The sequence below is a fragment of the Talpa europaea genome, assembly GCF_964194135.1.
Source record: "Talpa europaea genome assembly, chromosome: 6".
Taxonomy (NCBI): Eukaryota; Metazoa; Chordata; class Mammalia; order Eulipotyphla; family Talpidae; genus Talpa; species Talpa europaea.
Window position 1 is genome coordinate 5,876,281 of NC_140072.1, and position 576,716 is coordinate 6,452,996.

Below are 576,716 nucleotides of genomic sequence, written 5' to 3' on the forward strand. Positions count from 1 at the left end.
TCTATGCTTTGTAAAAACCCACATAAAATTTGGTAACATTATGTGAAAATAAAAGGAAGGTGCAAAGATTCCTAAGCCCCAGTTTGAGGACCCGACCTTGCAGGAAATACATCAGGGGCCTCTGTGACATTAAGGAGAGAGAATCGTGGGTGTACATGATACCTGAGCCCCCCCAAAGTCAGTGCAGTTCCTCTCTTTTATCTGTCATTTTACACATGGAAAAATTAGGGTTTCCAGGAAGCAGGAAGACACTGTCCAGTTATCACACAGGTGGCCAAGATGGACCACATTCAGCTTTTTAGCTTCCCCATCCATGTGTTTATCACTGTCTTTTTTTCTTCCTTTCTTATTTTAGGTGCTTTTCTACTTATAGAGACTAAAAATGTATCTCTTTCTAAAGAGTAATGGAGACATTACCATTCTGCATTTTCCCTAAGGAAAAAAGTTTGATAAATTATTAAATATCCACTTTTCTCTCCTAAAACGTACACTGTGTTTTTCTCTAAGTAAAATGTGAAAACACTTATTTTACTGAGCCATTTATATGCACCATTTTTCTTCTTAAAAGCTTCCCTTCTCCCATATCCATTGCTTTGGAAATCTCTGGAGATATTATAATGAAATATTGATTGCCTGCTCTCTCATCTGCACCCTATCCCTTTCTAATGATCCTGCAACTCCAGAATAATTTTTGTTGAAGAAGCACTAATTCAGAAACTCGTGTCTATGTTTTCCTAAAAGATAGACTACTACACTGACCAAGGACAGTACATGTGCCTTTCAAGCACATTGCCTCCCATGTAGGATGTCTCCTGTTGGGAAGTCATATTCCATTAGCAACAAGAAACTTGTCATCTATTTGCAATTGAAAGATCCCATCTGAAGCAAGTAATTCAGTTTCCCTGAGATGGTGGTAGTTGAAAACAGAGTTTGATCACTGGGCATATAAAGGGGATTCTTGTGTCAGTTTTCACATGGCAGAGAGGAGGTTCTCCACACCAAAAACCAAAACTCCAGTCACCAGCTGAGTGGCCTACAATTCAGTCAAATCTGGCATTATCTCTAGGGGATGACATCACATTCCACAGGTGAAGGCTTCCAGCCTATAAGACTGCCACCCTACACTTTAGACACCAGATCATCACCCATGCTTCTGATCCATTAGCTGTAAGTGAGAGGTTCCTAGGACTTTCCTTCAGGTCCAAAGAATTTGCTAGTGCTGCTTACAGAATTCAGTAAAACGTGTTTACCAGATGATTAAAGAGCATGGCAAAGGACACAGATGAACAGGCAGAGAAAGAGATCACAGGGCTAGGTCTAGGGCCCCAAGCACAGGAACTTCTGTCTCTATGGAGTTGGGATACATCAGCCTCCTGGCTTGGATGTGTTCGCCCACCCACCTTGAAACTCTCTGAACCCTGTGCTATTGGGATTTTTATGATGGATTCCTCACATAAGCATGATTAATTATTAACTCTATTTCCAGGCCCTGTCTCCTAGATAGAGAAGAGGGCTAAGGAGTGGGGGTTGGAGTTGGAAATTTCAAGCTTTCAGTCATGGTTTGTTCTTTGTGGTGATCAGCCTCCATCCAGGAGCCTACCAAGAGTCCCTCATTTGAACAAAAGATGCTCCTAGTGCTTTTATCACGTAGGAATTCACTGGAATTTTAGGAGCCCCATGTCAAACAAAGTATTAGACCAAGAGATGCCCCTAGTGTAAACATCCCATAGGAAATGACAGGAGTTTCTGGAGCTCTGTCCAGGAACAGGGGCCAGAGATCACTACGCATATTTCTGGCAATTCTCAGGGAGTGAGGAGGAATCACATCATTTGAAACTCCACCTAAGGGGTTCAAGGTCAGCTCCTGGTAAAGACTACAGGCCATGTGGCCCTTAGGACATGTCCCTAAACTCCCTACTTTTGCCTGAGGTCACTGGTGAGGGAAGGTCCCAGATTTTTTTTGCAAAATAGCAGGAGTTTTATTTAATCTGATGAAATATGTTCTATATTTAGATTCATAACAACATAGGTTCCAATATAATTCCATATCTATGGATTTCAGTGATCATTTCATCAATCTTTGCTCCTTTTCCCAGTTGTAAACTGGAGATAAAGGAAGACTACTCTCTTATTGATGTTGTGAGAATTCAAACAGATAATTCATATCAAATGCCAACATATGCCTACAAATCCCTAAGGAATACAAAAATCTCTTTCTTCATTGAGGAGAAAAGGACAAAAAAATATGATGGTAGTGTTTCTAAGGAGATAGAGGCAGGGTAGGTTTTCTCAGGGAGACTCAGGAGGAGCTGGAGAAATCAATCTTCCATGAACAGTCAGTGCGAACTGCATCTATCATGAAATTATATCAGTGAAACCATCAAGTAGCAGAAAGCAGGGAAGAAAGAGCCCCAGACTAGGGTTAGAGGAGTTGCCACCCGATAAACCTCAGCAGTTTACATCCTCATCTTATTTTTAGCTTTCATAGTTCTGCTGTTTGACTTCAGCTGGCAAGTTCTTGCTTAGGGTACGCCCTCTCTCCATCCCTCCCTCCACTTTTATTGTCATGATTTTCTTATTATTGTCATTTTTTATGAATTATTGCACTGAGCAGGGCCGTCTACAATCGCTGAAGAATAGAGGTGATATTTGCTCTGTACTGTCTTTACGGGAAAAGCTTTAATGCTTTACCGGGACGTGCCTTCTCTGTTATATTTTTGGTGAATTGCCCTTTAACAAATGTGTAAAGTTGATCTCTGTTCATTGTCTAGGAGTTTATTTTTAAAATCAAAACTGGATTTTGAAATGAGCAAAGAGTATTGTGTATTTTCTATTGAAGTGTCTGAGTTTCTCCTGTAATTTCGTTAGCATAGTAAGCAGCACAGCAGTTTTCTAAGGTGAACCATCTCTGAGTTCTCAGTTCTCTGATAGGGTTTTTTTTGTTTTTGTTTTTAAACCTTTTTATTTGTTTAGTTTTTTTTTTTTTAAGATTTATTTATTTATACAAGCACTGGGTACAGTCAGAGGAACAGGAGGGTGAGAGAATTCACCAGAGCCAGAGCAGGGAGCAGAACAGGCAGACCGAGGAAATACACTGCTGAGGGGAGCAGCGGGCATGGCAGGAGAGGTCTGTCGCGCCATGTGGGACCCTCACCGGCAGCCTGGGATCGAACCGGCATTGCAGAGGCTGCGGGCAGCTTCACAGCCCAGCGCTCAACCGCTGCGCCACAGGGGAGGCCCTCTGATAGGGTTTTAATCACCCTATGGGTGGTGGCCAATGGGAAACTGGGACACACGGTCACTTCCTCTTCATCTGGTCACTCCAGTGGGGTGCTTGGCCTTTTTACAAGAAGAAAGAAGCAAAAACTCCCATGCCTTCTCAGGGCCTGGACTCATAGTCCACGACCACTACTTCCTACGTCTCCTACAACAGAGCAGTCCCGGACTCAGCTCAGATTTAAGGGTGTGGACAAGAGCCTTTGGACAAGAGTCCTTGGGGGTGCTGCCCAGTCCAGATGGCCAATGTCCCTGAGTAACACCAGTTTAGTCTCTTACACACACCACGGATTCACTAAAGAATGTCAAACAACTGAAGGAATCCAGGATTCCCCTTCATCAGATCCAGGGTTCAGTTCTTGCTTAAATCAAATGAAGAACAGTTAGCACGTGGCCAGTGCACCCGAAGCAGCTGCCATGCAGCGTGTTGTCGAGATCAGAGCCACACAGGTAGGTGAGGCTGCATGCCCTTTAACTAGACACTGGCTGATGGGCCATTCAGCAGCTTCCAAGAGAAACATCGCTGGTTTTACCACCCAATATTTTAAAAGTGAATGTGCCTTGACGTGATCACAACCAATTTAGCTGAGAATGGGATGTGTGGCTGCAGTTTTCGAAAATCATCTGCTCAGTCTTCCAGAGCCCTTGAGAGGCAGCATTACACCATTTTGCTTCAGCTCTGTGGATCTGGCCAAGGTTTACCCTGAAATAGAGGCCACCTAGAGCCCATGATCCCAGAAGCAGGGGTAAGAAACACACCCCCAAATCTGGAGCTCTCTCACCTGATCACTGCCTTTAAGGAATAAAGTCCTTCATCCTATAAAGCTCTGGCTTGGAAGAAGAGAGTGGATAGAATCCTAACAGGATCTCAGGAGCTGCTGCTAAATGACTCAGAACGGGAAGATGAAAAGAAGGGGCAATAATACTAAAACAAAAGGGAACCCCAAGATGTAGAGAAAGAGCATGGGAATGAGATCTATATAGTAGAAGTCCAGTTACATCCTTTCTCCCCACCCCAAAAGCTGAACCTGCTCCATGTTCAAGTTAACAGGTGATTTTGGCTCTTTAAGGACTTGGTTAATTCTTCGGGAAAGACATCCCCCCACCCATTTGCTCAGTGTCTTCTCTCCCCATCCCTGGCACTTTTTAGGGCAATACTCAAGAGGTGTTGGTCCATGCTACCTCTTCAGCTCCTATTACAAGACACACAGAAGCACTCAGAAGATGTTTGTGGAAGAAATAAATGCATAAATCACACCATCCCTTTTCCCACTAAATATACCTGCTTTAGCCACAGTAAAAGGCTTACTAGCGTCCAAATATTTTTTCAAAAGTTACCCTTTTTGCCCCTTTTTGTAAAGGTAGCCCCTCTATCTGGTATGTTCCATCCTGTGACATTTCACCATTAGATTCTACATGTTCTTCATCATTTGGTTATAAAATACTATAAAATATAAAATATTTATATTTTATCATCTATAAAATGCTTCTTAGAAAAGACTCCTACTCTGTCTCTGGTGAAGCCCTTCTCCCTCCACACCTCTGGCCTGTACCTCAGTTCTTGTATGCATAAACAAATAAATCTTTAAAAAAAAAAAAACTGAATTTCCCTGGAAAGTCACTGTCAATGTGTGACAGTGACCTGGTGGTGTAGGGGTTGAGTGTCAGCACTATCATAGCAACAGCCTAAGTTCAATCCCTGGCCAGGGAGCTGGCCCTCATATGGCACAGCAGGCCTCTCCTGTCTCACACACTGCTCTCCTCAGCAATGTATTTCAGTAGATCTGCCTGTTCTGCTCCCCACTCTGCCTCTGGTGACTCCTCTCACCGCCTTACCTCTGGCCTACACTCCAGTTCTACTATGCAAAAACGAAAGTCACTACCAAGTTCTAGGGAGGGCTAGGGATCGTTTTGGGGGCCATCTTTGTGAACCAGAGTCAATAAGCACAATGCCTGGAAATAACAGTAACCACACAGGCATATATTAAGTGCTCACTGTGTGCCTGGTCCTGGGACAGTCACTGCAGATGCTGCAGTTCAGCAGGTACTCAATAAAAGTGTGTGCCATTAAATTAAACATAATTGCAGTGCTAGTCCATCCAGACATTCTAATATTAGAAACTGTCATCATGGTTTTAGCAGACAGAGTTAGAAATTTATAAGTTTAAAGAAGTTTGGTAATGAAAAAGAACCAGAATAAAGGAGAGAATTTGATTATTCCTCAGCTAGAGGTCAAACAAGATTCAGATAATAATAAAGTTTCAGATAATAAAAAAGATGGGTAATTTTTTAAGTGGTAAAAAAAGAACTAGAGAGAATTTTATAAACACTTTCAGGGAGAAATAGATAAACCACAGAGAAAAATGGGTCTTCTAATAAATGAGTAGGAAAAGAGAATTAACAATAAATGAGAACAGCTGAAATATTGAACTCATCCTTTGCAAGAAAAATGAGAGGAAATAACTTAGATTCTTAGCAAGTAATACAAATCTTGCAAAATACTTAATAGGGATAGAAATCTAGTGAGGAAATATTCATTAAATTTAATTCATCATTTTTAAATAGACAGCCCACAGGCTTTACAAGGTACGTTTCCTGTGGGAATCAGATCAGACTAAGTTCTCTTTCTTTGGTTATGACTTTTGAAGATATTGACCCTTAGGGAGACTCAGTGTGCCCCAGGACCGCCCGCCCATGAGGGGGTGTTCCCTGGAGCAGCACCCAAGAAAGAAATGCTGGGAAATGCCAGCAATAAATGCTTCCCCCAGTAAGAACATCACTGAGCCTTCTTACCCGTCACTCAAACGCTGGGCTCTGAGGAGACATGCCCCATCTGTGTAAATGTTTTTTGTCTTCCTGCTGTAGTGGTTGGTTGAGCTCCAAAGCACAGGGGCTCCTGGAGCCCCACCTCCATCTACTCTCCATCCTTGTCTGCCAGCCCCCTCGTCTGTCCTAGAAGATTCTGGAGTTTGAAGGCAGAAGGCCCTCAGAGACAAGTCCAGCTGGCACTGAGGCCCTGAGGTGGCACGAGCTGCCCATGGTCACTGGGTGGATCTGCAGAACAGGACAAGTAGCCTGGTGTCCTGGCTCCAGGGAACAGATGCTTTCTCCACTCCGCCTTGAGTTTGCTTATGCTTAAATGCCAGGCTCGGTCCTCAACACATGGGAAAACCCCAGGCAAAAGCAATGATTTCCTCTGGCAAATCCAGGATAACGAAGCCCGGACTTCCACTATTTACTTTGGAAAACATCCTGAGGTTGACCATTGCCCAGTTCCAGAGGGCCTTCTCACCTCCTTCCCTCAAACTCACTGCCAGAGGGTTCAGCGTGAATCCCTTGAGTAGAGACTCTGCTGCTGTAATGGCCGAGAGGTGGGTTTTGAGGCCCATCCCCAATTCCTGGCTAATGAAATGAAAGTGTCGGCCTTGTACCAAATGCACAGGCTTGTTGTCTTCCCACCACCATCTTTTTGGTCCAGTGGTGCTCCGGCTGCTGGGGTGGGGGGCACAGTGGGAAGGTAGGATCTAGGTGGGCCAGCCTGCTGCACTCCCAGCCTCTGTGTGTCAGCACCCACCCCACTGGCTGGTGAGCTGGTCCCGCACAGAGGCACCCTAGAGAGAGAATGCCTAGGATTTGGCGGGCAGCAATTCCAATAACACACTGACTAAAGAACTTCACTGTACCTACAAAGTAGGCACGTTTCCACGTGAACACAAAGCCAGAACCCATTACCAAAGCATAGCTTTTTCTACCCACAGTGCAATGCTGGAAAGAACACCGTCCCTTATTTCCTCTTGTGTAAGTTTGGTAGAACATCGCCCCCGTGGTTGTGCAAAATCAGTAAGAAAAAGAGCAAGTGCACGGGGGCAGCGGGTACCCAGTGGACCATGTCCAGTGCTCCAGGCAGGTGCTCCTTCCCCTGCCCCAAGCTTCCTCTGAAGATATCGCTCAAGTGCAGCTCCTTCCCCCAGCCCTTGGCCTCCCTCCAGCCCAGCCCCAATGATGAAGTTGTTTCCTTGACACTCATAATTTCTTTTGACAATGATCACATTCTGACTTGCACTATTACTATTCATGGATCCTTTGCTCAGTGATGGGGACCTTAGTCCCTTGCCTGTGACAGGTGAGTGGGACTGGATTGGATTGAAATGAATAGGACTTGACATCACATCACAGCTCAGCTGTGAGCTTGCAGGGTGGCCTCTCTCTGGACCTGACTCACTCACCTACAGGATGGAAGGGAAAGACCAGAAAAGAGGCTTCTGTTAGAAAACCTGAGTTCTCAGAGGGTCCTAGCCAAATCAGCAGCACCAGGAGCATCTGGGGCCTGATAGAAATGCAAAGCTCCAGGCTTCTCTGTCCCCCAGCTACTAAAGCAGAAATTCTGGGGACCAGGCCCGGCTACTTCTGTTTCATTCGGCCCTTCTGAGGCATCTTGTCTAGAGTTTGAGAACCACTCTCCTCAGAGTTTCTGAGGACCCCGGAACAACATGCACTGTGTATTTATATGCACGCTCTTGTCCTGAAGAGCGTTTGCTTCATTTTGGTTATATTCTCACAGGCTGCATGGCCAAAAACAGGTAGGCGCCCCAAAGCAGCCTGACCCCGCGGCTCCTCCCAGAGGAGATGCCGTTGGTTTTACAAGACAAAAAAAAAGTGTCAATGAACATAAACATTGGCTAATTTCCACACCAACTGGTCACATGGACTGGAGCTAAGCCAGGCGGGCAGTGCGCCCACACAGGCCTAGCAGGGAGGAGAATTTTGACAAGGCTGCCAACTGCGCTGGGATCTTCGTCCTAGTCCTCTGCTCCCCCAGTCCTGGAGCCAGCGCCCCTCCCTACCTCAGGACACCCTGGCTTCTCTGAGAGGGAAAGGTCAGCAGAGTTTACCTGAGTCCTGGTGTAGGGTAAGGTAAAAAATCAGGCTTTTCTGCCCTCCTGCCATCAGGATAGATGAGGGAACCCTGTGATCCTGAATGCGTGCCTGATGGCGGGCGCCTGAAGTGGGTACACCTGCGCTAAGACTGTGCTTCTAAGGGCGGCGTCATGGGGACGCCAGCAGAAGCCAAAGCAGAAGCCGAGAAGCAGCAGAACGAACGCCAGAGAGCCCAGATAGAGTGAAGACTTGCTGGGGGCTGGGAGGTCTGCCAGCCTCCCGGCCCCCCAGCACCCCTGCCTGCCATATGTCTGGTGAACCCCAATAAAAGACCTGCAAAAACCACTGAGGACTCTGACTCCTCCTTTACCCGGTCTGCATGGGATCAGGAAACCCGCACCGTGTCCAGTCCTGCCCCTACATCTGGCTACAGGCTAGGACCCCCGAGGGCAGGTTAGAAAGGACCAGAGCCAGGACTGTCCCAGGACCCCTGTGATGAGGGCAGACCCTCCATTCTGGTAGGGATTCAAAGGCACAGTGAGAACACAGCAGTCTGGGTTGGGAGAGTGTTTCCCGAAAAGCCCTGTGGCCATCAACTCATGGTGAGTCAGAACCCAGTCTCGCAGATGCACATCAACCCCAGACCCTGCTGTACTACGGAGGGGTGGGGAGCAGGCCCTCATCAGAGGCTCAGCGGGTAGCACTGGGGGTGGGACCGAACCTGGCCTCGGCATTCACTGAGCAGATTCACTCTCTGGAATGTAGCCGAGCACCAGGACCTTGCTCAGCCATACTTCCTCGGCTGCACCTCCTCACACACGGTGCAGAGAAGACATAAGACACCCCCAGGGCACTTCGTAAGTGGCGATGCACCAGGCCAGCGATGCAGTGATAACATGACGCGGCAGGGAGGTAATTCAGTCCAAGGGAGTGAAGTTTCCAGTGTCTCCTCATGAGCAGAAGTCTGGGAAGTAAGGTGCTGGAACCCTCAGCCCAGGGCAGCTGTGGAGCCCAACCTTGGGCAGGGAAAAGCAGTGAAGGGTTAACAGCCCCCCTCAGGCTGTGGGGCATGGCCTGTTGAGGCTGGCGGGTTGGTTTAGGCTGGTGCTAATTACAGCCAGGTGCCTCCAACAGACTGTTCCAGGAGCCTTTCCCGGCTGGTTGCCCTGGAGACTACCAGCTCCACAGGCAATCGGTTTAGGGGGAAGAGTTCTAGCTTCATTTGCATATGAGAACTTGGGTTTCACCTGAGGTTCATAAAAAGAACGGAGAAATTATGTGCTTAACTGTTCTCCTAGAGAGAAAATGGCTCGATAAAGAGACTGCTGCAAAGGCAAAGAGGAGCCAAGTGTGAACGCAGCTGCTTTCAAGCACCTTGAGGAAGAGTAAGCGGTGGCCGGGAAGCAGCAGCTCAGGATTCTGGCTGCAGGGCCCTGAATCTATCTCACCTGCACAGTTAAGATAAAAGAAGCATAAGCAATCGTGTGTGCTACCTCCTTTAAGCCTGTGCTTTGTATCTGCATCATAAAGATGTGAAAACTGAGGTCTAAGAGAGCCCATTGCTCAGATCATCCCATTGGCTAAGAAGGAGGCAGAATTCAAATCTGGCTCACCTGCTGTCGCCCTCCACCTGCTGCTTTGTTCCACGCAGATCACCAAAGTCTTGCATAATGTGAGGACTTGGCACTACACTCTGCTTTCTCTTATTTCTCACTCCAGAGCCCAGGTCTGTCCTGTCTTGGAAGAACAGAACCTGTTTGCTATCTCAGAACCAAATATGTCAGCAGGTGCACGCCTGGGTTTGGGTTTTCTCCCCTGAGTTTGGGAGAGAACAATACTGAGAAAAAGGGGTGGGAGAGAGAGAGAGAGAGAGAGAGAGAGAGAGAGAGAGAGAGAGAGAGAGAGATTTGCTCATGCAACAGAATAACTACCCCAAATTTTTAATTTTATTTTGAGCTTCGTGGTTGGGTAGATTTGAGGCTGACATTTGGAGTGGAAAATTTGGATGTCAAAAATGAAGCCAGGAACCTGATTTATAGTGGCTAGGATCTGTGCCCAAGGATTTAACATCTGATTTTCCCCCCACTTTTTAATTTACGGCTCTGGAGCCAATTTAATTGGATTTGTCTTCAGTGGGGCTGTTTATTGCCATTTGAGAAGGCAGGCTTTCAAAACCGTAAGAGCCTTCAAAATTGTATTGGGGGTAGTGAAGAATCAGAAGCTAAGAATTCCAATACTCCTTCCTAATTTAGCCACACAGCATGAGGCAGGGTAGGAAGTCTTAAATTAGTGTATTATCCACAATGACTTGGCTGGATGACAACTTTGGAAAGTTTAGCAAACTCAACTTTTTCCACCAAGTCAATAGTTGAGGATTTCAAAACTTGCCTCTCTGTTCCTTGCTTTCAGCAAAGAAACTCAAAGTTACCTTTCTGAACCTTCCCCTCAAATTTAGCTCTCAAGATGTTATCGAAAGTAAATTTTCAAACAATCTACCAGCTTTTCAAGATCACTCAACTCAGCTGTCACTCATCAACTCTGAAGGAGTTGCAAAAAGTAGAAATTGCACTGGTGCGAAAGTCAGAAAATGTACATTTGTTTTTCTCTGCAGTGTGTTTGGCCTTGAACAACTCAGCTCCCTTTTAATTCAAGGGTTTTCTCACTTAGAAGACAGGAGAACATCTCCCTTCTGCCTCAAATATCAGTGAGGATCAACTGAGAGTGAAGGACACATAGAGGTCAAACCTGCAACACTGGTATTTATTGTTTACCCCAAAAGCACCAAAAGGCAAGATGTCTTTCTGGGGTTTTCCCTGGGACCATGCACGAGGTGGTTGGGGTACCACATGGGCTTCAGAATGAAGCATCTGGAATCACAGCTCAACTCTGCCACTGGCCATTCTCCCCTAGGACCTCTGAGCTCCAGTTTCTTCTGCATGATAGATGTCCCTTGTGTTGTCTGGATCAAAAGAAATGATTAAAATCCAATGACTAACATTGAGTGAGAAGTCCATAGAGTTCCCTTCCCTACTGTAACAGTGAAGCATGCAGATTCTATAGCCAGACTCTGGCTCAAATTCTAGCTGTGCTGGCTCTGTGGCCTTGAACAAGTTACTTAACCTCTCTGGGTCTCAACGTCCCCATATGCAAAACCCCTTACATATGGGGTTGTCGTGAGGATTACAAGACTCAAGTATTTTGAAAAATGCTTAGAATATGCCTGACCTCAGTCAGGGCTGTTTATCAAACCATTTTAGTAAGAATTAACTGAAATCTCTGCTCTACTCAAGCTGCAATGATGAATGAAATAAATCATAAGAAAGACTAGTCCTAACTCGAACGCTCCACTACCTCCCTTCAAAAGGACTAGCTATTCTAATCAGGAAAAGCTGACTCCCTATATGTGCACACAGAGCACACACAGAAAGAAGACAGCCCTCCAGTAACGCCAGGCCTGATGCCACAGTGGCTCAGACAATGAGGAAAGGTGGGGTGCAGATGGGCACCTGAATCTTCCTTTGGTTTTATCAGCTTAGACCTCTTCCCTCACGAGCTTAGTCACTGCCAAACCTGGAGGGTTGTCCTCTGCCAGTCAGTCTCCAGGGAGTTTATGAAATTTCTCACCACGTATTTATTTTTAAAAAGAAATCCCTTTAACAAGTCAATTTTGAGGTCCTAGGGTGCTCCTTGGTTACAAAGGGATTTTTACCTGAAATAATGTTATAGGCCAAGGTTTCATTTGCCTGCTATTCTGTATCCTGGTCTGCAGCTATTTTATTTTAAACAACATGAGGCATAGACTGAAATTTCCCAAGAGCATTTCAAAAAGCAATTTCTCATTTCCTGCCCCGATGAATTTATGTTCTTAAAATAGAATTGTGCTAAACAGTTTCTTCTGAAATCAAGTTAATATGAACACGAACGGGTGGGGGAGAGCTGGGAAAGAAAGAACATGAAAGCTTTTAGCAGATCCATTTAGAAGAACCTGCATCTCAGTCGTGAGAATAAAACAGGCTGCGCTTTGGCTCTAGACACTATTTAACTTTCATCCATTAATTCACAAGTATTTATTCCAATCCTTCCATCGTGTGGAGGCCGTGATAGCACTGGAGTTTGCATTCTATCAGAAAAGAAGGACCAGTGAAGAGATACTTTTAGAGATAAGCAAAGAGATAGGAGTATATGCTATGGTTGAGGTCTGCCGGGGTGTGGTCAGGGCTCAGAACCTGGCGCCTCTAATCACTGAGAGGTGATCAGGGACAGCTTCCTGGAGTAGCTCAGGAGCTGTGTAGTTCATTAAGTAACTACAGTCCTCCGCTCTGCCAGCTGAGCTATGGGAGGGAGCCCTATGTCATCATTCAGGACTAGTAAGAGTTAGGGAGAGAAGGAAGAGGTCTTGACCCCCAGGGGAAGTGCACATGGGAAACCGAAGAGGCCCAAAGGCCAAGGTGTGCAGGTCGTGCAGTGTTACTAGGTGCCAGGAAATGGGGCAAGAGAGGAAAGTCAAGACCAGACCAGAGAAAGCTACAGAAACTGAGCTAAAGATTTCATATCTACCCTGAGAGTAAGAAGAAGCCAACAGTGGACTTTAAGCTAAGGAAATGTTCTCAGTTTGTGTTTTAAAAAGATAACCCGCAGCAGGGTGGTGAAGGATGGAGTGAGGGCTCACGGGTCAGGGAGCACTGGCCAGACAGCTACTATCATGGTCTTAGGAAGAGTAAAGAGGTTCAGGAAAGAGGCCATGGCCATGTGCATGGGACATCAGCACAGATATTAGGGGTACTTAGAAGACAGACTCCAAAGACCCCCTCTTTACCCCACTGGTGAGGGAGGGATTTCTGCCTTAGGGTTAACCAAACACAACGCCCCGCTCTGGAAGATGAGCTGGACAGCAGTTTCTTAGCCACGTGTGTTCACAGCCCAGGGAAGGATGCCACACACCACACAGGCCACATGAGGGTCCCTTGGGGACAGATTGCCCTGGTAGATGTGGTGCTCCAGGTTTTGCAGGACTGAGGTGAGGGGTGAGGCACCCCCTGGCACGCACAGGAGGATGTGGTTGACTTGCTGGAACAATTCTGCAGGCAGCAGGGATGTGAAACCTGGCGCTCAGAGATCAAGAAGGATCACACCTGGGTCCTTGGCTGGGAGCTTTTCTGGCTCACGGATCTTATCTGCAGGAGCAGAGCAAGGAGGAGGACCTGTGGGTACACTCAGGCAGGGCCCTTCTGATTCTACCAGGTATCAAGACAGCACAAGGCCTTGAGCTCCTCAGAGGCTCCCACTATTTCCAGTTCCTAGAAGGACATAGAGATAGATGCGATATCTCCAGGGTTTCTTGCTTTGGGAATAGAGAGGGTGATGGTGCACTGTTCTCAGATAGAAAATTCAGAAGGATCGTATTTTGAAGAGATTGTCATGTTTTGCTTTGGGGAATTTGAGTTGAAGAGATTGAGTATAAAGGGTTTGTGGGTCAAGGTGCAGATACCTAAGAAGTAACTGTTCAGATATATCTGGAATTCAAAGAAGTTTCATTTTCTACCTTCTGGGCTTCTTCCCTTTACACAATCTCTGCTCTATGGATTTTGGTTAAGCTATGTTTTGGGGTATTATGCAGCAAGTGCTAACTGACACATCAGATTGGAAACAAAATAGAGAGTCAAAGTTTCTAGTGAAAGACGGGACTGGTGGGAGTCGAGGTGGGAGTTCCCATGACAAAGACTAGGGAGATACAGATGATAAATTTACTTCCCTTCCCTCCTATTTTCCTAGATACCCACATTATTATCAAAGACTTCTCATGGAAAAACAACTATTACTTTTATAGCAACTGGATCTTTGGAAAGGAGTAGTTAATTAAAGTGAAGATCTCTGTCCTGGGAGTTCATGTGGCTTGTTGGTTAAGTCCCAGGCTCTGGGGTTGGGAAGAGCTGCATTTAAATTTAGACTTTGCTCCTCTTATAAGCTGTGTGATACAGCACAAGTTACTTTACCTCTCCGAGATTTGCTTACTTCATATGTAAGATGGGGTAACAAGATAGTCCCTATTAGGTTGTTACAGGATTAAATCAGATGCTTGATAGTAGGTCAGGGCTGGTGTTTGCTTCCTCTCTGCATTAACCAGCTTTATGATCTGGAGAAAAGGCAGGCTGCCTTTTCTGACCTTGGATCCCCATCTATACAATGCAAGCTTTCAATCAGAGAATCTCCCAGTCTGTGTTTACCACTCACATTCCATAAAAGCAAAGTATGGGACAAATAATCTTTAGGATTCAAGACTCATCATAAGGCAGAACATTTTAAAGGCATTTAAATAAGTGTACAGGAAGTTTTCATTGTTTTCTTGATTTTTTTCCTTAAAACATGTCAGAGGCCACTTGTCAGGACCCAGATAAAACATATCTCACCTACATTACATCCTGCTGACAGTCTGTTTTATAGCATGGTCAAAGATCATGCCTGCATCGCTTCAAGTTTTATACATATATAAAGGATAGTATATACATCAAGTCCAGAGAATGTTTTTCTCTCACTGTAAATACTATAACATTGCACAACAATCTTGCTGAGCAGATGGGCCATGTATGATGGTTAGCTGCTAAGCCCTGTTTTATCATTGATGGGCTCTTCCTTGTTGTCTCAGCAGATGCTTCGAGTATTCAGATACGGCCAAGCCTACAGTCTTGGAGTCTGAGGTTATTTTCCTTCTGGTTTTCCCAGCAAAGCAGCCAGTGCTACACATGCAGGGTTTCTGGTCCTGTCCCCAGGCCTCTGCACAGCTCCCTGTCCAGAAGGTGGGCCAGATTGAAACATCTTCCTTCTTTGTCACCCATGAATGATATGAGGAAGCAGAAATAGCATATGTGCTGTCTCATGTTCCAAATGGAATCGAGCCACGTACTGGCTGGTCCCCGGGCAACAGGCCCACGGATTCGATCTACATAAAAAGGGTCAGAAATTTTTTAATGAAAACCTGTGGGATCTTAGCAAATATGCTTTTAAATTAGTGGTTGAATTTGGGCTTTTTATTGTCACAGCAAACAGAAATAAGGTTTCTCTCGTTCACCTGTAATCCTAGCAGAGGTGATAACATTTCTAAGTCCCTAGGAGGACCAGGTAGCTTCAGGGGTATGAGCGCCCACCAAGTGCAGACCCCAGAGTAAGGGATGAAAGGGATGAGCATGTTCAGAAGCCTGCAAGTGACCTGCTCACCTCACTCACCTCAGCAAAGCATGCATTTGGGGAGTTAGAGGGGATTAAAATTTACAGAGAAAGCAGGTGACTTTGCCCTACCTACTGTGGAGCACCCACTAAGGGAGGGGTGAATGGGAAGCCATTGAAGTCCTCTAAGCTGGAGAAGGGTGGACTCATCAAATTTACAGTTTGTTGAAAAATCTCTCCTGTCCATGGGTGTCACAGAAGACTGGAAGCAGAGAAGTTTCAGTAATCCAAAAAGGCAACATGCCACATTCAGACAGCTCTCTCTAAAGGACCTCACACATCTCCCTCAGTATCTCCCTCAGTAAAGCACATCTCTCTTCTGATATCCCAAGATGCTGCACATAAATGTGGATGGTGGAACATTTTTTCAAGAATATATTTTACTTAACCCAATAATAAATGGGAAAAGATATTTGCAAATCAAACATCTGACAAGGGGTAAATACACAAAATATATGAAGAACTCATAAGCTCAACAACAGATGCAAACAACTGATTAAAGAAGACATAGAGATCGCCAACAAGCACATGAAAAATGTGTTCATCCTCACTTATTTTTTAGGTAAATGCAAATCCAAACAATGAGTTATCACCTCACACCTGTGAAAATAACTACTCTCCAAAAGCCAATCCGAAAGACTCAGTGGAAATGTAAATTGGTGCAGCCATTATGGAAAGCAAAATGAAGAAACTCAAAAAACTCAAAATAGAAATCCCATACAATACAGGTATAGCATTCATGGGCATTTACCCAAAGAACACAAAAACCCTAATTTGCAGAGTTATAGGCACCCTCTATGTTAATTGCAGCATTGTTTACAGTAGCCAAGAATTAGGATCAACCAAACTCTCCACTGACAGATACAAAACACAATGGAATAGTATTCGACGATAAAAAAGGTAAAATCCTTCCATTTGAAACAACACAAATGAACCTTGAGAGTGTCACACTTCATAAAGTAAGTCACATAGGGGAAGACAAACACCAGATGATTTCACTCATATATGGTATATAAAGAAACAAAACAAATGAATAAACTAAATAAAACAAAAGTGAACTTTCAGATTACAAGATCCATTAGTAGTTACCAGAGGGAAGGAAAGGTACGTGGGTAAACCAGATGAAAGGTGTCAATGGTGAAGGGTAGAATTAAGCTTTACTGTGAACTTAATGTAGTGTACACAGACACTGATTTATAAAGATACATACCTGAAACTATATGTTATTTAATTGATATTGCACCAAAAATAAATCATTAAAAAGATAATTTTCCTAGTCACTGTCTAGATGAGATTCTTAGATTCCTAGCTAAGCTACAGAAAACATGTGAAGGAAACTGGACAACATTGTTGACTTAGTATCTCAAAGACAAGAATGATAGATTTCTGAGAAATTTATATGACTTTAAAAAGAAATGTTAGGTAGCATTTTCCTTGATTTCTGAAAATTGTAATACAATAAACATAACTGTATAGGTCTGCAAAAGAAATATCACTTTCAGGGGCCCCCCCGGTGGCGCAGCGGTTGAGCGCTGGGTTGCGAAGCTGCCCACGACCTCTGCAGTGCAGGTTCGATCCCCGGCTGCTCCCCGGCCACCGGAGGAGGGTCCCGCATGGCGCGCAGACCTCTCCTGCCGCCCGCTGCTCCCCTCAGCAGTGTATTTCGTCAGTCTGCCTGTTCTGCTCCCCGCTCTGGCTCTGGTGAATTCTCTCACCCTCCCGCGTTTCTGACTGTACCCAGTGCTTGTATAAATAAATAAATAAATAAATCTTTAAAAAAAAAAAGAAATATCATTTCAATGCCTGATCTTTGAAGATTTGATTTTGAATGACTTAAAAGCTTTGTCAAATTATAATATCATAAGGCTTGGGATTGACAAATTCTGAGAAGAATTAGTGAGTCTTTTCAATAAAATGGCAAAAACTGCTCTGTAAAACAAAAACTTTTAAGAATATTGGTACGGATATGTTTTCCATTCTTCTCTCAACACTAACTCCATCTCAGCCACATTTCAAGGGCTCAACCACCACATGATAAATTGCTTTGTTATTGGAAAGAGTAGCTTTAGACTAAGAAAGGTACTTTTTTTTAGTACTTAAAAATTGTGTTCAGTAGTTTAAAAATGCATGAGCTTCGTTCTGATTGGATCCCAGTGCTGATAATCCATGTCTATGAATGACTATGTAGCTAAACATCACACCACTGCCTTCTAGGTTACTCATATATTTCCTTCCCTGTACAATTCAGAATAAGGTTAATAGCTTAGATTTCTTGATATCCCAACGTTCTCACATCCATTCTTTTGTTTTAATAACAAATTTATTTTGTTATTATTTTAATTTTCTACTTTTTAACGTAAGCATTTTTTTTTTTGGCATAGAACTGGGGTGTAGGCCAGAGGTTCAAGGGTCAGATCTACCAGAGACAGGTGGGGAGCAGAATAGGCAGATCTACTGAAATGCACTGTTGAGGGGAGCAGCGGGCAAGAGAGGAGAGGTCTGCTGTGCCATATGTGGATTAGCTCCCTGGCTGGAGATCCAACTCAGGATGTAGCAGTGATAGAGAATTATAGAGAATTAACCCCTAGGCAACAAGGAAAGCCCCCAGAATTTTTTTTTTTTTTGGTTATAAAATTCAGCTGCATATCTTGTACACTACATTTGATCATTCTTCTATCCAGTCCCATTTTATAAGTAACACATGGCATGGTATTAGTTTAAGGTGTATGTCATCATGATCTGCTATCTGTGTATATTGCAAATGCTCGCCATAATAAGTTCAGTTAATCTCCATCACCTCACAAAGTTCATTTTTTTCTTGTGAGGAGAACTTTTAAGATCTATTCATAGCAACTTTCAAATATAGGCTACAGCATTGTTGATGTAATCACCACGCTGTCCACTCAGCCCTGGCTTTTCTTCTCTTGTAACTAGAAGGCTGTCCCTTTGGGCCACCTTACCCGATTCCCCTGCAACCACCCCACCTTTGGCGACAAGTACTCTGTTCTGTTTGTGTGAGTTTGGTTTTCTTAGATTCCACATTTAAGTAAGATCAGTTGGGGTTTGCCTTTCTCTGTCTGTCATATTTCACTTAGAACATCCTCTGGGCACAGCGTTCTGTTTAACTCCGTTCTGTTGAACTATGTGTCTAGCTCCTTAACTCTGCTCATTTCCCACAACTTCCATTTTCTGCTCCCTCCCCCATTTTCTATCTTTTTTTAAAAAAGATTTATTTATATAAGCAGTGGGAGGGTGAGAGAATTCACCAGAGCCAGAGCAGGGAGCAGAACAGACAGACTGACGAAATACACTGCTGAGGGGAGCAGCGGGCGGCAGGAAGGGTCTGCACGCCATGTGGGACCCTCACCCGGTGGCCGGGGATCAAACCGGCACTGCAGAGGCTGCGGGCAGCTTTGCAACCCAGAGCTCAACCGCTGCGCCACCGGGGAGGCCCCATTTTCTATCTCTGATGACTCATTTTCCATCTTTATATTATTGTAGCCCTTGACTAATCGTTATGGCTTTCGTTAATTTTGTTACTTTTGCTTTTTAATCTTCATGCTGGCTTTCCAAGTGATTGATGAAGTACTTTTATAGTTTAATTACCTTTTCCAGCAGATTTTTTCGCCTTTCATCTGTTTTCTTCTGAGTTAGTGTCATTTCTTTTCATAAAAGAATCCCCTTAACATGCCTTGCAAGGCCAGTTTCGCAGTGATGAACTCCTTTATCTTTGGCTTAGCTGCAAAACTCAATCTCCCCTTCAATTCTGAATTTTAACCTTATCAGGCAAAGGATTCTTAGATGGAGAGTTTTCGTTGTTTTTTTTTTTTTCTTTCATCACTTTGAGTTTGCCATGACAGTCTTTCATTCTTTGAAATTTCTGCTTACAAATCTGCTGATAACCTGTAGAGTTTCCCTTGTATGCTTCTATATTTAAGTCAACTCTACCACCCCTCCCAGTCTTGTAGGAATGGCCTCATGCAGGTGCTGTCCCCTGGAGTTCAGCAGCACAACCCCATGATGACCATCTCCAGGTGCATCCCCTGTGTGGACACCCACTCTCCTGCTATGTGAGTGTGACCAGCTGTGCTTGGCTGATACACCCGGCCATGATGCAGTGTGTGGCCTTAGTCCAAGCCCTGGTCTACAGGACTGATTGAGCCAGCAGCCACGTGCTGCCCCCTGCAGGAGGTGTGGGGAGCTGCTAGCCAAGCCTGACCACACAGGTTGGGGCAGCAGTTGCCAGCAATAAGCCAGAATGTGAGGTTACTTCTCCAGGTGGGTAGCACTCTCAGCAGGGGTCACTCAGTCTTTCAGAGGATGGGAGGTAGCTCTAAGCTGGTGTCCATGGGCATAGGAATTAGCACGGTTGCGTGATGTTGCCGACATGGCCCCCTTTGGTGTTTCAGACTTAGGGCTCATCCCAAAAGCTCTGCCTCTCAGCCAGTCACTGTAACAGTGGTAAATGGGTTTCCCTCACTGAGGATTTGGGTGCTTTTCAGACTAGCATCATGGAGCTGTGGTCCTGGTCTAATGTGTCTGTTCACAGGCCCTTCCAGAGTGGGTTCTGCATCCCTGTGGTTCTTAGATTCTCCTGGGTGTTTTAAGCCAACCAGTTCTCAAAGCCTGGATGCAAGGGGTTCACCTACGCTCTGCAGAATGGAAAAGCTGGGGTGCTCGATGCAGGGCTCCACTCTCCCTCTCTACCCAGGGAAAATTCCACACCATTGGAATCCATTCTAACCATGAATCTTCAAACCCAGGCTGGGTATTTTTCTGGGTGAGAACCTATCTCTGTCATTCTCAATCCACCCAGTGCTGGCCTTTGATCCTTTCTGTGGAATCTGTACTTGTCCAGCTTCCAAGTCTCCTTCCTGATAAATTATTCCATGAAGTTACAGATTTGCTGTGAAGAAAATGACTTTAGATTCCTATGTTTTCATCTTGAACCCATCTCCAAGGGTAGAACAGTTTTGAGAACAGTTTTGAATTTAAGAGGGAAAAGATTTTGAATGACATACAAACTAAAATCAATCCAAGAACAACGCAGAGTTTTTCCAGCTTTTTGGAACTGGAAAGTTCTTTGGGACTTTCAGACAATACTAAATGCAGATTACTGTCATTGAGAAGATGTAAAAGATTTTAACATCCCCTCAAATATATTCAGGAATATATAATGGACTACTTGGTGCTCATTTGAAATTCTGCTTCAGAATAAATCGCCAGAAAGTCGTTTTATAATTCCTTTTACTACAAATGCTTCACAGCTGAATCTGAAAAGCCACAGGCCTGCCTGCTAAGTCTTCTCTCCAGCTAAATGCAAAAGGCTTCCTAGTGTGCTTTAATTTATCATACATCGACATTGAATCCTGAGCAAATGAAAGGCCAATCCACAATGCTGTCCCCAGCGCAGCTTACACACTCCAGCAGTGTCCCTCGGGCTCCTTGTTATTCCATCTATAATAATATCCCCCAGTTATCTGAAAAGACCAATACCTACAGGCTTCCTTTTGACCAGAAATATGACCTTCTGTGAGCTTCAGTTTTCATTTCCACATAGAAAGACAGAGTAACTCCAGCGGTCGTGGAACCTTGTAGGGAACATGGCCAAAACCCTCGCTTTATTTTCCTGTAGTTCGGAGAAATTGAGGAATTTCTTCCCTCAAAGAATTCTCTCCCCATGCACAATTATTTCCACAGTGAAAGGCTCATTTAGATTTGTGTGTGATACTTCCAAAATGTAAATATATACTACACGAGAGGTCTCTCGGCGGTTACACCTTCACTTGAATTATTTTTAATCTATCGTTCTTCCAGCCCCTGACTGAAAGCTGCCTGCTTGGGGACTGACAGTTTAGATTGGAAAAACATGAGTGGGGTTCAAAGCAGGGGAAGCAGGTTTCTATAAAGGAACGTCCACCTTCCACTGGCTTCATGAAATAAAAGATATGTCCCCAAAAGAAATCTTACAAAGAGATCACTTTTCCAGCTGGGAGGCTTGCCTTGTGGGTCTTGTCCATCAGCAAACCCTGCAAGAGGGTGTAGGGAAACCAAATCCTGGAAATTTCTCAACTAGAATCACATACAAACCCTGGGACTCAGTTCTTCGTCTTGATATTTGCCATGACCCACTGAAGTTACTGACGCCTACGTTGCCAATTATTAGTAAAATAATCCAATTTATCCTCATTTTTAATCTATAAAATATGCTTATGACTGTAGCTTATGTTGACTTAAAAATTCAGAAAGTGCCACAAACCCTTTGTGCTACCACACCCTCGCATTTGGGTTCATGCATTTCCCTCGTTATGTAAGAGAAGCCCTTGTGACTCCTGAGTCTCCGAAGGCTCTTGGGCCCCCAGCTGAGCAGCATCAGCCTGGACTATGTCATGGTAGTTGCCTTTGATGGCTGACCTTGGCACCGCCTGATGAGATTTTAGGGGGAAAAAAGAGAGAGAGAAAACCACAGCCGTTTAGGAGCCGAGTTTGACTCTGGACAGCACCACTCAGTACAGCAGAGCACCCCTGCCCAGCTCCTGCATGAGACGGTATTTGGCAAATTGGACTCAGAATGAATCCTGAGCTGCTTTTGAAAATGGACCAGGTCACGCTCCCACTGTCACCAGAGTCAGGCCTGCACCAGCACCAATAAAGCCTTGGAAACAGCTGGTTTGGAAAATGGACCAATCAGGTATGAAAAGTGGGTCCCTTGAAGGGGGATAGAAGCTGAAGCTTCAGTGAGGGTTGAGTTGGTTTGAGAGCAGAGGCTTGAGGCTGCTTGGGGAGGCTTCAGCCAGCTTGAGGGGAGAGGTTTGAGGATGGCTAAAGTCGAGACTCATTTTGGAAGAAGCTTCAGGAGGACACTTGACCTTGGCTTCAGGAGGCACCTTCACGGAGACCTTTGCTTCAGCTGTGCCACTGGCCTATGGCCGGCATCCCTAAAGAGCTGCCAGGTCCAGCATCTGCCTCTGCCAGCCTGGCTTTGGACTGCTGCCACTCTGCTCTGGTCCTGCCTCAGCGGCACCTGTGACCACCCCAGCTGCCCCAGGTTAGCTAGATCCAGGCCCACTGCTTACCAGTGTGCCACCAGCTCCAGGTTCCCTTCAGAGGGACAACGCCATCTTACACAAGCAGCTTTTGGATTTGCTACTGGGCACAGTGACACAACCTGGAGTAGGACAGCCGGGCATTTGTGGCCTTAGGAACTTTTCTCAATCACCCCTCTGGAAGTAAACCCTGTCATTGTTTAGCCCTGAGATCGAGTCTTGTCTTGCAACTGTGGGCACGTGGGTGAGACCCCACCGCTGTGTCCATCTCTCTAGACTCCACTTTCTTTCTGTCTGGGGATGGAATCTTCCCCTTTTGCACCTGGCTGTTCAGTGGCTGTCACTACTCAGTGACTATTTCTGCTGCCTGTTCAGGTGATGGTTGGATCACTCCCTCCTCAGACGCCATGTAACTTCATTCTTGCTATTGTGCCACATCGTTGGTGGAATCTGTCCTTGGTTTCCTCACTAGACTGTGACCCGCATGCACAAGCCTGCCTCTTATTCCACTTTTTTTTTTTTAACTCTGTGCTACAGAGAAAAGTTAAATCAAGCCAAATTAAATATGGTGGAATAGAAATGAAATTTTTGTCATCAAAATTCTCCCATCCGTGTGGATCATTTTTTCCACAGGGCTACAGGGATCCCCCAGTTTTTGAACGTTCACTTAAAACACTTTGCTTTTAAGAAAGAAATCCATTAGTGTCTGTTTGTGATAATGGAAGGAAATTTGAAGAGAATTTTTGATTAATGTGAAGACAGCAAAGTTCATCATCTGTCTGCAGCAGCCATTCTAAGAGCAATGGCACCCCCAGCAGCGAGAGGCCCCTGCTCAGCGCCTTCCATGGGAACTCCTTTATACAGGTGAGTATTTACCGTGTCAGTCTTATTTTTGCCATATGTTAGTGTTATTTTAGGTCTTAGGTGTTATGTCGGTAGGCTATTTTTGGAGTCTGGAATGCTCAAAATTTTTTCTATATAAAATAAAGGTAATTGGGGCCTCCCCGGTGGCGCAGCGGTTGAGCACTGGGTTACAAAGCTGCCCGCAGCCTCTGCAGCACCGGTTCGATCCCCAGCTGCTCCCCGGCCACCGGAGGAGGGTCCCGCATGGCGCGCAGACCTCTCCTGCCGCCCGCTGCTCCCCTCAGCAGTGTACTTCGTCATTCTGCCTGCTCTGCTCCCCGCTCTGGCTCTGGTGAATTCTCTCACCCTCCCACACTTCTGACTGTACCCAGTGCTTGTATAAATAAATAAATTAATTAAATTAAATAAATCTTTAAAAAAAATAAAGTAAAATAAAATAAATAAAAATAAAATAAAGGTAATTACTTCTTTACACCATTTCAGCTTACAAAGAGTTTCGTAGGAACGTTCTGCTTTTGGATAGTGAGGAAAACCCGCATAGACCTAGTTTTCGAAAAATGTCAATGAGGACTTAGGGTTCACTTGTAAAATCAGCTCATCCCTCTGCCTGCCAAATTGCCGTTTCTCTGGCCAGGTCACACTTGTTCTAGGAAGCACGCATCACCTCCTAGTGCAGTGAGTCTGAAGCTGAAGTGTGCTTAAACATCCCCAAGAGAGCATTAAATCCATATTTCTGGAAAGAGTGCAGTGAAGCCAAATTCCACCCTGGAGAGATGAGTGGAGAGCTCATGCCTGGACCCTGAGGCTCGAGAGGCCCGATCCTCCACAGCTCCTCACGCAGCCAACACCTGCCATCCTCCAGGCTTCTCTAGAAAGTGCCTGCAAGGCTTTCAAACAGCAATGAGATCAATGAAGAAGAGTTTTGGTTGGCGGGCAATGACTGTAGTTCTTATATTAGCTCCATGATTGATTGGCTATGGATGTTGGCTCTGTCCTGCAGGTTGAAAATTGGGGATAAAAAAAAAAATAACATCATCCAGTTGATAATCATGTGGATAAGAAAAAATGCACTTAGATAGAGCTTTATTATTTGTGTGTGGTAAAATGCACATAACATAAAATGGACCATTGGAACAACTTTAAATGTGTAGGTCTGTGGCATTAGGTACCTTCACACTGCTGTGCAACCAGCACTGCATTCATCTCTAGAACTTTCTCATCTTCCCAACTGAAACTCTGTACCCATTAAACACTAACTGTCCACCTCTCCCTCCCCCAACCTCTAGACATGCCCATTCTACTTTCTGTTTCTATGAATTTGACAACTCTAGGAACCACATGGAAATAAAGCATTGTTTGTTTGCTACATCAACTTAACAGAATCACTACTCAAACATTATTCTGGAAGTTTCTGTGAGGATGTTTTTCAAGGAGATTAGCATTTAAATTAATGGACTTTGAGTAAAGCAGGTTGTCCTCCTTAAGATAGATGAACTTCATCCCATCAGTCAAAGGCCAGAAAAAAATGAGGGACTATCTCCCCTGAACAGGGAGAAAATTCTCCAGCAGGTGACCTCCAGACTTCATTTGCAACATTAGCTGTACCTGGTCTTCCAGCAGATGGTCTTTGGATTCCAACTGCAACTCTTTCCTAAGTCTTCAACCTACCAGGCCCCCCTGTCAGATTTTGGAATTGCCAAGCCTCCACAATCCCAATCAATTGAGACAATTTCTTCAAATAAAACTCATCCAATATCTGTGTCCATCTGTTGATTCTGTTTCTCTGGAGAGCCCTGACTACACAAAGTGAAATCACACACTTTGTGTTCTTTTGTGACTTATTTCACTTAACATAACATTGTCAAAGCTCAGCCATATTGTTCCACAGGTCCAAATCTCCTTTTAATGGCCAAATAATATTCCATTTTTTGTTAATCTATTCGTCTGTTGATGGACATTTCAGTTGCTTCCCTCTTTTGGCTGTTGTGAATAATGTTGCTATGAACATGGATGTACATTATCTGTTTGAGACTCCATTTCCATTCCTTTGGGGTACATGCCCAGAAGAGGAGTTGTGGTTCATACAGTAAGTCTATGTTTAACTTTATGAGGCCTCACCATACCATTTTCCACAGAGACTGTGCAATTTCACACTTCCTTTAGTCATGCACAAAGGTTCCATTTTTTCCATATCTTTGCTAACACTTTCGGGGTGTGTGTGTGTGTGTGTGTGTGCACTTATAATAGCCATTCTAATGAAAACGGGAGTATTATAACACTGTGGTTTTGATTTCATTTCCTTAATTACTAGTGAAATTAAGCAACTTTTCTTGTGGTTCTTGGCCATTTGTGTTGTGTATCTTCTTTAGAGAAAAGCCTAATACTAGTCCTTCACCAATGGTTAATTAGACTCTTTTGCTGTTATAGAGTTGTAGGAGGTATAGAGAACTTTATTTCTAGAAAAGGATGTCATGGATTTATTCCATGTTTTGTCTAATATTCCTTTCTTTATCCCTTCATATTTACTGTCTTCCCTTTCATTTTCCCTTAGTTTTTCAACATTTGTTAGCGTTCCACTTGTTTGCTTTATAGATGGTTAGCATCTTCTTAATAATATTATGCTATATCAGAAACATACAATTTTTTTGCTCTAAGTCATGCCTTCTATTGTCTTCTTCTGATTTGAGATTCCCCCTAGTGTCCTGTCTGTGGCACAATCATCTCTGCCTTTATATCTAAAGGCTAGTCCCTTGGTGGCATATCAGATGGAATCACAAGGTGATTATTTTTATTTCTAAGCATATTATTTCTCAAAGCACACTGCAGACAAACAAAAAGCTATTCAAAATAGAGAGAAAATATAGGCATTAAATATACTTTTTTGATATAATTTCCTGTTACAATTAGAGAGAGCTCTGGATAAAAAGAAAAAAATGCTTTAAATGAAATAGTTACATAATAAAGCAAATATCTGGTTTATATGAAACAGTTGTACATGTTCACTCTAGTATATATATTATAAGCAACCATTTTTATGAGTCCTTTTTTTGGCTTTCAGATATTTCTATATTGATTTATACCTGAAAGGAAACTCAGTTTAGTTTTAGGAACTAGCCAGTGCATTTAAAACTTACACATTGCACACACACAAGTCCTCACACACGCACACACACACATAGATATTTATCATGAATTTAATTGTTGTAACCCAAATCATGACATTGTAGAAACCTCCAGAGAGTTGGAAAGAGAAACAATTCCCACTGTCTCTGGGACAGAGCAGAGCCAGGGCTGGCAAGGCAGCCGCTGGAGGGGCACTGATGCCTCAGTTGCCCCCAGCACCCCTTCAGAGGGCAGACTCAGCCAAGGAGATGGGAGTCAGCCAAGTCCCTCTGCTCCCAACAGCACCCTGGAGCTCATTTCTAACTACACTCTGAGAGAGGCAAGAGTGTATGTCTGAATATCTCCTGGGAGAAAGTCAGCCCGGGGAACCCAGGGTTGGGAGGGCACCGACCCCAGATCTCTGCACTCCTCATGTTAGAGGTGCCCTTCTCTTCCTGCCCCTGTTCTGCAAGCTAATCCTCAAGAGGCAGATGCAGCACAGCCATGAGGAAGGAGGATTAGAAGAGCCAGATGGAGGAAGATAAAAAACAGACCCCACTAGGCTCACCCACTTCCTGCTGTGTGATTTCAGAGCAAGCCTGACCTAGGAGAGTGGGGAAGCATGGGTAGGATGAGCGACACATGCTCTGATTTAGATTGGACTGGGCTTTTTAATACCTGAAAATCAGGCTGCTCTTACAGCTGAGAATGACTGAAAGGCTAAGGGCTCTGCCAGAAAAATCATCCTTGGGCTGGGAAGTGATGACACCTAATAGAATGGGATCGAGAAGCAACATGAGATGTTATTTTCTGCATGCACCCACCTGCATCTCACCTGCTGCATAGAACAGGTAAAATGGTCATCACCAGAGGTCTGTGGGTGGCTCTTACCAATGACTCCAGAATGGACAATAATCCAGAATATTTTATATGTCGTTTGGATTTTGATACTGGAAACTACTTAACAGATTCCAGAGAGCAACGGGTGACATTATTGACCTATCACCTGCAGAAATACTGCTTTTCTAATCCCAGCCCTTTGTTGTTAACATTACAATTTTTTATTATCACAAAATGGCAGCTGGAGACACCAGGACAAGGGGTAGAGAGATGAAGGAATATAATCTAAGTCTAACTGAACATCTACCCCTTTCCAACAGGTAGCAGGAATAGGTGTGGCACTGCTCAGAGTGGCTGCTGCTGGGAGACCTTAACCCGGGGGGGCCACGGTGCTCAGGGTGCTGGGTACACAGAGCAGATGAATGAATGAATGCCTAACATGAATCTTAGGGGACAGGATCCCCAATATCAGAATGGGTGAGATCTGATAAACTTAGGGGAACCAGAGATGGAAGTGAATAGGACAAAGGAATGGGAGCTGGGATGTGGCCCCAGGGAGAGAGCAGCCTCCTCAGCAGCCAGCGGGACACATCCGCAGTAATCTTGAGTGATGCAAACGACTCTTAGCATTTCATTTTCATTTTTAGAATTGCAAGACTTGGTGGGTGGGTGGGCTGGCTGGACTTGAGGGACCAGAAGTAGTCTTGTCTGTTATGCATCATGGGTTCCCGGGCAGCTGAGGAGCCGTGTCCCATGGGGTGTCTGCTACATGAGAGTGTGATGCAAATTTGCTGGTAAGCAATTGGCTTACTGGGAATGATATCAAACAGTGCAGAAGTCACAATTTCCAGCAGCTTCACCCTGCATGGTGAGGTCTTGTGCTCCAAATAACAACAGCTAAGAATCAACAGATTGCAGCAAGCCACTGAATGAACCCCCTAAACCAAACCAAGTCAGTCCCACCTTCCTCCCGGGTGGTGGTTTGGCCATGTGGTCTGTTTGAAGAGAGCTCCCTGCAGGACCTGTGGGTGCAGGAGCACCCTGCTCATCTCTCCAAGAGGAAGTCCAGACCCTACCTCACACCCCCAGAAGGTACAGTTCCGTGTTCACTGCAGTATTAGCAGTTAACTGCTTTTCTGTTTTTGTTTATTAATTGCATTTGTTTTTCTGGTGGCTTGGTAAGAAGGACATGGGTGAGGCACACAATCTTCTTAGGGCACAGCTTTACAAAGTGAGGTATCCTAAGATTATATTCCTGCAACGTCCTATAGCAGGATCACTGACTTCTTCTCTTGCAGAAGAAAATCTGAAGAACCAGGATCCTGACGCCATTCACATGCATCTCAGGGCTTCCGGGGGAAGCCCCCCTCCCTCCTGAGTTCCAAATTTCAAGCTGTGCTTGGAGCTCCTCTGGGAGACCTCAAGAGGGACCCACCATGGCCAGAAAGGGCAGGCAGATCAGAGTCGCCCCCCAGTGATCCACCTGCAACAGCCCCGCTTTATCTGCTTCCTACATGGGAGCTCCCCAAACAGTGGGTTTTAGTAAACATTTGTTCATCCATTGTTCTGTGGCACCTTGGAGAACACTGTCCACACAACTGGCTGGCAAGGAGCCCGGACAGGAGCCCAGGTTTCTTGGCGTCTGTCTCTCCTCGCCTTTACTTTCAAAGGCCACGCTGAGCTGAGAGCTGCTACGGCTTGCCCAAGGTTCATACTATTAAAGGCATCGGCATGACCAGGCATCCATGAGCTTCCCGAATGCTATTCCCTGAACTGAGTCCTTAATCTTCATGAAAGAGACCGCAGGGACACTGGGGACTTTTACATGACCCAGGGGCTCTGGCCAAGCTGCGGGCAGTGGAGGCAGGCACCGCGAAAGCCACTGTTTATGCCTCCACCTCCTTTTGTCCGTGTCTCCTAAAGCCCTAAAAAATGTTCAGGGCTCCTCACAATAGGTGCTGTCAATGTGGTTTCTATAGTTACTTCTGATAATGAAAAAAGGCATTTTCGTGGAGATTGGAGATACTGTAGACACAGAACTAATATTCCACTGAATATTGTTAAGGCAGACAGCTACCTGCCAGTTATTTTTTGTCAAAAGAAAGGTGCCTGCAAGAGTGGATTTTATTCTGGTTTATATGCAGTTTTAGAGCATGAAAGCAGGAGCAATTTTCCCGAGGCTTCTACCACAACACCCTCCTCTTCCACAGGAGGAAACAGGAGGGGCCCAGAGAGGTTATGTCACTTGCTCAGTAACACACAGCGCCAGTTGGCAAGTGGACTCTCTCACTGGGACAGATTTCCAAACCAATGCTATTCTCACGCCCTCTTTTTCCCCTTGATCAATAGATGCCTTCATTGCAATCATAAGGAACAAGGCTATTTGAGTGGAAATTTTCTCCTCCAACAACAGCAATTCTTTTAATAACCACCAAGTCTTCTTTTATCTAAAATCAACCTGAAGCCAAGATAAGCCACTATGTTTAAAATTGGAGAAAAAGCACAAAACATAAACCCCACAGTTCAATAAAATGATGGATGGTCCAGGGCGACAAGGTAACTAATTATTAACTGTAACATTAAACAAGCAGTTAACAAAGATTAATCTTCCAGTCTGCATGCAAAGTACACAGATAACTCATTAGCTTGCTAATGTCTCTCCTCTCTTGGCATCCTGAATAAATGACCCTCTTTTTCAAAAAAAATGAGTGATCTTGCCTGTGTGGGTGGACACCGCCCCCCCCAGCTGGGGCGAGCAGGCTTCCTGAAGGGTGAGCAAGGTGAGGGGACTGCATGGGAGGTGGGGAGCAAGGAAGTGGGGTGCACTGCCACCTGGAAGGTGGCCTCTTTAATTACATGGGCTGCTTTTCAAATATTTTCATTTGATCATTAGAAATCCTATAACTAGGATCTAAACTTTCATCCAAATTTTCAACTTATGGGCCTCCCTGGTAACCTAGGGGTTAAGTATTAGCGCTATCACTGCTAAGGCCTGAGTACCATCCCCAGCCAGGGAGCTGATCCATAGGGTGCAGCAGACCTCTCCTGTCTCCCCACTGCTCCCCTCAGCGTGTATTTCCGTAGATCTACCTGTTCTGCTCCCCACTCTGTCTCTGGTGAATCCTCTCACCCCCCCACACCTCTGGTCTACACCCCAGCTAGTCTATGCAAAATTTAAAAAATTAAATAATAAATACATACATTTTTTAAATAAATTAAAAATAAATAAAATTTCAGCTACAAGAAATAAAAGTCTTTCACTTTTAAAAGACTTGTTTGTATCGTATTCCCTTGCACTCATGCAGAAGGTAAAGATCTCGAAGGTGAAGTCTGACTTAGGGGGTCTTCTCTTCAATGGGAAAAAGCCATAAGCAAAGCCAGGTTCATTTCTGAGGGATACACATATCAGGGAGATGATGCAGTTCGGTGATAAATAACGAGATGCCCAGGGAAAGATAAGGCTGGGATCTAGTCAACCTTGACGTCTGAGACTTTTTGAAAGCAAAGGCTAGATAATGTTCTGCTAAGATAATGTTTATGTCATCACAGGGTATGGAAAGGAAAATTGACCCCATTTTCTCAACATCCAGTCCCACTGTCCCCAGAGTCAGTCACTATTAAGTGTCTGTTTATAATTGTTCTTGCAACATTAAATAACATAATTAACCTCTTTCTTGTGTTGTCCATTTGAAGTAGACCCTTGAATGCCTGCTATAAAATAGGTGATGAAGAAATGAGCAGTTACCCAGATTTCAGCATCCCCACCACCCTGTCCCTCTTAACTTCTGCTAATGTTTAGAGGTAAACTGAGGCATGCTCATCTTTTTCTTCAAAAGTCCATCTGAACATACACCAATTCAAATCAGGCAGTGCCAAAGTGAAAGGAGTTAGGGGCACACCATGGTCAGGGCCGCAGGAGAGGTTTTTCTAGAGAAGAGGCAAGAGCAACACAAGGAAGAGGCCTCCCTGGTGGCGTGGGGATTAAAGACAGCGCTATCAAGCTATCGCCAGCCACTGCAGTGCAAGTTCAATCCCTGGTGGCCAGGGAGCAACCACGTGGCGCAGCAGACCTCCTGTCTCACCCGCTGCTCCCCTCAGCAGGGTATTTCAGTAGATCTGCCTGTTCTGCTCTCCACTCTGTCTCTGGTAAATCCTCTCACCCCCCACACCTCTGGCCAACATCCCAGTTCTTGTATGCATAAATAAATAAATATTAAAAAAAAAAAAAGAAGCAACGCAAGGAAGCAATTCAATTGGCTGCAGCTCACATGGTTGCCATCACTGAGGAAGTGGCTATTTGAGGCACGGGCTCCTAGGTGCACTTCCTCCCCTTGGAGAACCCTGAGGCTGAGGCTGGCTTAGTCTTTGGTTTGCTTACAGGTTACCAGGGAGTAGAGCTGCTTCAGTATAATGGTCTTCTTATTTAAAGATTTTAGCACTTATTTAATATCATTGATGACAAGTTTTATGCATGCATACACTCTGCTATGACTTCTAGAAATCTTCCAGACAGTCTGTAGGTTAATTCAGATGATTGGATCCATAAAGAAAAGAATAAGCTCTTTGTTGTATGAGAGAATTTTCCAAGCAGCAAAGTCTAATGAAAATTATTTGTGGATTCCTTTTTCATTCTGCAAAAGAATCTACTAAAGCAATTTTCTTTTTCACATAAGATATGTGCGAGGTAAACTCTGAAATCAGGTATGTCTGGAAGTGTTTTGTTTTGCCTTTCAATTGATTGATGGCTTATCTGGATATAGAATTTTAGATTCAAACCATTTTCTCTCAGAATTCTAAAGACACTGCTCTTTATTTCTTGCTCCCCAAGCTGCTAATGATATTTTCTATGTTGCTATAATGCTTGCTTTATGGTTAAAAATATATGTATGCTTTTCTCTCTTAGAGCCAGTAAGATTTCCTTTCTATCCTAGGATTTACAAAACACATAGTTTTCATTAATCCGGGATACATCTACTGATCTGGCACAGCCCTCACAAGCCTTTTCATGTGAAGATTCAACTTCTCAGCTCAGGAAATGATCTTCCATTTTTTCATTGATTACTTCATTTCCTGCATTATTTTGATTTTCTCTTTCCAGAACTGTACGTGGGTGAATGCTGAACCCAGATCTCCCCTTCATGTTTCTGAATTCCCTTCTCCTCTTCCCGCCTCTATTACCACCCGTCCTAGGTGTTATCTTTGTTGTCAGGCAGACCACAAATATTGTCTCAATGTTGCTATTTAGGCCACTCATTGACATTTTGAATTCAGCATCATATTTTTTAATTTCCCTTGTCTAGCTCTTACTTGCTTTATCTTGACCTTTCTGTTTTATTTTGACACAACTAAGGATAACACAAAATTTTTTGTTATTTTTTAATGTCTCCCATAACTTGAATTTGCTTAATTTGGTTCTTTTGCATGCTATCGGATGTGCCTCAAATCTGAGGATTCTCAGTTTCCCAATTATACTCAGGAATGAAGGTCAGTATGGCTACATTATGGGCATTGCTGTGGTTGTCCTGGGCAGTTATAAAGATCCACTTGGCTCCTCATGCCCTCTCTTTAAAAATTCGCAGTAGCATTATAAACAGTCAAGCCACACCAGGCCACCTCCTGGAATGTGCCCGCTGACTCTCTCTGCAACAGCAAACCTGCAAGTGCCTAGGCTAGTCCTCTGGTCTGTCTGCTCCAGACTCCTTGTTCTGCCACATGTTTCTGCCTCTGCTGCCAGGCTTCCTTTTCCCCACCTTGGGCAACCCTCTGGAGCAGGACCTCAAACAGGAGTCTGTTCTCACTGACAAATTCAGTGTGGGTGTTCATCAGAACATAAAGTTCCCACTGAACATCTGGATGCAAAGTCGCATCTTCCAAGCCATCTCCAGGTAATGCTAGCCTGGAAGTAAGTATTTCCAGGTTATTTATACTAAAACAATCTGAAGGATTATCTATGCAGAATGTTTAAATTAACATATACTAAATTGCACCAAAAGTCCATGAAAGAGTGCCACACCCTCACCAATAGAAACACTAAACAGGGGCCTCCCTGGTGGTGCAAGGGGTTAAGCACCGCACTATGAAGCAAGCCACAGCCTCTGCAGCACAAGTTCGATCCCCGGCTGGCCAGGGAGCAACCTACATAGCGCAGCAGACCTCTCCTGTCTCGCCCGCTGCTCCCCTCAGCAGTGTACTTCGTCAGTCTGCCTGTTCTATTCCCCGCTCTGTCTCTGGTGAATCCTCTCACTCTCTTGCACATCTGGCCTGTGCCCCAGTTTTTGTATCATAAATAAATATATCTTTAAAAAAAAGAAAAAGAAACACTAAACAGAAAAAAACCACAGTGGAATTAAGAAGACTTTTAGGAACTGGGAAGAAGGTTTTCTCTGTTCTTCTTGCAAAGATGAATGAAATCCCATTGGCACATAAGGACCCAATGCAAACTCAAATCTCATTCAAAAACTTTTACCCCTTAGTTTTGGGGGAATGACTTTGAACAAGTAAAGGCTTAGAAATTGCAATTATTGTTGGACTTCTTAGCGAATTGGATAGGAAAGTACCTGTATAACTAATCCAGGTTTCTCTACGGCGCCTCCAAGGGCCAGTCTGCGCAGAACAGCAAAGCCTCCGCCTCTGGGGAGATACCAGCCCATCGGATCCAGGACAGATCCCGCAGGCTCTTGGTGGGCAGAGGGGACAGGAGCTCAGCTAGTCTCTAGCGCCTCCTGCATCCAAGCAGGAATCCAAGCTGTTGCCTACCAGCCAGAAAAGGAGGGCGCATCCTTGTTCCTTCTCTTCCCTCATCTTTAGCCAAGACCCTTTGGGGCAAATACAAAGTCCTGATTGGTGAGGGGAAGGGACAGGGGCATGGCAGAAAGCCCAGACTAGAAGAAGACGCCAGAGTGGAACCCGCCAGGATGCAGCTGATCTACAAGTGGATCCTGGTCAATGACCAGCCCTGACCTCCCCCAGATGTGTGCCAGCCTTGCACGGGAGGGAGGCGGGTTCTGCAGCGAGAACATCCTCTGGAGAATCCTAGGAAGGTAGTGACTAGAGGCTATTGACAAATGAGGCTCTATGTTATGGGCAAAGAGCCAGAGTATTTCTAAGTACTATAGAACACCTGAATTAACCTCCTAGAAAAGGCTACCAGCTCAACAAAAGCTAATGCAGAGAAGACTGAGCATGGTGGAGAAGCAGGAGGGGGCCCGGGGAGAAAGAGAGGGAGGAGAGAGAGGAATGCAGGGAGAGAGTAAGAGAGTCACAGGCCGGAGGTGGTGCAAGTGAGGGGGCTCCTCCGTCCAGCAATCTCCCTTCCCTGAGGTTTACCCCTGATCCATGACGCTGGCCAGAGAAGTGGGCATTTTCCTTTCAGGATGGCATTTTTATTCACATAAGGAAACTGGCTTAAGGAAATCAAATGACTTCACAACAATTGCTTTGCTAAAGGTTGTCAGGAATTTGAAACACGATCAGTCTCATTCCAAAGCCTCCATGAATCACAGACACAAGGAGCACGCAGGGAAGGCATGGCAAAGTTGGTCTCTAAGCCCAGCTATGAGTTGTATGTAAAGTATGAAGAATGCCAGCTTCTCCCCTGCCCTGGCCGCTGCTGAGCACACAACTTGATGAGAAAGACCAGACTATCCCCACCAAATGCAACACTTACGGCCCACTGCACCCAAATAATCCTCCGTAACATTCCAAAACAATGGTAAGCCAAGCAGTTGTGATTATCTGTATTATATAAACACAGAAATTAAGGTCGTAGCATTTAAATGTGCTGCCCTATTAACTCGGAGGCCCTTTTCTGGGCAACCCTTGCTCCAGTAGCCACCAGAATGATGTGGAGAGTCTAAGAAACTGAAGGTCAGCAAAGCCTCTTGGCTCAGCAGAAAACAGGAAGTCAAGCGGACTTTCCACCCGGAGCAAAGTCTAGAAGAACCCAGAATTCCTCTCCCATAAATATACCTTCTTTCTGCAACTCGGCACATTGCAATAGCCCCGTGATCATCTCTCACTCCCTCGCCACCTTGCAGGCGCCTCCAGAGAGGATCAAGCCTCTATTTATCTTCAGATCCTCAGCCCCTGGCCCCGTCTTCCTGCAGGTGTATAATGTCCAAGTGACAGGTGCCAGGCATCTTTATAGATCCTGCATATTTACTCGTGAACAAAATTGAAAAAACATTTGCCTCCTGGAACTTATATTCTAACAGAGACAGGGCGTGAGCCTCTCCTAGAGGGTTCATGAATGAATGGAGCGCTTGGCCAGGTGACGGTGAGGAAGACTCCGAGGCTCCCCGGGAGGCAGTGCCTCCCTTTCCATGACACTCTGACATCTCTGGACATCCCAGACGACCTGGGAGGATCACATGCCTCCCTCCCCCCAGAGCCACGCCAGGAGGCAGGCCCAGCTGCGCATCCTAAACATCAGTGTGGGCCTTGCTGGCTCCCAAGTGTGTGCTCTCTCCCCCCTGGCTCCTCCCAGGAGGAACAAGGGCTCCTTCAAAGTCCTCCTCTGAGCACCAAGGAACCTGGAGGCTGGCGCCTCTCTCCCAGCTGGCAGCCTGGGCTTTCCTGCAGATGCACAGTCGAGGAGGGTGGAGGCAGGCAGAGGGGGGCTTGCCGATGGCTCCAAACACCTCCAGGGCACAGAAGGCATTGTGATCCCTGTCCCCGTGCCCGGGGTGTCACCCGTCACCCGCTCCCATTGTGCTCCACGAGGTTTAAACTAGATTATCACAGCCACGGGCTCTGACTGATGTTGCCGTGGGGGGAGGGGGGGGCTGCCCACTGCAGCTGCAGGTCGCTGTCCGCCTGTGGATTTCACATTGCTGGTCCCTTCCACGTTCTTCCCTAACCGTGTCTCTGTTTTCTCTCCTTGCCTTCCAAAAGGCAGACCTGACTCCCACAGAGGAGAGGAAAGATCCCCCTGGTCTGACGGAGGATGGCCATGGCTGTCGCCCCCTTTTTCCAACCGGCGGGTTTGCGAGTCCTCTCAGGTCAGCTGGGAGCCTTTCCAGCAGCTTCCAGAACCTTTCCAAGCCGCTTCCAGCAGGTTCTCAGCCCCAAACCTTTGCATGTCCCTCTGGGACAGGTGGTTCCAGAAACTGTCTCTGAATCCCTGAGCACAGTGAACAGGCTCCAGACACCATCTTACCCAGCCCAAGGGGAGAAACTTACCAGAATACAAAGTTCCTCCTTTCTCTGCAGGCGCCTGCTCCAGTCAACAAAAAAAGCTTCCAGTGGCCTGCTCTGCCTCAGGGGACAATACTCAGCCATCACCTCATTTAGTGCTCACCCCTGCTCTGCAAGCTCAGTACTGTTCTCCTGGGGGTACCTCTGATAAGGGATGTACGCAGGGGCCGATGGCGACTCTGGCAGACCCGGGTCTTGAGCTCAGGCTCGGCTGACTTTCACATCCGCTGAAGTTAGAGAAGAGTGGACACCTGCCCTTTGGAGACTCTCGCTACAGCAGGGATGAGAGCGGGGGACAGAGCATGGTGGACTAGGTGGGGATGCGCAGGAGCAGGAGGAGACCGGGGCTCTCTGCGGGATGGTGAAGGGTGAGGGTCACAGCAGCAGGGAAGAGAAGGGAATCTGACTTGTGTTTCCACATGAAAAAGAAAGGAGTAAAATGCACGGCTCCTCTAATTCTGCCCTGTGGAAGGCCAAGAGTCAGTCTGGAAAGCAGAGCCTTCGGGTTGCCATTGACTGTATTCAGCCTCGGGAGAGGTAGAAGCTTTGCCTCTGAACCACTTGGAGAAGCAGCGCCTCTTCCATTCTCCGCCATAAGGACCTGAGAGCTGGGGAAAGGTTTTCGAGGAGTGTTTCTGTAGCCGAAACCCTCACCCTACTGTCAACATGAATAAAGGACAACTGCACCCACATTCTGTGAGGTCACGCTCTTGATTTAAATCCGCCTGGACTGGATGTGCACCATTCTGAATCCAGCCACGAGTTGGGATTTTATCCTCCAGTTTACCTACTGGCAGAGGAAAAAAAAGAAAGGAAATGCTAAGAAAGTGTCTGCTAATTGGTCTTTGAGAGGACAGAGCTATTCCAGTGGGCAGGGAGTGATCCAGAAACAGAAATCACACCAATTCTCCAGCCCCTCCTGCCTCGAGCCACCTGGCAAAGGTGGTCCCTGGTGTTCTTTGACTCCAGAGGGTGCAGTCTCTCCTCACTCTCTCTGCCCTCTGGCACCCCCGCTATGCCCAGGCCAGGGCATCCTCCAATTTCTTGCCTCACCACAGGAACCTGGCACCCAAGCAGCACCGCCTGAGAGAGCTACAGCATTGCTGCCTGCAAACTCCTTCACACGGCACTCCAGACAGGGGTGTTCCCAGCACTGGACACTAGGTCCAGTGCCTCCTCCTCACTGCTTTGTCTTCCAGGTGCAACGTGTCTTAGCCCAGCTGCTCTACAAAATGCCAGAGGCTGGGTGGCTGATGCACATCAGAAATGGCGGGAGTCCGAGATCCAGGAGCTGGCCTGGCTGGTTCTGAGGAGCATGCTCTTCCAGGGGGGTCAGCTACCATCTTCTCACAATCCTCCCATGGAGCAGCTCTCCAGTGACCCAGAAGGCACAAATCCCAGTGTGGGGCTCCCCCCTCATGACCTCCTGGATCCTAGTCCTCTCCCGAAGGCGCCTCCTTCTCATGGCATCGTATTCTGGGTGAGGGGCTCAACATAGGGACCGGGGAACACAAACGTCTAGTCCATATTGGGAGGGGATAGATGCCCGCCCCACCTCTCATTGGCTTTTCAGAAACCTAGTCATGCAAATGTGTATTTGCCACCTGCTGGGTTCCAGGTCCTGAACTAGGCAAGAGGTGCCAGGCGTCATTCAGGGTCAGCTCTGAGAGAACAGAGACCACCAAGTCCCCACTCTGCTGGGGTGAGAGCTGGGGCGCAGGCCTGTGTGGTGTGCTCTGGGTGCCCAGGGGAGGAGCTGGCCCCTCCATCATCTGCCGTGGGGGGCCTGTGCAGGCTCCCATCCCCAGGATGCCGGTAATGCAGGCTTTTAAGCAGAGAGACAACCTGGTCAATGGTGTTGCAGGATAATCTTTCCAGCAGTGATTGTTTTCAAGGTCAGAAACCCCCGGCGCCAGCAAAGACCTGGCAGAGTTCACCGATTCCAGTAATATTGATGGAGTTCCCACGACAGGCCGGGCCCGGACACGTAATGGGAAGCGGTCAAGTCGCTGCTCCCGGGGAAGAAACAGCCAACAAACAGGTTATTAAGTGCAGTGAGACGAGCACACTTCGGAGACGCTGCCACGTCACTGCAGGGTCAGCCCTGCTGCCCAGGTCCGATACTAAAGCTGCATCATGATAGGGCGGTAGCAGTTAACCAGAAATGTAGGGCAAAGGGGGGAGGGAGTGTGCAGGAAAGAATGTTCTGGTAGAAGAAATAGCATGAACAATGCCCAAAGGCTAGAGGGAGGTGTCTGGGGCAGCTGTGACCCGCTCTGTGCCCGGAGCTGCGAGAGGGAGGCAGATCCACGCGCGGGCACCTTCTTCTTCAATTGGGTTGAAAGGGCTGCAGGGCAGGAAGACCCGGATGGAGCAGGTGCAGCAGGTTCTGGAGCTGAGCAAGGAGGGCTCAAGGGGCAGAGCGGGAAGGGCACTAGAGCTGTGGTGCTGGCCGAGGGGAGCTTATACTCACACAAAGGGGGCATGTGTCCCTGACGTGTGCATGGTCTTGTCAATCCATAGTAAATCCATAAAGTTTTATTTATTTTTTATTATTTTTTAAAATTTTATATATTTTTTACATCATCTTTCATTTTTGCACAATGTATGCATTTTCATCTTGGTTATAATTCCCGTACAATTCCCACCCTCCTTGCTTTGATCCTACTCCCTCCTCCCCACCCCTATAGTGTGTCTCTGGTTTATAGTTGATTTTGATTTTTACTTTCTTATAATTAGTCTTTTTCCTGGTCCCTTATTTAAGTTTTCTGGATTCCTGCTATGAGTGGGACCATCCGGTATTTTTCTTTTTCTTTCTGGCTTATTTCGCTGAGCATGATCCCTTCCAGCGCCATCCATGTTGCTGCAAATAGCATGTGTTTATCTTTTTTGAATGCTGAGTAATATTCCATGGTGTACATGGACAACATCTTTTTTTTTTTTATAAATTTTATTGTTATATTCCCCATACAATTGCAGCCCCCCCATTCTGACCCCAATCCCTCCCCTCCCGCCCCCGCCCCCCTAAAAGTGTCTCTGGTTCATAGTTTTTTGTTGATTTTGATTTTCACTTTCTTATAGTTATTCATTTTCCTGGTCCCTTATTTAAGTTTTCTAGATTCCTGCTATGAGTGAGACCATCCGGTACTTTTCTTTTTCTTTCTGGCTTATTTCGCTGAGCATGATCCCTTCCAGCGCCATCCATGTTGCTACAGATTGCATGTGTTTATCTTTTTTGAATGCTGAGTAATATTCCATGGTGTATATGTACCACATCTTCTTGATCCAGTCATCTATTTTGGGGCATTTGGGCTGTTTCCAAAGCTTAGCTATTGTAAACAGTGCTGCTATAAACATAGGGGTGCAGGTGTTCTTTGGAATTGATGTTTCTGTGTCCTTTGGGTAAATCCCTAGGAGTGGAATTGCTGGATCATATGGAAGCTCTATGTTTAGTAGGTCCAGAAATCTCCACACAGCTTTCCACAGTGGGACAACATCTTCTTGATCCAGTCATCTATTTTTGGGCATTTGGGCTGTTTCCAAAGCTTAGCTATTGTAAACAGTGCTGCTATAAACATAGGGGTGCAGGTGCTCTTTGGAATGGATGTTTCTGTGTCCTTTGGGTAAATCCCTAGGAGTGGAATTGCTGGATCATATGGAAGCTCTATGTTTAGTAGGTCCAGAAATCTCCACACAGCTCTCCATAGTGGTTGGACCAGTTTGCACTCCCACCAACAGTGCAGGAGAGTTCCTTTTTCTCCACACCCTGGCCAACATTTGTTGTTGCTAGTTTTTTTTAATATGTGCCATTCTCACTGGTGTAAGATGGTATCTCATGGTAGTTTTGATTTGCATTTCCCTGGTAAATCCATAAAGTTTAAGAAATAATTTGATCAAGGAAAAAGAGCTGAGTCAGGATGATGAGTAAGCAGAAGTGGAGAGATGTATCAGAGGGGAGGAGCTGGTGAAGAGGGGTTCCTAAAAATGACTGGTAACATGGGGTCCACACTCATTGAAGTAAAGGGCACAAGAACTACCTGAAGAACTTCCAGTAGTAGGGTGTCTCTGGGGTACCCCCAATTCTAGAATTATAGGAACTGAGATCAAAGTTTAACTCTTCTTGGGGAAAGTCCCAGTCCTTCCCCCATAGCACTCTCACCCACCTGCCCCTGCTCCCCATTTCTCATTCCAATGATCGGGGTCCTCCCTGATCTTTCATCCCCAAGTCTTCACATGGTTCCAGTCTTAGCCCTGCCTTAGCGACGTAGGACTATGCCCTCCACACCCGTGCATCCTCCCCACCAAGGAAGCCTTCGTAGCTGCCATTTATCAGATGCCGGTTACACACCCGGAAAACAGTCACTACATTTCTTCAATACTGTGAGCAACTTGACACTCGGTGGTGTTAGGGACATGCCAAGTTCATTCACATGGTAAGCAGCCTGTGTGGACCCACACCCACGTCATGCTGATGTGGAGGCTGTGCTTGGCCCCTCCAAGCCTTCGAGTCTAATCTCTGACTTTCACAACTGAGTTTATGCTCCGACTCTCCCGCGGGTTCTTGCACATGGTGAGGTCACCGCGTCCTTTAACTTGCATGTGTTTTAAACTTGTCATCCAGCCAGACAGTAAGTCAGTAACTGCACCTTTCATTTCTTGGGATTGCCACATATTAAAAAAAACATTTAATTTAAATAAATGTTTTCCTTGTGGAGTCAGAAAGTGGGGGGAAATAGCAGGGAAGCTCAGGCTGAGGCCAGCTGAGCTGGGCCCCAGCCCTCACCTGCAGCCAGCTGCTGTCTGTCCTTGAGGGTGACTTTCACTCCCGGGTCTTTGTTTTCTCATCTGTAAAGGGCTGGACATAATGATAACTAACTTTCCTTTTGACATTTGACAACTAAATCAGCAGAACCTCTGAGAACAAATGCTGAGGGGATCAGAGCTGATCTGCCCACAGACAGGGAGGCTCCAAGGAACTGGCTGAGCAGCATAACAACAGAAGGGAAGGAGCCAAGGGGGCCCAAGTGGCAATAATGGAGCAAATTTATCACTCAGTTCCTGAGATTTATATTAGCAGAATGAACAATGAGGGGCGGAGACCTGAAGGAGGAAAGAATGTTTTAGGAGCAATGGAACGTGGGCACTGGTTATAAATCTTCCACCTTTAATTACACTTAAAGGTGGTTATTAATTTAATACTTTTATAGGCTTGGCTTTGGAGAAAGTAGACAATTATGGAAAGAAGGATCAATGTTACATGGAGAGTGACTTTGAAGGCAATGAAAGGGAGGTGCAGGTGGCAGGCCCTGCCCTTCAAAATGAAGGACCCCTTATCAAGGGTAAAATGGGGTCCGCCTAGGGCAGAAAATACAAGGGCTGCTTGAGCACAAATCAGTGGACCTAGATCATCAGGAACTGACAAGCCTGACTTCCCGGGGTTGTACTAAGGCTCAAGAAGGAAGATGGCAGGATGGAAGGAAACAGGGAGCAAAGAAGAAGAGACACAAAAGAGGTTTGGATGGTGGAAATTAGAAATTCCAGTTCCCTTCTTTCAGACGATGAAGGAGGAAGGACATGTGAAGAGCTCGGGGGTCCTGGCACCTGTGCTGGTCCTTGCTCGACACCACCAGGCTCTGTGACACTGAACAAATGGCTTCCCCTCAAAGACCTGCTTCTGCTTCTTCAACTAGAAATGAGATGCAGGATCTGCCTGCTCTCACCAGGCTTCACCAGGGGCAGGTCACGTCCAGATGCACAGGTCAAGCAGGAGTGTTGGACAGGCCACAGCATCTTAAAAAGCAGATTCTTCCCATCACTCTCCAGAGGCATCTGGCCCAACAATTTGCCAGTCGCCCCAGTGATTGCCCTTCTCGGGGTACGACCCTTCCCTTGACCCACGTAACTACTGTCCATTTGGCAATTCCAACCCAGTATCGACTAGAACAACCTCCCCAAACTCCAAGTGCGATCAAGTGCCCTCTTCATTACGACCCATCCCACCATTTCGATTACCTGTCGACTCCTTAAGAATTCACACAAGACCCGTCATGACCTGCCTTCAACTATCTGATTCCACCTGCTATCACCATCCCTCGACAGCAGCCACGGTGGATGTTTGAAATTCCCACAAGACACCTTGATTCCCACTACTCCAGGCCTCTGCCACATACATGTTCCCTTTCCTGAGTTACCTTTCTCAGCTGACAGGTGCCCACTCATGCCTCAAGCCCTGGCTCAAGCACAGTCTTCCCTGAGATGTTTTCTCCAACTCCCCCAGGCAGCTAATATTTCCGTTACCTTTGATTTTTTACAACATTTATTTGCTCACCTTGGAATATCTACCATTTCCCTGGGCGGGAGGGGTATATCTAATAAACTGCTTTTTTGAGTTTGAGTCTCTTCTTTTGTTGCCCTGAAAATTCAATGTTTTTGAAACAATGTCTACATTATCTCACACCACTTGCTAGGACTAGATGGACTTGGAAAAATGGGTATGATTCTGAGGTCATCATCTGCTGTGCACAACAATTCTGTAGATGAAAGAGGGGGCAGGTGAAATCACCTGCTTTGTTAGCTGGGGACTCTGCTACAAGTCAGGATTTCTCTCCAAGGGCCCACACTACGAGCTCAGGTCCAGCGGGGCCATGGTCCCAGGACTCCCCTTGCTGTCTAGTTCTCAGCCTCCCAAAGAAGGCCCTAGAAGCTTTATAGCCCGGTGCTGTGTGGTAATTCCCACATTCTCCCGCACCCATTCCCCTTGGTGAGACACAGCTGGCACTCAGCTTATAAATACTCGCCAAATGAGGAATAGTCCTAACATTGTGGAGTCTCACTATGCATGGGGCATGGCCCTGACCTCGGGCTGTGCATTAGCTCAGGTGATTTCCACAATAACCCTATGAACAGGCGTCATACTTATTCCCAGTTTAAAGATGATAAGCCAGAGACCCAGCATAGCGCGGAAGCCTGATTTCGCCCAGGACGCTCTGGAAGAGTCTGTGCCTCCACACTGCCTGCCCTGATGCCCGAGTTGAATGGATGAGCCATTTGGGAGGCCTTTCTTGTGAGAATCTTTAACCTTTTACCAGATTTGAGAAAGAAATAAGACAGGCAGGTTTAAATGCTGAGTGGATTTCCCTCAGTCAATGTATATTGAATGGTCACTTTGTGCCAAATATCTGCCCTGGGTTCTGGGAAATCCACGATGAGTTAACGTTGTGTCTTAGCAGGTGAACAGAATCTGGTCTTCCTTTCATCCTTCAGCAAAAGTAACATTGTCCAATTTGCACTGCTGGTTTTGAAGTCGAGGAGTGTTACCGTTTGAAGTAGAAGAGGACTATTCCTCATTTGGTGAGCATTTATAAGCTGAGTGCCAACTGTGTCTCACCAAGGGGCCAAACTTCCAGCACCAGCAGGGCCTGCTGGCAGACCTCAAAGACTGACGGAAGGAGGCCATCAAAGCCCAGGGCAACACTGATGAGAAAACATACCCTCCCAATCCACGGACCAGAATTCCTCTAAGGGAGACAGTCTCTCTTTGGACCGGCCAAGTCTCTGTTCTATGAATGCCAGTTTCCCATAATTTCCATAAAGCAGAGCAGAAGGGGATAAAATGTGTTGCTCCATAGAGGAAAGAGAGTGAAAAGAGAAGGTGGCAGGGGTAAGAAGAGAACCAGAATAATAATTAAAAGTCTGATTTAGTCCTCATAACAACCTTCTGTCATAGTCACTATTATTATTTCCATTTTACAATGGTCATCATTTTACAGAAAGTTTAAATTGATGGAAGAGGGTGTGATTTCCCCATGAAGGCCTAAGTCTTTGCAAACTTCTTGCAAGTTTGGTTATTTTTGTTGAAAGCAAGTAAAGGCCAAGTTTTGTGGGGGGGTTGAAAGAGTTTGGAAAGGAGACCGCAGACATATGTAGACACGAATGCTTGGGACGGGGACACTCAAGATGACAACATGTATTATGACCACCAGAATAACCACCACCCAGCAACACTCAGCAGCTACGAGTGTGCTGCAATGGATTGAATTGCTGGACACCAAAAGGGAGTTTTCTAAATCTGCAGAAATTTAAACTAAAGCAACCCTGGAGTCACTGGAAGAATTTTCAATGGCTCTGTGAGCACAGAAGGCTTTACGGGAATCAAATCAGAGTCTCCTTCACCTTGCACATGCGCTCTTTGTAAGTGACCTGCATGAGGTCCAGGCTGTGATGGGGGGAGGGGCACCTTCTTCCATTCCTTTTCCCAATTGCCCTTCTTACAATATCAAAGCAAGCATGTGTCTCACTCCTTTCTGAATTCAAAATGCTCCATTGCTCATGTGTAAAAATCTCCCGGACATAAAAGAAACCACATAAAATATAGCGAGCAGTGTCCATCGTGATGAAAATTCAGGATTCAGGTTGTTAGTCATTCATTGCCTCCCACCCTACCCCACTAATGTCACAATAGCCCAACATTTTAAGAATGTATTGGACAGGCTTTTATAGCAGACTTGTAATAAGTTGTTGTTGCGGTGGCAAAGGGGACTGATTCTAAGAATTGTGTGACATGGGGTCAGCCACCTAGAGCCTACAGGGAAAACCCAATCACCCACCTTTTTTTGTAAAGTTCTATTAGAACACAGCCACGCCTGCCTGTTACATAGTGTCCATAAGCGTGCCTGTCCTCTAGGCCACTGGCCTGTGATTCTTTGTCACATAGACCTGGCAAACTGACATAAGGAACTAATGGATCCAGAAAAGTGGGGGCTCTGGGTGAAATCTCCAGAGCCAAATAGTCAAGACAAAGACCATGTGGCTTGCAAAATCTATACTACTACCTGGCCCTCTAGCCAAAAAGTTTGCCAACCTCTAGTGTGACATATATTTTCTCAATTAGGTTGTTTCCCTTTTTTTCCAAAAAAATAGAAAAAATGACAAAAAAGATGGTTCTTCTTGTTTTCATTCTGGAAATCTGGCATTTTGATAAGAGCTAGAAAGAGGACACCTACTGACCAGCTCCCAGTTAAAACCTCAGGCTCTGAGTCTCTAATGAACCTCCGGGTTAGCAACACTTCACACTCCTTTCAGATCTGAAAGGAGCTCCACGAGGGACTCCCCCAGGGCAGGACTCTTCAAAGCTGGAGCCCAGTGCCCTCTGGACCTCACCTTATGGTTTTTCCTTTGCTGATTTGCTGTGTATGTTTTCACTGTAATAAATTCTAATCATGAGAATGACAATACACTGAGACCTGTGCGTCTGCCTAGAAATCACCAAAGCAGGGGCTGACTTGGGGACTCCAACCCAGAAAGGTAATAAAGACTTTCCAGAATAAAATATACTACATTGGGATAACATTCTATGAGGGACAGTGAATAAAAAGGCACATTCAAAGAGCAAAAGAAGCAAGGTAAAAATTCCAACAGGGAAGGAAAATCTTGCTTGCTGTTTTTTAAATGGAAAATTCCAGGTATTGAATTGTATGATATTTAGAACCCATTTATACAATTAAGAATTACATTAAAATACCTGTTTTTAAAAGGTCCATATTTATAATTCAGTGAAAATTTAAAACTATGAAAATATTTATAAATATGTGAAGGAATATAAAATTTATTTTTGAAAATTAGAGAAATAAATGATTTAAAACTATTTATGGTGCCTATTATAAATAGGTGGTTTTTGTTCTTATAAAGGTCACATACCCTTCAGAGAAGTTAATGAAAACAGTGGAAGGACTCTTCAAAAAAGAAAAATGTGGGACTTCCCTGGTGGCTTAGGAATTAAGTCTCAGCACTATCAACAATGCGGTATTTCAGTAAATCCACCTGTTCTGCTCCCCACTCAGTCTCTGGTGAATCCTCTCACTCCCGATACTTCTGGCCTACAGCCCAGGTTTTTCTTTAAAAAAAAAAAAAAGAAAGAAAGAAAGAAAAATGTGCATATTCACACATACACAATATTTTGCTTATAGGGAATTCTGCTCCAGTCAGAATGGAATAATAGAAACCATATTCACCCTCCTGACCAAAACAGCAAAAAAGCCAAACTATATAAAAGAACAACTGTCAAGACAGTGAATACTAGACAATAAAGGACAATAATCTGTAAGAGAGAGGAACCAAAGAGATGAGCCCTGTGTGTGCCCAGTTTTCCATCTTGAGAAAGTTTCAGTGTAGTTCAGAAAGGGACAACACAGGCAGAGCCTGATAAACTGAAGAGAGAAGAACGGAGAGTCAAGTAATACCAGAGTCACCAGGATTCACAGGACAGACTCTCAGGAAGGAGAGACTACACAGAAACATCTGGAAATGCACACAAGTTCTTATTCAAGTATTTAGCAGAATTTCTGCCTCGTGTGTCTGTATGAGGGAATTACCTCAAGGAAAGAACCACCAGAAAGGAGAAAGGAAACAGTATTCAGTGCTCAAGAGGAGCAAAAGTAATTCTCATTATCTGCAAGCTGGACTGAAATATCTCATGACTTAAGGAAGACTGGGTAAAATACTCAAAAGGACCTTGACTCAATATGCAAAACAATCATCCCTAGACTAAACACTGCTGTGTCCTCCCAAATACATCTTAAAAGTAAGACCTAAAGGCATCAATTTGCTTCCAAGTAACTAGTTGATTCTCACAGCAAAATTCAATAATATTTAAGGTACACAATAATATTTAAGGTACATTTTACCAACAAGGTAAAATCCTTGATGCCTGGCATCTGATCAAAAATTACTAGGCGTGAAAAAAAGCAGGAAAATAGGACCCATAAGATAAAATAAATCAATGAGTTGAAACCATCCATAACTGACATAGATGTTAGAATTATCAGGCAAGGACATTGGAATAATTATTATAACTGTATTCCAGATGTCCAAAAAGTTAAATAGGGATATGAATAAGATTCAAGTAAAACTTCTAGCAGTGAAAACTATAATATTTGAGATTTAAAAAATAGGTGGAGAGATTAGTGGCAAATGAGACATTACAGGAAAAAAAATAATAACTAATGACACCGCAGCAGTAACTATCCAAAATGAAACAGGGGAAAACGGGGGTCACCAAAGTTCATCACAATCATCAGTTATGTGCTTCAGTGGTGGAAGTGCTAACGGTGACTGCCCCTGAGCAGGGGAATCACACACTCTCAAAACACCAGCAAAGACATCAAATAATGATACTTCAATAATAAGCAAACAAAACGTAAATAGACAAATCCACACTCATACTTAGATGTTTTTTTTTAATAATAAATTTTATTTTTATATTCCCCATACAATTTCAACCCCTGCATTCTGACCCCACTCCCTCCCCTCCCTCCCCCCACCCCACAAAAAGTGTCTGTGGTTCATAATTTTTGTTGATTTTCACTTTCTTATAGTTATTCAATTTCCTGGTCCCTTATTTACGTTTTCTAGATTCCTGCTATGAGTGAGACCATCCGGTATTTTTCTTTTTCTTCAGGTTGACTGATAAGAAAAACCAACAGGAAGTATATGAATAATTTGAAGATAATGCCAAACAACTTGACCTAGTTGACATTTATTGAACTTGCTACCCTACAAGAGCACAATACACATACTCCTCAAGTGCATGTGAAACACTGTCCAGTATAGACCACGTTCTAGCAACAGAACAAATCTCAATAAAGTTAAAAAGACTCCAGTCATACAAAGTACATTCTCCTGGTACATGGAATTAAATTAGAAGTTAACAGTAAAGAGATTTCTTTTGAAATCCCCAAATAATTGGAAACTACACAACATACTGTAAATACCTTATGTATCAATGAATAAATCAAAAGGAAAATTAGAAAGTATCTTGAATACAATCCAAAAAAGTACTATTTGGACAAAGAGAGAGATGACATCAAGGCAAACATCATGGGATGATGGAGGCAGAGACTGGAGTGATGTGTCATCAAGCCAAGGGTTGTCAGCAACCACTAGAAGTTAGAAGAGGTCAAAGGTAAATGCTCATCAGATCCTGCAGAGAGACCTCAAGTCTTTGGATACCTTGAATTTAGAGGTCCAGTTCCAGAGCAGAGAATTTTTTCTATTTTTTCTAACCGCCTAGTTTGTACCACTTTGTTATGACAGGTCTATGAAATTAACACAATGATCATGAGCAATTTAACCCCTTGAATGCAATTGTGAGTTACTATTCAAAAATTGATTAATATAATTTTCCATATTAACATACAAGCATCTCAAAAGATGAAGAGAAAGCACTTGACAAAATTCTTCATCTAAACCTGATTGCAACGCTCAGCAAAGTAGAAATTGAAGAAACTCATCTCCAAAAACCTTGGCTGATATCACACATAATGATAAAAGATTAGATACTTTTTCCCTAAGATCAGTAACAAGACAGCGATGTCCAATTGTATTCAATACATCTTGGAAGTCCCAGTCAGTAGAGTAAATTAAGAAAATCTATTCACAGAAATCTACAACGAAGCTACTAGAACTAATAAATGACCTTAGCAAGATTATGGGTCATAAGATCAATGTACAAAAATCAATTGTATTTCAATAAATTAGCAATAAACAATCAGAATTTAAAATAAAAAAGCCATTATCAATTATTTAGTGACAAATTTGCCAAAAATGAGCAAGACCTATACAATGAAATCTAGAAAACACTGCTGAGATAAATTCAAGACCTGAAATAGGAGAACAATACTGTGTGCCTAGGTTGGGATACTGAATATCATAAATGTGTCAGTTCTCTCTCAAACTGATCTATAGAATCAATCCAATTCCAATCACAACACCAGAATTATATTTTTGGTAGAAACTGACAGGACAATTTCAAAATTCTCGTGAAAATGTTAAGCACCTGAAATAAATAACACAATTTCAAAAGAGAACAAAGTCGTAGACATGGTTCTACCTGATTTCAAGACTCTTTATGAATCTACAACAATCAAAACAAGGTGATGTTGGCATAAGGGTAGGCAAATAGATGGAGGAAACATAATAAATAATCCAGAAAAAGAGCAAAATGAATAGTTCAATTTTAATTGTTGCAGTTATCAACTCACTGAAGAATATCCCTATGCAAAAAAAAATGCTTAAAATAGATCATATACTTAAAGGTAAAAGCTAAAACTGTATGTTCCTTAGAGGAAAGCAGAATTAATCGTGGCATTGCATTCAGCCATGGTTTCTTAGCTACATCACAAGCACAAACAACAAAGAACCAAGAGATGAAATGAACTTCATCAAAATTAAAATCTTTTCTGTTGCAAATAGATACCCTAAGAAAGTGCAAAAACAACACACAGGATGGAAGAAAATATTTGTAAATTGTGTATCTGATCAGGGACTTATATCCAGAAGGTAAATAAAAATGGTTCCATTTTTAATATTTGACAGCTCTAAGCCCCACCTCTCCCCTTTGCCTCTGCCCCACACCGAGGCAAGCTGATAAAAAAAAAAGCTGGGTGCTCCCTCCTGTGGTGTTGGCCAGACTCCAAACAACAAAAACCAGGGTGAGTTTAAAATAGCCCCCCTCCAGCTCCACCACCTAGCCCAATAAGAAAACAGGTCAATCTTTCCCTACTCTCCAAAACATTTTTGTTCTTGCTTGGTGTGTGTCGGGGGTGGGGGTATGGAGGGATGAGGGCAGTGGGGGCTGCTCTCTCCAGAAAGCCTCCTGATGTGAGTAATAAAACTTCTCATGTATTTGATAGACACCTGAATGCACCCACAAGCCCCTCCTGGACAAACTAGATAATCTACAGATCTTCCTCAACTTAGCAAGGGGGTTACATCCCAATAAACTACCATAAATTGGAATGTCTCCTAAATCAGAAGCACTGGCGGCACAACACACTGCAGGAATCGGCGATTCACCCGGGCAATCATGAGGCTGCTGGGAGCTGCTGGGAGCTGCCGAGCTTCCCAGAGATAGTATCACCAGCCCAGGAAAAATACTGAGATTCAAAATTCGAAATGCAATTTCAAATGAATGCACATTGTTTTTGCACTACAGCAAAGTCAAAAGAACTTAAGTTGAAGAATATCCATGTGAGTCAATCAGGAACTGCCTGTCTCTTTGTCAACAAGATGGGGGTAAGAAAAGCATCAGATATTTTTGTGAGCAATGAGTGAAAAACATGAGCACAAAAAGCCTCTACCACAGCGCCTCACGCATTGTGCAGTTTCCTTAAACTGGAACTCATCGTCATCATACAACCACAATCCCCTTCTCCCAAATTCTATTTTTCAAATGCCCTGTCTTCTAAGAAGTCTGAGCTGATCACCTCATCTGCTTTGCAAACCCCCTTTGATCTGTTCAGGTACACTAATTCTAAACTCCTCGCAAAAGAGGGGTGAGAAACTGCAAAGGAAGGGAAGGAAGCAGGCAGGCAGAAGACCTGCTAGAAAGGGGCCAGAGGGGTCAATCATACCCCCATTTTCTTCATCCCCATAGCACGATCCATCCCAGAAGGGTCTGAGAAACAGAAGGCCCCCCTAGTGGGTATTTCTACCTTTTGTTGGGATTTATGACTTAAACTCGCTCCTCTGTCTTTCCCATAAAAACTTCAAATCAATCACCCAGGTAGGTTCTGAATATCTTGTCCTTGGGGGTACAATGAAAGAGGGGCTCAGGGGATAAGTTGACAGTGTAAGGCAGCAGGGATGGGCACAGGCTCCAAGGAGTAGGCGACAGTGGCACAAGTCATAATAAAAATAATAAAATAACTCTACTACCATTAAAAAAGTACATCTAGGGCCTCCTCTGGTGGCGCAGGCGGTTGAGCGCCACACTGTGGGGCTGTCCGCAGTCTCTGCAGCACCGGTTCAATCCCCAGCCAGCCGGTGAGAGTCCCACATGGTGTGGCAGACCTCTCCTGTTGTGCCCACTGCTCCCCTCAGCAGTGTATTTCATCAGTCTGCCTGTTCTGTTCCCCGCTCTGTCTCTGGTGAATCCTCTCACCCTCCCATGCATCTGGCCTGTACCCAGCTCTTGTATAAAAAATAAATAAATAAATCTTTAAAAAAAAAAGGTACATCTATTTATATAACAACATTGTCATAACATGTATCCCATCAATGAAGCCCAACCCCTGGAGGGAGAGGTAAGGAGCTCCCCTGAAGGGAACAGCTGGTTGAAAGCATCAAGAAAGAGACGAGCCTCTAACAGAGCACTAGAGCAGGAGAACCTGACTTAGTCAAAAGCAGTCCTGTCTGGACCCACGGAGGGCACTGTCATTTCAAGCAGACGTGGGAAGATGAGCCAGAGCATATGAGGGGTCCTGGGAGCCAGTAAGATCTTGGCTAGGAGACCCCAAACTTGAGGACAAGTCAACAGTACCTCATGAGACCCAACATGGAGCCAGGCATCGTGTATTTCCAGTTTTTTTTATCAAGTCTTTAATAAAACCACCCCCAGCTTTGATCTTGTTGCGCTACAGGGTATTGAGATGGGAATCTCTTGGCCATATTCTGGGTCATGATATAAGAGTGGGGATCAAGGCATCCTGGAGCCCAACAGATGCAGCCAGCAGTACTGGCTACAAAGCTCCAGGGTAGCTACCCAGGTCGCTCCTGCTGGATCTGTTTCTTGAGTTGTTTTCCTCCTTCTACATCTACACAAAATGTGGTTCATGTCAGAATATAGGCAATAATAGAGCAAAGCTCCTACCCAAGTCATTATCTGATTATTCTAGTGCTATAAAACTGCCAAAGAACCATCGTTTTGACAAATCCCTTCATCTTGTGTTTCCTCCCGTTACCACCCACCTGCTGGTCTTTCTCACATGTGGTGCAGAACATTTCACCCCATTGCACACATGACTGCTTACTAACAATGAGCAGGGAACAGCAAGTCCACACTGAGATGTGAATGCTGCCCCAGTAGCCAACATTACTCACCAGTTCCTGGATTCATAAAATTCACATTGCATCCTGGCTCATTATAAATGACGACATACAGGGCATGGGATTTACAGGTGTCATGAATCGGCAAAACCATTCAATCCACTAAATCTTCAGACACCAAGACTCCCCTGAAACGAATCTCACTGTGACAAGCTAAGTGTCCGTCTTGTGACCCTGCATCTCCATCTATCAGAACCTGCCAATCACCACTGCTCAAAAGGATGCCCGTGGAGAAGGGTCTACAGAAGCAAGGGGCATGTTTATTTCAGCTCCACCATTCTCCTGACACCTAATGCAGAGATCTATGCTTAGGAAAAATGCCAGGAAAGATGCTTAGGAAATGCTTAGGAAAAATGTTTGTCAAATTCTCTGTTCAAAGGAAGCAGATAAAAAATGGAGGTTTCTTAAGATTAGAATTCATTCACCATGCAAATGAAATTAGTCCAAATGGATTTCTAATATGGACCTTTACATGTGATAGCTAATTCATCCTCACAGGCTAAAAGAAGTTAGCTGAATCCCTACGATCTCCCAGGTAGTAAGCTGTGGAGCCAGGTGTCAACCTAGGTCTCTTTGGTACTAAAGGCAGTGTTGCCCTTCAAAGAGACCACCTGGGAAGAACCCTCAAAGAGGAAGAGGCAGGAAGTGAGCGTTGGATCGCCAGAAGGGAGAAGGCTGTGTTTCTAGTAACCCAAGTTGATGAGGGACTGATGTAAGAGACTACTCTGTCACCAAGCCTGGGCTGACATAGGCTCAGCCACCTCTTTTTTCCATCAGAAGTGGTATCTGACAATGAGATGTAAGTGACACAGGGCAAAAACCATCACATGCATAACAGAGAAAAGGCGGTGTATCCTTGGCCTACCCCTGGTATCTTCCCCACACCCTTCCATGTGGCTCACCCTGCCCTTTTGGAATTCTCATGTAACTCTTAAACTACTCTCTGGTATTTTGGGCGACACAGAAGCAGCAGCAGTTAATGCCAACATAAAGGCATTAGCTGTGATGCATCTCACGCTCTGGTGTGGGGATTGCAGAAGCATCAGTGAGCCTGGCATCTGCCGTGGGGCAGAGCTAGAGGCTTCCTGGGGTCATGAAATGGCCAGCTCTTGAGAGGCACCTGCTCCCCCAAAGGAAAGCTCAGCTGCACTACAGAGACCCACAGCCTGCAGGACTGCTTTGAGGGATGGTATATAAAATCCTTATATAAAAGGAGCCTCTACAATCCAAGAGCTGACAACCTGGGAATACTTTCAGAAGTAAAATTGATTTGATTTGATTTAAAAAAGGAATTTTAAAACTGGTTTTGAATATGTGAATTCATCTGATTCAAAATATGCTTTTCACAGACACAGGTAAAGCAGCTGAGAAAATAAAAAAGGAGAATTTAAAGTATATCCAGGGCTTTCAAAGCATCGCATGAGCTTCATTGACACACACAAAAAAGGAAGCTTCAAACCACAAAACAGGAACAATGAGAATCAAAGGCAAAAGAAAATGAACAAACAGGACAGAGCTAGGTGTTCTTTCTTCCCCGGGAATATCTTTAGTCTGTTACTTGTTGTTAAAGTTTACTGTGCACATTATAATCCTGTGCATGTGTTCTTCATGAATATTTGAATTGCTTTGTTTCGGGTAAAGTTTGTCGGGAGGAGGCGACGACTGTTATTATGCGCACTTTGCAAAATGCTCCTGTTGCCTCCTGAATCAAGCTACACTCTGCAGGCTCACGAGAGACCTACAAATGACCCCAGCCTCCTGCTCCAAATCTGCCCCACAACTCCCTCTGCCTGAAATGTAGCCTCTCCCTTCCCACCATGCCCCAAATCCTGCCCATTCTTCAACACCCAGACCAAAATCTATTCTTCCTCCAGAATGTTCCTCAGATTCTCCCAGACAAAAGGATAATCTCCCCCACTTCTTTTGAATTTCCACAACATTTTATGCACACACTCCCACAGTCAATTTCTAAAAGTGTCACAATTGATCTTAAATAATAGTCATTAGTGCACATCTGATGTCCTTTAGTGACGATTTTGCTCCTTAAGAGAAAACAGCCTGTCTTCCACATCTCTGAAGTCCTTGAATTATTTAGGAAAGAACTTGTAGCATAGAAGGGGCACCAAGAAACCCCAATGTTTGCATGAGAGCTGCAGTGACAAAGCATCTTGGTGCATAGAAAGGCACAACAGGGGTAGGGCAAGACCCTTTACTTCAGAGTGGAAGAACCAGAGAAAATGACTTTGCTGCCAGGGTAAGCTAGAGAAATACCATGAACCCAGCACTGCAAGCTCATCACAAGGTGACAGCCAGGTGCACAAGACGCAATGAGGTGATTAGTCAATGAGAAAAGAACAGTGGAATAAGTTTACTATTCAGGATCTCCAGCTTCCCCCGACATGTTTCTATTTGCAATCCCTGCTTTCAGTAAAGGTTTTACTTTGAATCCCCCTCAAGTAAAATAGTCATAGAATCTCAAGACTGAAAATTGCCTTAAAGTGGATGCTGTCCAGGGGACAAGTCTCTGTTTGAGAAGACTTCATGACACCCCTCCCAAATGGCCACCCATTCTCTGCTGGGATAAGTCCCACAGAATTCTGGAAATAACCTTTAATGCCTTAACCTTGTAGATATGCAGAGATATTATTCCCATAGTTATGAGTCATGGCATGGGAGAACCTAAAAAAGAGAAGTTCATCTAAATGGATCTAATGGATCTAACTAATCTAACCACATGAGCCCTTAAAACTAGAGGACTTTCTCCAGCTGGGGGTAGGAGGAATGTGAAGAGCTCAGCACACCTTTGCTGACTCTGAAGATGGAAGAAACAACTGCCAGCAAATGCAGGTGGCCTCTTGAAGCTAAGAACAACCCCAGGCTGACAGCCAGCAAGGAAGGAATGAGGACCTTACAACCTCACAGAATAGAATTCTGTCAACAACCTAAGTGGCCTTAAAGTACATTCTCCCCCAGAGTCTCCAGCTAAGAGTCCAGGCCCGCCAATATCTTGATTTCTGGCCCCATGAGACTTGTTGCAGAGTGATCTGCCAAGCCTGCCTGGACTTGTGGCCAACGCCACCAAGATAATAAATGAGGATTGTCTTAGGCTGCTAAACTTGTAGTAATTTGTGTGTGTGTGGAAGCAACAGAAAATAAATACAGCTCCACTGACATAAAGTCACTCTCTCCAGTGATAGCTTCTTCTGTCTTTGGAGTGCTCTGGTTAATGGAAAGTTCTTTTTCAGTTCAACAAGTCATTCTTTCCTATAACACCCATCGATTCTACTCCTATCACTTGGTCTGCTTAGAGCAAATACAATTCTTTTTCCATGTGACATCCCTCTAAGAATTAAAGATGGTGCTCATGTCACAGCCTTGGTCCCTTAAAGCTTTGTTTATATTGCACGGTTTTGAGTGTCTTTGCCATCCTGTCCAACATCTTATGATTAATAAAGTGAGGTGCTCATAAAATACTGCCTATCTATGTGCCCCTTGCTGACACCGCACCATTTCTGAATTCCTTAGCTTTCTCAAGCTTGAAGCCTGGGTCTGACATACATAGATAATTGATATTTCAAGGTGGGTTATCTTCCAACTTCCAAAAAGAAAATCATGTTTCTCTCTCTGGGTCAGCCATTGTTTCATCATGACTGGCAGGAAGACAAGATCCAGAAGTCTGATTTTTCAATTCCAAGCTCTTACTTGGCCGCCACCTAAGAGCAAGTCTGTTTATGAAGTTTATGAGGAAACTTGACAATGATGGAGTAACCGATGCTAGACTCAGCCTCTGATGTAAACAACTATAAATAGGGAAACAAAATAAATGAAGCAACTCTTTTCAGACATTGAGTAATAGCTCTGGACTGTGGCCCTTGAGAGAAGGAAATACAGGAGTGTTCCAGTAGGGCCCAAGCCACAAAGGGTACAGATTTAGAGCAAAGAAGGACAACTGATGACAAGAACGCAGGCTGAGCTTCCCATTTGACCAAGATTTCTGCCTGGAGCCATTTTTAGACCATGGTAGAGTAAGAAGGGTCCTGAGCTGAAAAAGGAGAGGTCAGAGTTTGGGATTTGGGGTTTCCCAGGGCACAGGGCAGCAGAGGAAGAAGCACAGAGAAAGAGCTCCATGAATCTGACCTGGGGGCCCCCCTTACATCTTTATATATAGAATATAGAGCTGGGCACATGCAGGGTGAGACTCCACAAGGTCAACTGAGAACAGTTCTGAGAGACAATGGTGGTCCCCCAAAAATACATCCACATTCTAACTGACAGATTTTATGAATATGACCTTATTTGGCAAAGGAGTGTTTCTACATTCAATTACACTCAAGATCCTGAAATGACATTATCTTGGAACATCTGATTGGGCCCTACATTCAATGACAAGTGTTCTTATGAGACAGAAGAGAAGACAGATGCAGAGAAGGCTGCATGACGATGAAAGCAGAGACCCGAGTGGTGCATCCACAAGCCAAGGGAAACCAGCAGCCACTGGAAGCCGGGGGAGGCTGGGACACATTCTCCCCCAGCATCCTGCAAGGGCATACAACCCTTGTGAAAAGATAAATTTCTGTCATTTTAAGTCACAAAGTTTGCAGAAATTTGTTAAAGCAACCCTAGGAAAATAATGTAGCACCCTAACACAAATGAAAACGCAAACATCAAGAGGATCAAGCTGGTTCTCTGCTAAATTCCGCTAGTAACTATGCCACCTGAGACTCAAAGAAGTCTTTAAAGAAGACAATAATATTCAGACTTTCAACTATGCAGCATCCACAAGGTCCAACATACAATAAAAAATACCTAGATGTGCAAAAGGTGCAAGAAAATGTGACCCATTACCAGAAAGAGGAGGAAGATAAGAAATGAAAGAGGAGAGAAAGCTTAAACAAAAAAATGAGGAAGGGTGGCTAGAGGGAGGGAGAAAAAAGGAAGATTTATAGTTAAAAGACATATAAGACATTACAGGAAAGATTTGAAAACAACTATTTTAAATAAGTGCAAGCATTTGAAGGAAAAGATACATATACTTGATGGATTTACTCCATTTCTTCAAGAGGCACTTTTTTAAGCTGACTTACTACTAGATTATAAGAAGTAGGTCTTGTAAATGCTTCTGTGGTCCCTCATTTTGCAGTTGGGGTTAGTGATGCATTCAGAGAGCAAGTGGTTCTCTCCAATCGTGTCCTGCTTTTTCCAGCAAACACATGATACAATAGATGCCCACTCATTATTCCTCCAAATATCCATATTCTTTTTTAAAAAAGATTTATTTATTTATGCATACAAGAACTGGGGTACAGGCCAGAGGTGTGGAGGGTGAGAGGATTCACCAGAGACAGAGTGGGGACCTCACTTTATTAATCATAAGATGTTGGACAGGATGGCAAAGACACTCAAAACTATGCAATATAAACAGCCATATTGACCAAAATATACTGCTGAGGGGAGCAGCGGGTGAGTCAGGAGAGGTCTGCTGCATCGTGTGGGTCACCTCCCTTGCTGGGGATTGAACTCGTGCTGCAGAGGCTGCGGATAGCTTCACAGGTTGCCTCTTTACCCCTTGCACCACCAGGGAGGCCCCCAAATGTCCATATTCTGCCTTGCCTCTTTACCTTTGTGTCTGCTAACCCCCTCCACCTAGACTTCTCTTCTCTTACCAACATTCTATGTTTCCTTTAACACTCAGCCTAGAGATCGCCTCCTCTCTGAAGCATTCCTGATCCTTCATGGTGGCGAAGTGATTCTCTTCTCTCTATAGCAGAATTTTGGAGACCTTTTACAAGGTACGCATTATCACTGTTACTGAAGTTCCTTTGTTGAGGTCAACCCTCTCCCTTGGAGTGTGAGAAAGAACTGTGTCTTTTGTCGTCTTTGAAACCCTCATTGATCCTACCTAGTGAAACTTTGCACATATAATGATTAATCAGCATTTATTGAATTCAATGAAAGTTTGCCTTAGTAGAGACTAATTTCAAAGAATTGTATAATGCATATGTTAAAACTATAAATGTAAAAGAACTAGGATGTCTGGATTTCTTTTCTGGGTAGAGAAGAAAGTCAATACTATTTTGACTTCCAGTGTAACTGGCACATAGTAGGTAGACACTTAATACTTGTTAAATTGAAGAACGTGAGACCAAAGCTCGTAATTAGAAGAATCAGCTCTCATGGGATCTCCCTGGTGGTGCAAAGGGCTAAGATGCAGCACTATGAAGCTATCTGCAGCCACTGTAGCATAAGTTCAATCCCCAGCCAGGATGCTGACCCACATGGTGCAGCAGAACTGTCCTGTCTCCACACTGCTCCCTGCAGCAGTATATTTCAGTTGATCTGCCTGTTCTGCTCCCCGCTCTGTCTCTGGTGAATCCTCTCACCTCCTGAATCTCTGGCCTGCACCCCAGCTCCTATATGCATAAATAAATAAATCTTTTTTTTTTTTTAATAATCAAGCCTCTGGATCTCTGGATTCCCACCTCCCCTGAAATCCCTCCCACTTCTACCTTGTCCTCTGTGCTCAGTAAAGCCCATTATTTGCAACATTACATTTCATGATGCTCTTCCAGCCTCCTTATGCTTCCTCCACCCAGTCCCAATGTAACCCCTGGTGTCTTTTTGAGAGGCCCCTATTTCATCTCACTTTTCACTTCACCTTCAGGATACAAGGGCAGGAGATTCAGATTATAAAACTTGAATACAAGGTGCATGGAGGTGCATGGAAAGTTGTTTTCTGCTAAATTCCATTAGTCATAGCCACGGTTGGGGGAGAAAGTTTTCGTTTTTGTGAGTCACTGTTTATCTGTCTATAAATGTAGTAATGAAATGCTTATGCCACAGGGATATGAGGAAATTTCATTTTTGCTTATAAAATCCTCAGGGCATGTTTGGATACAAAGTGCAATAACACTATAAAATATTACCCTGATATTGCTATCTCTAAGCTTGGAACTCATTTCTGCATTATGAGAAGCAAAGAAGAAGATTTATGGGAAAGATAAGGAGATGACTTTTGGAAGGTATTTAAATGAGGTTTTTCTTTAAATAGTCACTGTCTGCTAGTGTCCTGTTGTTTGGAACTGAGAAAGAACATTTGTCAGTAGTGCTAGAAACTTCATATTTATGAATAGGGAAATTCCTCAGTATGAATAAAAACAGCTATAATTTATTAAGAATCATTACAAGACCGCTTTCTACCATCATTACAATAAATCCTCACAATACTTTTGCAGAGTAGATGTTATTAGTACTTTCTGGGTTCAGAAAGGTATAATACATTTTCTTAGGTCACACAGCAAGCAGTGGCAGAGCTGGGATTCACAACCTGATCTTTTGATCCAAAAGACTGTTGCATGTTCCACCATTAATCTGCATAAAACCAAGTAATCTATCCCTTATCTACTATTCACAATCTATTCCTATCCTTGGAAGCGTCAGACAACTCCTCGGTGCTTTTAAAAAACAAAAAAAAAGTTAAAATTTAATGAAGATAGTAGAAGGGTGTTCCCAGCATACGATGCAGAGATGGGGGGAGGCACCTCTGACCTAGACATAAGTGCTTTGGGGAGAAGAATAGGCCTTCAATTTTAACCCAAGGATATATATTCAGAAGTTAATTGTAGGTCGCCTAGTCTGTAAAACTCCTCATTTTATATATATAGTAGAGCAAGGAGAAACATCAAGAAAAATAAGACCTGCAGTCCTAGAAATAAGAACAGGTACTATGGACAGTCCCAGGATGACAGCTGGGCAGCAGACCTAGAAACCACTAGTCACTTCTGAAATGGGAGGGGGAACTTCAGGAGAGCTTTAAGATAAAGAGTGGATGAGTTTTCTGATATATTTGAACCTCTGCAAAAATATTAGGTGAATAGGACATTGGATTAAATGCTTGAGAAAAATAAGGATACAGAGACAAGTAAATAAAAACTGAGGCAATTATCTGTTTAAGGAAACTAAAATGAGGAAAAATGCAATAATCAAAACAACTTGCTTCATAAATACTCAAAATTTACATAGCTTAAATGCTGATGAATTAGAAATTATGGCAAGATTAAGAGGAAGGAGAAGAAATAAGAAAGGTAGGGATGTACACGAGCTAAATCTGTATCTTACCTAGAAGAGCTCAGTGGGTAATGCCTAAAATGGAGAAATTAATAAATGGCAGTATAAATACATTATTTAAAAATACAGTGAAGAAATGGGGAAAGAGCGAAGGGTAGTCATCACTGGGAAGAGGAACCATGTACAGGAGGGGGCGGGTGGGCTCTGTAGCTCCACTGCTCAGGGAGGTTGTGGGGTGAAGGGACACAGAGCCTCGGACCAAATCACCTCTGGCTTCTGCCTTAGTCCATCAGGCTGGCATGTCCGAGCACCATAGACTGGGAGGCTCATAAATAAGAGAAATGTATCTCACAGTGGAAGTCTCAGATCAAGGTGTTAGCACATTAAGAGGCTGTTGAGACAGGGCCTCCCCTGTGGCGCAGCGGTTGAGCGCTGGGTTGCGAAGCTGCCCGCGGCCTCTGCGGCGCCGGTTCGATCCCCGGCTGCTCCCCGGCCACCGGAGGAGGGTCCCACATGGCGCGCAGACCTCTCCTGCCGCCCGCTGCTCCCCTCAGCAGTGTACTTCGGTCCTTCTGCCTGCTCTGCTCCCCGCTCTGGCTCTGGCGAATTCTCTCACCCTCCCGCACTTCTGACTGTACCCAGTGCATGTATAAACCAAACAAACAAATAGATAAATAAATAAGACATGCCTCTAGAAAAAATTTAAAAAAAAAAAAGAGGCTGTTGAGACAGCTGCTTCCTGAATCATAGGGGGCCGCCATCTTTTTCTCACCTCCAAGTAGCTGAAGGGGTGAGGGAGTCTCCCAGTCTCTTTTACAAGAGCACCCATCCAATTCAGGATGGTGACCTGGACTGATCACCTCCCAAAACTCAACCTCTAAACATCATCACAAAGAGGATTAGGCTTCAATTTAGGAGTTGGGGTTTTGGGGTGAGGGAGAGCATTACCTCAGCATTACCACTTGTAAACTCTATCACCTCAGACAATTGAATAAACCTTTTTGTCCCTCAGATTGCCACTTGGAAGATGAAGATTATCCCAGGAATTTGTTGTGTTTATTAAATGAATAATTATTAATATGTATCAAGTATTTAGAATAGTTCTAAACTCATGTGAGTACCTGCCGGGCAAGCATTTGTGATCATGTCATGTCTTTTAGCCTCATTTGATTTTAATCCATGCACTGTAAATATTTTGATAAAAACAATAATTTAAAATTTCTAAAATAAATCTAGCAATTAGAGCTTTGCTGCTTGTCAGTCTTTATCATATTCTGACTGCATCTTGATCCACAGAAAAGCTAAATACAATTTCTTCCTTTCTAAAAGGGACAGAGTAACCTGTCTCACAAGGCAGCAAGGAGAAACTCGCAAACACATGTGAGGTCACCACAGCAGCACCAGGTACATTTTCAAGGCTCAACTAATATAAATCTTCACCTCATTGCCCAAATTATAGAAAATGTTATCACAATGAAAAAATTGAAAGCATTAAGATTATCTTGTCAAGGAAAATTTGAGGGAGAGAAATAATGGCTGTCAAATTCTCTACAGAGAGGATGAAGCTCAACCTCCTCCATCTTTAGGGAAGACAACATGAGAAATGAAGAGAGGTTTGAGATTAGGAAGACTTTACTCTTAGGGGGTGACATTCCACATTGAAGGAGGAATTGAAAGTCCTTTCTTGGGAAGCTGGAAAAGCAGAATTCAGTTCCATGGTCTGGTGTGACTTTGAGGGCAGCACAACAGCCATAGTCTCTGCCCGCTTCAGCATCAGGTTCTATGCGCTGTAACATTTTGCCATATACATGGCGCTGCCCAGATCATGTGCCACCCTGATTCCATAATGAGACAGACCCACAGACACATCGGGCAGAGAAGCTAGTGATCCAAGTTCCTGCCCATGTGCCTGGGAGGTTTTCCCATGTCATCCTCTCCCAGGTCAACTCTATTTTCCCCTCCACACTAGACACTGTGGCCCAGTCACTTCTCCAGGGCTGACGGCTCCTTCTAGGCAAGGCCTCCACACTTCAGTCAATAGACAAGACCAAGTCAGCAGTCAAACAAAAGGTGTCTTACATAAAAGGGTGTATGTTTTCTAGTGACCACTGACTTTATTGGAAAATAAGTGATCTAAAATAGAATTTTTGAGTCCCTCTAAGTAAACCTTTTTAGAGTAGAGTGTACCTCCAGGTTCGGCGAATGGAACACTAGACTAGAGGTCAAGCCTACATTCTACTTCTAGGCCAGCACCAATTCTGTCTGCCCACCTATGCATATCCCCATGCTCCCATGTCACGCCCATCCTTCACCCCCGGGAGAATTGCCTTGACCGCTGAACTGGTCAGTTTCCACCCAGAATAATGATTAGTCACAGATACTATGCAAAAGTCACATGCAGAGATTTGGGCTTTTCTGCCTCCTTTCTGGCTCAGTGAGTGACAGACCAAAAGGTGGGCAGACCTGATGAATAAACAGACAACAGATGAACAGAGACAAAGGGTGGTGGGAAAACCTCATTAAATCATTGTAAATTGAGGTCTAAGAGTGAAATCTAAAAGTCCGGTGGTTTTGAATATTATGATTGAAAGAATCAGCTTTGCCAGTGACAGGGCACCACAATGAGAGGCTGGGGACATGTCAGAATGTGCGTATTCTCAAAAATCCATTGTCTGGAAAGGAACATCAGAAATAAATAGATTGGGTTTAGAAAATAAATTTTGGTTCTATCATCAAAAGATGAAAAGAGAAACAAAAAGGAAAGACGAGACAGTCTTATCCAGGAAACACTCTCTGTCCTATACATGATAAAGGGAAAATGAGGACAACTTCAGAAGCAGGCTGAGATTTTTAAACACACTCGGGCTGGCATGAAAAATAGGGTAATGAGAGAAATGGAGAAACATATCCCAGTCCTGCCAAGACAGAAGGAAGCGCTAGTGACATGATAGTAGGAAAAGATGGACAAACCCTGTATGACTAAAAAGTTGAGATAAGACAAGATTTTGGAGGATATTTAACAGGAGAAATTATTTCTCCCAGAGCCCTGACTATGGAAGCTCTCCAACGGTTTCAGTTCAGAAAGCTGTTGAGGACAGGAGTCCTTTCTGGCATCAGTATTAGAGGACTTGGAACTGTAATGTTGGTTTCTATACCTAGAGGGTGGCAGCGTCCTAATAAAGATATTCAACAAATATTTGTTACATGAATAAATATATGACTGGCTACCATTCTGAACTTCTGAAATGCTTATACGGGATCCCCCTGCCACTCAAAAGTAAAGCTTTGCCAAGAAACTTTTTGTAAGTCAAAACAGCATCAAGTAAAGAAGTAATTGCCTTGTCTTCTCTTTTTGCACGTATACGGAGAAAAATTTTAGCTTTCCCAGGCCCAAAAAATAGCCTACTAAATTATACCAAATAACACATAAAAGCTAAAATAACACTAACATATAGTTAGTATTTCAGTAAAAGCTGAAATTATATATAAAGACACAGACTATATAAAGCAGCAGAAAATGTAAGTACAGTTTAGTTTCACTTACCAGATTCGGGAAGATAGGGTGGTGATGACGGTTGTGTTAGTCTGTGCTGGTGGAACTTGGGGTGATGGGAGGTCCAGGCGGCTGGGGTATAGAAGAATGAGGTAGAAGGTCATCATCATCTCAATTCGTCAGGCAGATTACTATGTCTACATTTCCATCTCTGCTTGTCTCATGGAGGAAGGTTGAGATTCATGGCCGATTATGGCTGTGGTGTCTGCCTGAAATGTGACAATGTGCTTGACTGTTCAGTGTTAAGCATTTTTCTATTTTTCCCCCCAGGCACTCCAAACATCCTGCAAAGCTGCCCTTGCAGGAAAGAAACTTATGTGTTCTTTCAAAATTAAAGTTACACTTTTCACAATCACTGCAGCCCTGTCAATCACAGGAAAGTCTCAAGAAAATGCTTCACACTGAGTTCCTGAATGACTTCACTTTCAGGTCATTTCCTATTTGTTCTGTTTCAATACACATACTTCCCCCTAGCAATTGCATGAGTGCTTTACATAGGTCAGTCTTGGTCATGGTATGCCAAAACCTCTTCAACAACATCCTCATCAACTTCCACAGGCCCAGCCTCCTTAGCCAAAGTCACTACTACCATATTTATTCTTGTTGGTTTAAGTCTTCAAAATCATTCAAAAATTTAGGACAGTTACCTCCAAACACCATTCCTCATGGATACCATGAATCTAGGGACAACATCTCCAAGGATGGCGATTGCCAAATTTATCCTGTAGTCTTTCCAGATTTCTCCTAAAGAATCTCCCAAATTGCACTCTACTGATGACAATTAACAATAAAACTCATCACATTTTGCACAAAGTCAGCTTTAATGGGGGCTATTCGACCCCGGTCAAAGGATTGCAACAGTGACGTTGCTACCTCTATAATGGCTGCAGCAAAACAAACACTGAATGCTGTTTTCACTTTTATCAAAGAAGAGAAACTCCTCTTCAGGGTCTTTGGGTATGGAAAACAGACACTAATGAAGATCTTCTGTAAAAGCCAAGCAGGTTAACTCAAGCTTTTAAAAAGAGGAGCACATCTGTACTTTAACTGGAGACTGCTTAAAAACGCACACACAAATGTAATTAAGAATGTTTTATTAATTCGGAAATAGTGTGTGGAGATGTGTGTTCTCCTATCAAACAACAGGGCATACTTAGAAGTCTCAAGGTACTGATGATCCAAAGCCAGCTTCTGACATTAACCCCACAATTGTCTGTGATAGTCTTCTGGTAAATATAAGTAAAATGATAGCCACAGCCCACATGAGTAGTTGGAATAATTAAAGATCCTTTTATACATTACACATTTGGGTGGAATTCATATGTAAATTGTGGATGTTAATCACTTTATTAACAAGGCTATTTTGAGCATGTGTTCTAACTACAAGCTATCTTACAAATATCCCAGAGCAGAATAAAATTGCTCATTTTCAGAGGTTTAAATTTCTCACAGGTATATCTTGGGGCAGCATAATTGGTGAGGGAGGGAGCTATTTTCAACTCTCTAACTGGAAAGACAGGGATTGGAATGTTCCATTATAATTCCCATACTAATATCTCCTGCCAACATATAGAATGGCCCATTAAATTCACAACAGTTCAGAGACAGAATACATTTAACACTACCAAGAAGAATGTTGTTAAAAAATTAATCTCACACACTGAGCCTTTCTCCCCTGAGGACACAGTGTATAAAGCCTGGCTTGCAGTATTATACCTTTAACCAGTGGAAAGAGTTTTCGTACATAACACATTCCGTTCTGTCTCTTCAATGCCCTATCATTTCCTGATTCTTTAAAGGAATCTGACAAAAGTATTTCATATCAAAACTGTTCTTAATTTTATAATGCCAGTTTACATGTACATTGGAAGAAATGGATAATAACCTGCTTTGTTTGCAGAAAATATATCATAGCTTGTAACTTCAAACTTATTTCCTTGAACTTGGTAGTAACCTCAGTGTACAGATAATTAAGAATTCTTCCTCTCTAGCAATCTGTAGAAAAGGTGGCCATTTTAGCACTAGAATAATCAAATATTAAATTTGTTTAATAACATGAGAATTCTCCATTTTTCCTTAACATATATATATTTTTTTTTCAAGAAATAGCATCATTTAATCAATACAAGAGTTTTCAAATTCCGTAGGATAAAACGTCATAGACTTCAGGGGATATATTTCTTTTTTTTTTTTTTAATTTTAAATTCTAAAATACCTCAAACAAACCCAGAAAAGACTTTTAGCAGTCCATTGGTTTATCTCCTGGTTTGGCAAGGCAATATCTTATTCTATAAAGTGTCTTATTCTATAGACATAAAATGAAGTATGACAAGATTTCAGATAATCAGTCAATAATTTGCTTAATACTAACAAATTCAGATTAAAAAAAAAAACCGACACATAATACATTATGTCCTTCAAAAGAACACACTCATTTTAAATGAAACAAAACTTTACAAAGGCTTATTCTGATTTTTTATTTAGGAAAAAATCTATTTGACAAATATCAATTGTGTGGCTGCCTAATAAGTATTTAAAATTCCTTAAGACCTTTAGAAGAACTGACTTCAAGTAACAGCATTTATATTCACAGAACAGTACTTGTCAACTTCTTTTAGTGAAGTCCATAAGATATTAGACTTTCTTCTATTTTTTTCATTAAAAATAACGTTTCTGCACTGTTGTGCTGAACTACTAGATAGACATTTGCTAAGTGCTTCATTACACAGCATGACTTGAAACTGACATATATTTCTTTTTTATGACAAATATAAGATGGCAGACTGTAGAGTTAAAAGGCACCCAAGACATTATTATCCTTCGGAACATTTACTATCCAGATAAATAGGAATGCAGAAATAAATGTATCGAGGTGCAATGCTTTGTTAAAACACCATATCCAAAAGGAAACACTCACACTAAAAGCTTTCACATAACAATTGTACTTGATAATTAAAGTAAGACAGATAAAAACTGGAAAACATGAAGGGAAAAACGATCAGCTACCATCACCTTACCAGGCAGAGATTTTATGTCTAGAGCTAAAAACAGCTCGTTCCCCAAACATCTGACAACAGAGAAATGTTCAAATGTATCTTGGTGTATTTTCTTTTGCTCCATTCTTGTTCACCTAGTTAATAACTTCCCTCCTGATTAGGGAAAAGCCCAGACTTCCCCTTTTGCTTTTCTCCTGTGTCTTTGTTGCCTATGTGTCTCCTTTATTACTCACACAGATCACTTCTGGTCACTGAATGCCTGGGGGCTCTTCCCCACCCCAGACAATTCTCTGGGACACCAGCTGGGTGGCCTACAATTCAACTCAATTCCAACACTATTTATACAGAGAAAATACCAGACACCACAGGTTGAGGGTTCAGTCACAGAAGACTGAGTCCCTAATCTCGATGCCAATCACAAGTTACCCACAACTACTGTCCAATTTTGGCTACAAATGAGAGATTCATTGACCTCCCTCCCTGGATTTGATTGATTTGCTAGAGCGGCTCACAGAACTTTGGAGACACTTCAGTTTACCAGCTTAGTATGGCCATGAGAAAGAATACAGATGAAGAAATCTCTTCCTAAGGTGAGGCCTAGGAGCATCCCAAGTACAGGAATCTCCTACCATGCAATTGGGGGCACAGCCTCCTCCCAGTATATGGATGCGTCTATCCACCTGGACCCTAAAACATGTGTTATTAGGACTTTTATGGAGGCTTCCTCCCACAAGCACGGTCAACTATCAACTCCAGTAGAGAAGGAAAGGCAGAAGGAGGCTGAAAATTCCAAGATTCTAATATGATTTGGTACTGCTGCTGCCCAGAACCTGTCCAGGGGCCCGTGTTATCACCTCAAAGGATCCAAAGGTGCTCCTAATGCTGTTATCACTTAGGAATTTAGAAGGGTCTTAGGAGCCCAGTATCAGGGGTGGGATCAAAGATGAAATATTAGAACAAGTGATGTTTCTAGTGCTCTTGTCACTTAGGAAGTTATGAGTTTTAGGATCTCGTGCCAGGTCCACAGGACAGAGATGTTTCTTCCCCTCTTTCCTCACCCTCGTATTCAAATTCTGATGAATTTTGAGATGGGTTTCCTGGCCTCCTGACCTTTTCCCTTCTTCCTGGCTTTCCTCCCATTCTCGATTCCCACTAGAATGAAACTGGTCAATCCTCAGAGAAAAATACTGTGTCTGTCCAGACTGTCTTCCCTCGCTCTGAAGAAAAGCTCAGGCCTGAGGCATCAGTGTCATCCTCTTAAAAACATTGGGAAGGAAACAAATCATGCCTACCCTTCACCTAGAAGGAGCAGAGACGAAAATGCTGACCCCAGAGATCTCGCCTATTCTTTCCTTGCTTCTGTCCCTATCACGCAAATGGCGGCAGCTTCACTAGGCTTCTGCCATTCCTTAGGAAAAAATGACTCTGAATTAGGGCGACTACAGCTGCTCATCCATTGAATCCCATTGAATGTAAGACATGACCTCACCGATGAACCCCTCTACCATTGGTGGCAAGGGGTACACACTAGAAAAGGAGGGCAGTTTTGTTATAAGTCCAACATGACTTTTCAAACATGAATAGATCTTATTTGATCCATTCAAGTAGGATCTGTGGGGAAAAAAAAATAATTTCTTTGAATCCCGCCTTCTAAGAACATTAACAGAAGAAAATTACAAAAATAGTTGAGTGGAGGGTGGGAATCTGGAAGATGCTGGGAAAACTAGATCACCATTTGCAAAGGAATGAAACTGAAGCCACTATCTTATGCCACATATAAAAATGAAGCCAAAATGAATTAAAGATTTGAACCTAAGACCTAAAACCATAAAACTCCTAGAAGACAATACAAGAGTTAAATTCCCTGCTATCAGTCTTGGCATTGATGTTTTTGGATTAGACATAAAAAGCAAAGGCAACAAAAACAAAATTCAATTAAGTGGACCACATCAAGTTAAAAAAGCTTCTGTACAATAAAAGGAAACCATCAACAAAATGAACTGGCAACATACAGAATGGGAGAAAAAATTTGCAAACTTATATTTGATAAGTTAATATACAAAATATATATAAAGGACCCACATGACTCAAAAGTAAAAAAAAATCCAACTGAAAAATGAGCAAAGTATCTGAATAGACATTCTTCCAAAGAGGACATTTAAACAGCCAACAGGTACAAAAATAACCAACATGTGCTTCACTAACCATCAAGGAAATAAGAATCAGTCACAACAAGGTAGCACCTCACACCTGTTATAATGATTACTGTCAAAAGACAGGAAATATGGGGCCTCCCTGGTGGCGCAAGGGGTTAAACACTGCACTGTGAAGCAATCCACAACCTCTGCAGCACAAGTGCGATCCCACATGGTGCAGCATCCCTCTCCTGTCTTGCCCGCTGCTCCCCTCAGCAGTGGATTTCAGTCAGTCTGCCTGTTCTGTTCCCCACTCTGTCTCTGGTGAATCCTCTCACCCCCTGCCCCGCATCACTGGCCTGTAACCCAGCTCTTGTATGTATGCATAAATAAATCTTTGAAAAAAAAAAAGACAAAAAATAGTGTTAGTGAGGATGTAGAGAGGAGAGAACGCAACGCTGTGCACTGTTGGAAGGAAGGTAAATTGGCACAGTTGCTGTGGAGGTTTCTCAGCAAATTAAAAATAGAATGACCACATGACCAGCAATTCCAGTTCTGCGTATTCATCCAGAGGAAATAAAATCACCTGCCCAACGGAAGCAGACTCCTGAACCTGGACAGGGGCCGCAAGCAGGAATTGGAGGCCTAGAGCAGGGGAGGGTGGCCTGGAGGCAGACAGGACCTGGAGGAGCTGGCAGGACAGCCGTCCAGGAGAGCCGCCCCGGTGTGCTGTGCGGGGAGGAGGGTGAGGACGTGGAAGAAATGTGGCTCCAAGTCAACTGAAAACCTGGTTCAATTCATTAGTTCTTCACTCACAGCAACCGTGGCAAGAGCGTCCCAGGCTCACTGGTTTCCACAGGGGAACGCAGACCTGCACTGCCGGTTCACTGGACGGCGGATCTAGAGTTTAACTCAGTTCTGCCCTGGCCTTTTTCCTTCATTCCACACCCCAGACAAATTATCCCAGTTTAACACACCAGGGCGCAGAGGAGCAAACTCTCAGGACTGAACTGTGCCCTGGCATTTTTATTCTTGTCTCCTACTCCACTAAGTCTGTCCATTCCTAAAACACTCTCGGGCTATCCCTCTCTCAGTAGCATTTGGAGACAGTACTTCTTTCTAGAATGTCACCTTGGCCCAAAAAGAAACCTGCCTGCTCAATGTTGTCAGCCTCTCACTCATCCAAATAAATTTGAAAGGGCAAATTGTGACAATTTGCCCTTTGAAAGTGCTGGCAGACTCGTCGAATTCGGAGTTGTCTCAAAATGTTCAGACTGTATTTTATCTTCACCCCTTGCATTCAGCCTGTTTATTAAAAACGCAGTCACTTCCAGAAATAAAACAAAGTCCAACTCAAACCCTCCTAAATCTGTCTCATCATAGCCTGACATACAAAATACTTCCCAGCATCTTTTAAATCAAGTCAAATGATCATGCTTATTTCAACATATTGCTCTATAGAATTGAATCCGAACTAGATCGCTGAAATGCTCCGTGCACTTTGTAGGGGACACACACAAAAAATGGATGATACAAAAAAAATTGTCAGAGGAGATTAAATATGCACGGAAATACCTATAATATAATTGAAAATTGGAATTCGCTGCTTCATAATACCTGTCACAGAAAGGGACATTTGTGTCCCTGCAGTTTTCCTTGCCTGCACCCAGCTCCCTGAAAATTGGGAACCTGTCCAAAATATTCTTCTCCATCCCAGCACCAAATTCAGAGATTGGCTTATGATGTGCATTCATAACTATGTGTGTAACTAAGCTGAATTGCCTTAAGCTTGAAATGAATGTTCATAAAAAAATCAGCAACGCGTGAGCGATCACTGTTTAAGGTGAACCGCAGAGGGAAGGGGAGGTTTCAACAATGAGAGATGGTGAAGGGATTAGTCCCAGGAGCGGCAGAGGGGAAAAGAGGAGGAGGTGGAATTTTACTACCGTGAGGGCTCAGTCCTGCTGGATTCCCCCGGCACCTGCAAGGCCCCACAGGCATCTACAGGCTGAAGCATCTCCTGAGTCTGAGGAGCGGCTGCAGGTGCCAGGATGGGGTCTGGTGAGGCCAGAGAACACAGAGGACACAGGGGGCTCCTGCTGTCCCCTCCCAGAACAAGAGCCTGGACGTGGTTGATGCTCCTCAGTCTTCTTTGAACAAGGTTCCCAGAGAGTGACAGCCCAGGAGGGGCGGACGCCCACTCTGGGAAGGTCTACCTGCCAGGTCTGCCTGTCCCTTGGCAGCTGCGCCTAGCCCTGTCTTGTCTTCCCTGCCTTAGGCGACTGCCAGTTCCCATTAGATGCAGGGGTCTGGCAGGAATGAGGTGTCCTGCAAATCTCCCTAACTGGCCCCAGCACAGGCCACAGCCCTTTAGCCCCATGCTAGGGAACCTCTAGGGAAACTGCACCATCCACAGCTCATCCTCGCTGGGCTGCACCGTGATGACCAAGCCCACTCGGCACCCAGGCCAGCTCCCGGCCACCACCTGAGGAGTTGATCATGCTTGCATGGCTCACTTCCTACCTGCAGACACGCTAAGTAAGTTGGGTAGAGGGGTCAGCAGCCAGGCTTGGGATCTACCACTCGCTCTTGCCACAGCAGTCACAAGGCCTCTATGCCCATCGGCTGGACCAAAGGCACCCAGCTGTAACACCCAGCATCCTTGCAGTCATGCTGTGTGGGCTCCCCGACCTGCACCCCACCTGGCACTCTGGACTGTGCTCAGCAAATGCAGGACTCGGGCCCCAGCCAGACCTCCCCGAACCTGGACACACAGAGCCCCGACACTCTGCTCATCAACCTCACACACTGAGCTGGGCCCCCAAGCAGTTTCCCTTTTATCTGCTAAGGTCTTGTCCACAGCCCACAGCCCACCACATCAGACCCCTCTCGCACCCCATGCGGGCACAGCACAGGCTCGAGTCTGTCCCCCACCAGGTCCCCCAAGAAGTCGGCTCAGATTCACCAAAAGCAACATTCTCTACTGTCCTCATCTGAGAATGAGAATAGGTGACAGGTGTCAGTCCCTGTCACAGCACTTGGCACACTGTGACACCAATGAATGTCACGTGGATGAATCCAGAAAAGACACGACAAGCCCTATGAATCTCACCGGTAGTGAGAATAATCTCAGCAGCCCCTAGTAACTATGTGGATTAGAGAGGCCATACATCAGAGAAAGGCTGGCTTGTGGCCTGGCTTGTTTAATCCTGCAGCAAGGCCCTACGGTGATACCCATTGACTAAGAAGGATGTGCAGGCCCAGAGGAGAGAGGTAACTTATCCAGGGTCACACAGCAAATGCGAGGTGGAGCCCAGATTTCAGTGGGTGGAGTGCCTGCCCCAGACTGTCCACTTCCCCCACCTCAGCGCTGCACTGCAAGGTCAAATCTCTCTTCCTAATCAGGGGACATCTGCTCGTGCCTTGTCCACCCGCCCAAGTCACAGCCCAGAGGGAAACACTTCCAAAATAATTGCTCTGGGCCGGGGAAGATTTTGTTGTTTCTTCAAGATGACAGACGCCCTCGGGTGCAGGGAACCACGTGCACAATCTTGAGCTGACAGGACTGAATTTAATATTGAAGGAGCAATCTGCCAGGGATGCAGAGCTCCTCTGCCTTCCAAAGGGCAGAGAAGCAGATGCTGATATTATAAGAAAATCACTCCTTAGATAAATCAAGTACAAAATGTTTCAAGGGCTCTGAAGAAGAAAGCAGTCACCAGCCCCCCAATTTTCCCTCCAGTTGAGCTGTGGACCAAGTTAAGATCTTCCTCTCTATCCCAAGTGACCTAGTGGAGACACATGGAATTCTCAGATTCTCACCCAAACAACAACAGGGAAAATCATAGTGAAGATTGTAAAAAAAAAAAAAAAAAACAGGGCCTCCCCTGGTGGCACAGGCGGTTGAGCGCTGCATTGTGAAGCTGCCCTCAGCCTCTGCAGCACCAGTTCGATCCCAGCTGGCCAGTGAGGGTCCCACATGGCACAATAGACCTCTCCTGTCTCACCCGCTGCTCCCCTCAGCAGTGTTTTTCGTCAGTCTGCCTGTTCTGCTCCCCGCTCTGTCTCTGGTGAATCCTCTCACCCTCCTTTGCATTGGCCTGTACCCCAGTTCTTGTATAAATAAATAAATAAATCTTTTTGGAAAAAAAAAAAAAAAAACAAAGCAACAACTAAACGAATAAGCCTCTACTTGAAAATGCAAAGTCCAAGTTTCTGCCTCTGTGTTTTTGGGTTTTTGTTGATAAAAAATAAGATGCCAAATGCTTTCAAAAATACAAGCTGCTTCTCTTCTTCAATTCTGGCACATGCTTTTCAGCCAAACGAACCAGGTCAGATTCAATTCAGGGCAGAGTGAGGCTGGCACCGACCAAGCCCCAGACCCTGAGCTTGGCCTGGGGCCAGGGGAGGTGCCCATGAGGAAACATAAAAGACAAACGGGAGGAAGCTGGTGCATCTTGTGCTTGCGCCCCATCCCTGTTTCCTTCTCCCCTTTTCTCCCAGCCAGGAGTGTCCTCTCCAATTGGTGAACTGTTCTCTACATGCCGCCTACACCGAGCCAAACTCACAGCCTTCCAGGTCATGGTGACTTCCAAAATCAACATGGCCCCAACAAAGTGGATTTCCTGCTTTGCTGAGGGACCCCGGGAAAGGAAAGAGCTCTGATCCTCTTCCCTTCCTTTTAACTTCCCCCCAAACATGGTACCCAGTTTACAGGGGTAAAATACTTTATTTTACCTTTGATGGATTTTAAGGGGAAAAAAATAGACATAACGGAAATTAGAGGCCTTGGTTAGCCAGGGGCACCCCACTTACAGGGTTAGTAAATGGAAGCTGGATGGGGGTCAGGCTGCCTACCAGCAAAGCCCCCCAGTCCTGCTGCTCTCGGGGATGGCAGTGCAAGCACCCCCAGGAGCACATGCCAGCATGCTGCACACCTGCTACAGGACCCTGGCTCTTGTAAGCCAGTGGCTTTGTCCTCAGAGTGCCCTTGAGCCAGGTGCCCCCTGCCACGCTGGGGAGAAAGTGCCCAAGTCAGGGAGAGCAGTAAATCCAGCACCAGGCTCCTCTGGGGGCGCTGATTCCTTTCCCTCCCCAGCTCCACATTCTAGATTTGCACACTAAGATACGCTGCTGTTTCTCTTCTTATACATATATTAAATGCACATGCATGTGCATATACACACACTGCAGTTGCTATGGGTACCATTCCTGAGAATTTCCTGTCTTTTATTCAATTAAAATTTTGCCCTCCCTCTCGTCTTCTTGAAGTGGATGACACTTTCATTCACAAGAGGACATTAAGAAGGAGATACTCGGATGGGGTTCATTTCCTATGAACAGGTTGAATTTATCCAAATCTGATCGACCCTCCAGAGATTCACAGCAGGCTGGCAATCACGGGCTCAGTCCTCAAGTAATGGTGAGATGAGCCCACAGGTGCAGGTGCTGGAGCTGTGGGAGGAGGAGATGAGACCTCGCCACCACAGCTCTATGCTATGGAGACCACAAGCCAAGAGGCCTCCCCAAGACCACCCCCCCATCTATGGCACCACGAAGAAGGAAGCGGTCTTTAATTGAGGGCTGCAGGAGTTCCTCTCTGAGGACACACAGGGTTCCACTGAGGTTCACCTTCTGCTCTCAATGGAGAGTGACACCTGCAAATGAATCTTGCAAATACAGTGGCAACGGTGCCATTAATGCAAGACCACCAGCTACCCTAAAGTCCCTCAGAGCAGTCCATTTACAAACTTACCTGGTAATTGCCAAGTAAGCAGATAGAAGGGCTGCTTGAGCTGAGGCACAGATGTGATCCTTTAAAATCATTTTTATCTATTCATTAAATCATTGGGTTGAAAGCCAGAAGACCTAGGCTTATATCTCATTTCCAACATTTACTGCCTGCATGCTCCAGCAAATGACTTAAATTCCTTGATCCACAAATTTCTCATGTGGAAAACAGGGCTAATAACGCATAATATGTAAACCAGATAATGAAGCAAATGATAAATAAGAACTGTGAGGACTGCAAATTGCAAAATGTGCCTGTGAGTGGATCTTATTCCAGTTATCACTGCCTATGAGGCCACCCTTGTCTACAAATTCTTGCCAAGCTGGGAGTGAGGAGTCACCAATCTTTCTATTTTTTTTATTACTTTAAAAGAGGTTTTAAGGTCCAACAGTGAGTGACTGATAGCAGGGCCCATTTACACGTGGACAGTAAATTCACATGAGCAGACACCATACTAGCTCAAACCAGCCTGGGATCAAACCTTTATCACCAATTCATTAAAGCAGATGTCTGTCCAAGAAGAGCTATCAGTTTTGGCCCAGTATTGTCTATAACTGTAAGTAATTTAAAAACCAAAAACCAACAATTTAGGATGATTACTCCTTATTAATTCTAGACTAGTTATTTTTCAATACATAAATCCATTCTTTCTGTTGTTTAACCCAACCCTACAAAGAGGGACAAAAATGAGCTACTGTCTGCCAATGGGGGGATTATTGAAATAGTCCAGATAAGAAAGGATGAAGTCTTAGACTAGACGGGTAGTACTGAAACTAATAAGAATCAATCTGATACATAAATTGAGGTCACACTGATTTATAATTTTGTGATTCAGAGGTCTAGGACCTCCCCCTCCAGGGGTTGTCACCACCATATAATGTATTACAATATAACATGATACAATAGTAAATGAAATTATAGCTGATAATATATATTATATATCCCAATATGATATAAAGCCTTATAAAGTACTTGATTTGCTAGAGCTCTCAATGGAATACAATTCAGCTATTGAAAAGATTAATAAGATGAGATCTTGCCTTTTGTGGCATCACGGATGGAGCCTGAAGTGATAATATCAAGTGGAAAAAAATCAGAAAATGAAAGACAATTGCCAGATGGTTTCGCTCGTGTGAGGAAATAAGCAAAGCAAGGAAACTAACAAGTCGCAATGTGAAAAATACAGAAGTTGTGAGGGGAGGAGGGGAGAGAGTGGGGGCCTCAACCTGGCCTCAAGGGGGGCCCTAGAACTTGAGTGGGGTGAGGTGGTATTGCAAATCAATAATAAATCAACAAATCTTTGTTTTTGGAAAAAATGCTGAAACTGCAATGCAGAGAGAAACGAACTTTCAGAGCAGAGTGGCCAAGTGGGGGTCGTAGCACTTTTGCTGTCTGTGCTCGAGGGTCTGAATGCTGTAAAGGGGTAGAGGGAGGCGGTGTGGGTAGAAGGAACTGAGTCGGGATTTGGCACCTTTTGAAGGATGAAAGATGAGTGAAATGGCTTGGGAGTGGTTTGTGTGGGATTTCGTTCACTCATTCTTGCAGTCGGCACTCAGGGAGGGTCACCCCACATGTGGAGCTGGCACCCCACATACAACAATAAACAAGACCAGCGATTTCCTGCACTCACTAAGCGTACATTCCAAGGCAGGGACAACAGATAAGAAATAAATTCTTCTGGCATCACCGTCATCAATGTTTCAAAGAAAATTCTGCAGGGAGAGGGATGGGGCTCATGGGAGTTGTGGGCTTTTCCAGGCTAAGGCTGAGGCTGAGGAAGGTCTCTGTTTCACTCTTTAAAGATGAGGCACTCCCGTAGACATCACTGTCTGGTCACCCAGAGATCTGGTGTCTTGATGAGGGGACAGACACCCCCATGTCTTCCTCCCTCTTCTAACCTGATCCCCCTCTTTTTTAAAAAGATTTATTTTGTTTATTTATGTATACAAGAATCAGCGTGTAGGTGGTGTAGGCCAGAGGTGCGGTGGGGTGAGGGGTGGGCATGAGAGGATTCACCAGAGACAGATGGGGAGCAGAACAGGCAGATCTACTGAAATACACTGCTGAGGGGAGCAGCGGGCGAGACAGGAGAGGTCTGCTGCACCATGTGGGGCTCATCCTTGTCCCAGGATTGAACTCATGGGGCAGTGGCTGGCCATAGCTTGATAATGCTGAGACTTGAACCCCTGCGCCACCAGGGAGGTCCTAACCTGATCCTCTTCTAACTTGAGTCTCTCCAAGCTCTTCTGACCCAACCTGAGACTCTCCAGCTTCCCAGTCACAGCCACTGTCACGTTTTTGAATTAGCTTCTAGCCAACCTGCGGTAAAATATTTATGGTGTGATAGTCTCAGTTGTTAAGAAGCAAAGCACATGAAAGCACCTGATATTTCAAGTCTGTGACTGGATTAGTTTTAATTAGAATCTCTCCCAGGAGCATTTATCTTTCAGGAAAGATAAATGCAGGACAGTATCAGAAATTCAGCTCAACTCCTGTGACTCGCACAAGATAAATCAACTTGAGGCATTTCCGGTCATTTTCAGACATCTATTTTTCAAATGCTGTAAAAAAAAAAAGGGGGGGGGGAAATAACTTGAAAGCATTTTTAGGTCACTGGAATCTATAACATTTAGGGAAAACTCTCAGATCCAAAGATTCATATGTACTATCTTGAATTATCTTCACAAATTGGATTTCTGGCCTCCGGTCACTTAGAAAACTTAATCTCCTCCATAGTCAAAATCAGTTTCTTTACTACCCAGTTCATTTAGCTCAGCATTGACTTCTGTACTACTTTGTGTTTTCTGATTTGATGCCAAATTTTCAAAATAAGTGATTTCTACATTTTCAAATATATGCAAGCAATTCTGTTTCTGGGAGTTCTGTGTTTTTCTTTTTAATAACATTTGAGAAGAGGAGAAGGTTTTGCTCCCAAGGCATCTTTTCAATATTTTTGTCATTAGGTTTTCCTAATTTTTCAATTTATTTCAACATCATAAGCAAGAATCCTTGAGAGTTTCCAAAAGCTGGCACTTGGTAATGTGTTACTTGTCAAACCGAGTGAGGAAAAACTGTTATTTTTATTACTTTAAAAATGTTTTTAGGGCTCAAACAGTGAGTGACAAATAGCAGCCTTTATCACATGAGGAAGTTTATATTTCAACAGCAAAATGATATGAGTAAGACAACTGAGATCTGGTTTTTTTCGTAAAAGCTGCAGAACTGCCAGTCGGTGAAAGGTGGCCTTAATGCCAAAACTGACAATCAAACATTGTTTTACTCCAACTTGCAACCCATGTTGTGGATTTTTCCCAGTCTATGCTTCTTGTGCTGATAAAAATAAATCCTGAGAACTAAAAAAAAAAAAAATTTAATTGAGGTAATATAACATTGCACATGCTTCAGGTATAGAGTTTTACACTTCAACAAATGTATAAACTCCACTGAAAGTCCACTGCCCGTCCACCACCATACAGTGGCACCCCTTGACCTATTCCCCTTCTTCTTTGGTAACTCCTATTCTGTTGTTAGAATTTAAGATTTTGTTTTGGTTTTGGTTTTTGTTTCTTTGTTTTGTTCTTTATCTAGTGAACGAAATTAAACACTAAACCTAAGATCTACTCTCTTAACATCTTGGCCAGCGCATAGCATAGTACTGTCCTCTGTGACACAATGCTGCCCAGCAGAGCTCTAGAACACTCTCATCTTGTTGAAACTTTTTACCTATTAATTAGCAACTCTTTCCTCCCCCCAACCCCTGTCCCTGGTGACCACCATTCTGGTCTTGGTGCCATGGATTTAATTATTTTAGATACTTGCATTTTAGAAGAGTAGGGTTCTTTATTTGGAAGAGTTAATGCATTTCAAGGAATCTAGTATGCTCAACACTTGTTCATTTAATCCTCTAATAGCTCTGGGAGGTGGGCACACACCATGGAGGTGAAATAACTGCCCCAGGTCACAGCCAGATGAAAGGCAGAGGTGCCAGGTGATGGATCCCAAAGACGGAGGGTGTGTCACTGCTGTGTCTCCCACTAGGAACAAGAAGGTGAGTCATGGAAGGAAGTTGTGGTATTTCTCTCCTGCAGATTGTCTTACTGAAGAAGCCATGGCTGCATCCTGTTAGGATTTGAGAAAATGTGACCTTTGATGTGTCTCTCACTGCACAGCTCTTGGGGGATGATTTAATTCCATATTTACCAAGTGGCCACCCGGAACCAGGCCATCTGGTGGCTTGGTCCGTGTTGGGTGTCTTGCCACGGAGAGTAAAGAATCGACTTCAGAAGACATGGAGAGGCTTTGAAAGATCTGAGGTAGGGGTGACATGATGAGGGTATGGATTTGAGGAGTAATTCTAGCAAAGTGTCGAGGATGTAATGAATGGTCAAGGAGACCATTGTAAAGCCATTCAAGACACATGGTCAAAAACCATGAAAAAAAACAAATAATATCAAGAAATATATCCGGCAATCAGCTTGGGAAAAACATTCCATTTTAAGAGCAATTCAATGAACTTAAATTAAACAAATGTATACTTTTTCAATTTAAACAAATATAGTTCAAAAGTAAGAATACCTGGCGCTAGTGAGCACAATTCATAGTAGACAAGATCACAGGCCTTTGGGGGAACAAATTGTCAGCATGAAAAACAAACTTCTACTCTTTTATCCAGAAATTTAACTTCGGGAATTAATTGAAAGCAATCCTTTGGAAATGTGTTTTCTACACAAAAAGAAAATAAGTTTTATGCACAAAGATGTTTATCATGGCCGTGAGAGTTCAGTGAGAGTGAACATTTGAAAAATCTCTAGGTAATAATATGGACATGGTTTGCTACAGCATATCTGCTCATGGAGTATTACACAGCTGTGAAAATATGTAATTGTGAAGAAAGTTTAAAAAGGAGAGTGAGGGCCTCCCCGGTGGTGCAGTGGTTGAGCGCTGGGTTGCGAAGCTGCCCGCAGCCTATGCAGCGCCGGTTCGATCCCCGGCTGCTCCCCGGCCACTGGAGAGGGTCTCACATGGCACGCAGACCTCTCCTGCCACCCGCTGCTCCCCTCAGCAGTGTACTTCGGTCCTTCTGCCTGCTCTGCTCCCTGCTCTAGCTCTGGTGAATTCTCTCACCCTCCTGTGCTTCTGACTGTACCCAGTGCTTGTATAAATAAATAAATTAATTTAAAAAAATAAATAAAAAGGAGAGTGCATGCTAGATGATGATAACGAAAAAGTATATGCTATATACACAATATAACTAGAATTGTGCTTTAAAAAATAAGAACTGTACTTGGAGAGAGAGGAAGGATTCACATCAGGTGAAAGGTGATATCTGCTCGGTGATGAGATGAGACTAAAGTCAATTTTTAGTCTTCTTTTCTCTGTCACTGTTTTGAAAATTTTCTTTAATAAGGATCTACTTGTCCATCCTTAAAAAGACAAACTTTAAATATCTCTCCCAGCTTTCAAAGCATCTTCTTCAAAAAGTCTGATGTCCAAAGAAGCCACTTGGCTGTGCACCTTCAGCCAGCCACTGTGCTTTGGACGGGTGAACATAACTTCCCAGCTTGGAGGCAAGTGCAGGCCTCCCAGCTTCTGAGTCAGGTGAGCCCGCTGCACAGGAGGAGTTTCGCGATGACTGTTCAGTTTCTGACACTCATTTGAATTTTCTCTCCTCTTTGATGTTGGTCATGAGCCTGCACTTAGGATCTACTTAAAACATCATTAAACACAATTCAGGGCTTCTTTGTCATCATTAAGGAAGACATTAAGCCAGTCAGGAATTCTCAAGACCCCCTAGGGGAGCGCCTTGGACATAATGGCGAGCAAGGACACAGACCATATATCATTTCACTTTGCTTCCTTCCAGGACCATTTGCGTACAGATGCTGATTTTCGTCTTCAGAGATTCTGAACTAATATGAAAGCCAAATTAGCAGGGTACTCTAGGTGAGCCAATTATCCAGGGCCAGCCACCGAGAGCCTCCACGATCCTCTCTTTCCCACATAATGGGTAATTCCACTTAAAATCCAGCAGCGGATGCTGAGACTCATTCAGTCACATGCTGCTTGATAGGTGGGAAGCCAATTTCATCAATGTTTTTGAATTTCTCTTTTAATATCTGTCTCATTTATTCATGAGTTTTAAATCCAAGCACGTGTAATTTCCCATCATTTGCCATCCTGATTTTTAAACGTAGGCTGTTTATTTGAAGGGGGTACAGTTTTTTTTTTTTCATGTTGATGTCCTCTTTTTTATTAGGAGTTTCTTTTGCTTGTAATCTACCTATTTTGCCAAAAATCACTGGTAAACAATGTTAAGGCTTCCTGTTAAATAGTTTGGGCTCCAAAGCGGAGTTTCTGAGCTTCTAGTCCCATCTAGTTTTTCTATTGGGAAATTGTGCTTGGTTTTCTCTTTGGTACAGTGTAGTGAAGATGCAAAATATCTCTATCCAGCCACAGATATCAAGCCTGAATCTCCCTGGGATGATAATGAAGGGTGAAAAATATTAAGTAACAAAATGTGTTGAAAGTGAAACCAACTAGATTTTGGCATTTCATCAGAATTCAAACCCCAGCTCCACAATTCCTAAACTGCCTGACATTAGTCAAGTTACTTAAACTTTCCAAGTCAGTCTCCACCCTGTCCAATGGCGATAATAATGCCTGACTCACTGAGATATTGTGGAGACTCACAAAATAACGTTTTGAAAGTGCCAGAAACATAATAGGGAGTTTTAAATGACATGATATGGTCCCTCTGTCTCAGTAAGATGAGTAAGACGGCCGCAGGTAGCCCATGTTCAATGTGGGCTCTCCCATTAGCACCTCCTCTGTAAGTTGTGGCAACACCTTCTAAAAATTAGAGTTCCAAGGGACACTCCCAATGGCCATCACATTCAGCAGAGAGAGAGCCCACCTCATTACACACGCAGCAGAGGCAACTCCAACTAACTGTTGCCTTGAAGAGTCTCCATGGAGTCTTTCTTTCTTACCCCATAGGTCCCTTAGCTTACAGTGACTTCCTCGGTTGTCTCTCCAGAGGACAGAGTTTATGGCTGTTCTATACTATAGGAGTCTACCAAAGAGCCATTCTTTTGGAAGCTAATTCACTAGGGAAATCTTGATATACCACTGGTTCTCTCCTGTGGTTCCCTGATGACAGGCCAAGTCCCTGACGCCAGGCCAAGTCCCTGACACAAGGTCTTTCGTCAAGGGCCCTCTCCAGCCCTTTCACTCCTCCTGGGTAAGCCCTAGGTACCCATTGCATTTAGATAACCATGGTATCTAAAGCCTAAAGCCTCCTTTCTTATGTCCCTTCCAGAAAGGTACTCTCATTGATATAAATCTTGCCTCAAAAGTCATTCTGGAGAGCCCCTATTTTCTCAAGGTATCAGCAAGTCTCATAGGGGCTACTTGCCACCTACGTTATATGAGCTCACTTTCTATTATCTTACTTAAATACCTGTCAGAAACTGATAAATAGAATGGGGAAAATCAGGCACAGAATGTATTATTTTCACTCCCTGCTCAGAAATATCACCAGGAAGGAGCACATTACCAGATCAGAGATTTAAATTATTCTAGTAACAAAGTGAAATTAAAATTATTTCTAAAATAACCCCTCTGATGTGTCTAGCTATTGCCACCTCATTGCTTAAAAAAAAAAAAATCACCCATTGTCTCATTTGAACCTCATAAAATTCCTGTTAAGTAGTTTAGTCTTTCTAATTTAATTTAAGTAAAGAAACTGATGATTAGCAAATGGAAGCGATTTTCCCAAGGCCATGGAACTAATTAGTGAGAGTCAGAACCAGCATCCAGTTCTGATGCAGGTTTTGCTCTTAGTCCAACACTCTGTAAAACATACCAATAGCTGAGAGGATGTTAACCTGCCATCAGGAATGACCTTTGGCCGCTGACAAATGTCATAATTGCCAGCAAGTAAGACTCTCTCCCTTGTTTCCCAAAGGCCTGGAAGATACAGACAAGAAACTGTCTTGAGTAACCACTCTCATAACCGGTGTCCAGTCATCCCAAACACACATGGTAAGCACCACCCTCATTTCTAAAGAGACAATAACAAAAACAAAGAGAAACCCCACCAACTGGGAGAACATTTTTGCACCCAACACTAATGATAAAGGACTGATCACAAAAATCTGCAAAGAGCTGATGAGACTCAGCAACAACAAAGAAAATAATCCAGTCAAAAAATGGGCAGAAGAGCTAAAAAGAAACTTCTCTGAAGAGGAAATGCAAATGGCCAACAGGCATGTGAAAAAATGTTCAACATCACTTGCAATCAGGGAAATGCAAATCAAAACTACCATGAGATACCATCTCACACCAGTGAGAATGGCACATATTAAAAAAACTAGCAACAACAAATGTTGGCGAGGATGTGGAGAAAAAGAAACTCTCCTGCACTGCTGGTGGGAGTGCAAACTGGTCCAACCACTGTGGAGAGCTGTGTGGAGATTTCTGGACCTACTAAACATAGAGCTTCCATAGGATCCAGCAATTCCACTCCTAGGTATTTACCCAAAGGACACAGAAACATCAATTCCAAAGGGCACCTGCACCCCTATGTTTATAGCAGCACAACTTACAATAGCTAAGCTTTGGAAACAACCCAAATTCCCCATAATAGATGACTGGATCAGGAAGATGTGGTACATATACACCATGGACTATTACTCAGCAATCAAAAAAGATAAACACATGCAATTTGCAGCAACATGGATGGAGCTGGAAGGGATCATGCTCAGCGAAATAAGCCAGAAAGAAAAACACCGGATGGTCTCACTCATAGCAGGAATCCAGAAAACTTCAATAAGGGACCAGGAAAATGAATAACTATAAGAAAGAAAATACCAAAATCAACAAACAACTATGAACCAGAGACACTCTATGGGGCGTGGGGGTGGGGAAAGGAGGGCTTGGGGTCAAAATAAAGGGGTTGTAATTGTATGGGGAATATAAAAATAAAATTTAAATAATAATAATAAATAAATAAATACACTAAAAAGGAAAAAAAATAAAGCGGAATGGAGGGAGAATGACAGAGAGACACAGAAAGAGAGTGAAAAATTTTTATTTGCTCTGGCATCATGGGAACAAATCCATCATGGGAGAAAAAGCGACGGTCTCTAAATCAGAATATAAGCAAGGATCTCTGGAGAGATGAAAAGGAAGCTCTAGATCTTTTTATCTTTAGAATATGAGCAAATGTGAGCAAATGACTCTGGAGAAGAAGAGTCATTCTCTCTAGAGTTGGCCCATTTCTATTGCACAGGAGGCCTGGAATGTGCAGGGACGCCAAAAAAGCAAGTGTGGGGGGGGGGGTAAGGGCAGCCTGAGAGGCACCTCAAGACACCCCAAGCTTGCATATTCTAAATCGGTTCTGACATCCTCCACATAAACACGAAGCATATCCTAGTGCATAAGACCTTCGGTAGAAAAGAACTGTGTAGGATTAGTGTGCAGCAGAAAGAAGAGAAATAATATAGCTTCCCAATAAAACACCCAAAGTTACCCATCCCCACATGGGTAAATGCCCAACCAAACATAGCTGGCCCAAAGTGGGGCCACCCTGGCCTGAAAATTTGCCACAGTCTAACATACTTTCTGGTGGGGGCCCATAAGAAAGGGGCAAAAGGGGCTAGGTGAGTCTGGGAGGACCAATATCAACATCCAAGATAAAGGCTGTTATTTCAGCCTCCCCACAAATCTCGCACCCACATCTCTGTCTCAGTGTCTCCTGCCAGGTCCCTTAAGTCCCTGGTGTAACTGCCAGGCCAAGAAGCAAGCAGGACTTCTTCACATGTCACTCTGCTCCATTTGCCTCCAACAGGTCTTCTCTTGTCTCTTCCCTCTTCTCTCCCCAGTCCTTTCTAGCTCCCCTCTCCTCATAGCTGCCCTCTCAGCTGCTCAGCTCCAGCCTTCACTGAGTGGGCCTGGGAACATGGAGCTCCCCTTTTTAGATTACACTGTTAAAATTCAGCACTATCAGCCTAGCATGGAATTATAAACTCAGGGTCAGGTGATCTCTCCAGCCCAAAAATAAATGAAATAAAAATCTTGATTTGAGACCTTCTAGCCCAGAGGAGTCCTGCCTCTGTGTGAGCTACAGGCACCATGACATTTCTGTGGCACAGCCTTGAAAGAAGAGGGGCCAGCAGGGAACCCGACCCTACACCCCTCCAAGGCAGGTCGAGACCTTGGCCAGCCTGAGAGCTGAAAGGTCACATTTGTCCTTACATCAAAACCCACCTTTGAGGACAAGACCAGCTCAGCCTGATTTCCCAGTACTAATGCCAACCCCTAGTGTTATATGGTAAATCACGATTTGGCAAGTCATCTTCACATCCAACTTGATACTCAGTACAATCCCGTGAAATGGGTAGAGCAGGACCTGTAATTATCTATCCTTGTGTTATAGATGAAAATAAAATGTGACTGCAAAAAACTAATAACTGACAAGACTGCATAGAGTTGGAGAATGGCAGAAACAGAATGTAAGCCCCTTTCCTGTGTGCAGATTCTGGGACTTCACACAAACACAACATGCCCCGCCCCCTCATAAACTGCACTAGATCAATATGCCCATTTTTTAAATCTAAAAAATAATTTTAAGTCCTTCAAAACATTAAATCACAATTATGAGTATTTCCCAAACATTGACTTGTTATTACTGTTGCTCTTGTTTCAAATGTTTTTAAAAATCATATAACGGTTTTGATATTTCACCTTGACATGCACATAAAAGATTTGGATTAATCTTATCTTCCTGTCTTAATCAAGGAAATTAACCAACTAATTAATGTCAGTTGCTACATGAGAGTATTCCTAAACTCTGCTCCTAAGTGTATAGATTGAAATTATTTTTACACATAATAACTTGGGCATCTACCCAAGTAAGATTCTGAGAGTCAGATTAACACTGTCATCTTTTCTTGAATAAAAAAATTGGTTTACAATTGCTTTGCATAGTTTTTTTTTTCCTTGCTGCTTAAAAGCACCTGACTTTTAGTCATTTGGCACAGAATTTCATGCATGTACAACAAAGTATTTCCTGCAAAAAGCTGCAGTCTTGGAGTGTTGCAAGTTTGTCCATCAACGGTGCTTATGCACATAAAATAATGCCCCCCCTGCATTTCAATGAGCCAAAGGATAATCCAGTTGAAACCATACAGTTTAATGAAATGGTAATGACTTCATTAATATATCAAGCCATGTCTAATTCCTTTCAAGAAATATAAGACAATTTCCGTTGACTCTGAATGCACAATAAGTAAACAGTCCAATAGGCAGTAGACTGAATGGCTTCTCTCCCGTCAGAGTCCGGATGTGGACACGTTACGACATCATCAGAGAGTATTATAAAGGATCATGAATTGAAGCACAATGTTGAAAAGGCAGATTTTTTTTGTGGTTATCATTCTATATGAGGTCAATAATCCAGCCAAAATTCAAGGACTTATTCATCAAAAGGTTTGTATTCATAGTGGCCTTATCTGCTCCTGATTAAAATGTCAAAGTACTTCCTTTCCATGTCTTTATCGTCCCTAGGGGACATCTCGTTAGAGAGTAGACAGAGGGAAGCAGGCTGCAGTCAGAGACAGAAAAAATCCTGGATTGAGCAGAGACTTGAAAATCAAGAGGAGTTGACAGGACACACTTCTGTCTCATCCGAGAGTCTCTTCGTGGGGCAAATCATAAGTAGATCACGTCATTTTAACCTCAGAAACATCATAATTGGTCCTTACAATTATCTCCCCTGTTTACAGACAAGGAAATCGAGGCTTGAAGAGTTTAGGGGAGATGTCCAAGGCCACCTGCAGCTACTCTGGTAGAACTGGAAAGTGAAATCCAATTTAGCCCAGATCTCTCCACTCTACCACGCTCCTGGAGATTCTTTAAGGGAGGGCTCAAAGGGAGTTTGAAACATTCCAAAGTGGTTAAAGACAATGAGAATAGGACATGATGTAAAAGTCATCAACGTTTTCAAGAGCTGGCACTCAGAACTTACCAAAAAGGCAAACCTATTGCAGAAGGGGGTGCGAGGGATAAGCGGAAACAAACTCTGCAGCTCGTCTTTCAAGAAATGTGGCATGAAATGTGAGAACAGAATAAGAGGAGGAGAGGAGGCAGCATCGAGAGAGACTTCAGGGAGCATGAGGGCTGAGGAGGGACTGAAGATGAAAGCCAGAGCAGAGATAACAGATGAAATAAGATTGCAGAGGAAGGACAAGGCTCTGGCGGGGAGCTTGGGCCTGAAGATAAGAGGAAATGAGCAGAACAAAGTGCCATCGAGGCACAGGGGGAGCGTGACAGAGGGCAAGGCACAGAGGGAACAGGTGAGAGGCAGACGGGGAGCACAGGAGAGTATCCTCTTTGTTCATCTTGACTTACAGTCCTCAGGCCAAATGTGAGAAGTGGCTTCCAGGGATAGACTGACTGCTAGATGGCGTCTCCTTTACACTGAGACGTAGCAAACAAAACTTGTTGGCATGGGTGGGGCGAGAGCATTACAATCCTGTGAGCATCCAACTCTGAAGCTGTGGAAGTCTGGAGCAGGGAGGATCAAGTTATTAATAGATTAGAATCAACCACCATCCACCCAGTGCTTATTCGGCACCAGATGCTTTGCAAAAAGCTCACAATACAGAGATAAGTAAGGTGGCATCTCTGGAGGGGCACAGAGTCGGATGTGAGAGACCAAGGGGTAAATAATTATAATATCATCTCACCCATGATGAGAGCTCTGCAAGAGGAAGATGAGTAGGAGCGAACACGGAGGAATAGACAGCATCACCTCAGACAGCATCACCTCAGCTCCAGGGCTTGCCACGTGGCAGCATCTGCGTTTTCTTGTTGTTGACTGAATTAGTTTTTCTACTGAGGGGAGGTTTTGGAGAGGTGATAAGTGATGCAGCCCTTGAAGAATGCATAGAACACATCTAGTCTGAACGGGAGGCCTTTGGGGGCCTGATCTGGAGGTAAATGAAACACTGCCCTCCTTGGCCCTGATAGCGGGGACACAAAGACTTCTTGGAACAAGGAGATCTAGGGACAGGCAGGTGTCCGTGCTGACCGTCGGTGCACACACTGTGGCCTCCAGCCAGCACACCGCTCCAAGGAGCCATCAGCTTGTCTCTAAACAGAGGTTATCTCAGCACTCACTGGGTCAGGTGGTGAAAGGAGAAACTGAAAGGGGAGAATGGTGAGTACCTCAGGGACTGCTTGGGAAGCATCACCTGAAGACAAGGAGGGAAGAAGACTGGGCAGGGGGAGAAGTTGAACCCACGGGCAGCAGATTGAGCTGTGAGGGGCCAACAGCAACTGCAGGAAGGGGGCACCGGAGGTCCGGAGAAGAACGAACCTGCCTGACGCCCACGACAATCCCAAGAGGGACAGTCATGGTCAGCTGAGGGTCTCTGGCCTACACACACCTGACACTTCCTGTCCACTCTTCATAGGTATCTCTAACTATTAACATCCCACCAAAGAGAGCTCTAGTTCTCCTCCAGCCAACCCATTCCTCATGCAGGCTCTCCTATCAGTAAAACCAGACCCATCAACTATTTGCTGCTAACAGAAAACTTCAACTTCATCCTTGTGTCCGATCACTCCTTTTCAACTCCCTCCACATCCAACCTGTCAGATCTTGGACTGTAACTTCCAAAACGAACCCCAAATCCGTCACTTCCATCTCTGCTACCATCGCTGAGTCCCAGCCACGACTGTCTCGCGCCCAGGTTGCTGGGCAGCCCTAACGCTGCTCCATGCGTAAAATCTGTACCCATTCTCCTGTCACCTGGGGAGACCTTTTGCATGTTTCTAGAATGCCTTTTGATTTTGAAATCTCTTCCTCTATTTGTACAAATACATGCACGTGCATAATTATATGGAAATGAGGTGTTGCATATGCTTTTTTTAATTGGTCATTTTCCTGCTCCTTATTTGGTTCTCCCATCTTTCCTGCCTCCCACAGAAACCCCTCCCTCCCCAAACACCATAGTCCATGTGGACGAGTTACGCTTCTCCATGTCTGCACCTGTGTTATTTTAGTGTCATTTCAATCCTTTAGCTACTCACACATGTATGCATGCTTGTGCACGTGCACATACATGCACCTGTGTATTTTTGTCAGTGTGTATTTTTGTCAGTTTGGTTTATAAAAATGGAGCCATACCACACTTCTTTCACTATATCTTGCTTTTCTCAATCAACAGCACTTAGTGGGATGTTGTTCAAATCAAAGGTGTATCTAATACAATTAAATTAAAAGCTACTTAGTTTAAAGTAGTTGATTTTAAAGGACTGCATAACACATCATGGTTTGCATGCACCAAAATTTATTGTTATTGCCTAACTGGTGAGTATTCTTTCTGGGGACTATTTCTTTCTAGTTTTCTTAGGTCTGTGTTTTGTTCTGCTATGCCAAGATGAATAAAGTCACAAGAATCACCCTTATTTGTGAGCCCTGACATGTCAGGAATTTAATCTCCATGAGAATTAAATCCTACCAGAGTAGGGACAGCGGGTCAAGGAATAGATGTAGTTTTAATTTTTATAGGTGTTATCCATTGCTTTATAAAAAGGCAATTTCTTTTTCTATCTCCAAATTAAAACTAAAAGTATTATTTTCCTCGCCTAGCCCCCAATCACTGGTTTTGCATTTTTCTTTAATTTTTGTCAGTCAATGGGAATAAAATTATATCTCATTATGATTTTCATCTGCATTTCCTTAACTGAGAGTTAATTTAAACACCATTTAAGGTTGACTGGGCCATTGGCATTTGCTTTTCTCTGAATCAACAATTTGTGCCTTTTGCTCATTTTCTTAAGGGTTCTTTAGCTTCTTGTCAACTTGTAAAAAATATCGGGATATTAAAAATATTTCTGCTGTGTTCATTATCTGCAATAAAAATACTATCAATTACCTCCATTAATTGACCTTATTTGCGAAGTTGTTTGCATACACAAAATTTTAATTACATTCATTCAATAATAACTTAACATTCTCATAAAATTTTGGGTTTGTGGTTTTAATTAAGAAGCTGTTCCTGACTATATTATAGATGTAGTTTTCTGGAATTGTCTGCATTAACTCTTTGATTAGTCTGGAATGTATTTTTATATATGACATAGGATAAAATAGGACTTAAGATGGGCATCTGTTTTTATTTACTGTCAGGTGAAAAGCTGGTTGTGCCAGCAATGTTAATTTAATATTAAGGTCTCACATGTAATTGGGATCTATTTGTGAGTTCTCTATTTTGAGTCCTGTTAATCTGTCCATTCATGAGCTAACACCACATCCATTTGATTACAAGCCTTGATGGCATAATGAGATCTAGCACGGCAAATCTCTATTCCTTGTTCTTATACTTCTTTTGCATATATTCTCTTAGGCTTTTATTCTTACATCTAAACCTAAGGATCATTTTCTCAATCGTTACATGCAACATAAACACACACACACACAATGGGGACTCTAATTGGCATGACATTAACATGAGTACTAATTTAGGGTAATTAACAAGTTTGTGAAAGGAAGTTTTCCTATCCAAGAATAATGTATACTTTTTAGTTTAGGCTGATTGTCTACCTTTAAGTAAGATTCCTATAATTTTCATCATATAGATTTACTGCCTTATTTTATTTACTCTCAGGTACTTTAGATTCTTCAGTATCGTGAGTGAATATTTTCCACTCAAATAAGAAAAATGTCATTAATTTTTGTAGACAACTCCTATAGTCAGCCACCTTAAAATCTTCTCTTCATAATTACAATTTTACTGGTCTCAAAATTACTAGTCATTTTACTAGAGTAATTATATTAAGAGTTTTAAATAGAAAATATAAGCTTGAAGATACAATTTATTTCTTCTTTCCAAATATTTATTGCAGTTATTCTATTTCCCTTTGTTTTTACATTGGTCCCTGACCTTTGGTAATAATTTACAGGTTTTTACAAAGCCTCCCTGATCTTGTTAAAGAATAGGAGGAATAGTAGGCAAGCAACAGAGCGTCTGATTTTAAATGAATTTTTTTCCATTTATAATAATATTTACTATCTATTCTGTAGTTATTATGTTGCTACTGCTACTGTATTTAGTCTTTATCATATTTAAGTCATTTTACTTGGCTGCCATATTTGAGTTATTAGGAATTGCTGCTGAATTTTATCAATTGACTTCTTAGATTTATCATAACAAGCAGCAGGTTTTCTCCTTCCGTTTGTTGAGATAATGGGTAATGCTCACATATTTCATTGATGTTGAACCTTAGTTTACTGCAAAACAGCTCTGCCTCATCATCTCGTTTTTCTTCTGATGTGTTACAGGAATCTATTGACTAATATTTCGTATTTCTGCATTGACATACACGAGTGTCGTTATATTGTAGTTTTGTTGGATAGATCAGTTAGCAGAGAAGAAATCTGGAGGAAGATTAAATGACTGCCATCGAAAACCTCACTGGGAACTTAGGAGATCACAGCTGCACGTTAACCCTTAAATAGCAGATACCTGCATTGATTTCTAATCAGATGGTTTCAGACTTTGGTGTGAAAGCGAATCGCCAGGGAATTGTGGGGACAAACAGGGGCAGACGCTTGCCAGGCCTCACCTAGTCAAGGGCTCCGTGTTCTTTCTTAGCTTCCCAGAGGCTTCAGACACACCAAAACCAGAACTAGTATTCTAAACTGTTCAGAATGCTCCCAAGTCAGATTTTGAAGCCCCTCAAAAGGTTCATGTCAAAATCTGGTGAAACTAGCGCACTTTGAATTTTACAAAGCAGCAATCAGATTGCCTTACCTGCTTAAACTTTTGGATAGTCTTCCAAACCCTGGAATAAAGCCCAAATTCCATATACTAGCCATATTATAATAGCCATAATATAACAACCACTAGATTATTGTACAACCATCCCAGGCTGGGCAAGTTCATTGTTGATTCAGGCAGATGAAAAGAGAATTTTGGAGCCTTGTATGTCTTTTACATGCCTTTAATGCTGAAGCAAGGGACCGCCACACAGGCAGGCAGGGAGAGCAGCAGCAACTGAACCGAACCTTATAGGGGCCCATGTATTTCCACTTTTATCCCTTGCTCCTTGGCCCTGGTGTCTGTATTTATATATGCATACACCCTGTGCTCTCTGGCTGCTCGGCCTGGGTAGGTGCACATGCCTCATGCTCACACTCTCAAGTGCTTTTTGCATTGACACTATATCAGATGGGTAAGGCAACCTGGGAGGAAAACAAGGCTGCAGTGGTGGCCGTAGAGGCTGGCAGTGGGAGGTGAAGAGTGTGAGTAACTCCCTTTTCCTTACAGAGGCCCTGCATAATCAGCTGTCATGCTCCTCTGACATCACCTTGCTCTTGAAGCCACAGCTCTTCTGTCCTCACGCCCAACAAGTTAGGTCCACTTAAGTCCTCTGCAATCTCCTCTACCTGGAATGCTCTTCCTCCAGGGGTTGACATACTCACTCCCTCTGCACAGTCCAGGGTCAGCCAACTGCATTAGGCTTTCCCTAACCTCCATCCTAAAGTAGGTCATTATCACTACCTGTTTCTTTTTCATGTATCTGCCCACTTTTTAATGGTCACTCTCTATAGATGTAGACATATAGACATAAATTCCAGTACAATGAAAAACTCTAAATATATATAACTATATATACATATATAACTATTCTGCATATTTCAATATATATATGTATGTATGTATGTATTATGTATGTATGTATAGGTATGTGTGTGTGTGTGTGTATAAAGAATGTATTGCTCTTGATCTTAGCCAAAAGGCTGAGAAGTGATGTGTGAATGAGAATGTAACCACCATAACAGCAAGGAGCTCATCTATCTTACTTCCCATTAAATTTCCAACACCCAGAATACCAGACCCATTGAGTGAATGGATTTATTCCCACATTAGTCTGTAGCTTCCTGGAAAATATAACATTGTCTGGTTCATAACTGTAGTCCCAGCACCTGGTACAAAACATGTGCCTGCGAAACATTAGCCAAATGAACTAATGAATGCCTGCCGATTTCCACTCAGCTCCCAAAAGATCATAATAAAGGTTTTTGCTTTTAAAATACTGCTTTGAAGGCCTGCCAAGGACTTGAAGGATCTCTAGGCAGTAGGAGGTAAGACCAGCCTGAGGAAGAAGGTCCCACTAGGAGGATCCAGCCACAAATTCTCATCCAAGCACTTCCTCCCGAAGGTGTGACTACCCTCAGAGCTGGAATTGCATTATAAATCTTTGGCTGAAATTGGCAGAAAATGGGGGTTTGATGCTGACTTTCTGCCTTTGTGCTGGCTCATCATCATTACCCTTGCTTTACAGATGAAGTTTGTTAGTAACAAAAGAAAGGGGGACCTTGGGATGACAAGGGGAGCAAAGAAGGGTGAAATACAGGTGTCAGATTAGAGCAATCTCAGCAGACTCTAGGGAGAGATAAAGGAGTTTGAAGAATCCTATTACCGAACCTTGGACGTAATGGACAAGTGCTACAGCCAGATGGACATGACATGGACGGATGGTGTCCAGTCACAATGCTGTGGGGTCAGAGTCCTGTGTGTTCTAGTAAGATGCCAGCATGTAACGGGCTTGGCGTGTGGAGGGGGTGAGAAAGCAGAGTCGGTAGAGGAGAAAGGGGGAGCAAAAAGGGAAGAGGAGGTGGGAGGGGAAGGGGAGAGGAGGGGAAGAGGACCAGGACCAAGGCTGGATTGAAGACAGGAGTATCTAAGAGTGTACTGAGGACCTAGACCACTGCCGCTCAGCATGTTAAGAGTGAGCTGACTCGGGCCTCCCCGGTGGCGCAGCGGTTGAGCGCTGGGTTGTGAAGCTGCCCGCAGCCTCTGCAGCACTGATTTGATCCCGGGCCACCGGGTGAGGGTCCCACATGGCACACAGACCTCTCCTGCCGCCCGCTGCTCCCCTCAGCAGTGTATTTTGTCAGTCTGCCTGTTCTGTTCCCCATTCTGGCTCTGGTGAATCATCTCACCCTCCTGCACGTCTGACTGTACCCAGTGCTTGTGTAAATAAATAAATATTTAAAAAAAAAAGGCATGTCATTTAAAAAAATAAAAAATAAAAGAGTGAGCTGACTCTAAGGAGATGATGTATTAATATGCTTGACAGAAGCCGCCATGTCACTCTGCATATCAGGGCGCTGTGTTGCACACCTGATATTGAACAATTTTTATTTAAGAAAATAAAAGAAAGTGGAGGGAGCAGATCTTAGTATTTCCTCGGGAATGAAGCGTGCACTGGGAGTGAGTCTGTTGGGGAAGAAGCCATGTTCCCCTGCTCTGCTCCATGCAGCCGTCCTGGACTCGCTACTGGAAACTAGTGGATACCTGGAAGAAGGTGGGCCAAGAAGGGCTCTTGCTTCTCCAGCTTGGACTTGGACCCAAGGACTTGGGAGAACTTGGAAGGAGAGGTGTGGAGGAGAGACGTGTAGGGACACGTGGAGGAGACATGTCAGGGGAGGCCCGTCAGGGGAGGCTGACAATGGCCCCTCTTCTCTTGACGTGGTGTCTCCTTCTGTCCCGGCTCTTTGGGACCTGCTTCTGAACCCCTTTCTTGCTGTTCCCTTCCAGAAGGTGCCTTAGACTTGTGGCAAGCTTTTAGGCATCAGCCATTCCACGCAGGCCAGGCCTGCCCGTGAGGGGAGTGATAACTTGGGCGCTGGAGGGTGTGATGGACTTACTAGGATTAACCTCGCTCCTCTTCCTTCTCTGTGCAGACTAATTCTATTCAAGATCATTCACACTAAGAGTTGACTTACTTATGCCTTTGTGTGCACAGATGACTGCATCCATTTAGAGCCTGCACCCTGTAATAATCTGGGGTTCCTGGGTGCCCCTCAGTGGTATCCTAACAGATTGCCATCTATCTCCAAATTGAGTTTTGAGATATCAGAGAAGACCAGTGAGGCTCAGGGATTCCACCAAGGCAAAGACAGAGAGGAAGCAGGTGGAGGCAGCCTCAGCCTCCTGCCTTGTCTCCGCCACGGACCCTGAGAGGCGTCGGCCCTCCGCCCTCCTGTCATCCCCTGCAAGCAAAGGGAGAAGGAGTCAGAAGGAGCAGGGAGCTCAGACTGCATTCAGCTCAGACGCTCAGGCCTGATGTTTGCACCCTTCTCTCAAATGAGAGTGGAGACTCAAGAAGACTGTTGCTCAAAAGGATCCATTCTTCAAAAAATGCTAGTAATGTTGTCTTCTGAAAGGCAATATTTTTAGTTAAAAAAAACAATTCCAGCTCACAGCCTCCCCAGCTCACCAGGGAGGCCATTCTTCGTCATGCTCTCTCTGCTCTTAATTAATTTAAGCATCTGTCTGTTGTCTTCAGGAAATTATCTTCTGGGGAATGCGAGGAAGTTGATATTTTCAAGTGCATTTTTCCCTCCAAATAACAAAGAAAGTCTTAACAGTGAAGAAGAGCAAACGTATTCCAGAACAGCTGGTGCAGGTCAGGGGCATGGAGGGGGACATGGCAGGTGGAGAGCAGAAGGAAGGGCAGTGTAGGGAGGGTCAGAGCAGAATTCTGTGGGCCAAGGCACACAGCCAAGCACTGGAGCCCCATGAGTGGGGAGCAGGGGTGAGGGGACCAGACCATGTGAGTAAGCCTGGGGGCACCTCCCAGAACAGACTCTGAATACTGATGAATGGCCAGGACCCAGGGGTCCCCTCACCCCACCCTGAGGTGGGTGGCAACTTCCCTTCCAGATGCCATGGAGGCGGATGGAGCAAGTGTGAGAAACCCTTTCCTGGCCAGCATGTGGGGGAATAAAGAAAGGGATTATGCTCTTGGGGTACAGATGTGGCTCCAGCTCACACCCTGACTTTCTCCATCTCTGAATTTCTGGTACAGCCACCCACACAGCTGCTAGCAGGTCTGGCTCCAGGCAGGCCTCCTTCACCTCAGCACTGTCGGCGTTTTGGCTGAAGTGACTCTTTGCATTGGTGCTGTAGGATATTTAGTAGCTTCCATGGCCTCTGCACCCTAGATGCCAGGAGCACCCCGCCCCTCCCACTTGTGAGAACCAAAAATGCGTCCAGACAGAGCCAGTGTCCCCAGGGTGAGAACCTCTTCCAGAGTGTGTGTGTCCTCCTGCTCCTGGAGACCGGAGCCTGCCCCTTGTTTGTGTTTTCGGGTTAGCCGGGCCCTTGTCAGTCACCCCCTGTTGAAAACCTAATCAACTGAGATGTGCTTCCCCTTGTAGTGGGGCAGCCAGGGGACGGGGGTAAACTGAGAGCAGGTAAAGCACCCGAGGGAGGAGAGGCCCTCCACTGAGGGAAGGGGTGACTCCATGGAGCCCAGGAGAGAACGGGCCAGAACGTCCTGGGTCCTGGCCAGGAAACACTCTTAAAAGTCCAAGCAGGTCTCAACCAGAAGAATCTGGAAGCACACCCTGGGGGCCAGGGGCTGCAGCTCACGTCGGGAATGAGCAGCAGAGGAGGAGACCGGGCAGAGCTGGGCCGCAGCTTCTCTACTGGTCACACCTCATGCCTGTGGTCGGGCTGGGCCGCAGCTTCAGCAAGCGGCAAAGCAAGATCCACTGCGACGATCGTCCCCACACCAGAGCAACGGCTCGGTCTGGCCTCACCCGCCCATCCCGGGCAGTAGCCCAAGCCCGTCGGGTCCTGCCCATCCTTCCTTTCTCTTGACACAGTGATGCGTGGATGCAGTTACGTGTCAAGCATCTGGACAAAGCCGGCTGCACACAACACTGCAGGTCACAGCAGCACCAGCCCTTCTACTAGGGAAATACCATCACGTGATCCCCGTCCAGTTTCCTCCCTGTCCACTCACGCAGGCGCATTCCAAACAGAGACTTTTGTTTTCTGGGTTCCTTTGTTATCATAAAGTATAATAAAGTGTCCTATAATTTACTTTTTCTCTTACTCCATTCCTCCAAGATCTTTCCAGATCAGCTGGAATAGATCTAATTCATTCTTTCCTTACACTGATTTATAATTCATAGAATTTTTTTACCATAGATGGCATCCCCCTGCTGAGTTTTTTTTTTTTTTAAAGATTTATTTATTTATTTTTATTTATACAAGCGCTGGGTATAGTCAGAAGCGCGGGAGGGTGAGAGAATTCACCAGAGCCAGAGCGGGGAGCAGAGCAGGCAGAAGGACCGAAGTACACTGCTGAGGGGAGCAGCGGGCGGCAGGAGAGGTCTGCGCGCCATGTGGGACCCTCCTCCGGTGGCCGGGAAGCAGCCGGGGATGGAACCGGCGCCTCAGAGGCTGCAGGCAGCTTCACAACCCAGCACTCGACCGCTGCGCCACCGGGGAGGCCCTCCCCTGCTGAGTTTTTAGGGTTCTTTTTCACCCCTCCAGTATTTCAGTCTTATTAACAATGCTGCAGTGAAAACTCTTGTAAATGTTTCATAATTTACATATATAAATGTTTCCTGAGGGTAAATACTGAGAAGTGGGTTTGCCAGATTAAAAGCATATGCATATTTTAAATTTAAGTAAAAATTGTGGAATTGCCTCCAAAAGTTCACTTTCTATCCCAACAACAATGAATGAGAAGAGCTGCTTTTCTGTGCCTTTTCTAATACTTGGTAATATTTCAGGCTTTCCAGCATGTTGCATATTTTAAATAGCTCCTTTTTGTTTGAATATGCATGTTCTTGATTATCAGCGACATAGATTCCTGTTCGTGTTTGCATCCCTAGTGCCCAGCAGAATCACTGGTATGAAACAAATACCAGCAAATATTTCCAAACACAATAGTGAGAGAGAAACCACTTATGAGGTGGCGTGCCAGGAGATGTACTAGGCACTTTATATGCATTTCCTGATTAATTCCCTCAACTGTTCTGGGAAGTAATTATTTTTCCTTCCCATTTTATAATGAAGAAACTGAAGCTCTACAAGATTAAGCAAATTCCTTGGGGTCACAAAGATAATAACATACATTCCAGCCCACATCTGACTCTAGAAATTGAGCCACATTCCACCTTGTCACCCCAAATCTTGATTGAGTGCCTACTTGATACAAGGAGTGGCAGGGAATCCCAAGGTCATTAACCTGTTGGGGTGGGGGGTGTGACACAGAGAGTGTCAGGCACAGAGCTCATTACCACGAAAGCACGAAAATTCCAGCTCAACAAATACTTGCTCCCCACTGTACCCTTGTACCCCTGTACCCCTCAACTCATTAGGGGCAGAGGGCTGGGTCCCTTTGAACACTATCGGTCCGCACCTTGTAGATATGGAACCCAAGGCTCACTGGTGGGTAGTGGGAGATACCAAGTGTTGACAGAGGAAACTACACACAGACGAGAGAGCTGAGTGGTTCAAGGGGGTTCTGTAGGTTAAGCAAACAAGGAAGGTTCTGGAAGAGCAGAACCTACCAGGGGACTAGACCATGGGAAGATTTATGGGCTGAGGGGGAGCACACAGAATCAATTTGATGCCTCCATATGTTAACACCAAAAGGATAGAAGGATCAGTATTTTTCTGGGGCTCAGATTCATAAAAGGGGCTTCATTCTCCTCTAGTAAGACCTGGAACCTCTCTTTCTCCTCTACCACAGAGCCTCAGTGCCCTGTGAGATCTTGCACTCAAGACCCTCACTAAAAAACCTAGTGTTCGGCTACAGGAGGGAACAGTAGGGCCAGGGCCGGAGGCTCCTGGTCTCTGGCACACAGTGGTGATCTATCACTGCATCTGCCCACGGGCCCCCTTAGGCCTCTACCCCATTTCTAACTTCCTCAAGAGCAGGGACTGAATGTTATTTTCCTCTGTAGCTCTAGGTCCCATCTCTCCCTGTCTGTACCTATGAGGCCCAGCACTACTGCTACCAACCCATTCCCAGCACCTTACAGTCTACACACCTGCTCTCTGGCATCCTCCAGGAGAGGATGCTATTGATTTAAAACCTGGAACTTTTACCACTCAGAGGCCCTCTGTTAGAAAAGGAAAACAGTATGAGAAATTAGGGACAGGTTTAAAATGACTAATTATTTGGAATTGGAAACCAACCATTCCAAATTGCAAATCTTCAATAACAGGCACATATGATAAGGTCTAGAAAATAGCAGAGTTCTCACCTTTAGTTATCTGCTGGATCCACGTCTGTATCTTATTTCCCACATTTTCTGGCTTCAGGCTCTTTGATCCTCTGATTCGCTATACCTATTCCTATAAAGACACTCATTCAAGCTTTCCTCTACCGTGTTTGATTAGAATCTGTTTCTGAGTAGTTGGTCGCTGGGACGCTGTGCCCAGGTGACTATGCAGAACACACTTGTCATTGCACACTTGTCACCGTGGAGCTGCTCCAGATGTGTGCCCTGCAAGAACAGTCCCTCGAACATGATGACCCACCTGTGCCTGCAGCGTGGGAATTCATAACCACACACATAAGCATCTGTGTTCTCAGCAGGAGAGCGCACGCAGGGGGATTAGGGTGCGGGCCAGGGGCTGCCTGTCCTCAATGAGAGATGCCCCCGCAGACGGTCCTGCACCACCCACATGGCCTCGCCGCAGTGTGAGCTCTGATGCTACACCTCCCTGTCTGGAGACCAGATGAGCCAGCACAGTGACCCAGAGGGTACTGGAAGCCCAACTGCCCCAGGACCAGAGCAGTCAGTTAACTCTCCCCTGAAAATGACGGGGACCCAGTGAAAGCATCTCACTGAACCCGAACAAATGCATCCTCCAAATCAAGCCCAGGAAGGCCCACCACCCTCTGCACCACTGGACCCGAGGACAAGTGTGATGGAGTGGAAGCCAGAACAGGGAAAGACGACGGTCTTAGCCAAATGACCCATAAGATCTCCTACTCTGGCGAATTTTACAGAAAGGTCTGATCACGGGAACACGTGCCAAGGGGCCCTGGAGCCTCAGCCTGAAGCTGTCTCTGTTGGTTGCAGGGAAGGTGAATCTGAGTCAACACTGGCTATGCCCAACCTCTAGTGAAAATAGAAATAGTGTGAGCAGATGTAGGCTGATCGCAGACCTGCCTCTGAGGAGCGGGGTCTCTGGACAAGGGTCTTTGCTGAAGCTTAGTTTCCTAATCGATAAAATGACCAAATCGCCCCCAGTCTCAGCATGCCACCCAAGGATTAACTGAGGCACAGAGGGAAAGTGCAAAGCTCTCGGGGGCACCCAGTGGGTGCTGCTGCAGTTGTACTTTGTTAACCAGCTTGGAAAAGGGGGACAGCTGAGGGGCAGGTCTCAGTCTCCTGTGCCAAGCAGCTCTGAGGTGCCTTCAGCTCAGAAACAGCCCATCGCTCTCACCATCCCCATGGAAATAAGCCAGGGAAGGACTTAAAGAAATGGTTACATATGATTTTTCACAGGCTAATCTGTGGCTCTGTGTGGGTCAAAGGAGCTTAAGAGCTGCTGGAAACTCAAAGACCGATTACTCCAAATCCCATCCCAGCATCAGGGGGAGGCAGCACAGCTCAATACTCTGTGCGCAAGTCAGAACTTTCAGATAAGCATTTCAGGGAAACTAACAGCAGGTGAAGGGTTTCCAGAAAGCTGAGACTTCAGAGCTAATCCACTGAAGCACAGAGCTGAGCTCTGCACACAGCCTCACACCCACCGGCCCCTCCTGAGCCCCGGGCCTGGGCCAGGCCCAGTCCAGATGTCCCTGCCCAGCTGGAAACCGCTTCCTCCCAGGAGCCACGGTGGGCCAGGAGACTCCAAAAGGGCAGCCCTGACAGTGGATCACCTCCCAGACTCCTAACTTCCTCCCCGGGCCCTCCTCCAAGCTCTGCTGAAGGTGAGGAGGTGAAGCTGGGACTGCACTTAATGGGGAACAAATTAAGTGACAGCTTAAATCTTGTAGCAGGTCAGGCAGAGGTGATGTGAGTGATGCTTCTGCAGCGGGTGATCCATCTTGTCTGTCTCCTCCAGCGAGAAAGAGATCTGCCGGGAGAGAGAGAGGAGCAATGTGGAATTGGGCCGGGATTCGCTGCCAGGCATAGAACTGCGGTGGCCGGCAGGCTGGTCCAGCACAAGGCTTTGAAGTTCCCTGAAGGAGCTCAAGGAACAAGATTCTAGCAGCCAAGGAGGCCTGGGCAGGCGGGTGCTTCTCCCCAGTGCACCTCCACAGTGTATTTGCCACATCTTAGATTTGATCCCATCAGCTGGTTGCCCTCGCTGTGTGCATGCTGTGTGCGAGGACGCTGTCCATCTCATTCAGTCCTCACCGCGACCCGCCACGTATTGTTTCAGGCAAGATGAGGTTCAAAAGGGTTACGGTGACTTGCCAGGGGTCACACAGAACCTGAATTCACAACCAGGCAGGGCTCTCTGATGAACCCACAAGTATCAACTGGTTTGTCTTGACAGAAATTTTGCTGAGTCTTGAACATGTGGGAACAAATTTCTCCAGGCATGACCTTGAAAGCTAAGAGCATGACCTTGAACCCTAAGAGCCTGAGGCAGCCAGTATTCAGGGCTCCCAAAAGGGAATCCAGAAAGTTTCTGGGGAAACTGGTCAGAAGTAGCAAAATGCAGCCTGGGGGGAACTTGTGTGGTCCAGACTGCAAAGAACAGCCCCAAACTCATGAAAAGCCTTCGGCAGAGGGTTTTTTATTCCTGATTTTAAAATTGATTCTATAGTTTAATGCCATACCAAACAATCTCCTTCTCTCTCTCTTTTTTAAAGATTTATTTTATTTATATATGCATAAAAGAACTGGGGTACAGGCCAGAGGTACAGGGATGAGGGGATTCACCAGAGACAGAGTGGGGAGCAGAACAGGCAGACTGACTGAAATCCACTGCTGAGGGGAGCAGCAGGCGAGACAGGAGAGGTCTGCTGTGCCATGTGGGTCAGCTCCCAAGCCAGGATCGAACTCCGGCTGCAGTGGCTGCTGATAGCTTGATAGCTCTGAGACTTAACCCCTGCGCCACCAGGGAGGCCCTCTTTCTCTCTTTTTTACTGAGGTAACATTGGTTTATGACTCTGTATGTGATTTAGGGGTACAGGTTCACACCTCCTCAGATGTATGTCACCACCCACACCCCATGGTCCTTTACCCTAGGCCCCGCTATCTCATCCCAACCCCTATATTTCTCCCCTTCTAGTAGCCTCCATTCTGCAGTCACATTTCCAGAGTTTGTTTTTTGTTTGTTCTTTTTTTTTTTTTTTTGGTAGCTCAAGAGTAGATACATTTTTTATTTTATTTTATTTATTTTTTATAATAAATTTTATTTTTATATTCCCCATACAATTGCAACCCCCTTATTTTGACCCCAATCCCTCCCCTCCTGCCCCCCACCCCTCATAGAGTGTCTCTGGTTCATAGTTTTTTGTAGATTTTGATTTTCACTTTCTTATAGTTATTCATTTTCCTGGTCCCTTATTTAAGTTTTCTAGATTCCTACTATGAGTGAGACCATCCAGTGGTTTTCTTTTTCTTTCTGGCTTATTTCCAGAGTTTGTTCTGAACAGCCCACCAATGTGGACTAACAAGCCGAGGGCATGTTTGAACCATTACACACCCTTCCTGGTCAAACTCCCATTTGGCCTTTGGTCTAGGAGGGTCTTCATGGGGCAGGCCCTTCAAACTCACTCTCTGCTGATAAGTCCAGAGCTCACAGGTCCCCATCATCCTTAACCGTGGGTCTGAAGACCTCCCTCCACCCCTGCAGGTGAGGTTGTCCCGGCCTTCCCAGAGGTAATTTCAGCTTCACACTCATAGGTCCCAAGTCTTTGCTTCTCTTTCATCAGTTCACTTTCCTTGAACGACTGCCTAATTAAGTTTTTTTCTCCCCCAGCTTAATCCCCTCCAATGTAGCCTACTCATCTCAGGCAGAGCAAATTTACCAAAGCTTAGTTCCGATCATGTCCGCTCCTACCCCAAATCCTTCCCAGGAGCTCCCTTCCCGACAAGGCAGAACCTCTCATTCCCGCCTTCACATCACTTCACTCCAGTCTAACTGAGCTGCCTCAGATCCTGGAGCAGACAGCCCACACCCCTGCCCTAAAATGTGGGGCTCCCTGCGGGGTGGGGATGGAGAGGCTTTCTGTGGGAGGGAAGAGGGTGTCCCCATGGTGAAAAGTTCAAAAACCACGTCAGACATCAAAGAAGTCGCCGGATATGGGTGAGGAAGCTGGGACCATCCCCAGAGGGGTCGGGCAGTTCCAGCTCAGAGCAAATGACTGGGAAGGCCCGAAGTTTAGGAGCTTCTCTGCGCTCACATCTGTCTGTTCCCTACACCTCTCTGTCCACAGTAACCCTGACAGCAAAAGCAGCTGTTCGGAGGGACAGCGGCTCTGAGCACCAGCTCAGGTCAGCAGCAATGGCAAGTGTCCCGTGACTGCAGCTGACGAAGGAGAAAAGACCCCTGGGCACTGGGAGAAATGCTTACGGCCCAGCAGCTGGCCAGCGCCAGTTCCACATAAATCTGCGAGCAGGTGCCACGCACCTGGGCTCTGCACCTTGTGCTCCGTGAGGGCGTCAGGTACCCCGCGGCTGGGGGCGCTGCCAGCACCCCTTCTATTTCCTTTTCTCTGTGATACTAGTTGGAAATAGGCCCAGGAACGTGGGACATTGTCAGGGCTGAGAGCACGTGTTCCAGGCTTTGGAACAGACTTTCTTCTCGAGAGTGAAAGTGAAGTGAGAAATGAAGGTGATTTGTATTTGGGCTTCACATGTTTTTCTATTTGCTTTAAATATAGACAATATTGAATAGCACATGCGGCGTCTAAATCCTCCTGTTATTTTTGGAGCCGAGATTTGCTGGAGGCCTCATTTGAAAACTCAGTCTGAATCGGTTTCCTTTGTAAGAAAGGAAAGAACAAGGAGGGAGGCCAGCCTGGGAGCTTGGGGGCGTTTCTCCCGATTCTTAGGTCTGTCGCAGCCAGAAAATGCAGAGGGGTGTCAAGGATGGTTTGAACCACAAAGGTGACCGTGTCGTGTGCTGGCTGGGGCTGAGCAGCGTGGCTAAAATGACCATAATTTGGTCTGGTTTCTATCCAGGTTGTTCATCGGAAGAGAGGAAAGAAAATGGCTGGAAAGCAGAGAGAGTAAATTGCTCCAGGAAATTGGGACATAAGTGAAATGAACAACAATCAGACTAAAATAACTACCTAACTACAGGGAGAGATGGCCGATGAGAGGAGGCACAAATGCAGGAATTTGCAGGAACGCTCTGGCATGGCTTGTGTTCTTCCCAGGGGATGACCAGACTGAAAGCAACTCAGCAACCACCCAGCCTGTCTCCTGCAGGAGAGCAGCCTGGCAGGGCTGTGGCGTTAAGCAGACCACCCCCTTTCCAAGCAATCTCTCCCACCCAGGCCCAAGAGAAGGCACACACCCACAGAAACCCCACCCCCAGCCCACCAGCAGCCAAATCAATCAATGAAAAAGATTCTGGAACTTTCACACATCAATTAATAATTAAATCTGGTTAAATCATAAGCCCTGACTGAAACCACATGCCAGTAAACTTTTTCAGTAAAGGGTCACATAGCAAATATCTTACGGCCAGTCTGTCTCACCTCACTTCTGTCACGGAGCATGAAAGCAGTCACCTGTCACAGAAATACAGCAAAGAACAGGTGTGGTTGTCTTCCAATAAAACTTTACTTATAAGGCCAGGCAGCCTGCCAGGATAGCTTGCCAACCTCTCAGTGCAGTGACAGTGACAAATCCTACCTGACAGCCCTTTATTATTTGGGAAGCACATGCTGGCCTTTGCACTGGCCCGTCTCAGTTACTGGGGGAGAGACAGAAGAGGGGTCGACAGGCTCAGCTGACAGGTGAGAAGTTGGGGGTTCACAGAAAACCAGTGCACTTCACAAGGTCACACCACCATGGGCAGCAGAACCTGGACGGCACGTCCCTGTGTGTCTCATCCCCTGTGCATCAGGCCGAGTGCTGGGGCTTTTCTCTCCGAGCCTCTGGCTGAGCAATGCTTTGACACCGGCGTCTGCTTTCAGCATCTCCTCCCCTCCAGCTCATTATACACCTTGAGATTTCTCAAGGTCAGATTTCAGCCCATCACTCTCCTGCTAAAAGCCCTTCCCTGCCTGCCCACGCCTGCAGCTTAAGTCCTGCTTGGCTCTGACACAGCGCTCTGCTGGCCCTGGCCTCTGCCCAGCTCTCCATCCTCACCCCTTGCTGAGACCTCCTAAACCTTGGTGATTTCACACTGCATGACGCGCCCACCTGTCCCCTCACCGTGGCAGGAGGTCTGTGTGCCTTTGTACACAGAGCTTCCCAGGCCAAAAAGCCCAACCCCCTCTCTCCCCTTATGCCAGACTGGGCTTGCTTAGCTAGGGTGGCCGTAGTGGCGTCCAGGATTGTGAAATTCCCCGAGAGTTAGAAAATATGAGTTGTAAGGCTAGCTCTGCCAGGGACTAGAGGCCCTCCATTGCCAAGCCGGCCCTTCCACACTCAGCTCAAGTCCCACCCCCGGGGGACACCACTGACCCCATCCCAAGCTGGGACACCGAGGCTCCTATTCACACCTCTGTGGCTATTAGAAGCCCCACATGTCAGCCTCCCTCTGTCAATATCTGAAAACATGAGTGTGTGGAGCCCCCTTTGGCTTTTCTCCCCAGCCCATGTCCGAGGGCCTGGCACAGGGCAGACAATGACCAACAACAAATGGTGACTGACCAGTTGGATGGAAGGATGGAGGGATGGATGGAAGAATGAATGGATGGATGGATGGATGGATGGATGGATGGATGGATGGATGGATGGATGGATGGATGATGGATGGATGATGGATGAAGGATGGATGGATGGATGGATGGATGGATGGATGGATGGATGGATGGATGGATGGATGGATGATGGATGGATGGATGGATGGATGATGGATGGATGATGGATGGATGAGTGGGTGAGTAATATTCACAGGTGAGGAAGCTGAGAAATGCTCATACAAACTTTCTCTAATTAAGGGTTAGGCTGAGCAGAGAGAACAAGGAAAAACTTTCTTCATCCACTACATAAAATTTAGACAGTTCCCCGGTTGTGTTTCCAATTATTTAGTTTCCAAGTGACACAATTAGCATTCAGAATGACTACCTGTTAATGTGCTGATGCTGCATGATTTGAAGGTAAAGGGGAGAAAAGGCCGTTGCATGGTTGAGCTCCCCACATTGATGAAGAATCGGTGACAGCTGACTTGACAACAAACTCCCTGCTCAGAACCCCCACAGCCAATTATTTCAGCTATATCCAAGCCTATTGATGTTACACATACATAAGAAGCAAAGCTGTATTCATGAGGCTTTTCATAAGAGAGGAAAATAAATGCAATCTGCAGCAAAACATACGAACACAGTACCCAGCAGACCATAGGATTAAGATTTCACAAAGCAGCATAGAAAGGCAAGGTCATTTCCAGTGTGGCCATCAAGGATACAGACACTAGACTTGGGTCTCCAGCAAATCATTTTATTTGCATGAGACTCAGTTTCCTCATCTGCACAATGGGTGATGAAGCCCTGGCCACTTCGCAGAACCCTTGTGAAGGTCTAATGAGTCCACCTCATTTTCTAAGCTGTAGATAAACATAAAGTGGTGGGGAGTCACCCTGTGGGGCTTTTTTCTATTCAATCCTGTAGGGTAAAGAAAATGTCAGGCTTTTCTGCCCTCCCGCCATCAGGATAGATGATGGATCCTTGTCCTGAATGCATGCCTGATGGCGGGCACCTGGAATAGGGTGTGGGCATAGGTAGATGGGATTCAGCTGAGCTAAGACTGTGCTTTTTAAGGGCGGCGTCACGGGGACACCAGCAGCAGCAGCAGAAGCCGAAGCAGAGAAAGCAGTAGAAGCCGAAAGAGAAGCAGAGAAGCAGCAGAACGAGCGCTAGAGAGCCCAGATAGAGTGAAGACTTGCTGGGGGCTGGGAGGCCTGCCAGCCTCCCAGCCCCCCAGCCAGCACCCCTGCCTGCCACATGCCTGGTGAACCCCAATAAAAAAACCTGCAAAACTACTGAGGACTCTGACTCCTCCTTTACCCAGTCTGCATGGGATCAGAAAACCTGCACTGTGTCCTGTCCGGCCTTTACAAATCCCATAGCAATTTCCACAAAAAGATAGCAGGTTCCTTCCCAGGTAAGACAAAGTCGACCCGTACTTCCTTTCAACACTTAGCCTTCAGTTGAAAATGAAACGTAAATGCATTTGCTGGCAGAGAAACATAACTGGGGAGCGGCTAGCACACAACAATGAACTATCACATGCTAGCAGGGATTCCCACAGCGGAGGTATATCGAAATCAGATATCAAAGGAGAAAGCCCATTCTGCCCAATTAGCAAAGCCTGATCAATTCTAAATACGAACTTCTCCCAGAATATCAAAACCTCAGTCATGTATTTTCTGACTTTCTTGAAGCCTTCCAATTAGACCAATGGACCCAGGGAGCAATAATTGACCGCTGACCCTGTGTCAAGGCCTGTGCTGGAAGCTGAAAATATAATATCATGTGATCACGAGCTCACAGACTAGCAGGAAAATATCCAGGAAAATGAAGAATTCCTGAGAGTGTGAGGGGAGGGGGCGCTGAGGTCTGATAAAAACTGGGGAGCAGAGAAGAAAGACATAGGTAAGGGCAGGACTGGACACAGGGCAGGTTTCGTGATCTAGCAGACCGGGTAAAGGAGGTGTCAGAATCCTCAGTGGCTTTTTGCAGGTCCTTTTATTGCGATTTACCCGGTACACGGCAGGCAGGGGTGCTGGGGGGCCGGGAGGCTGGCGGGCCTCCCAGCCCCAACAAGTCTTCACTCTATCTGGGCTCTCCGGTGATCTCGGCTTCTGCTTCTTTGCTTCTCTCTCAGCTTCTCTTTCAGCTTCTTTCTCAGCTTCTGCTGGTGTCCCCATGACGCCGCCCTTAAAAGCCCAGTCTCAGCCCAGGTGAATCCCATCTACCTAGGCCCACACCCTGCTCCAGGTGCCGCCATCAGGCATGCATTCAGGACCGCAAGGATCCATCATCTGTCCTGATGGCGGGAGGGCAGAAAAGCCTGACATTCTCTTTACCCTACAACATACGTACCCACACCGTCCGTAGCAGTGTGGCCCCACTGTGGCTGATAATGATGATGGGAGCTGCTTGCAACTTCCCCCAAAAATGCCTTTCCCAACATCAGGAGAAAGGGCCTGAAATCCACAGTAGGGGGTTTCAGATCAAGAAACCAGCTAGTAGTTTGTTCCAGTCCCTGCTAATCTGGGCTGGGGAAGGGAGTGCCATTTTAGGAATGCCCACCCTGTGGCCAGCACTGCCCTACTTCTTTCCAAAGGCAGGACCTCAGTAAGCCCCAGGCACTACACAGACATCAGTTATACTAATCCAGTTACAGAGGAGAATGCTGAAGCTCAGGAAGTTAAGCAGCTTTTCCAATATGGCAAATCCTGCATCCTTTTGCAAACAGGACAGCAACTCAAGCATCTGGCTTTCCCTCCATGGTGAGAATGTTCTAGAACGATTTCTAGGGCTCCACTTCAAAAAAGAGACACCTGAGACCAGGTCAAGTTACTGAGGCATTGAAAGTTTGGATGAAAGAAAGAGAAAGGAGTTCTTGAGATCCAAGATAGTAATTTGAGATGAAAACACCCTGGGAGGGGGTTGGCATAGGGACCAAGAAGGGAACAGAGAGGTTCTGACAGCTGCAGAATTCCCACCAGCCCGTGCGCACAGTCTCATGCTTGCAAAGCTCCCAGAACATGGAGGATATTCATGGATCAAAAGTACTTTCAGGGCCTCCCCAGTGGCGCAGCGGTTGAGCGCTGGGTTGCGAGGCTGCCCGCGGCCTCTGCGGCACCGGTTCGATCCCCGGCTGCTCCCCGGCCACCAGAGGAGGGTCCCACATGGCGCGCAGACCTCTCCTGCCGCCCGCTGCTCCCCTCAGCAGTGTACTTCGGTCCTTCTGCCTGCTCTGCTCCCCGCTCTGGCTCTGGTGAATTCTCTCACCCTCCCGCGCTTCTGACTGTACCCAGTGCATGTATAAACAAAACAAACAAACAAACCAGCAAACAAATAAATAAAGCATGCCTCTATAAAAAAAAAAAAAAAAAAAAAAGTACTTTCAGTTTATGGATTTATTTGTTTAACCCTAGCAGACATGAAAAGTACTTCAGAATTGCTATCCTGTGAGAAAAAAAAACTTACTAACTAGAGGACAGTGTTATGAGCTGTTCTTTTTTTGTCTTTAAAATTAATATCCAGACAAAGGACTTTTCTGAAGTTTCTTAAGTCACCTCTTTTATTCCCACCCCCTTAACTAAGGCTGTTGTGCATCTGTATACAGTTAGAGTCACTTGTCACAGATTGCATTTGACCCTGGGACACACCTACTCTTTATTAAGTAAGGAAGTACCTTATGATTCCTAAATTCCTGAGGTTTATATCCTAAATGTGTATTAAATTCACCAAATGCATGTTATGTTTCCATTGAGATGCACATGGTTCTTCTTCTTTAGTCTGTTGATAAGTGAATTACGGTGATCAGGTTCCAAAGGCTAAACCAACAGTGCATTCCTGAGCTGAGCAACCACTGGTCATGGTGTATTGCTATTATACTTGATGGTTTTCATTTACTAACATTTTTTGAGGATTGTTGAATGTGAAAGCAGGTCAGGCTGACCCCGTTTCCTAGGCTACTTAGAGTTTACCTAACTCTTCTTTGACAAACACACACACGGAGCAGACCATGGACTCTTGTCCACAGAAGACACAACTTAAGCTTGCAAAAGCAGTGACCTAAAACTAAAGACCACTGGCACAGATTGAAAAAGAGCAGAGGAAGGTAGTTACCCAGAGGCAAGGGACTCTCCACAGAAATTAAATTAAAATTAAAACTCCAGTGATCTGAAGAAAAACCTCTTAATACTCCTCCATGTATAGACTTGTCTGTACATGGGCAGGTGTCATCTCTGTAGTTCTGACTAGGGTGTAATATCAGGTCTGTAACTTAACTCTGGGTCCCTGTAGTGTGACCATCTAGGTGCCTCTGGGGCTAAGGTTAAATAGTTAAATTGCTTTCAGATCCTAGAGCACAAAAGAAAAAATACTTACCTAGCATTACTCTGAGGTTTCTTTCACAAACACACGAGAGCACAGACCTTATTAGTAAATGATACAACCTGAGCTTGCACAGAAGTAACTAATCTTTTCTTTTTCATTTTTTTTTATTTTTATATTCCCCTTACAATTGCAACCCCCTGATTTTGACCCCAATCCCTCCTTCCTCCCCCCCCCCAAAGTGTGTCTCTGGTTCATAGTTGTTTGTTGATTTTGATTTTTTTCTTTCTTATAGTTATTCTTTTCTAATCTTTAATTGAGCCCCAAGATGGCTGGACCTGCAAATGCAGAGGAGAGGGGCCCAGGAGTGAGGGACCCATCAAAAGAAATTCAAACTCTAGTTATCTGAAGAACAGCCTCTTCATCCTCTTCCATATATGACCTGCCCTGAACTAGCCAATGAACTTCAGTCAAGTTCCTATTTCTTTTGCACTGAGCTCACTCTTAGTTAATAAAATTCGACTCCTCCTTTCTCAGCTCTGGTACCCCAAACCTATGAAACTTCACTCACTTTCTTAACTAGGGAGGAAGATTTGAGTTTTTCTCCTGCCTCCTTGCCAACTGATTTGCAATAAAACACTTTCTTTTTGCAAAAACTGGGGTCACTGCCATCAGCTTCTATGCTCATCGGGCAGTAAGCCCATTGCTCCTTGGGTCCTTTCCTTCCTCAGGGGCTCGGGGGTCCTCCCCACTTTCTATCCACCCCCATTTTTGGCAATCTGAGGCTTCACTCTGTCCTATCAGTCCACATTCACCAAATATTCCAGCTGAACTGCTCTCACCTCTGTGGTATTCCCCAGCTGAGTGTGTGTACATTCTCTCCCCCAAGGCATTGTCTCTCCCGAGATTTTCCAAGAGTTACTGTTTCTGCAGCCCCAACTCTCTGATATTTTCAAAAACAACTCTGAATTTGAAATACATGCAGCTCTTTTCACTGGGAGGGTAGTAGCCAAACCCCTTCGAGCACTCTGCATCCGATGGTAGAAATCAGACTCAGTATCTTTTCACTGCTAGCTTTTATTTTAGCTCTTAAGGTCTAGTTTGAATGAGCTAAAAACCTATCTTAACTGGAAAGCCTTATTCCAATTCACATAAAACTTAAAACTTTAAAAAAAACCTTTTAAATCTATCAACAGAATAACTCAGAGAAACCTCTTTTAACCACAGTACACACACGGTTATAGAATTTGGGGTGATTATCACTTAGACCCAACAGGCACCACTCTGAACATTCCTGTCTTCTTTGGGTACCAGAAGCAATTAAAATGAGAATAATTTGAAGGCAGATAGAAAGCAGCTTCCTTTCTGGAATAACAAGAAGCTGTTGCTACTGCATGAAAATGGAGAAGTCGTTCTATTTTTATTTTATTTATTTTATTTTTTGCCACTTTAATATTGAGAGTGGTTTTATTTTTAGTTCACTTTTAATTAGTTGTGCAGAGGAAGGGAGTTGGAGTGAGTCAAAAGCAGGGAAAGACATATTCTAACCAGTGTGATCCTAACTAATCTGCAGAGTGCTGAGCGAGACGGATTCATCTCACATCTAATCCCACAAGGGGCGTTAGTGAGGATTCATTACAGAGGTTACTGGGCCTTGAGGGGTCAAGTTCCAGAAGCCATGCGGAGAGAAAGGGCAGAGGCACAGGATCACAGCAAAGGGGCTCCAGCAAGGTCAAAGGACAAGTCAAGAGGGTGGGCAGGGAGTAGCGAGGGAAAGCTGGGGCTGCTTGTGGGAGGTCTGGCTGCTGTTGGGGAGTTGGCCTCAGCTTTCTAAGCAGGGGGGCTGCTCTCAGGAGATCAATCTGTTGAGCAGGATGGACTGAAGCAGGGGTTGCACATGGGGGTTATGGAGTCAAGAGGTGAACAGCAAGGTCTTCCCTTGGGTGCTGGCAGGATGACTGACAGATGTGAGAGACGTGATGAGGTCAGAAGAGAGGGAATGGTTTCACTGCCTGCATGTAGTGAAAATGAAGAAGGCGGAGAAGCCGTGGCTCTGGCCTCAGCACCTGCCCCACCATAGCAAAAAAGTGTGCTCTGGGAGCGAGGCACCTGGCAGGTGGAGCTGAGGCAGGTGAAGGTGAAGCCCAGTGCCCCCCTAAGAGAGAACGCACACTCTGGAAGCAGGCCCACCAGGGGTGTAACCCCATCCCTCCCACTTATCAGCTGCGTGACCTCACGCACGTTACTTAACTTCTCTGCCCTGGTTTCCTCAACTGAAAAATGAGGGCGCTGATCTCAAAGCAGTTTGTAAAGTCTAAACAGAAAACTTAGACCAGACACTTAGCATGGAGCCTGGGTCCCAATAGGCTGTCAATTGCTGGTGGTCATTCTCTAATCTTGTAGCTGGCAAAAGGCTGCTGGAATCTTCCATGTGCCAAGCGTTCAGTACAGCATTGGGACACAGCAGCCATAAAGACATTTGCCTTTTGGTGCTCTAAAGCTCCCAGGACTGCTTGTACTGAGCTGACCCCAGAGCCACAATGAGCCAGCTCTCAGAGACCAACGAGCCTGCACTGGGTGCGGAGTATGGGGGAGGCAAGAAGGAAAGCTTGTGTCTCCATTTCTGGCCCATCCAACTCTGATGCTTTCTCCTGCTTTTGATGCCCCATGTGCTGGGACGTGACTGGCCCACACAGGAAGCAGGCCCATATTTTCACGCCATCCTGCAAAGCCGTGCCTCCTTCTCCATCAGCCCAGCCCTGCCCAGTCTTTTCTCCAAGGCCTGGAGTGCTAACCTCAGCCAAGTTTCTAGCATTCAAAAGTGGACAGTGGCAGGCTCCGCTGGTGCTGACACTCGTGACCACCTTTCCCACCTGGGGGCCACCTGCAGCCTCTATCCCACATCACGCTATAGTTCCTGTCCAGTTTCAGGTCTTACTGAAGACAGCCTGACTCAGAACCAGAGACCAGCACTCACCAGCCCACCTGACGCTGCTGCTTCTTGTTCCTGACACCTGCAGCTTGTCCTGTCTTTGTCCCTGGCCTGTTCTGATCTCTTCCTTCAACATACACCCCAAGTCTGACACTGAATAGGTACTGTGCACATGAGGGCTCCAGACACCAGCTCTCTCCGGGAGCTGCAAGCGGTTAGAAGCCCTGGATCTATGTATTGCAGCAAGAAAAGGGGTGTGGGAGAGGGGCCAGTCCCAGCCTGCACAGGAGCAGGGTCCTAGCCAAGAAGTCACGTTAAAGGTAACACTGACGCTGACCCTCCAAGGAAGAGCAGGAGCTGCCCAGGTAAAGGGCTCTGTGGACAGGAAAAGGCCACAAGTGAGGAGGGGATATGCTATGGGCAGAACTGTAAGCTGTTCAACACGGCTGAGCCATCCCCCAAACCTGCACCACTGCCTCCTACACCAGTTCCACCCAGGCTTCCACACCTGCAGCTACAGCCCTGTCCCCCACCCCCCGCTGCTGCCTGCCGAGAACTCAGGTGTCACCCAGACTCCCCTGGCACCACACTTCAACCACCTGCAGGGCCACCTGGCTCCCTCGCACAGAGCTCCCCCTGGCTGCCAGCTGCTTGGGCTGCTCAGCTCACCCAGTGGGCCCTTGTTCTCTTTGGGGTCTGCCTCGTGGGCCTCTTCTCAAGGGGGTGAGGGCAGGGCGGCCTGCTGGAGAGAGTGGAGATGCACACTCTCCGCTAGGGCTGCTGGAAGACCTGGAAACAGGTCAGCAAGGTCGGGGCGGGGGTGTCAACAGGGGCTATAAACAAGCCAGTGACAGAGGGAGCAGCCCAGCCCCAGCAGGGGAGTCAGCAGAGAGGCAGACAAAAGCTGGAAAAGACTGTGCGCATCACGCCTAGAGGTGCCAGCAAGGAGCTGGCTGCTGGCTGTTTGCTCCTGGCACCCCAGACACACAGACAGCCCAGACAGACAGCAGTACCAGCCCCAGGCTACACCGTCGGGGGTCCCGGCACCTGCACTCCAGCCTCAGACCAACTACAGTTCTAACTAGATGTGCAGCCTTGGACCAGTCCCCCCATCATCAGTGGATTATCCAAACATCCAGTTTTCTTCCCAAAATGAGTCTCTGGGAGTCACTTCCTCTTTCACCTCAAGTTGCTGCCTTTCAGAAATACTGTTGTGGGCCCAGCTCCCCCCAGGGCAGAAAGTCGCCTCCTCTTCTAATTCCCTCTGCATTTTATGTATGTTTCCTTAAAAAAACTAATCCAAACTAATCTCTGCTGTAGGTCCACAGTCCTTTCTCCACACCTTAAGCCTTCCAGAAAGGGGCGGGGCACACACCTGTCTGTCAGGTAGACCGACAGACCTCCCACTGGCAAGCACTAGCAATTCTGCAGTGAAGCAGGTGACTATGAACACGCACACAACTGGGATAAAGATGACTCAACTCAGATCAGGGAAAATACCAGCATTGCTGAAAAACTGAAGCTGCACCAGACAGTGACCCGGGGGTGCCCTGGTCAGCAGCTCTGGGTGTACCACCGCCCCTGGAGCCCTGCAGACCTACAGCCGACTACAGGCCAGCGAGGACGAGAGGGGCGTGTGCTAATATGGCTGATGTCAGTGTGGCTGTGGGTCCAACCCAGCCTGGGCATCTGGAGCCGGTTCCGCTAGGGCTTCCCCTATCCCCTGTGTACTTGGGCAAGTCTCAGCTCTCCTATCCATGAACACAGCTCATCGTGCCCACAGGCTCACAGAGATGAAATAGGACGAGGGATGGATGGGGCACTAAAAGGGGAAAGGACACAAGGATGCTGGAGAGGCTCTCCGGAGCCCCCCACCCAGTCCTGATATCCCTCCTCTCTGGTGTTGACGGTCTGCTGGCCGGGATTGACCCTGCTGGATAAGTCCCTCATTATTAAGCTCTCCTCCCCACATTTCCAGCATCAGGCGGAAAGTCTTAGAAATTATAAGGTCTCGGGCCCCCCTGGTGGCGCAAAGGGTTGAGCACAGCGCTGTGAAGCTATCTGCAGCCTCTGCAGCAAGAATTCCATCCCCGGCCAGGGAGCTACCCACATGGTGCTGCCGACCTCTCCTGACTCGCCCTCTGCTCCCCTCAGCAGTGTACTTCAGTCAATCTGCCTGTTCTGCTCCCCACTCTGTCTTTGGTGACTCCTCTCACCCCCCACGCCTCTGGCCTGTACCCCAACTCTTGTATGCATAAATAATCTTAAAAAAAAAAAAGAAAGAAATTTTAAAGTCTCAATAAATGCTTGTTGAATGAACAAATAATAGAATGAATGATTGAGGATAATCAATGATCATTTAGTGGTTGAGCAACAAACACACCCCATGTGATCCTGTCCCCGAGAGTGGCCTCTTGTTCAGCCGACTGACTGAGGGTAGGCAGCCACCCTCAGCCGGCCACACTGTGACAACAGCTACAAAGTCTGCCATGCATCCACCAGCAACCCGAGAGCACGGGTGGAGGGAGCCAGCAGGAACGTGTGTGGGCTTCCCAGGCACACAGGGATTTCTGGGGGTGCAGGGGAAGAGAAGGAGGCCATTGTGCAAGCGGCAGGAGCCCAGAGTTCTGAGTGGCTGGTCTGCCCTTTGCAGAGCAGTCCTGGCACCAGAGACCTCCCAGATCCTCCACTTCTTTTTTATCAAAACAATACTAAAACCTGCCTCTGGAGTGGTTGCTCATATTAAAAGCAAAAGGAAGCTGTTATTATTTTATGCTGCAGACGATTGCTCTGTAGAGCAAGACAGTCTTCTGCCGTCACCATAATTTGGCTAATTACTTAATATATATTGCAATTATAGTACCTATATTTGTCTCGGGCATTTTATCACATGTCACCTGAAGCCATCCTAAATGTCACTGATTGATGGATGGCAGACAGGAATGAAGGAACAATCCAGATTGTTCTTCTGTCTCTAGAAATGTTCTTTCCTCCTACCCTCTCAGAATGCTCAAACTCAACCCACTTTCTCAGGAGACAATTAAAACGGGGTGTTCTCACAAGATCTCTCTTGTGCCCCAGCTGGGCCTGCTCCCTTGTCTCTCAGCCTGGGGTGAGACCCCATCACTGTGTCACAGGACAGCGCCATAGCTTCCGGTGACAGTTTCCAAGAACCGAGAGAGGACACTGAGGACTCACTGTACATAGAAACTATTTTATATTATATATTATACTATACACTGGTAAATTTCAATTAAAAAATAATTATAATACTAATCCAGTACAGAAGAGAGTGTTAACACTTAAGGGCTTTGAGAGAGAAGGGAATTTACAAATTAGATTTCAAATGATGTACGTATTTTTGTGTCATGGGTCTATGACATGATTAAAAGACCTTTAAGTATAAAAATATGTTAGGCTAATTTGAAATTCTGAAGAGGAAGAGATATGGAAAAACAATTTCAAGAGGGGTAAAAGAAACAATGACATTTACGACTGCTAAAAAATACTCGGTTTGTATATTGTATTTTTTTAAAGGATGGTGAGTATAAAATCACCATGGTTTTTAGATTCCATTAAATACATTAAAGGAAGGGATGGACCACTTTATTATATAATGTCAACAGTTTGCAATCACTCAGAAATCATGTCATTTACAGTTCTTCATAAGTATGATTAAAATAGTTACATGTGCATATTGATTTTAAAATATTTTAGGAACATGCCAGATATCTCTTTCCTGGACTTCTACATTTTAATAATCAATTGATCCACTGCTCCTTCACCATATCAATTACTGTCCCAGCTGCCAGGACCTGACACTGTTGCCTTTACTTCCTTCCTCCAACCCCAAGACAAGGAGCTTGACTCTGGAAAGAACCGCACTGGACCAGAAGAAGGAGGGTGTCTGTGTCAGAACTCAGAACGATAACCAAGGCTCCCCAGGCCCACTTCGGGACCAGGAAGCTTTCACGAAGGAGTCTGAATGAGCCAAGAGCATGTACACTCCTGGATGCTCAGGCCTATCCCAGGTGGTTTGCAGGCTGTTCCCAAAAGTAAAGCAAAAGAATGGACAGAAGAAGCTGGGTGGAAAATCCTATGAGCAATATCAGACATCGGGGAGCAAGAAACCAGGTAGAATGGGGGGAATTAGGACAGGAGCTCTGAGCGCCATTCCAGACATCTTCCAAGAGCCACCAACTCACTACAGGGCGAGGGCAAGATGCAAGGGCCGACCTGGTGAAGCAGTTCCAGAGTTCTCTGAGAGACTTGGGAAAACCCTGAAACAATATCCTCGAATTATGGATCCAGAAACCTTTCCCATCAAAGTGCTACCTTGCTCAATTCGGCAGTTCTTCTTTTTTTTTTTTTTTGAAAGAGTATACAAGAACCAGGGTACAGGCCAGATGCGCGGGAGGGCGAGAGGATTCACCAGAGACAAAGCGGGAAGCAGAACAGGGAGATGAACTGAAATAAACTGCTGAGGGGAGCAGCGGGCAATACAGCAGAGGTCTGTCTACCATGTGGGACCCTCACTGGCCGTCCGGGATCGAACCTGCGCTGCAGAGGCTGCGGACAGCTTCACAGCATGACGCTCAACCGCCTGCGCCACCAGGGGAGACCATCAATTCTGCATTTCTGAGGCCACACAGGGGCCTGCTACCCCTGTCAAGCAGCAGGAACTGGCCTGGTTTTAGTTGTGATGGAGGCTCAGTTGCCCAAAGCCATCAAGAACAAGGAACAGAGACAGACCACACCCAAAATGGGGTTATTTTTTGTTAAATTGAGATGACACCCACTGCATGCAGTTATGGTTCTTGACATCCAGCCTGCCCCAAAATATAGGTGCAGTGTTAAGCTTTCATAGTGTTGGCATTAAAGACGCAGACCTCCGAAGCGCAGCGTGTGAAGGATGCGTTATTGACATTTTTTGGACCTGCATTTGGTTTGTGAATTTCAAAGGACAAAGTCATTTTCTCAGGTCTCCTGAAGATGGAAAACATTGACTAAAAAATTAAAAACTTATTAATCAAAACTTCTGAAATTCAATAAGCATAAAAGATGTAAATAATCAAACTTTCAAATAATGATTTTTGTAAGTTTCTTGTCCTTATGCTTCCGGCATAATTACTGAAGCTTAAAATTGCTGCTGGAACTATGGCGCAGTAAATGAATGTGATGGGGGTAACACCCTTCCCGAACCTCTCCAGGGACAGAGCTGGGGAGCATGTGTGTGCGTGTGTGTGCGTGTGTGTGTGCTTACAGACACATACACCACACACATTTATAACCACATTTAATTTTTCTGTATAGATGTCAGTGTTCTTCGCCATGCAGAAGTCTGGGCATTTAACATTTTGAACAAAGGCCTGATCAAGTTTGTCCCCAGAATCCCACATTTGCTGAGTGACCTTGAACAAGACCCTCATCTGTTTTGTCATCTATAAAAAGAAGAGGAGGCCATGTAAGCACCGAGAGGAGGTAAGATCCGTGATCTTGCTTTGAAAAGGCATAAAGTGCCATGTAAAGGGTATGGGTTTGGCTGGAAATCTCCTTGCCCTTGCCAGTTCTTGGGAGCAGATACAGCGCCTGTCTGCCAGTGTCCCCAAGCAGCTCTGCTCCATGCCGCCATCTGCGCAGAGAGAGATTGTCCTTAAGCACGAGCAGCACAGAGAGCTCTGACTGAACGAACATGGCAGACTGCATGGGGCAGGAAGCTGGTATCCCACAGATGCAGGCAGAACCAGCCACTACCTCCCCCTGACCTGACCTTACAAGGGTATCCTGGTTCTTCCTACTCCTGAGGGGCCGCCCAGCTGCGAGGGGCACACCCAGCCCAAGGGCAGCCGGAGGAGCCTGGCAGTTCAAGTCGGGGGGCCCCAGCTCTGCAACTTTCTCCATGGATGATGGGGATCAGCATCGTAACTCCCTGAGCCTTGTGGTTTTCAACTGCAAACTGGGGGGGCTGTGGTAATTCTCATCTCCAAGGAAGGTGGAGAGGATGAAATAAGACAAGGCTGGGCCAGGGACAGACGAGGGAGGCAAATGCTCCCTCCCGTGCCCCCCACTGTCCAGAAAACAAAAATAGTCTAAGTGTCCAACAGCGCACAGGAGTCTCAACTGAAAGAAAAATCAGCTCCATAATTTATGACATGTAAATTGGGCTTGATTATCCTGTAATGAGTGTAAAAAAAATCACCATGTTTCCAGCCACATGGAAAATGGAAACAGCAAAACTGGGAGTCCCCGCTCCTGAGCGAGCATGGAGAGGCTGGCCCAGGGCTGGGGGGAGGTGATGACTGCACCTGTGGGTCTGGGCCAGAGACACAGAGCCCGCCGCTGGTGTGTAAAGCACTTGCTCGCACATGTGTACACACAACCTTGAGCCCACTGTGTGCAAGACGTTCAAAGAGAGGCTGTCTGGTGAGGGGAAAAGAGCAAATGCTTTGGAGTCCAAACTGGCTTTGGCGCTTTCTTACCAACTTCATGACTTGGGGCAGGCGACTGCTCTGATTTCACACTCCCCAACGTCCAAGGTCATTGTGAAGGTGAAATTAAAGTCTGCATGTCATCACCTAACCTGCGCTCCAGCACATTGTATGACTGGGCAAATGGTGGTGCTAGGGTTCTGCATTACTGAAGTCACGGCCGCATTAGTGATGTCACTGCAGCATTATTGATGTCACTGCAGCATTAGTGACATCATTGTTGTATTAGTGATGTCACTGCGGCATTGGTGCCAGTTGCTGCAGCATTAATGACATCACTGCAGCATTAGTGATGTCACAGCTGCATTGGTGATGTCTCTGCAACACTAAGTGTGCTATGTGTTAGCAGAGATGACTGCACTCGGACCGACATTTCCAAGGTCACCTGGGACACAGGCTGGCTGGGGTGAGAAGCCACCAGTTCTATGATCCATTCCCCTTTCCGTGGTGAGAGCAGCCCCTAGAGAAATTCACCAAGTGGGAGAACCCAGGACCCCAAGCCCAGGCCTGCTGAAGGCCGCCCACCAACTCCCTCCCAGCCACGTGATGGGTGAGGATCCAGAGGGAAGCGATCACATGTTTGCTTAAGGAAACCATTTGTTTGCAAAATTCCTTTTTGTGTCTCTCACTAAAGCCCTCCATTTGTAAATCTCCATCTGTGGTTTCACAGGAAAGAGACACAAACTTCAAAGAAATTGTAAAGAAAAGTGTGTCACGATGAAACCTACAAAAATATGGGTCAGGAGGGGCTGGCTGGGAAGCAGCAGCCAGCCAGGGGTCCAGTAGGAAGCAGAGAGTGACCATCACATCCATCCGCTGGCATGTGCCTGGCCACGTCCTAGCTAACATGACCATCACCCCGTATCGACAGCTAGTTCCCTGTGGGGTTCACTGGGGAAGAATAAAGCTGTGCAACTGCTGCTCCAGCTGCCTGCCCCCCTTGATATTCTCCAAGACCAGGCTTTCTAATCTCACCTGCTGCAACGTGGACCAGAAAGCACGTCTCAGCCAGCGAGCCTGAAGGTCACCTTCGGAGCATCGTCCATTATCCTGTGTTATCTCTAACCAGAAAATGGACCCGGCCAAGCTGCGCAGAGAGATGTGGTGCCGCAGCTGCCCATCAGGCTGTTTATACTGGAGCAAGGATATTTGAAAACCCCGTCTCGGTATCTAACCCGGCGTGATCCTTTCATCTACAATTATCCCCCAGTTTGGCATGAAATTCAAATAAATGTTTAGAAATGCCCAAACCTTTGGGTGAAAGCTGTAATTAATGTATCCCTGATTTTCTTCTAAAGGCCACGCAATCCAGAAGAGGGGCCAGCCCACCAGAGCGGCTAATGGAAATCAGAGTTGTGAGGGCGTTGGGTTTGCATTGGCTTCAAACATTTTCAGGCTTTGGACATGGTCAGGTCAAGACTGGTTGTGACCGGGACGCAAACAGATTAGCATTCATGGCTTCCGAAGGGCATCACACACAGAGACTTTGCAGATACCAGAACACAAAAGGCAAGGTCCTGCCACATGGAACTTAAACTCTGAACAGTATGTAAACTAAACAGCAGATGGAGGCCAAGTCTTCGATCAAAACAGCATAGACAGGGATGGTCTGAGGCAGGGAGGAGTCATTCGGGGTGACAGGGAGGGGGCCCGGGTGATAAGCACCAAGTGTTCCTGGCACCCATCACAGGGTCCTAGGCAACACATCACAGCACGACTCAGGGACCCACAGTGGGGAACAGCTGGAGGCCCCACCAGCTCATTACAAATAGCTGAGCTGTGCTGCAGTCTGCCCCTCTGTCTGGCACATCATTGAACCAGAATTACTCTAAAATCACCCTTCCCTGGGGTGTGGGCAGATCCCTGCCTTTGCTTCGCCCCTCAACTCGATGCCATGCAGCGCCAATGCCCATGAAATGCCATAAGGTGACCCCACTGGGATGAGAAGCAAAACCAATGAGTCTCGACAATGTCTTTCCACAACCAAATTTCAGACAAGCTCCTCTAAGCATCCTATCCTATTGGGGGTCTTGTCCTCAAGGGCAAGCATCCAGCTAAGTCAGTGCAGAAAGAACCACCCAGCAGGGCTCTCTGATCAAATTTCTCATCTTGCACAGCCCTTCAAGGGGAATCTGGTCGCCCTGCCCTGCCCTCGCAAGACCCCACTGGTCAGTTCAGCAAGGACGACCCTCGCCTCTGAGTCATCGTCCACCACGTGCCCACACGACCCGCCCCCGGGCTGTCAGCCCCTTCCCCTGTCTTCTCCAGAGTTCTGCGGGACTCCACGAGTGGTCCCTAGAACAATGACCCCTCGCCGTCCTCGGCAAGAGTGGAGTTATATTTTTAACAGCTCAAAAGCTCACTGTGTGGGCTTGAATTGAGTTCTTTTTCTGGGGAAAGCTGATAGCACATTCACCTTCTGAACCCCAAATGCTACTAAGTGGTAGTGCGGGTCAAGTGTATTTGTGAATGGGGGGATGGGGAGAGGAAGCCCCACTGGGTTTGCTTTCTTTTTTTTTTTTTTTATTTTTATTTTTTTTTTTAAATAAAGAGGCATGAATTTTTATTTTATTTTATTTATTTGTTTGTTTGTTTATACATGCACTGGGTATACAGTCAGAAGCGCGGGAGGGTGAGAGAATTCACCAGAGCCAGAGCGGGGAGCAGAGCAGGCAGAAGGACCGAAGGACACTGCTGAGGGGAGCAGCGGGCGGCAGGAGAGGTCTGCGCGCCATGTGGGACCCTCCTCTGGTGGCTGGGGAGCAGCCGGGGATCGAACCGGCGCCGCAGAGGCCGCAGAGGCTTCGCAACCCAGCGCTCAACCGCTGTGCCACCGGGGAGGCCCCCCCCACTGGGTTTGCTTTCTAAGGGGTGTGCTCAGCAGTCCCTCCCGAGGCCACAGCAAGGAAGGCAGCTGCCTCTGGCCCTCGCGCCTTCTGGCCGCGTCTCCTCACCTCCCAATGCAGAGGTGCGAGGACGCACACGTCTGCACCATTTGTGTGTGTCTCATGTGTCAAAACTCTTGCAGAGGGAAGCTCAAAGCTCCCTAAAACAGTTCCAGATTACCCTGCCCAGCAGGAAAGCTGCTTGGGCAGATGAGTTGCCCAGAGCCAGATTCCTTCAGTCGTGACAAGAGCCCAGTGCTGCTCTTGCAGTCCATCATGAAATGATCACCTTCCCTGTCCCAGAGTCAGGCTCACGGGAGCTTCCTCAGAAACATCTCCACCTTTCAGCCCCCTGAGAGCAGAAGGGCTGCTCACAGGGTAAACGCAGGTCTTATCATAGTGTCTGTGAGGTTCAAAAACACCAAAGTGGGGGCCTCCCTGGTGGTGCAAGGGGGTAAGACTCAACCTATGAAGCTATCTGCAGCCACTGAGTTCGATCCCCAGCCAGGGAGAAACCCACAGGGCGCAGCAGACCTCTCCTGACTCACCCGCTGCTCCCCTCAGCAGTGGATTTTGATCAATCTGCCTGTTCTGTTCCCCACTCTCTCTCTGGTGAATCCTCTCAAGCCCCGCACCTCTGGCCTGTGCCCCAGCTCTTGTATGCATAATTAAAAAAAAAACAAACACCAAAGTGGATTTGGAAAACACCCCGAAGATGGTCCATGACCCCACTGGAACCACTTTTCAAATTTCAAGGGATGAGAAGCCAAGAGATTTTTCTCACCTCACATCCCTGTAAAATCTGTGTCATGTCAAGAGAAAAAAATAATAACACTTCCAGGCAAGCTGTCCTCTGGGACTGCATTTACATTAAACATTGATGACCGGGAGCGACGAGAGAACAACGTTGGACCTTGTTAGTGAACAGCTGTAAAAACTAAAAGCAGATACAAGTATAACAGACAAGCAGGGCTCATGGGGGAGGGAGGGAGGGATCCAATTCTTGCCCCAGACCCACCTGGGCCCCTGAGGAAGGCAGTGAGGAAAAGCTCTCTACCTTCTTCCGAAGCCCCCACCAGGAGCATTTTTTTAAAAAATGGACCCCTGAATTGTTGCCCTCCATGGACAATTTGTGGTGCCGTGTCCCAGTTCCTTCTAGAAACTTCCCATCGTGGAGAAAGCAAGGCAGCAGGAAGGGTGGGGCCCATAGGTCCCTCAGCTGCACCAGAGCAGGTCCAGCTCTTTCCTGGGATATCTACTGCCCAGCCCCTCATCTGGCCTCGGTTAACTCTTTCTGTGTGACCCTAACCCTCCTGACCCCACTTGTAGCAAGAATAAAGTTTCAATACATCCACAGTGAGGCCTGAGGCCTCCTGCTGCCTGCGGTGGCTGCTCACTGCTGGCTCCAGGGCTCAGGTGCAAGAGCACAGGCATCCATGGCCCCCAAAGGCCGACCCTGTTTCCTGCCCTGGGGAGAGCCTCCCTTACCAGCTCCCCCATTCCGGGCATGGAAAGCCCATCTCCTCCACACTCTGATGCGCCCTTTGTCTCGACACCCACACAGCCAGCTCAGAACAGGCATTGTCAGAACACTTCTCAGGGCACCAGCTCAGCACACCAACACTCGTCACATTGTCACCACACTTTTCTAGAAGAATGAAATGTGAAACACTGAAGTGATGTTTCTTGGGAGAAAAAGGTGGGACATGCTCCTCCCCAGTCCCGAGCCTCTGCTCTCCCCTTAAAAGCCAGCATTTCTAACTCAAAAGCTTCCTTTTGGCAGATGGAGACATTGAGGCCAAGGGGGGGAAAATGGCCCAGGATTAAAACACACAGTGGGTGAGTAGCAAGTGGGTGAAGCAGAGAGCATTTCCCCAAGCCAGCCACCCTGGTGCACCCACCCCCCGTAGCCCAAAGGTAATGCCAGACCAACACTGCAAGGGGAGGAAGGATGTTCCCCATCATGGAAGAGCAAGAAGGAGCAACTGTCAAGGTAAAACTAACTCTTCAGACCAGCAGTTTTCTTCAGTGGCAAATAGCCCCTTCCCCGGAGACAGCCAGAAATATCTGGAAACAGTGTCAGTCTGTGGGGCATTTTGTCACCCACTGGCACTTGACTGTAGAGGCCAGGGGTGCTGCTCCCCCACCTGCCACGCTCAAGACAAGCTCCTGCACAAAGAAGCTTCCAGGCCCAAGTGCCAATAATGCTGAGGCTAAGATCCTGCTTTAAACCACAGCAGCTTTGGGGCGCTCCTCGGAAAGATGGGAAGCAGAAACAGAAAACCGCATGCCTTCAAGTGAGACCAGGAGGACAGGAGAGTTTAAGGGGCCTTACTTCTTCCCAGACAAGAAATGACCACATCCTGCTCTGCCACTTCCCCACGGCGGAACTAGTGTCTTCGTGAGCTTGATGCAATGGCTCCAGCAACAAGAGTCAAGGAAGCGCTACCAAGGAAAAGTGCGATGTGTGGTTCAATCTACGCTCTTGAAGAATTTGTGGAATATATACACAAACAAATGAGGAAGTAATGCCAGGAATATTTCATTTTGTCTTCCTATTTTCTCAGGATAAATCTCTAGAAGGGATTACTGTTCCAAAGAGTTATTTGTCTGAAGATCCTGGAGGTATTTTCTCATTAATTTCCAAAAATTTTACTCCAGGAAATCCCTCCAGCCACCGGCCCGTGGCTCCTGCAATGTGTTTTATTTTATCTTTACTCATTATTTATTTAACAGGTCAACAAGTATGCCTCTCCTTGCTTTCGTTGGCTTTCACAAGGCTAAGCTTGCCTGTTCATGTACTGCCCCCCCCATCTTAGGGAACTTCCTGTTGGGGTCTTTTGTGTTCACCATAGTTTAGGGATTCTCTAGTTGGTGAGTATGAGTATTCTTGTATATTAGGCATATGGATCCTTTGTCATATTACTATAAATTTTTAAGATTTTATTTATTTATTTTTTGCATGAACCTGGGGTGCAGGCCAGAGGTGCAGGGGGTGAGAGGATTCACCAAAGACAGAATAGGGAGCAGAACAGGCAGATCTAGTGACATACACTGCTGAGGGGAGCAGTGGGTGAGACAGGAGAGGTCTGCTGCTCCATATGTGGGTTATCTCCCTGGCCGGGAATCGAACTCAGGCTGTTGAGATGGGCCTTTGAGGAGGTAGTACTGAGACTTAACCCCTAGGCCAGCAGGAGGCCCTAAATATTTTTCTACTTTCTTACTTGTCCTTTGAGTATTTGGGATGTTTGGTAGTTTTTCATTTTTGGTTTTTTCATTTTTCTCTTTCACCTTCTTAAAAATTTGTATCTAGTCCAATCCAGCTGATACTTATAATACCTTTGATAGGAGAGGAATTCCCTCTTTAAATAATCAGCGAAACATTTTCCTGTCAACCTTGGCTTTGTGTCGATAGTTTTATAAACATTTAATTACATACTTAAGCAGTCTCTATACACTGTGGAAAGGGAATGAAAAACACACTCCTTGATGAGGAGTCAGGGAGAGCTGGAAATATTCCAACATTGACATTCCTCATCTGAGAATGAGTATATAGCTTCCCATTTTATCTAGGACTCATTTTATGTACTTAGTAGATCTTTTTAATTAAAAAAGAATTATTGACATCTAAGACATACCAAAAAGTGCAGCAAATAATACAACAAACTCTCCCGGATTTTTGTTTCAGGAACTAAATTAGCGCTAACAGAGGTGATGATATCTGAGCACCCCCACCCCCTCCTCGAACCCCTGCAGTGACAACACCCTGAATTTGTGTTTATTTTTTCATAAATTTCTATTCATGCTCACAGCTTAAGTAGATTTTATTAAGCAAAATGTTCTGTTTCATGTTACACGCACACATACTTTATAACATCGTCTTCCATGGGACGTACAGTTCTTTTTATTTCATATTATTCTTGGGAGAGTCATCAAATTGATGGAGATAACACCTGGATACTTTCTGCCACTGATGGATTTTATGAGTTTTAATTCATCATCCTGTTAACAGGCAGTCAGGATTCCAGTGCTTTTCCTCTTCCTCTAAAGCTGCTGGGTTTTTTGTTTGTTTGTTTGTTTTTGTTTTCTAAAGATTCATTTATTTATGCATACAAGAGCTGGGGTACAGGCCAGAGGTGCAGGGGGGCGGTGAGAGGATTCACCAGAGACAGAGTGGGGAGCAGAACAAGCGGATTGACTGAAATACACTGCTGAGGGGAGCAGCGGGCGAGGCAGGAGAGGTCCGCTGCGCCATGTGGGTTGCTCCCTGGCCGGGGATGGAACTTGTGTGGCAGTGGCTGCAGATGGCTTCATAGGTTGCGTCTAAACCCCTTGCTCCACCAGGGAGGCCCCAAAGCTGCTGTTAATATCCTGGTATCTATCTCTCTATGTAGTAATTTGCTAGTGTTAGTCAAAATTTCAACAGGATATTTCGAGAACTATATGTAGTGATGTTGTAGTTCATTGGAAAGAAAACTCTTGGAAAACGTGGAGGAAATCAGAAAATTTCTGGTAGGTAAAGGGGAAGATGAACACCAAATTTTAAAATATTTTCTAAAGCTATAGTTAATCCAAACAATTTGGTGTCAGTTCAGGAACAGACAGAGTAACAAATAGCTCAAAGAATTCAAAAATAAATCCAAGCCCATAGGGAAACATATGCAGTATCAAAGGAGGCATTTCAAAACAATGATGTTTTTTAAAAAAATGTTTTCATTAGTAGTGCTGGGACAATTGGCAACACATTAGATAAAACTAGGCAGGATTCCTATCTCACTTCTATATAAAACTAATTCCAATCAGATTGGCAAGAAGGAGAGAGAACATAGAGGGAAGAAAAGAATATGTTTATAACTTCAGAATGAATAATAGCTTTTTAAGCAAGTTATAAAAAGATCACAAAGAAAAGTATCAGCAGGGCCTCCCCGGTGGCGCAGCGGTTGAGCGCTGGGTTGCGAAGCTGCCCGTGGCCTCTGCGGCGCCCGTTCGATCCCCGGCTGCTCCCCGGCCACCAGAGGAGGGTCGCACATGGCGCGCAGACCTCTCCTGCCGCCCGCTGCTCCCCTCAGCAGTGTACTTCGGTCCTTCTGCCTGCTCTGCTCCCCGCTCTGTCTCTGGTGAATTCTCTCACCCTCCCGCGCTTCTTGACTGTACCCAGTGCATGTATAAATAAACAAATAAACAAACAAATAAATAAATAAAACATGCCTCTATTAAAAAAAAAAAGAAAGGTATCAACAAATGAGATTTGGTAAATAACTTTAAAATAGTTATGGGTAGTGGAGTAGGGGATAGAGAATAAAGTCAAAAGGCAAAGATCTGGAAAAGGTTTGCAGCACCTCTGACAATAACTGGGCAGATTTCCTTAGTAGACACAAAGTCCTCTTGCAAAATAATATGGAAAACTTTAAATCCACAATAAAAGACCAAGTAACAGGTCATAAGAAGCACACTCACACACACACACACACACACACACACACACTGATCACATAGTCAACTGAAGATAGTCACACTGAAGATAGTCAACTGAATTCACAGTGAAACAAACCCAATAGGCCCTTGTTTATACATCAGAGTGGCGAAGAATTAAAGGTTGGACCATGTACAGTATTGGAGAGGGGGCCAAAAAAATCAGTAGTAGAACATAAATTCAGGTAATCTGATAAAATCCATCTACATTTACATGCCCTCTTCCCGACCAGTAATTCTATGTCAAGAAATCAATTTTGTCAACAACATGTTACAACTACACACAAACATGTCTACAAAAATGTCCACTGTAGGGAAGAGCAAAAAATCCTAATACGACCTAACTAGTTGTTGGCAGGCAACTAGATAAACAATTCATAGCAGACCTATCCAGTTGAATACTATGGAGTCGTTTTCAAAATGGCAATTTATTCACCATGAAGAATTCTTACATAAAAAATACAAACAGCCCAAGCATGTGCGTTGAAGGGATACTCATAACCCCCTGCTCTGCTCCTGCCTTTGCCCCTAGAAATGGGCCCATCCACACCACACAGTCCCGCCCTCTGGCTTCTCATGAGCATCCACCCCTGAGGGCCCCAGAGGCACATTACAGAGATGGCAGGAGAGAGAAGCTGTCTTGAGCTGTCTTGGTGCCCACCCAAAGTGCAGAGTCCCCCCAACACTCTTCTTGTCCAATAACCGTGCCTCTCTCACTCTTTCAGCCTTCACTCAGGAAACAGCTCTGCTGCTCCATCCAGGGTCCTGTTCGGTCTCAGGTGGTTCTCCAGTGAATCTCCCATCTCTTTGAAACTAATCCTTTTGCTCAGACAGAACTCTCTTCAAATCATCCTGATTTGAGTGTCATTAATCCTATCAGGAATCCAATGTGCTCTGTGTACTGTGATAGGTAAATGCAGGTATACAGTGGGTATGCCTGGCATGCCTTGTACACAATGGTGCCACTTATGAACCAAAAAATCATCCTCTGCGTACATGCACGGACACCATCTTCAAGGATGCACAGAAAGCTCTTGTGCGTGATGACCTCTGCGTGCAGTTGGTTGGTCGAAATGGACAGCTGCAAATGCTTTACTTTTTGCTTGTGCTGATTGAGGTTTTCAAACAAAATTAGTATTTAAAAATGTCTAGAAATATTTGAAGATAGACAATTAGTTGCAAGTTGGCCACTTGCCGTCAGCCTCTAGGCAGGTCTTCTAGTCAGGGGCACTTCGAACAGCCCGTCCAACTCTGAACCCTCCACTGTAAGGGCCTCAGAGACATGCTCAACCCCCTGCGTCCCACACCCAGAGTGAGGTTAGAAAAGACAGGTGTGTTTTCTTTCTCTTACCTGAGGGCTGGCATGGAGGGCCTCAGAGTCAGGTCACAGCATAGTTACAGTATCAAAAAAAGAAGCTTGTTGAGCAAGAGGATCTAGAATTTCTCAGGATGAAGAGAACAATGGAGGCCAACCTGCTTGGGAGGTGGGGGCCATTTGAGAAATGTAAGGAAGATGATCTGTGGAATGTGGTGAAGAGGTCTCTCTGGGATCAGACCTGGCTGGGACTTTGCATGAAGCACAGACAAGGGAGCGAAGGGATGGGAACTGGGAACAAGGCACACGGTGCATCCCCTGCTGGCAGCAGCCTGGCTCAGCAGAAAGCCAGCATTCCATCTGTAGTTGCCTCCCTACCTGAGGGTCCTCCTTGTGACATGCCATCAGGTTATCTGGTTTCTGTGTCACTCAGTCAAGCTGACAGTGGAGCTGCCCCAGGGCCCCCTCACTGCAGAGTCGCCTGCCAAGATGTTGGAGGCGCCATCAGGACTGGTGGACGAGGACCATGTGTGCACAGCTGTATATTAGGGTGTCTCACCCCTGACTTCATTCCTCTTCACCAGTGTTTCACGGGGTAAAGGGCAACTGCTCAGGGCTTTTAAGAGGAACCGCTATGATAGTTGCATCATAACTCAGACAAGCAAGGATGACAATAAGCAAGTTACTTGTGCTATGCAATCATATTACTACACAGAGAAGTTACTCCTTTTAGTCGAGATGTTTCTCTCATATCTTTGTGTCAAGGTGAGCACCTTTGGGTCCTGATGTTCCTCTTGTTCAGCCTCCAGCTCAACCACTCAATGCAACAAACTTCTTTGGTATAAATGCGCTGTGTCCATCATCTGCCAGGCAATGAGGTACAGTGATGATTAAAACCCTCCCTTCAAAGGGTTCAAAGCCCACTTAGGAACATAGGGGGGAAAAGCAAGGAGATGCAGCCCTTGCGCTGCCTGTAATCATGGGAGTAGGGGTGAGGTGTTGAGCTGGTACTGAAGTGCATGATTAATTCAGGAGGGAAAGAGAGCCGGGAAGTCTTCACAGAGGAGATCTTTGGATCATGGTTTTAAAGATTGCATAGGAGTTTACCGGGATGTCCAAGAAAAGAGAAGGCATTTGGACAGGGGGTCAAGCACATGCAAAGGCCCTGAGACCGAGGTGGACTTGCTGAGTCTTGCTTTAGAGCAGAGTGTCAGCAGATAGTTTGTCTCCCCTAACACAGAAGTGAATGTCATTCTGCAGACAATAGGGCGCCATCCCTGAGTGGGTTTCAAACAGGAAAGTAACAAGGTCAGATGGGGCAGCCCTTACAGTGGCGGGGGTAGGAACTGGCCAAGCTGGGAACCAAAAACTCACTATTTTACTCAAAAAAATGGGAAAATCAGTGCAGCTAACATAACACGTTGTCCTTCAGAGCACTTTCTTTTACTGCTGGAGATAAACAACACTTTCTCTCACATCCTTCTTTCTTCTAGAAAGTACAAAGAAACTTGTTGACTTTACCCCTTTCATCTTTTCCAGCATCTGTGGAGACAGCTGAGGGAAGTGACACTTCCCCTAAGCACTCACAGGGACTTTGCGAGCCTGGTGTGAGTGACGCACAAGGAGGGCTTTGATCTCACTCGATTAAAACCCATTCTCTTCTGGGGAATCAGACCCTATTCCTGGACCTCCCAGGTGGAACCAGGATTTGAAGATGCTACAGCAGAGTTGCAGATTGCAAAACTGTACTGACACTTTTCTACAGAATGGCCTTTTCATTGTAAAAATGGTGGACGGTACAAAAAAAAAAAAATATGAACACAGACCTAAAATTCAATAGTTATCCCATAACCCAGAGATGGTGAGTTTTAACACTAGGATGTGTCTCCTTCTGGTTTTCTTGACCACATAACAAAGTCAGGATCAAAGAGAATATGCAATTTTGTCGCCCAATAAATTCCAATCCTGCTGAAAGTGAACTGAGACGTGAGAAAATGTGCCTTATCTACAGAGTAGAGAAAGGAAAACTTACTGCATTTTGCTACGATGATGAATTTCTGCAAAAGAGAAAACTGCATATAAATGAAGGTCATTTTTATAGTCTCTTTTCTAATCTCCTTCAAGTAGGGAAAGTGCAATGAAGGTTTGAGTTGTGGCTAGGTGACCTCACAATCCCCTCCAAATCCTGGATAATCTGACTTTGAATCTATAAAATGAAGAAGCACCAGATTCACATCAGAGACTTTAACTCTATGTTGCATTCTTCTGGAAAAAGAAAATGTGAAATTCAGAAGCAAACCGGGATCAAGTGAGAGAGCTTGGTCCCTACTCACTAGCCATGTGGCCTGAATCAAGATATTTAACTTGTCTGAACGTCAGTTTCCTCATCTGCAAAACGGCACTGCCATTCCCTCCCTCACCAGCATTCGGGAATTTTAAAAAGACAATCCTTTAGCAAGTGGTCAGCACTTGATAAAGAGACTCATCCTCAGCCTCAGCACGGTCACCTCCAGGTCCCTAAGTCATCAAGCAGAAGCCACCCCTCACCTCTGAGGCCCCTTCAGCATGAGCCCCTTGGTTCCTCCTTCCCACACGCACCCCTGCCATGATCTCTGAAGCAACAGAACCTGAACCCAGGCTGTGCCAGGATGGAGGGAAGATTCTGGATGTGGCTTAAGCTGCACAGACAGCTAATGGGCAACATCCCCTTCACCTTGAGGACTGACTCATCCTCTGGAATAATTTCATCTACGGCCTCTCCCTCTGATGGGTGTGGCGACTAGCTGCTAGGAAAGCAGGGCTGTGGGAATGGAGCAGATGTTGGGACGGAGCAGAGGGAGGCATGGAGGTGGGGGGACCTCTTCCCCAGGGCCCATCCTGCCCGTGCAGTCTGGCGAATCTGATCTTCCAACACCCACTGCCTGGAGCTGGTCTGAGTGGCTTTCTGCTCCCACTACCAGGTTCCTCATGAGCAAGTGCATCACCCGCAAGGTGGGCTCTGCTCTCCCTGCTCCCCCTGAAGGGGACCCGGACCCCGTGTGCCTCCCCCACCCCTCCCTGTGACGATCACAGACACAGCAGCAGCCTTTTAATGCCTTTAAAATAAAAGCTGGGTTTTTGTTCTTTTTTTTCCAGGTTTGTTTGGAAAGAACAAAATGTCCTACTCTACTCCTCATGGAATATGTACCTCCTTCAGCACCATTTGCGAAAATGTTCTAAAATTGAAAATTGTGTGGGCTAAAATTGTCTACCCTCTCCTGTATTTTTGTTCTCTTTCCCAATAATGCTGTGATGAAGAAAGAACAGATGTTTGCTACAGGTAGAAGCTACTTTCACCAACAAAACAGACCGAATCATCAAGCTTGTTTTCATCCATCACAACAAAGCCACAGTCTTTCCAGACTGGCATGGATGTGCCTGGCGACAACGGACCGGCCTGTTCTCACAAAGGTGAGAAACCACAGACATCAAAGAGCCTGGGCTTGGGTCACGCAGCACTTATCAGCTCTGCAACCAGGAGCAAGTAGCTTCCTGTCTCAGAGCCTCGATTTTAGCATCTGTAAAATGGAGACAAAGACACAGACAGTAGGTCTGCTGTGAGACTGAATAAGAAAATGGACACAAAAACAGCAATGGGAAGCCCTCAACAATTGCTTTTGTTTTTATCACAGAAGCAATATTCAAAAAATTATAGTATCATTAATAAATGAATCCAGCATTCAAGTGACAGATACTCAGCAATACCAGTATTCGAAATATGCCGGAGCATCTGAGATGTGCTGAGTCTGCTACCTCTACTGGTCCTGCATGCGGCTTCATTTCTGGGTACTTAGGATGAAACAAAGATCCCAAAGCTCATTAACTTGGGGTGCCTTTCATCTGCCAAGGCTGGTCCTAGAAAAAGCTGACCACATCCTCACACCCAAGGGAGGATTCCTTATGGAGGTGTGCGCCGTCATGCTCCCCACCCCCCCTTCCCTACCCTTCTCTCTGTCTTTTCAAAAGTCTGAGGGGTTGGTTCATTGGTGCAGAAGATAAAATTGCAGAACGTTTAGACAATGGCTGCTCAAAGGACTGTAAACCACTTCAAAATTATTCATTATGTAAAAATGAACATATAAAAATTAATTTTATATGTCAAGCTCGCTGATATATGGGGTGCACAAATATTTGCTCAAAGGTTATTCTGCATCTGTGCAGGTGTTTCTAGATAAGATCAACAATTAAATCAGAAGACCAAGTCAGCAGATTGCCCTTCCTAATGTGGGTGGGCCTCATCCCAACAGTTGAAGACCTGAGTAGAGCAAAAGGGCTGAGTAAGAGAGAAATCCTGCCTGATGACTTTCAAACTGGTACATTGTTGTCCGACAAAAACTGAACTGAAATGTCAACTTCTCCTGGGTCTCGAGTCCGCTGGTCTTCAGACTTTAACTAGTCACCAGCTTTCCTCCTGGTTCTATTTCTTCTCTGAGCTGTGACTAATAGACCTACTGTATCTGATACTTGTCTAGTCATTAAAATAGGTATTTGAATCACCTCTAGGCCTATCAGTCACATAGTGAGAAGTAGGCAGAGAAGGTAAAATGCAGGCTTCTTGAATGTGATGAGCACAGTCAGATTTCTCCTTCTTCAGGCTGCCCTTCATCCCTTACTGGTCAGACTATTAATGATATTTGGTTGCAGATATTGCAGATGAGGCAGTAACGTGGCTGGCCAATTGTGCCCTACAGAGTGCACCGGAGGGAGGCAAATAACAAATGTCCTCAGAGGACTCATCCACTCAGGTCACCCTCTGAGGTGCCAAAATAAAGACCTGGAGCATCAGATGGCTTGCAGCCTGGGAGGAATCTGGTCATCCTCAGGACTTGGAGTAAGCACTGCTCGCCAGGCACGCTGACTGCAAGTGAAGGGACAGGCTCATGACGGGCAGCTGATGGAGCCAGGAAGGAAGCTGAACCATGTTAAGCAGTTGTGCCATTGGCCTGGGGAGCCCTGCACACTTGTCCCCCTTGGAGTCTCACCTTCCTTCACTCTTTCGTGCATGCACATAACATATATTCACTGAGTCCTGTTGGTCCAAAGTTCCTATGGCTGGGGCTCAAGGTAGAACCTCCATGGCCGCTGGGTGCACTAGACTCAAGGAGATAAACACCCAGAAGAGCCTTAAGAACAGGGAGCTGCAAAGAGAAAGAGCATGTCCAGGGAGGAATGGGTGGGGGAGCCACAGGGCATCAGGGCAGTCCTGGGGCCTCCCCTGGGTCCCAGCAGGTGAGCAGGAGCAGGAAAGCTCATTTGAGATTTCCTGGGTAGAGAGTCACCATTTCTTCACTGGTGAGTAGCAGAAGGCAGCTCACTGCTTGCTGGGAACCACAGCGGAACGTCCAGTCAAGGAACTTGCACTTGAAACAAGACTGTACAGAAACAGAGACTGAGTTTATTACAGGAGCTGTGTTTTAGAAAAATCAATCTGACAGGAAAAAATTAATTAACTTCTTAATTTCTGGACTCAAACATTTCTTTCTATTTATCGTCAAAGGCTCAGATGTTGAACAAGAAAGGCCTTTAAAGTAGAGTAAAAGGAGACTAAAGACACCATTCACCCCCCCAGGTAGGGTCTCAAGCATGCATCTGATCTTTCCCACTAGGTTGGGACTCTCGGCTCTTGAGACCATAGGTTTCTGAGGCGCCCCACCCCAGGGTCTGTGCTCTGTCCTGGACCTGCTGCCAAGCCATCTGCAGGGAGGGGCTTGGGGAGACCTGACAACTTCTTCTGTAAGACTTCCTTGCTTGGTGTCTCCTACAAAACTACTAGATGAGCTTCAGTGCCCCTGGATGTAAGGCTTGAAGAAATCTCTCTCAATCTTACAGAGGTGGAATCTGAGAAGAGATATGAGTAGGACCAACCATGATGCACCCTAGAAAAAATCCAGATTGAGGCCTCTTGGCCTAGTGTTTTCACAGCCAGAAGTAGATTTGGATGAGAAGGAGGTATCTGCAGTTAGGCCTGTACAACTAGCATCCTATGCTGGATTTACAGACTAGGACGAGACGGACATACCCACAGTGTCTACGTGCCACAGCCTGTCCCTCATCCTCCATGCTGGCCTGAGGGTAAGGCTAACCCCACTGCACAACTATCCCCACATTCTCCGCAAAATAGTCCAAGCTACTGGAAGGCTTTGTCGCATTCCATCATGTTACAAATGACTTTGTAAGTGCTTCATGAATTTTAGAATTCTTCAAGGTCACGGAAATGTAATTGCCTTTTAAAATATATCTGAAACACACTAGGTCCTCGGATAACACCACTGCATCCAAGCCATTTCATTATAAATGTTGATGAGAAGGAGGAAAAAAATCTCAGCTCACATTCAATAAAATGACATTCCTCAAGACCTGGTTTCATTATACATCATTTTGCTCCAAGTTGTAGTTGCCAAGAACCCATTGATGATGCTAAGTGAGGACTGACTATAATTACTTTGATATTCCTAATTATGCCAGATTCACAAGCTCTGAGAATTGGGAGAGACTGGAGACTCTAATCCAATTTCTTTTCATACACAGCGAAGCTCAGGCCAGGGAGTGGGCAGGATTGAGACATGCCCAAACTAGGATGGACAGCACTGGTCTAGGGTAAGACCACAGCTCAGACACCCAGAAGCCAGGCAGGCCATGGAATAAGCAAAGTTGGGGGGTGGGCAGGAAGAGGAGGTTCAATACAGGTTTGAAGTGCTGAGTGGGCACATGAGTGTAGCCCCCACACAGTACTGGAAACGGTTGCCATAGGGACATACAAGCTCATGTTACCAGGAATTTTTTTTTTAATCAGCTGAAAATCAGATTTTTTATGTACCTTTTGAAGGTCTTCAGCAGAGTCAAGAATTTTTAATATTCTGTGGGCTAAAACTACATGTCTATGGGCTGGATGTGGCAGGTGGGGCTTCAACCTCGGTTTCCCACTCAGTGAATGGAGTCAGGAGTCACAGTGTCTCCCCCCACTGCCTCCTCTGCCTGCACACCCATATCTTAACTCTGTTTGAGGTGTGACTCCCCATCTCTTTAGTCACCTGGGAATATAAAGGTAGTGGGCCCCTAATTTCAACACTCTTTCTTGAAACCCTTCCCTAGGTTCAGTTTCCCCACTATCAGAAAGCTCTACAAGCTTTCCATAATCTAAGATGGTATAAAACAGAGAACCAATTACCCTTCTCTATATGGAAAAGGTTTTTTTTTAATATTTTTAAAGGTTTTTATTTATTTTCTTTTTTTTAAAGATTGATTTTTATTTATGCATACAGAGCTGGGGTATAGGCCAGAGGTGTGGGGGGTGAGAGGATTCATCAAAGACAGAGCGGGAAGCAGAACAGGCAGACTGACCAAAGTACACTGCTGAGGGGAGCAGCGGACAAGTCAGGAGAGGTCTGCTGCGCCCTGTGGGTTGCTCCCTGGCCGGCCGGGGATGGAACTTGTGCTGCAGAGGCTGGGGATTGCTTCATAGTGTGGTGCTTAACCCCTTGCACCACCAGGGAGGCCCCTAAATGGAAAAGTTTTTAAAGATTCCCAGAAACCCCAATAACCCACCAAATCATACCAAAAATCACATCAAATCTGAACTCACCCCAAAATATAGTGAAAGGGGGAATGATATGGCACATACACAGCCTCTGTAAAGGAAGCCCTGTCTCTAGAATTATCTCTGCAAAACAAACACTGGAAGCTATTTTCACTCTTGCCTGTTGTGACATTAACCATCCTATTTGGATTTCTCATTTAGCAAAAATATGTACTAAAGCAAAGTGACGTAAAATGGCGTGACATGCACTTTAAAAATCCAGGGATATCTATGCCAGTGACACTTGTCTGTGGGTGAATCACTTTGGCTCCAAAAGATTTCTGAGGCTCAGCTTTGCCTTCCATTCATATCATGTATTAAATACCCTTGACATAAGACATCTGCCTACGAACCACAACAGAACACGATGGCTGGTCCCAGCCATCCTGTTCTGGGATCCACACATGGGCAGGTGTGAGCAAGGGAGCAGCTGCGGGGCAGCCATCCAGACGAGCAGGCTATAAAAACCCAGAGAGAAACACAGAGCACACTCCTGTAGTTCACCCCAAAACCACACTGTTGCAAATTAACAGCACTGAAACTCTGCTTTAAAGCGATTAAAATGGGAAACAGCCTCATATCGTTATGTTTCCTCCATGGGAGAGAACCCACCTGAGGCTGCAAAACCCCTCGGGGCAGATGTCCCCCAGGCCTGACTCCCAGACACATATTTACATTGCCGCTTATACAGACCAAATCCCCGCTCCTTATTTGAAAAGTCCACAGGGAGCAAGAAAGCTTTCATTAGAAGCTCTGTGGCACAAACTAAAAGGCATTTCAAACAGTTTTCCCACTCGCAGTACATGTCTCCTAAACTGCAAAAGTCTGGGGATGTCCTTGGCAGTCGCACCCTGCACAGAATCCTCAGCTGAACCAGCTCCTCACTAAGTCCCACAGAGTCCCCGAGCTCTGGAAAGTTACAGCACTTCATCCCATCCTCACCCACAACCGTAATTCAAGCCCTTCCAACCCCTGACACAAACGCAAACACAACTTAAGCTATGGGAAAGTCAAAAGAGCCCTTTTCCAGAACTCAATGGCTGAAAACCCTGAATAAGTCCACAGAAGCAGAAATTTGCTCATGTTTTCTTTTCTTTTTTTTTTTTTTTTTTGGGTGCCCAGCTTTTAGGGTCCCCAGCCTGGGTTCCTGGCTGGCAGTTGGGTAATAGAGCATTAGCCTTGCGGAACAAGAGAATGAACCCGGCCATCTGTGCCAGGGGCACTGCCCTCAGAGCTCCTTCTGACACCATCCAGTTCCATAAATTCCACTGCTTTCCAAGTGGGAAAACCAAGGCCCTGGGCCCAGCAGCAAGGTGTGAACTTCATGCCAGCAATTTCAAACGCACCAGAAATTTCTTCCCAATTTTAATTGCTTGTCTATAAAACGTCCACCCAAGCCCTCATTTTAAAGATCGCCAAGTTTCAGCGCTTCCTGTAGGAAGTCCTGGATTCCATCACTGAGTGGACTGAAAGGTGCTGGTGGCAGGGCACTCTGCACACGTTTCCAAAAACCTGCCTAAGATGGTTTCAGGAGCCTGACATGATAAATGATGTACCTTTGGCTAAATAAGGAAATGCATGTTCTAATTAATTAGGCATGCAAAGCAGTGAGTATCAGCCCTGAAAAGGAGGAATAGGCTTAGGGAGTTCAGGGTAAAGATTCATAAATCAGCTCCCAAAGAAATGAATTTATTGCTTCTGTTGTTGTCCCCCTAGTTTCGTTGGGCAAATATGTCACAAGCCTTGGTTTTCCTTCTGGCCTTTCAGCTGTGTCTTTGAAGTTCCCCATTTGTGCAGGGGTGTGCATCCCTGCATGGCTCAGTGCACGCTGTCTACAGACACTGCAAGAACTTCTTCCAATATTTCAATTCATGGATAATTAATCTGAACTAAAAACATAATCTGCTCAGGGTAATAGCTTTTAAAAAAAAAGGGGGGAAATGTCTACTTTGGGCTTCACAGCTTTGCATATGACATGATTATTTCTTAAGTCAAATTGAAATCATAGGAGGTCTAATCCCCTTTTAGATCTGGTGGGTCACAGCTGGTAATTCCAATGGTAGAAGGAGCAGTAAGACAAATTCCATAGGCACGTCACTGTACTTTTACTCAAAGCTCGGAATTTAAATGGAATTATTCTAAAGAGTTCCTGGGAGTTAAAGTTACTCAACGACACAGAAAAGTGTTTATCCCTGACAATGGCAACGTTCAACGCCTCCATGAGCTGGCCAGCCATCTCTGCAACCTCAATTACTGCTAGTAATCAAGGAAATGAAACTGAACTAAGATGCTATTATTGTATTTCTGTCTAGCAAATGTTGGCAAGCATGTTCAAGATATACTTTAGATGTTCCTATAGGATGCATACATTGGTATGAACTTTCTGGAAAGCTGGCAATAAGTTTAAATATTTTGTGCTGGTTTGCAACCTCCGGAGCTTCCTGGTCAAAACCTAAAACAGACACCCAGTGCACACAGGACTTAGACATATGGAAGAGAAAGCCACTCCAGTTTGGCAGGTGGCAGATTTAACAAGCCAGGGAACTTAGAAATTAGGCTTGTCTTGGGCAGTCACAAGCAAAATCGATTTCTGTGCCTGCCCAGCAAAGTCTTAAATGTTTATGTAGAGGATTTAGCTGGGTCCAGTCATGTACTCATTCCAGATGGTCTCAGCGACACCTTACTTTCTCAAGACCGTGCCCTTGAAACAGTTCCTAGTGGGGAGTGAAGGGCACAAGGGACCCTCCAAGGACAAGGGTGAGGAGGGACCTTCAATGGCCCGTGTCTAGCCAATGGGTCAGGGTGTGGTCATGTCATCTTGACCTTCCCCGAGACTCTGACCCAGTAATTCATGTACTAAGGGGACACTCGGAGATTAATCAGTAATACTGATAAAGGTTTCCTACAGGAAGTTTATCAGCCTTATTTAGACAAAGGAAAAACTTGGAAAAAAATAAATGTCCACAGTTAGAGAACTGGTTGAATAGATCAGATTACCGTCAGAGATTAAATACTCAGGAAGTCATTTAAAAGGATGTTTACCAGGGCTGGAAGGTAAGAGAACAAGGAGATGATGGTCGAGGGTAGAAAGTTTCCATCTTGCAGAATGAGTAAGTTCTGGAGATAATGTGCAGCACAGAGACTGTAGTTTACACCATTGTGTTGTACACTTGAATATACCTAAGTGAGTAGATCACAAGCATTTTCACACACACACATATGCACACACGTGCGGTTACTACGTGGTGATAGAAATGCTAATCACTTGATTGCAGAAATCATTTCACAATGTATATCACATACATATATGTATACCAAAACATCACATTTTACACCTTAAATAGGCACTATTTTTGTCAATGATACTTCAGAAGAGGTAGAAAAATAAAAATAAATCAGACGATGTCTAAAACGGTAAATAAAGACATGGGGGAAATGCTGGTGAGTACTCGAAACTGGATGTTTTTTAAATTAGTGTAGAAGAAGACTTCTCACTTTATTAAAAGAAAATGCATCACTCTCCTAATCCAAAATATTTTTATGAAAAAAAAAATGGATGAGTCTCACATTACTTAAATGTAAATTGTTATTTCATCCATTATAGATTTTCTTTAAGTTTCTTGTGACTAAATTAAGAAACTCACAAGTGAATTTTGTTCATTTTTAGTAATAGCTTCAGAAAGATACACAATCTGTACAGCCATCATTTCTAGCCAAACTGAAAAATCACCTTCCCATTTGAAGGATCTCTTTTTAAAACATACAGAAGGAAGCTGCTATAAAGTAAGACCCGTAAAAAAGGCATTTGCCTAGACCTCCCACTCCTGTCCAGTCCAGCCCTGACTGGCTATTAAGGTAACTGTTAGGAAAGTACATATTCCCCTCTCTGGTAATCAAAATGCGTTTTCTCCTCCATCTGCCTCATAATGAGAAGTCATAATCTTCTTTTTATGACATCACCATAAAAGACATCAATAGAACAAAAAAAAAATATCGCTCCCAGTAATAATAGTGTTTGTTATGGAAATTGTAAAATGTTCCCATATAGGTGCAATCCACTTTAATTAAGCCTTGTCAAAGAATACATTTTCAAAACATCCAAATCAGATATTGCAGAACCAAGAACTTGCTGTCTTGGGAAAAAAAACACACACCACTGGGATTAAGCCTGGGGCTGAATCAATTTTCTTATTAAGAGTCTGTCTGGCTGACCTCTCCTGCCGCGCCTGCTGCTCCCCTCAGCAGTGTACTTCGTCAGTCGGCCTGTTCTGCTCCCCGCTCTGGCTCTGGTGAATTCTCTCACCCTCCCGCGTTTCTGACTGTACCAAGTGCTTGTATAAATAAATCTCAAAAAAAAAAAAAAAGTCTGGCTGGCTCAGGACAGCCACCAAAATGGAAGCCAAGTTCAAGTTTCTTGCTTTAAGTTCAGGCAGGAAAGCGAGGACTGGGCCTTTCTGAGCTTAGAATTTGGAGACTGAATGATCCGTGTGTGTGCCACCTCTGCCTTCAGTCGGGGACCCTAATGTGTCCTCACCTGCTCCCTCTCCCGGCCTCCATCCAGAATGGACCCCAGTCTGAGAGATGGAGATAAGGGCTGACAGACTCCCATCACAAACTCCAGGTCCTGGGAAGTTTCCAGGAAAAAAAAAGGATGAGGCAACAGTGAACACAACCAAATTCTTAGGAGAAAACCACTATTTCATTTCCGAATTATCTAATCCTTTTATTTAAATTCCTTCTCAAAAGTTGTAACAGTAACATGCATGTCCCAACATTTTTTTAAAATCACCAACTGGACAGTACAAGCCATTCATTCTTCCTACAGCCTTCACCGCTCCCCCGTCAGCAGACTGACTGGAGTGGACACTCCCGCACCTTCCTCCTTGCTCACAAGACATACGCAGGAGGCGCCCTCATCAGTTTTATTAAAACAGGGGCAAATCATACACATTCGTCTGCAACTTGTTTTCTCACTTGGTCTTCCACATCAATAACTATAGATCTAGGAAAGTGGCATTTTCAGTGGTTCAGCTCTGGAACAGAAGCACTCACTCTGTACCAGCAATGCACAGCAGAAGGCACAGAGGAACACCACAGGGCCCTATAGTTTAGTGGGGGACAGAGAGATGCGCACCCCCAGGAATGCCACAGAGGAGGGTGCAGAGCCACAAGCCCTGGGAGAAGGGAGAGGCAGGACCCCACAAGCAGCATCCCTGTGGAGCTGGGTCTAGGAGGAAGAAGGGCTCTCGTCCTGCAGACAGATAAGAAGGGGATTCCAGGTGTAGGAACAGCACATACGGTGGCTCAGAAGCATGAAAGGAAACAATGAAATATCTGGTGTGCCCTGATGGGGGTGGAGGACAGTGACAGGTGATAACAGGCATGCTCCTGCCTGGTGTCATACCGGGACAGGTCTTTAATAGCACACCATGGAGTTCACCTTCCATACTGTAGGTTATGGGGAGCCACTGAAGGTGGAGAGTAAGGGCGGGGCCATTGTCAGGTTTGGGCCATGGGACTCGCAGGTGAAGGGGCAGAAGGCCAGGTACAAGAGGAACCTGGGCCTTTCTGGCTCTCTGACTGCTTCAGGTGGCACATCTGAATGTGACTGGATCACCTCCAAGTTCTCAAGACCTAGTGGCATCCCTGGGTGGGTGCTATCCCTGCATCCCCCGCTTCTAGACCATGTGGCAATATCTCCCTACTCTTGACCCAGTCCTCAGGCTGGAAGTGGATGACAGCGGCTCCCTCGATCCTGTTTGACTTCTGAGGTGGGGTTCTTCCTTCACCCTGTAACCAATTCCCTGTTGGAAATTATTTCTGTTAAAATACTTATGGTGGTTTCTATTTTCAGCTGGACCCTGACTGGTGTACAGTACCTCCATTTTATCAGGCTTTTGTGAGGCCATTAAAGTTGTTTTACAAAGTGTTTTGGTAAAGAATTGTTTATGCTACAATACGACAAAAAATAGCAAAATGCAGAACTGTCTACAATATTACTTCAACTCTGTTTTCAAAATGAGATTTAAAAAAACACTAAGACAATGTTAAGATGTTTATAGTCATCTCTGGTTTGGAGAGTAGAATGATTTTTTTTCTTCTTTTAACTTTTCCATATGTTCACAATTTTCAACAATGAACATATTTCAAAGTTTATCTTCTAAAACTGTCATCTCCTGGCCCAAGATTGAAAGGGAACCAGACAGCAGCCCAAGCCCACCCCTTTCACCAGCTGTCTCTGATCAGGCTGCAAAGAGTCACAGCCCTCACTCCAGGGGGCTGTGCCTGTCCCTACCTTCCCAGAGCTCTCTCCACTGGCTCTCCCACACCCAATCGTGGAGTAGAGAGAGCCCTACATCCCTCTCCTCAGGTACACCAGCTGACTCCCTTGATGAACACAGTCCTTTATGCCACATGGTTGCCACATGGTCACCTTCTCCCAGGCCCTGACATCCCCTGAAACTCCTCATTGTCACATAACTGGTTCTTCCCCACCCCCAACCATGTGTCTCCAGCCTCACTGCCATCAGCAGGCAGAGTATCAGACATCTTGCAGTATCTTTGAGACACTACAGGAGGAGTCTATGGGGTTGGCACCACTACATACATACATACATACATACACACACACACACACACGCACACACGTACTATTAGTTTTGTTTCTCTAGAGAACCCTGTCTACTAGATACGACAAGCTTCTTTCTCAAAACCTTAATGGATACATCACCCTTAAAGTGAGTTCCATATTCAACATCATCTTTATCACCTGAGAATTATCTTAAAATCTGGATTCACAAACCTACTGATTCTCTGGCAGGTAAGTCTTACATATATTAATTTGGGAAGTTCTATTGTTTTCATTCAAAAGGCACATGTTAGGCACTTCCTCTTTGTTCCACATTGTTCTAGGTTTTTCCTAAATACCTTCACTTTGCATAACAATCCTGTTGTCTTATGCCATGATTATATTGTATGTTCCTTGGGGAAAAGGACAATGTCTTATAGGCCTTTATATCATTGGGTAAACTGGCACAGAAAATCTGCTCGGGCCTCCCCTGGTGGCGCAGCAGTTGAGCGCTGGGCTGTGAGGCTGCCTGCAGCCTCTGCGGTGCCAGTTCGATCCCCAGCCACCAGTGAGGGTCCCACATGGTGCATAGACCTCTCCTGCCACGCCCGCTGCTCCCCTCAGCAGTGTATTTCATCAGTCTGCCTGTTCTGTTCCCCACTCTGGCTCTGGTGAATTCTCTAACCCTCCCACACTTCTGACTGTGCCCAGTGGTTGTATAAATAAATGGGAAGGAAGGAAGGAAGGAAGGAAGGAAGAAAGGAAGGAAGGAAGGAAGGAAGGAAGGAAGGAAGGAAGGAAGGAAGGAAGGAAGGAAGGAAGGAAGGAAGGAAGGAAGGAAGGAAGAAAATCTGCTCAATTAAATATTTTTAGATTAAATGAATAATCAAACTAATGTTTCCATATCCCCAGAGAGGCTATATTTTATCATCTAAGATCTTTAATTCAAGAGTTTAATACAGGGAGGCTGTCAGGGAACCCATAACTGAAGGAAGAGATGCAGGTTTGGGATGATCAGAGCAGAACTGTCAACTCTTATCTGCATTACATATCACAGAGTCAAAAGAAAAGTTAGCTATTTTTCAGACCATGTAAGCCTATTATTATTGAACAAATTATCAAGTATAGGGCCTTGCTGGTGGCGCAAAGGGTTAAGACACAACCTATGAAGCTGTCTGCAGCCTCTGCAGCATGAGTTCAATCCCCGGCCGGCCAGGGAGCTACCCACATGGCACAGCAGACCTCTCCTGACTCACCCGCTATTCCCCTCAGCAGTGTACTTCGGTCAATCTGCCTGTTCTGCTCCCCACTCTGTCTCTGGTGAGTCCTCTCATGCCCCCCCCATACCTCTGGCCTGTACCCCAGATCTTGTATGCATAAATAAATAAATCTTTTTTTAAAAGTCTTAAATATTTTTTTTTTCTTTCAGGAATCAGCTAAGTCATGCCTTTCTTCTCTCCCATTCTACTTTTGGATGGACTGCAGACTTGTAATTATGCATCCATTCAAGAACATTTACTGTCCATCTAAGCTACAGTCAGCACTCTTCTACGCACTGGAGATACAGGAATAAATGACAGTCTTTGCTTCCTAGGAACAAAAAATATTACAGGATCATTTACATCTGCGAGGTTTTTTATTAGACTGAGTATGTCTCAGCATAGCAAAATATTGGCATACTCTACTCATCCTGTAGCCCAGTGGTTATCCAGTGCCTCACAGCTTATACCATTAGAGTACCAGAAAATGTCCTCTACAGCTTTATCAAAGACATCCTTTAACACGATAGATACATTCAGAACCAAGGACAGAGCCTCCCAGTGCCCAGCAGCCTGCCTTCTAAAACCACTGAACAGTTCAGGAGCAAGGACAGAGCTCAGTGGGGCGGAGGGGATGTGGGGTAGGAAATCATGTCCATTTTAATTCCACCATGACCTAGTCTATACTTTGCATCAAAAAGCTTTGGATTCAGAGGTAACTCAGGAACATATACAATCCCCTAGGAACTCCCCAAATATAGTTGTGACGGGGATACAACATGTACAGTGCAATGTGACCATGACCATCAACCATGACCCAATATTTCTTCCCTAGTCCTCCGAGACCTTTGGAGATTTCTCTTCCATGTCCAAGTCATACATACAAAAAAGGCTAAGACTTGTTTGGAATAGAGGATGGCAAAATATTTCAGAGATTACGATTGCCTTTTGCCTTGGGCTACATCTGTCCAAATTGAATTTACCCGAACAACAGGGTAGCTATTACCGCGGCTCTCTTTCAGCACTGTAATCTAATGAGATGGCTTTGGATACTATTAAAAGTTAAATCAGTCGATAAATGAAATATTAAAATCACCAGAGAATTGGTCCGATGTACAAAATATTAACACTGCAAGCTCTAAATCAAGCACTGAACATGAATTTAGCCAAAGCCATTAAAACAAGACTGTGGACTCTGTCCTCGATTTTGGAGCTGTGCCTGAGCAGAGTTTTTGAAAAGCTGTTTTTCCTCTTGCTGGAGCCTGGGCGTGAGGGCTCTCTCATGACTTTGACACTAGAAAGCATCTGGGAACCCATAACTTGGGAAAATGCATCAAATCACAGAGCAATGAGACTAGTGCTTTATCTATGAAAATATCTCACTGGACCGTGATGACCTTGGGAACAGGGGTGAGTCTCACTCAGCTCTGTATGGCCAGCTCAGACCTCTGTGTCTTACACAACAAACATCAGCTTCAATCTCCTTCCCCTGGTGTGTTCTCTCTCTCTCTCTCCTGCCTTCTATCTTCCTCTCCCTCTCCCTCCCTCTCTCCCCACACACACATACACACACTCACACACCACATCTATACACACAGCAAGAAGGCAGCCATATGCAAAACAGCGAGAGTCCTCACCAGAAACTGAATTGACAGGAAACCTAATTTTGCATCTCTAAACCTCCAGAACTATGAGAAAAATAAATTTCTGTGCCTCCCTGGTGATGCAGGGGTTTGAGCTCAGCCCTATGAAGCTATCTACAGCCTCTGCAGCACGAGTTCAATCCCCGGCCAGCCAGGGAGCTGACCACATGGCGCAGCAGGCCTCTCCTGACTCACCCGCTGCTCCCCTCAGCAGTGTGTTTCATCAATCTGCCTGTTCTGCTCCCCACTCTGTCTCTGGTGAATCCTCTCACCCCCTGCACCTTTGGCTTGTGCCCCAGTTCTTGTGTTCATAGATAAAAATATCTTTTTTAAAAAGAAAATAAATTTCTGTGGTTTAAACCACCCAGTCTCTAGTATTCTGTTACAGCATCCCAAATACAGCAACAGCGCAATGGAGAGTCAGAATCATACGAGAAAGACACTGAGAACACCACTTCTGTCCTACTCACAAGTGGGGCTGCATGTCCAGAGGCAGGGACCAGGCAACGCTGTCCGCCATGAGCACCTGCCAAGGAGAGGAAGGAGCCATCATTTATTGAGCACTTATTACACGTCAGGCACCGTGCCATTAAAAAATCTACTCTATCAGGGCATCATTGACCTATAGTAAAATGCCAAATTTTAAGTGCACAATTTGCCCAATTTTGACAAATGTGAAGACCCATGTAACCAACACCACAACTAGGATGTGGAAATACTTCTAGCACCCCATGTGCTCTCTGGGTTTTCTAAGCCTATTCCAACCACCATCCCAGGTGACCAGGGGCTGAATTTGTATTTCCTATATTTCCTGTGGAATCTCACAGCCAGTAGTCTGTCGTGTCTGGCTCCATTCTCTTAGCATGATAATTCTGAGAACCATCCATAATGATGCATGTGTTAATAGTTTTCTTTGTGCTGCTAAGCAAAATTGCATTGTATAAATATATATACTATATAAATATACTCTAATTTATTTATTCATTCGTCAGTGGACCTAGGATTGTTTCCAGTTGAATCTGTAATTGATGAACGTGTTATCGATGGTTGTGTATGGGTCTTTGTGTAGGCATGTGTTTTTATTTCTCTTGGGAAGCTTCCAAGGATTTAAATCATTGGGTCATATAGCCAAGTATATGTTTAACTATAGAAAACTGTGTCTGGGCATTTTTTAGTTTACCTCATTTAATTTTTTGACTACTGAATAATAGTCAGAGGAGATAACTATTCTTATTTTTTGAGAACACAGAGGCTAGTAGAAATTAAGTGACTTATCTAAATACACACAACTTTTAATGATGGACATGGAAAACGCATCCAATGTGTGTTTTATCTTGTAGTCTTTTCATGATGCTATCTTGCTCTCCTCCATGGACTTAATAAGGAGAACTTGTTCTTGAACCCAAGAAAAAAGCTAAAGAGTCACTTATATCCATCTAATCTCTAACTGTATCTGGTCCAGGGAAGGTTGAATGGCCACGTTGGGATGAGGCAACCCCAGAAAGAGGGCGACGAGGAGAAGGTGACAGAAGCAGGGTCCTGGCTGGACCTGGCTTAAGGCAAGCAGAATATCACTCCTTACCACAAAAGCTAATGAAAGGAAAAGGATGAGCTTATGCCTACCAATTAAGAATTCATGAGTTTGAAAGGGATAGTTGATTGCCTTTTGTCTGTCAATCTGAAATACAATAAATGAATGATGAGCATGAAGAACACCAATTTTTTTTACTCAGCACCTGAGAAAGAATTTTCAGGTAAACATCCAAGCAAATAAGTGAGTGTAGGGTGGAAAATAAAACCACCATGATGGGGCAATCTGACCAATTGAAGTCTAGTAAACACCCCTCGGCACAGACTTCATAAGTAACAGACAATAGAATCAATTCACTGAAACAAGGAAATAATGGAGACAGTGGGGTTAAGTTCAAATCTTTAGAAGTCTTAAGGGAGGAATTGGTATGTGTGGCAAATCTGTTTGTTACTGCTGAAGATGCAAACTTTGGCTAATGTCCAGAAATAGAGATTATTAAAAATGTATTATAAAGGTCCTGTTTACATTTCTATAGTCTATGAAAGCTCTTCCCCTACAAAACAGGGTCCCTTCTGTATATAACAGTCTTCAGTGTGTGTCAATATGAGATACTGAGCTTGATTTCAGAGGATTACAGTACTAGAAAAAGTACAGAATTTTCCTTGTGTTCATGGCCAGCATATGGAATTAAAACCACATCAACAGAAAGAACTAAGAGTCACAGACTTGAGTTCTAAAATGCTCCTGTGTTCCATCTCCTAGCCTCCCACTTCTCAGCCACTCAGAACTGAGCGCCACCTCTCTGCTGATCACCACATGGGAGTCTCGAGTGGGGAACTCTGTCCAAAAGGGCCGTGGACATGAGGTTTTATAAATACTTCAGTCATTTCAATGCCAATACATTTCTTGATGCTAATTCTTCTTTTTAAAGAGTTTTGTTTGTGTTTTGTTTTTTTTAAAGAATCATTTATTTATTTATTTATACATGCACTGGGTACAGTCAGAAGTGCAGGAGGGCGAGAGAATTCACCAGAGCCAGAGTGGGGAACAGAACCCGCAGACTGACGAAATACACTGCTGAGGGGAGCAACAGGAGCGGCAGGAGGGGTCTGTCGCACCATGTGGAACCCTCGCCAGTGGCCGGGGATCGAAACGGCGCTGCAGAGGCTGCAGGCAGCTTTGCAGCCCAGCGCTCAACCACTGTGCCACCAGGGGAGGCCTGATGCTAATTCTTGAAGATGGAACACCTGTGTTCATCCCTATCCCCTTCAGAAGATACTGAAAATAAGAAAGAGCTTCAAAAGTGTGACTCCACAGAGACAAAAGGACTGACATTGAAATTATGAGGTCAATTTCTTCTAATGTCGACCATAGTCTCAGACAAGGGACAGCAGAGATCTAGGATACCCAGGCCTGGCTCAGCCAAGAAGCCGCTGAGGTTTACGGGAAGGACAGACCATTATAAGCCTAGATGATGCTGAGGTCGACCCGAAGGCAGAACACAGTATAAGCCTGGGGGCTGTAGATGTTGACAAGAAGGCTGGCCCCAGTCTCAGCCTGGAGGCTGCAAAGGTCAACCAGATACCCGCCCCAGTCTCAACCAGGAGGCAGCCAGGGTCGACCTGGAGAGCCACCCTGGTCTCAGTCATGAGGCTTCTGAATTTGACCAGATGCCAGCCCAAGCCTCAGCCTGGAAGATGCAGAGGACGACCTAAATTCTGGGCCCAGTATCAGCCTGGATGCTGCCCTGGTCCATCACAGGCCGGCCCCGGATACCCTTGGGGACCCCAAACATGAACAGCCAGCAGGTCAGAGATCTTAACTGAACTACATACTCCTAGTGAAACAGCAACAACAGAGCTCATAATAGGGGCCTGGGCACAAGGACCTGACGCCCCCAGACTCAACTTGCAGACAGGAATGGTGGAAAAACTTCAGAGACCGAGCTGAGCCTGGAGGTTGAACAGCAAATCAGAACAAGCCTCAGCCTTTGTGATGTTGAGTCCATCAGAAGTCTGGCACCATTTTTAGACTTGAGACTAAAAGTCAACAATTATACGGGCACCAGTCCCTTGTTGAGGCCGCTGAGTAGAACAGAAGTCCATCCCAAGCATCAGCCTGGATGCTGACGAGGTGAACAGTAAGGTCGGCTGCAGACTCAGCCTGGAGGCTGTGGAGGTCAATCAGAAAGCCAACCCCACACTCATACTGGAGGCTGCCAAGGATGGCCAGAGGGTTGCCCCAGTCTCAGCCTGGAGCCTGCCAAGGTAAAACAGCAGGGTGGTCCCCATCCCAGCCTGCAGGCTGCTGAAGTCAACTAGCAGGCCGGCGCCAATCCCAGCCTAGAGGCTGCCGAGGTCGACCTGCAGGCTGGCACCAATCCAATCCTGGAGGCTGCCAAGGTAAAATTTCAGGCCAACACCAGTCCCAGCCAGCAGGCTGCCAAGGTCTAACAGCAGGCTGGCCCCAGAGCCTGCCTGGAAGCTGCTGAGGTCCTCCTGCAGGCTGGGCCCTGTCCCAGCCTGGAGGCTGCCGAGCTCCACCAGAAGCCTGACCTAACTCAGCATGGAAACATCAAAGCCCCACCAGAAGGCCAGAACCAGGATCAGCCTGAAGGCTGCCATGGTCAATCTCAGGCTAGACCTGCATGTCCTTGATGAACGAAACATGAAAGGATGCCACGTCCAAGATCCTAACTGAAGTACAAGCTCCGAAAATGAAAGAGCAAGAAAGCTGAGGATGATAGTAAAAGCCCAACCCCAGTCCCAGCCTAGTGGCTACCCATATCAACCACCGTGCCAGCCCCAGTGCCAGCCTTTAGTCTGCGAGGTGGAATGGCGGGTTGGCACCAGTCCCAGCCTGGAGGTTGCAAGGTCGAAAGGCAGGCCAGCCCCACTACCAACCTGGAGGCTGCCAAGGTAAAACAGCAGGCAGCTCCAGTCTCAGTGTGGAGGATGCCATAGTTGAAGACAGGCTGGCACTAGTCCCAGCATGGAGGCTGCTAATGTCGAAATGCAGGCCAGCCCCAGTATGAGCCTGGACGCTGCCAAGGTCGAAAGGAAGGGCATCCCCAGTCACAGCCTGGAATCTGCCAAGGACAAACGGCAAGGTGGCCCGAGTCACAGCCTGGAGACTGCAGTGTGAGACCAGCAGGCCGGCACCAGTCCTTGCCAGGAGGCTGCCGAGGACAACCTGCAGGCTGGACCCACTCGCATATGGAAGCCGCCGAGGTAAAATGGCAGGTCAGCCCCAGTCAGAGCCTGGAGGCCGCTGAGGTCAACAGACAGGCCGGACCCACTTACATCATGGAGGCTGCCAGGGTCAACCAGAAGCAGGGCCTAACTCAGCGAGGAAACTGCAAATCTCCACCAGAAGGCCAGACACAGTATCAGCCAACAGGCTGCCCTGGTCCATCTCAGGCCAGACCCGCATGTCCTTGACAAACCCACATGAAAGGATGCCGGATCCGAGATCCTGACTGAAGTCCGTGCTCCTAAAATGAAGCAGCAAGAAAGCGAAAGCTGATAATAAAGGCCCGAACGCAGTCCCAAGTGGTGGCTACCTGGAAAAACCACCAGGACAGCCCCAGTGCAAGCCTAGTGGCTGTGAGATCTAACGGCTGACAGGCTGCTGTCCCAGTCTGCAGCTACCGAGGTCGACCTGCAGGCCGGCCCCAACCCATCTGGAATGCCCAGAGTTAAATGGCAGGCGGGCAACTGTCTAAGCCTGGAGCCTGCTGAGAAAAAAACGGTGGGCAGGCCCCAGTCCCAGCCTGGAGGTTGCCAAGATTGACCACCAGGCCAACCGAGTTCCAGCCTGCAAGCTGCTGAGGTTGACCTGCAGGCCGGCCCCAGTCCCAGCCTGGAAGCTGCCAAGGGAAAACTGCAGGCCGGACACCAGTCCCAGCCTGAGGCTGCTGAGGATGACCTGTAGGCCACCCAAATCCCATCTGGGAGGCTGCTGAGGTAAAACGGCAGGCAGGCCCCTTGTCCCAGCCTGAGGCTACCAAGAGCAACCTTCAGGCTGGCCCCAACCCAACTGGAATCTGCCAGAGTAAATGGCAGGCCGGCCCCAGACTGAGCCTGGAGACTGCTGAGGTAAAACAGCAGGCTGGCCCCAGTTCCAGCCAGGGGCTAACAATATTGACCAGAAGCCGAGCCCAACCCAGTCTGGAGGTTGCTGAGGTTGACTAGCAGGCCGGCCCTATTCCCATCCTGGAGGTTGCCAAGGTAAAACGACAGGCCCATCCCAATGTGAGCCAAGAGCATGCCAGGTAAAACTGCAGGCAGACCCCAGACCCATCCTGCAATCTACCATGGTCGACCTGCAGGCCGGCCCCCATCTGAGCCTGGAGCCTGCTGAGAAAAAAATGGCAGGCAGGCCCTGGTCCCAGCCTGGAGGCTGCCGAGGTAAAACGACAGGCGAGCCCCAGTCTGAGCCCAGCCTAACTTAGTGTGGAAACCACAAAATTCCACCAGAAGGCCAGTCCCAGTATCAGACTTCAGGCTGCCCTGATCCATCCCAGCCCCGACACGCATGTCCTTGATGAACCCTAACATGAAAAGATGGTGGGTCCAAAATTCTAACTGAAATACTTTCTCCTAAAATGAAACCCCAAGAAAGCTAAAGATGACAGTAGAGCCCTGACACCACTGCCAGGGCAGTGGCTCCCTGGAGGCTGGTAGTTCAAACATCAGGCTGGTCCCAGTGCCAGCCTGCAGGCTGCGAGATCAAAGAGCAGACAGGCCCAGTCCCAGACTGAGGCTGCCGATATCAACCTGCAGGCCAGCACCAACCATCTGGAATTACCCAGAGTAAAACGGCAGGCCCGTCCCAGTCTGTGCCTGGACCAGGCAGGTCCTAGTCCCAGCCTGGAGGCTACCCAGGTAAAACGGCGTGCAGGAGCAGTCCCAGCCTGAGGCTGCCCATGTCAACATGCAGGCCGGCCCCACTCCAACGCTGGAGGTTGCCGAGGTAAAATGACAGGCTGACCCCAGTCCGAGCCCCGAGCCTGCTGAGAGAAAACAGCATGCAGGCCCTGGTCCCAGCCTGGAGCTGCCGAGGTTGACCAGCAGGCCAACCCCAGTCCCAGCCTGCTGGCTGCCAAGGTTCCCTTATAGGTTGGCCCTAGTCCCACCATGAGGCTACCATGATTGACCTGAAGGCCGGCATCAACCCATCTGGAATCACCTAGAGTAATAAGGCAGGCAGGCTCTGGCCCTAGCCTTAGGCTGCTGAGGTAAAATGGCATGCAGGCCCCAGTCCCAGCCTGAGGCTGCCAAGGTTGACCTGCAGGCCGGCACCACTCCCATCCTGGAGGCTGCCGAGGTAAAAAGACAGGACTGGAGGCTGCCAAGGTAAAAAGACAGGATGGCCCCAGTCCGAGCCTGGAGCCTGCTGTGGTAAAATGGCAGGCAGGCCCCAGACCTAGCCTGGAGTCTGCCGAGGTCGACCTGCAGGTCTGCCCCAGTCCCAGCCATGAGGCCGCAGAGGTCGACCACCAGGTGGACCCTGACACAGCCTGAGGCTACCAAGGCCGACCAGAAGCCACTTCCCAACCCAGCCTGGAGGCTGCCGAGGTTGACCAGCAGGCCAACCTCAGTCCCAGCCTGCAGGCTGCCAAGTTTGACCCTCAAGTTGGCCCCAGTCCCAACCTGAGGCTGCAGAGGAAGACCTGTTGGCTGCCCCACTCCCATCCTGTGGGCTGCCCAGGTAAAACAGCAGGCAGGCCCCAGTCTCTGCCTGAAGCTATCTAGCTTGACCTGCAGGCTGGCCCCAACCCATCTGGAATCTGCCACAGTAAAACAGGAGGCCCGCCCCTGTCTAGCCTGGAGCCTGCAGAGATAAAATGGCAGGCAGGCCCCAGTCCCAGCCTGAGGCTACCGAGCTCAACCTGCAGGCCAACCCCAAACAATCGGAAGTCTGCCAGAGTAAAACCGCAGACCAGCCCCAGTCGGAGCTTGGAGACTGCCCAGGGAAGACAGCAAGCAGGCCCCAGTTCCAGCCTAGAGGCTGCTGAGGTCAACCTGCAGGCCAACCCCAGTACCAATCTGGAGGCTTCCAAGGCTGACCTGCAGACAGGCCCTAGTCCCAGTGTGGAGGCTTTGGAGTTTGTCAAGAAGGCCAACCCTAGTCTCAGCCTGCAGGCTCCCTAGCTCCACCAGAAGGCCAACCCCATTCTCATCTGGAGACTGCCTAGATCAAACAGAAGGCCGACCCATTGTCAGCCTGGAGGTTGCAGTGATTGACCAGATTTCCAACACCAATCACAGCGGAAGCTGCTGAGATTGACCTGAAAGCCGGCCTCTGTCTTGCCTGGAGGATGCTGAGATTGACCAGAAAGCTGACCCAATTCTAAGCATAGAGGCTCCTGCGGTTGGCCAGAAGGGTGGCCCCACTCTCATCCTGGTGACTTCTGACGGAAACCAAAAGGCTGACCCCAGTCAACCTAGCAGCAGCGTAGGTTAAAAAAAGGCTGGCCCACTCTCACCTGGATGGCCCATCTCTCAGCTCATCTCTCAGCCATAGGTGGATGGCTGTCAAGGTTAACCAGATGGCCGGCCCCTCTCTCAGCTGGAGGTGCAGTCATCAACCAGAAGTCCAGCCCCAGTATCAGCCTGCAGGCTGCCCTGGTCCATCATAGGCCAGCCCCAGATGCCCTTGAGGGCCCTATCCTGAAAGGCTGGCGGGTCCAATTTCCTGTTTAAACTACATGCTCCTAATCTGAAACAGCAAGACAGCCGAACCTCATTGTAGAGGCTTTTTGGCTCAAGGAGCTCCCCACGGCTCAGCCTACAGACTGGGAATTTTGATCCACGGCTCAGTTATGGACTCAGCATGGATCTGACAAGGTAGACCAGTAACCCAGCACCGGCCTTAGCGGTGGTGAATCAGAAGGCCAGCCACAGTAAAGCCTGAAGGCTGGCAAGATTGACCAGCTATGGAGCCACGGGCTCAGCTAGAGGCTGCTGATGTGGACCAGAAGGTCAGCCCCATTTGCAGTCTGGAGGCTGCGGAGATCTACCAGAAAGCCTGGTCCTGTCTCAGCCTAGAGGGTCCTAAGGTCACTCACAGGCTGCCTCTGGACATTCTTGCGGTCCCTAAGCATGAACAGCTTCCTGGTCCTTGACCCTAACTGAACTATTTGCTCCTAAACTGAAATGGCAAGACAGCCAAAGCTCAAGTTGGTGATTCCCACCAGCTGGGCCCCAAGTTGCTGATTCCCACCGGCTATGCCTGTAGACTGAGAAAGTTGACCAGCAGCCCTGCCTGGGCTCCGCCTGGAGGCTGCCAAGTTTGATCAGTGGCCCAGCCCCTGTACAGCCTGGAGCTTGCTGAGGTCGACCAGAAGGCCTGCCCCAGTCACAGCCTGCAGATTACTAATTTTGATCAGCAGGCCACCCCCAGTCAGAGCCGGCACTGGCTCAACCTGGAGGCCTGCAGGTTTATTAACAAGTCAGCAGTAGGCCAGCCCCTATCTCATCCTGGAGGCTGAGGAGGTGGAGGAGCAGTTGTCCCTGGCTTAGCCTGGAGACTACTGGGGTTTACCAGTAGCCTGGGTCCCATTCAGCCTGGACGCTGTCAAGATAGACCAGTCAGCCAGCACTGGCCTTTGCCTGGAGGCAGCCAAGGTCAACCAGAATTCTGACCTGGAGTTAGGCCTGAGGTTCCCAGGTAGATAAGAGAGCCAGCCCCGGCTCCACTTGAGGTCCCCAAACATGAACAGCCAGCAGGTCCAGGAATCTAAGTGAGCTAGATGCCCCTTAATTGTAAAGGCAGGACAGTCCAAACTCACATTGGAGACCTGTGTCTCAAGGAGCAGGATGGACAAGGGCTCAGCCTGCAAAATGGGAAGTTCAACCAGCTGCCCAGCTCCAGGCTCAGCCTGGAGGCTGCCGAGGTCGACCTGAGGCCAGCCCATCTCAGCCTGCAGGCTGAGTCATCAGTCCTAAGCCCAAAAATCTGTAGAATGCATGCTTTTCCTGGATTTATGAATCCCTTTTGGGGAAGTAGCACCTCTTTCCAACCTGGTATCAGTGTCACTGGAATTCAGCCTGGGAAGTGCTTCTAAGGGCCCAGATTAGGCATGACCCTCTCTGCTGGTCCCTCCTTCAACCTGTGCCCATTCGCTCAAACCCACCCCATCTGGTACAGAAGACCCTGTGCAGCCGCTTGGCCACTCTCTTCTAGAGTCGACACCCCCTCTAGGCCTTGCACACACCCTGTACTGGACTGGACAGGAAGCTCTGCCATCAGGCTCTCCCCCGTTTATCAGGAACAGGTTTTATTAACAGGAAAAAAGAAACAATTTGTTATTGACTCCCCCTAGTAATTCACTGCCCTGCTCTGGCTCTGGCAAGCCTATCTGGGCCCTGGCAGCAGAGCAGAAGCGGCCTCACCAGCCGGAACACTAACAGATCCCATCCATCATCGACTCCTCTTCACCGCTGGGAACCCAGCCTTGACCGTCATTAATCACGAGTTTCAGGGCAGCTGGCACTTGCATGAGCTCATCAGTGATGTCCACACCGGGGAAACTCTTGAGAAAGCACCCAAGGGGGCGAGACCCAGGCAGCAGCTCTGCTCTCACACGTCATGGATTTAGGATATGGAAGCTGTTCCCCAGCTCAGGGCCTGGAGCCCCTACCACCCACATTCACAACCTCACACACCACCCCTGCCATCTGGGCTGGTGCTAGGACCTATGGGAAGCCAGCAGGGTAGTGCTCTGTATGCCAGGTCCCAGGGTCAGGAAGGTCCATGGCTCTGCTTTTGTGGTTTGGGACCCTGAGCTGCATGCAGCACGGCTGGCAGCCCTAGAGGAGAGACTGCATGGGGAGATCCCACCAGGTGGTTACAAGAGACACAGAGAGGACTTGTGTCCTCACCAAGCCCAGCCTGCCAGTGCCCTGCCAGGGCATCAGACCCCAAACAGCTCTCCAGGTCATTGCCGGCAAATCCCACATGGAAGAGAGACAAGCCACCCTAGGATGCCCTCATGCTCCTGACCCTCCATCCCTAGGGACTGTAAACATGGGGCTGCAGCCCCAGTATGGGCTCGTTTGCTCAGCCATAATAAATAATCAGATCAGAACAGAGGTTGGGGTTTACATTGTTTGGAATCAAGGCTCCAGAAAATCAGAGACAAAGCCTGAGGTTGTTTGCTAGGGCTCTGAGGTGGTTAGATGCAGAGGAAGGCGTGTACAGCAGGCCCAGGAAGTAACTCACCACAGAGGGTGTTTACACTCAGCAAAGAGATGTCCTCAGAGTTCCTGCCTGAGCCCAGGGTGCTGAGCAAGAAGGGGAGGTTGGGGCAGGGTCTCAGGTCTGGCTGAGAGGGGGCAGTCGCCAAGCAGTTGGGACAACCTGGCATGGAGCCCCTGCCATCTACAAAAACACTCAGGTCGTGCCTTGTATGCAGCATCTCAGGGCATCAGGCTGACAATTACATGCTGAGAATGTTCTGGGAGCCCCTCCTCCCACCCAGACTAACAGGCAAGAGAGCAAAGCTCCCCACACAGGCCTAAAGGCAGATTCACCCCCTGTGTTGTGAGCACCAGGGACAATCTGCTGCCTGGGCTAGGCCAGCCTCCAGCCTCCCCCTGAGGACCCAGGATCCAGAGGGAAAAGATGGAAATAATTGGGACCGGCCTAACCCTTGCGTCTCCAGAGGGCACCTTAGCAATCAGGGATGTGTGCAAACCCAGCCTTGCCTTCCTCTGAACATAAATGCATCGACATAACTTTAGGTCGAGGTCATGCAGGAAATGCAAAGATTTCAGTCTGCCACCAAAATCCTCAAGCGCCTTCCCCAGGGATATGCACTTTTTTTTCGCTTTAATAACTCCCTGTTCCTATCTCGATAAACTAAACTCCAACTTGTGACGGCCAGAACGATTCTCACAGCAAAATCCGTCAGACTGTTTCCTGGGTTCAGAGTGTCAGGTTCATTACCTAATCAGCGGTCTATCTACGGTTGACGCTTCTATTTCAGTCCACAGTGAATCTCTCCATCACCCCATCTTAAGGCTTACGGAATGGGGGCTCAGATAAATGACCCAATACAGGGAGCAGCACCGGACGGACACCCAGTCAGCAGACGGGGCTGGACCCAGCCCTCCCTAGGAATTCCAAGTGTGGCCACGGTTGATTAATTTTTCGCAGATGGGGCCAAAGGTGCTACAAGCAGGGCAGGACTGGGAAATGCACGCTTCTCTTTCTCTAGAACAGCTGGAACCCAGCCCACCCAACCCCTGCCAAGCCCTGCACAAGTTACCTGACCCCTCAGGGCCTCTGCGTCCTCCTCAGCCAGTAGGGTTGAGAACAGCCTTTTGCCTCCAGGATTCACCGAGTTACTATTTGTAAGGTACTAACAGCAATTCCCAGGGCACAACAATGTCTTGTGTTTGTTGAATAAATAGGTAACAATTGAGAGTATCCTAGGAGGCCTTGGATTCTACCTGCTCCAGGTCTGTCATTTTCTGCAAGCCCTTGCCCCTCCCCCTTGAAGCTTTTGCTCTTTGGGGAAGGCAGGGACCCCTATAGGCAGATGAGGGGGTGTGGCCCCCAGTGAAGTTTCCTTTAAGTCATCCTCCCTGGAGGCCCATAGGGTCTGAACAGGGTGTGTTGGGGAGGGAGGGCCCAAATCCAGGAGAAGCGCTCAAAGTAAAAAGGAGCTGCCATCAGGGGGACCCCACTCAGTGAGACTCACCCTGATCCTGCTTGTTTGTGCAGAAAGCAAAGCACAGGGTCCATCAAGGCTTGGCAGCAGGTACAGCTGAGCCCTGGCAGCCCTGCCTGGGAATGAGGGTTGAGAGCCTGGGACGAGCCTCCAGCCCATCTCTGTGCCTGGTCCCCACTCTGGTTGGCTTCTCCAAGGAGGTTGGCAAAGGTCTCGGAAATCCATGAGCAGGTAAGGGAGGGGGGGCGCTACCATGTCGTGAGTGTCTCTGTTGAACTATTTCTCCTTTCTTCTCCACGAGAATCCTGCAGGGTAGAGATCACTCTCCCTGTTGATTTGCTATATTATGTTATTATTGCTTCAAATAAAACATACTAATATCGGGGCCTCCCAGGTGGTACAGCAGTTGAGTGCGGTGCTGTGAGGCTGGCCACAGTCTCTGCAGCGCAGGCCCGATTCCCAGCCGGCTGGGAAGAGGCCCACCTGGCGCGCAGACCTCTCCTGTCTTGCCTGCCGCTCCCCTCAGCAGTGTACTTCGGTCCATCCGCCTGTTCTGCTCCCCGCTCTGTCTCTGGTGGATCCTCTCGCCCCTCACCCCCACCGCACCTCTGGTCTGTGCCCCAGCTCTTGTATGGATGAATAAATCTTTAAAAAAAAAAAGAAAAGAAAAAAAAAACATACTAATATCAGTAGCATACACCACAGGATTTTTAGGGATCTATTTTCATACGAGGGGGAGGACAGAGCTGCTGGTCACTCTGAATGTGTGTCTGACTGTGGTAGGGCTCAGATGCTGGAAACTAAAAGGCCTTAATGGCAGCTGCAGGCAGCCCCGGGAAGCTCCTGCAGAATCCATACTAGCGACAGAGCGGGGCACCTGCTGTGTCCCTGGAGCTTTGTCGCCTAACGCCATCACCCACACCTCTCTGCCAAGGAGAAACTGCTGCCTCTCTCTCGGGGAACAAACAGAAAGGTCACCAGCCAGCAAGTGGCAAGGCTGGTGCAGGGACATCTGTGTCCCCCCAGCCTGCTGTCTGTCATCTCAGCATCTACTAGTGATGGCGGGGTAGAGGTCACAACACTTTCTAATGGTTCTGATGACCGAATATGCTCAAGAACAAAGGTGGGGTCTTCCAGAGAGAAGTGTGCCAGGGTGGCACATCTCTGCCCTACCCTGTCTCTGTTCCATGAACCTGAAGGCGCTCGGACCCTTGGGGGGCCTCAGGGCCTACACAGTGAGCACAGTTGTTCTTTCATTTTAGTTGTGGGGTGGCTGTTCCAACATGCCGAGTGGCAAACACTTGATCACATGCAACCACCACCGCACACCTTCAGCGGGGACACGACCATGCCCACCTACCACCAAAGAAACTGAGGCTGTTCTTCCAGATGGAAGACAGAGCTCCCCTCACCTATCCCACTCAGACCTGTGCTTGTTCACTCAGGTACTTCAGAGGGGGAGAAAGGCCCTTCACCTTCTCACAGGTGTTCACCTTCTCACAGGTGTCTGAAGTCGGCAGCTGCTGGGTGAAGCCGGTGACTCAGGGTCAGACCCCAGCACCAAGGGAAGGATGTAGGATTTGAACCTGTTTCCTCCCTGTTATGCTCTGCAGTGGGGGCCCTCACCATCCTGCCATCAGTGTGCAGTGTATGGAAAGGGATGAGAGGCAGAGCTGTGAGCCCGGGAAGGAGAAAACAGGAGCCTTGAGCGGGAACCCATATAATGACAAAGTGAACCCTCGCAGAGGGAGCAGCCCGCGGCTTCCCCACGCTCGCAGGCTGGGTGCCCAAGCCCGCCTGGAGCCCTGTTTTGTTTCCCCACAAGGCTTCTCGGGGACAGAGTGTCTCTTTCAGCGCATGACCCTCCCCAGAGAGGTCTGATCACTCTGCAATGGCCTCGTCCTCTTTTGGCTGCAAGAGCTCTGTGTTTTGCTCAGCCAGTAATTTTGCTCAATATCTAATTCATCTTCTGTCTCGAAATTCAGCCAAATGGGGCCAAGACACAATCATTTGCGGGTTTCCAGCCAACCCATGTGTCCACCAGCGTGGTAGCTGGGTTTTCCTCGTGGGCAATCTTTGCATTTAGTGGAATTACAGTCTGGGACAGTGGCCTGATGTGACATCTGAAAGGACAAGTATAATACATCTTCCCTCTCTCAGTGCACTGTAGCCAAAATGCTTCAATCCCTTCTGGAACTGGAGTCTGAGGCCCGCCTCCGTGGCCAGGGTCAAGAAAGAAAATGGTGTGTCTATTTTTTAAAGATTTATTTATTTGTTTATACTCTAGTATACAAGAACTAGGGTACAGGCCAGAAGAGTGGGGGGTGAGAGGATTCACCAGAGACAGAGTGGGGAGCAGAACAGGCAGACTGACTGAAGTACACTGCTGAGGGGAGCAGCGGACGAGTCAGGAGAGGTCTGCTATGCCATGTGGGTTGCTCCCTGGTCAGCCGGGGATCAAACTCATGCTGGAGAGGCTGCGGATTGCTTCAAAGTGCTGTGCTAAAACCCTTGCACCACCAGGGAGGCCCCAGACATGCCGACATTTTAATATCATATTATCATCGTTAAAGATTTATCAAATGCTGTCTATGCCCATTGCTACGTCAAACTTATGGAAGTTATTATATCACTACTAGATCTTGGTAGTGTCAGATTCATTAATAACAAGCACATATAGCACTAGCTCACCAGTGGGGGTTTTAAAAATGTTTATATATCAATATAATGATACAATATTTAATTTTTTTTTTTTTTGTAATTTGTGTTTATTTGGAGCATTGAGAAGAAGGCCAGGGCCTATGTCAGGCCACCCAGGGGTCCGCACTTAACAATGGATCTTCCACTCTAAAGGAAACCTGAGGCTCCTGTACTTCTTCCCAGGGGAGGTGGAGAAAAAAAAACAGGAGGGGGAAAAAAAGATGGAACCCGAAGGACCAAGAAAGAAAGAAAAAACAGCTTTCCAAAACCATTCCAGAATACGGCAAATAAAACCCAGAGACACTGAAATTTAAAATAAAGACTCTGGACACAAATCTTGAGACCCTCTATTCTCAAGTATCTATTGCAGAGTCTCCTGGTGGTGTAAAGGGTTAAGACACAACCTATGAAGCTATCTGCAGCCTCTGTAGCAGGAGTTCGATCCCCGGCCAGGGAGCTACCCACATGGCACAGCAGACCTCTCCTGACTCCCCGCTGCTCCCCTCATTGGTGTGTTTCAGTAAATCAGCCTGATCTGTTCCTCTGTCTCTGGTGAATCCTCTCACCCCCCGCACCTGTGGCCTGTACCCCAGTTCTTGTATGCATAAATAAATCTCTAAAAAATATATCTATTGCAAGACATGCTTGGAGAATAGCCTCCCCCCAGAGTCGAGAGAGGTCCTGCTACTGATCCAGACTCATAGAGGGTTAACCTCAGCTGGCCCTGCTGAGCCAAGGCTGGGATGAGCAAGGTCTGGGGTTTCATTGGGCCCAATACCCTCTCCAGCTGAAGGCAGCAGAGGATGTAATCTGGGTAGTAAGACTTGACACTGCAGCTTAAGACTGCAGCTCAGTTCTTCCAGCAGAAGAGACTCCCCCTGGGCAGAGGCCAGCAGCCAACCAGCTGAGGTTCTGACCCGAGCTCCTGAGCTACGCCGACTGGCTCCAGCCCAGGTCCTCTGTCTCCCTTGTTGGTACGATGCCACATCAGATACAGCCCTCCTCTGGGCCTCCCAGGTAGGATTTAGCTGAGGGGGTTCATGGTGTCAACACCCCTATTCCTTGCTTCTAGCATCTTCTCCTCCCCTTTTACTAAGGGAAGCAGAAGGGGTGGAACCCCCTGGGCAATGGGGTTGCCTAGAGGCAAACCCAGGGATCAGGTGAATATGGATATGGGCCAGGACAATGGAAAAGGACAGGTGTTGAGAAGCCAGCTTCCCTGGGGCTGAGTAGAGCTGGTCCCACGGGGGTTTGGGGGAACCAGACACACAGCTCTGAGTTTTCCCACTGAAGAGAGAAGGGGCTGGGGATTGGCATGCCAGCTTCCCTCAGTTTGTGGTCAAAGGATGACAAAGTTTGGTGGGGGTGGCGATTAATGTTCTGGTAGCAGCAAGACAGAACCCACCAGGCAGGAAGGTTAGGGAGTCAGCGGGTGGGTCCCCAGAAGGGTCAGGCAAGAGGATGCCGGGAGCTGGGGGCACCAGCAACTGCCAAGGAACTGAGATTTACTGAGTTATTACATCCCATTCTCTCTGCAAAGCACTTACAAACTATTTCTCTCCACCCTGACCATATCACTGCTAGCTCCCCTTCACCAAAGAGGAAACAAGCTCCCTCCTCTCAGGCCAAGCTCAAACAACAGTAAAATGCAAAACTGAAAATGATCACAGGTTTGTCTGGCTAGACACAGCTCTGGTGTTCCCTCTACCCTCTAGAGTCTTAGAAGACCCCGAAGCCAGATCTGGCTTCAGAAGTGAGTGACCTGGGAATGCACACAGGGCCCAGGGCCCCCAAGCTTTGCTTTCACGCTCTGAAACCTCACCACCCTGAAACTTCCTAAATTTTGAAACAAGGCACCTGCCCTTTCAGTTTGCCTTAGATTCCAAATGCCATAGCAGTCCCAACTCAGGATCTTGGCCACCCAAATTCTAATTTCCCTAAGAACAAACACCTCAAACTCTTAACCTCATCAAACCTAACTGATTCTACAGAATTAATTGAAAAATCCCTGCCACTTGGATAATAATTTTCCTCCCCAAATTTGCACCGGGAATTAACAGGTGATAATGGTTGAACAGCCACTCCCGGCAACAAAGACGGCCAAATTATGTCTCAACAGCACTGCCTGTTACTCTAATCTTCTCACTTCTTCCCTGTGTCATAGCACAGCAGTTAATGACCTGCAATAAATCCAAGAAGCTGTGACTCGAAAGCTACTGAGGCCCAGCTCAGGAAACAGATCTATATTCTCCTTGAGAGCTGGTATCTAGGTTACCTGGCCCAGCACGGATTCCTGGATATTAAGGCTGTTCTTCTTTTAAGACCCAAATCGACATCTCTACTGTCTCATCCAGGGACTTGTATTTTTTCTTGTAATCACCCACACCTCCTGCTTTCTCTAGCCCGTCCAGATTTTAAAGTGCAATGGCTGGGTTATCAGACAAAGGTGATTGTAAACGGGGTGTTGAAGGGGAACCGTCCAGAGGACTGAAGATGGGGTCTCCCAAGACCATGTTCAAGTCACAGGCTGGGGCTGGCACTGGGGCCATCATCCTGGCACCTGGCCAGCCCCGCCCCTACCCCAGTGAGCACACAAGCAAGGTTTGGTGACTCCAGGAAGGATTTCCTGAGGCCAATGAGGTTTCATATACAGCATGACAACTGCAATTCCCTGGGCAGGCAAACCTCCCTGCCTACAGCCAGATGAAAGTGATATAAGCTAAGTTTGAATTCCTCTCCAGTCTCCCCAGAGAACATATAAGGCAATTCCTATGGGGTACGGGTCCACAATCCCTTATCCTCTGTTCCACAATCAAAGGAGCCCAGAAAACTGAATTTTGCTCAGCTTATTTAGTCACAACCTGACCTGAACTTAACTGAAGCTAAGCACTGTCTTCGATTATCCATTAAAGCAAATACTCCTCTGCCGCAGAGACATTAATGTGTCTGACTACAGGGGACACCCCAGACCTTCAGGGGCTGTCACCGTGGTGTGGATGCACCACCATACCTTTCCAGTATCTGGCAAATCCTAAATGCCACTGCACACCCATCCCTTGGGGATTTAATTAAGGGATTGTGTCCTTTTCTCCCCTCCACACAGCAATTATAGGACACTCAGCCTTGAGGGCATCGAATCAGGCCATCCTCTTTCAAGAAGCTGGGAGTCTGAGCAGAGAGGACACCCTCAGAAATAATCAGTGCACCCAGGATGACACGATCCTTTCTGGTTAGGGGAGATGTGGCGTTTCGTGGCGGAGCCACAACGGAGCGAGCTGATGGACCTGCAAAGGGAGATTCATCCCCGGTGTGCAAAGGCCTGGAGGCAGGAGACAGCCTGGGAGTCTGGAATCTGGGGACCAAGGGCCTAAGGGAGGAAAGGAAATGATGTGCCACCATGGGGCACGGTGTCTCAGGAGCTGTTTTCAGGAGGCTCAATCCCCGCGAGGCTGGAAGGAGCCCAGGGTTGGGGTGGGAGGTGTCAGGCCAACCATAGGGACCCAGTGGGGAGATGATGAAGTTCTGGGCCAGAGTGTGGCTGCTGAGTCAGGAGAAGCATGAACTGAAAAGCGATGGCAGAGACAGAAGGGAAGAGGCAGGGCGAGGTGGGGACCCTTGTCTCAGGACAGAGACGCTGGACATTGGAGCAGGAGCTGGATGGGCTCAGGGGACCCAAGGGCAGGCCCTGCCCCCTCCTTCACAGCTGTACCCCACTGGGCGGCCATTCGGGCGGGCCCCAGGACCATCAGTCACACGCTTCCTCATTTGTATTTCTTGTCTAACTTACCCAGTGAGGCTTAATTATTTAAATCTCAATTAATCCCCATAAGGGTGCTTGCATGAGAAGTTTGTTTAATTACCTCCGTTACACTCCCCTGCTGCACATGGCTGGGCGGGTGTACTGCTCACTCAGCCACCAGGCTCCTCCCTGCGGGCTGACAGCTGAGCAGCTTGGAGGACATTCTTCAGAAGCAAATCCCAAGGGTCGCTGTGCTCCTCCCTTCACAGGCCAGGTTGCGTCACCAAGGAGAATGGGGCTCAGGAAGTGTCATCTGCTGGCAAAGGAGGGTCAGGGATGGTCATCAAAGCCGCCCCCAGCCCCTTGGAGACCTTCCCGACCAATACGGCCAACTTGCCAGGCCCTTGACATCCCCTCACGCTGGCCACGCACAAGGTTCTCCCCGGGCCTGATTCTCCCTCCCCAACCACCCCTCAACACGCTGCCCCTCAACCCTCCCCTCTGCCAGGGTCCCATTCATGCCAACTGTCCCTGACATGCCCTCCTGCCCAGGCCCCTTTCCAGGTCCTGACCCCCTCCCCAGGTCCTTCCTCAATGCCCGGCCAGGTGGTTGGACAAATTTCACCAGGCAAGACTGAGGCCTCTTTTGAGCTCTTGCTATGGATGGAATGTTTGTGTCCTTCAAGATCCATATGTTTAAGCCCTGGTGGCCAATCTGATGGCATTGGAAGGTGAGTCTTTGGGAGGCGATGAGGTCATGAGGGTGGAGCCCTCAGGAATGGGGTTCGTGCCTGTAGGGGCAGGACGGGCCCCTGAGCAGGTTTTCTGATCCAGCAGACCAGGTCAAGGAGGAAGGAGTCCTGGAGCCCTCAGTGGCTTCTGCAGGTCTTTTATTTAGATTTACCAGGCACATGGCAAGCAGGGGTGCTGGGCCGGGAGGCTGGCAGGCCTCCCAGCCCCCAGCAAATCCTCACTCTATCGGGCTCTCTGGCCTTCTCTCTGCTTCTCTTCTCTCGGCTTCTGCTGGCGTCCCCGTGACGCCGCCCTGATAAACTCCATCTCCCAGCCCAGGTGGACCCACTCCAGGTACCACCATCAGGCCTGCATTCAGGACCTCAGGGTTCCCTCCTCTATCCTAATGGCGGGAGGGCAGAAAAGCCTGGTACTTTCACCTCACCCTACAGTGCCCTTGAAAGACGAGGCCGGAGAGCCAGTCCTCTGCCGTGACGCACACAGCGGGAAGACGGCTGCCTGTAAACGGAGTCGGGCCTCACCAAGGACGATGCGGTGGGGTGGGGACTGGGCAGTGGAACTAGGAAGGCCTCAGGGGGCAGGTGGCCCGGGAGGAAGTCTTAAAATGGGAAACATCTGCGTATTCAGAGCTGCGAGAGGCTGCGGTGGCCAGGACGGCCCAGCCAGGGAGCCCACGGAGAAGACCAGGCTTCTAGTAGCCAGGCTGGGCCACAGCCGGAGAGCCAGCAGCTTCAGGGGGTGAGTTGAGAGAATTAGGTCTCACCTGTGCTTTGAGGGCGGGGAAGGGAGAGGGAGGTGGGGGGGTATGGCCGCAGTGGTGATGTGCACCGGGGCAGTGGGGCATGGGGGTGGGTCTGAAGAGAGATTTATACAACAGTAGGGCTGTGTAAGGTAAAGAAAATGTCAGGCTTTTCTGCCCTCCCGCCATCAGGATAGATGACGGATCCTTGCGGTCCTGAATGCATGCCTGATGGCGGCTCCTGGAGTAGGGTGTGGGCACAGGTAGATGGGATTCAGCTGGGCTGAGACTGGGCTTTTTAAGGGCGGCGTCACAGGGACGCCAGTAGAAGCTGAAGCAGAAGCCGAAAGAGAAGCCGAGAGAGAAGCAGAGAAGGCCGGAGAGCCCAGATAGAGTGAAGACTTGCTGGGGGCTGGGAGGCCTGCTAGCCTCCCAGCACCCCTGCCTGCCGTATGCCTGGTGAACCCCAATAAAAAACCTGCAAAAAACCACTGAGGGTTCTGACTCCTTTACCCATTCTGTATGGGATCCTAGAAAACCTGCACTGTGTCATTCCTGCCCCTACAGGCTGGATGATGCCCCATTTTTGGGAGAGATTGTGTGTGTGTGTGTGTGTGTGTTTAACGTATGCTACATGGCAAAAAAATTAATCTGTATAATTTTCACAACTGACAATGAACAGACAACTATTTCCCCTTTAGGTGGAAAATCTTCCTATTTGAACGATCACTTTAAGAACGCAGAGGCCCGGGTGGAAGGGACAGAACTTCAACAGACCTGTGTGTGATTTCAACAAGCCCTTCACGGGGTTGTGAGAAAATCCCACCTCCACACTCACCGCCCTGCTACTCTCTTAACCGCCCCCAACACACACACACACCCCTGCCTCCACCCCCCAAGTTTCCAGAAGAGACTCTGCCAGAGCCCAATATTCAGACCATTTCAGAAACGAGAAGGCCCCAGAAGCGAGGCTGCTGGCTTGAAGGCGCAGACATCCCTGCACCGAGACGCCAGCGTGTTTACCTGTTGGATTTAGTCGTAACGGGGGACTCAGCCTGGGGGGGTTTCCTCTTCCATGCGGGTCTCCCTGTCCCAGATCCACGCTGACACAACCTAAATCATTTGCTTCTTTATGGCTTTCGTATCTCCCCCTTTTTTCTAATAGTCTATTTAAGGCTGGAAGATGAACCTCATTTTCTCTAAATGTAATTTGAGGGAATTTGCATGATACACGTAGTAACAAGTGGGTCCTGAATTATGTATGATCCCCTCTAATGGCCCAGAGCTTGTTTGGAAAGTGTGATCTTATAAACTACTGGGTTTGCTTTTTATGGCAAATTGAACGCTGTTCTCCCCTCTCGCTTTACATATTCTCCTAATTAGGGGAGATAAAATAGATTTTAGACCTGAAAAAAAGTGATTTCTCTCCAAGAGCCCACATTTGTATGGAAAATTAAGCCCATTTTCGTCAGCTGCACCCTCTCGTTTCGAGCTGTTGTCAGCATAAAGTATAATCATAAAAGATTCCTCCATCGGCGCTGACGCCACCGTCGTCTTAAGGTGACATTTTCAAGGGAAGCAGGGAAGGTGAGCTCGGCTCCTGGAGGGGGGTGGGTAGCTCACAGCCTGGGCCTGCCTTCACTGAGGAGGATTTAAAGTTGGCCAACAGGGCCTCCCTGGTGGCGCAAGGGGTTAAGACGCAACCTATGAAGCTGTCCGCAGCCACTGCAGCAGGAGTTCGATCCCCCGGCCAGGGAGCTACCCACATGGCGCTGCAGACCGCTCCTGTCTCGCCCACTGCTCCCCTCTGCAGTGTACTTCGGTTAATCTACCTGTTCTATTCCCCACTCTGTCTCTGGTGAATCCTGGCACCTCTGGCCTGTACCCCAGCTCTTGTATGCATAAATAAATAAATCTTTAAAACAAAAAATAAAGTTGGCCAGCACTTTGCTTTTCTATTCCTGGACGAGCAGAGTGAGTCTGAAATTCATAATAATCACTAGGCCTGGTGGAAACCCAACCGTGTGGCCGGCAGACAGGCCGGAGGTGGCTGCACTGAGTCCCGGGCATGAGGGGGGCTCCCTGGTGGCTCCTGGTCATTGGCAGGGATGGGGCTCCCATGCTGGAGGTGGGGTCTGGAGCACAGAGGTCAGCCAGGTCCTGCGCACCCACCTGCTTCAGGGTTAGGAGAGGGCAGAGGGAGCAGGGTGAGGGTGGAGGGCTGAGCGGCGGGGGGGTGAAGTCCACACCAGCTCACCCCCAGCTGAAAGTGGGGTGAGGCAAAGCAATTACATTCATTCTATGGAAAAATTTTTAGCACCCCGTCCCAAAAAACAGCCCACCAAATCACACCAATAACACAGCCAGCCTGCAATCACAGAAACGGCAGGTGCAGGGTCTGGACGAAGTGGTTCCCCAGGAGACTGCGGGCCTCTGGCTGCTGGGGTGCGGCTGCCTCTGGACCTGCCGGTTGCTTTTTGGCTTTTGTCGTAAAAACAGAAAACCGCTTTGGATTTTTTTTTTTTTTAAGTGAAAACAGGCCCCCCTAGTAAGGTCAGTCTTTCATAGAAGCAAAGTGGGATAATGTGAGCTTTCAAAAAGTGGGGGTACCTGAATTATGCAGAAAGCAAGGCACCTCCTGATCCTGGGGCTGGGGTGCCGCCTCCCCTCTCACTCCAGGGCCAGAGACTTCAGCCCCCTCCCAGGGCCTCAGGCTCAGCCCCGCTGGAGAGACCACACCCCTCAGCAGCAAGCGCCAGAGAACAGCCCTATTGGCTGAAGAAGCAGCTGCACCTGGAGGCTGTGGAGTAGGAGAAGCTGGAGGCGGCTGGACTCCGGCTACATGGGGACTGCTGTGGTCAGAGGGGGGTCTCGGGCACAGACTCCCCTGTGCCCACCCAGCAGTTCCCACTGAGGACAGGGGTGGGGGGTGAGCAGTGAGGAGGCCTCCAGGCTCAGGCCCTGGAGGGCCAGGACATCACTGAGCGGTCTTCACAGACTCTGAACCAGAAAGTGGAATTAAGGTTGATGGAAAATAAGCGGTTTCAGGGCCTCCCTGGTGGTGCAAAGTGTTAAGTCCCAGCACCATGAAGCTATCCCAAGCCACTGCAGCAGGAGTTCGGTCCCCAGCCAGGAGCTGACCCACATAGCACAGCAGACCTCCCCTAGCACTCTGGCTGCTCCCCTCAGCAGTGTGTTTCAGTAGATCCACCTGTTCTGCTCCCTGCTCTGTCTCTGGTGAATCCTCTCACCCCCCACACCTCTGCCCTGTACCCCAGCTCTTGTATGCATAAATAAATACATCTTTAAATTAAAAAACAAGAAAGCAAATGAATCAACCTTGACTTCATTATGAAAAAGAAGAAAAAGAAAACAAGCAGTTTCTAAAAGTAAAAAAAAAAAGTATAAAATAAGTAAACAGATCACCCCCCACCCCCCCCAAAAAAAAAACCAACAGAGAGAGACAATAACCAATATTCAAGGAGATGTTCATTTCATGGCTAATTTCCTCAGAATGTGTCACTTTTGTTCAGCTGCCCAAATGGACTCAATCAAACCATAAAGAGAACTGAGCAGCCATAAGGAAGAAAATGCAGGACAATGTGGAGACATTCTAGCTCAGTGAGAAACAAAGGAATCACTCAAAGAACTTGCCTTTGGGCATTTTTTCCTATGCCTGTTGGCCATTCGCCTTTCCTCTTTGGAGAAGTGTCTTAAGTTCTTTTCCCCATTTCTTGACTGGATTGTTTACTTTGTTTTTGTTGAGTCCTGTGAGTTCTTTGTATATAGTTGTGATCAGTCCCTCATCAGTTGTATGGCGTGCACAGATTTTTTTCCCCAGTCAGTGGCGGGGTCTCTCTGTTTTGGTTAATGTCTCTTGCTGTATAGAGCTTTTTAGTTTGATGTAATCCCAGCTGTTTATCTTTTCTTCACTGTCTTTGCTTTGGGTGATGAGTCTTTAAAGATGTTCCTGAGATGCATGTCTTGTAGTGTTCTACCTATTTTATATATATATATATATATATATATATATATATATATATATATATATATTGGTTTCAGGTCTATGTCCAGATCTTTTATCCATTTTGAGTTGATTTTTGTGTGTGGTGAGAGGTAGTGGTTCTGTAACAGGGTGGTCCCCAGGAAAGGGGGAGGTTCCAGGTTCCCTGCCCCACCCAAGGAAGGGTGGAGCTGAGCAGGAAGGGAAGAAGCTGAAGAAGAGACTAAGGAAGGAAGAAGCAGGATGGAGCCAGGAGACCTGGAGGAGGCGCATGGAGCCTAGAGACATGTGAAGAAACTGTGCTTGTCTTTTGGTCGTGGACTGGGTGACACAGATGTGGGTGAGACCCGTGGGGAGGGGACAATGGCAGCTTTTATCTTGATGTTGATTTTGCTCTTTTCCTTCTGGGCTTGTCTGGTTGTTTCTTTTCTGTGGGTCCCCACTGGAAGATGCTTTAGACTTGCGGCAGGCTTTGGGGCCTTGCTCTGGGCCGATCCCATATGGATGGAGTTTTACCCACGAGGGGACGGGTAACTCTGGATGCTTCATTTAGAAACTAGACTCTTTGCCTTACCTGTATTGTTTCCTAGTTGCATTAAAGTTCCTTCCCATTAAAGTCTCCTATGTTTTGTGTTGATGCGGCGGATGGCAGAACCCATTTAGAATAGGCAGGTTTGCGGGGTTTGGGCTGCCCCTCTCCCTGTCCTATAACAGTTCTAGTTTCATTCTTTTGCATGTGTTGGTCCAGTTTTCCCAGCACCATTTATTAAACAAACTGTCCGTGTTCCATTGCATGTTCTTTGCTTCTTTGTCAAAGAGCAGTTGTCCATGTATGTGTGGCTTTATTTCTGGGCTTTCTATTTGGTTCCATTGCTCTGTGTGGCTTCTATTCAGCAATCAAAAAAGATGAACTCATGCCATTCACAGCAACGTGGGTGGAGCTAGAAGGAATTATGCTCAGTGAAATAAGTCAGAAGGAAAAAGAAAAGTATCGGATGGTTTCACTTATGGGGGGAATATAGGGGAACCAAATAAGACATAAGGGGACAAAAATAGTAACAGTACAAAACACAACAAAACTAAACTAAACAAACAGACAATTATAAACCAGAGACATCCTGCGGGGGATGAGGAGGGAGAGGGATCAGAGGGAGGGAGGGAGCAGCACAGGGGACTGAGGTGATGGTGCACGGTGCATTGGGGGAGGACACTCTATGGGGACTCCACCTGAGGGGGTGGGGGGAAGCAAACATTGTTTAAAGATGAACAGTCATGCAATAAATATATATATATATATATATATATATATATATATATATAAAGGGAAGAGGCCTTTTGCTTCCTCCCTGTTGCCATGGAGATGTCAAACTTATTTTTCACGTGTTCACTTTTCCGCTGATACTTCTTAGTTCTTGGCGGGCGGAGGTGGGGTTTCTGCTCCAGTGGCTGGTGAGCGACAGGAGGATGAGGTGAAGGCTGCCAGCCTCCTGCTTCTCCAGGCCAAGCGGGCCTCTCCAACTGGCGTTTTTCCCTCAGAATGTCACTAACACAAGCCATTATGATCTTCTTTAAAGAAAGAAACTTTTGAAACCACCAGAAAGCTCAAGGTAGAGCGCGTGGGCAGGGTTTGGGGAGCTGCTGGGGGCAGGGAATGTGAGGAGTGCAGGGGTCCCTCTGATTTCACCAATATTTTTACCTTTGGCCTTGACTTCCAGGGAGCTCAGAGCCTAACCTCCTGGTGTTCAAGCACAGTGTGATTTTTAAGGTAGTGAATGTGATTTTAAGGGAGTTATTAATTTTCCTCTTCTAGCTCTATATTTAGTTTTGATCTTCTATAGGCCGTGTGTGTGTGTGTGTGTGTGTGTGTGTGTTGTGTATTCCATCTTCTAAGAAACTAGGAAGGAATAAAATTTGTTCAAAACTAGAAAATCTCCTGCCTGCTGCAATCCCATTTTTAAGTCCCTCCAACTGAAACATAGGATAAACCAATCCTGAAAACTGGGTAAGAGTCCCTCCCTCTGCACACAGTCCTTCATCTGAGAAGGTAGGGGGGAGGCACCCAGGAGACTGACTGCCCTGTTTCTCCCAGAGAACCCCTCCCACGCAGCCCCCTGCAGCAGTCAGCCTGCTTCCTCCAAGCAGCAAGCACCGTTCTGCATGCAAACAGCCACAGTCACATCTTCACCCACCTGCTCTTCTTTTAACACAACGTTGACGTCCTTCCCAAGGAGAGGTGCGCTCTATTTTCCCTCCCTTGAATCTGTGCAGGTGTGTGGCTGTGGTGGAAGTGATGTTGTGTGACTTCCCAGGTCATCAAGGTGGTAAGATTCTGCCCAGCTCACTTGGGGACACTTGCTCTTGGAACCCAGGCACCACCTGTGAGGAAGCCCAGCAGAGGCTGCCTAAGTGAGCAATTGCCCACCTGGTCCCAGCCAGTAACCAGGCTCAATGAGCGGGTGGTGAGCTTCCAGTTTCCAGGTCACCCCAGACCCCCAGTCTATCCAGATGGGCCCAGAAAACATGGAACGGAGACAGTCCTTTTGGTTATGACCTTCCTCAATTCCTGGCTCAAGGGATCCACGAGCAAAGTATCTGGGTGGCCGTACCACAGGGCTGCTGAGGGCAACTTGCAATGAAGGAGCAGTAACTGGAATTCAGTAGAAGGGGAGGGAAACACCTACTGGTAACTTTGAACAAGTCATTTAACCTCTATGGAGTTCAGGATCCCTATTTGCTACCTTATTTGCTAACAAGGGTCTTGTTCAGGGATATATGAAATTTTATACAGAAAACATGGGATAAATATAAAGAAACACTATTCGAATATGAAGGATTATAATTTTTAAATTTCAGAAGTGCCTTCGGCGACCCCGCAGCAAATATAGCGGGAACGCCATAGGGCCCTGGTGACAATGCCGGGCAGTTTCCTGGGGATAGCTACCTTTGCACGTTATCTTCTGTGATCCAAAGGTAGTGATGAGAATCTAAAAAGAACATGAACCTCTGTGTGAAATGCAATTAACTTTATGTTCCTACTGAATAGAGTTGGTTAGTACATCCCATGGTATCACGCGCTCATGTTAAGGTTGAAAAGAATGCATTTGTGCTGAGTCTAAACTCACATCCAGGCTGATACCCACGCTAGTAGACTGGGTGCCTCTTCTGCAGAAAAAAGGTACAGATCTGGCATTTAGTAAGTGGTTGGGTAACGTGAACTATTATTTATGGTGCAATTTGAAATGGTCTTACTTCTGCGCAAAATATTTATTTTTGAGGAAATATCTCCCTTGGGGTTTTCCTTGGGGAATCAGCTCTCTTCCCCCTCCCCCTGCCTCCTTGTTTCTCTCTCTCTTCCTCTGTAAGTTCTGTGAGCAGCTTCAGTGAGTTAATTGAACCCAAGTGTTTGGGGCAGGGCGGGGCAGGGTGAGGGTGTGGCTGATGGAAGCTCCAATCTATAACCTGTGGGTCAGAAGCATCAGTGATGGCCATAGGACGGGGTTTGGAGTGTTTGGGGGTGTGTAGGAGTCAGGGGCAGTCCTGTGGGATGGAGCCCTTGACCTGTGGGGTGTGCCTCTCTCTCCAGGAAGAGTGCCCAGACTGAGTTAAACTGGGGCACTCAGCTAGGGGCGGGGAACTGGCCGGTGGGTGGATGGGAAGAAACACACACACACACACACACACACACAGGAGCTGGCTGCAGCATCTGAGCTGTGTGATTAGTGTGGATCAGTCAGGATCAAAGTGACTGAGTCAGGCACCACATCAACCCAGCAGATGTTAGCACATCTGTACAGTTGTTTTTCCTCTTCCTGGAAAGAGAATAACAAGCTCTTGAAATTCAAATTCCTATTGACTCTGAAGTCATGAACATATTTAGGAACAGTGTGAGGCTGTGACATTTACAATCACTGAATTCATGTCAGAGAATAAATCCGGAATCACCAGCAATCACTGAACGCGAAGCCACGGCCAGCCATGTGCTTCAGCAGCGATAATACTCAGAAAAGCCTGGGAGGTGCCCGCCCTTGGCTGCTCAGACATCAGAAATTGGCAAACGCACTAAAATTGGGGGGAACCCAGAGGCACAGCAGCGAGGGGAGGATAGAGCAGAGGCTTGCTCTCCGACAGCCACCACGGGAAGGACGCAGTTGGCATTGCCAGAGGCCCAGGTGTGTGGGCAAAGCACAGCAACGGTGTCACCTCGGGGACGAGCTGCACTTTTCAGCCAGAAACGCACCCCATTAAGACCAAATGAGCTTCTGCAGGTGACGTCAAGAGTGCTAAGCTGCTGCTGCCGGAGAGGGACATTTGATTGGAGAGCTCAAAGTGGGCACCCTGGCCAGGTGGACAGGGAGGCAGCTGAGATGCTGCCCGGCCACCCACCACTCTGTTGCCAGCATGGCTGGTGGGTCTCCTTCCCAGAGGTGTAGCAGGTGAGAGGATCCACCAGAGACAGAGTGGGGAGCTGAACAGGCGCACTACTGAAATACACTGCTGAGGGGAGCAGCAGGGAGCCAGGTCTGCTGCGTCATGTGGGTAGCTCCCTGGCCGGGAATCGAACTTCTGCTGCAGTGGCTGCAGATAGCCTCACAGTGCTGCATCTTAATTCCTTGCACCACCAAGGAGGCCCCACAAAACCTTTTCGAGCATCTACCAGGAGGAGGCGGCAAGGGTGCTGCAGGGCGGGGAGTGGGAGAAGAGGCAGAGGCACCTGCTGGCCCCCCAGAGTCCCTTCCCAGCACAGGTGCACCTGTCTCCCGACCCTGGTTGGTTGTTTCAACTCACAGCATCTGGGTTGGCTTTTGCATATTCATCATCTCAAAAAGGCAGCAGAATAGAGGAGAAAGCGCTAACTTTTGCTATCAGTCAGCTCTAGTTCAATCTCTGGGTTCAAATTTGGGTTTTGCCAACTGGGAATGAGCCCTACTGTTACAAGACTGGAAGTCGCATGGGTTCCTGAGATTTGTGGCTACAATGTTGGCGTTTTGAGGTGATGGGGACAAGCTTCCTCACAGGTAAAGAGAAGAGCAAGGCACGGGGGCTCCGGAAGAAAGATGGTCCCTGCAGAAGCGCCTTCCTTGGCTTCAAAGTGCTCAGCTCAGAGCCACCAAAGTGTAAGCTGTAGCCGGGGGCTTTTTCTGGGCAGGTTGCGAGAGTGGGGATAATGGCCTGAATGAAGACAGCGCCTCAAGGATGAAGGCCACACCTGCAGAGATTTGCAGTCTAGTTGAACAATGGTCTCCAGAACCTAATTTCAAAGGAGGGTGCACGCCCAGCCACGAGGGCCCCCCTGGAATGCTCGGGTGTGTGTGTGACCTTGGGGGCCTGGGTCCAGGTACTCATGACATTCCCTGCTCAAGTGCAAGGGTGTAGCCTGAGCAGCTGGGGCTGCTAGGTCTGGAGATGAGCGAGGCTGAGGTTACATCCTCTACTGGTGCTTTTATAACTCATCAGGGAGACGTGCAGGAAAATGTCATCCAGCACCTACAGACCAGTCCTTGGAGCATCAGGACACCAGCTGAAGAGGAGGCAGCTGTGCCCTCGGGAACAGGGAGGCCCTGGAGCCCAGCATGAGCACCAGAATGCTTCCAGGATTCCCGCTCGGAGGGAGAAGACTGGATGCCTCAGGCCCTTTCAGCTCTGTACCTGGACGGAAGGATTCCCTGGACTGACCGTGTTGAAGACATTTGCCGCCTGTCCCCTCAGCAGAGACAGCTCAGGCCACAGATGCCAGCACTTCCCGTGCCGCCCCCCACGTGCTGGAACAAGGAGACACCTCGTCCTCCCAGCACTTGAGAGAATTCAGAGCAAATGATTCATTTTCCGGGTCGCCCGTTGAGTTTGAATAGAAGACAGCAGGCTCCGATCAGAAGACACCTGGCAGGGTTTACCTGGGGCCTGAGTTAGGCTAAATACAGATTTTGAAAAAGAAAGATAAAAAGTAGAGGAAAAGATCGGAGTTTCCAACTTGCAAATACCCAGTTGAAGAGCTGAGCATTTCCTGGAGCCCCATCCCACACGAGGGCAGAAGGGGTGCAGGCACCCTGAAACCTACTCTTGGCACTACTTAAATCAGGCTGGTAAGAGGCCTGACTCCTGCTCTGAGCACCCCCATGAACGCAGTCAGAGGCCTTGCTGTGCTCCTTCCCTGCGGGGTTCTGGGACCCAAGGGCCATTAGCTCCAGGCCTGGTACCCAGGAGACCCATCTTGGGAGGGACAGTAGCCACAAACTTACCAGGTTCTCTGCTGCAAAAATGTAGGCTGGGGAAAGATTCAGGGCACCCCCAGTTTGGGGGCATCTGGAAATACTCCCAGGAATAGGTGAATTATGGAGACAGGACAGACAGAGGGTGTGGGAAAGTCATCCTAGCCCTGGGCAGCACCTGTGTGAGCTCCGGACTGGTCACAGAGGGCGGGCAGCCAGGGCTGCAGGGGCTCAGGGGACTAGGGACTCGATCTGAACCTTAAAAGCTAACCAGGAATCGCCCAGGAGGCAATGCAGGACCCGTGTGGCCCCGAGCCTGGCATCACGACTGAAAGGACACCTTCCCCAATAAGCTCCCTCCTTGACAGTCAGGCCAAGGTCAGGAATTCCATGGAAGGCTGCGGCAGAGACCCCGCTCATACCTGACTCCAGTTTGAAGTCCTGGCCTCATTGTAAGTAGTGAGAACCACCCAAAACAGAAGGCATTTAAAGAAAAAATAGAACCTGGAATGTATATATTTCTTTATCAAACTTCATAGCAAGCAGATAAAATGACTCTCCTATTTTATGAAACAGAAAAGCAACTTAGACCCAAATTTTTGCTGCTCATCATCCCATTCCAGCTTCCTGAGCACAAGTGATGGACCCGGTATCTAGCACTTCAGCTGTCACTGGGGAGGTCACGTGCCTGGTCAGCAAGTCACAGTCAGTTCATCCCAACCTCACCTGCTCCAGGCAGCCTTCCTGGCCTTTCGAGCCTTAAGAGTGAACCGTGGGCCTCCCCAGTGGCGCAGTGGTTGAGCGCTGGGCTGCAAAGCTGTCCGCAGTCTCTGCAGCGCCGGTTTGATCCCCAGTCACTGGCGAGGGTCCCACATGGCGCGCAGACCTCTCCTACCGCGCCCACGGCTCCCCTCAACAGTGTCCTCCGTCCGTCTGTCTGCCTGTTCTGCTCCCGCTCTGGCTCTGGTGAATTCTCTCACCCTCCCACACTTCTGACTGTCCCCAGTGCTTGTATAAATAAATAAATTAAAAAAAAAAAAAAAAGAGTGAACCATAAGGTCAGAGTCACAAACTGCAGCCCTAAGTTTCCAGGCCTGCTCGTCAAGCTTTGCTGGAGGGAGCCTGGGACACAGGCTTTCTCAGAGCAAGCCCAGCAAGCCCACTGCACACAGCCCAGGGCAGAACTCATGGGTGATTGTCTACAAGATGAAGACAGAACTCGCTTAGCCCAGGTGGGAGGTTTCACTTGCAGCTTCTCATTTGCAGGAAGTGTCTCTACAGTAGCAATGGCAGCGGAACAGAAAGTGGTTCAGAACCATACAAGAAGCACAGCTGGGTGAGGGGAGTCTCTGGGCTCACACATGTCGATCCCAGCCTGCAGAAGGAAACAGCCAGGGGTTTCAGAGTCAGTCCAGGTGAGGAAAAGTAGAGGTGAATCCCAAAAGTGAGGGCAGGCCAAAATTCAGCAGGCTCATCAGTTCCCAGCAGAAATCTACAATCGTGACCAGCCGACGGTGAGTTGGGTGATGCTAATGTTGCCTGACTCACCTTAGACATGAGCTCATCTTAGCAAAAATATAAGTCAATGAAACACTGGATAAAATACATTTTTTATTATTTTAGGAAGATGAGGATGAGCTGCACGATGTGATTTGAGGTGGCTGTTCTGAGTATGCAACTGTCCATTTTGAAGACTGTGGTAGAGTAGACAACACTGGTTGTTCCCATAGGGAGAACCAGGCCCCAAGAGTGGGGAGGAAGGAGGCAAGATTTTGCTTCAACTTTCAAATGATCAGAGCTAGTCAACAATGCAAGGAGAGTCTCTGAGAGTGAGCCTCCCATCACTAGAAGTAATCAACTAACACTTGCATTAACAGCTGCCAGCACTGCTCCAGAGGTGAACACGGTTTCGGGGTCTGCAGTGAAAAGACCCAACACCAGGATTTACTTGGTCAGTTACCACCTATGCGTCCTTGAGAGGTTACTTAACCTCTGTAGCTCTTGGCCTTCTTCTATGTAAAATGAAGACAATTCTTTCTTGTGAGTTACAGGAAGGTTGTAAGTCCTAAATGAAATGAGCTAATGTCCATAAGAGCATTTTGCAAACTAAAAATGTTGTACTAATGTGTGTTGTCGTTAAGATTTTAGGAGCTTGGAAATAAAGGACACTCGGGCTGGCAGCATTGCGTGCAGATTGCAGTATCCGAGGCTGGCACTCTGAAGCCTGGATGGAAATAAAGTGCTGTGAAGCATATCACACCCACGCTGGCATGCAGTGGACAGATTATTACTCAAACTCCTCATTCGGTTGTAATGATTATTTTAAAGCATCAAGGCCAGGCTAGTGTATCAGCTTGCAAGTTGGCATATTTTTATTTTGGTTTATTCCAAGTTTGCAAATTGATAGATTGGGTACTCTCTAGGTCCAGAGATAGCTGATGAAATTCCCCACGTAATTAAAGAAGTTGACAGATGGAAATGAGTTTCTTGACACGGAGCCCCTCATCACTGAATTTGGAGCGAGGTGGCTGTGTTGCGCGCGGGTGTCCGTGGAGAAAGGATGCTGCAGCTGGACTGGGCAGCTTTCCCTATCTCCTCGCTGCAGGACCCCTCGATTTGGGGTCTATTCCCAGCTGTGACTTGTAGCAATGAGCCTTGTAGCTCTGCAGACAGCCCGAATCTGCTGTCTGGGGCTCTGAATCCCTGTCACTCTCCTTTGCTGTGTATGTTCTGCTCTCTTGGATGAATCAGTTCAGCAAGAATTTGTTGACAACGACTCCATCAGTAAAGATTTCATTTCCACAATGAGTAAGGCCAGGGCCCGGCCTGTCCCAGCCCAGGATATCCCTCCTCTGCAAACCACCAGAAGCGAGCTGCCAAGCTGCCCCTGCATGGGTCCTTGCCGGTTCCAGCTCTTCGCCCACAGAAGGTGGGAGAAGGTGAATTTTCTGACCAAATCACCCAGAAATGGAGTGAGCAGAGGCGCCCCGCCAATTCTCAGGGCCCCAGCCTACAGGGAGAACCATGTCCCAAGAGTTATATTCTGAGCCACCCACTCCCAAGCCATATGCCAAGTAAATCCTGGTGTTGGGTCTTCTCACTGCAGACCCCAAAACTGTGTTCACCTCTGGAGTAGTGATGGCAGATGTTAATGCAATTGTCAGTTGATTACTTCTAGTGATGGGGAGCTCGCTCTGCGGGAATTTCCTTGCATCGTTGAATAGTTCTGATTATTTGAAAGTTGAAGAGAACCTGAAGCTTGTCCATTTGGGTGACTTTATGGACAGATCCAGTGAGCTCAGGTATTACGGATTGCTGCTGAAGAGTAACTTTCTGAAATATTTGAACACTATCTAGCAAAACAGCACTATCTTGACTCGTTCGCCCTGATAATCCATTTTCCCATCTATATTTATAAGGATGGAAATCTTTACCTCCCAATGAATTGTCATCAAATTAAAGTCCTAGAGAAAAATATGTACATTAGGCCCTTATGAACTTGACTAGCACATAGTAGGCCCACCAGAAAGCATGTTCATTCCCTCCCCGAACATCTCTAACAGGAACTTCTATTTTTCTTCAAGAAAGTCAGGCATCATTTATAAGTAAGATGTTTGAAAAGGACCTAAGTTGTTTCCCAGCTAACCCACCTCAGCGGTGGGCCGTGGAGGACACCTCCTGCTCGTGCTCCTTCTGATCCCCAGGGAGCTGGTGCCGTTTGCTCCTGGGCTTAGAGGGCAATTGGATGCCCCTCTCCTGGATTTGGGAGCAGGTGGAGTCCTCCAGAACACACGGGCACCCACTCCCAAGCCAGGCTGTGTTCCAGACCCTGCATTTGATGGCACAATATTCGCAAGGCTTTGCATTTCCCGACATACTAAATTTTTCTTCTTCTTCCTGCAGAAGTAATTGCCATACATGCATAAAACTGATGATTGAAAAAATTTCAGCCCGTTTCTCTGTTCCCTTTCCCCGGCGTAAGCATTCCTACAGATTCTGGCTCGGCGGCCCAGATGGTCTATGAGAAGAAATCAACAGCTCATCACAGGATGGTTCTCGGTGCCAAGACCCACAGAAGGTTTATGTTTCACAATGGAAAGGTAAGTGTCTCCAACAAGGCGGAACCCAGGGTAATAAAAGCTCCTTTTATTTCATATTCTCTTTCACAGTGGTGGGTTTTATTCTGAATCTCACTAGACGCCTGACAAGCATAAAAAGCAACCATTTTCTGCCCCCAAATGTTGCCTTCTGAGTTCTTTGTGTTTCCTTGAACTGAGCCAGTCTGGGTAAGAGAAGGCTATTCCCTGTGGGAGGGAGAGACGCTGAGAAGGATGTTGCCTTTTGCTCTGCAACCAGACAGCAGCTGTGCCTGCAGGCTCTGCTCTCCGCACCACACACCCCCAGAGGCATCTCCCCTCCGCCAGGGCTGGGGGACGGCACCGGCAGCGGGGGTGGGGGGGGGTGGGGGGGGTGGCTTTGCAAAGTTTGGTTCTGCTTTCCTCTGGCTGTCTGGGGGTGAAGGTGCCCTGGCCTGTGCTTACGAGGCCAAGTCCACAGATGGCTGAGGTCAGGCTCAGTGCGGGGCACAGATTCCAAGGAAAATAATTTCTGATGCTTCTGTGTCTTGAAGCCTCTTCTGTCTCCTGCAAATAGGTTCTTGTTCACTGTTTTTTAGTCTTTCTGGCTTTTTGAGAATCGAGAGAAAGTCATGGCCATCCTCTCCTCATACCCCCCCTTACACACATGCACACACATGCACTCTTACACACATTCATATACATACTCATACACATACACACATACACTCACATATACACTCATACACCCCCCCACACACATGTATTTTCATACACACATAAACATTCACACTTTCATACACATTCACAGAGACACACAAACACACACACACACACCGAACACTACACATTTTTATGTACAATGTTAGGGATTCCTTGGACCGCTGAAGCCAAAGGAAGGGAAGGTCTCCCCAGATGTTTAGAACTGGCTTTCCAGACACGTCACTTTGGCATGCGGACCTGAGCTGAGGTCAATCCAGGACCCACAGGCTCAAGAGGAACTTCTACCCCTCCCTCCACTACCTTGACAGATGAAGATTAAGAGTCCTTCCCTGGATTAGGGTTTTTCTCAGAAATAAGCTTTTTAAAAAAAAAATTATTTATTTATATATACAAGATCTGGGGTGCAGGCCAGAGATGCAGGAGGTGAGGATCCACCAGAGACACAGTGGGGAGCAGAACAGGCAGATCAACTGAAATCCACTGCTGAGGGGAGCTGGGGGGAGACAAGGGAGGTCTGCCACGTCATGTGGGTCAGCTCCCCGGCTGAAGAATCGAACTCATGCTGCAGTGGCTGGTGACAGCTTCACAGTGCTGCATCTCAACCCCTTGTGCCACCAGGGAGGCCCCAGAAATAAGCTTTCTGTGGAATAAAGCTCCCCAAGTGGCAGGATAGGCATCTGACTACTAACCTACTAACTAACTAGCTAACTAACCTTCATCACGAACCATCCTCTCTTCCTGTGGGACTCCCTCCTCTCTCCTTGAAGCCCCAGGCCTCTCTTCAGGATATATACCCCTATTTTTCCTCACTGACCTTGGAGTTCTTATCTGTGTAGATTCCCCCCATACACCCATAATTAAATGTGTTGATTTCTCCTATGAATCTGATATTTATTTGATTATTCAACCAGCCTGAGAAAAAGCCAGTGGGGTGGGGAAAATTTCCTCTCCTCTCCACAGAGACTCTTGCAGGGGGGTCAGTGAATGTCCAAGTCAAGAACTTTGTTCTAATGTGTGCCCGACCTAGAAAGTAGCTTCTGAAAGCATCTTTCCTTCTTCAGGGCAGTCACCTCCTCATGCTCCGCTCCCTATTCCCACAGCCATTAGCTCAGAACAGGTGAGGTTGACTCCAAGGCCACATTAGCATGAGCCCCAGGACCCACCAGGTGACTTGGCTCAGTCTGTTAACTGACAAAGACTCTGCCGCTGCGCAGAGGGGAGCGTCAGGGCACTGCCTCAGTGCAAGCCTCATTCTCAACCCTCTAAACCAGAAACCTCTCACACAGACCTTGGGCGCCAATCACTGGCTGTGAGGCCTCTGCAGCGTGAGCACCTGCTCTGGCTCCTTCTCAGCACCTCCCCGCCTCTGCTTGCCATCCCAGAATTCCTCTCCCACAGTCAACTAGGCACCAAGTTGTACTGAGTGGGCAAACATGGATGTCCTTTACCCCCACAGGAAGCAATACCTAAAGCTGCATGCCGCCCGTCTTGACCCTGGAGCTGAAGGCTGGTCTGCAGGTGTCACCTGGCCGAGTCTGGTTGTGACAGTGGCGACAGGGCCAGAGAGAGGCACACAGTGGAAGGAGGACGGGATCTGCAGATGCCCCCTTTGCATTCCTGCTTTGACCCTCAGGTGCCAGGCAGCCCTGGGGATGTCACTGACCCTGTCCTCACCTCTGTGGCCTCACCTGTTGTCTTGAGGATCCCAGGCTGGGATGTGTCCTGTAACCTGCAGAGTGCTGTCAGGGCAGAAGAACACGGAGAACCCCGCTTTCAATCCGGGACCAGCTGCTCTGCACCCCTAGCGCAGGAACATGCCCAGGGGGAGCAGGAGACCATGTGTGCCTGGCTGCTCCCCCACCCTGCAAGGCTATCCGTAAATGGGGACCTGAGCAATGGCGCTGCCTCCAGTGACCTTGATCCCTGGGGATAGACCAGCTGGAGGCCTCCAAGAGTCCTGAACTTACACTGCATTTACCCTTTTCTGGTAAATTCCCTGGCCCCACAATACACAGCCCACGGTTAGGAGCCAGTGAGGAGCTAATAAGCCCGGGGCGCAGAGGCGGAGAGCTGCGGGAGCCCGTTGCCATGGCAACTCCTGCAGGTGTTCCTGAAAGGAATGACAAGGCCAAGGGGCTGGGGTGGCTTTTCGCTCCCTTGCAGCAAGTCTATAAGTGAGAAAGGTCACAGGGTGAGAGCCCGCCTGGTGCCTGCAGCAGACATGGCGCCGTGCTGAGGTTCAGTGGAGGAGCTGGGGTCGCTGCAGCAGAATCTCCTCTTCCTGCTGCACGGGCTGTCTCTCAGCAAAGGCCAGGCCTGGAGGAAACAAGGTCCACACTGCACGGACCTCCCGCCCGCCCCTCTCTAGGCTTCAGGCCCCTGCTTGGGGCAATCTAAAGGAGCTCCAGGCCTCATCAGGTCCAGCGCCAGAGTAGGGGCTGGTGTCAGCACAGACTACCCCAGCTAGTCTGGCCCGTTGTCTGCGCACCGGCTGGAGGAAGCAGAGAAGGCTCTCTTCCCCTGGGGGGGGGGGGGCAGTCATTAAGGCTAAGGCCGGCTAGAGCCCCAGGGGGCCAAGGGCCCAGCTGCAGAAGGCTCCAGTGTGGGAGCAGACAGTGAGGCCGCAGGAGGCGGAATGCAGGGACACTGACAGAAGAGGGGCTGGGGCAGGTGGCTGTCTCTCTCTCTCTCTCTCTCTCTCTCTCTCCCTCTCTCTCTCTCTCTCTCTCTCTCTCTCTCTCTCTCTCTCTCTCTCTCTCTCGACTCCGGTTCCCAGGGGCCCTCTGCACCTGGTCCCTTCTGCGGCATAGTCACCCCTCCCCTGGTTCTGAGTTGTCCTCTGTCAGCAACATCCACGCTTCTCGGGCTGCAGAGACCCCATTTTGCAGGCCCGGCAATCCCGTCTGTCCTGGGACCTTCCTTCTTACTGCTCCTGGGACCTGAAGGCCTCCTCCCTGTGGCAGAGGCACCAGCAATAAGGAGGGAGGAAATGAGGCAAGGTGGGGAGGATGGGGTGCCTTTCCACACCCCTAAAATACTCAGTGGGACCTAAAGGTGAGGGAGGGCCTGGGGTGAGGGAGGGGCTGGGGTGAGGGAGGGTGTGAAGGAGGGTCTGGGGTCAGGGTGGCCTGGAGGTGAAGAAGGCCTGGGTGGAGGGGCTCAGAGGGTTGGCGGGACAGGACCTGGGGGACGGGAGCTTGTGACGGGTCCGCGCAGATGGTGCGGAGACACCACAACCATTCAGAAGCTAATAGCAGGTGTCTACCTAAGTCAGGGAAACAAGTCTCCTCAGCAACTTTTCAAAACCTGCAATTTCTCAAGTCAGAAAGTCAAAGACAGATGCTGGACGGTTCCACGCACGGGTGGAGTGAGCACTGAGAGCACTCGGGGCAAAGCACAGCCAAAGCAATTCAAACGGCTCTGAAGAGTGAACTGTTGACCAGAGGGAGGGGGGTGAGGGGAGGGGGGCCTGGCTCTGGCAGGGGAGGCTGGGTGGGGGCAGGGGAGGCTGGGTGGGGGGTGGGGGGAGCCTATGTGCTTGTGGAGGTGTGAAAATAAACTCCAGTTATATAGGCATGTAAATGACTGACAAATAAATAATAAAATTGCTTTTAAAACCTGCAATTTCAGCTGTTAGAAATGAATGGGGACACAACAATAGGAAATTAGAAGGTATGGCCACAGGCGACCTTTTCAACTGTCACAAAAGCAAAAACAACCCTGACAAACTTCAGTTTGTCTAAGCAAAAAAGGAGAGAATATTCCAACGCACAATGAGAAATCATAAATTGAATACAAGCCGAGATTGGGGCTGAAACATAAAGATGAATACCTCTTCACAACTTTATGCTAATGTCAAGAAATGGAGAGCTTGAAATCTCAAGAAAGGAGAGCTTTTTGGGGAAAATAGTGGTATTTCCCAACTGAGGTAAGAAGAGGGAGATCTGAACAAGCCAGTTATCATTTTAAAAAAACGAAACATTATGAAAGAATGAACAACTGCAAAAGGATGCGATGTTCAAATGGTCTGAATGAGTTCTTCCAAACTTTCAAAAGACGGATAATACTCATCATAGTAGATCAGCAAATTTAGCCTTGAAAAATGCTTTTCATTTTATCAAGCTAGATTTAGTTCATCTAAAATCTCAACACCCGATCCCGAGAGCACGCGCAAATCCTCGCTGTAAGCCGGTCTCGTTGGTTATGAAAACAGATAAAAATTTAAGATAAACTATCGTGGCTAAAGCCAGGGACTCGTGAGCCAAAGCTTCACCACAATTCCCTGCGTCTTATTGATGAAATGCAAGAATTTGAGATTATGCAAGAAATGCAAAATTCAATATTGGGAGGGTTATTCCTTTATTTCTTCAATTGGTCCAGAAGAAATTGAGATTATCCACGGTGAAATACATGAGGTAAATTCACTATGCAACTATTTCTGAGGAAAAAAATACCTTCTATTTTTTAAAAGCACTCTTCTAGGGATAGGAAAGCAAGTCTTTTCTATAGAAAAGTAACGTCATGGAGGAAAAAACCAAACTCTCCCCCAAGCGCAGTCGGTCCATTCTCTGGGAGCAGCCAAGGCCCCTGGCTCCTCAGCCTCGTGCAGTTCCCCTTCTGCCCTGTGAGCCCACCCGCCTTGCTGACTTGCGGGTCTGCAGGGGCAGAGGCCACCTTTGCAGACCGGGCTCTACAGCACAGCCACCTTGAGGGATGTGCCAAGGGGGGAGCCACAGCAGTGCTGGGGGTGAGGAGAGGGGGCATGCTCCTGGACCCCATGCTCCCAGAACTCCCGAGGAGGCCCTATGAGGTCATTAGCTCAACTCAATCAAGGACTCACTGGAACAAAATGCCATCCAGAGCCCCCAGTGGTCCCCCTGACAGAGCCTGTCATAGCACCACCCTCTGCCGTGAGAGATGAAGAATACCAACAGGAGGTAAGAACTGCCTGCTATTCGCAACCCGTGTCCAGTGTATCCACATTGGGAGGGGGTGTGTGTGCCATGCAGGCCTAAAAGGAAGGGGATTCTGAAATATGCAACAGCATGGATGAGCCTTAAGGACCTCAGGCCACTGGGATGGTTAGCAGGGTGCACAGAGAATCTCAAGAAAATCTCAAGCTGGGCTTTGGCATCAGATCAGCCTTACTTCAAGTCCTGAGCTTCCCTCTTAGGCAAGTGAATTAACCCTCCGAGTCGGTTTTCTCTGCATCAAATGGGGGACTGTATCCACTGGAGTGGTCTGTGGCTAACAGATAATGCGTACACATAGGTGCTCAATAAATCCAACCTTGTGACTTTTATTGCCATCACTAGAGAAAAGAAAAATGTCATTTAAAGTGCAAAAAACAAAAGGAAGTGCTATAAGCAAATTTACCAAATGCTAGAATGCCTTTCCCCACTGCCTGGGAAGAAGGCCCAGGAAATAGTAGGAGTAACTTGGACAGAGGAAGGGACAGGACATCCCCGTATGGAAAACGCTGGAGAGAAGTTCCGAGTCAGGATACCCCCAGTTTGTGACCTCGGGCAATGACTTACCCTCTCTGTACCTCCTTTCCTTACAAGGTTATCATGAGGATTAAAAGAGTTAATGGGCTTAAAGCTTGGGTGGGGCATATGCTTGGGGGAGAATTTCTCCAGCTGGAGCAGAGGATGGCACCGCTGGACGGACACTGCATTATTTTGTTGAACTGCTACTATCTAAAAGGCATTATTAGTCCCACTCATGCCTAAGAAAATGGGGCTCAGGAAGATGAAGCAGTGTGCCCGAAGCCTCAAGGGGTCACCCCAGACTAGCTGACTCCGATGGCCTTCATCTTGGGGCCGCTTTTCAGGCAAGCAAAGCTGTGAAATTTGAGTGTGTGTGAGGACCAGCGAGTGGGCTGGACCCTCGTCCTCCTGGGCTGGACCCCCGTCCTCCTGGGCTGGAGCACCCTTTCTGTGTGGTTTTCCTGAGAGTGCTACTGTCCACACCCTCGCGGAGACTGGTTATATGCAAGACAATGGCCCCCACCTGCCCATCCCACCTGTGATAAGTCCCCTGGTGCCTCTAGTCCTCCGCCCGCTTACACAGGCTTCACGGGCGTCTGCGCTGGGTCAACCTTAATAGGATGAAGACGGTAAGTCTGAGGCCTATCAAGTAGGCAGCTCACATGTGCTGGTGCTGGCCAACTGGCCGTGGCCTAAAATCCTAACTCGGAGACTGCAGCACCAGCACCAGAGGGCTGCAGTGCTCTGCCAAGGTAGCATGAGGAACCTGGACTTGAATTCAGGTTCGCCTCGGGACACCTGCTCCAACCACCAGGCTTCCCTACCCCCAGAGACGGAACCGCAGCCTTAGACATGGTGTTCCCTGGATTCTCACCAGAGAAGGCAGTCCCGAAAATAAACAGGAGGAAGTCGAGTGACTCTTAGGAAAGTGGGTTAAGCAAAGTAGAAAACGGTCCCTTGCTCATCATTTATCTACATCTTTATTTGCAATTTGTGGGAACCGCTGAGAACATCAACGGGCACGCATGGGCCTCAGGAGCAGCAGCCGTGGCGGACGCTCTTCGCAGCGGGCCTCACAGCCAGTGCTGTCCGGCGCCGAGGGCAGCGCTGAAAGTTCTCAGGGCCCGATGCGTCCCCCTGGCGGCCAGCAGCAGAGACCCGGCTTCGGCCACGTGGCCAGCGTCCCGCAGCTGCTGAGCCAGCTCCTCAGCGTCCCAGCGCCCCGGCTGCGGGCTGGCCAGGAGGTGCTCCAGGAGGCGCGGGAAGAAGGGGGTGGAGACACACTTCACCCCGAGCTGGGCGTCCAGGAGCAGGGAGAGAAGTTCGGGGTCACAGTTGGAATCGTTCACCTTCAAGACATAAGACAGGCAAGACATGAGCGGGCGAGGCTCACGGCTCAGCAGCGGCCCCCAGGCTCTCCTGGGTCCATGGTCTTAACCCCTGACCTCTCCCTTACACAGGTCTACATGAAGGAGAAATTCCTTCCAGAAAGGTACATGGTGTTCTCTATTCCATCGAGAAATTATGCCCATCGACCCTGCCGGGACAGCCAGAATTGCCAGCGGGAGGGGGTCTGAACATCGCTCCTGCCGAGGCCTCCAGAAAGCTCGGCAGCACACTTACCTCTCCAAGACACATTTCCACAGACTCCTTCGGCTCACAGCCTTGGCCTTTCTCCCCGGTCTCATCGTCTGGGTCTGTGTAGGGTGTCCCTCAGCGTCTATTTTTCTATTTTTTATTCATGTCCGTATTTGTATAAGGAATCAAGTCAGCCCTCAGCACACATCAACATTCAGGGCTCCTCATTTATACGGGGGTGTCATAATACAGGTTCCTCTTAATGTCACCGCGCACTTTTAATGACTTTGGCTGAAGGCACCTCAGAAGGACGGTGGCATTTCCAAACCAATTAACTCACGTTTAGACCAGCTCTTCTCCACACCGGCCCCTCCTGCCGCGCTGCCCGGAGGCCAAGGCTGCCCGGAGGGCAAGGTCAGCTGCGTCCACACCCTGCACGCACGAAACCCCCCTCTGGGAAGAGGAGGGACTGCAGACTACCAGAGGGCCCGCTCCTCGCTACAGCCCTTCAAAACCACACACACAGCCTCCCGCGCCATCTTCTTGGTGCCATCTTCTAGAACTCTCCCGGCCAAGAGCCTTCCTCCTGCTCCACACTCCAAGGTGCCACACACAGGCCTCTCCGTGCTGGACCATGGTCACAGTACGTCCCTCTCCCCGCCAGAGGGGCAGCGTCTCGAGGCCAGGCCATCTGCGTTAAGGACTCTCGTTCCTGGACTTGGTCTCTTTGGTCAGCCCCAGGCGCCAGGGCTGAAGACTCGCGGCAAGCCCTGGGCACCTCTCCTCGGGCCTATCACTTCCTCCGCACGCAGACACGCCACTCAACCACCCCGACTCTGGAAGACGCTCGGGATGAACTAACATTTTTTGGTTTGCTTTTATTTTTAGAGGCCAGGTGGTGAGAGAAGCAGCCGGTACAGAACACTAGCTTTCCTGAACGGGGCGCCAGGCGGGCCAGTGCCCCCTGAGGGTGCGGAGGTGCTGTTCACGGCTGTTTCCTCCCAACTCCCCGCCTGGCTCTGCCACTTCACAGCTGGGAAACACGCTCGGAGGTGGCGCCCTCACCCCACAGCTTGTGCCACCCACGTACAAGGGGCTCCCTCTAAAGCCTTCAAATATCCCTTTTAAACAGCCAGAGTCTCATCTGAGAGAGGAAGAAACGGGGCTGCAGTGAGGTCAAGGCTTGTGTCATCTGGCGGCTCCCCAGGGAGCTGGGCCAGGAGCCTCGGCCCTGAGTACCGTCCCGTGGACGGCCTGACCCCTCCAGAATTCGGGTTTCTCCAGACCAAGCTCTCGTGCCCTCTGTCCACCCTGCAGCCCCCAGCCCGTCACCCCCACTGTGGGGCCACACGCTAGGTGCTCTGCAAGATTTGTGGGATGAATATAAATGAATAGTAATGCCAAAGCTCACTGCCATTCGCCACACTGCTGCCTTCATGCGTGTGTAACACACACACACACACACACACACACACACACCCCGAGTTCTGTGTGTGTTATTTCAGCTCTCCCTTAGAAATAGAGAATCCCTCCACCTAAGCCTCAGGAGGGAAGAGAGCATGTGCCAGGAAGCTACAGGCCAACGTTTGATAAAGTCCACAGATGAAAAGCACTGGATGCGGGCACTGCAGGCCACGGCTGGCTTGGGTGCCCCGGTAAGTCTTCAAGGCCAGGCACCTGTAGCACCCCTTCTGTGTACTCACTAGCCCTCCCTCTGGGGGTCTGGGGGGCTGAGAAAGCAGTGATGGATTTGTTTAGCCTGAGGAAGAGACAGGGGTTCCCTCGGCTTCTTTTCTCTCCAGGCCGACAGCCTCATGATCAGGTCCCTGCCATGTCCTGGAAGGGTGGGCATGAGGGGCAGGGACCGGTGGGCATCCACCCTCCAAAAGCTCTCCGCCGACTGTCCCGGCCGAGCATGCCTACTCCAAAGCCCAGCCAGTGAGATGCAACGCTTACCCTGGGGTGCTAGGAGGGTCCCACAGAAAGGTGGGGGCGCATGCTGGCTGCCTCAGGGCCTGGCAGTGCAGGGGGAGGGTCAGGGAACTGTGGTCTAGCTTCTCCTAAACAAGCGCTGAGAATAGCAAGTGGGGAGTAAGTTGTGGGTTTAAGTGGCCCCAGGTGTGTGTCCGAGCGGCCTGAGCAGGCTGCCCCCTGGGGCGGAGCGTGTGAGGGGCTTCTGGGCTGAGCTGGGAGGGGGTGTAGCCCCACAGGGATGCCAGTGGAGGTCAGCTTCCTGGCAGCTTCTCAGTTCTGGGTGTTTTACTTTTAAGAGAAAATCATTTTGCTAATTTAGGGGACACAGCATGGTACCTCGAGGAGGGCGCTTTATTTGCTAGGATGGATTTCTGCCATTTATTGCCCTCATTCTGACTTTTTCTTGGATCATATCCTTTACTCATTTGCTGGAGTTGCAACATGTTTCTTTCAGGTGTGAAGGAGTCTTTGTATGACTTCAATATTAACCCCGATTTTAGTGATAATGAACATTCCCCTCTGTTGTTTGCAACTCTGCTCTGGTTACTTGCCGTTTCATAAAAATTTTGCATTTTTATAGTGTCAGGAAAGAATCTGTTCCTTTATGATCTTTTTTCTATTGCCTTGAAGCTTGAAAGCTGCAAATCCTCAAAGGACTGGGTTATACGTAATTTTTTTCTGACGTTTATAAATAGCTAACTTTTTAACCAATTATGAATTTACTCAAGTGTATGGTTTATGGAAAATCCCACCCCCCTGACGAAGGCTGATGGACACTTTAAGGGCTTGAGGGAGAAAATATGTTGGCATTTTTGGACTGAGTTTGGATATTTGAAAGAAATACGAGACAATTCCGGGAGGATTAACCGATTAGTTCTTCTGATTATACACACGTGAATTTGGGTGACAGGCAGCCTGGTGCTGCGAACACAAGAAAGGCTTTTGGGTGAGAGACCAATTTCCTGTCCCAGCCTTTTCACTAGGCAGCTGTGTGACCTTGTTAAGGACAATCTTCCCCAGCCCCAGTTCCCAGCTGAAGCACAGAGATCTAGGAGGGCTGAGATGCTCTGTGTTGTCAAGTGCCTTCCCCAAAGCCCGGCATGGAGCTCAAGTTCAGCAAATGGTTGAAGCTATTACAGTCAGATGAATCAGGAATAAAGAACTTTCCAGAAGGAAGGGCTTATACATAGGCCACAAAGTGAGTAAAATGCTTGCCATCTCTGTCAGTGATTTATTTTTGAGAATAAATGAAACTTTGCAGACCTTGGGAAAGAAATCTATTAACACACAAAGCACTACTGTCTTCCAAGCCATTAAAACGTTATCTGCTTAATTCCTGTTTCAACAATAGGTAATGAACCTTCTCTGAATTAAAATCTTTGATTTTATGGATCTACACAATGCTAAGAGTAATTACAGTAATGAGGTAAGCTGAAATTCCAGTAACATAATGTATGCAGGGCCTCATTTCAATTACTTCAAAGAAGATTATTTCATATTATTTCACTGTTTACTTCAGGGAAGGGTATTTGTCTGGTTTTTACAAAAACTATTACTAATAAAAGTTATTAAAGATATTAACTACAAAGGCAGAAAGCGAAAGGGCAACACAAGTGTACACTTGGAATAATAAAAACACCTGTAGACATTTTTTTCCTAATCTGAATCTATTTGAATGATGTTCAGATTCCACTTCTCAGCACACCATCGCTCCTCACCTGGCATGGGATTCAATAGCAGCCTCTCTTGAAACCGAAATCAGGGCAAGTCATCTGACTCCTGACACCGGGAGGGAATCCTGAAAACCCAAGGCTGGTGGTCTCTGTAACAGGAAACATGTTCCTCTCTGGGCTCTGAGTGACCTCCTTCCGACCCCGGTTAATCCCTTGTGTTATTATTTTGTATGCCAATCACTCTGCAAGGTGAGTCCTTTGAAAGCAGGGAAGACATCTTATTTCCAATCACAAACACCCTCCCACCTTCACATCCGCACACAGCCGGGCCCTGAACACGGCGCGTGGAGAGCGAGCACAGGAGAGGGGTGTAGGGTAAGGTAAAAGGTATCAGGCTTTTCTGCCCTCCTGCCATCAGGCATAGATGATGGATCCTTGCGGTCCTGAATGCATGCCTGATGGCGGGCGCCTGGAGCAGGGTGTGGGCCTAGGTAGATGGGATTCACCTGGGCTGAGACTGGGCTTTTAAAGGTGGCATCACGGGGATGCCAGCAGAAGCTGAAAGAGAAGCCGAGAAGCAGCAGAACACCAAAGAGCCCAGATCGAGTGAGGATTTGCTGGGGGCTGGGAGGCCTGCACTTTTGCCTGCCGTGTACTGGGTAAATCCCAATAAAAGCCTGCAAAAGCCACTGAGGACTCTGACTCCTCCTTTACCCAGTCTGCTGGATCAGAAAACCTGCTCAGTGGTCATTCCTGCCTTTACAAGGGGTGAGCAACCGTCAGAGCGCCCGAAGCCACGCTGCTGGGCCTAAAGGAGAGCGGCCTCGCTGGGTCGCCCCGCCGCGAGGAAGGCGAGGATGTGGCTGCAGAGCTCCTTCACCACAAAGACCAACCATGGGCTACGCATGAGTATGGAGGCTGGAAGTGACCTGCCGAGGTGTGCACAGGTTTGAATATTTGGAGATACGTAGATATGCTCAGCATTCTGAGAAAAAGCGCCTGGTCCCCAAAAAGCAGAAAGAAATGTGACTCTAAGAAGAGGTCCAGGTAAGACCTGCAGGCGTCGGTGAGACACCCAGGAAGGAGCCTCCTTGATTCTGCTTTGTGTGATTCGACCACTGGAGCCCAAGAGGGTGGATCCACACAGAAGAAAACCAACTGACATGAGGGTGCAGGCCACAGGAGGGCTTTGCAGACACCAAGTGAGCTGTTAGGAGCCCGACCCCTCTCCCTGTCGCCACGGCGTGCCAAGGCAAGAAGGACGGTGCGTCGGCCGGAGCCGCCATGGAGACTCTCACAGGGAGGTGCTACCTGCAAACTCGACAGACTCAGAGGGACAAGGAAGGTATGTGGGTCTCACTAAATGTCGATCTTTCCTTCCCTCCCTCCCTCTACCCCACCCACCTTTTCTTCTTAAGTTCTTGATATCTTTGATTGGGATGGGGGGACAAGCTTTGCTTTCTCAGCATCCCTGTTTGTTTTATTAATCTCCTGTGGCTCTTAGTGCGTCAACGCTGTCCGTCGCTCAGAGAAGCAATCAAGGAAGCGGAGGCAGAACAGTCCCATAATAGCACATCTGGCTGGTGAACTGGAGAGAGCAAGCAAGGGGAATTACTAGATTTGAAATACAGAATGAGAAACTGCTAAGGGGAAAGCTCCCAAACCTCTCCCTCCAACCTGGACACGCCACTGGGAGCAACGCCAGTGCTTCCAGTGGCTTATGTCACGGGAACAAGAATAGTAGAGGAAAGGTGTGGGGTAAGTGAAAAAGTGTCAGGCTTTTCTGCCCTCCTGCCATTAGGATAGATGATGGATCCTTGCTGTCCTGAATGCATGCCTGATGGCGGCACCTGGAGTAGGGTGTGGGCCTATGTAGATGGGATTCACCTGGGCTAAGACTGGGCCTATAAGGGTGGCGTCACAGAGATACCAGCAGAAGTAGGACCACGAGAAGAGCAGATAAGTGGAGATTACCAGAAAAGGCCGGAGAGCCCAGAAAGAGTGAAGACTTGCTGGGGGCTGGCAGGCCTGCCAGCCTCCCGGACCCCAGCACCCCTGCCTCCTGTGTACCTGGTAAAGCCCCTACAAAAGGGCTTGTGTGGAAGAGGCTCTAGCTAATTCTGGGCAACTCTGCCAACCAGGACTGAGGTCCACATGTCCAGGATGAAGGGTGCTGATTTCATCAAGAGGGGCCTCTCTCACCAGGAGGCCCAGCAATCTATGGCACTGGGGGGGGGGGCAGCCCTTCCCCCAGCGGTGCTGGGCCAGGGCCCCCAGGGGACCCAGTGGACCGGGAAAAGGACACCACCTGACTTCATCAGCCTTCCCTCCTTCCTCATTCCATGGCATGAGCGGGGGCGGGGAGGGGGGGGGGAGAAGATCGACTAAGAAAAAAATTTGTATTTCTTAGTTTCATGTAAATTCCCAAGGTCATACAAGTTTTACTTTAGAAAGACAAGCAACCAACAGCCAAATCCCCTCACTCCCCACTGCAGCCTCCCTCCAGGGGCCCCGTTATGACCGATAATCAGTGACAATGAAGGGTGTTCACAATCTCTCTGCAAAAGCTCCCCTTTTTCAAAGCTGCATCGCACTGAAGAAAGGCATCTGAGTATGCTCATTTGTTCTTCACGACTGTTTCTAAATGCAATTATGTTTTCCTTTCTGTAACCATTTATAGAGCTTGCCATATCCTTTGTTATTAACAAAATTTTATATCCATGACATATTTTCATCAATCTTGTCCCTGTCTCGTGGGGAAAGCCGGTGCCTCTGCTCCAAGGCTCTCCACCCCAGTCCAGTCCCCAGAGGACGTTACGTGTCTCCGTTCTCTTACATTTTGCTTAAAAAATATGATAAAGAAATGTGCGTGTATATACATACACCTACACATCAAACATACACGCACTCAGAAATAAAATGCAAAGCTGTGCATGTGCACCGACACGCGCGCACAACTACTTGAGATGAGAGAGTGATCTCCCTGCAGAAGGATTCAGCGAGGATCATACATGAGAATTCATTAAAACACAACCCTGAGCGATCCAATCCTAAAGTGTAAAACTTTAAAAGGGAATTGAAAGCTTCTTCCTTAATCACAATAACAAGACAAGCAGCCTTGAGGGAGGAAGCTCCAGCCCTGACTTAGTGCAGAAGCGGCGGCGAGGGCAGGCTCGGCTGCCAGAGGAAATCGGGTGTGAGATTTCAGATGGTGCCAGCAAAGGCGCCACTCGCAGCCACTTTCTCACCTTTAATTAGGAGATAACCAAACACACGCGTCCCACAGGAAACCTTCCTGATGCTCGGAGTGCAAGGGCTGGTGTTCCAGTCCTAGGTTGCTTTGACATTCTCCTTAAAAGACCACCACCCTGGTTCTCTGGAGAAACACTTCCATTATTTGGATCTGTATTCTCCACACCGACATACAGATGTGTGTGAAATAAACAAGCACCTGCTTATTAGACAACATATGCAGCTACATGGTCTGAGACTGGTAGGCAAGATGGTCTGAGATAAATCACGGCGGACATTGGAGATGAGAAGGACAATGCTCCCTCGTCCCTCTGCCCTGTCAGAGAGAGAGAAATCCACCCAGAATACCTTGGCAATAGCCGAGATCTGCTCCAGCGCCACCGCGTGGAGGTGCTCGTCGTGGCTCTCCAGGAGAAGCTTCAGCGCTGGCAGCAGAAGGGACTGGTCCAGCAGCAGCGAGCACAGGTCCCGCACACACTGAAACACAACGCAACGGCGTGAGTCGGGCTGCGGGGAGGTCTCCGCACTCCTGGAGCCCACTGGGCTCTTTCCACACCTCCTCCTGTCAGAGCGTGGGGGGGGGGGGGTTGTTTGTACCTGCTCCCTCGCTTCATAGTAAGCTGCAAACACCTTTCCAAGCTCTCAGGTATTCACCCGAGACACTGCTTTCATGGGTACACAGTATTCCACTGGATGGGGAGAGCAGTGCAATGTAATTTCCTAAACTCAGAGTGCGGGAGGCAATTATTTCTACTTTGCAGTGTTTTACTTTGTGTATGTGAAAATAAGCCTTAATGAATAACAGTACACAATACGCAGCATGTCCTGGATGCTTAATAAGCAATAAAAACAATTATCAATTGCTAATATTATCAACAATCTCTAGTTATCATCCACCACAACAAAGGAAATCAGCAATTCAAATATTTAAAGATCTGTTTATAATACATTGCCAGAGTGCATAACAGTTGACACACTCAGGATATTCCAGCTTCCGGGAAACTTGTGGGCCAGAAAAATGAAAATGCGTGGCTCCCACAGGAGCATGTGAATCTGCCCAGCCCCTAATAACACTGGCTGGCCCTGCCACAGAGAGCAGACATTCACTCATGACGACAAACGATCATCACAGCAACAAAGCATGAAAGCACAGAGAGCGGTTTCCAAGGCACACTCCCTGCTGAGCTGGGGGGCCCGCGTGGATCCCACCCCAGACAATGAGCGCACCCTCATTATATGAAGGGTTGTTTTTGAAAGGATTGAGAATCAGTGCCCTCGGAGGGACTGATCTCCCTCTTGAAGAGAAGCCTATCAGAGAAGAAAAATTCAAGTTTATGATCTTTTCATAATTCCTTTATAGAATTATAAAGTGCAGATAAAATAGGGATGACACAAAGAAACTCCTATTTAAAGCTTTGGATAAAGGTCTCTGTGGAATTCTACTTTTTACAGTTTTGCTCTCACCCAGCAGGTCTCTGCTGGAAGCCAGCAAGGCCTTCCAATGTCCGATCAGAGGCTGTGCCAGACACTGAAGGGATGATCGATATCAGCAGGGTGACGGCTGTGGAAGGTGGGCGCTTGTCTCACTGTGAGTTCTACTGCAGGCAACAGCGCCACACGGAGGAGCCTCCCCAGCCTGTGTGATCTGGGAGCCCGGGCCTGCAGGAAGCATGTGGGTGGATGACTATGAACCTGCTCGCAGGCACCTGGGCTGGCTGCCACGTGCCACCCTGTGCCCACGTCACTGCCAAGATCTCCACCTGCACCTGCTCAGAGCTGCCCATGAGCCACGTGCACGAGGGAGCAACTGAGGAACCACAGCTTTACTTTATTCCACTGGGGACACCCCCTTTCAGCACCGGCATGGGCACCATGTTGGGCAGCGCAGCGACGGCATCCGCGTGTGACCTCGCCTCTGCTCTTTCTCTGATAACCACTACTTTTCCTTAGCCTCTCAGCTTGAAAAGACATGAAAACGCCACCTCCCGCAAAGGTGTCCCTGGCTTCCCAGCCCAGGCTTCTATTTTCTGAACATGCTGTGCAGGTGTCTCCGGCATCGACCATCCTCTTACACTATCGTGATCACTCATTTGTCTCTGTTCACTTCAAGGCAAGATCATTTTTCCTTCTCTGCATTCTACACTTGCTTGGTACACACTAGATCTAAAAATATTTGTATAAAATTGTCTCTGTTAACACGTTTTCACAGTCAACAGGTTGCTGGTAAATTAGTAAACAAGCACTTTTGGGAACTGGTGGGGTTTAGTCCAGGTGTATCATTTGGCTGACCTCAGTCTCGATGAAAACCTCTGCAGTAACCTTCCCCCGCTGGGCAGCACAGTGGACAGAGGACTCACAGAGGGCTCACAGCCAGGCCAGGCCCCCGAGATGGAGGGATTCATTTCATGTGAGCACCGAGGACTCTTATCGCTTAGCTAATGGCTATTGACTAAATACTTACTCTGTATTTAAAACTATATTGCGTCTGTCAGCTATTTCCCTCTGTGTAAGAGAACGGTTTATTAGGAGACTTATACAGGGACTTCGGAGCTGCAAAGAAGTTGAAGCAGGAACGGGAACCACAGGCTCATTGTAGGACGCCCTCCAGCTTGGCCCTGTCTGGCCGCTGAGGACACAGAGCGCTTGAATGAGGCAGAGCGAGCAGGGCGGCCTGGATGCGAGCCTGTCAGAAGCCAGGCGCTTGTTCTCCCTGTGGACTGAGAGTCATGGGGACGCCTGGTCCCTTTGGCTGAGGGTTGCCAGGGAGCAGCAGCACATGGAGAAGCAGAACAGGGGTTGGTGAGGCTCCCTCAGCAGCTGGGTGCCTAGCGCCCACACACCCTCTGCCCAGGAGCATCGGTGACTAATTTCATTCTGTGCCTCAGCAAAATCATGGGCCTTCAGGGTCAGTCAAAAATAGCTACAGCTTGGAATTTCAAGTTTGTAAAGGCCAAGAGCCCTGTTTGATGCTGGTTTCTTAGTCTACATGGTGGCCACACCTGAGAATGCTTCATCTATCGCCACGGCAAGAGCCGGGAAGGAGACACGACCGGGGCGTGTGGCACCAGACTGGGAGACAGTGGTCTTCCCTTCCGGTGCTAGTCTCCATCAGCAAAACACCAAGGCTGTAAGTAAGCGAGCCCCGCGGGCAGCAGCAGGCACTCACGGACAGGCATTCTAATGACTCAAGAAGAAAAAGACTCTCCCTGTGGGAACTTAGTGCAGGCCTGGGAGACAGGGTGAAGGAGAAGCTGGGGCTAGTGAGTGTCCTGCCAGACACAGCCAGCAGCACTCCAGAGGCTGCAGAGTGGACCACACGGCACTGGGCTCAAAGAACAGCAAGTCATAGATCATTTTGTCCACTCGGTGATATTAATGTTATGGATATCTGAGACAAGACTCTGTAATTCCCAGGTCTGGTGGAATAAACAAGACATTTCCACTTTGTAATAATAACGTTCCTTCTTTTGTAAGCTCACATTTGGGCACATTTAGTGATCAATAAAAATAGCACATACTATTTACAAAGCCATGATTAAAAGGCAGCATAGAGAAAATAAAGTTACAGGGCAGAGACCTCCTTGACAGTGATTATTTTCATCTCATCGTATTGAAACAGAGAAGTGATAATGACCTACTTCAAAATAGGGCTCAATCCAGCACCTCTCTCCTCGCCCTAAGAGAACTGGCCTGAGAGCTGGTGGAGGATGTGCTCTGTCAGGGGCAGTGAACAGAAGCTGCAGCTCATGTTCCTCACAGGCCTGGAGGCCTTGAGCACCAGAGCCAGTGGCCCCTGAGAACACCCATTGGACCCCTTTTCCAGGGGTAGGAAAATGGAAGGCCAGAGAGTCTGGCACGCTTCTCATGGTCACTTGTGACCCAGCTCAGAATAGAAAATACAACCTCAGGTATTGTTAGGGCTGCACTACGCCTGCTGTGGCCCCTAAAGGTGCTCTGTCTGAAAGGGGCGGCGTGAGGGCCATGTTCGTAGCCGCCCGCTCGAGGTGTTGCGTTGTGTGCACTGATTTTCTTCAAATACTTAGGACTCACTGAGCAGAACTGTTGAGATCAAACACTGTGAATAAACTTAATGTATTACTCTATTGTCAAAGTACTTCACTATGGGAGTAGAAGCATTTGAGGGAAATGAATCATTACAGATATTTAATTTCTTAATCACAAATATACACATGTACGCAGGCTTGCATACATAAGTGTGTAAATGAAGCAGAAAGCACAATTTGTTACATGTTACACAATGAAAAGAAGAACTTTTCCCTCCATGGCCTAGGTTCGCCTGACTTTAAAGGTAGTGCTGACAGGAGTCTCTACTGCGCTGCACCCTCGGGTGTGCCTGCGGCCCATTTCCAGGTGGCTAAGAGACAATGTACTCACTGATTTTGAGCCCCGATTACTAAGCTCCTGGTATGCGGTCAGGGTCAAAGAGGCGGTGACCATGTACTCAGCTAACTTACAGCCTTGCCTTAGAACTAACTAGTGTAATCTGAGCAAAGGGGGTGTTATCAACAAACTAACAGCGTATCCGGGCAGTGACCAAGAGATGGTCACTTACCATACATTTCTAACATCGATAGTCCAGTCCTGCCTTTACAGGCCTCTCTTGAAGGAACTGTCATGGAAAGGGTGGAAAATTGACACCAAAACGTGGGCACGTGCCCATGACAGACAGTCCCCACGTACACGACCAAGTGCAGTAAGATGGTGCATGTGGAAAGATTCGTATTTCAAACATTCAAGCACAGAGGCGTGTTTGAGGGCCAGATCCGTCCCTGTTTGCCTGAGTGACCTGGAACAAGACCCTTGCCCTCAGAGTCTCGAATCACTGGTATCAACTATGGACGTAGGAGCCCCTCAGAGGTGGCGGGAGGTTAACGAGACAATGGAAGTGAAAGTGCAAGAGAGCCGGCAAATGCCAGCCACTGCCACCAGCTTGCTACGTAGGCACAGAAGGTCTTCAACAAGGTTTTCCTGGCCCAGAGCCAACTGACTGGAGGACATTTCTGGAGTCTGGCCCTGACCGGACCATGTTTGATATTAGCAAAGTTGAACTCCATGCTATTCACCAACTCTCCATGATTAACAGCTGTGCTGAGCACCCTCCCTGCGCAGTGCGCTGAGTCCTGCCATGGGCCAGGCGACCGCACAGGCATGGCTCGTCCAGTTTGCACCCCACAGCGAGGGACGGCCATGAACAGCCGCTACTTCTGGCAGACTGGGGTACACAGCCCCCCGTCAGACACAACCAGAGTTGGGGGGGGGGGGGTTTGGTGCTGGAAATGTAAATATTTTATAGAAGAATTTTGTCATTCTGGTGGTTGGAAGAATTCTTTAAATGAGTAAAATATCTTAAAATTCAATCAAAAAACAGCCAGTCTTTCCTTCAGAGAACAATCCATGAAATGTACATTCATAATGAGAAAATTTTCTTTGAGTGACTATAATGTGGATTCAAGGAATCATATTTATGATTTATTTTCAGGTTTATTCCCTAGTGGTAGAAACTTGAAACCAATTAATCAATTTAGTGCCGTTACCCACACGCTTACATTTAAGACGTGGCCATTGTTCAGAAAACACCCTGCTGAGGTCAGATCCACAGCAGGGAACTGTAATTAACATGTGCTTATTTTAGAATGTACAAATCACTTATATATAAAACAAATGCTCTGTGACAGTCAAATTATGGGGCCAAACAGAGAGCAAATGTCAGAATGGATGAGACTGAGTTTTTACCATGTTTACGGAGACTGAAAACTGTGGTTATGCAACCTGATTACAATGGTATGAAAAGTATGTAAAAATCATGGTTCCCACTTGCGACAGCCACCCTCCTGGTGCAGACAGACAACATGTGAGCAGCCGTGACCCCATGGAGCATACACTTGAGTTAGACATAAAAGGGCATCCCAAGGAATTGCAAACTGGTTCTACGCTGGGACTTGTCAGAGGCATCCCCTTCAGAGCTCCAACAAAGAGAAACTGACCCAGGAGCATCCTTTCTGCTTTGTTTGTTCCTTTGTTCTGCTACAAATTACGATGAGTCCTTACCTTCTGAGCTACGAGCTAAATGTTCCTTAAGCACAGCCAGTGATACTGTTATACAGTGTGTGGATGAGGGGGGAAGCCCCCCAGGAAAGACGCCTGAAACACCCGCTCACCTCTGCAGGCAGCATCTGCTTGGTGTTATATAAAGAGCGACAGAGTTTCAACACTTCATTCCCCATTCTGTCCTTGTTCTCCACGGTGCACCTGGTGAGCATCGCTGTAGCCAGTCTCGCCCACGGATTAGTGGTTATGCTGGTTTAAGGAGAAAGGGCATTGGAAACGATGAAAGCCATGTCACTGTGATAAGATATTTTAAAACAGAAAAGAAATCCCAATTTTTTTTAAGCATAATGCTTCTGATCAATTGCAATTATAACCTAGCTGGTGGGTGACTTCAAGCCCATCCTGCAGAAGACAACATCTTCGGGGAGAAGGCGCTGGTGGGCCTTCTGTGCAGGTGGTGGGCAGACACCCAGGAGCACAGGCCGCTGTGAGGCCAGAGCCGCTCGGGCCGGAGCTCTGACTCCTTGATGATAGCCTGGGGACTCAAGGTGTTGCTGCACACTCAGCCTGCTGTGGGGTTCTTCATATGTGATTGCAAAAGTAAGGCTCTACTTAGTCTACAAATACATTAAATTTTTGAAATACAATACCTTTCTAAGTGGAGCTGATTTTGCTTCTTGTGGAACAGTGTTTTAAAAGTATGAGAAACTGCAGAGCCAGTTAACTAACCTGCTAGCTGTGCCAAGTTCTCTTTAGACTGAGATCCATTTGGAGGGTATGAATAAACCTGCAATTCAACCCCAGCGATTTCCTACTGACAATCCAATTAGTGGGTGCCACGCCAACATCACAAGTCCTCACAGCCTAGGAGTTGTCCAGAACAGATTCCCAGGCCCAGCACAGAGACGGGATGCAGCAAACCCAGCCTGGCACCAAGCTGTGGTTTTCACTGGCAGCCCAGGCACTGGGCAGCTCTTCCAAGATGGCCGGAAGCAAGTGGGCACGCTGTTGCTACGCTGTCACCAGGGCAACTGAAGGCGTCAGGAGGTGAGAACATGACTGCAATTTCCAATAACGAAGTCGTAAGAACCTGTTCTTAAGAACGGCATGTCAGCATGCCATCTCTGCCACCAGTGACAGTGACCTCAGAAGTGGTTTTCTCTTTTCTGAAAATAACTGGTTAAAAGAAAAAATAAAAACAAAACACCACCCTTCTTGGTTTGCATCAGAAATTCCCAACAGCCTGCTCAGGTCCTGTCTTCCCTGGCCCTAAACTGGGAAGATGAGCTTCGTTGAAATCTGGGGAACGGACACAAGCACAGGCGAGTGCACAGGGCTGGTGAGTCGGGAAGAATGAGGCCTGGGGCGCACAGGCAGGTGTTCAGAACAGAGGCTGGGGGGCCCCTCCTGTTTGTGAGCCAGGAGCAGCAGCCCGTGTTAGAGAGCATATGTGCCCCCACGAGACCTGGCCACCCTTCCCAGCGGGATCCTTGGCTAACAGCACAAGGCCTGCGTGATGACTGGATGCATCTGGAGTGACAGCTGCAAACTCAGCGTGAGGCAGAGGAAGGCAGGGCCGGGAAGGAGGCAGCAGTGGAGCCCCGCGTCCTCCACTTGGGAGCCAGGTGACACCTGAAGTTGCTTTACTTCTGAGCTTCGATTCCCTCACGAGTGACATTAGATAACAGCAGCCCCGGGAGGTGTGTGTGTGTGTGAGCTGACAGTCCATGTAAATATCACATTCGCTGTGAGTTCTCAATGAACAGAAATTACCAATTTATTCCTAGAGTTTCAAGTGAGCATAAAAAGACAGTCAAAATTTTCCTGGTAAAATACTGCAACAAATTCTTTTATTGTCATCATAAATCAGACATTACTACTAAGTCAGTCAGTCTGGTATTTCTGAATAAAATATTTGGGTTTAGGGACAAGGAGAAATGGAAGCTTTTTATTAAAGTTCCTCTAAAGGTTGAAAATGATTTTATACACTCCTTTCATTGGCTCTTTTGAAGGTCCTGAAGTTTTAAAACTCAAGTCCGGACAGAAGAAACCTAATCATGCCAGTTTTATGTTAATACTTACGTATATTCATGTTTCAGGGGTGGCCAGGCTTGCAAGAGTAAAAGCAAGTGCTGAAACTCAGCCTCCTGGTGACTGCACTCCAGGAGCTCCAGGAAGAGCGCGTGTCTGTGCTCCTCATCCTCAGTGTCAGAGACAGAGACCTGGAGGGAGAAGACACAGGCCTGAGCTTGGCAATGCCACTGGGGGGTTGTGAGCAGAATGCAAATTTGATTATTTTGATAAAACACAGGAAAACTCCTACAATACACCGAGGGGAGAATTAACAACATCCCTTCCCCTCCAGACAGACAAACCTTCCAAGGCTCTATGCCTCACCCAATTTCAAATATCCAAATCGCTTAGAACAAGTCTCTGGTTACCAAAGTTAATTCAAACAAGCAGTTTTCCATAGAACCGGCTTATTGACACTTAAGATGCTACGTCAGAACACTAAAAAAGATCAGTGTCTGACATAGCACATTGTTTTATTTGAAATTGTAATAACCAATGTTAGTGACACCTTTTTAAAAGTTTCAGTTATCCCAAATGCATTTCTAATTTTCGTTGTAGCAGTACTATTGCTAAGTCCTAGGTTTTCTAGAAAGTCTCTCAATTTTGAAATTAAAAACTTTACGAAAGTGCACTTGTCACATGGTTTTCGTTACAATCAAAATAAAGTAAAATATCCCTTACTCACATCTCTATGACTAATGCAAAAGAAGACTCCATAAAATATAAAATATTCATTTTTTTCCTCTTGTTGAGTAACTGGTATTTCCTTTACAATGAGGCAGTCCTAAAACAAATCATCTCTCCAATGTCTCCATGGATGAAAAGGCTTGCTATTTTAAGTTCACAAAGTTTTAAATGTCAAAGAAAGCCAAAACCTGGTTCTCTTGTTTCCTCGCCTCTCTCAATGCAGATTCTCGGAACAGGGGCCTCGACACAGATGACACCTTGAAAGGCTAACAAGGATGGACCTCTCTTTGCAAACTGTGGGTACGAATGCAATTTTCCACAACACTTCATTCAGTGGTCATTTTAGCTCTGACCCTAAGAAGCCATCTGCAAAAGTCAGACCAGGAACTCTGCATTTTCACAGAAGTTGGTATTCCTATGAAATTACTGGTAATTCTTGCTCACCAGGATCTCTCAGATCCTTCAAAACCTACCTGGAAGCCCATGTCATTCCTCATGGAATAATAATCCAAAAGCATTTTACAGCTTGCAAGTCAGTCAGTTGACCCTAACCAGTGTTTTGTGTGGAGGACATCACAGGCACGGCTGACTTCTCTTCTAGATGAGGGTTAGGCCAACCTGCACCAGCAGCAGCAGAGAGTTTACAATCACAGTCAGCGCGGGATGCCCTCACGCTGGACGACTCAGAAGCCAGGTAAGCTGTGAGTTATTTAGAGGTTTCACTGAGAACCTGGCAATATTTTCTTACTTATTTATAAAGACATGTTAAAAAAACAAGCCTTGGGCCAACCCAGCGGTTGAGCGCTGGGTTGCGAAGCTGCCCACAGCCTCTGCAGCGCCGGTTCGATCCCCGGCTGCTCCCCGGCCACCGGAGGAGGGTCCCACATGGCGCGCAGACCTCTCCTGCCGCCCGCTGCTCCCCTCGGCAGTGTACTTTGGTCCTTCTGCCTGCTCTGCTCCCCGCTCTGGCTCTGGTGAATTCTCTCACCCTCCTGCGCTTCTGACTGTACCCAGTGCTTGTATAAATAAATAAATAAATCTTAAAAAAAAAAAAAAACCCTCAAGCTCAAGACCTCTACCTGCCATCAGCTGAGCTCTGCACCGCCCATCCTGTCCCTCCAGAGGCCACCCAGGCGCCCCGAGCGCTGACCAAGGGCACTTCTGTGCTTGACGTCTCCCCTGCCGGCACATTCTCTCTTCAGACAGCAGAATAGCTCATTCCTCCATTTTGTCAAACTGCTCAAATGTTCACCTCACCAGGAAACCCAAGCATCACTGCCCTACCCAACACAGCGCCCCCGCTCCACCTCCCCCTCATCCTGTTTCATTAACAATTGTGTGGGACAGTATATATTTGTTTTTTCCCTTTCTTCTTCCAAAGAATGAAAGTTACTGGAAAGCAGAGATTTTTTTTTTTTTTAATAGAGGCATGTTTTATTTATTTATTTATTTGTTCGTTTGTTTTTTTGTTTATACACGCACTGGGTACAGTCGGAAGCGCGGGAGGGTGAAAGAATTCACCAGAGCGGAGAGCAGAACAGGCAGAAGGACCGAAGTACACTGCTGAGGGGAGCAGCAGGCGGCAGGAGAGGTCTGCGCGCCATGTGGGAGCCTCCTCCGGTGGCTGGGGAGCAGCTGGGGATCGAACCGGCGCCGCAGAGGCCGCGGGCAGCTTCGCAACCCAGCGCTCAACCGCTGCGCCACCGGGGAGGCCCGAGATTTTTGTTTTTTATTTAGTTTATTCTCATTATTTAAAATAACATCTTTTTTTAAAATTATTGTATCAGTACAGTTTGACTTGCGGCGCAAGAGAGCAATAATGGCTGACGTGCAGTCAGATACAGGTCTCGTTGAATAAACAACGTATGAACTAATGGTGTTGGCGGACATTTTCGGCTGGTTTTATTACTGGAGAGAGAAGGGAGATTTAAAAGAAAATGCCACCAAGGAGGAAAACACTAAAAAAGACCCAGAGCTGGTATCGTTATGGACACTCTCTCCACCCACGACCTTCATGTCAGCTCTGTGGCTTCCCTAGTATCTCTATCTTCAAACTCTCATTTTCCTCATCAGAATAATAGGCTCCAACAGTCTCATAGTCTGAGGAGGGGCTTGGGGAAAGGGGCGGTAAGTGGATGATCTTTCTAAGTTAAAAATCAGAGTTGCGGGCCTCCCCTGATGGCGCAGGCGGTTGAGCGCCGCGCTGTGAAGCTGTCTGCAGTCTCTGCAGCACCGGTTCGATCCCGGCCAGCGAGGGTCCCACATGGCGCAGCAGACCTCTCCTGTCTCACCCTCTGCTCCCCTCAGCAGTGTATTTCATCAGAGCAGTTCTGTTCCCTGCTCTGTCTCCAGTGAATTCTCTCACCCTCCCGCACATCTGGCCTGTACCCCGGTTCTTGTATAAATAAATAAATAAATCTTTTAAAAAAAATCAGAGTTGCTACAGAGTTTATTTGTAGAAACGGTTTTGTGTTTTAAATATATTTTTATAAAAAATTGAACATGTCTCTAATGTCAACATTCCAGTTTCTATACTTAACCACAGTGTAATTAATAATTAAGATGTTTCGCCTTTACATGACATGCAAAGTCACTGTGGGCTGTTTGATGCGTGTCATGAGAACAAAGTGACTAGGAAAAATGATTTATGTTTTCAGTATCATGTAGATTTTCTTCTTTTCACATCAATAAGTTTGTAAATGTTTAGGATTGAACTATATATAAGGGAAGGAGACAGCAAAACTATACATTAAATTAATTTTTTATATTAGTGTACAAAATGAAATTTTCATTTAAAAGTGTGGCTGGTACTAAAACCTCCTTGTGTAGTGCTGTGGGGACATGACTTTCTGGGTGTAGGTCTTTGTCTGGAAGTGGTTTCTCCTGTGGTTCCTCACAATCATGTCAATTATTATGAATTTATTTTTTAGAACACTGCTTGCCCTGTTTAAACTAAGCTGGAAAATATGGGCCTCCCTGGTGGCACAGGTGTTAAAGACAGGGTTATCAAGCTATCACCAGCTATTGCAGCATGAGTTCCATCCCAGGCTGGCCAGGGAGCAACCCACATGGTGCAGCAGACCTCTCCTGTCTCGCCCGCTGCTCCCCTCAGAGTGTATTCAGTGGATCTGCTTGTTCTGCTCCCCACTCCATCTCTGGTGAATCCTCTCACCCACCGCAACTCTGGCTTACATCCCAGTACTTGTATGCATAAATAAATGAATCTTTAAAAAAAATAAACTAAGGTGGAAAATAGAATAACTTACATAATTACCCATCTAGTGTATACACAGTTGCACACTCCCTCAGAGCACACAGGATTGCAAATTGTTTAAAATCAAGTCTTAAGAAAGTAATTTTAAATTCTCTACCACTCTAGCTGCAAAAGCCTTATCTTCTATGAAAGAAGAAAATGAATAAAAATGGATGTAAATACTTTTTTAGACATATAATAATGACTACACTTCACTGGATAATCATTGCATACTTTGATATACAGGTGCTAATCTAGGAGTTGTGTCCACATATTAATATATCTCAGTTCACCCAAATTTACCAAGATTAAGTTTACCTTGTTCAGTGTGTCATTATTTATTTATTTTTTCAATGTGTCATTATTTAAAAGTAAATTCTGGCAAATAAAGTACAAAATGAATTTTTATATAAGGAAAGCAAAAGCTAAACATGTGCAAGGGACTTCTAGCCTAGACAAAACACCCTTTGTCCTTTTTTAGCCCTGCTCTTCTCTGCTCAGCACAACCGTTTGTGATGGGAAGAATGAAGGAGATAACCAAAGAAGAACTCTTCAAAGTGGAAGGAAGCAAGCAAGCTAGGACTGAGGGAAAACACAATAGCTGGTATCCTGCATCCCCTCACCCAAGAGATGCCAGACTTAGTGTTTCCCACCTTCTGGCCTAGAAGCAGACGTAGCTCAGACAGGGTCAATTATTCTCAGGGTTCTGGTGGGGAAGGAGAAGAGCATGGAGCTGAGAGAGCAGTTTAAGAAATAATATCTAAAACCTTCCCAAGGCCCTAGGTTGGTGGAAGATACAAGTCTACAGATTCAAGAGACAAACTCTAAACAGGGTAAGTCCAAAGAAATCTATGCCAAGACACATGATAAAGTCTTAAAAAGTGAGAAGGTCTTGAAGCAGCCAGAGGGAACCCCCCAGCACCAATAGGGGCAGCGTGAAAAACACTGGATTTCTCACCTGAAAGTACGAGACCTAAAAAAGTGGCACCATGTTTTTCAAGTGTTGAAAGAAAAGAGCTGGCAATTGTAAATTCCACATATAGCAAAACAATCTTTTAGGGAAAAAAATTCTAAGATGAGTAAAAGAACCAGTCACTGGCAGTTCTCATCTTAAAGACTGGCTAGAAGTAGGTCTTCAAATAGAAAGGAAATGATAATGGAAGGAACTCTTAAGATCAGAAGGAAGAAGAAAAGACCAGAAATGTAGGCAAATGCACTAATCTTCTTCATAGGAGTTTTCTAAACATATTTGATAATTAGAACAAAAATTATATCCTCAACCTATGCCCAAAGCAATGACACGTAAGCCCGGGGAGGTAGAGAGACCCAAGTGAGTGAGGTCCCACGCGCCACTCTTCTTCAGCACCATCCTGCTAAGGACAGCGACTGCACCGCATCAACAGTATTCCCTTTATAGCTCCTTCCAGGAAGTGACCACACACTAGGTTTGAAACAGTAAATCTTCCTGATTAGACTTATATATACTAAGTCCCCATAACAGTGAATTATGAGGGCCATTTTCACACTTTTTATAATATATATATATTCTTTTATCATTTATTTTCCTTATAATAAATTCTGTACATTAATTCTAGTTGCTTCGGTATTTTTCTTGGATTTTCTAGAAATTAGAGCATGATCTATATACACAGGAATCATTTCTGCTTTTCAAAAAGTGAGGATTTGGATTTCTATTTCTTGTTTTGCTCCTAAGACTGAACCTCCAAAACAATGCGGAACAATGCTGGAGGTGTGTTGGGGTGGAGCAGTCTTGCTCGTTCATGATTTTAACGAAAATGCCCCCGAATGCTCAGGGGTTCTCAGCAATGACTAAATCCCAGTGGTCAACCAAGGACATGGGCACAGCAAGGCATCAGCACACACTTCTTGCACAAACAGTACCATAAATTAACAATGCCGTGCCCCTGACTCACAGATGCTGGCTTTGGCACAATGTAGTTCATACCACAGCTGGTAATGTTTAGGAGTGGTTAGAAAAATCAACCAACCTTAGATTGAAGAAAATCAGTGTGTCATACATCTGGCAAACTTGCTAGAGCAAATCAGGGAAGAACTGCTCTTAGACCATGCAAGTTAAAGCAAAGGGATCTGCAGATGCTGTGAGGACATGCACTAGGACGGCTTAAATCCCCTACACCCGAAGAGGAGGCACCTGGAGGAACATGACTTTGGATGCAGGAAAGAGTCAGATCCTCTTTTTTCCAGAAGTAGCACAGTCCATATGAAAATATGCACCTTCCCGGCATATACACATATTTTATAAAAGTATGAGAATTACAGAAAATGACATAAGTGCCCAACAACTGCAATGGGAGGTGACTCTGGGACATTTATTTAGGGGCAAAGCTGACAGCAGGTGGCTATCAAATAGTCCACATACCTCACCAAGGAGACTGAACAATAAGTAACAGAAGAGAATTTGATTAAATATGTCACTTCAAAATACTACTGATAAAGTCAGAGCAACACCGAAAAAATGTTTACTTTGCAGACATTACTGGACCTTTTCGAGGCTTAATTTCCTCCGCTGCAAGATGAAGTTAACACACGTGTATGACAGCTGCGAATATTGAGAGAATGTGAACGAAATCGCTAAGCAGAGACTTTTATAGAAAGGGTGCACAGTAAGCACTGGGTATTATTTATATTGGCACCTGCACAATATGGCATTTATCAAAAGGCAGAAAGCTGGATGTGTGTTGTGATTTCCTCTAACAAGAATTTCGCCAACATGGAGAGACACAGAGAGGGCAGGAAAAGAATACGAGGAAATAAAGCTGCTTCTGGATAATGGGGTTGTGGGCTACTTTTTATTTCTTTTTACTCTCATTTATTTCTTTTTAACTCTCAAGTATTTATACAATATTGGCAAGGACTCTTACACATGCCTTTCACAAATGACTGAAAATAAACTTGAGAGAAATGGCTATTTTTAATCTGCTTTGTTTTATTCTGTCCTTCTCCTAGTGAAAAGAGTAACACATACTTCTTTCAACTCTGCTGTCCCTCCCCCGTGAGCTGAGGTGAAAATGTCCAACATTCCACAGGCCACCTGTAGTTGGGACAACCCTGTGCTGACACCACTGACTAGACATCACAGGGTTTTAAGGGCAGAGTGCACATGTGACTCGAATCTAAGAACCTCTCTTTCCTTTGTCTCTGCCAGTGATATTTCTCTTCTCGCCGCAGCCCTTGCTGTAAGTCAATTTGTCAAGTGGCCGCAGCCTCCTTATCAGCAGTAGAGTCACTGTCCTTGAGAAAGTAGACAGAGTCGCCTCGCCTCAGAGGAGAGCAGCTTTGACCTCAGCATCCTCACGGCTGCTGAAAGAGAGCATGAGTCTTAAAGTGAGGCTCGCCTCCTGAGACCCGCATCTTGCTCGTGTTGTCTTCAGAAACTGGTGAGTATGAGGTAGACGTCCATGTGTGTACAAGTCCTTTATGAATAAAAACAGTCACCGACACACAGAAGATTGTCATGGGCAGGAGCAGCAGTACCGCTCCTGTCGCCCCGAGAGTCGATGAGCTCTGAAGTCCGAGACTCATCTGATGGCACCTGGTTTCCAGCTGCAAAGTAGCTGTGTGTTCCCTTCCTGAACACGATAGTTACAGGAGCTGTGTCTGTCAGCAGGGCGTCAAAATACAAAACAAAAAAGCTCTCCATCTCTGAAGGTACACGGAAACAGCAGGTGTGAGCACAGGGTCAGTGCCTAGGAGAACAAACTGTGGGGCCCACTGCATCCACTGAGTGCAGCCCCTGCTCTGGGGTGGGAGGTCAGAATTTCAGATGAAGAAATCACATCCCTGGGCCTAGCTGCTGGGCACCCCACTCTGAGCAGTACCTAGATCCCTGCCTGGCTCCTGGCACTCCATGAGCAGGACTATTACCATCAATTTTGCCCCTGAATCATTACTATGAGATAGGAACATACAGACAGAACAGAAATTTAAGATTGTGCCCATTTCTGAGTTTTATTAAATATACAATATAAAATTGTGGCAATAACATGAAAGTTTGGAACAGGGTGGCTATTTTCTAGCATATTTTCCTAGTTCTATGTTAGAAAACTAAGGAAAGATGCAGGTGTGGAGAGAGCCTTCTGGACACTCATACTCTCGCACCAGAGGCAAAGCGCTGCGGGGGCAGCTGGCGGTTCAGGTCACCTCCTGGCCCAGGCAACTTGAGAATATGACACCCAAGGATGTCCCAATGGGGAATGGAGAAACGATGGGGGAGGGAATTCTGTAGGTGGGGTGATAAGCTGTACATTGTAGCCTCTGCTTCTCTTCTAAGGCATATTAGGAAAATGCATGTCTGTCTATAAACTGCCGAGAATAAATGGTTCTCGGTGGCCATAAAAAGCCTGTCTTAGGCCACAGCAGACACATGGGAATGGGAAAACCCCTGAAAAGAAAACTTCCAGATGTTTGACAGCTGTTGGGGGCGGGGGAGATGTGTAAACACGTCAAGACACACGGGACAGGCAGCAATTACAATTCTGAGCCACATTTTATGGCACCCCACTTACGTTATTATTTCTTGAAACAGAAATGACCCACTAGAACAATCCATAATACTCCCATCAGGGTTGCTGTAACTTCAACCCATAACACATACTTACACATGGCTGAATACACTATTTATGAAATATTTTTGAAACGAGACATATGATAAATACTTTGTATTAAAAAATTCTGCCTTACACTTTTCTTTTCTGCAACAAATAATCATGCCATGTGAGCCTCTATAAATACACACGTGCTTACTTTAAAGAGCTACTCTTTAAGTGAACTTTTTAAGGCCAAACTTTGCTTTTTAGTTAAAGGTGATGAAGTATTAACAGAATCACTCACAGGGCAGTTGAAGTTTTCACTGCTGTGTCATTCAGGCTGGGCTGACACGCCACTCCCCCCACTGGCTGGAACCCTAACCATGGAGACCACCCCGGGGCCTCGCGCTGTCATCTGTAAAGTAAGGAGAGCTCCCCGCCTACCAGGTTACTCTGAGGGTAGAACGCGTGGCATAACACACTGCAAAACACACACACCCCTTTTCACATCTCCAGCAGACGCCTGCACTGCCCTGCCACGGAGACTCGTGCTGGTAGCTCACTCTCCCACATCCTCCGCCACGTGAGGTCCAACACAAGCCTATTTCCACATGTGTTGAAGGGAGGAGCAGATCACCTAGTCAGAGGGTCACTAAGAGTTTTAAATATGCTGTGCACGCCAGCCCTGAAGTTCAGCCCATACAGGGCCCTAAAAAGCACGAAAACTGACAGTACATGTGGCATCGCCTCAGCTTAAGTGAAAGCAGATTTTTACTGTAGTTTTTAGAATTTTTATTGTGACTCTATTTCAGTTAGGAGTTATCCAGAAAGACTTCTGAATAGCTGAAGAAAATGACAGCTGTTGCATTATGGGGTCTCCTGCATGTTCTATATATATAATCTACACATCCTCCAAGACAAAAAGGAACAAGAATAAATAAAATGACATAAAACCAAAGCATTCGGCACCACCGTAGGCCAAGAAAATTCAAATTTCAAAATACTCTAAGTAAAAAAAAAAAGAAAAATACCGAAAGTCCCGAGAATGATCTACGTAAATGTTTCATATTTCCAAAAAGTAGATTTATGCCACTGCCATCAAGATGAGACACAAAGACACAGAGAAATAAAATGAACCTAATGCCTTGTAAATTAATAAGATAATCACACTGAAGTGGTGTGTGTGTGTGTGTGTGTGAGAGAGAGAGAGAGAGAGAGAGAGAGAGAGAGAGAGAGCAAGAGAGGGGGGGTTAGAAAGGACTGAAAACCAGAAACTTTTTGAATACTGTTACTTTAAGGCTGAAAACAAAAAGAGCACTATCCAGGTATTCTGGCCCATACGTGAGCTGGTATTTCCAATGCCTTTATGTGAACTCTAGGACAAGACAAGTAGTACCGAGAGTCAAGTTTCTCACTGAGAGGAGGGAGGAGCTACAAGCAAAGAGAGAGCAGGTCAGAATGAAGTCCGTGGAGCTGGCTTGGAGCCAGAGGCATCAATATGAGCTCATGACTTTTAAAGCGGATTCAGAAAGACAGAGATGAACAGAGACATACGTGTGCCTTGCCCCTTAGAGAATGTAGAACCTACAAAACCAGCTCCATCGACGAACACATCCAGCCCCCGCATCCTGGTTTCTAACACCACTCAATATTAAAAGAATCAAGGCTCCTGAAGTCTTGACTGGAGCCAGAGCTGGAGAGGAGTTTCAAACATGGAGTGGCTGAAAGGTGGGGGGACCGTGCCAAAGGGCACAGGAGAAACCGTGGCGGGAACTCCCAGGGGCAAGTCTGGGGTATTTAGAGCAAAAATAATAAATAATGACAGCAATACATCACAATCAGAGAACAAAATGAGAATCGCTGCATGGTAGTGATATAAATACACACACGCGCACACACACATGCACTCGTATCCTACAGGGGGAGAGAACAAGCGATGGGGAGAAGCACCAGTTTGCAAACATCACAGCGAACATGAACCAGGCAATGATCAGCAGCGTGTGCTCACATCAGCAGGGAAAAGTATGATGACAAACAGCAAGTTTGCCTGGTCTCAAAATACTTCCTCTCAAGCTCCTTACTAATTACAAATGGACAAATGTTAATTTTAAGGAGAAATATCTACAGCTGACCCCAGCACAATTGAGTGGCCCCATCAGCGTCGGTGGCGATGGGGCAGATCAGCCGCTGTCGCCTGACACACGGTGCTCTGAGGCGGAACAGCCCCACGTCGGGGGCGACCCAGCCCAAACGTGAAACTTGAATACATGAATAAAAACCTGACAGGCTCAGTGCTTTTTACAAAATAATTGGCCAGTACATTAAAAAAAAAAAAAAAAAAAGTCAAGGTCATAAGAGGAAGAAATAGAAAAAAGAATGAGGAACTGTGCCAGGGAAGGGGCACTAAGGAGGCATGCACGTGCCCCGCATGGCCTGAACAGAGTGTGGACGGGACAAAGGTGTCAGGGACAAGGCACGTGTCTGCTTCCACGTGAGCAGCGACTTGCTGTGGGAAATCACAGCACAAAGTACGGCAATTAATATAAATCCCTGTCAATCTAAAATCGCCCGGCCGCTCTGTAAGGAGACCTTTCCGTTACTCCAAGCAAATCACTTTGCTTGCACCTAAGGAGGAAGCTGCAGTGTCTGCGCCTTCATGGCTCCTGGCAAGGACATCAGATGGACGCCAGGAGTCCTGGCCTTGCCATTTTAAAGGTGACCTTGGACAAGTTATTTTAAAGATTTAATATTCATTTATTCAACAAATATTTACTGAGTGTCTGTGAGATCCCTGTTCTCATGGAATTTATATTCTAATGGAAGAGGAAAGACATCACATAGACAGGAGGATGGGAAGGAAGAAGTCAGCAGCAAGTGTGTTAGAATTACAACTCATTTAGAAAGGGTGACAATTCAGCTAAAATCTGAGAATGTGGACTTCTCCTTTCTGGACATCCATATCCTTTCCTATGACATGTGGCCAGTGACCTGCTGCACTTTGGAAAGTGGCAGGAATCTGTGATTTCATGGGTATTTGGTACATTTGTCTGTCCATGTGCACATATATCTTTAACATTGAATATTATCCTACATTTGAGTATGCAACTCACTTGTACAGCGAGTCTTCGTTTTGAAGACACGTGAGGGGACAGTAAGTTATTTGGAAGAAACGAAACGCAGCTCTGCACACTGAACTCCTCCTCCTGTTCTTTGTCTCCGCCGTGTATGACAAAGAAGTACACATTTTGTTAGTATTTTGGCAAATAAAGTCAAACTGACCATTGACCAGAAGAGTTAACAAACAGGTCCACGCAAGTTTCAAAGTGAGCAAAATACATGAGTCTGTTATGGGGTTAAGCTAATTCTTCCCTGTGATCACTTACAACCGCCCAATCAGGGGGACTGAAATTTGAAAAGGTGAAACACTAAGCCACATGTTCTCTTTGACATAAAAATAGGGGGGAAAAAAAACGTAGAAGAAAGTTTCAGGTGATGAAGTATGGGTTTTAAAAGGAAACATTCGGATTTTGACCCATACTTTTCATGCACCGGTTAACTAGAAAATTACAAAACCTGAAAAATCCAGAATAAATTGTACCAAGGGGAATAACACCTCACATTCACCCCTCCCCTAGCCCAAGCGGGGTACATTCCCGGAATGGAAAGGAAGGCCTCTCAAGCTGTTGAAAAATGAGGGTCTCTGAATTTTTAATTCTGTTAACTAATCATTAGAAAACTAGAAATTGCTGTCTCTCTGAGCACAGGGAGGGAGCAGGCTCATGGACTCCACGTTTAATTTTGCAGGAGCTGGCTGGTTTCCCAGCAACACATTGATTTGTGGGGCCACTTCTCTGGGCACCTCAAGGATAATTAAATATTAAGTCCCTCTTTGATGTATGCAAAGTCTGCCTAAGAGGCTTACCAGGCGCATGAAGGTAGCAGTCCCACGTTTTCTGGTAACTGAACACTGCAATATCATTATCTAGTCTTATCTTTACTTCATAAGAATCCGACTCTATGCTTAATACTACCTTTGAGACTAGAGAAGGGGATAGGAAGAAACGAAGAAAATGAGAGCCTGCGCAATCAACATACTGGGGTCTTTGGGGTGTTGGGGATGCAGAGATGAAGAACATAGTTTAATGAGTGTGGAAGAATGACAGAGGAGGTGAGCAAATCATCCTCCGGCTCCTTTGGTTCAAGGTTGCATTATTTACAGCAAGAAGCCAAGGCTCACAGTTTAAGAATCTCCCCCCAGATTCTAAAATAACAGTGGAGGCAGGAGAGGCGGAAGCCTGTGATTTGTCCACTAGTACCCTGAGCTTTCCACTGCTCTAGTGAAAGGTAATGTAGTTTTTAAAAAAAAAAAAAAAAAAAAAAAAACAATAATGAGGATTACCTCAAATTGATGGGAATAGTTGTGTAACATTCAGAGGTTGTTGCTGTTTGTAGCTTCTTTTCTGAAGCGACAATTTTTCTGCTTTCATTTTCCACATAGCAACCAGTTACTTAGAAGTGTAAGAGTCCCCTCGCCAAATTTGCCTGCCCTCTGTTACAGATTTAAATTAGTAATGCCAGGCTGACATAGAATACTTTAATTTTTAAAGAGACACTCACTGATTAATTTTTTGGACAAGATGATAGATAAATAAGTAAGCCACTCTGGTAGCTTTCTTGTTTCCACTGCCAAAATTCAGATCATTAGCTGCCAAGAACAGGGAAACTGCTCTTATACAAGGAGGGAGGAAGAGGGAGAGATGATACAAAGAGGAACATGGCTGATTTGAGTAGACCTAGGAGACATCTGGGAAAGGTCCTTTCTAGAAGGCCTAAGAAACTCTGTGTCATCAGAGTAAACTAGGGAAATGAGGCGCTACATGAGGATATGCAAATGAGAGAAAACAGCATGCACTCAATGAAATAAATAAAGCCCAGTGAGTGTAGAAAATTCCATGGGAAAGAAAACTGACAAATCCTGATTTTGGAAGAAGTTAAGCTATAAAGAAATGAAAACCTCAGAAGTATCCAGAAATCACTGAAATCTTATAAAAGCTGCAACCTGTTTTTTGAGTAATTAGAACACCGAGAAAAGCTTAAAAGAAGCAACAATGGTTACTTATATTATTTCTGAAGCATTTAGTCCCAAATATCATGGTGTGTGCTGTAGGGCTTCAATGTGAGAGAAGGGTCCCACGTTGCTCAGTATAAAGATCTGGAAGGACACAAAGTGAGGCTCCAGCCAGAGGAACCAGCCTCCTGGTCCTGCTAGGCTCCAGTTGTCAAGGAAGATGAAGCTGAACCAGGTGGAGGTTCTGTCAGAGAAGCACATACAGTGTCCACTGGCTTCAGGATGAGTCAGAATCGCAAGTTCCACATGGCAAAAATAGCCTGCCCAAATTTAGAGCTCACCTCAGGGCTGGTACATGAAAACAAGCGAGCCTCTAACACCTCCATGCCACATACCCGGAATATAATAAATTAATATATTTACCCATGCATATTCTATTTTATAGCCTATTACATTTATGCGGAGACTGCTCTTTGAAAAGGCTGCTAGCAGCCTTGTGATGTCATTCAAGGGAAAATGGTGAGACTAGATACATGCGTACAGTCACAGTGCTTCAGACAGAGAACTAGTCAGACATTAGTAACTTAATACAATCCATTTCAAAAATTTTTGAGAAGCTCTGATAAATTCATTTCTTTGAAATCCAAATCTCTAAACTCTAAGGGACAGATTAACCTATTTACCTCACAGGGGGAAATAGAATAATTATGAAAACGCTTGAAGATGAGTCTGAAGCTATTCTTCATACTTGATTGATGGCTAAAAAAACAAATTCACTGTTTTCCAAACATAGTGATGAGGATATAAAATAAGTTATAAAGCAAAGCTTTGAAATTAGAAGGTAAATGGAGGCGGAGTCAGACTTCTAGAATGCTCTTTTGCAGACTAACTTACCTGGCAAGTCTTGTTTTCTAGCTTTTATTGGCTTATGTTCTCTTCTTCATGCTAATGCACTTGTCTGAGGTCACTGACTCTTAGATACCATGTCTTTAAGAAGTATCGATGAAAAATTTATGTTTAACATCGACAGCCAGCAAACTTTTTGATGTAGGAATTTGCGTCCCTATTTAGTCAGTCAACAAGTATTTAAAGTTTGAGTATGTGCCCAGTATACTCAGAAGGATTCAAGTAATGAGAAGGACCTCCTCCAGGGCTTCCAAGTTTCCATGACAGTGTGGAGACAGAACTTTTAATAACAATAATTCATAATTAAAGCTGAAAGTCGTGAAGTTTAAGGTTCAATTTGGTTTGAAATACTCAGGGAAAGGCCCAGGGAAAAGACGGACTGAGTGAGCCTTGAGGGTGGTTCACAGGAGCTGAGGCCTGGGGTTGGCCACCTCGTGTCATTGGCGACACAAGGGAGGCTCATCAGAGCCTGGGGAGAGGAGGAAAGAAATGACCTGGCTACCCAGCACCAGCATTTCCACTAGATCTGAGTTTCCGAGGAAAAGGGTAAGTCACCTAAGTGAAAAATCCTGACAGTATCTTATGAAGAGAAAACTTTCTTAATAATTTAAAAAGATTTTTCTAGCAAAATATCATGAGGCATGTTAATTAGAGCGAATAGGGTGATCACTTTGCAATCTACACAGATATTGGGTCGTCGGAAAAGTCATGATGCATTTTTTGCAACAGATGGTACTAAAACAATAGGTCATGACTTTTTCAACAACCCAATGTTTCATGTTGGACAACTGAACCTAATGTAATTAAAATGATGTTATATGTGAATTATACCTCAACAGTGAGAAAAGAAAAGTGATTCCCATTTCAGATGAGTGAGAGATATGGAAAAGTAAAAGCAAACTTGGAGGCACACACCTGACTGGGTGAGCACACTGGAAAGCTCGCAGCCCCACACTGATCTTCACTTGAAAGCAGCTGGAAGCACTGAAGAGAGGGCCTCTAATTATTGTTCAGAGGAGAAACACTCAACAGTCAGGCAGGTGCTCCCTTACCTGTCTTTGGGGCCAGGTGGCTTTGACGATGGCTTCTGTTCTAAAGAATACCAGCAGCTGGCTATCCTCCTCACTGAGGTGGAAGGACTGTTCCAGAATCTGCAGTACGTGAATGCGGGGCCTCACGGGCCAGGCCTCGTCAGCACAGAACGGCCGCAGCCACTCTAGCAGGTCCTCGGACGAAACCAGCTCTTCCCTGCAAGGCAGAGTAGAAATGACTGAGGCTATTTCTTCTGGTGATCACATGTGGTGTCTGACCTACACACTTGTGTGTTGGCTTTTTTTCCTACTGAGATGAAAAATGTTGGTTTTAAACAGCTTATTGCAAATATTAGCTATTTAAAAACTAGGTGAACTGAAAATAATTTTTATACAAATTATTAAAATGAGTTAGGAAATACAGACCAAAATACCCATTAACTAACATGTCTTCAGCTACTGTTTCTTACAGTTTCATAAGTAATGTGGCTTATTTCTATTAATGATACTGGGTGTCAACATCATTAGAGTACCACATTTTACACTGCCCTAGAGAAAAAATATGAGTGTTTGGCCATTAAAGAGCTATGATGTTGTAGGGTAAAGAAAATGTCAGGCTTTTCTGCCCTTCCGCCATCAGGATAGATGATGGATCCTTGTCCTGAATGCATGCCTGATGGCGGGCACCTGGAATAGGGTGTGGGCATAGGTAGATGGGATTCAGCTGAGTTAAGACTGCGCTTTTAAGGGCGGCGTCATAGGGGGACGCCAGCAGCAGCACCAGTAGCAGCAGCAGCAGCCCCAGCCAGCAGCAGTAGAAGCCGAAGCCCAAGCAGAAGCCGAGAAGCAGCAGAACGAACTCCTGAGAGCATAGATAGAGTAAAGACTTGCTGGGGGCTGGGAGGTCTGCCAGCCTCCCAGCCCCCCAGCCAGCACCCCTGCCTGCCATATGCCTGGTGAACCCCAAATAAAAAACCTGCAAAACTACTGAGGACTCTGACTCCTTTACCCGGTCTGCATGGGATCAGAAAACCTGCACTGTGCCCAGTCCTACCCTTACAGATGTCTAAAAGAATTAAGCGAAGGGACCATTTTGTGTAACTTTTTATCCAGTTTTAGAATCTCTTCTCTTGTAATCCCAAGTGAATCATCTCAGGAAGACCATTTACTTGACGATGATGTCAATGAATTACTATTGATGATGGTTAAGAGGTTACTCACATAGTAGCCTCACTCCACAGGCCCTGGGGATCCCAGCGAAAGCACGAATTACAGTGGTTGCGTGTAACCACATCTTGATGAGGCCGCCTGCAGTAAATCACCTACACCAAGTCCCAAATTCCACATGCTAACAAGACCACAAAAATTTTCTCTTTAAACTTCTGAGGATAAAATTCTACAATGCCACTGAGTATATCTCTTAGGATGCATTCTATAATATACTTATAGAATTTGGCAATTTAAATTTTGAAACAATTATTTGTATTTAGGAGTAAAAGAAATTACAAAATTAACAGACAAGTGGCTTAATCATTTCCTACATTTACAATGTCCTATGTTTTCCCTATGTGCCCTTCTTAGCATGTATCAGAAATGGCAAGAATGGATGTTAGGAAACGCAGAATGCCACTAGAATTTCCTGTTATTAATGTGCAATGTGAACAGGCCATAAGGCACTGAGGAAAGCATATTCTTCGGAATTTAATGGACCTGTGAACCCTGGTGCCATCCTTACCTAACAATTCTAGAAAAAACCCTAGATGCCATTATTCCCACTTTATAGTTATGTACAGAAAGGTCCTAAAAGTGTCGCTTGGAGTCACACAGTAAGTAGTACAGACAATCTCTGAAATTAAACTATCTTATTGCCTTGTCAATTACAGTAAACACCTAACATTGTCGATAGGTTCCTGGATACTGTGACTTTAGCAAAACAACATAAAGAAAGCAGATCCTTTAATAAGGTCATTTTGGACATGGTTGGCAGGGATTGTTTTTTCCTCATTCATGTTAAAACAAAATGACCTTATTCAGGGAACTGCTATCCCACACAACATCATTAAAGCAAACTGGGGTGCATTCTAGGATACTGTGACAGTAGATTAAAATTAAGCAGATACTGACGTGATAGAGAAAGATGACTAGTGTAATGTTTTCCGTCACTCAACTGCAGGTTTCTTTTTATATTAGAACTTATTGTGCAGCTGGTAGCACTGGACATTTTGCAGGAATTCTCTCTGACTTTTAGTTGGCCATTCAAGCACAAAACATCATAGTGAGGACTCGGTCCTAAAGCAGACCTGTGGTGCTGTGAAGAGCTAAGTACGAGTTGAGCTTTCCTGTTAGCAGGTGAGCACAGGAGCTCTGGGAGAACAAGAGCAGGTAAAGGCAGCTCTTCAGCAGAAACTATCAAGGACATGGACTAGGTAATATTTCCTACAGTTTTTTAGCTGCAAAATATTTTAGATTTTAAGTTTGCATTTGCAAACTCTGTAAATGCAGCAAATATATACACACATATACACTGAAAGCACCATGATAAATGTCAACAACTGGTAAATCAAAAGGAGTAAGTGTACTTTTTTTCTATTCTTCCATCTTTTCTGTGGGCTTAATATTTTTCAAGATAAGTAGGTCAGTGAAAATTAACCAATTATGACTTTTATAATGCAAAACCCCATAATGGGAAGAAGGAAAGTGATTCCATTTTCACATTTCATGAAGGCAAGGAAAGGATTTAGTGAGTTTAGGAATAAAAAAGAATATTTCAAAACATACATATAGTACTACAAGGTTATAAAAATTATTGTAAAAATTTATAGAACAGATAAAAGGTGGAAATTATAGTATCATTATGTAAAATGCAGTAACATGTGCTCCCACTCTTCCCCCTATAATGAGGATTTTTGGGGGGCAGATGGGAGAGGTTACTATATTGCACAGGGGAACCTAGCATGCTATTTAAAAAAAAAACAAAAACTACTAAAGGAAATGTACACACATTCGCACAATTAGTTTTGACCCAAAAAGCTAGAGTCACCTGAAATATACAAAAGGTTCTATTAACAGAAAAGAACAGCAACAAGGACAAGGAAAACCTGCTCATTATCTGAATTTGAGATGGTGATGTTGGGATATGGAATATGGTACGAAAGGACATTCACAAAAGCAAAGGCACATTTTGCTGTAATGAGGCAGAAATGGTGGCTGGGAAGTCACAAGTGTGGCTTCGGTGGCCACCAGAAATACTGTGGGGCCGGCACGGTCACCATTAAGGCCACACGTGAGCACTCAGTGGGTCAGCATTGTTAGAGGCTCAGGTGCAGGCACTGTGGGTGCAGCGAACAGCTGAGGGTTCACTTTGCCTCCCAGAACATGAAGACGAAGGAGAAATTGGATTAAATTTGCTCTAGGGGGCTTTTTCCTCTTTTCTTTCACTCTTTTGGTCTTTCCTGTATTTTGAAAGGGATGAGATCCCCAGTAATATCAGACTTCAATGAAGCCTGGATGACCTATCACTGCTCCATGCACATGAAGCTTTAATGAAGCTGAAGCTGCTACTGTGCTTAAGTAGCAATTAAAAGAAACAAGAACTAAAATACTTCATAGTTTTGAAGGCAACAGGTCTTCCTTTCTGAAGAGCGCATGGAGGAATTCCACTTTAGTTACCTGCTTTCTGAAAGGATTTAATCCTGCACATCTTTATGAGAATCACTAAACACTGTTTCAGGCTTGTGGGTCATTTCTTTTAGGAAAAAGAATGAAAAGGGGAGTAGAAAAGGCATCAAGAGCAAGGCAGAGTGAAGCTGGGGGAAGAGATGAGAGAGCAGAAGTAATATCCTAAGACTTTGCCACTGCCCTGCAGCCCAGGATCTCGGGAACACTGAGGAGTGGTTAGAAATGCAGCCTGCAAGCCCCTCCCAGACCTACTCAAGTCAACCCTGCAGCTCGTAGGATCCCCACGTGGTCCTGTGCACGATGCTGTGGGGAAAGCACCACAAACGGCCTTGGCTGGCTCTCTACAGCAGAGCTGGTGAGCTGTGGTACGAGAATGCACAGAATTTCCTTACCAGGGCGACCCTGGGTATGTTACTTAACTCTCTGAACGTCATTTCCTGTTAAATGAAGATGATATCTGTGTCCTGAGGTTGCTCTGAGGATTAAAAGAGATGCTGTAGCCATTTCATAGATGTTGGCAGAGTGATGGCAGTTCATGGTTGTTTTTTAAAATGTGTGACCACATCTGCTTAATTCCTGGTTTAACCGGTATTTTATTTTAGAACATTATCATTTTACCTGTTGAATTTTTTTAAACTTATTTTTCCCCTTTAACCTAATGAAGCAATCCTTAATACAAACTAGAAATTGATTGTATTCTCAAAATAGGATGTGACAGTTATTATAGATGTGCATAAATAAGGGGAGAAAGCATTCAGTCTTCATATTTAATATGTACGAGTTTAATTAATTACCATAATCTCATTTTTAATACAGATGTTCTAAGAGGGTTCTGACACTAGTTCAACCCCCAGAACACTTCACCCTGATGTCTGGAGGCAAGAATGGGGGTAGACGGAGCAGGAAGGTGTCGCGGGGGAACAACCGCAGTCCTGGAGGCCGCCGGGCTGCTGCAGCATCACGCGACTCACACTAAGCACAGGAGACAAGGTGGGATGGGGCCCCCACGCGCGAGGCAGGAGTGAGTGTCTGCTCCGACACAGGAAGCCAAAGAAGGAAGCTCACAGCAGCATATGCTGGCTGCCATGGCCCAGGGATGGTGGCAGCCACTAACACACACGGACTTTTCCATGCCCTCCCCCAGCCGGGGCTGAGGCAGGCTAACCAGGAGCATGACTGTGTGTGTGTGTGTGTGTGCCTGTTTCTGTGTATGCATATTTATATAAAAGAGAGAGAGTATGTGTGTGTGTGGGGGGGGGGAGAGAGAAAGAGAGCGAGGGAGAGAGACAGAGAGAGAGACAGAGATCGAGAGAGCGCAATCAAGCGTGCACAAGAGAACGCAAATATTGATGATGGACGTGAACAGTACTGACTATCTAAACATGCCCTGGCAGGCAGTGTTCTTTGGTGCTACAGGGCTGGGAATGCAGGAGGCCTGGTGTGTCAGAAGAGCGGGGTGAGAGGCACACAGGCCTGGCAGGGCCTCCTAAAGGGTAAGCGGTCACTTCAGGACAAGTAATGAGCGACCTTCAAGGTCACTGCAGAAGGGCAGACCCCTCACTGTCACCACAAGGACCACGCTGGGAGAGGGCTCACGTGACTATCAGACACACGCAAGGCTTTTGGAAAAGTCTGGGAAGCCTGTTAACTTCGAGTCTGTTGCTGCTAATAGTCCTGTCCCTACCACCACACCTGAATGAAACATTTTCCTCTGTCTGGCAAGAAAACTAAGAACCCTAGAAAGCGGACAAAAGAACTAAGTCTACCAGAGGGGCAGAGGGCCGAGAAGTAAGTGTGGGGGAGCAGCATGGACTGTGTGGAGGACCATGGTGTTTTGGCGGTGGGTGTGGTGTGGGAACACCAGAGGCAGGAGATCCCATACCTCTGAAACACAAGCAATGATGCAAACTAATGCTAGCTCAATAAAATAAATAAAACAGGCATGAGAGACACACAGCTTTCAGGATTTACAAAGCCCGGATCCTTAGTCCTCACACAGGACAACTCTAACATGTATAAAGCTTTAAAAACAAATCACACACACTCACATAACACAGTCAGCCTCTTGGAGTCGTGAACGCCTTCTCCTTCAAGGAGCTCAAAACAGTTCTCCTCTGAGACCTCCCTTGGAGGCAGGTAAGAAGCGACCTCGTTCTCCAGTGAGGTAGCGCCTGCTGGAGCGGATGGGGTGAGGGGACCCCAAGGAGACATGTCTGCAGGCGTTGTGCCTCTTCACTCACAAAAAAGCCTCAGCTCTCCTTTCAGAAATGCCCAGGAATGTTCTTAGTCTTAGAAGCTTCATAATTATGGATGTTAGAAGTAATTCTGACACTGTGAGGGAAACTTCTAGTCTTACCCTTTGTCCACACTGGCACGGGCGGCTGCAACAACACCTTCCAGGACCTGGAGTGGGTCCCGAGGCCCAGCGAGGTCAGCAGGGTGCCCGCTGTGAAGGGAAAGCAAGATGGTTTCAGAACAGTGGGGCGAAGCCTCAGACACAAGCAGGGTGTTCAGACTCACGGCCCCCGCTGGGTTTCTAGCGGGGCAGGCGGCAGGCTCAGTCTTTGTGGCATAGGCAAGCCACACATGTGCCACACCCTTGAGTGTGCTGAGGACACAGAAATGAAACACTTGGTTTCCTCTCAGGAGGTTTTCCTCTCAGGAGAATAACAAAATCTACTTGCATTTTGTCATTCAAAAACCATTCAATGAACATTAAATCTGTGAGCCATTTTAGACATTAAATATGTAATCATCTAAATTCTCCAGCTGGATTAAAACAACAACTACTTCCATTGAAATTACTCGGTACCAGGAAGCGTTAGCACTTCACACACTTTCTGCCATTTAACCCCAAAAGCCCACGAGACACATACTATGATCACTCCCACTTCACAGCCTTGTATGTCTGAGACTTCAGCAAATTTTGAAAATTCATCAATTCAATACAGGGAAAAAAAATTGAGATGGATTTTCTGAATAATTTAAGTCATATGATTCAAACCAACTGCTGGATTCCATTATTTTTATGCCTGTTATTTTCACCTACTAAATTTTACTAACTTTCTAAAGGAAAATGCTTGTCAAGAGCAATTTCTTTTCCCTTAGAAATGAAGTAGCTGAACTCCTGAAGTTCCCTTTCCTTCCACTGTTGAAAGATTTCATTCACATTTTTTGAGAGTCCCCCATGTGCTAAGTACAATCACTTATTAGATTAGAAGCAAATGTTTAGTAGTAGAACTGGAAGCAAGAAAGGGGAGGGAGGTATAATCCATGCCAGGAGTTTATATATGTAAAAACATCACACCAGATTTCAACATTTAAGGAAATGTGAATTTTTTAGGAAATAAACTAAATTAATCAAAGCACTGTTTTTGCCAGATGTTTATTTTCATGAGCATCTAAATCCGGACTTAAAAGCAACCGAAAGTCAAGTGTGAAACTAAAGATACAATCTGTAGCAAACAATTCTCTGCCATGGTTTGAAAGAGGCAAGCAGACTTACACCCCCCCACCACCACGTGCGCTAGTAACAGGACAATATTTCATCAATTCAGCAGTTCTTATTTCTAAAAAATATGACAATACTTTATGTCTTGCTCTATTTAAAACTCCCGGACACCTCAGAGCATTAAGGTGAATGCTGTATGAGGCGGGGGTAATTAAACTGATAAAGGCTCATTGGATTTCAGTTCAGCCGCCGAAAACTGACATGTATTTAATCAAAAAGTTCCTCAAGAGCAATACAGAATTACAAAGAATACTTAAAAGGAGAATAAATTAAACACAACTAAATCTTTTGGCCTAATTGCATTATTCACTGAAAGCACTTGACGCCTCATTACTTTCTCAGCTTAACTTTCCCGTCTTTCCTAATCCTGGTGGGTGCATTCTTACAAGACACCCACAGATGACATAAAACTGGAATTTCTCCATTGTCGGTTTTATGCCATTAATTTCAGGTAAATAATGTCCTTAGACACTTAACAGATGTCTAACTCCTTCAGCATATCATTAACCTTGCCTTGTGTACTTCAAAAGAAGCGTCTGGGAACCTCTCCCCACTGCTACAAAGGAGGAGCAGGAAAGGCAAGATCAGAAGCCACGCGACAGTGACTGGCTGCTCACGGCCCTTTTGATCTTTCCCAATTATTTCAGGAAGTCTCTTCCCACACCGCACACAATGCTAATGACGAAAGGTTTCCCCGGAGCTCCAACCTCAGGGTCTTTTAAGACATAAGACTTTGAGAAATCTAATGATAATCTATCATTCGCATTCATAAAGTACTTTGTAGTTTATAAAATGCTTCTACATGCCTGATATTTTATCTTCATAACCACGATGAAACAAACACGATTACTGGCAAAATATCACCTCAGGTTGTCCTCAGTACTGTTCTAGAGCTTACCTCAACGCAGAAATGATTTTCATGACTGCACTCTGCACTATGTCCTTGGGTGAGATGTCAAGGGAGCCCACGGCCACCTCGAGCAGCTGCTGGATCATTCGCAGAGGCTGACCGTCCAAGCACATGGCCACAGCTTGCTCGTGAACCTTCCCTTTCTCTGATCGGGACAGATCATAGAGGTTACTGTATTTCTGCAGCATTTCCTGTGAAGAGAAGGTATTCAACACCTAAATATGCAATAAAAATGAACTGTATCTGCAGGTACAGGGAAACACATTTAAAAGATTCTCAGAACAAATAAATCACAACCCACAACACGCACACGGAAGAACACGCAGCGGGGGCTAGGAGCTCAGCTCAGGGTCACCAGCGTTGAGTGCAAATCCTCACTGTACTGATGATTAGTTTAGTGGAGCTTTGCGATTCTCAAATTTCAGTCTGTAAAGTGAGGATGAGGGCGAGGGATCGTGCAAAAATTAGACAACATAAAAGTCAGTCCTCAGGCATAAGCCAGGCACAGAGCGATGCTCCCTGGTGCACGATCCTTTCACTGCTGTGGTGCGACACCCCCATAACAGCTTTCCTCTTTCCAGCACTCCTGTACAAACCCAGGTATTTAGCTTAATGCTCATCATAGTCCCCAAAGGAGTTTTAATTAGCTCCATTTTATCAAAACTGATGACCAAAGAAGTGACATGCCCAGGGTCGCATAGCTGTCACCGACGGGGCTGGGGTTCGAATACAGATCTATACCCCCCGTCCCGCCCAGCCACAATGCCTGTTCCTCTTTAATGTCCTGTTAAAACTAACATGAGGACAAAAATGTAAGAAGTAGCACATACACTATTGCTTTTCATCAAACCAAATATGGGCCACTGTTAGTACCACTTCCAGCTTCTGTATCGTTTCCCAAGTAATTGTGAATATACTGTTTCACCTTTCAAAAATAACCAAAAGCTAAACATTAACTGGGTATCTGATGCTATTAAAGAACTACTATTGCTTTTTTAAATGATAAAGTGATGCATTTGTAACTATATTTAAGTGTATCTTTTAGAACTAGACATGGAAGCAAGCATAGATAAAATTAAAAATAACTGGGATTTGCTTTAAAATAATCCACAGGGTGAGGGCTGGTAGGGGCATGCTTGAAATAAGACTGGTCACATTTTGAAAATTGTGGAGTCTGGAAGTGAAGCTCATGAGATTTTGTTTTGCTATTTTCCACATTGTGAAACTTTCCATTTAAAAAAATTTTGAAAGTCTGTAAGTTAGGGAAATTACTAGAATTTCTACTGAGAGAGGAGAGAGCCGAGGCTTCACAGAATGAGGACCTTGAAGTGGGACTCATTTTCTTGAGTGTATAACATATTCTTTCACTAGGTTTATAATTCAACCGGTTAAAATCAAGGTCTCAACATAAAAGGAATGAATGTATTGAGGCTGAAGGTCATTTCCAGTGTTTGCTATGAAAGCCACCTTAAAATAACCAAATGTCCAGCTTAGGATCAGAACTCTCTCCTCCAGGGACCAGACACATTCTGACTGCCAGGCACTCATGGGAGGTGTTTGGTTCCTTTAAATCACAGGCTTCATGAAACAAGCTGCTGTTTATGTTAATAACTCCCATGGTCCCATGCACACTATTCTAGTCATTGAAAGACAATACTTGTTTTAAGGAGAGTAATGACAATTCTCTGTATCTGAATAAGGATGTTTGACTAAAATAATAAGACAAGTATTTAGAACTTTTAATACTAATAAAGATAAATTACTTCTACTAGAAAATTCAGATTCTACCCTCATTCCTATAATTACGGATTATAGCCTTGTAAATGTCAGTAGGATAAAATCAAGATTGGTAAAGCCAATTTGTTCTCCGCAAAGGCTTCTATATTGCTCATGCCATTATCTAAAGTTATTCATTAGACAAGCTTATAGTCACTGAAAAATACAAAATGAAATAAAAGTGCTATCAAATTTTTGAATCCTTCTATTATCCAAGAGGGTTTTGCATTTATGTGTCTCCTACAGATTTTGAAGTCTTCCATTTGTTCATTCTCCACTGATGGATCTTAGGGATATAATCTTTTTACAAGCCAAGACTACAATTCAATAAACATGTAAGATCTAAAAAGAAAAATAAAAGTGGAGGTGACTAGCTACTCATAGGTTCATTTATCGTGGCATTTAAACAGCAAATGGAAATATCAAAACCACAATGAGATTTCACTTCGCACTGGTTAGAACTATTATCAAAAAGTCCAGAAATAATAAGCGTGGTCGAGCATATGGAGCCAAAGCAGCCCTGTGCACTCTTGGTATAGTCCCTAGAGAAAACAGGAGGGTTCTCAAAAAATGAAAAAGAGAACTACCATGTGATCCAGCATTTCTACGCCTGGGTATTTACCTGATGAATATGAAAGCACTAATTCAAAAAGTCATACGCACTTCTTTGTTCACAGTGGTGCCACCCACACGGCCAAGATATGGAAGCACCGGAGAGCTGCTTGAGGGATGGCTGCGTACGGGAGATGCAGCAAGTACACATGCGAGAGAACAACACAGCAGCCATTTGAAAAAAAGAGGAACTCTTGCTATTTGAGACAAGGTGAGTGGGCCTGTAGGGAACCATGCTAAGCGATTAAGTCAGAGGGGAAAGACAAATACCATATGATTTCACTCAGCGGCAAAAACCAACCCTTAGACTCTGACAACAGAATGGTCTCCAGAGGGGCAAAAGTGGGCAGGAGTGGGGATGGAGGCTGACTGGTGGGTGGTGGGTGGTGACTGGACATTCAGTGGTGGGTGGGTGAGGTACAGTGACTGAGGGAGAAGCTGATACCTGGAATCTACAGTGTTGTAAACTAATGTTAGCTTAATAAAAAGAAAAAGAAAAAAAGGGGGCAAACGGAATGTTACTTATAGATCTAGACATTGTTTGCAGTGATACGAAAACCGTTTGTTTATTGATTTGTCGCCTTCCCAAGTACGGAAAAGAACATATCCGCCAGCACCACAACCATCGTGACACAGAGCAGCTCCCAAAGCCACAGAGGGGTTCACGTGTCCTAACAGACCAGCCCTCCAACCTCAGGATGGACGGCCCAAATCTTGGGAGTGCTTCTGAGATACCACACAGCTCTCAACTGAAAACCAACTCAGAACAGTATTTTTAATGTTATGGTGAATAAATATTTAATGGTTGTTATCTTACCAACTGAAGATTTCATATCAATAATAAAGCCATATTGGTAACACACAATATAAAAACAGGATAAGGAGTTTACATTTTTTTAAAGACTGTTGAAGCAGGGATGGGTGGCTACTCTGAATTTTTCTGGAAAAAACATCATTATTCAGTTGGGGAACAAAACACTTATGAGCTGGAAGAAAAGGCTAAAAACAACTGTCTCTATCATTTCTCAGCCTCAGCAAACACTCCATCTCTCCCAGAAACCATCCTGGGCTCAACCGAGGCTCCCCTCCTCCCGCCTTCTCACCTCCTAGCTCTCCAAGTATCAACTGCAGTTAAGACTTCCTCCCTGGGCCTCCCTAGTGGCGCTCGCAGTTGAGCGCAGCACTGTGAAGCTGTCTGCAGCCTCTGCAGTGTGGGTTCGATCCCCGCTGACCTCAGAGAAACCCACATGGCAAGCAGACCTCTCCAGTCTCTCCCGCTGCTCCCCTCAGCAGTGTATTTCGTCAGTCTGCCTGTTCTGTTCCCCACTCTGTCTCCGGTGAATCCTCTCACCTTCCCACGCATCTAGCCTGTACCCTGGCTCTTGTAAAAATAAAATAAATCTTTAAAAAAAAAAAAAAAGACTTCCTCCCCAAGTATCTACAATCCTTTTCAGCAAAGTGACAACTGAGTTGACAATAAGGAATAATGAAGAGGCTAATGATTAAGGCTGGACCACCATTTTCACGGGTATCAGGAAGGCTGAAAACCCTACCAGAATGACGAATGTAGTTTTAAAGCATAAATGAAAAGACAGATAGACAGAGGCGAGGGCGCGAGCAGCTGGCAAGAGTCTTCATCTCAGTACCTGCTCACTGTTCCTCAGGGAGACGATGAAGCTATGGTTGAGTGTTTCCAGGTGAGCAAGTGATTTCTCCAGGTGGGTCAAGGTATCTGCATAGGTGACTTTAGAATCACTAGCTTCTTCAGAGTCTTCTGAGTTTCTTTTCTTTGGCTTCTCAATAAAATGTTTGACCATCTTAATAGCCTTCCCAGTCATCTCTAGACGTGCTTCCACTGATAGCTTAAAAAAAAAAAAGGCAATAAAGAACAGTGAGACAAACCAGCCCCACAGTGGTCTGCACGGACTATTTAATAAGGAATTGAGGCAATAAGAACAAAAATGAAACTTTAAGATATACAGCTTTAACCAATTAATAAACTGATTTTCTTCTGTGAAGAAAACAAAGAGTGAAGTACTATGTGCCTATTTAATGAGTAAATACAGATTTTTTTAATACTAATACCCAAGGTCAATGATGCTGTGATGAGATTAGTATTCAAATAAATTGCTGGTTAAATGCAAAATGAGGCGTCATTTCTATACCCATATTTCCCATTTGTGGGCATTAAAAGGAAATAATTGAAAAGAAAAGCAGTGTGGGCTTGAAAATGTACCTGAAATAAGACCTGCAAAGGAAAACTTCAAAGCATTCTAACTGATAACAAGAGAAACTGATAACTTGCCTGTGATAAATTACTAAATAGAATATTTTGTAGTCATCAATATTAGAATTATAAAAACAGTATAGAAATTTAGAAAATGCTTACTGTAGGGTAAGGTAAAGTATCAGGCTATTCTGCCCTCCCGCCATTAGGATAGATGATGGAACCCTGTGGTCCCGAATGCATGCCTGATGGCAGGCACCTGGAATAGGGTGTGGGCATAGGTAGATGGGATTCACTGGGCTAAGGCTGGGCTTTTAACGGCAGCGTCACGTTGACGCCAGCAGAAGAGGAACCACGAGAAGCAGAGAGGTAAGAACCACGAAACATCAGAGAAAAGGCCACGAGAGAAGGCCAGAGAGCCCAGAAAGGGTGAAGACTTGCTGGGGGCTGGGAGGCCTACCAGCCTCCCGGTCCCCCCAGCACCCCTACCTGCCATGTACCCGGTAAATCCCAATAAAAGCTTGTAAAAGCCACTGAGGACTCTCTAGGACTCTCTCCTCCTTCCCCCGTCTGCTCGGGTCATAAAGAACCTGCTCTGCTAGTACATATATTTCTGCCGCTACACTTACCATAAAATGCTAAATTTTGGAAACCAGAATACTGTATAATGCTTCATGAAAGTGCCAAGAATACCTATGCAAACAGTGACGGCAATGTTACATAAGCCCTTAAAGACTAGTGCTTATGACGTCAAAGTGGTGGAATTAAGAACTATTTTGTTCTTCTCAGCTTTTCAAACTTTTTATAACAATGTTGTATTCACTCACACACACACACCAAGAACTTAAAAGTCAATTCTGATGTGTGCTAGGCATGGTGTTAGATATCCAGGAATTACATTTTCCCAACAATATTAAAAATACCCAATTCTCTTGCCCTATAGGTAACCTATCTGGATGGAAGAACCACACACCTCTAGTCATCCTGGACTTTTTCAGAACCTGCTGGACTTTGGATCCTGAATTTTAACCTCCTATCAACTACTCAGGCACATTTTTACTATAGCTTTAAAAGAACTTTGTGTTGTTGGTTTTTTTTAAATAAAAAAAGATAGTCGCAGGGAAAAAAATCTTAGCTTTCCTGTCAATCTTAAAGTCCGTCACTGTTGTCACTGGCTATAGCCATGTGACCACATCAGGAGCCACACCTCTCACACCATCAACTTCCTCCAAGTCACTCCACAAAGACTGGATGTTTGAAAGTGTACACAACTGACATTTTCCTAGTCCCGTGTAAGTACTGCCAAGAGCTATCTTTAGGAAAGCACCTTTCCCACTGAACTGTAACTAGGTGCTGCCTTAGCAAATGCAGCATCAAAGTTCTGTGGCCCTCATTCTTCACCAGCTCACACAACTATGGCATTAAAAATAATCAGGGGGCCTCCTCGGTGGCACAGTGGTTGAGCGCCATGCTGCAAAGCTGTCCATGCTGTCCATGCTGCAGCGCCGGTTCGATTCCCCACCAGCCAGAAAGAACCCCAAATGGTGCAGCAGACCTCTCCTGCCTGGCCCGCTGCTCCCCTCAGCAGTGTCTTTGGTCCATCTGCATGTTCTGTTCCCCACTCTGGCTCTAGTGAATTCTCTCACCCTCCCGCGCTTCTGACCATACCCCGGTTCTTGTATAAAATAAATAAATAAATCTTTTTTAAAAAATTAAAAAAAAAAACCAGGAAGGCACCATTCAGTGGTCAATTATATTAGTGTCTCTCCCTCCAAATACACGGTGAGTCCTTCCTGTGATTAAGAAACACAAGACAACAAAACGTAGCTCATTGTTGAGGGGATGGGAAGATGGCACCCCAGGGAGATGAGCAGACATATCTGGGTGCCTCATGTGAGTGAGGAGAGCCAGGACTCAGACCCCGTGCTATCTGGGCAGTGCTTTCTTTCATGGCACCACATCAGATGCCCACTGGGCATCTCCCTCCTCTGCAGCCCACCATGGCATGTGCACTAGCCGAATGCTGGGCAAGTGAGAACACAGTGCAGCGACTCTTCCTTTCTCATCACTTACAGTTGTATCCCCAAGATAGAAGGGCTTCAGAATTGTGTGCTATGCCAGCTGGCCAAATGTTTATACTCTCCTAGCGCACTGTGGGGCATGGAGCAGTTGTGTGACTGACCTGCAGGCAAGCAGGCACAGAGCAGCCAGTTTCACTGCAGGAAGCATGGTCCTGGGAGGAACAGGGCCACGTGCCTTTAGACGGTACAGATGCCATCTTTGCTCTCCAAAGTTGACCACCATGGCCCACCACCCCTGAGGTTTATGAGGGTAGAAGGAGCACTATGTTCAGTTTTCAAGACCTAGGTAATTTTAGGCAACTTGGTAACATGTCAAGCCTTAGTTCCTTCATCTGTAAAATGTGCAAAAATGTCATGTAGAGCACAGTGTCATTTGCAGAAATTAAAAGATGATATGGAAAGGAATCAGCAAATGCTTTAGCCATAGTAAGGGCTCCATTAAATGGAAACTGGGTTTTATTTAATTTGACCAACTGAAATAATACACAGGCCATCTGCCGCCTTTCGGGTTTTTATTGTCCCAGTAAATTTATCATAAGATTCCCTTTAAGGAAAACATTTTCACCAGCTCCTCAAACTCCCCAGCATGGTACCTGAGCCCTCTAGCCTCCCAGCAGGCCCAGGCCCGCACCTTCAACTCCAACCAACAGACTTTCCATCACGACCAGGTAGGACTCTCTTGCTGTCTCCATGAAATACTGTTTTCTCTCTTCTCTCCAAGGCAAATTTCTAGTCGCGTCTCAATCCCAAGACAATCCTGATCCTGGACTCATCTCTCCCTCGACCTGCACGGCGCACCCACCGCCAGGCCCTCCGCACAGCACCCTAGTATGTGGCCGGCTTCCCACAGCCCTGCAGACTGCCCTGCGGAATGTGGCCTCACACTGAGGTCTGTGCTTTCACAGAGGTAAGTGAAGTTTTCAAACTTTAAATTGTTTGACCTCATCACCAGGTTTGCCAGAAAAGTTTTTATGTCTTCCAATTTTTGGCGCTCTTTCAAAGTCACTATATAAGCTGACACGTATTAAGCATAGAGAGCGTAAACACCTGATGAATGAACTGTAATTTTCCTGAGAGCTGGATGTTAGAACAGAGTGATATTATGATAAAAGACAAAAAGGCTCTTATTTGACTGGGCATTTTACTTGGCATTTAAGCTTGTCACCATTTACTTTGTAAAAATAAGTTACTGCTGACTCTAGGATGAGATTAAGAAGCCTATTAAGATTTATAAGCTCAATACTGAACTATAGCTAATACATATATTCCTGTAAATTTCTTCTCTGTGATGGAGCCTAAGATGGGCGAAATGCACCAGAGCTAAAAAGAGCCACGGAGCTACCTTTCCTAGCAGCCAATCACGTGACACTTTCAATCTGAACCTTCACTGTGGAAGTCCACCCAAGCACGGCATTCAGAACATCATTAGGATAACAACCAATCACAGATTCTGTTAACCTATTCCCTAACAGCAACTGGTAATTGTTCATCTTTAAAAGGGTGGATTTTACAAAAAAAAAAAAAAAAAAAAAAAATCTCTAAGTGGCTCAACTGCTCTATAGCTCAATAAATAGGCATTGAGGATCTACTTTCCAAGTTCTATTGAAAAGGGGGATTAAAAAACAGAAATCAGGGGCCTCCCCGGTGGCGCAGCGGTTGAGCGCGGGGTTGCGAAGCTGCCTGCAGCCTCTGCAGCATCGGTTCGATCCCCGGCTGCTGTCCAGCCACCAGAGGAGGGTCCCACATGGCGCGCAGACCTCTCCTGCCGCCCGCTGCTCCCCTCAGCAGTGTACTTCGGTCCTTCTGCCTGCTCTGCTCCCCGCTCTGGCTCTGGTGAATTTTCTCACCCTCCCGCGCTTCTGACTGTACCCAGTGCTTGTATGAATAAATAAATAAAAATCTTTAAAAAAAAAAAAAAAAACAAGAAATCAAGATTAGAAGAAATCATGCTCAGCACAGGAGACAGGATGGTGGGAAGTGGGAAAAATCTAGGAGTCACTCATGACATTCACCAGTCATCGCGGCCTACTGCCCAAGTCCACGCAGACTCTACCTACCTGCAGCCACCTTCACTGCCTTCCCCCTGCTGCACAGCCCCATCACCGCACGCCTCTCCACTTGTGGGTCCCTCTGCTGGAATGCCCAGGTGGCTTCATGCTCGCCCCTGCACTTCCTGCAGGGCATGGCACAAATGTGGCCTAATCAGAAGGGCTTCCCTGACCACGCTATAAAGCTAGCACTCCCCACCTTCAATGTGACTCTTTTCTCTTACTCTGTGTTAAGTTTGCTTCCTAACTGACACTGCGCTTCTCTTTACTTACTGTTTGGCTGCCACTGTTCCATTTCCAGGACTTCCCATAACAAACGCCTAATGTGTTAAATGAATAGAGGATGGATGAAGGACAACATTTCAAAAAGATGAAATAGCAAGAGCTGAGCTGCAGAAGGAGGGCACTTAACGAGAGATGTTTTAGCCTGAGTGAGGACCTCAGTTTAGACAGAGCACTGGTGTGAAGCCAGCAAGGAGAATGTTGGGTTGTGCTGCCACATATGGGCTCTGTCACACCTCTGTTTGGTTACTTTTTACAACCCCTTATAAAAATGTGAAAAAAACAATGTTACTTAGGAGCTATATATAAGAGCTTTATAAACCAACGTTACTTAAGAGCCATGTTACTTTAGGCAGTGGGCTGGGTGACCTGTAAGGCCTAGTTTACTGACCCTTGATCTATGATATTAAAGAGCGGCTGTCGGAAAGAAGATCTGAGACTAAACTAGAAATGTCCTCAGATGCCAGGGTAGCTACGAGTCTGGAGTGCAGGCGTTCAGAAGGCACGGGGGTACGTGGGGGTCAAAGACAATTACATAGCAATGTCCTACTCAGTCCCCATTTCAATGCACATTGTGAATCTTATTTCGAAGAAAAATATGAAACTTCTGTTCTCCGAGAATCAAATGCCATTCTTCCTCAAGCCTCTCTTTGCTGTCCTTCCGAGTTCCCCATGTTTCAGACCACACAAGACAGTCCTAAAATATTCCAATTTGTGTCAAAGGAGGAATCACACCACATTGCAGTCATCAGCTTACCTGTATACCCTCCTGGCTAAACAGTGATCTTTTGCAGGGCACAGATTGTGCTTTTAAATTTCTGTATCCTAACACCTAGTACAATGTCTAGCACATTGTAGACAAACAAAATTGCTGCTAAATTACTGAACAACTGTGGATCAACATTCAAACGGGAAAAAAGAACCTTTCAAAGTACGATGAAGCGACATGTTCTCAATATGTCCCTAGCAAGCGGAGTTCCAGAATATACCAAAACGTTCCAATTTAGCCTTGACTCTGCAGTGTCCTATTCCTATAAAGGGCCTTAGGAGATGAAAATTGCAAAAGGACCCTTACAATGACTTGAAACAAACAAACAGCAGATGTATGCCACGGGATGACAGCAGTCCCTGGGCATCAGAAGTCATGCCGGAAGAGGCATAAGGACATGAAATTACCGATGCCTCTTAGTCTATTCATTCCCTACACGGCCACTGACTGCAGCTATAGACATGCCTTGGGCCGGGCTATGGCGACAGACAAAATTAGATTAGGTCTCTGCCCCTGGGTATGTCAGAATGCAGTTGGAAAGGGAGAAAAAAAGACATTACAAAGAAATGTGATAAGACTGCAACAGGGTATATATGAGATGCCACCAAGGGCCTTACAAAGGGCACTTGGTCCTGACCACAAGTGGGCAGGGCAGCCACCAAGTTTGCTGAAGGCAGCTTTTTCCAAAGAGAGCTCTCAGGAGACAGGAAAAGAAGAATCCCAAGAGGTCATGAAGTCAAAGGAGAGAGTGGGGAACCTGGGAGCAAGTGAGCTTGGCTGCAACGAAGCACGCAAGGAAAGCCAGCAGGAGAAGGGGAAGACACAGCCCCAGGAAGGGCCTGAGTGCCAGGTTGTTCTTTATCATCTTCATGCTGGGGAGGCACAAAAGGGAGGCTCTTAAGCAGCAGTGACACAATCAGCAGTATCATTTTCAGGTAATAACTTGACTCAAATTTCCCTGAAACCACCTGAATCATGTGCATGGACTTTCAGGCTGATAAATCATGAAAAGCAAGTATGTCTTTTTTCTTTGTCAAAGGAACATTTCATGACTTTGAAGATAAGGTTGATATTAAGCAAACAGCAGGTAATTGAAGAAAACGCTGTTGCTACCTACAGAGTCAGGTAGAAAAATTAGGGTTTACATGCAGTTAACATTATTAATAGCAACTATCTAAAATAATGGGAAAACCAAGAGGGAAATCCTAATAGATTTTTTAACATCACAGTTGGTTTGATTGAAAAAAGCTGACTAACGAAGTATAGACTACCTCTCTTTTTGATTCGCATTTAAAAACTCGCCCTACTTCCCATCTTTCCTCTTCCTCCTCAAGCAAAAACACAAACCTTTACCATGAAAGGCCTGGTCTTGGTTCAGGGGATACAAAGGCAAATTAAGACACAACCTCTACCTTTGAAGAACATACACTGTCATGGGAAAGCCTAACTAAAGTATTTATAAAATGTGGCAGAATTATAAGCTAAACCTGCAAAAATGCTCCCCAAAGCTTTGTGTGTACCACCAGCACACCAGCCTTTTTGAAGGGAACACAGGTGGAGCTAGTTTAAAGGTAACCCCTTTCTAAATGTTCTTTCTTAAGACTGACCTTGAGAACATGCTAGAGGTCAGGGCGTGAAGTTTGTTCTCTTTCTCAGCTCCCTCCTCTTTCAAGACAGATTGTCCTCATATTTTCCCTCATCCCAACACTGATACATGGTCTTGGAGCCTAGAATGCTCCAGAAGACCCAACAAAGGGAGGCTTCTGAGCAGCAGTGTGCGCTAGGACCCCACTGATTGGAGAGCACATTTCTCTGTGCACATCACAAGGTTTCCAGTTCTTGCTTTCAACAAAATTTATGAAGGAACTAATTGAGTTGTCAGTTGATAAATCATTAAGAGTAATAGTTAATAATAGATGGCCATGCGAGCTTTGGTTGATGACTTACAGGACATGCAAAAAATCGAGAGGCCCTACTATGACAAAGCTCCTTTCCCATCACTTTAAAATATTCATTATCTACAAAAAGGTAAAATGCAAAGAACTGATGTGGGCTGCTACCTCCAACTAGTAATAAGTGACAGTCTTCCAAAGCACACAGACAAGTTAAAAATGTTTAAATCCTTACCAACATCCTTTAGAGGCACATTTAAAACACAATTTTATTTTGATAATTAAGATTTAATATAAAAAATTTAAACACATTTGTGTTGTTCTGGTCAAATATATGTTGCAATAATTGAAACAATAACTGTACAGATTTTTTTTTTTCCAAAAAACCTCATAGCCTCATAGTCACAAGAAAAACTTTGAATGTGGATTTCTATTTATGTAATTATTTTTGGTTCAGAGGAGATTTTTATGCATAAAAATGGCACATTAGGGCCTCCCTGGTGGCGCAGAGGGTTGAGCGCCACGCTGTGAAGCTGTCCACAGCCTCTGCAGCGCTGGTTTGATCCCGGTCGGCCGGCAAGGGTCCCACACGGCGGGGCAGACCTCTCCTATCTCGCCTGTTGCTCCCCTCAGCAGTGTATTTCTGTCGTCTGCCTGTTCTTCTCCCTGCTCTGTCTCTGGTGAATCCTCTCACCCTCCCACACATCTGGCCTGTACCCCGATTCTTGTATAAAAAAAAAAAGCCACATTTATGATGAAATCACATGAAAGTGAACTGCACAAACTTGGCAAAAACAGTTCTGCTCAAACTCTTTCACTAAGAGATTTGCTCAAATTCTAGACAGACTTCTAGCAACTTAAGGGCATGTCTCCAGGATGAGTGCACTCACTCCTGGAGTGCTTGCCGGAGAAAGCCTAAAGCTGCCAAAACCCCAGACAGTTTGGTCAGTGGACCAACTGGCCTCAGAGGCCTCTTAGAGCAGTGGCTTTAGAGAGCTTGCAAATCTAGATCCTTCCTCTGCCCCTCTCCTACCACACACTTATCTCGTCCGGGACCTGGAAGTCACCTCTGAAATATAAACGTTCAAAGAGATAGCCCCGGGGTCCCAACCCTTCTGGAAGGGGCAGGGCCTAACTCTAGGTGGGCCTTGTTCTAGCTTGTACAAGAATCTTCTATCAGAGAGAAGTTTGCTTCTCATCCAGAAAAATGTCAGTAGCCAACCCAGATGGCCTGGCCACACAGACCAAGCCCATGGCCCAGAGACTTTCCTTTAGCACACATCCTATCATTTAAAAAGTTTCCTGCCTTCTGTTTTGTGAAGTTGGCTCCGTTTATGTGTATTCTCTCCCCTGCTGCCGTAGTTTTCACTGAATAAAATATACCTGTACCAACTCAAATAAGGACTGACTTTATTTTGCTAACAAAAAAATGAAGTAGGACTAGTTTGAATAAAAGGGAAGATGCAATCTTTGTAACTGCCAAAGATGTGCTTATTCTTGTACTTTGTAAAGGGCCATGGTAGATGCCAGATCGTTATGTTAATGTAGATTACTCTGAATGCAGAAAGAGCCACAAAACAATTTTACTTTAAATGTCAACATTCAAAATATTGGAAATTACATTGTCCTTTATATTCACTTAAAATTATCATAAATGTTTTCAGATACTAAGTGTTATGTTCTGAATGCTTGTGTTGAAACCCTAGACCCCTAAGTTGATGGTATTAACAGGCGGGGCCTTTGGGAGGTGCTGTAGCCAAGAGGGTGGAGACGCTGTGAGTGGGATTAGTACCCTTATGAAGAGGCTCCAAAGAGATCTCTGGTCTCTTCTGTGTGACCCCAGAATGAAGGCACAAGTATGAACTAGGAAGAGAGCTCTCACCAGAACTCAGCCACACTGGTACCTACTCTTGGACGTTAGTCTCCAGAACCGTGAGCAGTGAATTTTCTTTTGATTTCTTGCTGTGGCATTTTGTTAAAGCAGTCTAAGTGGACTAAGGCATCAAGTCCATAAGAGAACAGCCACATTATTTTCCATTCTCTTAGCTACATAAGTAAGAAAGCTTCAAGTCCATTGCTTTGGAGCACAGTTACCCTGAAGTGATTTCTAGACTGCCTGTACTGAAATCGACTAAGTGTTACTTCAAAAATGCAAAATCCTGTGTCCCTACTAGATTTACTGAGTCTATTTATGGGGTTGGAGAGGGCAGAGGTGTTGGTAGAAAGAAACATATACCTTGCACCACTTCTCTTGGTTAATTCTAACGGCCATGGAGGTGTGTACGCCATTATTATAAGGTCTGGGTACTCACAGATTTCAAGTGACCAAATCATTAGCCAGTAGTGAACATGGGCTATGGCTGAAGGTGGCTCCTGGGACTGAGGCTGAGGGACAGGTAAAGAGATCCCTGCAATCATCTAGACAGGTTGGGGGTGGGGGTGGGGAATTTGGAAAAAAGAAGGTATTTTGGGATTTTAATGATGAATATAAAATAATCAAAAGACACCAATATGCTGTCTTGCCAGCTGCTAGAGTGTGCACATCCCCTGAGGTATGAAACCAGGTGCCTTTCAGCTGTCCCAGCAGCTTCCAAAATTTTTTAAGATCCAGAGTTAAAGCCACATAGTCCGTCAAAACCCCCTATTTCAACATACGTACATTATTTTACATTCTCTTAGCTACATAAGTAAGAAAGCTTCAAGTCCACTGCTTTGGAGCACAGTTACCCTGAAGTGTGATTTCTAGACTGCCTGTACTGAAATCGACTACGTGTTACTTCAAAAATGCAAAATCCTGTATCCTTACTAGACTTACTGAGTCTATTTATGGGGAAGTTTGATGAAACAACACAACCCCGACTGTCATACATTCTGATATTTTCCCTTTTAATCCACAAGGTAGTGTTCTTTTTTGTTTGCTTTTAATGCAGATCACAACACTCTAATTTCAGGACCCACTAATGGATTATAACTCAGTTTGTAAAACACCTGCAAATTTGTTCCAAAGATGACTTGCAAGGGCCAGTGAACACTGGGGCTTCAAATGAGGTATCAAATTATCTAAGTTAGATTTAACTGACTTCATTAAAAAGGAAAGCACTTTCTATTTTACCAACAGCAGCACAGTTACCCTCTCTGTTTGCTGCCACCCAAGGTTGCTCATGCACTGGATTTCATTGTTGACTTCCTACATGACAAAGGCCATCTGATCGGGAACCTTACAAGATTCATTTTTCATTGCTAAACATTTTTTCATTTTTCAAATGCTAAACATTTCTCAGTGTTTAGCAAGGCATTTTAAGCATTGTCTTAAAATGTCGAAAGATAATTATGAAATAGTATCTTAAGTATCAGGCAACAGAAAATGAAAATTGACGTTTTAAAACTTTTAACAGTAAATTAAATATTCAAATTTAAAAATAAGAATGTGCGCTGGCACATTCAATTATATATACCTAACAAAAAATATATTGACGTTAAGTATCAATTGCCTATCTGACAAAAACATATGATGGAAGAAAAAGGAGCTACTTTGTCTTTGCCTTTTATCTTATACAATAACCACAGAAATATCATTCTTCAGCAAAGTATAAGTAGCCCTATCTTTTTTACTATTCACTTTTAATAGTGACATAAAATAATATACTCCTAAGTTTTTGAATAGCTTGAAGGCCACCTTTTATCTTAATGGAGAAGGACATGAATTGTTAGACATGAGATGAAATGTGACTATAATCAGTATTGAATTCTACTACCCATTGTTGTGAATAAACAGGTTTTAACAATACCTAAAAGATTCATATTTTCCACTTCAAAGTCTTCTACTGCACAGACATGTGATACACAACACAAATTGTTCTGAAGATCATTTTAAGTAGGCCCATTGCAGTTACATCAAACCAAGTAATATGAAAATCCAGATCTTATTCCAACCCTTAAAACTACTTAGGATCAAAATCAACCTAAACTGTTGCTAGATTTGGGGGCTGAAAGGAATTCAAATGTCACTTTTTGACTTTGTAGATAAGAATGAGACAGGAAGAAGAATCAGGAAATGCTCGGCCTACCAGGAGCTGACCATGCAGCTGGTACAGGACTGACTCAGTGCGACTCTAGGGTTTGATCCTGCTGGTCTCTCATTTCAGGTGAGTGCATCTCACGCTGTGCTGAGGGCAGGTGGTCCTGGCTGAAGCCAGCCAGCACCTGGCCTGCCAGCGGCCACAGGATTAGTTCAGGGGTGATGCAGCCAAGAGTTTCTGTTTGGAGCTTACAGGAGCTCCCTCAATCCATCTAGCTGGATGTGAATTAGGAAGTGGTGTAGCCCCAGTCACTGAGGATGAAGCTAACCCCACAGATGACAGAGAGGAGAGGGGAAAATACTGGCTCCTGATGACCACCAGCTGCTGAAACAGCCAGCCCTGAAGTCAGCCCCAACTGTGGACCTTTGAGTTACATGAGCCAGTCAATATTTTGATCAATGAAGCCAATTTAATTGGATTTTTACTTGTGCCTAAAAAAATTCTAACAGTGATTTGTATTTATTGCGCAGTGATTTATGATGGCACAGAGGAGACAATGGACGGGTCTCAGGGAGGCCTGACTGCAAAGCTGGGTCTCCCTGCAGCTGCCATTAAAAAAACTGAGCGCAGCTGAAATCTATTAAGAAACAGTTCAATTTAATGCAGTGTGTTGAGAGGCCACAACATTAATACATGAAGTTTCCCAGATTTTCCTGGGTCGGTGTTGGCCCGAAACTCCTCTCTCTTTCTCCTAGTGGGAATGTCCAGCACCCGCAGATTAGCAGCAGCCATATCTTCCCTGTTGTTCCACACATATGGGTGGCGGGAAAATCCCTCACCAGACCAGGTGTACCCAATAAAAAAGCTGGTTCTACTATGATTAAGGAATTTTGCTAGGTGATTAATAGAAGGTTGACTAGCATGTGGAACTTTCTGATAGGGTGTTTATAAAAATGCATTAGGAAAATAAATACACACAGCAGACTTGCTGGTAGTTTAGTTGAGTCATCATAAATCCAGGGTTTCTGGGGGTCCAGGCCCTGTTTGGGTATCATTGTCCCTCTGGTAAGATACTGCAACAGCCTTCACAGTGCCATGCCCTGTCCTCAGGCTGCTGCTTTCTATTCCTTTCCCTGCCCACCACCAAAGTGATCTTTTTTTTTTTTTTTTAAGATTTATTTATTTATGCATACAAGAGCTGGGGCACAGGCCAGAGATGCAGGGGGTGAGAGGATTCACCAGAGACAGAACGGGGAGCAGAACAGGCAGACTGATGAAATACACTGCTGAGGGGAGCAGCGGGAGAGTCAGGAGAGGTCTGCCTCACCATGTAGGTAGCTCTCTGGCCAGCCGGGGATCGAACTCGTGCTGCAGAGGCTGAAGATTGCTTCACAGTGCAGTGCTTAACTCCTTGCGCCATCAGGGAGGCCCCAAAGTGATCTTTCTAAAGTGGGAATCTGACTCGTTACGATTGGTTTAAAATTTATTATCTAATGGATCCATTCTCAGGATAAAGTCTAAGCCCGTTGTGTTTAACCCTTTAAACACAAGAGTTTTCATTACTAAGTCTGTTCTCGTGCCTCTAGCCTCGTTGTTTATACCGTTACTTGTAGGTAACTGAAGGTATTAAGTTATTTCACGCCTTTATTAAAACTGCTAAATCTGTCTGGAATGCTCCTCTCCTCCTAATCTTTCCCTTGACGTTCTCATCTGATGACAAATGTTCTCATTTGTTAAGACTCAGCTCAGACACCTCTCTGGCCTTTCCTGGCTCCATCCCTCCTAGTGACTGGACTACTTCTTCCACCTTCCTTCTTGTACATAATGAGTCACCTGCCGTATCAATTAGAGATCTTTCATTAGCTTATTTGTTTGCCTGTGATTTATTAGCTTGCATATCTACAAAGAGTTCCATCTGGTTGTCAAGTAGGCAGAAAACAACTGGCCTCCTGTTGGCTGCAATGAGAAGGGGTCTTCCTTTGTTAATTTTTTTTTTTTTTATACAAGAGCTTGGGTACAGGCCAGAGGCGTGGGAGGGTGAGTGGATTCACCAGAGACAGAGCAGGAACAGAACAGACAGACGACAGAAATACACTGCTGAGGGGAGCCACGGGCGTGGCAGAAGAGGTCTGCTGCACCATGTAGGATTCTTGCTGGCCGGCCGGGATCAAACCCACGCTACAGAGGCTGTGGACAGCTTCACAGCGCGGCGGTCAACCCGCTGCACCACCAGGGAGGGCTAAGAGGTCTTCCTTTGGACAGCAATATTTGAAAAGCAGTAGGCACTAGCCCAGAGGAGAGGGCATGGCTTTTATAATTAATTCCTTCCTGCACAGGCTAAAGAAAGCATTTATGAAACAAAGGTTTTTGTTGCGTGATAACCAAAAAAAAAGCATTTATGAAATAGCAATTAGGAGATAAATCTCTCTGTAAGTTCAAAAGGAACTCAAGGAGAGGAAGGCGCTTATGGGAGGAATGGAGAGTAAGGGAGTAAAGGAGCCCACACTATTGAAGATTTACAGCTGCACAATAACTGCAGAACCATGAAGTCTGCTGGAGAGAGCAGAGCATTTCAGAAGAGAGGTTAGTTTCAGGCTCCTCTTCCGGGTGCTTTTTTCATGTTAAAATATGCTTTGGTATTTGCTGCACATTACTCTGAGATTGTTTATTTATTCCTCTGTCTTCCCCAAGATTTCCACCCCCTGTGAATTTAGAGCGCACGGGCTTCCCGGGAAGGAAGAGTATGTGCCTTGCACTTATTATGAAGAGGGCTGCAGCGAGGCGGCAGCTCAGCCCCCCGGCAGTCCTGTCCTCGGGAGCAGAGGCATTATCATTTATGACTGGACGGCTCACATGGTCGTTTGGCCAATTTTCCTTCCCTTACTAAATTACTACCTTAGCCAATTTGAAATAATTTTCCAAGCATAAACAGAGAATGTGTTTCCAGCATGTCAGTCAAGCCAACTGAATCATGATCACCCCAGATGGGCTTTTGCAGCCAAATTTTTCAGGCCGGGTAGGAAGCAGAAAGCAAGACTTTGGGGAGCAGGCCTCTATGTGAACCCCGACTGTCACTTCTAGCTCCTGAGATACTGGAGCAGCTAATTCACGTCCTTGAGCCCTGCTTTTCTTAACTGCTGTTAAAATACTGAAAAACTTGTTTACTTCCCAGGGCTGACAACACAGACTAACGTCATAATAAACGTTGTCTCGCACTGCTACAGCAGCTGGTTGGAAGGCTGGCCACAAGGCAGGGGGAGGGAGACGGTTCATCTGCAGTGGCATCAGTGCAGCCTGGATGACCAGGACAGACTTAGGGGTAAGTACTGTTCCCCTTGTTTTGCTTTGCCATTGAAGGGCTGGTGATCCGCTTAGTAATGTGCAAGGCTACGTGACTAGTGCTGATGAAATTTTATTTTTTCTATTGTTATTTTACAGTTTTTTAAAAATGAGATGCACGGGCCTCCCTGGTGGCACAGGGGTTAAGACGCAACCTTATGAAGCTGTCCTCAGCCTCTGCAGCACGAGTTCGATCCCCCGGCCAGCCAGGGAGCAACCCAGATGGCACAGGAGACTTCTCCTGACTTGCCTGCTGTTCCCCTCAGCAGTGTACTTCGGTCAGTCTGCCTGTTCTGTTTCCCGCTCTGTCTCTGGTGAATCTCTCACTCCCCACACCTCTGGCCTGTACCCCAGATCTTGTATACACAAATAAATCAATCTTTAAAAAAAAAAAATAAAAATGAGATGCACGAAAACTGAAGGCAGGTTTAACTTCAGATCTCAAGGGGCTCTACTGCTTGAGTGGCTCTGCCGAGGGGACCTGGTGCCACCCACACACCTAACTCAGGTCTAAGAGCAGAAGCCAGGAGCAACAGTCTGTGACTTTCCTTTTGTTGAACTTCGGAATTTGGGGTTTCGATGTAACTGGACTTTAAAAGGGCGAGAGGATTTGGCTTTAGAATGGCAATTTTTCCCTGACAGTTTAATAATGGGAATTTAAATTTGGGCCATTTTAAAGCTGCTGACCTGTAGCACATGGCATGTGTTCATTTAGCTTCCGGTAAGTTTTAATCATCAATTCAGTTGAGCAAAATTTGAGATGGGAAATAGCATAAGAATGAATTTTTTTGCTTTGTCCACAGGGGTCAGAAGCACGTGCTTTTCTAATTTTTTTCAGAGCATTCTGGAAGCAGGGCTGAATTCCACCACCGATCTATGCAACACGAGGCTAGCAGGCAGGAGAGGGGCACCCTTGCAACACGGGGGCCCCAGGGCCAGGCTGTGACCGAACCCGGACATCCTTCCCTCACGGGCAAGGGGCTTTGTTATTAAGCCTCATCAATTAATGTAACAAAGTCCACTGTCCACATCTCATCTTTCTCTTGTGGGAAGAAAACTCCAATCGACAGAAACTGTTGGAGGGATATGCCTGGCCTCTCTCTCTCTGTGAAGAACTGAGATACAGACATAAAGCACTTCCCGATTACCAAAGCGTGGTAAAGAGAAGGCCTTTGCGTGACTGAATTAGGAGCTGAAGTAGTTGCTTTCTGTACACATCACCATTTTTGCTTAAGAGAACAACTCATAGATAATCTCTGTTTTCCAAACTTGCACATTTGGCAGACATTGTCTCCAAAGTGGACAAAGGAGCCTGTCACTTCAAGGAAAACAACTTACAACATTTGTTTCCAATGATAAAATTTGAGCTTTCACACAAAAATTAGAATTCTGGAAAACCTGTATCTGCCACTGTGAGCTCAACAGCTTCCCGATACTTAAAGACTCGTCTGATGAGAGGGGTGTTCATTTTCATGCATGAGTATTGTTGATGGTAATATAATGTGTCAACATTTAGATGATCCGCACAACTCAGTGAACCACTATTTTTCAAATACCTAATATATCACAAACCACACATGGATAAAAGATCCATTCAATGTGCAATCTAGACAATGGTTTAAACATATTATAATAAGGTTCACTGAGGGCCTCCCCTGGTGGTGCAGCTGCCCGCAGCCTCTGCAGTGCCGGTTTGATCCCCGGCCACCGGCGAGGGTCCCACATGGCGCGCAGACCTCTCCTGTCTCTCCCGCTGCTCCCCTCAGCAGTGTATTTCCTCAGTCTGCCTGTTCTGTTCCCCGCTCTGGCTCTGGTGAATTCTCTCACCCCCCTCCCGCGCTTCTGACTGTACCCAGTGCTTGTATAAATAAATCAATCTTTAAAAAATAAAAAGGTTCACTGATATGGCTTCAGTTTCACATTGCAACTAGTCTTTAAGTAACAACGATTTGCCAAGGTAGTATCAGAGACTATGTAAAATTATGGGATATTAAAATACCTCTCCCTTTCCAACCTCGTAACTGTGGATGGCTGGATTTTCTTCAAGCAAAACAATTTGGAATGTAGAAACACGTATGAGAACGCAGCTCTGTCCTACAGAGCCAGACATAATGTAAAATGGTTATCACTTGTTCCTTTCTTTTGTAAATATAGCTATTTTCATTAAAATATGGGGGGGCTGAAATTGTATGGGGAATATAAAAATAAAATTTATTTAAAAAAAGAAAAAAAGAAAAAAAATAAATAAAATATGTTATTCAAGCCAACCTATCACCCATCTATTTCTAAAATTTCTTGGTTTTCATTTGTAGTATGATAAATATCAGTGGATACAACCTAAATAAACATTTGTTAGGGTTCCCAATAATTTTATGGCTGTTAAGGCTATCAGAGATCAAAAGTCTTAAGAATTGGCAGTAGAATTGGCATCTATGGCAGTAGTTAAATCAATCATTTAGGAAATCTCTATCCTTTACACTATGCTGGGAACTGAAGAATCAGGAATAAAAGACACCATCCCTTCCTGCAGTGGTGAACGTAGGGTGGCTGAGGTGGGGAAGGCCTAAAGCACTTCAGGCTGCGAAGCAGCAAACCAGGCTCTAGAAGGCCTCTTTGCATTGTGTGGTTACCTCAGGTTTTAAAGTGGGATCCCAGCAAGCTTCTGGAGAACATCTCATACGTGAGAATATTTCCTGTGCCCTGATTTATGGGGTAGCTCTATCAGTCACTGAGAGCAAGTGGGCAGTATTAGACATACAGGTCAGGGACATGCAGATAGGCCTTTGCCCAGCCCCCCACCATCTCCTAACCAAATCAAGTCTCAACAAAGTAAACAGTGTGCTGAGCTGTGCTTAAGCTTTAATCGCTTCTCTAACCAGCCCCCCTACAGAAATGGTTCTTCTCGCTGAATGGGAAAAGCAGAGGAGCAATCTAGCCTGACTCCACCAAATGAAACAACTTAGATTTGGAGCAAATACACTTTTAAACAGTTGTATTCTTTTTCCTTCTGCATATTCATCACCTCAAATGTCATGCAAATTCAATCTCTGCCTAAATGACATAATAGCATTTTGTGAACAATTCCCCCAGAACTTCTATGAATTCTGTCAATGCAAATGGCAACTGAGCGACTATTATCATGAGGGTGAAGAGCCTTCCCTGGTTTATTTTATTAGGGAATGGGCACTGAAGTTGGTCTCTGGGGCAATTCTCTTCTGAATTCTCCTGTCTGAATAACTGCTTATTGTTCTTGGTTGCATTCTAGAATTAGCTCACCAGTTCTTTCCAAAAGCATGGCTTTGAATTAAATGTGGGTACATATTCAAAAACTGCAAACTATATGTGAATAGTATACAGCGATTTTACATTTTCAACATCATGTACAAGCTGTGGGAACATCTGGTGTTTTGCAAATTTGGGTAAATCCAGCTGCACTTTCTTTTCCAAATGTGGCCTCTGACATGTTTGGGTTGTATTTCAGTTTGGATTTTATACTCTTTCTCCCCAGGACAGCACTGTGTGATTTTAAACATGCATTTTCCCTAAACTTTTCCTCTCTGAATGGATAATTTAAATCTTGTTAATTAAAAATAATCAGGAAAATTATAAAGCTAGTCTGAAAGACATAACATTAATTTTAAATGTAGCTATAAGTTACCTGACTCAGTAGAAAACCACCTCTTGAGACAGTCTGCAATAAAAAGCCATCTTGCTGAGTATTTCAGAAGGAAGGCCATGCCATAATGAACTTACCCAACCTTTATTGGGTCAGCTCTGGTTCTTTTCCTCAGGAAAATGAACATAGATGCACAAATAATTGTGTCATACATTGTCAGGTGGTTGAAGGGCATCTTAAAGGTGTAATTAAAAAACTGAGGTGATCGGAAACTGCTATAATTTAAAATCACCTGACTTTAAACATGGTAACTAAAACTCTGAGTGGTCTCTCCATTCAACTCTTTTTTTTCTTTTTTTTTTTAAGGATTTATTTATACAAGAACCGGGGTACAGGCCAGATACGTGGGAGGGTGAAAGGATTCACCAGAGACAGAGCGGGGAACATAACAGGCAGACTGATGAAACACACTGCTGAGGGGAGCACTGGGCACAACAGGAGAGGTCTGCGCGCCATGTGGGACCCTCACTGGCAGGCCGGGAGTGAACCGGCGCTGCAGAGTCTGTGGACAGCTTCACAGTGCGGTGCTCCATTCAACTCTTAAATTTAATCATGAATCAATTATTGCTGGGGAACTCTAGAATGTTCTATCCACTTCCACATACATGCTCACAATCAGCATGTGGTCTTGGTGAGCTGGGCAGCTTTGCTGCTGGCCTCATTTAAAACTGCCTGCAGGGGACTCCCTGGTGGCGCAAGAGGTTAAGCACCATACTATGAAGCAATCCACTGCCTCTGCAGCAAGAGTTCAATACCTGGCCAGGGAGCTGACCCATAGGGCGCAGCAGATCTCTCCTCTCTCCTTGCTGCTCCCCTCAGCAGTGTATTTCAGTCAGTCTGCCTGTTCTGTTCCCCGCTCTGTCTCTGGTGGATCCTCTCACCCCTCCCTATCTCTGGCCTGTACCCCAGCTCTTGAATGCATAAATAAATAAATCTTTAAAATTTTTTTTTTTTTTTTTAAAACTGCCTTCAGTCTGAGGGGAGGGAATGTCTTAGATAGAAGAAGACCCTCCATCTTCCCCACTGGTCTGTCTGCTTCTCTGCCTCCTCCAGTCAGTTCACAGGAACCAAGTCTGTGAATTACTTATCACTTAGTTTGGTGCCCTCCCCCCAGGACGTGTTTCCTGCATTGCTATGCATATCTGGACTTTGACCACCTTCCAAGTCGAGAGTTTGCTGGATTTCTGGTCTTTCCCCATATACTGCCAGGTTCCTGCCCGCCCTCCTCATTCAGACCCAGCTCTGCTCTGAACACATCGCATGCAGGCTGCTTCACGTGGCAGAAAATGCATGGGCTGTGCCCCCGCTGCTCTGGCCCCACATCTTGTAGAGGCTCCAGCTCCTGTGACTCAAGCTGCTTGTGCTCCGACTTCCCAGAGACGGGATCATCTGGGGACAAAGAGTAAAGACTCTGGAATAATTCTCCTTGAGTCCAGATTGTGGCTCTTCTTAACTTTACGAAGACTCATTTTCCTCATCCATTGTAATAAGGAGGTAGAGCTCTATGTGCTTCCTGAGGCTAAACCACACAGCTGACAAGGGGCAGGTTCAGAGGTCAAAGCCAGGTGTGTGACTTCCAACTTGTGATCTTTTCAAATATATCGGGCTACCTCCTTTGAAATCATCTTTATTTTCTTCTCTAATTCAGATGATTATTTTCTTTTTACAGCAGTGACTATAAAATTTTTTTAAAGTTATTAACTAGATTATTTGAGTTATAATAATAAAACATGAAGCCCTTGGTTATCTACCCCTATTAACTTAGTCAATTAGTGAATTAGCTAAAACCAGTATTCTCCATAGATGTTAAAACTGCTATTTGTGCCAATCTCCAAGTGAAAGACTTAAAGTTCTTCCAACTTCGGACCAACCAGAGGAATCCCAGTGGCTTGAAATTCTTCACCCTGACACCCAACTTTCAGGATAATATTCGCCATAATAAAAATACTTGGGACAGGATTATTAGGTAGATGTGTCAACTTAGGGTAAAGTTCTGGCAGCGGCAAAGATGGGCAGAGATGATCAAAAGAAGTGGAAGGGCAGTCCAGCTCAGCAGCCTGGACCAAAGGCCTGGAGTTTCCTAGGAGAGAAAATGCCAGGGTCCATGCAGTAGGAAGCTTACATTCATTTTGCAATGGTGAGAGGGCAACCTACAATATCTATCCTGAGAAACCAGACAGTGGCAAAGAGCCAGGTCAGGTTTTAGAGTCCAACATAAGGACTCAGACCTGAGCACAGAGCAGCAGCTGGAAAACGCAACAGACACTCCAGTGTATATTCCATCACCAAGTCACAGCCTACTGACACTCAGCGAGGCTGTCACCTTGGCTCTGAGTGCAAAGCCAGTTCTTCCCGGCCCTTGGTGATGTGGACCGGGAAGGAACTGAAAGCCCCATGGTTCTTGCCCCTTGTCAGGACAGGAAAGGACAGGAAGCAGCATTTTATTAAGAGAACTAACTGCAACATGTAAAAGACGTGTAAATTTGAATAGTCGGTGTCTTATCTAGACTACTTGCACATCTATGATAGAGAAAATGATTTCCAAATTAAAACACCTCTTACTTAGCAAAAACAAATAAATAAAATGCTAAACATATAATTATCCCCCATTTCAAGAAAGGAAATAAAAGCCAAATGAATGAGCAATTTCACTTTTTCTAAAGCATTCGATCGACTTTGAGCGATCCTTTCGGTTACCTTGGTCACAGCTTTTGGGGAAAACGTAATTGCATCCACCACAGTGATGAGGTCACCTGGGTGGAGGCGATCAAAGTACTTCGTGCAGACGTCATAGGCGTGAAGCCACTCCGGCGAGGACTCCGGGACTTGCTTAATGAGGTGAGGGTCTCCGGTCCAGAACAACTTCTGCAACCAGACGGTATACAGAGAGCTTGGGGAAAGCATCTGCCCATCCTTGTCAGGGATTTTGGGAACAAGTTTGGAAATAGATAAGATATTTTGACTTGAAAGAATTGGCTCCAATGCTTCCAGAGGATTGGTGTTTTCATCTGTCAGTTTTTTATAATTAAGACCTAGTGGGAAGAGGAAAAAAAGACAGCTCATTCCAACCTAAAACTCCAGGAGCTTTCAAACATGCAACAGCCTCCTGCACGGCTGATGAAAGACTGATCTAGCAATTTAGCCATAACAGTCTGTCAACTAGATACAAGATCTGAGTTCTGGTCCAGCCTGCACTTAACCCACGGTGCACTCCTGGCCTGTCACTCCATCTCTCCCAGCCTCACCTCCTTGCCCGTCCAGGAGGTGGAGGCATCTCCTCAGCCTTCCGCAGCCTCTAGATTTCAGTAACCTGTGTCACTCACCTGGCCTCTCACCAACTCCTAGAGTCAGAAGCAGAACCTCCCTCCTTTTTCTCCTGTCAAGTCCAGTGTCTAACTTGGTTCCTCAGTAAGCAACTGACAAACTAAAGCAAATTCAGCTCATAACATATCTCACTACTGTTATGAGTATCAAATGAATACAGATTTGAAAGCGCCTTATAAATGATAAAATATTGTACTGGTTTAATGTATTTCATCTTTAAGATATAAACACATTCTAAAGATTTCTGTAACTTATCAAAGATGTAAAGGCTCTTATTTTAAGGACTCCAGTGGATAGTCTATCACCAAGTCACAGCTTACTGACACCCATTTTAGGGGTTCAATTCAACCACAGGTAAGTAGTTGAATCATGCTTTAAGGCTTAAGTTTCAAGGTTCTAGGCTCCTGAAGTAAAATGCGCCAAACGGTCTACTGTGAAGTGTCTCGGGCTTGTCATTTCTACAGATAAATATAACCAGTGTGAGTAGGGAAAGGTCTCTGGAGCATTCGCCAAGCAGTCAGTCACTGTGTGACCATCAATAGGGCTCTTAGTTTCTCTGGTATTTAATTCCCACAACCTTGAGTCACGGAGTTGGAAAGATAACTGAAGTTAATGAGCATCAAAACCCCGTGGTGCAGACCTATGCTCGTCACAGCGCAGGACAGCACTGAGTGCAGGTTAATCCCCGTATTTAATGCAAAGAGAGAGCCCAAGCACAGGCACAATCGTCTCACCTGATGCAACGACCTTAAATTTCTTCAGTAACCGGATGTGGGTTTCTGGTTTAATGGCATCCTTCCCAAAATCTGCACAGCCACAGCTTTCCAGAAGAGTGAAATAGTAGAGCAGCCTTTCATGATCAAAGCCGCTAATAGTGGGGTAAATGTACTTGACCATGTGCTTGTGAAAGGCTTCGGGGTCAGTCTTCAAAGTCTCGAAGAGATGAAGGGCCTGGGCTCGATTTTCAATTTCTATTGTGGACAAACTAGAATTAGGAGACAGAGAAACATAAAGAAACAAAACGAATGAATGAATCAAACACAACAAAGATAAACTTTTAGACTCTAGACCAAATGAGTGGCTACCAGAAAGGAAGGCCGAGAGGGGAGTGGCAGTCGTGCAGACGAGGTCAGCCGTGTAGACGAGGTCAGCCATGTGTGAGGGGCAGAGCTGGGCAGACGGAGCTGAGTCAGCATGTGCAGCACCGACTTACAAAGACGCACAACCCGAGCTTGCGTCATAATGCAATGGTCTGTCAATAAATTTTTTTTTTAAAGAATGAAACTGTTAAGATTAGATTATTGTCCTTCATTAAACAACAAGCATTTTTCTTTTTTGCTACCCCAGGAAGAAAGACTACTCCTTCAAGCCCCATCTCCCCGTGTAATGAGAGACAGCAAACCTCCAGGGTGTGGTTAGTTCCCACACAGGAAAACAAGCCTGCGAGGCTCCTGCTACTGCACCGCCCAGTTCTCACACTCTCTCCCAGGGCCCACCACAACCCCGCCAGGCGCACCACCTCACCCTCCCAAGCCTAGGAACACAGCCTGAAACTCGGTAAGTGGGAAATGAAGGCAGATCTGCCAGTGCCCTCTCCTCACTCTTCACCCCTACAAAAACGTACACGCTGAACTTCATTATAGAAATGTAATCAACCTTATTACTCCAGGAATTTAGGAAGTCACCCCAGATTTTAGGCATAAATTTTCCATCCAAGAGTCACGAATTGATATTCAAAACATGCAGATCTTATGCTGTGTTCAAACGGAATTAAAATAGGAAAGAATAGACAGACATTTGTACTCTCACTTGAACTCTCTGTAGTCATGAATGCCACCTGAATAAAACATGTATCTTAGCATTTTCACCTTTAGTTAGGTGTCTTTATGACATAACTTAAGAAGTCATTTAAGGTTAAACCGTTGGGAAAAGTCTTAAGAAGTTGTCTGGTGGATCAGTTCATATTTTCAAGTGAAGTGGGGGAGTTTATACTTTTATCTCATGCTTTTTTCCTGGACAAAATAGTGGTGCCCCTGTCAGTGTGATGCCAGTGCCCCATGCTGGGCCTCGTACCCACTCATCTTAGGAGTTGGCCCTGCAGGCAGCCCCAGGAGACACGCCCAGGCCCGGGGCTCTCAGCGGCAGCCCTGAGAATGCAGGGGGCAGTGCGTGAGGTCTCCAGCAGCATCCAAGTTCAAGTTCACAGAGTTTCACAGCCACTCCTCTGAAAGAGGATGCTCTGGCTACTAGAATCACCACTTTCAGAATGTGCCGAGACATTTGTTTGGTTTACAGAGATAAAGTTAACACAAGTTATGCTTTGAGATTTACATGATAGTCTGATAATAGGTGAGATCTGAGCATCAATCTATAAGTCAAAACACCAAGTAATTTTAAAGTGTTCTTTTAACTTGTATTTCAAAAGAAATCTTTTATTTCTTTTAAGGCACAATTCAAACATATCCCCCCAAAAAACCCATCTGTAAAAATGCCCTTGATCTATTAAAAATAAATCCCCTTTCTATTCTGAGTATCCTTCTATTCCGAGCCTCGTAACAGGCTTCACCATTTATTACCTTGTCTGTCTCCCTCACTAGCAAAGTACCACTTGTGGTACAGCTGGCACCACCCTTCTTTATCCTGAGTTTTTCAGTCTCCAGCTCTAGTGTGTGCTACACAGGAAGCATTCAACACGTGTCATGAATGCAAAATAACACAAATGTAAGGCTTTCTACAGCGAAGGTGTGGTATCAGCACAAACAACAATGTAAAGTAACGCAAAAAGGCCCGCAATCACATTTAATCACATTTCAATTAAGAGCTGATCACTAAAGAGAGGACTTCAGCAGACAGATATCAATGACGACAGAAGGCGTAAGTATTTGGGCTTGGTGTTAGAGAAAGGAAGGAAGCAAAAATATCAACCAAATATCAAGATGCAAAAGTGAGCACAGAGCTGGCTGGTGGAAAATTTTCTCGATCCTCTCACTCCTCAAAATATGCAGTGGCATCTGTGAAAGACATGTGCACACAGTGGGGCATGACAGGGATTTCACGTGTTTCTGATGTTCCCTCATAGTTTGCAAAATGAAGCCTGAAAGCAATGTCGAGACTGCACACCCATTACCATGCTGGTGTGGACACACAGTTGTGGGCAGCGCCACAGGTCCAGAGAGGGTGGAAAACCAACTTGCACCAAGTATGCAGACACCTATGCTAAGCAAGTTAAACCAACATAACTGTCAGCTCACAGGTGAGAAACTGTCTTCTGAGTGGTTAAGTGAGTTGCCTAAGCCCCAGACACAGAGCAGTCACTGAATCGTGAAGGTGAACGGCTCACACTCACAACGGCTAGAGTCACAGGATTCTTTCTGTAACGTGGACATCAATTCTCTCTCCCAGCATGGACTCAGAGTCTCTTCACTCCTAATCCCCTGATAAACCAAGGATTCGAGACGGACTCATCTACAAATGGACAGACAACGATTACATCATAGCAGTTTTAGTTCCTCTGCGTTTGCCCTGATTCTGAATAAAGACTCTCTCAATCAACTTTCCTTGCCCGCCTACTTTTTCTTCTGTGCCTACAATTCAGTTTGCCCGATGTGCAATTTGACCTAATTCCCTTGTCAAGAGAGATAGTGGAATACTGTACTGACACATGATAAATACCAAACCCTCCTTCTTCGGTAAATTACAATGTGCTAAGATCGTTTATAGATGCTCGTAATCAATAATCCATTTTAACAGTCTCCACTGAAGGCAGCAGTTATCTTCACTTTGGAACAAGACATGAAATCTCTGCTTAGAAAACCATCCCCAAGAACCCACATTTAAAGGAGTAGGAAGAAATGCCACAGGGTTACTGTAGACTTCTCCCTCATCAAATGAATGATCACCCTTAAAACTGTTTAAGTGCTTTACTTGAACTGGGTTTTAGCTGTAAAGCAGCTTACACAGAGCACAAATATTTAATGTTCGGAGATTAAGCATAGGAACTAACTAGCGATAGTGGTACCCAATGCAGAAGGAAGACATTATTAGTACTAATGCCAAGACGAATGTGTTCTGTAATGGCGACAAACTGTGCATCAACAAAAAATGTGATTCAAGAATGGCATGTTTTGAAAAAACTCAGAGTCACAGAGGAACACTCATTTAAATACATTTTTCTTTGCTCATTCTGAGACTGGGTGGCCACCCAGTCTCAAATTTGCTGGCTGCAAGGAATACGCCATAGGAGAGGCAGGGGAGGGGAGGAAGGGCTGGGAGGAGTGGGCGCAGGGAAGGTTGTTGGCGAAGGCTGGGAGAAAGGGCAGGGAAGGGAGGAGGCTTTCTCAGGCTGAGGACAGAATGACGCAAACGGATGGTCACGAAGTGAGCGAACAGGACTCTACCACCGACTGCTGTGAAAGGGACAGCTCTACCCTCTCAGCCATAACTCATCCCTCTAACCACGATGGACTTGATGCGGCCAACTTGATCTGAAAAGTCGCCTGACAGCAGAGAATAGGATTCTGCAGGGAAAATGGGGTCAAAATAATGGTGGCGTTTTTCAGTTTTGCAAACATGTTGGCTAAATGTCCTTGCAAACGGAAAAGTGGATCCATGGGACATTGATCAGAAGATGACTGCCACAGCGTCTGAGTCACAGGAATTCCTTGTCACAGGAATTCTTGTGAGGTGCTGTGGACTGTCTGTGAATAGTGGTGTCGTGGAAGCCACCTGAACACACTTGAGCTCCTTTACAAAGACAGTCTTGACCCCTCATGAACTGAGTATCTCCATTTAACCTTTCCCACTCTTAAATTATTCCTGGTCTTGAATTTTATCTTAATTTTAAATGTTATGACATACTTTTAATAAGCTAAGTTAGCTTACACCTCCCTCTGTACACTAGCTATTCTCACATTACTCAACTGAGCCAGGCTTCCTCTAAGGGAGAAAGAGAGGAAAGAGCAGGCCACAATTTAGAATTCTCGACAATGTGGTAATCTGAACACGAACCTAAACTATGAGCAAAAGCCACCCTGAGGCGAGATTCTGTGTACCTTCTGCGCCAACTGAGGAAAAAGTAGATACCTGAGAGTTTACTCCTCTCTTTACAGCTCTACCTTGCTCTTACCCATCCTTGCACCTGAGGCCAAAAGAATCCTACAGAGAACAGGAAATTGAGTGTGGAAATAGCACAGCACAGACCCCCTCTATCGGGCCCGTCCCCCAGGCCTACAGGAGCTTGACGCTGTCAACAATGCAAAGATGGTATGGCGACGTCTGCTGTGCATGCATAGTCCCTGGAGCAATCAGTCACCCGTGTGCCTGAAAGTCCTAATCCTGGAGCTTCATGAAAATGCAGACTGGCTTTCAGATCTGCTGCCTAAATGAGACAGGAAGAGATAGAGAACGCATTGAGGTGGATTGTCAGAGGTGGCTCTGCCCAAGTTGTCCTCTGCTCCCTCAGCAACAGGCACAATGGTCTTCCTTCAGCTACTCAAAAACGCCAGGACCTTTCCTGCCACAGAACCTGTTCCCTGTGCCTGAAATGCCTGTCCTTCCAGTCTCCTTCAACAGGCAGCTCCTTCCATGTCCAAAAAGCAGCTTCCCTGCCTGCTCTTTGTGTTTTTCATGTTATGGTACCTACTATGACCAGTGATTTTGTTTTTGGCTGTTTCGAGTGTGTGCTTTGGGATGGGGAGGTAGGAGGCCCTAGGATGTTAGTTCTGTAATTGTAAGGACGTGTTTCTCTTGTTCAGCACTCAAACCTACCCCCGGAGCACAAAGAGACTATTAAAAAATAATACCTAATAAATGAACAAAAGTGTCACAAGACTACTAATTTCAGTGAATGAATGAAATTAACTTAGTGAATGGGGTACAAGAGACTATAAAAATACTATTATTTAATGAATGAACACATGTGGTACTATTCTAGCAACTGAAAGCATCCCTGGCATTTTTAAATGATCCTGTATCCAAACCGTAAAGACAGTCATGGAGTCAGCAGGACTAACAAAGAACCATGACAGGAATGACTGCGGCAGCACTACTCTCCTCCACGCATCTTCACGCTCCCCTACAGGAGTCCTGGTGACTGAGGAAACAAAGACTCAAGAGGATCAGGGAAGGCTCTGGGCACTCAGTTGGTGGTGATGGCCAGTTGATCTGGATCTTGAAACATAGTCTCACTCCAGCACCATCCCCCACCAGAAGGCCTCATGTCCTAGTTAATGTTGTCTATGGATCCACCAAAGAGACACCAAGGAGTGAAGGTGGGCACTCGGTCCAGAGAGAGAAAGATGGTAGAACATCCCTGAACTTGGGTTGCTAAACATGTCCCAGTAGAATCGAGAAGCCACCCGAGCTGTTGTCTGCCAGCTGGGCCAACTCCAGGCCACTCAAAGCCACCAATGCTGTTGAAACTGCTAAGGGCAAGAAAGTGACAAGGAAAAGTAAGGGAGAATTAAAGAAACCAGGAACTCAAGAGAGTTTGAGAGAATTTTTGAGAGATGTTTGAGAGAATTAGCTCTTCATTACAGGAGTAAACCCCAGGAAAAACTGCCCTTTGTTAAGCAGAGAGTAAGTGTCAGGTACAATAGACTTGATATTTCATCATTAAACATTTAATTTTTATTACACCTTCCCCCAGAATTAAGGAGAGTGAGCTCAGAGAATTGCTTGGCGAGGATACACAGCTGGAGAGAGGCACAGTTAGGATTTGCCCCAGCTCTTCTGGTGTGAAGGTCACGTTCTACTGCAGTGCTGCTCCCCCAAACCTGCACTGAGGCAGGTAATCTCTCCAAACTCAACAGAGAGGAAGGAAAATGTAAAATTAGAGGGAAACCAAATTCAGGGGGAAAATGACTTTGTGAAGGAACAGGAACACAACCCTAAGGCAAAGAACTTTCTTTTCCTTGTGCACTGACCTGTTAACTTCCCATGGCGTTGACTCAGCAAGCAAATGTTGGGCAATTTCTGTCGTATTAGCAAAGCTGATTTTTAATACCCATGGAGCTAAGTCTGACTGAACAGGCAGGCAAATTACTGCCGTTTCCGTGAAGAACAGGAGCACCCAACACCACTTGCTAAATCAATATTAGGTGTTTGTTACTCGTGAGCAATGACGCCAGGAGGCGATGATTTCCTGCTTTTGTAATTGCTGCGCATCGGCCTAATCATCCCGCGATCAGGTGTGACGAGATGCCGCCACGTCGTCACATCACCAGGCTGCCTGATAACTTCAATATACTCAGAGACCAATGAAGCATCCTGTTTGTATGGCTTTGACAGCTTTTTATGTAACATTCAATAAAAGGGAAAAGATATTTAATAAAATGCCAATATACATAAGAAACATTTGAACATGTTAGTGCCCCTCAAAAAAGGCGACCTCAGCACAGTATTTATCCCAGAGAAAATGCTCACCCAAATAGCAATCCGTAAATACTTAAAATGTAGATGCCAAAATTTCAAAGTGATTAATGAGAATGAGAGCATCTAATCTGTAAGCATTTCTTGCCTGTTCGGGGGGATTCGACCTATTTTCATACCCCTGCTCTGCTTTTTCTGTCCCTCCGCCGGCTGCTTTGCCTCGACCGCTTGCTGAGGAAGGTGCTCGGAGCGTCTGAGTCTCCTTCCTCTCTCTACGCCGAGTCCCAGAGCACGCGCCCCCCACCGTGGACCCAGCACCTCTGTGCACCTCTGTGCACGCGGCTCCCAAGGCAGCATTTCCAGCTCCATCTTCTCTGGGGTTCCAGACCAGGAAGATCTGGGGCCGACCTGACCTTTCCACTCGGCTGCTCCAGCACGTGCAGCTTCCCCACACCCTCCTTCCCTCACACTCGCCTCAGTCACCTCATCTTGTTGTGTGATGTCAGCATCCTATTGGCAGACCAAGTAACAACCTGAGGTGATTCATGACCCTTCTACACTCACCTTCGTATCACCTCTGTCCTTACTAAGTGCTGCTCATTTCACCTTCCACAGATTTCGAAACCCATTCTCACCTTCCCTTCTGTATTTCAAAACTATCTCAAACCATGGTCACTCACCGCTACCTGTTACGATCCTGGCCTCCCAACTAGCGTGTGTATGTCTTTGCTCACCGCCCTAAAATCTTTCCTCAACACGGTTACCTAAATGATGGTATCAAAATGCACAGCAGATCACACTGCCTCCCTCTCAGTTACTAAAGCCCTCAAATAGCCCTCCTGCTACTCTCAGGAGAAAGCCCAAAGCCCTCAGGGGAGCCTTGCACAGGCCTGCTGTCTGGTCTGGCTTCCAGGCTTCCCCACAGCCCCACATCACACTCTGCTCCTCCTGGCCCTCTGGGCCTCACCCACTCTGCCCACCTGCTAAGCCTCAGGCTTGCGTCCCTGCCTGCCAAGGGCTGTTGTCTCCCCAGAACATGGTTCTCTTCCTGTCATGTATTGGCCTCACTATTTAGGTCAGGGCTTAAGCGCTACTTCCTGATGAGCACCTTCCATAGCCACGTCAAACTCCATCACGGGGCTCTCTTACTCTGCATGTGTCATGCTGCTTATGTTATTTCTCAATTATTATCTGTCTCCAACGATTGACAGTAATACCCAGGCAGCCAGACCACTCACTTCTGCGTCCCCCAAAACTCTCGTGTCTAACACTGTGCCTGGTACAAAACCAACTCTCCATAAAAACCTTTGAACAGGGGCCTCCCCAGCGGCACAGCGGGTTAAGCACAGCACTGTGAAGCTGTCCCGCAGCCTCTGCAGCATGGGTTCGATTCCGGCAGGCCAGGGAGATTCCCACATGGCGAGGCAGATCTCTCCTGTCTTGCCCACTGGAATGAATATTAAAAATCTAATTTAGGACTATCTTTACTGAAAAACAAAAACTAATAGGCTATCATTAGAGTATTGAGATTGGTGTAGCAATAATGTATAAAGACTATACAAAGATAGGGCCTCCCCGGTGGCGCAGCAGTTGAGCGCTGGGTTGTGAAGCTGCCCGCAGCCTCTGCAGCGCCGGTTCGATCCCCAGCTGCTCCCCGGCCACCGGAGGAGGGTCCCAGATGGCGCGCAGACCTCTCCTGCCGCCCGCTGCTCCCCTCAGCAGTGTACTTCGGTCCTTCTGCCTGCTCTGCTCCCCGCTCTGGCTCTGGTGGATTCTCTCACCCTCCCGCGCTTCTGACTGTGCCCCGTGCTTGTATAAATAAAAATCTTTAAAAAAAAAAAAAAAAAAAGACTATACAAAGATACTGGTCTACAGTGTCCAAAAAGAAAACTGAAATTGTACTTTACAACTTCAAGGTGCTGCTAGAATGGCCTCCGAAGAGAGACATGGGAACAAGCCAGCTCGCGCGCGGTGTGCATACCCGCTGTCAGTGAACAGGAACTCCAGGTGGGCCATAAACACCTCGCGGCGGGAGACCCCGTAGCGCTGGGCCAGGGAAAGGGCGATGCTGCAGACGCTCTCCTCCAGCGTTCTTCATCAAGGTCGCCAGCACAGGGGAGAGAAGAGAGACACGTTACCTTAATCAGCAAAGAAAGCGTCCATGGGGCCTGCTCTCTAGCTGAGAGGGGTGCAGTCAGCACAGCCCTTAAGAAGACAGTTCACGGCAATTCAGGGCAAGTGCTTCCAAGGAACGTTAATGCTGTTCATTGCAGAGCATCAGATTGGACCGATGAACTGTCTGGGTCAGCGGTTCACAGCGGAGGGTGATTTTGTCCCTGGGGGCTGCGGACGATGTGTGGAGACACACGTTTTCAATTGTTATGGCAGGCGAGGAGGGGGCAGGGCTACTGGCATCCGGTGATTATAGGTCAGCAGTGCTACTGTCAGCGCACGATGCACAGAGCAGGCCCCTCACACACACAGCAAAGGATTAACTGTCCAAAATGGCTGCGCTCTAAAGCTTCTCGGCCTAGACACTAGAGCCCCTTGGCTAAGGAGGCCAGGACGTTTATGTTCCCTTAGCCAGGACTGGCAAACACCTTCTGTAACTGGCCAGAGATAAATCTGTCAGGCGTTGTACCACACAACCTCTGTCCCATAATCTTTTTATTGTTTTGGGGGGAGTTTTTTGTGGTGATTTTCCATAAACCTTTAAAAATATGAGCCATTCTTTGCTTAGCGACAATAACAAAGAAGCAGAAGAAAGAGTGCCTGTCAAATAAAAATCACTTCTTTGTGTCTGGAGCACCTGCCCCCACTCCACGGGATGAGGACTCCATGAGGAAAGGGCATGTTGGCCAGGTGGCCGCGCCACGGTGGGAGACGGGTGCACGGGTCCAAGCCCACTAAAGGCGGCGTCTTCATCCCTTGGCAAAGGTGGGAAAGAACCAAACAGTGTGATGCCCTCTTCAAAGTCACCCTGACTGACTCCCTAGAACAAATTATACAAGCCCCGCAGGGGATACGGGCAGAGAGAATGCACCTTCAGAAAACAGCCACCACTAGAACAGATGCACAAGAAGAAAATAAAGAATGGTCAGACTGTGTGCACCTGAAGGCGCAGCTGCAGAGCAGGAGGACGCAGGCACTTCGACAATCCTGTGGGGAAGACACTGACTCTCGCCTCCAACTCAGAAATCCAAAGAAAACTGACATTTTAAATAAGACATCCAAAGACGGCTGCCGATTTTTTCAAGCAACAGATTGTGGAAAGGTTCTATTATATATTTATCAAAAGCATGTATTTGTCCTCTAGGACATACTTCAAATAGCATACACTAGCTGGATACCTTAAAAAGAAAATAAAGGACAAAAACCCCAGCAAGATGTAATTGGTGATGTCAGGCACGCCTGCCCTTGTAAACTTTTATTCTCCGTGATAACCTCTTCCGGGAAACCAGGAGTATGGCACCAAGGATCACAAAATGCCTGAAGAAAGAGGCCACAGGGCTTGGAAGTAGGAAGCATCTCTCTACTCCTGGCGTGTTACCACGGACAACTCCTTAAGGCTCTCTCGCTCTCAGATTCCTCCCCCCGAAAATGAGAAGGGTGGATTAAATGATCTCTTCAGTCTCTTCCAAACTGGGCATTAAATAAGTCTATGAAACAATGAACCTCTAGGAGGTCAGAGAGGAGAAAAATTATTCCATATTCTCTTCTTAACTGAACCTGCCATACTTCGTTCCTACTATCTTTCCCTGATCTCTCTAACCCTGCCCTGCTCTAAAGAGAATCTGGGATGCTTTCTAGTGGAAAGAATCCTAGGATAATGAAAATTACAGGGTACCAAAGATACTTTTCCACTACTTCAAGGATTGTAATAATGATAAAAAATAACATATCTCCCATACAGTCAGGACTATCTCTGTTATTTTTGAGTGATTTATCAGCAGAGAGAAATGACCATTACACTTCATTTCAAAGGCCAGGCTGAACCGCATGCCAAGCTTCCTTGGAAAGGAAGCAGCTGTGTGGGGAAGGCGCTGGGCGCTGTGGTGAAGATGGGATGGCCTTGATGTGGACAAACGGAGGTTGAAGATCACAGTTGAGATCCTTACCATCTATGTAAACTGGAGTGAGTTATCTACTGCATCTAATAAGCCTCATTCTCTTCAGTTACAAAATGGGGATAACAACATTTATGCCTAAGGGTTACCCCTAAGATTGCAAGATGTTTATAAAGGGCATCTAATTTCTAACTGAATATACCAAATTGCCATGTACTTTGAGAAGTGAGACGCCCATCCATGAACAAAGGCTGCCATTGTTTGTTTTTAACTTTCTACGATAAGCATCACACTTGACCCCTGGTCATAGGCTATCACTTCTAACATGGTAATAATCTGCGGACTGAGTTATCAAAACCTTGGGACATTTGAGAAAAAAAATTAATTCCCAGCCTTCCTATTTAAACCTGCAGTTTAAATGAATCAGTCTGCATCTGAGAATCCTTTGGGGAAAATGTGCGCGCGCACACATAACAAACAGGAAGGAGGAGGGGAAACTTGGGTTGACAGCAGCCATGAAGGTAAACCTGCAAAGTACTAGAATTAAAAGCCCTAACAATTCAACTTATCCTACTGCTTTTTAAACCCAGCCCTTTATGAGACAAAGGTATCTCTTACTCGGCCAGGCCCAGGATCGTCTCCCGTTTATACTGGTCATCTGCAGTGAACCGCTGCACGTCCACACCCTTTCGAAGGCCCTGCAGGACCTGAGCCTGCGTGAAATCCAGAAGGCGCTCGTTGTAGTGGTGCAACTGCTTGCTCAGTGAGATGAGGTCCTCGGGCCAGGCATCGTGTCCGTGGCGTGTCATGTGCCTGGTGACCATCTTGATTAGCTCTTTAGGGTCAGCCTATGAGTGACAACAAAGTAACAAGAGGATGACCACAGCCACTGAGCACTTGCTCAGCCCTGCACATGGTGGCTATTCCGTCCAGGCTCACACCCACCCGGGGAAGACAGCTGCAGGCGGCAAGTTGCACGCCACAGAGGCAGCACAAGGACCTGAGTGGAGAAGTGGCTTCTGTGCTCCTGGTCTCTCCTACAACCTTGAACATGCCTACCCAGGTAAAATGTGATACATTCTTGCTTCTACAACTTCCACCAACCTAAGTCAGATTTGTGCCCCCATCATCTGCTCATGTATAACAAATAATTCACACTGTCATCACTGCTGCCCTGGATAAATTTTCTGTGGCCCATCTAAGTGTTCTTACCAACAAAGCTGCAGTTCAGTAATCCCACTACATATGTCTAGACGGCTGAGGAGAAAAGTGTTTACTCTGGGGATAAATTAGGGGAAAACCCATCCCTCAAATCATAAACACTTCTTGTTGCATAAGGAAGCATCCAACCAATTTTTATTCTGCTCAAATTGGGGCTCAGTGGGATACTGTTCTGTAACTCTTAGCAGTTTCTCTAACAACAATAAAATTATTCAAACAGAACAAAACCCAGAATACAACAGCTGACAGGAAAGGAAAACAAGTGATTAACTGGCCACATTTATTTATATTAAAGCTGGTCTGGGTGTCAACAAAGACACAGCAGCTTAGCCGTGATCTTGAAATTACTTAACAGGGAGTCTAATACTGGAACAAAATTAACTCAGTCACTCCCAGTTTCTGGGAAGACATGTTACATATTTTAATATAAGCAAATTAGGGAAAAATTCAAGAATCTACTTTTGGTTCTCAGAAATATACCTAATTATAGTAAGCTGTCAGCATTTCTAATGTATGAGCCATTATTCTGAGCTACAGAGAAGATCTGTCAATGTCGAGTCTACATTACCAAACCCAGTCTGACATTCTCTCTTGATCCTATTAAGAACAATCTGGAAGCACTGATAAAAACCAATTACCGAAATCTTGGATTCTGGCAGGTAGATTTAAGGAAAAGTCAACCTTACTAAACTTAATTATTTCCCTTGCCTTTATGCATAAACCCTACCTTCAAGAGCCACAGAGACATGTCTCAAGTCAAACGACCTGGGTATGAAAACTGACTTTCCAAAGTAATCTATAAGACCATCTTTTATTCACTCAACAAATATTTTGTGTGCGCCTATTATGTACCAGGTGATATACCAAGAAGATGTGACCTCTTCTTCCAGGAGTGCTGTCTACTAAGAGAGACAAGCACCCGAACACTGAAAATGGTGGGATACAAGGGTGCACAGGCACTCTAGGAACACAGGCACTCAGGAGGACCTGAACAGTGTCAGTAAGTCTTCTTGGGAGAGTTACCATCTAGGCTAACTACTCAGGTTTCAGCAGCAGAGAGGCCAGCAAAAACTAGGGAGGTAAATTCCTTGTAGAGAGTAGAGCACACACTCAGGTCTGGGTGGCTAAGACCTGTTGGAAAGATGGCGTGAATAAAGCAAATCTAGCTGTAACTAGAGAGGGATCTGGAAATCAGCTGCAGATGGTGGTGTTTCTGGCAGTGGATTTAGGGGAAGAAGATCCATGTCTCAGCTCTTAGCTGACACTGAACCCAACCCCCTTCCTATTAATATTTGGTACTGAAGTCTTGACAGGTGATGCCATGATCCGTTCCCTGTGAGCTCAAGTCGCCCTGATGTTAGCTGGTACAGGGATGCCGCTCGTGGGCCGGCCAGCCCGTCTACCCCTGCTCTGCACCCTGGCTGTGCTCTGCTGTTGCCTGCGATCCATGCCTCAACTGGCTAGCCCAGCCATAGAGAGAACAAGAGTGAACATCCAATGGTCCAGATTTTCTGGTGATGAGAGAGCTCTTCTGTCATCATTGTTTTTATAGAGCTCCTCATGCCCTGCTTTTACACGCCACCAGTCAACCCACAGCACCAAAACAAAGAGAAAGGCCTTTTTGATGTACTTAGCTCCCTCACTCAGAACAGATGCAATCTTGGGCAAGTTACGTCACATCTCTGTTTCTTCACCTATAAAGAGAGTCAATAAGCACACTTTCTTTGGTTTGTTGTAAGGTACAAACAAGGGATCTTAAAGTACTCCTATTTTCCGTTATTATATGAAAGCAAATTGGGTGAGGGTTTTCTCTCGAGGAATTAAAAACTAGCAGCTGACAAAGACATACACATCAACTAATCACATGAAGCATCTGATATAAGCACCATAACAGAATCACAAACCAAAAGGCTGGGAACTCCACGGAGGGAACCAATAATCCCCTCCTGTGACTCTTCTGGGGCTTGATTTCTTCAGATGGAAAAAAGAGGAGCATCAGCAGATGATCACCTTTCAAGGACTAAAATCCTATGAATGCATACAAATTCAAACACAAAAATAAAATAAATCCTTCGTAAATCCCTCCAGGTGTGGAATCAGGCTCGTCTACACCTCATCTCATTTATGCCTCCACTGTGTTACAAACACAATTTCAGACCAACAAATGATGCCAGTAGAGTCCTACATGGTTTACAGAACTTTAATCTCCTCTGTTGAGTAGAAATTATCTAGCTTCTCTGTGAAAAAAAATTTGATTTCATAGTCTTTGTATATTGAACTTGTTCACCTTTCTAAGAAACATTTAAGAACAACCACCTAATATCTGAGTCTCCAGCATGGGACAGGCACTGAGCTAAACATGCATGGATGAGCCTTTTAATACTAACGACCCTGTGAGACAAGCTACTAGTAGCATCTGCTTTACAGATGTGTAAGGCCCTGAGTCCCCAACTAAGGCCATTCTGGGGTAAGTGACAGAGTAGGGACTGGCTCCCCGAGAACCATCCTTTCTATCTGGTGTGCAGAAAGGGGTATCAGTACTGTAGGATCCTAAGACCAATGTACACGTGGGGACACCAAATGCAAATAAAAGTTGGCATCAGAGTCTTCGAGGACAGATGAATAGCAGACATAATGCTTGCACTCTATTTTACATCCACATCAACTTTTTTTTTTTTACACAAATACTCTCTTCCTCTTGTTCTTCTTATACATATATGCACACGTGTAACTACAAAGATAAGTGTTAAACCAGATATCAGATGTGGGTTATAGTTCCAACCTTTTTTTCCCACCTCCAATGATAGAGTTTTAGAACAGATCAAATTTAGAATACCATTTTCTGTTCATTCCCTTGCTATAAATAAATCACCATTTTAAAATTCTGTGCTGAGAAAGTGGTGAATAGGGTCATTCAAGTAATTCCTTGATGATAAACTGCTAAGGGTCTTCAAGTTTACGGGTCATCAAACATTTGTTAAGTGTCTAGGAGGATTTTAAATTCTTCAATTTATGGTATAAAACAACACTAATGAAAAGAGGCAAATGAATTGCAAAGGCTTCCAAGAAAAAGGAAAATTAGGAGGAAAAAATAGGAACTGACATCCAAGAACCCAGATGGCTGGCTCTTCCCTCCTGTGCATCAGGATTTTCATGATTACAATTGAAGCAATTTCTGTATAGAGTCCTCACAAAGACTAAGACAGGGAGACAGGAAAGAGGGTGCTGTAAGTTCTAGTTCCTTATGGAAAGTGTTTCTTTTTTTGCTACCGCTTTCTATCCCTTCCTTAAGGAACTTTACTGGCCATGATAATTTCCAATAGTCTATTTAAATTTAAATAACATTCTCCCCCAAAGTTATCACAATGTCTGTCAAAGCACCCCCCCCTTACCCAACATTTCATTTCATATATTCTTCACTTACCCCACAAGTAAACAGTGTTAAGTCTCTAGAGGGCAGATGTGCGTGTTTCACGTGACCCTCACTCCAACCCAGGCCGCTCCTGGTGAGCAGGTGCCCACCCAAACCGCACACCGTGGCTACGTCTCCAGAGAAGACTCGACCATTTTGCTTCATGGTCTTCTCCCTTTCTAGATAATGTTGTTCGGAAAATTTTAAACAGGTGGTGTATTTCCCCTTCAGGGCTATTATTTGCTTGAGATGATTTTCTACTGAGTATTTTCAATTAGTAGCTTTAAAAAAATCACATTTTAGAAATAGTCTACCATAAAGTTTTGAACTTCATCCCCTGCTGGGTTTGCTTCCTAGCATATAAAATTAAAGGACATGTTTCCATTTTTAACTGATCTTATCTTCTGAAACTTTTAAAAGAACACTAAAAAAAAAATCACATTAAGATGCACTTACAATAATTATAAGAGCAAGATATAAGTGAAAAAAAAAATCAAGGAGAAAACAATGGGCAGAGTTTACTCACACTTGTATAAAAATTGCTATATAGACGTGTAGATCCATAAACTATTTCTGGAAGGATAGAGAGGCGAAACACTGACTTTTTATTGTATATCATCTTCACCATGTGAATTTTTGGCCCTGTGTGCAAAAACAAGTTACACAGGACAGATACTAGAAGAGAAAATTCTTTCCACTGACCACCTGCCAATCACCATGACACATTCATCCTCCCATGCCAAAGCTCAGTAGAAGCTGATGGCACGCGAGGAGCTCAGGGGAGGGTGACAGACCAGCTGACGCAGCAGCCTTCCAATACTCTGTGTTCACGAAAGGCAGAGCGCAGGGCCAGCGAACCTTAATACTGAGACACATGTGGGAATGGAAGAGGGAGATCCCACCTTAGCCCTTGGATTCCAGGTCAATGACATCCTCAGGGCCTTCCTGCTGGCGCAAGGGGTTGGGACGCAACCTAGGGAGCTGTCCGTAGCCGCTGTGGCTCGAGTGCGATCCCCAGCCAGGGAGCTACCCACATGGCGAGGCAGACCTCTCCTGTCTCCCCACTGCTCCTCTCAGCAGTGTATTTCAGTCAGTTTGCCTGTTCTGTTCCCCACTCTGCCTCTGGCGGATCCTCTCACCCCCCACACCTCTGGCCTGTACCCCAGCTCTTGTATGCATAAATAAATAAATCTTTAAAAAAAAACAGTATCTACACAGAAATCTCAAATAGATTTTAAGGATGCAGTTTCTGGGGGAAATCAAGTTTATTATAAGGCACAGTGCTTTTGATGCAGTCAAGCTTCATTGTGTTTCAACATACCTGGAGTTTTGGAGCAAATTAATTGCGCCTTGTGCACAAACATAGCGCTACTGAAGGATAAGGGTATTTGGAGGTAGACACCAGTCAGCGTGCCTGGAGCACTCTTTGCCAGCCTTTCAAATGAATGTGGCCAGAAAGACATTAAATACACCATTTCAGAAATAATTTTGCCACACTTCACCCATATAATCACTTCATTCACTCAATTTATAACACAGTAGGTCAATGCTCAATTATTTCACATAAAAGCAAACAAGGGAAAATGACTAGAGTATAAATAAAGGAACCATAAAAAATGCTATCAAAAGTAAAGCCAATCCTTCAGTGTTTTCACTCAGAAACTAACAAGCATATAGAAAAGTTTTCTGAAGCTTGCTAGCAAGTAGGCAGAATATGTTTCCACATTTCATCTGTCTGATTACTGCTCCAAATCCCTGACTTAAAAATAAAGAAAAGCACAACACTGCTCTAAGAATTCTGCTGGCTGCATTCCTAAATTAGACCGTCATCTCCCAGTGAATTAAAAAGTCAATTCTTCATTTCACCTGCCTTACTTCCTTAGCCTTTCCCCAACACCTTTGCAAACTCAAGTAAATGACGGACTCTCCCCGGGGATGAGTCAGCACCCACAGTGAGCATCAGGAAGTCTACTTCTTGCTGATGCCTGGAAAAGCAACCGAGTCTAACACAGACAAGGCAAGAGCTGTTGACCACCGGGAACACACTCTGGATACAAAGCCCCCTCAGAGGGATAAACCCATGTCTTAACTCTTTTGGAAATGTCTTACCTCTGCTTATTAAAAAGTGGGACTCAGGAGGACTCACCCTGTACAGAGGATGGCACTTGTCGCTGAAACACGGAGCCAGCCGGGCATAGATCTGTAGGCTGTAGTAATAGGCAGCCAGCTGGAGAGACAAAGCAGAGTGGGCCTGCTTCTCAAAGCACCTGTTAGCATCTAAAACCTGGGAGGAGAGATGGCACAGTGAGCTGGGCTGCAAGGAAATGAACACCACCACCATAAATCAGTATATTTCTAGTCATTACTGCAGAATTTTGATTCCAAGTTCCCATCATATCAACTCAAGTTCAACTTAACATGACTATATTAAAATTCAGAAGACCATTTAGGGAAGAGCCCATGCAAGAAATGTTGATTTAAACGTCAACATTTCAGCTCACACTGTAGAAATTACTCTCTGGATACTGACCACAGTGCTCACACCACTCAAGAACAATCAGAAGGAAGCGAATCATATAATAAACAATTTGCTGGTGAAAACCCTCAGTATAATTTTTAGCTTTTTAATTTTTAGTTTTTATTTTGGAGTCCTTCCTGGTAAAGGCAAACTTACCTGTGGTAAAGCAAGGAGATATGCAAGGGCCAAGGTCATGTCATGGGGGAGAGCATCGCTTGCTAGCTGCAAAAGGACTGAATCAGGGAGGAAAAATGAAGAGTTACTAAGTGCAGGTGATGTGTTCTAGAGGATTCAGATCAATGGCTTCAGAGGCCTTTTTAAGACCCTTCATGGAAGTGTATGCAGCACATCTAAAGACATCACACAGAACCATGCCAAGTGCTAACTTGACCAGTTGTGCTTTTGTTACATAAATACAAGGAAATTCTGTTAGTGTGGCTGCAACTGCAACAGATGGGCGAGAACAGCTTCTTACAGCTGCTTTAAAAATGCAGCTATAAATGGTGTTGTGGAAGAATGACAATGGAATACTATAAAGCCCAAAGCAACAGAACAGATTCACGAGAGCAAACCCCTGGTGACCATGTGATCACTGTAATGACGGGGACCTGGGTTTGCTTCTTCTAAAACCACAGCCCTCTCTCACCCTCCACAAAAAGACACCTGTCTCTTGTTTTGGTTTTTAATCTCTTAAAACATACCAACCATTAGCAACTTTTCCACAAAAATCTTTATATAAGCAACAATCTGTCCATGTCCTAGTTTTAATAAAGTTTACATTTATACACAGTTTGCATTAATAAGGAAATATTCCATTCACTCAAGGTCGGAGCAACAAGTACATTCAGGCAGTTATATATAATGAAAATATCAGTCCTGAATTTTAAGGAACCCAGAGCGATGATCTGCACGAACGAGGGGAGCAACATGTGAGTACTTAACTGTGGGAAGGCACCATATGATTTGTTCTTCAGAAGATCTTGCCTTCGTAATTGTGTCTTGCTTGGACTAAAATGTAAGTCACCTGTATCACCTGAGCTCAGCTGACTGTCTGGGCCGAGGGGATGGTGAGGGTGGGGAGCAACCTCTGAGCAGGTGACACGCCAGAGGCCAGCCCGACTAGAACTCAAGATCTCCTTCCTCTGCGCGTGGCTGGTTCACCGAGGAAACCTGGGCCTTCCCCACTGTGCCTCTGCAAAGAGCATCAGTTCTCTCCACACCCACTTCCCATGTGTTCTCTAAAGCTTATGAACTAAACTGGACCCTGAATCAGTCCAGATCTCCCAAGAAATCATAATGCTCTAAGTATGTTTTCTACTCAAAAGCTACTCATTTCAAGGCCAGTTTCCCTGAACCAGACACTGCCCCTTGGGAATAAGCACACTAGGACCAGGGAAAGTTTCCAAGTAACTAACTTAAAACTACAATGCAAAGGGTCCAAACAAATTCTGCCAAACAATCATGAGAGCAAAGAAGATGGGTGAATATACCACAAGGGGCTACCACAAACTGAAGGATGAAGTGGTTAGGCTATATGTTTTGGGCACCAGACAATAAAGCAAGAAAACTCATGTAAACTTAATCTGCTAAAAATTTTGAACTACTTGAAGAAAATTTACTTGATTCTACTTATTATACCCACCCCTCCCCACATGCTGCTATTTTCACCTGTATCTCCCTACACATGATCTAGATACAGATGTAACGTTTCAGTACCCGCATTTTGGAGAAAAATAAAATCCAATCATTTCACACGCTAATAATTCCCCCCTAGGAATTTCATTTCTTATGGAGTCTTTATATGGTGACCAACCTCACCTAGTTTTGTTTTTTTTCCATACCGATTTTAATTTTCTTCAGTTATTTCCCTTTTTTATGCACAAAAGAGGTCTATTTTCAAACGACTGTGTCTGAGCCCACTCATCAGACTTAGCCCTCGAGTCCTCAGGGAGCCCCATCTCAGAGGCCTGGTTGGGCCAGTCTGAGGCCCACTTGACAAAATCAGTGCCTTTACTACTTTCCAATCAAAACTACCTTTTTGAAATATCAACTCATCTTTCATTTAATTTAATGTGCTTCTGGTCGTTTCCAAAAACCAAAGCACCCTGTGGGGGTGAAAATATGCTACCACTGAAAATATTCCAAAGAAAGAAATTCTAAAGCAAAACAACAAAATAGAATCAGGCAAGGACAACACAGTAATAAAGCAGAGTCCTCTCTGAGGGGGAGACTCTTCATCTGAATACATAAGTTAAAGTGGGTTTGTTTTTAAAATAGTCTGTTAGGTTTTAGATACAACTCACAAGATGTCACTGGCAGGTCTTGAACACACAAAACTGAACACAGAGCTTGGAGTTGGCAAGAGAGAAAGGAATGTCCTCCAGCTCAAAGTCATGACCAAGCCCACCCAGAATGGAGCCTGCTGGATCACCTTGGTGATTTGTGCCAAAAAGTGAAAATAATCACCCCACAATATAAATGTCTGCCCCAAACAACATCCACGTGTATTTTATTTCATATGTGCAAATGTATTAATTGCTGGTTTTATTTTATTTATTTTATGATACCTTGGCATCTTGGGGAGCCCTTGTTAACCCTCGAGGGCAGGCCCCTGCCAGGGCTAGCTAATTCCTCCAGACAGAAAACAACCCTATCAGATGCCTTTGATGCAAACCTACCAACTCAAGTCATCCTCCAGAACCACTTCCTTAGCTTTCCACCCCAGAAGTAGCATTTCTCTGCCCTCATCATCCCAGGGCCAGGTACTAGACAACAAGGGCCACCATTTTAGCCCCAAATTATCCAAGTTATTCACCTTAAACTCGCTCATGCTTGCCTACCATACCTCACCCATACCTTGCCATGAAAACCACAGTGAAGGCTTTGCCCAGGTTTTCACCTCCAGCTTTTTGCATCCAGACTGACCTGACGCTGACCCTATGTGAGCTGTTTCTATGCATCTGTGAGAACACACTTCTTCCTTTATCAACAGCCATTTCCATGTGTGGCCACCTTACCCTTTGCCAAAAAACCCCCAAAAAACAATATTTTAGAACAACGCCTAAAGCAACACATAAAAATACCTCTAGCCTACAAAATCAAGCAGAATTATACAGCAGAAAGCAAACCATCTTCAGAACCAGAAAAGTCTGGGATCAAGGCTAAGCTCCACCACTGCCACAGTGTGACCCTGTATTCTAGATGTCACAATGCTCTGGGTTTTTAAGGAAGTTATGCTGCACTGAGGCCGCGCATTACGTGACCACCTCGGCAGCAGAGCCCTCGGCAAGCAGGAACGAGGCCACAGAACTTGGGCTGCTCAGCTAGAATGGGGTGTGCAAAACCTTAACCTCAGGTCATTTTCGTTACCAAACAAGTCACAAAATACTCTTTTGTCTTTCAAAGCATTTAGGATTTGGGGATGAATTCTCACTGTAAACTAGCATCAAAAGAGATGGAGTATGTAAGACACATAGGAGGGAAGCACCTAGTAAGTTCCCTGCCCCCTCTATAAACTACAACTTGAGGGAACAGTGATGCTCTACAGTTATCCAGGTTTTGACTTCTCTCTAAAGATAATGGATAGTAGTTTTTTCCATTAATAACTGCCACAGCAGGAACAGAGGCAATTATTTCCATTTTAGATAAATCACAATTATTAACAAGTTAATGACTGCTTTTAGGCATCTAGACTAATTTCACAAAGAAAAGTCACACTCGATCATCTGATGAGCTTGCTCTCCACCCTTACTGCTGCTCAGCTTCGTCTCACTGGGTGCCGGGACCCCACAACCTCTCTATGGAAGAAGTTAGCTGTTTTCCTCCTACTTACAAAAAGAGAATTTAAAATAGTGAAAAGCCCTTCTTTTCTATTTGCCCAGCACATAAACAAATCATCCCAACCTTGAAGAAAACGTTCTTCTCTGGAGACCTAACCATTCTAACACACTCAACAGTGCCCTCATTCCTTTAGTGTGCAAAACTCAGTAAATGTGGGGTCCACCCCTACTGCACCCAGTACTGTGACAATCTTTCCTCAAGCCCCTGAAACTGAGCTCCACACCTGGTGGCCTCTCACTCTATCCCACCGCAGCACCCAGCACTGCTAGCCAGCCCCTCCTTGGGCTTCAGGGTCCCGGGCCCCCCAGCATCTGCTCCCTCACTGCATGTGTCAACAAACTTCTCTTCCCCTCAGATGCTCGGTGTGGGTACTAGGCTGTTTCCTCACTGTCATTTAACCTCACATCATGCTTTCACCCTGGGGGGACCTCAACTAGATGCACTTCAAGCATTTCCAACTGCCTGTTGGACACTCCCTCAGTTCCCCGACTAAATATTCTTCACCCAGTCTCTTCATGTTTCTGGAGTTAGCACACGATTCTCCCAATAAAACAAACAAAATCCCAGAGTCCTCTGGACTTCATGCTCTCCTCTGCACCAGCACTCAGGTATGGGTTCCATCCTCTGAGCCATGTCCAAAAACTCACACAGGCTTCCTTCCTATTTCCATGGTCACAATCTCAAGCTTTGTCTCTCATTGTTTAAAAGCTGAACTCTCTCAACAACTCCCAACTCAAATTCCTTCCGTCCTTTTCCTTCCATATCATTCCTAAAACAGCATTTTCCTATGAATTCTAATCAAGCTCTCCAAAGTTAACTCTTTCCATCTTACTTACACCACCCCCCATCCAAAGATCTCCAACTTCCCAGAAAATGTAAGTTAAATTTCTTAATTAGCATCCAAATCTCCATAAACAGAAGGCAGCATTAGTTTGTGGCTAGAACTGCCATTATTCTCACTCTGGCCACCAGTCAAATCAGTCTGACTCTGAAATGACTCATCTCACACCCTCTACCTGTGCTCATGCCATCCTTTACATATTACTACTACTTGTCATCATCACTGTGATTTTAATATCTGCTCTGATGAGCCATGAGATAGGTGTTGTGCACGATTGAGCCTAAGTGTCACAAAAATCCCACAAAGGAGATAGTATTTTGTTTTTACATAGGCTTGCAAAGTTAATATAAAACACTTAAATTCGGAAAGACAGTTAATCTGTGACGAGAGAGCTATGAACTGAGTGTTCATGTTCTCCCTAAGTTTGTATGCTAAAGCCCTTATTCCCAAGGAGATGGTCACTGGAGAGGGGCCTTGGGAGGGGACCAGAATTAAATGATGTCTGAGAAGTGAGACCCTCATGATCGGGCCAGTGCTCTTTGAGAAGAGAAAGCAGAAAGCTTGTGAGCTATTCTTTCTCTCTCTCTCTTCTGCCTCAAGCCAGCCAGGAGGCAGCGAGTGCAGGTCAGGAGGAGGCCCCCACCAGAACCCCCCACCAGAACCCCACTGAACCTCCTGAATTCTGACTTCCAGTCTCCAAACTGTCCATACAAATTTCTGGTGGGTAACTCATCCAATCAATGGCGTTCTATTCTGGCTGCCCAAACTCACTGATACAGACAGGAAACAGGAGATCCGAAATAAGATGAATATCAGAATCAGCCAGGCTACTGACAAGCCTCTGCTATTACAAGCAACGAACATATGTCCTATTTTCCAAGCATGTTAATGCAGTCACAGGATACAGCAGCAGAACAACCAGGTCAAGCAACACCCCCCCACTGCACTTTTCATAGTCTGGCCCTCCCTAACCAGCCGCCGTGTGTTTTCTAAATGCTCGCGTCAAGCCAGGTCCTCATGGCAGCATTTCCACCGAGGTTGCCATTTCGCTTGCACAGCTCACCCCTTGGACGCCCATTTGCCCTTTTCTCCAAAGGCTTCTTGACATCTACTCTCATGAGCCAGGATGAGAAGCCTTAAGCTGGGGGAAGTCAGACCACTCAACAGGGTACAGCTCCCTCACAGGAGCTGACTCCTCAGAATAGTCCCAAAAAAAGGCACCATGCTTTCTCTTTCCCTTCCCGGGGAGCAGTGATCAGACGTTAGCCCCACTTTCATCAATGAAGCCCAGTGAAACCCAGAATAATTATTCTAGTTCTTTGGTAATGGGGTTCCCTTATTGGTATAGCCCACAAGCAGATGAAAACTATACACTCTGGAAAAAGTATCAAAAGCACATGTATGGAGGCTGGAGAGGCTCAGAAGAGGCAGACACCGGAGGGCAGGTTCCACCTGCAAAACAGCAAGGCCCCATTCTTGCAGCTTCCATTCTGAGGACAAATTCCCACCTGTTTCATGCCAGGCAGTAAAATTCAGATAGAAAAGCTGACATCGTAAAGAACCAGAGCCCTGGAAACCCACAATAGCTGGAAAGTGAAAGAGGTTCTTACACAACTAACAAGCACATACTCTTGGAGCAAGTCTACCTTTAGAGCTTAGCCAGGAGGGAGACTGCACAACCAAAGAAACACTTGCACACAAAAGTTCACGGCGGCTTTCCATAGCAGCCAAAAGCTGGGAAGGCCCTGTAGCCTTCTGTTGCCTCTCACAGAGGATGGTAACTCGGGACAGCCAGGCCATGGAACGCCCGTGACCAGGGGAGGCCACCTGCTGACACAGGCCACACAGATGAATCTCGAAGACTTCCACTTGGCATTTTACATAGAAGAACACATACTGTACCATTTGCTCATTCCACTGAGCGAATTCTAAAAACAATCAAAAGAAATCCACAGCGAGGGAAACAGCAGCACAGGTCCCGCGGTCAGCACGAGGGCGGAGGTGGCCGGGAACTGGGACTCCCTGCAATGACAGTGATGTCCTCTGGGCTCACACAGGTGGCGAACTCGCTTTGTTTGCAAATGATGTCCCAGAATAAAAGGAATAAATATTAACTCCAGTTAAAGAGATGTGTGGCGCAGTGCTGGGGGAAGGAGACAGGCGCCTGCAACTCTGAAGTGCTCAGAAATAAGTCAATGTGCCGGGCGGACAGAGGGAGGGTGGCGAGGTGACCGCCCAGATAGTTCAATGTGATCTGTAGTGGCCATGGAAGTTCACGGTAGAATTTAAATTTTCTGTACCATGGAAAACTTCCTTCAAAAATATTGGGGGAAGGAAAGAGAAAAACCCTCTGTGATAACTGTGTCAAATGTTCAAGCTCCTTGTCAGGTACTGATTTCCCAAATGGGGCTTCCAGAAAGGCACTGCTGGACAGGTTTGCCCACCTCAGCTGCAGTGCTCGGGCAGCGGCGCTTTCTGCCACACAAAGCGCATGACCTCCCAGCTGCACCAAAACTGGGGAAATCACCTGTGACCCCATATGTCCCAGGCTGAACGGAATGGGATCGCTTCCCCAACCCCTAACATAATTGCTGAAGTTACCTCTTGACATCTTTTCTCCCACAACCAGATCACAATTCATTAATATCTGAAACGCAGGTTCCTGGCCCAGAGCCCCTACAGACTAATGCCTAAATTGTTAAAGGAGACTAATTGTAGGAAGGGGAGGACAGGGAGGTGGATGATTCGTGTCTCTACCAGCTCTCTCCGTAGCCCTCCCTGAGACTCGAGATTCGTACAAAGTAGAAGCCAAACCTCACATATATGAAGGTCTTCGGCCTTGAATCTGCAAGCCATGTGAAGCAACATTTGCCAAAATTATCAGTGAGGACCTCAAGTAGATTGATCCCACGGGATTTCAGTGGGGCTCACCAGATGTCACCCTGGCTACACTCTGAGATGCAGCGATTTTTCATTACCATTTAAGATACCTATTTACACACACACTCACACTCACTCTATATTTAGCAGTGCATGAATTTAATTTGCAATGCTTGTTCTCAAATTCTAAATACAATGCATTTCCAAAACTAGTTAAACAGTCAAAATCAGATAAAATGTATGCCTGAGGCTCAAGCACTAATTCTGTGCAAAATAAGTGCCTCTGGAAAATACTCTGATTAATTTAATTTCAGAACTAAATTCACAGAGGAAAGCTGCCCATATTATTGATTTTGAAATCATTAACCATTAAATCATTCATTTAGCTAAATAAATAATGATCAATTTTCTCCAGCTAGTCTCCATAAAAACCTTTTCATCAACTTTATTAAAAAACGCAGAAAAGTCCAATCATGTTGGGAAGTTTAATTTGTATTATGACCTACTTCTGAGCCAAAGTCGAGTCACATTTTAACCATGACTTTTTAATTTGGGTCATTTAAGCCGTATCACTTCAGGGCTGAGTTTCTGACAAATATTTGCTATTATAAAATAGTCAAAGATCTCTGTTTAAGATATATTAGCTTTATCAAGCTACCAAATGTGACTGTGCTGATGAAAACGCTTCAAATATTATAAATCCAAAGGTAAATGACTGGGGTGATTGTTACTAAAATCACCTTTATATTTTAAAAAAATTCCATTCTCAATACACACAGGAGGTGCTCTGAGGGGGTTCCCTGTTCAATTCAACAATATTTGAAAAGCTGTGTAATTCCTTAGCATCCTTGGATTCTTTTCCTTGGTAGAAAATTAAAATCTGAACGTCAGAAATGATACTATGAAGACAGACCAGGACAAAAAGAAAATCCCTGCAGTCCTGCTAAGCCCCACCAGACACCACAAAGCAGAACACATGTGCCCTGGGAACCGAGGCTCAGTGTCAGCGAGTGCACCCCACCTCCTGCCACGATGACGGCCACACACACCAGGCCAGCCCTTCCCATGTGCAGAGACAGGCCTCACCCCAGCTGAACGGAAAACGCTCACTGCCCTGGCCAGTCTCAGGAACAGAGATACGGCGCTGAGACCAGCACACACATAGATCTTACTCCCTCCTCCTAAATATCCAGAGAGATTCTCCCTCTCCCTATCCACCTTTCCTTCAAATTTTCTCTCTCTTCTCACTCACATTACTCTTTTTCGCTCTTCAAGCTCCAGGTCAAGTATCACCTGCTCCAGGAGGCTCCCAACACTGCTCTACTCACCTCTTGTACCCCGTGTCACACAGATGTCTCCTCCCCACCTGCAGGGGCTGTGTCTTCTTCAACTTTCTACCCCAAGTACCAGGACAGTGCCTGGCATGGGGGCCCAGGCCGCTCCTTTACCGAGTAACATGCACGCGATGAGGAAGGGGCTGGGGCCCTCTGCTCATCACCAAGTAGCATCACAGCGGAGAAAACTCCTCCATTCGCTTCATGTCTGAAGACCACTTTGAGGCCTCACCATGCAGTTACCAATCACAGCTAAGATGATCAAGTGCTCTGAGAATCCTCTTGAAGGAGGAGGTTTAATAGCCCAGAAGCTTGGGCCTCACACAGGCTTTCTGCTTTCTCAAAACTCAGCTCTGGGGAAAACAGCCGCCATTAACAAGCTGCTGCCCCACGAAGGCCTTTTCTACTTTTCCAGGTGAACAGAAAGAAAACAGCATCTCGAAGAGTACAGGTGAGCTGGTTCTGGTCACCCTGCATATGTTTAAAATTTTTTTTTTTTTTAATGTTTACATGGAAAGAAATACTACCGTGAGGAAAATTCTCAAGATGAAATACAATCTACATTGTGACGCAACGCTTAAAAGTTGTGAGGAAAGAAATACTTACTAAGCACTTTATACCACTGGCTAGAAAACTCACTTTATATAATTAGCAGCTTAAAGATAGGAATTGTATCATATTTCTCTTTTTATATCTTTAATATTAGTAAGTGGCCAGAAAACAACAGGTACTCAATATGTGTTTTGAATGAATAATGGTGTTAAGCTCAGCTATCCAAAATTACAGAAAATTTATTGTTTCCCACTCTCCATCAACGTTCTCCTAACATGAGCGACACGATGTCAAGAAACCAGAACGTTCTTTCATACCTTCTGTTGTTGGAAACACTTCTTCTCCTTCAGTCTTAGTCTCTGCCAGTTTTCCAGTTCTCAGCAAGACCTCTGCAAAGCTTTCCAGTGGGATGTGTTCAGAGGGGTCATAGGTTACTTGAGACTGGATAAAGCAAGCAGTTACGCCAGTTTAGTAGGGGTCTGTTTTTCTATTCAAATATTCTTTGAAAACAAAATTATATATTTTTCTATCTTTTAGTAACATTATTACAGCCTATTATTTTCGTAGTATTTTGGACACATTTTAACCTCATGTTATAAAGTATAAAAAACAAACCACGCAAAGCTAATGAGTTACGTAAGCACAAAATCAAAGAAGTACATTTTCAGAAAAATGTTTTTGTTTCTACTAAAATGCCACAGCAACATGAGAGTTCAATCTGCAGGTACACTTTCCTTACCTCTGTGACAAAGGGATTGGAGATCACAGATTCATAAAAGGGATGACAGCTTTGTCTTTCCAGATCTTCATTGGCTATGGTCCCAACTTGATAAGCACCATCAAATCCCTGCCCCTAAACAGAACAAAGTGATGAAATGAATATAAAAAGAGAGCTGGCGGGAGGGAGGAATGAAGGACAGACAAACCCACTTCAGGAGAAAATGATGTCTCTGCATCACGTTCTAAGGAGAGGACGCTGTGGGCTGCCGATGTCCAGTGGGGATGCAAGAACCGCTGCGACAGTCTAAGAGCAGCTCGCCAGCGCCCCCTGCAGTGCCTCTTGCTTTCACTCGTCACTGTGACACCACCCCTCAGAAGCACTGAAGCGTGGGCTGAGTGTCCGTGCAAGTTTTCTGTGCTATAGTCCGAATAAGCTTTGTAAAACATCATTAGTATCTATTGGGCCCCTGCTCAAAAATCTTTGGTAGCTGAAAACAATGCTAAATAGCCAAGAATATAAAAATCTAAGCTATGCAGAACATTTAAAGTTATCAAATGTTAATTAACAATAAAGACGAACTCACTCCAAACACACTGATCTATTTTATGCACTGCACAGGCCTCTATGGCTTTCTTCTATTGTAAAGAAGATGTTCATGCTGATGCCACCTTTCCTTCCAGGCCCACCTTAACCCTCACCTGCAGAAACCTTAGCAGACGGAGGCAAAATGCAGTGACATCCCTTGACTATCCCCACGTCTTCCGCCACTACATCCCACAGGATACGAAACTTGCAGCTCCCTCACCAGGAAGTACTTGAGTATCTCTAGTGAGGTTAACTACCTTCAAGTTTTACTTCCCTCAAATGGATTATAAAGCTCCTAATTGGGAGAACCAAGAAAAAGACATTCACCAATTTCTGCAGTTTACTGAAACTTACTTTATCCCAAGCATAGCCTGAGAAACAATGAAGCTGCAGCATCAGACAACCTAAGACATAACCCTTCAAACAGTCCAACAGGTGAGACAGAAATGCAGCCACAATCATAACCCAGGGTGACACATGCAGTGACAGGAGAGGCACAGGTTTACCCCAAAGTCAGTCACATTGAGATGCATCTTTCCATCATCCATAGTTTCCTCTGTCCTGCATATCACATGCAGGTCCACGTCCCACTCTCCCCTTGCTCGCCCCAGAGCAACCACCACTTTCCACTGGAGCCCTGGAATAAAGACCTGACTCTGTTTCTCCTCCCACCAGCTCCCCACACATAGCAGTTAAATGACTTCATTGAAAGTAAAGCATCAGATCACACACCTCATTGTCTAAATCCTCCAACAGCTTTCTCTCTCCCTGAGAATAAACTCCACATTCCCTACCACAGTCCACAGAAGGCTTGCTATGGCTGGCCTCCCTGACATCCCTGTGCTCTCCTGCCCTCCCTCCCCTTCTGCCTGCTCATGCTACAATGGCCTCCTTTTTATCCTAAAGGCCTCAAACACATTCCCTCAACAAGGGCTCTGTGCTTGCTCTTAATCAGGTTGCTGCTCAAAGGGATTCTTCTCCTAAGAAATCTCACTTCCCCATTCATGCAAAATGCATAAGGAACGAGGTAGTAACTAAGTATTTGGGGTGAATTTAACAGCAGGCGCTGTTTCCTTTTCCTTGTACTTTTTCAATAAAAGAAAAGCACTGTAGTGTGGGGGCAGGGAAAGAGCAGGGAATGAGGGGTTCAGGGGGCACAGAAAGGAAGAGACTGCCCCACTGCCTGTCCTGAGCAATCTGACAAACTGCTGCCCTTAGCCAGAGACCCCACTAAAGAGGGAATGTTTGTGGCCTCCCAAAACTCATCTGTTGACACCCCCAGAGTGAGGGTAGGAAGAGCTAGAGACTTTGGCACAAGATTAGATCATAAAAGAGACTCTGGAGACCCTACCCCTCCCACGAGTGAGGACAACACAGCAAGGACACGGCTGTCTGTGAGCCAGGAAGAAGCCCTCACCAGACACTACGGCTGCCAGCCTGGTTTTCCAGCTTCCAGAACTGCGGGAATTAAATGTTTGCTGTTTAAACCCCCCAGTCCATGATGCTTTTGCTGCAGCAGCCTGAAAGAACCACGACAGCCCCCATGATGGCTCATAGTGCTATTCCTCAGCCACAAGCCTGTAGAAAAACTCTAAGTAAGCTTTGAGAAATTATTTTCCTTTTCATCCCTAAACTTTAAGTATGACAAATAAGCCAAACCGTCCTTAAATTTGTCTCAGTCTTTTACAAGTAACCTAGGGGAGTATATCCCATTCCATGAAATACTCATTCCCTACTTGATGGGAGGCATCAATTTCTTAAGCGATTATTTTAATAATCTAGAGAAGATAAAGCTGTGACGACAGTGAAGATGACGAAAGCTGTGCTAAGGAACACAGATAAACCACCCAGCTGATCTGTAAGAGAAGAGAGAGCCCACCTGGAGGGGCCGCAGGTAGCTCAGAGACCGCTTCCACCAGTGTCCGTCGCTGACGGCCTGCAGCGCGGCCTTAGTGGTCGTCGTGGTTCGGGAAAGGACTTCCATGGTGGTGGCTGCGGTCCAGTGGAAGAGGTCGGATGAGTGGCTGCCGGGAACACCCACTTCATCCTGTATGAAAAAAGAAAAAAGCAAGAGTGAAAATGAGCACCATCCTGACAGAGCAGAGAGTGGCAACATGACCCCTTAACACGAGAAGATACATTTTAAAATCCCTGTTCGCTAGTAACAAGACAGGTGTGAAACAAAGAACCAATACCTCCTTGAGTCACTGAATCATTTACAAAAGAAAATTTGGTTTTAAAGGAAACAAAATCAAAGTTTATTAGTCAAATAATCCCTGTCAGAATATTTATAATCCAAGTAATGTGTGTTCTTTATTTTTTATCAATCTAATATCCTAGCAGTGACACACTCATGTTTGTCTCTTTGACAAGACACTTTGAAGTACTTATCACTTAGAGTAAGAAAAAAAAATATTCATTTCAACAACACAACTGTGACCCAGACAAAAGCAGAGGATTCAGATGAGCCACCTGAAATGTTGAAAGGTGTTTTGTTTTTCATGTAAACAACTGGGTGATTAACAGTGTTTAAAGGTTCATGACATAGAATTTCCGTCCAGCCTTGAAACAGTCAGCTAAAAGACTAACGCTCTCCACTGACTAGCCCAGGAGACTCCATGTGGAGAAAAATGGCAATATATTAACATTCTTTTAAATTGAAATGACAGTGACTACATCTGTGTTTGATCAAAGAAAAATAATTGCTTTATAAAGTTCTTCATTTAGTATCTAACTACATCTACTTAATTTTTCTTAAGTATCCCAATTAAATGAAAGCAAAGTTAAAGTCTTGTTTTTCCATTTAAATAGCTTTTGTTACTAGTAATTGCTTAGACTATTTAGGTCTATATGACATCATTCATTAATATATCATACAAAAGAGTAGGGGGAAAAGGACAATACACAACAACGCTGTGTAGCAAAGACTGATGCCATCCCTTCCAGTCTTCAATTCAGACACAGGGATCTTCCTCTTAGGGACATTTCATTAAAGTATAAGATACATTCAAAAATGTGTTCAGCATGATCAATTTGAACACACCCATAAGAGCCAGCGCTGCAGTAAGAAACACGCCACCAGGCCCAGACACCTCCTGTGCTCACTTCCACCCACCACCACTGCCACGAAGGACACAGTTACGACTGCAGCGGCATGAATAAATTTTGACTATCTTTGTACTTTATATAAATGTAACCTTTATGTCTGATTTCATTCATTCAACATAAATGTATTCATATTCCTGTGAGCACTGAAGACTGTCCAGCGCATGGCTATGTAATGCCATTACACTGAGTGAATATTTCACAGCTCATTTATCCTTTCTTCTATTGATGGGCATTTGCATATGCTCCAATTTGGAGTGGATAACAACATGCCATCCTAACTTGCTAGTAATTATCTTTTGGGGAACATATGCATTTCTGGATATGTACTGAGCAATGGAATGGCTGAGAAACGGTGCATGTATGTCCAGATTTAATAACTAGTGCCAAAAACTTCCTAAAATGCTTAGACCAATTTATATTATCACCAGTAATTCAAAGAGCTCTGGTGGCTTGACCTCCATGCCAGCGCACCGTATGTCTTTCTCATGTTAGCTATTTCAGTGAATATGTAAAGGTATCTCTCTAATTTTAATGTGTGTAAGAACCTTTGCATACTTATTGGCCAGCTGAGTCTCCTCCCTCCTATGTAAGGTGTCTAATCAAGTCCTCTCCTGTGGGCGGTCCATATTCATTTGAAGAGTTCATCATATATTCTGGACACACATTCCATATTTTATAAATACAGGTATACATATATGTGAAACACAAAAATGTATATATTAATTGTGAATATTTCCTGTTATTATGTGGATTATCTTTTCATTATCTTAAGGGAATCATTTCATTAATAGACTTTTTAATTTTATATTGGTCTAACGTACTTTTTTATTTTATGTTTACTATTTTTAGGAAATACTTAAGGCATATTTAAGAAATCCTTGCCTATTCCAACATCGCAAAGATGTCCTGTATTTTCCCTGACATGTAAGAAGCTGTTAAACACAGCATACCACCCCTTTCCTATGCTCTCCTATCATGGATGTGCACTGTTACACACTTTCTTTATCATATTGATGATAAGATTTCTTTTTGTCTTCCCTACTAGGCAGTAGCGTTTTAAGAGCAGAGACGGTCTATTTACTACTATGTCCTCAGAATTTGTGGAAATCCCTAAACCGTAACTTGAATTTGCACAGATGTTTAAGAAGTCTGGTTTTACAGCACTGTTTAAATATTTAAAGATACATTTTCTAAAGCTTAATATGTTGTACTTACAGTAGCTAAATGTTATTCAAAAGATTTCATATCACAATTTCAATTCCTGTTCATCTTTAGAAAATTGTTAATTGAGAGACTGAATTGAATGATTTGAATGCTATCAACTAATCCAAATTTAGAACTAGAGATATAAACATATAGAATCTGGCACTTACACAGAATACAACTTCATTTGATGATAATCAGATTGATTGAAAGATATCAAAACTACAGGCCATTAGAACTTATTCTAATTCACAAAACGAACCTAAACTTTACTTCTGTTCACATAGGTGTGCTGACTCGACAGGAAGCTTAAAACACATAAAACGTTTGTTTCAGAAGATAAATGAAGTCCACATGCTCACATATGTACATGATAAAAGGACTTTCTGTAGGAGATGCCCCTAATGAAAATTACAAAAGAGAAAGCAAAATAAAAGGCTCCTTGGGACCACAGAGCAGCACTTAATTTAGGGGCAGTCTACCAAGATTATAGTGTAACCAGAGTCATTAATGAGGAAAACATTTTTCTTTCAAACTCATTTAATGGAGAAAAAAAAAAAAGAAGTTAGGTAAAATTTACTCCTGAAATGATTACTACTAGCACTTTCTATATTCATAGTTGCACACTGCTAATTAGAGTGCAGAACAGCAAATATAGATTAATGCCCAAAACCAAATCAACTACTCCAGCATGAAATTTAACATGAAATCTCATTAATGTCAAGTGTGTTACACAGCACAAAGGTTAACTTACCAAGCACTAATAATATTTTTCAAACCCTACAACAGACACCATTACCAAGCAGGTTCAGCTGGGCTTAGAGAAAAAACTCTCATTGGTCAAAATGACTAGTCTGCTTAGGACTCCCACTCTCTGATGTCTGATAATATGAGGGTTAATTTCAGAAACCAGTGACCTGAGCTTGTGGTACGCAAACTAGGTAAGGATGACAGAGCTCAAAGTGAGTTCTGCCACCGGCCCCTCTCTTCTGACATCTCTCTGGATAACCCAAATACTTCCTGGTACCAAACACTTCCAGTGAATTTCATCCTGAACTCAAGTATTAAGAAAACAATCCTATTGCCAATGATGCTACTTTCAGAAGTTATCTGTCAGAAGAAGTACTAGAAAAATACTCCATGGAGCACATTACAGAAAAAGTCTGACATTGCTTCAATTCATTTGCTATTTAACAGGCCAAGTAAGGATATCCTCACGTTTGGGAGTCACAAACACCTATACATTTCTGATGAAATCTGAGTCCTCCCTCAGAAAACTGCATGCAGGAGCAAGTACACACACCGGAACACAAAGTCACACACTAAACGGGGACACACAATCACACACTATGTAGCGGCACTATTTTAGGAGCTTCGGGGCACAAATCCTTCTCAGATCTCCTAGAATTCTTGGCCTCAGATCGAATAAAACTGTAGTTAGAAAAAATAGAAGTATACAAAGTCATTTTTATTTTATTTTTCTGTGCCCAATGTTTAAGCCATTTTTGATAAATGATTTTGGGTTTTAAATGTACCTACAAAACACCTTTACTGATACACCTTCTGGCATGCCTACTATGTCTAAGACCCAGTGCTGGATGGACAACAGGGCCCAAAAAGATTATATAGCAGTCAATTTGACTAAAATAATAATAATAATAATAATAATAATAATAATAAATTAATGTAGGGATTAATCTGTTAACCTATTCCTGCTGCTCACACTTCAGATTAATTGCACGATGCAACTGTGTATTGCCATCACTACAGCTCACAAGGTAAAGTGAGCACTTATAAGCTGATGGAGGATAAACCACAAGAAATTATCTCTCAGTGTAACAGGGTGGTCACCAGGAAAAGGGGAGGTTCCAGGTTCCCTGCTCCAACCAAGGGAGGGTGAAGCTGAGCAGAGAGGAGAAGAAGCTGGAAAGGAGACTGGAGTGGGAAGGAAGCAAGATGGGCAGCAAGGAGGAATCTGGAGGAGGCTCATGGAGCAGAGAGAAACGTGAAGAAGCTGCGCTTGCTTCTTGGTCCTGGGCAGGTTCAAACAGACGTGGGTGAGAGACCCTTGGGAAGGTGACAATGGCAGCTTTTATCTTGACTTTGATTTTGCTCTTTTCCTCCCAGACTTGTCTGGCTGTTTCTGATCCTTTTCCATGGGTCCCCACTGGAAGATGCTTTAGACTTGTGGCAGGCTTTCAGGCCTTGCTTTGGTCCAATCCTGTTTGGGTGGACTTTTACCCATGAGGGGATGGGTAACTTTGGGTGCTTGATTTGAAAATTATGTTCTTTGTCTCTTCTGCATTACACACTAATTGTATTAAAGTTCCTTTCTATTAAAGGTCTACATGTTTTGTCTTGATGCAGTGGATGCAGAATTTATTTGGAACAGGCGGGTTTGGGGTTCTGGGGTGTCCTCTTCCTGCCCTGTAACATCAGGAACTGGTTTCGACTATTTTATCCCAGGGCAATATAAGTATGAGTATGCAGAGATGTGTCTATAAAATGTTCGGTGCAGCTCTAATTTGCGGGATAAATGGATACAATCTAGATGTCCAAGAAGAACAGGAATAACTCACAGTATATGCACCCAACGACCACTGCTGTGTGATTATATAAATGCTCTATACATACTGATTGGGGTTGATGTCCATGACACAGATCACATGGCAAAGCACATTTCAGAGTACCACTTGTAGTATGAATACATTCTAGTTTAAAAAAAAAAATTCCTCTAGGAGATAGAGAAACACTGCACTGAAAATCTGGAAGGATCTATATAAACTTCAGAGTGTTTGCCTCTGAACAACAGGATGCATACATGGAATAGGTGGAGACAAAGAGCAGAGAGATGAAAGATAACTCATACATTAATGCATTATTGAGTAAATAATTTTTACATTATAAAAAAGCAAAAAGAATGAAATTACTACAAAAATCCATGTACTCTTACCCAAAGTTAACAAATGTTAATATTTCATCATATGTTTCATATCTCATTTTATTTAAAAAATTAAAGTATGCCAGATAACATTGTTATCTGAATCCTACCTTGCCTTAAATGGATTGTTAAAATAAAAGGCCTGCTATATTTTGCAATTAAAGAAAACACTGTGAATTTTAGTCAAGATGGAACAATGAACTCGGGATTCACTGTGCTCTCTGCCTCCAAAATACTGAGAAAAAAAAAGGAGAAAAAGGAGTCAAGAGGAGTTGAACAGAATTCAACATTTGGGGGCTCAAATTCAAATGCTGGCAGTGGCTGACTGAAGCTCCTTTGCAAAGAAAGGTGAATCACAAGGATCTCAGTGCCCGAGGTTATGTATTTATGCGAAGCTGCGGGCCTGGGAGGCCAAGAACAAAGACAAAGGAACTGGGCCAAGTCCAAATCCTGAGCTGGCTCCACAAATGCATTTTTCATATTCGCAACATTACAGGGGGAAGGAGGTCCCTGGGAGAAGCTAACACAGGATGTGGTTCTGGGGCAGAGGCACCAAGGGATTAGACAGAGAGAAACCACAAAACAACAGAATCCTGACAGTCTAGGGAAAAATTTAATGGAGTAGGATGGAGCTCAAATTCTACAAACCAAAATTTCAAAACACATGAGGGAAAAAAGACAGTTATGAAGGTAATAATCCACTAAGATGAAATTATTTCACTTGAAATTTCAAAATACTAATTTGTGCCTCTGTGCACACTAAATATGAAATTTAAAATCCTTTAAAAAGGAACAAACAGTCATGAAACAAAGCAAAACAAATATTAACCTAATGAATTATTTTCTGTATACGGTCTGAAGTAAAGTTCTAAATTCATTTTTTTGTATGCGGATATTCCCCAAGCCTATCCTTACTTCATTTAAAAAGATATCATTGTTATTTATTTATCAACAAATATAAGAGATAACACTACAAAACTCTTAGAGAAAAAGCATAGGAGTAAGTCTTCACAACCTTGAGTTAAGCACAGAATTCTTAAATACACCACCAAAAAAAAAAAATCAATAAAAGAAAATATTAATAAACTGGACTTCAGCAACACTAAAAACTGTCGTGCTTCAAAATTATCAGTAAGAAAGTAGAAAGCCACAGACCCAGAAAAAAATAGCTTCAAGTCATACATTCAATAAAAGATTTTTATCCAGAATTAAACAAAAATCCTAAAAAAACCCCATGCAACAGACTTAGATAAACAACCAGTTTAAAAATGGATGAAATGTTTATAGTCATTTCTCCCAAGAAGGCACAAGGATGGCAATAACATAGCATCTAGAAGATGCTCACATCATTCATTATTTGGACATTATGGATCAAAACGATAACTGAGAAGATATACACCCAAGGACAACGTCCGTAACAGGTGTTCATAAGGATGTGGGGAAATTGGAAACTTAACACTACCTGGTGACAAAGAAAATTTCCATTTTTGGAAAACAATCTAGCAGTCTCTTCACATGCTAAACATGTCCATGCCACATGACATGCCACATGACACAGCAGCTCCCCTCTGGCACCTGGAGGGAAAGTATCAGGTGCTTCCAAACGAAGATGTGGACAGGAGCGTCCACAGCTGAGTGACGGCTGACAAGGAAGACTGAGCTCATGGCCGCCCACTGGGTAGTGGAGAAAAGGCTTGTCTGTGACAGAAATACAACTGCCATTTTTCTTACTTTTATTTAAATATTTCTAAACAATCCTTTAATAAATTCAAAATAGCTCTATGCTTAGCCCTTGCCCCAGTGCTGAACATTAATTAGTCCAGTTACATAAATCTGTAGCCACTTAAAATGTTCATAACAAGTTTTCCCACAGTGAAAATGATTTTTTAATGGGAACCTTGTATATAACCCATTTTCCAACTCTAATTAGATTTATCTAGGGAAAACATCATTGGCTAAGTGATATAACTAATACTAGCTAAACAAAAATGTTAATATACTCTAAGTGGTAGAATACTGTTACATTTAAAAAACATAATAATCAACATTAGTAAGAAACTAGAAATATATAATTTTGGTAGTTATCCACAAATTATGCATTTTTTCTATTTATACGCAAATATCTTGTTTATTGGGCCAACAGCTAGTTTCTTCAGACTTATAAGCATCACTCGCACTAATGCAAATGCTACTGCAAAGCAATTACATCTTTATTTTGCTCGGATATCTATAAATAAAAATCATGTTCACAACTGAGTAATGAAAGTCTTGAGCATTAAGAAGATTACACATACTGTCAGATCTCATTTATGACTTCCAATTTAATGTGGTTATTATATCTACTGTTAATGTATAACACACGGCATCTATGGCAAAGCACTATGTTTTAATGCAATAATAGTAGCTATAATATTCTGAAATGTGCTTCATGAATCAAAGCCATAATGTGTTGTTAAGGGTTTGGGTTTGCATTTCATGGGCTCTTCCGGATCTATCACAACTTGCTGGAGGAGGACAGATGAAGATAGGAACACTTTCAAGAAACTACCCAAAAAAAAGGGAAAAAACAAAAGACAGTCATTTTGGAGGAAGTCCTTTTCCTTGCTAAGGAGAACAGGTAACGGGCCACTGGTGGTCTCCTTCATTTACTAAAGAGATTCTGATGGAGCAAGATATGCCCAGTGGTGGAAACACAGCAGGTCCACCTGTAAAGAAGTCGGCAAGGAGCCAGGCTGGCACTTTCTATTTCATTGTAGAATCATAAAACAGGAAACCCAAAGTCACAAAAGGCTTTTCATAGATTTTATAAAGAAGGTTGGGGATTTAAAATTAAGCTTATGGAGCTGAACTCAGCAGAAACACTTTGCAATGCTATAATGAACAGAGAAATAATGAACTCCCTACGTTGGTCAACGTAACGGGAACTCACACGGCACACAGAGATGAGTTAAATGGAAAGTCCTTATATTTTTAGGCTGAAATCTACTTTCTAATTCATTTTTACCACAGACATAAACTTCACGCAGTGGAAGTCTCCAACTGAGCTTTATCAAACATTTCCTGGACATACGCTAGGCGACTGGCGCTCCAGGGAGAGACCATGAAGATGAAAGACATACTTTGTGTCATAAATACCACATGATGACACGGTGGAGTGAGGACACATGAGGGAGCAAGCAGAGAACCCAGGGGAACCTTTACAAAGAGAAGGTCACTTTAGCCAGGGGCAAGGAATTAGAGGATGATCAGAACAAGGGACAGGAGAGGCTGTGCAGACAAACAGAACATTCCCTTACTGTAGAAAGTTCTATTGGTCAGCACTGTTCTGAAGTCACCACTGCAGGAAGAATAGGAGAATCCTCCTTAAGAGCAAAAGTGGGCACATTAGAAATTTCTTTGAGACCCTGAGATCTTCTAGCACCATCCTGGGGATACACATGAGTGCTCAGTATTTGTCTGTCTAGTTGGATTTCAGTAGACAGATGAAAACAGGACAGGTACACACAATCCACTAGGAACAACAGCTGTGTATTTTGCCCTAACTCCACCAGCAAATCCTACAACTGAATCTTTGAATCAGAGTTCTATTTTTTTTAAGATTTATTTATTTAAGCAATCAAAAAAGATAAACTCATGCAGTTTGCAGCAACATGGATGGAGCTGGAAGGGATCATGCTCAGCGAAATAAACCAGAAAGAAAGAAAAGAAAAATACCGGATGGTCTCACTCATAGCAGGAATCTAGAAAACCTAAATAAGGGACCAGGAAAAAGAATAACTATAAGAAAGAAAAAATCAACGAACAACTATGAACCAGAGACACACTATGGGGGGTGGGGAGGTTGGGGAGGGATTGGGGCCAAAATAAGGGGGGTGCAATTGTATGGGGAAATGGGGAATATAAAAATAAAAATACAAAAATGCAAAAAAAAAAGATTGATTTATTTATGCATACAAGAGCTGGGGTGCAAACCAGAGGTATGAGGGGTGCGGGCCAGAGGTACGGGGGGTGAGAGGATTCGCCAGAGACAGAGTGGGGAGCAGAACAGGCAGATCTACTGAGGGAGCTGCTGAGGGGAGCAGCAGATGAGACAGGAGAAGTCTGCCGTGCCCTGTGGGTTAGCTCCCTGGCCAGGGATCGAACTCGTGCTGCAGTGGCTGTGGCTAGCTTCATAGCGCTAATGCCACCAGGGAAGCCCTGAATCAGAGTTCTAAAAGCAATTGATAGTACACATCTACCTAATGAGCTTAGCAAAATGGGTTTAGCAATTAAAGAAAAAGATAGGTGTGGCTCATTTATCACAGGATGTCTTCCAAAATAGTTACTTGAAAAATGACATTTTACACTCTGAAAATGAAGATAACCACTTAGAGGAATCTTAGGGAAAACCAGCCTATAAAAGAGGATTATCACCTCTTACCTTATGTAGTTAGAATGCCAGAAACTGGGCAGAAGTATCTACCTAAAAAAAATGCCAATTCTGTAAACAGACAATCAGGGTCTTATTTACATGGCTATCCTCAAATATAACCTTTTTTTCCCAGTTTTGTGGGTTCTCTTCATTAATCCATTATGATCCCAAAACAACAAAACCATTTTTTAATTAAAAAACAAATGCCAGTTCTAATTTACTAGAAACAGTCATAAAAAGTGAAATTCCAGGGCAGAGACGCTGACCAGCAACAGAGAGGACACAGTGGGTGCGTTCCCTCCTTCCTCTATCAGGATGAGCTATCCTGAAATGAGGCAGACACATGAGACCAGAAAACTGCATTCTAAGAATCTCAACAACAGGAAGACAGATAAAAGTCCAGCAGAGAATGGCTGCGACACCTGAACAGGTACCTCAACCAGAAAGAATCTCACTTAACTTCATCTCATTAGTAACTAGAAAACATAAATCAGAATCACAAAAAAATACAACTTGAACAAGAGATAAATTTAGAAAACAACAATGATGAGGTGCTGGCAGGAGTTAAAAGCAATCCCAAACGCTGCTGTTGAGTGCCCTGCTGGTAAAAACGCTTGGGAAATCGTCGTGGGCTCTCCACTGAGGCTGAACACTCATATCTGAGAGGGTATCCTTCCAGGGCTAGATAGGCAGATGCCTAAGATGTATGCAAAATGATGGACAGCATGATTCTAGCAGCCCAAGCTGAGAACAAACCAAAGTCATTTGACAGTAGAATGAATGAACCGTAACCAATTTCTGTGCTGCAGTGACAATGAGAGAAAGGAACTAACAGCATGGATGAATCTCACACACATAATACTGAGCACAACTATTTCCATCAGGTACAAAGGTAAAATCAAATTGTCATTTGGGGAGGTGTGACAGGTACTAACACAAAAACAAGAACAAAAAACACAAAGATCTGGTGATTTGTGTGAGTCGGGGCCATGGTGATCTTCGACAGAGAAGGGAGGGCTAGAATTGAACTGGCAGAGAGAGTAGGGGCTCCTGGGAGGCTGATCATGCCCTCTTTCCTCATCTGCGTGGTGATTTCATGGCATTTTCTCCATGATAATTTATTGAATAGGTTTTTGTTTTGTGTATTTTTCTATATGAATGTTGTATTTCACATGTGTAAGCATTTAAGGAAACTGTCCATAAACACACACACACACACACTCTCTCTCTCTCTCTCTCTCATTCATGAGGTTAGGAGAGCCAGCTGTCAAACTCTTCCCTCCCCCAATACCAATTTACCTCTGACAATGCTTTACTAATTAGTGGTGAAACACTGACACTTTCCCCTCCTTCTGGATGGATCTGGAAATTTACTCTTTGGTATAGAATCTGGGGGGAAAAAAAGCACAAAACATTATAAAGAAATTGTGTTTTCAAATTAGCCTTTCTTTAAAATGTTGACTTAAGATTTTTAAAGTGCACCCTAAGGGATAGATCACTGCTTCATAATGCATAGTTTGCTAACAGCTCGCTGCAGGTTCCTGAACAGCTAAACAAGGACGCACCCACTGATAAGCAGAGTCACGAGTGACCAGGAGCTGGACCCGTGAATTCCAGCATCTCTGTGCACAGAGTCTCACAGCAAGGGCACTACCCTTCTTTCTGCAGATTTACCCTGTGAATTTTAGGAAATGTACTATCCCCCACCACTGTGCCCCCTGCCATTTCCAAAGGATCTCTGAAGAATGGTGCCAGCACTGGTGCTTAGGCCACTGGCATCAAATTTACTTTATATGATCATCTCTTCCATGTTCTATTCTTGATCATACTAACTTTTCCCATTCATAGTCAATAATTTATTCCCCAATATTAATTTCTCTCTCCCTGACTGCAGGAGAGCCAACAAAAGTGCACATCCTAGTATCTTCAAATCCCTTTTCACAAAAGTGGCAAAATACTTTTTGTGTATAAATTAAAATTCTTGTAATATTGGGTTGTCAGAAAAGTCATGAAGCATTTTTGCTTGAAAACAGAAAAAATACATCATGATTTTTCCAACAACCCATTATTCTTAGATGATGACCATAAAATCCAGAGCCACAGTCCCAACGATCTGCATTCATTCAGGTGAGGATCACAGTTCTTGCCAGCACTTACTTCCGTCTGCAGAGAGCTGCTGGCCGCCAAGAGCAGCTCAATGCTGTCCGGGGGGCAATGTGTCAAAGCAAAGGCCATGAGCTCCTGGCGCGTGGCCAAGTCCCGGTAGCCTTCTGATTGTCCTAAACGGCTACAAACATCCCAGCTTTTAGAATAACCTGAAAAATTGGGAAGGAAACAAACAAAACCAAGTTTCATGAGTAGCGAAAACTCCAGGTTAACATAAGGAATGCACATCCTTCTGCCCAGGGCTGTACACCAGGTTGAAACCGCAGTCACTGGTGACACTTGTTCTTATCTGAGCAGACAAATACCCAGAGATAAGGTAGAAAAGAGAGGCTGGGCTGGTGCCTTATGCCAAAAGTTCAGCGCTACTTCAGACAGGCTCTTCTGATAAACTCTATTAAAATTTTACCTAGCAATTATTTGTTGCCACAAATAATCTACAGAGCTTTGATGGTGAGCGAAAAACCAGAAATCTAAGTCCTGAAGACTTGAGATTATGGCCCCACCCAGTCATCCAGCAAGTAAGGCAGCTCGAGAACCTTCCAGATATCATGTCTCCCGCTGCACAGGGATGACACTAATAAAGCCTCCCTCCCAGGTTTGTGAGACGGATTAGACAACATGTAAATCTAAAAGTACTTTGTAAACATCAAAGCGCTAGAAAGAGAGAAATTATTATAAATAGTCACACAGAATCATGCACTTGATGAAGAAGATGGAGCTCCAGGGAGAGCCAAGAGGCCGCCCTAATCCACGAAGAGCTTGATCCTCAATGGTATTATTCTCATCTTCTTAAACACACCGCCTTTCCTATCTGAGTGAGTTCCAGTTTGACAGTAAATCTTTTTTTTCTGAGTACAAAGGCTTCAGTCCAAAGTAATTTGGCCAACTACATAAAGTAAAATTAATTCAGCTACCACCTTCACAGGAATAAAATTACTACCAAGTCCTCAAATAAACAATTTTATGAGACTACAACTAGGTTTTTTCAGAAAACCACCATTATTCCGAACTTGACGTCAACAAGGTGGTCGACATCACAGAGCACTGCTCTCATGAGGCGCATCTTCTAATGTTGAGCTGATAAAGCACTGAGGGTTGTTTTTTTGTTTTTGTTTTTGTTTTTTGGCCAATTTTAAACATTTTCACAGATGTGCTGACAGGCTCCCTCTTTGACCCAACTTCAGTCAGGCTCCCCTGCGGCCCATTCTCCGCTGGGCCTGCCAGCCCAGTTTTAGCAAGAATCCTGCTAGGTCAGTTTAAAGAGAATCTCTAATGTCCCTTGACATCTGATCCCTCGCCTCATCCCTCACTCTGGACATCAGACCACCCAAGCCCGCCTTCAGCAAGAAGCCTATTTTAAGTGGGTATAGCAAGTGTCCCATGAACCTTGTGGCAATCAAGTCATTTTCCACCCACTGGCCTCCTCCACTGTTCATTGGCCAATAATCCCCACCAGCCCTTGCTCTACGCCAGTTGAGCCTTATCTCTCATCCTTACTGCAAAAATCTTAACATCCATTGAAAAAGTCCTCTGTAGTGTGCCTTATCATTTTTCACAAGAGCCAGAATAATTTTTTCTATAACTATACACATACAAAATGGTTATGAAGCCCAATGCACAGGGGTGTGGTTATCGTGAAGGGAACCCCTGCACTTTACACCCCTCTGTGAATACTCAGTAAGCAACGTGATGAGCAGGCTTCCTACATTCAGGCAAAGCCACAAAAAGTAGATCGTTTAGGACAATAGGAAGTCACTTCCTAACCCACTGGGGAATGTGTTCTTTAATAAAGAAATTTGATCACAATAAAATCTGCTTATCCTCCTGAGATATGAATTAGGAATTCGGCATGGAAAATTTTAGGGTTGCAAACAACTTCCAATTTTCACATCATTTGAAAAACATTGTTAGCTTGAAAAAAATAGAAATATTAACTATATAGCCACAAATTGCAGATACTTCAAAATTTAGACTTTCATATAACGCATAAAAAGACATTAAAATACTTTACATAAAATTGCTCCTAAAATTATGAGCATGTTTTTAATAGGGATGGAAAGCAACCAAAATTTCAGATAAAATATAACCTCTGAGCCCATTAAAGTACTTATATTATTATACAAACACAGGGCATATCACAGCTCATAAAATGCTTCTCAAGTCTTATGCAAAAATGTGTCTGGCTTACCAATCAGACCAACTGATTCCAGAACAGACCTTTTCCACTATTCAGCACCTAAGAGGACGCGAACAAAGTGTTAAGTGAGGTGCCTACTTCACCTGTGGCCATCAGCTCCTGACAATGGACGTTGGCCGCTTTGTAGTCATGGAAGCGAAGTGCTTGCTCAGCCAGAAGGATGAGGACCTGTCCACGCCTTTCTTCTGCATCTTCACCTGTAAACACATGCAAATGACTTCATAATTATGGCAGCATCAATTAATTTTTGAAAAAGTCATTATTACTGTGGGCCCGGGATTTCCTTTATATAAGGTATTTAAAACAGGGATGCTCACAGAAGCAGAGGATAGAACAGAAGTTGCCAGGGGCAAGGTGAAGGGCAGTGGGGCACTGTTCAATGGAACAGTTTGTTACTCCAGGTGAGTATGTTGTAAGGAAATGCAGAGTTCCCAAGGCCACAAAAGACTGGCTGTCCTACCTGAGATAGTGTCAGTGTGTCCAGTAGCACAAACTAAATGGTGCTCGTGTAATCTGGCATTGTCCCTCTGAAGGGTGCCTGGAGCCGGTGGCACACTGCTAAGTGGTAGACCAGGATCCATCTAACCTGGTGCAGCTGGGGTGATCACAGGTGGTGCTGAGGCAGCACCCCACAGTGTGGCAACAAATGAATGAAGCAGAAGCAAAAATCTGAAAAATCTGTGTGGAAGGCCTCCTGAAGACTCTCCCATGCCAAATCCAGCCTCCTCCTAGAAGGTGAGCCTCACTGTCCAACGAAACCTCTGCTGTATCCTGCCTTTCAAACCCCATTGGTCCTTTTTCCAAACCAGCTGTTTCCAGGGCTGGTGCAGACCTGAACCTGACTGTTGCCAGTGGGAGCTCGAACCAGCCCGTTTTCAAAACCAGCTCAGGATGCAAAGCCAAAACCATACCAGTGTGTCCAGCCTGCCCTATGCCATCTTGCCCGGAGCTGGGCTGGCAAACTCTGCTGGATCTGAATGTCAAGGGCCAGATTTTAACCTGACCCACACAAATCTGCCGTGGCTTTTTTTCTCTTTTCCCTTTAAACTCAAACCCCAATATTTGGGGTCGACCAAGGCAATGCTACTCAGCTGGGAGCCCAGATACCTTCAGAGAACCAGGAGCCAGGAGGCCTTCTCTTACATTTCCTCACATACAAAATAAGAGTCATATTTCTGCTATCAGAGACACAGCAAGAAATAACTTAGATAAATATGAAAACATAAAATGAGATTTTCTTTTTTTATTGAGGTAACATTGGCTTAGAACTTTGTATATATATGATTTAGAAGTACTGGTTGACCCCCTTCAGACTGCTGCACATGTGAATTTTTATATGATGATGAACCAAAAATGGTCATCTTGAAGTTCAAAATTCAAACACCTAACCTTATTTAATTCTAGAAAGTTCCAATCTGAGCAGATAATTAGAAGGAAAAACAATCAAATAGGCCTGAAATGAATGCTGCCTACAAAAATATTACAAAAAAAAAAAATTCTTTTGGAGAACAGCCAGGAACATCATCAGACTAGAAAGCTATTATAGAAAAAGATTTGGATGTTTAGCCTGCAGATTAATGATGGTATAACAAAGCTTTGAGCATATGAAATATAAACTAAGTTCACAAGTTCTATAATACTCACTTGTACAGACAGAGTTTAATGCCTTGAATGGAGATTAAAGATTTACTTTTACCAAACAGAATAAGGTGGAAATGATGGTGTGGGAACTTCCAAGCAAAGTCATAAGAGGCAGTTTATAGGATCCTCCTTGCTCTCTCATGAATCAACTGCTCTAGGAGAAACTATATACTGTGCTGAGAGAAGTTCCAAGAAGCCCTGTGGAGAGGTCATGTGGCAAAGAGCTAAGGACATTTACCCAGAGCCAGGGAGGAACGAGTCCTTACCCAACAGCCACGTGAGTGTGCCGGCTCAGTAGCAAACACTCCATCCCAACGACCCTTCAGGGGTATATACAAACACGTCTCTTGACATTGGGAGGTCCTATGTGACTCCCGCCATGAAGAAAATACAATAGAAATGAAGCTGCCTGGATTCTTACACAAGATGAGTAAATGCCAGGAACCTTTTGCTAGTTTCTGGGACACCCTCTCTGGGAACCTTTAGCCACCTAAGATGTCTGGGAACACTGAGGCCGCCGTGTGGAAAGACCACAAAGAGAAACTCAGCACAATAACAGCACTTCTCCATCCCACAGGGGTTTGAGTCTTTCCAGTCCAGGCCTCCCTTGGAGAGTAGCCGTCCCTAACCACGGTCTGACTGCAAGTTCATAGAAGAACCTGAACGGTCCTTGCCGACTGGTAAAAAGAATGTTTATCCCATTAAATGTCCACTTAGTTCACCAGCATCATGTAGAATATCCCTATTCTACATCAACAAGTCACAAAGACAGAAATGGAAATGAATCCTAGTAGGTGCACCGAAGATGGCGGGCAGCCTCCTGCCTGCCTCGCTAGTTCTGAAGAACTCAATTCTTCTGAAATCCTTCCCTGATGATCAGAGTGCTTCACAGTACACCTTTACTCATTGGGTGGCAGGTGAAGAAGGGGACAGTAGTCCTCTTCTCCAGGTGAGGAATGGAAGCTCATCATTTAGCAAAGGTGCACAGTCAGGACTAAACCAGTCTTCTGACCTCACACCCAACTTCTCACTGTTCATCCAAGATGCTTCCTGATGGATGACTGGCCCCAAGCCAAGAGTCGGCGCCTTTGCAAGGCTACTGCAAGGCCAACGGTACAAATGCTAGAGCTATACTTTCAGACAATCTAAAAAAGGACAACTGACACATCAAAATTTACTAAAACTAGACTTTTGGAACCTTATTTTAGAGTAAGAGTTCTGTATATTATAACTTTAAAACATTAATGTGTGCCCACTAAATTAAACATATACAATGAAGCCAACAATGAAAATATAAATCCTTTTCAATTCTGGGCTTACAATCTGTGACTTGGTAAAGAATCTCAAACCACTGCTTGTGAAACAAAATGGCCAACGACTATTCTTGTAGAGATCAGTTTCCATCAAGAATACCAGAGAACATTATTAAAAGATGCCGGTAAGCAGAAAGAGTGGCTGAAGAAGCAAAATGTAGAGACAGACTTTCCCGGAAAGCCATGATCTACTCTTTAACCCTGCTGGGCAAGATCTTACACAAATTGATTCTCAATTTCCCTTATAAAATGGGAAAAATACTACCATCATCACCACCTGTAGAAGATAAAATGAGGTAACGTATGAGAAAATCGCACCAGGCAGGACATGCACAAATTTTTCTAAGAAACTGCTCATGTTCAAAGACAATACACCAAATCTGGGCCCTGAAGGTGAATGGCAGGGCAGGCTTATCCTATGCTTAAGTTTCCTGGTTATAAATGGTAACTCTAATCCTCTGTGGTAACTGCTCTGGGGCACCTTAAATAAGCCCGCCTCATTTAATGGAATGATGGGCCCAGCAGCTCAATACAGGTAAATATTTTTATAACATGCCAATCTCATACCATGCCAAAGGCAGCTCTTGTGACACCCATAAGCATATACTCTGATGTTCACCTAGGATGCTGTTGAGTGTAGCACAGCTCACTCTGCAGCTTGACATTCAAAACTTACCTGCCACCTGCAGCAACTCAGCAAGGCCCAGAAGCTTGGTGGACTGTTTGTAGCATGTGGGGAATTGGCAAATACACTCCTTGATGAGGCTGATCCGGTCAGAGCGCAATCGCACTGCAAAAGAGAGGCCTATCTGAGAGACCAGAAATCAACCCGGACGCATAGTCAACTAATATTTGACACGGGAGCCAAGTAAAGGGCACTGGGAAAACTGGACTTTAGGGGTGGACTCTTGGCGATTGATGGTGGGTGTACTTTGGTGGCAATACCTGATGGGGGTATCCAAATTTACCTTGAGTAAAAATAAATTAATTAAAAAATTAATATGGTATATAGTACATATTAAATATATAGTGCACGTATTTTACATAATATATAACATAAATTTATATATACAATATATTTATAACAAGAATATGAAAATATTAATTCTAAAACATAAATACATGCCCATGTTCATTGCAATATTACTCACAATAGCCAATATATGGGACAACCTAAGTGCCCATCAACACATGACTGGATAAAGAACAGGTGAGGGGGTGAGGGTGTGTGTGTGTGTGTGTGTGTGTGTGTGTGTGTGTGTGTGTGTGTGTGTGAATTTCAGGACTGGCTAGGGAACATTTTATCATATGCCATTCTGGGTAGAGTGAAGTTCCAATATACCTATTTATTGGAATACCAACTCAGCTATACAAAAATATAAAATCTTCCCATTTGCAACAACATGGACAAAACTTGAGATTATACCAATAATACCTGATGATTTCACTTCTATGTGGAATATAAAGGAAACAAGCAAAATAAAACAAAGTCTTAGATACAGAGAATAGATTGGTGAAGGAGATTAGTGGAATGGGTGAGTCAGGTAAGGGGGCGGTATGTGCTGATGAGGGAAACCAGAAATTTGGAGGTTATCAGAATACAGCATAAACAGATGTCAGTGAGAATGCACTGTAGCTGAAACCAATAAAAAATTTATTTTAAAAATGCTTAGTTAGAAGGGACCTTCAAGTAAAATAAAAGACAGCTGACACATATAGAGAAATTACTATAGCTCAGATACTATATGCACACAGACTTAATCTTTAAAAGCAACTCTATAAGGTGCTGATTAATATCCCGCTTTTTAAGTTAGGAAATGTCAGCACAAAGAGGTTAAGATACTGTCCAGTCCCCTAGCAGTAAGCGGCAAAACTGGCTTCAGGCTGGGTTTAACCACAATGCTCTCAATCTGGGCAGCAAGCACAGATCTTTCATAAAAGAACATGGGGGAAACTGAAATATCTTAAATCTGCTCATCTGAATATTAAGAATCATTTACACAAATACCCAAATTTTGGGGGAAAGTACACACATGTGCACACACAAACACTTCACATGACACTCATGGATTAGGAATCACTTTTTTTAATTTATTTTATACAAGAAACGGGGTACAGGCCAGATGCACAGGAGGGTGAGAGGATTCACCAGAGCCAGAGCGGGGAACAGAACAGGCAGACCAATGAAGTACACTGCTGAGGGGAGCAGGGGTGAGACAGGAGAGGTCTGCCGCACTATGTGGGATTCTTGCCAGCCGGCCGGGATCAAACTGGCACTGCAGAGGCTGCGGACAGCTTTACAGCGCAGTGCTCAACCGCCTGCGCCACCAGGGGAGGCCCAGGAATCACTTTTATATGACATTTCTATCCCTGCTCTATTAACTCATTCATTGTAATTTATCTAGCACCACTAGCTTCCCCAAATGAGAAAAGGCAATTCCTGCAAATGCAGGCAAAGCCAACTTCGAAACAACACAGAGAATTAAAATAAACTATGCACAGTGATTATTAAAAAAATACCTGGACTATAAATCTAAACAGCTACTTTGTTTATCCAGTATTGATGATGACTGCAAAAGCAGTCTAAACCTAAATTTTACCTGTGGCATAAACACAACTAATAGTTTACAAAGATATTATCCCATTTCCATCTCCAGATTTCTGACAGCCATTCCAATAGCAAACTTCAAATCAATATGTCAAGCGGGAAAGCCATCAAGACATGAAAGCAAATGTCTTTTTTAAAAACTCCTCAGTCAGGAAATTTCTCAGAAGCTACAGCAAAACAGCAGGTTTGGGTGTAGATATCCACACCCGCCACCAGATGTGTGGCGACTCACTTAAAAGGCTACTGGAGCACTACAGAACATAAGGGCTCCACAATCCCACAGCATGGAGAGGACAGAAGAAAAATGTTTGTTTTATATCAATCTGCTCAAATTAGAAATTAGCTACAAGGAAGAGAGTGTGCTGTAAAGGATGGTTACGTGACTTGGCCTAATGAGAGCCACACCAAGGGTGAGAGAACTACAGGGTCTAGGTGCCCATCACGGGAGACTTCAATTGAAAATATGTTTCAGGGAGAGGCAGTTAGTGGCTTAATACACTTGAGAATAAATTGAAAATGCTTTTTAGTACTTCTGATTTACTGTCAAAAATTTAAGAAGTTTTGAGCTCAACAATTACATGAATGGTACAACTGAACAGATTTTTTTACTGCTTAAGCGATCACATTACATATACTTCAGATACTGCAGAACATTTACAATCACATACAAGTCATTCCAGACAATGACATTCCAAGCAATAATAGGACTACCCATCTCAAGACTAATGAATTTGTCTAGCAAGCAGAGCTTCATTTAAGAATCCAGGGTTGACTTTTCCTAGCTGGCCCCAAGGGAGCTGTTCTGCCACATACAAGCCCTACTCAGCAGCACACAATCTAACCAGGGCTTAGTGCCAGGCTCCCCAAGACTGTAAGAGGCATGATGGGCCTGGGGCGGCCCCCTTTCCACGTGACAAGCAGAAATTTAATTTTCAATGAAGGGACAGTGGAAACGTACAATGAAGTGTGACAATGGCTCCAGTGACTCACATCCCAAGGACCATTCTGACTCAAAATACCGCAGCATCATGGTCCTCAGGTAGTCCCCAGGTTCAAAACAAAAGAGGAGAGATAATTTTAGTGAAAACTCACCAAAACAAGAAAGGAGCTCAACACTCCCCCACCCACATCTCCAAATATTTCCAGAGCTAAGATTAAACAGAAGAAATGACATGGGAGCTGCCCACACAGAGAGCCAAAACCAAGACACAAGCCTTCGTGGAGGGCACTGAGGTCTAGGATCTGAAGCGACAAAAGTCTGCCTTCAACTCAGCAAGGGTTCACAGCACTGGGAGATGCGAGCTGTCCTCAGTGCCTCAGGAGAGGCTGACGGGTAACTGTCACAGCGGACTTGTTTGGGTGGCACCTGCCTGACTCTTACATTTAAGTAAAAGAACATGAGCGCCTTCTAGCCTGCAGTTCCAGCCCAGAGGGGAGCAGCACGCACCACTGGGGCAGACCGGGCATGCAGGGGAGCGAGTCCCCGGCACCGGCATTTTGCAGCAGGGACCTTTCTTGCTGGAGACTGTGTGAACCCAGCAGAAGGCTCACCGAGGAGCCAGAGGTAAGCTGGGAGGCTTGCCTATGCCGGGCACCTTCTAGCCTGCAGTTCCAACCCAGAGGGGAACAGAACCCACCGCTGGGGCAGACCGGGCGTGCAGGGGAGCGCATTCCCGCATCGCCATTTTGCAGCAGGGACCTTTCTTTGCTGGAGACTGTGTGAACCCAGCAGAAGGCTCACCGAGGAGACAGAGGTAAGCTGGGAGGCTTGCCCATGCCGGGCGCCTCCTAGCCTGCAGTTCCAGCCCAGACGGGAGCAACACCCACCGCTGGGGCAGACTGGGCGTGCAGGGGAGCAGGTTCCCGAATCGCCATTTTGCAGCAGGGACCTTTCTTTGCTGGAGACTTGTGAACCCAGCAGAAGTTCCCCAGAAGAGCCAGTGGTTAGCTGGGAAGGTCGCCCAAGATGCCGGCCAGTACCAGCAACACAGTGTCACAAGGAATACGGCAAATTAGAAAACAGGCAGTAGGGAGTAGAAAAACCACATGCAACCCAGCAACTCCTCAGCAAAAAAGCACACCGCAAAAAGAAAACCATCTACCAGATTGCAACGACAGTAACTTGGAAGAACTTCTGAGCCTTCCAGATAGAGAATTTAAAATTGCTGTGATTAAAAAACTGACAGAAGTCATAAAGGAAAACAATGATAAGGGGAAAATAATTAATGACCAGAAGAATGAAATTGAGTCCCTAAAGAGGGAAGTAAAAGAAATGCAGGAGATCAAAGAATTAATGGAGACGCTAAAGAACTCTGGGAAAAGCAGTGAAAGCAGAATAGATGAAATGGAGGAAAGAATAAGTACTCTTGAAGACACAGAAATAAAAAGAACTAAAACAGAAAAGGAAGGAGAAGTACGAAGAAAAAAGACCGAAGAAAGACTTCGGGAACTATCTGACTCCATGAGGAAAGGAAATATAAGAGTTATAGGAATCCCAGAAGGAGAGGAGAGAGATGTAGGAACAGAGAAAATATTCAAGGATATAACTGAAGAGAACTTCCAAACGCGAAAAAATATCTGAAAATTGATATACAAGAAGCAAGAAGAACACCAAACTTCCATGACGAAAGGAAAAATACAGCAAGACACATAATAGTAAAGCTCCCAAGAATCCAAGACAAGGAAAAAATAATGAAACTAACAAGAGGGAAGAAACAGATAACATTCAAAGGGAAACCAATCAGACTGACATCAGACTTCTCTGAAGAAACACTATGGGCAAGGAGAAAGTGGAGGGACATAGTCAACAGACTCCAAGAAAACAGATGCCAACCAAGAATACTCTATCCCGCAAAGCTCTCCTTCCTCTTTGAAGAAAGAATAAGGACCTTCCCAGACAAACAGAAACGCTGGAATTTTATTACGACTAAACCCCCACTCCAAAAAATACTACAAGGAGTCCTAAAGCCAGAACCTCAGAGGGACGAATAACAACAAAAGAAGGCCAAAGAAAGTTATTAAAAGAATGAATAAATAAAATCAAAGGAAAGACAAAACAATGGCAAATACAGATGCTAACATATCAATACTAACTCTAAATGTAAAGGGACTAAACTCTTCAATAAAAAGACACAGAGTTGCAGGCTGGATTAAGAAACAAATCCCAACCTTTTGCTGTCTCCAGGAAACACATTTAGCTGCAAAAGATAAAAATAGACTCAAAGTTAAAGGATGGAAAACAATTCTACAAGCAAATGGACCAAAAAAGAAGGCAGGAACAGCTATACTCATATCAGATAAAACAGATTTCAAACTTAAAAAGATAAAAAGAGACCCCAGTGGTCATTACATTATGATCAAGGGGACAATACTTCAAGAAGAAATAACACTCATTAACATATATTCACCCAACGAAGGAGCACCAAAATATATCAGACAACTATTGGCATCTCTGAAAACAGACATCAGAGAAAACACATACGTGTTTTCAACACACCACTATCAACTTCAACACACCACTATCAACAATGGATAGATCAACAAGACAAAAAATAAGTAAAGACACTAAAGCTCTAAATAAGGATCTAGAGTGCTTGGACTTAACAGACATATATAGAACACTAAACCCAAAAAAATCTGAGTATACGTTTTTCTCAAGCACACACGGATCATTCTCTAGGATCGATCATATACTGGGGCACAAGACAAACATCAACAGATACACCAAGATTGAAATCATACCAACCATCTTTCTGACCATGAAGGCATCAAACTAGAAATAAACCATAAAAAGAAGGCAAGGTACTCTCCTACCTCGTGGAGATTGAAACCCACACTACTGGAAGTCCACTGGACTAACGAGGAGATCAAAGAAGAAATTAAAAAATTCTTTGAATTGAATGACAAGGAGGACACCAATTTCCTAAATGTATGGGATGCAGCAAAAGCAGTAATAAGAGGAAAATATATAGCAATAGATGCTCACATCAAGAAACAAGAAAGAACTCAAAGAAACAACCTAATCTCGAAGCTCAAAGATCTAGAAAAAGAACAACAAAAAAAAACCCAAAACCAGTAGAAGAAAAGAAATAATAAAAACCAAAGCAGAAATAAATGAAATTGAAACTAAAAAAAAATCCAAAAGATCAATGAAACCAAGAGCTGGTTCTTCGAAAAAATACATAAAATAGATAAACCCCTAGCCAGGCTCACAAGGGCAAAAAGGGAGAAAGCACAAATACATAGGATAATAAATGAAAGAGGAGAAATCACAACGGACACAGCAGAAATCAAAAGAATAATTAATAACTACTATGAACAGTTATATGGAAACAAGTTCAACAATCTAGAGGAGATGGACAAATTCCTACAACTCTACAATCACCCAAAGCTAGATAAAGAAGAAATAGAACACCTAAACAGACCAACTACAAGCAGCGAAATTGAAATGGTAATCAAAAACCTCCCCAAAAACAAAAGCCCAGGACCTGATGGATTTACAAATGAATTCTACCAAACATTCAGAGACGAATTGGTGCCTATCCTTCACAAACTCTTCCAAAAAATTGAGAAGGAAGGTATAATACCTAACACGTTCTATGAAGCCAACATTACACTAATACCAAAACCGAACAAGGACAACACAAAAAAAGAAAACTATAGGCAATCTCCCTAATGAACACTGATGCAAAAATCCTCCATAAAATTTTAGCTATCAGAATCCAACAGTGTATCCATAAGGTAATTCACCACGACCAAGTAGGATTCATTCCAGGGACACAAGGATGGTTCAACATCTGAAAATCAATCAACGTTATCCAACACATCAACAAAAAGAAATATAAAAACCATATGATAATATCAATAGATGCCGAGAAAGCTTTCGACAAAGTGCAACACCCATTCATGATAAAAGCCCTTGAAATTCTTGGGATACAAGGAACATACCTCAACATCATAAAGGCCATATACGACAAGCCAACAGCCAGTATCATTCTCATGGTGAAAAGCTGAAAGCATTTCCATTAAGATCTGGAACAAGACAAGGATGTCCACTCTCACCACTGCTTTTCAATATAATACTGGAAGTCCTAGCCAGAGCAATAAGACAAGAGAAAGACATACAAGGAATCCAAATAGGAAAAGAAGAAGTCAAACTATCACTATTTGCAGATGATATGATAATATACATAGAGAACCCCAAAAACTTCCCAGAAAAACTAATTGAACTCATCAATCAGTTCAGCAAAGTGGCAGGATACAAAATCAACATGCAAAAGTCAGAAGCCTTCCTATACACTAACAATAAATCTGAAGAAGAAGAAATGGAAAAAACCATCCCCTTTATTATCGAAACAAAAAAAATCAAATACTTGGGAATAAATCTAACAAAAGAGGTAAAGGACCTTTACAAAGAAAACTTTAAAACACTGTTAAAAGAAATAGAAGAAGACACAAAGAAATGGAGAGACATCCCCTGCTCATGGATTGGAAGAATAAACATTATTAAAATGGCCATCTTACCAAAAGCAATATACCGATTCAATGCTATTCCAATAAAAATTTCAATGTTATTCTTCAAAGAAATAGAACAATTATTGATGAAATTCATATGGAATCACCAAAAACCCTGAATAGCCAAAGCTCTCCTGAAAAAAAAAGAAGGGAATGGAGGCATCACACTCCCAGATTTCAGGCTATACTACAAAGCCATAATCATCAAAACTGCATGGTATTGGAACAAGAACAGACACACAGACCAATGGAATCGAATAGAAAATCCAGAAATAAACCCACAGATTTATGGTCAACTAATATTTGACAAAGGAGCAAAGAATATGCATTGGAGCAAAGAAAGTCTGTTCAATAAATGGTGCTGGGAAAACTGGGCCGCTACATGCAAAAGAATGAAGCTTGACCACTACCTCACACCATACACAAAAACCAACTCAAAATGGATTAAAGAACTAGACATAAAACCTGAAACCATAAAATACATAAAAGGAAATATAGGCGAAACACTACGTGATTTGCACATCAAAGACATCTTTACAGGCACATCACCCAAAGCAGTGATAGTGAAGGCAAAGATAAACAGCTGGGACTACATCAAATTAAAGAGCTTCTGCACAGCAAAAGAGACAATAACAAAAACAAAGAGAAACCCCACCAACTGGGAGAAAATTTTTGCAGACAACACTAATGATAAAGGACTGATCACAAAAATCTGCAAAGAGCTGATGAGACTCAACAACAACAAAGAAAATAATCCAGTCAAAAAATGGGCAGAAGAGCTAAAAAGAAACTTCTCTGAAGAGGAAATGCAAATGGCCAACAGGCATATGAAAAAATGTTCAACATCACTTGTCATCAGGGAAATGCAAATCAAAACTACCATGAGATACCATCTTACACCAGTGAGAATGGCACATATTAAAAAACCTAGCAACAACAAATGTTGGCGAGGGTGTGGAGAAAAAGGAACTCTCCTGCACTGCTGGTGGGAGTGCAAACTGGTCCAATCACTATGGAGAGCTGTGTGGAGATTTCTGGACCTACTAAACATAGAGCTTCCATAGGATCCAGCAATTCCACGCCTAGGTATTTACCCAAAGGACACAGAAACATCAATTCCAAAGAACACCTGCACCCCTATGTTTATAGCAGCACTATTTACAATAGCTAAGCTTTGGAAACAGCCCAAATGCCCAAAAATAGATGACTGGATCAAGAAGATGTGGTCCATATACACCATGGAATATTACTCAGCATTCAAAAAAGATAAACACATGCAATTTGCAGCAACATGGATGGCGCTGGAAGGGATCATGCTCAGCGAAATAAGCCAAAAAGAAAAAGACAAATACCGGATGGTCTCACTCATAGCAGGAATCTAGAAAACTTAAATAAGGGACCAGGAAAATGAATAACTATATGAAAGTGAAAATCAAAATCAACAAAAATCTATGAACCAGAGACACTTTTGGGGGGGTGGTTGGAGGGAGGGGAGGGATTGGGGTCAAAATGGGGGGGTTGAAATTGTATGGGGAATATAAAAATAAAATTTATTATAAAAAAAAAAGAACATGAGCAATGTTAAGATAATGCCAACAATTAAATTTTAGACAAGAGCTTCCCATCTTTCCCTTTTAAAAATATACTCTTGACCTAAAAATAATCTGCAATGAACATAAAAATAACTATAGTCATTTACAGTTATTTTTAATTGTATGCAACAGAAATAAAATAGGGAAATAAACTGTATACCAAAACTGATAAAACTCTGAGACACTCATCCATTGTCCCGAATTTCTATTTTTGGCTTATCCAATAGTCTCACTGTTCTGTTACAAATGCCATTTCTTTCAGAGTCATAAATATGAACTTAAAAAAAAAAATCATGATGAAAAAGCATTGGCTCAATGTTTTCTTGGGGATTTCACTTGAAAATTGGGGTAGAGGATGGGCCCTATTCCTAATGGATTAAACAACCAAAGGATAGTGAGGATAGTTGATGAGTGAGTTCATAGGGTTCTAATATTGAGATAGTGCCATTATAGAAAGAACAGGCTGGTTTCCTGGGTATCAGTTTCTTAAGCTGTCAGAACCTACACTGGGAAGAAAAGCTGAGCACTACGCATCTCCACGTACATGAACTGGCTTCTGCTTGCACTCACCTAGGTAAGTGTGTGTGAATTATACAGGCGCGGTTAGTTTGAAGAATTCAGTCTTTTTTAAACTTCCAGGTAACAAAATAGATTTTGAAGCATTGATGAATTTTCTGAGAGGACACTAGCTCTAGTCCTGTAGCTCCTGAAAACTGAGGAACTCCACCTGCTGTTCCTGAAAACCGAGAAGCTGCCTCATGACAATCCAGCACCTGGTGGTGCATTGGTTGAGCGCTGGGCTGCAAAGCTGCCCGCAGCCTCTGCAGCGCCAGTTCGATCCCCGGCCGCTGGGCAAAGGTCCCACATGGTGCGCAGACCTCTCCTGCCGCCCGCTGCTCCCCTCAGCAGTGTACTTCGGTCCTTCTGCCTGCTCTGCTCCCCGCTCTGGCTCTGGTGAATTCTCTCACCCTCCCATGCTTCTGACTGTACCCAGGGCTTGTATAAATAAATAAATAAATATTTAAAAAAGAAGAAGAAGAAGAAGAAGAAGAAAAACATATAAATTTGGAATTGAGTGTGTAGGAACCTTATCATTAGAGTTTCTATAGTCACTGACTTTACCTAAACTGTGCTTGTAAAGGGTTAACTGTCTTCCATCAAACTGGCATTAAATAGTTCCATTCACTCATGGAGGAGGGGATGCAGAAGAGACGGACGCTGGACACCAGTTCATATGTCTGTGAGTCAGTAAAGATCGGAAATGTCTCATGTAGACAGGGATTATTTTTGATATGTGATAAAAATTATCAATGAGATTAAACAATTTTGCTCACTGAAATGTCTTAGGATATATCCATATTTTCAGGACAGATCGTTTTTACTATTGGGCGAGTAGGTAAAAATTATACTACACAGTAATTGCAGTTAGGTTCTAAAGAAAATAAACTGCAGAGAAGTCTATGCAATACATAGTTTGCCAAATTAGTATTCATTTGAGGAAAGTAGTTCTAAAATATTCCCAAAGCAGTTTTGTTCATCAACTGAAAGTCCTCTCAAAACAGAACTATAGGGAAATTATGGTGTGCGGTGTGGAAAAGCAAAGCACCCTGGTTTTCTGGAGGGAATGATACTTAAATGGCCAAATTTGCTTGGCACAGTTAATAATTTAAATTTGTTGATTTTAGCATTGCCGTTACATCTGAACTAAACTTATGTGATATGCTGATAACAAAAAAAAATTAAGAATTAAAAAGGACAGTGGTAAATTAACGCAAGACAAGATGGTAACAGCACTAAGTAGAACACTCACCTTGCAAAGGTAAGATCTTTACCCCAAATTCTTCAAGACATCCAAGGGCTTGGATAAGGTTCAGCTCCTCCTGAATGGCAGCTGGTCCATCTGACATCAGCTGTAAGCAACATCTAGAAAAAAAGATCAAGTTTTAAAAAGAAGCAGCAACCTATGTCCAGGTAAGCTGTTTTTTTTTTTTTTTTTCCATATTCAACATGAGATCCATATTTATCAAAATCTTAATTCATTCTAGGTATTACGCTAGGTCCCGTCATCTTACTCAATCCTCATAGCAAGACTGTGAGGCAGGCAAATAACATAACTTGCTTACAAGGAAGCCAAAACTGACGAGAGAGCAGTAGGAGGCTTCCGGGGGCCAGTGACCTTAAAGGGCTTCATCTCGGGGTGAAACCTGTGGACTTTGCATCGTACTCCAAAGAGTATGATGTTGACTCCAAAGAGAATGAAAGAATTTAAGAAAGACAGGATTCGGGTAACTTCCAGTTCTTCTTGTAGAGAAAAAAAAATAGGAATGACTTATTTGTTATAATTTTGCATCCCAAAGGAAAAAGGAGAGAATTAAGCAGCACAACATATTTTCTAGGCAAAAAAAAAGAGTCAGTGCTGGAGAACAGACATAAATGTAGGAAAAAATGAGTAGCTAATGTAAGGATTTGTGATACCAATGGAGTATTCTCAGCAACTTTTTAACATTTAGAGAAAATATACCTTAATAAGTATTTTAATAAACAAATATACTTTCTGAAAGGTGAATGTAAAAGAACAATGGTCATGAAACTAGAAAGACAGGCGGAAATCAGGCCTGGAAGAGCTGATGAAGGCTAAAATCATGGCTCAGCAGTGAAGTTATCAGGGCCCCAGTAGGCGCCTGCACAACTGAGTGACAGAGACCGGCCTGGCTTTGTCTTGCAAAATTGTAGGATTTCAATCTGAGGACCACCAACATACACCACTGTTTCAAATGTAAAAGGTCCATGACCTCTTTTTGGTACCTACCAAAATTATATTATAATTAAACTTACCTTTGATTCCTGGAATTCCATTACTAGGAATTTATACCACAGCTAGGATCACACAAGCCCAAACGCAACTCTAGATGCTCACTACCACAAAATTTCTATGGGAAAGTGCACTAAGGCAGGAATTAACCCAATCAAATATGTAAAAATCAACCAGTGGAATAATCTACAACTATCAGAAAAGAAGGAAACAAACTTACGTATACTCAAAAAGGAAAAACTTTCTAAATAGATTGCAAGTACAAAAGTAAGATACAGAAAGGTATGTAGAATAGTAAGTACTTATACACAATTTAAGAAAGAAGAGGGTGAATTTAATAAGATATTTTAGAAAGATATATAGGAAACCAATAAAAAATTAAAAATAAGAATAAGTAGAGAGACTCATGGTCAATATATAACCTTCACGTGTTATTTGAATATTTTATCTTATGACTATTGCTTCCTCATAAAAATGAACTAGCTAAAAAGTAATAACTGAACCATAAAGGCACATGGGCTATTTTCTATATCCAATATGATTGCCAACATTTAAATATATCAGGCTCACAGGTTGCAATCAGTTTGGTGCCACATTATACAAATATGGCATCTTTTTAAAATCAAGTATGTCCTTGTGGGAGAAAAAGAGACAGGGAGTGAAGGACACTATAGGAAACATAGTTTTTAAAATGATCTCGGAGAACACCTGCCAAAAAGATTTAGGTCAAACACAACTCCCAGTTTCAAAGGCTATTCTATTTTATATTTTCATCATCTGAAATAGAAATACAAGCCCTTGGGGGAAAAGGGAAAAAAAATTACTAAGTATTTTAAGCAACTTTATCAAGCTCAATGACATGGTCTGAGAAAACAGTGCATGTATAGACCCACTCTATAAGAAGGTATCACTGGGAAAAAGTTCTCTAAGTTTTGCTGCAGTTGAAACAACTACTCATCGTTTTGGGGAAAAAATGAATCTGAATGGTGAACACATTATATTCAGTTAAATAAAACAGCCCTAGAAATTCAATGTAAAAATAAAAGCATCAAAGAAGTAAAAAAGCAATATGAGAAACTAAATGGCCTAGGAATTAAAGGTTTTTCAAAGAATAACACAGGTAGCAACTATTAGAGAAAAAAATATATTTACTTCTGACTAGCAACTTGAAAGATAAATTATGTATAATAAAACCTTGGCAATACAGTTAAAACACTTAGGATAGGCAAAGAACAAATGTCCCTCAGACTAAAAATTTTCCCAAGAATCAGTAATAAAAAGGTGAACACCCCAGAAAATAATAAAGGCTAGAAACAGATCTCAAATAAAAAAAAAAAAAATACAAATGCAGATGTTTAAAAGGAAAAAAATGGAAATGTTAACAATTAGTTTGGAAAAGGGGCTCAGCGGCGCCCTATTAACTGGGTAACATACATCAAAATCTTATGTGTGTCACCTTTGTCAACAGTCCCACCTTGCTGCATCAAAGCAGCAGCAGGGCACAGCTGTAACCAGCCTTCATACTTGGTTAATATTACAACAGCCCGAGGAAGAAGTCCTATTATTATCTTCATTTTACAACTGAAGAAGCTGACATCCTGTAACTGGCCCGAGGTCACATGTGTTACGGCCTAGGCGGGTTTGTACACTGGCATCTTGCTCTAAAAACTGTGTACTTAACCTTGACACCTTGCTTCTTCTTCAACAATGAAAATGGGGAAACTTGAAACTGATCAAATGCAGTCTAAAAAGACCTGGATAAGTATAGTATAACTGCCACACAATGCTTTGCAGCATTAAAAAATGATGGAGCACTCTATGTATTGGCATACCTACTGAAAAAAAACATGTCACAAAAAAATATACAGTAATAGCTCGCCTTTTAAAATTATATGTAAATACATATGCAAAATAGTTACAGAATGATCAGGCTCGTAACATTTTTGTTTAAGTAAAAATCAGATGATTCACTTGTCGAATAACGTAAAATAAAATGTAAGCCCTCTTACAGACTGTTCATAGGAAATCTGAGAAGACAGAATGAAATTACAATATCCGGTCACAGGAAATAGCACATGGTAAGAAAAAGCAAATAAGCAACTCTCGAGACCACCGTTAAAGGTATGTCCAGTGGTCTTCAGTGTTTTTATCAAGAAATAAAAAGTCGGCGCTTGCTTGAGGAACTCAGGTCCTCAGAAAAATTGCCAATTTCCTTGAGGCGGGAGAATAAGCTAGAAAGTGTGCTTCTCGAAATGAACGAGATCTGCTCAGCTCTGAGAGGAAAAGTAGAGTCGAGTTTAGATGGAGATCTCAGACCAAGAAAAAGAGAACAGACCCAGAAGTCCAGGAGCGAACTGAAGGAGACATAACCATGAGGAGGGACACTGCAAGTGAGCTGGAAAGCAGAGCTGGAAATGCCAACGAGCTGGTGAGAGGGCAGGTGGGGGCCCACCTCTCCAGGGTCACTGTCAGCCTCTGAACAGTGAGCAGTAAGGTTATCCTTTTGAAAGCCTGAAGATTCATTAATTCAGAGGCAACACATGTGCTATTATTGGTCATTAATTATTAGGCTTTTTTTTAAAAGATTCATTTATTTATTCATACAAGAGCAGGGGTACAGGCCAAAGGGGTGGGGGGTGAGAGGATCCACCAGAGACAGATAGGGGAACATAACAAGCAGATCGACAGAAGCGCATTGCTGAGGGGAGCAGCTGGCGAGCCAGGAGAGGTCTGTTGCACCATGTGGGTTACTCCCTGGCCAGCCAGGGATCAAACTCATGCCACAGAGGCTGCCGACAGCCTCACAGGCTGTGTCCTAACCCCTTGAGTCACCAGGGAGGTCCTTATTAGGCTCTTAATTTTATAAAAATCACTTTAAATCATGAAGATTCTTCTAAATAAATCAATGTAATTCTGCATATCTAAAATAGAAAGAATTCAGATCATAAACATACCTTCTTCTTAGTATTAACAATAGGAGTGTACTAAAATATCGATATAAGAGGGCCTCAAAAGGGACTGATTTCAAGTCTAGAATTTTCCACCTTGAAGAGACTTTTGATCATCTAATCAGCCCCTTTTCCCTAAACAAAGTGGAGGTTAGGATAAAGACCTCACCTATATGCACTGAAAATTCCAGAACTGGAATCTGTATGCCATCACATGAACCTTTTGTGATAGAAGAGGAGCATAGCCTTACCAAGTCAGCAAGAACGGCTGTGGGAAAGCAAGCTGGAGAACAAGGGTCATGAGGAAGTGGATGACTATTTATAACATAATTAAGTTCTAAACAATAATCTGTGATCTGTATTTGTGATGCTATCTTTTGGAAAGGCTAACCCCAACAATGGAGTCATGTGCTCTGAGCCCAATCTCCCTCTCAGGGGAGAAGAAAATTGCTCACCTAGCCAGGTCCATGCAGCTGTCTGTGAGGCTGGTGGAGGAGTTGAAGTACTCTCTGCTGGCAGCCAACACCAAGTCAACGCTCTTCTCATAACCAACCCTGTACTGGGTTTTCCCTTTATGGGCCACACAAGCTGAGGGATTTGTGGCACAGGCGCTGCAATACATCATCTGCCCAGCCAAGTGGATATTTTCAAGGCGACCGGAACAAAGAAGGCTTTCTGTGAATACCTGGGAAAAAGAAGAAACTGGAATTAATGCTTAAAGAAGGGGGATTTGGTTCTCAACAAAATGAAGGCTCTAATATTCAAATGAAATAAGCTAACAGGACATCCACCCTAGAGGTGGGAGCTGTACACCACCAAGAATACATGAAACGACACTTAAGTGAACACTTTAAAATGGTTAACTTCATGAGAATTTCACCTCAGTTTTTAAAAATCCATCTTTTAGGAAGGAGAAATAATTTAACTGAATGAACCACAGTATTTTAACATGTTACAATGAATATTTGAGTAATAAGTTTGAAGTTCAAATTTACTCAAAAGAGAAACCATTAGAAATACTGTCCTATACAGGGCCTCCCTGGTGGCAGGGACTAAAGTCTCTTAAATCTGGCAGGTGAAAATAACTCTAAAGTGCCTAGTGATTCAGACATAACGTTTCTGCTATGCCTTTATTTTACTCAAGTAAGCCACAGTCAATGCCCAATAGTGAAAAATACAATTTAGTCATTCTAAAATTTAAAAGGTTTCACTTTTAATTTAATTAAACTTAATTTAATTAAATATAAACTTAATTAAAATTTAATTAAAATTTTAACCTTAAATCACTATAAAACGAACAATACAGATTTCTGTTCTATAAGTTGGATAAAAATCTACACCTAACATTTTCAAAATAGTGCCACTGAGCTTTCTAGATTATTCTCCAAAGACAGCAAAGCAATGGCCAAAAGTCAGTAAGACAATATGGCATATTTTAAAAGACACTAAAATTATATTTGAATTGTAAGTTTGCCAAATCTATATTAGCTTGCTCTAGAATCATTTCAAAACTTTTATAGTATGCTTTCAAATGTTTTCTCAAAGGAGAGAGAGACTAATGGCCAGAAGTCATTAAAATACCAAATTCAATAAAAAGGTGATAAATTATAACAAAAACTATTTAATATGTCAAGTTGTTAAGGAACTAGTTCAAGTATAAAACACTGCAATTTTTTAATGACAATCAGAAAGGGTGAAATACCAAGGTAATGCCAATCCAACTTAAAAACACTATTTCAGACAAACTAATGACAGCTAGGTTCTGCACCCCATGTGCATGCAGATTATCTTCTCCCAAAATTGGATTTCAACTTCCAGTTCAGATACAAAAAGGGAAGTTATTGGCAGCTGTAAATGTTAGGAGACTAATCATCAACATAAACTTTACATTCATTCAAGCACTTTTGAACTTCAAACATAAATCCATTCATTTCTCAACAGTTGATATCAGTAGTCTTCTGTTACGGACACCTTGAATTAAAATACCAAGCAATTTCACAAAATAATGACCTAATTTATAATTCTCATTGGGTTGGAGAGTGATGCCAGAACAGAGCCACACAAGGAATGTTCCATACAATTTTGCAGGTGGCTTATTTAACAGGAAATTTTAAATGTAAACCTGCTTTGATTTATTTATAATTTTTATTGATATATTTTTTACATCATTGTTCATTTTTAAACAATATTTGCTTCCTCCCACCCCTTCAGGTGGAGTCCCCATAGAGTTTCCTTCCCCAAGGCACCCATGCACCATCACCTCGGTCCCCTGTGCTCCTCCCTCCCTCCCTCTGATCCCTCTCCCTCCTCGTCCCCTGCAGGATGTCTCTGGTTTATAATTGTCTGTTTTTGCTTTGTTGTGTTGTGCTTTGCATTGTTATGATTTTTTCCCCTAATGTCTTATGTGGTTCCCCTATATTCCTCCTATAAGTGAAACCATCTGATATTTTCTTTTCCTTCTGACTTATTTCACTAAACCTGCTTTTAGACCGTACCTTATTTAAAATAGGTTAGTTGATCATTTTACCCTAAAAACCACCAGCAATTTGATGGTACTATTCATGCTTTCCAAAATAATGATTCAGTCACCCTAGGTTACAATCGTAGTCAGTTAACAACCATTTCCTAAGTAGCCTTTCTGTTTCAGACATTTTAATACGCACTGGGGGACGGGAGGATGGAAATGATATGGCAATGCCTACCCAGGAGCTCCTGACCAAATGGAAGAAACACACAGACACAGGTAACTGCACTTGAAAGAAAGGCTCTAATAGAGACAAGTTACATGAAAATACAAAGCGATCACCCTAGAGAGCGTATCTAGTGAGCTGGGTCCTAACAATTATCAGCCAATTTTAAATAAAGGAAAGAGGAATGCATCGCAGCCAAAGGGAAGAGTGCTTGGTTCCCTTTGGGGTTATGGTGTGTGGAGGGGCCCTGGCAGAGCTGGTGGGAGCTCGGGGCGTGGAGGGAAGCCCAAGGAGAGCACAACAGGGCAGCTGGGATCTTCTGGGCTTTCTACGCCATACTAAAAGGCATGGTTATTTTCTGATGATTGATACAGAAATGGCAGTTAATTGTAAGAAGGGGGACATCAGGAAAAGTTCTGCTTTCAAAGAATACCCTGAGTCAGTGCAAATTAGGGAAAGATACAGAAGTAGAGAGACAGAGGATGAGTACAATTTAACAGAAATACAGATGGGAGAGTACTGAAAAGCTTTCTCAGGTAGACTAAGTCTTAGTGACACTCCAAACTAGGGAAGTGAGAGGAGTCAAGTAAGATTCATGGACCCCCAGCAGACAGTTACCCCATTAAATAAATGCTGGTTCAACCAGCAGAGATGGGGAGGGGAGGGGGAGCCGTGCCCCTGCCAACTACAGAGCACTGCTCCACGGCCAGCACTGGCTCAGTAACACACACCAGGGACACTTACAGTCGTCACCTTTCAGACCAGTGAGAAACTGTAACCCCAGAGCACCCACTTGAAAAGCATCTGATTCAGACACACAGTTACCTCATAGCAAGCGTCGGAGTCCAGACACGTGTAAACGTTCTGCCGCATAGTCAGCATGTCCTGCAGCAGCGTTCTCCAGTGGGCCTCACTGACAGGGGGTTGCCTGGGGGCACAGGGGGGAGATGAAAACGTGACCTCTCTTCAGAATCGGCCAAAAGCAAAATATAAAAATGGATGTCACCATTCTATATGCCACACACATCTGAAGTAGAATAAGGATGACAGCAGAATTCTGATTGGAAAAAATGCAAGCAAGAAGATAGCTGGGCAATGTCTGCACTATAGCATACTGGAAAAAAGTGTGCAATGTAAATTCTATATGCAGTGAATGTATCTTTCAAAGACAAATGTGAAATTAGGAGAGATGGACATGTTCAGTGGTGTGAGGGCTTCATGGGGATTTGCATGGTTCAAAGCTTACAATGCTACATTTTAAATAGGTACAATTTATGTTGGTCAGTTATAATTCAAAGAAGTCAGGAAAGGAAAAAAAAGTAGTATTTTGTAAAAACCTGTGCAAGAATCAGTGATTTGTGCTTCATACGTACTTCCGCCCGGTGTGCCTCGTCAATCTAACCATCAGCTTGCGCGCCTCCTCGGAGCTTGATTGAGTATTTTTAACAAAGGAAATGGGTTTCTCAAGTCCATGTTTCTCCAAAATCTCTGACACACTGTCATTAAAAAAAGAATATTTTAAAGTCTTGCTATCAAAGAAAAAATTCTGAGAATCTTAAACATACAAGTATCAAGTGTTCACTATTTTTTAAAAAAATTGCAACATATAGAACGACCCAATTTTTCATATTACATCAATTCTTAGCAAAGAAAAAGCCAATGACTATATATAATCTTATTTCTCCTACTGACTTTATCACAGTACCCTTGAACAAACAATATAGTTTTTAAGAAGCATGGTTTATCATTACCTCAAAATCTTTTTTCTAACTCTCCTGTACTCTTGAAGCAACTAGTTGGTAAAATAGGCCAATTCTATCATTTCATTACCCAGCTTTTAACTCTTAACAATCCTACCATGTTTTTTATAGGTGAGTGTACTAGAAAATCAATACACAAAGAATTTTAGGATAGAAGAACCACAGAAATATCCCAAGGCTCAATCTCCCTCCAGAATCCAAAAACACAAGCTATTGTGCCATGACTTATCTTTGTCTCAGAGGTTCTGTTCCTGACAGCCCCATTCCCCAGTGACTGGTTTTTCTGGCCACACCTGATCTGTCTTATTAAATCTCAGATTTATGATTTGAATACTACTGGGCCAAGAGCGTGGCTGGGTAGAATTCGATGACTCTTCGTGGGTCATTCATGGTCACACATCACCTGACACTATATCCACACGGGGTGAAATAAACTGCCTTTATTTTACTTTATCTCTTTGTGATATCTCTACTCAATTTCATTAGGGAAACAAAGGCGATTGTGCAGATTTGGAAGGAGTGGCTCTTTATTGACCTGACCCACTATGCTCTAGTCAAACTATACTCAGTCTTCCAGGCAGTTAAAGGAGGAAAGAAACAAGACAACCTACGATTTTAAAAAGCTTGATTTATTAAAAAAATTTTTTTTAAAAACCTGTATAACTTTCAAACACCAGGGAAATAAGAATCAGAGTAGGCAAAAACAAGTAGAGGTCCTAAGGAAACTTAATTCTTCATTAAACTCATAATATGGTACACAAAAACATGATTCCCTTAAACAGAATACAACTTGAAATATTTTTATACTAAAGTCCCTTAATAGGAATGAATATGAATAAAATTTCTAATTAGTAGACTCCAAATTATTATACTTTATTAATCATATCACCACTAAAAGTGATATTATTACTTAGAGTTTCTATAATTATATATTGGGGGGAAAAAGTTTATTATTCCTAAAACAATTTCTAAAATTTTAATACAAATATCTGAAAATTACATGCAAGCATATTTATAGACACATAAAAATAAATACTACTAGACAATTTTAGACTTCCTAAATGATAAATTAGGAAATTTCAGTTCCCAAAGGAAACAGTTCAACAGTAAAGAATATTACTACAGGGTTACTTGGGGACTCTTGAGCAGTTTGATACAATCCCGCTATTCCATCAAATGTACCGTGCCCCGGGACCTCCCTGGTGGTACAAGGGATTAAGACACAGCACTATGAAGCTGTGTGCAGCCACTGCAGCATAAGTTCAATCCCCGGCCAGGAAGGTGACTCACATGGCACAGCAGACCTCGCCTGTCACGCCCACTGCTCCCCTCAGCAGTGTATTTCAGTCGATCAGCCTGTTCTGTTCCCCACTCTGTCTCTGGTGAATCCTCTCACACACACACACACCCCCACACACCTCTCTGGCCTGTACCCCAGTGCTTGTATGCATAAATAAATAAATCTTTAAAAAAAAAAAAAATGTACCGTGCCCCTGAAAGGAAACTCTGGCACATTATAAACCCAATTTGCTAAGAGAGGGAGCACCACTGCAGGAACAGCACCTCCTGGGTGCCTGCTCTGTGCAGGGCACCTTCCATGTTTAATCTAATGTCGATCTAATGCTAACTCCACCATCTCAAGAGTTCCCATCACAGAGAAGAAACCTCTCGACTCAGATGTTGCACAGCTGGGAAGGAGCAACACCAGGATGGGAACGCACCAAATTTCAGAGTTCATGTCCTCATTATTCTACCTCCCTGCCAAAGCACAGTGTTAAAATTCACTCTCAAGACAGCCAAACAACTCTGGCATCAAACTGTAAGTGACCACAAGGCACATTTAATGCGATTATTTCATAGACTTCTCCATCAGCACAGTGCTGGTAAGCAGCCGTTTTCCTCACCTGAGAATCTGCTCCAGCTGGTCCACCTTATCATGAAGAGCTGTGGTGACCTCTGTCTTGTGACTAAAGGATCAGGAGAAAGAAATTAAAATTAGGTTTGAGTTGAAGCTTTTTACATAAAAGGGGAAAAAAAGGGTATTTTTGTACAATGTTATACTGTCTGGGTAAAGTCTCTGTCTTAACACCTGAACTCATACTCAGCATCTTCATGACTCAAGAGATTAGATAAAAATACTGGAGTAGGGGCCTCCTTGGTGGTGCAGGCGGTTGAGCGCAGTGCTGTGAAGCTGTCCACAGCCTCTGCAGTGCCGGTTCAATCCCCACCGGCCTCAGAGCAACCCACATGGCACAGCAGACCTTTCCTGTCTCGTGCTGCTCCCCTCAGCAGTGCATTTCAGTCAGCCTGCCTGTTCTGTTCCCCGCTCTGTCTCTGGTGAATCTTCTCACCCTCCCGCACCTCTGGCCTGTACCCCAGCTCTTGTATAAATAAATCTTTAAAAAAAATACTGGAGTAGGGCCTCCCCGGTGGCGCAGCGGTTGAGCGCTGGGTTGCGAAACTGCGCGCGGCCTCTGCGGCGCCGGTTCGATCCCCGGCTGCTCCCCGGCCACCAGAGGAGGGTCCCACATGGCGAGCAGACCTCTCCTGCCGCCCGCTGCTCCCCTCAGCAGTGTACTTCGGTCCTTCTGCCTGCTCTGCTCCCCGCTCTGGCTCTGGTGAATTCTCTCACCCTCTGGCTCTGGTGAATTCTCTCACCCTCCCGTGCTTCTGACTGTACCCAGTGCATGTATAAACAAAACAAACAAACCAGCAAACAAATAAATAAAGCATGCCTCTATAAAAAAAAAAAAAAAAAAAAATACTGGAGTAGAACAAAATCCTCTATTACAGATTAGCCCAATATGGGCAAAAAGTTCTTTTAGTTCAGTACTGCTAAAAAGCAAAAAAAGACCTATAAATCAATTGTATTTATTTTTTTAAGATGAAATAGAGGGAAAAGACATCATTTCTGCTCTTAACCAACAAGACAGATAAGGAAGCATGTTCCTGCATACTGGTTTCCTCCCAGGCCTGTCTATACCTCCTGTGGCCCTCCAGGAAGTTTCCATTAGGATTCGTACACTCAGGCTTCCTTCAAGCCCCCTTTCCTGCGACATTCACTTCGATATTAAGGAACAGAAGTACAGCCATAATGTAGACAATCCCTCACACACAGGGGATATAAAGAGCAGACCCTTTCTGAGAAAGGAAGTAGACAGAGCACTAGGAGAAACATTGTCATGAAAAGAAGATCATAAACTAACAGAGATGTGACTGGAAAGAGAGATCCGGCCATCACAAGGCATGTGCCAGCGAGCACAAGGATCTGACTAAAAAGCTCTGCACAAGCTGAGTCCTGTCCCACCACACACGGCTCCCGGCCCCAGCACTGCAGGGAACAGCGGAACCAAGAATCACTGCAAATGACACTCTCAGATGCCTCCAACCAAAGATCCAACAGTATTCCAGCAAGATCTTTAGAGTTTTATTGATGATTTCTAACAGATATTTTTATAAATGCAAAAAAGTAGCTTGATACTCTTTTCTGTCTCATTTATGTCTTACTGATTAAAGTCCACCTTTATTATTCCCTGAGTACTTTGTAATTATAAATGACCCCAGTATTAAAGTATAAAACTTCAAAACATTTTCTGTGGTTCTCTTTGTTCTTCACACCAAGTTTGTCCATGAGTATTTTCCTAGTTGTAGGGTAAGGTAAAAAGTATCAGGCTTTTCTGCCCTCCCGCCATTAGGATAGATGACAGAACCCTGTGGTCCTGAATGCATGCCTGATGGCGGCACCTGGAGTGGGGTGTGGGCCTATGTAGATGGGATTCACCTCGGTTAAGACTGTGCTTACAAGGGCGGTGTCACGGGGACGCCAGCAGAAGAGAAGCAGAGAAGCCGAGAACGAACAGAAGGAGAGAAGCAGAAGCAGAACCACGAGAGAGAACGCGAGAGAAGGCCGGAGAGCCCAGAAAGAGTAAAGACTTGCTGGCGGCTGGGAAGCCTCCCGGCCCCCCAGCACCCCTGCCTGCCATGTGCCTGGTAAATCTAAATAAAAAACCTGCAAAAGCCACTGAGGGCTCCAGGACTCTGGCCCCTCCTTTACCCGGTCTGCTGGATCAGAAAACCTGCACTGTGGCCCATCCCTGCCCTTACGCTAGTGATTAGATGTTTATTTTTAGTGGTTAAATGATTGTGCCGGTGCACACAGCTGCACGGGTTTCAGGAATAAACAGATGCTGAGTTTACACTGGAACACGCCTTTCCCAACATGCAGATTCTCTAACCCTAGCCTGGAGGGGGGTGGAAAGTGAGGTCTGCTGGGGTGTCCATTCTCCATGTAGCCTCACAATTAACAAGGCTAATCGCTTTGATTGCTTCTTGGCTGTCAGTACTTAGACCCTTGATGACATGAATGACCACCATCCACAAAATACAACATTTCTGTAACACAAGAAAATCTGAGATTATCCAACTCCCCAAAATCAAAAGTGGGACAGGGCTGGCAACCCAGCTGCCATAGAAACAACTTCACACACTCGCTCACCGCAAAAGGCCTCAGGCCTTCACAGCACCGTTGAGTGTCTTCGATAAAAACTAATTGTCAAGAATCAAGAGATAAAAGAAAGTCAGTTAGTTGGAGATGCAAACAAACAGAATATTAAAAAATCAGATTTTACTGATTTTTCAGGGGGGGAACATAGGGAGCAGACGGTATTTAGGCATCTGTGAAACAAGAGTCAGAAACAATTTTGTTTTTAAGTTAATGACAAAAAGTCCTTGGAAGTAAAATAAGAAAGCCAAAATATATTTTTACATTCAAAAGATGGATTAAAAGATAAAACTGAGGAAATCTCCTAAGTCATTTAACAAAAGATCAAAAAGTAGGGTGAAAAGGACGAAAAAGAGGATTTAAAAGAGCAAATGAAGAGAGCGCAAGCAGAGTTACCAAGGAAACTTATCAAGAAAAAAATGAAGTTTACCTAAGGTCAAAAAAACCTCTGTTCCAAATTTGGAAAAGATTCTTTAAATGAAAACACATTAAGTTTAGACTCAATAAAACATACCGCTGTATTTCAGAATACTAAGGATGCAGAGGAGGCATGCTAATGCTCCAAAAAGAAAGAAAAATGACCTGGAAGCAGAGGTCTGGAGTGGGGTTGGGCTGCTTGACAAGTGGACGAAGAAGTAAAGGGCGCAGCCTCCCCAGCTCACAAGGAATCCGCCGGTAACTGAGGAGCCCAGATAGGGCCTCTGTCAAGCATCAAGGGCAATTACATTTTTCTGACACAAGACAGGTTTAAAACAAAAATGTCTCCCATGTACTCTTTGACGGGAAGCAATTAAAGACAATGTTCTATCAAAATGTGGGAATAAATGAAGACAGGAGAAAACAGAAATTCCAGGAATGCCATGTGCAACACGAGCGAGGGACTAAGTCCCCGGATGACAGCTGTGCAGTAAGACAGAGAACAGTTCGCTCATCTCAAAACAAGGGAAAAGATAATTCCAAGAAGGATGGTTGGCAGGAAGAGAAGAAAAGGAGAAAGGGAGGGGAAAAAGGGAAAAAAACTGAGAGATGAGTAGCTATCTTTGACCCTTGAAAGGAGGGAGGGAGATAGATGAAAACAAAACAAAAGAGGAAATTATCCAATCAGGAAAAACGAAAAGATGCACGAAGAGAAAACACAATCATACCTAGCTTTGTGTAAAAATATTTACATAACACTGAAATTATTGCTTTAACTGGACTGAAAAATGGGAGGGAAGTAGGTATTGGGAAAAGGAAGGTTTCCATGAAAGGAAATCAATAATTGTTCAACATTGCAAAACTGATAAATAGCAACATGAGCATTATATCCTAAAGGAGACAGGCAAAGAAGAGAAAACAATCTAAAGAGTGTTTGCTTCTAGGAGACAGTTATCTGAGGGTGGGGAAGGTGGAGTAGCCAGCTGCCCCACCAATTACAAGTTTTCCCATTCCCTGACTGTCACGAGGTCACACGCTATAGTAATTAGTAGCAGGAGGGAATGAACGTCCCCTTGGTCTCCTGATTTTAAAACAGTGCCTACCCATGCCCGCCAATTTGTCTTCACGACAAATTTTCAAATTTTCAAATGTGAAGGACAAGTTGACACGTAGAACAGCCCGTATTCTGTACTGACGGTTTCCTTTTGGTGTATGTAACTTGCTTCCCCATTCCTGGCATTTAGTGTGAATGAGAAATTTGGACTGAAGGACCGATTAGACTCAGGATAATCAATTTCACTTTCATGCCGCATCCTACCAGGCGGCACATAATGCTGGCTGTTTGACTGTAAGTGATGCCATATTTCATTACTTGATTGAAGGTGAGAGCAGTCAGGTTTTGATATTACAAAAAAAAATAAAAATAGCTGCTGGTATAATCACCCATTACTGTAAAAAGTATTTTTGTTGAGGTGACTGGGATTGTATTTTTGTTGTTTTGCAACAGGTAATTCGTTCTCAAAGTTGGAAAATCCTAGTGACTTCCCATATACTAATAAAAGAATAGAAGTTAATGCAACAAGTTTGCAGATGATTTCATTTTCTTCTTTATATTTTTCAATACTCGCAAAATTCTCTATAATGAGCAATTGAAGTGATAACATTTTCATTTTAACTGCCAGGATAAAAAGGCACAGCAATAAGACTGGCTCACTGTGGCTTCTTACCCATATCCTCTTTGTGGCAGACACTCTAAAATGTCATAGCAAAGAGAGAGTTGGTCGTTTCGCTCACAGTCATAGATGCACTCCAGTGCTACTGCCATCAGTTGGTCCTGATCAGGAATAATCTTTTGCTGCAGCTAGAGAAAATAAAGCATATACTAAATGTCAGGATTTATAGTCAGTTTTCCCATATCCCAGCACCACTTTCAATAGAACATTGAAAAGTGCAATAAATCAGTTGCAGAAACAAATCTTGATTTTTCTTTAAAGACTTTGGGGTCCTTAATAATTCTAAATGAAATCACATTTTAATTACAGAATCAGTCAGAAAGATAATTTGTACCCATAAGCTTTGCATCTGCTAAAACCACATTTTTCAATTTATGAGCCATTCAAGATTAAACAGATAGAAGAAACACAGTAAATGAAGACACAATTCATTAAAAACATTTCTAACCCTAAGGCCAAATTTTATGTTTCAATTATAGAGATATATAAAATTCCTTAACTAATATTCAAAGATATTAAGAACCTACTATATTGCAGTATGTGGTATATGTTAGTCATTTAACTAAGCAGTACTGACATTCATTTGAAAGAAGTTGCATTATAATGCAATAATATTCAAGTCACAAAACAAGCTCCATGTTTTTGATACAGAAAAATGGCTGCCCTGGGTTACTTTTCTATACAAAATACACAATCTCCCATTATAAACAAAAGATTTCCATTCTTAGAACATTTTCTGGTATATAAAATAATTTCATGACGTGTGCCTTGTTCTTCCCATCTACAAAACTGGGCTATTAATAGCATCTTCCTAATAGCCATGTTGCAGGAATGAATAAACTAACGCATGCAGAATGATTACTTTACTACTACCCAGGAAACCAAAAGAGAAGTTTGAAATTACTTCTTTGAGCTCTTTTCAACAACAAAATTAATTTTGAATAGTTTCTGCCACAAAAATCTACCTGTTTCAACATTTTAAACAGAAACTCATCAAATAGGAAAATGACAGAGAAAAGCTGCTGAATGGAGCATTTTCTTAATGGAAAAAATCAACATCAGTGAAAAGAAGGAAGAAACTATCAGGGTTTTCTCAAGTAGTTGTGAAGGATTTATATACATTTTTAAAGGTACAAATACATATATATATATGATTAATTTGACATTAACATTTGTCAAAACTATTCAAGGTTGCAAAACGACAAACTGATCAAATACAGGTGAATCTGAACCTGTAAATTTGTGGATTCTCACAAGTGTATACATCTAAATAAACTTTGAGCAATTAAAAATATACTACTATAAAAGAGAGAGAACATGAGAAGGCAGAAAATATTCTTCCAAGTTCCTATCTATTCAGACTTGCCAAATTTCTTCCCAAGTTCCACTTCCCAAAAGGGAATTCAAGCAAAGGACCATGGCTTAAAATCAGAGATGAGTACTTCCAGCCAGGACATTATAAAGGGGAGGAAAGATCTGAGGCCATGGAACTTCCTTTGGCCTATGACAACAGAGAGGATGTAACCAGAAGCACCTGCAGCTAAAGCTTTAAGCATCACTATAAGGTTCTACTCTGTTTTCTGTGCCACGAGTTAGGAAAGAGGACTGCTCTTTCAGCCTGAGTTGTGAAATGAGTAAGACATGGAACACAGCAGAAGCCCCCCTGCAATTTATAACATTCATTTCTAAGAAATGAATGCTTGCTACCAAGATTTAGAGGTCCATTTGTTAATGCAGCGTAACTTAGCCTAAGTCGTCTGATACAAAAATCTCTGCTTCTCTTATATTACTAAAATATTTTACACACAACTCATGGCAGATTCAAGATAAATTATTTTTTTCAAAACAAAGAAGTACAATAAAAAGACTGCTGCAAGCATAGTCCTAGTAAAGCAAACAAACACGATCAACGAATTCTTGCATTACAATGAAACACAGTTTTGATTCATTCATTCACTTTCACTCATGCATTTGTCCTGCCAAAATTTACCAAATACTTGCTCTCTACCTTGTAGAATCCAGCGATCCAGAGATACATGAGACAAAGAGGGCATACACAGGAAACACAGAAAGGGAGACAAACATGGGTTCAAATCATTACTACACAGTATGATAGTTTTTTTCTTTTAAATAGAGGCAGGAAAAAGAACTTCACAGCACAGATTGTCATGGAAGATTTCAGAGTAGAGAGAATCGTACCCTGCAGGATCTTGGTGGCTAGGTAGGCATTCGCTAAATGAAGGAAAGGGTCTGATTATCCAAAATGTTATAGGAAATAACCTATAAAAGAGCAACATCTCTTATAATCAGGGAAATGCAAATTAAAACCACAATGAGATACCACCTTACACCAGTAAGAATGGCACATATCAAAAAAACAAGCAACAACAAATGTTGGCGAGGATGTGGTGAAAAAGGAACTCTCCCGCACTGTTGGTGGGAGCACAGACTGGTCCAACCACTATGGAGAGCTGTGTGGAGGTTCCTCAGTCTACTAAAAATGGAGCTACCATACAACCCGGCAATTCCACTACTAGGGATCTACCCAAAGGACACAAACACATTGATTCAAAAGAACACCTGTACCCCTATGTTTATTGCAGCACTATTAACAATAAATAAAACCTGGAAACAACCTAAATGCCCAAAAATAAATGACTGGATCAAGAAGATGCGGCCTATACGCACAATGGAATATTATTCAGCAATCAAGAAAGATAAACTCATGCCATTCACAGCAACATGGATGGAACTAGAAGGAATTATGCTCAGTGAAACAAGCCAGAGGAAAAAGAAAAATATCAGATGGTTTCACTTATAGCAGGAATATATGGAAACTAAATAAGACATCAGTATAAAAAACAGTAACAGTACAAAACACAACAGAGCAAAAACGCACAATTATAAACCAGAGACATCCTGCGGGGATGAGGAGGGAGAGGGATCAGAGGGAGGGAGGGAGCAGCACAGGGGACTGAGGTGATGGAGCACGGGTGCATTGGGGAACTCTATGGGGATTACACCTGAGGGGGTGGGGGGAGCAAAATATTGTTTAAAAATGAACAATGATGGGAAAAAAATGCTTAATATTAAAAAAAAAAAAAAGCAGAACATATAACAACCTGACAGAGGAAACAGATGGGAAGTTGTCAATAGCCTAGTACATGCATGAAGGGGTGGAAGGCTGAAGAGGCAATGGAAGTGGGTCACAAAGAAGTCTCCCAGTTACTGAGGAGGGCCAACCTTGATCCTGCAAGAATGATGGGTCACTGGAGAGTTTCCAAAGATCATGATGTAATTAAATTTGTGTGGATTACAAATTTAGTCAAATCTGTCTTAATCACAAAGATAATGCTGATAGAAATATATAGTCTGGATAGGAAAGGAAGAGCTGAGCAACACTACTGTTCTGTTTTAGTGTTTATGTATTTCAGCAAAGGCAAAGGGCTCTATGTTTTATTCAAAAGGCACATGTTAAATTGCTAAGTAAAAACAACAAAAAGCTGATGATATACGAAGGATTTACAAGACTCTGTAAGTAAGAAGTATCACAAACAAGATTACTGGAAAGAATTTAAAGTCACTCCCTTCTTTCTCATAAAACATTCATATTCAATTCATCCTGCTTCTCACAGAGTGTTCTGCTGTCATAAGCAACCCATTCTTAGCTCTCAGTAAACTACCCCAAATTTAAAATCTGAACACTAAGTAGAAACTGTTTATGGGAAATTTTAAATAGTCCATGGTCAGATACATTTCTGATAGGTGTCTTTTCAAATAACATGAAAAATTTAACATGAAAAGACCTATCTACACCTACATATACAGCAGCACTGTTTACAATTGCCTAATCATGGCACCAGCCCAAGTGCCCTTCAATAGATGAACGGATAGAGAAACGGGGAGCATATATTCGATGGACTATTACACAGCTGTGAATAAAGATGAAGTAATGGCAGTTCACACAAAATGGATGGACCTTGAGGTGATTATTTTGAGTGAAAACAGCCAGAAAGTAAAAGACAGATTTCAGATGGTTTCACTCCTCTGAGGAATACAAAAACCAAAAAAAACAATTACATGCAAACAATAGAAGAACTTAAAATTTGAACTCGGCAAAAAAAGAAGACAACAGTTACCAGAGGGAGGAGAAATAAAGGTGGAGGGGATGGGACAGGAAGGCAGATGGGGTATGGGACTGGGTGGTCTGATGGAGGCTAGATAGATAGATAGATCAATAAATAAAACTCCCTGAAACTTTAAAAATTTACATTAAACTTTTTATGAGCAAAGGAAAAGAATTATAGTCTTCACCAAATATAAGAGTTATCAAGAATGAATACAAGATCTCCTTATGAGACGGTAAAGATTTTCATAATATTTTGCTGGTCCCCAAAGGCAGGAATCACAGTAAAGCAGCATGATAAGGAACACAGCTGGGAAGCAGAACACATGTTCGGATTCAGGCTCCTCTGCCTACTCTGTCACCCAGGGCATTGTCCAAGCACACTACATCCCAATTTTCATTTTTCTGTGTTACTATATAATAAAAATATCTGCCTCAGGGCCTCCCCTGCTGGTGCAACGGTTGAGTACTGGGTTGTGAGGCTGCCTGCAGCCTCTGCAGGGCCAGTTCGATCCCCGGCCACTGGCGAAGGTCCCACAAAAAAAAAAAAAAATCTGCCTCAGAGAACTGCTATAAGGATGAAATGAGTTAATACTTATAAAGTGCCTGCCTATAGAGAAAAACATAAACCTATCAACTATTAGTCTTTTTGGTATTGCCCATTTCCAAAATAGTGTCAAGGGACATTTGAGAGAATCAATCAAAATAAACATAATTTTATGAACATCAAAAAAAAATTGAACTACACTGTTGACATGGTGACACTATTGACATTTTAAGTGATAAAATGTCAACCATTCCCTTTTCTGTTTAAAGGGACATTACTTACACAGTCTATTTTAAAAAGCGATAAATACAATCTAAAACTGCAGCAGGAAAAGGGCAGAGATTTTTAAGAATTTCTACTTACGTCTGGTTTGGAATGTTGAAATATCTTCAGAGGGAGCTTTAAGTCACCCTTAGCTAGAGTCACTAAATACTCTTTTAATAGCTCATTCGCCACACCTGGAGACTGTTTCTCGCAACGATGAAGAAAGGGAACCATCCACTGGTAGGCACTGGTCACATACTTGTCCTCAGAACACTGAAAATACAATTAGCCGAAACACACACACATTGAGTGCCTGATTGTCCATTTAATGCATTCTAAAGCTCACAGATAATTAGATGACAGGTAAACTGTGAAAACCTCGCACTTTCTAAAACAAGCATCAAGTTCGAGCCTCACAAGGAGGCAGAGAGGCAGCAGGGGAGTCCTCTCTGCCTGGGGCGAGCGGGATTAACAGCAGCACAGCACTGTGACCCACTCTGTACACCACCCCACATTATCCCCAACAGGCCAAGCCCAGTTCTCGAAGATAAACAGACTATTTCTACCAATCAATCGTGAGGGCATCGAGAGCAAAGGGAGGAGAGAGAGAGAGAGAGAGAGAGAGAGAGAGAGAGAGAGAGAGAGAGAAAGAGAGAGTGTGTGTGTGTGAGAGAGAGAAAGAAGCATTAGAGAGATCACAGACCAACAGAAAGCAGAAACGAAAAAGAACGGAAAAGAACAGAAAGACAGAGAAGACTAAACATTAAAGAAGCTCGGGAAGAGAGCTCCCTGAGAATGCAGTCTCATCTACAAAATCCCAGAGGCTCTACTTTTCTTTTCCTCTCCTGCTTTGTTTTGACCCTTCACATCCATCTTCACAAAACTCCAAATGACACAGAAAATCATACATGTTAACTCTTCGATCTCCCAGTTACCCAAGAGATACACATGGATTTCTCAAGAGTCTCACACACAACACTGGTCAACTTTCACTGGGCCCATCATCAGGACAGGAAAATCAGTAAGAGAAAGGAAAGGCGGGGACAGAGGGAGCGAGGCCTACGAGGAATGAGAGATGGGAAGTGAAGCAGTATGAAACCAAAGTATGAATCAGAGAAAGAGTCAAGGGAGAAAAACCAGGAGCTGTGACCACCCCTTCCGGACCCTCAAGGCAGATCATCACAGAGAAGAGTGCTGACAGAGCCCCAGGAGGCGCTAGCACCCCCCGGGGGACCTCAGTCTTGTCTGGAGGGGTCTCTCTACCCAACAGGCTTAGCAGAAATAGGTTCTAACTTGGGGGAATACTCTCTGTCCAGGGTAACCCAAGAGAAATCTAGGAGTGGCTGACAAGTTCCCTAAACATTCTGACTCTGAAGCCAAGATGCTTTCTTCACACACCCACCTGGCGCTCTGACGCCACTTTTCTTTTAAAGTCCTTTAAATATGAAAGTAGTGGGGATTTTCACACAGTGAAGGGCTGGATACCTGGTGACGAGGGTGGCCAGTACACTTAGAAGCATGTCTGACTCAGATGAAAAGGAAAAGTCACACAGATGAGGAGATGAACAAAGGCAAGCGAGGTGCAAGAATGGTCCAGGAAGGTGTGGGGGCCTTTACTAAATTATTCATGTCATTTGATTTTTTTTTAATTAGTTAAGAAATCTTCCTTTATTTACTAAGTTCTCAGGTTTAAAGGGCATTTCATCTCTGGCTTTGAAACACATTCATCAGAGCACACAGGGAATGGTGAGAGGAAGTTGAAATAAAACCTACACTATTCATCAATAATCTTAGTTTGTCAATGTCTTTCATCTGCTGGAGTTCTTTCAAGGTCAGGGTTAAATCGCAGCCAGCTTCATAAACCATTGCCTCCAGAGTAACCAGGTCATCACACAGAGCCAGCAAGCCAGGGATATTCCTCTCCATTCCAAGTCGAACAAGGGACAAGGCACAGCCAACCTAAAATGGAAAGGCGACAGTCAGTCTCGGAGTCTTAAATCTCAACCATATATTCTGAAGTAAAAGCCTCCACGATGGCATCTAATTCTTGAAATCATTTTACATAAAACTGCATTATCAGGAACATACTTTTATTACAGAAACATTAGCGGTCTTTATCAAATACAGCAGCATCAAACTGTTTCAAGAGAACCGATCAGCACGAAATATTGAAGATAAAAGGAAAACCAGCACCTTAAATTCATAGCGCAGTTGTACATGTATTTATTTATTTAATTCTCACAACATCAACAGACAAGAAAAGAAAAACAGTGGTAATGCCAGGCTAATCCTGTTTCATTCCACCGCTGTCTCCAATGATAATGTCTGCCCAGTGCCGGCCCCTGCACACCTCTCCCACAGGCAGCACTCAGGAAACACGTGGTGAAGGGCAAACTCTTGTCTCGATTCAAATATTTAGACCTTATTTAAATAAAATGAAAAATGATGTTCCTACAGACGCTGGGTAGTTAGCAATCTGATTCCCGTCACGTGATCAGGTTGATGCAATGACATAGTCTGCCTTGATGGCAAGATCAAGTAAAGTGGCCTCAGCCTGCAACGCTGCTTCCTTAACTTTCTTACCGCTACATTAACAATTACTTATCGACACCTACTGTGAGCTCTGTATACATTTCTAAGTGTTAGGAGTATGAAACTAAAGACGATGAGGTCTCTCCGTCACAGAGTCTCCCAGAGGAGGGAATGCCCAAGGTGAGCTCGCAAGAACGGCTCTTAGCAGGCACAGGAGGAAGAAGGGCAGGAGAGCAGCATGGAAGACAGAATGTGTCGTCAAAGCTCACTTTGCTCCTAGACTGAAAAGAAGGTATGACATTGTAGGGTAAAGAAAATGTCAGGCTTTTCTGCCCTTCCGCCATCAGGATAGATGATGGATCCTTGTCCTGAATGCATGCCTGATGGCGGGCACCTGGAATAGGGTGTGGGCATAGGTAGATGGGATTCAGCTGAGCTAAGACTGTGCTTTTTAAGGGCGGCGTCACGGGGACGCCAGGAGCAGCACCAGCAGCAGCAGCAGAAGTTGAAGCAGAAGCCGAGAAGCAGCAGAACAAAAGCTAGAGAGCCCAGATAGAGTGAAGACTTGCTGGGGGCTGGGAGGCTGGCAGGCCTCCCAGCCCCCCAGCCAGCACCCCTGCCTGCCATATGCCTGGTGAACCCCAAATAAAAAACCTGCAAAACTACTGAGGACTCTGACTCCTCCTTTACCCGGTCTGCATGGGATCAGAAAACCTGCACTGTACCCAGTCCGGCCTTGACAGACATGAAGGGAGGAGAAGCACCACGACAGTGGTAAGAAATTTTTGCTGAACTAAAGAATTGGTGGTTTGTCCTGAAAAGCAATACTACCAAAGGGCTTTTGACTGGAACAAGGTAAACATAGATGTACGCTTTGGGAAGAATACTTTGTACTTACTGAATGAGGAATGAAACGTGAGTGATGAACTGGAAGCAGGCTGAACTGCGAAGAGGCAGACGAGTGAGGAAAACCGCAGTTCAGTATTGTTAGTTTAGTAGTAGAGGACCCTGCAAGTGGCCAAGGCAGCACCCAAGGGGATAGCAACGCTGAAGGGACACGTCAAAGAACAGGAGCTTCTGAAGGAGACCAAAAATGAATGGCTAGGACAAGGACAAGGGGAAAGGCGACAGGCTATCACCAGCTACCAGCCTGAGAGGAGACACCGCAGGAAGCAGTCGCAAGAAAGGGCCGGGATGTTCCTGGGCAGATGAAAGGGGTCGGACACTCAGAGGCGGCCCGGGAGCCAGCGGTGGGAAATGGAGACAAACACTGAGAAAGCGATGGCCAAGGGCAGCGCAACTCCTCGGCTGATTTGTTATGGGAAGAAGACAGCTACAACAGCAGTCGGGGAGAAATGGTTCTTCATTTTTATTTATAAAACAGGATTGATTAGAAATTCATTAAAGCACGCACACACACACAAAAGGCAGTAGAGAAGGACTGGGTGAAGAGACAGGAGACAGGACAGGGCTGCCAGCAATCCCAAGCCAGGGGGATGTGGACTGCAAAGCAACCAGAATGAGGGGAGCTGGAACAAAACAAGACCTTCCTTGAGGAACAGTTGGTGGGAGGGAGGGCACATGAAAATGAATTCTGAAATTCCCAATTCTCGCAGCAAAACCATTTGCTTACAATCAGGAACTAAGGGTGGGGGTGTGCAGAGCAGAAGGGGCAAGGGAACAGTCAGGCAGTGCAAAGGGAAAACCACCAAGCGAATTTAAAGGCCTAGAAAGCCTTTCAGAGACCCAGGGACTGACAGGTGAAGGCAAAGTGAAAAAAGGGAAAGGTATTTTCAGCTGGAACTAGTGGTACAAACAAATAGAAGGGGAACAACTATCTAGATAAGGCATGAAGCAAAGCAGGAGTGACCTGGTAATACTTCAACAGTCAGTGTTTTTAATTAATGTCTATTAAAAAAAAACAACCCGGGTCTGATTCAGCTACCCAAATACATTGTTTTTAGGAAACATAATGTCAGGTGAATTTTCAGGAAGCATGGAGAAAACTGATGGATGCATAAGCCACAACCCAGGACACACAATAGATGAGCAATTATTTTTGTAAATAAGATGTCCATGATTTTCACATCGGGATAATCATTTGATTTGCTATCAAAAAAGATGTTATGGGTCTAAGAGCTGACAACCACTACCTTTGAGAGTGATTTATCTTGCACTCTGTGTAGGGTAAAGAAAATATCAGGCTTTTCTGCCCTTCCGCCATCAGGATAGATGATGGATCCTTGTCCTGAATGCATGCCTGATGGCAGGCACCTGAAATAGGGTGTGGGCATAGGTAGATGGGATTCAGCTGAGCTAAGACTGTGCTTTTAAGGGCGGCGTCACGGGGACGCCAGGAGCAGCAGTAGAAGCCGAAGCAGAAGCCGAAAGAGAAGCTGAGAAGGAGCAGAAAGAACACCAGAGAGCCCAGATAGAGTGAAGACCCCAGCCCCCCAGCCAGCACCCCTGCCTGCCATATGCCTGGTGAACCCCAATAAAGGACCTGCAAAACTACTGAGGACTCTGACTCCTCCTTTACCCGGTCTGCATGGGATCAGAAAACCTGCCTTGTGCCCTGTCCGGCCCCTACACTCTGCAATTAAGATTTGTGAAATTGATCATACTGATATGGACTCTATAGGAAAGATGATTCAAACACCTGGGTCTTGTCTGACTCAGCCACTGTGTGTCCTGAGCAAATTGCTCCCTTTCCTTTCCGTTGACTTTGGTTTATCCCCAACAAAGAAAATTACACTAATTGCCTCCAGAGATTTTCATTCTGCTGACAAGGAGTCTAATGACTTTCAAATGTGTTCTCATCCTTGCCCATCTTCAACAACCTAAAGAGTTAATAATATTCTTGGCCATCTCCCACAAAGGTCTGAACTATAATCAGACCTTCCCATCAGTTCAAACAAATAATTCCTCAAGTCTAGGAATATGAAAAGTTAGAATTAGATTGAGCAGGCATTTGAGAAAGCTGTCAACTGGGGACAAGGGCCAAGCCAGATAGATTAAAGTAGAAGTTTAAACAAGGGGTACATGTTCCTTCTCACAGTACTGCTGCTCCTCAAAACCTCTGAGTCATTCTTCCTGGCAAATAAAAAATCCATGGAAAAAGAGAGATGGTGCGAAGCCAAGACTGCAAGCAGGAGAAGGTCACCCACTGGCCAGCTCCCTCTGAGATTTCACAGTATGCTCTGCCATTCTTTGCTCTGAATTACCATCTACTCTTCCCTGAAGTGAAGACAACTGTTCTGACATTTGCAGTGAAGTCAATTTGCAGAAGCTTTAATAATCTCTCCTGTGTGTTTTCTTTGCTCTCACTGACTCTGGTGTAAGAACTAATGCCTTCACGAAAAAAAATCAAGACACGGAAGAGGTGGGTGGGAGATCCAGAGTCAATAGGTCTATCAGATGAAGAGTTAAGGTTAACCTGAGACACCCTAAGCTTCGGTACGACCATCCTCTCTCTTCCACGGCCCTCTCTTACAGTTACAGCTGCAGTTACTATGCATCTCAGGAAAGGCACACAGTCCCTGAGGGAAATTAGGCTTAGACCTAAAGAAAATGTCAGAAATTAGAGCATGAAACATGGATCCTGAAAAGCAAATTAACAATCAGCTGCAATAATGCAACATGACAGGGGACTAATCAGCAAGTCCAGGTTGATACAATCTTTTAAATTAACATGGTCTCAAACTTATTAAAGTATGTGGGAAATCTGGGACAGTTTGTACCATACTTTGCAGCTTATAATTTAAAGAAAACTTTTGGAACAATTTTTCATATATGTATTTGCTCTTTAAGAAGGAAAAAAAGTCACAAAACTTTCTGAGGCACAGCATACGTGAACAAAAGCAGTAAGAAATAGTCCCTTTGTCCTTAGCAAACTATATGCACGATCCTGGCACCACCATCGCCACCGCTTCACAGTGCGCCTGAAAGGCCAGCGCACGGCCTGCCTCCTTCCCCTCACCTGCCGGGAGTAGTGCTCTATTTCCTCTGCCCGGGTCTGGTACCAGTCCATCACCTCCTCCACTGCAAGCTGGGTAGTCCTGTATTGCAGTAACTCTGGCTGGGCAGCGTACAAGAATTCACTTTCATCTGGGAGAGTTGGCTCAACCACTGTTCTGCAAAGCACAGAAGGAACAATTAATAGTTGACTGGAATGCTAGGAAAATTACAGTGTGTGTGTATCTGTCTCTGTGTGTGTCTGTCTGTGAGAGGATAAGAGTGAGAGAAAGATGCAAAGAGAGAGTAGGTACAGAGAAAGGGGATATGAGTGAATTTTCAGGTGGGGAGTTTGCGCACACTTATAAATGGGACATTTTTGGGAAACTTCATTTATTTTCCTATTAGTTTTTCCAATTAAAAAAAATCAGAATGGACAGTAAATCAAAACAAATAATTAGTAACCAAATCCGCATCACCCCACCATAAGACACGAGCGGCAGGTGCCTGCCACAGAGCCACTGAATCTAAATTACCGATGACGGCCAGTCAGGCCCTGGCTTAGTAAATCACTCCCCGGTGATTCCAATTCAAAAATAAATTAAGAAATTCTTATTGTATAATTGGAAGTTCCTAACTAGTCTCACAACTGCCTTAAACATTCTGATCACTGATCTTGCCCCATGGGACACAAGTCACTTGAAATTTTCCCTTCAAAGCTGCCACATTTCAGCAAAGAAAAATACCCACAAGTAACTCTGCATTCCTTTGATCCTTTTACAGTCCTGATCTTATTTCCTCTGAGCACCCATGGATAGAATTTAACCACTTCCTCTCCTAGGAACCCGCTTGCCTCTCATTCCAGATTGCCATGCTCTCACTTTTCCCCATTTCTGGCCACCCCTTCTCAGTCACTTTGCTAGAACAGCCTCCTCTAGCCAGTCACCCCCATAACTCACCACAGACATTACACTGCCATTTACCCCTACCCTGGACTTCCGGCAAAGTTCCAAAATCTCCCTGATCTTTGTTTTTAAGATGCTTCACAAGCATGTCCAATGCAACTAGATCAAACCTGAATTCACTGTATCCTCAGGTAATACCGTTATCCTTTTCTAACAGAAATCTGATTATATCATCCCCAGGCTGCCTTTTATAGCCTGCAGTCTGCCTTAAAATATTCTAGTGTCGACTCAGTGCCAATCTCAATACCCTGTGTCCTCCAGCAACGCGGGCCACTCCTTCAGTCCTTGAAGCAGCCTCGAATCCTCTTTCTGCTTGAACACACCCCCTTCCTCATTTGCCAACTCATCCTCCACTGAGCTAACCCCTATTCACCCTTCAAATCTCAGGTTTTGTCGCTGGCACTGACCTCTCGCCTTTTCAATGTATCTCTTCAATCTCTCATGACAATCGGTAACGGAGGACTTCTAGTTAAATATAACCAATAAAGGCCATACACTTAGCTCCACTTTCTCCTGAAACCCCCTCTAAACACTAACAGGTCTTTATAAAGGGGAAAGGGTGGCATAAACGCACGAGGAGACTCGGGGTATATGTAGTAAAACGTAACTAAACCATTATGTTTCATTCTACGAAGTCAAGAGAGGGCAACCAGAACTGAAGACCAAGAAGCAGCTGTACAATGATGTTATTCAGAGACTGGAGCCCATGCCAAAGAGTCACGTGAAAGAAGGAAAAACAGTTGCCTCTGGAGAGCAGGACATGCAGGAAAGGGAACGAGGACCGTGGATTTTAGTTGTGCTTTCTGTTTTTAAACAAGCTTAGTAGAATGCTTTGAGGTTAATCTACTGGCAAATACAAAATGACATTTGGATGATTCCATTTCTCCCGCATGATGCAGTAGCTAGTGTGAGGGGTTGCCTGATGTCCAAAAACCTGGAGTTTGGTGGCTCAATTCATGAGTGGAAAAATTAAATCTCCGATATCACATGGGGGAGTACGGAAGGTGAGACGGGGAGGGTGTGCACCTGATGAGAGTGGGGGTGGGGGGGGTAAGGGGCTCGAATGTTCATCGTGTTGATTCCCACCCTGCTTCCTCTCCATCCACTTCCCTGGAATTTGGTGCTGCCACACTGTAAGGCTTTTTAAGGTGACTTTTTTTTAACTTAACCAAAAACAGGACACGTTTACCACAGAGTAACTTTGAAAATTATATCCGTACACATCAAAAACTAAATAGGGAACACCTCAAAGTGAAGAGCTTTTGCAGAACATATTTTCAGAGTAATTGTAATTTTTTCAGTATTTTTCCATTAAAAATTTTTAATGAGTAAAAGTCAAGTTTTTTTTGTTGCTTTTTGTTTTGTTTTGTTTTGACTTCACTCAAACCCTTTAAATCAGGGGCCACCATCAAGAAAGTGATCACACGCCTCACACCACCATGACAGGCCTTCTAGTCACACATCCACAAAGAAATAAGGGCCCTCGTGCAGGCCCAGTCTTACCTGCATTCCAGCTCCTCACACCAGTCTTTATTTCGGTGTTTCTGTTCATGCCAAGGGATGATCACCAAGGAGTCACCATTACGACTTAAATTGAAAAAACAAACAAAGACATTACCTCAATGACTGGCCACACAAGAAACATGATGTGAAGAGTACCCTTAATTCTCCAAGACTCCTATTTATGGTATGTGATCAGGTGCCATGTAACACACACTGCACATAAGATGCAAAGGAAAATGCCAAATTGTTGATTCCTCTTGATCACAAATTGATTCAAAAAGGAGAAAACAAAGCAAAATAATTGGCAAGAAGCTAAAGCAGGGCATGGGCATGTGTTCAGCCACACACTCTGAAACATTTACCAGGAGTCTAGATTTTATGTTCTTAATACCAACAAAAATTGTCCCCTGCCCTCAGAGAGTTTACAATCTAACTTGCAGAGGTCGCGGAAAAGTTCCACAACTGTGTTATCCAATATGGTAACCACTAGCTACATGTAAATATATTAAACACTTGAAATGTGGCTACTAATACTAAGGAAGAAAACAAAGTTATCTGATCATAAATAACTAAGTTATTTAAACTAAGTTATTATTTATCCAATGTTAATTAAAATTTAAAGAGCTACACGCAGCTACCGGCTACCATGTTAGACAGCACAGACCTGAAAGACAAGTCACGGCAAGACTGAAGAAATGACTTTCCAGATTAAAAGTATCAAGAAAAAAAGATAAGAGACTCTAAAGGAGGCAAAAATAAGGTCTGACTGGACAGAATTAAGAATAAATTAAAAAGGAAAAGTGAGGAAAACACAGTAGGAGACTGTAACAGCAACGCACTGCCATCCAAAAGGCCGAGGGAATACAGTGGCCTCTGAACTCTAACTGGCTGTGCAGGTGCGGGCGTGTGGCTTCTAAAGTGAGGCACTCCAAACACTACCTGTAATGTCCCTGCTACCTCTGACACCCCCCACACATCCATAGAAACAACTGAAACTGAGTTAAGAATAAAGACAAAAAACAAAGTTTTTTTTAAAAACAAAGTTCAACTGCTTTGCTTTTATAGTTCTATAAAACACTTCGTCTCGTATGTCTAAGCATCAATGGTTCAGCTTTCTCCTAAAATTTATCATAGCCCCAGAGAAAGGGCTGTACTTTCTTATATTATTAGGCTGTATTTTGTACTTTCTCATTTCACCAGGCTATGAACATGCCTTGCACAAGAGACACTTCATAAATGTTTGAAAATAATGTTGATGAAGAAGAGGTCGGTCTTCATGGGAAGGTAACAGGAGGCCACTGGAGAGTATCAGAGCAGAAGAGGGCAGCAGAAGGGCCCAGAATGGGTTGTGCAGATGCACTGAGCAACTTCACCCCTTTATGGTTATTACTACTAGAGCAAATTATCCAAAGTCAAAGTTCCCCATTGGATACACAGAAGAAGAAATTTAATATACTACATATTTAAAGCACAGTATTTTACCTCCTCTTGAGCTAACACTTACTGGCCTAGCAAACTATGCACCAGAAGATACATTTTTTGAGACATTTGAGTTCACATTTTTAAATGTCTGGACCATACAGATGATTATTTAGAAGGGGTGCCACAATCACACTATTTCATTTGTCACCAAGTGAAAAACAATTTTATCTTCTTCCATGTCAGTAACTAACATTTTAACACAGACCACTGCAATGAAAATTAAGAGAAAATGCATCTGGATACAATGCTGATGATAATGCTCAGTCTTTCAACCTAAGAATAAATTACAGCAATGAACTGAGGAATGAGGAAAAAAATAAACATATTTTTGCTGCATTTTCTAATTAAAGAACACATGGTTCTATAAACTACATAAAATATTTTCTGAAAGAATTTTTAAAAAATATATCACAAGTTGAGATATTTATTTTCTATACAAAGTAGTATAATTAGATACAAGTTACTAAAATGATTAGTAATGGTGTCAGATCTTCGGCAAAAAAAAAAATCAATTTGTTATTTAAAAAACAAAGTTGTAAAACTTATTTTATGCTTCAATGAACAGAAATGGGTAAGAAAACACACCTGTTTTTATCAAAACAGATATCATAGATAAGGTCCTCTCGGAGGGCCACACCACAAGGTAGGCCTCATCTTCCCAGCATGGCACAACTAATGTTTCTAAAAGTGCAGATCAGCACTGACAGTGTAATACCAGTTCTAGCAGTATTATGCCAGCCATGGTGAGCAACAACCATCTTCAGCATGTATTGACCCCTTACCAAGGACTAGACAGTGGGCAATGCTTTAACATTCAGTACCTCAGGGAGTCCTACCCATGTGATGTAACAGGTGATACTATTGTCCTTATATTTTAACGAGAAAACTGAATTCACTTATTCATTCATCTTCATAAAGCTAAAATATGACAGAGCCAGGATTTAAACACCAGCAGACATAATTCAAAGCTGACACCTGCAGTCAGCACATATCCCATCTAAGGAAGGGCAGACCCCCACCAGAGACCACCCTCACTCCCCTGACGCCCTGCCACAGGCAGAGGAGTCACCAGGTGGGGTCTGGGCCCAGCAGGGTAGGGGACTTTGAGCTGCCCCCACCCTGAATTCAGACAGCCCACCAAATTTGTTTCTATGTATAGTTGTAAGATACATTTAACCCAAGATGTAAAACCAGTCTCAACACAGGCAGGTCACTAAGTGGCTGGGAGGGATACTAACATGGTATCTAGACAGCTGGACGTGTCACTGTACTGCCTGGGAAAAACAAAGCTCTCAGAATACCTATTTCCCAAAATCTCACCACTATACTTCAAAATAACTGATTAATCCTGTCATTACCTTTTTTTAAACGGACAAATTTTGGTTACTTATTCTTTCACAAGGTAGGCAGGATTACAGAATGCTTTATAAAATTCAGAGAAATACTTAATCCTTTTTCTTTAATTCTGTTCATGACAAAAATATTGGTCATGTAAATCACTAAATAAGTTAGGTAAAATTGTGGTTCAAAAAAAAACCCAGAAAATATACTGCTCCTTCCAAAGAACTATAAAGTGTGGTTAGCTGCAAAACTTTTATTTTGAATCCAAGTTCTATAAACACAAATTATTTTCATAGACTTTCATCTTTTTCTTCCATTGCTTCTACTTTGCTTGGAAAATCTTAAAATGTACTTGTATCATCATCCCCACTAAAAAAATGAAAGTACATGGTAAACTTAAATTATCTCTTTACAAAATAATGGCTGCTTTTGCTTAATTTTAGGATTCTTTATATTAGAACCCTATTCGTTGTTTTATTCCAAACAATAAACTTTGCTGGTTTCATTTGAAGGTAATATTTATCTGTCAGCAGGAAAGGAATGAATATAACGAGTTCTATTATGTTCAACTATTCTCTCACCAATTATTTCTCACACTATCTATAAATGTTTTATTTCAAAGAAATTTTATCAAGAATAAACTTAACAAAAGTTCTTTTATTTGTGTTCTGTGTCTTGGAAACAAAAGCTAAATAGACAGTGTATTACTACTAATTGCCACCTTCTATGCACTGGTTTTAAGATGTGGAGTTCTATTTATGCCTATTATTGAGCACAGAAGAAAATGTTCTGATAAATAAGGGACAATAATAATAATCATTTGGGCCTACATGTATAACTACATTGTGGTTCCCATCAGAGAACAAGGTAAACTATCTGAAACTCAAGGGGAAATTCATCCAGAGATTAGTTAGTTATCACTCAGAAGTTGAAGAAAAGCTCCCTAAAGGCGTCTTAGGACCAGTGGGATTTGACTTCTTTAATAAGTGACTTAGAAAGTCGCAGGATGAATAAGGTATCCTGAAATGTACCCTATCCTCAGACATCAGGCACGTGCAACACAGACAACAGTGAGAACCCACCACTTTGCCCTGCATTCTCCTCCTGCCACCACTGGCTTCATCTCTGGCCCCAGCTGCTCATCTATCTAGTAAATACTGCGCTATAACCTGCAAAATAAACATGAGATGAGAGCAACGTTTTCCTGAATTCCAAGCCATGATAACTAAGAGCATTCTCTTAGAAGTCTAACCTGCAGCCTGCAGCTCTGGGTAACCTGGAGCAGGCTGTGCAATCTACCTTTGCCTTCATTTCCTCAGTCATGAAATGGAGGGAATAGGATTAACCTCAACTGGACTTGGAGAGGATAAATCTGTTCGCATAGTACCTGGTACACAGCATGCGGTTCAGTCATCATAGCAAGCATTAACACCAACAAGCTGGTTTCTCATGGCTAGTGATACAAATACATGTGGCTGGTTGACATTCAAAAGCTACATTATGATAAATAGTAATGCTATGATAATCATCTTATCAATGATTATGTTTACAAACACCCACCAACAGCAATGAACTCCACCAACACCATCCTGTGAGCATGGCACCTGGCCAGTGCTGCAATAAACAGTAATAAGAACAAGTGATGAGCTGATTTATGAGGGAAGTCAACAATTTCCTCCAGTCATCAGCTCTCTCACAATTGCTTAAAACCAAGTTTGAAAATAAATTTTTAGCCATGAGCAAAGGATGATTTATTTCAAAGGTTACCTAATTTGCAAAATCATTACAATTTAAGGGAAAGTCACAAACTCCAATGCAGAACCGGTGTAGAATTTTCCAGAGCAGTTAATTAAGTTAGAAAGGCTGCTCTTCCTAAAGGTATTTAATGCCAACAAAAAAGGCAGCATGTGAATAATGATATGAAACTGCCCCTATTCTACCACCATCACCGACCCACTGAACAGATGACCCTCATTTTGAACAAGAGACTCTGAAAGTCCTAAGAACAGTGGGAAATACCTATATCTACGATGAGGTAAGTTACAAGAGTAAAAAAAAGTCATCCTTACACCCAATTTCAATGCACTACATGTTAACAAGCTAATGGACATTTGAAAATTCCCCCAAACAAAACATTTATGTAGTCATTTTTACATTGAGCATTTGGCTTTATATACATAACACATATTTATAAGCATGCATCTTACTACTTTTGCGATGACTTTCTATTTATAATACTGCATCTATGGAAAATAGGGGCTTAACTTAAAATGGGTAGATAATAACTTTCATGTACAGTAATCAAATGAAGTACAGAGTTGCCAGTATTTCATGCTGGGAAGGATTATGTCACATAAAGAGTGAAAGACAGGAAGCCTAAGGGTCACCTAAGAGTTGATGACAACTATCTGCATGCTAGGAGAGTCCAAAATCACCAAAAGGGAAGTAAAATGAGAGAAATCCAGTCAGTTGCACTCCCTATTCTTTGCTACTTAGACTGACAGAGAACCATTAGGGAGAGTAATAGTGAGATCTTCATGTCACATCACTGAAAGACAACAAGACTTTGACATATCTCCTTTGGTCTATTAATTAAACCAGAAAAACCTCCCAGGACAAAGATAAAAGTATGTGACATCTGAACTACTCAACTAAAAAACTAATTAAACATACCAAAATGTTTCCTGAATTGTGTTAACGTACATTATAAACCTTGACCTTCTACAAGGTTGTAGTGCTAGTGGAGTTTGAACAAAAGGATTAGAGGAAAAGAGTGTTTTTTCACCTCCCTTTGACTCACAACAACAAAAACATTTTAAAAGCAGCACAAACAATGGCTGTGCAGACCCCAAGTCACAAGAATATTGATTTCCTCATGGTGACCCTTCAGAGTCCCAACACATCGCTGCCTCCTGACCTACTTCAAATGTACATTTCACACACAATCTATAAAGAATCTAACTTTGCCCAACCTATAGCTGATACTTACATAGTCCTCAACATGTGTGAGCTCAAGTATAAAGTTCTAAGCAGAGAGAGAGACAGAGCGATAAAAAGAAATATGATAAAAATTCAGCAGTCCTGAGACAGACCGTATTATCTTTCTCATTTTATAATAGATGAGACAGAAACAAGTTAATAACGTGTTCAGTCACACAGCTGAAAAGCTGCACCGAGGATTTGAACCCCAGCAGTCTGGTTCCAGAGTCTGTACTCTGGGACACTATAAATATTCCACCTACCTGGATCCTATGCCTTTACCAGCTAAAATTCCCACTTCTCATATATGTTTTGCTGATCATTTCATGCCAGATTGCTGTCTACCCATTCTAAATCCTCGCTGCTTAAAAACTGACAATTCTTCTGACATTTACTCCCATTTTAACTTTATGATATTCCAATATTTTCCTGGAGTTCTTACCTACTACTTTCTCAAGCTGCTAATATAAATTTTTCCCTATTAAAAGTAAATAGCCCTAAAAATAAAATTAAAATATTCCTTTCTCTTTTTTTAAGATTTATTTATTTATTTATTTATGCATACAAGATCTGGGGTGCAGGCCAGAGGTGGGGGCGGGGAGTGAGAGCATTCACCAGAGACAGAGTAGGGAGCCTAATAGGGAGGTTGACTGAAATACACTGCTGAGAAGAGCAGCAGGCAAGACCGGAGAGGTCTGCTGCGCCATGTAGGTTAGCTCCTTGGCTGGGGATAGAACTTGTGCTGCAGCGGCTGCAGAAACTTCATAGTGCTGAGACTTAACCCCTTATGGCACCAGGGAGGCCCCTAAATATTCCTTTCTTATAAGCACTCCTTTACATCTGTCACAATTCCTAATTATGTTATATGCATACTAGTAATGAGTAATTTCAACTGCACGTATACAACAAATGCATTATTTTATTTAGTACTCAAATATCCCATTAATTATATATTTCACTTATTTCACAAGCTTATTGAATTGAATAAATAAGTGACTGGTATGAACAAATTCACTGAGTGTCTATATTCTAAAATCAGAGTTCTCAAAAACAAATAATGAAAAAAAAATTCTTAAGAACTAATAAAATTTAAACAAACTGCAAAACTTATCAGAATAATAAATTCAAAATATATGAAAATTTAAATGGAGAAAGACATAGTTAAAACTATATAAATTACTTTCAAAAATTTATCTTACTGCTACAGAATTATCAGTACCCATGTCTTTCAGAGTCAGGGCACTTTAAACCCACAGAACCTTATTCAGAAAAGGGTCTCAGCAAAATAATTCAATCATTAATTTAACCTTTCTTTATGAAATGAAGCTCTGTGATACCCAACTTTTAAAAAACTACACATAGAAAGAAAAAATAATGCTTTGGAAACCCAGCCAGGTAATGACAGTAGGGAGAAAAGATATGGGTATAAGATGCTTAAAGAGAAAAATCACAAATTATAAATGCAGTGCTTTAACCTCATCTAAATGGATGGAAGAGCCCTGCGGTTCATGGCATGCATATTTATAATGTTGTCTTTAAACGCATCAATCATGTAGTGTTCATTAGGGGAAAAGCGGAGTCCTTCTGTGATGTTCCTAGACCAAGCTCACCAGACTTCCTTCCATATTACTAAAGCCTAACTGTATTTCTGCGACCACTGTCACTGCAATGAATTACAGCTTACTCCTTTACTAAACTCTAAGCTCCTTCAAAGCTTTAGTCATCTTTATATTTTTAGTACAATTGCACTAAGAATAAAACCTAATCATGACATACATTTTAATCCTCATTAAACACTAAATAGATAAATGGATGGACAGACTAAAGGATGAATGGATGGATGAACATATATAGACAAAAAAAAATCAAAACTACCTCCAAAACACAGGGGTATTTACAGCTCAACATGAATATGCTTTCCTCAGCTTTTAATAAACAAAGAAATACAGAAAGTCATCTGCTCTGAGACACCACCGTACAGGTCTATCACATCATGAGATCTGAGTCTAAGCCAATTACACTGCGGACTGACAGGCAATCACGGATGAAGAACCCAAAACCCAGAAACGGAAGGAGAGAGGCCCGCTGATGTCCCTCCCGCAGGCAGTGGTTGGAAGACAATGTTTCAGGTGGGTCTGCAGCGCAGGTAATTCTAACACTTCTCTGTTGCTGATGAGGTTCAACATTAAACAAGAGATTGTAAATGAGAAAGAAAGCAAAACACTGAAGAATCTGAAGAGGGCGGGTATCATTTTGTTATATAGAGTCTTAACTACATAACAAACACTCATTCACAAAATCAGAACAGGAAATACAGGAAGTGGATAGGGAATTGACCCTGGAATAAATTCAGACTCCAGATTATCCAAGAAGAAACAGTATCAAATAAATACCCTATGCCTGAACTGCTAGGCCGCTGTCTATGATTTTCAGGTTAAGAAGACCTGTTACTGACTACTTTAACCCATTACAAATTTAGAATCCATTTTGATCAACTGCAAAGACAAGTTAACCATACAGTATACAGGAAGGTGGCTGGCAAAACTCAGGCAGTAGGATTCAATAAAACTTCACATTATGGAAAAGAGAAAGTATGTTCTGAACAACAGTGGTGTCTGGCATGCAAAAAAGTAGGAAATGATGGCCCCTAGCCAGGAGAAAATTCATTTTCTTAAACCAGAAAGACAGAAAATTAGAAAACTCAAATCTAACTCCTGAGGGTGAAAAATGCAGTATCCAATACAAAAAACATACTAATGGAATTGATGGCAGATACCGCAGTAAATAAAAAAGATTAATAATTTTTAAAAACATAGTAACAGAAACAAAGGGGGGAAAAAAACCTAAAAAATGACCTAGCAGACCAGATCAAGTGCTTAACACAAGTAAGTGGAGACCGAGAGAAGAGCATGTAGGCTGGGGCTGGAGAGGGAGAAAAACCATATTTAAAGAAATAATAGGCATGAATTTCCTAAATATGGCAGATACGAGAAAAACAGCAAGGTTCAACTACATTCTGTCTACAAGCAGCACACTGGGAATGTCAGTACGGATGCTGGCAATGTCTGCTTCTTAATCTTGTTCGCTTAGTGAAAACTCATCAAGGTGTACATTTATGATTTGTTCACTTTCCTCTAGCTTTAATTCAATAAAAAAAAAAAAGTACAAACTTCACCTTCATTTGAAACAGTGCTCACTAAGCCACTTTTTGAGTGATAATTTGGAATGTCAGGGAACTGAAACCAGGAAGGAGGTGCTTCCCATAAGAGAAATCACAGCTCAGTGTCATGGGGAGGAATATTCCCTTTTGTCATTTTGCATTGTGTTCATTCATTAGTCTTCTGCAAGCCTCCCTAATGCACTTGAAACTAAAAGATTAGCTATAATTTGACATTCCTATAAATGTGTACCAAAAAGCCTACCACTGCGTTGCTAATGCTGAACCTTCTCCTCAGTTACCACCACGGCTGCTACCTGCTGAATACCAATCAGATGCCAGGGGCTTTGCTAGATTTTAGCTCTTAAGTTACTGAGTCATCACAATACCCCTACGCTTCCCCCACTGAACACCTGCAGAAATTGAAATTCAGAAAAGTAAGTGACTTCCCAAAAAGCACACAGCCTGCGAGTATCAGGACCACGGCACATGCGCCCTTATGACTGGAAGCACTTTCCTGCTCTCCCGGGGACATGCTATCTCTTTTCCAATTCATGACACTGAGCCCACACTTCAATATGTTATGTTTCCCCACAGTTCTTGTATATAACATTTAAGCTTTCAGGATTACATGAAATGATGCACAATGAGGTCAAAACTTTCTTAAAATTATGCATCCCTTTGTCTGCAAAATATTGATTTGATTCTTAATAAAATTTCACTTATTACAAATACAATATTTAAACAGGCTTGCCTATATCAGAAATTGGGGAAAGTGTCTCACAGGGTTATTTATATGTTAATTAAATACAGTGTGATAAAGAGATTCACTGCTGTTACAGACATGTATTTACATATTAATGAAATCCTGACTGGAAAAGACATTGCGTGATCAAAAAGAATTATAGGGACTATTTCCCTGAGGTAATTCAACCATTCTGAAGATGTTATAATCTACTTATGGATCACATGTTCTGGAATTATTGGTCAAGGTATCTGAAGTTTGGAAGAAAATGAAGAATGAAAGAAAATACCATTTCCATGAAGGTATCATTTCCATGATACTTAATGATATCATGAGTTAATACTGAATCTAGAAACAGGTTATTAGAGAAACACTAATTAGTTGTTGGGGGGGAAGAACCCTCTCAAAGATTTCTTAATTTCAAATAAAACCAGAAACTTTAAACTGTATTAAACCGCATTAAAAATATCTGATAATAGTTACATAACCACTAAAATGATAATGCAATATATTTTTAAAAATAACTTCCACTTCAAGACATATTTCACTAATGCCTCTAAAGCTTTTCACCCTGAGAACAGAATAATAATCCTTTTCTGCTTATCTCATAATAAACATGCTGTGAGAATTATGTGAAACATAAAATTGGTTAGTAAAATAGAAAAGTTCCATCTATACAATAAACTTCTTGTTGAATCTAAGAGGAATGAACTCACACACCAGCACACCTGCATCTCCTCAGTCCTCCTGTATGTACCAAGTACGTAACAAATACCAACATAGACTTCCAAAGCCCATAGAAATTACTCTCATGTAATAATCATTTCCACCTATTCAAAGAACTTGCCCTATCCATTTTTTTGTTTTGAGAAAACAAAATGACAAGAAATAACTCAGTCAAGATCTAAAGTAGCCCCCAGTACCAACAGCCACGCCAACCAGTCACTCTACTACCACCCAGATCCTGCCCCCAAACAGCAGAGACGATTAGGCCTTGCTTCCCTGATCCAAATGCCAGGTGATTCGTGGGTTCTGGAAAGGTCCATATATCCCACTTTGGGAAGTACTCTCTGTACCCCTTTCCATGACATTCACCCGAGAATAAGCCAAACACTTAATCCAAGTCTAAAATGCAAACCAATTTGTTGTTCCTTGCTCACAGTACTTCCAGGGGGAAAAAAAACTTTTGTGGGAATTGAATTCTAATTAGGTAACTAATCAACTTTTCATTCTTAAAGGAGAAAGAAACATATTTCCCTTAAGAATCAAAACGTGATCTTTCCATAACATCATCACCCAGACTACCATCGAGGTGATATTCTGTTACAACAACAAAATTATCATAGGCGCAGACTGCCCAATAAAAGCTGATCTTTAGAAATTTCAAGGAAGAAAAAAGAAATCTTTATGAACAGGATTAAACTACATAAAAACATGAATAAACGGAGATTCATTAACAGTTTATCGGAAAAACTCCATGGTAATTCATTTTTTTTTAATTGAAGTAGCATTGTATTACGATATTATATAACTTTCAGGCATGCAGCATTGAAAAGCAACATGTATATATACTACATAATTATCTTCAACTAACAAATTAACTAAAATCATCTTTTGGACTCTGTTAACAGCAATATGATATAGATGAAGGTTGAGTAGGTGGAACAACTTTAGGTTACATATTTTAACTGTTCCTTCCTATTTGACTTCCCAATATCAAAAATATACTCAACTTTCAAGTCCTAGATCAAACCTTACTTCTTCCATGAAAGTTTCCTGATTTATTGTCATTTTAACAGAAAGTCAAGTCTCCCATCTCTGAAGCCATCTATATTTCTCCTGTGACACATATTTTATAATAGCTTTATCTATACCCAACCTGTACAATCTTTCCTAGTAAACTATAATTTATCTGTGGACAGGAACAAATTTAATTCACAGCTAACTCATATTTGTATCCACTGATCTAATCTAAATAATGCCTGTGGATGTAATACAAGTATCCCCTAAATTTTTATTAAAATAACACAAGTTTTTGACTCTTCCACTGACTTTAAACAGTTTGATGAAAATAAGATGAAGCGACTTAGAAATACTTCATTTCTAAATTAGCTTCTCATGAACTCATTAACTAGCCATAAATTTCTGTAACAAAAGTTAAAAATCAAAAATGAAATCTCCTTTGCAAGAAACATTAAGAAGTGCCATATGGGAAAAGATTTCCAGACTATCTTTAAAACTATGAAACAAAGTTAAGTAATTCATGATACCTTGCAAGGGAAAAAAAAAAAAAAATCAACCAAACAATAATTCAACTTCTAAATGGAAAACTGCTGAGAGTCAACTTTAATAAAAAAAGATGGTCCCAATTATTTCATCTCTGAAAAAACACAGCTCATGTAAAATATTAAAACATCATCAAGAGGAAACAAAGTGCAGCAAAATGTTATCTCTGCCTTTCAGTTGTGAAGACTGAGAATAATGGAATCTCATCATTTTAGAAGTAAATTCTTTATTAATGATTTAAGTTAGCAAGTAAGTCATTTTGACCAAAACAAAGGTTGCCCTCCTGAGAATTTTTTTTTAAAGATTTATTTATTTATACAAGCACTGGGTACAGTCAGAAGCCGGGAGGGTGAGAGAATTCACCAGAGCCAGAGCGGGGAGCAGAGCAGGCAGAAGGACCGAAGGACACTGCTGAGGGGAGCAGCGGGCGGCAGGAGAGGTCTGCGCGCCAGGTGGAACCCTTGCCGGTGGCAGGGGATGGAACGGCCGGGGATGGAACCGGCACTGCAGAGGCTGCGTGCAGCTTCCCAGCCCAGTGCTCAACCGCTGTGCCATCAGGGAGGCCCCCTCCTGAGAATTTTAATGAAACAAATATTGGTGCTTTGTCTTTACAACATAAATTTTGTGTTGCTGAAATAATAGGAAAAGTCTCCATTTTTGGCTATTCAAATCCAAGATATAAAACAGTGCATTTCAAAGAGAGGTTAGCTGTTCCTTTCAGCCTGGATGCCCTGTTTATTACCCACAGATGAAGAAGAGGTTCTTCTCCATAAGGAATCAGACAGACACAGTTATGTAACCGCCCGCCTCTGATCACAATTCATCTGTGTCCTTTATCTATGAAACACTTTCACAGCATAAATAGAAACATGACCCACAGGTACAAACCACTGTAAATCTCATTTAATTATAATATTAATTTCACTGAAAGTATATCAAGCTTTAGGCTAAGTGAAATAAGCCAATCACAAAAAGACAAATACTGCATAATCAAATTCATAGAGACAGAAAACAGAACAGTAACTGACTGTCAGGGGCTGGAGTGAAGTGAAAATGAGGAGTTGTTATTTAATGGTACTGAGTCTGTTCCATAAGATAAAGAGTTCTGGAAATTGGTTGTACAACAATGTGAATGTGCCGACCCATACAATGAAAAATGGTTAAGATGGTAAACTTTGTTATGTATATTTTACAATTAAAATGAAAATGAAAAGTGCATCGTGACAAAAGGTTCTAATGGTCTCTTATGCTTACCACAGAGTCAAAAATACAGCTAAGGAATGCAGAGAAGACATGGGCATGACTCTGAACAGGACTGAAGGTGAGACAACCAGCAACCACCTTGCTAAAAAGGTGAAAAGTCAGACAGGTTTCTCTCCAGATTGTTTTCTGTTTCAAAAGTAATGTTTTTGGCTGCAGCATCTTATTTACTGCACCACATCAACCCCTTGTGTTTTCCGTTCCCAGCACTGTTCCCAGGTCTTCAGGATGAGATGTGGGCTTGTCTAGTCTGTCATTAAAAAAACATGCCACCAGATACTGGCAACCTCTGAAAGAAAAATATGCTCCAAACTGGTCACCCAGAGGCCTTCCAGTTTTGGGTGAGTGACAATCACTTATCAGCGAGAAGAAAAGATTGCAAAACTTTCATGTCCCCATGAAAAAGGGGGATGAGAAAACTTCTTGGTATTCTGGTTTTTCTGCTGCAGTATCACATGGGGCAGCACACAAAAGGGACAAAGGACTAAGAAAGGCAGGAATAAGAGACTTAGGGCTAGTAAGGGAAAATACAGCAGGGCCAAACCCATGGGTTAAAGAATGTACAGCACAAAGGTCCTGGGTCTGCAGGTCACTGGGAGGGATACCTGGTTGGCTTGTCATACAATTTATCAGACTATCTACAAGGCTGTTCTAAATGAAACTTGCTTTTTATGTAGTTTCAAAGCCGCTGCTGTATGTGGGACTAGGTGGACACAATATCAGGCTGACATCCTATGTGCTCTACACAACCGGTGGCTAAATGTTCCACAAAGTCATAATGATGTCACATAAATTATTAGGGAACTGACAAAAGGAAATGATTATAAGTCAACAAGTAATTCACAGAAACACCAATTCATGAAACCTATAAACACACATTCAGGGTTCACACGAGTACAGTCCGGCTCAGTGACAGCCCGCTTCTCCGAGTCAGACTTTCACTCAGCAAGTAACCCAACTGAACTTAAATATTCACAAGCAAATAAACTGCCAAGTTACTATAGTAACAGCTTTTCTAGGATGATGAGAAGAATGAGGTGTTCTGGATATTCTATTTCCATCAAACAATATTGCCACTTACACTGTAAAATATTTTAAATATTTCAGTATCCCAAAATACACTAAAAATATTTCAGTCTTTCCTTGTTGATTCTAGACATAATCCAGGAATATAAATATGAATATCAATTTTCATTGCCTAGTCTATATATGTGTTAAAGAATTCCTTGACTGACAGATACTGAACGACAGAATTTATTTCCACATATTAAAAGTAAATGAATTCAAATGCAATATGATATCCTGGATAAGATATAGAACCAGAAAAAGGGTATTAGTAGGAAAACTGGTTAAATCCAAGTAAATCTGTAGTTTAGCAAACAGCACTGTACAGGCAGTTCTGCAATCATGTTTTGAAAATGCAAATTTGTCCCAATGAATTGATATATTAGGGGACAAGACCGTGGCACAAAGTGTGCATTTGCTGAAGCACAATTTTCATCCACAAGAAACAACAGGGGAACAGAAAACGGCATCAGCTGAACCTCGTCAGCGCACACAGGGGGACACACACTCCCCGAGCGAACTCATTAAGGAGCAAGGGGGGAGACCGTTTTAAGGAGCAAGTGGGGAGACCGTGCTGCCTACCTCAGAGTTCCAACCTGCAATTCCTCTGCACGCATTCCACAAGCAAAGCTGTTCTCAGGTCTTTTTCATGGAAAATTGCTGCATCTTACTATTTACATGTTTCTTACCATTTAGCATATGTAAAAACAACAGTACAATTTTTATTAGGTTCCTAATTTGGTTCCACTGAACAGTTTTTGAATGCTCGGTGACTAACCCCATTTTCCACATTAACCCCTGTGGCTTTAACAACATGATCTTTTTGGCAGAGTGCAGAGATTTTCGGGGATATATGTCACATTTCATGCAGAAGTGACCATTCCAACAGTAATTTCTTAGTTTTAATAAATGTGCCATGATTATGTAAGAAGGCAAACAACAAACAGGAACTCTGAATTACCTTTGCAACTTTTCTGTAACTCTCCAAGGAGTTTACGACAATAAGTAAATGACATATATAAATACATAAAGGCAAGGCCTTAGCAGGGGATTCTGCACTAGTAATTGCGAACACTTAAGCAACACTTACATGGTGTCACTGTTCTCTGCTTTTTGCATTCTGTAATTCAATCATTCCCACAACACTATGAATAAGAGTTATAATCATTTCTACTTCCCAGGTGAAAAAAACCTGTGCAGTTGAGAAACTTATACGAGCTCACCAATCCAGGCAACTTGACTCGAGTCGATGCTTTTACCCCCATGGTTTACTATTCCAACAGACAACTGTTCGAAATACTACCTTATGCACGACTGCATTCATCATTCTGGAAAGGTTTTGTGACAAAAAAAGAGGCAACAAGGAAAAATCTAAATAATCTTTCCAAAAGGTGTTATAGGTATCAAAAACATGGAAAATCAAAACATAATTTATCTTTTTCATTTAAAAAAAAATCTCTATTACCAAAAATTATGGTTGTTGATAAAGATAGTAAGAAAAGTTAGTAATGGGCTTAATTTCTCTAAGTATATCTTATTGATCTGCGTGTCCCTTAGAGTAAATCTTTAAACACGGGGGCTAAAGGGTGCAGGCTATTACTATGTGCTAAAGTAGCAACTGGGTCCTGAGACCAAGGGAACCCTGGTCTATGGAAGCACTACCCTGGGGACCTCCTGCATTAACAGGTGAGAGGAGATTTTGCTCCTCTCCTTCAGGACATCCTTCAATCTCTGCAAGCAGGCCCAACAGAGACCTAACTTACCCACTAGCAGACATTTCTGGAGAACCCAGGGGAGACAAAGATAAGAAAGAGATGCTCTCTGCATTTAAGAGTGAGTTTTGGGTTTAAGACTGGCTGTTTGTTAAAGAAGGCAGAAAGGCAGGAACAGAAGTGACTGGCGAGGATAAGCCATAAAAAGGATGGACAAGGATGGTCAAAGAATGATGAGACTATAGGGAAGGGACAGCTCATGGAACACCACTGGAGAGCTATTTTGCAAGCCAATACAGACATTTCAGGTTAAAATCAGCTATTTATCTGAGCAATCCTGAGAAGACAACACTAAATGTATTCAAATCTATGAGGAAATGATAGGAAATATTTGCGAGACAACAGCCCTTTTCTTTGTGGTAACAGTTTAGAGTAGAAAAAGTCATTTTTATTCAGGTTAGATCTATTTTCCAAATAAGCAGAAAGCGAAAAACAAATTATATTCAGTCAAATCTGGAGGCTTTCATAAAAAAAAGGAAAGTTCTTGGCCATTAGGTCAAGGTGACCCTGTTATGCTAGACTTTGTGGGTAAGGACCACTTAAAAATAAGTCAGAAGTAATTTTATAATCAGAAAAAAATCACACAAATTACATTTTTAAATTAAGGTGTCCAGTCTAAGACAAAAAAAAACATGTCATTTAGAAAGAAGGCAACACTCAGGTAGCCGAGTCACATACCCAGCTTCAGGCAGCAGAGCAGAATACTCATGTGGGGAAGTGGTCTCTGGGAAGTTGGAGAGAATCGCAAGGCGATGAGGAAGCAGGTCGGCTCCATGGTAAGTGAACAGAATTTCTAGGGCCTGGACATTGCTTTCCTGTACAAAAGGCAAGGGAGCAGTTTCTAATGTAAACCTAGAAACAAAGAAATGACTGCAAACAACACTTAAAAACGAAAATCCACTTGCTTATGAAGTACTTTGAAATAGTCCTGATTTTTACTTGTCTGGATCACATTTCTCTATTTAATGTTATAAAAACTGTCTATTTTTAAAACTTTGAATGATGAATAATATTTTAAAATAGGATTCTATTTTCTCTACATTTACTAGTATTATAACAAAGCACGAAATGATGGCACATGCTTGTGATAACACTAGCTGCACGGCTCAAGGATTTAGAAAGCGTTAATAACCATAATAATTTTATTTACAGAAAAGAAATTACCCGAGCATAAGTTCTTGCTGAGAGGACAATATTCTGATTTCTGAACTTCTTAAAGTATTCAGCGTCATATCTCTGTTGAGATGAATGAGGCACTCCTAGGATTTCCTGAGGGGAAACAATGAGTTAATGAAAAGGCTTTTAAATATAGGTGACAAAATATTAAAAACCTTTACAACTCTGCCTACCTAAATAAATAAGGCCTGAGGGCCTCCCCGGTGGCGCAGCGGTTGAGCACTGGGTTGCGAAGCTGCCCGCAGCCTCTGCAGCGCCGGTTCGATCCCCGGCTGCTCCCCGGCCACAAGAGGAGGGTCCCACATGGTGCGCAGACCTCTCCTGCTGCCCGCTGCTCCCCTCAGCAGTGCACTTCGGTCCTTCTGCCTGCTCTGCTCCCCGCTCTGGCTCTAGTGAATTCCCTCACCCTCCCGCACTTCTGACTGTACCCAGTGCTTATATAAATAAATAAATAAATCTTTTAAAAAAAAAAATGATAAGGCCTGAATTAATTAAACCATCAACTGTTTTTTTTTTCTTGCCCCCACGCCCCCAAAAGTGTCTCTGGTTCATAGTTTTTTGTTGATTCTGATTTTCACTTTCTTATAGTTACTCATTTTCCTGGTCCCTTATTTAAGTTTTCTAGATTCCTGCTATGAGTGAGACCATCCGGTATTTTTCTTTTTCTTTCTGGCTTATTTCGCTGAGCGTGATCCCTTCCAGAGCCATCCATGTTGCTGCAAATTGCATGTGTTTATCTTTTTGAATGCTGAGTAATAGTCCATGGTGTATATGCACCACATCTTCTTGATCCAGTCATCTATTTTTGGGCATTTGGGCTGTTTCCAAAGCTTAGCTATTGTAAACAGTGCTGCTATAAACATAGGGGTGCAGGTGCTCTTTGGAATTGATGTTTCTGTGTCCTTTGGGTAAATACCTAGGAGTGGAATTGCTGGATCCTATGGAAGCTCTATGTTTAGTAGGTCCAGAAATCTCCACACAGCTCTCCATAGTGGTTGGACCAGTTTGCACTCCCACCAACAGTGCAGGAGAGTTCCTTTTTCTCCACACCCTCGCCAACATTTGTTGTTGCTAGTTTTTTTGTTTTTTGTTTTTTTTAATATGTGCCATTCTCACTGTAAACCATCAACTGTTAACTGAAGCACTACATCTGCATTGTTGCCATTATTTTGAAAATGCTCTATTATAAATACTAATTTTTTTTAATCCAGAAGTAAATGAAACAGGCAGTAAAAATAACACTAGGGCAACCACCATCCACCACCTGGAAAAAGCAAGTAAGTGACAGTTCCACAGGGCTATATGGCTGCACGCAATGGGCACTGGCCACTGGTACCTACCTGGCCTCACTGCTGCTGGGGCAGTTTATAGAAAATGCTTCTTTATTGAGCATCTACTATGTGTTAGGGTCACCGTGATAGGCAAAAGTAACATAATGAACAGCAAGTATATGTCCCTGCTCCCCGAGAGCTTAAAATCTAGTAGAGAAAAAGGAACAGGGAAAGGGAAACAGAAGGAGGATGCTAAAATTACTTCCGGGAAGATGAGGAAGCTTCCCAGAGTGACTCAGAAGCTAAAACCCAAGACAAAAATGGAAGTCAGACATGGCAAGTGCCAGTGCGGGACCCCTCATCTGCTGTGTGTAATGCTGAGCCCCGTGCCAACCACACATCCCTTTGCAGAGCAAATAACCAATCATATCTGAGACTGAATTCATTCGCTGAAATGGAAAGCAGGAGGATGAGGATGTTTAGGGCAGATGAGGGAGGGAGGGCGGAGGTTGAGAGGTCATGTGCACACATGCAGAAGCAGGACTACAGCATTCCTCAAAGGAGCTGCCCGGCGGGCACGTGGGCCCACAGGTCAGGAGTTATGGGGTGAGATATGAGCAGATGTCTCAGCCCTTAGAAAATGATCCCAAGGGAGATTAAGTAGCATGAAAGGAGTCGTGAGGAACAACACTTAAATTTTAGCAAGGAAGTGGGAAGGTGCATCTGAAAAGTAGATGGACGAACACCAGGAAAAGGGAGGGGGGAAAACGAGTCGATGCACGCTCACAGACACCAAAAGAAGGAGCCACTTCAGGGGTGTGACTCTTCCTCCCAACAATCACGTCCTTCACTTGACAGGGGCTATACATCCACGAGCAGACTCCGGGTCCATCATCACCAAGAAGGCCCTCTCAGGATCTCCGTGGCAGCCCTTGTAATGGCAGGATGACACAGGGCAGGTTTTCTATGACCCGAGCAGACAGGGTAAAGAAGGAGACAGTCCTGGAGCCCTCGGTGGCTTTTGCAGGCTTTTATTGGGATCTACCAGGTACACGGCAGGCAGGGGGGCTGGGGGGCTGGGAGGCTGGCGGGCCTCCCAGCCTCCAGCAAGTCTTCCCTCTACCTGGGCTCTCCGGCCTTCTCTGGTGTCCTTGTTCTCCGCTGCTCTCGTAGTTCTGCTGGTGTCCCGGTGATGCCGCCCTTATAAGCTCAGTCTCTCAGCCCAGGTGTACCCACTCACATATGCCCACACCCCACTCCAGGTGCCCGCCATCTGGCCTGCATTCAGGACCACAGATCCATCATCCATCCTAATGGCAGGAGGGCAGAAAAGCCTGATACTCTTTACCTTACCCTGCAGCACTGAACCTGTCACCGCGCTCCTCTCCTTCCCGCTCACCAAGTGGGTGCCACTGACGCAATTCCTCAGCCCGGCCAAGGCATCCGACCTGCTGACCTGCCCTCTTACACTTGCTGTCTCCCCTGAAAGTCTCTCATCGCTTCTAACCAGCTTAAAATCACAGGTGCAATATAAAGAGAATTCTTCCGTTCTTTGCTTTCTTCCCCTATATCCTATCCACCTGGCAAAGCATCATCCCAAATCAAGCCAAACGAGGAACTGTGAATACAGGACATTATCACAAAACCAAGCTGACAGTTCTCATATTAATCTGAAAATCTCAACTTTATTTAGAACCTGATTCAAATGAACGAACCATAAAAAAAGCACTTGCCAGGCCGCTGGGGGAGCCCGAACATACACGGGCACAGGAGATAGTAGAGGACGGCTAAGAATTAGGTTAAAATAGCAGTGATTCCGTGGTTATGTTTGTTGGAGTCCTAATCATCTGTTAGAGCTATATAACTAGTTTGGGTAAAATAATAGGAGTCTGTGGTTTGCCCTGAAATACTGACAAGAGAGAAAAAGCAGGAGGGGGCGGCAGAGAGGAAAAGATGGGACAACGTGGACGACGGCTGTAGCCGGGCCATGAGCATGCCGGGTTTTGTGCGCTAGTCTCCATACTTTCATGGTCTGAAATTCTTTACAGTAAAAAGCTAAAAATTGAGAAATTCAAGACAACAGCCTGCAAACAGACCCTGAGTGCTGTCCCTCAACGCCCTCCATTTCCTCCCCTCCTGCTCTTGCATTCTTCCCAGCCTCCCAGCGCCCTGTGCCCTTTAACCCCATTCTCAGCTGAAAACCTTGCTTCATACACTCTTTTTTAATTTACAGAATTAGACACATAGTCTCTCTTTTTTCCAACACAGCAAAAATTGGTACAGATATCCACCTGTATCTGCACCAATACGACTTTGCCTCCTTCAGGTATGTAGGGTAAAGAAAATGTCAGGCTTTTCTGCCCTCCCGCCATCAGGATAGATGATGGATCCTTGAGGTCCTGAATGCACGCCTGATGGCGGGCTCCTGGAGTAGGGTGTGGGCCTACGTAGATGGGATTCACCTGGGCTGAGACTGATTTTTTTTTTTTTAAGGGCGGCGTCACGGGGACGCCAGCAGAAGCTGAGAAAAAAAAAAACAGGAGAAGCCGAAGAGAAGCCAAGAGAGAAGCAAAGAAGCAGAAGCAGAGAACGCCAGAGAGCACAGAGAGAGTGCGGATTTGCTGGGGGCTGGGAGGCCTGCCAGCCTCCCGGCCCCCCAGCACCCCTGCCTGCCGTGTACCTGGTAATCCCAATAAAAGCCTGCAAAACCACTGAGGACTCCGAATCCTCCTTTACCCGGTCTGCATGGGATCAGAAAACCTGCACTGTGTCTATTCCTGCCCCTTACAAGGTACAACAGAGAAAAATATTTAACTGCTGCTAAAAGATCCTCAAAGCTAACAGTGTTCCGGCTTCCATTCCTTCCATTTCTGTGCTCAACAACATTATCTTTCCTCTTTCAAAAATTTCCTCCTCGTCTGTTTCTGGCCCATTCCCATTACCATACAAACCCTACTTGTACCTTCCATTAAAAAAAAAATCTTTAATCTCAATGACGCCTCCAGCTGCTCCACCTTCTTTGCCGCCCTCCACAATAAACCTTGAGAGCTGCCCACAGCCAGTCTTCCTCCCGACCTCCCTTTCTTTCCTAAACTCACTCAATCTCTGATGAAAATTCAATTCCAGACACAGCAGGAAAGACTTTCCAAAACATAGCCACAAACTTCTAGCTGTATCTTCTGCCTTTATTCTATACACCCCGTGACCCCCAGGGCCAGTGCCCAGACTAGTTCCCTTGCTCAGGAGCGTGCCATCTGCCACCTTCTTTCACGCCACTGGCCTGTCATTATAAGGAACACGATGATCAACATCAGCTTATGAATCAAAGAGACCCAGCTAGAAGCTCCTGCTTCCTACTCATTGAGGCAAGTTACTCACCTTCTCTAAGTCTCAATTTTCATATCCATATAATTGAAAGGATAGCAGTACCTGCCTCAAAGGACTATTGAGAAGTAATCTGGATTGAGTACATAAGATACCGGCTGACAAGCAGGTCCTCAACAAAGATGCTGCTATTTCCTAAGGTATTTTCGTACCTCCCTGTTCCTTTAACAAATACACACCAAGCTCCTCAGCCAGCCAGGTGTCATTTTGAGCTCTGGAGTTCCAGCAGCACATGAGTAAAAGCTCATCTTTATGGAGTTCCCATTCTCAAGGGCCCTCACAGTACTCCCAAGTCCCTGCCTCCCTTTTTTAAGGACTAGTTGAAATATTACTTCCTATGTAGACAGTCCCAGGAAATATTTAATGTTTTTCCCCATTATGCTCCTTCATCAGTCCATCATCTCTTCATTATCATCACGTATTGCCTATATAATGAGGACTCCATGAGGACTATTACTTGTTCATCTCTCTACCTCCAAAACTGACATAATATCTGGTGTACAGGGCGGAAAATTTAAATGAACCCATTTTTATCTCATTTATCACAGAATGAATAAAATAAGCCATGTCCTAGGATTAAAATGAATGCCTCTTTCTACTACTAGCTGGCTGGTTAGCCACTATAGCTGAACATCCTTCTTTCTAAGTTTTAACAACCAAATTAATCAACTTCACCTATTTTTCAAAAGCTTAGATTAATTCTACAAAAATACACCCTCAATAAATACTTTAAATGTCACTATTACTGTGTAATAATAAATGTACTTATTACTGTCAAATAGGAAACAGCAATTCAATAACTAAAGAATAATAAAAGAAAATTAACTGGATAGTCAAATCGAACATTTTTATGGAACTTTCACTTTTTAAGATATGATCATTGGTGAAAGTAAGGTTAAGTATAAAAATAACAAACTCTATCTATGATGACTTCTGCAGTTCACAATGCGCTTTTATGTATTACCTCAGAACATCACAGCGCTGAGACATAATAAAAGAATATGCTTTAAGCTTTTTCACAAAAAAGAAACAATCATTAAAACAAAAAGACACACTACTGAATGGGAGAAAACATTTGCACAACATACACCTGATGAGGAACTAATATCCAAGATCTACAAAGAACTCAGAAAACTCAACAAAAAGAAAAAAATCTGTCCAAAATTGGGCAAAAGAGTTAAACGGTCACTTTCCAAAGAAAACATGCAGATGGCCGACAGGCACATGAAAAAATGTGCAGCATCATTTATCATCAGGGAAATACTAATCAAAAGTACAGCGAAATGCCACCTCCCATCGCTGAGGATGGCCCATACATATAGCCACACCAGAAACAACAAGCGTTGGCAGGGAGGTGGGTAAAAGGAAACCTTGGACACTGTTGGTGGGAATGCAGACTGGTCCAGCCCCCGTGGCAAGCAGTATGGAGTTTTCTAAAAATATTAAAAATAGCTCTACCACATGATTCAGCAAGTCTACTCCTAGGGATCTACCACAAGAATGTGAAAACACTAATTCGAAGGGGTATGTGCACTCCTGTTTTCAGCACTATTTACAACAGCTAAGTTACAGCAACAACCCAAGCGCCAAAAGATGAATGAGTGGATTAAGAAGTGGTATATACACAATGAGACACTACTCAGCTATCAAAAAAGAGAAAATCTTGCCATTTGTGACGACATGGATGAAACTAGAGGAGATGATACTACCTGGAGGAGACCAGGAGAAGACAAACACCAGATGCTTACACGTAGAACATAAAGAAACAAAACAAAGGAACATGCACGCTAACCAAAACAAACACTAGATATCTGACTGCAAAACTGAGGTTACTAGATGGGTAGGTGGGGTTCAAGAGTAAAGGGAGAAAGGGATCCAATGGACCGTGGCAGAGAAGTATGGGTGCCTTGGTGGCAAGGGCAGTGTGGTAACACACATCTGAAAAGGTGGATCTGCTACTTCAGAATCATATACAGTGTTGTAAAGCAACATTACCTCAACAAAATGATAGTAAAAGAATATGCTTTAAAATAATGACAATCCAACAGTCAAGGTAATAGTACAGACAGTCAAAAAAATTATTAGCTATTTTTTGTGACTTGTCTATGTGAAATGTTATCTTCATGACTATGTTCCCTAATTGCCACATTTGAAATAGCACCTATTGCCACTAGTATTTTTATTTAAAAACATTTCTATTATGTTAGAGGGTAGGGGATGGACTGAATGCTTTTGGACTTGACTGCAGGTATCACAAGTAGTAAATTCCTCATTATTCTGGGGATGGGTACTATTGAAGTGATATCTTCTCAATGCCTACTAAGTGTCAGCACCAAAAGCAAAGAATTATGCCTGCAAAAGGGAGATGAACACAGACTGAGGAAGTAAAAACAAGGGAGGTCAACCTTCAAAGGCTTGAAATTGATATTAAATTCCAAGCAACTTGAGCTATGAGGCTCAAGTGAAAAAGCAACGTAAACTATGTTTATTGAAATGCCTCATACCTTTAACAACACGTAAACTGGATCTCATGTACAATATACTATTAAAATGCCCACCATGGGGATATCTCTGTGTTCCTGAAGAAATATATTTTTTTTTAAGTTCAACTATCTAATTTGGGTCATAATTAGGATCAAAGTTCAATCAGCCAAATTCCACTCACTAACAAATCATTAAAATAAGGAGTCAGAAATATTCATATTAGAATTATTAAAACCTAGCACATGCTGAAATTCGGTACTATAGGTGGATATTAGCAACTGGTAAGCAGATATAAGCAATCCTATATGTGAGCTATAAAACAATTTTAAAATCAAAATGTAAAATGAAAGTACCAAAAGGAGTATAAACATAGGAAACAAAGATACCCTAAAATGGCTAAAACATTTTAGTCTCTAGGCCAACAAAACAAGTGGCCTGTCATGAGCTCTAATTTTTACCATAATGGTATACAAGAAAAACTACTTCTGTACAAAAAGAATTTTTCCCACATAGTTCTACTGACCGAGAATATTAGGTATTAGGGAAGTCACAGAATTTATAATCACAGATCAAGTGAACACAATTGGTTTGAACAAAACTAACCCTTACCTCATACGTTGCGAGCCGATCTAAGTAAGTTAGTAATTTCAGTCTACAACGGCAAAGCTCCTTTTGTTCCAGTGTCAACCTGTTTTGAATAACTATATTAGACCACTCATATTTACATAAAAGCACATATCACTAAGAGTTAAAACAGAATAAAAATGATCAATATCCCACTGAGCCTGAAACTCATGGAACAGCACCCAAAAGCACAAAGGCAAAATAGTATCGAATGCATTTAAGTTGCTGAAATAATATAAAGCCATCATCTCCAGCATAGGACATGCTTACATGACTAGTTATCTTTAATGAAATTACCAAGCAAACAGTAATAAATCACTTACTTTGAAAAGTTCACTAATTTCAGCAGTTCTCGCCTCTTCTTGTGCTCCTCTGTTTTTTTCTTGGCAGGTCCCTCATCAGCTGGAGAAAGGTCCTCGTAGGCGATGCCATCAACGTCTATTTCACCAGGTAATGCAAATCTGCAAGAAAGAAAGTCAAGTCTATTTTGAGCAATCTTTTAATTTCAGTTAGTGAAAGATGCACTCCGCACATTTAGCAGATTTTATTATTAAGCAAATTTCCAATTTAAAAGAGAGCTTTTGCTATTGCAAGTAAAGCAATTCACTAGTTATATCCAAAAAATGGGAAAGAAGTCAGTCATAATCATCATATATAGAAATACTAATATTGCACGAAAAGAAAACTACTTAGAGAAATCACATGAGGTTATATTCACCCACTGTTAAACAGTCAGTGAGGAAGGTTTTGCCCAGAGTTTGCAAGTTGTATGGCTTCTATGTAAGGTCTTAAAAAGTGATGACTTAAAAAGTGATGACTGTGAATCTCATTTACATCATGTGTTTGGCAGATACTGTATTATATTTGTATCTCAAAAGAAGTACCAAATAGGGCCTCTCCTGGTGGCGCAGGTGGTGGAGTGCAGCACTGTGAAGCTGTCCGCAGCCTCTGCAGCGCGGGTTCATTCCAAGCCAACCGGCAAGAAACCCAAATGGCGTGGCAGACCTCTCCTGTCTCACCCGCTGTTCCCCTCAGTGGTGTATTTTGGTCAGTCTGCCTGTTCTGTTCCCTGCTCTGTCTCTGGTGAATCCTCTTATACTCCTGTGCATCTGGCCTGTGCCCTGGCTCTTGTATGCATGAATAAATAAATCTTTAAAAAAAGAAGTACCAAATATCTGATGATCAATGGCTCTTGAAAAAACTTTATTATTATTAATTGACATCCCCATGGTGATTAAAAGTTAGAGGTGCTGTCACAAGACATGTGATTTGATCAAAGTGATTCTGTTAAGGTCTGAAGCTACAGAGAAAGTGAAGGAAGCTGGAACTTGTCTGAGGAAGTTCCTCTTGCCCGGAAGCACACACAGGTATGTGTCTTCAGCCCCAACTTAGGAATAGCTGACATTCATACATGTTTGTAGCATGTACTCGTATTAGCATCAAGCTATCACACATAAACATATATACCTTTAAGGACAGCAAGCTATGGCCTCAGATATAAAAACACTGATCAAAGGCAGCTGCTTTATCACAGAATAAACCAAATCAGGGGAAGTTTACCCTTCCCATGGTCTCAGGGAAGGGTAAACCACCTTTACTTTTGAATTCCAGTCCTTCTGTAACCAACCTGCCATCATCTGTTCCTTTTCCTATTGCTAAAAGAGCCTCCAGGTCTGTGCCTTTTAATCCATACTGAAGTAGCTCTTTTGCGGCATCCACATTTTCAGGAACTCTTTCCAAACACTCATGAAGAACCCACGATCGTTTCTTTATTTTACTCTAGGTACAAAAAATAAAATAAAAATAAAAGAGAGTCATTAAAGAACCCATAACACCTGAGAGCCCCTGACAACTGCCTTCTGAAGTGGTAAAGCTATTCCTGAGGGAGTGTGGAGCCTAAGAAGTTGGCCACACATGGTAGGTGCTGAAAAAGCTCAACACAACTTAATTCCACAAAGGTGATTAGAGTTGGGTGGAGGAAATGTGACTCCAACTGCTCTCTTTCCTCTTCTAATGAAACACAAAGCTCGTTTTCATTTTCTTGGAAACATAAAAAGATCTTTCCAAACTTTAATAGTTGGTCTTTAGTTTGCATTTGGCCTGTATAACAGAGAATACAGAGCAGAGAAAATCTATACCCTATTTAAATAAGCATGCTTAACTTGGAAACAAAACTAATGAGGCGCAGCATACCAAGGTTCTGTGTTTACTTGGCCATGAGATACACCACAAGGTGCAGACGATAATTTAAACATAAAATCCAGAGTATGCTATTCTTTGAAAAGCCCAAAGGCCTATTCCTCCCTTCTAACGGTTTCTTCCAACTCCATTCAAAATCCTGGGCTTGTCCTCATGCTAGAAAGTCACTGTGTTTATCAATTTGAAGTAAGATTTGGGTCACACCCACTGTTTCCATGAACCTCTATCACATCAATTCTTTCCAAAATATCCTTGTTTCCCCTGCTCCATGACTCTGCTTCATAGACTGCAGAGTGCCTTGCCCTGAACAGGGCCTCCCACCACCACTTTCCTCCCACTCCATTTTACCTTCTATACCACCTTCCTCTGCACCTCCAAAGTCAAAATTCCACAACAGTTCCCGTACCCTAAAAAGCCTAAGTCAACCCAGGCTCTCAACATTCTCCTGAATCCAAATCAATCTTTCTTTTCATAAGTCCCCATTTTCACTATCATCGAAGGTTGACTTTGAATCCTTTCAAATCCCTGCTCAGAATACTTTTGTCACATGACATCTTCCATACCCAGAATTTATAATGATCACCACCCTCAAGGGGCACCACCCCATGTATCTGAAACCTTCCTGTGTGGTCTCTTACTTTAGGAATGAAGCTTGTCTCATCAGTAAGATGATAAGTTCCCTAAATACAAGGCCATATTAGTGCCACCTCCGTAACCTGCACTGCCCCGGTCTAGTGTTCTTTCTCTTACTTGCCTATTTTGCTGAATTAAGTATTTTCCCCAATTAAAAAAAAAAAGTGCTTGCTGGGTCTCTACCAATACCTGTCAGCTCCTTCAGAGACCAAAGGTGTCCTTTACTGTGTGCCAGAGGAAGTCATTACGTGGGTTCACATGACCGCACGGGCGCACCCCTCTGGGTGTGAAGGAAGCAGGACCGTACAGGTTTAGTGTTCTGACACTCCACAGGAACACAAGCAATTTCATCATCTTCTGTTTTGTTTTTATCCACTATCTCTCATGTTCTCTCACCTCTGATGTGTTACTTATATGAATAGATTACTTTTCTGTTTAGTTGAAACATCAAATTCTTACGTGCACCCTTTACAGATTACATCTTTGTTTATTTTGAATTACTCGTGCACAAAACTTTTCTGGAAAAACAGTTCTGAGTTTTTCTAAGAACATTTCTTAGAATCACCTCAAATAAAAGGGTATTTTCCTTTCTAAATGTCAGGTGAGTAGTCAGACCCTTATAAAAGTGTGCCATTAGTGTCTGGCAGTCTTGATGTGTCATTACCTATTCACCGACTCACCTTCACCAGTCTCTTCACAGCCAGCTAGGGGATGGCGAGCAACGCAGTACTAAATTTGATCTACAGAGGGTGCTGGAGAGACACTGCACAGGGGAAGGCTCTGTTTTCTAGTCCAGACGTGCTCTGGCTTTCTCCTGGCTCCTAAGGCTTGGCAGCCAGCAGGGCATGGAGGGAACATTCGGTGGGGCTTCTACCCCCTTTCCTCTAACTGAGGACAATTTCCATTGAGTTCCAGTGGCACTACTGTGGGCAGATTCCTTCCAAATGAACTTCTCAGGTGCCTGAGGGGAAGTTTCCCAGGCTAGGCCAACCTGCAGTCAGTGGGAGTTTTTCCTTTTCAGTCCCAGTCCTGGACCTGGTTACTTATCTACCAACCCTAAGCAATCCTCCTGCTGGTGGGGGTTTCCTGCTTACCAGTCCCCCAAACTCGGCACACTGGCACCCCAACCACAGGCATCTGGCCTGCCTCTCTACCCCACCTCTCCCTGCCCACAAACCTTGACAAGTATGGGATGCCTGGCCCAAGGCATCCCAGAGAACTTCTCTTCTATCCAATGTGCATTAACCGCCCTTGTCCCGTGAGGTCTGGATCCCAACCTGGGGGGAGAAGGCTTCTTTCCAAGTATGTCCCCACCTTGGGTATGCCCCTTCAGTCCTAGGGTATTCCTTAGAGTTCTCTTCACAACTTTATAGTGACTCTCTCATCACTGAAACTAAATCTCCATATTAAAACTTTTCCTGTTCAAATTGCTATGTGGTTCAGGATCCTGTCATGATCCTGATGATGGAAATGGAGAGAGGAGATATGTCAGAGAAAGGAACAGGCCGTGCCCAGGGAAGAAGCTGCCTTATCAGTATTTGGGCCAACAGAACCTGGTAACAAGATACTTTTTCCAGGTTCAGTAAAATACACTTCAGATACTGTGAAGCCCTACAACCAAAAGATAGTCTGCAAGTTTGAACTTTACCACATTTCCAAAACATTGAAATATACCAGGTAATTCTGAATTGAAGCGATGTTGACTGCAGACTTCCTCCACTGCCTCTGATACACCAGGTCAGTGTCCAGGCCGTAGGTCTGAGCCAGAGACAAGGCTTCCTCATACTCTTCACTGTCAATCTTTGAACAAGGAAAAGGAAAGAGCAATGTCACTTTTCTGAACTGTCCCCAGTGTCACTGCAATGATTTGATACCTGATAACAACCCCTTAACCTGGTCGGCACCAGCTATTTCCGTGAGCACTGTGGCACCTGGGGCTCACCCACATTCTGAAGGGCAGGTGCATCAGGTATTTCTTTGGGCACTATAGTGGAAGACAGAAGATGAAATGCCCAAATTTAGTGTTAAAAAGACAGCAAAGCCAGGCCAGGAGCACATGAGCTAACACCTGGTCCAAGGCTGTGCCTGCGACTCAAGGGACAGCACCAGTACCTGGAACACACAGTGCTGGTCCAATGTGCTTCCCAAGCCAAGCTCTGACTGGAAGGCAAGTCTGTCACCATCTGGAATCTGAGTAGACAGCTGTTCTTGAACAGATACGGTGAGGACTGAGGCCAAGCCACAAAGTGGGGAGGCTAAGTGGAAAGTTGATCTATTATCTACTGTTTTAATTCTGATTCCTCAGCCACAAAGGCCAGCTCTGTTTTCAAAAGCTCTGTGACATGTCCATGATATAAGCATCCCTCTTTAAATGTCATCTTTCTTTAGAAAAATTAGCTTTTCCTCAGTGAGAAAAGATGTGGCGGCAACCCGCAGGCCCGGGGTGTGCTCACCTTCCTCTGATACAGCTCCTCTGGGGTGGTTGAGCGCAAACTCACGAGGCGGTAGTTCTTGGTGATGGTGCGCGGGCGCTTCCGCGGCGGTGCGAACCGCTCCATCTCTGTCACCAGGTACAGGCCCTGCTTCACATAGCCGAAGTAGCGAGCCTTGACAGAGGTTTCCTGGTCGGAATCAGAATCCTCTTCACCTTCATCGTCTTCTCCACCCCTCGCCTCCAAACGAGATCGTTTGGGGGCAAGTTTAATCTCACACTAAATTGAGAAAAGAGGGCGTTATATTAATAGTGAGGGACTAGGGACAAGTTCTTAACATTAATGAGATAACATTTTTAATTGTACACTGGTTTGAGTCATTACATCAATCCTGTGATGAAGATTGAAAATGGAATTCAAAGGAACTCAACAACAAACATATCCATCAGTGGCTAGAAAAATGCGCAGGATGCATTTAGCAAACGAACACCTGTTTGCTAACAGGTCGTAAGTATAGGCCTGTAACTATTTCAGGGAAACAAAGGAGCTGAAAATGTCAATTTTTGTACCTGCAGTGAAAATATAAGATGGGCTTTTTAAAAAATCTATGTAGGAAATGAACATGAAGATATGTATTTGCTTTACCAAGAAAAGCTCTCCCACCCTCTTTACAAAGGACGGAGTCTGAAAGCCTGACCGTTAAAGATAACTTTGATTCCAGACTTAAAGAGTTGCTTAAATTTTAAGCCATGGTTCTCTTTAAAGAAAATCTTTAGGCTCAGTAACAAACTTTAAAGAAAAAAAGTATTCGGGATCTGCATTGAAGTGAAAGTTACTGAAGGTTGCTCCCACTGAAAGACTTAAAAGAAGAGTTTTTCAGTGACAAAAAACATAATGTTAAATAACTGGCCTTGTTTCGCATGTCTTTTGTTATGATAAACATGTTTTTCTTACCAAGAGACCCACAGTTTTTAAGTTGTCCTACTTCGTGGAAATAGGATAAAGTCTCTATTTCTTAGGTAGAAATACCTCCCACATTTTAACATGACTAATGTAGGAAAAAGACGAAAAACCATTGTGTCAGTGAAAACATGCTTTACACAAGAGCAAATGACTACAAATGTTCTTTATTCCCCTACAAGTTTTTAATTGATTAAGTAATACAGATCTCTCTGGTGGTACAAGTCAATCTCCAATTCCAAGCCCTAGTTTTTCTTTTCAAAGACAAGAAGAAAGATGACAAGATTACTTTCAAACACACGGTTGCTCTAAAAGGGAAAGAAAGCATTACCTCCAAGCTTAAAAACCCCCCATCATGGGTAGCAGTGACTTGAGGGGATGGTTCAAACCATTCGCAGGATTTTCCCAGTAAATTCTTCAAGGTTTTCACCGAGGAGACTGTCAAAGCCCCAGAGCAGCGAGCCAAAGTCACGGCACTGTCTGCCCACCAGTTCACATCTATCAGAGGGTAAAGGGACGCTTTCTCTAATGGAGGAAAGGAGTCAACACAAATTATCAGTCGGTGTGGTTCAAATACAAGCCATTAAACCCAATAATCAATTTAAAAATCATACCAAGGCACTAAAGGTATGTTAAATAATAAAAAGAAAGTCACCAAATATTACAAAATGGTATCTCATTTAATAACAATCTGAATGCCAACAATTAGCCAAAGTCCAAAATTCTAGGAATGCAGAGATAAATAAATTACGGTACACAAAGAAAATAGGGCACGTTTCAACACAAAGAGTTAAAAGGTAGGTGTACATATTATGAATAAAATATTTTTTTAATATTCCTATATCACCTTTTCAGACAAACAAAAAAGAATTATACCCTTTTAAAAAATATAAGACAGAAATATAATAGTTTCCACTGGTGACTTACTCTTAAATTTGTGAGGGGGGGGTCAGGATCCCCAAGAGGCCACTTTCACTTAAGAACTATTTTAAAATAAAGGAAATGGCAGATTTGAGAAATGGCAGATTCAGAAAGGACTTTCTGACCACGGCCTGGTAACACCTTCAGCTGAGAGGTGTCCTCTTGACACCTGGAGGGAAGGAGCATCCATATCTCCAAAGACAGAAGGAAGCCAAGAGGAGTCTGAAAGAAGAGGCCTGGCTAATTGCCGCCTACTTCACTGCCCTTAGCTCATCCCTTTTGTCTTAGGAGATTTTCTATCATTTTCCATTCTTCTCCAAACCTACTATGATAATCTTGTCTTTCACTGCTTCTTCTAGTTTCTATTTCCTTATGAAGGTTCCAGTGTCTCGTGAACCTTGCATTACATAAATCTTATGCTTTTCTTTGGACGATGTCATTTATCAGTGCAATTTACTGGGTCCCAGCCAGAGAATCTACAGGACAATGAGAAAAAGACCTTTTTTCCTCCCCTATACTTGCAAATAATCAGAAAGAGGCAAACACCTTCCAGACCAAAAAAAGAATCTTTAGAGATGAAAATTAATCATTGTTCACCAAACCAAGGCATTCAAAAGGAAATGGCATTATATTACAAGAATTTTATTACCCATTTAATACCTTCCTTGTTTCATAAAGACCTGATGGGATTTAAAGGTAATACTTAAAACCTTGTAAGGTTTAATATTCAAAAATTACAGTTTAAAAATATGTAAACATTTGAGCAAGAAGATAGAGATTTCAAAACAGGAGCTCAGCTCCATGCGAATAACTCATTATTTCAATAAAGCACAGACCACAACAACTCAACATTTTCTTCTGACTTAAGCCTAAAGTGATCCAGAGAAATGAGGAACTCTGAAAAATTGTGGCAAAGCAGAGTCCCTGTGCTTACAGCTAGGTGTACAGAGGGGCAGAAGAGGAGAGGACCATCTAAATACGAAGTCAGCCTTCTGCTCTGACAAGTAATAGCGCGTTTCTGAGTGAATATGTTGGATAATGATATACCAAATGCAAATAACTACTTAATGCTTATTACCCTGTGAAGACTCCCTCTCTATTATCTCCCCTAGAGTATTTAAAAAGGAGTACACTCTCGACCTTTATACTCAGTGTGCCATCTCAAAGGTGGCCTATGGGCAGAATCAAGCTCTACCACCCGGGCTCTCCCTAAGCTTTGGGGGAAAAAAAACCATAAAACTAATACTCCACCATCAGAAAACTGGACCTCCTGCCATGTTCCAGTTCTGTGAAATATTGGCATTTCTACCAAAGTAAAGCAGAAGTAACTACAGGCCTTTTTTTATGGAGGGATAGCCGAATATGTACCTAAAATGTGCTGCTTTGACACGAGGATTATTTTGAGCTGGAACACTCACTGTCCTCCCCCTATTTACCTAAATACAGAACATAAATTTGCAAAGGTGCCCCTTCTCTCTACCAGGAAGGACAAGAATTAATCACCAAAGACAACTCTAGATCCCTAACCACCCAGGGACTGCATCAGAGGAATCCACACGACACATTTACTAACTAGTCCTTATTTTCAATTAGTTTCACCATGTATTTGTCTTCCCACAAAAACACCCCCTGTGGCCCCTAGAAATTCAAAGTTCTTTTCCTTTAGCTAGTCACTCCCCACAAATGTACTGCTCCTTGGTAATAGGCTTTATAAGCACAACTCCCAACCAACCCCGAGAGCGTGCTCCATTGCATGAGTCCCGGCCCATGCTAAGAAGACACTTCTGCTTTTCCCACTGATCCGTCTTTTTGTCAATCGAATTTTATAGCACCCAGCCACAGAGCTTCGGCGGGTAGGAAGGAAGAGACTTTTTCTCCCCCTCCACATATTGTCTCATATAAAGAGTGCCAGTATTACACAATAGGAGTCTCCTAAGGTTTTAATTATCACACTTTATACAACTCACCTTTGATTTTTTTCCTCTTCTCAGTTGAGAGTCTCCAACCAGGATTAAGGTCATCAAAGCCTGGCTAAAAATAAAAAATATGCAGGTCTTCTTTAATCAACAATGTGAAAAAAGTCTAAGATCTTCAAGAACTGTGGATTAATTAAAAAATTAAATAGGGCCTCTCTGGTGGCACAGGCGGTTGAGCGCCACGTTGTAGAGCTGTCTACAGCCTCCGTAGTGCGGGTTCCATCCCAGCCAGCCGGGGAGAATCCCACATGGCGCAGCAGACCTCTCCTGCCTCGCCTGCTGCTCCCCTCAGCAGTGCATTTCGTCAGTCTGCCTGTTCTATTCCCTGCTCTGTCTCTGGTGAATCCTCTCACCCTCCCGCGCATCTGACCTGTACCCCGGTTCTTGTATAAATAAATCTTAAAAAAAAAATTAAGTAACAAAATATAGAAACAGTGCTTTCCTTTGATCTCCCAGTTAAACCAAGTTGAAATTTACACTTCTCCAAAATCTTGAAAAGGAATTGTTCTAACACTCAAAAAGAGGACATGCAAGTATTGTGACTAAACTTAATGAAAATAAAGTGAATGTGCAAAGGACAGTAAGATAGCAAGGACACAATAAGCAAAACAAAACAAGATACACTAACTCCACATTACTCACACACATACTCGCCTAGCTGCTGGGAGGAGAACCATGCTGCCCTGTGAATCAACACTGGCCTGGCTACAGCCCTTCCTTTACCCTCCCAGACCTGGCTCCATAGCTCTGAGACAGGCCTCGGCAACCTTCTTATGACTGAAAATGTATCAAGTAAAAAAAAAAAATGTAACCAAGAAATCCTCAAACTGAATCCATTCATATTCTAATCTCATGGCAGGCAGCATGCTCACCATGCTCTCAAGTATAAAACAACTGAGATTAAGCCACTGCCAGACACCCTCTTGTCTCACTGTTAATTACTTAATTTTTAGAATTACAATAGCGCAGGAAAAGATAAGCAAAAATCATTTGGGTATTAAACGTGCACTCTTAAGCCTAAAAATGTGATGCTATACTTAAGTCAAATGTTTTTTCATCTAATGCCACAGAATAAGCATCTATGTTTCATTACCAATTTATCAGGGGCTGACATTTTAGTCTATTAAAATTGACATTTCTTTTAGTGGCCTGAAAGAATCTGCTCTCCACTACTATGAAAGTCACCCAGAGTAGTTAGTCCCTGAGAAGAGATGACAGAATTCTTCAAACATGATTCAGAACAAAAGTTACCATGGAAGAGGCTATTTATATGAAGGGGAAAAATGGATTATTCTGGTACATTTAATCATCAAAACAGGATGATTAACTTTAAAGGAATTAGAATACACACACAGTACATATTACTGAAAATGATCAACTAAACTCAAGTTCTATTGGACCGTTTACAAGAACATCAGAAGTTCTGGGATCCTGTGACTCCTCACAGCACCTGCGCCACAGCACCGTGTACACACCACCGTGCAGATGTGACATGGGGGTCTCCCTCCTCACACTTGGGTGTACCCAGGGGAGTGTGGAGTAACAGTTTAAAACTTTAGGACCAGCAAATAATTGTGATTCAGCCCTGAGTAAATTAAGGGATGTCTAGATCACAAGGAAATATAACAAAATACCTTGGGGAAAAATTTTAAATCATCTCACTGGCATAAGCACTTTGAGAATCCAAAATGGGTCTGTCTTCCTCAAAGTTAATGATGAGAAAGAGCACCATGAACACACAGTAACACTCTGCAAGAGCCAGTCTCCAGACACTCTGGGGTGGGGGTGGGGAGCGGGGGCGGAAGACTGTGGCATGCAGACTGCTTAAATAACGGGTATCCCCTGCAAATTCAGTGCTACACACAAGCATTCCGGATTTTTGTCAGTCTTGTATTGCCAGATTTATCACAGCGCCATCCCAGTAGCTGAATGCGAACGAGTGAACAAATTCATGAATCCCTTAAATCCTTTAAATCACTAAGCTCTAACTGGAATGTCCAGGCCACTGGGAGATCAGCTGGCAGTGTGCTGTCTCCCCACGCCCTCTCCACAGAGTGGCTTTCTCTGCCAATAAAGCAGCTACTTCCCATCCCCCTCCTCCTACCCCAACCACCCATCTGCTTTCTATCTCTGTGGATCTACCAGTTCCAGAGGGTTCATATAAAAAGTTCAAACAACCTTTCGCGTCTGGCTTCCTTCGTGGACCACGACCTTCTCAAGGGCCATCCATGTTGCTGCATGGAGCAGAATTTCATTTCTGCTGATGGCTGCACACCATCTGCTGGCGCAGAGCCATCATCTACCCCACTCTTCCGTTAATGGGCATGTGGGTTGTCTCTCCCTTGTGGCTGGTGTGAACTATACTGCCATGAGCATGGGCTTGAGCACAGTGTTCAATTCTTCTGGGCATACGCCCAACTATCTGCTTTTAGTCATAGCAGATTTCATTCTAGATACCTGAACCAAATGCTGAACTTCGCAATATGCAGAGCTTTGTGGAGCTACATTATACACAAGAGACCCACACAAAATTTCCAATGTAACTGCATCAGGCAGAGGTGGCACTCCAGACTGCCTGCCCCTCACTGCTTGGTAAGCCGCCATTCCACTGCTACCCGTATTTCATTCACACTGGCCCAAATTTACCTCCATTGAACACAGGAACCCACTGGTAGGGACAAGAGCAACTTGGCCATAGTTTATGACATTGGGTTCACGCTCTGTGGACCGATGCTTCGTGGACAGGATCCCCACACTGCCATGACCCCCATGAAAGCACACCAGGGGGCATTCTCTCCCGGCACCTGCTGATCGATCTGAGGAGCAATCCCCATGTCAGAACTGTTTGCAGGACACGCTGCCCTACGTCTGGAAACAGCCTAAAGTGCCCTGGCTTCACGGTGTGCAGGAGGATGTCCTGAGAAGACCAGAATTTACACAGAAAGGCTATTGTGACATAAAGGCAATCTTTCAAATGTTGATTCATTTCACAAAAATGTATTAGCATTGAACATGCCCAAGTCCTGTGGAAGTAATATACAGTCAGTGCCCATTTTCCAGGAGCTGAGGAAACAGCTACGGATTATACAATTAATTACATGGCTGTCAGCTTCTCTGTATCCTTCACTGATTCATCCACTTAACAAAATTAGTCTAGTACCTACTATGTGTCAAAGAGAAAATAAAACTAAAATGAAAAGGTAAGTTTTGTGTACTACATCTAAGTACAAATAGGCAAGCAATAAAACTTCTACAGTGAATAATGAAGGCCAAAAATGAGATGTAAATATATAAACATAACATATGGGAAATGCTTGAAATGAAAATCACTTGAGCAATTTTATTATATTCCCGACATGAACAAAACTTAATACTCACAGATTTCTAGCCAGATGGATTTTCATATTGACAATGAAAGCCAAAGTATTTAATCAACTCAAAACTGGATGGAAGTAAATCAGAATAGGCACTTCCACAACTATCTTTAATCATTAGATTTTACAGAGAAAACACTCAATCACACAGAGCATATTATGAAAACTAATAAAGTCATGAATTAGATGAAGAAAGTGCCAGAAGAGCTGAACTCACAATCCGATGAATGAGTTGAAGGTTGTACCGAGCAGCAGTAACATGAGTTCCTTTTCAGGCAAAGTTCAAACTAAAATTACAAGCAGACTACATAATATACATTACCATATAGTCCATTTGAAACTAACTGGCTGTCCATCCATTTCCTAGAAAAGCTACAAAGAGAGGCAAAGTTCTGTCCTTCCTGCTGACCCAAGGCCATTGACTTACAGACAGATGAGGGAAAAGCCACTGTTTCAGTGTTTCCAGCTGTTTAAGTGTTTCTAAATGTTTTTAGTCGTGCATGAATACACAAAAAGACACCCATATTTGGTGAATGCCATTATGCCTCTCTTACTAATATTTTCACATTTCTAGTGCTCACACAACTCTATGAAGTGTGATTCGTACAAACCACACGAACGATCTCCCCCGCCTTGTTTCCTGTTAGCAACAGAGCCAAAAGCCAATTTGCTCAGATTAAAGTCAGTATTTCTAAATGTAAGAACCATGAGAAGATACCCTGGAAAAAAAGCTTAACTATGGAATCAAAGACCTGAGTATTAATTTCAACATTTAGTATTAGAAGTTAACTTCTTTTAGCACTGTTCCCATCTATTAAAATGAGTTTGAGAACAGTTTTTAATGAGGTTGTCATGAAACAAATGACATAGATGAAAGCTGCTTTGTGAATAGCCAAGCTTTACCACTCAAATGCTATTTATTCCCAACAGCCCTCCACCCCACCATCACCACTGAATCATGAGCCTTTCCTCTGAGCTTATCTTTTCATGATATTAACATGCTGTTTCATTGAGCTGCTTATATTGAGCTGCTTTTAATTTCCTTTGCAAGACTATGAACTTCTGGGCCTCCCCGGTGTCGCAGCGGGCTGAGCGCAGCGCTGTGAAGCTGTCTGCAGCCTCTGCAGCATGGGCTGGATTCCCAGCCGGCCAAGGGGATTCCCACATGGCATGGCAGACCTCTCCCGTCTTGCCCGCTGCTCCCCTCAGCAGTGTACTTTGGTCCATCTGCCTGTTCTGCTCCCCGCTCTGTCTCTGGTGAATCCTCTCACCCTCCCGCGCCTCTGACCTATACCCCAGTTCTTGTAAAAAAAATAAATAAATAAAAGACTATGAACTTTTGAAGGGCAAGGACTGTGATTTACTACATTTTCTCCTCTAGCACTGATTACACTTTTCTACTCTAGCATCTCTAGCCAACAGTTGCACTTTATTATTTTATGAGTATGTTATTATAAATATAGTAACAACCTACTCCTATAGTAGAACTTTTATACACAAGCTCTGTACACTCACTCCAGTACACTACCTATTAGTGGCTTCCTTTATACACAAAAGTGCAAACCTAGAACACTCAGTCCACTGTGATTAGTCCCCAGGATAGAGGTGAAGGTCACAAGCAAAGTGCAGCTGCTGAAATCATCTTGCTAGCCCAAGATACCACCCATACCTCATGTCATAATACATCAGAAGTACTTAGCTATCTAATATAAAGTTAAGCGTTTTCAGTGAGAGACTATCTCAGTGGTTCTGTGGTGCTCCAGGAACAGATTTCAGTGCACATTCACCGAGGAAAGGGTTTTGTCTGTGTATCTTTGAAGACGATCAAATTAAAAAAAACCAATGTTAAAAAGAGAGTAATAATAGTGATTTTAACTATTCCTAACTTAGTACATAAAAACCTGATCTTTCAAACAGCCAGATGTTAACTAAGCTAATTCATGACATACCAAGGGGGGGATTGTGTAAGACATGCTGACATTCTCTAACCTAATGAATAGGGACTTTTTTTCCTACATTTTTTGGTTATTTTTAATGCATTTATTTTCCTAGATGATCATAGGAAAAGCAGGGAACTAAGTCAGAGAGATCCAAAACCAAATCTCAGCTCCACTGTTTACTTCGCAAATAAGTGGAAACAAAATAAGTGCTAAATAATAACTGAGTAAAAATATTAAAGCTACAAAACTACTGTATGCATGTATCTCTATTCTACTGAGCTGGATAAGCCTGAAATAAGTGTAACCTAAGAGCTCAGAATGTTCTGCGAAAATGTTGGCACCTCCTAGGAGTTTGTTCAAAAGAATATCACTAGGATGGCGCTTGAGACACAATGCTGGTTTGCCCTCACCGCTCCACAGCACACACCTCTGTGCCCATTTCTGAATTCCCTTTCTTTCCTGTCACACTACTTTTCTGATGGCCTATTCCAAATTACTGAGATAGTCACACATAGTTGTTCCCCGGTATCAAGATTTTTAAACAATTTTCAATCTGTTTTAATAGAATCAGTTTTAATACAAATAATTGATCAATAACATTAATGAGCTAAATGGCAAAAAAAGTCTAACCAGTGAAAAATTCAATACATGACAATAAGGACTATAACAAATGCAAGAAAGGGGGGGCAGGGGGTTTTCCAGATTTTCAGTAATAGTCTCTTTATGCTACACGATTGACATTCTGGGATACCTGCAACATGAAATCTTTTTTTTTTTTTTTTGGTACATATTTTTTTTATTTAAATATTTTATTTTGTATAATTCTTACATCTTTTTTTATCTTTGCACAATGTATGCATTTTCATTTTGGTTATATTCCCCATAAACTGCACCTCCCCCCCTTATTTTGACTCTAGTCCTTCCTTTCCCTGCCCCTCCCCTCCCCAGTGTGTCGCTAGTTTATAGTTGTTGATTTTGATTTTTACTTTGTATTGATTAGTCGTTTTCCTGGTCTCTTATTTAGGTTTTCTAGATTCCTGCTAGGAGTGAGACCACCCAGTATTTTTCTTTTTCTTTCTGGCTTATTTCAATGAGCATGATCCCTTCTAGCTCCATCCAGCAACATGAAATCTTAAATATGTTTCAAAATGTGATAAATATTTCTATTAAGTAAATGAAAATAATTTAAGAAACAAAAAGCAAAAGGGAAAGAAGAGACTATAATATTCACAGTTTTTTCTTCATTTAAGAAAAAATTGCCCAAATGGACAATTTCCTGCATTTAATAGAACATCAGGCTCTTCCGGATGACAAGCGCTGAAAGTTTCATCACTAAACATTGATAACCGTGATAAATAAAGTGCTACTTGGCTCAATTATCTGACATGCCAACCTAAATACATTAGACAAGTGGTCCTGACAGTTGATTCACTCCAATTCTACAGAAAAGACTGTAGCCAATTTAGGCTGTAATTTCAAGGGAAAAAGAAAATATGACCCTTGAATCCAGCTACTATAGTTGAAGTCTGAGAAGCACCTCTTTTATTCTGAACAAATTTAAATCCAACAAGTGGGGGGGAGGGTGTCAAGATGTGGAAATTAAATTGAATTCAAAGCAAGCAGCAAATAGGGGGAGAAAGGCAAAAAAAAAATTTTGAGGAACACCCAAACAAATAAATTTAAGTGTATAAAAAAGTAAGAAAATATAAAGCCATCTTCTTTTTAGCTGATATGCTTAAAAAAAAACAAACACCTAACTGCTTTTTGTGATTAAAAATTCTCTTAAAGAGTGCATTTAACTGATGAAGTGGAATTCAAAAGATTTTTGGTATAAGACACTGATCTGTTCAGTGAATGCACTCCAATCTGAGAATTACAAAACTATCCACCAAAGCTGGCAGAAGGCTACCCCTGTAGGAATAAGGGAATGGGGAAAGGAGAACAGGGGAATTAATCCTTAAAGTGCTGAAATGCAAGAGCCAGAGAAAAGTAAAAATTTTCCCTGTAGTCTTTAAATCTTAGCTCCATCACAATACTCAGTGTTATATGAGCAGACTTTACTTACTTGCCCATAGTGATTCTAGATTATGATACATACTAATTCTATTTATAAATAAAGCATTTAGTTTTTGAAACCTGTCATTTCAAGACACTAAAAAATAAAAGTTCTATTTTCTCTTCTCCTTCTGAGGCCAATATTACTAATTTTGCAAGACTCAGGAAGAACTTTCACTGAAAAATTAATAGCAAAAGTGAGTTTCTGCTGTAACAGTAAGTGGATAGCTCACATGCAGTATAGACAGCATACTGTACTTCAATTAAAACCAGTGCACAGCACTAATCTGCCCTTCCTACTGTACTGATGGCGTGATGAGTTAACTAAAGCTTTGGAACGAGGAGAATAAAAGCTGTGCACCACAGTAAAGTATCAACGACATGAAATCAGCACTGTCAGTACTCACCCGTAAGCAAGAATCATTCTAAGAATAATCATTCAGGAAACATACCTGCTCACTTTGATTCCATTCCCCTTGCTGCTTCAGTGATGGAATGGCCCAGATGCTCAGTTTCCCTGAGAAGTGAATTGTTGCAAGAGAGGTCCCATCTGGAGAAAGACTCATCTTAAAGATGCCGTCCTATAATAATAACATGACAGTAATGTTAGAGCACAGACTGGCAGTCACGCACGGAGGTCATAACTGATGCCTCATAATTAGGGTCCCCACAGCCTCAGAGAACCACAAATGTTCTATATGCTCTAACACATAAAAACTGGGCTCGTGCCCTTAAAACAGTTTTTAATCTAGTACTATAATTTACATATAACCCCAAATTCAAATATGCAAGCATTCCTTTATATTACACATCAATTATCACATTTATAATACCTTTTATGGGCAGATATTGACCAGATTTTGAATTTTGGGTCTACAGATTCCATATACATAAAATGTCTGGAATAGTCTATATGTCACATATGGGCCAGAACCTCTTGCTATGGAAAAGAAGGAAAGAAAGAGAGAGATGGAGGAAAAGGGGTCCAAGATTGATAGGCACAGAAGCGGTAAAGGGTAAATGCCTTCCTTAGTTTAAGGAATACTGTGAGTGTTTAAGATCTTCCAAATTTGTTGGCAAATTATCCAACTTAAGGAATCTAATTATTGCCACAGAACAGAGAAACTTTACGGTGTGCTGATTTTACAAGGTCAGTTTAAGGGTACATAGCGAAAACCTTGTCTTTCTTGTCGTATTTGTCCAAATAATCTCAGACCTTTCCTACAAGAACACGGTGGCTATCAGTTATCACAACAGAAACCATGTCGGCAAAGACACATGGGTCTACCACTTACAATACATCAGAAGAATCAAATAAACCCTAACTAGACCTCTAACTACTTCCCATTCAAGCACTTATTAAGGGTAGGACCTAAGAAACTTGTGTCCACAAAGAATAACACAGGAAGAGATGGCAGCCCATAACCGTATTTTTTCTGAAAATTTAGAATAGTGGCAATTCAAGGACCACCACTCCCAAATGCAATAATCAGGTGGGACCAGGCAGCATGCACACCCTTGAAGTGTCACAAGCCTTCCAGATGGCCAAAATCCCAACATTCTCTATTACGACTCCTTCAAGGCTAATGCCAAGTATCAGCTACAAAACTGAAAAATAAACATGACTATACTGAAATAAAATCAGAAGTTACCCCTTGCTCGGTGATCCATGAGCCTTTGCAGACAATATAGTTAAGTTGTTAGGTCTGAAGCAACCAAAACACATTAGCCATCAAAGAATCAAACAGAAGGCAAAACAACAAACAGAACAATTTCAGAAAGTGAGGAACATTGTTAGGTGAGTAGATAAGTTCAAAGATCAGCATCTTTACTCTCTCAAGCACTGAAATCACTAACTGAATATAACCAGTTAAGCCCAGAATATCAGGATTCAAAGGAAGAGATTAAAACGCCTGGGAAAGAGAAGCAGTAAAAGCACAAGCACTTTAAACAAAAATTTAAATCTATCAGCTCCCTTCCTCTGAGAGAGATAAGGGAAGGAGCAGATGTGGACCTGGCAGTCTCCTTGCACAACTTTAAAGTCAGTAAGGCCCCAGGTTTTGTACAACACAGATCTCAGAATAAAGTTTTATTAGCTGAAAGTACTCCCCACTACCCATAATGTTTCCACAGGAAGAAACTGAAGACCAGAAGAGTTAAGAAGTTTGCCCAAGGTCATTCCAGTGGCGATAATTTAACAGCCTTGTCACCAAGAAAATAGTGAATATGCTAAAAAAATTTTGGTTCTGCCCCCTCCCTCTCTGTTCCTTCCATTCCTACTCTCCCTTCCTTCCTTTCTTTCTACATTCTTTTTTTTTTTTTTTAAGATTTATTTGTTTATTTATTCAAGCACTGGATACAGCCAGAAGCGCGGGAGGGTGAGAGAATTCACCAGAGCCAGAGCGGGGAGCAGAGCAGGCAGAAGGACCGAAGTACACTGCTGAGGGGAGCAGCGGGCGGCAGGAGAGGTCTGCGCGCTGTGTGGGACCCTCCTCCGGTGGCCTGGGAGCAGCCGGGGATCGAACCGGCACTGCAGAGGCTGCGGGCAGCTTGGCAACCCAGCGCTCAACCGCTGCGCCACCGGGGAGGCCCAACATGTTACTTATTTTAATACGGTGGGTTTCTGGTCTCCTTAGTTTCATCTGATACTATATTACCCATCCTACAAGTTTCCCATTCCTTTCTTTTAACATTTTGTTGTAGAAATTTGTACTCACATCACAAAATTAGAAATGATAATAAATGAATTCTCACAAGCCCAACAACAGCTAAAATAAATATCAACATTGCAAGACTACTTCAAGGATCCTACCCCAAACACCGTGTCTTCAGTGGTTTTTTCCCCCACTTCAAGTATTTTAAAGTAAATCCCAGATACTAAATGTATATATACATTAAGCATGTATTTCTTCAATTTCCCAAGTTACTTGTTTAACTTTCTTACCTATGCACAGTGAGAAAATACAATTAGTAGCAGTAACTGAATTGTAGCCAATCAATGATAAATCACCTATGATACTTTAGAAACACTATGCTTTATCTTCTGAAATAAAAACTACTTTTTATTTGAAGAAACATATCTTGGTGTCTACAGCACACAGGTTATTCCCGGCCAGGGAATAATTTATTATCCCAACAGTAACTGTGACACAAGATCTAAAGGCACAGTTAGAAAATCCATACTAAATTCTGTGAACACAGCCTGCAGTATTTTTGGAAGTCTGAATGCCTGTTGGTTGACAGGAGAGAATTCTTGAGTGTGTGCTTTGTAAATAGGAGGAAATGGCTTTTTAATCAACTGCACATCACAATAAAAGTAAACTTCAAACATTCAAACCATAATTCCTTATAATGTATTGAGATTTCTCAGCATAAGTGAAGAATAATCTTATTCGAGTCTCTTTCCTTTGAATTAAGTAGTTCTAAAGGTAATAAAATTGAGGTATAGCTATAATTTTCACTTTAGTTAAAATGGTTCTATGAATTTCTTTCACACTCCACAACTGTGAATGTCACTTCATTTTGATCATTTCTATATGTTGATCTAGAATTTAGATGATGTTGAATGTTGGTGTAGAATCAAGATGTTGACCCAGAATGTTGCTCGTCTATAGCCTGGCAATGATGTTTTGGATTGGACACTGAAAGCAAAGGCAACAAAAGCAAAAAACAAACAAGTGGGACTACATCAAACTAAAAACCTTCCACAAAATGGCAACCATCAACAAAATAAAAAGGCAGTCTATAGAATGGAAGAAAACAATTGCAAACCATAGAGACATTTAGGGATGCATAGCCATAACATGCACGGAACTCATACAGCTCAACTGCAACAAAAAGCAAAAACAAAAACCCCAGTTAAAAATGGGTGAAGGCTCTGAATAAACATTTTCCAAAGATGACACACAGATGGCCAACAGGTTCTGGGGAAATGCTCGACATCGCAATCATCAGGAAAAGGCAAATCAAAACTACAACGTGGTATCACCTCACACCTGTCCGGATGGCTACTGTCAAACAGCCAAGAGAAAGCAAACACTGGTGGGAATGTGGAGAAAGTGGAAGCCTGTGCACTGCTGGAGGGAATGTAAAAAGCGGCACGGCCACTGTGGAGAAGAGAAGGGAGGTTCCTCAAGAAATGAAAATGGATCCCGCAATCCCACCTCTGGGTAGAGCCAAAGGAAATGAAACACTATCTTGGAAAGATATCTGTAACTCCATTTTCACTTTGTTATTATTCCTAATAACCAAGGCAAGGCAGCCATCCGGGGGTCCACCGATGGAAAATACACACCCAGGAATATTAGTCAGCCTTAAAACAGAAGGAAATCCTGTCATTTACAAAAACATGGATGAACCTGCAGGGCATTAGGCTAAAAGAAATAAACCAGACACAGAAAAGCAAGCAGCATGCCGCATGGCTGTGACAGCAGGGTAGATGAGTGGATGCCCAGCGGGGGTGGGGAGTGAGGGCAAGGGAGCGGCTGGCAAGGCAGAAACTCGCAGGTATCAGATGACTGTGATCTGAGGACCTAGTGTCTCCCATGGTGACCAGGGTTGATAACACTGTACTGTTTAACCGAATTGTGCTAAGACAGTAGAACTTACATGTTCAAATGTACAGGGGGAAAAAAGCAAATATGGGAAATGATGGATGTGCTAATTAACTCCAAAGAGGAACATCCTTTCACAGTGCACAGGGATATCAAGACATCACACTTTAAATATCACGCAATTCTACTTGTAAATGATACCTCAGTTAGGTGAGGAAAAGGAAAACAAGCAAGCACGTGGTGACTCACACTTACTGCCTGCTTCAGTCTGCTCTGTCCTGGAGGTCTGGCTGCACTTGAAGGTAGTCACTCCAGGTAAGCCTCACTGGGTAGGCAGCCAGGGGCAAGCAGACAGTGCATGCAGAGACCTCACACCACGCGCTTGCTGTCTCCTCACACCACTAACTGATTCCCGGCCCTTTCAATTCATTGCATTATCACTTCAGTTTATCTCCCTGTCTCAAATCTCCAACCAAAACTTTTCAAAAGAGCCTTTTTGTAGCATGTGATAACTAGCAAAATACTATTGAAATTAATAATGAGAATAGGATTTCTTCTTCTCTCTACTTCATATTTGTATTAAACCACTATCTCAAATATCCATTTGGTCTTTTGTTAATTACAAGTACTAATTAAAGCCTTTTACTACTGGCAGCAATATTTAAAATAGGATCTGTGCCTTAAACATCGTGATAAACGTTTAACTATACCTTCTAAGAGAGATTCTTTTCATGTTAAATATTGGATCTTTGTATCAAGATTAGTTTAAATTGTCTCACTCTCTTCACCTGCCTATCAACTATATAGAACAATTAAAAATGAGTGAGTTCTATTCCATTATACTTTCAGATGTACAAGCTATATTAAAACAAAAGTACTGAACTCTAGTGAATATATTCAAAATGTTCTGAACAACTACATTTTTTTTTTTTTTTTTTTGGTGGGACCCTCGCCGGCAGCCGGCAGGGGAACAAACCAGCGCTACAGAGGCTGCAGGCAGCCTCGCAGCCCAGCGCTCAACCACTGCGCCACCAGGGGAGGCCCACAACTACATATTCTTAAAGGAAAAAAATAATCAGCTCAATACAAAGTGAACTCATAAGCATTGCTCTTCCAACACTTATTTGTTGAATGTTACATACTGAATAGTACATATTACATGCCAGACGCTGCTTCAAGTTCTAGAGAACAGCAGTATACAAGACAAACAGAAACCTCTACCCTCAGGGTGTTTAGTAGATATTTAAGTCCAGGGCAGTTTAGATGTCTGACCCAGGAGAATAAATACATATTAGAAATCTATTTTCAAATCAAAAAAGTCATCTTCAAGGGCCTCCCCGGTGGCACAGCGGTTGAGCGCTGGGTTGCCAAGCTGCCCGCAGCCTCTGCGGCGCCGGTTCGATCCCCGGCTGCTCCCCGGCCACCAGAGGAGGGTCCCACATGGCGCGCAGACCTCTCCTGCTGCCCCGCTGCTCCCCTCAGCAGTGTCCTTCGGTCCGTCTGCCTGCTCTGCTCCCCGCTCTGGCTCTGGTGAATTCTCTCACCCTCCCGTGCTTCTGACTGTACCCAGTGCTTGCATAAATAAATAAAAAATAAATCTTAAAAAAAAAAAAGTCATCTTCAAAAGTTTGGTTAACAACCTTAAGGGAAAAAAATACTGCAAATGTATGTAGGAAAGGAAAAAGGTTTAGGAAAAAAAGTTTCCAAGTCAATAACCTTATAAAAGAACATAAATGACTTTGATTATTAATAATCTGATATTTAAGGAGTTTTTTTAAAGAAGGCTATGCTTGTGACAAGGATACAAACTTCACAAGTAAGAAATTCTGAGATATATGATGTTTCCAGGACCTCTTTGGACTATATCCCCAAACCCAAGAAATTTTGTTTTTAATTTTCTTTGTTGAGACAACGATGACTTAAAGTAAAACTCACAAATCTTCAGTGCACCAACCCACAAAGTATATAAGTAAGAGCACATGCAATGGAGATCTGTAAGATCTAAGGTTCATTCACTTTGCCCTTTAAAGTACTCTGATGAAAATGTTTGAGAAGCACAAACATTAAGCCAATTTTCGTTACCTGTTCTTGTCCCTGGCGAGTGTACAACTTGACACTTAACTTCCTTAATAATCCCAGTGTTTTTGGTACCTACAAGATAAATGCATATAATTATTAATAAAATGCATTTCATTATAATAATATGAAAATCTCTAACAAACCTGGTATATGAAAAAATGGCTAAAAAAATCATCATTAGAAATCATTAGAGATCTTCATGAGATTCTCTCTTGTTTAGGAAAAAAAACATCTGGCAAGTGGTAAATCTTATAAAACATACCCATAATTAATCACTTTTTGTGTACATACATAAGAAGTCTAGTACAGTCAATGCAAATTCAAATCCACTTCTCAAATTAGGCTGCCCAGGGTTACCATTTTATCCCAACAACATTATGGAAAAGGTCAAAATTTCCAACAAAAATTTCCTTCATTAAGGAACTGCTACTATATTTGATTTAAAAAAAACAGTATTTGAAAAATACAACAGAGGACTATCTTTGTCTCTAGGTTTAAGAAGTATAAAAGCAAGGCGGTGGGGAAGAGTATAATTTAAAAAAAAAAAGAAAAACTACAAAGATTGTTGAAGATTAAATTTTAGGAACATAAAATAGCTTAGCCACTACAGACAACAGTTCGGCAGTTCCTCAAAGAACACCATACAGAGGATCACGTAACGCAGCTATTTCATGGAGGCACAATACTCAAAAGAACTGAGAAGTTTTCTGCTACTAGAGTGGTCCAAGTACAGACGGAAGGTTGCTTGTGAGGACTATGTAAATAAAATCTGAGGAATATCTCAGCATGATCTAGAATAGATGACCCTGAAGACTTCTATAACCTTGTGAGTTCGTGAATCCATAATTTTCATTCCACTTCTCTAAATATTATAAGACATTTATTAATAAAAAACAAGTATTCAAACAAATAATTGAACACAAATATTATTAGCAACACTAATCACAATAGTCAAAAAGTGGAAACAACCCAAATGTCCCTTAAGTGAAGAGTGGATAAGCAAAATGTATCACATGATAGATTGTTATTCAGTTATAAAAAAAGAATGAAGTACTCATACACACCACAACTTAAATGACCTCAAAAATATCAAAGCAAATGAAAGAAGTCAGATACAAAAGGGTACATATTATATGATTCCATTTATATAGTCAGTTTAAATAAATCCATAGAAACAGAAAGTAAACTAGTGATTGACAGACCATGGGAAGAGAGCAGAAGGAGCAATGATTGCTTAAGGGGCATGAGGATTCCTTTTAGAATGATGAAAAAATCTTAGAACTAGACAGCAGTGATGGTTGTACAGTATTGTTAATGTACTAAATACCACCAAATTGCATATTTGAATATTGTTAATGGTTAATTTTATGCTAAGTGAATTTTACCGTAATTTAAAAGAAAAAGACAGAAGGAAGGCACTGTTCTGCTGAGATTAAAATTTTTCCAACTAGAACTTGAGTAGCTGAAGACATTAGTGATGACCTAGCTCACATCTCCCAATATTTCCTCCAAAAACAAGAAAGGACAAGAAGGGGAAAATAAATCTATCTGAAAGCCACAACCTCAGCTTAAATGGAAGATAAAGGATAACACAGACTTCAAAATAACTAAGTAGGAATAGAAAAATCACCAATCCCAAGATGCCACTCCACTGCTCCTAGAAACCTCCACCCTTGCACAGACCTACCACAAGACCTGGTGGTAAGCAAAAGACGACTGGAAAAATACTAAAAGGTTCAGGGATCAGAGATGAGGGAAGTTAGCAAGATCTACTAAGATCTATCTAAAATCACCGTCAAAATTATAATACAAGAAAACTGCTCGGAAATAGAGAAAGATCTAAATCTATACATTGAAAGAGTCAACGGGGGTGGGGGGGCCTCTCTGGTGGTGCAAGGGGTTAAGCACTGCACTAATGAAGCAATCCACAGCCTCTGCAGCATGAGTTTGATCCCCCGCCGGCCAGGGAGAAACCCACATGGCGCGGCAGACCTCTCCTGTCTCGCCCGCTGCTCCCCTCTGCAGTGTATTTCAGTCAGTCTGCCTGTTCTGTTCCCCACTCTGCCTCTGGCGGATCCTCTCACCCCTCACACCTCTGGCCTGTACCCCAGCTCTTGTATGCATAAATAAATCTTTAAAAAATAATAATAATAAAATAAAATAGACAATGGACATGTAAGAGTAAAGGAAGGTGAGGATGAGAGTAGACAGCATCGTGTAAATATGTGCTTTGATAAAGTAGATATTACAACTAAAAAAGGGAAAGAGTAGGAAAATAGCTCGTTACTATATAAGCAATTAGTAGCAATTAAGGAATACCAACTAAATGATAAACTGATAAAATACTGGAAGGCACTAATAACATCAATAAGGAAATTTCATGAAATGCTGGAATGAATCCCCAATTGAAGAAAATTCAAGAGAGAACAGAAAGAGGAATTGTAAACAAATATAACAATTCCAAACATGTGAAGAAAAAGGAAAAAAAGGGGGTGGTCTAAATTCCCCCCCAAACTAAAGAGTTTTTACAATGGGAAAAACAAAAGCATCTTCAATGCTGATAAATCTAAAGACAGCAAAACTCATGATGTAGGAAAAATCTTTTAAATAAGCCAGCGTGTGAGGTCTGGTGGCCAACCGGAGGGGCTGGCCCGGCAGGAGCAAGGCCAGCGTGATAACACCAGCAAGGTCACAGCATCTCAGCAGAGGCAGAGGGGCGGGGGACCCTATGGAAATACTCTGATTTACTCAGGGAAGTAAGAAATCTTTCTTTTCTACAAGAAACAGGATTCCAAAAAGCCTATGTTCTTTCCAAAACAATATTTTAAACTGAAAAAGCAGCAGCAGCAATAACAAAAATACACTAAGATGTGTTCATTTCTATACAGTTTTCAAAACTTTGATCTTAAAAAACTACAAGATAATAACACTCTAGATCACTTTACGGTTTATCGAGCGCTTTCGCATACGTTACACCTGAGGGTGGCAAGAGTCTCAATCCACAGTGCCAAGCAGTGAGCTAAATTCCAAGCCCAGCCTTCTGATCCTGACACCGGGCTCTCTCCTTTCCCCCGGGCGGCTGAACTCTAACCTGGGATCCTTTCAACTCACTGTGTTTGTGGCCACTGCTGTCTCCTCCAACACAGTAAACTCGTTGAGGGCTGCTAACTTCATACTCCTAATATTTGGAGCAGTGATTCGATACTGAACAATGAACAAATAAAACTACCTCACATAGATGACACTGACATTAATTTGGAAACTTTAGTCAATGCACATATTGAATTTTAGTCTCTTTTACAACCTAGCAGCCTTGCAGAGACTAGAATATATGTCAGCAGCATTTTCCATCAATATCTGCCCCAAAACAATAGCAACCTAAAACAAACAAAGAGGAGGTTCGATGAGAGCAATATCTGCCACCTGACAAGAGGAACTAATCCTATAAATGCAAATGACTTTGAGGTAGGGCAGGCTATGCAGAATGATTGTAAGTTTAGCTTCAAGGCACATTTAAAAGGCACTAACATAATTAAAATACACTTGCAGCATTTCAAGAAGTTAATCATACAGCAGAGCATTCAATTTGCAATTCAATATTTTTCCCCACTTATTTTGCCAACGCACAAGCAATTTTCTTTTAAGAGATTCCAATACTGAAGCTTCAGGCCAGAGAAGGAAGGACCATGCATAGCAGAGCAGATTCCAACACTTCATTAAGGAGTGAAGTGAAAGCACAGGAGAATTCAAAGCAGCCAAGGAGAAGCTTGCAGGGCAGTGACAGGCTCTGCACTGCCCTGTCCCCAGGCACCCAGCACATGCAGACTTGACTGCACCCTAGTGAAGGGGACTTTCCCAGTTTGTCTACTTTATCTCCCCTGCATCCTCCACACTTCACTTTTTTTTTTCCATTCAACCTTTAATTTTGACCAATTTCCTAGCTAATGGAAAGCTGAAATAACTATAGAAGAAACCCCAGTGAAACTTTCATCTGGGCTCACTAATTATGAATTTGTTACCACATCTGCTTTCTCTGTGTGTATAGATACTTTCTTTTTTTTTTAATTTTTCAACAAACCCATTTAAAAATAAGCTGCAGATATCACACTTAGACGCAGAGATAAAGCTGTCCAAACTCTTACCCCTGTCTGCCTTGATACACGTCACATGTCAAGCTACCAGTGGGTGTGCACAAAACAGACAGAAGCAGGACCACATTGCTGCAGATATGAAGTTTAGGTCGGGTATGGATAAGCAACTACTTGCCCACTCCTCTTTTATAAATAAGTATGGGATAATCATCACCGCATGAACTTGACAGTGCTGATGATGTGTATGTAATTTCATGATAAGGCCCAGGGAAGGTGCTAAACAGGAACTAGAACCGGTTCCCTCTTTGCAGTTGTTAAAAGAGAAGGCTCACCAAGGAGCCAGAGGTAAGCTGGGAGGCTTGCCCATGCCCGGCTCCTTCTAGCCTGCAGTCCCAGCCCAGAGGGGAGCAGCACCCACCGCTGGGGCAGACCAGGCGTGCAGGGGAGCGCATCCCGGCACCAGCATTTTGCAGCAGGGACCTTTCTTGCTGGAGACTGTGTGAACCCAGCATAAGGCTCACCGAGGAGCCAGAGGTAAGCTGGGAGGCTTGCCCATGCCGGGCGCCTCCTAGCCTGCAGTTCCAGCCCAGAGGGGAGCAGCACCCACCACTGGGGCAGATCGGGCATGCAGGGGAGCACGTTCCCGCATCGCCATTTTGCAGCAGGGACCTTTCTTTGCTGGAGACTTGTGAACCCAGCAGAAGTTCCCCAGAGGAGCCAGTGGTGAGCTGGGAAGGTCGCCCAAGATGCCGGCCAGTACCAGCAACACAGTGTCACAAGGAATACGGCAAATTAGAAAACAGGCAGTAGGGAGTAGAAAAACCACATGCAACCCAGCAACTCCTCAGCAAAAAAGCACACCGCAAAAAGAAAACCATCTACCAGATTGCAACGACAGTAACTTGGAAGAACTTCTGAGCCTTCCAGATAGAGAATTTAAAATTGCTGTGATTAAAAAACTGACAGAAGTCATAAAGGAAAACAATGATAAGGGGAAAATAATTAATGACCAGAAGAATGAAATTGAGTCCCTAAAGAGGGAAGTAAAATAAATGCAGGAGATCAAAGAATTAATGGAGACGCTAAAGAACTCTGGGAAAGCAATGAAAGCAGAACAGATGAAATGGAAGAACGAATAAGTACTCTTGAAGACACAGAAATAAAAAGAACTAAAACAGAAAAGGAAGGAGAAGTACGAAGAAAAAAGACCGAAGAAAGACTTCGGGAACTATCTGACTCCATGAGGAAAGGAAATATAAGAGTTATAGGAATCCCAGAAGGAGAGGAGAGAGATGTAGGAACAGAGAAAATATTCAAGGATATAACTGAAGAGAACTTCCAAACACGAAAAAGGAGCTGAAAATTGATATACAAGAAGCAAGAAGAACACCAAACTTCCATGACGAAAGGAAAAATACAGCAAGACACATAATAGTAAAGCTCCCAAGAATCCAAGACAAGGAAAAAATAATGAAACTAACAAGAGGGAAGAAACAGATAACATTCAAAGGGAAACCAATCAGACTGACATCAGACTTCTCTGAAGAAACACTACGGGCAAGGAGAGAGTGGAGGGACATAGTCAACAGACTCCAAGAAAACAGATGCCAACCAAGAATACTCTATCCCGCAAAGCTCTCCTTCCTCTTTGAAGAAAGAATAAGGACCTTCCCAGACAAACAGAAACGCTGGAATTTTATTATGACTAAACCCCCACTCCAAAAAATACTACAAGGAGTCCTAAAGCCAGAACCTCAGAGGGACGAATAACAACAAAAGAAGGCCAAAGAAAGTTATTAAAAGAATAAATAAATAAAATCAAAGGAAAGACAAACACAATGGCAAATACAGATGCTAACATATCAACACTAACTCTAAATGTAAATGGACTAAACCCTCCAATAAAAAGACACAGAGTTGCAGGCTGGTTTAAGAAACAAAACCCAACCTTTTGCTGTCTCCAGGAAACACATTTAGCTGCAAAAGATAAAAATAGACTCAAAGTTAAAGGATGGAAAAGAATTCTACAAGCAAATGGACCAAAAAAGAAGGCAGGAACAGCTATACTCATATCAGATAAAACAGATTTCAAACTTAAAAAGATAAAAAGAGACCCCAGTGGTCATTACATTATGATCAAGGGGACAATACTTCAGGAAGAAATAACACTCATTAACATATATTCACCCAACGAAGGAACACCAAAATATATCAGACAACTATTGGCATCTCTGAAAACAGACATCAGAGAAAACACATACGTAGTGGGAGACTTCAACAAACCACTATCAACAATGGATAGATCAACAAGACAAAAAATGAGTAAAGACACTAAAGCTCTAAATAAGGATCTAGAGTGCTTGGGCTTAACAGACATATATAGAACACTAAACCCAAAAAAATCTGAGTATACATTTTTCTCAAGTGCACACGGATCATTCTCTAGGATCGATCATATACTGGGACACAAGACAAACATCAACAGACACACTAAGATTGAAATCATACCAACCATCTTTTCTGACCATGAAGGCATCAAACTAGAAATAAACCATAAAAAGAAGGCAAGGTACTCTCCTACCTCGTGGAGATTGAAACCCACACTACTGGAAGTCCACTGGACTAACGAGGAGATAGAAGAAATTAAAAAATTCTTTGAATTGAATGACAAGGAGGACACCAATTTCCTAAATGTATGGGATGCAGCAAAAGCAGTAATAAGAGGAAAATATATAGCAATAGATGCTCACATCAAGAAACAAGAAAGAACTCAAAGAAACAACCTAATCTCGAAGCTCAAAGATCTAGAAAAAGAACAACAAAAAAACCCCAAAACCAGTAGAAGAAAAGAAATAATAAAAACCAAAGCAGAAATAAATGAAATCGAAACTAAAAAAACAATCCAAAGATCAATGAAACCAAGAGCTGGTTCTGCGAAAAAATAAATAAAATAGATAAACCCCTAGCCAGGCTCACAAGGGCAAAAAGGGAGAAAGCACAAATACATAGGATAATAAATGAAAGAGGAGAAATCACAACGGACACAGCAGAAATCAAAAGAATAATTAATAACTACTATGAACAGTTATATGGAAACAAGTTCAACAATCTAGAGGAGATGGACAAATTCCTACAACTCTACAATCACCCAAAGCTAGATAAAGAAGAAATAGAACACCTAAACAGACCAACTACAAGCAGCGAAATTGAAATGGTAATCAAAAACCTCCCCAAAAACAAAAGCCCAGGACCTGATGGATTTACAAATGAATTCTACCAAACATTCAGAGACGAATTGGTGCCTATCCTTCACAAACTCTTCCAAAAAATTGAGAAGGAAGGTATAATACCTAACATGTTCTATGAAGTCAACATTACACTAATACCAAAACCGAACAAGGACAACACAAAAAAAGAAAACTATAGGCAATCTCCCTAATGAACACTGATGCAAAAATCCTCCATAAAATTTTAGCTATCAGAATCCAACAGTGTATCCATAAGGTAATTCACCACGACCAAGTAGGATTCATTCCAGGGACACAAGGATGGTTCAACATCCGAAAATCAATCAACGTTATCCAACACATCAACAAAAAGAAATATAAAAACCATATGATAATATCAATAGATGCCGAGAAAGCTTTCGACAAAGTGCAACACCCATTCATGATAAAAGCCTTTGAAATTCTTGGGATACAAGGAACATACCTCAACATCATAAAGGCCATATACGACAAGCCAACAGCCAGTATCATTCTCAATGGTGAAAAGCTGAAAGCAATTCCATTAAGATCTGGAACAAGACAAGGATGTCCACTCTCACCACTGCTTTTCAATATAATACTGGAAGTCCTAGCCAGAGCAATAAGACAAGAGAAAGACATACAAGGAATCCAAATAGGAAAAGAAGAAGTCAAACTATCACTATTTGCAGATGATATGATAATATACATAGAGAACCCCAAAAACTTCCCAGAAAAACTAATTCAACTCATCAATCAGTTCAGCAAAGTGGCAGGATACAAAATCAACATGCAAAAGTCAGAAGCCTTCCTATACACTAACAATAAATCTGAAGAAGAAAAAATGAAAAAAACCATCCCCTTTATTATCGAAACAAAAAAAATCAAATACTTGGGAATAAATCTAACAAAAGAGGTAAAGGACCTTTACAAAGAAAACTTTAAAACACTGTTAAAAGAAATAGAAGAAGATACAAAGAAATGGAAAGACATCCCCTGCTCATGGATTGGAAGAATAAACATTATTAAAATGGCCATCCTTCCAAAAGCAATATACAGATTCAATGTTATTCCAATAAAAATTTCAATGTTATTCTTCAAAGAAATAGAACAATTATTGATGAAATTCACATGGAATCACCAAAAACCCTGAATAGCCAAAGCTCTCCTGAAAAAAAAGAAGGGAATGGAGGCATCACACGCCCAGATTTCAGGCTATACTACAAAGCCATAATCATCAAAACTGCATGGTATTGGAACAAGAACAGACACACAGACCAATGGAATCGAATAGAAAATCCAGAAATAAACCCACAGATTTATGGTCAACTAACCTTTGACAAAGGAGCAAAGAATATGCATTGGAGCAAAGAAAGTCTGTTCAATAAATGGTGCTGGGAAAACTGGGTCGCTACATGCAAAAGAATGAAGCTTGACTACTACCTCACACCATACACAAAAACCAACTCAAAATGGATTAAAGAACTAGACATAAAACCTGAAACCATAAAATACATGGAAGGAAATACAGGCGAAACACTACGTGATTTGCACATCAAAGACATCTTTACAGACACATCACCCAAAGCAGTGATAGTGAAGGCAAAGATAAACAGCTGGGACTACATCAAATTAAAGAGCTTCTGCACAGCAAAAGAGACAATAACAAAAACAAAGAGAAACCCCACCAACTGGGAGAACATTTTTGTACACAACACTAATGATAAAGGATTGATCACAAAAATCTACAAAATGCTGATGAGACTCAACAACAACAAAGAAAATAATCCAGTCAAAAAATGGGCAGAAGAGCTAAAAAGAAACTTCTCTGAAGAGGAAATGCAAATGGCCAACAGGCATATGAAAAAATGTTCAGCATCACTTGTAATCAGGGAAATGCAAATCAAAACTACCATGAGATACCATCTCACACCAGTGAGAATGGCACATATTAAAAAAACTAGCAACAACAAATGTTGGCGAGGGTGTGGAGAAAAAGGAACTCTCCTGCACTGTTGGTGGGAGTGCAAACTGGTCCAACCACTATGGAGAGCTGTGTGGAGATTTCTGGACCTACTAAACACAGAGCTTCCATATGATCCAGCAATTCCACTCCTAGGTATTTACCCAAAGGACACAGAAACATCAATTCCATAGAGTACCTGCACCCCTATGTTTATAGCAGCACTACTTACAATAGCTAAGCTTTGGAAACAGCCCAAATGCCCAAAAATAGATGACTGGATCAAGAAGATGTGGTACATATATACCATGGAATATTACTCAGCACTAAAAAAAGATAAACACATGCAATTTGCAGCAACATGGATGGCGCTGGAAGGGATCATGCTCAGCGAAATAAGCCAGCGCTGGAAGGGATCATGCTCAGTGAAATAAGCCAAAAAGAAAAAGAAAAATACCGGATGGTCTCACTCATAGCAGGAATCTAGAAAACTTAAATAAGGGACAAGGAAAATGAATAACTATAAGAAAGAGATAATCAAAATCAACAAAAAACTATGAACCAGAGACACTCTATGGGGGGTGGGGGGTGGGGAGGGGAGGGATTGGGGTCAAAATAAGGGGGTTGCAATTGCATGGGGAATATAAAAATAAAATTTATTAAAAAAAAAAAAGTCCTTATCTGTGAAACACGTCCAGTGACCCTCACCCTGGACTCGTTCCTGGGGTCAAACAAGAGAACAGATGGGTGCTAGAATGAGGGGATGGATATTAATGGAAGGAAAAGCACAAAGCAGTGTTCTATTATGAACTGATCTATAAATACAAGCTGTTTTAAGATCTAGTGTCATATAAACTGAGAGGCTGACCTAATTTTTATTTTTTTTTAACTTTTTTTTATTTTTTTTTTTAATAGAGGCATGTTTTATTTACTTATTTGTTTGTTTGTTTATACAAGCACTGGGTACAGTCAGAAGCGCAGGAGGGTGAGAGAATTCACCAGAGCCAGAGCAGGGAGCAGAGCAGGCAGAAGGACCAAAGTACACTGCTGAGGGGAGCAGCGGGCGGCAGGAGAGGTCTGCGCGCCATGTGGGACCCTCCTCCGGTGGCCGGGGAGCAGCCGGGGATCGAACCAGCGCTGCAGAGGCTGCGGGCAGCTTCGCAACCCAGAGCTCAACTGCTGCGCCACCGGGGAGGCCCTGACCTAATTTTTAAAAATCTACTTTTGGGTTCAATTCACAATCACATATTTCAGTCTGTGCTAAAAGCAAAGGAATAATTAATGGACACTCACTATGGTGGGATCAATCTTGCCATAGGTCAGACAGGCTCTCAACACGGCCAGCGTAGGCTTTGGTCTAAGGAGCTAAGGTCCCCTGAGGCATGGTGGCCGGGGAAATCTGCTGCCATTGCTTAAAGAATGCAGCTTGCTCTGCATTAGCAAGAGCAGTGAAGCTCCTCCAGGCTAAGAAGTCCTTATCCTTACCTCAGGCCTCTGCCCTTCCACTGCTTTGAATTCTCCTGTGCTTGCACTTTGCTCTGCCCTTCCTATGACCTAAAAGAATGTAGCTTCTTCTAGGTAATGGTAAATGCAGGTAAAGGTTTATCAGTGAACAGTCCTCTGGACCTGAGAAACTCATCTATTTCCTCTCAGAGTAAAGATGAAGTCATTTCCTCCTCACAATGTGCAGTCTCCCTTTCCTCCCTCCTCGACGCCCCACGCTCCTTAGCACAGGATAGATATCTCTGGTTCACCCCCATTTTACTTTAGTATTGTTAGGGGGAAATGATGTCCTGAGCTAATCGCATACAGGCTTTGTGGACTCCACCCCCACTCCAGACTAAAGCCATTAAGACATTGGGAAAGACAAATCCCATCACCACCAAAGGGAGGGTGGCTGCGACCTGAGGGTGGAGTTGGGCAGCCAGGTTGGGTATAAAAACCAAACACGTGGGCCATAGGCTGGCTCGCTCTCTTGCTCGCCTCCTGGCTTCACGGCTCCTGGCTGGCGGCAGCTCTCAGAGCGCCATTTGGGATTCCTGATGGGCAGATCGGGTAGGACTCATTTAAAACTTTGTCTCCCACTTTTCTCCCTGAGCTGTCCATTTCCTCATTTCCCCTTCCCTTGTCAATAAACCTTTTACTAACTTTTTGCGTGTGCCTGCAGTAGAGCATTGATAAGTGTTTTTAAGCGCACGGGTGAGGACCCACAGTCAGGCACCCCGTTTTGTATCAGGGGCTGCCCGATAACAGTATTTGCAGTAAATTCTCCAAATATATGTTATTAAATGTTGGCTTTTCACCTACTAATCCAACTGGTATTAGTTTATTTGTTCACTGAGCCTCAAAAGAACCAGTGGGGTAGGGGCATGTCCCCTGCTCCCTGACACAACAGCTGCTAAAAATTTCTTCAAAAAGTACTTTTTCAGGGCCTCCCCTCGTGGCACAGCAGTTGAGCGCTGGACTGTGAAGCTGTCCACAGCCTTTGCAGCGCCAGTTCGATCCCGGGCCACCGGCAAGGGTCCCATATGGCATGCAGACCTCTCCTGCCGCACCGGCTGCTCCCCTCAGTAGTGTACTTCGTCAGTCTGCCTGTTCTGCTCCCCGCTCTGGCTCTGGTGAATTCTGTCACCCTCCAGCGCTTCTGACTGCACCCAGTGCTTGTATAAATAAATTAATTAATTTTAAAAAAAATCCACAAGTTTAAAAAAAAAGTATTTCTTTATTAGTTCCTTTTCAAATTTAAAATCTTTAACCAGGGCTCCCAAGTGGCACAGCGGTTGAGCGCTGGGTTGCGAAGCTGCCCTCAGCCTCTGCAGCGCCGGTTCAATCCCCGGCTGTTCCCCGGCCACCAGAGTAGGGTCCCACATGGTGCGCAGACCTCTCCTGCCACCCGCTGCTCCCCTCAGCAGTGTACTTCGGTTCTTCTGCCTGCTCTGCTCCCTGCTCTGGCTCTGGTGAATTCTCTCACCCTCCCGTGCTTCTGACTATACCCAGTGCTTGTATAAATAAATAGATAAAGCTGGAGAAAATTACTAAAAAAAAAAAGAACATATAAAAAAATAAATAAATAAAAAATAAAATCTTTAACCAGGATTATTTTGAAATCAGCATACTTTAAGATAGAAATAAAGTGACAATTATACTCACTATAGGAAGAAACACTATAACACATTCACTCAAGTTGTTTCATCTTAATTTCATGGTCTCTTCCTTCACTTGAGAAACATCTGAGTACCCACTACATATCAGGTGATGTTCTAAGAACAGGTACATAATTTTGATCAAGTGTCTGCTTTCCTGCAATCTACACAAATAACCCAAGTATATTATATACCACCACAGGGTGGCCACTACAATAAATACAATTAACATTCACTAATATCTAGTCTTCTCTTCTTTCTGGACACACAAAGAACTAGTTCCAAGTTCCCTGTAAGTGGAACAAGCACAAGATTAGCTGCAGCTTAAGACAGTAAAGAAGTTCCACCTTTTCTGTTCCCCTCCTAAGGACAGTGGGACCTCAAGTGGTCACCAGCCTCCACAGATCTATTCATTGCCACTTGGAACAATCTGTCCAGGGAAATCACGGTACCACCAGTAGGCTTAACCACAAACAAGCAATAAGTTTTCATGTCATAAGCCACAGAAATGTGCTATGAGACTCCTTTTAGTATCACTACTGAGTCCAGCCTACACTGACTATTAAAACATCAAGGAGCGCCTGATACAAAACAGAGGTTCAACTGTAGAGCAAATGAACAAATGGTTGGCTGAATGGCAAGTGTGCAATGGTAGTTAAGAATCTGAACAGAGTACTTCTGCCAGAGTCTGGACACCGATCCCGCCAGTTACTAAAGTACACTCCACTTTCCTCATCACCAGCTTGGGGCTAGTAACATAGCCAGCCTCACACACTTACTGACACTTAAATGAGCTGGCACACAAAATGGCTCACTCAGGCGAGCCACCAGCATGTAAGAAGTGCTCAGTAATGGTTAACATCTAAACACACAAATGAAATTAACAGGACTGGTGTTAGGTTTGTTTTTCCAATAAATTACAATTTTTGTTACTGAAAATGAGACCAGGGTAAATACGGTAAGCCTTAAATTTGATATTTGAAAGAAATACTAAAATGTCACTCACATTAAATCGCTTTCCTCATTTGAGACATATTATTTCCTCCTCAATATCTTACAAAGGTCTTATCTGTCTAAGACCTATTAACCAAGTGAAATGCCATAACTAATACTTACTGCCGTGACCCTGTCTGCACCGTTGGTGACCTGCTTGTAATAAGGGGATCCTGAAAGAACTCTCCAGGCAGAAAGGCCACAGCTAGAGGCTTTGGATATGCCCACTTCAGCAGTTTCACAGCCACCAATCAGTAAAAGTCTAAAAAAACAGGAAAATAAAAAGAATTAATAAGTTTCTAATCGGAACAAGACATCATCAAAACCAAGAGAGCAGAAACAGTTGCCTTCACAAGGAAAACCAAAGTAAAACAGCCACAGACTGAACCTAGAAGGCAAATATTTTAGAGGAGAAGAGAAAACCAGATGGTCTCTCAATTAGAATTCACCTTGACACAAAGAGAGGTAGGGCTTGGACACTCCAGAACCTGACACGCACAGGGGAACTTAGAAATGAGGAAAAATGTCCTAAGGTTGGCGACTGTCAAGAAAACTTTCTGTACCAGCCACCAACAAACTTGGATGAACAGATGTGTCCCCTCACCCAGGTGCCAGCAGTAATGACAGCGGAGGATCAGGAGCCACGAGGGCGCACTGCCAGATGTTAGAAGGCTGTGACAGCTGGGAGCCAAGACGAGGACCAGGACACAAGCCCAAGTAATAACCGTGTTGAACCAAGATGGTTTCGTGGCTTACTGTGTGTTATGACGGCTTCACTTTTTTTTAATTTTTTTAATATATTTTTTACATCATTTTTCATTTTGCATAATGTATGTATGTACATCTTGGTTATAGTCCCCATAGAATTCCCACCCCCCTTGTTTTGATCCTACTCCCTTTTCCTCACCACCCCCCATAGTGTATCTCTGGTTTATAGTTGCTTGTTGATTTTTATTTTTACTTTATTATAATTAGACTTTTTCCTGGTCCCTTATTTAGGGTTTCTAAATTCCTGCTTTACTCTTCTGTCCCATTTTGTTAGCTGATAAAGGCCAGTGACCAACAGGGCAAAGATTCTAAAAAACTGAAAGTCAAAAAGAATGTGTGCCCACTATACAAATGAAGCTGATTAATAATGGAAACCAAACTGTTGTGATTTTTAAAGTTATGTTCATAACTCTGGCAAGGATCTGTATAACAGATACCAAAACCACCTGTCAAAAAAAGAAAAACAGTTTGAAAGTAAATGTTCCCATATATTAGAAAGAACACCGCGATTACGGTAAATTGTCTTTCTCAGTGACAATAAGGCAATAGAATAACAGAAGAGAGAAACTACAGGCTTCTCAGTGTTGAAATAAAGAAAAAAATAAATATAATAGGTCCCTTCACAGGGAGGGGAAAAGGAACGGGTTGGGACAAAGAAAGAAGGAAGCACAATGGACCATGGTGATGACTGTAGGGAATGTAGTGTGGGAACATTACAGCGGTGATACTTGTTGGGGGGAATCCTAATGTTACGTCAATTATAAAAATAAATACATTTATTTAGAAATATTAAAAAAAAAAAAATAGGTCCCTTCCCTGCTACCTAGAGAGCAATGGGGTGAGGAAGACTTCAAATCAGAGGTTCCACTTGGCAAATCTATACAACGTGCACAAATAATCTACTACTGCGCTAAGGAACAGAAAACAATTATCAGGCTCCTGTTACATCAAAATGTATATAATAACTATCATTACCAAGCTTGCATTTCGTCAAAAAGAGGATGCACTGTGTTTATTACCTTTTTTCTGACCACACTCATAGAAAACAGAAAGAAACCCTTTAAAATTTTCATTTCTGCAGAGAAATTGAAAGTTGAAAGAAAACAACCCTTCATAAGGCCTTCATAAGGTCCTTTAAGTTGGCTTGCAAAAGGCTGACTCAGTTATGTGGTCATATTAACCAGTGTTAATTGTTAAAAGTTGAAAGTAAACATTGTAAAAAAAAAAAAAAGAAGAAGAAAAGAAAAATGATGTAAAATATATATAAATAAAATAAATTTTTAAAAAGTTAAAAAATTATAAATACAAGAGTTTCCGGATGTAGCACATGAGGTCTCAATATTGACCTGTCAAGGCCAGTAGAAGTATTTGTTCAAACCTAGTCAGAAAGAACTTGTTAGTGCAAAAAGCAACACTGAGCCTCTGTTGATTCTGCTCGCTTTAAGGTTGGCAGAAAAAAAATCTCCCAGATAATGTCCACCTCCTGATACTTGAAACCCGTGAACATGTTATAGACATGAATTTAAGGCTGCTAATCAAGTGACCTTAAAACAGAGCAATCTTCCTGGAATACCCAGGTGCCCAAGATAAGCACAAGGTTCTTAAAAGGAAGACAGAAGCAAGAGGGTCAGTGTTGGAGTGGCACAGCAAGAAAGACACCATTGGCCACTGCTGACTCTGCAGGTGGAAGGGGCCACAAGCCAAGGAAGCTGGGCCACCTCTAAAAGCCAAAAAAGGGGCAAGAATTCAGATTTTCTCCAGGAGCCTTCAGAAAAGAGCACAGTCCTGCTGATACCTTGATCTGAGCTCAGTGCCACCCACTCCATACTACCCTTTCAGAACTGTCACATGGTAAATTGATTCAGGCCACCCACCAAGGTTGTGCAACCACAGGAAACTGCCTCACCCCTGCTTCCTTCCAGCACAAGGCTCAGTGAGCTGCCACTTGGATTCCACCACTGCTCTCCTTTCATCTGAATAATTGCTCTTGAACATGTGCTTCTGAACTAAGCTAACAATGATTGAAATAAAAACTCGTCTCTACCAAAGACTCTCTGACATAAGAATTTCGAAACTGTAAAATCCTCCCAGGTTTACCCATGGAGCTTAATTCAACTCAAAGTCTCAAAATTCATAAAGTTATAGAAATAAACGTCCTTTGTTCACGAAGCTACTTTGAGTCCCTGTCACTAGGTCTTTTCCTACTGCCTTTATATAAGTCTCAAATAAGTTTACATCACAGCAAACCGGAAGCAATAGATTTTGAGAGGATGGCTCGAGGCCACCTACTTTGAGCTGCTTCTACCCTGGGCCAGTCCTTGGAGCTAACACATCATCACCCTGCTCACCAGGGTGATTTGGGCCCACACTAAGTGAGTAGTAGTATTACTTGCCTAGAGCATTGTGCACACATGATGCTTTTATATCAAGATAATTCCCCCAAAAAAGGTATCTCTAATGCAGGTGAAATCAATTTTTTTCCTCTAGATATAGCTATCAATTTGAAGAAAATACCATTGACAAATGAAAAACACTTTAAACAACAATACAAAGACGCAATCTAAGCAATGGGGAATCTAAAAAAATTTACACAGCAGCAAACTACAGACTACATGAACTGGCTTCTTCAGTGGCATTCCCTTTCCTCAGTGGCATTCCCATTCCCTTCCCCCTTTCTCTGCCAAAAAGCTAGAGAGAAGCGAACAAAACAGATCAATGAACTAAGAGAGAGAAATGACTGGGTGTTTGAAGACTTTGAAAAATTGGGAAATGATTGTTAATTATCTTCAGATATGACCATGGTTGCAATAAAATGCTATCCAGGATTTAGTTAAAATAAATAGGAACAGATGGTGGAGATATAACAGGCACATACATGAAATGAGACCAGCCACGTGCTGGCTGTTGAGACTGTGACAGGCACAAGGGAGTCGGCATACTAGCCTCTGGACAGGCCTCAAATTTAAAGATTTTTTTTTTTTAAGTCATTTTGTTAGGAAAAACCCCTCTGAATAAAGAGGAACAGATAGTTTTGATCTACACTTCTACCTTTAATCCAGTGTTTTTCCATATAGAAAACATACTATTCATAAAATAGATCTTTACAAATCAGTAGCCTATAATTACAAGTAAAAACACTGAGAATTCCACAAATGCCCACATGGTCAAGAGAGAGCAAATAACTAAAATAATTTCTTCTCTCAACATACCACATATTTACTTTAACGGTTTTATTCGTTTCTCAAGGAACAGAACTCTACCATTTCATCTGTACTCCTATATCACGGAAGATACAGATGTCATATCTAGTTTTCAGGCTTAAAAATACGTGTATAAAAATTAAGTTGCCTGACTACTGAAGGCCACAAAGAGCTGAGACTTCCGATTTCTCATCCTCTGGCCTTGATACCAGGAGGCATTTCCTATCCACAAAATCTGATAAATATGATGGCTGTACAGAGCTCAAAATGGTAACAAAATGGTAAGTTCTATTAAGAACTAGATTCGGGCCTCCCTGTTGGCACAAGGGGTTAGGATGCGACCTATGAAGCTGTCCGCAGCCTCTGCAGCATGAGTTCGATCCCCAGCCATCCAGGGAGCTACCCACATGGCACAGCAGACCTCTCCTGACTCACCCGCTGCTCCCTTACTTTGGTAAGTCTGACTGTTCTGCGCCCCACTCTGTCTCTGGTGACTCCTCTCACCTCCCCCCCACACCTCTGGCCTGTGCCCCAGCTCTTGTATGCATAAATAAATAAATCTTAAAAAAAAAAAAAAAAAGAAGCTTAGATTACCATAGACTTAAAAATAAAAAAAAAAAACAAGAGATTCAATATCTGCTTCCAAGACACCTTTCCTCCACTCACCGCTGACTGAGGAGTAAATGGAACAAAGAAGCATAATGAGAAAGCAAGTCACATGTGTTCCCCCCAGGTGGTATGGCAGCTCTGGACGCTGATGCTCCAGCTGCAAGAACATATGTGTGTTCACACATGTGGCCAGACATGTGTACTGGGCAGGGCGCTGAGATGACTTCATCAACATGCTTACACAATGGGGAAGGGGGCAGCCATTGTGTGCCAAAGTGCGAGGCAGTGGACATGTGTGCTCTCTGCGTTCCAAGAGCCACTCTCTAATTAAAGCACATGACATATCCAGGGGCCTGGAATGAAAAGGCGCAAAAGATGACAACCATCTCTGAAGATGACAGCCCGGCCCACATCTGCCCAACTCAAGATGCTAATTTGGTCCATTATTGTTTTACTGAACTGCAACGTTGACAAAAGCTATTGCGAGTGAGCACGAAAGCAGTGTTGGGATAGGCTTTCCTGCGCGACACGAGCAAAGTAAAGAGGAATCAAGTTCCACTGGTAAAACCAAGTCACCGAAACGAAAACAGCCCATTTGACGGAAAGGAGAGAGAGCTTGGGCCCGGCACGACGCACACAGTCAATGTCTCCTGAGTGATGCAGTGAATTTAAAGCTCTAATTCTCCATAAGCAGCACAGTGAAAGGCACTGCAGACAGAAGCCTGTCCTCATTCTCACTGGCCCCCCAGTAGAAGGTAAGAGGAAATGAAGCCGGGGAAAGGAAGGATCATGGCAACAAGGTGGGTAACTGATCATGTGCTGGGGAGACATGAGGAGGGAGGGGGACAAACTGAAAAAGGGGGTAATGGAAATGCTCAGTGGAGAATTGAGTCAAGGAAAGCATCGGGAAGAACTCAAAATATTTGTGAAAGACCTAAGGACGTGAATAGAGAGAGGGGTTCCATGTTTTTTGATGGGCTCTCAATACCCAAGTATGCCAATTCTTCCTAAATTTATCTATAAATTGCATACAATTTCAAATAAAATCCCAACAGAATTTTTCATGGAGTTGAGCAAACCGATTTAATGAAACAAGACAAACATAAAATTCCCGTGGGAAGGCAGAGTTCTGAGAACAGTGAATTCATAGGAAGAACCTTTCCCTTTGGGAGCTGTGCTTTGTGGACACAGACCTGGAAAATGCTTTTCTACCCTGGAGTCAACAAGATGACTTATCCTTAGAATTTGACCACATTAAAATCTAAAACAACGACCCATACGTAAAAAGGCAAATCACACAAGGAAAAGTTATTGTAACACGTAAGACAGAGTATTACCAGACGGATATTATAAAGACCTCCCACAACCAGCGCAAAAGAAAAATGGACAAAGAATAAGCAAGTTACAAAAGGAAAAATCCAAAAACCAATAACAAAGTCTAAAACAACACTGATTTACATGAGGCATGTTCTAGATGGTTAGTGATTATGCAGTAACTCTTACAAACTATTGGTGAGATAGCATATTGGAGCAACCATTCTGTAGAAAGATATGATAACGTGGGGCAAATGCACACCCCCCCATATCCCACAGACTGTGTTCTAAGCAAATTCTAGAGCAATTCTTGAACAGCGACATTTATCTCTTGGAACAAAGAATATTCTGTATAGCACTATTTATAATACAGGAAAATTAGAAATGTTTAAATGTTCAAGAGGGATAGATAAGATAATTCAATAAATTGTCCAGGGAAACAAAGTATAAGAGAAAAACATGAAAGCATGTAGTGGAATTTTGTTTGTAACATTTTCAGGTTTTTATTTACATTTTTGTGTGCACATATACAGATAACAGACATATCTTAAAGATAAATTTAGTATGTGTGAATTTTGGGTAGCAGGAACTTCTCTGTCCCTCACATCATTATTCTCTCTCCTATTTTAGTTTATAAAGAGGAACATCAAGGTAAATATCCCAAATTATACGCATCAAATTTTCTAGTTAATGATGTCACAGAGAAAAAAAGTCAGTGAATTGGCCTCGTGACATTTTGAGGTTGTTTACACATTAATGATCATATCTTAAGCAGTCTGTGATTTACGTACTGAAAGGGTTAGGGGGAAAGGATGTCCTGAGCAAAACACCATACAGGCTTTGTGGATGCCATTCCCACTCCAACAAGACACTGGGAACTACAAATCCCATGATCCCCAAAGAGAGAGTTGCAAGGACGTGAGGGCGGAGTTAAGCAGCCATTTTCTCTGTTTGGATATTTAACTGGCCATGTGAGTGGGGGTAGCTCTCTCGTGGCTGGTGTTCTTGGCCAGGCAGCGTGTGGTCTCAGTGGGTCATTTGGGATTCCAGGTTGGTGGAACAGGTAGGATGCATTTAAGAATTTATCTCCCTCTTTTTCTCTCTGAGCTGTTCATTTCCTCATTTCCCTTTCCCTTGTAAATAAACCTTTTGTTAATGTTTTGTGTGTGCCTGCAGTTTAAGTCTCTTTAAGTGTGCAGGTGAGAACCCCAAATCAGGCAACCCGTTTTATATCGGGGATGCCCTGTAACAAAAGGACTACTAGATTTTTGCAGAAATTAAGTCTACCGACAGTACCATAGGAAATAATTTATATCATTAATGTTATTTTCCATTGCAGTAAGTTCCTTCACCCAACACCTGGTGGAAACCATTACTTCATTATATAGGGTATTTGGCTCCTAAGTGCCTACCTTAAAAATCACATTTGAAGCAAATAATTCGTTTTAAATAATTCTATAAAGATAAAAGCGAAACAGAATTTCTATTAAGACAACCTGAATTCTCTAGATGAACACACATGATTTAGGGAGGTTTCACCCTCTCCTTAACAAAAACAGAAGGGAACGAGAGAGAGATAACTTCTCTAAAAATCTTTGACCTCAAGATGTTGTGAAAAATAGGACAATCATGGGTCTAGGAGTCAGTGATATCAGGTCCAAATACTTTTGCAACAAAAGAAAAACTGTGATCTTAAGAAATTCCCTTTTCCCACCATTTAGAACCTTCTTAATAAACCATTAACAGTCGCCTTGAAATCAATGTGGAGTATCATGTCTAGTGCACCCAGCCGATCAATATCATGAAGTAGGATGCATAGACATACAGTCATATGAGTGGATGAAAATGAGCAGAGTCCACTCCAGGGGATAGGTCAAGTCCACCACTGCACAGCTCCTCTTGAAGAACTTAGAGTTAGGTACAAAAAAGGTAGAAAGGGAAGAAAAACTACATGGAGGAAGAGACCAGCAAAGACTTCAGAGGCTAACACCAGTGAAAGTCTAATCCTCTAGACAATTTCCCAGACAGGTAAAGGTATCATGCAAGTAACATTCTAAACCAAGGGAACTTGATGAACAAGAGCAAAGTTTGCAACTAGTGTGTTTGGAGAATGACAAGAAAAGCAGCGAGAGCTTCTGGCCTATAAAAGGTTGTGCATGTAGCAGGATGGAAAGGTCAAAGGGCTCCACAATGCGCGAGGCAGACTGGCTCACTTCTGGCACTATCACCTTCTAGCTCCTGCAGTAACAATAGGGCAAACCATGCCCCCATGACTGAACTTTGAGCCACTGAGCACAGCAGCTGTGTCTGTGTCCTGCACGGTGTTTACCACAGTGGTTTCACTCAAGAAACCTTGGCTCAGCTATGCGGAAAAACTACAGGACACAAAGATCAGGGGCACAAGGACAGCCCTGTCCTTGGCTTAACCTCTCCAGACTTCCATTCTCCCACTGCAGAAATGAAGAGGTTGAGCCACATGATGGATGAAACTCACCTCCAGCTGTGAGCTCTGACACTCTTAAGAGTCTAAATCTCAAAGCAAGAAGAAGAGGTACCAGACAATAAAAATAAACAGTGACTGATAGAGGAAAAAAAACACAGAGTGAGTAAAAATAGCAGGAAAAAAGGCAGCGGCCAGGGCAGAACAAGGGGCAGTAAAAAGGGGGTGGTCAAAGCACCTGAGGAAAGGAAGGTAGGGACAGAATGTGTGCTCCTAGGCTCCACCACACAGTGACACTCAGGAGCTGGGAGAGCTAACGGTGCAGTGAGAAATTAATCCAAGAATTACAAATGGCTTGTTAAGGAAGTTCTTCAAATAACTGTTGGAAGAATCTGCCATCTAGTGGCCTAAAACTCCTTAAAGTCAAGCAAAGAAGTTTGAAATGAAACAAGAAATTCTAGTATATAGACCAGCCAATGAGAACGCCCTTGCAGAATACAACAGGTGAAAGGAGATAAAAGGAAAGAAAAAATGATGCATCCCAAATCAAAAAGTACTTAAGACTAAGAATCCCTAGCTAAGTAAAGGCTCAAAAAATACCACCTAGAGCCTCCCTGGTGGCACAAGGGGTTAAGCACCGCACTGTGAAGCTGTCCACAGCTTCTACAGTGTGGGTTCGATCCCGGCCTGCTGGCGAGAAGCCCACGTGGTGCAGCAGACCTCTCCTGTCTCGCCTGCTGCTCCCCTCAGCAGTGTATTTCGTCAGTCTGCCTATTCTGTTCCCCGCTCTGTCTCTGGTGAATCCTCTCACCCTTCCACGCATCTGGCCTATACTCCGGTTCTTGTATAAAAATAAATAAATCTTTAAAAAAAATTTAAAAAAAAACTACCACCTACTGCTTTACTACCGGATGTTATTCTCTGTCAGGATAATTAAAATATTCCAAATTTTAATTCATTTTAGCGAATCTTAAACATTCCTTAATATAAAAACATTACTAGTTTTAATACTTAAAATTCTGTGTATACTTATTAATTTATTAAAGAGCTTATACGAAGAAAACACACATAATCTTTACACTAGTGGTTCGCAAATGTAAGGATGCATCAGAAATATCTGGAGCGTTTGTAAAAACACACACAGCTGGACCTTGCCTCCAGAGCTTCTGAGACAGTAGGTTGAGGGAGGAGTTCAATCATTTGCATTCTTAGTAATTTCCCTGGTGATTCCAATATAGCAGGTGGTGAAGGATCACACTTCGAGAACACACAAAATTTCATCATGCTGAGAGCTTTAATCTGAGCTCTGGAGGACATGGTTCACTATAAATCAAATTACAAAGCAGCGTATTCTTTAGTCAACACATGCTTAGGTATGCTCACAGAACATTCATTACATTGAATGATTAGTTGTCTAAGACAAAACACGAGAATTTTTTGTGGATGGATAAAGCACTTTTCCACTACTTAGTTCAGCAATGAAATCATTTCGTTCTCACAACTGGATCCTATCTGATCCATTCCACAGCTATCCTTTTTCCTGATTTCAGAACCATTCAGGTTCTGAAACCAAATTGTCACTTCTAGTCCAGTACCAGTAGATTAATTTTTAAGTCTTACTCAAACTTGTTTTCCCCCAGAAAATAAGTCTGGTCTTTGAACTCCAGCTCCCCCCCTACCGAGCCCTGCTAATGGTTGTCAGGTACCCCTGAAAGTGGGCCTTCCCCTACAGCCTGCACCAAACTCCCTACCAGTTTTCCACTGGTAAATGCTGCCTGATAGTCTGCACGTGACGGCCTGCAACCTCCAGCAGTCTCTCAAAATACCACCTACTGGCTGTGCCTAGTGACGTGCCACAAAGTCCAGTCCAAAAAGAATGACTTCCCTTGGAAGTAAACCGTTAATTTGCTACACGATGAAGAACAGATTCAGGTTTCCTCTTTCCTAATCCAGTACACATTTTATTACATCAAAAATATATGTATTTACATAGCCTTTTTCCCTATAAGACATACTAAGCATCATTCTTTCATTCCTATATAAAGCTAAAGACAACTCAACAGGCCTCCTTCAGCTCTCTACTCCTAAGAGAGGGTCCCACAAAGTTAGAATCAGTCCCAAATAGAAGAAATTCAACGCAGTTCAAGTTACTTTTAAAATTGCACTTTCGGGCCTCCCTGGTGGCACAAGGAGTTAAAACACAACCTAAGAAGCTATCTGCAGCCACACAGCACGAGTCCAATCCCCAGCCAGGGAGCTACCCACGTGGCGCAGCAGAACTCTCCTAACTCGCCGCCCGCTGCTCCCCTCAGCAGTGTATTTCTTCAATTTGCCTGTTCTGTTCCCCACTCTGTCTCTGGTGAATCCTCTCACCCTCCCGCGCATCTGGCCTGTACCCCAGGTCTGTATGAACAAATAAATAAGTCTTTAAAAAAAAAAATAAAAAAATAAAATTGCACTTTCATAAATATTTGCAGAAGGAATACAGGGTAGTCCATATACCTGGAAATATAGATATATCAAATCAAAACAAAATATCTTACTTGCAATAATGAAATTCACAAACATTTAAGGTTATATCAAGTTAAACTAAAACCAAAACACTGTGAATGAAAAAGAGGAGACTAACTGGCTGATTAACTGTTTTACCAGCAGAAGAATTTCAAAAATGTATAAAGGTCTTAAAAGACCTATTTAAATAAAACTAACATAATGGGAACAACCCGTTCCTAGCAAAGAGTTTCCACATGGAGTGCTGAGATGGGTCACAGGCGATTTCCAAATAACTTTTGCCTCAAAAAAAAAAAAAGATTAAGCAAATTGTCTTTTACTCAACAGATAGCCAGCTGGAGGCTGCTTATGACCAAGATACCTCTGAATCCATGTCTACTTATCATATTCTATACAAAACAAATCACAGGATGCAGTCACAACTCTCCACTACCCTCCCTCCCCAGAAACAAATACCTATGAAACCAAAAATACCAGTCGTGAAGCTGGGCAAGCCCCTTATATCACACCTACGAGCTTTCTCTTCTGCTGAGACCTCTTCAATTTTCTTCAGAAAACCAACCTGAACTTAGGGAAGAATAAAATATTTCTCAAGCTGGAGAAATGAGAAACAGAGCAGCCAAATGAAAAACTTCTTAATATAAGGTCAACTCAATTGCTGACATTCATATTTCCCAGGTACAAGGCTGCACATTAATCTCGCAAATGCCAATAGCCCCCACATTATCAAAGGCCAAATGCACTCTCTCGCCACAGAGATAATCAGCAATGATCGCAGCTGCAGTATTCATTCCTCTCCTAGAAGCCAGCATTCAGAAGATTATTAATCTTATCTAGTTAGGGTTTATGAAAAATTTCCTAATGCAATTCATACCTAACTTCCTCCAGCTGTCAATATAGTATATCTTTACACTTTTCAACACCCTGATTCTCACAGAACACACATGACTTTAGGAGCCAAAAAAAAAAAAAAGACAGACAATTTTATGGCAATGTAATAGGTGTGAGAGTCTGCTGGCTAGTTTCCGAAAGCATCTCATACATAGTGTAGATGGAACTTACCCTCACAGGGAAACAACAGAATATGCCCATGTTTTTGAGTGAACCTTCAAGATAAAGAACTCTCAACACTATCTTGTCCACAAGGTCAAGGAACCAACCTCATGTCCCGAGTCAAGGGTGATGATGTACTAGGAAGAGACCGTGTCCCCTCTGTACCCTCTGCTATCACCCCTGCAGTGCTACACCCAGGCTGTTTCCCTTCCAGTCCAGGCCAGTGAAGTTATCATGTCACCTGAGAGCTCACGCACACAACAAACACATTTGGTCCCCACTAAGCTATTTACCTAGAATGTTCTCTTTACCCCAAGAGAGTAAATACTAAAGTTTTTGTCTAAGGGAAACCAGAAGGCCACAAGAGGACCTAATCTATGGACCCGATGCCCTTTCACACTTCAATGTGTCACGACTTAAAGGTATTCCTCAGTCTCCCCTAAAGTGACTGCCCTGTTCCAGTGTCTGAGCCTTCCCTGCATAACAGTAGTCCCCACCTGTGCATCCTTCCTAGGATCAATACCGTAACTACTCTTCTGCCTGCTCAAGCCTTTCCCACCGTAAACTACTTTAGGGCAAGTCGACATCCTAGCTCATTGTTCCTATAAATGTCATCTCAAGTTCTTTCTACAGAAGCTGTATTTGGCCTAAAACATTGTTGACTAAAAGAAAAAATAAAAAAATTCATCATCCAAAGGCCTGATTCTCCCCCGCAAGCCACAGCATAAACTATCATACACTATCAGGATCCCCTCCATGGCCTGTGTGAACATGGACACCTTTCTTAACACACAGAGAAAAGTGTTCAAATAAAACCCAATTTAAAGGCTTTTTTTCTTTCCTTATTTATTCCTTTATTATAATTTTTCTTGGACATGATTTATATATAAAATTCACAGGCATAAGAGACCTTTAGGAATAATGGAAATATTCTGAAAATGATATGGTAGTGGCTGCAAAACTATAGACAGGTGAAAGAACAGTCAAAAATCAGCAAATCCATAGAGCTTATCCCAAAGCTTCTCAATTAATTTTTGTCTCATATTACCCAGTCTGCCACCTCAATTTCTCTTCTTCAGTGGAGCTCACAGCACAAGCAAAATGACGAATTTCATAAAACCTTGAGTTTGGGTATTACCAATTTATCCCAACTCCACTCTGGCTGATTTATTTCACATTAGTAAATTCCCTGTGGATGATAAATATCACATGCTCACCCAACTAGAGATAGTGAAAATAAATAAAAATGTGATTAATATTTCAGTTTCTTTCATTTAAAAGAGACCGCATAATGGAAAATATAAACAACCCAACAATATTGTGGTCATGCACAACAGGGCACTTATGCATACTCCATGCTTTGTAACAATTTTCATTTGGAGACCTTAACCCGCTCATCCATTGCCAAGCTGACTGCTATCGAGAACTGTGTTTGATGGCAGAACAACAAGAGGCCTCTTTCTGTGGTCTGATAATAGATTTATTTTTCCAAAATGTTTATTTAGACACCACCCCAAAAACCTTCATTTGCTTAGATCTTAAAGTCAAAAAGTGAAAGCCTTAAGAGTGGGCATCCCCAGTGGCGCAGCGGTTGAGCGCTGGGTTGCAAAGCTGCCCGCAGCCTCTGACAGCGCCGGTTCAATCCCCAGCCGCTCCCCGGCCACAGGAGGAGGGTCCCACATGGCGCGCAGACTTCTCCTGCCACCCGCTGCTCCCCTCAGCAGTGTACTAGGGTCCTTCTGCCTGCTCTGCTCCCCGCTCTGGCTCTGGTGAATTCTCTCATCCTCCCACGCTTCTGACTGTACCCAGTGCTTGTATAAATAAATAAATAAATCTTTTTTTTTTTAAAAAGAGTAATAAAGGTACCCTGACTTATGACAAGCTATGATGTCATAACTACACAATTATAAATCTATGGCCCCAAGAGATCTGCATTTGCCCTCCTGAAATACTGTTAGGAAAAAAGAAACAAATATTTGTCACATATCAAGAAACAGAGTAGTGATCATGACCTGAACTAAACAAAGCCAAAAGAATGCATGGGATTAAGACATATATTAATTATACTTCCTCCAAATGGAACAAGGAAAATGAAACAGGGAAGCATGGGGGATAAAGGCATCACAATAGAAGAAAATAAAAAGGGTGGAAAAAATCCAAAGAAAGCAACACAGTCATTCTTCTCCTCCACTCAGGAAATTAGAGCTACATGTGTCAAGAATCCACAGAGGGAACAGAATCAATACACAGGAGCTACCGAGCTGGCCACCTGGCTTTCACAAAGACCTGTAAGACACACACTCTGCCTCCAAAAGCGACATTCCGATGGGAGACAGAGGATCTAGTAGGCAAAAGAGAAAAAAAAATCATAAAGTGTAAAACACAGGAAGAGGGCCCAACAGCACAAACACAGAGCAGCAATTCTACATAAGAAAATAAGCAAACCCTGGTTGCCTGCAGCCTGAACTAGTTCATTCTCCAAAGCAAGTGAGGGTGCCACCTGCCATGCATCCCTGATCCCTCAGGTAATATCTCCTTTATCTGGATTCCTACATCACTCTATCTGCATCCTCCTAAGGTCCTAATATCTGGTTCGCATACATTCCCTTTTGCTTTTTATACACACACACCAACACATATTTAAATGTGTTAGTGACATGTTGGTGACATTTCTGTTGACATGTATATTAGACACATAGGCATATTCCTGTGTATGTGTATCATTATGCATTCTAAAACAGGAGCTCAGGATCATCCTCTATCTTTGCATTTCCACAACATCTACCATGGTATGTAGCACAGAGCAAGCAAAAACAAATAAAATACTAATGGAAAGCAGGCCATCTAGAGACAGACTAGACTTTCCACCTCATAATATTTTGATTACAGACAATTCTCAAACAGAACACATACACTTTATGTGACAATAGATTAAATTTTTTAATGTGCTGAGAAAGTGAGGCGTCAATACCATGCTTTAAAACGATGGGCCTCCCTGGTGGCGCAAGGGGTTAAGACACAACCTATGGAGCTGTCTGCAGCCATTGCAGCATGAATTTGATCCCCAACCAGGGAGCTACCCACGTGGCGTGGCAGACCTCTCCTGTCTTGCCCACTGCTCCCCTCAGCAGTGTATTTCAGTAGATCTGCCTGCTCCCCACTCTGTCTCTGGTGAATCCTCTCACCCCCCACACCTCTAGCCTGCACCCCAGTTCTTGTATGCATAGATAAATAAATCTTTAAAAAATAAATAAAACAAAATCAAGTTGAACTCAACCGAAGGCATTCTTTCAATGTAAAGATGTATAATATAAAGGCAGGCAATAATGTAAAAGGCATTAAAAGAACATAGAAAATATGGTGCCAAAGAAGATTTAAACATAAAGAGGTCAGATAACAAAAACCAAGCCAGCAACGAGAGCACGCGGGAGCAATGTGCACATCCGGCAGGCACAGCGCCGCAAACGCACAACCGGGAGCTGGTATATGAAAGCAAAACATACCCCATTCCTCTCTAGGAGCAAAATTTAAATTCAAGATGATGTGAAGCTACGCAAGCAAAGTATAAGATCTGAAGTATAAAAAAGGCTGCTAAAAGGCCACGGCTGCTATGGAACAGGATCCAACACTTGCAAACATTTTCAATCGAAAGACTTAAGTATGTGTAGGGTCAGATAGTTTAAGGACCTGCCAACAGACACAGAGTAAAATCTCTAAGTTCAGAACCCGAGCTCACTTTGTCTGACTTACAACATCATAGCCTTCCCTGTTGGAGAATCAAAGAGCTAGTTTGGTTAACTTGCAAGATATATATCAATTTCATCCTCCAACAACAAAATTAAAGGGGAGAAATAGTTGTAAGAAGAATATGCCAAATAGTTTCCTGGAACCCTCCATGTAGAAGGCAAATACAGAGAGAAGCGACACCTGTGAGCTGGGTAATGCCGTAGGAAGCAACGGTGCAGTCAACGCAGGCCTCGTTTGCAAAGAAGGAAAAGAAGTGATATAGACAGGGTCCTTCTCTGCAGGGGCACTTTATATGCAGTATTTTATCATCCTTTCAACAATGAGAGGAGTCAGGTACTGCATTCATTTTACAAATGAGAAAAATACAATTCTGACTGTTAGAAGAAGAAAATCCCCCAGGAGTATTCCAGTGTGCGACTTGGCTCGGAGAAGCTCAGTCATACAGACAGATGAGCAGGAATGTTCCAAGATGACTACAACAATATTACAGATAAGAAGGTAACACTGCACAAGAGAAGGAAATGATGAATGCAAATAAATAATCAAAATGGACAATTTCTTCTGTCAGAATTGTGCCAAGACTCTGACACCCCTGCCCCCAACTCCACCAAATACGAGAACCAGAGGCTCCTTACCTATGACCAGGATGGTAAAGAGCGGTGTTGATTCCATGAGGGTAGTGACTACTGAAACTGAAACAGTGGCTCTCTTGATAGCTCTGATTTGTTCCAACACTAAATTCAAGAAGGTAAGTAATAAATACCATTAGACGATAGTGATATACCACCAAACACCCACTGAAATGTCTACAATTAACAGCAAATACATGTGGAGGGAAAACCCCAAAATTATGTTATTATGCACAAGACTGACAAATTAATAAAATTAAAGAAAAACTAAAATTAAAAAATAGAACTTCCCCAGTATACTTTTACCTTACAAGGTAACTTCTAAGTTCTCCTCGGTAATTGATGACCAACAGTTCTGCAGACCACTGTGCACTTGCTTTATACTCCAAAAATATTAATCCAGCAATGGCATAGCTCAAATCACCTGCTAAACCAGATGCCTACAAGAAAAAAGAAATTACGTTACTACAAAGATACCAGAGAGAAATGAACAAATGTATAATTGGAGGCTATCTGGGGCACTGATCTCACCAGGAGCACTAGAAATAAGAAGGCTCCAGAATTAATTTGCACACTGAAGATTCATACAAGTCTAGACTGGCCCTCCCAACCACAGGCTGAAACCACAGATGTTTCTTTTGATGAGATGTTCACCTAGATAAATGAATTTCTATTCAGAGAGTCCACACATCGCAAAAAAGAAAATAATGCCAACATTCAGCTTCAAAAAATTCTAAGACACAGAATTCAGACATAAGCTCTCAAATGTTGACTTCCAATATCAGCAGTAACATGCTAAAAAAAAGTCTCCAACTACTTTCCATTTGCCTCCTCACCAATTTAAAGAAATGGACACTAAAAATACTCAATGCCAACCTTTTTCCATCAACTAATTATTAGGCTAAGTTGCTAAAGATCTGAAGGCTCTGGAAGTACATAAAATAAAGCTTATCACCCTACATGACTCCTCACTGTCTAGAGTCTCAAAATAAAATACTGTAGCCACACATGGCTACTAAACACTTGATATATGGCTACTGATCACCTGATATTGACTAGTGGGCTAGATCGAATTGAGATATGCTACAAATAAAAAAATATACACCAAATTTCAAAAAACTTAGTAGTAAAGAAAGAATTTAGGATATCTCATTAATTTCAAATTACATGTTGAAGTGACATTTTGTATCTTTTGGATTACTCAATAAAGTAATTTAATTTAATATAAAATACAACATATTACATAAATTTCACTGTTTAACTCTCCTTCATGCAGTTACTAGAAAATTTAACACTATACATGTGATCACATTACATTCCTATTAGATGGTGCTAACCTAGAAATCAGTGAGCCACGCTTTTTAGTTTGACTCCCCCAGGACTTCTGTAATAGGAACTGAATGAACATTTCCAAGTTTTTCTGAGCAAAAATCATCTGAATCATTGGTTCTCATCCCTAGCTTTTCACTAGGATCAACTGAAAGACACAAACACCATTAATGTCCATGGCCCACGTGGCTCAGTTAAGTCAGATCTCCGGTGGGTGGAGCCTGGGCAATCCAGTAATTAATTTTCCTTTTCTTTTTCTTTACGAAACTTCCAAGGTAATCCTAAAATGCAGCCAGATTTAGAACCACTGTTCTACCTGCCCCTGTATCTTGCCCACTTGAGGAAGGAGCATACAAAGCAAAAAGCACTGGATTCCTAAAAGAGACATTTATTAACTTGACTGCTGCGGAGTGAGGGGGGCTCATTTTACTCTCAATTTAGCTTCCTAAACTATAAAATGAGCACAGTATCTGCCCAATCTACTCAAAACCTTGTTGTAATTATTAAATAAGATTATATATCAAAGCCATTAATAAAGTATACAGCACTATTCAAACACAAGTTATTACTACCATTAATTTTTTTCTCCACTCTCCCTTTCAATTCCTGTTCTTTTAGGGTAACAAATTATAACTCTCAAAGTCATTCCTGGAAATTAATAATAGCTTTCTGTACCTCTGTTTAGTATGTGCTTCCTACCACATTTTCATAATGGTAGACTATATCCAGGTAGAGCATCACAAAATACAAAGAATAAATAAATAAATATTCCGAGCATCTTTAAGTTCAAAACTTATTCTCATTTTCATTTCCCCTCTTCACATTCATTCATTTAGGTACTCAGACCCAAAGGCATTCCCAAAAACAACATGTTCCTTTAAAGGATATACATACCGGGCTAATAACAAAGAGCTCACTTCCCATGAGATCAAACACCCTCACAGTGCCCATGCTTTCAGCATAGGCTAGCAAGGTGCAATCATAACTCCACGCTACACGTCTCCACTGGGGTTTCGGGTCTTTGGGAACTAGAATGAAAAGAAATGCTTTTAATAATATACTATAAAGATGGCCAGCACGTATGGTATTCAGCTACATCAGCACCTCCTAATGATCTCCAATGCTTCAGTTCAATAGAATAGTTCCCTTGCCAGAAGGGAGTGGCGGAGGGAGGTGGGTTAGTAAAGGTGAAGAGGGCCAAAGTATAAACTTTAAGTTGTAAAATAAATAACTCAAAGGGATGTAACATGCATCCCACATGGTGAATACAGTTACTAATACTGCACTGCATATTTGAAAGTTGCTAAGAGAACAGGTTTTTGTTTCCATAGAAAAGACCTGTAATAGGATTAAGAGAAGGGATATAGTTTCCCAAGAAAACACCCGAAGTTACCCATCCCCTCATGCTCAGCCAAATAGGGTCGGCCAAAAGACGCGCCACGGAGGCCCAGAAGATTGCCCAAGTTTAAGGCACCTTCTGGGCGGGAACCATAGGAAAGAGAATAGATCTTGAAAGTCCCTATATCGCAAGAAAAAACTGTTTTGCAACATGTCTGGTGGCAGATGGCAACTAGACTCATGGTGCTGATCAGTTCCCAATCAAGACAAATACCGGATCAGAATGTTGTACACCTGAAATGTTACAGTCAATGGTAACTCAATAAAGATTAAAAATAAATATTGTAATAAATCTTTTTTTACTTGATTGTTAAGGGGGTTTTTTTGGGGGAGTAGGGGTATCCCCTTAAATGCTGCCCCAGAGGCAAGGGCCTCGCTTGCCTCCCCTGACCTTGGCCTTGCAAAAGTCAAAATACTGCATCTGCAATTGAAATGTGGCATCTGTTTTAAGAAGCACTTTGCAGTGACAATTCAAAATAAAAACTTTAAATGGGTTAGTTTCTTAAAGTATTTCTTTAAGAAGAAGCAATTAGATTTTGATTTATCAGTTTAAACTCAAGATAATATATACCTTATTAGAACTAATGAAAAAAAAAAGGTGGTAGGAATAATAATGAAATGATGCTTTTCTGCACATTAAGGCCGAATGACGCCACTTCACCTGAGTGGAATCAGGGGGCGACCCAGGCAGGCAGTGCCCTGTTGACATGGCAAGGGACAGGCCACTCAACCCCACATGGTCATATGAGCTTTAGAGAGTTCATTTAGTAACCCAAATAAAGAATGGTCATTTCAAAAGAAAAGAAAAATAAAACAGTTCTCAGAAACCCTCAGAAATCAGGAAAACTGGGAGACCACAGAAGCTCTGCGCACTTCCCTTAGACACAAAGCCTGCGGATGCCCTGAGCCCTGAACATGCACTGGACTGGCAAAGGCTTGGGAACGAGCTACTCAAAATACTCATGAAATTAAGAGAGCTCAAAAGCATAGAGAATGGGCAGAAAATTAACTCCAATTCAACGAGTTTAGCTTTTCTAAATGAAAAAAATGAAAATTCCAATTCAGATATTTTAAATACAAAACACAGATGCCAAAGAAATACAAAGCTGTATAACTGTGACACAGCATTAGCAAGAAATGTATATTGGTAAGAAACACACACACACACACGTAAAGCAGTTCTGAGATTTTAAAACTCAAAACCTTAAACAGCTGACAAGACCTGTGATTTTTGGTCCCAAATTTTTCAGTTCAATAGAAAAAAAGCCATCATCTCCCCCTCCCACGCCTCTGGCCTGTACCCCAGTTCTTGTATAAATAAATAAATCTAGAAAAGAAAAAAGGGAAGGGAGGGGAGGGGAGGGGAGGGGAGGGGAGGGGAGGGGAGGGGAAGGGAGGGGAGGGGAAGGGAGGGGAGGGGAGGGGAGGGGAGGGGAGGGGAGGGGAGGGGAGGGGAGGGGAGGGGAGGGGAGGGGAGGGGAGGGGAGGGGAGGGGAGGGGAGGGGAGGGGAGGGGAGGGGAGGGGAGGGAAGCTATCAGCAGCAAAGGAAAAGAGACTGTGAAACTCTAAAGAGTTAGTTTGAGATCTTTGGTGTTTTGTTCACTTCAGTTTCTTCTTATTTAAAATCACCAAATTCAAGAGATTGGTGGGGCTGGTGTCTTCCCTTTACCAGCAAGAGTCTCCAACTACTAAGGGGCTCGGGGCGAGAGGGGAGCCCAGAACGGAGCATCCAGCCTTCCCAAGCTGCCTCAGCCAGAGCCTGGATTCAGCCTTGGGACTGTCTCAGAAATACTTCAGAGCTTTACCCCTTCTCTCTACTCCCCCACTGGAATCCCAGCTCATCCCCAGCACACACTCTCCACAGCCTCCCAACTGGCCTTTCCTCCACCTACAGGCGCCTCGACTCCCTCCCGTCCTTCCTCCCATACAAGCAAAGGCACCTTTCAAAAATAAAAAGATCGCATCATGCTGTTGCCTTTAGATCCCTGATTTCCACGTCCACAGAGTCAAGTCCAGATTCCTCCATCTACATGAAAAGGTCCTTCCCAAAGGGCCCTTGTGCAGCTTTCCAGCTTCACCGCCCACCCCTTCCCGTGTCTCACATGCAATAACCAAGAACACAGCCGCCCGGCAAGTGAGCTAACAACACTGCCAGAGTCCCCGTGTCCTTCACATAAATGGCCACCGCCACTGACATGTCCACGCCAACGTCATTCAAAGGGCTCTTGTTCATTAGAACCCCCTGTGGCAATGTTCAGCTCCTCCTTCCTTGACACCACAAAACTAACTGCTCTCTTCTCTATGCCTCAAATATGGGGAACAAAAACCTTTCCTAGCATTTATCACATCATATTATTTTATTTGCTTGATGATTTCCCCCACAAGTCTGATCTCCTCAAAATCAGAGGCAACGGTTTATTCCTCATTACCATGTTCCGTGGACTCAGAACAGAAAGTGAGTAATGTTTCATTCACGAGTCTAGTCTAAGTGTCCAAAAAAATTTCTTTTAACAGGGCAAGGTAGAGATCACCATCCTTCAAGGAGTGCCAAACAATTAAATGTGAATCGTACAACTGAAGTCCCTTCTCCACCAAAAGAAGCACTGTGTGGAATTCAGACTACCTTTGATCTCTAAATGCATGTTCTATATACGGGAAAAGTCAATGACTTTCTTAATTTTGACTATCAATAGGTTAAAAACAGGTCCCAAAAAATTCTAGAGAGAAACTCCCAAGATAGGCGGACCTAATAGATTTTACTAAAGTCTAACAAGATGCCACATACAGGGCCTCCCCAGTGGTGCAGCAGTTGAGTGCTGGGTTGCGAAGCTCCCCGCAGCCTCTGCAGCACCGGTTCGATCCCCGGCCGCTCCCCGGCCACCGGGCGAGGGTCCCCCATGGCGCGCAGACCTCTCCTGCCACCCGCTGCTCCCCTCAGCAGTGTGCTTCGGTCCTTCTGCCTGCTCTGCTCCCCGCTCTGGCTCTGGTGAATTCTCTCACCCTCCCGCTTCTGACTGTACCCAGTGCTTGTATAAATAAATAAATCTTTAAAAAAAAAAAAAAAAAGATACCACATACATCCCAGAAAAGCAATTTTTTTAACGGGAGTAAAATTGAAAGGATGAATATTCTGTGTTCAAACAGCCAAAAGAAAAAAATTTCAAACATGGATGTAAACATAGGCACAAAATGATAAACACAACCCACGCATACAGATGCTACATAAACACAAGCAAGAGGACAATTTAATGCCCTGGAAAATTCATATGCTAAAGAAAGAGCAACATTTTTTCATTACTGCTATTTTACCTGTGATAAGAGATTTTCCTCTTATTTCATTTTGATAGGATAAACAGAATTATGCACTACATTCAGTATCTGTCTGAAATAAGCTCCATCTGAGGGGATTTGTTTTTACTATCACTTCTAGTTATAACCAGAAGCTCCAGAAAACTCAGCATGTGTTTTGACCCAGATAAAGATATGTTTTCATTACAAGATAAGATTTCATATAACAACGTGAAAATAAAGACATTATCACTAGGCTTTTCCTGTTGCCTCTGCAGTTTTAGAGAGGAATAACAGTACAGATTTTCACAAAGCAAGTGTCAATGGAGTCGTCTGAAAATTATTCAAAGAGCCTGAGGTACAGTGGACAGGTGATCTGACAAGGACCTGGGCTCGTGGTGAAGCTGCTCGCCTGCCCTCAGCCCTGCACCGGCACAGCCGCTGGAACAAGCCCAGCTGCCAGCTCTTCCCTCAGAGCTTTTGTCAGTGCCATGTTCTCTGCCTGGAACGCTCACCCCTAGACCCTGAGTTGGCTCCTCTTCATCTTGCAGGTCTCCCCTTTAAATACACTTCCTGAGGAGATAGCATCCGACACCATCTAAGAAGCCTCCAAGCCCCACTGTTCTCCTGCATCCCAATGATTTCACCTCCTCCACAGTTCCAGTCCTGAACAGTTTCTACTTTCCGTTGTCTGTCTTAGTCATTAGGCCATAAGCTCCAAGATGTCAGGAGTGGTACCTTCTTGCTCCTACTTTCACAGCCAGGGCCTGGGGGGCAAGTGCGAAGGGGGCGTACTTGTCTCAGCACTGCCACACAGGGCTGGGATGTCCTCGGGAAGATAACTAAGGCCAGTTTTTCCTCCTTTGCAACATGAAACATTGCCTACATTCTCTGACTTTGAATTACGAATCATTGAACAAGAGCAAACAAGTGGAGCTAGAAAGACAGCAGAAAAGCTGAACGACTAAACATTTAAATAACAGTGTCACGGGCCTCCTGGTGGCACAAGGGGTTAAGATGCAACCTATGAAGCTGTCCATAGCCTCTGCAGCAAGAGTTTGATCCCTGGCCGGCCAGGGAGCAACCCACATGGTGCAGCAGACCTCTCTTGTCATGCCCACTGCTCCCCTCAGCAGTGTATTTCAGTCAGTCTGCCTGTTCTGTTCCCCACTCTGTCTCTGGTGAATCCTCTCATCCCCCACATCTCTGGCCTGTACCCCAGCTCTTGTATGCATAAATAAAAATAAATCTTTAAGATATTCATTAGCGATCCCTGCAAACAGGACTTATCTAACCTTTAAGTAAAAGCTATTTTACACCATCTCTTACACAGAAAAATAAGACTTAGAAAGGCTGATCCAGAGAGAAATTCACTCCCCCACCCTCCCAGCCCCCACCCAGAATGAAGCTCAGTGCCATTAAGGAAGACAAGTAGTAGACACTCAATAACATAATCAATAGCCTAACAGCCATAATGCTGAGCACCCAACCTAAAGGTGTTAGATATGTGAAGCAGGGAAACAGAACCCATAATCATAAGAAAACTATCAGCAGAAACATACCCAGAAATGATAGACTGTAGAATAATACAGTTTGTAAACTGTAAAAAAATACCTTTTAGAGAAGAGACAAGATAGAAAAGCAAGTACCAAGAAGGTAGAATTAAACCTAACCAGATCAATAATTGCATTAAATGTAATGTTCTAAATACTCCAAGTAAAAGATGGAAATTGTCAATCTGAAAAAAAAAAAAAAAGCAAGACTCAATTAGCTGCTTTCTACAAGAGATGTACATTAATACAAATACACAGATTAAATGGAAGAGGAGATAAAAGGCTATATATAAATAAGTTAATCGTATCAAAGCTACATTAGCTATATTATTAGACTCCAGGACAAGGGGTATTACTAGGCATGAAAGTGGCATTCACCATGGCCAAGGAGTCATTTATAAAGAAGATAACATGTATACATACTTGAAAACTAGAGTTCCTAAATATATAAAGACTGATAAAGGGTAAAATTAAAAATGCATAAGTATAGCTAGAAATTTCAACCCTTCTCTCCCTGTAATTGAGAAAAAATTAGTAAAGATCCTAAAATTTGAACAGTTCAAACACCCAACTCAATGTAACTGACATTTCTAAAACAGGCAGCCTATAACTACACCATCTCTAGAAACTAATTAAGTTATTTTATACAAATTTTCCTCAGTTAAGGAATTGTATCCTAGACTTCATAAGTTTAAAAGTTTTAAATCACATTGTATATTTTCTTTGACCTCAAAAGAATAAAATTAGATAAATAGTAAAAGATGCTTCCATTAGAACAGGTTTTAAAGTTCATATAAGAAGACTAGATGTCAATGATCTAAACTCCCATATTCCATAATAAAAATAAAAGCAAGGAAAACAAATAGAAAAAGAAATCAAAACCTAAACTTTTATTAAAGAATAAATTAATAAATTAAAAAAATGCTGACCTGATTGATGAGGACAAAAGAGAGAACGCAAAGTACCAACATCGAGAAAGGCAGGCCAGCAGTGCAGACCTGACAGGCCAGGGCACACTACAGGAAGAGTGTACATGACTCTAGACCAATATATTCTAAAAGTTAGAGGAAAATTCCATGGAAAACTGCAGCAAGAGGAAACTGAAAATTTTTTTAAACTTCAAAAGTTTTCTATTTATTTTATTTAAGCAGGAATTAAAGACCTACTCAAAGGAAACTCCAGGTTTCACTGGTGAGTTCTAGCAAATATTTAAAGAAATTAATCCCAATTCTGAACAAACTCTTGCAGAAAACACAAAAATGTCTGCCAACTCATCTTGTGAGACCAGCACGACACTTATAACAAAGTAAAAAGAAATCACCCAACAACAACAACAAAAACAAAAAAGTGAATGTCCCCATAAACACAGCTACAATAATCTGCTACCTTATTACGTCACATGTGATTATTTGCACAAGGCCCAGTAGTGGCTGCTTCTATCTTGTTGGTGAGAAGCACAACACCAAGATACCTGCTGCTCCAAGGTGAAATGGATAGGCCCTTTCTGGGTGATCTGACCAGTTGGGACCCATATCCTAACACCTAAAAGGCTATCAGGAAAAAAGGTATTTTCAAAGTTCTTCTTAAAACTCCAGCCTAAACACTTAACAAGCTACCCTTAAGCAAAGAAAGCAGATTTAAAAATATTTTTATTTTGCTGTAGAACTTATCTACAGTAACAGGTGTTACAGAAAAATACCTGAAAGGACAGATCATAAAAGGTTAATGGTGCTTACCTCTGGATGAAGTACCTTGTATTTTCTATTTGTTGCTCATTCACAGTTACTAATGTTGTTATTGAGAATGTATACTTTTTCAAAACAGAAAATGTTTTTCTCTTAAAAAATACAGAAAGGGTAATAGTTTTCTGATAAGCTGAGGCTGCTGAATCACAGTTCTGGAAGGAAATGTTGCATTTCAAAATCTGGCACTTCAAATAGCCGATGCTCCCCAACTTTTTTGGGTCAAGAAAGTCAAGATCACATGTCACACAAAGGTGAACTGAAGAGGCTACTGGAAGTGGGAGGCAGCCTGGCATAGGGCCCACAGAGCCAGCGTGGGCCCATGGGGCGCGAGCTCTCCTTCACTAGCCAGCTGCTCTTACCACGGGGCAGGTCTGGTTGATAGTATCTCAACACCAGAAACATGAGAAAAGTCTCAACTAAAATAGTACAGCTCTAAGAAAGTCTAATTCCATGGGCTATTTTTAGGTTAATATTCATAACAGAAAAGAGAAGACTGAATTACTATTTATGACCTGGCAATAAGAGCTAAAACAAGTCGCAATCCACACTAAAACATTCTCGAATGGCACATATTTTATAAAACAATAATTGAAAAATAGCAAAGTGGAACCAAATAGCTCCTATTGCAGTCAACAGACTCTGCAATATGTAGTCTCAAAAACGCATTAACAACTATCTGGCTCCTTTTTTCTCCTGGCATTCACATGAAATATCATTTGGCACATGAGTTTTCCCATAAAAATGAGTCAGATAGTAAGCAAATGATCATAACCTCACATTATATGAAATGGAAAGAAGCCATTAATGCAGCATTAAGGTCATAAATTCACACATTCAGAAGCCAACAAAATAAAACACTAGTTCCCAAAGCGTTATTATCTCATTCATGCTGCCACATTAACTATCCACACTAAAAACGCTAACAAATATTATAATTTGTGTGAAATGCAAAAGGGTTAAGCTTCCTACTTTCAAGTTAACTTGTAGATTTCTCAATTTACTTGCCAGCTAAGAGCAGATGTCTAGTGTCAAAGCTTAAAAAGACCAAGTAAGTCAGACTTACCCCTTGCACACGCTCCGGAGAAGCCCAGCACAAACCTCACCCAACAAAAGGGCAGCACTGGGAAAGGGCATTGAACAACCCCAAAATTACTCATCTGGGAACTTCCTGATCCTTAAGGAATATTGAAGCCAGGTCCAGTCTACTTTATTAAATATTTGTTTGAGGAAAAAAACAAAACTATAGGTAACTTCGAGACTAGAGCCTCAAATTTTAGAAATTCACAAACACGACTCCCCTTCTATTATTCTCAAAAGGACATTAAATAATCAGGGCCTCTTTTCTACCCTTATTGTTCATTCTTGGTATAACAGTTGTGCATATTACAAGTAAAAAAGCATGACTATCATGACCATTATATACATATGATAAATATAATATGAAGTGTGATAAACACATATACACTCATGAATTTCTAAAATGAACTCACAGGAAACAAACACCTCGCTCATATTCACTGATAAGAATCATTTCAAAAGCTCCAAAGCGCCATCACTTACTAGGGTCAAAAACTGTGTGCCTGCTATGTGCCAGACAACATACCAGGCACTAGGAATTTAAAAAAGAAATGAGTAAAACACAGTCCTGCCTTCAAAGAATTTACAATCTAACTGGCATTCAGACAAGCAAATCAGCAGGATAGAGGATTAGGTGAAGTGCTGTGACCCAGGCACAGATACATACTAGGAAACATAAATGTGCAAATAGTGGGGAAGAGAGAAAGGAAGAAAGGTTTTCCAGAAGAGCTGACGCTTGATGCTTGAACTAAGAAGGTGGAAACATCAAGACTAAAGAACTTTCTGTACCCAGGCATGAAACAGGTGACAGGTTGGAAAACACAAGCTGCTTTGTATAAGATCATAGGACACATGGCAGGGGAATATTCCAGGACAGACGGGCAACCTGTGAAAAGTCTGTGTCCTAGAGTAGAAAATATGAACTGCATTCTAGTCATGATGAACAGCAGAAAGATTTTAGGCAAAATAATGGTACTAATAGTAGCAGTAATATTAATAATGTAACAGTGGTTTAACATGTTATTATGTATTAGACATTACACTAAGACCTTGACATACACAAGATCACCTAATTATTTTTACAACCCGATCTAAAAATAGGCCCATATTATAGATAATTAAGATTCAGAGAAGAAACGTAACTTGTTCAAGGGTATATTCTAGAAAGCTATGGAGCCAGATTTGATGGGTAGGTAACCTGACAGAATTCTCATTTAAGAGCAATCAACCTGGTGAGCAGGATGAAGTGGAAATAAGTGAAGGGCATATAGAGACTATTGCTAAAAACCAAGTAAAAAATGTTAGAAGCCTGAAGGAGGGTTGAGAGGGCTGAAGAACAGAAGCAGGAGGCAAGAGCCACTGAAACATATTCCCATGACATGGTCAAGTTTAAGGTGACTCTTCTCCAGCTTGTCACTCAGCACAGCTGCAAAGAACTGTCTCTTCCCTGATAGACCATAAGCCTGCATATCTGTGTAGCCTGTATCTCATTCCTCCCTGTACGTGGTGTCTTGGACAGTGCCCAGCACACAGTGTCAACTTAGCATATATTTTTCAAAGAAAGAAAGTAGGAAGGGAAGGAAACAGAAGAGAAAATATCTAGATTTCTAGCTTGGTGCAGATATTAGTACCACTGACCATCTAGGGACAGAGCAAAAAAAAAAAAAACCAAAAAACAAAACAAAGCTATAATAAAGGGAGAAAAGTTTATATAAATATGTGTAAAGTTTTAAATTTGCTTTTAAATTATAATATATGCTATGGGTAAAGATAATGCCATCAGATCTCCATTACTGCCTTTTCTGCTAGTAAAAGTGGAATTGTATAAGAATAATGCTTCTAACAGACCAGAATGAATATCACCATTCATATGGGAACTCAAAACATTTGGTCTTTAATCTCTAAACACAGCTGCAGGGCTGAGAGTGAGCCCCAGAAATCTGGCCCTAGGCCACTAGTGACGCTTAAGAACCAGCAAGTCCCTAAGAGTCCGAGAGCCTCTGTAGGATCAATTTCAAGACTACAGATGCTTCCCTTCTTCTTGCTCTCTTTCACTGTCAAATATTTATCCTCACATAAGGCAGCTGTAAAGTAAAGTGTGTATACCATGTACTTCTAGTGAAACCAGAAACTTCAGTAAAGCACTAATACAGCGTGGTACTCAGGAAGGACACTGTAAATATCTGTCATCATCCTAACGAATATGGTTAGGTTCGCTGTGACTTCTACAGCTGCTCCACTAGTAAACCAACTTAACACGAGGGCAGACAGGGCGGCCTGTCTATAAACTAAATATTGTAACAGATGCATTTACCTAAAGGCGCCCTCAGATTTAGTTTTCTCCTATAAGGTTCCCACTGCCTTTCCAGCCACTCCTTCTGCAGAATGAAATGCTCCTCGGCCTTATGCCAACTTCTACTCATTCTTAAATTTGCTTTCCAAAAGCCACTAGTTCTCCTCAGTGTCATCTCACACCCATCTTTAAAAAAAAAATCACCATCTCTGTGTCTTGCTTTCAATAGATTAGTCAAAGTTTATAATTACATATTTGAGCATCCGTAGACACTAGAGAGGTATAGGGCGAGACCCCTTGGCTTACAATCATACCCTTCACACCAGTAAAACAGTTCATAAACATTATAAACACCCTTGCAAATGTGTACTGACTATATCAAAAAATGATCAAATTCCAGACATTTGCTTGTACTGATCTGTATGTAATCCACTCTTGACTTACACTTATATATTTCTTTCTGCCTTGATTTCAAAGTCAAAGACTATAGACACCTCCTTTTATCCCCAGCTGGTTTAGAGCGTTTTGAAAACATTAGACCCAATTTCAAATCTCTCCAAAAAGGACATCTTAAAGCAAACCATTTAGGCCATATGAGAAATCAGTTAAGATTTTTTTTTAATTACAATAATAAACAATATAATAATTCCTGACTTTCAGGAAATACTGTAAACTACCACAGATTGGAAATCATTTTTTAAATATTTTGGAAATTCTTACCTTGGCATTTCCCAATAATAGATGTAAAGTCGTCTTTTGCAGATCTGCAAAATATGTGCAAAATTAAATTTTATCATAATAGCTTTATCATAGCATATATGCACACAATGGAATACTACTCAGCTATAAAAAAAAGGTAAACTCTTGCTATTTGCAACAACATGGCTGGAGTTGGGAGGGGATGATGCTGAACAAAATAAATTGAAGGAGAAAGACAAACACCAGATGGTGTCACTTTTATGTGGATATTACAAGAACAAATCCTAGAAATCTGACTGGAGAACTGAGTCACTACTGATGTACTTCGGGGATCTACTTTCCCACTTTGCTGATCATCTCACCATTTTTGCTCAAGGACAATTCCACGGGCAAAGATCACTGCCAAGTGTGTGTGTGTCTACATGCATTCAACAAAAGCAGCCAAGTGCCAACTCTGAGCAAGGCAGTGGGTGAAGCCCTGCAATGCCCTCTGAGCATCTGCTTCCCCTGTTCCACTTGCAAACACCACTTAACTCATCAAACATAAAGTCAGCACCTATTATGTTAAAGGGAAGGTAAAACGCTAGGGAAACAGATGAGTGGATAAAAGATGTACAGATATGCCATGGAATTCTATGAGACTCCAAAGATGAAATCCTGCCATTTGCAACAACGTAGATGGAACTAGAGGGTACTATGCTTAGTGAAATAAGTTGATGGAACAAGACAAACAGCCTATGATTTCACTCACGTATAGTAAAAAAAGGGAGAAAATAATTCATAAAATCCCTTTAAATACACCTCCTCTAAAAAAAAAAAAAAAAGAAAGAAAACAAATGATAAAAATTCAAAAACTTTTAGACTGTGACAAAATAATTGTTACCAGAGGGAAGGGGAAGTGGGGGTGGCAAACCAGGTAAAGAAGTCAACTATATGGTGGAGAATGGAAAGTTATTTCTAGTGGCAAGAAGAATGTAGTACATACAGATATTGATTTACAAGATTGATACCCAAAGCCTACATAACCCTATGAACCAACAGTTACTTCAGTTATAAAAGAACAAAGAATAAAAAAGTTTTTCCTGAGTTAGTTGCTATCATTATAACGTTTATATGAAAAGCCCAGCTTAGAGAAGTCTTCCAGATGTGCATGCAAAATTCCTGTCCTGAAGGGCGTCCCCTGGTGGCGCAGGCGGTTGAGCACAGCGCTTTGAAGCTGTCCACAGCCTCTGCAGTGCTAGTTCAATCCCAGCTGGTCGGGTGAGGGTCCCACAAGGCATGGCAGACCTCTCCTGTCGTGCACGCTGCTCCCCTCAGCAGTGTATTTCGGTCAGTCTGCCTGTTCTGTTCCCAGCTCTGTCTCTGGTGAATCCTCTCATCCTCCCACACATCTGTCCTGTACCCTGGTTCTTGTATAAATAAATAAATAAATCTTTAAAAATAAATAAATAAAAATAACATCTGTTTTTAAAAAAAAAAAAAATTCCTGTCCTAAAGAACAGAGTGAGAAGTGACCCTGGTCTTCTGCAGACCCGATTCCACCCACAGCTTATGCCAAGAGCAAAGCAGCCCCCGGGATGTGTTTACACTTTCCTGAGTATCTGCTTAGCTGATTTAGCAGAAACTGGCTAACCAAGAGCAATTTTTCAGTCTGGAAGATGTGCTTCATCTACCAAGAAAGTAATTTTTCTAACAAGGCAAAGGAATGATCTGGGGAAGTAGGAGGATGAGTGTGTTACTCTCGGAATATATCTTTTATACTCTAATCGACATAAGGAATCTGTTGACACCTCACAAAATTTGTGAGTTAATAATAAATCCCTTTAAATATAACTCCTTTTAAAAATCCTAGTTCTCATTCATCACATAAAGGTTTTCTCAAGGGAAATTTTGAAAATGAATAATAGTAACAATTACCTGATCTCCACACACTGATCTTGAACCGCAGCCAGAAGTTTTCCATTGCTTTCATGGGGAAGAAAAATATTTTAAAAATCTGTATGAATATTTCTAGCAGTCTTCAACAAAAGTGGAATTATTTTAAGGAGTTAAAATCATTGTTAGTTTTTTCACAGGCTTTAATTATCCACCTCTTGAACCTTACAATTAGATGAGTATATGGACACAAAAGCGTACAAAATGATTTGATACCTGAGTTAACACATCCAAACAATATTAATCATATGTGACAAAAAGAACTTATATACAATAAAAATCGAAACAGCAAACGATAAGGATCTCAAAATTAACACCCTTAATGAAATTTAAATGCTAATCCAAGGAGAAAAGCATAATAAGAAATTTACACATCCTTACCTTGCAAGTACCAAATGCCAGTTTATCTGTTTATTAACCAAGCGAACCAGTCCATCAGGGAGCAAAAAAGGTGCAGGGCTGAAACCGCAACACATTAGGTAGCTTAAAACCAAATCATGAAAACACATATGCAGGCAAATACTTTAAAACAGCATACAGCTCTGCAGAGACAGTTTGGTACATTTTTCCCACTAAAATATCAAATTTGAATTTTGGTAAATCTCAAACCAAAAGTTACTAATTAGATATCTGAAATTTGATCACATACATTTCCTTTCTTCTGAAAACCATGATGGGTGATGTATTCAACTGCATAAATATTATATCCTTCTGAGAAAAAGATATCAAGGGTGCCAGTAACATAGCAAAGGGATCTTACCTGGAACCTTCTTGCTATGCACATTCAGAAATTTTCACTTAACAAAAATATTCTAGTGTACAGCTAAACTCACAAGAGAGAAACTCTCCAAGTACTAGAAATGAAAAGGGATATGGAAATCTGGCACTGGATACAGGGACAGGAAACCAAAACAGAGCTACTTAGCACACAGGAAATAAGCCTACAAGCCACAGAAGGGACAGAAGGGGCCACAGAAAAGATAGAAATGAGACTACTGTAGAGCCAGGAACTTCAAATAACTGCACCATCAATGACTAGAGAACTAGATAAACCTCACAGCAGCCCAGAGAAATTTTGAGGAATCCCAAGTCTGCCCAGAATTCTGGCCTACAAGGGGATGTGAATAAGGTCTCCTGTGAGAAAGCAAGAACATAAGCCTACATAAGGCTGCAAGTACCCTTTACTCGTGTGAAGCAAGACTCCCCAAGCACAAACTCACGATATAAGATGAGGAAATGTTCCACCGTAAGTGAATCAGCAGACAAAACAAACTAGAGGAGCAGCACATGAAGAAATCAAAAAAATAGATGAAAAAAAGTAAACAAAAACAGTAAGATGACAGATCAAGGAAAAGAAAATTTTATGGGAATTAGAAAACACAAAACAGAAATTAGAAAACATAAAAACGTTAATAATATACATTCAGTGTAATTATGGTCTTTTTTAAAAAAATACCAGGAGACGATTATAGAAATGTTCTAATAAAGATAAGAAACAGGCACATTAATGATAGCATTAAATGAGTGCAATCATTTCTCCAGAGGGAAAAGGAGAACACAAGGATTGGGAGGGAGAGTTATGGGCGGGCGGGTAAAGGGGAGCAACTTATAAAACATTTTACAGAAAGAGAGGGCTATCTGAAGCAAATATGGCAAAACAGAGCAACAAGTGTTTTAATTCAGATGTAGCTATGTCACATACAGGTTTATTACTAGCTAAGATTCTCAATCCATTTATATTTCACAATTACAAGATGAAACTTAAAAAAAGAAGAAACCACTTGAAATACTGGCCCCAAAACCTTCAGGTTTAATTATTATAAACTCAGGGGCAAAAACTGAACTCAATCTTTTAGAAAGGCACACACTGACGTGGCTGATTAGATAATAAGCGGGCTCACAATCTGTGCACCGGGCACTGGGGCCAGTTCAAGGAAAGGGACTTCTCAGAGAAGACACCTCCTCATGTCTGACCTTCCAGGGCTCTCACACAGCGCACTGGTCAAGTCCGCCTTCTCAACAGGTAATAAAAGGATTTACTGTCCCAGAGCAAGCTAAACAGACCCCCCCCTCTGACCTCCTGTGTGGGGGTGTTCAGGACTAGCAAGCAACAGCCCGGCAAGCTCAGAAAACGAGCTTATATCTTTCCTTCTAACCAACTTGCTACCTCCCCAATCTCTCTACATTACCCCCACATCCCAATAAAGGAAGACAAAGTGAAATAAAAATAAAATAAAAGCGAAATAAAAAATATCTACATATGTGCACACGTGCACATAGATTACACACACCAGGAGTAAAGGCAGGAAAATCTTTCACTCATACTTGAGGCGAGCCAAAGGTCTCTTTTATAGAACTGCTTATCTCTGGAGATTTTAAGATCAGATGTTCTCAAGGAAAAGGCAATCTGGTAAAATTCTATAAAACAATTCCTACCTACGTACCTAAAAGCAGAATTACATCCCTTGTCGGAATAATCATTTCTCTGCGACTTTAAATTAGCACCGTGTCCAAAAACATACTCAACAGTCAAAGAATTAAAAAGAACAATACATGGGGCCTCCCCGGTGGCGCAGCGGTTGAGCGCTGGGTTGCAAAGCTGCCCGCGGCCTCTGCGGCGCTGGTTCGATCCCCGGCTGCTCCCCGGCCACCGGAGGAGGATCCCACATGGTGCGCAGACCTCTCCTGCCACCCGCTGCTCCCCTCAGCAGTGTGCTTCAGTCCTTCTGCCTGCTCTGCTCCCCACTCTGGCTCTGGTGAATTCTCTCACCCTCCCGCGCCTCTGACTGTACCCAGTGCATGTATAAACAAAACAAACAAACAAACAAACATAATAAATAAATAAATAAAAACATGCCTCTATTTAAAAAAAAAAAAAAAAAAGAACAATACATGAAGGCTAAATAAGCTGCTCTCATGCACAGCCCCTGAATATTGGCCGCCACAGTTGACATATAAGAACAAAAATATCAAGGCAAAGAGCTAGCATGTGGGCGTTCAAATAAGGCTGAGCGTTGAACACATTCATCAGAGACAACAGACGCTGTGGTGAGATACTCTAAACACTGACTAGGGAAGCAGAAATTACCCTGCAGCTACTGAGAACTCTCTCCAGGGTCTGCCACTTGTCTGAGATGTCTAGTGAACAAATGGGGCTCACCTGATTTCAGCATCTAGCTATCTCTCAATCAAAGTGGGGTTCAATTAGAGCAATTTAAGTCATAAGCAGGTAATATTGTTTGTACTGGAAGTTCACACTGTCTTTGAAGACTTGACAACTCACCTATACCAGATGTATTGGCGTAAAAATAGTAAGCAATCTGCAAGAAAAAGGAAGAAAGCAAAAATATGAATGAACTACTCTTTAGGACTCAATTTCAAGTTAGGTTGAAGACAATCTAAAGTATACTATGGGCCGAGTCATTACAAAACAAAACATGGAGAACACAATTCTTTTTTTTTTTTTTTTTAACAAGCACTGGGTACAGTCAGAAGCGTGGGAAGGTGAGTGAACCCACCAGAGCCAGAGCAGGCATAAGGAACACAATTCTTAATGTAAGAGAATAAATATAACCTAACATACACCATAATTTTTACAAGACCATGTGCCTGTTTATATTAAGTTCCAAGTTTGTGTGTTTTTCAAAACTTTGAAGTATCTCTTGACAATATGAAAAGAAAAAAATGATTTGAGATGCTAAATTTCAGCTAAGGGCTTTAAACTATAGACTAGCCGTAATATTCTAGTCCCTTTAAAATACCAAAGTATTTGAAAAAAAAAAAAAAACCAAAGGATTTGTATTGGCATTTTCTATGACTATCAAAGTATTGTAAAGTTTGTAAAAGACTTCAGTACTTAAAATTTTTTTTTTTTTTTGGTATTTAAAATTTTAGATGACTTTACTTTGCAGCAAAGATTTTTAAAATAATACCTAAAATTGGAACAAAAACAGGAAACAAAATCTGTACTACACTATCAAAAAAATGTTTTACATGATCCTATTTAAAATATATGTATAGGGCCTCCTCTGGTGGCGCAGAGGTTGAGCGCTGGGCTGCGAGGCTGCCCGCAACCTCTGCAGCGCTGGTTCGTTCCCCGGCCGCCAGCGAGGGTCCCACTAAATAAATAAATAAATAAAATAAAATATATGTATATGTGTGAATGTGCATGTCAAGGGAAAAAGGTCTAAATTATAACAGATTATCTCTGAGTGGTAAAATGAGTAATAATTTATTCCAATTTTTCTACAATAAATTTTATTACTTATGTTCATTTTCCAAATTTCCAAAATCTTTTTTAATTTTTATTTATTTGTGCATACAAGAGCTGGGTACAGGCCAGAGATGTGGTATGGTAAGAGGATTCACCAGAGACAGAGTAGGGAGTAGAACAGGCAGACTGACTGAAATACACTGCTGAGGGGAGCAGCAGGCGAGACAGGAGAGGTCTGCTTCGCCATGTGGGTTGCTCCCTGGCTGGCCGGGGATGGAACTCGTGCTGCAGAGGCTGCAGATTTCTTCACAGTGCGGTGCTTAACCCCTTGCGCCACCAAGGAGGCCCCAAATTTCCACAATTTAAAGCTTTTGTGATAATGAAAATTGAATATGGTAGTGCTTCTTTTTTTTTTTTTTTATATATAGAGGCATGTTTTTTATTTATTTGTTTGTTTGTTTGTTTGTTTTGTTTATACATGCACTGGGTACAGTCAGAAGCGCGGGAGGGTGAGAGAATTCACCAGAGCCAGAGCGGGGAGCAGAGCAGGCAGAAGGACCGAAGTACGCTGCTGAGGGGAGCAGCGGGCAGCAGGAGAGGTCTGCGCGCCATGTGGGACCCTCCTCTGGTGGCCAGGGAGCAGCCGGGGATTGAACCGGCGCCGCAGAGGCTGCAGGCAGCTTCGCAACCCAGCACTCAACCGCTGCGCCACCGGGGAGGCCCTGGTAGTGCTTCTTATATCAGAAGACAAAAATTATAGTTAATTTTAAGAACTCAATTCTAGAAACTGAATTTTCTACTTTTAAGCAGTTCAAATTTGCCAGTAAAATAAGGATGGGCTTTGGAACTAGAAATATGCAGCTAAATCCAAACGAATGATCTTGGGCAAATTTCCTCATCTAAAGACAAATGTAATAGCACCTACCCTGTTGGTATGGTAATATTATGCTAATTAATGTATGGAAGACCCTCACTGCCTACATACATAATTAAACTCAAGTAATGTATATGCTATTCACTTCCATCAAGCACTACAAGAAAGTCTGAAGAACACATTTTAAAATCCCTAAACTTTCTAAAACAGTGGTTCTGAAAGAAATGCAGGAAGAAGTCTGGTAACTGGATCATTACATGTAGAAAAATAAATAAGCTCTATTTACCTGTAACTGCTTTTGTGATGATAAAGGATGCCCCATGTTTTCGGCTGCCTCTGGGCTGCAATTGGGAAAAAAAAAAAAACTTGTATTTCAGAATTTTCTAATATGCTTATACAATGGGTAAAGTTATATTTGCAAATAATGTACAAGTTACCAGTATTTAAAAAAAGAAACAAAACAAGCAGAAGCAGGATTGGGAACAATGGTAGCAAAAGTGAGCATGGCAGACTTACAGGTGTCAGAATGAAGGCTGGGAACTTCCCAAATCAAAACACCAGTAGCTGAAGGCAAAGGCCACACTAGCTACAATTCAGCACAGTCTATACGGTAGACTACAGGGGCCCAACACAAGTTTTGCTTGCAAGAAAAGGGGCCATATGGAGGAATGAGCTCATATCCTATGAGATTCATCTAATATTTGCTATATATCCACAGAGAAAATGTTACTAACACACCAATAAAGAACGGCTATATTAAGTAATTTCATGAAATTCCCAGACTTAGCACTGGGAAGTTTAAACACGAGGCACTACAAATAATGAATTATACTAATAGGTAATGGAGATACAGTGTGACAGATATGGCTTAAAAACACAGAAAAATTATTTCACTCAGCAAGCATGAACTGATCATCCACTTCATGCAACAACCTGGTCCTGCGGCTGGATATAAAGATTTGGCTGTAGCTGCCCTCCAGGAGCTTTTAGTTCAACAGTTCAAATCAAGAAGGACAAGACAAAAAAAAAAAAAGTGCTATGAGCTTTTGGTGTTTTGTTTTGTTTTTAGGAGACATATGTTTACAATATTGCATGTGATTCAGAGGGAAGGATCACACCTCCTCGTATGCATGACACTGTGCTTTTTTTGAAGTCAATTTAATTGTTAAGCGCACTGAAAAATTATTGTAATTAAGCAGCAACTATTAAGGGACAAAAACTTATCCTTCTTTAGCCAATAGGAGAGACAACGGATTCCCAGCTGCATAAATTACAAAATATTGACTTTGTTTGAGGCAAACAAAAAGTAAGTAAATACTTGAAAAATAATATAGAAAGATCTCTGCTGGCCTACAAAATACACATTCAAGACAAGCAGAAATTGCAGTGTGGATGTTTAAACACATACACATTTTAAAGGAAAATTAATAGCTTCTCCAGTAAAGAAACACTCAGAAATGATGTTGTAGAAGTGAATTCATATGGGCTGGAATCCATGATCTTTAATAAAAGTCCTTTCTGATTTCGCAGCAAACCGAGTCTAAAAGAGCAACTGGTACCAATCAGGCACACAAAAGTAACTGTAGAACAAGTGTGGCTTTCTGGTTCTACTCTCCTCCTGTGCCTGGGAGGCAGACCCTATAGAACAACTGAAAAACCAGGGTCCTGAAGTCTCCAGGCCCTGTAAATCCTGCTCCAGCACAGAACCAGCAGCTCCTTCTGCTGCTCTCTGGTAGCATTTTGCTGACAGTGAACAGACTGCACTGGGTGATCAAAAACGTTTGCTAGACGGTCTCTTCTGTGGCCTGCAAGCCTCAAGAAAGTCATCCAGCTGTGAACGCCCAGCACGGGGCTCAGAATTTGGGGCGCGGGGTGAGAAACCGACCCAGACGCGCCCTGCGCGCTTCCCGAAGGGCGGTTCGCTGCAACAGACGGGACCGTCCCCGCCGGGTCTCCAGTAGGAGCGGCAGCCGGCAAACGTGGAGATGACAGAGGGGTCATCCCCCACTGCAGACGAGGGCGAGCCTCGCCCGGCCTGGCGACGCGCGGCCGGGGGTCAGGGGAGCACCCCGAGTCCAGGCTGCGCCCCGCGAGCACCTGCAGAGCGCCCGGGACCCACGATGGAAATGTACACGCGCCGGGCGAGGATCGGTCCCCGACAACCGAATTCGGCGCCCAGGAGGAATCTGGGGAGCCCTCCTTCCGGGACGCGAGCCCCTGGGGAGACGGGGTGCGGTTGCCAGGGCAACAGCCCCCCTCCCACCTGCCCCCCCCCGCGCGACTCTGCTACGTGGCTCCTTGCGAGGCCCCGCGCCGCCGGCAGCCGCTCCGCGGGCGCCCGGCTCACCTGCACCTCCGTCTCCGGAGGCCACTCGGTGTTGACCAGCAGGTCGTAGAGGATCGTCTCCTCCTCGCCCTCCGCAGGGGCGGGCGGCCCCGCCGGCGCGGCCACGGGCGCCGCCATGTTTCCGGGCGCAGGCGCGGAGGAGCCGCTACGGCGGCCGGCGAGGGCCAAGCTTCCCGCCGCGTTCGGCGGCTGAGTCGTGGCACAGGGTGTGGGCTTCGCAGCGGGGAGCGCGGGCTGGCGCGTTTATGATGGGAAATATTATGTGCCTAGGGGAAGACGGGGCCTGTGCAGTCCTTGTAAATTCGTCTTAGTGGATCCAAAGCTGAAGCTCTCTTCTGCAGGAAGCTTCTGTGACACAGAAAGGGTGCAAGCCCCCACCCCGAAATGCCTGCGGGCCGTCAGCAGGGGTTACCCCACCTGTAGAAAGAGTGCTGGGCTGTTTACAATAGCTAAGATTTGGAAACAACCCAAATGCCCAAAAATAGATGACTGGATCAAGAAGATGTGGTCCATATACACCATGGACTATTACTCAGCATTCAAAAAAGATAAACACATGCAATTTGCAGCAACATGGATGGCGCTGGAAGGGATCATGCTCAGCGAAATAAGCCAAAAAGAAAAAGAAAAATACCGGATGGTCTCACTCATAGCAGGAATCTAGAAAACCTAAATAAGGGACCAGGAAAAAGAATAACTATAAGAAAGTGAAAATCAAAATCAACAAAAAACTATGAACCAGAGACACACTATGGGGCGTGAGGGGCGGGGAGGGGAGGGATTGGAGTCAAAACAAGGGGGTTGTAATTGTATGGGAAATATAAAAATAAAATTTAAATTAAAAAAGAAAGAAAGAAAGAGTGCTGGGGTGGTTTTCAAAGAAATACCGAGGAGGAAGCCCATGGCAGAGACGCCAAGGAAAACTATCCATGGAATGTTACTGTGGGAACTCAGAAAAGACAAGGAAGCCTGTCTGAAGGTGTTGCAGAAATAAATTCTAGCCTTTTGCCCAGGACAGGGAAGAGCAAGCGGTACAGGAATGGTAAGGTCAGGAAAGCTTTATTACTCATGCATGAGGTCTCAGAATTGGGCAGTCCCCTAAGGTCTGAGCACTGGTCTAGAGACAAAGAGTTTCATTTATACACAACCACTTTACATTGATAAAGTTGGTTAGTTAGCATACAAATGCTTGACACAGGAAAAAGGGAAGGATACCCATCTTAGAGGATGGCCTGAGAGATCAATCAGCCCGACAGGCTGCCAGACCTTGTTTAGATATGCTTATTAAGGAAGCAAACTTATTATTTACTTTACATTTCCAGGTCTATGACTCTTTAACAGGGAAAGGTTTCCTTTTCTTACCAGTTGCCTTTCTTTTTTTTTTTTTAAGATTTATTTTTATTTATTTATACATGCACTGGGTACAGTCAGAAGCACAGGAGGGTGAGAGAATTCACCAGAGCCAGAGCGGGGAGCAGAGCAGGCAGAAGGACCGAAGTACACTGCTGAGGGGAGCAGCGGGCGGCAGGAGAGGTCTGCGCACCATGTGGGACCCTCCTCCGTTGGCCGGGGAGCAGCTAGGGATCGAACCCACGCTGCAGAGGATGCAGGCACCTTCACAACCCAGCGCTCAACCGCTGCGCCACTGGGAAGGCCCACCAGTTGCCTTTCAAAGGGGCTTCCTGTAGGAAGTAGAGCTTGTCCTAGGTCTTTATGGATAAAATTTGGAGCAAATGGAGACGTTTTGGAGAGAGCATTTCAAGTGGGGGGAAAGGGATTAACAAAGACAGTCAGAAGGCATTGGATGAAAGGGCAGGCAATAGAATCCAAATTGAGAAAAGGTGTAGGGGATGGTGAAGTTGAAATGATAGGTTGAGGACCTACTTGTCGAGAGTTAAAATGCAAACTCATTTATTCATTCCTTGTTCATTCACTCATTCACTCAACAGGTTCCTCTCTGTGGAAAGCCTTGTCAGCAGAGCCTGTGGCAACCTGAATGAATATAGTGTATGTGTATTAGCTGTGACACATTGTAAAAAAACACAAACAATGAAGGTGGCTTGGGGGAATTACATTGCATAACAGCCATCAAATGCCTTAGGCAGTGATGCAACTGAAAGCCTTTGCTGGGAAGCCTCTAAGTCCTCCATTTATCTCAAAATCAAATGACCCCAAAACAAACCCTATGTCGGCTTTTAACAGGGTGGTCCCCAGGAAAGGGGGAGTTTCCAGGTTCCCTGCCCCACCCAAATGGAGGGTGGAGCTGAGCAGGGAGAGAAGAAGTTGCAGAGGAGACTGAGGAAGGAAGGAAGCAGGATGGAGAGCCAGGAGGAGACCTGGAGGAGGCACATTGGAATGGAGAGACACGTGAAGAAACTGCGCTTGTCTTTTGGTCGTGGACGGGGTGACACAGATGTGGGTGAGACCCCTGGGGAGGTGACCATGGCAGCTTTTATCTTGATTTTGATTTTGCTCTTTTCCTTCCGGGCTTGTCTGGTTGTTTCTGACCCTTTTCTGTGGGTCCCCACTGGAAGATGCCTTAGACTTGTGGCAGGCTTTGGGGCCTTGCTCTGGGCCAATCCCATTTGGATGGAGTTTTACCCACGAGGGGACGGGTAACTTTGGGTGCTTCATTTAGAAACTAGATTCTTTGCCTTTCCTGTCTTGTTTCCTAATTGTATTAAAGTTCCTTCCCATTAAAGTCACATAGGTTTTGTGTTGATGCGGCGGATGGCCGAACCCATTTAGAATAGGCAGGTTTGCGGGGTTTGGGCTGCCCCTCTCCCTGCCCTGTCACAGGCTGCCTGCTCCCCCTTACTTCTGACCTCATGCCATGCTCATACACCACTACCCACAGCCACACTGGCCTTGCTGTCTCTGAACACACCAGACCCACATCCATTTCAGGGACTTTTCAGGGCTGTTCCCTCTGCTTGGGAGCCACCAACTTGCCTGACTCTCCCCCTCATGTCCAATTTTTGCTGAAATGTCACCTTAACTCTGAGGCCTACCTCAACTGTTCATTTATTTTTTTTTTATTTATTTTATTTGTGCATACAAGAACTGGGGTATAGGCAAGAAGACTAGGGGAAGTGAGAAGATCCACCAGAGACAGAGTGGAGAGCAGAACAAGTGTATCTACTGAAATACACTGCTGAGGGGAGTAGCAGCTGAGACAGGAGAGTTCTGCTGTGCCATATGGGTCAGCTCCCTGGCTGGGGATTGAACTCTTGCTGCAGTGGCTGGCAATAACTTGGTAGCACTGAGACTTTAACCCCTGCACCACCAGGGAGGCCCAACTATTCATTTTTAAATGTGCAACCACCTTTCCAGATCCCTCCCCCCTTCCAGATCCTTATTTCTGCCTTTTTCTCAGAAAAATTGTGTCCACCTAAAATGCTATATAATTTACATCTTACTGTACATGTTTTCTGTCCCCATTCATAAAAATACTAAGCTCCGCCAGGACAGCAGGCATCCCCACGTACCTTTAGATGATACATGCATTCCTTCCATACCTGCAGAACTTTCAAGGGTGATGCTTAACAAGGAGCAAGCAAAATATGTTATTTGTTGAAAAAAATAAATCTGTTTTTACGCACTGTCTCCCCAAAGGACTTTTCCCCACAGCTGCGCCCTTTTATTAATTCCTCAGCTGCCAACAGCAATTTTGTGTGTGCATCTCGGCAATGTTGTTTCCAAGTTATCAGCTAACAATGAATCAGTGGCATGGCATTAATATAGTGATAGCACACAGGGCTTCCAACCTCACGGCCACTGGGAGTTTGGATAGTCAGAAGTTAGCAGACAGATTCAGATTCCCATTTCACAAATAAGGAAACCAAAGCTTAAATAAGGAATCTAAGACCACACTAGAGCAGAAATTCAAACCCACTTCTTGGGTTCTGGATCTTGTGCACTTTTCCTCACACCACAACTCATCACAGGGAATTCAGATACAGCACATAGATGGTTGACAGTGGAATTGAACTGATCAGAAGTACCTTAAAGGATAAAAACTAGGTCATTCGCTTATGCCCAGAAAGCCAAACTCTGAACCACCAGAAGCCAGAATTTATTCCAGACAGAGGTAGGGGGATTGGCATCCCAAATATAAATTGACTTCCTGAATGGCAGGAATGTGGGGATTATACAAGGGTGAAGGGATGAGAGGGAAGTTCAGGGGCTCACATTCCAGGTCCCAGCAGGTGCCTGAAGCCTCGGTGACACCTGGCAAGGTATCTGAAGTTCCCAGCAGGGTGTTTTCTCAGTGATCAGCAGTGTTGTTTGTTGTTGCTTCGGATGCCTCTATCAATCCCAGAGGAAAGCAGAATTTTATTAGATATGTGATACAGTTTTGCAAGTCCCCAGGGGTGCAGGTAGAACCAGTTAACAGTTACTCTCAATGAGAGAGGAGGAGTAAGAGAGAACAAACCGGATAGGGTTTAATTTCCTCCTTCCTGAGCAATTCTTTAGTTACATAATTAATGGAGGGAGTCCAATGTAGTACCATCACTGGGACAGGGGTCTAGTAACCTGGTCTTGCAAGGGATAGAAGTGCATTATAGGTGATGTTGGGCCACCTGTAATATCCTGTCCTTCTAACCAACTTCCTTGAAGAAGTCTAGGTCTGGTTCGAAGATATTTTAAGTCATAAATAAGGCATTCTAAAAAGAAAAATTATGTTTCCCAAGTAGCCAACACAAATGCTAACTCAGTGAGCTACTTAAGGAATAAGACAAAATGAAGACAATTCTGACATAGGCATGATTAATAATAGCAACAGTATTAATAACGAATAACGACAACTATGCTTTGTGTATCTACTCTGCTTCTAACACCATGCCAGGTACAGGGTTATCCCTCATCTCGCTCTGGGGATATTAACCTTTTGCTAATAAGGTTGACAAGTTTACACACTGGCATGGCAGAGACAGAAGCCAGAATTGGAGAACAGTTGACTTTCTTTATTTTTTTGTCTAATATTCAAACTCTTGATAACAAAGTTACTGCAATGTATCCATTTTAAAGAAAATTAATCTGATGTTTTCATAAGCCATTGATGAGGGAAAGGAAAAAACATTTTCCCTCTTCTTTCTGTCCTCCCAGCATATCAAGTATGCCTCCCTATGTCAAGTATATCACTGTGGGCCTCCTTCGTGGCGCAAGGGGTAAGTCGCTGAACTATGAAGCTATCAGCAGCCATTGCAACATGAGTTCGATCCCCGGCCAGAGGTATCCCACATGGCGCAGCAGACCTCTCCTGTCTCGCCCGCTGCTCCCCTCAGCAGTGTATTTCAGTGGATCTGCCTGTTCTGCTTCCCACTCTGCCTCTGGTGAATCCTCTCACCACCCCACACCTCTGGCTTAAACTCCAGCTCTTCTATGCACTGTATGTATAAATAAATAAATCTTTAAAAGAAAATAAAAAAAGTATGCTTCCACTGAATTAAAATATCACTCTCCTTCACTTGCTGACAAACATAGATGCTTCTGCATTATGATCAGACAAAAGATACTTAATGATCCACATAAAGGGGGCCTCCCTGGTGGCGCAGGCGGTTAGCGCCGCACTGTGAAACTGTCCACAGCCTCTGCAGCGCGAGTTCGATCCTGGCAGGGGAGAATCCCACATGGCAGAGCAGACCTCTCCTGTCTCCCTGCTGCGCCCCTCAGCAGTGTGTTTCAGTCAGTCTGCCTGTTCTGTTCCCCACTCTGTCTCTGGTGAATCCTCCCACCCTCCCATGCATCTGGCCTTTTCCCTCTGCACTTGTATAAAAATAAATAGATAAATAAATAAAAAACAATCCACATAAAGGAACCATTTTCCTCCTCTTAATTCTTCCATGTAGAGCTATCACTAAGGGACAGATTTATTTTATAAGAGCTCAGCTTTTTATTTTTTTTTTTTAAGATTTATTTATTTATTTATTTATACAAGCACTGGGTACAGTCAGAAGCGCGGGAGGGTGAGAGAATTCACCAGAGCCAGAGCAGGGAGCAGAGCAGGCAGAAGGACCGAAGTACACTGCTGAGGGGAGCAGCGGGTGTGGCAGGAGAGGTCTGTGCGCCATGTGGGACCCTCACCCAGCGGCCGGGGATCGAACTGGTGCTGCAGAGGCTGCAGGCAGCTTCACAACCCAGCACTCAACAGCTGTGCTACTGGGGAGGCCCAGAGCTCAGCTTTTTAGCTCCTGTCAGCCAAAAAGGCCATTAAACAAAAGCCAGAATGACTCAGCATTTAACCCTCTATGTTTCTGCATGTTGGTAACCAAAGATTAATACTTCATTGTGTGAATTGCAGCCATTTTAAATTTGAAATTGCATAATAAAACTGAATTTAGACATCTACATGCTGTTACAGGGGCCACACATTTGACGTGATTAAATGGTAAATCAGCTCTATTTAAAGAGGGGAAATTTTTGTTATAGTAAAAAAATAATTGTGAGAGCAACTCAAATTCAATTTCCTCCAGAAAACCTAAGGAATCCCAGACAGTCCTTTCATAAACATTCTAACACTTCCATAATATCTCTTGGCAGCCAAAGAGATACCATAAAGTTCACAGATGTTATTGGCTAAGTAGATGTCTCCAGCCCCTCCCTTCAAACTCATTTAATTTGTTACATAATTCACACAGCCCATTTTCCTCCTTCATAAATGTCACGGTACAGTGAGCTAGGGCACAGACTTTCCCAGATGCAGACACACTAAAAAGATGCAGCCTTCCCCAGATGCAGACACACTAGGCCTCTCCCTGGTGGCCTAGAGGTTAAGTCTCAGCAATGTCACCGCTGCAGCCTGAGTTCAATCCCAGGGCAGGGAGGTGACCCACATGGCGCAGCAGACCTCTCCTGTCTCCCTGCTGTTCCTCTCAGCAGTGTATTTCAGTAGATCCACATGTTCTGCTCCCCACTCTGTCTGGTGAATCCTCTTACCCCCTGCACCTCTGGCCTGCACCCCAGTTCTTCTACACACACACACACACAAAAGGCACAAAAAATAAACATCAGATACCAAAAGTCAGTAAGAATATACATTGGTAAATCAGCCAATTCTTGTTTATTAATAATAAGAATAGTTCTTTGGTGTAATTTAATTTTAAAACAAAGATGATGTGTAACATACTTTGAAATGTCAAAAAATTAACATAAATTAATAAATAGGTTCAAGATGAATAAACAGAAAAATATGGGTAAGAGTGGAAAAATGTTAATGATAGAATCCCAGCAGTTTGTTTATTATGTTCACTATAAAATTCTTTCATCTTTACTACATGTAAAAACTGACATAATAAAATATTGGGAGGGCGAGGGAAGTAAATCTATAATCATAGAAACCACAAACAAGGGAGAGGGGAAATAGTGTGATAAAGTCCTACTTTCTGATGTGGAAGCAAGATTGAGAAGCTAAGCAACTTTAGATTTTTCTAGAAAAAAATATGCTGTTAATTATTTTCTAAAAGAGAAAGAAATACAATATATATTTTCTAAATATAGGAAATAAAGAAGACTATCAATCAGAGGCAAAGGAGGATAAAATAAATAAGTAAATATAAATCAATATGAAGGTAAAATTCTCCTGTTAAAATAAGATAGTACAATAATCATTAAACTAACACAATATTCACATAGCCACACCTACACCAGACATACAATCTATACCCTTTCCTAACCTCCCCTTGTCTTATAAAGAGTAATTGCAGAAGTTTGGAATATAATTTCTTCCCTGCTCCTTTCAATATTTTATTCACTTAGGGGAAATTCTCAATTATTACATCTTCATACATTGCCTATACCCCATTCTCTTTATTTTCTCAGGACTGCTTTGAATATTTAAAGTCTTTTGTGGTTTCATTCAAATTTTAAAATTGTTTGTTTTATTTCTATGAAAAATGCTGTTGAGATCTTAAGGATTGCACTGACTATATACTGCTTTAAATAAAATGGTCATTTTCACAATGTTAATTCTTTTGAATCATGCACACAGAATATCTTTCCATCTTCTATTTCTTTGAACAGTACTTATATTTCTCAGTATACCTCTATGGTTAGATTTATTCCCAGGTAGCTCATTCTTTTTGTCATACTTGTAAATGGGATTGTATTCTTTAAAAAATATATATATATTTATTTATGCATGCAAGAACTGGGGTGTAGGCCAGAGGTGCAGGGGGTGAGAGGATTCACCAGAGACAGAGTGGGGAGTTGAACAGGCAGATCTACTGAAATACACTGCTGAGAGGAGCCAGGGGAAAGATAGAAGAGGTCTTCTGCACCATGTGGGTCACCTCCCTGGCCAGGGATTGAACTTGTGCTGCAGTGGCTGTGGATAGCTTCATAGTGCTGAGACTTAACCCCTTGCACCACCAGGGAGGCCCCTGGATCCTTCCTTTACATAGTGTAATCAGTGATCCAATTGTCCCTGTGGCCCAGACTTGACCTCAGCTTCCCTATTCCACCCCACATCTGTTGTCAGCCATGAAATCAGAGTTCCTTCCCCAAAGTAGGTGGTTATTTCATTACTTATTCCTTCATGGAACCTCCTGTCTATCACCAAGACTCAAGATTCCCTTTCCTTATTGAAAAACTCTTCCATTCATTTCAAAAGTTGTGCTTTTGTTACTATATCTTAGCTAGGTTGCTGGTATTTGTGGTTGTCTTCCAGGATGTCTCGGATGACAAATTTCTGAAATGATACACTCTGAATCTCACAACGGGAAACACAGTGGGAAACGTTTTCTCCAGCTTTGCCACAAACAGTCAGGCAACTCAAAAACCTTGACCACAGAAAGCAAATTAATGGTGGCTCCAGAGGGAGATGATTGGCAGCAGCCAAGAAGAATGGACATGTTGCCAACATGTGTATGGCACCTCTGGGGCGCCCCAAAAATACCTGGTAGGGGACTTTACAAGTGGCTGCGAATTCTGTGTCACCAACTAGATGGGACCAAGAGCAGTGAAAATACATATTTCATTTTACAACAACAATTCATATCTGCAGACTGGGCATGGGAGGGAATCTCTAACATTAATAATTCAAAAACTCAAAAGGCAACTCTAAAACTGAAATACTTTAATTTTTGTGGACAGAGACAATGGTATTTTAATCCCTATAAAACCAGCTTGAAGGTAAACCCTGAATCCATTTTTATTGACTGCATGAATTTTTCATGGTTATGTTGACACTGTTGTAGATTAACCCTTTCTAATTAAAAGAGGGATTGCAAACTTTTAAAAAAAAAAAAAACTATTTTCTCCAGTAAAATAAATTATCAAGGAAAATTTTTCACTATAAACAGAACATTCATGACCTATACATTTTGTCTACTGTGAAGATATGGCCAAGTCCTTTAGTTAATCCTTGAGTTCCCTCTGATTAAAAAAAAAAAGAAAAGAAAACTACAATAGAAACATTAACCAAGGATTCAGTGAAGCTGATGAGGAATTAATAATATGTTTTGATAGGGCAAAGTGCTAACTGGAAATGTGGAAGCTATTAAAATATCAGTTTCGGGCACACTATGAAAAAGCTAAATTAAACACCAAGGATTAAGAGCCCTTTGAGGTGGAATTATTAAAAGTCTCTCAATTTTAATGATTTTAGTTCTTCAGCAGAATTCATGCAGTAAACTGCTTCCTTTTGAAGTCCAAGCCTTTTTAGGTTTCTCTCTACATAAAAATGAATACCTTTAAGTTTTTAAAGTTTAAATTGTTATATTCTGATGTAGATATGAGATTAAGCATTTAAAAAAGAAACTTTTTGATCTAATTAAGTTCTGAAGGATTTAACTAACAAAAGGATTAAAGGCATTTAAGAGACAAATCTTTGCCAGCAATCTTTGTCACCAAGTAAGTAGGAAAAATGTTAGTCAAATGGCCTGTTCTGCTAGAACTTGCCCTGGAATTTACGTTGACCATAGGAGATAAAACCCGGTAGTTTTGCATTAAACACGCATTTGTAGAATATCATTTTTTCATTCCCATGGTCCATGATAGTGGTTTCCAGTTCCTTCTCCTACCTCTGGCACAGGCTCTAGAATCAGAAAGGTCTTATTTTAAATCACAGCTCTGTTAAGGACTAATTCTATTGACCTTGCACAGATTGATTAATTGATTAATTGATTAATCTATCTGTGCCTTGGCTTCCTAATCTCAAAATGGACTTTGCGGTACCTAATATAAGACATCATTCTGGGCCTCCCCGGTGGCGCAGCGGTTGAGCGCTGGGTTGCGAAGCTGCCCGCGGCCTCTGCGTCGCCGGTTCGATCCCCGGCTGCTCCCCGGCCACTGGAGGAGGGTCCCGCATGGCACGCAGACCTCTCCTGCCGCCCGCTGCTCCCCTCAGCAGTGTACTTCGGTTCTTCTGCCTGCTCTGCTCCCTGCTCTGGCTCTGGTGAATTCTCTCGCCCTCCCACGCTTCTGACTGTACCCAGTGCATGTATAAACAAAAACAAAACAAACAAACAAATAAATAAAACATGCCTCTATTAAAAAAAAAAAAAGACATCATTCTGGGTCTTTCTATTCCTCATCTTGACTAGGTCTTAACCTTAACCTACTAAACACTACAGATTCTCAGCAAATGATTTCATAACCCACTAGACCACACATTAAAAGACTTAACCAATGATGTAATTTCTAATGGCTATAAGACCACTGGTGTAGGATGACCCAGCCTCCCTAAAGGAGGTTTTTAAAAAATAAGATGCTATTTTTTTTTATTTTTTTTTTTTATGGAGGCATGTTTTATTTATTTTGTTTTGTTCGTTTGTTTGTTTTGTTTATACAAGCACTGGGTGCAGTCAGAAGCGCGGGAGGGTGAGAGAATTCACCAGAGCCAGAGCGGGGAGCAGAGCAGGCAGAAGGACCGAAGTACACTGCTGAGGGGAGCAGCGGGCGGCAGGAGAGGTCTGTCGCCATGTGGGACCCTCCTCCGGTGGCCGGGGAGCAGCCGGAGATCGAACCGGTGCCGCAGAGGCCGCGGGCAGTTTCGCAACCCAACACTCAACCGCTGCGCCACCGGGGAGGTCCATAAGATGCTATTTATTTATTTATTTTTTTTATTTATTTTTTTTTAAATATTTATTTATTTATTTATACAAGCACTGGGTACAGTCAGAAGCACAGGAGGGCGAGAGGATTCACCAGAGCCAGAGCAGGAATAGAAGAGGCAGACTGACGAAGTACACTGCTGAGGGGAGCAGCAGGCGGCAGGAGAGGTCTGCGCGCCATGTGGGACCCTCCTCCGGTGGCCGGGGAGCAGCCGGGGATCGAACTGGTGCTGCAGAGGCTGCGGGCAGCTTCGCAATCCAGTGCTCAACCGCTGTGCCACCAGGGAGGCCCATATAATGCTATTTAAACCCAAGTTCTGGACCTCCCTGGTGGTGCAGGCAGTTGAAGCTGTGAAATTTGATCCTGGTCAGCAGGGGAGATATCCACATGGCACAGCAGACCTCTCCTGTCTCGCCCGCTGCTCCCCTCAGCAGTGTATTTCAGTAGATCCACCTGTTTTGCTCCCCACTCTATCTCTGCTGAATCTTCTCATCACCACCCCCACATCTCTGGCCTGTACCCCAGTTCTTGTATGCATAAATAAATAAATCTTTAAAGTCCTTATTCACCCACCAGCAGAACTTTGACTTCCTCTCTCTGTACCCTTATACGGTGCTGACCTAGAGGTGTTAGTTTCAGAGGGAGAAAATCTTCTACCAAAGGCACAGTGATTATTCCATTAAACTGGATGTTAAGCCTGCCTCCCGACACTTATGGCTCCTGATGTCACTGAATCAGTATGATGGTGGAGTGACTAATCCTGACTCTCTAGGAGTAACTGGACTATGGCTGCACATGAATGTAAAGAGGAGCAGGGCTGGGGTCCAGAGGACCCCTGAAGACATGCCTCAGTATTTCCTTGCCCTGTGGGTAAAATCAATGGGGGGATGACTAAGGAAGGAAGGTGTGCAGCACTCCCTGAGGTGTGAACCCCAGACAGCCGTGATCCTTGCTGAGGCAAAGGGAAAATGTCTTTGGGAAGTGGAGGAAGGTAGTTATACATACCAGCTCTGACCACACGAGCAGGGACAGACATGAGGTCTACAACTGTCTTGACTATTTCTTCCTCATTTTGTTATGTGAGCATTTATACACACACATATTTACAAAACAAATATCTATTTCCTTCTGTTATCTCTATTATGTAACATAATAGCAGTATTTATGTGTGCGTAGTATAATGTACATCATAGCTTTTATGTGTGCGTAGTATAATATATATCACAGTATTCAAGATACAAATATCATCCGACTTCTCTGCATCCTCTTCTGGGGCAAGTGTTTATGAGTTTTCAGTTGTATCATGTTATGTGGCTCTTGTTCATTGTCTTTGTTTGGAGATTAAGTATGATTTCAGGAGATACATATGGGTTATTGACAAGGGGTAGGCGCGTAATGGGTCAGCTTGTCTGTATAATTTTGAGTCTCATCCAAGCAACTAAAGGCTCACCTCCTCCAAGGAAGAAGGAATTCTGCCAGCAGACAGCCTTCAGGCTTGAGCTGCATTATCAGCAACCCCTGGTTCTCTAGCCTGACAGCCCACACTACAGAGTTTGAACTTGCCAACCTTTATAATCACATGAGCCAATTTCTTAAAATAAATCTCTTTATACACTAAGGCCTCCCTGAATGTTATCAGAGGTTGTTGGAAACTGCTACTTTCAATGAAACAATGAGGTATAACAAAGCTAGTCCTTGACTAATGTCTTTTCATTCAGTTGCAACAGTGTCTTCTTTTTTTTTTCTCTCATCAACTTATAAAGAAACCAAGTAGAATGGAACAAGGATAAGGAAGGGTGTGTATAAACAGTTTTTTTTGTTGTTGTTCTCTTTCTCTTGGAGTATCCTGGTGAATCCATGGCCACATGGATTTGTACCCAACATGTGCCACATGCTTTTCTGACAATGAAATGTGGCCACTGCCCCCCTTCGAGGGATGGAGCCTATGATCCTTTCCCTTGAAACTGAGCTGAATTTTGGAACTGCCGCAATTCACAGGGTGGGGAGGAAGTGACCCTGCTTGACTTGTGAAGTCTGCTCTTCAAAGGCTACATGGCCCTTGGGGCGCTGCCTTTGGAAACCACCGCCATGTTGGAAGGAAGCCCAGAACACATGAAGAGGCTGTCGAGGGCTGGCAGTGCCAGCTAGAGCATTGGCATGGCCATATGAGCGAAGGCAGTTTCAAATGATTCCCACCCCTAGCCTCTTACCTGCCAGTTGAGGTGCTAGGCATTGAGGAACAGAGATAAGCCATTTCTGCTGGATCCATACAGGCTCCTCACCCACAGAAACTATGAATGTAATAAGTGGATATTCAGGGCCTCCCTGGTGGAGCAAGGGTTAAAGTCTCAGCACTATCAAGCTATTGGCAGCCACTGTAGCCTGAGTTTGATGCCCAGCCAGGGAGAAATCGGCATGGCGTGGCCGACCTCTCCTGACTCCCCACTGCTCCCCCTAGCAGTGTGTTTCAGTAAATCAGCCTGTTCTGTTCCCCACTCTGTCTCTGGTGAATCCTCTCGCCGCCCCCCACCCCCACCGACCTCTGGCCCACACCCCAGTTCTTGTATGCAAAAATAAATCTTTTTTTAAAAGTAAATGGATGTTCGATGCCACTACTTTTGGGGGTCATTTGTTATGCAACCACATCAGTATTCAGTGCTACACTGGAAGCAGCCTTCCCAAATTCCCAAGCTTATTATTGTAAAAGCACAGGAACCTGTGACCAGTCAGTGTATACCTACATATTCAGAATTATCTTCTTCAAGCATTTTGGAGAATTCCTGACGATCCTTTTTATCATGACCCCCTTTGAAAGTTTGCTTGTTTCAGCCTGCTTTATACAAAAACCACAGATCTTGTTAACAAGTCAACCTGTGATGGGTTTCAGACAGGAGGGATATGTGAGGAAGCAAGGACACAGGAAGGGGGGCTGGGAAAGCAAAGCTGAACCTTCAGAGCAGATGCAAAATGTTCCCCTTCTGTAGGTGATGGGCCAGGGGCCCCGGCAGATTCTGGGCAGATGAATCAGAACATTTGTCTGGCGCACAGGCCACGTGCTCTCACTTGAGCTCAGATCCAAAGGCAGAGCCAGCTCCCTGGAGCATCAGCAATGCTCCCAGCGTGGAAAAGCATGCGAGGTGGCTGCTGGGAGGGGCACGTGCAAGCCCACTGGCCCGTCAGCACCAGCCATTAATCCCCCCCGGCCTGGCTTGCTTACAACGAGACCGGCACAGTTAGTGAGATCTCTTTCTGTTTTACAGTCCCTCTGAAACTCATCCGGGGTGTCCTTTGTCTCTCTCCCAATATATCTGGAGTGATGGATTTTATGGCCACTTCTTCAGGGGACAGAGAATTATAGATCTCTGAATTTATGTCTGTTTGCCAGGCCCCTGCCAGTCCCTGCACCATAAAGTGAATGCTGGGGCAGCGGGAATGATGTTGCATTCTAATAGATCTGGACCAGTTTCTGACAGCTTATTTTGACAAAAGCATAAAATTCAATGATAGTCACTCAGCTCTGAAACTATAGGAAATTCAGAGGGGGGGGAAAGAGGATGTTTAACTGTGAGCTTGTCTCCAAACTGCTCTGTGAGTCAGGTAAATTGTGAGAAATGAGGCAAGCAAAGCCAACACGCTGTAGGACAATGGAAGTGATTTCTCCCAGAGGATGAGGTGTGAACACACTTCCACTGATATTGAGGGTTCATCGCCTGTTGCTTGAACAAATAGAAGGTCTGTACGGGAGCAGGGGCTGTGGGCACCAGCCTCCAGATGCCCTCCAGAGGATACCTGACGGCTGGTGTATTCACACCTTTGTGTGTTTCCACCCTGACTCGGCTTTGTGACCCACAAGAAGTTGCAACAGTGACCAGGTGTGCTCGGATGCTAGGCATAAAAAAACTCCCTCTGCTTTGTTCTCTGAAGTAGCTTGTTCTGGTGGCAAGAGGGTGGGGTTGGTGGCCCCTGCAGCCATATCATAATGAGGACATTCAAGCAGCCCAGGGAGAAGGTCCATTTGGAGGACAGGGTCTTCCCAAGCAGCTGAGGGAGATGCCATCCTGATGGAAGGTTTGCCTCATCAGGTCCACTGAGAGTAGGATGCAGGATCCAGAGCAAGGATGGTGGCTTGCATCTTGTATTGTGAGGCAAGACTTAGGGCTCATATCAGAAGATACTGCATTTTCTAATCAATCTCTTTGACATTAGAGGATCTTCTTCCTCTTGCTGATTCTTTCTTCTGAGTGGCTAGAACCGTAGGAAAGAGGCACCTGGCTTTATCTGGCCCCAGAAAGAGCTGGAACAGGGGCTGGAGGGACTTGAAGGTGAATGAAGGCTCAAAGTAAACAGCTTGACTTGTCTCCCAGGCTAGGCTCAGCGTCACTTCCTCTGTGGTATATGGCACATTTTAGCTTCATTGTTGGTTGGAAAAATAACTGGTTATTCCATGATGGCTTTGGATGGCATCTTCACAACTCAGGTTGAATGTCTCCTCCTCCTGCGGAAGAACAGGACTTTATTGTATTGTAGCACAGAGGGGAAGGGGCTGCAGCCAGTAACTGAAAAAACAACAACAAACAAACAAACAAACAAACAAAAAGCAACTATGCACATTCCAAAGTCAGGAGACCCAAACCCTACCAATTTAGGCCCTTATCTCACACCTTTAGCTGCAAAACTTCTATTTTCCTTAACAGGATATTAAGACCCTGTGGTCGGGCCTTCCAAGTGGTGCAGCGGTTGAGCGCTGGGTTGCGAAGCTGCCCGCAACCTCTGCAGTGCCGGTTCGATCCCCAGCTGCTCCCCGGCCACCGGAGGAGGGTCCCACATGGTGCACAGACCTCTCCTGCCGCCCGCTGCTCCCCTCAGCAGTGTACTTCGGTCCTTCTGCCTGCTCTGCTCCCTGCTTTGGCTCTGGTGAATTCTCTCACCCTCCCGCGCTTCTGACTGTACCCAGTGCTTGTATAAATAAATAAATAAATAAAAGTAAAATAAAATAAAAATTAAAAAAAAAAAAGACCCTGTGGTCTTGTCAAATAAAGCTGGTCAGAAGCTGCTCAGAATCCCATATATGAGCACCTGCCCTCTCAAACTAAGCAAGTTTTTAAAATAAAGATTTCTTTTTATTTATTTATGCATACAAGAACTGGGGTGTAGGCCAGAGGTCTGGGGTGTATATGTGAAAGAGGAGTTACCAGAGACAGAATGGGGAGCAGAACAGGTGGATCTACTGAAATACACTGCAGAGGGGAGTAGCGAGCACCCCAGGAGAGAGGTCTGCTGTGCCATGTGGGTCAGCTCCCTGGCCAGGGATAAAACTCATGCCACAGTGGCTGGAGATAGCTTGATATCACTGAGACTTTAACCCCTGCACCACCAGTGAGACCAAAACTCAGCAAGCATTTATAACTGCATGCTTAAGACCTAAGGTGACTCTTCCTTGAATTTGCCTGTACACTGTTTCCTGACATTGTACTGTCACCAACAATACAGCTTCATTTCTAACGCACCTATTCTGACTCTGGCAACAATTCTTTCCTGTACAGAGATCAGGAACCCCAGGGTCCCTCAGCACCCCTGGCCTCATCACTGCTGTGGCTACCATAGTTGCTTATTGCTCTAGTCTACTATGTGTGGAATTTATTTTCTGAATGAGTTTTTATTCAGAAATCCAAAAGACACAAAATTTGTTTTGACGAATGTTTCCTCTCCTCTCTTTCTGTGTCTGTGAGGGATGTGTTGGTTGCCAGCAAGAGGGAGTTAGCGATGTGTTAACCATGGGAGACATCACACAAGGTCTGTCTAGAGATGGACAGACCTGGGCTGGTAGCTCAGCTCTTCCAGGATCCTATTTCTGCTTGTACAGTTTTGGCATGAAGCTTTCACCCCCGTGGCTCATGGCTGCCTTCCAGGCTCATGTACGTGTCCCAGAAGGTGGAGAGCCTCCTTCATATACTTCTCTCTCCAGGCAGTGCTAGGGCTCATGGATGTCTTGACAGTGGAGCCTGGGAAGGTGATTCTCCCCCTTTCTTAAGTCTGTGCAATAGAGAAAAGCAAGGGGGACTGGGTACTGTGTGTGGTTTTCGGGTAGCAGATCATAGGCTCCTTCAGGCCCTGCTCTCTACAGCCTCCTGGGATCTTGGCTGTTGCAAACCACCCGATCAGCATCTGCCCAGCACACAGCTTACTAGGAAACACAGAGCACCAGATCTCTGGGGGTATGGATAATGTAAAATTCCGCCACTGTACAATTAGTAGGATCAAAAAGATCCGATTACAAGAAAAACGTGGGGTTATTGCAAGGTTAAAGATGTTAATAGAGATTGGGCTGGGGGGGTGGCAAGAGGGGGACTCCCAGCTGGGAGTTCTTAGTCCAGTCCAATCATCGTTCAGCTCAGCTGCAGTTTGGCGCCACCAACTAGTGTCCTCCCACCTACAGACCTCTGTAGCTGGGTGTCTAGAAGAGGGAAGAATTCCTGGACTCTCTGTTAAAACACCGGCGCCGTTTGTCAGGCTGTTCTGGGGAGAGTGGACACGCAGGACACCGGGCTGGGGCACGCATCCTTTATCTCTGGGTTATCGAAGGCAGTTTGCCATTTCTCTGCCTGGTCTCATATTACCTGCCAAGGTTGGGGGGTTGGGCGGAGAGATCAACCACATCATAACCCAATTCACATTGTTGAGGGTGCTAATGCCCACACACGTATGTTCATTCATTACATCAGTGTATTAGATGAGTTGAACCTGGTAGGACCGGAGCAGAAAATGTTACCTGATGATCTTTACCTAGAAACCCTGTCTATGGCTATTCCTTTCCTAACCTAGATGGAGTCTCAGGCACCTTCCAGAACTTTTCTAGTGACTCTCAGATAATATAAAGTCATTGGATTATTTTCATCACAGTTTTAAACCTCATTTCTGTAATCAAACTATCAGGTCCAGTGTAATGATGAACACTCACAATTTTAACCCAAACTATAGCCTCCTCCCTCCCTGACTGGGCAGCAGGCCAGAGGGTGTGGTCAGTTTCTGCTCTCCCCTTTCCCATGATCTGTTTCTTCTGACCGCTGGGTTGGTAGGGATGAAATCTTAGCCAGGGGACCTACCTATATTTGGGGGGTGGGTGCGTAATCTGACTCTGGCACTCTCTGACTCAGTATGGCAGGGGGTTGATTTCTGTGTTCAGCGGGTACTTTTCATGGTATACTGGAGGTTCTACTGGAATCTTCCAAGAGCAACTCACAGGAACTGGAGATACCTGCTGCTGGAAGGCGTCAATCCAGGTTAATCTTTACTCAGCTCGGCTGAGCTGCAGTTTGGTGCCACCTGCTGGCAGCGGGTCCTTTGCGGGCACGGGGACGGGGATGTGTTCACCTGCTGGGTCTGTGGTGCTTCTCTGGGTGTGTTCTTGAGCACAGTTCCTTTGAAGGCAGCTTCAGGTCCACTCTACAGGCCTTGGGGACGGTTGGGGGGGGGGCGGGGCGGAGGGCAGTCACCTTTTCCCCAGAGTTGTGGAAACATGGGCTCCCACAGCAGGCTCCTCTCTCCCTTTGTGTCTTCTCTCATGCTGCTGCCTAAGCGTTTCCTAGAGGAGCTTCTCATAGGTGGTGCCTACACCTTATGCTTCCCAAACCTTAGACCAACAGTTGTCCCAGAGGAGCCGCTTTCCCCCGAGAGAGGAGCAATGCCCAGGAGCTCCAGCCATTGTCTTTAGAGAGAACTTTCAACTCAAACCTTCAATCTTTGTATTCTTTTTAGGTGGGAACTGGTTAAAGGCACAAAAATCAGATTGCAAAGTTCCTGTTGCCAAGTCCCGCATAAGACGCCATTTAGAATGTGGGGCATGTGGCATCGACGCAGAATTGCCACACTGTGTGACTCTCAGGGTATAATTTTTACAAAATGAAATGAAAATGGAGTCCCCAGGGAGTGTGAAGCTGCAGGCCTGAAGCTGTGTCCAGGCACATCCTGTTAACTTGCAACAGTGATAATAGAGCTAACACTTATATAAAAGTAATATGAGCTACACATTGTTTCTGGGTGCTTTATCTATTTCATTTAACTTCATAACAATCCTGTAACATAGGTACTATTATTCATGGCCAATTTACAGGTGTGCAAACTGAAGTCCAGGCTTGCTCAAGGTCACAACGCTAGACAACGGCAGAGCAAGAGCTCAGCCTGAAAGTATAGCTCCCCAAACCGGCCTTCCATCCCGTCTATGTGCATCTGCCTGAGAACTTCACTTTCCTCCTCAGCTTCCAGTGGCAGGTGACAGACTACAGCATGGACCCCGGGGGAAGGTGGATTGGTTCAGACCCTGGCCTCCATTCAGCAGTTGTGTGGCTTCAAATAAGTTAAAACACTGATGCTCTCTGACAGCATTGCTGGGAAGATTCTACAATCATGGGCTTTCCCAATGTCTCTGCAAAGACAAAGGAGAAAACTGCATGTAAATAGACTTGAAATGATCTATACATCGAACCTCGAGAAGGGACGTGGGAAGTAAATCATGACTTACTTCCTCCAAATTGGTGAAGTAGGTGCCAGGTGCTCACTAGTGTGGGTTTTCTGGCACTGAATTCAGTGCAGGCCACTCACCAGAGAGCTCTGCTTATCTCTGAGAGGCTGAGACAGCGGAGAGGACACAAGTGCATGGTCAGATCAGCCCATGCTCTTGTGTCCCCCATCCCTTTGTAACAGGGTGGTCCCCAGAAAAGGCAGAGGGTCCAGGTTTCCTGCCCCACCCAAGGGAGGGTGGAGCTGAGTAGGGAGAGAAGAAGCTGCAGAGAGAACCAAGGAAGGAAGGAGGCAGGTTGGAGAGCCAGAAGGAGACTGGAGGAGGCACATGGAGCTGAGAGGCACGTGAAGAAACTGTGCCTGCCTTTTGCTCCGTGGACTGGGTGACACAGATGCAGGTGAGACCCATGGGGAGGTGACAATGGCGGTTTTTGTCTTGATTTTGATTTTGCTCTTTTCCTCCCAGAATTGTCTGGTTGTTTCTGACCCTTTTCTGTGTGTCCCCACTGGAAGTGTTAGGAGAAAAAGGCTGTCCTAAAGCTAATTCCATACAGGCTTTGTGGACGCCACCCCCACCCCAGGCCAAAGCCAAAAACACTGGGAACTCCAAATCCCATCACCACCCAAGGGAAGGTGGCTGGGACCTGAGGGTGGGGTTAAGCAGCCAGGTTGGTGTAAAGCCAGACCCATGGGCTTTGGAGGGGTCCCCCATTTTGGCTCCCCGCCAGCTCGCAGCGGCCGGCCAGCTCGGAGAGTGCCTTTGGGTTTCCAGGTCGGCGGATCGGGTAGGACACATTAAAGACTCTATTTCCCTATTTTCTCCCTGAGTTGTCCATTTTCCTTATTTCCTTTTCCCTTGTAAATAAACCTTTTATGAACCTTTTGTGTGTGCCTGTAGTGGAGTATTCATAAGTCCCTTTGAAGCGCGCGGGTGAGGACCCCCAGCCAGGCAACCCGTTCAATATCGGGGCTGCCCTGTAACAGAAGGTGCTTCAGACTTGGGGCAGGCTTTGGGGCCTTGCTCTGGGCCAATCCCATTTGGATGGAGTTTTACCCACGAGGGGGCGGGGAACTTTGGGTGCTTGATTTAGAAATTATATTCTCTACTTTTCCTGTCTTGTTTCCTAGTTGTATTAAAGTTCCTTTTCATTAAAGTCTCATGTTTTGTGTTGATGCGCGGATGGCAGAACCCATTTAGAGCAGGCAGGCTTGCAGGATCTGGGGTGGCCCCTCTCTGGCCTGTAACACCTTAACATCTGCTTCCTGCTAGGTGAAAAAATGGATCTGGTGACACACAACACGCTCTAAGTAAACAGTGATGATTTCTACGGCGACCGCGCTAAGGAAGGGAAGGCAAAGGCAGCTGACCTGCGCCCTGGAGGCGGGTAGGGGCGGATCTTTCCTCTGCCCGGAACTGTTCTCCCGGGGGCTGCATCCCGACCCGGACTTGGAAAGCCGCAGGCCGGGGCCGGAAGCGCGCGCTGCACCGCGCAGCGTGTCCTTGCGGAGGGAGGGAGCGCGAAAGAAGTCGCGGAGGACGGCGCAAGATGGCGGCCTTCTCCGGTGGGTCTGGGCCGGGGGCAGGCGCGGGGGGCTCGGTCGCGCCTCATCCGCCGGGCGGGGAGACGCGGGGCGGCCGGGGCCGCGGGGCGGGGGTCGCTGTCCGGCCTGGCCCCGCGGGGCCGCGGGCGGGGGGCGCGGCGGGCGGCCCGGCCCTGCGCGGGGGGCTGCGGGGTTCGGGGCGCTGTTGGGGGCGGCCGCCGGGCCCCCCACCCCGCGCGCCCCTTCCCGCCCCGGCCGCCGGGCTGCCCTGCGGGGCCCCGCGCCCCGGACCAGGCCTCGGCCCCGCGACGTGGCGGCCCGGCCCGCCCGGCTCGCCCAGCCCGCGCCGCGTGGGGGCCCCGGGGGTCCCCTCCAGGGGACCCTCCCGGCTGTTTCAGGACCGTCTTACAAAAGAAAGGACCCGGGCGGAGCCCCGACATGTGGTAAACTCCGTAGCGACCCCAACCTGCGGTCCGAGGGGTGCGTGGGGCGGCAGCTGTCATCCCCCCTCCTCCGCCCTCGGCCCCCCGGGCTGCTCGGGAGGGGTCGGGGTGGGGGGACCCCGCGGCGGGGGGCCCTGACAGCAGGTGCCGGGCCCAGGGAGGCCTCCCGGGAGGGCTTTTCTATGTTGTAGGATGACTTCGGATCAGCATCGTCTTTCTTTTAGCTTCCTCCGGGAGGCACGTCAGGGATCCAGATTCCCTGGGCAGGAGAGAGGATGTCTGGTGTTTCAGTTGCATCTCGTGATAGGAACCCCGGGGACTCGACAGAGGCTTTTCTTTCCCAGCTTTCTGCTAAAACAAGAGTTTAGAGCCCAGATGTGTTTAGGGGTGTTGGAGTATGGAAGAGTAGGATGTGATGAGTACAGACCAAAGTAGAATTAACAGACATGAGCAGCCCGGTTATTTTTCATGACTGTCAAGCATGCTATAGAGAAGGCGCGGATTTAAAGTAAACAGGTGGAGAAAATGAGCAGAATAAAACAAGACACTGCCTGGAATCTGCGGAAGGCAGCCTGTGGTTGCTGCTTGTGTTAGGGGGAGAGGATGACCTGAGCTAATTCCAAGCAGGCCTTGTGGACCCCACCCCTACTGCAGACCAAAGCCATCAGGACATTGGGAAAGACAAATCCCATCACCACCAAAGGGAGGGTGGCTGGGACCTGAGGGTGGAGTTAAGCAGCCAGGTTGGATATAAAAACCAAACACGTGGGCCTTGGGCTGGCTTGCTGTTGCTCGCCTCCTGGCTACACAGCTCCTGGCTGGCGGCCAGCTCTGAGTGCCATTTTGGGATTCCTGATCAGCGTATCGGATCGGGCAGGACTCATTTAAAACTTTGTCTCCCACTTTTCTCCCTGAGCTGTACATTTCCTCATTTCCCCTTCCCTTGTAAATAAACCTTTTATTAACCTTTCGCGTGTGCCTGCAGCAGAGCATTGATAAGTCCTTTTAAGCGCGCGGGTGAGGACCCACAGCCAGGCAACCCCTTTTCTATCGGGGCTGCCCTATAACAGTTGCTGTAAGAGTTCCAGGAGCAATTGCAGCTTGTAGGGTTCTGTAGGCAGCGTATTTAAGATTATCACTCCGTTTATAAGCTGTGCACATTTTGGGAGCAAACACAGCTAGACTTGTGGAGGCGTCTCTCAGAAAGGTTTGCTTGGATTTACAACTTAGAGATTTTTTTATCCTTACAATCTCTGGATTTTCCTTAGAGATTTAGAGGTAGGAGAACCTTCTTTTTTTGAAAATGCTTTTTATCCTTTTTCATGTTATTAGCGTTTGTATTTAAACCAGTTCACCATATGAAATTTTAGTGTTGGGTCTTAGGTTAACTAAGTATGATTCATCTCACCTTAAGCAAAGAAAGTTTTACTTTTACAATGGATAGATTCAGGTTGCAGATTAGTTTTATGCCTTCTCAAAAATAATTATAAGAAGTAGAGAACTTCCAAATTCATTATCTTTGGGGCTTGGGATGTTTGAGTGTTGTTAATTTTTAAATAGGAATGTTTATTTTGGAAATGATAATAGTAAAAACTGCATGTTTACAAAAAATCTTTTTTTGGAAAGGAGGGTTAAGTAACCCAACTAACTGTTCCTTATAGTTACCCTCTTTCAGTTCATTTGAGAAATGATAAAATGACACTATCCAACCAGGAATAACACTATCAATTCATTTAGGAAAGTTTTTTTTTTAAAAAAGATTTATTTATTTATACAAGAACCGGGGTACAGGCCAGATGCGTGGGAGGGTGAGAGGATTCACCAAAGACAGAGCAGGGAACAGAACAGGCAGACTGACTGAAATACACTGCTGAGGGGAGCAGCGGGCGAGGCAGGAGAGGTTCTGCTGCGCCATGTGGGAACCTCGCCGGCCGGCCGGGATTGAACCTGCACTGCAGAGGCTGCGGACAGCTTCACAGTGCTGCGCTCAACCGCCTGCACCACCAGGGGAGGCCCTTAGGAAAGGTTTTGAATAGAATTACTCAAACCAGTGAACAGTTATGGACAGAACAGTTCTTTAGTTGACATGTCCACTGCCCACATTTCACCACAGGCCTCTCCCTTTTCTGTAGCTAGAGTTTTGATCATGGCTCCCAATCAGTGTGGATTTTTTTCCATTTGTCTGTCTTTGTTTTTGCTGTAGGTATTTAAGGTATTCACATGGTTCTTGAATAACCAAGGCACATTATCTGTAGAAGAAACTACCACGATGCTGGTCTAGAACCCTATCTCTGGTGACTTTTCACTAGTCTTAGGAACGAAATGAAATGCTCACTGATGGCAGTTGGAATTAAGTGGTACCAAAGGATCAGACACATTACATATTGTTGTCGCTAAGCTTCCTATGTCCCTGCAAGGCTGGTAATATTAACACCATTTTGAGTGGAGAAAACAGGTGTATAACTTGACTCACATTGCATTTCACATAGGTGCACGCTTGGATTTCAATGCGAGTCTTACTCTAAAACCTCCTCTTTCAACAGTGCCACACTAAGGAGTTAGATAGAACTGAGCTAAGCTGCCAGACCTTACCTTGTTCTGTGAACAGTAATTTTAAGAGCAGTATGAGTTAAGTGTAGTAGTATGTGTGTTCTTAAAAAGTACTTTTTAATTTCAGAGATGGGGGTTATGCCTGAGATTGCCCAAGCCGTGGAAGAGATGGATTGGCTGTAAGTACTCGAAGCTTAAATGTATGTGACGACTGTTTTGTAATTGCAGTAGTTGTTAGTCGTCAAATATTTTTGGGTCTAGTTGAGTAAGTGAAAATTTTTAGTTAGAGAAGATTCATAATATTTACCAAATAAAATCCTCTTTTGGGTTTATAGTTTAATAAGACTGAATTAGTTTAGGTGATTTTTTTTTTTTTTTTAACTAACTAAGAGTCTTCAAAATATGATTCTTTTAGTCTCCCAACTGACATCCAGGCGGAATCTATCCCGTTGATCCTAGGAGGAGGTGATGTCCTTATGGTATGTTCAAATTTGGCTCTGGTTGGAGCCTGGGACACGATTCTGGGCCTGTCACTCACTTGAAGAACTCCATAGACTTAGGATATTTTCAGTAAATTGATTTTATTTACTCACATGTATAATACATATCTTGTATTCAAGCTATTAGGTAGAAATTGTGGGGAACACAAAGGTGAATAAGACCGTTTTTGAGGTGCTTAACCCAGTAGCCCAGTAAGAAATGTACACAGGTAAATGTCAAGCAGGAGAGGATACAGCACCTGTGTGAGGTGCAGGGTACCCCGGGGTCAGCCTCCTGTAGCATCCCAGGTGTCCTGCTCGAGGGACCCAGGGGGCTCTGCTTAGAGGAGGCTTATTTGGGTAAGGGCAGGTGAAAGGGAGAGGGGGCGGCACATCCGTGAAAGCAGTGAGTGAGAGGAGGCCTCTTCCCAAGAGTCATGTTGAAGAATTGGAGTATTTGTTGGCCATGGGTATTGTTGGAAATTCATAAGGTTGTGTTATGTGGTTAGAATTGCATTTTTAGTAAATGGAATTTGATACCAGCGTGTCCCCTGCATAGCTCTGAGATAGTGACTGCTGTGAGAATACTTTTGTAATAATCCAGGTGAGATGGTGAGGGTTTAGATTGGAATGGTAGCAGTGGGGAAGAGCAGAGAGCAGGTTTTGAGGGCGTGGGAGAGATATGCCAGGCCTGGCAGTCCTCAGAGTTGACAGGAGAAACCTGAGCAGATGGAGGCGCTGAATGAAGGCAGCTAGTCCCGGCCAAGATTCCTGCATGGACTCACACTAACGTTTGACTCCTTTAATTGAAAACTACAACTGTAAAATTGACTTTTCCCCTCTCATTCAGGCTGCAGAAACAGGAAGCGGAAAAACTGGTGTAAGTAATAAATTTCAATTGACTAAATTTGTAAGAGTTGATTTTTAAAGGAGTTTTAAACACTAGTTTTTATTTTGAAATGTTTACTAAAACAAGCTCCTCTGAAATGTAAGGGATTGGTTGCTTGCCACTGAGAGTGTCACTTTTCTTGCCAGCAGATTCTCTAGCTCTACAGGAGTATGACTTTAAGGCTATAGTTTTAAGCTGAACCTGGAGAAAGAGTTACAGTATCTTTAGTCGATGTTTATACTGGCTCCTGAGTTGAATCCAGTGACTAGTGATCCAGAGGCTCCCTGTGGAGGTTGCTCTCCTTTTGGCCTCATCTAGAGGGACCATTTCTCAGACTGCATGGGTTGTCCCCTCTTTGGCTGTCCCCTCTTTGGCTGTCCTCTTTGCTCTGCAGGCCCCCCATGCTTCGTTGTTTGGGGCTGTCAGCTGGCTCCCGTATCCTTCAGTGGCCGCTTAGCTCTCTGGTATCTTACTGGTATTTTGGTTTTGGGCAAATAAAATTGGAGCAGCAGTCTGTTTAATGTGCACGTGTAACTTCTGTAATTTATACTATTACATTGTCGTTGATGCCTGAGTACTAATGTAGACAACTTGTTTCTTTGATAGGCTTTCAGTATTCCAGTCATTCAGATAGTTTATGAGACTCTGAAAGACCAACAGGAAGGCAAAAAAGGAAAAACAACCATTAAAACTGGTGCTTCTGGTAATTTTTGCATGTTAATATTTTCCTTTTGTGTAAATCAGGGATTCCCATCCTTGGCATGTATAGATGCGAGGTTTGCATTTTCTGTGTCGGTAGCTGGGAGGTGGTATTGGTGTTTGGTGTGTGGGAGACAGGGAAGCTAAATGTAATTTGGGAAAAATCAGTGGGACAGAGAAAGATGGTCTCTTCTGAAATATTTTAATGTTTTTTTTACTTGATTCTTTTTTATGCCTCATATTACAGGTAACTTGGCACAGTGCTTTACAAAATATAAAAGAAAGATTTTACAAATAATTAATGGGGTAAAAAATTCATGATAGTGGAAACTACTGTCACCCACAGGGAAGAGGCTTGCACTTTCTTTTACGATAAGAAAAAAGGTGCCTAAGGAGTTCAAATGTAGAGCGTAAATTTTAAAAAGTCAGTTTCTCATTTTCAGTCTGAATGGACATAGGTCCTTCCACTAGCATTTCTGGGCCATGAACAATCTTAACCTCAGTTTCTACCTCATTAAATTACGGTGCTTCTTAAATGGTTTCTGAATGCGATCTTGAGTCATCTGTGATTTTGCTGTATTTTTTTATTCCAGATTTTAAGTCACTTTTGTGTTGATACAGAACAGGATGTGACAAAATTGCAAGCTGAAGTGGAGTAAACTTTCTTTTCAGCAGTTTGGGAGTAACTGTTACATAGTCCATGGAAGGAATTCACTTATAAATGAATTGAGAGCTAGATATTGGATATGAGCCATTGTAGACTATTGGCCTATTCAGAAATAGTTTCAGAACTTGTAAGAACTTTAAACTCTCCTTTGTGAATGATGATGATGAAAGAGTGATAAAAGAGGATGCTTCCAGAGGGGGATGACCAGAGTAATAGTGGCTCAGCAATCATGTCCTCTCAGAAACAAAAAACTAGACACTAAATTCTGGAGAAATGAGTGAAAAAGGAGATGAGATCAATGTTAAATCACCGCAGAGATCTGGAAGGAAAACCATTTGTTCTAAAACATAGGACCAAGACTAATTAGAAATAATCTAGATGAAGATGTCTGTCTGCGTGCTTCCTACTGTCCACCAATGGGAGAGAGACTCTCTCGGAGTAACCTAGAGAAGAATTCACATTGGTCAGGGAGCTGGGCTTCAAAACATGGACAGTTCTCTTCAGCGATGGTAGTGTTTTGTTAGCCACACACTACTGAGATATTTTAGAAAAGGAAAATATCGATCCCATCACAGTGTGGAGGAAAGAAACTTGTGGGTTCTGAATGTGATGTTGAATTAAGATAAAGGACTTGCTTTTCATTTAATAATAATAAAAATGTGACTGGATCCTGTTATGTTGGTCATTTATTTCCATTATGATTCAGGTCAGCTTGTTTAGTTACCAAAACTTTATTTTGTCAGTGTCCTCATAGTTACAAGATCAGTGACAGCTGCTTTGCACTGAAGCAAGTGGGGAGCTAAGGTTTTAGCCCGACGGGGTGGAGATTACCTTTGGTGTGTTTCACTGTTCAGTTTCAGTGTTGCTAGCAGCATTTATTCATATGTTTCCAATGCATAAAGCCATATTAAGTCTAGAAGAATTAAAGTCTCATAAAATATATTTGCTTTTTTTTATAGCCTTTTAAATTTCAGGTTTATGAGTAATTTTTCTTATTTTATTTAGTGCTCAATAAATGGCAGATGAACCCATATGACAGAGGATCTGCTTTTGGTAAGTGGGTAGATTTTAGCAGCTTCTTTATAATTCAGAAACTGATTCCTAAGAATAGCAAGGAAATTATGAAAAAGGATAGTAAATAAAGATTGAATTTAGCAGCTATTAGAACAGAGTCACTACAGTGAAACCCTTTAATATAAAATAGGAATAGACAAATCAGTGAGATATTGTGGAACTAAATTCCAGTATATATGAGAAGTTAAAATGTAGACCAAAAAAATTTAAGTGGGGAAAAAGGGTAATTCTCTAAGGTGCTAGTTAATTGATAATACGTCTAGAGGGATGGATTATCTAGAGGGATATAAAATTGACATAATTAGAAGTGACTTCTAATGTATTTAAGATATATATTTGAATTATTTATGACATATATAATTCAACTATAGAGAACTACATATGCAGTTTAGAGCTGGAGGAGTTTTTCCTAACCCAGATAGGAAACTGGCAAGGGGTTCTTGAGTAGGTAACAAACACGAAGGTGTGTCCAAGAGTCATTACAAAGAATGAGTCAGAACTGCATTGATGTAGCGGCGTCTGCACAGGGAATAGTAAGATGCAGTGAGCAGAGAAATGTGGGGTGGGCTTGAGGACCATGCCCACAGCAAGCAGGATCCTTAAATCGCTATTCTCCCCACAGATCTAACTGGTAGAAGAGTTTATATCTGCATAGAGAATTTTGAATGTTTAAGATTTTGTCATTGTCAGAGATTTTTTTTTAAAGATTTATTTACTTATGCATACAAGAACCGGGGTACAGGCCAGAGATGCGGGGGGTAAGAGGATTCACCAGAGACAGTGGGGAGCAGAACAGGCAGACGACAGAAATACACTGCTGAGGGGAGTAGTGGGCGAGTCAGGAGAGGTCTGCTGCGCCATGTGGGTAGCTCCCTGGCCGGCTGGGGATTGCTTCATAGTGTGGTGCTTAACTCCTTTCGTCACCAGGGAGGCCCACCAGAGATATTTTTTAAAAGGCCAAAGTTTTACGTTCTGTAGTGCCATATGAGTAATAATTTACTTTGAATAAGTAATTTAATCTCTGATGAGTGAAGTAAAGTGTGTGATCAGGTGCTGTTTCTGGGTTTGTTCTGCATTCAGGTGTGGAACGAGTTGGAAACCTGAGCCAGAGTTTCTTTCCAGTTTGGATAAAAGTCAGATGTTTTACCTAGAGCCAGCAAGCGCAGTGAGCACTGACTGACCCTGGTGGGCGGCGCAGAGCCGCATTCTCTAGTGTCCTGACATCAGCAGATAGCTGCAGGGTCTTTCTTTGTGCTTCCTTTATGCTTTCTGGATCCATGAATTGGAAAACAAACCAGAAACTTCCTTTTTACCTTTTAGTGTCGTATTCACTCAAGCTCTAATTGCAGCATAAAATCAGAGCAACAAGTATTGACCAGTGGGTGCCGTGTCATACTTGAGTATCTGCTTCCTTATAGAATTCTGGGAATGCTTGTCTGAACACATTCAGGTTGGCAATGCAGGCTCTGGGAATGCAGGTCAGCTGAGTGACTGTGCTGATTCCTTTCTTGACTTGTTGCTATAAAATCTTGGCCTGCTTTACTAGATGGCAGTGGAGAAGCTAGCCTCCAGTATGCCAAGGCCTTCCAGGCGGTGAATAAAGGCCATTTCTCTAGGAAAGATATTGCTGCCTCTCACAATCAGCCAGCTTCAGTCTCTGGAACGCTGTAGCAAGTGAAGGAATTATAAGGCTGAACAGAACTTATCTCAGCATGCATGATTTATATAATTGGTACTCGCATAATTTTCTGTTTTTCTCATCCAGCAATTGGGTCCGACGGTCTGTGTTGTCAAAGCAGAGAAGTAAAGGAATGGCATGGGTGTAGAGCTACTAAAGGACTAACGAAAGGTATGAAACTGTTCAGATGCGTATAAACTTCTGAGGTACATTGTTCATAGATACATTTTCTTTAAAGAGCTTTAATTCAAGAAGCTGAAAAGATTTTTAATGTTTACTGGTTTTCGTTTGATACATAGAAATTGCAATATGAAAGTGGCTGTTGGTAAGTCAGCCTGTGTGACCTGTAGAATCTCAAAGTGCTTTCCCTGCAGGGAAGCACTACTATGAAGTCTCCTGTCATGACCAGGGGTTGTGCAGAGTCGGGTGGTCGTCTATGCAGGCTTCCTTAGACCTGGGTGAGTGTTTCTAAAATAACCTGAATTTAGTTAATTATATTTGTGGATTGTTAACCTTCTTTATATAATGGGAAACAATAGTAAGTTTAAACATATAAAGTTTGTATTTTAGAGACATGGAAATAATAGCGTTTATCTTCACCTTGCTTCAAAAATGATGTGCAGTAACTTACCAAAAACACAAAAATCATGGAGTAAAAACTTGGGAGGAATAAAGATGATATGAATAAAGTTAGTTGCATGAATATGTCAGTGGTGCTTCAAGTTAATTTACATTTGTAAACTTACTTAATAGATCTTTTGATTTATAGTGTATTCTTATCACTTATGTAATGTGTATTTTCAATCTAGGTACTGATAAATTTGGCTTTGGCTTTGGTGGAACAGGAAAAAAATCCCATAATAAACAATTTGATAACTATGGAGAGGTATGTGCATTGTTGACTTAATGGTAGCTTTTGTAAGGTTTTTTGCTTTCTTATTTGATCACTCATGAGGGAGCCAAAGATCTAAAATGATTTCTCAAAGTCAGGTGGAGTTCCTGGATGTTTTCTACAGAAAATTAACATGTAAACTTCAATGAAGAAATGCTACAAAGCTAGATTAATATGTGATAGTTACAGTTTTTCTGTTATGCCATTTATTAGCCCCTTCAGACTATACTTTTCTTCCCTTTTCACCTAATTTTGATTTGGGCTTTTTGACTTTCATGCCTCTGTTATTCTGAGTTTTGTCCCTGGCGAATGTCAGCACAGTTGTTCTGCCAAGCCTAGGCCTGTGATGCAGAGGAGCCAAATGCATGTTGCTGTTGCTTCTTGATGATGCACAACTGAAACGTGCGTCATGTTACAGTGTGATGTGACTTCAGTTAAAGAATAGAGTTTTATAATAAAAAATGTTGATTCAGAACAGACACTTCTGTGTGATGCTCTAATAAGCATTGAAACACTTCCATTAGCACTTCAAGAACTCTAATGAGCCTCAGGGAGTTACTATGAAATGCTAATATGTACTTCTGCTGCACGTGCATTTGAACGGGTAAGATTCTGCTTTCTGTTCACTGCCTTTGATGTCCTGGCTCTCTAGGAGTTCACTATGCACGACACCATTGGCTGTTACCTGGACATAGATAAAGGGCACGTCAAGTTCTCCAAGAATGGTAAGCTGCCTGCGGAGCTTGCCACCCGAGGAAAGAGGTGTCGCTAGCTTCCCTGCCTTTCTCAGGAGCAGACCTCCATAAGCATTTCCTGTGTGCCAGGCACCTGGCGGGTACTGCAGACACAGCAGAAAACGGGATGAATAGACAGACATGTTTGCTTCTGTGGGGTTACCCGCTCATGGGGTGAGACAGACAAGTGCATAATGTGTGAGGTGGAAGGAGTGCACTGAGTCAGGGAGAAGGGAGCGGAGTGGAGAGCACCCACGGGTCCTGTGTTACGCAGGAGGGTCAGTGAAGGCTCTGTGCTGAGGGCATGCGTGGGGAGAGCTCGGAATCTGGTGGTGGGCGGCCTGGCAGACATGGTGCAGACTCACTGGGTAGTTTGTCTTCAGAGCAGACTACTTCTGTCCCGAAAAGCGTAGCTGTGCTATTTTTTAGTGAACACTCTTGCACAGCTGCTTCATTGGAATCTCCTTTTGTCTTGGTCTATTTTTTTTTTTTTTAAAGCAGAGTTTTTTTTTTTTTTTAAGATTTATTGATTGATTTATACATACATGCATACAAGCACTGGGTACAGTCAGAGGCGCGGGAGGGTGAGAGAATTCACCAGAGCCAGAGCAGGATGCAGAACAGGCAGAAGGACCGAAGTACACTGCTGAGGGGAGCAGCGGGCGGCAGGAGAGGTCTGCGCGCCATGTGGGACCCTCCTCTGGTGGCTGGACAGCAGCCGGGGATCGAACCGATGCTGCAGAGGCTGCGGGCAGCTTCGCAACCCAGCGCTCAACCGCTGCGCCACCGGGGAGGCCCAGTCTTGGTCTATTGTAGAGTATAAGAGGGGCTTCTCTAGCCCCTGGTTCAGACCCCGACTTTCACTCCTACAAGTTGAGGCTTATCTTTAAGAAGTGGTTTTATTTTGTTTACTGGTGAAAATAGTATGTTCTCTCTCTGATCACTTAAAAACATGCATGATGGCAGTTCTCTGCACATGCTCTCGGGTCAGGGTGAACGTGGCCTGGGTGGGCTGCAGCTGCCGCTTGCTCCCTGCCTTGACAGTGACCAGCACTGGACTAGCAACACTGACCTTCTCGCCGTCGCAGTGGCCCAGGGCCCTGAGCCAGACCTTGGCCACCTTAGGCTCTCACCGTGGACACGGCGGCTGTATTTGACATCAAGTCTCTGTAGTTAAACAGTACTGTGATGGCTGCTATGTTAGAACAGACTGGCAGGTGGAGTTGGTGAGTGGAATAGAAGGCAGGGAGCCAGCTGGATCCCAGGAGTTCTGTTCAGGAATGTACTAAGTTTGGGGTGCTTGTTAGACATCTGTGTGGTGGAGGCAAGTAACTTGTTAACATGTGAACAAGAGTTGCCCAGGAGAGCTCTGGGTGGGAGCCATCGCCAGGGGATCTTTGGCTTATACAGGACAAACAGCCATAGTTGTGGATGAGATCACTGTGGGTGTGAGAGTAGATGAAGAGGAGCAGAGCTCTGAGACCCGGGGTTTTCATGTGGTGGAGGTCAGCAGACGGAGAAGTGGGTGTGTAAGAAAGCCAGGCCAGGGGAAACCCGATACAGGCTCTGCGGTCCAGGCTGAGAAGACGCTTCATGGCAGAGGGAGCAGTCAGATCGTGTTGCTGCTGCCGATGGGCCTCATCCGCCCAGGAAGGAGCATTGACTCCTGGATTTGGCGCGTGGCATAATCAGTGAGCCCAATGAAGAGTCTTTTTAGTGGGGTGAGGGGTGATTTGGGGTGGGCTGCCTGAGTGGGAATTGGTTCAATAGAGACAGAATGGGATGAAATGTGGACACAGTGAAAATGGAAATAAGAGTTTTATGCAAAGGAGAGAAGAAAACTGAAAGGGAAATGAGGGGAGACGTGGTTCAGAGCTGTCTGTGTCTAGGTGTGTTCTGTGCGCTCTGGTCCGTCTAGCGGAGGCATCGGATGGAAGTGGCCCCAAAGGAAGGGAGTAATCCAAAATGTAGAAGGGCAGAAAGGACAATTTCCAGAGTAAAGAAAAGTGGAGCAAGTGCCCTGGGTAGCGGCGAGGGGGGAGGGCAGGGGGAGGGCAGGTGAGTCAGCGTGTGGTGGTGAGAGCCTGGGGCGTGCTTCTCTGATCATTTCCATCCTCTCTCTCAGGAAAAGAGCTTGGTCTGGCATTTGAAATACCCCCACATTTGAAGAACCAAGCCCTCTTTCCTGCCTGTGTTTTGAAGGTGAGTAAGAATCTCCTTAGAAAAATCTGCTATGGTAATGAACTACTTTGAGCTGTATTATTTTATAATGGTTAGTTTGCATTACATTAAGAATTTAAATTTTCTCCTCTATTCAATGTTAGAATGCCGAACTAAAATTTAACTTCGGTGAAGAAGAATTTAAGTTTCCACCCAAGGATGGTTTTGTTGGTCTTTCCAAGGCGTCCGATAATTTTGTCGTCAAATCTCAGCACACAGGTATTGCTCCTGAGGGGGATAGGGACCTCGTGGGCTCTGCTGAAAACTCTAGCAAGGGTAGCTTCTCCTGCTGAAGATGTACCTACACTTTCCCTGATGTATCTCACACATCAGGAAATTCACTTGGAAACCTGACCCATAAACCGAATCTGGTTTCAGTTCAGGCATTTCTGTCCTGGTCAGGATGGTGCCGCCTGGTGGATGGGATGTGTGCTTGCTAGTGCGCAGCCCGGTGCCACGTGCCTCTGTGGAGCGTTTAATCTTCAGACACCCTGTAGGTTTCCCATTTTACAGACAAAGAGCTTGAGCAGTAGGGACTTGAAGTGACTTGCCCAAGGTCGGAGAGGGGTAGAGCTGGATTGCGCGCTGGCTGGGCTGACTGCAGGGCCCCTTCGCCCGTTGTGCTGTCTCGTCTCTTTCATCTGTGCAGAGCAAGTGCATTTTACAGCTTGTGTACTTTTCACAAAACGCATAAACCATCTGCATTTACTATAAGTAGATTTAAGGAAGTCTTAGCTCATCTTAGCTGGACTGTTCGTGCACCTGTTTTGCTGATAAATGTATTTTGAGGTGGGATATGAATGTGTGCTTGTCTTTTTAATTCTCTTAAGGTAACGCACAGGTGGCCCAAACAAAGTTTCTCCCCAATGCTCCAAAAGCTCTCATCGTTGAGCCCTCCCGAGAGTTAGCTGAGCAAACTCTGAATAACGTCAAGCAGTTTAAGAAATACATTGACAACCCTAAATTAAGGTAAAGTTTCCTTTTGTGCTCAAATGCCTGTTGTCTTTAGATTTGAGGTGTTTTGAAAGGAGAATACAGTAGAAAAGATGAGGTAGAAGTTCAGTGTGTATACATACACACGTGTGAGTGTAAATATATGTATAAATTTTGATATGTAATGATTAGTTTCTATAGAAACTGCTTAAGTGATGTTTGATTTAGAGAAAAAGGAAATTGGGATTTTTCCTGTTTTTCTTACATGAACGCTCATGATTTCCAAAACAGTATCAGTAAAAATCAATTTTTTTAAAGGAGTATTTTATCTAATGTTAGTTTCTTCACTTATTTGCCTGGAAAATATGTCACTGTTTGTAGCATGTTGGTAAACTTACTGCAGCAAATTGGTTTTCGACTTACTCATTGGTGAGTTAACCACCACTCATTGGTGGCTTCTTCCATGTGGGCCTTGGGACAGGTCACTGTCTGGGTCGGAGGCTCTTCCTGCCTCTGGAAGACCCTAGTTAGTGGTCCTGTGGGCTTAAGGCTGGTAGCAGGAAGCTACCATGTCAGCAGACTTTTCTGTCAGTTGATTTACCACTTGATTTTTAATAATTTTGCTTGTATCTTTTTATTTTATTTTATTTTTATATTCCCCATACAATTGCAACCCCCTATTTTGACCCCAGTCCCTCCTCCCCCTCCCCACCCCCCCATAATGTGTCTCTGGTTCATAGTTGTTTGTTGTATCAATTTTTTTTTTTGAAACATAACTCATACCCTAGAACTCACCACTTACAAGTGTCTGATACAGAAGTTTTTAGTGTAGTCACAAGGTTTTGCAACCATTTCCTTTGACTTCAGAAACTGTGCATATTGGCATCACTGAGATTTTCATCTCTTTAATATTTGTCTCTCTTACAAGCTAAGTTTATTCAGGGATAATTTACACTTAATTGTTTTCTAGTATTTTTCAAGTAACTAATGAAATAAGAATAAATGTACACAGGATAATGCTGCATGGACACTTCTAATTAAATTACCTGGCTGCCCTGGGAAGTAAATCTGCTGTTTATAAAAATTGAGATCTTTTTGTAAATACCTTTATTGAGATATAATTCACGCATCATACAAACACTCAAATGTACAGGTTCTTTTAGTTTTTATCATGTTTGCAGAGGTGTGCAACCAGCACCAAGCCAATTTTAAAACATTGTCTTCACCCCAAAAAGAAACACTGTGTTCAGTAGCGTAGTCCCCAGACTCTCAAGGGTCATCCGTGTGACAGCATGTGTTAATACTTCATTCCTTGCCAAAAAGCATTTGCACGTAGCAAATTTTTGCTTATTCAGTAATTAGTGGACATTGGGTTATTTCCACTTTCTGGCTACAGTGCTGTGAACATCACTGTGCAGGTTTTTGTGTGCACATGGGTTTCATTTCTCCTGAATGTAGGACTAGCAGTGGAATGGCCGGATCATACAGTAGCTTCATTTAGCATTTGCAGGAACTGCCAGACTTCTTTCCAAAGTCCTGTACCAGTTTACTTTTCCTACTTATGATGGATATTTAGATATTCTTTCAGAGATACTTTATATGCATACAACCAATATATGTCTAAAAGGGTAGATGGAAACCCAATTTTGGAACACCTTGAATTATCGTAATACAGGACATGCAGACATGACCACTTATGTTTAGCGTGTCCCAGGCATTCACATTCCCCCGCCGCTTCCCACACTGTAGCATTTTATAATTTGTCTAGCATTTTAAAGTGCTTTGTGTCCTTCCATCTCCAGACTTTTGTTGTAGATTTTCTTAGTTTCTTCTCAGTACTAATTTCCACCTAAAAGAAACGAATACAAATCTAACAGGACAGCAGGCGCTAATCTTTGTTGTTGTTTTGGTTTGTGTTTCAGGGAGCTCCTGATTATTGGGGGTGTTGCAGCACGGGATCAGCTCTCTGTTTTGGATAATGGGGTGAGTTATCCTTTAAATTTTTATAAAGGTAACATTATGGGTTGTTGTTTTGATAATATAGTTCAGTGGTGTTTCAAGAAAATGAAGCTGAAATTTAAAGCTATCTTGCAGACATCCTTTTCTTTTCCCAAAAGTACACAGAGCTCTAGTCTCTTCCTGACCCTCAGGTAAGATTCCAGCATACCTGAATCCTTTTTTGGGTTTTCTTTTAGAATTCACTTTTAGCTTTTATGAAGTAAGAGTTATTTCTTGGGCATAATAAAAAAAAAGAAACTGGAGTTAGGATTAGAAATGGAGCTGGAGGGGACTTCAGAGACGGACGGGCATTTGGCAGCGATCCTTGTGGAGGATGCAGGACGGTAAGACAGTGGTTACTGTGAAGACAGCCGTGCGTTCTATCATAAATAAGGGGCAGTTGTAAAGGCTGTGTCTAGGCGTGCAGTTACGTTGAGTTGGTAATCCTCGTTCTTAACTGCTCAAGTCCGTGGAACTTACTACTGGTAGGATTTTATAAAATATTTTATCTGTATGAAACTGTCTCTTTATAAATTTCTCTCCCATTTCCTTCTCTAAATATTTTATTATTTACTCTAAAACTGATGGTGAGTCAGAGAGAGCAAGTATGTCCTCCCCACAGTGCTGTTGGTGCCTGTTTCAAATGAGGTTTTATGCTGAATGGTTTAGATTGGACCCAGTAAGGCATGTTAAGAGCAAGGAATCATATTACCTACTGTGCCGGTTAATGCTATTCTAAGGTAATAATATTGTTTTGGTAGGTTCTTATTTAATGTATTTTTTTTTTAGTGTTTATAAGAAGGATTTAATATATTCATCTCAATTTGGGTTCTTCATATCTGAATTCAATTTTTCCAAAAATTATAAAGTTTCTTAATTCATATTTTCCAGCTACAGAGCTTCTAGGGAATTAGATCTACTTTCGTCAGACATATTTATAATTTGCTGTGGCCCATGCCAATGGCCAAGCACAGGTGGTGCTAGTGCGCAGCTGTCCTGCCAGCAATCAGTTCTGTTCTTAGGGACTGTCTCTTGTTCTTTTTCTCTTCCTTCCATCTTCCATTCTCTGCTTCTGTTGTCTTCCACCATCCTCTGGATCAGCACTAGCTCTGTGTTGTATTTAAGCTGGGACTCAGGTCAGCTGTGGAGTGAATGGGTAGAAGTACTTAATATTTCAGTCTTTTCAAGTTGCAGTGCTGCGCACACGTACGGGGGTGGGGGCTGTCGGAGGAGGTGGTGCAGTTCTGCAAGTCTGGGCACGTCGCAGGCTTTTCCAGTTTAGCTGACTCTCTAATTTTCAAAAAACCCCAAGAGGTCTTTTGTCTATTTTCATGCTTATTTGTGCTCACATGAATGTATTCACAAACACACTTAAAAATACTTACGGTTTTACTATTTTCCAGAAATGGGCCAGGCACTGCTAGATGTGTTACATGCGTTTTTTGGTTTTTACAGTCGTCCTCTGAGATGGCAGTCTTCTCTGTTTTTACGGGTTATGAAAAGAGCTAGTAGTAAATATTACCTAACTTGCCTAAGATCTTACAGCTCCTCGGTCCTGCTTGCTTCAAAGCCTGTGTTCCTTCGTTATATGTGTGGGTTCGCTTAGAAGGTGTGTGGAGGGTGGGGGCAGGGAATTAGAATAATGTCGTTAATTGTTTGTACTGGCATGGGACTCATTAGCATTTATGCTATTTATTTTGTGTGTTTTTGAAAATTTTTGCAGTAAGATGCTAACCAAAACTTCTTCTTATTGAATTGGACCTTTCCTTATGTTTGGACTTTGGGTTCGAATCCAAGTTTTGGTTTTATTAGCTGTATAATCTAAGTCCTGTGGCTTTAGTATTGTAAACTTCAAGTTCCTCATTTAAATAGGAAGAATAATAGTGTTGCTCTATAACATGAAATGATTTATTACTTGTAAAACATCAGCATAGTACCTGTTCATTATAAAAGCACTTGACAAATAGAAATTATTGTTTTTCTGGATAATCAGATCATTATTATTGATTATAACTCAATTTATTTTAAAAAATAACTACATTTATTGAGTTTTTGGCACACTAGGCATTAAATGTGTTATATATTCCATCTCCTAATTTTCATGACAATTTTACAAAGCAAGAAGGTATCACCCATTTCAAAAAAAGGAAATGGAAACTAAAAGAGATTAAGTTGAGGTTACACAGCTGGGTATGAATCCTGCATTTATTTCAGACTTCCTATAAATACATCATTTTTTTATTGAGAGATACAAATGTATATATTAGGCTATAAAAGTCTTCACATTAGTTTCAAACCAAATTCAAGTTTAGTAATAGAGCATTACATGTAACTCTCTTTTTGCACACAGTAGAGCTGACTGCGGCAGTGTGCTTGTTGTTATTATAAGTTGACCAACATTGCTATTGTATAATGATTGTAACAATTCTTCGGTTTTCATTAGGTGCTTCTTTTGATATTTTTCAGGTAGATATAGTTGTTGGCACCCCAGGAAGACTAGATGATTTGGTGTCCACTGGAAAGCTGAACTTATCTCAAGTTAGATTCCTGGTCCTGGATGAAGCTGTATGTTGACATATAGTCATGTTTTTAAAAAAGAGATCTTCTTATATCTTTGGAGCTAAAATGTGTAAAATGATGAAGAAGAAATATATTTCAGTCTTAATCCCAGTACCTAGAGATAATCATTATTACGAACTTTGTACATTTTTCACTCTCATTTTCATGTAAATATTATTTCATATAGTTGAAATCAACTATCAAGAATCTGGGGAAAACTCATTTTTTTTTTAATGTAGAATCATAAGTGTTCACATCATTATCTATAAGTTAGGTTTTTTTTTTTTTTTAAGATTTATTTATGCATACAAGAGCTGGGGCACAGGCCAGAAATGCGGGGGGTTGAGAGGATTCACCAGAGACAGAGTAGGGGACAGAACAGGCAGACTGATTGAAATACACTGCTGAGGGGAGCAGCAGGCGAGACAGGAGAGGTCTGCCTCACCATGGGGGTTGCTCCCTGGCTGGCCGGGGATTGAACTTGTGCTGCAGAGGCTGCGGATTGCTTCATAGTTCGGTACTTAACAACCCTTGCACCACCAGGGAGACCCTGTTAGGTTTTCTTTTAAGATTTATTTTTAATCTATGCATACAAGAACTGGGGTGTATGCCAGAGGTTGGGAGTGGGATGAGAAGATTCACCAGAGTCAGAGTGGGGAGCAGAAAAAGCCAATCTATTGAAACAGACTGCTGAAGGGAGCAGCGGGCAAGACAGGAGAGGTCTGCTGCGCGCCATGTGTGTTAGCTCCCTGGCTGGGAATCGAACTCATGCTTCAGTAGCTGGCAATTTCTTTTTCTTTTTTTTTTTTTTTTTAATATTTGTTTTATTTTTATGCATACAAGAGCTGGGGTACAGGCCAGAGCTGTAGGGGGGTGAGAGGATTCACCAGAGACAGAGTGGGGAACAGAATAGGCAGATCAACTGAAATACACTGCTGAGGGGAGCAGTGGGCAAGACAGGAGAGGTCTGCTGTGCCATGTGGGTTGCTCCCTGGTTGGGGATTGAACCCATGCTGCAGTGGCTGTGGCCAGCCTCATAGGTTGTGTCTCAACCTCCTGCACCACCAGGGAGGCCCAGCTGGCAATAGCTTGATGGCACTGAGACTTTCACCCATGCGCTACCAGGGAGGCCCCTAAATGAGTTTTAAAGATTCTAATGGTCTGTTATAGGGATGCTTCATGGCTTACTGCCCACTCTCACTAACTAGATGTGTAGGTTATTTTGTACTCCAAACAGTTATTTTTGTTAATACCTAGATTTTTTTTTTAAAGATTTATTTATTTATTTATACAAGCACTGGGTACAGTCAGAAGTGTGGGAGGGTGAGAGAATTCACCAGAGCCAGAGCGGGGAGCAGAGCAGGCAGAAGGACCGAAGTACACTGCTGAGGGGAGCAGCGGGCGGCAGGAGAGGTCTGCGCGCCATGTGGGACCCTCGCCAGGTGGCCGGGGATCGAACCGGTGCAGCAGAGGCTGCGGGCAGCTTCGCAACCCAGCGCTCAGCCGCTGCGCCACCGGGGAGGCCCAATACCTAGATTTTTTATTGACATATTACAATTTCTTAGTCTCATAGTTGTTCAGTGTGAACTGATAGGATATTAATGTGCTTGAGACTCTCGGTACATTATTTTCCCAAATTATTTTCCATATTGATTGAACTGGTTTATCAACACTTTTTTTTTTTTTTTTCCCATATTAAAATCATATGCTTAACGGCATGGTAGGAGCTATTATCTCTGGTGCTCACTCTAGAGTGGTTTTTGGATTGTTGGTCATAACTTTTAAATGTCCAGGAGAAAACATTCGTTTTGAAAGTATGGGGATTTGTATGTGTAGGAGCTCGTTTCCATGTTTTACATTTTACATTTGATTTAGAAAAAGATTCAGATGCTGATTTGAGAAAGTCATGCGGTTTGGCTTCCTTTGCAGGATGGGCTTCTTTCTCAAGGGTACTCTGATTTCATAAATAGGATGCATAACCAGATTCCTCAGATCACCTCTGATGGAAAAAGACTGCAGGTATGAAATGGCTAATGCATCTTAACATACATGTAGGCAATTGTTATGTGTTAATGCCATTCTTTTTGGCTTACATTTACATTTAGTGTCTTTGGATTAACTTAATTACTGTAGAAAACATTATTACTGAATCAATTAGTACACCCAAAGGAAATATTCTAAAAGGCTATTTTTAGAAATAAAGGAGATGGGAATTTTAGGAAACTACTTGGGTGTTACAGAAGACTAAGGGAAAAACCCTTAGTAGTTGTTTCTTTCCACCAAGCATTTAGAGTTTATATTTCAGACTATCTGCACTGCTTCCTATTTGAAGGAAAAATAACTTGAGCTGTTGAAAAACAGTTATTTCCTTAACGATTGTTTCTTAAAATATTGCTCTAATTTTCCTCATCCTTCTTAAGGAAGAATTCAAGAGCTAAAGGTTTTTAAGAGAAGGGAATAAATAGTAGCGTATGATTCAAGATTCCAGAAATCTTTTGATGTTGTTTAGTTTTTGTGCTCCCTTGAACAGCTGGGAGGTGAACTCACCCCGGGCACACCACTAGTTGTTACTGCAGAGCCTGGAGTGGGCTCCCCTGGTTAGCATCCTCCGTACCCACATCCATATTCATATGATGGAATTATCATAAAAGAGAAAAGTTATCTGAAGTTGGTCTTTTCTGTTCTTAGGTGATTGTCTGCTCTGCTACTTTGCATTCTTTTGATGTAAAGAAACTTTCTGAGAAGATAATGCATTTTCCCACCTGGGTTGATTTAAAAGGAGAAGATTCCGTTCCAGATACTGTACACCATGTGGTTGTCCCAGTGAACCCCAAAACTGATAAACTCTGGGAAAGGCTTGGGAAAAACCACATCAGAGTGAGTACTTTACAGTGTCAGCACTGATGTAGAATAAGGAGAGCACGTGTCAGCTAGCTTGACCTTGGTCTCTTAGTGAAGCTGAAGATATTTTGCCTGAGAAGAGAGAGTCTAGCACTTTGACCAGCAAATTTTAGGCTTTTAAAGCAACAAATAAGGGATGGTCTTACCTTCTGTTTTTTTCTCTGTATAAAGTTACTCTTATGATCAGTCTTGTTAGGGTTATAAATAAATAGTCTTACTGTATAGATGACCCCATCTCACACACAGTGGTTCCGTGTTTAGCATTTTAGTGTCCCCTGGCGGTGCCTCCTCCTAAAAACCAATATCACGTGTCTATCTTGGCATTTTCCCACTGTTACTAGATTTACCTTTTTACCTTTTTTGCTTACTTATTACAAGAACACATTATTGTCAAAACCACCTTTTCATTTGTATTATTCCATTTAAAATTGATTAGCCTTAGACCTACAGTTAATAAAGCTTTTTTCTGGATCTGAAGAGTGGTTTTGCCTACAGACTATACAGATGTGTTGGAAATGCAGCCCAAAGATGGATAGAATTCGCTGTTAAAGAAAGTGGCACCTGCTCTGAATAATTCCCTAACGACTTCCCACCCCTTTTTCATCCTTACTTTTTAATAGACGGATGAAGTGCATGCGAAGGATAACACAAGACCTGGTGCTAACAGTTCAGGTGAGTTCAAAGAAAGCGTGTTGAAAGATTTTGAAAATGAATTGGTTTGTCCTGTTGAATTATGCCTGACTATCCTCAGGAAGGATTTGAGGTGACTTATAAAACTAGAACAGGAAATTTGAAAATAAAATTGTAAAAATAATAAAGAAATAAGGAAAGAGCTTACACCAGGTAATGTAGAGGAATATTAATCATTGACTTTAAACATTAGACTCTTGGCATCTAAATTATAAATATTTGGGATCATAGAATTCTCACTGATATAGGAAATGAAGACATTTCTCTGGTGACAGATTGCATATTAGGTCTCAATTCCAAGAGAAATGTAATAATAGAATTTTCATATCAGGAAACTGGGTAACAAAAGAAAATGTCTTTAGCTGCTACTTTGCAAAAGAGACAGAAATGGTTTTGAAATAGTTGGATTTCTTTTCTGTGTGGTGAAATAATACACACAAGGAATTTACCATTTTAACTATATCTGTGTGTGTGGTTGAATCAAGTACATTTATACTCAGCAGCTCTCACTACCATCCATCCATTTCTAGAACTTTTTCATCTTCTCAGACTGAAGTTCCATGCCATGAAACACCAAGTTTTTTTTTTTTTTTTTTTTATAAATTTTATTGTTATATTCCCCATACAATTGCAGCCCCCCATTCTGACCCCAATCCCTCCCCTCCCGCCCCCGCCCCCCTAAAAGTGTCTCTGGTTCATAGTTTTTTGTTGATTTTGATTTTCACTTTCTTATAGTTATTCATTTTCCTGGTCCCTTATTTAAGTTTTCTAGATTCCTGCTATGAGTGAGACCATCCGGTATTTTTCTTTTTCTTTTTGGCTTATTTCGCTGAGCATGATCCCTTCCAGCGCCATCCATGTTGCAGCAAATTGCATGTGTTTATCTTTTTTGAATGCTGAGTAATATTCCACGGTATATATGTACCACATCTTCTTGATCCAGTCATCTATTTTTGGGCATTTGGGTTGTTTCCAAAGCTTAGCTATTGTAAACAGTGCTGCTATAAACATAGGGGTGCAGGTGTTCTTTGGAATTGATGTTTCTGTGTCCTTTGGGTAAATACCTAGGAGTGGAATTGCTGGATCATATGGAAGCTCTATGTTTAGTAGGTCCAGAAATCTCCACACAGCTTTCCCCAGTGGTTGGACCAGTTTGCACTCCCACCAACAGAAACACCAAGTTTTAAAAAGCCTAACATTAAATCCCATTTCAGTGAAGGTGCTTCTCTGCAGAGCTGAGGTAGTTTGTTTCAGATAGACAATGTTTCCCAGGCTGACAAAGCTGTGTCAAGGTGTAAGGGTGGAGTCTAAGGGCCCAAAAGGGTCTCAGCCACTAGGCTGTATGCCTGACAGCAGGTGTCTCAAGTGCACTCCAGGCCAGGGCTAGACTACATGTGGTTTGTGGTTGATTTCAAGGTGACTTTTCTGAAATCTTGATTGAAGAGAGTTCCTTTGATCTCTGTTTTATATGAACTCCAAACGTATAGGTATATGCTCAGCTAGCCTTGTTGGCGAGCAGCAGAGACGATGCTAATTCAAAACAATGTATGTTACCACTGTTTGAGAAAGCATTTTATAAAATAAAACTTATTTCTGCTTCATACATTTTTCCCTATAAAAGATTTGCTGCATTTATGTTATAATTAGAGGTGACCAGAAAGACCTGAGAAATAACGGTGGATTACAAAATTAGAATTTTGCTTTAGATAACTGAAGACTAACCGTATCCCAGCTTCACACTAGATGGTGATGACAGGCATTACTGATTAGCTTTGATGTTAAGATTTTTATCACATAGAGTAAGGTGTGAACTTTCCAGTGTTTAGGGACTTAACCTCAGAAGAAGTATGATTGTAGGTGTTTCTTTATTCCATCTCCTAGCATAAAAAACTAACACAAAAATTAACAAGTATGGATTATCTTAACACTTCACCCTATCTTAATATTTCTTGTCTTTGTGAAAATGCTTTCATGAAAACAGAGCTGTTTAGCTGAGTTAAGCAGTAAGTTTGTGACTAACTATGTGTGTTCATGATAATTTCAGATTGAAATTGGTTTTGTTGTTGTTGTTGTTGTATTCAAGAGATGTGGTCTGAAGCTATTAAAATCCTGAAGGGGGAGTATGCCGTCCGGGCCATCAAGGAACACAAGATGGATCAAGCAATTATTTTCTGTAGGACCAAAATTGACTGTGATAACTTGGAGCAATATTTTATGCAGCAAGGAGGAGGTAATATTTCCTCACTTGAAATAAATTGTGTTTATTTCCTCATTTAATAGATTATTAGTCTCATGTTGATGCAATCTAGAATGCACGCTCAGAATTTATAAAATACAGAATTGACAAAATACACTGTTGGTGTATTAAGTCTCTCTGCTGCTGCTATGCTTTAGCATATGCTAAATCCTAGGAAAAACAAAGAGAATTTTCCATCTTAGTACAATTTCATTACAGTGAACATGAATCACAGCATTCTATAACTTTCATTGGGAGAAGGGTGAAGTTATCGGATAACTTTAATGTTAAAATTCTAAGTATAATCATTAAATGATAGAATATGTATCTTCTAAATCAGTAAATGAAAACACATTACTCTAAAAAAAAAGAGGCAGAAAGACATGAGGAAATGTAGATGGATAGAAATGACAAGAGTCAGGTAGCTAGTGGAAATGTATGTAAATGTGAAGAAGCACTATAATTAATATGTAGCAGTGGAATAAAGTCTTTTGTTGAAAGGCGTAGCTTGTTAGGTTAGACTGGACAATGTCTAGCTGTATGCTGTGTACAAGAAACCAAAACCCTGAAAGATTTTAAGGAAAGGGGGTGAAAGTATTTATATCAACATAACCCCAATCAAAAGGAAGTTGGTTTAGCTATATTAAAATAGATACAATAGACTTTAAGGCGAAGATGTTGCTAGAAATAAAGAAGGTTACTATACAAAAATAATCTGCAGTGAAGGTTTAATAGCCTAATTTATGTTGTTGTCACTTCAGAGATACAAGCTAATGTGAGAAAATACCTGTCGTAATCAGCTGTAGGGAAATACCAGATAAAAATCACAGTGTGAGACGACACTATACACATCAAAATGGTTAGAAGTACAACTCCAAATTTTGATAAGCAACTAGAACACTTATATGTTTTTGGTGAGAACGTAAAACGTAAATGTAAGAACCATTTTGGTAAAGGTCTTGCCGTTATTTTTAATAAAATTGAGCATTGCTGCCTTATGACAGCAGTTCAACTCCTAGGTATTCATCCAAGATAAGTGAAAACAAAAATATGTCTAAGAACGGTGATAGTAGCTGTATTATAATGAACCTAAATTGAACACATAGTAAGTCGCCAACAGTAGGAGAAGAACTAAACCAAGTGTGAAATGCTTATCCAGTGGAATACCACTCAGCAGTGAGGGAACCAACAACTGTGGATGAATCTCAAACATGCTGGATGAAAGAATTCTTCCACAAGAGTATATACTGTATGATTCCATTTTTATAAAGTTCTAGAAGAGTCAAAAGTACCATGAAGGGAAAAAGTCAGAACAGTGGTTGTTCAGGGAGTGGGGATTCACTGAGAAAGGAGGTGGGTATTTCGCGGGGTGATGTTCTCGTTATCTTGCCTCTTTAGTCTTTTTTTTAGAGTAATGGGCTCTATGTACATAGACGTGTGGATGTGTAGTTGTCACAACCCAGCAGATGTGCACTTGAGATTTGTACATTTCCTTGTATGTAACATTTTTACCTCAGGGAAAATTAAAAAAAAAAAAATTAAAAACCCTAAACAAACATTGTACTCTAGTTAATGATATGCATCCTGAACTGATACCTCTAATTTACATTGAAATGAATCAGAAATACAAAACTGAGTTGATTGAGGGATAGAGGAGTGGATAGCTAGGCGGTAAAGCAAGTATAATGAATTGTTAATCAAAGAACTTGGGCAGTAGGAATATCATTCATTATTCACTCTTTTTTTTTTTTAAACATTTATTTATTTTTATACAAGAATTGGGGTACAGGTCAGAGATGCACAGGTGGGGTGAGAGGATTCACCAGAGACAGTGTGGGGAATAGAACAGGCAGACGGACCGAAGCTCACTGCTGAGGGGAGCAGCGGGTGAGACAGGAGAGATCTGTCCCACCATGTGGGTTTCTCTCTGGCCGGCCGGGAATCGAACTTGTGCTGCAGTGGCTGCGGATTTCTTCATAGGTTTCATCTTAACCCCTGCGCCACCAGGGAGGCCCTCATTATTCACTCTTAGGATTCTTCCTTTTTGCTATGTGTTTGTAAATATTGGAAAAATATATTTTAAAAATTGACAGAGGTACAGGTAACAGAAAAATCCTGCTCTCATATGGGGAAGACTTCTAACACCTCTCTATACGTGCTGTGTATCAAGGAGACAGAAAACTCAAAAAGAATATAGAAAATTTGAACAATTTAGAAATTTGAATCAGTGGTCACATAAAAAATGTGTTATGTTTTTCATTACAATGAACAGTTCATTAATTTTTTTTTTTTTTTTTCAAATTCTTGGCCCACAAGTTTCAATTCTTGACACTTACCAAAACCACTTGAGTTGAGAAGGCAGCACGACCTCGGCTGCATGTCTCTGGAGTGGACCTTCTGGCTGGCTGTTATTTTACCTCTGCATAATGAGCACTTGCCTTAGTTTCTCTGAGTGGTTATCCTTCTAGTGTGGTGTTGCCTGGAGTTCTCGAGTGTAGCTTATTGAACCTGATTTACAAAGAATAGTTGGATGGCACAGTGCCCATTCTGGGCCTTCTCACCGTGCCCAAAGGTCCCGTGGAGCCCCGGAAGACTGCTTGCCATACTCGGGTGCGGGCTGCACTGTGGTTGCCTGTCTGGTGAAGAGGTTTGTTTCTTAGGCTTGGCTGCCGCTGTGCCTGCCTCTCAAGCAGCACCCTTCACCCTTCCCATGTGCCGCTTCCCACGTGCTGCCTGCCTTGCTTAGAACCCCATGAGGAGGGCAGCTCGTGGGCGTGGCCTTTTTAATAAAGGCTTCAGGGTGCCCGTCTTGATTCTGCCAGAAGTGCTCTCTTTTGCCTATTTTTGGTTTTTCACTTTAAATGAGATATGTGAAGTTCCTGGTATGCACATTTACTTTCTTTTTGCCTGTGTCTATTCCTGTAGATCAGGAAAACGACCTTAAAAGTAAATCTGTTTTAATGCTCAAGGGCCTCACTTAGTGGCATTTGCCTCTGACAGGTACTTTATGGCAGGTCGGGGTGTAGCTTTCCTGTAATTACAGGGTACCTGTAGTCTGAATTTTATTGTTTTTTTTTTTTTTCACATTCTCGTGTATAATGTTTTCCAAGATTAACTGTTTAATGGACTTTTCGCTAGGACCTGATAAAAAAGGACACCAGTTCTCGTGCGTCTGTCTTCATGGTGACAGAAAGCCTCATGAGAGAAAGCAGAACTTGGAAAGATTTAAGGTATTGCTATTTAATTGACTGCATTTCCTAATGCTTAAGAGAGGAGTTGTGTTTCGTTTTAATCAATTTCAGCTAATATTATTAAAACAATTCTTGTGCTAGAAATTTCATAGTATGTCATGTCAGGGCAGGACATTGTTGCCGTCCGTGTCGAGTGGTGGCTTTCTGGTCCTTATCACACAGCTCTGCTGTAGCGAGTTTCCCATTAGCAAAGCTGTAGGTAACTTCTTTGAGGTAGATATTTCAGTTAGACCATACCTGTGAGCATTTTTTTTTTTTAAAGATTTATTTATTTATCCATAAAGAGCTGGAGTACAGGCCAGAGAGGCGGGGGCTGAGAGGATTCACCAGAGACAGAGTAGGGAACAGAACAGGTAGACTGACTAAAATACACTGCTGAGGGGAGCAGCAGGTGAGATAGGAGAGGTCTGCTTTGCCATGTGGGTTGCTCTCTAGCTGGCCAGAGATGGAACTCGGGCTGCAGAGGCTGCAGACTGCTTCATATTGCGGTGCTTAACCCCTTGTGCCACCAGGGGGGCCCCAGCATTTTTTAATAGCTTGTAGTAATACTCAGAACTAATTAGTAGACAGCTGTCAGCATGGCTTTGTAGGATGAGACATATTTTGAATTGTTTGGAGCATACGTCCCTGTGACATGCCGGTAGCCCCAGAGCTGGTTCTGTCCCCCGATGTAGGGGAGTGAGCTGGGGCCGTGTGCAGCTCCACCCATCACATTCCCCTCCATTTTCCTTTGTGCTCACCCCGCTGTGGAGGACAAGTAGCATTTTATCTCAGGCCCATTGTATGAAAAAGGGGGGGAGTGCTGGGCTTGGATGATACTGACATGCTGACCATAATTGCATTCTGAATTTATTTTTGATGTAAGGATAAAGGTAACACTTACGGTTTTACCTTTCGTTCTTGTCTTTCTTGTGTTACTAATCTGGAATTCTAGAGAGAAGCTAAATTTTAGCAGTGGTCTAGTATCTTTGTTAGAAGAAAGATAAACAAAAATGAATCCCATCATTGCTTTATTCACCTTAAGTATGCCAGCAGATTCTAACTTAAGAATTCAAGACATGGTCCAGTGAATTATGAATATCTAGATCTCTAACTTGGTAGTAGTAATAGAGGGTCTCATTTAGTGGAAAGGTAAGTATTTGTGTTCTTTTTTTGTATGCAAAGTAATAATTCTTTCTCTTCTCTTTAGAAAGGAGATGTAAGATTCTTGATTTGTACAGATGTAGCTGCCAGAGGAATTGATATCCATGGTGTCCCTTATGGTAAATAATAAATTTTTTTGTATGCCTGCAGTCTGCATTTTGTGACGTTTAAAGTAAACCGTCTGATATGTTTGAAAATTTTAGAAACTAATGGCAACTGTTAATGTTCATTTTATTTGCAGTGATAAATGTCACCCTGCCTGATGAAAAGCAAAACTATGTACATCGAATTGGCAGAGTGGGAAGAGCAGAAAGGTACTGCCGTCATTTCTTTTCTCCTCTTGAAGCATCTGCGCTTCAGGGATGAAGTCTAATAATGAGCCTTCTCCAATCTTTCAGGATGGGTCTGGCCATTTCCCTGGTGGCAACAGAAAAAGAGAAGGTAATCTGTTCCGAGCTGTGATGTGTCGGTGTGTTGTCATTTCAGGTGTTGGAAATAAAAGTAGGTTTGTCTTTTCCATTTATGTTGAATTTGGTTGCCTATGAATATGGACGACTTTTTTCCTGTCATGTTTTTCTCTATATTGAATGAAGGGATAGTAGTGTGAGGTGTGGGAAGGAGAAATATAGAACATGATTTTCTCTAATAGCTGTAATATAATTTTTTTTCACCAAAAGTATTTAAACCCTCTCTGGCGCGGCACCACAGGTGACTCGTGGCCGAGCAGCTCGCTCTGCTGGCATGACGACACAGCTGCAGAGAAGCTGCGAGGACACGGGCTCCCATGCTCATCTCCCGGCTGGGTGCTCGCGGGCCTTTTGCGCTGATCTCTCACAGACACATTTGAACTTTGTTTTTTGACACAAAGCTTGATATTGCACCCTGGTGTTTGCCTGAGGATTCTTTTCTCTAACTGATAGCCATTTTAGAAAACCTTTGGGATTCTCAGAAAGAACGAACTTGGAATCCCTAGTTCTTGAGCTGCCGGATGGGGGGCAGCTGGGGCTCAGGGCGTACCTGCAGGCGAGTTCTCCTGGGCTTTGAGGACAGACAATAGCGAAGAATTGAGACCACAGACATCTGGCACGTCTGGTCTCCAGCGCGTTCCCATCTCCCTCTTCAGGTCTGGTACCACGTGTGCAGCAGCCGCGGGAAGGGCTGTTACAACACCAGGCTCAAGGAGGATGGCGGCTGCACCATCTGGTACAATGAGATGCAGGTAACACTCGCGGAAACTGGTGGAAATAGACTGCGTTCGCCCACAGAGGGGTGATCTCAGCTTTGATCTATTGGTCAGTGAGAGGAAGAGGAGTGGGTAGTTGAGGATGTTAGCTGCGATTTGGGAATTGTGACCTCTGACTTCATCTCTTCAGGAATCTAACTTCCAGCCACACTAAATGTGACAGCTTCCCTGGGCGTATTTAGTGCTGCTCAAATGCAGCTCTGTCAAAATGAGATTTTTATTTGCAGATGCATTCATTTCTTCTCCCTTTCTTAGTTGCTGTCTGAGATCGAAGAGCACCTGAACTGTACCATTTCTCAGGTCGAGCCAGACATAAAAGTCCCCGTGGATGAATTCGACGGGAAGGTCACCTATGGCCAGAAGAGAGCTGCTGGCGGTGAGCTGCCGATTCCGCTCAGTTCTGTTCCGTTTTTAAATGTGACTGTGTCCTTTTGGGCTTCAGTTTAAGAGATAGTCATTTCATTATGTTAGGTGTATTTTTAGCATATTAATCATTCCCTTCTTACTCATGACATCTGGCCCTTACCTGTCTTGTCGCTATTTCTCACCATGATCCAAATGTGAAAGAGGGCGGCCACTCAGCTGTTTCTCTTGAGGTGCTAGTGTTCATGGGAAGAGGGGGTCCTTCATGGCGTTGTTAGGGAATGAGTGTGATGGTAAATTTGAACAAAGAATTGACGACTGACTAAACTTAAGTCTAATCCAACATATTACTCCCTTTGCTTGGCTGCCCTTTGCTCATTCCTAAACATTTTTTTTTTTTTTAAGATTCACATTAAACTTGTGGTTTCCAACCCCCCAGGAAGAGGATGGGGAGGGGTGGCAGGGTATTGGGACAGCTGTTAGTGAGGCCTAATTGTTTTATGTGGATTTAACATTTTCAGAACTCAGAGTTTTGGAGATAACTTGCCCAGTAGTACATTTTTATAGCTAGAAGCAATGTTTACACTGATATAATTGAGCCAAAGTATTGCTGACAAGTTATTTCAGGCATGTCACTTACATCACTGTGATTTGTGTGTGTGGTGCAGGTGGAAACTATAAAGGCCACGTGGATGTTTTGGCACCTACAGTTCAAGAGTTGGCCGCCCTTGAAAAGGAGGCGCAGACATCCTTCCTGCATCTTGGCTACCTTCCTAACCAGCTGTTCAGAACCTTTTGATTTTAACACACGCTGAATGAGATTTGAATAATAAAGGTCTGTAGTCTTAAAACTCTAAAACAGTTGTACTGCTTCCAAGCAGCAGTATTTATAGTAACTCAGCGATTTATGCTAACTCTTGCATGTCAAGAAACATTAGTTCTAGGGACTCTTCATAAAATGGCACCCTAATGAAAGTAATAAATATGATTACTCTATTTTCATGAAGGGTTGAGTTTTATTTTAATACTGGTGATATTGTTTTCTTCTTCTGGAAAGGTATGGGTTCTGAGGCAGCGAACCCACGTGGAACCGCTGGGTGAGCATCCTCGGGAGAAGCTCTTCATAGAGAGTGGTCCTGATGGGGGCAGTATTGAGATGGGGGGGGTAGAGGCTAGGGGAGGGCTGTGACATGAAAGAAAATTGGAAGCCAGGAAGTGTTTAGGAAGAAAGAAAAGGTTCTGTGTCCATGTGTCTGACTGACTTGGTGGTGGCGAGGGTGAAGATGTTTCTGCAGGCTTGCTTTCTTTCCCAGGTGATACGTGTCTTTAAAGATAAAACTAATCTACTGTCCTTACAGATCTTACCGTTAAATGCAGTTCTTTGGATGGTATTATCTCTGAATCGCTTGCCTAAAATAACAGAAGGGGCAGAACAGACGTCATATACCCATCATCGAACTGTTCCTTTGTATCTTTTGACTCTTTGCTTCCAAGGCCCTTTCTTTGGGAAGCCCCTCTTGCCCTAGAGATTCAGTGAGAGCACAGGCTATTATCGTTTCCTGTATGATGGCTTTCAAACCTTTTAACACTGACATATTTTCTTCAAACAAAATCTTGACTAAAGCTCAACATAAAAACAGTGGGAAAATCATTACCATGAAACTATTACTGGAACACTGAGTCATCGTTTGTGTGAGATGATTATGAGGGAGCCCTTCTTTCACGTGTCTGTAATCGGCTTTCTTTGTGATGGCCTCCCATTAGCACCCTGAAGGCTGTGTGAGGACAGCTCTTTGCAGTGTTCACCAACATTAACCACTGCTTTAGTCGTGAATTTTCAGCCAACATAATGCAAAGGAATACTTAAGTCGTGGAGCTGAAAGAAATCGCCCCGATCTCGTTCATGTCCTGGCTTTACAGGTGCCAAAGCTGAGTATAGAGGCCACGCGTGCGTCCCAAGGCCTGGCTGGTGGAACTGGAGCGAGAACTTGAGTTTCCTAGCGTCAGCTTTCCCTCTGGAAAATGATTCTCAGGTCCAAATGGGTAGGCCAGAGAGGAATGCTGGCTCGAGCTAGGTGGCTATGGGAAAGGTTAGTTGGCTTTGCTCTCGGAGTTACTGTACAGCTGGAATTACCCAGGGAACAAACAGGGTTTTGTAGAGAGAAAGCAACCATGTACCCAGAGCCTCAGAGGGGTTGTCCGGAGACCCTCTGGCCCTTCCTGCCCCATAGCCCTTAACCTTCTCTTTCCTCCCCATTCCTTCAGGCCTCTGGATTCATGCTGCAGTCTGGTTAAGAGGTGGTCAGTGAGCCAGGAGAAATGCTAATCGCCCCTTTTCCTTTTAGAGCTAGAACCGCCTCAGTTTTCGTCGTTCCTAGATTAGCTAGCTCGAGACTCTCCCAGGTTCCGTTCCGTGGGGCATGCGTGGGAGTGTGTGTACAGACTCTGGGTCACGGAGGTTGGCCTTCCAACCTGCCCTATCCCCGCTCCCTTAGACCGGAGCCTGGATGTGGCACTAGGGACCCAGCTTCACCACTGGGCCTACTCTGGGCAGACAGCAAGGCAGTGGGAGCTGCCGGCCAGGTTGGGGCTCCCAGTACAGTGATTGGACCTTACCTGAGCTGCCACATATTTAGAGTGCAGAAAGCACTCTCAGTCCAGAAGATGTTGTACTCTAGCCGTCAAATGTTAGTAATTCTGACTCACAGCTCCTGCCTTGTCCACGAGGTAGCGTAAGGTTTATAAGTGTGCTCAGGTCTCATGCCTCTGTCTCTATGTCAGTCTCGGCGCTGCAGAAGTGCTGAGACCTGTGCCACCTCCATACCCCTGGACAGGGCCTAGGTCTGGGGTGTTCTTGCTCCCTGCACTGTTCATTCTCTTGGAAGCGGCCCTCAAGCCTTTTGCGGGGGTCACACTTTCATGGCCATCGAAGTGGTTTCGTCTTTGGGGCTTTTTTTTTTTTTTTTGCTATTTCGAATTCAGTAAACCTAAGTGAGCTTCTCCAGCTCAGGCTTCTGCATTCACTGTCTTGTTAATCTTAAAGGTACTTGGGCCTCTCATTAGGACAGGTGTACTTGGGAGCATAGAAAACCAAAGGAAAGGCCCACATGCTTTCAGTGTCGGGGCTATTTCCTCAAGAGAACTGATTCTAAAGGACTCTTTAACTGGTGGTGGTAGTTAGAAGACTGCCTTTCTGCACCTCAGTCTTATTATAGCTTTCCCACTATCAACAGAAGTGAGGGTACGCACTCCTCCCTGCTGCGTACTTCCAGCCCCGCTCCCCCGGGAAGTCACTGCCAACACTTTACTTCTTTTTCTTGTAATTTTTTTGGTCGACAGTTTAGATCTTACTGTATGTACAATTTTACATCTTCATTCAACTTGAGTATTTTTCTGTGTGTGGTTTATCTAACCGTGGCTGCTGCTGCTCATGAGCATCGGGGGAGTTGAAGATGTGAAGCTCAGATGTTAGGCCTGGATGAGAATCCATCTGTGCCCGTCCCAGCAGGGTGGCGGGGGCAAGGCTGTTAGCCCCGTAAGCTTTACTTTTTTTTTTTTTTTTTAAAGATTTATTTATCTATGCATACAAGAGCTGGGGTACAGGCCAGAGGTGCGGGAGGTAAGAGGATTCACCACAGACAGAGCGGGAAACAGAACAGGCAGACTGACCAAAGTACACTGCTGAGGGGAGCAGCGGGCGAGTCAGGAGGGGTCTGCTGCACCATGTGGGTTGCTTCCTGGTCGGCCGGGGACTGAACTCATGCTGCAGTGGCTGCGGATTGCGTCATAGGTTGCATCTTAACCCTTGCGCCACCAGGGAGGCCCACCTTTACTTTCTTTGTTTATCAAAATGGACTATTTCCCGTCATCAACCCTCATGTCATGCATTCAGCAGAGGTGCCGCGCTCCCACCGCATTCCAGACCATTCGCGCTGTGCCACACCCCGGCGAGACACCACTGTCACTGTGCGCATCTTTGGCTTCTTTCTTTCACGGCATCCCCAGAAAGCGCATGATGGCATTCAAGTGGATGGACCTGATGATCATCTTCCAGGGTCACTACCAGATTGCTTTCAGAGGGGGTGATGTCGTGGGTGTTCACTCTAGCAAGGTGGGAAGAATTTTGTCATTTATTTTACAAACTGAAATAATACGCGGTGTGTCAAGTTAGTTTGAGCAGCATCCTCGCATGCCGTGTGAGTTGGTGCTGGGGCGTGGGGACGGGCTTCTGTCTCGATTGCAGCTTCACACAGGGCTCCTCACCCTGCATCCCACTCCTGCTCCCCCCATTGTCACCCTACAGCTGGTGAGGACCCAGACCTGTAAATATTTCTTTGTTCATGTCTTTCTTTTTTTATTTATTTATTTTTAATAGAGGCATGTTTTATTTTATTTATTATTTGTTTGTTTGGTTGGTTTATACATGCACTGGGTACAGTCAGAAGCGCGGGAGGGTGAGAGAATTCACCAGAGCCAGAGCGGGGAGCAGAGCAGGCAGAAGGACCGAAGTACACTGCTGAGGGGAGCAGCGGGCGGCAGGAGAGGTCTGCGCGCCCTGTGGGACCCTCCTCCGGTGGCCGGGGAGCAGCCGGGGATGGAACCGGCGCCGCAGAGGCCGTGGGCAGCTTCGCAACCCAGCGCTCAACCGCTGCGCCACCGGGGAGGCCCTCATGTCTTTCTTTTTAAAGGTAGAAATATGTGTGACAACGATTGAAAATAGCCCAGATTTAAAAAAAAAAAAAATGGTTTCCAGCCAATTCTAAATGGGCAAAACCATTTATTTACGTTTCTCACCTTATTCTTCTGACTTAAAAGGGAACTACGTACTTTATTGTAGTTTGAATGAAATACTGTAAAATAGGAAAAAATGTGTAGATAAAAACATAAAATGAGATCTGGGGCAGATCTTATGTGATAATTTTATCTTTTCCCGATAGATGCTGACAATTTTAAAGTACTCCCGGGGGCTTTTTTCCAAGTGAGCCTTATTTGGGAGAAAAAAGAATATTTGTTAGAAGGGAAAAAATACAGTGGAACAGGAAGGAAAGGGAGGGATATTATTTTGCTACTCCAGTGTAATTGACAGAGGATTCCTTTGGGGGGAGGTGTGGAAGGAGAATTTTTGCTGTTGTTTTCCATTCTATTGATCTGAATAATTACCTTTCATTTAAAATCACCAAAAGCTGTAGTCTTTCTGACAGTCCATTCTGCTGGTCAAGTGTTGAGGGGAACTTGAAAGAAGCTGGAGTCAGGTAGACCTGGCTCTGGTCCCAGCAGCAGTTGCTGACTGCTGGTTAGCTGAATGGCATATAGAGACTATTGGGTGTAAGGCAGGACCCAGGAATCTGCATTTTAACAAATTCCCAGATGACCATGATGGAGATGGACCTTGAACCACAAATCAGGAAGCACTGCTGTAGATAAATGGCTCATCAGGTTTTTATTCTCACTGCAACCTTTCACCCTAAGACTTAGGCAAGACGATTCAAATGGACATCCAGAGCCAGGCGCCCGTACTAGAAGCAGCCAGGGCCGGTCCACTGGCTTCATATCCAAGGTGAACCCCTCCCCTAGGCCAGCGGTGCTCGCCCTGGCTGCAGGTTAGGGTCACCTAAGGACCTTTCAGGGAAAGTAGCAGTATCTGCGGTTTGGGTCTAGGAGTTCTGGTTTATTTTTTGAGTGGTGCCTGGGTGCCCCGGTGATGCTAGTGTTCTGTCAGGGTTGAGCTGCTGTTTCAAACTCAGCCTGACTCTGGGTGTTTCTCAGTCCTTTGGTAGACTGCCGCGTGCCCTGTGCACGCGCCCAAGCCAGTGTGTGTCCTGAGGTTGAATACGGTTTAGGTCCAAGGGGGAGCCCTTCCCATCATACAGTGCAGGGGAGGTGAACCTAAAGAAAGACTGATAAAATGATAACATAGATTATTTTGAGAAACAAGATTATTTTTAAACAAATCATGTAGCCAGATGAGCTTAGTTTCCTTCAAAATAGTCACTTTGGGAATTCAGACAAATCTCTTAAGAATGCCTTAATTTTCAAAATCCACTTGTTTTTCTTATTTCTTGTTTTAATCATCATCACATTAAAAAAAAAATCCCATTGCTTCAGACAGAGTCTCTTGGTAGGCCTCTGGGTATCATTGTTCAACCCATTGTTTTACCTCAGATCTTGCTCCCCAGCTCCATCATTCGGCTTGGTCGGCAGTCAAAGGTTCTGACGGGCGGTTAGCTGTGTTTCCTTAAATCACATCCCGAAGGATAAATATTTGCTGCTGCCCAAATGGGGCCTTGAAAAGGCGGCTGGCAGTGGGTCTCTGCAGGACGATAATTGGCTGGCAAGGACTCTGCAGTTCTGTGGGGTGGGTCAGTGTCTCGAGTAGAACCTAGCATGGAAATTCCTGATCAGGGCAAGAATTGCCCACGCGAGGTGGAAGTCAGAGACGGCATGTGGGGATGGGGTCAGTTGAGGGTGGGAGCCGTGCTGTCTGTTCGGGAGCTCTGGTTTCCCTTTTACACTGTGATTGCCTTGGTAGCCTCAAATGTTAGCTAGTTAGTGTTAGCCCCTGGGCTGTTTGTATGACTTGGGTATTAAAGGAGGGCCCATGTTTGGACAAAGGATGTTGGCAGGCATGGGAGAGGGCTAGGACCCCATCCTCTGGAAAATTACTACATAAGAAGGAAATGGAACAGTGGTCTAAACTGAAGCTCAGAGGTGACAATCAGGGTAGCAAGAACCCCCAAGAATTCTCAAGACTTGTAGGAAAGAACTGGCTAGCTTGCCATCACACAGGCTGGAAAGCTCGAGGTATTTTGTTTGGCCTCTGAAGGCTAGCAATTTGGAAGCTTTGGATTAAACCCATGTCATTAAATACTGTTCACTTAAAATATCAGTGTTAATTCTAGTGGTTGTAATAACACACCATCATATGCTTCCATCCATAGATTGTTACTCTTTTTCCCACAGTTGGCTTGCTACTCCACACCAAGAGTGCTTTCATACAGAACAACCCAGTGCGTGGGTTCTGCCCACACCAGCTCTTGTGGGTTTGTGGTTTGCCATTTCCTCCTTGAGTGCACCAGGGGGCGCTAAAGTCACACTGGTGAATGCCCACCCAGCCCTAAACACTTAGGCTGGTATATTTTTACCACTTGGGGTCACTTAAGGATTACCTGACTTCCTTTTTTTCTGCTAAGCAAATCACAGATTCACAGGAATTATTTCCCATTACATCTGTCAGAGTCTGTGGTCTCTCTTTCCTGGGTTGTGAGGGCCGTGTTTTCCCCTGGTCGCCCCCACAGTTTGTACTCCATTAGTGTCTCCTGTCACAGAACGCTGGCAGGTCTCCCGCAGCCCCTCTCCAGATCCCACATTGGGCGCTCTCTGTGCAAAGAGCTTCCACATGTCAGCGCTGCCCTGGTGCTAACTGCCATCCTCATTGCCATCCCCAGAAGGTGGAGTGCTTCCCGGTCCTTTCCTGTGATTCGCCTGCCTCCAACAGCTCAGGTCTGAGTGAAGTGAGGTGGGCCCACTCACCTTCCTGCCACTCACCTGCTGCTCTAGGAGGCAGGCCTTGCCCTTGAATGCCTGGCAGAGATCTGTGGAATGATCCCCGGTGGACTTCCCACCCGTGAGTGGGGGTGAGGGCAGGATGTGTGGCCTCGGACATCTGCCCAAACGGTGGGCCCCGTCATTTCACAAAGTAGCTCGTGGCGACTCATTCAAAAAGCCAAAATGGCGGTCAGAGACCCAAAGGGACTGTCTTCCAGAATCTCCCTGCTGGCCTGGAGACTTCCTGGGATTGCAAATTGAGGACACCTCACTGGGAAGATGACCAGTTATACAAACCATCCTTTGTTTTCCACTTTTCTCCCAAGATTACCATTTTGGGGGATGGTGTAGAAGTAGGGGTAGACTGGAGTCACTGCAAGAACAGCCTTTTCTGGTATAATTTAAAGCTACAACAGGAACTCATTTGCTTCAACCATTTTCAGTTGATAATTAATCCATGGCAACCTCCATTCAAGAACTTGGAATGGACCTTTATTGCCTTAATTAAGTTCGGGCTAACGTGGACACATAAGGACCTTTAAAAATTTGGTCCCAGACTTCCTATTCTTGTTTCCTTTATTCCTCAATTCCTGTTCAACCTGGTCTCACTTTCTCCTCCATAATCATAATAGTTAACATTCATGAATTACCCCTTCATTGTGTATCAGGTATTGTTCTAAGTGTTTATTCATCTTAATGCAATCCTCATAGCAACCCCAAAAGGTAGGTTCTATTTGCATTTTCACTTTACAGATGAGGAAACTGAGGCCCCAGGAGGTCAGTGATTTGCTTGCGATGACATGGCAGTCAGCTGTGGAGACCAAATTTGAATAGAGGCACGTCACCACTACACACTGCTAGGTTTTGCTGCTGGGATTGCCTGGCTGCTGTTGCCTGCCAGAAGGCCCTCCCACCTTCCCCTTTTCTGTCAGGATTCCACCCATCCTTAGGGACCTGAGTCACTTTACCTCCCTCAGTGGGGGTGGTGGCGGGGTGGGCAGGAAAATACCATGTTTTTACATTTTTGAATACCAGTCACAAGCCAAGTATTTTATATTCTCCCTCATGTAAGAGCCAATGTTCTCTCTTGCACATCAGCAATCCAAGACCCAGACAGATTAAGTCCAAGTGCTAAGGTTGAGTCTGTCAGTTCCCAGAGTCTGTGCATTTCTGTGCTAGGCTCTGCCTCCATGAAGAAGCCTTTCCAGCTTTGCTCTTCGTCTTGCCCTTTTCACTTTAGATTGCTCTTGATTGTTTAAAACTGTTTCATGGCTCTTTCTGTCCCCAGTATTTTCAGATGGACCCAAAGCAATCCTAGGGAAGGGTTTCTGGATTACCCCACATGCTATTTATTAGTTTATTTTTCATAATATGGAAAAAATTGTCAACTTACCTGATAGCCACACTACTTCTGTGGAAACTGAGACCCAACACAGAAAATACCTGGTGACCGATAACCCTGAACAGGAATCCTTATTTCATGGTCTCATTCAGGACAGGGTGGAAGACAGGACTGCTTTCAGTAGGGAGATAGAGCCTTTAGATTCTTCAAGGAAATCGCGACCAAAATATGAGCATGATTTTGAGCATATGGAGGCCCAAAGCTCCAGTTTCCTATGGCTGAGATTTCAGTGTTATGGTGGACTGATACTTGCGCAGAAATATGTGAATTCATCATGGTTATTTTTGCAGCATTGGAGTTGGCAAGCTTCCAAGTCAAAAACTTTCTTCCTTTGCAGTGCTCGGTTATTTGAGGCTGGATGACTCACTTTGTGTGACATCCTCTTGTTTTCCTCATTTTCCTCTCATGGGCCCCCTCCTACTTGAGGGGATTTGTGGGGCAGGGAGGGACTGGAAACTCCTTTTCAATTTTATGAACATTTGTTGGGGAGTCATCTTGGCCTCCTCTTCTCTTCCCCCGACCAGGCAGCTCACTTCACCCCAAACCTTTTGTTCCTTTATCATGGCATTCATATGCCTCCATGTTATTTACCTACTTGCATGTCAGTGTCTCTTCCTAGATATGGTAGATTTGATTTCAGTATCTTTGGTACCTGAGGCAGGGTCTGATTCAGAGAAGGCAACTTAGCAAGCATTTATTAATTGGGAAGAAAAAAAGGAAGAGAGGAGGGAGAGAAAGAAGGGAGTGAAGATGAACAGATGGATGGATGGATGGGTGGAGACAAGAAACTGCTCTGGGGCCTCCCTGGTGGCGCAGCGGTTGAGCGCTGGGTTGCGAAGCTGTCCGCAGCCTCTGCAGCACCGGTTTGATTCCCGGCCACCGGGTGAGGGTCCCACATGGCACGCAGACCTCTCCTGCCGCCCGCTGCTCCCCTCAGCAGTGTGCTTCGGTCCTTCTGCCGGCTCTGCTCCCCGCTCTGGCTCTGGTGAATTCTCTCACCCTCCCGCGCTTCTAACTGTACCCAGTGCTTGTATAAGTAAATAAATAAATCTTAAAAAAAACTGCACTGAAAGAATTTTAGACATAGCTAGCAAAATGAGGATAAGAAGTTAGAATTTGTTAGCTACTTAGCTTTTATTTTTTGGATAGGAGAGCAACATATCCTGAATGTAAGACGACAAAAGTAGAAAGATTCTGAGCCTCATCTCTTCAGGAAGCGTTTATGTTTTACAGGCAAAAATTGCTGATTTAACCCAGAGCCACTTGGTTACTTTAGAAGGAATCCTTCACCACCACTGCGCCATGATCTGTCAGTTCATTCCGAGGCACGCTATGCTTTGTGTTCTCTATTTCTGTGCCTCTGTAGGGCAGACACGACCACTTTCCTCTAAGGAAGCTGAGGTTCAAAGTGATGACTTAGCAATTCACTAATACTGGTTGACAACACGAGTACCCCACCTTCTGCAATGGATAGAACAACCAGACAGAAAATGAACAAAGAAATTGAAGGCTTGAAAGACACTAACTTGGCCTAATGTGTAGCTCTAGAATCCTACCCAACGAAAGCAGAATACACATTCTCAGATGAACAGGGGACATTCTCCAAGATAGTCTCTCTGGTAGCCTCGCTACATTGGCAAAGATTATGTCCTTCATAATCTTATGTCCTTCAATCACAATGCAGTGAAGTTCGAAATGAATAACAAAGAAGTTTGGCAAATTCACAACTATCTGAAAATCAGACCACATGCTACTAAACAACCAGTGAGTCAAAGAACAATTCGAAAGGGACATTAGAAAATGCTTTGAGACAAATGATGTGAAACACAATGTAGGAAATCTTACGGAACGCAGGTAAAGCAGTGCGTGGAGGGCGCTTTTTAGCTGTGAGTGACTATAATTAGAAAGAAAGATTGCACATCAGTAATCTAACCTCCCTCGTGAAAGCATTGAGAAATTTCAGAGCAAATGAAACCCAAAGCAAGAAGGAAGGGCATAATAAAGATTAGAGTGGAAATTAGTGAAACAGGAACCAGAAACAATAGAGAAAATGAACAGCCAAAGGTGTTGCTTTATTTTTTTAAAGATCAACAAAAGTGGCAAACCTTGGCTAGAAAGAGGTGAGGTCATTCCCAGCATGACTTCAACAGTGAGCGGCAGAGCCAGCATCCCGAGCTAGGACCCTCTGATGGCAAAGCTGGGTGGGGGGGGGGAGGGGCTTTGAGCGTCTCAAGGACCGGAGCGTGTCTCACTCATCTGTGCGACCACAGAGCCCTGCTCTGTGCCCAGCACACGCAGGGGCTTGGGAGATGTTTGCTGAACTCAAATGGAAAGTCAGCCTCCTCCCCATCCTCAGTGAACCATCTGTGTGAGATGATAAATTATGCTTCCAATGTAGATCGGGCTGAATTGCACTATTTCTGATGAGAAACGCTGAAAACAGCAAACTGCTTGTCCTTAAAAATAAACTCTTCAGCTTCAAGGATTTGGCCCAGAAATGAACCGTGTTACAGCTCAAGCCCCAAGATTGAGTTTATTACCCTGGAGCCAGGGGTGATGGGGTTTCTGACTGGAGTGAGAAACCTGATCACCTTGACCTGGCCCCCGGGGTGCGGAGTCGTGTTCGGCTCCCCCCTTCTCCCCTCCTGGTTACTGGCCACACTCGGGGAGCAGCAGATCCCGGCCAGCCCAGGATGCGGAATCTCAGCCCCAGACGGATAGGGTAAGAACAAGGGTTCGGCCATGGCACCCCCGCTGCGTCAGCCCAGGCTTCACGTGGAGCCCAGCTCCCTGACATTTCATGAGGGGTGAAATGTAAAGAATGTTGACTTTAATTAACCCAAGTGCACGTTGATATGTCGGGAAAGGCTGGGGGCTGGGGGGAAGGTGATCCCGTGTGGATTATGTCCCAGAAGGCCACCACGCATTCCGGCTGAGTGACAAGGCCACCTGTCCTGGGGGTCGGGGCCAGCAGATTGCCTTCACAAATGCCACATCTTGGCGACGCGGCTGCTGCGGGAGAGAAGCAGGGTTCCGTCTGTTGGCCTATTTTTCGGAAGGATGGGAGGAAGCCCTAGAAGTTGGCCATGGACTCACAGTGGGCAGGGATATGAGTCCAGGGTTTTGACTCCGGGGGCACCCCCTGCCTCTCCGGGGCCGGCTTGAGGACTCCGTCTCCAGGACTTTCCCATGAGGAGAGTGTGTGTGGCGTGGGCGGAGGCGGGCCCTGTGCGCACCCATGTGTGTGATTTCCCCCGGCTTAAAGGTGACTCTTCTGGAAGCCCCAAATGTGGAATTGACCCTAAGTTGAAAAGAAGATCTTTTTAGAGCAGGAGCTTTGTTCTTGTGAATTTTCTGCCTCGCCAACCATGGGGAATGTGAGCTGGGGAAAAGTCTGTTAAAGAAGCTGGTCATTCATTTCAAGGGGCCAAGGAGCTATTCTGAAGGAGAAAAGTCTCCTCGTTTTCTTGGCCTTTTTCATCCCCGCGGGCTCTGTGGCAGGAGCACATGGGGGAGTTACTCTGGTCGCCCCCAGCCCTGCCACCTGCTGTGCAGGGACTCACTGGGGGGAAAGGATCAGAAGTAAATTTATGGAAATAGAACCTTGAATTCATACTTAATAATGAACAATCGAGTTTCCGTACCATAAAATGAGGAAGATCATACCTGTGTTTTCAGAGAAAATGATGACCCAGCACTGGCATCTGACCCATTGTAAAACAGCTCCCTCTGCTATTTCTGGTCTCTGCGTCTGCAACTTAGACCCTAGAATGTCTGGCACCCTGGGTCACGCACTCACAGGGCTTGGCACATAGACTTAAGAACTTCCTCTTATAAATAGCATGAAAGAAATAACTTATCCATAAATATTAGTGTAAAAATTGGTGACACAGCACATCAGTTTGAATTCGTTTGAACTATAGCATATACTCAAAGTAATGGTAAATTAAACACATAGAATTTATTTAATTTTTAAGAAAGTGTGGAGGCCGCCAGCCTGGAGCTGCAGTAGTTGGTCCTCCACCGTCCAGGTTCCTATCAGCTTTCTGTTCTGCTGGACCTAGATCCTGGCGTCATCTGCAAGGACGCCTCATGATCTTCGCTCGCAACTGGAGCTCCAGCCGCCACGTCTGCGTTAAGTACAGCAGGAAGAAGTAAAGAGGGGCCAAAGGGGAACTCCCCACCTGATTGTTACCCTTTCAGCAAGCCTTCCAGAAATTTGACGCAGCACCTTCTCACATCTCAGTAGTCAGAATTTTGATTCTAATTTGAAATACTTGAAACCTATGTCCAAACTTGAATTTATAGGGGGTCTCCCCAGCCACTTTCTTTTCTTTCATCCGGGAATATTGAGGATCTGTGTCTAAGTCAGCATGGAAAGTTGGAGATTGAGGAGGTGACCACTGCCCTCTGCCACATGCACTTTCCATATTTGACGGTGGGTCGTGTGAATCTGGTGTCCATGAGTGTGGGTTTTCTCTTTCATGAGAAACTCATGATGTGACTTCTCATTCAGAATTCATGAATGAAATTTATTCATTCACGAGTCGTTTATTCTTCATTCACCTGTCCGGCCCAGGCACTGGATTGGGCGCTGTGCACAGGTAATGATCGCCTCTCACTGCACTGGAGATAGACATGTGGCCAGAACACAAGCAAGAGCCACACATGTGATAGGGCAGAGAGGACCCAGACACCAGGCCCGGCACCAGGCCCAGCTGGACGGTCCAGGGAAGGCTTCTCGTAGGGGTGACAGTGGCGAGGTAGTGTTTTGAGATAAGGAAGGTTGATGTTTAAAGCAGGTGTGTGTCAGCTGGCCCACGACGCCGCACGGCCCATGACAACGACAAAGCCCAGGGGATACCCTCTGAGCAAGTTGTGCTTGGCTAGAGGGTATGAGGAGAAAGTGAGGGTCTAAATGTGCATCTGCTGGGACCCTGCAGATTCCAAGAAGCGGGAAACTCCACCCAGACTGGCTCAGGCTGAAAGGGGAACCATCAGCCCACGTGGCTGAGACACCCAGGCAGGCGGCCCCAGGTAGGCCTTGATCGGGCGGCCATGGCAGGGTGAGAGGAGGGAATAGGCGGGCCCAGCTGAAGCACGTCGCCTCTTCCCCCACCTGGGCCTCTGCACTCACGTGGCTGTCCCTAGACTGCTGAGAAGATGGAGACCTGACCCGCAACCGCCCGAATGTGGCGTTCAAGGCCACCCCGGTTGTTCACTCGGTAAGTACTTTCCCAAGTGTTTCAGGGGAGCTGCAACCCCAGAACCCTGCACGTGGCAGCAGTGCCAGGCTGTCCCTTGTCTGAGGAGGCCCGCTGGATGCAGGTGTTCAGTGCGCGGCAGGCCTGGGTCTGCTCACAGAGGGGAGGCAGGCGAGGCCCACACACTGGGTTCTTCTGGGATTTCGAAATAGCTCCCTGGGAAGGGGTAAGGCAGCCCCTCTCACGTGAAAATGCCCAAATGCACCCCCAGAGCCACCCACCTGGCCATGGGCCCACGGAAGGAGCTGGGCTCCCGGGTCAGCAGGCAGCGAGGGGCCAGCCCTGCCTGTCAAGCAGGCTGCTGCCTCAGGGCGGGCGGCACTCTGCACTCTGGGCAGGACTGGCTCGACACCACAGGCCCCGCAGCTCGGTGGCTTTGCTCAGGGAAGTGACTGAAAGTGGCTTTAGGACCTAGAGGAAGAAACAGCTCGCCTAGCCAGGACCTCGGTTTCCCATTTGCATATTGGACCAAATCATCTGAGCCGTCTCTCCTGCCGGTTCAAGATCCGTGGTCAGTTGGACCCTGTGCTTGGGACCCAAACTGCAAACTCCTGGACCCAGTGCTGGGGGCTCCTCAGAGGAGCCCCACGTGCACAGGCCCAACAGGCACACGTGCACAGGCCCAACAGGCACTGGTGTCCTGCTACCGCTCCTCCAGGGGGCCTACCCCTGCACAGACCTGGGGCCCAGCCTGCCCTGGGGTGACCCTCCAGCTGATTGTGTAGCTGGCCCCTGGGAGGTGCTGGGGAGAACCGCAGGGCAGCGTCAGACATGCAGGGGGATTTTCCTAGGGAGCTAACTGAGGAGGAAGAGGGGCGGTGCCCGGACAGGCCTCCCTGGGTCCGGGTTGTCCTTCCTTCATGATGTTCTCAGCACCTGGACACCTGCCCAGGTGTCCAGCAGATCCAAGCCTCTGGCTTCTGTGGCCGGCACTGAGGCTGTGCCAGGCCTGCCCCCGCGAGGCTCCGGGCCCCAGGACTGCCACAGGATGCCCTGCTGGACCAGAAACAGGATACCCGGCCGGGGACTCCTGAGAGGGAGCGGGGCCAGGAAATGCTTCTTCCTGCCTCGGGAGATCTCCATGACCTGGAAAGGTGTGGGCCGGAATGGTGTGTTTCCACGGTGACATCACCTCTGCCGCGGACTCAAGGCCGCAACTCGCACTTGCTGGATGCCGCCGGGGTCCCCACGCTGTTGAGGGACAGCTGGGAACCAGTGCTTTACTGCAACCCAACAGGCTTGTCTTGCATTGCAACCTGTGGGTTTCCCCATGGAAAGAATCCCAGTAACCCCAGGATCTCACCTCAAAGATGCCGAAAGAGAGCGGGTCCCCACTCCCTCCCAGGGGGTACGACCTGCCCACCTGCCGCGTGGCTCATGCGCTTCCGTGGGAGCCCTTCCAGCCATGGAAACGTGGATTCTTATGACCCCCTCCACTGCTCTTTCCTTCCTGCCCCCGAGCCGGTGGATCTCTCCACCTCACCAAGTTCTTCAGAGACACATTCCGTTGAGCAACCCGTCTTCAGGCGCAAGAGCCAGTGCCCCCTCGGTCTGCATCTTCAACATCACTTCAAGCCTCTCATCCCCCCATGACTTTGTTCTGAATATGTATGTGGGGGAAGTGAATGGATCAGGTTTTTTTGCCACTAGCCTCTGAGGCTATCCCCTGTGACCTTGATCGTGTTAATGCAGAAAGCTCTTGGGAGTGTGGGTGCAAGGCACGTGTGCCTGATTGTGAGCACCTGGAGGGTGGGTGTGGGCATGCGCAAGTGTGCACACCTGAGCCTAGAGGCCAGGGGTATAAGGGTGGCATCTCTCGGACGGAAAACAGCTATGAGAGGACAAGGGTCCCGACTGCGGAGGAGGTGAGACCATGGGGCGATGGCCAGAGAGGACAACAGAGAAAAGAAAGCTTAAAGCCTCGCTGGGGGCTGGGCACAGCAGGTCGCAGGCGAGGGAGAGTTAGAAGCCAGGGTCAGAGGTTCATCGCCTTGGGGCCCCGGGCCATGGCGCCTTCTGCCTCCAGCCAAGCCCCGAGGAATCTCCATGTCATTTAAGGCCAACGGGAAGCTCGGCTGCTCTTCAGGGCTATGGCCTGGCCAGTTTTTCTGACTAAATAACCGAAAAGATAGGCACCTTTGATGCAATGCCTTCTCCAAATCATGGACTCGGGACTCATTAGCTACTTTTCTTCCCCCAAATCTCTAAGTGTTTTACAAGCAGGAGGTAGAGGCTCAGGGAAGTCGGAAACAAGGCCTGGGAGTCTCCCAGATGGAGGGGACAGGCCTGGGGCGCGAGCATGGGGTTGGGAGCGCGTGTCCTTTCAGCCAGAGTGCTCGGCCTCCCTGGAACTGACACAGGAGAACTTCCCCTCCGAGCTTGGCCCTTCTGCTGAACGGGCGGTGAGTTTGTCCAGCCCGTCTCTTTGCCCAGACTGCCCAGGCCAGGCTGGCCACGGGCAGGTGAAGGGAGTCCGGGGTGGGGGTGGATGGCCGCCAAAGCTCTGGGCCCTCGGACCCGAGATCCAGAGGGCCAGCCGTGAGGCTGAGCCCCGTCAATCGCCTGCCACAGAGAAACAGTTTCAAACCATCAGCGAACTAGGAGACCCCCCAGACATCCAGTACCAGCCTCTGCACCCCCCGCTGCCCATGGGCAGAGGCTGCCACACCCTGGAACCCAGACACCTGGTCCGCACAAGGCCCTGCCCCCCCATTGAGGGCTCTTCTGCAGCCCCAGCCTGGGATGGGAGCCCCTGGGGTGCGGGCATCTGCTGAGCTGTGGCTCTGGGAAGGGTGGAGAAGCAGGTCCACTTCCTCCCTGCTCTGCCTGGGAGCCGAGACCAGGAGGCCCCCGGAGCAGCCTCTCATTTGCAGTCAGCTGCCCCTCGACTTTGTGTCTATAAGGCTGAGAGGAGAAGCAGTCCTTGCCAGTGGGGAAGGAGAGAGCCATTCGAGAACATGCTTTGCTTTTCCAGTCCGGCCCTGCAAGTCCCAGTTGACAATGTGAAGCAGGACGTGCCCAGAGCGGGGGTTGGGGGTGTGGGGGCGGCAGGGGGTGGGGACAGCAGCCTGTGCTGCAGGTGGGAGGCTGGCCAGGGAGTGGACAGGAGGCCAGGAGGCAGGCAGACCCTTTGGGAGATGCACCTTCCCACCCAGGGCCCACCAGCATCTCGGGGGAGCCCCACCACCTGGGCGTGATTGTCCCCCGCCCTGAATGAGGGACACCCCAGGACTAAGCCCACATCACTGGGGGCAACACCAGCCTCAGGGGTGGAACCTGGCTCTTCCCTGCTCGTCGTTCCCTCTTCCCGTCCTGCTTCGTGGGCTACTGCAAGAGGTTTGTACCACAAACTACGAATAAACCTCTGAGTAGTTGTTTCCCCCTGAAGTAATAACAGCTGCGGGGTTCCCTTGCTCCCTCTAGTTGATCTGAGACCAGCGGGTTTTGCAAACACGCGGTGCAGAAGTGAAAAGGGCCTCAGTGGGCCTGTCAGTGCCACCCGCAGCCCGGGTGCTGTCTGGGCCCCCGGCCAAGCGTGGGTGCTGTGAGGGACCGTCTCCCGGCCCTTTGGTGACTTGTCTCCGGCTGCAGACTTGAGGCAGGAGTTCTGTGGGAACTGGAGCTGCAGCCCCTGCCCCAGGGAAGTCGGGGGTCTCCAGCCAACCCTGCTCCCTCCCGGGGCCTGCTTCTCGTCTCCCAGCGCCGTGCCGGCAGTAACCCTTGGTCCCATGTAAGCCGAGGAGGGAGGAATGTCACATGAAAGGTGCCTGGGGAGGCCTGGCCAGCGTCAGGCCACCAAATGGCAGGTGCCAGGTGGTTAGCATTACTGAGCCCTGCGGGCCGGGGGCGTGGCTCGGAGCTGAGCCGGGAGGGGCGGTCGCCGAGGCGGCCCGAGGAGCCCGAGGAGCGTGATCTTCCCTCTCTACCCGCCTGGCTGCCCTGGGCCAGGGCACGGCTCACGCACCTTGGTTTCTCACGTGCTTGGCCCTGTGGGTGCTACAGACTCCCAGGCTGTGCTCTCCATGCTGCCACCCTGCTCTTTCCCACACCTGGTCTGAGCCTATCCGGGTGGAAGCCCGGACGACTGCTGGTGGCACTGAGGGATAGCACCTGCCGCCTCCCGAGATGCCCACGGCTCTTGCGGCCCAGCCCTACCCGCCCTGGCATTCCACCACACTCGCAGGTGGAGGGCTGTGCATCGCTCTCGCCAGCCTGGGCAGAGCTGCCTGGGCAGAGAGTGGCCCCACGCTCTCAGGAGGGCCGCGTCCCCTCTCAGCTCTGGCTCCCGAGTCAGGGGGAGGCCCCGGGAAGACGGTGTGAGTCAGGGGGCGCAGGGGCTGGCGCTGGAGTTGCTCCTGAACAGGTCCTGGCCCCCTGGAACACATAGGATGTTTCAGATGGAGCTAATCCCGACAAGGAATTATGTGTGAGTGTGTGAGATTTCATTATCCTGTTTTCTCTGCTTTGAAAAGTTTTTGACAGTTTGCAAAATAGGGAGTCTCCAGGGCTCCGCGCTGCCTCGTTGGGTGACGGCCTCCAGCCCACAGACTGACGTGTGCCCGGTGCTTCCCACCCCAAGTCCTGCTGTGACTGTCACATGCCCCTTGCTCTGGCCACTGTGGATCACCTGCTGTTCCCCATGTCCAGTCAGGCTGTGCTGGCTCTCCGCCTTTGCCCTGGCCAGAGGCGGGCGGGCAATGATGCCCACTTGCAGGGTCTGGAGGGGTCGCATGGAGATGGCACTAGGGTAGGGGTGTGGGCCTCGAAGGTGAACGTAATACCAATGCTCAAAATGAGGAATGTGGACTGAGTTGGGGGGGTGGGGTGGGTCCACAGAGGCCAAGGAAGCTTTAGTTGGCAGGCAGTGATGTCGCCACAGCAAGAATGAGATGCCGCCAACTTTGTGTTCTAGAAAATCCATGTTCTGGGCCTCCCTGGTGGCACGGGGTTAAGGTGTCCGTGCCTCAAGCTATCGCCAGCCACTGCAGCACGAGTTCCATCCCCAGCCAGGGAGCTACCCACACAGCGTAGCAGACCTCTCCTGTCTCCCGCTGCTCCCCTCAGCAGTGTATTTCAGTCAGTCTGCCTGTTCTGCTCCCCACTCTGTCCCGGTGGATCCTCTCAGCCTCCTGCACCTCTGGCCTGTACCCCAGCTCTTGTATGCATAAATAAATAAAATAAATCTTTAAAAAAAAAAAGAAAATTCACGCTCATCATGAGTTAGCAGGGAAATGCCAGTTAGAAGCACCATGAGACACCACGGCACACCTGTGAGGGTGGCCCAGCTCCCAAAGGCCAGGAACAAGTGTGGGTGAGGAGGAGGAGACAACGGAACCCTCTTACACTGTTGCGGGGGTATAGACTGGTCCAACCCTGATGGGAAACAACATGGAGGATTCTCAGAATATTCTAAATTGACCCATCATGGGATCCAGCGAGTCCAGTTCTAGGCGTCTGTCTCCTTGAAGAATTCAGAGACATCCCCCCTGGAGAGCCACCCTCCTGTGCTCCTGCAGCACCAGTTACAGCAGCCGATTATGGACACAGCCCAAGTGCCCACGGACAGATGCGCGGACAAGGAGGATGAGGTTTCTACACCCAGTGAAATGCCACTCAGCTATTTAAAAAAAAAAAGTGAAATCTTGCCATTTGTGACAACATGAATGGAACTGGAGGGGATTATGCTAAGTGAAATAAGTCAGAAGGAGAAAGACAAAGACCAGATGATTTCACTTCCATGTGGAATGTGAGATATAAAAAAAAAAACTGAAACAAAGCAAAAAACAAAACTAAAGCAAAACAAACCCTAGACATCTGATTGTAGAATCCCCCCAAAGGGGGCCAGCTGCCCAGGGGGCTGAGGTGGAGGACGGGGGTGCTGTGCAGTGGGGGTGCTGTGCAGTGGGGGTGCTGTCGAGAACCTGTACCTGCATAGCACATACAGTGCGTGACGCCAGCAGTACAATGCAATAAAAAAGAAGAAAGTAAATTCATGTTGACAGCTCCCCAGAGAATGAAGTTAGGAGGAGCAGAGACTGGGAGCGCGGCTGGACTGGTGCAGCAGGAGGCGGCTGGGCGGTGAGGAGAGTGGGCTCCAGCAGACTTTAGCTAGGGACAGAGGGCGGAGGCCCTAGGCCAGCTCCCCTGGTCCTTGCTAGAGTGGGGTTGGGGGTGCAGAGTGGGAGTGGGGGTTGGGGTGGGGTTACAGGAAGAACTAGAGTGGACAGAGTATAATTTCTATATGAAAGTTCCCCAAATGACTTCTAAAAACAATCTCCTAAGGATGCGGTTTTAAACTACATATTTTCGGGCCTACCACAGACCCAGGGAAGCAGAATATCTGGGAGAAGGGACTGGAAAGCTGCCCTTAAACTCAGGGCATCTCAGCTGATTCTCAGGAACACAGCTGCAAACCCCACGCCCGCCTTGGGGTCCGCCATCCCGAGCAGGGGCACAGGCTGGAGCTGGGCCTCGGGGCTGGTCCCCCATCCGGCCTCGCCAGGTCCTTGCAGCATAGCGCCCAGACTCGGTGTTTTCAAACGTGAGCCTCCGGGGGCTTTCACCTTTCAGTGAAGTTGAACAATTGTGAAAAATAATTGCTCTTGTTTTTCATCAGGGAGGAAATATTCACAACGGCAAGGTCTTCAAAAGCCCGCTTCGCAAACTCGAACTTTCCTTGAAAGCACAGAGCCTTCCGCTGGGGGCTCGGCGTGTTTCTGATTACACCGCTGACCCTCACCCGAAAACCCTTTGTAGATGGGCCTTTTTTCTAGACAACCTACCGATGAGCCGTGATCTAACAGATTTCACACCACATAAATTTAAGCCTAATAAATGGCTTCAAATTCAGAGCTCCTAATTCTGGTTTCAGAGAGGTAGTGCCTTTACAAAAGCATTCGTGTAGACAATTAATAAACCCACACACAGCACCAGGAAAGAGTGGGTGCTCTCCCCAGCCGTCCCGCAGCCCGAAGCAAGCGCCATGGGTGAGTTTTAGGAAACATAGATTTATCTTGGGCCCCCTTTTTAGATGAAGTCCAGTTGGCAGCAAATGGTTTTTGCCCCAACCGGTGTAGTAACCCCTACTCACAGTGGCTGTTTATTTTGCAGGAATATTAATTAAAATGAAAAAAATTTCCTCTTTAGCAGCACTGACCACATTTTAGGGGTGCAAATGTGGCAAATAGCTACTCAATTACTGATCAGGAAAGAATATTTTTATCATCACAGAAGTGCTATTGGACAGTGCTGGTGGATTATTGAGGCAAAACCACTGCAGGCCCATATGGCTTCTGTTTTGTCTGGGTTATCAGGAACTGCACAGCCCCTGGAACTGTTTTGTAATATTAGTCTAGGTAAGCAAAATGAAGCGAGGTTCATACTGAAGAAAAATGTTGATTGAAAAAAAAAAATCCTATTGTTAATGAGAAAAAAGGAGACTTTTTTTTTAATTTGCTGATGAGCTCATTTTCTTTCAAGTCTTTGCTATTTTGGGTGACATATTTACAGCTTTGGGGATGAACAATCTCGATTATTCAGGGCCAGGAAATAAAATTGGCCTTCTCTTACCAGTAAGCTAGTTCCTCTGTCAGAATTGAGATAATTGCTCTAGCTGGTTGTCCTTAAACTAAGGGTATCCACATATCAGAGACTCTGAGGCTTGGAGACCCCTGAGGTCCATGACCTCATGTGGAGGGAAATAGGAGGGCTTCTCCCAGGCCACATGGCTTGCTTGCTGCAGATCTAGCCCTCCCCACTTCTTCCCCAGCTCACCTCCTTTGCACAAAAACATATAACCTCTCTTGACCTTGTGCTCTGGTTTAATTAGTTGTACAGTGGGGGAAAGACTTGCCCCAGTGTGGCAATCGACCTCATTCAATGCCAAGCCAAGCCGGAGCCTGTGGGCCACAGAGGTCCTGGGAGACATGGCCTCTGTAAGCCATTTAGGTCATTCCCAAAATTTGCAGCCTCCACAGTGGAAGGTTGGCTGTGTCTCCTAAGACAAGGCAATCTGGAAACACGAGAGGGTGCAAATGGGGGACAACCCCAAAGAATGACAAATATCCACCCACCTTCATCCACAGATGATAACACCACTTGGAAAATTCCAGCCCACCTCTGTATCGCTGGGGCACTGCTTCAGATCTGCTGTGAGTTGCAAGTAGGCAGCAACCCCTCACTGTTGCCTGTGCAAGGTTTAACTTATTCATATTCCAGGACCACCTGCGCAGTGATGTTGCTATCATCCCCATTGGGCAGATGAGAAAACGAGGCACAGGCACGGGACAGTTAAATCACCTCCTGGGGTGGGTAAGTAGGTAAGTGTGGAGCCAGGGCTTGAAGCTGGGCCCCTGGCTGACCAGTGGGTCGTATAGGGCCATAAGCATGAACCAGAGGCCAGCCCTCAGCTTTGGAGGCTGCAGGACAGGACAGAGTTTATAATAATTCAAAACACACACACACACACGCACGCACACACACGCACGCACACACACACAGAGCAAACTCTTTATTTGGGGCATTTTAAAGGAAATGACTTCTTGGTTTGGGGCAGTGTTTTAGAACGGGTGATGGTTAGGAAATAGGCATAAACCTAGGAAAGGCTGCAAGTAAATAAAACATTTCCACCTCTTGATGCGGGGAGGAAAGAAAGTTTCCATGGAGAATCCAGGAGATTCCTCAAACAGGAAGACTCCACGCTCCCCAAAGCAGACGCGAGTGTGTGTTTACATGCTCCGCTCCGGTCGTCTGCCTGTTAGCAGAAACCTCGTGTAATTAGGTTTATGAAAATCTCTTGGGCAAAGCAACCTTAAAGCTCACCTAAAAAGTCATCCAGGCCAACCCTTTCTTCTCTTCCCCTCTCTCACCTAAACCATCACCAACAGATGAGGCGGGGTCTTTGCAGGGACCTCCAGGGAAGAGGGGAATCGGCCTCCCCCTGGGAGCCCTCATCAGTCCTTAATCAGAATGTTTAGGGCCTGTGGGGGAGCTGCAGTGGAGGCAGCTTATCAAGGTCGGATTTATTTACTTACTGTCCAAATCATTTCACGTCAGATTGGCTCGTTGCTCTCTGCGCGCACCGGCTGGAGCATGGAGGTGACAGATCACTCCATTGCTTACTTAACCAACCATAAACAGGACTTGAAAGGGGAGTTGGCTGCACACAGCTCATCTTCGGGGAATCCGACATGCGTCAAGTTGATGGCAAACTTCTGCTCATTATCTCAAAACTCCTTTTCTGCTTTTTTCTTCTTCGGCTCCCAAAGGAAACCCCTTACCTCAGCGAGAAGAGGCCGTAGAATGATGTGGGCCTCAAGAAAGCAGAGCTCAGAGCCGAGGCCCAGCTGCTGAAGGGTTTCTTCCTCACCTGCGTGGCCCACGGGAGGGAGGCAGCTTGTCCAGATTTGTGGCACCGTCGACTCACTCAGTTTGCCAAAACCCCTCAAACTGTTGACTGGGGACTTCCATTACCTACAACTTGAGCTGCAGTTGTAATATCTTACTAATGGTGTGAGCTCACGACCCAGGAGTGGCAGGGGCCACATTTCAAGAATCATTTCAAATATTTTGTTCCTTTGTTCATGCCCTCCTCACCACCCCCCACCCCACCCCCTGCCCCCACGCACACAAACAAAGAGGGAAAAATGAAACATGGGTTTGTCTGGACCAAGTCAAGGGCTGTGCTTGGTGCTGGGCTTTTAGAAACGACACCAGTTAATTCAATGATCCCAACAGGCTGCCTGACTAAGGGTGAGAAGCAGGCAAAGGCCGGCCCATGTTTTGCTGACTCACGCTGACTCACCCTGACTCAGTCAGTGTCAAGCCCCGGTCTCAAGATGCCCAAACTCCTGCTTCTATGGTATCTGCCAGACCGTGGGGACTGATTTGTGGCCACCAGAGGTACATAGGGGCATCAAGAGACAGACACGCAAGAAGCTGAAGGAGTAAATTGAGGCGAAGACAGAAATTAGGATAAAATATGCTGAGAGTAGTTACCTGGGGAGCGATAACCCCAAAGTAGATGAGAAGGTACAGTGAATCGTAATGTGTGAAATGGATGATGACCTGATGCTGGATTTAGTCACGTTTCTCACCGGGGCCTCTTTTTCCATAGAAAAGGTTTGAGTGAGGTTGTGCAGGCGGTGCAGAAGGGTGCACACACGCCTAGCTCACCCTGTTTCCAAAGCAACAAACACTATTTTCATGGCATAACCCTCCCTTTTGGAGGAAAATAAACCTTTCTGACTAAGAACGAGGTTGACAATGTATCCCTGATTGACTGGGATCAGGGGAAAATTCTGGGGTCTTCTTCCCTAGGGGACCACAGGATGCAAAGGGGATGGGTGCCCACCAGGCCCTCTGCTCATCACCATATGGCAATATTCAGGATGTCAGTTAGTCACTCGTTGAGAGCTTCTTGGGAACCTGAGGGCTCATGCCGCTATCTACATTCTCAAGTCACTGTGCTGGAAAAATTATTCCATGGTCTGAGGGCTCAGGTTTTAAATCCTGGAAGCACATGTTCAGTGTGACCCTAAATCCCTTAGCTTCTTGGTCCTTAAGATGAGGACACCGGTGTCTCTACTTTAGTGTGTGTGTGTGTATTGGGTCAGGAGTGAGTTGGGGAATTCAGGTGCCCAGAGCAGAGCAGTACATTCATCAAGCGTTAGCCTTTTCTGACCTTTATTTTTTTTAATTTTTAAAAAAATATTTATTTATTTATACAAGTACTGGGGTACAGGCCAGAGGCGCGGGAGGGTGAGAGGATTCACCAGAGACAGAGCGGGGAGCAGAGCAGGCAGACTGACTAAGTACACTGCTGAGGGGAGCAGCAGGAGAGACAGGAGAGATCTGCTGCGCCATGTGGGAATCTCCCTGGCCGGCCGGGAATCGAACTGGCACTCCAGAGGCCGTGGACAGCTTCACAGCGCTGTGCTAAACCTGCTGCGCCACTGGGGAGGCCCCTTCTCTCACCTTTAAGCTGTCAATTTAGTCTCCTCCGAACTTGAAATTTTGCATGAAACGTGTCTCCTATTCCCCTACTTCCCACCAGGTGCAAAGTCCTTAGCCAATAGTCTGGCAGCTCCTCAGTAAGTTAAACATAGAATTACCACGTGATCCACCAATTCCACTCTTAGGTTCATACCAAAAAAAGAATTAAAAGGAGGCATTGAAACGATAACATATACAAGGTGACAGCCACGCTGTTCACAGTTGCCAAAAGGTCACAACAACCCAAGTGTCCATTGACGGATGGATGGGGAAATCAATTGCGGTATGTCCATAGAATGGAATATTACTGTGCCATAACGCAGGCTGCAGTCCTGGAAATGACACCACCCGGGTGAACCTTAACAATATTATGCTAGGGGAAAGCCACAGAGCTCACACCTTAAAAATGCCGTTTCTACCCAATGCCTAGAACAGCCAAAGCCATAGAGGTGGAGACTAGTGATGGTTCAGAGGCTGGGAGAGGAAAATGGGGATCTTGATGGATGTGAGGAACTTCAGGGTGCTGAGATGTTCTACACCTTAGAGTGGCGGAGCGCGTCCTATGTGTTGCATGCCCTAGATGGAGTCATATGCTTCCAGGTGGTTAACAATGTTAAATTTTATGCTCTGTGTATTTTCCCGCAATTTTTAGTAAAAGGACACGGTGGTGAAGGCCCTGTGATATGTCTTCTCATTGGGGTGTGCTGTATTTTCAACTCGAAGGCGTCTTCTGCACGGACCACGCATGGCTGTGTCAAGATGTCTTCGCTCAGGGCGCCACCTCGTACCAGCTCTAGACCCCCCACTCCTGAGGCCCCCGACCCACCCCGTCTGTGCAGATCTGCCCACCCGTAGGGTCTCCACGCCGCTAGACAAAGACCCTTTCTTCCCCTGTGCTCGGAGGAGCCGAGGGGGCACAGTGGATGCATAGACGCAGGCAGGAAGGCAGGCCGCCTGAAAGCTTCCAAAAGCCCCTTTCTGACAAGTGAAAAATGTCGGTGACTCGAAGTCACAGGGCAAGGCTTTTAACAACCCTCTGCGTATTTATTTAACCCAGTAAATACGTTTATTAGCCAGGCCGCCTCCTTTGTAGAGCAGGTAATGGATTCCCCATCTGTTTCTGCTTTGCAGACCAGCGCTCGGCGGCCAACACCCAGCCTGCGCCTGCCTGGAGGTGAGAGCCTTGCCACTTCCCTGCCCCGGCCCCTCCTGGGGGTAATTACCCTCCTTCCAGAGAGAAGGAAATCCCTGGGCCTCGGCCTTAACTAGCCCGCTGTTCGTCTACCCAAGGGCACGTCTCCGAGGGGGGAAGAGAGAGGTAATAAAGCTTTCACATTATTAACTTTTTCCTTCTGAGAAGAAGCCTGAGAAATGCCATGGCCTCCCATCAAAGGCCTTCCGGGACAGCTGCCGCTACCTAATGAAGGGCTCGGACCCCGGACCACAGGCCGGCGCTCCCAGGACCCCTGTTAACGGCACGTGAGGTTGAGCCAGCCCTGCGGGCACAGGCGAGAGGCAGGATGGGGTGGGCTGGGGTTTGCACCTGACTCGAGGACCCAGACCCGCAGGGGGCCACCCAGGGCCTGGGGTCACCCATGAACCAGCACTGGTTCTTCCCTCGAGGACCTTTGATCCCACTAGGGAGGCGACATGGCAGCGGTCAGTGGCAGGGGAGGTGGGTGAAGCCTCGGCGGTGAGACTGAAGGTGTAATGGGCACATCTGCTCCCGGGCCCCCCAGATCGCAGGATGGGGGGCCAGGACCTCCAGGGTGAGCTGCAGGGTCACCGGAGACAGCACCGATGGTTTCTTCCCCAGACGCCAGCCCTTGGCCAATGGAAGGATGTTTAACTGTTTCGATGCTTTGACAATGGATGAAATTTCCTCCCTGGACATTCTAGCTAAGGTTGGTGGTGGCGCGGATCAGACGGGGCCGTGGGAGGACTCGGCTTAGGACAGATGTCGTCCAGACCTGTCACTGAGCATGTGTCAAGCCAGGCTGGTGACCTTGCTGAGCCCCTCTGCTCTAACTCTGCATCCGACAGCCTGGCTCTGACTCCCTGGTCCACCCTGCACGGCTGTGAACTGAGGGGCTTTGGGGGCAGGAGTTAGCAAGGACGGCAAGCCTTTCTTCGGCTCTCCTGTACCCTCCACTGGCCTCAGAGTTCACTGTCATTGGTGAGAAGTAAAGGAGGGCAAAGCCCTGGGTTTGGAGGACGAGGAAAACTTGCCTAGACTCTAGGTTTTGTCTCCTGACGCTGGAGCTCCCTCTGGCCCTCTAATCATTTTGAGATTATTGCAGGCAGACTGCAAGGTCCAGCGAGACTTCACCATCCTGCTTTCTGGAAATCTGTCCCTCTTCTTTGAGAGCTCCTGGGGGCAAGGCATAACTTTCCTATCTACTTGTCCTCCGTAGTATCGAGTTTACTAAATATACGCCCTGATGGAGAACTGCTGGGTCCAGCTGCGCAGGTTGAGCACTGACCAATTCCCAGGTGGTGCAGGAGGTGCACTGAGACTATGATGTCTTTGTGAAGGCGTCTCCCCCCTACCCCAATACCTGCAGTGTGACAGCTCTGCTGATCTGTGGAAATCCTGGCACATGAGAGCTGGCAGTACCCCTTGTACACTCACTGCAGATGGGGAGACCGAGATCCGAGATGTTTGGCTCAGTGGCTGTTGAATTCACCCTTGCACTTAACAAAGCACTTTTGCACACTGTGAGAGCAGCCGGCATTAAGAATTCCACTGGGTAAAGTGAGGAACCATGAGAGAAAGGGCAGTGCCCTGCTGCACGCAGACGGCATGGCAGCAGCAGGTAGAGCCTGGGTGTCCAGGCATCTTGTCCTGTGGTCTGGGTTGCCCAGAAAGCAGATGGGCTCATCCCCTCTCCTTTGTAGGGAAAAGGCCTTTGGCATCTCTGCACCATCTGTGTCTGTGTCTCCCTGGAGGTAGCTGCTCTTATAAAGTCAAGAGATAACTCTGCATTCAGATTCCGCTGGGTTGGTTGATTGCTCATGAAAAGCATCAATCGCTCACTCATTCATTCAGCGTGTACTGGGTGTCTGCTGTGTGCAGGTATGTATGTTATCTGGGCACTGGGGAGACCATAATAAACAAAACACACTAGTAAGTGCTCAGTAACCATTAGCCAGACCCTTAAGTCAAGAGATAACTCTGCATTCAGATTCCGCTGGGTTGGTTGATTGCTCATGCATCTGCCTATTCTCCTGGTGCTTTGTAGGTGCAGACACACTGTCACCTCTCCCAGGGAGCAGAGGAGGAGGTCAAGTTTCCTCTTTAAGCAGCCTTGGCTCTTGGGAGTAGACAAGGGAGGCGTGGGAACCCATTCATCCTTGCCCTGTGTTTCCCGGGTTGGGTGGCCAAGCATTGTCATGCTTGAGCTGGTGATAATGTATTCCAGCACCAGCCCCTGGTAACATCCCCACTTGTCTTGGTGAATGATTTTCTCTGATGCACCGAGCATTTCCTGGACCAGGCACCTTGCGTCGTTTATTTATAGGTCACTGAAGGAAGGGAGATGCCAGTCTCCTTCCAGGTGAAACAAAGGTGGGGCAGGCTTAATCCACAAGGGGATTGTAATTGCCATCATTCAATTAAAATATCTGTGAATGACCCTGAATAGTGCTGAGTGCAGAGTAGGCAATAAGAAAAAAAAAATGCTATTTTTGTGTTTGTTATTATTGAAGGCCTCCAATCCCATGCTTAGAAGGAGCATGTCTTTGCTTGCAAAAGATTCAAGTTTCTGCCAAACTTCACTCCATTTTTTTTCCCGAAGGGGACTTTGCAGATTAAATCTAGGAGAGAAGGACTTGGGGTTCGCGGCCTGAACATTTTGCTTCTCTACAAGAACTGGTGGCCAAACTCCAGTCCAGGTGAGTGGAAACCAGCCCTCGTGTCCTCCAGGAATCTCTTCTGACATTTGAAAGGGAGAAACCAGAACAGGCTCCTGAAAGTTTCTGGTCTGGAATTCTCCAAAGCAGCAGCCATCTGCATGTTTGCCCATCAAAGTCTGCATGTCTGGACAGCTGAGGGCTGGGGAAATGAAAAGAATTCGTGGGCAGCAGGAATAGGTAAATGCACAGAAACATGCTGGAGAAGAAACATATTATAGGCAAGTGCAAGGAATGACTTTTCCCTCCAAAAAGTCCGCCCAGGCTTAGACAGGATGGAAATCGCTTTGAGAGTACAAGGTCATGCTTCTGAAGACATTTTGCTTTTGCTGTGAAGTACACTTGGGGAATGACAAAGTTTTGTATTGGATCATAACCACGGCTCACACCTTGTGGTTATTATCCTCACTTTGCACACGGGAGACTCAAGTTCAAAACCTTTTAGGTGACGACTATGGAGTCAAGCACCTTGAGTTCAAATCCCAGCTCTGTTATTATTAGCCACACCTCACTTTGGGAAAATTATTCTCTGTGTATCAGTTTCCCAATCTGTAAAATGGGCTAGTAAAATCGGTAGTACGGGTTGTTGTAGATGCTTGAAACAGTATCTGGCACAAAATCAGCACCAAGTAAATGACAGAGTTGACAATGAGGATGCTGAAGCTCTCATCCCTGGAAAAAAGTGGAGTCAGACTGTGAATCCGAGTGGTCAGATTTAGGTTCTTTTCACTCCTCCAGATTACTCCGCGCTTTAGCGAGGTGCACTGAAGAAGAATACGCAGTCTCCAGCCAATCAAAACCAAAGTGTTAGAGACAGTTTGCTTGACCACTTGCATTGCAGGGGTGGACCTCAGCTGCCCAGGCGGAAAGGTGGGGGCGGAGCGGCCCTTGATCAGGACCTGAGGGCTCTGCTACCTGTATTTGAAATTAAGAAAAAAAATGATAATATCTGAGCAGTTCGACGATAGCTTCTCTGCTTACAGACCCTTCTATTAAGGTGACTTTTTCTTTTCCGGCTTTTTCTTTCTGGGGGGCAGATTTCTGAACTCAGTTGCTGACCTCTCTATTTTGCTCATTCTGCTCCCTTTGCTTTTCTCTGACTCGGATCACACTCCACTCCTCCAGGAAGCCTTCCCTGACCACCTGTCCACAAGGGCCTGCCCCCCTGCATCTGAATGTCACTAGGCCAGGAGGGCACACGCTGCTGGAGTGTGGATGCTTTGCCTGCATCTCGCGTCCTTTCCGGAAACTGAGTCATGAGCTGTCCAGGGCTGACTCCCTGCTCCAGGGCAGCTCCTGTCTTTTATTGCTGTGGCCTACAGATGATTATTACTTAGCTTTTATAAGTTCACATGCCCCTAGGCTCGTTGAGGCCTGGAATTTTGGAAATTATCCTTTATTTTCCCTTCTGTTGGTTGCAAGCATCTTATCACTGGCCTAATGCACTGAGTTCACGACCACCTAGTGACATTTCGGCAGCTTGTGCCCCTGTGGTCCCTACACAGAGAGAGAGCTGAGGTGTGTGTAGCCATCCACACCCTCTAGGACTGGACAAGTGCCCTCCATGACGTTTGCACATGGACAAAATCACTTAACATGTTTCTCAGAAAATCCCCTTTGTTTTTTTTTTTTAAGATTTATTTTACTTATGCTTACAAGATCTGGGTTATAGGCCAGAGGTGCAGGGGAGGTGAGAGGACTCATCAGAGACAGAATGGGGAACAGAACAGGTGGATCTACTGAAATACACTGCTGAGGGGAGCAATGGGGAGTCAGGAGAGGTCTGCTGAGCCATGTGGGTATCTCCCTGGCCAGGGAGTGAACTTGTGCTGCAGTGGCTGCCGATAGCTTCATAGCACTGAGACTTAATCCCTTGTGCCACCAGGAAGCCCCCATATCCCCTTTGTTAAGAGACTCACACTGTATTCAATCACTTATTCTTCCATGGACCAAACATGAAGACCTACTGTGTGCAAGCTCTAGGGTGCAGAGATGAGCAAGCCATTTGGTGGGGTGGGACATGGTGGGACATGACAGGGGCATCGGGGGAGATGTTTGGGGGCAGCAGAGTCTGTCTGGGATATGAGAGTCGTCTTGAAAACTGGTGTGAATTTCTAGTCAGAAAAGTGCGACAGGACACCAGACAGAAGGAACAGACCGTGCACATGCACTTCGGCTGTGAGCAGCCTTAGAGGGTCAGGGAAGGATGAGCAGGAGGATGCGGCTGGACAAGGAACCGGCAGGAAGGAGCTGTGAGGAGATGGTCTCTGAGGAGCTGGTCTCAGGGCCCTCGGTGCTGGGCCAGCAGTTAGGGTTTTGGGGGAGGGGGTGTCAGTGTGGTCTAAACACGGGTCAGAGGCTCCTTCCACTGCTACTCTGACTCCCCCTGTGTAGTCTAGAGAGCACTGGGTAGTGTGGCTGAGAGCACAGGGCCGTATCTAGATAATGTCACGAGGACCACCGTAAATATCGCCAACATTCAGCCTCTCACACAGACACAGAGAAAAAGAGAAGAAAATGTGTTTCCTTGGGAGGAGGCCTCTTGGGGGCTGGTCCCCCAGCGGCTTCCTCACCTGCTGCGGAGCTGCGTGACCGAGGTCATCACCCTGTACCTTACGACCCCAGCTGCCACTCTGAGTTGGTAAGTGGGGCGACCCCTTGACCTTGAGGACCTAAGCGCTCGTGAGCGGTGGGCTGATGAAGTGCTTCTCACGGAAGGACAAAGTCCGCAGACACGCTTGGCTCAAAATGGACTGGATTTTCACTGACAACGTCCGTCCTGTCTGGGGGTGCACCTGGGTCCCATGCCGCCCCCTCCTCGGGGAACTGTCTGTCCTGGGTGTTCCAGCAACCCCGGCCTTTCCTGCTCAAAGGCCTGCTCCGGCGCCCCACAGGTGGCTCCCGGCTTTCAGCAGAGGATTACTCAGAGCAACACGTTAATGACGGTCCTTGCGAGGCTTGAGGGAAGAAGCGGCCTGCCCACAGTTCATTCCCTCACGTCTGAAGGGGGTGGGCTGAGAAAACACATCGCACATCCGTTCCAGGGAGAGACATATTCTTTACCTAGTCCAAGCAGCCGTGCTGTGAGGCAGTGGGGTGTCCTTTAAAAATGGGAGCATTGCAGTAACCCTCTTTGGAGTCTGCAGGGAGCCTGGGGGCCATACCTACCTGGGGAAATGAGCAGTGGGCCGCGGTTATGTTGTTCTTGGGGTCAACTGGCCCCCCAGGCCCCCTCTGGAAATACCTAGAGCCCAAGTGCGGAGTAGAGTGGGGTGACAGGGACAGAGGAATCGGGGGAGGGGCAGATGTGGGCTCTGCTGGCTCCTCTCAGTCGACACCAGCGACCACCAACAGACCCAGGGTCTGCTCCCCACGCAAGGCCCCGCCAGCCCCTCTGATGCTCGTCTAAGGCATTTCAAAGTCTGAGCTCCCTCATTTACTCACTCAGTAAACATTGGATCCATTTTGTTCCCAAAGGCACTATTTCAGCTTTTTTAATAGCCGAGTGGTATTCCACGGAGTGCATATTCCACACTTTCTTTGTCCAGTCTTCTGTCACTGGGAATTTGGGTTGATTCCATGACTCGGCTATTGTGAATAAGGCTGCTGCAAACATAGATGTACTTAAGTCTTTTTGTATTAGGGTTTTCATATTTTTTGGGTAAATGCCTAGCAGTGACATTGCTGGATCACAGGGATTTCCTTTTTTTTTTTTTTTTAAAGGAATCACTATACTATTTTCCTGGTAAATGAAATAAATCAGAAAGTGAAAGACAGTTACAGGATGGTTTCAGTTATTTGAGGAATATTAAGAAAACCAAAGAAAATAAGCTGGCAAGGCAACACAATAATTCTTAAACTTTGTGAAAATCAAACTGGTCACGGAAGGGGTGGGGAGCTAGGGCCGGGCTTGGCACTGGGGCTTTGTGGCAGGTGAGTGAAGCAGGGGCACCTGTGAAGGTGTGATGTTGCAATTTCAAAATTGAATAGTTGTGCCAGTGATCAGCAAATCAGTTTAAAAAAATGACATAGAAAACCACATTTGATGTCCTGAACTTCCTAGGGGGTGATGGTGCCAAAGTTTCCCTCTGAAACCAGCAGAGTCTGTGAGGGGCTCTGTTGGCCACAAAAAAATAAAGACAATAAACGGGGTGGGGGGGGAAGGGGGTGGTGGGGGCACTAACTGCGAGGGTGCCTGGTCTGTCCCCATCTTAGAAAAGCACCAGGGCCCTGAGGGTCCTGAGTTAGCAGGTGTCCTGGAGACTGGAGGGAGGAGCCGGGCCCCCCAAGATGTGGGAGGGATAGCAAGGCAGGGCAGGAACGGAGCAGCCCCTGCTCCCCAGGAGTGGCCCCTTAACACATACTCTTTTCCCCACTCAGGTCATTCCTGCCCTCTGGTGGGAGATGGGACAAGACATCAGAGCCCCCCCGCCCCCGCCCTTGTAGAGACCACCACGGCAAATGTCAGGTTACAGTCACTCCTGGGAGGGCGATCGTGTTAAATAGGCTGGACAGGAGGCTCAGTGAGGTTAACCTGACCACGTCACAGCCATAAGTGGGAGTGTCCGGACTCGAGTCCCAAGCTCCTCTCTGTTGCTTCCTCGAGGGCCCAGCGGAGGGCACAGAGGGAGACACAGCTGGGGCCATCAAGGTGAGGCCGTGTTTCTGGTCCCGAGGCCCTTAGTAGGAGTTGGCCAGGACGTAGTCGGAAATGGGGATTTCCAGGCCCCACTGGAAAGGAAGATCCGAAGGGTGGACTTCGTGTGTCTCCTGAGGCCGCAGGCCCCCGTGCTTCCTCCCTGGCTGGAGGGTCTGGCTCCGAACCGGAAGTTCCCAAGGGAGGCGAGTCAGGAGGAGTTTGCTGAGAGTTGTACGCAGGAAGACAAAAACAGGTAGAAGTGGAAATGGTATAAACAGATGACCGAGCCTTCCCCCGATCTCCGCGCCTGGCTGGACCCAGCTTCCTGGCGCGAGACCTCAGCGCTCAGGGGCCTCCGCTCTTGAGAAGTGCTCACTCCTGAGAGAGACGGAGTTCTGCAGTTGGGAGCACCCTCTTTAGCTGATGGAGAGTGTCTGTTGATGTAGTCAGGTGGGGCCAGGGAGAGCTGGGCTTGAGTCCCACCTCACTCCCTTTCTAGCTGTGTGACTGTGGGGTAAAGAAAATGTCAGGCTTTTCTGCCCTCCCGCCATCAGGATAGATGATGGATCCTTGCCTGAATGCATGCCTGATGGCGGGCACCTGGAATAGGGTGTGGGCAGAGGTAGATGGGATTCAGCTGAGCTAAGACTGTGCTTTTAAGGGCAGCGTCACGGGGATGCCAGCAGCAGCAGCAGCAGCAGTAGAAGCCGAAGCAGAAGCCGAAAGAGAAGCCAAGAAGCCGCAGAACGAACGCCAGAGAGCCCAGATAGAGTGAAGACTTGCTGGGGGCTGGGAGGCCTGCCAGCCCCCCAGTAAGCACCCCTGCCTGCCATATGCCTGGTGAACCCCAATAAAAGACCTGCAAAAAAGCACTGAGGACTCTGACTCCTCCTTTACCCGGTCTGCATGGGATCAGAAAACCTGCACCGTGCCTGTCCTGACTCTACAGTGACCTTGTGCCAGTTGCTGCCCAGCTCTGGGCCCCGGCTGGCTCATTCATTACAGACAGGGCTGAAGGGTGGGGGGTGTGGTTATGAAATCTGTACCACGGGCTGGGTCATTCATCAGCTACTCTGCATAGGCATTGTGCTAGCTGCTGAGGACCTTGAGGAACTAAGGAGATAGCAGATGGAATAGATTCTTAACCAGTGGTGACTGACCCTTAATAAGTGCATTTTGTAATAGCTGGCCTCCAAGGAAGCCTCACGGTCCTTGCATCTTCATATTTATTTCCTGTGTCATCCCTTCTCACACTGAGTCTGAGTGGCCCCATACGGGCAATAGAATGTGATGGGAGATGGTGTGACCCCTCAGCCCGGGCATTGCACTGCAGGTCCCGCCTTGTCCCTGAGCTTGGCTCTGAGGAAGGCCGTCACCATGCTGTGAGGATGCTCAAGCAGCCTCGAGAGGGAGCCGCCTTGGTTGGACCCAACCCAGTCAAACCTTCAGATGATGGTGGATCTGGCTGACATCTAACGTGACCTCGTGGGAATATCACCCAGAAGAACCACTCCCAAATTCCAACCTCCAGGAATGTGAAAGAAAATAAAGGACTATGGCCCCAAATTTCTGAGGAGACTTGTTATGCATTTGCACCTACTCGTGTTCCACACAAACCTCGCCTTTCTCTCCCCCTCCCACCCCAACCTCACCCTTACTTCTCTTTGGCTCTTTGACTCACCACTCCCAGTTCTGGGCCACCTGGTCCCACCCCCGCACGCCCCCCAGCTACTGAGGCTGTGCTGGGGGCGGGGGGAGGGCTCCCCGGGATGTGAGTGCTGTCCCCAAGGGCAGCCTCTCACTTCCCCAAATGGATGGTCCCTGGGTCTCTGCGTCTCTGCCTGCCTGCTTCCTGTCCTCCGCCTCCCTGTGGTCTCTCGCCAGCTGCTTCTCAGGGAAAGTGGAGGCTACCAGCTGGGTCTGGCTCGTCACCAACTCTGCACCTTTTTACCTCTTTTCATCCTCCCTCTCAGATCTGGCCCTCGGCTCTGACCCCACACAGCCGTGGAACACCCAGGGGTCAGCTACCACCTTAGATTCCGCAGCTGCTGGCACTAAAGCGCCACCTCCCCCGCCCCCCACCCCGCTGGGCAGGCCTGTGCCTCCCACGAGCTTGCCCTCAGCTGCTAAACATTTTCACCTGATGTCACTGGAGGAACGATTCCGAGGGGTGGGACATGATGATGGCAGTGGGAGTCCCTGGGCCCCCGTGTGGGAGAAGGAGGTTCCCCTTATCATGAAGGGCTTGTGTGCCACACAGAGGGGGCGTCGGCAGGTCCTGGGAGCCATGGAAGGCTTCAGAGCCAGGGAAGGGTCAGAGAGGTACATGAGGGTATAGGGTAAGTAAAGTATCAGCTTTTCTGCCCTCCCACCATTAGGATTGATGATGGATCCTTGAGGTCCTGAATGCAGGCCTGGTGGCGGGCGCCTGGAGTGGGGTGTGGGCGTGCATAAGTGGGTACACCTGGGCCGAGAGACTGTGCTTCTTAGGGCGGCGTCACGGGGACGCCAGCAGAACCACGAGAGGGGCAGAGAACAAGGCTGCCAGAGAAGGCTGGAGAGCCCAGAAAGAGTGAAGACTTGCCGGGGGCTGGGAGACCTGCCAGCCTCCCGGCCCCCCAGCACCCCTGCCTGCCGTATGCCTGGGAATCCCAATAAAAGACTGAAACCCACTGAGGGCTCCAGGACTCCTCCTTCACCCCATCTGCTCGGATCATTGAGATCCTGCACTGTGGCCATCCTGCCAGTACAGAGGGGCATCGCCATGATTTACTTCACCTGTGACTGTACAGTGCAGGCAAACAGATCTCCAAGCACGTCCCTCTGAACGTGGACCAGGGAAGCTCCTTCTTGTGGTCTCTCACAGAGTCAGGACAACCCCAGAGCGGCCTTCTCCAGCAGCTGGGAGCAGGCCGCCCTGACAGCCGAGTCATAGCACGTCTGATCCCGTCTGAGGCATCGGGAGGGACTGTCGGGACCACGGGCAGCTGGTCATGTGCTGTGGCCCCTGGGGACGCAGAAGCAGCAGGACAGGAAGGTTCCAGTTCTGACGTTGCTATTTGCTGAGCGTGATTTCGGGAAACCCCAGCAACTCCCTATGCCTCAGTAGCTTCATTTCAAAATGGGAACAAGGACGCCCGTCTGGAGGAGAGAGGACACCAGGGGCTGTATCTGGAGCGAGGGAAATGCGCAGCCGGCAGTAAGTGCTACCTCACATCAATCCCCATACCAAAGTGACAGCTGGAGGGAGGGAGAGAACCCATACACGCAACATCAAAAAAACATTCCTTCAGGAAAAAAAGAGAGAGAGAACAGACAGGAGCATTGGAGAGGAAGAAAGGAATTAGTGCTGTCAACAGCAGGTCAGTTTGTCTTAAAACCTTTCAAATTGTGGAAAGAACTGAGAAATGTATTTCCTGGGGCAGGAGGCAGAGGGCTGAGGGGGCTGTGCACCCCGGAGATAGCTCGCTAGAGTGGGGCATTCCAGAGGGAGGGGCATCTTTGTCTGGGCAGTCTTGACGAGGAGGTGAGCTGGTGGCCCCAGGCTGCAGCCCCACCCCGGCAGGCAGGGAGCAGAAGCCTTGGCCCAGCTCTGCTAAGTGAAAGAAGCCAGATACCAAAGACCCTCCTAGGCCGGTGCTGTTTGTGGGAAGCATCCAGAACAGGCAAATCCATGGGCTGGAGATTGAGTCAGTGGTTGTGGAGGGTGGGAGGTTGGTGTGTGTGTGGGGGGAGTCTTAGGGGAGAATTGGGGACTGACTGCCAATGGGTCTGGTTTCTTTGGGGCGATGTTTGCGCAGCTGTGTGACTGCGCTAAGACCACGCGCGGAGTGGTTTAGGGGACTGTGTGGTTTGCGAGTGTTATCCCAGTCAAGCTCGCATTCAAAAACAGAGACCCGAGGGAAAGGCACACAGAGCTTTTGTGTGTTTGTCCGAGAAAGGCAGCAGGTTCAAGGAAAAATCTCCAGGAGCTTCTCCAGTCCACCCTGCTCATTTTCCAGAGCAGGTAGCCGAGGCCCAGCTCGTATGGGGGGCTGGCTCGTAGGGCGCCCACTTGCTGGGCTCTGTCTGCAGCCCTGCTGGTGCCCGGCTGTCTGTGCCGACACTTTACAAAGTCTCAGCTCGGTGACAAAACAGCTCCGCCACCTCCCTGCACGTGTCAGCCTGACCTCGGCCCCAGGACGGTCAGCTGGGGGACATCAGTTTCAAGTGTAGGTGACGTGCTGGCTCAAAGCATTGTGTCTCCCAAGACAGAGGGTTTGGGCTGGTGTGCAGCAAAAAACCCTAAAACCGGCCCTAAGCTGCTGCTTCCTCCTCAAGTGCGGAGGGCAGAGGGGTGCTGCGGCCGGGCAAGGTACCCAGCTGAGGTGAGGGGTGTCATTGTGTGCAAGCTTGGTGGGGCCTCCAGACACACCCAGGCTGAATCATCTTCGTGGTGTGTAAAGGATTTTCAAAGAGGCTTTCTTGCCATTCTTATCCTTTTCCTTCAGTTATCTCCCTAAATTTTCTTTCTGTCTTGAAGATAAAAAATGTGGCATGTGAAGCTCAGAGAGGGAAGGAGGTTTTCCAGGTCACACAGTAAGACAGATGAGAAGCCGGCCTTGGACTCGGTCCAGGCCCCTTCCACGGCATCACGTGGCCCCTTCAGCCAGGCAGGAGAAGGGAAGGCAGGCAGGGGCTGGCGGCTGTGCTTGGAAGGTGCAGCGGCTTACACACCCCATCCTGGGAGGCTGCGGAGGGCCCCGGCTCGTGGAAGGCGGGGCCCAGAGGAAGACCCTGGGTCGAAACAGGTGGAGGGGCATAAAACTAGCAGCCCCCAGTCTGAGTGCGTTGTCTCTGGGCTGTCTGGCCACTGAAGGATGATCCACCCACAGAGCCCGGGGGGCAGGCTGCAGAGAAAAACCTGATCCCTGCTTCCTCCCCCCCTGGAGAAGGCAGGGGGTGCACCGCCACGGTTACGGGGACATCGGACTCGGACGTGGTTCTTGTCTCAACTCTGTCTCCGACTTGCTGAGAGGTCTGAGGCGCCTCTTCCCTCTTTTCTGGGCCTCAGTCTCATCATCGGTGAAATGGGAGCAGGAATCGCACCCATGTCTCTGGGCGGCGAGGCTGAGATGAGCTGACGTCTGTGACAGCTGGGCCTTGTTCGACGGGTGACTTTAGGATGTGGGTTGGCGGCACGTGGGAAAAGCTGTTCCATCTCCAGGATGGTTTCCTGCCTCCTGGAGCCCGGCTCCCCAGGACTGAAGTCAAGGAGGGCAGGGCCTCTCTGGAAAGCAAATGCAAGTGCAGCCTCCTGGCAGGAGGCCGGGGTCCCACTCCCGGTGGTCCCTCCTCTTCTGCGAGCAAGGCCCGCTGGGCCCGGAGACGAGGCGGGGACCGGCCCCAGCCCCAGCCCCAAACCCAGCCCCGGCATGCTCTCCAGCTGTCCGGAGCAGGGGGTGCTGTTTGCCCACAGTCTGATTTTGTTCAGAGCTGGCTGGGAGCCAGGCCTCGGAGTTTACCGAAATGTTCTGAGGGTTGTTGGGGGAAATGGAGCTTTGAACTTGCCTAATATAACACGGGCTGGTTCTCAGGATCGTAAACATGTTTCTGAACCTAATTAAAGAGTCTCGTGAAAGAGGGGGCGCAGGGCTGAGACATGACGGGCCGTCTCAAACCTCCCCGTGGGCCAGAACAGGAGCGGGGCTTTTCCCAGACTTGGGGAGAACCAGCCCTCTCTGGGGGCAGAGAGTTAAGAGGCTTTAGGAAGAAGGAAAGGCTCTTTTACAGTCCTGGCTGGGGACGCAGGCTGTACCGGGAGGGAATGTAGGAGGCATAATTGGGGCTTGTAAAACATTTCCAGACAAAATCGCTTCATGTGTTTTGGAAAGTAAAAGGCAACAGTCCACATAATCCATAAATTCGGGCAGTTTCTACAGTGAGTGGAGCTGGATCGGGACCCGCAGGACACCCGGGTGATGGTTGTGGACCGGCCACAGGGGGCTTCCCTAGGGGGCAGGACCCTGGGGGCCACAGCCATGGGCTTGAATTCCTGCTCCCTGCCCACTCTCCCTGGGACCGCAAGCAGGTTCTCTGTCCCGCTGGGCCTTGGTTTCCTCGTGTGGAAGTGGGGTAACAGTGCCCCACCTTGCAGGTTTGTTAGGGTTAAAGGTGAGACTACAAAGCTAAGCCCAGCGCCGGGCCCTTGGAGGCGGTGTCCTGAGTGTTGGCTGCTGTCACTGCCTCCTGGGGCTGGGCTCCCGGCTGTTCAGGCTGGCTGTGGCCGTGGCTGTGGGCCCCTCCCGGTCCCCAGCACTGCTGGAACCACAGCCCATTTCTCTGGAGCACATTCTTTCCCCCTTTTTCCCTGGTGTCCTTTCTGCCAATTTCCCCATCAATTTTCCAGCAGCTCCTGGTACTGACATGCTCCAAGGACCCTCCCTTACCTCATCAGAGAAGCTCTGCTAACCCCCAGTCCTGGGCCCTCTAGACGAGCTCAGCTTCTGCCGTGCGTCCAGCCCCGGCCCCGTGTTCACAAAGAGCACCTGACTATTTCCAGGGTCCCCTCCTTCCTGCGCCTTCTGCTAGGCTGGAGTTTGGTTGCTGAACCGTGAGCAGAGGCAGCGTGGCCTAGAGTTCCTTTTCCTGTTGCCACGACATATATTCTGCTGGGGTGGGGGGCAGTTCACGTCCATGCTGATGTGGCCGGGGCGAGCTCCTCTGGCCTGAGGGATTTTGTGTCTGTCTGGCTGCCTTTGGGCCCTGCTGCCTTAGCGCCCTTACAATCTCAACGTTTGGAAAGACTTGAGAACCGAGCAAGCCGGGGATCCTTCAGCTCGCCTCCCCTCTCACATTCTGTCTCATCTGGCGGGACGGAGGCAGGTGGCGCTTTGAATGTTCTGCCTGGAAATCCTCTTGATTCCTCAAGATCTTGGTGCTCCCCAGTTTCTGGTAACTGCAGGCTGTTCGTTCTGCCATTTTATAACAAGGTCCCCCAGGACTTCAAGATTCCTGTGATCTTTTCATGGCTTTCCTAAGGCCTGTGCCCACTGACAAGCTTCTCAGGCCCTTTAAGCTTCCACTGAGATTCTCCTTGAGGCCAGCGCAGCCTGGTAGCACCCACTGCCAGGGAGAAATATCTGTTATGGGAACCCAGAATAATGTCTCCCACCCCATGACGTGTGCTATGGGGCCTGCACTCCTGGTCTTGAGCCTCATCTCTGACTGCTTCACCTGTAGAAATCGGTGGCTTCTATTGGTCTCAGCAGTTGTCGAACCCAGACGCCATGCTGGGGGGAGCCCAAGGAAGTTACGTAACTTGCCTGCACTAGGGTTTGTTGTTTATAAAATGGAGTTAGTAAGAGTAGCACCTTGTAGGGTCGTCAGGGGAGGTGCTGATCCCTTCAGGCCAGTATCTGCCTTTGACTATGGTTACCGTTTCAGTTCCTCGGGGTCTCTGTTGGACACGAACCCCGGCCTTCCTTCCATCTCTGCCCTCATGTCCCTTCCAGAAAATGGAGCCCACACCTATCATTTTTCTTTTTTCTTATTTTACATAAGTATGCATTAAAAAAAAAAGTAATCTTTCATTATCAACAAGACACTTTCAGGCTGAACCCCCTAGAGGAAGGCCCAGGTCCTTAACCTGGTGGAATGGGCAGGGTGGGGTGGAGCAGGATGCTGGTCTTCAAGGGCAGGAGCTCAGGCTAGGTGGTGTGAAGGGTGGGGAGGAGCAGGGAGGGCCCGCGGAGCCCTGGGCAGGGGAGCCCTGGATAACTGGGAGCCATGGGACAGGTGTCAGGTCCAGGCACATGTCCGCCCCCACTGCTGGGCACTGGAGAAGGGACAGACTTTGACAAATATGTTCTCCTCTCATTCCCTCAGCTCCTGTCCCCGGGCAAATTTGAAGTTTCTTTGGCTCCAGTCTCAAGGGTCATCCCCCAAGAGAAACAGGAGCTCTGTTCCAGAGGTTTACCCCTGCTGTGTGGGTAACTCTCATCAAGGATCTGCAGGGGAGGGATGCATTATCAGCGGCATTTTGCAGAGACAAGTTCACAGGATTTCCCAGCCGGGCCCAACTGGTCTGATGCTGCCCCCCTTCTGCCCCAGCAGTGGCCAAGCTGGGATTCGGACCCTGGCTTGTCTGAATTCAGCTCCCATGTTCCCCTCACCAAGGAGGACTCAAGAATTGGCTGGAGTTTTTGAGACCTTTGAGGCTTTTCCAGTTTTGAAAGTCTGTGAGGTTCTCGGGAGCATGAGGTCAGATCTTAAAAAAATTACATTTCCGAATGTTCAACTGGGTTTCTGAGGACCTGCGAAAGGAGACGGAGCTCTTTCTTTAAAAACGAAGAACTCCTTTAAAGGCTGCACTTATTATAGCTTCCCTCTTGCAGCTTTTCAATCTCAATTTCAAAGCCAGATTTTAACAATAAACTCACTTTCTAGAAACCAAAGGGAATCGCCTTTTTGTGACTTTAATTGAGCCACTTTGCAATTATTGAAGTAGTTTTTTTTTTTTTAATGAGCATGTTTTACTTCTCGCACATGACAATTCTGATTTTTCTTTTGAAAAGAAAAATGGAGCCTCAACAGGTACTTTTGGCCCAAGTTACAATGAAGCAAGAAGGGGAGGGGCGTGACACAGGCAGTTCCTGGTGGCAGTGTGCAGAGTCTGGGGGTGCCGGCAGGGAGGCCACACACGATCCCCAGGGCCCCCCAGCATCGGCTCTGTCTCCTTTGGTGCTTTTCTTCATTCCTTTTTGCTGTTGTGCTCGCTCGAGCAATTTCACACCCAGAAATGGGCGTGTTGTGCTGTTTCTTGCATTTGAAAAATTTTATAACCAGAAACTCAATCTTGGGGGACCTGAGCACGAGGACTCAGCATGGGGTGCTTCTCTGCTGGGTGTTAAGGAGACATTCATGTCTTCCACAAATACGTGACACAGCAGCCCCAGGGAACAAGGCACAGTGGGGGGCCAGGTGCTGGGTCCTCTTGGAGCATACTCGAGCCACAGAGAAAGTCACTGGCCTGATGACAGCCACGTCCCCAAATCACCCACCATCACAGTTGCAGGTGCCCCAGAATGGACAGAGGTAGACAGAGCTCACACAGGGACAGGAGTGGACGTGACGCTTGGGGTGACAGAGGCCCCAATTTTATCCTCAGAGCCAGACAAGGGGGACTGATCACTGAATCGAGTCTTAGACCTGCGGGTCCCCTGGCCCAGAATCACAAAGCTGTGAGTAGGTGGGGCAGCTCTCTAACTGGGGCAGGAAACCCTGAAACCCCCCAGACTCCTGTGCTTAATCTCCCCCACCCCAGCCTGGGCGGGAGTCACAGAACTCCAATATCTAGCCCTCTTCTCCCCTCCAGGGCCGGTCCTTGGTGGAATACTGGCATCAAATACTTTGGCATCAAATACTTTGTCTTCTTGAGGAAAAAGAGGGTGATTTTCAGGGCGCCCCATGGGGTGGGGCTGCCTTCTCCCACTTTCTCATCCTGTCTGGGCCGTGGCCCTTTCCTGGCTCTGAGGGCAGAGGCTGATGTGGGAGCTGGAGGGGGGAGACTGGTGCAGCACAGCTTCCCAGGATGCTGCTAAGAGCTGGCCTCTCTTGAGCTCTTGCAGGTATGTCACCTGGACACCCGGCGGAAGGACCTCGTTTCTTCATCTTTCCACCCTGCCCTGTGCAGGTTCCTATACCTTGAGGGAAAAGCCCCAGACCTTGAGTGACAGCCTGGCCAGAGCCAAGAGGAGGGCAGAGCAGGGCAGAGGGTGTAAGAGACAGGAGCTCCTTGGCACGGCACGACCCCTCTCCGTCCGGCAGAGACTGACCCGGGTTAGGTCTGTTTCTGGTTGGGCTTGATAAGTGGCAAGGGATGAGTGTCCCTAGCCTGGGCTTCTGGCAGCTTCTGCCCCTCTGGCGCCCACCACTCTTAGGTGTGTTCACCTTGCTGGAAGTCAAGGTGCTCTGAACTAGGTTCGGACAAGAAAGGCGTGATTGTGGGCAGGAAGGCTTTCTAAACAGCTTCCATGGCAACGGTGGGAACAGGGAGAAACAGCTGAAGAGCCCCTGGTTGCTTAGCAAATGCTGGCTGCTGGGGCGCTGTGCACCTGCCTGGAGCTGGGAGAGGAAGGTGGGGGAGTAGGGCCCTGGGGACAGCTTGGCTAATAGAGTCTCCGGGGGGATTTGAGGAGCTTGAAGCAGAGTGGAAATGGAGGGGCTGGCCTTCAGTCAGCGTGCTCGTCTTGTCTTTCTTTCCGTGACCAGCCCTGGTTCTATCTCATAAGGGGAGGGGACCTCCTGGAACATTCCAGCTTGTGAATCCCAGCCCTGTCTGCCCTGACCCCAGACACCCTAGGATCTAGGCCTGGACCTTGGAAGCAGGCTTGGAGCTGTTTGGATGCAGGGATCGGGGTCCTGGGACTTGGACCATAGGCCGGGGAGCGGGGGAGGGGTGTGGATTCAGGCTGGGCCATTGCCTGGCCCCAGAGGATTCTGTGTTTCGTGGGCAGGGATGTCGCTTGGCAGGGATGTCACTCAGGGCATTCTGGCAGGGCCCCCCGGAGTCCGGGCCTGGTCACCTGGCTCCCTTATCCATGTGGAGCAGTAGCTTTGTGGCTACGGAATCGGAACCTCACTCGGATGGCACCTTGGGCATGGACAGCTCAGCGTGGTGCCCTCCCAGGGAGTCCTGAGGAGGAGGACTCAGCAGCAATTGCTGCCAGGGCATCTCCCTGTCCTCTGAGAGTCATCCTAGCCCCTCAGTGTTCATTTACTCAGGGGGTGAGCTTGGGCAGGCAGGGAACTCTTTCTGCCTCAGTTTCCTAAATGCCCCAGCCTGACTCCCCTCCCCTGGGGCCGCTTGTTCTCCTGCAGCACCGTCTCGTTAGCCTTCGTGCCAGGAAGGCAGCGTGGTGGGGAGAGCCACTTATCAGGGGCCGCATAGCCGGGACCTCTGTCTGGGACGCCCACTTGCCATTGGCCTCCTTTGAGGCAGGAGGCATGTCTGGCTCACTGCTGTACCCTCAGTACCTCAAGCAGGGCAAGCACAGTGAGTTTTTGTTGACTGAGAGCAGGAGGGAGGAGGACGGAGCCCAGGGGGGCCTTGGTCTGAGGTCAAAGGGCCTCGGAGACGCAGTTACGGGGTGGGGGCTGTGGGTGCAAAGGGCGAGAAGCTGGCTGGCAGGTGGGTCCCCTGGGGCCAGCCAGGGGGTAGATCCCTGCAGAGTTGCCTGTGCGCTTTCACTCCCCTTACAACCAAAGGCAGCTCCGGGGCTGGTGGGACGAATGGCCAGCCAGGGTGGGTCCTAGAAGACACAGCGAAGCTGGCTTTCCTGCTCAGGCCTGCGGTCTGGGCCAGCGACCCCACCCCCTCGCGGACCCACTGAGAACCAGGCCCGGAAGGGGACACTGGGGCTCCCACCCCCGGGGCCACATGGCAGAGCTTAGGGTGGCGCTGAGGCCTGGCTCAGGAAAGCCCTCATTCAAGCCATGGGGAGTGCCCTGGGCCGGCGGCTCGGGGACACTCAGTGGGGCCACATAACTGTGGGTTTCCATGTGGGATGGAAAGGAGGAAAAGCCCGCAAATGACTTGGTGAGAACAAGAACGCTGGGGTGGGCCAGGAGGGCCGGGTGCCAAGGCCGGCGGCCTGCCAGCCAGCTGGCTGCGTGCCAGCAGGACCGGCCTCTACAAATCAGGGTCCCTGCTCTGGGGGGTGACGGTGAGGCTCACATAATAAGCCCAAGTTGAGTGCTTGGCAAAGTGCCTGGCAGTGATTGTCTTCAGCTTTGTGAAGGTGACCAAGTCATAGGAAGGTGGAGCCGCCACCAGCCTCCCCACCCTGCCTCCGCTCTGCACCCCAGGGACGGCGCCCAGGTGGGTGCTGTGCAGGGCAGGGCAGGAGCAGCGAGCGGCCTGACTGCAGGAGGTGGCCCCTCGGTCCGAAGGTCGGCTTCCGCTGCCCGAGTTCACAGTCCCGGGACCCGCCTCCTCCCGACCTTCATTTCACCTCACACCCTGCCTTTGAGGGCACCGCAGGGCACTGAAGACGGGCAGAGAGAGTGGAGTTGAGGCTGGAGCCCCGTCTTTCTAGTTCTCTAGTTTCTTACCATGGGGCTCTTCTTATGCCGTGTTCCTCCCATCTGGGGTGTGTGTCATGATCTTAGTTAAAACAGGCTGGGGGGGTCCTCTGCCCCATCTCCTTCTGCAGACTTCCACAGCACCTTCGCTGCGGCGCTGAGCCTGGCACGGGGACAAAAAACGAAAGAGAAGAGAAGCTGTCGCAGAACTCCCAGTGGAGAGAGGACACCGGCCTGGGGGCCAGGGGTGCTGAGTCACTGGTGCCTGTGCCAGCTCACAAGGGGCAAAGTTAGAACTGAAGCCGACCTTCGTCTGTCTCGAGTGGCAGCTCCTAAGCGCGCGTCACCTATTACAGGGCTCAGCCTGCAATGAAGCAAAGGATCTTTCCTGAGCTGCAAAGTCGCTGGATCTGCTGCAAGGCTGGGGTGGGGGTGGGGTCTCCCTGGAGAGGTGGCCTGGGGTGCGTGGCTCCCCTGACCCATAACTCCCTCCTGTGCTCAGGGGCTGGCTGTGTGGAAAGGATTCTGCAGCCGATGCCCCCACTACTTTCGTTCACTATAAAAAAACCAAAACAAAACAAAAAACCGCTGGGAGTGGATTTAGTGGTTGTGAAATTTAAAAAGGCAAGTGCAGAGCTGGGAGGCATTTCCTTAAGCACAGAGTAATGAAGTGGCCCGCCTGCCCGCCCAGCACGCCGCACATGGTTAGCATTAGCAGCAGCTGCCGGGCCATCCCCAGCCCGAGGAGGGCCCCTCCCCAGCAGGGAAGAGCCTCCCCCACCGCCCTGTAAGAGACTTTCTAGAGGAGTTTTAGGTTTACAAGCAAAATTGAGAGGTTGGTCCAGAGATTTCCTATGTATCCGCTGCCCCCGCATGCACAGCCTGCCCATGATCAACATTCCCTCCCCCACCCAGGAGTGATATTTGCTACAAAATAGATGGACCTGCCTTGTCACACTGTCACCCAAAGTCCATGGTCGACATCAGGGCTCATTCTCGGGCCATGCTCTGGGTTTAGACTGAGTAGTTTCATGGCCCTAAAATCCTCTGTGTGACACTGGCTCTCCCCACTGGCTCTCCCCTTCTCACCCCTGGCAACCACTGTCTTTTCTGTGTCTTCTTAGTGTGGCTTTTTCTAGAATGTCATTGAGTTGGATTCCTGCAGCACGTAGCCTCCACAGACTGGTTTTGTTCACACTACGGGTGTGTTGGTTGCTTCCACGTTGGAGCTGTGATGAATAAACTGCCATGCACATCCCTGCAGGATTTGTGGGGACACATGATGTCTGCAAGATGTGACACGAGTGTGTTCAGGTATTAAGAAGCCACCCAGCTATGTCCCTAGTGGCTCTGCCATGTGTGTCTCCCTGCAACCCCCCTCCGCCCCCAGTGATGAGAATTCCTGCTGCTCCACATCCTGTCTGCACTTGGTGTTGTCGAGGTCTGGACTTTGGCCATTGGCAGAAGGATCCCCTTGCTCTTCAGAGGGAAACCCTCTCAGAGGCAAGAGTCCTTCAGTGGGGGGACTTAGTAGAACCAGGCATTGTCCTTTATTAATTTTACTCATTCCCTCAAGAATTCTCTAATATTTTCATATATTAACAAATTAATATATTTAGTCTTCATTCACTTCTCACATATTTACCCACCACCGGGTAAGGACACGTCCATGAATCCAACCTCCTGCCTGGCGGTGCTCAATGCCTGTGTGCAGACAGACATGGGAATGGAAAGTTCAGGCCAGCAAAATGGGTGCAGTTATGGGAAGAGGCAAAAATGGGGTGCCCTGCAGGAGGCCTGGCTCAAACTACTGGGACATCAGGGCGAGTTTCAGGGCAGAGGTGACCTAGAGGAAGAGGGAGCAGAGACACAGGGCCAAGCGCGGGAGGAAGCAGGAGCTCAGTGCAGTGGAGATGGAGGTAAAGAGGCAGGAGGGGTGAGGAGGAAGCACCTGGCCCTTGGGAAAGCTGCTCCAAAGAATTTCTATCAGGATAAATGATCATATCACACACACCCCTGCATGGCATGTTCAGGACTTTGGATTCTGCCTGCGGGAGAACGGAGCCAGGGGCAAGTTTTTGCTTTTTCCCCTTTCAGGCCAGAGATGAATCTTTGCTGGCTGTTGCAATGCGTGTCCACTCCCCTTAGCTGCCCCTGACGTGAGATTTCTCAGGCCTACCAGGACCGAGGATTTCGAGGATCTGCCACCAAGGCCTGGCACCTTAAGGCCAACAGCTCCTATTGACTTTGGTTTCACCCTTCCCGGAAGCCTCGCGGGGCTTCCCCAGTGCTGTGGCCTGACCCTCCAGGCTGCTCTCATCCTTTAGGTCTCCACTTCGCTAGGGATTTCCCAGCCCAGGGGCCTTCCTCACTGGGGCATTGTCAGAACATCTGCTCAGGCCAGAGAGCAAGACCCCTCGTGGCCACTCGTCATCCTTCTCTGTTGCTTCTCCTTAAAACAACTGTTGTTGTTTTCCAAGGAAGACATGATGGCCCAGGAAGCTGTGGAAACTTCTGACAAGCCTGAGTCATTAGGGCTGGACGTTGGTGTCCCCAGAGCCCCGGGGTGCCAGTCCCATGTGATGACAGGCCTGGGCCGGGTCTCCAACTTTTAGGTCTGCAGGACGGGGGGGTGTGCACATGTGTGCATGGGTGTGCACATGTGTGCAAGTGGCACTCCTGGGCTTTTGTTATTGGAGAGGGGACCCATATTTGACTTCATCATCATCTTTTTTTTTGTTAAAGATTTATGCATTTATGCATATAAGAACTGGGGTACAGGCTAGAGGTGTGGGGCAGGGTGAGAGATTCACCAGAGACAGAGTGGGGAGCAGAACAGGTGGATCGACTGAAATACACTGCTGAGGGGAGCAGTGGGGAGACAGGAGAGGTCTGCTGCACCATGTGCGTCACCTCCCTGGATGGGGATCAAACTCACGCTGCAGTGGCTGACGATAGCTTCATAGTGCTGGGTCTTAACCCCTTGTGCCACCAGGGAGGCCCCTTGACTTCATCTTCTGTTGCCATGAATATCTGAGACCCTCCTCATTTTAGGACCAGTCAACTTCAAGGCCTGGGGTGGGTGTCAAAGGAATCATCTCTGGTTGGTAAGAGTTGCTTTGACCATTAGCAACTACAGGCACTGTGCCCTGGGTCGATTCAAGTTTTAAGGGCTGACAAAAAATGTTGGAGAACTGAGAAATGTATTTGCTTCAAAATATATAAACAACCAATTGAATTTAATACATATTTAATTGGAAGTCTGTAAAACTTATAGTTGGCTGCCATTCAACTCTTTCAGAATTATATTTTTAACTTGGGAGGCCTAATTGCTATGGATTAAATGGTTGTGTTCCCCCCATAATTCACATGTTGAAATATTATCTCCCAGCTCCAAGCTGATGGTATTAGGAGGGGAGCCTTTGATATGATTAAGCCACAAGGATGAAGCCCTCAGCAACGAGATTAGTGTCCCCATAAGAGAGACGACCTTGCTGATACTCTGATTTCACACTTCCAGCTTCTAGAACTGTGAGAAATAAATTTCTGTTGTGTATAAGCCACCTGGTCTAGGACCTGTTACAGCAGCCCAAAGGGACTGAGAGGCTGAGACTCTGTATGGTCAAGTTTACTTAATGATGTTTCAGCCACGACAGCCAAATTTCAGAGGGTCGCCCCAAGGTCACCCACGTGGCTGAGGTGTGCAGGACACTCCCTCGGAGCTTGAGTCCTTACATGGCATGATGTTTGCTCAGCAACGAAATCTCCCAGGGACACCATTCTGAGAACACATCCCCCTCGTTAGGCAATGAGAGACTTAGGGTTTTCTTTTTGGGAATAAAGTCGAGCAATTTTTTTTTTTTTAAAGACAAGATTTTTTTTTTTTTAAAGATTTATTTATTTATACAAGCACTGGGTATAGTCAGAAGAGAGGGAGGGTGAGAGAATCCACCAGAGCCAGAGTGGGGAGCAGAACAGGCGGACTGACGAAATACGCTTCTGAGGGGAGCAGCGGGCGGCAGGAGAGGTCTGCGCGCCATGTGGGACCTTCCTCCAGTGGCAGGGGAGCAGCCGGGGATCGAACCGCTGCTGCAGAGGCTGCAGGCAGCTTCGCAACCCAGCGCTCAACCGCTGCGCCACCGGGGAGGCCCAAAGTCAAGCAATTTTGAGAAGGGCAAGGTTTCCCAAAGGAAGAGTTAGCCAGGACTATGAGATGCTTGAAATACTTATCCAGAGCGAAGCTTGGGAGAATAGAGAGGGCCTGGACATCACTGCGCTGGCTTTTCCCGCGGGTGGGCTCCATGACACCTGACTCTCTGGGCATCATTGTCGCGCTAACTCCGTCGCGTGGATTCCAGCATATTTCACACTCACCCTCGAGCCGCCGTCACCGTGACCACTGCACCCCCACTGTCTCCATGGGTCCACCTCTGCCTCAGCTGTTCCCACCCTGGCGGCCACTTCTAGAACCACTACCTGGTAGCCCCTATGAGTCGCCTACTGCCGTCACAAGTGCCACGTTGTGACTAATGCCATCATCACCCTTCATTCTAATATTTGCATACGTGTGAATGACACTTCCAGTTTCTGACCCCTCCAGCCCACTCACCTGCTTACAGCCCAGTGAAGCGTCCATCACAGGCCTGTGTGGGTCTTGTCCCCACGCCACGTGGAGCCGAAGTCTCCTGGGAAGCTATTGAGGGAGGGCTGTTCGGGGTTTATTTGAGGTTAAGCCAACACTGTGTCATTGGCCGGAACCTAGTCCTGTCTCCCCTGCTCACTGCAGGGATGTCAAAAACTGGCTCTTGGGTGAACACCAATCCGCAGCAGGGCCGCTGAGGAAGCACCCAAGGGAAGGCAAGTCGTGGACTTGACTCCCTGCTCCCACCCAGCCTCGGTTGTTTTTTCTGTGCTTCTGTGTGTCCCTGCTCACTTACACAAAGTGCTGGGCCCTGAATAACTGCCCCCGCGTGAGGCAAAGAAAGTGCGCAGATGGGGAAGTGACTGTCTAATGTCACACAGCAAGTGGCTGCTGGGATGGGCACCACCGCCCAGGTGACCTCTCCTGAGCATTGCCTTTGGGCGATGGCCCTCGCTCACCAGTCACCCGGCTTTGTCCAGGTATGAGGAGGCCACCCACACCAGGGGAACTCAGGCCATTCCACAGCCCCGAGGAGAAAAGTCGATGAGACGAAGAACAAGCAGTGCTAATTCCATTTCTCTGGCCAATACTTTTTTAAATTAAGGAATAGTTTTATGATGCAATTCCAGCCAATGCAGAATGATGGGGATTCTACCATGGGGCTCTTGGGAAATTTTTCTTTATTCTTAAAAGGAAGTCCAGGAAAGGGGTAGGCTCCCGTCTGCTCTTCTGATCTTGTGATGTTCAGATCCACTGCAGCCATGTCGTGACCACGAGGGATGAGCCTGAGATAAAAATCTATCACTGAGGCAAAACAGAGAGGAAGAGGGAACCTGGGTCTGAGCTGATGTCATTCCCTGCTGAATTAACGAGCCCTGGGGATGTCCCTGGAGTATTATTACGAGATATAAATTCACTTTTCTGTCTTCTTAGTAAGTCATCTTACTTGACTCCTTTCCTTGCTGATGAGAACAATCAAAATGATTCAGTGACAAATAACCTATTTGCTCTAGGTCTTTGCGCATGTTCATCCCATTGACAGAAATGGAAATATTTTCTTATCCATCTGATGAACTCTTGTCCCTAAAAATCAATGCAGATGTTACTTCCTGAAAATTCCTTTTCAGAAAGTGTATCATTTCCTTCTTTGCACTTTCACTGTATTTCGTCCCTTGTATTTATTGCATGATTTGTGGTCCTGTACTTATCACCCCCCCCCCTCGCAATCACTGTATCTCGAGGACAGATGCAAGCATTGACAAATTTCTCCAGCTTTTAGGTCAGCGCTCGGCACAGAATGAACCTCACTAAATAAGTACTCAACTGAACGGAATCAAGTGGCACAATGCAGGAGACATTCAATTGACCGGAAAGCAAGAAACAACGTGGATAGTATTAAGTTGATAAATGAAGTCACTGAAGTGTTAATCGCTTTTTAATGAGCTTTGTTCAATTAAACAGCTACTTATTTAACCATCGATGCAGCCAGTAGAAACAGATGTTCTCTGGCAGTATCTCTCCGTTCTTCCAAGAACAGTTCTGAGGACAAGATCTTGTCCACCTCCCCAGTGCAGTTATCCCAAAGGTCAATGGGGTGTACCTGAAGAGGACTTTGCAAATGATCCCAAGGAGACCTTCGTGGAAAACCAGCTCTGCCCCAGCTAAGCATGACCTGGGGCCAGTCATGCAGATCACTATGCTTTCAATCATTGCTACACTTTGCCCCACAACCAAAACCACCCTGGAGCTCCCAGGAGGCTAAGGTGGTTTGTACATTGTCAGATGCTCTATGTCCTTTGGGGAAGGTTACTAGCAGCCCCCAGCAAGGTGGCCCTTGGCCCTGCTTGTGTAAGACATGTCTTCATGTCTTACACATGAAGTTTTTCTGATATTCTGACCTTCCAGGCCTTGCTGACCTTGCAGGGCCTGCCCTTCCAGGGTTAGATTCCTGGTGATAGTAAATGACTCAACTACTGTGCCTTTCATTTGCAAACCAACTAATCTAGAGCTCACATCCCAGCCCCTCCTTTATCAGGATCTCAATCTCTAGGCCACTACCCACAAGCCCTGGTCATCCTGGGACCAGACACCAGGGACTGCCCTTAGGTCCCAAGCCTGAGGAAATGTTCTAACGGCCAATCCTGATCCTTCTTTCTTTGCCTCACCTGCTCCTGGTGAGAACCACAGGCTCGGCTCCTGCCCACGTTTCCCCCTGGATCCTTCTTCCTCCTGATTGATGCTGACTTCCTCGTGTGGCCCCGGTGTCTACCCCTTGTGACAAACCATCATTTCCACAGTGATCATCTTCTGACCTGTTGGCTTCAGCTCATCTGAATGATAATAAAAGCTGCATTATAAAGCAGCTCTGTAGAGCAGGAGCTGGTGAGGAAGGGCTCCTTTCTTCTGTTGGATCTGAGCAGCGGGGCATTTTTTGATGCTATTGGGGAAACCCTTGGCAAGCAGCACGCATGTCTTCTGGCCCTGCAGCCCAGCTTGGCAGAGTGGCCACAGCAAAGCAACAGTGTCCCTGCTCTGTGGGCCTCGGAGGCCATTGGGAAATCTCAGAATATCAAATAGGAAGAGAGTTCTGGTTGTGAGGTTGATCCTTCCAAGTGCTCGATACCACCCCAGGTGTGCTTGGGATTGCTCGTTAGAACTCTCTAAACATGTGTCCCTGGAGCTGAGGGAAGTGGACACAACCTCTAACCCTGGTCTTCATGCGCGAGCCGGGGTGGCACTCTGGACTGCACACCTTGGGGCAGACTTAACCTGGAAAGCATCTGCGAGAGCTCTCAGGAAGGAGGGGACATGGAGCCCTTCTCCAGCCTGGGCGGAGGCTGGAGGTGCTCACCGGACAGAAGGGGAGGCTCCCTGCAGCCTTCCTGGCCCGAGGCGCTGGGACCTCTGCTCCAGGGACCCTCAGGCCAAGGGAGGGCGGGAGAGTGGGCAGCAGGGGCCACGGGTCTTGAGCATCATTGTTCTCGCAGTGGCGGCTGGGCTGGATGAGGGAACACGGACGGCAGTGTGGGCTTTGGTCTTGCGGTTTGAACCCTGCCCTGACCCTTGGGCATGGCCTTCCTGGAGCCTGGAAACTGAGGTGGAGCTGGCTTGGGAAGAGCTCAAGCAGGAGCCTCCTAAACAAAGGGCCGAGGCTGATTCATCTTCTCCTGGAGCTTTGTTGAAAATTAACTATCAACCCAAATGGCAATTTGGAACAGCGGTTCAGGGACTGAGCTCATCTGGGCCGCAGGAATTCCCAGCCAAATTAAAAGGCATCTGGTGCTTCTTCAAGTGGCTTATCCTGGTTCCCCAAGGATGCCTCTCCAGATGCCAGCCTTGGGGGGTGGGGACTCTTCCAGGCCCTCACTGGCCGGCTTGCCTCTGCTGTACCCGGCCCAGTGCTCCTTGGCCATTGCCAGCCGAGTTCTGGCCACTGCTGCCCGGGGTGGCTGCCGCCCTCCTGGAGCCGGCATCGGACACAGCGCCAGGCTCAGCCCCGGTGCCAGAGCGCATCCTTGGAGGGGAATAAACATGTTCTAATCAAAACAAAACACTTCCAAATGGGAGTTTCCTGTTGGAATTTCCTGACAGCTCCCAAGGCAGTTGGGATTATGAAAACACTCACTGAGCTTTTTTCTTCTCCAGGGGCGCAGAGGGCAAGGGATAGGATAATGGCAGTGCCAGCTTCCCCTCCCTCGACAGGGATGACACTGTCTGTATTAGCGGGGGGCAGCCTGGCATCAGACGGTAACCCACAGGAGCTGCCACTCCTGGAAATGGGAGAAGCTAGAATCAGCAACTTGCCCATCTTGGCTACGGGTCTGCAGTTCTCCCTCTAGAAATTGGATTTGCCAAGAGAGACCCGTCAGCAGAAATGTGGGCGGCACCTCACATTGTCATAACCCCCGTGAGCAAGCCGCAAGCATCCTCTGCTCAGACACCCTCCATGAGTCTCCATCACCTTCTGGACAAAGCCCAGTGTCCTCAGCTCAGCAAGGGGGTCGCTCATGACCCAGCCCCCATTTGCTCTGCATCTCAGTGCCTGCTGCCCATTCCTGGCCTCACACCCAAGCTCACAGCTAATTTGCTCTGTGTTTCCCTGGTCGGCCTTGTCCTGTGCAGTCCCTGGGGCTGCTATAATCAGGTACCCAACACTGTGTGGCTCCAACAACAGAGATGTGTTCTCTTAGCGTTCTGCAGGCCAGGAGGTGGAGGTCAAGGGTGTTGCTCCCTCTGGGGGGTCAGGGGGAAGTGTCTGCTCCAGGCTTCATCCTCACTGGTGTGCTGGCCATCTCTGACATTCCTGTGCGAGCAGAAGCATCCCCCCAACACTGTGTTTCTTCTGCACACAGTGTCCTCCCTGTGTGTGCCCAAATATACCCTCTTTATAAGACATATGACAGTCATACTGGACTGGGGCAAACCCTGATGATTGCATGAACCTGAGCCCTCTATACAGACACTGTCTCCAAGAGAGTCATGAGGTCCTGGGGGTGGAGACTCTAGCATGTGGATCTGGCTGTGGTGCGAGGTTGGGGGGCACAGATTGATCCAGAAGAACCCTCTCCTTTTAAGACTTCTTTTTAAAAAAGATTTATTTATGCATACAAGAGCTGGGGTACAGGCCAGAGATGCGGGGGGTGAGAGGATCCACCAGAGACAGAGTGGGAACAGGCAGACTGACTGAAATACACTGCTGAGGGGAGCAGTGGGCGAGTCAGGAGAGGTCTGCTGCGTCACGTGGGTTGCTCCCTGGCTGGCCAGGGATCGAACTCGTATTGCAGAGGCTGCGGATTGCTTCATAGTGCAGTGCTTACCCCTTGCGCCACCAGGGAGGCCCTCCTTTTAAGACTTTCTTCCTCATCTCCCCTCGGTCCTCTTTCTGTACCCAGGAAGATGTCCAACCGTCCTTGTGCCCTCATTGGGTCCTGTCCCCAGACCCTCAGAGAGCCTAGCACATGGCTCTCAGCTGAGGCGCGTGTTTCTCTTATTAGTCCATGAGTTCCTCAAAGACAAAGAGTGAGTCTTGTTTCTCAGTATCCTTGGGGCCCACATGACGCCACATGCAGCAAGGACTCCATATTTCTCTGCTGGATGGGTGAGTGACCAAAGACGTGAGATTCTTGGAGAACTATGACAGACTCTCATTCTCCCTCTTAAATTGCCTCACCCCCTCCCACCCCCAATTTATCCAAGTTGGGGTTCCATGGTTTCTCCTCTGTCAACCATCTGTGCTTCTGACTAGTATCTTTATAAAACACAGCCTGATGGCTTCACTCCCCAGTGTCAAGGGCCTGGCATCCCTACTGAATTAAATCTATCCTTCTCTACCAGCTTGCTTTTTAGCAAAATCATTAGTGATGCCTGTTTAAGGGAGTCGTACGCAGTCACTCTGCAGGTGGAAAGATGGTCACTGGCAGAGAAAAGGCTTCTAAGCCCAGGCTAGATTCAAAATGGTTAACAACTGATCAGAACTGACCCATCAGACAGCCCCCGTCGATGACCCCGGCGACCTCCAGCAATATAGAACCATGGAGACAACTGACTCTCCCTTCACTCTGGTGTTTGGGGGAGAAAAGGAGAGAAAACTGAAAATATGGTGTGTGGTAGCAGAACATAAAAATGGCCCCGGTGGCTGTCACCCTGGCATGACAGCTGGGTGCCCTGCTGAGCTGGGACGTGGCAAGGGGAGGCACCGAGGTCGGCCTGATCTAATCATGGGAGCACAGTAAAGCTGGGAGTTTGTCTGGCAGGAGTAGAGGAGAGTCAGAGGCTGGAAGCACAAGGAGGATTGGCACATCCTCGCTGGCTTTGCGGATGAAGGAGACCTGGGGTAAGTTCTGGACAGAAGTCTCTAGAAGCTGAGAGAGGCCCCTTGTTGGCAACCAGCAAGGTAGTGATGGCCTTGGCCTGGGCACTGTGAGGATCTGGACTCAGCCAACAATACCCACAGGCTTGGAAGGCGGCGCTCCCAGCCTTATGGTTAGCCGAGGAGGACCTCTTGTCTGTGAGACTCAAGAGACCCTAGTTAAGGCCACCCGGGCCTCAGGCCTAACACAACTGTGAGGCAACAAATGAGTGTTGTTTTAAGTCACTGAACTTACACAAAAAAACTATTATGCAGCAATAGAAAATGAATTTGAGGGACCTCCCTGGTGGCCCAAGGGATTAAGCACAGCACTGTGAAGCTACCCGCAGCCTCTGCGGAGCGAGTTCCATCCTCAGCCAGCCAGGGAGCAACCCACATGGTGCAGCAGACCTCTCCTGTCTCCCGCTGCTCCCCTCAGCAGTGGATTTCAGTCAGTCTGCCTGTTCTGCTCCCCACTCTGTCTCTGGTGAATCCTCTCACCCCCTCGCATCTCTGGCCTGGACTGCAGCTCTTGTATGCATAAATAAAAATGAATTTGAAGTGGATCATCTCTTTATTTTTTTTAATTTTATTTTTATATTCCGCATACAATTGCAACCCCCTTATTTTGACCCCAATCTCTCCTCCCCCCCACCCCACCCGCCTTGGTGTGTCTCTGGTTCATAGTTGTTTGTTGATTTTGATTTTTTCTTTCTTATAGTTATTCTTTTTCCTGGTCCCTTATTTAGGTTTTCTAGATTCCTGCTATGAGTGAGACCATCCGGGATTTTTCTTTTTCTTTCTGGCTTATTTCGCTGAGCATGGGGATCATCTCTTTAAAAAGTGAATTTGGAAGCTAGAAGAAAACCTGCCAGGACAATGACCATGACTGCTTTTGCTGTTTGTTTTGCTGCTTCTTCACCCTTCGTGGACCTTCAGGCCCTGCGAGCCACTTGTCCACTGTGCGTCGTGCCAGCCGTGCGTCTCATCCTTCTTTTCCTGAGATTTCGGCTTCTCAAGGACAGAGGGTGATTGATCTCTGGGCCTTGGTCAGCAGATATTTGAATAAACCAGTTGAGCTTTCCAACCAAAGTGGGGTTGTATTTCCAGGCAGAATCTCAAATTCTAGCAGTTGCTGTGAAAACTGGGTAGCATTACAGCCAACTGGCAGGTGTCGGGTGGAGAGGCCGACGTGACCTGAGTGCCCCCCGGTGCACAGGAGCCCCCAGATGTGAACCTGGGCATGCTTGCAGGCCAGAGGGGCCACAGAGACTGCTGCTTAGCTCACACTGTGTTTAACAGCAGTCATTGGTGTGGACTCGGCATCCTGCGTGGAGCTGGGCGCCTGCGCAAACAGCCATCCTTGTTCTTGGGGGCTCCCAGCCCAATGGAGACCAGGAGTGCAGTTCCACTTCCCAGTTCCCCTCCCTGTGTCTTCTCCTTACCACCTCCCCAAGACATGGGGACCCATTTCATCCCTGGGGAACCCTCCCACTATCGCTTGAGCTACTGGGTCTCCCGATGTTTCTCAAAGCACAACAGCCAGCTGTGTAGGAGGGTCCGACGCCCCGAGCCGCGCCTGAGAGAGACCTCAGCCCCAAGGCCTGACTCACCATAACTCTGCCTGTGTTTACAACAGATTTTAAACAATTCTAATGCTGTCGACAACCCCCAGCTACAAGGCAGCTGCCCAACCCCCACTTCCTGGGCTGACATCCCTGTTTAGAGAGGGACATCCGGGTTTTTCTTTTTCCTCTCTCTCCTTTAAAGTGAGATTTGAAAACAGCAGAGAGCTCTCCCAGCCCAGGACCAAAGCAGGTCTTTTATCACCCAGAGGCCCTGCAAGAACCATTTGCAGAGGCCACTTCCTGTCCAGAGAGGAAGTGGCGAGGTCTTAACCTCGGACATACTCTCATTTCCAATCATTTTCCAGCCTGGAATGCAGTGATTCAGTTTCCATTTATAAAGTGAAATCAGTGCCAGTTGAATACGCTACACGAGGGAGGGGGCGGGAAGGAGGAAATGAAGGCCCCTCCAAACAATTCTCCCCTGTTTAGCTTGGAGCTGGCTGTGTTGTGGAAGGATTTCCTTATGTTCAAGGTGTTAGCAGCCTCTCTCAGGAAGGGCCCTGTTTCATTCTCTTCTGCAGTAAAAAAAAAAAAAAAAAAAAAAAAAAATTGTGCTGGGGCAGCCACGTGACTTGGTCGAGACTTGGCTATAATTGCAACTCGTGTTTCTACAGCACTTTATGCTTTTCAAAGAACTGTCACACGTATTATCTCGACAGATCCTCAGAACACCTCTGGGGGAAGCTGGGAAGCATCAATGTCCTCATTTAACTTTCTTCACAGAGAGTATTAATGCTGAGAGCTTTTGAGGGAAGGGCCAGGGAGGCTGTGGCAGGTTGTGGGCCGCGGCCGGACAGAGCTTCCAGAGATCTTTTTCTCTCTTGGGAAATTCCGTGTGTTCTAAAGACGCAGGCAGACTCCTGCTCCCTGCCGTCTCTTGGCTACTTTGCCCCTTAGAAGTTGCACTTCCTTCTTCGCTCCCCTCACTTATTGTCATTTTGCATCTATGTCTTGCCTCTTCTGCCAGCTGCAAGCTGAGGAGTGAGGACCAGATCTTTCATTCCCTGCTCACTGTATTTCTGCTTCCCTTTCAAACTGGTCAAATAAGACGGACCCCAGGGCAGGGAGCCCTGTCAGTTTGCTAATACAGCTTCTGTGGGTGTGGAGGCTGGGCATTGGCTCATACATAGAGCTTGGATTGTACAAACCCTGTAATTCACCTGCTCCAGGACCAGCACACGTGGGTATCCACTGCTCGTCAGCTTGAAGCTGGAACCATGGGAAGTTCCACCCCAGGTTTCCAGGAAACTGGGAGGCCAGATTCCAGCTGCCTCATGAGAATCTGGTCTCTGCCTATAACCCTACTCCAGGCGCTTGTACCTGCAGATCCTAACCGCAGTCACGCACCTTGAATGTGTGTATATGCACACAGGTACATGTCTTCAGGAGAGAGTCTATACACTTTTCATCCAATCCTAAAAGGGCTCTGATGAAGGATCTTTGTTCTGGGCTTTTCTAAGCCATTCTCTTTGACCCGTGTCCTTGGTCTCTTGCCCTGCTGTTAATTCTAGGTTCTTGAGTATGACCTGATGGCTTGTTCTTCATGTAAGATCAGGCCTGCTGAATTCAGAAGAATTTAATAAGGGGTCATCAAGTACTATCAAATTTTCCTCCTAAATTTCTACAAAACACATCCAACAAGCATTTCCTAACTCAGATGTGTGAGGGAGGGTCGAGTTAGAGATGTACGCCAGACATTGGACGAGCTCTGGAGAGATAGGCAGTCTTGTTGGAGAGACAGACACAGAAATAATCCAGTACCACTGACCATGAGGGAGGTGGATGGACATCAGGGAGGACAGGCCCTTGCTCCCCAGGGAAATGGGTCGGGGGTCGCCATTGAGAAAATATGCCTTGAGCTGTTTTGAATGATGACTATGAGACAAGCGATGGACTATAGTAGAAGAAAGACATTCCGGTCAGAGGTGTCACCATAGGTTAGCCTCGTAGGTATAGGATGGTGGAGAATTCTAGAATTCCTTAGTGGTTAAATATAGAATAAGGCATGGGAAGAAATGGTGGGAAATGATGCCAGAGTATAGGGCAGGGGAAGATCCTGGGAAATGTGTAACAGCTGCACTTCCTCTTACAGATGTGGTGGTGGATTAGGATCCCTGCGCTTGGAGCATCTGGTGCATGAGCAGAGAGCCCGTTCAGGCAGAGAGCCCGTTCCGGGATGTGCAGTGGTGTGTGCGTGTGTGTGTGTTTGTGACCATGACATGGGGCAGGGAGGGACAAACTCGTGAAAAGTGAAGAACACACAGTCAGCACCTTAGCACTTGTCTGTCTGTCTATCAATCAAGTGATGAATCCACCCATCCGTCAGAATCGACTCCTGGCTCATGGAATAGATCCATCCTCAACATCGCTAGATATCGCCAAATTGCTCTTCACCATGGTTGCGTGCCCTTACTGGATAAATGAGCTTCGCTTGCTCCACATCCTCACCAGCACCTGATGTTGTCAGACTTTCTTGCCAGAATGATGGGTGCGAAATAGGACCCTCTCTTGCCTTCACTTCACATTCTAGCTCTGTCATTTACTGGTGGGCCTTTTCTGGGGAGGGAGGAAACGCCACCAGTGGAAAGCGGAAGAGGCCAGGGGCCAGAGACACAGGAGAAAAGCATTGGTTTAAGTGTGCAATGGAAACTGACCGAGTCCTTGCCCTCGAGGAGGAGCTCCCGATCTCGCAGGGGAGTCAACTGGACGCGCAGTGTCAGTGGAGGGAGAGCTGCCGGGACTAGGTCTCCCAGACCTACACTTCACAGCTGCGGAAACCCAAGCTAGGGGAGGGCGAGGTCTTGGTCCGGGAGGGATGGAGGGACAAGGGTCCAGTGCAGACATGTCTACTTCCAGGGCAGAAGCGTGCCCGCTCTGTTCTCCCCGGGGCCTCCAGGAGTTAACTAAGTAATGGCTTCAAGTGCTTGTCCGAGCACCTTGTGTGAGTGAGGTGCCATGCCTTGTGCGGGCAGAGCCAGGGGCCGCAGACCCTTCCTGTCCGCATGGAGCTTACACCTGCAAGGGCCGCTCACTGTCCGAGGGAGGCGCACTCTCAGGAGGAGACGAGGGTGTGCGGGCCCGAGGGGCGTCTGTGTGCACTGACGCCTTCACTCCTTCCGCAAGCTTCGAGGGAGCCACCTTATGCCATTTCTCACCGTCCTCCCTGGCACACCCACCTCCCAGTTTTGCACGCATCTCGACTGAATGCTAGAGAAGGAAAAATTTCTAGTAATGGAAGTTGCGTGAGCAAGAGTAATCGATTCTGAAAGGGAGGCATTTATTGGGCCTTTTAAACAGGAATCTAATTGTGCGGCTTCACACCTTCTGTCACCAGCCGAGCGCGCCCTCCCGGCTGCAGACGACCGCTCTTCTTTCCTGTGGAAGAGGGAGCACAGGATGGCTGCTGCTAAATTCGGGGTGTTTGGGAACAACCCTGACACAACAGGGATACATGAGCAGTGAGCTGGGGGCCATCTGCGACACCCTGCGGCTGGGTGGGGGGCAGGAGGGGCGCCTGCCCCACTGTCCTGAGTGCCTCCCTCCTGGCCTTTGCAGAGGCTCCTCTGGAATCTTCCAGGACTCCCCCCACTGCCACCCGTGCGGCGCTTGACCACACTTGTGGGTTCAGAGAGGTGCCATGAAGGCCACCTCGAAACTGAGCCGTGAACGTAGACCTGGGGTCAGGGCAGATTTCCCTGGATGGGCAGCTGAGAGGCGCAAGAGGGGGAGGTGTCTTCTAGGTGAGGGAGCCACATGTGTTGGAGACGTGGGTGTGGGATATTGGGGTGGGGGCGGTTGTGAGGGCTGAGCTCTCCGAGGGCTTCCTCTGGAGCGCCAGGCTTCCGGGGCTTTGCTTCCACTTTGGCCTCTGCGGCGTGTGTGTGTCCTCCCGACCTTGCCTCATAACCGGACTCTGTCTGCAGAGAGCAGGGGCCTGTCTCCTGGCCCTCCTCTTCTGGTTCTACCAGTCCTGATAAGCACCGAGGATTCCTGGAGTTAAACCACCTCCCAGCCCTCCAGCGGCTCATCCGCATGGATTCATCTTGAGCAGGGGCGACAAATAGGAAAATGGCTTTCGGCAACTCTGTGTGATAAGCTGTGAAATGAATGGAAAGATCCAGAGAAAGCGGCTCTGCCCTGGAGTTTCAGCCCGCGGAGCTTGGGCCATCTGGGTGGGATGGTGTTAGGACGAGCAAGGGAGAGGTTCCCAGCAGAGAGAATGGCCGGTGCCAGAGCCAAACCTTGGGTGCTGGAGGGGGTTGAGGTGGCTCAAGGGGTCTGGGGACTGAGCTGGTGAGGCCAGAGGGGTGTAGGGGTGGAGCGGGTGGAGCAGGATGTTGTCAAAGCAAGGACGCTTCTTTTTCTTGCTAAGGGAGGCCCAGGTACCTGGAGGGAGGGAGCTGGGTGCTCTCGCCTGCATCTGGCAAGCAAAGAAACCAGAGTTACCAAGGTGGGAGCAGAGACAGGACCATGAGCTCCCTCCAGCTGCGCCCACCACCTCATGCCCTGGGATGGCTCTTGTCAGAGGCGGCGGCTCCCCGACTTCCCTGGCCTCTTTTTACCAGGCCAGACCCCGACCTGCCATGAGGGCAGAACTTGCGGTGTTTCTCCTCCTTGTCCCCACACTCTAGCCTCCCATCACCCTGCCCCTGGTCACCCCAGGGCTCCCTGCTGCCAGGCCCGGCTGTGGCCCCGTGAGGCGGCAGGAGGGGTTCCCCGTCATGGGGCTCTGCTTTGCACGCCTGTGTTTACGTTTCTCCCCAGACGGCCTGGAGCTCCCCCCGCCGCCCTGGCTTCCAGAGCATTTATCAGAGCCTGTGTATGTTTTTCTTGTGTGGGATTTGAAGTGATTTCTTTAAACAAGGTCTAAACTGGGATTGATTTCCTCTCTTTATTTAGAGTGGTTTGTTTTGTAATATGGTTCTTCTAGCAGTCTAAATTGTGGGAACTTGGGAGGAAAAAAGAGAATTTGCTGACTTCATATAAATACAAATTACTTTATCTCTCTTTGAAGACGTCCATATCTTTCCCTTGAAAAGGCCGGAGCCAAACTCTTTGGGGTCCTCTCCTCTCAGCATCATGATGATGGGGAGACACTTGCTGCGAGACGTCCAGTCGGGGCCTGAAAATAAGCCTGGTCTTTCTACGCGTCAACTTCTCTGTCAACGTGAATTCAGATGCCCTGAGCTACCTCCACACATAAAGTCCTCCTTCAACGGAGTGTTCCTGACGGCCCCCAGAGGTGGGCTGGGAAGGCAGCAGGCGAGGTGCTGTCAGTCCAGCTGTGGGCCTGGCCTGGGGGGTTCTGAGCCCCTGTTTGAGCAGCTCCATCATCCATGTGTTGGGTCTGTAATTATTTTCAGGTACCTGCTATGTGGAAAGCTGAGTGGATGGAAGCGATTCTGAAAATATACTGTGACTTGGACCCTTAGACCCCTCCTGCTGCCCACAGCTTGCAGGGGTTGGGTCCCTGCTTTGCCTGATGATCCCCAGCAGCAGGGAGCTGGTGACCTACCTCTCTTCTACAGGGTGTGGTCTTTGCTCTTGGTGCTAACCATGGGTCCCTCATCACAGCTGGGACTGTCCAGCCTGCTTGCGAAGGGCCCTGCTGGTCTTTATTTTGGGCCTAGTAACCCCTGCGGGTGGCACATCCCTGTCCTAGCTTCCTGGGAGTCACTGCTTTCCTGCTGACTCTCCCCAAGGAAGCCCCCCCCCCCACAAGTGCCTCTTGGGTCTCTGGGATGTTCTTGGGTCCTGGAATGGGGCTGAGGAGGCAGATCTCATATTTATTGCCACTGGCAGAGTCTGCAAGTCTCCTTTTCTAACCCCTCAGACAGGTCTCATTTTCTAACCTCATCAGGTCTGAGGGGTTAGAAAAGCCAGTGTCACCCCAAGTCCCCTTTCTCCCACGCAGCGGGGCTTCCTTTACCTAGAGGGCCGCTCGCCACCCAGTGCTAGTCCAGGCGCTGACGCCGTCACCCAGCTGGCCCCCTGGTTGGCTGGTGCGGTTAGTAAGCGGTGATCCCTGCATCCCTGGGATGTCCTCCTCAGCCCCAGGAGAGCCTGTCCTACGCGGGCCGGTGTCTAGCTGAGTCTGCCTGATGTCCCAGGCGAGGCAGCCAGTTAAGAAGGGAAGAAAGTCACGTTTCCAGGGCACACAGTTTCCCCAGTCACAGCTTCACCAGTCACCTGCTTACTTATCTATTCTAAGACAGGGCTAGGGTAACATGCACGTGTGTGTGTGTGTGTGTGTGTGTGTGTGTGTGTGTGTGTTGGGGGGGGGGTGTCTATACTTGCATGGGATTAGGGAAAGAGAGTAAGAGAAGAAATTAAATGTCTGTCATGGCCTTCGAAGGTTGTGCCACTTCCGTTCAACTCAAAGCAAGTGTAAGATACCAGGTCAATGCTTTATGGAGTTCAGACTTCTGTCTGTCTGTTATTTTTATATGGTTTCCAAAGAGTTGCTTCACGAGTTGTGAAGTCTGGGTCTCTGGGCTGCATTTTCTGTTGCATTAAACACGTCTGGACAGGGCAACCACATAATTTATCTTGCAAACTGTGACAAGACAGGGGGTGCTGTTAAGAACGATGATGGGGCACCAGGGGCAACCTAGGGCTCTCCTGACCTGTCCTACTGAGTCATGCCCAGCATCCCTTGCAGCTTGGGGGTGCCCTGGTGTCTGCTGGGAGCAGGTGGGGGTCATGTTTCACTTTGCACCTGCTTGGGGCTGCAAGAGTGGAGAACAGAAGGAGGGTTTGGCTAAGAGGCCAAATGTTTGAGGTTTGCTGAGGCTCAGCCACATTATGCCCCGAGAATTTCCCTCTGCCCGGCAGACTGTGTACTTTAAGACAAGCCATTTCTCGTGGCTCCAGTGCTGTCCCCCTCGGCTCACTGCCACCTTCCTGGGACAAGCTTCTCCATCGCGGTTGAGGGGGTGCTCCTGGTGGGAGGCACCTCTCTTTGAACCCAGATACCTGTTTATTTTTGGGCTAGAAACTAGAGCTTTCATATCCCCCAAAGCCACCGGCTCAGACTCTTCTTGGCAGAGATAACCTGTGGAACTTACAGAAAGGTCGACTCGGGAAATTGTCCCGGAGGGGACAACTGACGGGTCATTTCATCCAAACGGCTCACTTTACAGTGGGGCAAACCCGGTCCAAAGAGGAGAGAGGGATTTGCCTGAGATCACCCAGTACTTTCCTCCTTCGGTCATTCTCGAGAATATTACAGAGCCTGCAGGAAGTAAAACCTCGCTATGTGAATAAAAATGCACGTCATCATGTGAGCCTCTACTCACGCAGGATGAGGCTGTGCGTGGACCCGCATCCCCCCTCTGTAGTTAAAAGTGGAGCGGCACTAAAGACTGATGAGGGCACAGGAGTCAGCACAGGCTGCCCAAAAAGGCCAGAGGTGGTTCTTGTGGCTCCCTGGGGTGGCCTCTGGAGAGGTGCCCCGTCTGCTCTGTGTGGGGTGCTCAGCTCCATCCTCGTGGAGTGTGCATGCCCAGTGGTTCTCCTTAGCCCAGACCCCAAGCAAGACCCCACTTCCATGCCCACTGGTGTGGGGGCACCAGGGTTGAGAGAAGGAGGATGGCTTCTTTTTTTTTTTTTTTAAAGATTTATTTATTTATACAAGCACTGGGTACAGTCAGAAGCGCAGGACGGTGAGAGGATTCACCAGAGCCAGAGCGGGGAGCAGAACAGGCAGACTGACGAAGTATACTGCTGAGGGGAGCAGCGGGCACGGCAGGAGAGGTCTATGCACCATGTGGGACCCTCGCCCAGCAGCCAGGTATCAAAACAGCACTGCAGAGGCTGTGGGCAGCTTCGCAACCAGCGCTCAACCGCTGCGCCACCGGGGAGGCCCAGGAGGATGGCTTCTATCCCAGATTGCTTGGCTTGGGAAGCTGCCTCTGTGATCCTGGGCAACCTACTCACCTCCTCCGTTTAAGACCACCATCATTCCCGCCTAGGTTAGTGGTGAGTGTTACAGGCCTGATGTTGGACCGGTGCCTATCTCTGTGCTCAAGACCCTGTTTGACAATGTCACGGCCACTATCCCTTGAATATGGGGTTTTAGACGCTAGTACTCTGGGTACCCCTCGCTGTGGATTAAATAATGCTTAGCGGCATCCCTGGACTCTATCCAGTAGATGCAAATCATGATGATGAAAGGTGTCTGCAGACATTGCCCAATGTCCCCTGGGGAGCACCCCTCCCCACCACACACAAGGTTGAGCACCTCTGCCTTTGCTCCCCGGGGTGCCTAACACAGTACCTGCCTTCCTATCAGGAGAGAGGAATGCAGGTTAGGAGCCAGCTTGCAATTACTACCTACTACATGGCCTTGGGCAAGACCCCTGATCAGATCTACCTTTGTTTTCTCATCTGGAAAGTGGGCTTCATATCAGCTCTAACAGGGTGTAGTTGGCCAAATGAGATGATATGTTTGATTTTATCTGGTCAGAGAAGACACTCGACAAATGTTCTTGCATTTGCTTCCCCTGTGAAGCGCCAGCGGGACTCATGGGTGATTGGGTCTTTCGTGTCCCTGAGGCATTGCCCGGGGATGGGAATTTCAGAATGCATATTTTGTTCCAATTCTTGAAATATCACTTTCATTACGCAAAAGCATCCATCTATCTCTACCTCCATCTTGTTCGCTTGTTTGAATGCATTTAGTAACTTTTCTTCTCTGTAGTCACACACATAACTCTCCTCCAGGATTCTTTCCCTCTTCACAAATTGTTGTCACATCTGAATTAAACTTAGTCTTCAGAACTAGCCTATTTTGTTCTATTTTGAGGAGAAATGAGGCCTGGGCAGGGGAAATGCGTTCTTGGGCTACAAATCAGTGGCTTGCCTGGTCCAGAGCCACATCAGCTGACTTCTAGGAAGTCCTCTTGCTCCTGAGGTCACAACAATGGGTGGGAGTGTGGTGGTGCATGTGGGATCACTATGGTGGTGGCGATGGTATTGGAGGTGATGCTGGTGGAGGTGATGCTGGCAGAGGTGGTGTTGGTGTTGATGGGGGTGTTGATGGGGGTGTGTTAATGGGGATGAGGACGTGCCAGTGTGGGCTTGGGAAGGGAACAAGAAATGCAGGAAGTGCATTCGTGGCTGCAATTGCTGTAACAAAGCTCCACCAGATGGGTAGATTCAGCAATGCAAAGGCATTGGGGGGCTGGCAGTCCTAGGTCAGGGTGACAGCAAGGCTGCTTTCTCCTGCGGTTTCCCTCCTTCCGCCATGGATGGCCACCTTCTCTCCAGGCCCTCACACCGTCTCTCTGTGTGTCCAAGTCTTAATCTTCTCTTCTGATAAGGGTCCTCATGACCTCACCCTCCATTCATCACCACTCTAAAGGCCTCAGCTGCAAACACAGTCATGTCTGAGCTACTGGGGGTAGGACTTCAACAGCAGGATTTTGATTTGGAAGGGGACCTGGGAGGATATTGGGTGAAACTTGGGTAAGGAGGGGAAGACGAGGAGGAGAAACTGGGTGATGGAGGAATGGGGAATGTGGAGGGCTGGGGTGGGGTGTGGGCGAGCCCAGGCTGATGTGAGGCTGCCTCCTCTTGCCAACCTCTTCTCCCTTCTCCCCTCCCCAGTCACTCTCTCACTTGGTGGGCTTCTGTCTTTCTCTGCCTTTACCTTTCTCTGGCTCTTTCTGCTCTACTTGATTTTATCACACTAGAGCCGCTTCCTTTCCAAGAAAGCAGAAACCTTGGAGGAGTAGAGTGGGAGGCCATGAGGGTTGTGTATGATGATTTCGCTGAGCTAGCCCGGGTTCCAGCCCAACCCCGCTGGAAACAGCTGCAGTTCTACTAACGTACAGGGCTCTCTGCCCCACAATGAGCTGGATACACCAAAAAAATGCCCGTGGTCCAGCCCATCAAAGGAGGGCAACTTGTAATGATGGTTCTTGGGCAGCTCTGAGGGGCAAGTGAGGCAGATCAAGCTGGAGGCCAGGACGGTCTTGTGGTTGGGGTTGGGGTCAGAGTCACAGAATGTGCCAGCTGCTCTCTGGCCAACTGATCATGAGCCTCGGTGAGAGAGAAAGTCTGGGCTTGGAGGGGGGATCCAGGCCCACAATAAGACCCCCTGGGTCCATCATGGACTAGCAGAGGTTCTGAATATTCCAGGACTCCTTCCTGTGTGGGAGATGAAGTTGCTAAATCCATTGACATTATTCAGTGCTCTAGAGTGTGGCGTCAGAAGATCTGAATGACATGAATCAATTAGTGATAAACAAATATTTTCTGAGTCCTTCCTAAATGTCAGGCCCTGAGTTAGGAGTGCTGAGGATACAGAGATTAATAAATCCTTCCTTCCTTCATGAAACTTACAGACTAGCTGGAATAACTGGAGAACAAGGCACAAACTGTGGGATTCCCCTGTCAGATGGTGATTCTGGCCTTAGCTACAGTAGGGATTCACCTGGGGAGTATTAAAATGCAGCTGCATGATGTATTCACCCCAAAGAAGGGGAAAGAGCAAGCATCCAGAGGTCCAGTTCTGGGTGGACAGTGGAGGGGAATCTCTGGGCAACACCTATTTCAGGGCATAGCAGAATCTATAGAAGAGACAGGGTCTGAGATAGCAAATCCAGTACATAAGAAGGGAGACCCAGGGGAGATGGTTCTTGGCCAAAGTCAGACTCAGAGTCAGAGTCAGTGACCAAGTGGGATGAAGTCCCAGCTCTTCTGCCAGGTCTCCTTGTGCTCTTCAGACCCCTACCCCCATTGGCTCTGAAACCTTCCGGTCAGTTCCTGGACATGGTGGCTCCACAAACCCCAGCCAGCTCAGTGACTGGCACTCAGGTCTGTTGCTAGAGGGCACTGGGGCCTGCTGACTCTATCTTCAGATGGACCAAGTCCTTCTTGTGCCACTTAGAGGGCAGGAAAAGGACAAAGGGGTTGACCACAGAGCCTGGAATTCATTGCATGGACAGGGATGGATTGAGGTCAATGACAGTCAGAGCTAGACCATGATGATGACTTTTGTGGATATCAAGTCCAGAGTAAACAATGAAAGTTAATGCACAGAGTTTGAAGTTTGGAGTTCAAGTCCAAAAAGCCAAGTAAACACAAGCACAGATGGAGAGGTGAGGATGGGGTGATATATAGAGGTAAGAGAAGGAGCCTGGAAGGTTCTAGCTCATAGCAAGTACTAGTTTATGAGCCAGACAAGCATGAGGGCACTTGGTCAGCTAATGTCAGGTTGCATCACTAAAGATTCAGTGTTTAGAATGACGGAGGTGATGATCTTGCTCTATTTTGTGCTGCTCTGCCCACACCTGAACATTGATTTCAGTTGTTTGGCAATGGAGTGAACAAATTGGCAAGTCATGAGAAAACTGGGATCAGGGAAGCCAAGGGATGGGAAAATATTTCCTTTGGAAAACTTTTGAAGGCAATGAAGGTGCTGATCTTAGCACTGAGGAGATACAGCTGAAGAAGAGACCTGCAATGAATATCTGTCAGGGGGAAGGGGTGCAGGCCCAGGGGAGAGACACTTGAGCGCACTATGAGGACTAGCTGCCTCTTGTAGCAGGGAGCTTCCTGTGCCTAGAAGCAGTCAGATGAGGCTGCACCTGAGAAGGGATTTCTCCAAACCGCAGTGGCAGCAACACGAGCTAATATCTGTCAGGTGTTACTAGCCATGTGCATTTTGTTTTAATGAACTCTGTTTTCCCAGTGACCCTATGAGCTGAGAACTATCATCATCCCCACTGGCCAGATGGACACATTGAGGACCAGGGATATTACCTTGTTCAAGGTCACACAAGGAGTGGTGGCTCCAAGTCTGAGGACAAGTCATTGCACCAGAAAAGGGTTTGAGCAAGACCTCTGAGACTTGTCCATCCCTGAGACTCTGTGGCTTTAGGGGGCCGCCTGCTGGGCCACTCTTAGCTGATAGACTTTATGTGAACTTTAGCTCATATTTGCCTAAGCTGCAGAGACCAGACCTGCCCACTCATTCTCTCCCAGTGGTGCGGTTGGGAGGAGGGCCAGGCCACTCGTCCAGCCCCTGGCAGGTGCTGGCTGCTGTGGTTTGGCAGCAGGTCAGCAGCTGGAGAAGCCTCAGGGGGGTGACCTGGGGGACGGCCATAGGCCACAGGATTCCAGGCTCTGAGACCCTTCAGAGATCGGTGGCTTTGTGGGTAGGAAAGATGCCAAAATGGACACGTGGGAGAAGCACTAAACAGATTGTCAGCTCCCGGGGGGCAGAGTTGATTCATGTCCTCCTCAGCGAGCCTCCTCTGAAGGTTGAACTGGGGCTGCCAGCAGCCTTTTCACCATCCTTCATTCCTGGGGCTGGAGCGTGTGCAGCTGGGAAGCAGTCCCCCAGACCCTGGCTCAGAGGAGGGGAGCTAGAAGAACCCCCAGGCCAGTGCTTCTCAGTGGTGCTCTGGGGGAGCCTCCAGATGCAACTGGGGGGCACATGGACCCACAAGCTGCCCTGAGAGTTGAAGGGATCTCATGAGTGTCTGCTGGGAGGTTCTGCTCCAAAACACCAAGCAGGTCAGAACAGGCACTTCCCCTTCGCCTGCAGGAGAAAATCCAGTCCCCCAGATGGCAAAGCTCTGCTTTCCAGGCCCCCGCTCTCTCGCGCCATCAATGAGCATGGGTGGGTGAAGGGGCAGGGGTCTGTTCTCTGCTGGGCACAGGTGGGAATGGACTAGGACTAGCAAAATGGGAATGAAAATTAGCCTTAGTGCTTCTTGGCCATTCAGGGAAAGGGATGTCAGAGGAGCCATCCCTTCAAGTTCTGGGAGGTGACCTTCTGAGAGGGCCGGGGGAGAGCCCCTCCACTGACAGATGCGCTGACTTCACTTTGCTGGATCACCTAGGTTCCTGGGGGGTCCCCTTCACCGGGATCCCTGGAAATCAGTCAGGTAGCACTGCTTTCTGTATGCCATGAGTTTTCTGGCATGTTGCGGGTGCTCACTTGGGGAGTGAATGAATGAATGAATGAATGAAGAGTCTGGACTGAGTTCATCTCAGCCTCCCCATGGGGAAAGAAACAGCACATGGACCCTGAGTTCATAAAGTGGGATTTCTCTGTGATTCACAAAAGCAAACCACCCCGCTAGATCCCACATTGCTTGGGAGCTTGGGGGATCTGCCAGCTGCCCATCACCTGGGGTTCCCCTAGGGCTGAGTTTCCTCCCCCAGGGTCCCCTGTTCATGGTGCCAGAGGCCCTCGGCTGCTGTGTCATCATGGTGGCCTGTGGACCTGGTCACCTTCCAGCACCATCTCTGTGTCTGAGTGACATCACTCCCAATATGATCTCATCTTGTTGCCTCTGCAGCCCCAAGGGTGTCTCATTGTAGACTCGTGTTATCCTGTGTCCACTTCACAGATGGAAACTCCTGTTCAGGAGACTAAACTCAGGCCAGGTCTGTGACCAAATAGCCAGATTGCATCTCTTGACACTCGCCTTTCCCTGGGGGCAATTTGAGTTTCTTTATCTTTTCTAACTACCTTGGGGAAGATTTGTGGCCTATTTTTGAGAAGGTCTTTTCAAAGGTATTTAAATCTCAAAAAGCTTGAGTCTTCTCCCTGAGTGTGGCAACCTTAGTCCCCCGTGTTTTCTCCTGCCAGAACAATTTGGGATGATTTGAAGCCTCTCTGGGGTGCAACTGAAAAGGTATGAGGGTTTATTTGAGCGGAGCTCGTGGGTGAAATAAAAGCTCAAAGACCGGCCTTGGGCTTGTTCCCCAGCACCTCCTGGCCTCCTTCTCTGAAGGAAGGTCTCCCCACAAAGAGCAGGAGAGAAGCAGCACATGGACACTGAGCTCATAACGTGAGATTTCTCTGTAATTCACAAAAGCAAACCACCCCGCTAGGTCCCACATTGCTTGGAAGCTTGGGGGGACCGGCCAGCTGCCCTTCACTGGGGTTCTGGAGGGAAAACACCCGTCTCAGCTTGTTGCCTGGGGCTGAGTGCACGGAGAAGTCCCTGCTAATTTGGTGTTGGACCCTTGGCTGACAGGAGCAGTGGGCAAAATCCTGGCACCAAAGAGAGCAGCTAGCTGGTCCTGTTTGTTATTCCTGCAGTTGGAAAGGAATTCAGGCTGAGTTCAGCTCTCCCCAGCTTGATGATAAGCCCTGCTGATCAGAGCCTGTGGCAGGGAACCTGACAGGGCGCATTTTAAATAAGAGTTGCCTTCCCTCAATTTTTGTCATTGAGTAAGACTGGAGGAAAATCTGGGTTAGACACCTCAGTTCACAGTGCTTCACCTTGGACTTGAGGGCGCCTTAGAAAAACCTCTCTCAGTGATGTTTGCGGAACCCAGTGGCTACAAGCACATGCTTCGAAATCGCTCAAGATTGCCCACCTTTAATTTAAATGTCATTTGTCTATTATCTCACAAAACCCTTAATACCACTTACCATGAGCCAGACATTAGGTTTTACAAATCTTGGCTCATTTAACTCTCACAGAGCCCTGCAGAGGTCCAGAGAGGTTAAGTCTCTTGCCTAAGGTCACGCAGTCGGAAGGAGTGGAGCTGGGGTTCAGCCTCATCTGTGTGATTTCAGCTACTTCTGCTGGTGGGTCCAAATCAGCGGTGCTGTTAGTATGGGTGGAGCTCGATCTGACTTTCTCCTTTGATGGAAAAACATGCCTATTGTTATGGCAATCCCAAATGCTGCCTGGAAGCTTTCAAGAACAGATTCGAGTCCCTTTGTTTCTCACCCCAAATGTTGAAACAAATCTAGGAGCTCTGCTGACTCCTGACAGTTTTGAGTCTCTCTGTGTTTCAAATATTTCAGACCAGCTTGGGAGCAAACACATGATATTCTGCTGCTTTCTCTTGCATGGTTTATTTTTAAAGCCTGCATCTGGTTGCTTTTTTGTTCCCCAGAAGGAGGAGGGAAATTCTCCCCCAGAAGCTGGGTGTTGGATCGAAATTTCTCCCCAAAGGCAGGCGGCAGCCCTGCCTGGGTCTGGACCCCAGAAGGTGGTGTTCTGGAGAGGACTGGTGCCCTAGTGGGTCTGAGAGCTCAGAAGAATCCTCTGAGCTGCCAGATTCCTTGTACCTGGACAGGAATGAACATGGTTACTTGTATGTCTCACATCTCCTGGGTTGAGTCTCCTTCTGATTCGTCCCCAGGCAGGTCAAATGGAGCACCCTTTTCTGGCCTCGACAGCCACAAGCATTAAGGGGTGTTTGCTCGGTGTGACTGTGGACCAGGCTAGTTATGCCCCATTTTTCAAAGTAGGAAACCAAGACTCAGAGGTCTGAGTCTTCTCCACGTCCAAGGTCATGTGGCTCGTGAGACTCGGAAGCGACTGCAGCAGACTCTGCACTGGGGATTCACTCTTACCCCTCACTCCTCATACCGCTCCCTGGGTACTTCCTGACGGGGCATGTGAGCACAAATTCTCACGCATGTGGCCGCGGGGAGACACTGTGTGTTGCCTGAGGATTTATGCCTTGATGACATGAGCTCCTTCGTAACTCTCTCGGAGGATCCTGAGTCCCACAAAGAAGGGCAAAGGGTGAAAGTCAAATAGCCTTTTGGGATTATAAGTACACCTTCACCAAAGGGTTTTTTTCCCCCTAAGATTCACTTTTATTTATTTATGCATACAAGAGCTGACTTGTAGGCCAGAGGCGCGGGGATTGAGAGGATTCACCAGAGAGAGAGTGGGGAGCAGAACAGGCGGATCCACTGAAATACACTGTTGAGGGGAAACAAATACACGGTTGAGCGGGCGAGACAGGAGAGGTCTGCTGCGCCATGCGGTCAGCTTCCTGGCCGGGGATCAAACTCATGCCTCAGTGGCTGCTGACAGCTTGATAGTACTCAGACTTAACCCCGCGCCACCAGGGAAGCCCTCACCAAAGGTCTTAGCCAGAGGGTCTTGTGACACCAAACAGGGGACTGATGCTAATGGGGTGGCATCCGGGCTCATCACAATCCCCTAATCCCCTTCTGTGGCTGAATTGGGCCACACAATAGACGATGGCAGCCGTCTCACAGGCAGAAGAGAGAGGGCAGAGGGTGGAGGGCATGGGTGTCCTCTCACAGTGGGTCAACAGCTTGCCTTCCCATACTTGGATCCGCTGGACCCATCTGGAATAAATATGTGTGGGGAAAGATGGAGGGGAACAGACGAGCAGGGACGGGTGTGTGGGGGGCTCACTGTGTGTTCCCAGCACTTGTCTCTTGGGAGAGACATCTCCTAGCAATGAGACACCCAACTTCCTTCCCTCCCTGAGTGCCTGGACATAACTGGCGTGTGAGAAGAAGAGTAAGACGAAGGGAGTACTCAGGCTTTGCTGAAAGTGGTTCCTTCTACACAGAAGAAGGATCTAGGTGCTTATTAAAGAGTCTCTGCTGTCTCCTTGCCTTCTGTAGACTTCCTACCGCAGAAGTGAGGGGTCCGGGGAGGCATCTGAGAGGCGACAGCTGATGGGGCTTCAAGATACTTTCAGGTTCCTAAAGATGAAAAGGACAGAAAGAACGTCAAGGAGAGCAAACGCTCTCTGCAAATGCTGGAGCTCGGAGAGCCAGGCCTGAGCCTGGACACACGGAAAATTCGCTCTCTAGACGGGACCAGCGGCCACAGGCGCAGGAGACTTACCTCCGGCTTGTGCAGCGCGCCGTGCACCCCCGGGCCATCTGGTGTGAGCGGGGCTTTTCTATTCCTCCGCTGAAGGAGAACGTCAGGCTTTGCCAATGGACTCATCTGCAGCAGCCTATGAAGCTGTCAGGGAACTGTTTGAGCATTCGGGTCTCATCTTGTCTAATTTTCTTTTTTCGGATGGTGATGTGAATGTTTATTTTTCTCCCCATTTTCTTGAGAATTAATTGAAAATAGGGTTGTATACATTGAAGTGCACAACATGATGATTTGAGATTTAAATGATTATCAAGAGAACGAACACATCCATCACCTCATACAGTTAATCAATTTCCGTGTGTGTGGTAAGAATGCTTAAAGTCTGCTCTCAGCAAATGTCAAGCGTGTGATGCAGCAATGTTTGCTCTAATCACCCGGCTGTATTTTAGATCCTCGAGGGAGATGGCTCCCTTTCCCTCTCCCCTTCCCCAGCAACCAGTGTTCTACTCTGCTTCTATGCAATTGACTTCATTTTTTAGATTCCGCCTATCTATGGTACCTGCCCCACTGTCTTCCTATGTTTCCCTTATTTCACTCAACAGTTCCATCTGTATAGTCACAAATGACCAGAACTTTTCATTTTTTATGGCTGAATAATATTCCACTGTATAAATGTGCCACATGTTCTTTATCATCCACCCATGACACTCGTGTTATTTCCATATCTTGACTAGCAGATCTAATACTGCAATGAACATGGGAACGCAGATACCTCTTCAAGATCCTGATTTCAGATCCTTTATGTATGCATACCCAGCAGCGAATATCTGGGTCATAGGGTAGCTCTACTTTTATTTTTTTGAAGACCCTCTGTGTTGTTTTCCATAAAGCCTTATTTAATCTTCTTTTCTCAGAAAGCCCCCACCCTGGAACTGAAGCAGATCAACTGCAAGATTCTCAAGTTTCCCCATTTTTCTCATTTTCCAAACTATTCCACATGTGGCCATTCCCTGGAGGTGCCCATCCCTTGAGGGGGCAGCTACGAGTTGAATCTCCTGGTGTTGACCGAGGGGCTTTGAACATCATAGTCTGAAAAAGCATCCCTACCCTGGAGGGCGCCCTGGAGGGCACATCTCTACCCTGTACCTGGAGAGGAGCCTCTGATTTAGCTTCATTTGATGAGTCTAGAGCAGGGAAGAGACCAGCTGAAGGGTTTGGAGACCAGAGCTCGGATTCGGCCCTGAGTTGCCATTTTTTTGTCCTGTAAGCATTGTTGGGCGCTCGCTCCCACCATGACGTTCTGCCTTTCCCATGCCCCCCACCCCCCACGTGATGAGCGTGTCTGCTCCTCGTCACCCTAGGAGGCAGGTGCTTCTTCTCTTGAGGCCTTTTTGCAGATGAAGAAATGGAGGCACAGACAGGAGGCGTGACCTGCCCAAGCACACACAGTGGGTACACGGGGCAGCCGGGAAACCCGTGAGGGTGCTCTGGGTGCAAAGCCTTTGCGCCTAGCCAAGCCATTCCTTCTGCTTTACTTCCTGTGCCCTGTTAGCCAGAATCCCTCTGCGATCCCCCCCAAGGCCTTTGATCTGCTTTGATTTCCTCCCAGGGCTGGCCACCTTATCAGTCAGCAGCCCCTCGGCATAAGAGCTGTGGCACAGGGAGTCCCGGTGCCGGCACACCCGTCCTGCCCCCCAGAGGAAGGGCCCTGCCTGGGCCTGGCCTTCCATCCTGCTCTCCTGGCCTCCTTCCAAAGCCCACATCCTCTCAAAGTCTCCAGACCAGGAGCCCTTCCCAGTTCAGTGGACCAGGCTGAGGGGTGGCCCAGGGCACGCCTGACGATGTAGCTAAAATTACCCCAAGCAGAAGATTGTGTGCCCTCCACCCTTCCTGCATCCCCCCGCCCCCCCCCCCACCCCGAGGCTGGGCCAGCCCAGAGAGGGACCTCTGTGATTTGAGTGACTTATATTAAGAGTTGGACTTCTGGCCAAGGGGCTCCCGCTAGGTTGCAGTGCCAGAAGGGTTCCCCGGAAATGCAGTCTGTGTGAAGCTGGTGTGCCATGGAGCTGGGTACTCAGCACCTGTGTCTTCTGAGCCATGGAGAGCTCTCTAGGCCCGGGTGGCTCCTCTCCTGGAATCCCACTTGCCTGGCTCACTCCTATTTATCCCATGGGTGTTCTGCTAGATGCCCCTTGCTCCAGGAAGCCCTCCTTTCAAATCTCTCTCCTGTGTTGGTCTGAGTTGCATACCACTCCCCGTCCAGTGCTCACACCACATAGGCCTTTTCAAGCTGCTCCGTATCTGCCCGACTTATAGAGAAGGAACTAGTCACTGTAGGACTCAAATCTCCAGCACCGGCCCAGCACATAAGAAAAGCTTGCTAATATTTATTGAATTGATTATTTACAGCAAAGAAGTTAAGGGTGAAGAGAGAATAATCAAGTTTCCTGCATGCTGTGGCTTTAAGACACCCACAGACATGAAGGGGGGAAAGGCTAAGGTACTGAGTGAAGACACAGGTCTTCTGCACCTATTGTTTTAGGAGCTGGAACCCCCTCCCACCCCCATTGCTTCCACAGAAGTCTAAACTTCTTTCTGAAGGGGACCCTTGGGATAAATCTTCAGGCTGGCATTGCTAGCAGGTCTCTAGGGTCTTTATCCCTATTCTGCACAGGAGGAAGTAGAGGCTCAGAGAAGTCCAGGAACTTGCTGGGGTCACACAGGCAGGAAATGGCAGATTTGGGGCTGCGTCCTTGTCATAAGAGTTTGAGGTTCTTACTTTCACGGAGCTTTGGTGCAGCGCGGGAGACGGATCCCAAGGCCGAGACGGGTCATGGAGGACAGCACCGGACGGAGAGAAGGGGGCAAGCGTGTGGGAGCAATGCCAGAGGGGCCGGAGGAAGCTTGCACAGCTACCAGAGAGGCGGTGGGAAAGTGGGAACAGCATGTGCCAGGCCGGGGTCCTGGAAAGCAGGGCTGTGTGGGGCCCTTGACATCCCGACCACACGGGCAGCTGTTGGAAGAAAAGGAGGCAAATCTTTGGGGAGTTGTGACCTGGCTTCCGCCACTCTCTAGAGCGTGGTCCGACCTGTCAGCTCGATGAGCCTTCTCCTCAGCAGCAGGAAAACCAATGGTCCCTCTGCCAACCCTCCTCACCATCAAACAAGCAGAGTGTCCAGAATGCCAGCATTTCTGGAAGGATAAAATTTTCCCCAAGACACCGGAAAACAACCCTCTGACTTTGGGTGTGTCCTGCTTGGCCACTGTCCTGCCTCCCAGGGGGTGCCTGTCCTTCCAGTCATCTGTCTGTCCTGGCCCAATAGGTGGGCGCCCTCCCTGGCCCGAAGCAGAGAGATGCAGAGTGATGGATGTGCCGGGGATTAGCTGACGCTTCCCGGCCTGGCGGTGCCAGGAGTGAGCTCATTCCTAAAAGGCTGAGCTGATGGATGCCTGGGGGGAGGGGAGGCTTGGGGGAGAGGACAGACTAGCTTTTGGGAGGGAATTCCTTACATTCCCGGGGAGGGGGGCAGGAGCGCCTGGAGCCTGATGGACAGACAGCTGAGAGAATAGGCCCCGGCCAGGCTGGGGGTGGCGGCTGGGTGCCTTGATCTGCACTCCCGGCCGCCACCCCCCGGAATGTTATCTTTCCTCTAATCTCTTGAAGGCCAGGAAGAACAAGGAGGTGGCACCTAGGAGAGGTGGCCCGTGCTCTTTAGTTTTAGGGTCAGGGCTGGGGGTTGGGGGTTGGGGGTGCTATGAGGAGGGACCCTGGGGGACTGTCAGGAAGGGCTCTAGGGCTTCCTGAATCTCCCCCGGGGGTTATAGATGAGACCCATATCTGACTTGCTGGCTGTGGAGGATCTTATGTCCTCAACCTTCTCCACCCCCTTAATTTGGTAGCCCTGGGGGCCTTAGGCCCCAGGGAAATGACCAGCACTCTTGATTTTTCTGTTTTATGATGAAACATTCTTTCTCAGATGCCGCTGGCCCTGGGCCTCGGTTCCCCCACTGGTAGAAATGAGAGGGTTGGAGATGGGCTCGGAAGACTGTGCTGGTTCCCGAGTCCTTGGCCCTCTGAGGTCACTCACCCCAGGCCCCTTGCACAGGCACTGGCTGGTGAATCGCAAAGGAGGGAGGGTGCAGCGTCCTCCGCTCATTTTCCAAGGCCATTAGGAAAGCTTGTAGGGAGGGAGCTCTTGGAATTCACTTCACAGAAACTGTGCTCCCAGACAGCCTAGGTGGGGGGACGCCTCAAGCCCAGGCTTTGCCTGTCCCCCTGCTTTGTCATCTCATTCTCAAGCCTTGGTCCCCAACCCAGGAAACAGGTGAGAGGAGGAACCTCTCAGGGCTGGCATGAAACGGGCAGCGACTCCTGAGGCCAAGCCCCCTCCTTCTGTCTGTGTCTCTGCAGAGGGTCAGCCCCGGCCTGGAGTCCTCCGTCCATGGCGGCTTCCTCTGTGCGGGCTATCCAGCTCTGCTTTCAGCTTCCTGCCCGCTAGCCGGAGACCCTGGCGGTGAGGGCGTCTTCACGCCTCTCTTATTTCCTCCTCATGACAGCCCCCGCCGGCCAGCGCTCTCCCCGTTTTATACCTGGGGAAACTGAGGCTGAGAGAGGGCGGGGTCACTCGGGACCACAGTTAGTCTGAGGCAGGACGGGGTCGCTGGGTGAGGCTGGGGTGTGTCGCCCAACAGCACAGTCTCAGCAGACAAGTGACCAGAGGGAAACTGTTGCTCGTGGTACACGATGATTGACTCAGAGACAATTGCCCTGGACCTGTGAGTTGCTTTTAACACTCAATATTCCCAATGACACCCCTACTGTGTGCCGTATCTGGGACCCGGTGTGCCTGTCACCGAGGGCCTCTCCCTCCCTGTCCTGCCAGCTTCCACCCCAGCCCCCAGCAGGAGTCTGTTCTGAATGTGCCGGTGCTCTGAGGCCCGGAGAGCCCAGGGTGGGTGAGTATTTTTCTTCAACCGGGAAGCAAAGGCTGTGTCTCCTGGGGGCCAGCAGGGATGGGGGTGGCCCTTGCTTATGAACTGGAAAAACTGAAAAACTTGCCCTGGTTGTTGGTTCTTCCCCTATCAGGGCTTCCTGAAACCCTTCAAAGGAACAGCGTGCAGGGTGGGTGGGTGAAACTCCCGTTACCTCATCTCCTCTGCTGTCCTCCTTTTTCTGGTCAAATCAAACGAAAACAAAGCATTTGCCAACATTCCCCCTCGGGGCTGTTCTAGCTTCAGATGAGCAATTGTGAGGAAATTTAAAATTAGCCCAGCCTTCATCAGGTCCTGTCGCCAGGGATGACTCAGTTTCCAATTTCGAGTCATCAATCCCAGGAGCCCCCAGAGGCCGTCCTCTCTCGGTGAGGTGGTACGGGGACTCCAGTAGCACCAGGTGGACCTCACACCAGTTCTGAATCCTGGCTAGGACCTCACTAGCTTTAGCTCCAAGGCAGCCTTCTTCATCTCTTTGAACCTCAGTTTCTCCAAGTGAAGAGAGGCTGACAGCCCTTGTAGACACTCAGTAAGATAATATATGTAAAAGTGCAATTGTTCTTCCAATGTGGCGACATCCTTCCTTCCATCCTGGGGAGGTTCTAACCATGCTTCATAAATTTATTTTTATTTATTTATGCATACAAGAACTGGGGTGTAGGCCAGAGGTGTGGGGTGGTGGTGGTGAGAGGATTCACCAAAGACAGAGTGGGGAGCAGAACAGGCAGATCGACTGAAATACACTGCTGAGGGGAACAGTGGGAGACAGGAGAGGTCTGCTGCACCATGTGGGTCAGCTCCCTGGCTGGGGGTCGAACTTGTGCTTCAGCGGCTGCCGTTAGCTTGACAGTGCTGAGACTTAACACCTGCGCCACCAGGGAGGGCCCCTCTAGGCCCATTTTAATGCTGGATCCCTTCCACCACATTCTGCTCACATGTCTCATGATGGGGCCTCCTCATTCCTTCCTCATTCCATTTAAAGTCTTCTGGGTTTTGAACCAAAATGTACTTCTGTATACCTTATCCTCTGGGGCGTGCTCCTGGGACAGGCCCGTGGCCTCCGGCCTACTGCTCTCCAGGGCTGCTGAGCTGCAGTGGACCCAGCCGCAGGAAGGAGGTTCCAACCTGGGGCCCTCGGTTGGCCTGTGCTCCATCCTGTTTTTCTCAGCCATGAAACCAGGCCTTCCTGGGTCATTCCCTGACACATCCCATCTGCCAGTCTTCGCTGACCTCCTTTAAGCTGGGCACGGGGGCAGGGAGGTGCTGAAAGCACTCCCCCACCACCCACCCACACACACATAACACGAGCTGTGACAGCAGGGGACAGGGTGGGCTTGCAACAGATGCAAACAGACTTGGGTTCACATTCCAGCTTGCTGTGACCTTGAACATATATCTTGACCTCTTGGAGATTCTGTGCTTTCTGCTGTTTAACTGGGCTTGGATCATATAATTTGAAGGAACTCTTTCATTGAAAAATTTGGAAATACATTCTAGAAAGTGTGTGGTATTGACCCGTCACCTTTAGCTGGCCACTAGACATTCAGGCTTAGCTTCCACAGGGGAGTGTGGGGGAGTGTTTAAAACAGAGAAATCAACATTTGTTAGGACTCCAATCGGGGGGGATACGTGACACACCACATGGGGTGCAGGTGAGGAGATGAGCTCTCTAAGAGGTCCTCTGAGCAAATCCAGTGTTGGCCAAGCAGTGGGCCACTGCGGGATGTAGTTTTGCTGAGTGTGCATGAAGCAAGGGCCAGGTCTGAGCTCTTTGGCTCACTGGTGGAGTCAGTCACTTTTCCTGCCCCTCCAGAGAGCATTGCTCAGACACTGCCCCTGGAAGGGGAGGGTGGACGCATGTTTGAGGACCGCGGGTTACTGGTTCACGTGGGTTCACGTGGACCCACGTGGGTGTGGTCTTGCTGGTGCTGCGCCGTGTGGGCTGATGACAGTTCCTGGTGAGATGGAGCTGGCGGAGGAGTCCAGGAGTTCACAGGTGGCCTTCTCCAGCTCTCCAGCCTGGCTTCCTCCTTGGGGAGCAGAGTGTCCACTGGGCCTTCCTGCTAACAGCCTGCTCCTGGCACCCAGCCCGAGCTCCGCTTCCTCGCGTGCAGGTCCAGGGCCAGCCAGCACCCAGCACGGGTGATTCCCACTTCCTTGAAGCCTGGGGGGTAACTGGCACTGTGTGAAACTTGATCGGTTTGCCATCTTCCAAGAGTCATCCAACCCCGGTCACGGCCGCCCTGGAGGGCAGTGGACAGTGCACGTGGGTGACGGTGAATCTGACCTCCTCGAGCTGGCGTGGGCAGGCTGAGCCAGTTGGTGCACAGAATTCCGTGTGAAGTGAACATGACTGATGCAACTCAGCAAGGCGGTGCGTCTGGTTCCTTCTGGGAACCGTGCCTTTCCCCCTAGTTCGTGGGAATGTTGTTTGGGAAGCCGTGGGGAGTGTGGAGAGAGGACCTGGAGCACAGTGGACCAGGGGGTGCTGGGAAAGAGGACAATATTGGCTCCTGGAAGACTGAACCTCGAGGCAGGGCTCACGTCTTCTTCCTTTGCATCCCCAGAAGACAGGCACAAGGGCGTGGAGGGTTGTACCAGGATGAGGAGCGGGTAGCCCTGGCTTCTTGAAGGAGGCTGATCAGCTCGGCCCTGGTGGCCTCCCGGGGCTCCTGAAAGTCTGATGACACATCCCGCTTAGAGACCATCAACTGCAGAAGTTGGGCATGAGGAGGAGACAGCCTGGGGGCTGCTCGCCATCAGGGGGTCACCCCCTGCTTGTCCTCCCTCTCGTTGGGCGTGGGTCCTTAGGACAGAGTTCAAATCCTCATGCTCCACCCTCGAGTCCCACTCAGGGACTCAGATGCCAGCTGCGCCCTGGAGGCAGTCTTCAGGGAGGACCTTCCAGAGTCTCCCTGCTAGTTGGTGCCAAGAACCAGCCACCAGGAAGGGCAGGTCCGGCCCTGGGTCATATGACCGGGAAGCAGGTGGTGTGGGCAGGGTTGACCCTGGGTCCCGGCTCCCGGGCTCGTGTCCCCCACCGAGCTGGCACCACAGCCTGACGGGCTCCCCAGCCCGCGCCGCTCAGCGCCAGGAGCACGTTGCCCGGATGATTTATCTCCCGATCCGCAGCGGAGGGAGGCACCCCAGGACACCTTCCAAAAACAATATTTTGACTCTCCAGCAGCAAAACACACAGAATCCATTCTTGTCATTTTCGAATCTCTGGCAAGAACTCAACACATTCTTATTTAGAACAATACAACAATCTGACTTCTGTTTTGGCCCCTAAGATCTTTTGTCCCTTCCAACAAAGTGTGAAATATGTGCTTCCCGGCCAGCGGACAAAGTCCCTGACGATGGAGAAACCCAAACAAACTGAGCCAGAGCAGGGGGCGGGGGGCACTGGCACCACCATCCCAGCCCCTTGGAAACCCTCTGTCTGGGTCGCCAGGAAGATCAAAAATAAGAGCTGCCTCGCGCCGCCTGGGTCAGATGGGCGGGCAGTTTCCTGGTGGAGTCTGCAGGCAGGGGGGGTGTGACGGCAGCGCTGCCCTCCCCCTCTTCATCAGTTCACGAGGGGATGTGCCCTGCGACATGCACAGTGGGGTTCCCGGCACAGGGTGCGTCTCACACCCACGTGGCGCAGCCCGCTGCACCCCCAGCCCTCCCTGGCCGGACGCTGCAAAGCAGGGGCTGACTGCACGCCTGACTTGCCACGTCACTTTGCACAAGGCGATCCCTCTCCTGGGACGTCTGCCGCTCCCTCTTAGCCTCAGGCGGATGGATGTAAGTGCTGTCTCCCGGGGTGCTGCCCCCCACCCCGCCCCCCCTCCTGCCCTGTGCTGCCCTGGCTCATTCACTATCCGACAGCTGTTTGCTGAAATCCACAACGTGAGAAAATCAAATCTACATTTTCCAAGTGCTGGTATCATGATGCAAACACAGATTACACCCCCTCTTTTGTGCCCCTTCTTTGTGTTCCTGCATTGTACTTGTCTGGAAACTGGGGTCTGTCTAGAGAGGGGAGGCGGCTGAAGCCAAAGGGATGGACCCAATGACAGAGCAGAGGTCAAGGCTGCACCGATGCCCTGGTGGCACCTGTGGGTCACCCCCATGACTCCGACCAGTGGCCGGGAA

At 45.3% G+C, this 576,716-nt stretch overlaps 2 protein-coding genes across 4 annotated transcripts; one reads left to right on the forward strand and one right to left on the reverse strand.

The window, feature by feature from the left end:
* Positions 1–187,719: 187,719 nt before the first annotated feature.
* NBAS (NBAS subunit of NRZ tethering complex) lies at positions 187,720–442,430 on the reverse strand (the record flags this gene model as incomplete). Of its 3 annotated transcripts, none has more annotated exons than XM_084235165.1 (52): positions 187,720–187,995; positions 195,472–195,600; positions 201,303–201,441; positions 203,275–203,414; positions 218,800–218,995; positions 224,813–224,902; positions 226,866–227,068; positions 230,912–231,127; positions 252,296–252,630; positions 253,657–253,907; positions 262,272–262,382; positions 264,976–265,205; positions 271,137–271,274; positions 271,665–271,741; positions 281,273–281,366; positions 281,695–281,808; positions 284,141–284,308; positions 295,224–295,313; positions 296,082–296,239; positions 298,371–298,484; positions 301,918–302,031; positions 312,766–312,878; positions 317,171–317,400; positions 320,231–320,333; positions 320,779–320,901; positions 323,070–323,132; positions 327,811–327,944; positions 332,853–333,026; positions 334,527–334,712; positions 339,265–339,418; positions 341,708–341,791; positions 358,473–358,609; positions 358,959–359,063; positions 366,719–366,797; positions 367,057–367,194; positions 368,361–368,512; positions 371,240–371,365; positions 372,019–372,276; positions 373,289–373,482; positions 375,846–375,909; positions 383,676–383,804; positions 389,859–389,927; positions 403,414–403,552; positions 419,568–419,666; positions 419,868–420,001; positions 421,785–421,918; positions 432,966–433,009; positions 434,862–434,909; positions 435,261–435,338; positions 438,163–438,199; positions 440,253–440,307; positions 442,314–442,430. In XM_084235165.1, the coding sequence occupies 52 exons, from the start codon at positions 442,428–442,430 to the stop codon at positions 187,720–187,722; spliced, it is 7,083 nt and encodes a 2,360-aa protein (XP_084091291.1). The 3 variants fall into 3 exon arrangements, with proteins under 3 accessions (XP_084091291.1, XP_084091290.1, XP_084091289.1); XM_084235164.1 differs by having other exon boundaries at positions 281,273–281,369; XM_084235163.1 differs by having other exon boundaries at positions 281,273–281,396.
* A 21,002-nt stretch (positions 442,431–463,432) lies between these two features.
* DDX1 (DEAD-box helicase 1) lies at positions 463,433–493,868 on the forward strand (the record flags this gene model as incomplete). The annotated part of the gene is made up of 26 exons (XM_084236004.1): positions 463,433–463,907; positions 466,548–466,599; positions 466,836–466,899; positions 467,750–467,779; positions 468,395–468,491; positions 470,160–470,207; positions 471,994–472,077; positions 472,281–472,364; positions 472,716–472,792; positions 473,451–473,523; positions 475,658–475,734; positions 475,857–475,971; positions 476,583–476,721; positions 478,608–478,668; positions 481,150–481,248; positions 483,172–483,261; positions 483,931–484,119; positions 484,764–484,815; positions 486,917–487,063; positions 490,208–490,299; positions 491,510–491,582; positions 491,705–491,777; positions 491,862–491,904; positions 492,587–492,682; positions 492,962–493,082; positions 493,738–493,868. The coding sequence occupies 26 exons, from the start codon at positions 463,433–463,435 to the stop codon at positions 493,866–493,868; spliced, it is 2,682 nt and encodes an 893-aa protein (XP_084092130.1).
* Positions 493,869–576,716: the final 82,848 nt, after the last annotated feature.